Genomic DNA, 452,571 nt, shown 5'->3' on the forward strand with positions numbered 1-452,571 from the left:
TATTCTGTGATTCTGTGATATTTTTCTCAACTAATTCAGAAATTACTGGAGCTTGAAAGATGCAGCAGCTGACATGACTGACTAGGCACAAGTCACATCTCAGGTATAGCAGTGCTGTAACATACTGAGACCACAATTTGGCTTTTACACATTCAACAGCCCGTGTTCAATTCAACTCACCTTAGTCCAACTCACCTCTTCTTGCTATCTCTTATCACGTATTTATGCTCATTACTAATTAGTCACCCACAGACAGGAGATGTGAGCTCATGAACACCCTCCATTTCCTTTGCTTTTGAGTCAGCATGGTTATTGGGAGCTGGTGGATATATACAGTTGTTGAACCTGGTCGTCTTCTATTAAGCACTTACTGTGGACACAAATTAATGTGACTAATAACTGAGAGGATAGATTTTTACCACCCGCAGACCTCAAGGAATAGCATGGGAATAGGAGCCATGTGCGATTTCTAACCATGTTCAGTGTGAAACAATTATTCAAACTTCAGACTGAAAAAATCCCCGAGTACTCAATACACAGATTCTGTAGGACCATGGCAAAATTCGGCTGCCAAAGTAAGCAGAACATTCACAAAACATCTGCCCCCCCCCCCCCCCCCAAAAAAAAAAAAAAAAAAAATCTCAAAGCCACACTCCTCCTCAGACAGTGGAGATGTCTAGTAGTACAAATAACAACGTGCAGATCCTAGCAAAGCCATTCTTAAAGCACAAATACTTCCTGACAAGCCACGTCTCTTCCCTTGGGGTTTAGTCGCAACCCTCCACAATGGAAGTAAGTCTTCATGTTCTCTGCTCAGAACCAGCATGTCCCTGTAGGCATCCTGCTCAGTCTGCCTTAGCAGAGACACACCTTGATTTACAAAAAAAGTTCTATGCACTTAGGTGCAATGAAGATGAAGGAAGTAAACTAGCAAACAGAGCCATGGCCAACTGAGTCTAAATAAACATGTGACACCCGGTTGGAGTGCCAAGCTATACTGGCCCAGCTCTGGGAAACAAATTTCTATCCATGGAAAAAAAATGAGTGATGATATAGACGGAAGTTCTGAGAGGTTGGTAATAACTTACTTTAGGAAAGTGGTATTTTTTTTCTTCCCAGAGAAGGCTAAGGGATTTATAAAAAATACAACCAAAAAGCCACCAGCACCACCCTATCCCACAAATATAGGCCATTTACATTTTCAACCACAGCATTACACTGATATATATTTTCACTCCAAATTTCAGCATTTAATTTTTTTCATAAAAGTCCCTTGTGCTCTGGATAATCCTGTTGGAACAGGAAAGGACAGGAAGGCAGAGATCAACATTCTGTTCAGGTTACACACAACAGCTGATCAATCCTCCTGGATAGGACCTTCATGTAAATGAAGACAGAATTTAACCAGTAAGATTAGGTCTCTATACAAGCAGATAATTACAAGAAATGGATCCCTCACAGGGAATTATGAAACTTCAGGAATGCTTTCCAGATAGATAACATTCCCCACATGCATTTGTGCATAAATTTGTGCTGGCACATAAAGCCTTGGAGGCAATGAACCTATGTTTTTCTGGTTGGCCCCTTTCTACATTTATTATTAACAGTTGGAGTTTCACTGCCTCAACCTGTCTTGTTTACTTAGCTGTACTTGTTTTATACAGATTGCCTCTTGCTGTGTTCAGTGCGGAGCATGATCAAGTCTTGCATAGAACCTATAGAGAGTCCCGCCAAGTGCTTAGAGATACACCTTTATAATGGTATACCATTTAACATCCTAACTTTGAACATCTTTTGTGGTCTCCCTGTCCTCGAGAGAAAAAGCTCGTTGGCTTTCAATTCTGATTTTGTGAAACAATTATTTCAAATCCTTTGGCAAGTTTTTTATGGGTATGCCCCGCAGAACTCTATCAAAAAAGTGACATTTGTCCTAAATGACTTAGTTAATGGAAGAATCAAAAATTATTAGTCCTCTAGATGGTGCTACTATTTCAAAGCTAAATGCTTTAAGATTTGTTGAACTCTATTGCTTTAGTACCCTGTCAAAAAGCAGCACTGTCAGAAATCCTAACCCTAGTAAAAGAACCAACTCCAAACAACCCAGAATCCATGTAACAGTGTTAGCAGTGGAGGGCAATTCGCCCTCTTCTTTTTGTTTCTCTTGTAACTCTAAGGTGAGTTGAATTGCTTCTCTTACAGAGTAGTGAATGTTTCAGTATCTTAGTAAATGCAGAAAGAAAAAAATTATGATGTTTTGAAAATTATCTTTCAAAGGCTGACTCACTTTTCTACATCTTTGATTTCAAGTTTCCCAATGATTTGCTACTGACCCATCTACCATACCACTTTTCAACCACAGTGACTCATGAATGTTATCTGACCACAAAGTTTGGATGCGTCAGAGGACAAGCATGACAGGCTCTCCCTGACAAAAGGCTGTGTGCACTCTGGCCGAATTTCACAGAAGCGCTTTAGCACAACTGTACGTTGAAAGCAGCCAAAGAAACAGTGCACATGCTCAAACTGGAGCTCGTGCTTAAAAACCTTGTTGATTTAAGGATATTTGTACACGCACACTCTACTTGGACATTAAAAGCTGTTAGTTCTATGTGCTCTAGTGATACATAACAAGTAAAGAAGGTAAAACAAGTTACCTTTTCTTGCCCAACAGGATTGCATGGGTTCATCACTGGATTATTGGGCCAGTAGTCTAAGACAAATTTTCTTATCTTTACTTTCTGTCCAGTCACTTTTCACGAGGATGCCAAGTCTCTCCTATTCTTTCCTCACATTCCAGGTTTCTATCTGTAGTTTCAGAAAATTTGCCTATTTTGCCTCTCAGACATTTTTCCTGATTCTGTAAGTCCAGCCAGATGGATTTGCAGCATCACATTTCTTTCCTCCTGTTGTTGCTGTTAAAGTCAAGAACAAAAACTATGATTTCAAGATAATTATTGTTATACACTATTATACATCTGACCTTTGAAACATATATTCTCTATAACCACTATTTCTTACTTAATGAAAAGGTAATCCATTATCTAAATAAATGTCTATTTTGGGATCTTGTTAAGCCTTTGGCCTCGGTAACAGTAACTGTGAATTCTAGAGTTTACTCAGACACTGTAAGAGAAACACTTCATAGATTTTGACTATCCAGCCTTTAAAATTTCACAGCGTATATTTATTCTTGTGTTATGAGAAAAGAGTAACATCTTTAGAGCATTCATTTTCTATTCTTTCACTGTGTCCCCCCATTTATCTCCTTTACAAGGAACATTCTTCACAACAACATACCTCTGATCTCTTGGAATTTTTTATTGGTCTTTTATGAGTCCTTCTCCGGTTTTGTTATAGTATGGTTAGTTAGTTTTCAAGGCTGGGAAGTCACCAAATTGGGGCCTGTAGCTGCTCACAAAAACACTTTTTAAAAGAAAATCTAAAAGCAGACAAAAAGTATGAAATCCATTATGTCCAGAGAGTTGAGTGCTAACCATTTTTCTACAGGCCCTTTTGTTATTTTCGTATTATCAACAAAATATCCACCATTATTGGCCACTTGCACCAACCCACAAAACTTAGCAATACTCCTGTTAGCTAACAATGAATATGTCAGCTCAGATCTCAGAAACGCGGGAGAGCACTTTCAAAGAGCAAAAGAAATGGATGAAGACTGAGAAAAAACCTGCAGCAAAAAAGATCTCACTACTTTACAGACAGCTCTGAATTGTGGGAAATTCTCACTGCATTTAATTAAAACAAATAAACCAGTAAAAAAAAAATACAGGAATTGTTTCTAACACTTCATGAGACAGCCTAGATGCAAATATCTAGCCAAGTGAATACAACCCAGGTAGTAAATAGTCACTTTCTTGCAGATTCATATTAAAAATAACCATGAAGACATGAGCTTAAACAACAAGTAGTTTATTTAGCATACTTAATGAATCCTTGCACACAGTCATTTCCTTAGTCCTTTGATCTTTTTCAATAAATCTCTGTTCTTATGAAGGAAGTGCTCTAATTGCCCTGCTTTGTGAGGACCAGCACAGGCAACCAGAATTAACCTTCTGAAAAACAAAATAAAATTAGACTGACTTTGGAAGAGAATCCTTCAATGTCTCAGAATCCTCTGGCTCATAATAAGGTTCCAAAATGGGTTTTAACTTGATTTCTTCTGGTAGTTTTTGTGTCTCTTCTCTCCTGCTCCCATCTCTTAAAAGTGGAACCAGAGTTTTCCAGTTTTTTCCTGACACTAAAAAAGAAAGGAATGGTTATTTTTTCTCCTCCATAGTAACAAAAGAAATACATGCATGCAGTTTATATAGAAAACTGATGAAAGGAGGATGAGAGGGCCTTGTGTTGTGTTCCCCCACCCCCACTGCTCCAAGAGTTTTTCATATTTCAGCTGGAAGCACAGTCTTAGGGTTAAACACTCAGCTGCATTCCCCCAAGCTATAGGAAGCTTTCTTTGTGGCCTCCAAAGTAGCTTGTTGGATGTCTGTCTACCATCATGCACTGTCCCAAGTCCTCAGAATTTGCACATATTATCCGCCTTATAAAAATCTAAAATTAGAATGATGAATCCATGAGACTTTTATTCTACTATAAACCACTATGTGAATAATGAACCTATTTATTCTTTTACATTTTGTATTGACTGAAAAAAATATTACATTAACTTATCTACTATCCTTAAGCGTATAAATTAACTGCCCTCTAACAATCAACCTGTACTGTTTCTATCACTAGAATCTACATCCCTGTAACTCTCACCTCTGCCAGGCTTAATAGAGTAACTGGGATTTCTTTTGAGGTCCCCAGAGTATCCAGGATCTTCGTTGATTATGCCCAGATTAGTATTCCACGTGGACCAGTTCACTTCATCAACCCTGGGGAGAGAACAACAAAAACAATAACTATTCTAAGCATTAACAGACAACTCCAGGATTAGTTTGTATCACATATTGTGACGGTGCTAGTACACTGCTTGTCAGAGGAGTGCTCCAGAGGGAAAGTTCTGCTTCCCAGTACCCACTATCAGATACCTACATCTTGTTTGTCTATAAAAGATTGTTCATTTGACATACAAGCAGGTTACCTAAAGCACCATCTGTAATCATCTTGGCCATCAGGTGTGACCCCCACCAAGACTTGCTTTCCAGACCGGAACGAGCGCCTCACACAGTTCAAGTAGCTGTTTTCAATATCCAAGATTGTGATGGCTCTCTAACAGGTAAAAGAAAGCAGACCACTGAGAAGCTGCTGTTTCAGTCATGCAAATCCTGAATTCTGCCTTTATAAAAAAACAAAAAACAATCACTTATCATTTTCATCATCTTAAAAAAGGCATTGCACCCATCTCTGAAATATCATCTCTGTTAATATGGGATTTAAAGTGCTGAATTACTGCCCTGTGGTTGGAACTATGAAGTTCCCTTTCTTACCCCCAAACAAAAGCAGATATGCCTTTGTCTGAGATTCTGTAAAAAAATGGTTTATTGTCCCTTGCATAATCTCTGTCTTCATACACTGATCAGGATTTTCCATCATCAAAAGCCCAAATAATTCTGTCTAATTACAGAAGTACTTTTCTTAAATTCCGAACATGTGTGCAACACTGGGAACATCTGCTCAGAAAAAACATCAAATATACACGGAAAAGAAATCAAAATACTTTTTGAGGGGGGAACTGTTTGGGGGAATCAGAAAGAAGCAGTGGCCTATTATGTAGATTATGTACACGTCAACTTCTACTGATTCCCTCTGAATTTTCTTATGGTTCCCCACACCCTCCTTCTTGGATAACCTCATAGAACCAATATACCTGGAGTTTCCAGATGCTCTTGCTCTCCTGTGCAATTTTGCTCACAGTTTCTCCCATCAGTGCGATAAGCATGTTGAGCAGGAGGATATACGTAAGGATGACATAGAGAACCAAAAGGATGACAAACACAGACTTGAACCTGTAGTTCTCTGTAAACTCCAGGTCTCCCATCCCAATAGTGAACTTGAAAAGCTCCAAGCAGGTATAATACAGGCTATTGTAGGATGTGCGGCCTCGTTTCGTATGGCAACATCGGGTATATTCAGAGATATTTGCATCCTGCCCCTCATTGTCATCTTCAATTAAAGTCACCACAGCTGTTACAAAAGAGGAATACTATACAAGATGAAAATATAATTTGAAATCTTAATTCTCCTGCAAGCAATGAAAATGAGCACGAAGGTATCGGATATGACACAGTATCTTCATGGCACCTTGTCCCTAACGAAACCACTCTATAAAATATTCCCCATTACTGACACAATTTCAGATGCTTTGTCTCAGTTTTGTCTACATAGAACAGGCTTTTTCCATTCAGCTTTCCTAAGCAGTTGAGATCCAAGGGATAAAAAGCAGTACGAAGTTACTATACATAATTGTTATTCCGAAGATATTTTTGTAATAAGGTTGATTTTAATTTCTAATTGAAAATAAATATTCTAAGCCACTTGAAACATAATTTTCTGGGATTCAAGATAAAAAATAACCTCAAGTATGATATTACCTGTGGAAAATCCCAAGAGGAATACTAGATAGACAAACATGAAGCGACATAAATCTCTAAGGATCATCTGTAATGCAGAAATAGAACATTTATATATTGCAAAAACTCAAGTATAATCTGAAACAAAAATTGGTAGAAAATATTCCTTCAGCTCAAGAAGTTCACTTGCTGTGAACGGGCCGCTCATGCATTAAACGGTTATTTATCCCACTGAGATAATCAACGTTAATAAGAAAACATTTTTCTGTCATTCAAGCAACAGTTTACACACATATGCAAGACATATGCATGACAAATAGTTTCATCTTTGAGAGTACAGACCACATTAAAACAATTGCCTCTTTCTTCTCTTCTTGGGCTAGCTGGCTACGTCATATACAGAGGTTTATTAGCCAGCTACTGCCTCTTAGCTAATTGCTCTGTTGGGTAAGATTTAAACTATTCCTAAGGAAACTTCCAGCTGGTAGAAAGCTGTGCCACTTCATACCACATGAGTATGCACTATTCTCCGTCTACTTAAATCCACATCTATCCAACTGTTATTTTGAAGTATAATAATAAAAATAGAATGTATCAAGACTGCTATAAAACGCATGGATGAAGAGCGGGTGTTTTTTCTACATGACTTAAAATGTGCATCACTTCGCTCAGAAAATAAAGGCAGATTATAATAGACTGATATAGGCCTTTCCATGGAAGGCAAACATGGAAACATGATGACTTCTCTCCTGGAAATGGGGCTGTTGGCAGCAGTTTCTGATCCGACCTCTCTGCTGGCCTCACCACCCACTAACTGGACTGACCTTTGCAATCATGACAGAGTAAATGCCCATCTGCTGGAAGCCACGGGTGTAGTACAGCATGTTTGCCCAGCCCAGTGCCAAGGAGAAAACCATGGAAGCCACGTACAGTTCCTGGCCACAGAAGTACAGCACCACAGAGCTCAGGAGGAGCAAAGAGTGAACAAAGCTGAAAGACAAGCAAGGAATAGGAGAATATCTGCACATCCACTGCATACACTGTATTGCAAGTCCACCTTGGAGATCTATTCCTAACTCTTCTGCACGACACATTCACCACACTTCTAAACACTTCATTTGCTTTACCTCCAAAGGAAGTTGCTGATGCAGATACATTTGTTCAACTGCTATTTTGTAAGGACCTATGAAATTATAGCAAAGTATCTTTAAGGGTGTAGAGGGCAAAATATGAGGAGCAGCTGAAGTCACTTGGTTCATTCAGCCTTGAGAAGAAGGGAACTAGGGGAGACCTTGTGGTAGCCTACAGCTTCCTCACGAGTGAGAGTGCAGGGGAAGGCATTGATCTCTGCTCCCTGGTGACCAGCAGTAGGACCTAAGGGAATGGCATGAAAATGCAACAGGGGAGATTCAGGCTGGATATTGTAAAAAGGTTCTTCACTGAGAGGGTGTTTGGGCACTGGAACAAACAGGCTTTCCAGGGAAGTGGTCACAGCACTGAGTCTGTTGGAGTTCAAGAAGCACTTGGACAACGCTCTCAGACATATGGTCTGATTTTTGGGTGGTCCCATGTGGAGCTAGGAGCTGGAATCTGTGATCTTTTTCACTTTGGGATATTCTATAACTGTATACCTGTTAGGAGTGGTTTAAGCTAAACATGCAGATCTCACACACATGTGTTTCATGCTGGAATACAATCAGACACTGGCACTTACAAAAGAACCTCACTGTAGCTGTCAACTATCAGCGTCTTCAATGATGGGCGCCTCTGCACAAAGTACTGTATCTGGAAGGGAAAAAAAATGGCATAGTGAGCAGGGAGGGCAGATAAAGACCAGGTTTGCATCCAAAGAAGGGAGTAAATATCCCATGGGAATGCATCAACTAAGTGTTGGTATCTATACCAGGGAGCTGGTTCTCATTCAGCATCGCAAAAGAATAGCTCATACAACACTATTAAAAAATCCAGGGAGGACTCTCTTCGTAACACTACATTTCCTTTACATCTAGGGCGTCTTTTCATGACACCAACCTATTCAAGTCAGTGGTCTGAGGACCTGTGATTCACTGGATACTATCCATTGGCTGCCAAGGGAAAGAAGACTGCCTTTAAGCTAAAACAGAATCTTTAATGTAGGCTTAGCTACTTGCAAAACCCAGGCTTAAGCTTTGGCTAGGCTAATTACTCAGATGCTCATTGACTTCTTAGGACCTTCTTTTTTATACAATAGATAAAACCGTACCTTAGCCTGAGGGCTTGTTAGTAACCTAACCAGGCCAAGGAAAAAGCTTTGTAGCTCTCAGCTAAAATATGAATTATCTTGTCAACCTATTTTAATGAATGCAAAAGACAGGCTTGGTTTTCACCTACACTTAACCAAAGAGCAAAAAGAAAAAGTTTCAAATATCTTACCCCTCTGAAAAAAAAATAGAGTCCTCCCAGTACACTCAAGATCTCTCCAGTCACTCGAAAATATTCCCCAGTGCTATGACCAAATGTGAAGGGAGGCTGTGTAAGACAAAAGACAGAGATGTTCAGCAAAACTGGAAATAGGAAAGGCCTGTCCTTGCCAGCAGCTGAAAGCAACTTCATTTCTGAAGGAACAGGTTAAGCTTCTGAATGTGCTGCAGCAAGGGGCAAAGCTTGCCTGGAAAGCAAGCAGGGCCAAAATCTCCCTCCTAACTTCAGGAAAGGCAGAAAACTGACCTTATGACCTTAGGAGCACACATTGAAATGGGAGGCTGACCTGGAATAACATGCACTCTGTGGTTCCCCTGATGTGTGACAGGAGTAACATACCTTTTCTTTCTTATCCACAGGTCTGTAGTAGGCAGCTGCAGTGAGAATGTTGATATGCATGGTATAGACAAAGAAGTTGAAGTAAAATAAGTGTTTGACAAACCGGTCCCACTTGTCTTGCAGCAGCCTGTTGAGGGGTTCCACCAGCAGCATCTCATGACGATTCTGAATGAAAGGATGAAGAGAATCTTGACATGACCGGTATGCACCAGTATGCTTTGAAAACAGCAAATGACACTCAACTTCAGCAAACATTCCCTCTAATACTCTTAAACATAGGAAAGAAGATTGCTGTTTTACAGCAACGACACAAAGATACACTGTGTAGAACATGGAGCTCTTCCCCAACAGTCCCCAGACTGCAAATAAAATGCCAAGGAGGTGCATACTCACTGGCGTTTCACTGCTGTAGGCAATAATCTCAAGCACTGAATTCTTCTCACAGGTGTCTATACAGGACAGGTCATAAAGCGATGAGTGGACAGGCCCATAAGCCCATTCAGTGAACTTTCTAGACAAGTGCCTGCACTCAGGGTCTTTGATCTCTCGTCTGAGGATGTAAGCGAAAATCTAATTGCAAAAGAACAATACAAACAACATTTCAAACAACATTTCAGTGCTAATGGGCTTTTAGTTTCTCAGTATCTCTGTAAGAGTGGATTGCTTTAATTTATATTAACACAATTTAACTATGCTGAAGTCAATCTGCTGGAGCACTGCAGAGATCAAAGTCTGAAGTAAACAATATTAATTTACTCACTGTATGCTAGTGGATGAAAAATATAAATGTGGAAGGAAGCCCATTTCTTTGCTTTCTACCACTTATAACTTGCCATTATCTGTTTCAACACACAAGAAAAATACAGAGATGTACATTACACATCTCTGACCTTACAGTCACACTGAATGGGGACTTCCAGTCAGTCAAAAGTACAAGACCTCTAGTTCATGTAACAGCAGAAAGCCACTTTCTGTTTCCACCTGGGCTGTCTTGTATACTGCTAGCAAATATGTAATGCCAGTTGGGTAGGTGTGCATGTGCACACACACACCCCTCACAGCCTTTAAGTACTGTGCAGTTTTGCATGTTAAACTGCAGCATTAATTCCTCTTAACTGAAAGGCCCCAGCAACAAGCAATGATAAAATCTGTCCTGCATAAATGTTTTGCATGTACTCTGTATAACTTGATGCAGTGATGGGATAGCTGGACACGTTTGCTCACCTACCCCTATCTTCCCAGTTTTAGCTGCCAGAGTTAATGGAGTCAGCCCTTTCTTGTTGGTGAGTTCTTCTAGCTTCAGGATTGGATTAATTTTGGCACCGAGGATCAATATGTTATTATACATCTTGGTAACAAACTTGGTATTATCCTTAGTATTGTCTGCAATCTCCACCAGGGTATGCAGGACCATATTGCCCATGGAGTCCTCAGCGGCAATGTTGGCAGCCTGGTATGGGTTCTCAAGGAGGAATTTCACAATGCAGAGCTGGTTAGTACAGGCAGCCAGGGATAGAGGCAGCTCTCCTACAGATAAACAATGTGAATGAATGGTCAGAAACCCCACCACATGTGCAAGCCTTACTACACATCCAAAACCAAAAAGGAGACCATGTCGTTTTCAACTTTTGCTATGAAAAAAAGAGGTGAATTTCTTTATCTAAAACAGCATCAATTCTGATAGCTGTTTGAATCACATTTTCTTTGGTTTAACTGCACTACAGAAACATGGCTGCTTAGAAAAGCACCAAAACGAAGACCAGTGGAAGGTTACAACCTTTCAAAGAATATAGTGCCCACAAAACCAAGGGATGCAGACACCAAGCTGACACTGAAAACCATTAACTACCAACTGTGTTTCATTATAATCTAAGCCTTTGGAGTAAGTGTCTTGACTAAGTGGTGGATTAAACCACTTATGACTTCTGAGCCTCCAGTCTCACATGAACAGGATTATTTAACAGTTTGCACTTGGGATAATGCTAGGATAACTCAATCAATAAAGCCCATGCTATGCTTGCTCTTACCAAAATAAAAACCAGGTTTCCCTTTGATTTTCCTGAAGAACTCCCCACAGGCTCTTGCATGAACATCTGCTCCATTCTGGACCAAGAGCTTCACCAGGTACATGTTCCTTCGCTCAATGGCAATGTGGAGTGCAGTCTGGCCTACAGAGACACTCATCAGAGAGAAATCTTAAGCATTTAATACAGAGTGAGAGCTTTCAGGCACCACAATTAATTCAGCTCCATGTAAGATGGTAGAATCAAGAGCTTGTTGGAATAAAAAAAATTTAGAATTAAACAAAAAATGTGGCACAGACAGCAAATGCACGTCCCCTAATTTGCTGCTAAATCACCGTCAGAAAGAGTAGAATACTGCACCTGTCTAACAAAAGACCGCCCTAGCATGAATTCACTGATTGTTAATCTCACACTGGAACTTTTGATGCTGCATCCTCAAGCATAAGACCTCATGCAAAAGACTGTTTGAGAGCCTTGCGTTACCCTATCTTCAGTCTTATCAGCAAGAGTATTCACTGCTCTCTTACCCTTGTAGTAGTTGTCAGTATACTCTGCGTTAACAAACTCTTTCAGAGTTCCAGTTTTCTTTGCAATATCCAGCAGCAAGGGAATGGTATCATTTTTCCCATCATGTAGATTCAGCATGGCTTTCAGTAAGCAGGTTTTCCCAGTTTCTGGTTCTGTAACAAACAAAATCACAGCTACATAGAAGTGACTAGAAACCCACCATCTACTTCCAGACATACAGGAATTAATGAAATTGTTATGAAAACACAAGAAAACCAATTCAGAATTTTACAAACTTCAACTTTTCTGATTTCTCCTATAACTTTACAATCAGTGGGCTGCTCAATCAGTAGGGATGTACAGGCTATTAGAAGACCTCGTGAAGCTACTTCACACTTATCAGCAATGTTGTTTTGTGCATTTTTTTTTTTTTTTTTTTTTTTGTCCATCTACCCTGTTCCTCCTCTCCTGCTGCCCATCTCTGGAGTACTACTGGAAGAAGACAAGGGCAACTTAAGGTACGTGACACTAAGTGTTACCTTTGAATTCATCATCTGTGAGATGCTTCAAGGTCCTATTAAGATAGAGTAGCAGATCATCCAGGTCTCTTGTGTTGCCTTGGGCTACAGCATCAAAGATCCTTCTGCGGTCATAAAACTTGAAAGCTTTTTCAGAGCAGCCCGTGATGGAATCTGTAGATAGGAGCCTAACGAGGGTAAATTTCAGTTAAAGTCAGATATTTAGCAGACTTTTTATAAACTACCAGAAAACTATTTTCCTTTTGCTTGTATGAAATAGCAAGCACTTCTGATTAGTATAGATGGATCTGCAAAACGTACAAAATAATGTCTGCACGCAATTGTCCTGACAAAATTGCATGTTTGCTGCTGTAAAGCTGAAAACACAACTTAAAAGATGCACTGAAGTATGACAGTCTAACTGCAGGCCTGGTTGCCAGGCAATCCTATGTTATTCTGAGTGATGTCTATTTACTGAACACCTTTGAGCATATGGTCTAAAGCTTATCACTAACTTTGGGCAAGACATCCATGGACTAAATTTTCAGAGATGCCAAGAGACAACAGCTACATGTATTATCAGTTTCAAATAAAACACTCCTTCCTTCACTAAAAATAGTGAAACTGAGAAAACAGGCATGAAAACGCAGAGTGAAAACATACTGCTCTAAGAAGCACAGACTACAACTGTCATAATATGTCCAGTACTCACCACACCTTACAACACAAACTTACTTGTGAAGTTTCCCTCTCTCCAAATTTGCGTGAAATTTGATGACAGAAGGTGCCATCAGGTGATCCATCTGGTAGAAGGAATCCATGGGAGCCATGTCCTTGTCACTATCCCCCATCACAAACCGCCCACGTCTTGCAAAGATGTTGCTTTTAGGTGGCTGCACCTTGGTGCTGAGTGAACCCTGGAGGCTGTCAGGTGTTTCCAGTGCAGAGTCCTCCCCATCTGTATGTTCATCTGTCACTTCAGATTCCTCCAGGTCAGAACTGCCAAATTTCTTCATCTTCCCAAGAATGGAAGACATGATGAACAGGCAGTCTGTGAGGAACCACAAAAACACCTCAAGTAAGCAGTTTAGAGCACCATCTATTTTCTGGTTTGTGCCACCATATATTCTCAGGAAAAATAGCAAAATAGCATAGTATAGGTGAAATACTAAAGGCTGCAGTTCAACTTGCTGTGTCCTCTGTGCTCACCTTTCAAGTTTTTTGTGTACAATCACTCTGAAAAAATAACATAATACCTTATTTACTTAATCATTCTATAAAAAAGAAATAATCTGAAGAAAAATACTCTCATTTGGAATATGATACTAAAAGTATGGAAGAACAATTACTTTATGGAAAAAGTTATAAAAACAACTTTTATAAAGAAATGGAAAAAATACGCTGGGAATACAGCCGTGTTTGATTTTCATTTTTGGTCTCATTTAAATCAATGTAGATTGAGCCAAAACTGTCAGGGAGATGGGTATGCAGAATGGAATAATGTATTTTCTACAGAAAAAGTACAATATTAGAAGCAGCAGAATGGACTTAATCCTGTCTTCCTGACAACCTACTCAAACCTGTTTCAGTTACAATTATTATTATTCCATTTATTTCTAATGTCCATTGGTAGCATCTTTGATAATTAGAACAAAACTGCATTTCCTTGTAAGTACGAATTTGCACAAGAAATAATCATTAAATTCTATGAAAAGATTCTGAAAATAAATTAAAAAAACAGTAATAAAATTTAAGAAAATATTACCTATCCTGGAAAAACACATAAACCTACCTAACTCTTGGAATCTTATGTACATCAAAGCTTGATTCAATAAATGAGGAAATATTTTTTTAAGAATGTCTAACTGAATCACAACTTATAATAAATGCTTAAGAGTTTACGAGTAAATAGCAAGCATGCTATTCAAATATACGTAGAGAACTTACAAATATCGTAAAAAAAATCCTGTCTTCCACAAAATAGTCCAGTTTCAGTAAACAACCTCTGTTCTACAGGAATTTGGTGCCAGATTCTTCCTCCTAGGTGTCTGCGCTGCAAAGACCTCAGAGCTTTCTTCTCCACTTCATTTGTCTGGAAAATTGTTCTACGTGCTGCTGATTCTTTAGAATCAAGGGAAGTTCACTAGAAGAACAGAAAATAGAGTAATAAAATCATTAAGAACAATTCTGGAACGAGAAGCATCAGTAGCTTCTATTCCCAGGAGCTTAGCAAAGCTCTTTACAAGAATCACAGCAAGTTGTTGTTGTCCCTACCACCACCATCACACTAATTGCATTTAGTAATGGATCCTCCTCTACAGATTTCCTCTTTGTAAATACACTTAAGCTTAAAAAAAGAAAAAGAAAAAACAAAAACCAAAAAACAGCAATTGTTTCTGTGGGTCACAGTTTCATTTCACTTGACAAAACTTCGTAAAATATGCCACAGCCCTTCTCTGAGATCATTTATCTTTCTGGGCACTCTTGTGTGGCTGCTGTAAAGCCCCGTGAAGTATTTTAAAGACAAGCTGATTCTGAACGGAGTAGAAGAACTCAACGACAATAGTCTTAAGGCCATTTTATCATTCCACATTCCTACTATGCTTTATTTAAATAATATATATGTAACAGAAAGCTTTTAAATATTAATGTCATTAGAAAAAGAAGTTGTATCTAATCCAGACTTGATCTAACACCATTAAAATGAAGACCTGTGTTAAATGTATCATATATATACTATCTTTCTGCCAAAGACCAGGCTTGAGAGAGAGATTTCCACAAAGTTAAGCCAATAGGCTATAGCTGTTAGGCTAGAAGAAACCACCAGACCTCTAGCTCCTGTGGTCTGGAGTTAGATATGAAATTATTGAATGAAATTATCTGGTTTATGTTTTGCAAAAGGTAACTATAGGATCATAAGAGATCTTTCTAGTCTTGCCATTTATCTATATATATAAGAATAATATATTTGCCTATTTAATAGCAAACTAATTATACCACTTAAAACACCTCATGGCATTGTACTCAAAAGAAATAAAATGCCTGTTTATTAATGCATAAGTATGGATTACCAATAAGCCAGGTCCCTGGCTGGCCCTCCTGGAACTTTGCTGCGCAGAGAATCTGCTTCAACATTACGATTAACTCCTTCACCACTTCCAAGGAACAACTTTGTAAGAAAACCATAAAGCTCAGTGGAGGGTCTCCCGTACTCAGTTTCTAGCTTCTTCCTTGCTGTTTTTGCTGAATGCTCCTTCTTTCTCTTTTCCTGTTCCTGGCATCAGCTCCTCTCAGTCTTCCCATGCTCTCGAGTACACAGTTTGGGAGCTTTCTGTCATTTTCTGAGCTTTGATGTCTCTTTCATCAGCCTCCTTGATTTCTGTTTCTTGTGAAGGTGTTACTTCCTTCTTACCAGCAGCAATTCCATTACCTTTTGCCACAGTTCTTGGAGATATCATATTCTGCCTCAGCAGGGACCTCATTTATAAGTGTGAGCTCATAAGAATGTGTGAATGCTTATCAAAACACGCCAGTAGCAAACAAGAAGGAAATTTATTCCTTTTCATGGGCCAGCATCCCATAGCTTTCCATGGTAAACAGATTTCATGCAACTTCTGTGCTCAAGAGTGCTTAACAAATAAAAACCCTCTCCATTGCTGCAAACGGAAAAGCATCAGCATGGAAGCATGCTAGAGATCTTAAAGATGTCTCCAAGACTACTCTGCAGGTCAGATATATTCTTGCTTTTGCTAATAGAACCTAAAACCATGCCACAATTTTACCAGTTTCTGGTAAATACCCAGTGAATGTATTTTCCATAAGCCTTGCATTCCAGGTATCGCCAGTCATGGTACAGGCCTACCCATTCCTTTGACCTTAGCCTACTCCAACAGACCTGAGTAGTCACAGAAATAACATTCTATGGTTTATTTTAATTGTTTTGTCGACATGCAAGCCAAGGCTGTATTCCATCTTTTACAGAGACAACGTACAATGCATGAGAACTGGCATTCATTTTGTGAAGAGCCACCAAGAAACTCAAATAAAACTGGTATCTTGGTCTGTTGCCTGTATGTATGTATACAGTGAGAAACTCTAAGGACAAGAACTCTCTAATAAAAGCATCACACTAAGTTACAAAAGCTGCCCATTTCTCCTAGCCCTCCTAAACACACTTTCTACCTGGAAAATGAGCCTTACACGAAGTATCATTTTATGCAGAAGTTAATGGATTTTTCCTTGTCACTCAGTCAAATTTAATGTGATAATTATGTCTCATTTCACAAACGGGAATGACAGAGCAAGGAAATAAATGGAAGACCCTGTGCATGCCCAGGAGCAGAAACAGACATTAAATACAAGCTGTGTTTTCCATTGTAATGAGTAAGATGACACACTGAATACAACTCCAGAAAAAGTGAGGAAGTGAAAGGAAACACTGTACAGCCAAGGAGGAAAAAAAAAAAAAAAAAAAGGACGATGCATCTCAGGCCATTCTAAACAGTATCTTTATTTTCTGTGGAACATCACCATGGCAGCCCCCACAGCAGCATCAACATCCTTCCCATAAACCACAGGGAATGGAAAAATCCTTTCCACTTCCTGCCTCAACACCTCATTCCTGGCGAGGGCACTCCCACTCCCCAGAATTCTGCTCACTCCTGTCTCCATCAGGCGTTGCACCGGCAACATGGAACAGAGGTTTTCAACGATGCCACGGCACAGAGCTCTGGTTACGTGCCCCAAGGAGAGCTCAGAGACAGCAATACTGGTCACTGAAGCCAACTGCTCAGGAACGTGTCTCTCTCCAAATATGGTTGGGCGGATCAAGAGTTTGCTGTCATCTTGGGCCAAAGCTGCTTTGATTATCTTTGCGTAGATGGCAGAATCCTGAACCTGAAGCCCTGCAGATGGGAAATACCACATTACTCAGCTGAAGACATCTAATGTATCTTACACATGGAGCCTTAAAATGGGCACTGATCCACTTGTTCAGCAAAGTACTGTATACTTTTTTCCCTGTATCAAAGGTAATTGTTTTTCCAGGATTACAAGCCCCAGTTCTCTATCCAACTGTATCTAATATCTGTAACACTAGAAATCTTTTTCTGATCAGAAGCAATGCCTCTAAAGGCACTAATGGCAGACATCACATGCAATCCAGCTACCGAAGCTGAATGCAGAATTCACTTCAAGAACTCACAGAAAGAATGATTTCAGAACTTATTTCTGCACTGCAAAACCCAGGAGATTTTCTATATATATGTGTGTGTGTGTAAAACACTCAGATTTAATGTGATAATTACTTCTCATTTTACAAATGGGCATGACAGAGCACGGAAATGGAAGACCCTGTGTATACCCAGGAGCAGAAACAGATATTAAATACAAGCTGTTTTCTCCCTTGTAATGAGTAAGATGACATATCAAATACAACTCCAGAAAAAGTGAGGAAGTTATATAATAACAAAAACAAACAAACAAACCACCATGAGTGCAAAGTCCATGTTTAAAGCACTTAGAAGACACTATGTGAGTTTGAGCCTTAAAATCCATTAGACTGCTGGAAAATACGCAGTAGAAGGCAACTGATGCAATCAAGGGACTCTTTCTGAATGCAGTCATAGGAAATCAGTGGCTGTCCTCATATTTGCTGACTTTTCCTTTTAAAAACAACTTGCAAAAATATTCTCTTGTTCTTAAAACAAACGAAAATTCAAAACCTAGAAGCAAAGTGAATGTGGAGTCCAAGGATGACTGTCCCGGCATGTTGATTAGCTTCAGAAGGAAATTCTAGACGTCTGGGAAATATGACCCAGGAGTTACATCCTCATTCCTTCTATTGCATGAAGAAACAGCTCTATACTTGTTCCTTTGTCTGAGCTTCCCTTCACCTTATTGATCAACCTCAATTTTAAGCCGTAACAATCCTTAACGAGCTTACCCAGTTCTTCCATCCACTGTGACACCATGTCCACAAATGTTGCTAGCACATTGCCTCCATTAAGTGATGCTGCCACTGCCAAGTAGTCACCGTTGAAGTAGGGAAAGTAAGTAACAGCCGATGAAGGATCTGGTGTCTCTGGAGGCTGGAAACCAGGGGGCATTGAGATGGTCAGCTGAGCAGAGGTACTGATATTGAGAACTAGAAAAAAGAAGAAAAAAAAAAATCAGCGTTTTACTAGGCTACCCTGAAGGTAGACAATGAGAAAACAAAGTAAGATACCAAAATGATCATACCTGCATCAGTCCTTTCAGTCAGACAGGAATAAACAGAGCACTGGAAATCTCCCAGAGCAATTCCTACTTCTGTTCCTTTGGGTATTCCATGCCACGCACAGATTGTCCTCCCTGCAATACTGCCAGGGTCTCCCACCTCTGGAAGCAAGTGAAGAGGAAAGCCGGACTTTTTCAATCTACAATCAGAACAATATTGTTGCAGGAAAGCAGCAGGGGAACATGCAGCATGGCTACAAGGACCTCTCTGAAGTCGCAGACGAAGCTGGCCATACGTTTGCAGCTGCTGGATTTATGGATGCATTCACTTCTCTAGAAAGCTTTGTCTTGGGCAGCATTCCAGTTCAACAGGCTGGGTAAACTAGAATATGCTGGAAAAACAAACTGCTTTTCATGGTATGCAATCTGATTACCTGGGATTCTACAGGAGTACACATTCACCAAGCTTAACCTACTGATGTTGTATAGACAAGCAGTTCCAGGGTTAAGGGACAATCACAAAAATTCAACTTTTAAGTGTCAAAGAACTTACAACTGTCATGCAGTTAGTAGCTCAAAACCAAATCAGAGGTAAGTCCAACAAACTCCTTACACAAACCACAAGATACACTATGTTGCTACAGCAAAAATACCAGATTAGTGAAAATGCACGTTTCTGTCACTCTTAAAGCATTAGATAGTAAATTACCTTTATGAGCAGATCTTGGAATTCTGGCCTAACCTAAACTCTGAAATACATACAGCCTTAGGATTCTGCCCTGAAAGAGCAAATCATTAAAAATAAATAAACAAAAACAGTTTTCTGTAAGACTCCCTGTAGCCTACCAAATTTTAATAAATCACAAGTAAATCTTAGCAGTTACAAAGGAGCTCAGCCAAAAGAAGTAGTAGTAACTGTCTTTTGCCATTACAGCCATGGCTGCGGCATCCACTTCTCCATCTCATCCCACCATCACACCACAGAAAGGGAGAGGAAATGTTCAGTATACAAGACCGCATTGATGAGTCTCTCAGCTCTGCTGTCTTAGGTATTTCTAAAAACACAGTGCCAAATTGTACGTAACTTAAATATATTTACCTTACAAACCAGAGCAAATGCCCAAAAGTCCTTCAGTACAGACCACGGCACAATTGATTAGGAACAACTTTCAATCACTTCCTATCCGTAACACACTCATACTTAGGGTCCTAAGAGATGTTCAAGTTGCCTGACACAAGCAAAGCATAAAATCCATGGAATGACCTCAGCACTTACACATCAGTATTCCAACTTTTGGTTTTGGCATTGAAATATCCCCAGCTGGCGGCATTCTGGATGGACATGAGTGGCTTCTTCAGGTCACACAACATGGCAACCACATAGTCATGGATAGTGCCAGCTGCATCATAACACTTCAGAAAATCTGGACTTTTAAACAAAACATTTTAAAAACAAAAACAATGAGCAGTGCTTTAAGACAGTCAGAGCAAGTTTACGTCCAGCACTATAGGGAACTTTAGATGTGTGTGGCCTTATCTCCTAAAAAGAGAACTGCAAACTCAGTATCTCAGTGATCAACTTGGATTTTGTGGGTTATTACTTTTTTAATGGGATTTATTTTCCAAGCTCTTACCACAGTAGCAATTGTTATCTGCTTGTGGAAGACAGAGAGACAGTGGCTTTAAGGAATGAGTTATCTGGGTTTGAAATCATACCACCGCAAAACATGCCAGGAAAGTAGTAATTGTTTTACAAAAATGTCACTTTGTTGATTCCGGAGCATTTGACAAAAAAAATCAGTCAATTCCTGCAATCGTTTTAGGATTCACAGATTATATGAATGGAAATGTACCAAGTGGTGAAACAGAACAGAAACAAACCAAAACAGCTTGGACTCATGAGCTGTACAGCTCTAAAGCAAGATCACGTCACATTCTAGCTATCTGCTGAACATATGTTGAGGGAAAACCAAGATGTAATAAGTTTTTCCCTACTAATTTAACTTGAACTCACGGCTGAGGAAGATAATGTCTCTTTGAGAGACATAGCATGCTACAGATGAAACTGAAGACCAAATCATGCTGATGCCAAGTCATAAGTGAAAAATTACATCCTCTGCAAATACGCCACAACAAAGCAGAGCATCAGTAACACCTCATAAGAATCCCAGTGTCTAAAGAAGGAAGAAACTGAAATTAATTTAGGGATTGTTTCTTTCAGCATCTGGCAGCAACCAACCAAAGCAACTCTGTTACTGTTTTAGGCATGTTTGTACTTTCCACAATCTGCACAAGCCAAAATTATAGCATTCAAGCTACATTAGCAGACCTCCTCATTAGCAGTAGGCTGGACTAGAATTATTTTATGATACTTTAAGGCTTCTGCTTCTATATGGTCAAAAGATTTTATTCTTATTAAAAAGATCTGTAGTATTTTTATGAGGTCAGAGAGATTTGTGTGCTGTTACGTATCGCTTATATTGAATACTGCCATTATAAACATTCTTTAACTAATCAGTATTATGATTAGAGAGAAAATGCACACCCTGAGCTTGTAGTTGTTTTACCATGCCACAGGAATACTAACACAAATTCAGGAGGAGAAACCAACAGTGAAACAGCCTGATACAACTGCCCATTTGAGAAACAATGTACCTGTTCTTTAAATACCAGTAGACTGTGGCACACCCAAATCCTGTAGCCAGGCTGATGTGTGACTGGGGCGGAGGAAGAGAAGCGAGGAAGGCAGGACTGCAGCGGCCGTCTTGCCACGTAACCAGATGACTGACCTCCTCTGGCTCAAAGGTAGGGCTGGTACCACACTCTGTCCACCTGCAACCTGAAACACAAAAGCATCTGAGAAATCCCGTGATTTCCTGCTGTGCCTGTCATTTTTCCTTACTAGACACTCTGATAATTTGTCAAATGTATTGGGAAAAGAACAGAAACGGAGCCAGTGGCGGTTGTAATTAAATTAACTAGTCATAGTTTCAGTCCTAGATAACGTCATAATTCCAGTCATTCTGGAAAAAAGTTTGCAATTCTGCTACGAGAGGTAAGGAGCTGACATGACAAAACTTGAACAGCCACATCATGACCAAGAGCACACAGAATTAGTAACGAACTGCCTACGATGGATAGGGCACAGTTTCTTCCACCTTTTGAGTCAAAGCAACAGGAAACCTGGATCTGTACATATTAAGCAACAGACTGCAAACTAACCAACATCTCCCCCCTGTACCTTGCTTCACCAGAAGCAGAGAAGGATTTAATTCAGTGTTATCAGTCTAGCACATTTGTTTTGAACAGAGGATGCCACACCTTTGGTGAAGCCATCACATGCCTCTACGCCAAGGCCTCAGCTAAATGAGGGCAACTTCTTGGTGCTGCACGGAGCCTTCTCAGCAATGTCTGCTACTGCTCCAGCCCAGTGTGCTGCTCCCTGCCCTGACATGCTCCCGACAAGCAGTCATGCTAAGGCAGATTACAGACCTGCCAGAGCAGCAAACTAAGCAGATGCTGAGCTCAAGCACTGCTCTGTGATATTTGCTGGCACACTCCATGTCTCAGCGTCAGCCTCTGACAACTACTGTTCTCCCAGGTGATGCAGGGCCACAAGGTGGGGATAGGACAGGCCACACACTGTCTCCAGCTGGCTCTATTTCTTTTTTTAGTGAGGAGTGGCAGGAGAGTTTCAAGCTGTGCTGTGCCACTTACCCTACAGAGGTATGAACAGAGGTATGGCTGCTCAACTGACTAGCACAAATACGAATATAGGGATTTGAAGTCACACACACACAATAAAAAGCAGCCATGAAAGCAGGAAATACTATCTGAAACATGTAAAGCAAACATACCTTTTGTTGTTCTCTTAATTCCCTGTTCTATCAAGTCTGTTTGAAATGATTTTCAAATTGGCTTGTTTTTCTAGTTTCAAATGGTTTCAAAGAAATATTATTAACCATAAATCCAACCCTAAAGGATGCTATTAAAAATCTAATTTGTGTCCCAAAGCGCATGGATTCATTTAGTCTACTCAAAACAAATGAGAGCAAACACCCTCTTTCACTGGACAGAAATGAAACAAAAGTGGTGTGTGGCTTTGGGAAATAAAATATTAACCAATATCACGTAAGAATCTGTCTGTCATGAACCCATGAGGCTTTGTTATGCAGCCCTTGGGACAGCTGGAAAGCAAGCAACAGCTCCTTCCCATCAGCCTTCGGATTTCTTTCTTTGCAATCATTTTTGTATTTAAGGTAAAATTACAGCCGGTAATGAATAGCATTGTGTCTCTTTAAACAATTAAGACCCCAACAACTTTTGAAAGGCAGTGACCAGCACTTTTGGAAAATCTATTCTGCAGTTTACAATAAATCTTTGCTTAATCTGTAACTTTTATTATTATTTTCAGATCTGTATAATTGCTCAGATGTGCACACTGTAAGGTGAAGAGAAAAAAAACGTCGAACTACATTTTGAAACCTGAACCTTGGACTTTAGAAGGTTTATGAAGAGAATCCATACCTATCTCACAGAGCTAGAAATCCAAGGCTTGAATTTTTCAAACATCTTCACTGTCACAATCAAGCTCCATGTGACTACCTTACTGTGGCTGATTTTGTTTCTGAGGTCTTGGCCCTTCAGTCTACAAGCAGCTGCATATTCAGAATCAAGACCACAATCCTTTTCAGCTCCTAACAGAAGCACAAGCAGGCAAGATGAATGCAACATGCCAGTCTACAATTTACTAGAAAAAAAATGCTTTGAGATTTTTCATAAAAGACAACAACAAAAGACTGAAATAATATTTTACTGAATGTCATTTTTTCCTTTTACTGTACTTTCAAACTGTGTCAAATTAACATAGCAATGTTCATTACTGGATAGCTACTGCTGTACACATTTTAACATAAAGATCAAGTACAGCTTATTTTTCAAGGCAGACATAGAACTGCTAATACTACTGCTGCAGAATCACTGGAAGGTATTGAGATACTGGACACCAAGTAGTTAAGTGCTTTATGAGGTAAGTAGCGTTTAAGAAAAAAGGAATTCACATGGTCCGGAAGTTCTTTCAACTGGCAGCAGATAGCATATGATGGACAAACAATAGACAAGCCACAGATATGTAATTCCTCCTTCATACTATTAACTATGTTTACTCTGCAGGGATCTCATAAGACTAAATCCTTCAACTGATATGTGTAAACAATATGGTTAACTACAGTCAGTAGCTGAAATTCCAGTAATTAAAGCAAAATTGACATAGAAAATGATCTTGTTAATTCTGTTTTACAGAAGATCAAGGTGAACATGCAGCGATTTCCTACAGATCACTTCAGTGCTAAAGATTTATTTTACTCTAAACAAGAAAGCCAAAAATATAATATTACCTTGATCTCTTTTCCAAAATACAATCCCATGCATTTGCCCTGAAATGCCAATGTGACTGACTCTTTGAAGCTGCTGCTGAGGTAGAGCAGCAAGGCATTCGTTCAGTGCTGTTATTATTCTTTGGACATTCTGCTCCATTCCCTGTAATCAAGAAGCATAATACTAAGATGAAGCCATTAGGACTCACTGTATTTATTAAACAAGGCTACTCTAGTCAGAAGTAAAGAACAGAATTCATTTAGGTTAATAACATGCATTAAAGTAACATTCACTACTAAATTGAAAAAAAGTTTGAAAAAAGAAAAAAAAAACACAGAAAACACAACATACACAAAACCCCCAAAACAATACTAGCAAGTTGACAATAAATAACAGCATCTTACACTGAAGGCCGTATAATCCTTGACTTAATTTCCTAAAACACCATACTCAAACACATCTTTTAAGAAGTCCATTAACGCTCACCACATACTTACATTAATTCAACTTCTACATTGCTTTTTTTTTTTTTTTTTTTTTTTTTTTACACAAAGAGGATTATCCACATGTTCTCACTTGCATGCACATGCATGTCTCACACCCTCCTAAAACCTCTCTACACGCTGTTGACTTGGATGATGCCGATACTTCGTGTCTGGATACTCTATTCCCAGAACTGCCAAGCAAGCTGCAGAGATCTACTCAAAAAAGTGACCAAGCCCTGACACAAGGTAAGTTGCATTACAGCTTTCACACTTTCGAACATTCAGATTACTTTGACAGAGCCGAACAAAGATTATAAGCAAAAGTATTTTCATTTATCCCATATATAGATGCAAACTGTCGTGCATGTATCTACTTCTAGCTGCATAAACATGACTGAAGGGAGAAGAATTGGCCTGTTTGGTTGGTATCTTCACCCCAGAAACACTACAATACTAGGCCACAGGAATGTTGATACATATTGTTTATGATTTTGATCCATTCTTTATTTGATTGAATAACATAATGGACCTAAAGCCCTCTAACAGGAATATACATTCCTGGTTATTTCCACTGGGAATTTCCAGTTATGATTCCATCTCACACTAAAGTGCAACATACCCTTTAAGTTGGTGAGTGGTTGCTGTTTCCTGACTGACAGCATCGAACACAAAGGCATTGTTCATGGAAGAATAGTTTTAGATTGTTTTGTGACAACTCTGAGGCCACGGTGGAAGCAGAAGCAGGCTTTCTGCAGGTCTGTATGCTCTCAAAAGAGAAAAATCAAGCTTGGGCTGCCATCTCAGAAGTGTGGGAGGCTCCAGCAGTGGCAATTAGTTTGACTCTGTGGTACCACTTACGGAATGTTCCCAGCAGCTGCCTCCATTTGAAATGAGGTAAGAAAAGAGGGAACGAGTTCCTATTCATCTAGCAAACCCACTGACTCCAGTACTATCCTAATTGGACATGACCATTTGAGTACTTAACCAGCAGCTTTTCAAAAGCTATCTTTCTTAAACCAGTCAGCTTTACTTGGCTTTCTTGAACAGTAAACAGAGAGCATTTTAATTCCCATTTCAGACATCCAGACACACATAGCGAACATCTCTGTCACTCTACGCACACACACAAAACAAGCCCAAAAAAAAACCAACCAAACAAGAAATCCATCAAAGTCCACACAACACAGCAAGGCAGCCCAACTGCTACAAGGCAACGCCGCCATCCTGAAACCGCTGGCAGTGCTTTCTGCCACCCCTTACCTGTGGTCCAGCTTCCAGGCTGCTGGTGTGTGCCTGTGTCTCCCTGGAGCAGCTCGCTGCCACCACATGCCCTCGCCCTGTCCCTACCAGCAGGGCAGCCTTAACAGACGTCGTGCCCAGGTCTATGCCCAGCACGCAGGACGCCTCGCTGCCCGCCATGGCCCTGGCGATTTGCCTTCACCTCCCACAGCCCACACGAGTCTCTCTAGGCAGTACTCTGACCAACGTCCACTGTATTGAGCCCTTATGTTGTTCCTCGCTGCCTTTGAAGGAGCACCTGCCCCGAGAGGGCACAAACACAAGCTACTGCTCCAGCAGCGTGAGGGGACTAGGGTGAGTGGGCAAACTGGGCCGAGAGAGAGCCTGGACTCTGCCCTCTGACTGAAAACGTCTCCCTTCAGCACTTGAGCAACACCCCTCCATCTTGAGAGTGGCAAAACCACCCCTTCCCCAGCTCTCCCCAGCGAGCTTTGCCACTCGGAACGAAACTCCAGCGAGCAGCTGAAGCACCGAGTGCCTCCCCCAGCCCTCAGCGACCCCTCCTCACAGAGCCGCCAGCCCCAGCCCCAGCCCGGCGCCCGCCCCGCTCTGCCACACCCAAGATGGCGCCCGCGGGCGGCCGCAGCGGCGCAACGCGCGAAGGGGGCGTTAGGCGGGGAGGCGATAGGCGGCCGCCTCACGTGAGGAGCTGAAAAGGGAAGAGCTCGGGGTGCGTGGGACGGAGTCGCAGTGTTGGAAGGAGGTAGGCGGTTTTCCCTCTCCGTGCCGCTTCTTTGGTATTAGCGTGCCCTAAAGTGTGGGATGGCGTTTGCCTCATCGTACTTTCTGAGGGGAGAGCGCTGGGGACTACAAGTCCCAGCGTGCACCGCGCCCCGCTGCTCCGGGTGGGGAGGGTGGGGGGGCGCAGTGGCTGCTGAGATTTGTAGTCCTGTGAAGGGGGGGGGATACCTCAGGGGGCGGTAGCTGAGTGACAGGAGCAGGATAAGCTGTGAAGGGAGGAGATTTTGGCAGGGGAGCGTGGGCAGGCAGAGACTGAAAGCCCAGTGTACTGTGGGGAGTGCTGAGGGTCCTTCAGCCAGGCAGGGCCAGGGGCTGTGGTGCTGAGGAGGGAGCCATTTTGCAGTGGGGGACAGGCTGGTACCCCCTCAAAGTTTGTAGGGCCTGAGCAAAGTTTTCTCCTCGTTTTTTTTTCTGCAGCTCTGCCACCATGAGGATGAGATATGTGTTCCCTCCTCTACTGTACCTCATGCCTGTGCTGCTGGGGAGTGGTGGTGTTTGGTCATCCCTGCTTGGACCTGCAGGCCAGCTCCAGAGTGGTAAGAGATGGACAAGGGTAGCTCCTCAGTATCCCCAGTCATCCCCCTCTGGGTAAATCTGCGCCACGTTTCCCACAGCTCTTCTTTCACATGCTGCCTTTGACTTTGTGAGCTCACGCTGAGGCACTCTAGTGACAGATGGAGCACTAGGAAGGTGCAGACACTCCCCTCAGTTGAAGGAGGTTAAATACTGACTGTGGTGCAGTCAGGGAAGAGCTGGGGAGCTCTCCTCCATTTAAATAACTTCTTAAGAATGCTGTGTAATGTAAGGTAATGAGAAAGATGCTTGTCACTGCTGATAATTCCTATGTAGCTTCCTACAAGAAATAGCTTTCATATTTGATTTGTATCTATATTTTCCACTTATTTCCAAATATGCTTTCTCTCAGAACGCAGACACAGTACTCAAAACTGTTGTGAGGATCCTGACAATGTAGGGACTTTCAGTTATTCTTACCTCAGAGGCTAACTGCTGGTGTTTGCTACTTCACTGTATCCAGCCCGTGTATCTCCAGCTTGTTATTTCAGTTCTAGCTTTCTTGAACCCTGTAGTTCAGGAGACAAAATAGGGTGTCCATTACTAAACACAATAATAAAAATAATTAAATCATGGCAACCTCTTTATTTCTCTTTTTTTTCTGGTCTTAAATAGATTTGTTCTTGTCTGTCACTTTTGACCTTTAAATGTACATATAGTAAAAGACCTGGATTCCAAAATTGATGATGCATGACTGGTTTATGGTTTTGATGTCGATTGTATTGGCGTTGGAATGTGACCCCCCCCCCTCAAAACATGACACACTATACCATACCTGCACTGTTGCAAAGTGTACCCTATAACAGCAGTGTTTCTGACCACTATAGCGAGGCACTTGTGATTCTTGAAGTACTATAATTGTAAATATACATTATTTCAAACATCTGGGTACATGAAGATTTTGTCACTCAAGAAGTAACTTTAAACTAAATTTTGAGCATCGTGTCTTCCAAGTTACTAGGATCACATGAAGAAACAATTAGTGAGTTTTAAGTATCCTATAGCTTTGTCTCAGCATGAACTTCTGCTGCAAATCAAATATCTAAATTGCTTCCTTGTAACATGTTCAAGTGGCAGTTATTTAGTTCTCCTTTTAGGTTTAGTTCCCTTGAAATAAGCAGTACTCCCTTTGTTGTTAGTGACAGTATACTGGTGCTGTGTTGTTTTTTGTTTTTAATCTGACACTTCAGGTAGTAATGGACAATTTTTTGTTTATTTCTTCCCAGATGGAGTCATTGTATTGTCTGTCCCAGAAGTGGTTTTGTTAGAAAATGGAAGTTCAACAAATGTCACGATATCTCTGAGGTAAAATCATGGCTATAACTTTTTTTTCCCTATGAAATAGGGAAGAACAAGGGGATAAAACATAGCTATATACTCAAATTTCCCAGCAGACTTGGTTAACTGTTTATACAGAGGGACTTTCACCTGTATGTGACTTGCTGCTTCTAGACCAGTACATCACTTAGTGCCAGTTTGGACCAAAACAGTGCAGCAGTCTCTGAAATGGCCTTGTGTTGTTGGTCTCTGGTAATATCCCATGCCATTTGTATGGGAAGTCAAGCAGGAAAGGACGTTTTATACTGTCTACCTTGTACTAGCTTATTGAACTGTCTTCTATATGTGAAGAGCAGCTTTGCTATTTCTAAAAACTGATGCTTGAGAGGAACTTGCACTTCTTAAAAAGATCACAAAAAATTACCACGCAAACAGAACTTACCCTTTCTAGGGAAGAAAGGCAGCTACTCCAGCGTAGGAGCTGACACATCTCAGTTGTGTTGTTTAATACAACACACTACTTAGCTGTGTTTTTGTTGTCAGCTGCCTGCCAGGAAAGAAGCATTAAGTACTTGGACTTTGAGATCCCAAAGGTAGGGGTGTGTGTGAAGGGAATAGTCAGATGACAATGTAAGAATTGTGACAAAGGGGAAAATAGCAAGACAGAGCTACAACAGTCCAGAACTCTTATTTCTGCAAAGTAATATGTGATACTGTGATCTCCTTAATGGACAAGTACGGGCATTTGAATCTTATGATACCCTACATACTGCTGTGCAATTAAACCTCCTGGGCAAATGCTTAGTGGAGCTCTGGGGGAAAGCTTTGCAGGGCTATTTTACTTGAGTTTGTTTTTCCTCTTGCATCATGGCCATAATTTCTGCCTGTCGTCACCCCAGTACATGTCCATCATTTCTGCCCCTCTTAGTCCCCAGAATCCTACTGTTGTAGGATTTTGCTGGTCCTGCTGGTAATGCTCTTCTCTGCCATTTGTGTGGGGTAGAGGGAGGCAAAATGTGGCTCTGTAACTTTAATGCCAGCCAATTTTTCAGTTAAAAGAAATAGCATTGTGCTAACATAACCTGGTGTTAGTGTTCCCCCTGAGTACTAAGTAGGTACTGTACTGTTGTGTATGGTGGACTGCCCACTACACTTGCTGCAGCTGTGTGGAATTAGTAGATACTTTTCTACAGCCCTGAAGCAATCTTTGTGAACTCAGGCACCAGTCTAACTTGGCTCTTCTGTCTTTGCAGGGCTCCACTAAATGAGACACTGGTGATAACTCTTAATATTACCCACTCATCAAAACACAACACTATTGTTGAACTACCTGGTGAAGTAAGTGACAGAATAGACTTCTGACCTTATGCAAAAGCCTAGAGCTGGTATGGTGCAACTCTCCTTTCCTCCCTCCACTTTGCCTTGCAGGTACATTTGCCTGCAGGTCACATGGAGGCAGACTTCCAGGTGAAAGCAGATGACGTTGGACAAGTAACAGTTTATCTTTATACCAGTAATTCCAACTTAACTGGGTGAGAAACTGGTTTTTAATTCTACCTAGTATCCTACTGCTTCATAAACTCTGGTGTAATTATTTCCTCCCTATAAATAAGTAGTTGCTGGGACATGGAGAAGTATATAATTGAGAAGATGTAGTGACCCTCCAGTAATCCCTGAGGTATTTAGATAAATATAAAGTATGGAAGCAGAATGGTAATATTGATATTTTAAACTTATACCTAGATGACTGTGACCTCTTATGACTTCTTAGTCTGGTTTTAATAACCCTTCTCCAAAGTCTCAAAACTACGTGTCCTCATCCAGGAAGCATTTGGTTGTCAATGTCTACTTGGATGCTTTTCTTATATTATTACTGTGCAGAGCTTGTTCTGGAGTACTAATAGCCTTGTGCAGCTGAGTACCCACATTATTGTCAGGAGATGCAAGTGTTTTCCTCCCTAGTTAGGGGAGCCATCTATTCACCAATGCCAGTCCTCTCTAACAGGAAAACAGTCTAGCAAGATAGAGAAAACTAGATTGTATTTCCTAGTCCAGATGCTACTCACCAACAGGCTGCTCCTGCATTACTTCCTCATTTCACTTCTCTTTTTAAGACTCGCAGGAATTGCAGAGGTAACCAGATTTGTGAAGTGATCAACAGGACAGGCACGATCATGAGGCTTTGCTGGCAGAGCATGAAAAGTGAAACTGCTCTTGCATAACTGACCCCGTGCTATGACAGTGGAAGCCATAGGCACAAGAGGACCTTTTTGAATAATAATAGAGATGAAGAGTGGAAAGGGAAGGAAAGGCTAGGTTGAATAACAGAGATTTAAAACTTAACAGGGACACTAAAGAAAGGGGGAAAAACTCAAAAATGAAACCAATGCTGAATCTTTATCTTGTCTCAGTGCCTGGACTCTGTTTTTTCTCAAAGCAGAGCAAGGCAAATGGTCCTGAAAAGAGTGTGAGCAGAGAAATTAACTAACTCTGCATTAACCTTCAGACCTAGGATTCAATTTCAAGTGATTCATAGCATCATAGTGAAATACGCTGATGAAGTGATTGGCTGGATCTATTTCCTTGCGTGGTCTATCTCCTTCTATCCTCAACTGTTTGAGAACTGGCGGCGAAAAAGGTAAGGAGACTTAAGATGCGTTTGCAAGTTCCATTAAGCACATCTGAAAACAATGTTCCTGGTTTCTTTTTCATCCATCTTGGTTCTTGTGAATTATGTATGGAAAGACTGGGGCAGGAGGAGAAGCAGGGCAAAGATAAGGCCTGAATAAATGCAGTCCCAGTGCACTTTTGTGTGTGCAGGTCAGAGGAATTTACTTGCATTCTACAGACACCTAATTCTAAGGTTTGGCATCCAGTAATAACTGATAGAGGACGCTTTTTGTGTTCCCTTTGGTGTTATGTTGTATATCACCTGACCAAGCCAATTGTGCTGACACCTTCACAGTTGACTTACCTTGTGAGCTGCTTATCAGGCAGCTCCTTGTAGTGCTATCATTAGACTAGCTCCTGTTTTACTAAATGACTGCAAGTAGAAAGGTTATCATACATGAAAACTAAAGCATTCACTTTGGCAAAGATGCACTACTGCTATGGATTTAGGCTGGCATAGCTTTATCAGGCTGGCTGAGCTCATGGAAGGGTGAAGTTAAACAGCAGCAACAAACTTGGCAGTGAGAACCATTGTGAACGGCATATGAAGGATATTTCACCTTCCTTCCCAATAAACTCCACATCATGTTGTCAGAATGCGTACAGCTTTAGCTTGGATCAAAAATTGCCTATCAGTCAGCATGTTCCAGGGATAAGCCATCCCTGGAGCTGCCTACAATGCTCTCATTTCTCCAGCTTTTTTAAAAAATCTCTTTCCTTCTCTAGCGTTATTGGACTAAGCTTTGACTATATTGCATTAAACCTTACTGGCTTCATAGCATACAGTGTGTTTAATGTTGGACTCTTCTGGATTCCCTTAATTAAGGCAAGCACAACTTTAATATTTTTAGGGGGCATGGGTATCTACATAAGGGAGTTAAAACACTTACACTGTTTTGGTTTATCTTACACTTAGGAGGAGTTCTTACTCAGTTATCCTAGTGGAGTGAACCCTGTGGATATCAACGATGTTTTCTTCAGCCTCCATGCAGTAGCTCTGACACTCCTCATCATAATCCAGTGTTGCATCTATGAGGTATGTCTCAGTGCTGGCCTGACCTGGTAGCTCTGGCAGAGCTCCCTCTGCTGGACGCCTCACCCCTCACTGTACTCAGATCCACTCCTTTTGGGCTCTGAAGTCATCTTCACAGCCTGTTCCTTGGCTTTTCTAGAAGTCAGGCTTCACAGTCCAGCTGCTTTATCTTTCTTGAGCTAATAGCTGCTCCAGTAAGCTTTGATACTTCAGGCTCATGGATGTTCTGAGCTTATAAGTAGACTCCTTTGACTCAAAATAGCTAAGGTAAACAGCCAAGTTCATAAAGTTTTCAAACAGATTTCTAGCCAGCACATAGATTACAGCTCTACACAGTACAAATGCTCATACATGCTTTCTCTTTCCTCACCTTTTGAAGATGCCTTAGGCCAGGAGAGGTCTCTTAGCAACTCCTGAGTATTTGAGTTGTAAGCTTTTGGGTGCAGGTATATGTAATGGGTAACACTTTGTCTCCACCTCCCCACTTCTCTTTACCTGAAACAGCTGCAGAGGCCTATTTGTAATTCCCACTCCCTTCTCAGGTGAGACTGATTGTTGTCAGGTGCTCATTGTAAAACCTCTGATCTGAACAGATAGTTTGTTCTAGATAGTAATTATTTCTGGTTTAGGTTCCTTCCTCTGATAATGCTAAACTGAAAACTCTAAGAGCATATTTATCAACAATGAGTGCAATAGCCTTTTCTAGTAAAGAACTGGGAGATAACTATGACTTCTACCATAATGGCCTCAGCAGCCTTTTGCATTTATAGGAACTATTGATAACTTCAGACTAAACTCAGGAGATCATTACAGATGTGGCACTGAATCATAGGCATCATAAATAGTCAAAAAAATACTGCAGCAATATTTTTTCCACTTGCTTATGGGCAATAGTATTCTGAACAAATGCTTTTCAATATTGCACATAAGCTTTTGCAAATCTGCAGCTAATTGCTCAAACTTCCCTTGTGATATGTGCCTAACTGGTACAACAATGGGTGAGGACTGTAACCTTGCATAGTACTGAGCATATTCGATACCTTACTATGTTTCTGGGGATGTAGGACCTAGACTGGTCTAAGTATATCTGTATTTCTGTTTCAGAGAGCAGACCAGAAAGTATCCAAAGTTGTTGTTGGACTACTGGCACTTGCATGGATCTTCACATTTACAACACTGTTTCTTGCTGCAGCTGAGGAGATGACATGGCTACAGTTCTTATTTTGCTTCTCTTACATCAAGTTAGCAGTCACGTTGATAAAATATTTTCCACAGGTAAGCCTGAACTTTTCTAGTTTTATGCATGTTACTGTCACTCTTAAGTCTGAAGTGTATGTTCTTGAAGATCTGACCAGACCAGCAATGGTTATTTATTAGTTTTTCACAGACAAAACAGTATAAAGCTAACATATTGTTTAACACTGAAGTCTTCTGTATATCTCAATGCTTGCTTACTGGGATTGCTCAGGGTACTAAGAGGTAACCCAACTAAGGGAAAAAGCCCAAACTCAACTATGAGCTTTCTTGCGAAACAGGAGTATCTTTACCTCATTTGAAGACTGGAACAAAAGACTTCCACTGACTAACATGATCCCATAGTAGAAAGCAGAGTCCCATGTGGTCTTAGCCCTGGCTAGGTACTGAACCAACAGGTACACAACACATTAAACTTCTCATTATGCCCTCAGGCATACATGAATTTCCGTCGGAAGAGTACTGAGGGATGGAGCATTGGAAATGTATTATTAGACTTCACTGGGGGAACCTTCAGCCTACTGCAGATGTTTTTGCAGTCATACAACAATGGTAAGGCTGGAACTGAACTGGTGGGGGCTTAATGGGGGTGGGAGAATTTCATTACAAAGCAAAACCCTGTAGGATATCTTGGGAGGTTATTTATGCTAGTGTGGGTAGCTGTCCTTACACGAAGACTAAAGAAAGTCTATTTTGCTTAAGGATTGAAAAACACTTAGCTGTTCTGATGAAACCACAGAAACAGTTAGTAGCTTTGCACAAGCTGTACAGGTCAGTGTCAAGGAGTGTTTAAGTAGTCTGGGTAACAAACACAAACTCCTTTAATATGTCTATCATGATCTTGTGGTCTCAAGATAAGACTAACCTCTTACTCATAACACTCTAATCTTGTGTTTGACAGATGAGTGGAAATTAATCTTTGGAGATCCAACCAAGTTTGGCCTGGGTGTCTTCTCCATCATCTTTGATATTGTTTTTATGGTTCAGCACTACTGCCTTTATAGGAGATGGGGGTATGAACCTTGTGAATAACATCTCTGAAGACAAAAACTTTAAATTGAACTTGCCACTATCCTGGCCAAGGGATTTCAAGATGTCTACTAGCAGCTATCAGACATACTGACTCTGATCTCTGTTTATTCTTTGATCTACCCTGGTATGGAATACAAGCTGCCTTGCCAAATGCTGATTGCCAGGTGCCTTAAAGGACATCAAGCTACCTAGCCTCTACTTGCAGATGGAGGGTTTGTGCCTGTTGAAGGTGCAAAGCCAGCTTAGCTTGAGCTGTCCCAGCAGCACGTGGCTCTCTTTCTCTAGCAACAGGAAAGAGACCAGAATTGTCTCTTTGATTTTGCATCACTTCCAAAGAGCCTAAGTTCTGGCTTCCAAGAACCTGAGATCATGTCGATGCAACCACTTAATAACAAAAGGTCTGTGGACTTCAGTGCTGCTGGCTCCTTACAGACCAAACCATGCTATAACACCACTTACACTGGCTGGCAACAGCAGTACCTGAAGGAAAAATGAAGTTCCTAGCAAAAAAAAAAAAAAAAGACAAATACAAATGTTAACTCTAAGAGGGAAAATAAAAATACTGAGAATAACCTGGAACTGTATTCCTAGCTCACTTCAAGCTCTTTCAGAGGTGCTAAGACGAGTGCTCAGATAAATGTGCCTGAATACTTGTGGTGTACTGTCTTAACCTTTCTTGGTTCCACTGACACGCCTTGAACCCTAAACTGTGGATAGTAAAGATCAGATTGTCAAAGGGTTTGTTTCAAAGGGGATGATTTTCATTAACAGCCCATTAATTAAAGGTCTTAAGCACATATTTTTGTTCTTGTGCTACTTTGTAACTGCATGTGGTATGTTGCAGGTAGAGATCAAGGTAAGCATTAGAACCTTTTAAAGTCACTTGAGGGGAATCTAACAAATACTTGAATGCTTTGTATCAATGTAGGCCCACAATCCACTTTGAGCCAGAAAAGAAGTCTCAGGTGGAGGCATTCAAGTGATACGGCAGTTCTTCAATGTAAAGGGGAACAGCACAGGAAAGGGGAACAGCACAGGTAATCCAACGCTGGTTTATTGTGTGTAAAATCACGTGAAATAGCAGTACAAATAGGAGTGTATCTTTACAGTAACAAAAATAACTTCAACTTGAAAGCCTTAAAACTTACCGCTGAATTCTTAAGTTACAAAATTCAAAAGCAGTACTAAAGTAATTCAAATAGATATAAAAATGGTAAGTAGGCATCTGCTGGTGTGTACAGAAGTCTGAGACTGATACAATATATGTAAATAGCACAGCAGTAACGAACTGAATAAGTTAGACTGCCCCCTCCTCATGTTCTATTTACAAGCTTACCTGAAGACTGCTTAAGGAAAGTACAGATATGTATAAACTGAGGTGGATTAAAAATGCCAGGTTTTAGCTAGTTAAACCACTAGGAAGCCAGGTAATTAACTCAGTGGTGCAGTAAAAATCTTAAATCCTGTGGCATGTTGATTTAAACAACGCAGTAGCTTACGAGAAATTTAAATTTGGTCAAGAGGCACTTTGAGAAGTTACTGGCATATTCATCTTTTCAATCAATAAATCAGTGATTTGAACAGTCTTCTGGAAGAGAGACCAAAATCTACCCCCTGATAGTCTGATACAAATGGAATGAAGAACTGAAGACTCTGGATACAAGCAGCTCTCTTGGTACGTTCAGCAACAGCATTTTCTTTTCCACAGTGTTTTTTACGTAAACTTGATTTGATGTTACAAATTACTTGTGAACAAAGAGAATCAAGTTCTCTCTGACAGTGAAGCTGAACTGTAGTGTCTAGAACTCTTTAATACCTGTGAAATGCACTAAAACTAACTCAGGTATTAATAACTGTTACTTAGCTTTTTTGTCTGAAGAGGCTGCTCTGTACCAGAAGTCTTTACAGTAAGTCATAATGCCCCAAACCCTTCAGCAAGCTCTGTCTACCTAACACACAGTGTGACATTAGTACAGTGCTCTTCCCCACAGCAGTGTGCAACTCTTGATCCTGGCATTTTAACTTGATAGCATGGGAGGACACAGCAGCTCACTTCTAAAAGCATAAGCACAGCAAAAGCCTCTTATCTTCCTTGGCAGAAACCAAATTCCTGTTGGAACAGGAAACCTTTGTGCTCCAGAAAATTGAGGCTTCTCCAGTTTTTTCCTTAAATAATATGGTTTGCCCTGTCCTCCTGAAAGCCATGACTATTATAAAGCCTTCCCGTGTACCTGCAGGGAAGACTAGTCCCCTCAGAGTGCTTCTCTAAAGTTTAACTATTGTCAATTACACCAGAGAAAGTATGAGTAGTGTTTACCACAGTTAGGAACATATATTCCTTCCAGACAACCTGTTCAGCTCTAGCCTTTGCTCCCTTGCTTGATATCCAGTCTATGCATCTCCCTCCCCAACCCCTCCCCAACTTCATGATTGATTAGGACAGCATGGATTGCTGCACAGCCTTTTGCAGAGATTGCCTGGTCACCAGCAGCCGCACCACTTCTTCATTTCTTTTTGTCAGCCTCTTCCTAGCTTGGTCATGGGTCACCATTGTCATATCCCAGCCATTCACCTAGGAAAGCACATAAAAGGCTTCAGCAGGCAAAGAGCAAGTCTTAAAGTAAGCTAGGGCAAGACTATAGGGACTTACAGGTGTCTTGTAAGTATATCTGGTACAATCACTCTTATGTCACAACTCTGTTTATTTGTAAGCTGTACAAACTGCCCCAGAAAGTACCCCGAAGACAGAAGTTTTCCCAGCAGAAGCTTGCTGGAAGCGTGTACCTGGTACTGGATTGGTACTCATCTTAACTTGCTGTTTACCTGCATGATCTTATCGCCAATCTGAAGTCCTGCAACTTCTGCTGGGCCTCCTTCTGTCACCCTTGTTACATAAATGCCCTGGAAAAACAAGAATTGAGTGTTACTATGAATAGCCCTTATGGAAGGGCTGTTCCACTGGCAATGCAGAAATGCTTTGCAGCACATTGCAGGATTCTAGTTAAGATGACAGGATTCTAGCTAAGAACAGGTTTGTGCAGTGCTGGAGAGAATAGAAGGTGGAGAGCTGGGTAAGTTAAACACAAACTTAGCCTGCAAAGGATAACAACACTAACTTTAGTCAACTGCGTTAGAGGGCAGAATACAGATGCACTGCAGTAGTGCTTGCTCAGCCTAATTGCTATAAAAAACAATCAACCTCTGACCTTGTCAGTCTTATCTTCAGAGAAAGGATTTTGAGTAGGATCCTGATCAATGCCACCTCCAATGCTGAATCCCAGAATCAAGTTGTCACCTTGGCGAAGCTTATGTATTTCAATTCTTTGCTAAAAAGAGAAGATAAAATAGAGTACTGTGAGCACTGAGATGAATCACAAGAAATCTTAAGACCTAGTTACACTGAGCTATCAGAGATACCATAAGCCTCAAGTAGCTCTAGGAGAGAAGGCTGTATGACAGCCTTGTGAGAGTAATAGCTATCTGTCAAACCTGCACAGGGTAAGCAAACAGCTCTAAAACCTGCTGGCAGCACAGAACTATCACATAGCACTTGTCATCTGTCAGCAGCACACAGCCTTGCAGTGACAACAGTTGGCTCTGAGCTGTTTTCAGCCCTACCCTGAACAGCAGAACAGGAGGGGATCTGCAAGTACAAGGGCTGTTGTGCTATTGTACTTGTGTCACTGTGTTACCCCTGCCCTGAGGAACAAGGGGGAAAACATTAAAAAGGAAGCAGATCTCCTTAAACATGAGTCAGGTCTTGCTGACGAACAGTCACTTGTATCTAGACTCATCTTAGTTTTTATCAGAGTGCCTCCTGTTCCTGCCTCGCCCTATCGGTGAGAATAGCAGCCTGTTAGTGGGATGGATAAGTTATCAACGCTGCTGCAATCCAGAGGTCGGTTCCTTGCTGTCTGGTGACCGCAGGCATCTGACAGACTCTCCCCCTGCCTGTACAGCTGCCAGCTTCTGCAGTTCTTGAGCTGACACAAAAAGCCGCGGCCCCAACTCACGCAGCAACCACTCGGGGGCTCTCCCTGAGCACCTCCAGCAGGGCGCAGAGTGCGCCCCCCGGGCTGGGTGCGCGGTGGAGCCGCCCGGGGCAGCGCCACTCGGCTGCATCCGAACCGGGGGAAGAACCACCAAAAGGCCTCGCGCCGCTCCCATTACGGCAATTAGCGCGCTGTAAAAGACAATTAACGCGCCGCAGCCGCTCTCCACCACCACCCCCCTCAGCCACCAGCCCAGCACAAGGCTCCGGGCCCGAGGAGCTCCCGGCACGGCCCCGGCCCCACCCTGAGGGGCCGAGAAGCGATCGCGCCGCGCCCGGCCCTGCTCCGCTCGGTGCCTGCCCGGGACCGGCTCCCCTCAGGGTCCCCCCCTCCTCATCGCAGCCCCCGCCCCGCGCCTCACCACGACGGCAGTGACCGGCTGTCCCGGCACGTACGACATCGCCTCAGCCCCGACCCCGCTCCCGGCGCCGCCGCCCGAACAAAAGCCTCGCCCGGCCCCGCCCCGCCCCGCCCCGCCGCGGGGCCCGGCCCCGCTTCGCCCCGGCGGCCCCCGCGCTAAGATGGCCGCCGGCAGCTTCCGGCGGGGCGGGCGGGCGGCTCCGGGCCCCGCGGTGCCGGGCTCCGAGCGCTGACCCCCGGCAGGGAGGGAGCGGAGCCGCCAGGGGCACGGCCCGGCCCGGAGCGGAGCCGGGCGTGAGGTACGGGGCGGAGCGGGAGGGCGCCGGGGGACGGAGCCGGGCTCCTGAGGGCGGCTCCTGAGGGAGCGCGGCCTTGAGGCGCGCCCAGCCCCGCGGCCGTGTGCGTGTCCCCCCCGCAGCCTCGTCCCGGAGCCGGGCGCGGAGCCATGGCCGCTCCGGCGGCGGCCGCCAGGCGCGAGGGGCCGCAGTTCATCAGCGAGGCGGCCGTGAGGGGCAACGCGGCCGTGCTGGACTACTGCCGCACGTCGGTGTCGGCCCTGTCGGGCGCCACCGCCGGGATCCTGGGGCTGAGCGGGCTGCACGGCTTCGTCTTCTACTTCCTGGCCTCCGTCCTGCTCTCCGTGCTCCTGGTGCTCAAGGCCGGCCGCCGGTGGAACAAGTACTTCAAGTCGCGACGGCCGCTGTTCACCGGGGGGCTCATCGGGGGGCTCTTCACCTACGTCCTCTTCTGGACTTTCCTCTACGGCATGGTGCACGTCTACTGAGGCGGCCGGGAGCCGCGGGAGGCTGCAACGGAGCGGGAGGACGGTCGCCAAAAGTCACCCCCAGCGCCTCGGCCAGCTCACCTAAACCGTTGTTCATCGCTCGTGTCGTCAACACCGTCAGTAAATTATGTCCAAGTACGAATGAATCGGTTGTACTGTGCTAATTAAATGGGATGTGAGAGCGCTTGGCTGCCTCCCATGGACATTCGGTGGCTGAAGAACAATTTCTGTCCTTAATTGCAGTCACATCTGCAGATTCTGATTACTTTAGTTCCTTGTATCCTCAGCGTTTTGGATAAAAATACCAATTACCCCCCTTCTCTAGTTGCTGCCTGCCCAGCTATAACAGCACCCTAAAAATAATCCACTGACACAGGGAAATGTTTCACAGCAGCATGTAATTAACTGTATGTAAAGGTTTGATACAGAAATGTATTTGAGTTGCTAGTGCAAATGTTACCTTCCACAGTTGCTGTATTTACACCTTATAAATAAATGATATTGTCGTGGAGACTCTTCACTGGCATGGACAGAAGTCGTTAAGTGATGCTCTCACAAGCCCAACACTGCTGCAGTTAATGCCGTTGTGTCCAATGAAATACAGGCACCAAAATGCACACGGTGTCATTACCTGCTAGCTGAGGCTTGTTCAAGCATTAGGATTCCTGCAACTGAGCGGTGTGCTGTGGTGCCATGTCTGGTAGGGACAGAAAGGACAATTTGATCACCCACTACAGAGGTGCTGTGTCTTTGCTCTAGAGCTGCTTGTGCAAACAGTGCTTGGAGCCTCTTACCTACAGCCAGCAATCACACTTGCACAACCGTTGGGTTTTGTTGTGTATTTTCTTCCACAACCCCACACTGCTTCATCTAGTTAATTGAGGCCATCATTGCCTTACCAGACCATTATAAAAGATTAATGGTTTGTTACACAAAGGTTTTAAAACATTAGATTCTGTATTTAAAGATACTTTACAGAAGAGTCAAGTTCTGGTGAAATGCATAGTTATACAAAAAGGTGGATCTGAAACTATAAACACTGCTTAAGTTGGGTACCTTTTTTGGAGGAGGTCACATTTTCAATCCCCTCAGTTGTATGCTTTGGCAGATTCATACCATCAGAAAACAGCCACCACTTTTCATGCATTAATGAATATCTTTTAAACACCTGCACCATTGAAATACTTTCTAGACCCTTACTTGAATTGCTTAACATAAGTACGTATGACAAAGGGAAACAGGTATGTGCAACCTAGAGACCGTGTTTTACAGAGCATCTTAGAGAGCATTACCCTAAAGTAACACAGTTTATTGCTGTACATCAAATTAAAAAAGAAAAATCAAGCTCAAGAAACAAGCTCGTAAGGAGCAGTCTGGTTGTTTTATTAATCACAATTGTGCAAATTGAATTAAATGAACAGTATAAAGAAGGGAAAAACATTCTAGTGAATTTTGGGGTGCTAAAGCCCCGCAAAGACTTAAATTCAGGAAATAGCTTTGGTCTGTTTTGTCAAGTTGAAGCACTGACTTCAGTAGAACAGTCAGCTTTACTGTTAGGATGAGCTATTTGGTCTCAGTGATGCCTTGGCCTTCGCCATGTGTTTCACCATCTAGCAATTATTTAAACAGAATGAAGCCCTGACAGCCAAAATTCTGAGCTGTTTCACTAGTGTGGTAGTTTCAAAAGGCTGCCTAGGGCAGCCTGTCCGTTGTACACAGGGTGACTCACGTTTGCCTAGAGATATTTTGGCTGTAACTATAGCATCAGAGGTCCATAGCTCATCCTAAATTACTTTATCTCCAGTGTTTAACTCCATTTATAGCTATGTGTTAGACTAGTTAATATTTACTTAGCAGGAGCAGAGGGAGTGAATGAGACTGGGTGGGCTTTGCTACCAATGACTGAGTTCAGACTTTGCCACTGCTAACACAGGTGAGTTCTCATTTAGAGTCAGTCTCGGAGTAATCACTTCAGAGCAGTTAAAGCAGAGGTAGGTGGGGCTCGCTGTTTCCCTGTAACAGATCACAGCAGCCTTCTGTAATGCTGCTGTAATCCTCTCTACACCTGTCCTGACAATACAGAAGGGTGCTGCAGCAGGAGCCCTTTAAATCTTGATAGTCAAAGAGTGGATGGAAACAGTCTTATCAGAACAACTGGCTAATGGTGACCAGTGGCATTTACAGAACACTGATCAGTTCGTGCCAAGCCGTGGTGCAGAGGCTTGAAGTGAAAGGACCAATACGTCAAGGACAGGAACATTCACCTACCGTCTTCAGAAGCTGGTGAGTCAGTTCCTGCTAGCTCAAACAAACGCCAACTTTAAGTTGAAAATTAATAATAATAGCGTTGCTTTCTTTTAGAGTAGTTGCAGCCCCACTTGAGCATAAATTCACAAAATGGGCTGCAGTTACTTTATCTTGCGAAATAACAAACCACCAGTGGCTCTTGAAAGATACCAAAGTGTTGAAATAGTGGACATCTGTCTTCTATTTTTACTTCCTGTTGGTGTATTTGGAAGAAGCTGGCAAAGTCTGTTTTACCTGACAGCTCCCCTTTTCAGTCTCCACAGTACTGGCAGTACTTTCAGGGTACTACAAAACAAGGCAGAAGCATGAAGTGCCCCTTCCAGATCTCTCTCCACCATGAGCAATTAGTAAGCGATACAGAAAGCACAATCACTAGCAAATGAAACCAGGCACTAAGCAAAGAAGGGAGAACCATCTCCATGCACATATTCCCAGCACCATGTTTTTCAGTATGCTAAAACCCTTCCCACCAACCACAAGAACACGTGTCCCTGTCTTGCTTCAAAATACCCCTCTGCACGTGTTGCCTTCCTTGTGCTCTGAAATACTGGTTGGTTATCTGGTTAACTACAAACGGAGAATCTGGGTAGCAGATGAGGTAGCTGGGACCCAGCCATGGCTGAAATCGATTTCCCCACTCAGAGCTGTGGCAGGCTCAGTCTCCTGATGCTCCCAGAAGAGAGGAGCGGAGCACCTTGCGGCAGCTGTTGTAAAGGCTTTTCCTGGAGGAGCTCTGCTTCCAGCCCTAGTGGTTACAACACACAGCAGTGAAAGCACCTGCCCCTCGCTCCAAAACAGGCCCACTCGGCCTGGGTGGCGTAGGATACTAAACCACTTTCTTCTGGGCTCTGAGGGTTGCTGAAATGTTGCATTTCCTTGCACTTCCTGACATGAGCAGTCCTGCTGCTTTATATCTAATCTTGCAAATAATAAAAGCGGGAGTCGGAAGCTGTGGCTGCAAACCAGTGGAGCAGGAGACGGGTTGATTCTTGGCCTCAACCCTCCTCAAAATGTCACTGGTGTTTCACATCACCGCTCTTTAGCACTTAAAAGCAAAGCACAGCCACAGGATAATGCTGGCTGTTAACATAGGTACAGATATATCTATCAATAAATATAAAAACATTCATTTGGTGCCTTCTTTTTCCTCTTATAAAATAGTCTTATAAATCCATAGTGATGACACAGGTGTTGCAAGCTCAGGATACCAGAGAACGTCTCAGGGAAGGAAGGGTGTTCTGTAAAGGATTTTTTTTCCTCTGGGAATCCCAATAATAGATGGTAGATCTCATCTGGGTATCTCCACTTCCCAGTCCCAGTGTCATCTCACACCTGTGTGGTTTTCCTGGAACGTGATTCCAGCTGATGGCCCCATCACTGTGCCTAGAGCCCACCGAGTTGGTCAGGGCTCTGATTCCCATTCAGAGTAGGGCTAGATAATGATTTCCTGGAACTGGACCTGAGGAGACAAGCAAGGATGACAGAAAAGGCAAGCAGGCTATTTCTGTTTCAGGAGGCAACACAGAGAAGAGGTTCCCAGCCAGGCCTTACCACACCTTACCACAAAGGCTGTCACACCTAAAGCTCCAATTCTCAGTTTCACGAGGCTCTGGAGCCCTTGGAGCTGTCCCAATTCCATCTGCAGTCATTACGAACTGACAGTGCAAGGCCATTTATAGACCAACCATGATACAGCAGCTTCCCTCGTTTCCCAGCTAACTGCAGCAATGAATGAGGGAGGGAGAAACTTGGCTAAACTCATTTGGAGGAATATAATTTCCTGGAACTGGCTTTTGTTTGCCATTAAAGTTTACTGCGTTCCCGTATCTCCTCCTATTTCTATTAGTCATGACAATAAAGCCATTACATTTAAACAGAAAAGCCAAGCCTCCTTACTTTACTTCCTCATACTTCTTGCCTCGATAAAAGTTACTCTTTTTAATCAGATACAGCAGCACCAGGTCGCAAAAGAAAGCTCCCTGCAAAACAAACAAACAAACAAACAAAAAACAGAAAGAATTCATCATGGCCTGTAACAATGACATTTGTCATGGAGCAAACCCATCTCCCCACAGGGACACTGCTGTCCCCCACCCCAAACTCCCCCAGGCTGCATAACATGCAACGAGCTCTCCTCCTGGGTAATGTGCTGGGCCTGCAGTTACTCATCCTTGCGCCAAATTCCCTTTGATGCCTTTGTTTTGTCCCTAGGTGCCTAGATCTTTCAGAAAAGGCATCATGCAGACAGAGCTGACAGGTGAGCTACTAAACACTAGAATATCTCAGCTCAAGAGCTAATGCATAATTAGAATTGGAGGGCAGGCATGGAAAAAAACTCTGCCTGGGGTATTTTATGGCCAGCAGGGTGTAGTAATTGAGTACATCACAGTTGTCACAGTGTTTGCCCTTTCCATGGTAACAGAGCTGAAATCAGCCAGCACAGTTCAGGTTTTTTACTCTACCATGTTTTATCTCAAAGTAGAGAAGGATATGTTCAGATCTAAATTACAATGAACGTTAAAGAAGAATAATTTGTAGGAGACTACAAGATACAAATGCCTTTAGGACAGGACACAGACATACACCTGACTGAGCAGCCAAAGTAGCAAAGCCTCTGCTGGAGAAAACGCAAACAAATGGTCGCATTTTATCCCTCTAACAGCTAAATGACAGATCGGGGTCCCAATATGTTACTGTAACAAAATACACCAACTTACCGCCCCCATGAGAGCAAGCCCTGAACCGATATTGATAACGGTGGGAATGATGTTAAATTTCCCTGCCTAAAAGAAAAACGGGTCATGAAATATTCAGTGAAAGCACAATCCAAGAAACAAACTTAAGGGTGTGGTATTACACAGGGGAAGCTACTAGTGCCTGTGGGTGTGTTTTGTTAGCAAGCAGCGAGCACAACCACAGAAAAATTTGCAGTGAACAATTTTAGAGGCTAACAGTCTGTCTGTGTCTCAGCGCCAACTGCTCATGGCTGCATTTCTGTACTTGCGTCATCTCTGGATTAGGCGTCTCTTTCTCCAGCACATGCACGTGGAAATCAAGTCTCCGGGGAAAAATTGCATCTGCTGGACTTTACATGAGACTGTTTTTAGGTGTAAGAGATGCAGACGGCTGACCTTGACCTTGTCCGCACTCCAGGTCATCTCCTGTCTTATGCAGGGTTAGCTCCACATAGATAAATGGCAAGAGCTCTTTCCTACAACAAGCCAGAGAAGCTGTTCTCATCCCAAAGCTGCCCTTTCACTGAGAAGTGTCTCCCCCCTTCTCCCACTCCCACTCCAGGCTAAGAAATACTCTGGCCTGGAACCTCACCTTGCCATTCACCATCACATCAAAACGGATTCCATATGCTTTAAAGAGTGTCCGGTAGTCAACCCCGTTAGCATCCCGGTAATATTTGGCAAACCTGGAACGGAACAATGCCAATTTTAACTCCATCATCTGTCCCCACACACAAGAACCCATCCGAGTTCACCCATCTGTTCAAACGGATCTATTCCTCTATCAAAACCAGCTTTATCTTTCAAGCCTGGTTCCCACACCAAGTCTCCCAGTGCCAATCAAGTCAGGCACTTCTCAGCGTGTTTCTTAGCTGATGGTATCAGAAAGCCACTCAGACTGGGAAGCATCTACATGTGGTTATAGCAGAGGTGCAGCTTCTCTGGACGTTCCTTTCCCATTGCCATGTGGAATATGGAAAAGAAACATACTGCAACAGGGATATCATGGCCTGAACCTATGGGTCTTGCTGGCAGTTAATTGACTGGGAATCAGGCAGAGGAGCAGTGGGTAGTACTGGTTATGAAGGAACTGGCAGAGGTCATAAATGATCTTGGTTTTCAAGCTGGAAATTACAGCGCATGCATCAGGAATCTGGTGCAGGCAGCACACGGAGGATAATTGCTTGGGCAAGTGCCTGGAAAGTGAGGAGCTTGCCATGGGCATGACTCCCTCCCTCCTTCCTTCCCTCCCCTGAAGCAGCGTGCCTGGCTGGGGCAGTGCCTGGCACAGTCCAGTCTGGTACTACCTCGCTGCAAACCTCCAGCACCAGTGAGTCAGACCAGCTCAGCCCGACTGCAGGTACTGCATCACATTCTCCTCTTTACTCACCTGAAGTTGTACCCAGAAGAGATGGACTTTTCTGCAAACTTGTTATCCAGCCGGCTAAAAGAATAGTGAGGATTACATTCAGAAGGGGCTTTATCAAGATCACAGTTCCATTCAATCTGAATTCCTATCACACCACCCTTAACGAAAGAGAGAGACAGTGTGAGTTTTTTAAGCTTAGTTCAACCAGTCTGTCTTCAACTTTGTCAGACCCTAGGGCAAGTTTTCCCTGGGAACAAGAACAGATGCATTTCTGGACACACGACTGTGGACAGACTAAGCCTACGATAATAATCACATTACTCTTCACACAACCCTAGTTTTGCTTGTGCTGGGATCCCAGGAGGTGGCTTCCCATCCCGATTTCATTAAGTGCCTATAACATACTTCAGTGGAGAAGACGCTCTTTAATGCGGGGATAAAGGTCACAAGTGTGAAAGCCAGCACAAAGCCTGCACTCCTCACCCCATGCTCCCCAGGATGCCTCAGACTGACTCCATCTCCCTGCCCTGTGCTACAGCCAGGTTGCCGTCTGGTTGACGTTGCAGCTCCTGACATCCCTGCAGAAATGGGCCTGTGAACCTGGCTCTCCCCACAAAGGCAACCTTATGGGGTGTTTCCAGAGCAGGGGGAGCACCGCTGACATCCCAGGGTTCTGGGTCTAAGCCAGTGGTTTAGTAATCTTGAGCAGCGTTTTCTAAGCAGCCCTAAATAACAGAAACCTGACCCAAGCATCTCTTCCAGAGGACCTACACTGCCCTGCTTCCCATTCCCTGGGAACAGGATAAATGGGACCAGTGTGATTTTAAGAAACAGCATTATTTCTTGCAAGCCTGGTTGGGAGGCAGATCCCTGGGCCTCACAGCCACCCAGTGAGCAGTACAGCGAGCTGGAAAAACACACTCCTACCTCCAAAGCCATTTCATGGAAGTCGCTCCCGGCCCATCTGACGATGTTCCCCAGGAGGAAGATGGGGCAGTAGGGATGCTCCGTGCTGTAGCGGCAGCTTTTCAGGTAGGACTCGTTGTCGGTTACCAGCACGTTCATCCTGCATGTGGGAAGAGGGGAAGCCATCTTGTGTCCCTCTTTGCTTGCCTACACAGCCTACACCCCCAAGGCTGCAGAGACAAAAGGTTTCTTCAGCATCCCACAAGCAGAACAGAAATGGCACCTTGCCACCAGCTATTCTTTTTTTTTTTTTTGTCACCCTGTGAGCTTCTCTACTGCTGGCCTAGGGAAAGCAGTCGGCTCACACAAAAAGGCTAGCTGGGCACTGGGTCAGCTGAATCTGGGTTCAAAGAAGGCCTTGCGTGGAGCAGGCTGATAGAGGACTCCAGGACCATTTGCTCTTCTTAAGTTAACAAATAAGGGTACTAGAAATGTCTAGCTGAGCCCAGCAGAACAGCAAAACCACACTTCCTTCTACACCCTCTTTCCGTCTTATTGTAGCAAGAGTTGCAGCAGCAAACGCAAACAGATTCATTTTTATGGAAGAGGAGGAATATCTGGGAGCAGAAGCAGCTCAGAAACCTGACTATGCACTGTCTGAGGAACAGCTCCGTTGCCTTAGGAGCATTCCCCAGCTGCATCCCATGCTGTAGGAGCCACCACAGACCACGTTTGGTGATGGATAACCTTATCAACTTACTCTCACACAGTCTGTGCCTCAGAAGAGGAAACATTAACTTTCCCATCCTATCCCTCGTGCAGGAGAAGGACAATGGAGCAAATCAGGATTACTGGCTCTGTGATGGAGAGGATACGGGGACCTCCGAGCACCTGCACTTACTTGGAGAACTTGAACTTGGGGAACCGGATCGAGTTCTTGATATAAACAGTGAAGTTTTCTGCGCTGGCAAGAAGTGGTTTCCTGGAAGAGAAAGGTTTGTTCCACATTAAATTTTGTACTCTGTGCACATGTTTAACTGGAACTGCCATTTAAGAAACAGCTAGGTACCATCCTGTGGTGCTTCTGCAGGGTGCATCCTCTGCTCAGAGCTTAGAGCTTCAGCAGCCAGATTCTGCACTTCCACAGCCAGATCCCAGCTCTGCCCTTTCCCTGGCAGACAAGCCACTCACCCCACACTGCCAGCAAGCTGTTAGTGAGGAGCATGCAGGCTGAGAGGGAGCACTGAGAGCTGGACACAGCCCTGGGATAGCCAGTGAGCAAAGCAGGGGGAGCAGAGGACCAGTCCCGCTGAGGGCCGAGCAGAGCTCCCTCCTGCACTGGAATAGCTGACATTCAAGCAGACATCCAAGCAGAGAGAACCCAGACACTGCCCTGAATGACACACAAGCCAAGCAACTTGAGCTTGGAAACAGCATAGGACAGCCACATACTTGGGCTTGGATCTTTTCTCCACTGGGCACCAGGCCAATATCTCGCAAGTCCCTCTGATGCTGTCCCTTTCTTTCAAACAACGGCCAGTCTTAACTCCTGCAGCACAGACAGCACAGAAATGGTCACACAGAGCAGCCGCTGCCTCGCCTTGCCTACAGGGTAAATGAAAATCATGCTTTTCACCGCCACCCTAAGCCCTCCTCCCTGCTGTGAAAGGGCCCCTCGGCTGGAACAACCACTCTCTTGTTGCTTCTCTGAGCAGCCTGGGGTTCTTTTGGTCTAGCCATCACAGAGCTGTAAACAAGGCAAAAATCGTAATGAAAGATAGTGAAGAAAATAAAGTTATAGCTGCTCTCTGAAATCAGAGATCTGTGGGGTTGTAAACCAGGCCGATGTCTCTGAAGAAACCTGCCTCTACCAGAAACAGTTCAGAAGGAGGTCCCCCTTCCTTACCGTTGCCAGCCACCACTGCTTGCCCGGCCGGGCAGTCCCCATCCTTGTAACACAGGGCATCAGGAATGCTGGCACTCTGCAAAGTGGAAGAGGACAGAAGTGAGACCTGTGACAGGACACAAGGCAGCAGCAGAGCTGCGCACATTTCACTGCACAAACAAGCTGAGGAAGCACCTGGGCAGGCAGGAGAGGAGAGGGCAGGCAGCCACACCGAAGGGCTGCATCCGACCTCGCACTGCTCATGCATAACCTGGCTGGGAGCAGGTGCTTGGTCAGTGAGCAAAGCATGGGGATGTTCTGCCCAGCACTGAGGGCATAAATCTACAAACTCCACGAAATCCCAGTCTCACTCTCCAGGCTAATTCAGTCCAGTGATGCTCCTGAGACTGACTCAGAGGGGTAATTAAGTAACGCTGTTGTAGGGTGAATCATCTACAGGATGGTGAACAGCGAAAATGCGCAGCTGAAGCAGTAACTGCAGGCTGGGTGCAAATATCTTGGCAGTAGCACAGCGCCAGCAACACTACACTTTAGCTAAGACGTCCTGCTTTTGGCCTCTGCTCAATCTGGAGAGGAACAAGCTGTGGAAAAACCCAGGCATCACTTCCTACCAGTCACCAAAAATAAGCAGGAGACCGCAGTACTTCACCTTAGGAGGTGACGGTATCTTTGATTTAAGCAACAAGTTCTGGGCGCCCAAACTTGCCCTTCTCTTGGCTGCATGCTGGGTTAATGCAGCCACTAGAGGACAGCCGTGTCCTTACCAAACAAGCTGTGCTCTTGGGCCTGGGTTACCCCTGTGCTTGTGATAAGGAAAATTAATCATTGCTGCATGCCGACAACACTCCTTGTATGGCCAGCATCCTCGTCCCCTCAGGCTCCAGCCCATTCTGAACCATGTGTCCAAAGAGGTCATTTAAATATGTCAGGGTTTAAAACCTTGTGCTTTTGGCCCATAAGACACATTCTGGAAGGTGCTAAGCACCTTCACAGTGTCCTGAAAGCACTGAAAGCCTGAATGTTCAGCCCTTTGCAGGATGGGGCTCTTAGAAAGTCTCCTTACCAGTAAACAGACTGAGTCACCTCTAAGTTGTTTTCCCATGGCCTTTTCTGACCCTAAATAATCCCTATTCTGGTCTCATCTCCAGCTGGGCAGACATCCAACACCTTCAACTAAAGTCAAGCGAGACTCTACATGACCAGTGCCTCTGGAAATTAAGAGGATTGAGCCTCCCAGGTTTGCAGTAACCAGTCCAACTTTCCCAACTGAGATATAATAGTACAGAGAAACAGCGTTCGCCTTTTATCCTTCCCGTGTTCACTGCTCCCCGAGTGTCCTCTGTCAGTTCTTATCCCCAGTTTTGTAGGGGTCGGGGGGCCAGGGGGCTCAGTTCTTCCTACCTCAGGACACGTAGCTTGCTTCTGGTTTGGGGTCACAATCAGATTCGTCATGACAAAGAAGACGTTTTCACCCTAGAATAAACAAAGCAAGGCAAGAAGGTTCAGAAAACCTATTTTAGAGAACCTCTTACAAGAAAAATGCAATTCTCTGCAGAACAGTAACACTTCCCTCTCTCCTGGTGCTTTTCAAGCTGCGATGCAACAGAGCTCTGTCTGAGTAGTCTTTTGGATGAGTTTAGATATTGCCAGTCACTCACACAGCTGGGGAAGCTCTGGCACAGGGAGGTGCAGTGATCAGTCCGTTACAAAAAGCAGGTGAGGGCTGAAATCACAGCAAGCTGCAGCTGTCCCAGGTTACGGTGTGGCACTGGCACTCACAGCCCATGGAAGTTCCCGTGTTTCACTGGGAGCCCAGGGTCTACCATCGCCATGGTTGTGCTGGATTCCATATTGCAGCCTTATTGCCCAGCCACATTGGAGTTCCTGGTGCTGTAGCCCAGATATCCGCGTTATTTGGGCACAGCAGCCCAGAGGCAGAGCTGGCTGTAGTTATGCAGCGTGCCCCACTACAAGGACTCCCAGTAAAAAGACCAGTGCTTGTGCCACAGAAGAAACATCTGGCAAGTTAAAATACCAGTCAACGCCAGCATTTAATTTCTGGGTACGCACAACCAGCTACTTGCTAAGGGTCCCACGGCTCCCTACAGCTTGCACAAGAGGCAGTGCAAGCCTGCTGCCTGGCCTTCCAGCTGCACGGCACATGTTGGTTGGAGATCAACAGCTGGCAGGAAGGCTGCATGCTAGAACTGGTGGAGATGCAGAGCACAAATCTACAGATCTGAGCAAACAAGGGATGCAGCAGAAAGAAGGTGAAGCCTTGTTCTTACGTACAGACACGTAAATTGTTCAATTTACAGCTTTCTGCCCCGTCAGCACAGAATCACGATTTTCCCTCGTGCCCTTTCACGCACACGTGGCAGATGCTAGCAGGGGAAGCACACAAACAAGCAGCCCCTAGCAAGCACAGTTCAGCAGTTTCCAACATGATAGCAGGCCCCATCTGCTGGTCTCTTCTCCTTAAGCAGCAGCTATACAACTCACTGCCCAAGCCAATGAAGCGAGGCAGGTTTAGCCGGATGCACGTCAAGCATCACTCAATTTCCACCACATTTTTTTCCCCCCTATCTCCCACCTCTTCTGGGCTGCCCCGCACACATCTGCTCCAGCCCAAGAAAGGAGGTTCAGCTGAGCAGTCCCACTGAAATCCGTGGGACTTCTGCTGACGGGTTGTGTTTGCCAAGTATTGTCCTTTGCGAGATAGACAAGGTTGCTCTCATATTTGTAGGGAAGACCTAAGAGTAGGCACAGAAGTACTCTCTTCTGGCCAATCTCCTGCTTATTCACAGGAAAGACCTGGGCACATCATTTCAGCCTTTCCACCAGCACCCACACTGGAACATGCTTTTCTCCCTGATGGGTAGAAGCAGGGTGATGCCAACCTGTGGAGGGATAACATAGTCCGCAACATCCCACAGCCTCTCCCCCAGCTCCGAGGTGTTGGTGAAGGCCACCCCCTTCAGCTTGGTGATGACAGAGCTCTGGAGGGATGTGTCTGTGTCCTGATAGCCTTTCTTGACAACAAACACCCACCTGCAAAGAACACAGCAGGCAGCGGCATTAGTGAGTAACATCAGAAAACAGGTTAGCTCGAGGTTTACACTAAGGCCAAACACTGTTCAAGAGCAGATCAAAATATTTGAATAACACCAAACCCTCTGTAACTACTACTGTGGGTTCAGAATGAAGTGGTCACAAGCTGCTCTTATCTACTGTATGCCAAGGACCAAGACCACCTGCACAGTGAAAGGTGTAGAAACTGGTTAGTGGGTGTAAAACCAAGCCTCCCGCCTCCACATCCTGTGCTATACTCAGTGACCTTGGTGGAAAGAGGGGAGAGCAGGGCTCTGTGCTCAAGGTGAAAAATAACAAAAGCTTTTGCAAGTTGCAGTGAAAAATGTGGTTGGTTTCACAAGTGAATGATTCAACCCCATTTTAACACCTTGCTGTTATGCTATGAGTCCACCAACAGGTCACAACTGGGGAGATGCTTTGCAAGCAGGAGAGCTGAGTGTTGCTAACTGAGATCTGCAGGGAGTGTTCTCAGCTGGATCCGGGATCTGTTGTAAGCCAGTGCAATGGTAACAACGTGACTGCACCCAGGGTTGTGCTCTGGGCTTCTCAAAAGCACATCTGGAAGAGCTGCTTCCTCTCTGAACAGCCCGTGGAAGGGCTTCACTCCCTTCTTCCCACTGGAAGCAGCGAGAACTCCCTGTTACAGGGTGAACACCTCTCTGAGTTAAATGAAATGTCTCCTGCTTCTGCACAGTATTGTCAAAATCACCTACCAAGACAACGAATCACCAAGACCCTTGAAGAAGCTAACGGTGCTGGGGCAGGTTTTGAGGGAGGGACGCAGGCTGCAGCTGCTGGCACAGCTCCCCTTTGCAGTGCACAGCCCTGGGCTGCACCATCCCAGCAAGCACAAGCAGCCGTCTCCGGGGCTGAGCAGCACCAACACAGGCTGTGCCTGACAAGCCTGAGTAATAACATCCACCACCCTGTTTTTCCAACAACACTCTTCTTCTCTCCTAGGAAAGCTTAACGAGAGACTCTGGAGTGTCCCTCAGTGAGTCTGGGAGGGAACAGCAGCCACATGCAATCAGTCCAGAGGGGCTGGATGAGCACAGCTCCTGAGCCAGCCTCCGAACAGGTACAGGTACAGAGCCGAGCAGCCAGGCAGCAGGCTAACACAAACCACCTCTGGGACAAAGCTGCAAGCCCCAGCCCCAGAGGAGGCACCGCAGGCACCAGCGGTGACAGTGCCAAAGGTCTGCAGAAGGCAACGTGTGCCTGGGAAAGAAAACAGCCTGTATGGCCCAGGCAGTCTCTGAACATTCACAGTCTCTTCCTGCTCTGTCCCTCCTGAATGGAGGATGTGTGCTCAGCAACCTTATCTGCAGCACTCCTCCTTCAGCAGCTAATACATACCAGAGTGCTGAGGCTCCATCTCTGTCCTGCTAAGTAAAGCTCTGAAACTGTACACCTTTCTATAAATAAAGCCAGCATGCCAAAATGACCCTGCTATATTTAATCGATGAAAACATGAGGTGAAAGAAAGGTGAGGGGACCCAAAAGCACAGACAGTGAGGGTGAGGCTTATGAATCACATTCTGAAAAGCCTCAGAAATGCAAAAAGCAACATCAGAGGTTTCACGAAGGCTGGATAATCCCACATCACAGCCTGCAAGCTGCAAGGAGTACGGCTGTGTTTGTTACATGTCACTTCTCCGGCAGAACTGGGCCTTTTCTGAGTGATGGTGTAGCCATCTCCATGCCCAGCTCAGAAATAAATGCAAGGCAGCTGACATTCACACTGCCTCATCCTCCACAATCCTGGCTGCTGCAGCCCACTCCCACAAAGACATTTGCCACTTTGTGCTTGGTTCCCTCCCATTTAGACTTGAGCACGTCATGCAGCCGTGCAGACAAGCCAGGTTTGTCCCAAGACTCAGCAACCATGGCCCTGAATGCTATTGTCTCCAGTGAGTCAAGTATTAAGGTTTGGCAGCTTTCCTACCAAATACAGAAATAAAGGCTTAAATAATGCAGTACGGAGCCCCAGTGCCATTTGCTCTATTTTTAACACTGCACTAATCGGGAAGGTAGAGATGAATCTAGCAATCCCTAGCAGGTGAAAAATCAGGTATGAGTTCATTAGACATTGCAAAACAGCAGTGTTATAAATAAACCTAACTATCCGCACTGCCACAGCGAGCTGTCGCTGTATGCAGAGCGCCCTACATCAATCTTCCTCCAGCAAGCAAAGGCAACCACAGCAGCACATCACACACAGAGCAATCCTTACCCCACCAGGTAAGCCAGGATGGAGAGCTGCACCACTCGGTAGAGAATCCCCACCTTCTTGTTCTTTGCAATGACGTATTTCTCCGTTTTATAATCAAAAAGCGAGAGGAACAAACCCTTCCAAGCCACCTGCCCCATCCTCCCAGCTCGCTCCCCACCGGTGGCTGAGGCAGGGAGCAGCGTTTGCCGCTTGCGTTACCCACACGTGCTCTGCATGGCAACCTGACACACCAACCCCTCCGAGCGAGAGGCTGATCTCCTCCCTCCTGTCAGCTGCTCGCTGGCAGCAGCGCTCAGGTTCGAAACTGGCAGCTGCACTAACACGATATCTTCCCCTGGCTGCTTTCCAGATGAGTTACTCTCTGGGGAAGCCCCCACCTCGGTGTTGCTCCTGCGTTTCATTTCCCCCCCCCAGTCGGCAGGTGTTTATAATGACACGTTAATAGCATGAAGCCACGTTAAGGCATTCAAGGTGACAGAGCCACAGTGTCTCCCTGGTAAGAATTAAAGCCTGCCTTCAGCCTTCACATGGTGGCAAAACACCTGGTTAAGTTTTTAATTTCTTAAGCATTTGCATGAGCAATGAGAGCTTGGGTCCCTAACAGCCACCCAAAATACTTGCCTGGCTACTGCATCATCCCACAAAACAAACAAACAAACAAAACAATTTAAGAAACTAATAAATTCTGCATGTAATTAAGGGATCAATCACCATCGAGTCTCGTCCAAATGCACAGCGAGTGCTGAGCTAGGTGCATTTAGGTACAAAACATACCTTCTGATGCAATACCAAAGGGAGAGGAATGGATTTTGTCCTCACTGAGATGAGAGTTGTTTACTAGCCAGTAGTACAAGAGATGATTCCTAATCAAGGACATGAAATGACTATTATTTAACCAAGGAGGGAGGATACAGAATGAGCTTTGAGAAGGAAAATGAAGTTAGCCAGCATCTTCCAGCATCTGAGCTAAAGGAGCTGGCCTTCCCCACCAAGAGAAGCTCCAGCAGCAAGCTGGGACCTGAAATGGAGTGTGCCCACTCCATGGGGATCCCACACACGTGCACTGGTGGGAGATGTCTCCCAGGGGCTGCTCCAGGTCGGGACTGCCCAGAGGCTGCATCTATTACATGGTGTTTGTCAGAGAGATGAGGTGTGTATCAGGCGTAAGCTGCAGGGCTTACTGCGTTCATGCACAAGCACCTAATTAGCTCACACCTGAGCACTCAATTAGCTCAGGGGGCTCGGTCAGGACCAGAAAGGCTCTTGAGATTTCACAGCACGCACCTGTGATACACACCTGGACAGAGGTCAGGAGAGGGGGTCACAGCCACCCGCTGGATGTGCAGAACTGCCACGTTATCGAGGCTGCGGACAGTGCAGCGAGCTGAGCTGCTCCAGCACACACACGTCCTCCCTGAGCAACTCTTTTCCTAGGGAAAAGCATTTCTCAAGATCCCAGGTTTTATGGAATTGTAGAAATTTTCCCTTTCATTCTCCTTAAATTCTGTATCAAACTTAAACAGATGGATCAGACGTTTAGTGAATGTGTGCCAAGATTGCTCCAAATCACAAGAGAATCACGAACAGTTTAATAATGAATATCCTCAAAATACCTCGTTTTGTCCCTCATCCTACAGCCATCCCTAGAGTTTCCTACCACAAAGTGAAAGAAACCTTTCTCCAGCAACTGCAAAACTAGATCAGAAATCTGCCCGTGAGCTCTTTTTAACCCAGAGGCTGCTGCTCTCCTCTATTGCCAGCCCCATGGCACGAGATCATTTCAGCACCCGGCTCTTCCCCAAGGAGTCTCCTGGGCAACACACAAGCTGCTGAGGGACACCCACGGGCACCCTCTGAACTCTGCCTTCTGGCTCAGGGTTAGCCCAAACCCCCCTCCCAAACTTTGCAGCCACCCTTCAGCCTCAGCAGAGGCAAGAGGCTGCTCTTGCTCACCTCCTGCTCACCCGGACCCCTCCTTTCCCTATCTGCTCCCTCCACATGGGCAGTATCTTTCTGCCTCGCACCACCAATCTCACAAAACATGTTTTTTGCTTCCCAAGCTCCTCCTGGAGCCCTCTTTCTCACTCAAGAGTTCATGGGTTCCCACTTCCTCAAATGGTGGTTGATGACCGTATCTACTCCTCTTTACCTGCAGACCAGACTGTCACTACTGGCAGTTTCAGAGATCCTCTCTGTGAAAGCCTGAAGCACAAACAAAAACTCTTCCAACATCTAATAACCCAAGGAAATAAAAATCTCCAAGAACACGCACTTCTGCAGGGAGGAAGGAGGCCACAGCAGTCACTGGGGCCAGAAACAAGTATGGAAGAAATGCAGGCTGAAGGAGCTGACCTTCTGCTCACCTGCTCCTAAATCAGACAAGTCCACAAGCACAAGCCACCCAGCAGCACACCCCGTGTCTCAGGGCTATGTGCCTCATGGCTCATGACTGCTTCCAGCACTGCTCCTGTTGCACTAAGAGTATTCAAAGTCATGAACAAAGAAAGTATTGGATCAGTGAAGACACGTCAGCCCTTGGTGCTGTCCAGAGACCGCTCTCTCCATCCTCATCTTCCCTGGAGGCACATCCTTATCTGTCTGGGTGAGCTAGCCTAGCTGCACAGGCTACAGTCAGACCAGGAACCATGCTAAGAGTTAAATAGTGTGTTGCCTCCTGGCCTGGTTTAACTCAGTGGAACAGACATAGGTCTGCTATGAGTTTTTGCAATTACTTTCCAGGTTAATTAATCTGAGAATGGATTTACACAGGTTAGAAAAAATGCTGCTTAGAGAGAAAAGTGTTCCTGTTACAGGCGTAACCTGAAGATGTCAACCACACTTGATCACTAATGAAAAAGAGCATGAAAAAATGACTTTTTTTCTTTTTTTTTTTTTTTAGAGCCATCAAGTAGAAGCAGAGTTGCAACTGCTCTTTTTGAACAAGAAGTTTCAATTTTTATCAGATGCACCTGATAATATTCTGAACGTTACTTGACACAGGAAAAGACTTCTGCTGACAACAGTGCTGCTGGCATGCTCTTGCAGTTATTGATTTCATCACCTTGTAGTTCTCACGACCTTATTTTTTTGTTGCTTGGAAAGCAAGATGACTGGCGTGTTTCTCAAAGTATCCACGGGCTGTTCAAACAAGCAGCTTCATGAAGCAGGGAGTAAATAACTTAAAATCTAACCATCAGTTACAGACAAAGAAAAGCAGTTTCTCTGTGTCCTTCTCAAGGGACTCAGGCTGGATCTCTTCTGCAAGATATCTCCCTTCTTGAGTCCAACATCTTGGACTCTATTGGACTTCCATTTCCCATGGAAAAACAAACAATTCTGCTCCTTTCCCATGAGGGCTATTTACTCAGTCTGGAGATTCTCACCGGGAGGATTTATCCTCCACTGCTGAAACTCTCCCGTTCTCTCTCTTTTTATTCCTGACACACACCTGCACGTAACTCCTTGTACTGCTGTCACTAATTATTCTCATTATTCACATGTAGGTATAAGATACATCTCTTGTCTGCCCAGACTGCTACTCATCTACATTTCTCTCCATCTGCCGGTAGCTCTTTGGTGTTAATCCAACCCACAGCTGATTTCAGTCCAGTCATGAGCCCGTAAAGGCCATGTAAAGGGACTGTGGAAATTAAACTTTAGACCCCTGCCCTGACATAGTGACATTCAAAACGTACCAAGGTCACATCTGTCTCTATGGCATTGTAGGTTAGAAACATTTCACATTCCACCCAGTAACATGGTCTAGTGCTACCTTTAAGTGATGCCCAACAGGGACCACACATTTTCCAAGCAATAGCAGACAACCCTGACCAGTACAGACCTCAAGTGGCTGTTGGAGGTACCCATTTTAGGCACTTGTCTTGTTCTCTTTCAGTTCCAAGTGATCATTCTCTAGGCATTACTGCTCTCTGCGATCCCCAATCCACCCTTTACTGGGCTATCAAGTGCAACAGAAAGCATCAGCTCCCAACTGAATGACAGCTGAGTCACAAAACACTCAGACATTTCTGAAGCACTGAATATGCTCCTGCAGCAAATGCCTGAGCAATGCAGATGCATCATCCAGAGAGGCGCCAGAGCAGCTACTGAAATAGAAAGGAGGCAAGGAGCAGAGGACGTAAATAAGAGATAAACTATTTTGGCAAGGAAATGAACAGTGGAAAAGGGAGAAGTCAGCTCTCCATTAACATTTTGTTTTTCTTTCTCACAGTAATCATACCTTTAGGTCAACATCTAAGGAAAACAAGGGCAAGAGTTCAGCAGGTTGAAAGAGGAAACTGCTTCTAAACCACAGCACATGCACACTGAAGCACAGGAAATCAGTAACATCAGCCTGCATTCTGAAAATGAGTTTGAGAATAAAGAAGCGTGCAACCTGCAGTGAAAAATGTTCCATTCAACTTCCTTTTTAATACTTGCTGTGACTTTGCAGTGTAAATAAGAAAGAGATTACTACTTGCCAGTGAAAAATTGACAGAAATCAGCCTCAATATATGTCCTTGTAACTGGCACTTGTGCACACCCAAAATGAAATCTTTCAGGAGTTACTAGAAAAACATACAGATCTTTTTTTTTTTTTTTTTTTTTCCCCTCCCCTCACCTTAGGAAGAATATTATTTGCCAGAGGCTTGTAGAAAGGTAATGTGTGGAAGAATCTTTCTGTCATTATCCACAGAAGAATCCAAACCTGTCTGTAGAGCTGAAAAATGGAAGCCTGATGGAGTTCTAGAATATATTGTCTCTTTCATTCAGCTCATTGCTTCCAGAAGAAGAATTTTCCAGGTTGCTCTCCCAGCTCTTGAAAATCCTACATAGCGTACGGGAATTCTTGTTATCATCAGCTGTCATTTTCATTCACTCCTCTCTCCCAGCCCGAGAAGTGAAAGTGCTTGAGGAATAGGACCAAAGAGAGAAAGAAAAATACACCATATCTAATGAAAGTAACCCATCATGCCCTGTCCTGTGAGACAGCTAGCACTCTCAGATAACAGAAATTCAGTAAAAATGCACATAAACCATTGGTGGGACATTGAGCGCAATGACAGCTGGAATGGCAGTGTTACACAGTGCTATGCTGTAATTTTTAGCTTCTAAAGTCAGCCCATAAAAGCATCATTAGGGAGTAAGAGGAGAATGTTAAATCGAAGGCCTGAAAGACAAATGTTTTTAATGAAATGTGTACTCCTAAACATGCCTGACCGACCACCTTTTTGCTTCTTTGCCAAGGTGCATCATCCCTGGCCTGGCAGGGTAAGAACAGGTCCTGGCTGGAGAGCTGTTAGCAGAGGCTGCCTGCCTTGCAGCCAGTGCTGAGGAGAAACCTTCATCCCCTTTGGCCAGCGGAGAATTTCATCACGTAAACACCCAGAAAGCCAAGACTGAGGCCTCTGCCCTTCCCTCTCTGGAATTACCAACTGGCAATTCTTTCCAGCTGTAGGAAAACATTCGCGGTACTTAGACTTGACCCACATAGGAAAAGGTTCCAACAGCAACCCCCTCAGCCAACCAGCCCGGCACCTGAGCTTGCCTTAGCTCTGGAGGCTGATGGTGCTCTAAGCCCTTACCTGCACAGCTGATGTGTCCCACGCACACTCAAACAGAGCCACAGCACAGGGAGCAGCGGAGCACGGACGTACTGGAGCTGCTCTGGCCAAGCTGGCAGTGTCGAAGCAACCCGCTAGCAGCTGCACAGCTCCATTCCAGCTTATCCATCCTGTTATAATAAGAGACAGGAAATTTCTTTTTTGAGAGAGTGTAATCCAATTAACCTCCAAGTAAATCTGCCCCAACAGGCTCTCAGGCCTAACAAAGCACTTCATTGCTCCTATCTGATGCTCTTTTACGTCAGCACCCAGCGCTTAATGAAGAACTACTTATGCCCTTTTTCTGATAAGCTTTCCTGAACAGCAGACTTCCATTTTACTTACTCCTGTTAACCACCACGCTGTCTACACTCCCAGAGTCCAATACACGAACCTGCCAGCTTCTGACCACATGGAAGGAATTATAACCCAAGGTTTGTGAATCTTCCTGGCATATGAGAAAGACATAAGCAGCTGTTATCACTCCTGATTAAAATAGCATTACGAAATGTATCCATCCTCCCCTTCAAGATAAAAAATAAAAAGCTACCTCAGATGCAGCAATTCTTGTCAGCCAACACCCACTGTCACACCTCCTACTCTTTGGCTATATATCACAGCAAAAAATAGCCAAAATCTGTCAGGCTGAGCTGACCTACTAGACGATAATGTTCAAACCTGGAATGATTTAGAGCCAGGACCAAAGCTAAGACAGATGGTGTGATGGGGATGGGTGATCAGCACTCTTCCTGTACATGTGTGTGATGTACAAAGGTCAGTCATTAATGACCCTCACAGCTCAGAGGCCTCCCAGTTGTCTGCAGCAGCTTCTCCACCCATCACACCTGGACCCCAAACATTCTGCTAATGCGTGAGGCTGGCAATTAATGACTCCAAAAGTGTCACCTGCAAATCTTCTGTCATCCAGGGAGATGGCATAACTGTGCCACTGTCAGAGTGTACTAAAGTCAGGCCTATGCAGCAGGGCCACAATGTTGACAAGGCTTTTGCACAGGGGATTTTATTCAAAACGCAAATCACAAATAAATTTAGAAGCAGACACAGCAAGACTTCCATGGAAACAACACAAAAACCCAGCTGTGGCTTGGATGACTGAAAAATCTTGGCCGTCTTCACTAATCCCTTAAGTGCCATCCAATTACTGCAAATGTGTTTGGCATCTACTACAGCAATTGTGAAGAATTAAATGATCGAATGGCACTCATCGGAAATTACAAGTCACAGAACACTGTAATGCATTTACGAAAAAACATCTAAAAAGGAAAATAGCATAACCCACTGCAAGAACTGACCTCTTTGAGAGCCTTAAGGGACAACAAAAGGAATCTGAGTAATGAGGGATAGTTAATTCAGAGAAAAACCTAGAAGAAGAAGAAGAAAAAAAAAAAAACGAAGAAGAGAGAGTATAACAAGATTGGCTGAAGGAGCTGGGCTTGTTTAGCCTCAAGAAGAGAAAAGTCTTCTCGCAACTCCTTATTCTTAGCACAAACTTATACAATTAACAATCTTTCCTAAGGGAAAGTAATGAAAAAACTACCAACAGCTTTTTTTTTTTTTTCTGTGCAAAATCTTATGAAGTGTGATCTGACTGTAGAGATCTCTAGGTGCTTCAGAACAGATAGGACTTTGGTATGGAACGGTGAAGGTCTGGTAGGGAGGATGGGCTAGATGGCTCCTAGGGAGACTGGCAGCAAAAGCACAGCTGCTGGTATATCGCAGTCCTTTCACAACAGCACAGCTATCTGTCCCAAGTGTTGCTCGGTACAAGACCTGTCTAGAGCTGTGGAAAAAAACAGACAACAAATTTTCTTCTCCTAAGCAAAGCCAACATGGCCCACAACTTAAAAACAAATTAGTAAGTGAATAAATAAGGAAGCTATGAAAAAGTAGGTGGCTTCTTTATAATGCTGCCACCTCAGTCACTCAGCTGCTTGCTTGCCTGAAGCCCTTCAAAGGCATTCTCTCTCCAGTCAGCATATTCTGCTTTTCATGTACTTAATGCCTCATCAAAGTCCATTCACTCAGGAACATGCAAACTGTTCTACCAAAACATAGACTGAAAGATGGACAGTAGCTCCAGAGACCTGCAATGCTACCTTTGAAATGAAGTGTTATACACAGGCAGGGGTCTTTTGAAATAATTTATTTTAAAAAAATAAAAATATTAAATTAAAAAAAAAAAAAGAGGAGTAACAGTTAGGGGGGCAGTAAAGCCATTCGGACCAGACAAAGCACATTCTTTCCAAATGGTACAGAGCTGTTATCATAAAAAAACCTGCCATAAGTGGTTCTTTGATTCAGATGAGACTTTCTTTTCTGAACTCTCTCCTAGTTAGTCTCAATTCCTAACAGTTGTAAACAGATTTGGAGTGACTCACAGCTTGTATGCAGCTGCAAGGAACTCTACAATCAGCCAGAGAGAAAAAATCAGGAAAGAATGGCTGCTGCTGTTGACTGAGCTGGATGACAGCACAAATTCTCACCACCTCTCTCTCTCCTGCACAGCTGAAACTGACATGGGGGCCTTACACTCCTCAGCTAATACCTTGCTCTGGTTGTTTTCTCTTTTGCACTAAGCAAGCAGGCCAGTGCACTTAGCACCTTTAACTTCCACCTGTTTGGCAGCCAAATTTAGAGGTGGGACATATCCAGAGTTGTACAGCCTGCAGAATGCCTAACACATCATGAAGGTGATCTCTGTAATAGCTTTGAAGAGATATATTAATAGTACTATCCAAGTACTAAACACAAATTATACAAGGAAACTTAAAGGCAGACCACAGCTTGTTAACTTTAGCTTTCCATCAGGCAATACTGGTTAAGCCAAAAGAGATAGCAAACAGTTTGCCTTCTGAAGATCCGGACAAAAATCTGTGTTTATTCTACTGCTGTGTGTAAATACATATCAGATTTGTGAGGTTTTTGGTTAGCCAAACATGAGAGAAAAAGCCAAGAGGAGACCTTTCATACAGGAAGAGACTGTCTAAATTGGTAATAAGGCCCATAATGCAAATTTTTATTTGTGACCATATCAGGATCTGAAAGCAACTGAAAATGCAAAACCAGAAACAACCCTGTAAAGTACAAAATTCAAATCACGACATATACACTTCTCATTCCAAGAACCAGAGATATCAAGGAACATACTCTACTGTATTAAAATAGACAAATTTTTATATATATTCTCATATATAAGTATATACACTTATATGCAAAATGCTTGTCTCTGCATTTTCATTAGCAATAGCAGAATAGGAAGCTTCCACTAATCTATTTCTATTTTAATCTATTCAGAAGCTACTCAGTATTAAAATCATTTTAAGAACCACTCAGCATCACAATTAAGACTATAATCCAATATAACAGGCTCCAAGCTGATTTTTTCCTAGCATTTCTACATTAAAGCAAAATATGTCATGGGGAGTCTAGTTTATCAACGCCAGACAGCCCTTCTATGATGAGTGGTGAGCTCAAATTAAACAAGCACGCAACTAGATTGCCCAAAAGTGCAGGGCCCCTATGGTCAGAACAGGAACTTGGAGGAGTCCCAAAGTCTGGAGTCCTATAGATCTACCCCAGCTCAGGGAACAAGAATCATTTTGCATCTTAGCCAGACTTTGACTCTGGTATTTCCAAAAAGATGGTGACAGAATGCAGAGGGTTCTACTTTGGCCAGCTTAGTCTTGTGCAGGAAGCATCTTCTTGCTGCTATCTTCTTGCTCCATCATGATCTTGTATTTTCTTTTGAAAAAGCCAAACTGAGAGAAAAAACAAACAAACAAACAAACAAACAAACAAAAACCTTAAGTCTTTGTGAATGCATTATTTTTTCCCTTTTCTTAAAAATAAAAAGAAAATTCCAAGTTTTTCCCTGTCAGAGTCACAGTAAGTGAATGAATAAATGCAGGATGCAACCCAGGTATGACTTCTGACAGAGTTATAAGCCTAAAGGCTGACATTGTTCAAAACTCTTCAGAACATCTATAAACACCTCAAAACATCCAAGCATTCGGTAAAGTACTTCAAAACAGGTCTTTAGAGGCTACACTGCAATGCTCAAAATAGCTCAAAATGTAAGACTGAGGTCTTACAACAGTAAGTGGCAGAGGTCTTTCAATGAGCATTTGAAAAAAACTGTTTTCATACTTGGAGAAATCTTAAAAGCATGCATGCATCTTACAAAAAGATTTCTGTTTTGTTGTGTGTGCGTGAAGGATACCCACCTTCCAGAGAAGCAGAATAATGAACAACAGCACGAGAAGTCCACCAATAGAGCTTTGTATGACAATAGGTACAGGATCAAACACTTCCTCTTTCAGGAAGATAAGAGTTATCTGAAACAGAATCAAGGCCAAATTATCACATACTGAAGCCCGGTTATCTTTTTCTCATCAGCTTTTAACTGAGAAAGCTATTTAGTTTGAGCTAGCATTCAAACTTTAAACTCTATGCTAGATGCCCCATTAATCTACCTCTGCAGATACTTTGTAATGCAATATTAAAGTTTTTTTTGTTTTGTTTTGTTTTATGGTTTTTATTATTCCAAGACTAGTCAAGGGAATTAAATTTACTAAGTCTTCATTATGAGTTTACAGCGATTACAACAGTCACCAGTGACAATTTTCAGAATAAAAACCATGACTTTCCAAGGGAGAGAGGACGATTATTCATGTTGAAATCCTTGAGAAGACAAGAGGTCTCTGTATTAGCCAGACATGTTAGAGGATAAACAGAGTTCCACATAGAACTTCTCAGATTGTTGATCTGCACTAGCAAATATCCTCCCTTTGTTTTCATCCTATCATCAAAACCTGATTTTACTAAATTCAATAGCGGAAAAGCTATTTGCTTTAAAGGGCCCAGGATCTAATTCTGGAGACATCATTGGTTCTCTGGGTTCAGCAAAACCATCTGGATTTGTCACTTGTTACTGCCCCTAAAAAAGGAACAAGCTGCCTGCACAATGCTCAGATACCTCAGTATTATGTTCCTCTTCTCTCAGCCCCTGATATAGTTGCCTGTCGAAGGTGATTTTTGCAGGGATCAGGAGGTCAATTCTTCTTTTCAAGAACTATGGAGTAAGAAGTAGAAGGCACAAAACATGAGTTACTTTTCAGTCTTGTCTGGAGGGAAAAAAAAAGTGTCACATGTTGCAACAGCAAATCCTTCTTCAGACTGCAAGAACTACCCTGTGTAGTGCTGCCACCAAGCTGAATACTGCGTACATCTCCTTCCATGCGACTATCAGTAATGAGAAATTGTCTAGACCAAACCTTGTGGTATTGGAACAATCATTTCACGGGCAGCAATTTCTGAAGGAAGTAAGGAGAATGCAGCAGCTCTTCTAAGAGCCAAGTGCCCCCTGGGAGGCTCTGCCATGAATAAAACATCACTTTTGCTCCACAGGGTCAGAAAATAGCATCATACGCAGAAGAGCAAAATCTCTGCTGGGATGCAGAATAAATCCTTGCATGAAACCTCTGGCAGCTAGCAGATTTTAGCAAACAAACCCAGAGAAGTGTGGTCTTTCGCATATACCTGGTCTGCGTTAATTAAGGACAATTCAGCTGCCACGGTGATGTTTTCATTATCTGCTTGGATGGAACAATACACACACTGATACTTCACGTCCTGAGTGACCTGCAACGAGAGGGATGTCAACCACGGGTAAACTCCCTGGATGACACGGGTACCCACCCTGTCACCTTGTGGTAAACTGCTGCAACAGCAGCAAGGACCAACCTGGCTCACCTCTAGTTCTGTGCTGTTGGAATAGTCCCTTAGATGAAGCACCAGTTCATCGCTGATTCTGCACTCTGTTGTACCCTGAAATTGAACAGTTACAGCTCAGTGCCTTGACCACGATGCCAATGCATGTACAGAGCGGTGTGGTAGCGCTGCAAAGGCCGGGACAGCCCCAGCCCAGAGGAAAGCCCCAACCCAGAGGAATCATGGAATCATTAAGGTTGGAAAAGACCTTCAAGATCATCTGGTCCAACCATTCCCCTTATCACCAATACCACCCACTGAACCACGTCCCCAAGCACCACGTCCAACCTTTCCATATACACCCCCAGGGCTGGTGACCCAACACCTCCCTGGGCAACCTATTCCAATGCCTGACTGCTCTTTCTGAGAAGAAACGTCTCCTAATTTCCAACTTGAACCTCTCCTGATGCAACTTGAGGCCATTCCCTCTAGTCCTATCACTGATTATCTCAGCCCCGATGAGGCCACACGTGGAGTGCTGTGTCCAGTTGTGGGCTTCCCGGTACAAGAGGGCCATGGGACTACTGGAGTGAGCTCAGATGAGAGCTAAAATGATTAGATGACTGGAGCACCTGTTGTACAAGAACAGGCTGTTGTACCAGGCCTGTTTAGCCTGGGAAAGGGAAGACTGAGTGGAGACCACATTCATATACATAAAGATCTGAGGGGAGTGTGTTGAGAGGATGCATCCAGACTCCTTTCAGTCGTGCCCAGTGACAGGACGAGATGCAAGAGGCACAAACAGGAGGTTCTGGCTCAATATGAGGGAGTACTTCTTTGCTGTGAGGGGGACAGAGCGCTGGGACAGGCTGCCCACAGAGGCTGCGGATTCTCCTCTAGAGAAATACAAGCCCCGCTGGACACCGCCCTGCCCAAGGCGCTCGGGGCAACCCCTCTCACAACATGGGGATGGGACCACTTCCTCTCCCCGCCTCCCTTCCACCGTCGGCCATTTTGAGCCCGTGCCCGCCCCGCCCCGCTCCCGCCCGCCGCAGTCTCGCGAGGCCCCGTTTGAAACGGCGGCGGGCGGGCGGGCTCGGCGGCTCCCCTCAGGCAGGCCCGGCCCGGCCATGCCGCTGCAGCCGCGGCTCCTCCGCACGTACTCGCGGCGCGGCGGCCACCTCCGCCCGCTGCCTCAGCCCTCCCGCTGGATTTCGCCGCCTCAGGACCGCAGGCGGCTCTTCAGCTCCACCTCGGCCGGCTCCAGCTCCGCTTGCTCCAGCGCCCTCTCCGCCGCTTCGGACGACCCCGATTTCTCTCCGCCCGGCAAGCGCCGCCGGCAGCCGCTGGGTGAGCGCCCCGCCCGGGCTCGGTGTCTGCGGAGCCGGCGCGGCGCCGCCACTCAGGAGAAGGATGGGAAGGAGAACCGGCCGCCCGCCCTCAGCTCCCCGTCGCCTTCCCCGCTGCCTCCCCGCGCCGCCCGCCGCCGCCAGGGGCCGTCCCGCGGGGCTCGGCGCCCCCTGCTCTGCAGCACCCCGCAGTGGGCGCCCCGCCGGAGCCGCCGCACGCCGCCGGCCGAGCTGAGACTGGAGGGGGGCGGCTCGGGGCTGCAGGGCAGCCTGGAGCTCTTCTCGTCGCCCGGAGGGGGGCAGGACGCCTCGCTCGGCAGCGAGCCCGGCACGCCCGAGTCGTTGAGGGGAGAGGCGGAGGTGGAGGCGTCGCCACAAAGGGTCGGCAGGGTTCTGAGGGCGTCCGTGCGGGGAGCCCTGTTCCTGCAGCAAAGCACAAGTGTTCCTCCCGCTCGCGGTGAGCCCCTGCACTCCACCCCCTGTGGTGGTGGCAGGGCCGAAGAGCCAGGCGATGAGGTAAAGGGAGGTTCAGCAGAAGGAAGCCTGAGCGCTCAGGGAGGGAAAACCAAGCTCCAGTCAACGCCGGTGGTGGTCTTGAACCGTCAGGAAGTGCCGCTGTGGCTGACGAGCATGAAAGCTGACAAGAAGGCAGGTGCTCAGCCTTCCTGCCAGAAGCCAGCGTCACCTTTAGGCCCTCAAGGAACGGTGGAGTATAAAAACAAACGCACCAAGGTCGGTTCTGCAGAGGGAAGTGCCTGTAGAAGAGCTTGCATCAGTGGCTTCAGTGCCAAGCGGTGGGATAGACAACTGAGGCTCTGTCCCCAAAGACTCAAAAATAAGAGACAGCAGCAGGCTAATAACTCCTCTTTCAGACCCCAACTAAGACCAAAAGGAAGGAAGAAGGGTGGTCGGGAAATATCTGTAGATACAAGAGACAACGATTGTTCATTCCTCAATAACTCCTATGCCTGGGGTAGACTTCGAGCATCTTTGTACTTCCATAAGAAAAAGAAAGTTACTGCAGACGAGTGTTCCTACAATAGCATCCTTTGTACCCCTTCTGTGAATTCCGAGGTTACAGGGCACCAAGCAACCCCAAATTCTAGTATGGCTCAGTACTGTGCTTTATCTGCTTCCTCCATGATACTGCTGGTTCCCAGGAATGCCTGTTCAGGCCTGGAGGTAATGCTTACAGATGCAGAGAAGGTTTTGGGGGAATGCCAGCAGGAGAGACCTATCACTTTTGAGGAATGCATTCCTTTAGATAAGATGAAAGATTGCAAGAAAATTGGAGAAGGGGTGTTCGGAGAGGTTTTCCAGATTGACAGTAATAGAGGACCTGTGGCCTTAAAAATAATTCCCATTGAGGGGACTGAAAGAGTGAATGGTGAAGCTCAAAAAAGCTTTGGAGAGATTCTACCAGAGATAATAATTTCAAAGGAACTCAGTCTTCTGTCTGAAGAGTCTGTGAACAGGACTGTAGGGTTTGTTAGCTTGTACTCTGTGCACTGTGTTCAAGGGGCCTATCCTAAGTATCTCTTAGAAGCTTGGGACAAATATGATAAAGTAACAGGATCAGAAAATGATCGGCCAGACCTTTTTGGGAAAGAGCAACTCTTCATGGTTCTGGAGTTTGAATTTGGAGGCAGTGACTTGGAGAACATGAGAAAAAGATTGAATTCGGTGGCTTCAGCAAAAAGCATTTTGCACCAGGTGACTGCTTCCCTGGCTGTGGCAGAACAGGAACTGCACTTTGAGCACAGAGACTTACACTGGGGGAATGTGCTGGTAAAGAAAACAGATGTCAAAGAGCTTAATTATGTGTTAAATGGGACGACGTGCACAATCCCCACACGTGGGATCCATGTCAACATCATAGATTATACCTTGTCTCGTCTGGAGAAAGATGGGTTAACTGTATTTTGTGACCTTTCCACTGACGAAGAGCTGTTCCAAGGCACGGGAGACTACCAGTTTGATATCTACAGGCAAATGAAAGCAGAGAACTCCAACAGCTGGACTGACTATCATCCACACAGCAATGTCCTCTGGTTGCACTATTTGTCAGATAAACTTTTGAAAGATGTGGTTTACAAGAAAAAAGAATCAAATTCTGTCTTGAGAAAAATAAAGCAGCAGCTCATTAAGTTCCGTAAAGAAGTATTGACCTTTGGGTCTGCCAGTGAAGTTTTGCATAGCAGCAGCCTCTTCCAGTGAGTAAAGGGGCACAATGCTTCCAAGAACTAAGTCACTGATGCCCCTTTCTCCTTTGTCTTTTTTCTCTATGGTCTTTTTAAATGTTGACATGATGAAGAAATGTTACAATCAGTTACCAGTATGAAAAATGTGTAAAAATGCACAAAAAAAGCCACCTGCTTTAAGATGTTTCCATATGTACTTTTTTGAGGGGTGAGGGTGAAAGGGAACAGACTTGACATTGGAGGTGGGGGGAAGAGATCTCTTCAGGCTTATTAGTTCATGTCCTGAATTCCACTTAGATTATTAGAAGCTCTTCCCTTACTATATTTATTTCTTACAAATTCAAACAAACAAACAAAAAGATAGACAAAGGTAAATATTGTTAGCCCAGTTAGGGATAGAAAGGGAGAGAACACCTACCTTTTGACTTAGTTTTTAAAACGAACTTTTGCTCAGTTTGGCCCAACATGTACTTGGAATAATGCTATAAAATTTCCTGAAGTTTCTGTAGTGTAGTTTTTAAAAAAAAATCTTAATCTGCAATAATACAACCTTTTTTCCTCTGTAAGGGCCAGCGAAGAGGTATTGTGTTATGGGGAAAAAAACAAAAACAAAAAAACAAAACACAAACAGGAAGTACCTGTGTTCCTGATGCATTTTTCACAGTTGCTATGTTCTGACCTTGTACAATGACAGGAACCCAAATCTGTAACTTGATGGTAGCATTAAAGCGATTTTCTCCATTTATCTACGGAAGAAAATGCACAAGGTAAGTGTTCTTTAGTCCTGATTGCAGACAGATGAGATGAACTAAATTTGAAGCTATACTTACATTAAATTTAAATTCCTTGTTTTCAAGTAGTCCTTGGCGAACGTTCATGTACATTAAAGACACTGGCCTGCAGAGGAAGATAAATTAAAACTAAGTGAACATTGAATTTAATTATTATTGAACATCAGTACATCCAGTGATCCACATGCATTAAGTAATAAGGAGGTAGCATGATCAAATTTGTTAAAGAGGAATGTTAGTTACAGTCTGTATATGGGCATATATGCAGTCTATCAATTAGATGCATCCTTGAAGCAATCTTGAAGGTATTTTTAAATCAGTTAAATAGTTAAGGGTTTATATTTGACCCTAGTTATCTCCCTGCCTATGATGTTTTGTTGTTCCATCTTCCAGACTCTTTACTTTTGCTGTCTTATACCACAGAAAGCAACTTGACAACCTGCAATGCTTGAAACTATTAAGATGGAAATTGTGCTGGAATCCTACCAGGCATCCTCTCAACCCTTTTTTCCTCTAATTGACTAAAGTAATATAATGTAATTGAATATTCTTAAAACTTACTTGGTAAGAACTGCAGTGAACACATATCTGACATCAAGGACATGTTTTTCAGTCAGAATGGTGGTATTTTCATTTATGCTTTAAAAGAAAAAAAAAATAATTTGATGAAACAGCTTTATTATCTGCCTGCCTTGGTTTTCTATTTCTATGGTTGCCAGATTGTGGATATTTGCTATACAAGAGGGATGGAAACACGGAATGGCAGTAACTTATGAAAGAAGGGGTGCCATCCTGCTCTCCTGTGGGTTAACATACTGCAGTAATGTTGGAGTAGCCCTTCATTACTATGGATTTTGGAAGCTGCCATTGCCTTGGAATATTTCTCCACATATTCCCATTTGTGAATACGTAATAATGCCTTAATTAATCAAAATTTAAAAGCTTCTCACCCTTCAAAAAATCTGGACATTAAACTCATGTATAAACCTTTGCCTTAAAGTGTACTTGCAGTGAAGTTGCCAGAGATGAGTCCTCATTTCCTTTTTAAAAATGCTTTTTAATAAAGTGCTGTGTGCTAATCAGTCCCATTCAAGTTAATGAGAGGAATGTGACAAGAAAGGAATAGTAACTTCCCTGTATTAGAAAGCCCTGATCGAGAAAAATAACTTGAATACATCCTCATCCTGACTATTTGGAATAATAGTTCTACTTGGAACAGAGCTGGATTATGTTACTCATCTGTTTTCTCTGATAACGAAGGAGGATGTCAGAACCAAGTTTTCCAGTTTAGGAAACACAAGGTTTTAAATACATACTATACTTAAATTAGGAACTTAAGGGATATTCTATCTTTTACTGAAATAATGAAGTAAGAGCAAAGCTAAAATAATAAAGGAAAGATTTTTTATATGGGTCCAAATGCTTTAGGAGATTGAAAAGGACAAGTACAATTTTGTGAAACTAGTGACAGATAAATAGTATGGATACTGAATAGGAATTACAGAATTTCTTTTACAGTGTATTTTGTGTTGAAAATAGCAATACTCACTTGGTGATATTAACAGTGATTGCAGATTTATTTGGGAATACACTTTCATCTAATTGCCAAATCACGGAGAACGTTGCCTATTTTGAGGAAAGAGAAAGATATAACAAAATATTGATTACCTGTAAATACAGTCTTTAACTCACCAGGATACTGTTAAAACATGATAGCTAATGTATTTTCTGCTCAGCATTCCTTTCTGGAAGAGTTAAAGTGCAGGAATTTGGAAACTATCACTTGTCTTGAGAAAATGCATGTGGGTAATAAGCTGAATTTGAAAGAAGAGATGCTATGGCTTAACTGTAAAGGTGGGGGATGCCAGCACAGCTACTCAAAGTACCATTTAGAGGAAGGGAAAAATGAAAATTATCATCTCCACTTACTGTTGTCTTCTTGAATACTGGATGCCCAATTCTGCAGTTCAAGGATATCTCCACAGAAGTGAATTGTATTGGCAGGCCACAGTGAACAGCAGGAGAGGATGGCTGCCAACAGAACAAGGATGCTCTTCAATAGCAATAAAAATAAACTGGGAAATTCAATTCTGTCTGCTCCCATAAAATGAATTAGGTGCAAGTAGCCCAATAAAACCTTGGGAGTCTTAGATAAATCTAGTAATTCAGGCTGTATTTCTGACAACTAAAATACTGTCCCTCCCCCAACCTTTATTCAAGATTCACTTAGGTAGTAAATGAATGGGAGGCAGAGTTGTGTTTTCTTTCAGCACTGTTTTCTTTCTGCAACTAGCTGAACAGTTGTTTTGTGATCTTACCTCAGCTGTCACCTTCTTAAAATGGAGATTTTTAGGATAGTACAAGACCATAGTTGTCATGTATGAGTCATCTCCACTGTTATTTAGTAAAAAATTCATGGACACTTCTTTAGTGTAGCCCACCACTAATTCGTTTCTAGAAGCAGAGAGAAAAATATTAGGCTTCATGTAAAAGAAGTTACATGTAATTTCTTGAAGTTTGTTTTTAAATAAGAGACCTATTTTGGTTCTGGTAATAACTCCCTTGAAGTACTTTCACACACAGGATAATGCAACAGCTCAATTAATTATTCATTATTGTTCAGGGTGTGTAGGAAAATGCTTTCTTCTTAATATTGAAAGCAGTTATCTCCAAACTTTAGGTAACATTTTTTTTGTTTCTCTTTTACATCAACAGCTTTTAAACATTGTTCCAGCTGATTAATTTTCCAGTGAGTCTCCAGGGTGACTTTTTACAATGAAGTAAACAAAATGCCTTATGCACAAAGATGGCCTGTTATATGAATGCTAAATAAAAAAAAATCCAAGTAATACAACTACTTTGACTCACTGAATCTGACTTGTCAAAGTTAAATGAGCAGTACAGATGGTCTTGTTGCAGTCCTTCTTGTAAGGCAACTGAAAGCAAACACAGATCAAGTTAAAATTTAACAGTCCTGATTTTTCCAAGGTAGCAGGTTTAACATATCTTTACGTATACACATACATACAGGGGTCCTTCTCTGAAAATCAAAATTCCCTTGACCTCAGTTAAGGAGAAGTTGGACAAAAAGGACCCTCTAGTGATGCAGTAAGTAGTGCAGTTTGTAATTTAACTCCCAGGAAAAGTTCTGATTTCATTAGGACATAAAGTCTTCAGCGGCGGTAAGGTCTTGTTAAACAATTGCCAGTTGTTTATACCTAGATTGCCACAGGACAATAATGTTAATTTTCAGGGACAATGTGTTTTTCTTGAATAAACATTTTCATATGATATATGTATGCCATTTTATAGGCTCACTATTTTGTAGCGATGAGGTTACTTCCTTTAGCAATAGTTTTATTCAACAATAAAAATCTGTCTGTGGCTGATGTTTCTGCAGAAGTTCAGTGAAAATTAATAGTTAGCTTTGGGGTGCACAAGTAATAAGCAAAACTGACCAACAGTCAAGAATCTCATGAATTATTCTTAGGATATAAATGTATCATCATAATGTCTAAGACTATGGCAACTATGGTAATTAGTGTTCATTATCACTCAGTGCTAAGTGTGATACTAACTTTTCTGTCCTACGCTTTATTGACTGCTAATTAAATATTGAATTGTGGTTTAAGACACCTATTAAGCAGCCAAAGATGCCTCTGTAAAGAGCTTTGTGATTTGGATTTTAGAGTAACTGTGAAAAAGGGCCAGATTAACGTGTCCTGAACTGCAAGTGCGGAAACAGGATCTCAAACTTAGAGGTTCAGTTCATTGGGAGTTTGCAGCGTTACAACTATTGCTTTGAAACGAGTAAATCTAAACAAATTATATATGTATACCTAATTTTAATTATTTTTAAAATCCATTCACTCAAAAATTTTGTAGGTATTACTACTAAGTACACCGTTCAAATGATGAAAAGTACTTCACAAAACATAAAACCAATCTGCCTTCTTCACATGTAGCATCTAATCTCATCTTAAACAGAGACCCAGGAGGAATGTGGTCAAAAGTAAAAGGTTGGATCCTAGAGAGGAGATTCTCTTAATAGGGTAATAGTATCTGTTTGGGGGAAACCTGGGCCTAAAGTCTACCTGGAATACAATAATGATAACTAGAAAAGCTAGCAGAGGGGAGAAGGCAACATACAAAGGCTAAGAAAAACATGATTATTATTCTTTTTAATAGTAAAGGCTTTGCATTGTGGAAAGAGAAGAGCTCTTCAGTATTTTATTACCTGAAAATGCATTTCTGATGGCTGATATTTATCAAGCACAGGAACAGCAAACTCCGTCCTATCATTTTTCTCACAGAGCTCATATTTAACTCTCAGATAAACATTGGAAAAACAGTCGAAGTCACATGGCTACAAGAAAGGAAGAACATGAAACTGATAAAATATCTGGATATTAAAATGCAAAACAGTCTTCACACATTACATGTTACAGCTTCTGTCATGTGGCATATTTAGGGACCTTCTGACTTAGATGTTACCTTTAGGCCACTGATTTTAATAGCCATCAGTGGACCATAAATTTGCCAAATGTTTTTTGAGGGATTTTATACATTTGGCTCCCATGACATCCACTGGGTAATGCATTCACCAATTCAGTTATACATTGTAAAAAATGGTTTCCCTTATGTTTGTTTAAATCCTTTAGAGTTTCATGACTCTCTGACAACTCTTGCATTATAAATACTTCACACAAACCCAACAGGATGACAGTTTGATTTATAGGAATACAAATCAAGATGGTACACATTCCCCTCAGCTATAAAACATGCTTAGCAAGTCTAACACCCAGAAAAAACACCCAATTATAGTAATTTTGCATTTCAAGGGAGATTAATCATCATGCAGATTCCGTTAAAAATCCTCTCCTCTTAACCCTTCTTTCTGTAGTGAGTCTGACCAACATCACCTACCAGCGTGAAAAGCTGCAGCTCAGAGCATGTGTGCTCTCTGACTAAGAGCTTTCCACTTGTTGTGGTGTTCTGATCCTTAAACTGTAATCTCTTCTTTGCCTTTTTCACATCTAAGTCCACCGTGTAGAGAATATGTAACTGTGAAAACACTGGAAACACAGACAGGAATTTCTTGTGTGCTCAGAACAAAGCAATTGCAAAGCATCAGTGAATGAAGGGGAACAGAGTTCTGATCTGTAGCTCCAACATTCACAGAAGAGGAAAAAAACATGGTGATATATTTCCAACATCTTCCCATAAGCCAAGCAAAATGGAAAAGCTTTTCCAATGACCCCTACATTGCCTGCTCATGCACCCTACAAAGGATCTGAAAGTTTAGGCTGAGATACAATATGCAAGATTTTCAAAATTCTTTTCAGATGTACCAGAAATTGTCCACAATGCCAAGTTTCTAATATGGTGTAGGACCATAGATTTTAGTCTGATCACAATTCCCATTTATTACCTTGTTGAGACACTGGTAAAGCTGAGGTTATATTGAAACACAGTTTTGCTGTAACAATGCTGCTGCTGTTCTGGAAAATTACTATTCTCTCAGGGTTGAATCTCATGCTGGTGAGAAAGTGAACAACTGGTCTCGAGCTAGCCAGTGGAGAGCAAATAAGAAACAGAATTAAATTTTTGAAACATTCAGGAAAAAATATTTTAAGAAATCCTGGCAGCAAGCTTAACAAGTGCTCAGCTTTTCCATGATATTTCACCTGGACCAAGCTAGCCTATTTACAGAAGTTCCAGTTTCTGCTGGGAACACTGAGAATGTACAAAATCCCATGAGCCTGAAGGAACAGACAGCCAAAATATACCAATATAGCTAGAGTTTCAGAATTAAACTCACTGTTTATGTTTCCATTAGATGAACTCATTATCTAGTGGTAAAAATTCTCTATTTATCTACAATTTGTTTCCAAATACAAAATGCAAGAACAAAATCAAATCTGCTCATCATGTCTTAGCCCTTGTGAACTCCACAAGTCATTCAGCTACCAGACATCTGATTGGAAATAAGGCAAGGTTTGTCAAGAAGATTTTTTGTCTAAATGACTAAAACCATCAGTGCTGAATTATAGACGTTAACCAATTAACATACATCTTAATGTTCATTATCTCATACTTGCATTCAAAGGCAAAAGCCTTTGCAACTTGAGCTAATAGCTTTACATTTTATAGGATTTCTTCTAGCACTGGGAAAGATTTTTTTAATGTCTGTCCAATGCCAAATTAAAAATAGAATCATTACACAGTGCTTGGAACACAGATTCTAAATTTGTCTTTGAAACATTTCCCCAACACACTAAAATGTAGCACTCATTACCTACCGGAGCACAACCACATTCTCCAGTGATCCTACTGTAATATCATGGAGACCATCATTAGTGAAATCAAAACCACCATCAATGGATTGTCCAAAATACTGGAGTCCTGCTGATATTTCAGAGGCTTTTACTCTCTAATAGGAAAGACACAACAGCAAATATAAGTCAGGATCTCCCTCCTGTCCTTTGAAAAATACACTTCTTTTCATGAGGCTGTTGTGAGGTTGATTTTGTAACACTCCTGACACACAAAATATTGGCTATTAACTTATTATAGATGGTCAGGCTTACAAAATAATACATTTTTCTATAGGCAGCACATGAATCCAGCTCCCTTGCCTAAGCAGACAAGCGAATAACTGCAAGTAAGGAGCAGGTCTGCTGCAGAAGCCTGTGGACTCATATAAACCATCCAACACCTGCAAATTTCTCACTCATCAACAGAAATGTGATGTGAAAGTCCTTCCTCCCATCCTCTTGCTACAAAAACACAAGCTTTTCCCTCCCATAGTGGACTGGAGACAAGTCCCAACAAGACACGTACTTGAGAATAAGAGCTCCTGATCTTGTCCTTTTCACCATTGAAGATGTAAATGCTCCCAAAAGAGGAACTGTTTGAAAGATGACCTTCAAGGGGGGCTCCAACTGCAATATCCTCATATCCATCCCCGTTGATGTCTCCAATGCTGGCCATGGTAAACCCAAACCTTGCAAACTGAGTGGTCACCTGCACATTTAAATGTCCTTCCAAGGTGAATGAACCAGTCTGAAATACACCCGAGAAAGAAATCCCTTTAGACAACTGTAACTCTTACATAAGGGAAAAAAAAAAAAAAAAAAAAAAAAAAAGACCTCACTACACATTGGTAGTACTTAAAATGTGAACAATAAAGCCCTAAACCATAAGAGATTCAAGATAACAGCTAATTTTCAGACCAAAAGCTTGATCCAACTCCATGCAAATTCTCCCACAGAAGCAGTGTCCCTGGACAGCCCTATGCAAGCAGACACACTTACAGTACTATCAGTTTTTAAATCATGAGCAGATTGAGTTGATCCCCTGCTTGTTTCAAGCACTACGTTACAGAAATAAGCCACAAGAGGGTGCAAGTTGTTTGAATTCGAATGGATGCCCAGACCGTTTTCTGCTTCCAACAATTTGGTATGTGCCCTGAGCAAATTTTAGCAGTGCACCACTGAGAGCTTATCCTGGTTTGCATGTTCAGTTCTCACTCACAATGATGCAATTAACATATATCCTGGATATATGCATCTGGTATACTGGATCCAGTAGCTGGGCCCACAAAACGTTTTGTTTTCTTCAGTCCTGGGAAGTAAAGTTTTAGCAGCTACCAATGTATACATTTAGTGCAAACATTGAGAAAAAAAAAAAAAAAAACAAAAACATTGTTTGGCAGAGCAAACTATACACCAAAAAATGCCTAGGTACAGGCAAAAGACACAATTTTATCACACCGTGATATCTGTGTACCTTAGGTACAGAATGGTTTTATTTCTATTTTTTTTTCTCTTTCATATTCTAATGACTAAGACAGGACTGCTGGCTTCATCCTGCAGTCCTCTACCATACAGGGAGAGCACTCTCAGTGAGAGCACAAAGGAGGAATGTTTTATTTGTCACTACTTAGGCATGGTTGGAAAATCCCCAACATGGAGTGTTTACGCTACCAGTGTTTTTACCTCTGTCTCCAGGCGATAGACGTAAACCCTTCCTTCTTCCCCTTGGATGTGATAAAATGGAGCTCCAACAAGGAGAAGATCTGTCTCCCCATCACGGTTCACATCAAGCGGGCAGAGCTCAGAGCCAAAATAAGATCCGACCTGGGCTCCAGAAAAAGACAAGCAGCTCTTTCACTGGAATTCTCTATATATAGCTTTGTAGAATTAGCGTCCTTTGCAACAGTAAGGCAATTTTTAGAACAAAACATCACATATCTACTTATATGTGGATCACTTCACTATTATTTATTACATTACTGCCATCCTCGGGGACAGATCCTGTAACCAGCATAACAGTACCAAAATCATTATTCAACAATGTGACAGAATAAAAAGCAAAATAACACAGTTGATGACGTCTTTCCCCATGAGCCATGAGAACAGAACATAAATATAGTACACCCCACTTAGTTAAATGTCTTCCCACTCTTTTTCCAAATTTCATGATTTCTTCTGGTGTTCCCAAAGTATTATGGAGTGAACTAAGACTGTATAATCCACATCTAGCTAAATCAGATGCTCGGCAGTTCTCTGATTCCTACTTGTGAGACCTCTAACCAATGAAAATATGGTGAGGTAAGTGTGCCAGTACCCTCCAGCAGCCTGCTGCGAGCAGTTCAACTTTGATAATTTCCCCCAGCTGAGCAACTTGTCCCAGAAACTTAGACTTCAACAAATCTCATCTAAAAAAATGAGGCTGCATGACCATAGTGGGTTTAACAGTAATAATAAGGCTAATGGATTTATTCAAACATTTATAATGGCTTTACTCTTGCTTCAAAGGGTGTAAATTTGTCTGGAGAAAATGAGGCTGTTGCTTGAGCAATCTAGATGTATGCAGCACCCCTGACCCCTACTGACCTGCTTGCCCCTGCGTGAGTGAAGCACCGTACCTGTTCTCCTTGCAGGGTTTGTTTCAAGTGGCCATCCTGAAACACCAATACCTTCCCTGTCATGCTGTGCCGTGGAGCTCCAGCCACGTACAAGGGTCCATATCCTGTGCGCACCACTGCCACGCTGTATCCTGGTGCATTCACACAAGGAGCAAAAAGATCATACGTGTCAGTACCATACTCTAGGCCTGAAGGAAGAAGCCCACAGAGCTTGGACTGAGGTAATTGACTAAACTGCTGCTCTGAAAAACCTGCTTGAACTCTTGACGACTTTTCTTAGCATTTGTCACAGTTCCTGAATGCTTATCAAATATACAAACCTTTTTTTAAAAAAAAAAATTATTAAATTAATTATTAATTAATTATCTCTGCAAGCTAGCGGGCTTAGAATCCTTCATAGAAGTGAGGGAAACATTATATTCCATATAAAATGCAAAAATAGATATGTTATGGGGCTTTTGTAACAGGAAGGTAATGAGAGAAGGATTATCCTGACACAACCAGTCCACAGCACCTCATATGACCTGGAAGAACTGCAAGACCAAGGCTACAGTCAGAATACAGGGATCATAAGGGTACAAAGCACTGGGGTGAATAAGCAAGGCCTTATTTGTCACTACGCCAAGAACATTATTGATTCACAAACTGTTTCTTCTCCAGACACTCACAGCAAGTCAAACATTTATACTTATCAGCTCACAAAAATGCCCTTCACTGTGTTCTTATGCTGTGAAACCAAATGGATGCGTTAACAGAATAGCACCACAATACATCATAACTCGTAAGAGCAAATAGGCTGTACAAGGAGACAGTGTTTGCATTAGAATCTCTGTTCCTGTTATGGAAAATATTAAAAATTCAGCTAGAGCTGGAGATGGTCTCCACGTAAATGCTGTCAGTGCCAGCACACGCTGCACTACATATAAACAAACAGAACTGCAGTCAGGTTGTCACTGATCTCAAGAGAGGGGTAAGTTGCTTACCTAGGTAACTATACTTTGCTTTTTCGGCTTCTTCTTTTGATTCATTCAAGAAAACAGCTTTCTTGGCTGCCAGATCATACAGCAGAATTCCACCAGACCAGTCAAAGGCACCCACAGCACCAAACATTAAGACTCGCTGCAGAAATAACATAGTGCAAATTAAAATGGAGGAAGAGAGGGCAATTGCCAGTGCTAGTGACCTCTATCAGTCTGCAAAGCTCCTTAGTAGGTTGCAATGTTTTCCGGATTACAACTCTGCACTGTTTCCTGGACCATGTAGCATGGGCAGTTTTACTGGCTCTTAGTATTGAAGGTGCAAGGTGACTGCCCAACACCAGAGAAGCAGCTGCACATCTCCCAGTTATCTACACGTCATTGTTTGCAAAATCCAATCACTGTTATCCTTACAGCCAATGCTACTAAATGTTCATTAGCTTCCTCAGCTTCCACTGTCTTCCCCTCCTGACAAGGACAGAGATCATGCTTTTCTTGGATGGACCAGTGTTTTAAGCCAGAGGATTCTGAAAGAGCGGAATTATTTTATTTGCAACATGATGGAGTCCCTGGTCTTGTGCTCTGGAGACACAAATGCCAACTAAATCAAAGCTGTCAACTGAAGTTAGCTCTTTCGTGCATTGGAATAAAAAGGATCCAGTAGTTATAACAGGGGTCATGTGAGACAGATCCCATCCTAAAATAAAATTCACAACTGACATTTAAAAAGTGATATTTTTTCAAAGCAAGCAATGGCTTGCAAATGAGATTTGACTACATAGTTCTCAAACTTCTGTATCAGCATCATTTCTTGCATAAGACCTTCTGAATCCTTCCAAGTATTAAAACGGCAGCACAACATGCAACTATTTAGCAGGGTTAAATGCAGAATACTTGCCTTATCCAAAATCTGCACACTGAAACCAGATTGTGCAAGTTCATATTCCAGAGCATCACCCTGAGTACCTGACAATGCAAAAGAAACAGGGTGAGCCACTTTTTCCTTATACCTCAGAAGTTACCAATGAAATAGAAAAACTTCTGTTTACCTTCTATCCCAATAATACTCTGCTGCAGGGTCGAAAGCAGCCCATCTAATGCTGAATAATTGGTCACCTGAAATACATTAGTGTCATCTGGACCAGATGCAATCAGCCGCAACTCATTCAGGGCCTTTGGTTTTTTGAAGGCATCCCCTACCTGCAGAAGAGATGCAAATTAATCAGAAGAAGCAACCTTTAGAATCCTCTTATTCTCCCATGTACTTAAGGATGGAATCACTTGAGTTGGTGGTAAAAATTTCAGCTTCAACCACCCTACGTAAACCCAGAAATAGCAATTGATTTGGAAGCCAGTGAACTAGACAATTTGAATGTCTCCTGGAACCAGACCTTTACAAAACATTTACAGAACATCTTCATGTAACTGGCTGGTGCAGTATTTGGTGTATATAACTTTGTTGTACCCAACAACGAAGTTTGGAAATCAGTAAGTCACATGGAATCATAAAATCAAACATCTTCCTCTGTAAGAGAAAGGATGAGAAGAGATAGCTGAATGACATTACTAGAAGGCAAGGGTAATAGTGTGAGAAGAAACCTACCAGAGACTTGAACTGAGAAACCCTCACGCCTGACATAATTTTTGATCACATTTGTTTTTCTTTATCATTTATCAGTTCATATAATTTACTGGAGGCACACATGGTTCAGTTCTCCTTTTCTCCCCCTGCCTGGTGCCACCCAGAGATGGAAGGAAGATATGATCCAAGTAGGTTCCCAACTTACCCCAATAGCATAGCGCTCAATTCCTGCCATTTTGGGTGAACTTATCACTGTTGTCAAGTTCATTTCATCCAGAAGTATTTCCCCATCTGTAAGCACGATCATGATCTTGGCTGCATCCTTCTGGGATCCGTGACTTTCAATGAAGATAGAATCCCTGGTAAAACATAAAAATAAGTAAATAAATAAATAATATTTGCAGCTAACAGTCATAGCAAGGAGACAAGAAATTTTCTTTCACATTCATTTATCTTAAAATGGCCAAGAGCTGTCTCTTTCTATAACTTCCTGAGTCCCCTCATACCAGCAATTTCACACTGACAGATGACTTTTACAACCTTCTAAAACATGGCACAGAAACTGCTGCCTGCCATTCAGCCTCTTCCAAATAAACAGGACTGCTTTCAGGACCTGAATATTCATGGAAGTCCCTCTCCCTTACTCATGAAATGCCCCAGAAATCACCTTCATCATTTCTTGAGCTCCTTTTTTCTGTTACTTACAGGGCATGTTGCATGGCAGATGCTGTTTTTGTCACATTGCACACCTGCACAATATCAAGTACTTTCTGGAGGGTGGCATTTGGATTCCAGCTTTCTCGCAGGTCAAACTCAGTTTTGATTTCAAAGCCATACTGCACCACTGCAAAATCACACTGGAAGAAAGCAGCAAGTAAGCATCTGCTTGTGACAACTGTTGATTCAGAGAATGAGAGCTCTCTACAACAACTAGCCCAGAAATCCCGAAAGAAAATGTTATCCAGACTGTGTAGAAATAACATATTCTTAATGAGCAAGTGGCTCTTAAATATGTGTAATGCGGAAACAAGGATTGTTGTAAATATTTTATAGGTGAGGAAAATTAAAACACTGTCAGTACAGACAGAAAAAAATTGTTTTGGGAAACACAAATTTGTTTTTAAGTACTTGCATTTTCCTGTTATGTTTTTGGCACATGTGCAGGTTTCAGAGAGGATTATCTGTAATATTAGTGCATCGTTCCTTCATTTTCCAGGATGATCTGATTATCGTTGCTTTTGTGCTTGTGGGTATAGATGTTACGATATGGGAACAGAGACAGAAAACAAGGAAGTCACGACCGTCACCTTGTACGAAAGCAGAGATGGTGCTCACTGAGCTCCAAGCATAGCAGGGCTAGGGATTTCTATGCAAACAAACCACAGACTATTCTCTCTACAGTGTTGTTAGGATCAAGACTGAGGACCTACTGCTATGTAAGCAAAATGACATCAAGAACACATGCAAGCTACAGAAGTGCCTTCCCATCCTAATGGAAATAAACCTGCACAGTCCCAAATTCTGGCAAAGAGGCAGGTTAAACGAAGCACAGCACACTTTGTACTTTTAGCCTGCCGAAGAGAGTAGGGAGTACCTCAAAGCACTTCTCATACAGTGTTTTCATCATCTTGTGGATGAATGCTTTTGCTCTTTCAAAATCCTCTGGCTCAATGCTCCCTGATCCATCCAAAATAAAAGCAATCTCTGTCCCAGAGCCTGCCAGGATATGGAAAATAAAGGAGTAAGGAGAAGGCTCCCTGGAGCTCAGTAATGTTGGTCAGGACCAAGTTCTTTATCCAGTGTTATCAATCAACACACAAATAATCTCACTCCAACAGCAACTGAATGGCACCAAGACCGCCCACTGTCATTTTAGTGTGAGCCACAGCTCAGCTCTGGAAGCTTACAGCACAGCAACCCCCCCAGATTTCATCAGTTCATGACAGTCCACAGCATGATTCTGTTGAAAGATACTTCACCACGTACGCAAGCCATTTTCCTCCTCCTCCTCTTTGTCGCTCTCCATCCAGGAAGGAAGCGTGCTGCCACCATTGTCATTAATGTTTCTGCGTCCTGGTGTCTCAGTTGGCATACTTTCATCTGCAACAGAAAAAAAAAAATTGAATATAGGTGACAGGGAACAGGGAGAGAAAACAAAGAGTGAACTGAAACCTTGCATTATTGCCCATGCAGTGTTCCTGCACCTTGCTGCCTGGCAGCTGAACTCTTCCTCATCCCTGCAGTATATAGAGGATCATATTGCTTTCAGGTTCAAGAGTATGGGTGCTATGGAAAAAATTGTGAGTTTTGAAGGCTGTGGGGATCAGGTCTTCATCTTTAAAAAACAGCTACAGTTTAATAGAAATAAATTGCTCCCAGTACACCCAGAAGTGTAAGTATCATAATAGAAACAGTGAAAGGAAGATGAATGTGTACATTTTAAAGCACCTATTGCAATCCATCTGTCTTTCCATACTAATGTTTTGGCTGCAGGTCACAGATACAGAATGTGATCTCTTGTCCTCCTGGTTGGCTGGCTAAGGAGGACTGTTATGAACGTAACAGAAATAATTTTTATTTGTTTTACTGTTGCTGGGCAGGTGACTGCAAGAACAGGCTAAGACCTGGATGGATGTATTTATGTTCCCTAAGCAATGAAGCCACCCACCATCACAGATCTACTCTATAAGTTACAGCTAAGAGAGATGTGTGAGGAGTGGAATTTCTTCTACCTGACTCAATCAGAGCGTCTCTCTGCAACTCTGAAAGGAAACCATCAAAATCTTCATATGCAGACAACGTGAGCCAGTCACTTCTAGCCTTCTGCAGATCTTCTGGGACCCACTGGTTGCTAACAAACTCTCCAATCTAGGGAGAAAAGCCAACAGCCATGGAGACTGCATGTTTCATACACACACAGACAATTGCCTTAATTAAAAACTTGACAGCCTGAAAGGGAGGGAGTTTTCTGAAAGCTTGGTAAAGCAGCCCTGATCCTAGATTGCACAGAAAAACCTTATTTGCAAAGAAAAGGCTAAGAAAAGCTTTAGAGCCGTAAGAATTATACAAGTCAGACACTTCTATTTCTACAACTTATTCCTTGACACCCTCCAAAACAAGCTCTCTGGAATCAAGAAGACAGAGGCCTGGGAGAGTCAAGGGAGCCACAAGAGCATCTCATATTGCACATCCTGCATGTCTAATGCAACACTTTTTCTTCCATCCACTGCTAAAGCATAGAAGTAGACACATGGAGTGGATGGAAACATCTCTATCCAACACATGAGCTTACAAGCAAAAAAATGTGGCTTTGACGTTTCTTCCTACTCACCTTAGGAGCATAGAGTTTGACCTTAGCCATTTTGAGGGAGTTCATCACATTTCTCAGCTGATAGTCTTCTATAAACACTTGTCCAGATACCATGACAATGATTATCTTGTCAGTCTGTCTGGAGTCATGGCTTTCATTAAAGACTTCATCCCTGTAGAAAAACAAGCCTAGAGGTATTTTATGGGACAAGCTATGTCTTCAGAGCCAGGAATCTCAGTGCTGCTGGCAGGGTGCTGATGTTCACTGAACTCTCAGCACACAGAAGTCTGGACAGTACAGACATGCAAAGCACATGCGCACATGATGCTTCCAGGGATGCTGGCTATCCACAACTGATAGCTCTGCCTTCACAAGCAACACACGGGACATTTTTACAATGAAGTTCAGTGTTGTCAGAGTCATGCTATTGGGATGAAAATGAAGTCAAGGAGGAAAGCAAGACTCCCAGGGAGACCCAGCAGATGAGTGAAAAATATGGGAAAGGCCTCTGATCTACAAGCACATGCTGAAAGCAAGACACAGGTGACTGCATTTTCATGCTGACGCCCCTATGTCAGCCAGGAAGGACTTCACACTTTGCCTCTTGGCAATTTCTCCTTGTGAAAGCCAGAATTTGACCTGAGAGACCCCCAGACAGATAGATTCACAGGCCTCTGTTGGCAAAGTCTGTCACTAACAGAAGCATTGGAAAAGTGATAGCTGTGAGGGTGTGAGAACAAGAAGAATAGAGAGGAGGTGCAGGAGGCTGTATTGATGTACATGAAATGCAACAAATCACTTGAGTGTCCCAGGGGCTTCCCGAGACACGTGAACTTACAATACATGCTGCAGTGAGGCTGCAATGTCAGTCTGTGAACTCTGCTGCTTCATATTTCGGACCTTGAAGAGAGCAGTTAATCTGTTGCAGCTTTCTTGCAGGCTCAGTTCAGTTCGGGTCTGTGCTCCATACTGCACCACAGCAAACCTGACCTGGAGAAAGAAGATGGCAAAGCCATCTTGGTCAGACAAGGATCTCTAAGTCTCTCAGAGCGTCAAGTTCAGTCCCAAACTTTACTGCACAAACACGGAAGGCCTACATTGCAAATAGTAGGCAGATCAACTATCTTTATCTCTCTGTCACACATTTGTATTCTGGTGTTCCCTTTTGGATCAGCTCCAGGAACTGACTTAATTTTCTTTGGCTTAAAATGATTTTTCTGTCTGAACTTGCTGTATTTATTTTACCTGTCTGGCCAGATCTTTCGCGACCACATGGCTCAGCCTCACTTTGTCCCCAAATATCAGGCTTTATTTAAATCATTCAAAATAATGGTTTATAAGCCTCACTCATTTGTATGTCTACTGCTTCAAGGTGCCCTGAGAGATGTGCCTGGTAAAACATGCTACTGGCGTGAAAACTCACTCCTAGCTCTTCCACTCCCATCTTCAGCTACTCCTCATCCTTGGATCACTAACATTTAACTCTTGCATTACAATATGTAGATTTATTACCAGCATCACTACAAGTAGTTTAAACAGCAGTATGAGAACTGGGGGACTCTTTTTTCCATTCTTCATTAGAGCTCTGGTCATCCTGCCTACCAGAAAACAAGACTGAGCAGTTTCACACACCTTTGAGCATTTCTGCCACGTTGACTTCATCATATTGATGACTGAGTTCTTGGTGTTTTGAAAATCATCTGACTTGGCGTTCTCTGATCCACCCAGAATGACAGCAATCTCTGTTCCCAGTTCTGTCAATGCAGTTAAATATAAAAGAACATTTGAAAAGGCACCAAAACATCCTAACATTTAGCAAGAGTTCAAGAACATTGACATAAACAACAAACCAGAAACAAACAAACAAATATTTGACCACTTCCAGCCATTCTGAAAGCAGGTCTAGCTGATGATGTGATCTACATGGTAGTAACAAGTTTTATTTTTAAAAAATCTCAGTTAATGATGATGGTAATAGTGATTGAAGTTTACCATAACCTTCAAAACCTCAACCTTTTCCCTCCCCAGCTCTCTCCTGTCACACAAATACAAGCTGCTTTCAAGGAAGTAATGTTTGTTCATGTCCAGTACTTACCTTTGCACATGTGGTTGCTCCATGCACCGCCAAAGTGCTCACCACAAGTAATTCTGACATTGTTTGTGCTAACAGAGCTGCTGGTGGCAGTAAACTTGTCTTTGCTGTTTCTGCTTTGAATGCCGTTTAATTTGGTCTCAACTTAAAAATAAAGAAAGCAAGAATAAAAAAGACAGTCTACATTTAAAAAATACTCTTCTAATTAACATAACTTAAAATCAGCATCTGTTTCCTAGCGAAGATGAAACGAGACCTTATAGGTGTCTAATGTAATCTTCTCAGATTCTTTGCAATGACTGCAAGTAGCAGAGCAAGGCCATACAACCAGCGCTCTGCTCCCTTGATTAAATGCCACAATAGCTCAGGCAAGTTGGAAAGAACAACCTTGACTGATCAAGCATTTTTAAAAATCCCAGCGGATGTCTGTCATATCCATTTGCTAAGAATATAAATGCTTTTCTAAATCCAGGCTTAAGGGCTGGATCTTTTGTATGCACGGGAGACCACAACAGAAAATCCCTGGTGCTTTGTGCTGGTCTTCAGGGCTGAACCCTGTAACCCTGCTGAAGTCAGTATAATACATCATAAAATTCAACTCTTAAGTCTCTCCCAGCGGACCATAGACCTTCCTGCTTAGGAACTCAGAAGGGCCCCGCTGTTAGGTCACAGCCTCATGCTGCTATTTCTGGCCCTCTGCAAAGGCACGGTGCTGGCTCTGCTCCCATACCCATCCTGGTGAGGTTGAGGAAAGCTGTGCTGCGCAAGTCGGCGGTGAGCAGCGTACAGACTCCGTTCATGTCCTCTGTAGTGGTGAAGGCCCGGCGATGCTTCTTCTGCAGGCAAGCCTGTGGGGGTGGCAGGGAAGGCTAATGAATAACGAGCAGAGTCACAGAGGACGACTGAAGATGCCATCTGGTGAAGGTTCAGTATCCCCTGCACAGCACTAAAGGCACCCTAGCAAGTGTAAAAAAGCAAGTGGTGACTCCCTTCCCTGATATGACCCCTGCTGCATCAGCTTAGCCAGGACCTGAGCTCCCACAAAGTGTGAGGCTGGGGTACCCCCAGGCTGAAGGTGGCAGCCTCCAAGTCAGTGGCTCTCAAGCCTTCTCTGCCAGTCCTCCCTTTTCCTCTGAGTGGGGCTGGCTGCAGGAAGGTAAGAGGTCCACTGCGGTCCCCAGCTGATGAAAATGAAAAGGGCCCTTCTGAGTTTTCTCTCTTGGCTGGCAAGGCACCAGCTGGCTTTTCCAACCAATCAGTGTCCAGCCAAGAGCTTTCGGTCTTTGTCCTTCTGTTATGTCTGCTCATTTGTATTTCCCTGCAAACATACACAGTGTTTTGGAAAAATCCAGTCATTCCCAGCCATGGGTGTTTTCAGTCCCTTACCAGGATCCAGTCGGAATTCCTGTCAATAGCTATGCCACCATCCTGGACGTTTTTGGAGCCTTTAATTTTTCCTGAAATTGAATGAACGATTGAATGAACAAGAGAGGGAAGGAGGGGAGAACAGTGCGGGTGAAAAAATATTGAAATGGATATGGTACTTATCAGCCTTGGGCAGATAGAATAAGAATCAGTGTTATCAGCAGCTACAGCAATAATTAATATGTTGGAAACAAAAAACTTTGCCTCTACTTCAACAAAGATTAGGTGAAGACCTAGCTGTGGCAGAAGAGGTCTTGCAGCCTCCAAAGACATCACTCCCAACCTCTGGGACAATGGGTTTGCATTTCCCTCCATGAAGTGCTGAGTTAAGGGACCTAGCAATGTGCTCAGTACTCTCTGAAACACCTTCCTTCCTCACATCCTCATGCCCATGTCAAATCAAGTGTTGGGAAGTAGGACTGTACCTTGCAGAGGTATCTCCTGGCACTGGATCTTGTCCTGCAAAAGAGTGCACTTCCTCAGCCTGCCCAACCCCTTGTCTATTGAGGAAGTAACCAAAATCCTGTGGAACAAGAGAAAAAGCGGAAAAGAGGGAAGGTGGCACAATCAGGAAGAGTTGTTTGATACTGAAGAGTGCTAAAAAAAATCTGTGGGTTAGGATGCCACACCATATCCTGACAACATCTCTCAATTAATTGGACACCGGTGTGGTTTTGAGCTGAACAAGCTACTAAGAAAACATTTATTTTCTCCTACAAATCTTCAACCTTCACATTTGTTCCCCTAAAGCCTCTGAACTGGTAGTGCTCCAGGCTGGTTGCACACCCAGCCATCACTAGAAGACACCAGTAGCAAATTGCATCTTTGGAAATCGGAACATACAATATCCACACCACCGAGTTTGTTCAGTTTCTCTTTCAGATCCTTGAGGAAGGGAAGAATGAGGTTCTCCCTCACCACACTGCTGTCCCAAACGGGTTCTGTCTGGGCTGTTGGCAGGGAAAGTTTCCAGCACGCAGCCAGCAGCTCTTCTGCAGCAGTCTCTGGTCACAGCAGACAGGAGTTTTGCCACTGACTGAACTGGGTTAAAGAAGGGGATTTACTCTCATCCCCCACTTCTCTGTCACTGCAAGTAGGACTTGATCTGAACAACGAATTCAGGAAAGCTATCCCAGACCAAGGAAGAGGTCTGGAAGTGACTTGCCCATAAAATACTGGAGATAAAAGGAGGCTAGAATGCAGTAAGGAAGTCCAAACCCCATCCTAGGAAATGGCAGCACTGTCATATGAAATGGAGACTGCTCTGTGAGTCAGCCGCTTTGTGCTGACAGGATAGGAAAGGTTTCTTTACTCCAGAGCTATCTGCTGCACAGCCTTACTACTTTGCTAAGTGTAATATAGGTTATCTCTATAGCAACCACTTGTGGTTGGCTTCTATTCACCAGCCTAGCTATCCTTTTCTGTTCCCCTACAAACCCAACAGTCAAAATATAGCAGTTTCTAGCTCTTTATGGTCTTCAGACCAAGCTCACAACGTAACTTTTGGCAGCTGGTGGGTAGACACGACTGCTGCAGCCCTAAAAACCACATGATATACCAGGGAGCTCTGCAGAAAACCAGTTGCTTGCTTCTGCCATCTAGTTAAAAGAGCAGACAGCCTTTTTTGCACAGTGCTATGACTTAGCAGAGGGTGAGGGGAGAAGCATCATGAAGGCTAACAAGCTGACAATGGACACGTAATGATTAAACATTAATATCAGCCCCTAAGAACCAAAGAACAATTCTGGGTCCCAGGCAGAGGAACCTGTAATAACAGTTGTAGAAAATGAGAAGCTACATGAGCTCAGACCACGATCATTCACAAAGACCTGGGAAGCCTGGATATGTTTTTCTTTCTTCTGTTCCTTACATGGTTTTATTCCCATCTGAGTGCTGAAGAACCTTGGGCCACAACGGAGAGTCTGAGTGTGGTGTGATCCACTTCTTGCCAGTGTCAACATTAAAGCTCCTCAAGGACTTGATCACTGAAAACAAAAATAAATGAGCACAGAGGGTGACCTGCAGAGTCCTCATTACCAGGACAGGCTCTTGAGCCAGCCGTCCCTGAACCCTACCCACCATGATGGCACAGAGACAGCTGGTGGGAAGGAGAGTTACCAAGCTATGGAGATTTCATTCATTTAGATTAACAAATACTTTTCTTGCCCAACCTAACGGAAGATAAAGAAATGCAAGTCCTGTTTTGGCATCCACAGTCGAGCTTTATAACAGAACAAAACATTCCTGAAGAGAGGTGAACATAGATTTTGCAGGATGTTAAATAAAAGGAATAATAAAATAAAAAAAGCTCAAAACTTTGCAGCAAGAGAATAAATTCATGCCCCAAATGTTATGGATATTCTGCTGGGGGTGCAGCTCTGCTAAAAGTCCAATAACTTCTCAAAACTGGTACAAAATGGCCATCAAAAAAAAAAAAAAAAAAAAAAAAAAAAAAAAGAGAGAGAAACTTCTCATTCACAGAGTTGTAACTGACCTGGCACCCTAAAGGCTAAAGGTAATTTATTATTATTTTATTATTATTATTATTTTTATGAACTTACTTTCTTTGTGCAAGGCAACCCACAAAAACAGGGTTGATATTGGTGTTTTAACTGTCAGATTCTGTGGCAAGACAACCTTTGTTGCTGTTCACATCTCAGCTCTTGATTTCTTGCACAGGCTGGGAGCACGGTGCTATGACAAACGCTGTGAGTTCCAGCTCTGAGCTGTGCTGTATGACCAAATCCCTGTCAATGATGTGACAGCTTCAAAAACCTCATACTAACCTCAGATGACTGTGGCCACAAACTCCATGCCTGACTGAAACTAGTAAAGAACAAAATGTGAATTTTATCCATCTAGAATCTCTGCTGATTTTAACTTCACTCAGAGCTGAATATGAGGTGATTCAATTAATTCCATATCATTTCCCAGGCTGGCTACGAATGCACCGGTGGAAGAAGTAAAACACCACAGTCAGGGCAAAGACATGCAACGTGCCCTGACTGCGGTGAATTTTCAGTCTGCTTCTGCTTCCTGAAACATCCCATACTTAGGGACATGACATGCATCCCTTTCAGAGTGTAGGCACACCATCCTGAACTACCTCCTTATTTTGCTTATCTCCTTTCACCAACTAAAAGGCCTAAATTAACTCAGAGATGCTTCTAGGCATCTGTATATGCTTTCACTGTAGTAGTCTAAAAATTCCATACATTTACAAAGGCTTCCAGTAAAACTCCTTCAAAGCAAAACAGAAACAGAGCTCCAGATATGCTGGAATGAGTTCAGCTGTCTTTGAAGTAAGGGGCAACTCTCAAGCAGACAACATAAAAAAAAAAAATGCTTGCCACAGATGATCTCACTCGTGAATATTCCTGTGCTCACATGGTATTTGGCCTGGGAACAGGACTCTTCAAGTCTGCACCTAGTTGTGCTGCTGTCATGCTGCAAAGCCACATTATTTAAACTTTGTGCTCCTGACTCCCTGTTCACAGGGATTTCCAACACAAATGACTCAGCTTTTAGCCATTCAGGTATTCGAATTAAGTGAAGTGTACTGTACTTAACCTGAGGGGAAAAATTGCGTGTAATAAATTAACCAACTATACCAGCAAATTATTTGTAGTTTACATGCTTACACCCCCAGCACAGATCTTTTAGATAAGTTCCAGGAACCTAACCATGACCCACCAAGACAGACAACTGCACTTTGCTGCAGTGCCACTTTGAACAGCAAAACCCACAAATGCTAAAAAGCTTGCTAAAGGAGAGCGATAGAAAAGAACAACTGAAGCACACACAGAGAGAAGGCTCCACCAGTTACTCCCCCTTACTTTTGCATAACCCAAATCAAGACAGATCAAAATTTGAAAAAAAAATATTAATAAGTTCTCTGGGCACCTCTCTTAATAACTTACAAGTTTAACGAAGCTGGGAGCTACCTAAGCTCCTTACGATAAGCACAATAACAGAAGTATTAGCAGAAATAAAACATCATCATCTAACATGTAGAAGTCAAATGCAAATAAGGAAAATAGTAGAGCATCAACCCTGATATTAACTCTGTACTCACAGTAAAACAAGTTACAGAGAACTTTGACTGACATCTCATTAAACAAATAAAATTAATAGCATTTTTTTCCCAAACACATTGGAATTACAAAGCTTGCCAGAAAGTCTGTGATGCTGATCAGGGCATGAAATGAATACTTAAACAATATTCTTTCTGTACAGATGGAGTAGATCTATACAGTATTGGATCTTTTGCAAAAGAAACCAGACAAACAAGAATTGTGTCGTACAGAATCAATCTAGCATTTATTGGTGCTGTTGCTGGAAGCGAGGCCAGTAACATGCCAAGTGCAGTTGTCAATTGCTGGAGCTATCGGAGCAGCACCAGAAGGGTGTCACCCATCCTGGGACAAGCAGCTAGAGACGACTTCATGACAGAATTGTCCCCCCAGGGTTATAGGACAGAACACTGTGGATACTGACTCTGGCTCAGGAAATATTCCTAATTCATGCCTATACCTTACTTTATGCATTCTTATTCTCACAGAAAGGTTCTGAATTTTCTTGTAAAAAAAAATCCTATTCTAGAGCACTTATTAAGGAGATTGGTAAGCCAAAAACTCATAGGAAGTCTCTCTGATAGCACACACTGCTTAATCCACAGTGCACCAACCTACTTCATGATGAGCAAACAGCCAAAGAAATAAAAAAATTATAGAAGGCTAAAGATTGCTTCTTGTTTTGAATTTGAGTGGAATTTCACCCCGCAGCCACTTTTCTCCCACTAAGGATGAGCACTATAAAACTCTCTCCAACCAAACACATGGATTTATGCGAAAAAGTAGAAACCCACATTACAAACTAAGGACTTTTATTCCATACAAGTCCCAAACATCCTGAACTTCCTACGTAAGAATTGTTTTATTGGCTCACACAAAGGGAGTGATCCAAGTCTCCAGAAATTACTTTGTTTCCAGACTAATATTTTTCTTTTTCTAATAAAGACTTATTAAGACTTTTATTTTCTAATTAAGACTTTTTAAGACTTTTATTTTCTAATGCATGGAAAATAAATGCAGAGATAAGACTCACTCATTAGGAAGAGCAGGTACAAGAACAACCTCATCGTTCCCAGCTTTAAGATGAAGTGAGGAGGAGGAGTGGAGGTACCAGGCAAAAGCAGCTTTCTTCCTCTGATGATTCTCCAGGTCTACACGTCTCATTGTGCTCGCTGAGACAAAGTGACTCTACTGTAGATTGCCTAACCGAGGTTTCAAGGCGTACACTAGTGACATTTTAATAAAACTGCAGATGCAAAGAGCTACAGAAAGGCAAACTGCATGGTAATTTTTAGCATTATGTTACTGCATGGTAATTTTTAGCATTTCTATTTGTCTCTATCAGCACCCTTAGTATACCTAGCATGATAGGATACATCTGGAAAAGCCTCTAGGGCTTTTGTACTGTCCACCTTCTCCTTTGGTGCTTGCCACGTGGACATGCCACATCAAATAGAAATTTGCAGACAGATCCACTTGAGTGAGCTCACAGCAGCAATTTAAGAAAGATATCAGCTCTCAGATGCCCCTCATCATAGTAATTTTTTAATGCAGAGGTTGAGTTCCCCCCATCACACACACACACAGAGCACTGGTGTTCCCTTTTTATTTAATATATTATTATTAACAGAAATATTGACACCTTGTGGCAGGATGCCCAGGGTATGTTAAGGGATCCTGCACATTTCTACTCCCTGTACCAACAATTCTTTGGCTTCTATTAATCCCTCATCTCTCTGTATTGTTGCCCCTAGTTTGGAGCAGACTAGTCCAAAATTAATCCCAGATAGTTCAGGCTATCAGGGTACTGCACAGCAAGCAGTGTTTGTATGCAGGGGGTTGTTATTGCAAGTGCAATGATGAATGCTATTCACTGGTGAAGTAATAAATAGTAAATACACATTAGTGAAATGGAAATAGTAAAAGTTAAGCAATCAGAAGAGTTAACTGCAGAAAAAATCCTTTGCAAAGGTTGGACCAGGGAAGAGAAGAAAGCCATTCCAGAGACATGGTGCTCTTTGCTCAGAAAGTGTAAATTCTCCAAATATTCTTAGAAAATAGTGCAATATGTACTTTTTCTAGCTACCTCCAACTCCCTTCCTTTAAGGACTCACTGTGTTTAACACACATGCAACAACCACCAGAGCCTCGCAGTCCAGAAGGGCCATTAGTATTCCATATTTCACATACCTAAACTGAAAAAGATTACACCAAAACAAGCAAAGAAAACACTCCTTGCACTCCGATTTTAATAACAGTTAGGTGCCAGCCATGAGGCAGCCACAGCCACACCTTTCTGATGCTTTGCTGCAGAAGCAGCCAGGAGGTGGCAAAAGTGAACAGTTTTCTTTAAAATGTCTTTTTTTTTTTTTTTTTTTTTAATTTATTATTTATTTATTTTTTTAGTCCCAGAGCGACAAATGATATTTCTTTAAGTAGAGCAAAGAACAAAACTGATTACTAATAACAAGAACAGCCCAGCTGAGAAATCTGCCAGCCACCTTGCTTTGGAAATAGCTCTTTGTGGCTGATGTAGACAATATATAAAGCATCTGTTCTTTGTCTTAGCCCTTTTGCTTGTCACATTGTAAAGGCTCCTTTAGCCAGCTACAGAGGCAATGGAAAGTATGCTCAGTTGCACGTCAGGTCATGAAGAGATGAAGAGAGAAGGAATCAGCCAGACAGATACACACACCTCCTCGTACTGGCTGCAGCCTCAGAGCATGCTTTGAAAAAACAGGGAAAGGAACAGCGATAAAACATGCACAGCATTTGAGTGACAAGGAAAAACTGCTTGAAACCTTACCCCTGAGGAAAACAGCCTTATGGGGAGTTAGGAACCATACAAACTGGGCATGGAGCTTGTTTTAAGAAAATTACACAGATAAGCAGTGAGATGGATCACTGTGCAGTGGGAGATGTTTGAAGCTTGGTAGAGAGGCCACAGGAAGCAATGACCTGGCAAAGTGTGACTGAGAAGTAGTTTGGAAGCAATACAGTCTTGCATTCATCTCCCAACCGTACCAGGCAACTTAGACCAAATCACACGGGAGGATTTGAGCATCCATGACCCTGCAGGGAAGGTAATGAGAGCTGCTGGTGTCTTTTCTCCGTGGCATAGCTTGGTTTTCAGTGCCTTTATGGCTCATACATAGAGGAGAGAGGGGAGAAACTGCAGGTATTCATTCACATAGGTTTGATATTATATATATATATATATTATTTTTTTAATGAGAATGTTGCAAAGCCTCCCACTTAGCATAGGGATGGATTGAAGATAGGTTCCATGTAGGTGAGTAGGTAAATACCAGAAGCAGAAGGGAAAGGACGCTTCACCATTTGATAATTTCTTGTATAATGGACTGAAGAGTTTCTTGACAAAACATTATGATCTCTTAGGAGTGGATCCCAGAATCCTGTTGGGCCATCAAATCCACGAAGTTGCTTGTCATTCCTTCCTCTTCCAAGCAACAGCAGACGTCCCACAGAGTAAACCCCAGACAGCCTACCTGTTTGTTACGTGACCAAAATGGGAAGTGGCTTAGATGGTGAAGCCAAAGAGGAGCCTTGTGCATTGATTGAGGATACAAAAAACCTAGGAGGTTACTGATGTTGATCTCAGTAGTACTGACTCACCTCAGCTTTATAGGAGGACCCCACTGCAGAAAGGGAACTCCTCAAAAATCTTTTTTTCCATGAACACAAATAACTGTACAACAGTCTGGGCATTGCTAAACCTTCTGATCAATTTGATGTAGTTGTTTGTTGCATCTGCCTGTCCCTGTCTACTGTTCATCTTCCTTCACGTGTGAGCTTCAGAGGGCTGGGACTGGTGTTCTGTGCGTGACTGTGAAACACAAGGAATAGCAAGGGCCTGTTTCACAGTAAGCACCAAAATTATAGGATTTTTTTTTTTTGATGCAGATCAAAATATTAGCAAGCTTAAGAAAGTGATTTAAAAAGAAGCAGGTCTAAGGAAAAATTGAAGAAGCAGGTAATTTTGAAAGCAAGCTGTCACAGCCCACAGCTACCAAAGCCACTGCCGACAAGCCCAATTTCTCTTTTGTTGTATTAAGACTCCAAGCACAGATGTCATATCTGATTCTGCATTTCTTGAGAATCTCAAAGTGTCCCTACTACAGCAAAGCACCATGCACAGCAATAGATTACCATGTCAGATGATCCTTTTGTGCAATATGAGCACCTTGCCAAATCTTGGGAACACTTAGGACAAAGCCATAGATGGAAAAAGCAGCTGAAGGTTTTACAAAGCAAGAAGACAGCAGAGGCTGGAGTGAGAAATGTTCGTTACAATTCAGATACCCAACAGAGGGAAGCTGCAGAGGGAATTGCCCAGCACAGGGGAAGAATCTGTTTGAAGTGACAGGGAATAAATTGTAAAAGCAATGCTTTTGCTGCCAGTCATGTAGGTGTAAGTAAGCAACAGGATTAAAATGGTTGTCTCCAAGAGAGAAACCTCCCAGGTTCGCTTGCTCAGAGTAGAAATGATAGACAGGAGATCTTGACTTGCTTAGTTTATCTTACTGAAGGAAAGGCGCTGCCAGCATTTGTAGTCTGCAGCGTTTTCAGGTTTATCATTACCCATTCCTCTACAAAGCATGCATCCAATGCAACATAGTCTGTTACAGATGTGGCTGCATAAACTGGCATGAGGCATGGAAAACAAGAGTTAATTTGCATGGCAGCGAAGTCATCACAATACTGGGTGAAATGTAACAAGGAATTTGGTAACGCCTAACAGTCCACGCTGATCACATCTTCTATTTCTTTTTGGAAGAGGCTGAGGCTCTGAGAATACATTCAAGGATGAACACTTTCAATTAAGTAAACTTGTAATACTGATAGTTTACAGAAATACTACATTATTTTTAAATATAGGCTGGAAGTGAGACAGTTTCATTATTTTTACTCCTCTTCAGAGTTTAAGATGTTTCCCACCATGAAGTGGTGGGAAACAATTAAGTTCTGGTAGCCATTTACAGCAAGGTAAGAAACCCACTAAGACTGACAGGAAATGTTAACCACATGAAGCATTTTGGCCCCTCTCTCTCTCAGAAGTGATGTGCAGGATTCTACTGCTGTTTTCTACAGAGACAAAGCAATCTCTTAAGGGCACATGTTTCAGAAATTCACCTTATGAGGTTACAGTTCCAGAAGATTCACATCACTTCTGTGTTTTTAAGTGATGTGCACATCGTGCAAATGCTTTCATTACCGTAGCATAAAACAGGAAATCAGATGTGGTCTAAACACCCAGCTCTGCAGACACTAAGACAAAGACTTTTAGTAGGTATTAAGACAAAGATTTAGTATGGCTCTTGATGACTGAAGCTAGAGTATTTGTCCACTCACATCTCACACCAGTAGTGTTTTGCACAGAAACCAGCTACATCGTTGGTAACTCTTTATGCCTCTAAAATACTTTTTATTCCAAAGCACTTCAGTGCAGTCTCTTGTGACAAAAGAAAAAATCAACCTGTTCTTAGGCAGGTCAACTCCATCCTTCACTTGTTTATGGCAAACAGCATTATTTCTATGCAGCTGACAAAGCACTGCCCTCCCAAAGGCCACTCCCCACTGCCACTATGATCTTGCTCTTGCACCTTTAAACATAGTAATAAGAAAGTGTCAGGCAGAGAAGGTTGAGATAAAATGGCTTCTTCAGAGGAAATTCATAATTAAAGTGCTTGAAAACACTTAAAGCCACAGGCTGAACCACAGTCTTCGGTGAAATGCACTTTAATACTGGCAATGCCTTCAATTCTTCAAGCTGCTATAGGAAGACTACTCCTTTGAAGACGCTAAAGATTTCTGGTTTGTCCCTCTAGAGGCATCATCTCAGTTGCTGATAGCTGGGGCTGCAGTAGTGACTGCTCCTCTGAAACAGCTGATCTCAGTTGTTTCTGTGTCACCTGTTTCCTTGATCTTGTCTCTATATCAGGAGACATAAAAACAGCAGCCCTTTGTCAGCAGGAAGCTGGCAAAGGAATCCAGTTTTTAGAAGAGCGCAGGTTTAGGGAAAATCCAACATATACCAGATAAATTAAGTGCTGTAACCTCCCCATTCCTAGAATACCAGCATCAAGGAAGAACTTTTGCTGAAAGAGCAGAAGGCTGTGTTTAACTCCAGTAGAGATTCTGACCAAGTTCCACCACGGAGTAAAATATTTCTAGTGAAATTAACAACTGTCCACAGAGAGCTGCTTCCCAGGTATAAGGAGGGAAGCAAACACAATGATCTAAGGCAGAATTTGTGAAAGTTGCCAGTGTTAGTTCCCTGACTTATGTCGTAAAAGCTTTGATTTTTAACACTTGTGGTATGAGCGGACCTATATTTTACCTTTCATACAAAAAGCAACATTTTGGCTGCTGATCTGAGTCAAAGGGAAGAAAAGCTCTTGCTGGCCTGCCTAAAATTTATTACTGAAGACATAACATGTAAAGAATAGCCACTGAGCAAGAAGCCAAAAGGATACTGAAGAACTTTCTTAATGATTTGATTTACCTTCTGGATTTATTTCTGAATCACTGGTGTTTCCAGGGTCCTCCTTAAGAACTCCCACCTCCTTTGCCCAATTTGTCCATTTAATTTCCTCTACTCTGGAGAAACAAAATGCAACAGACACTGATGCATGAAACACAGCATTTCATCCTAGATCTCATTGTTCCGCAGCATCCCATCCCAATCCCAATCCCAGCTCCTTCCTGCCAACACAATCCTAGTGTAGCAATGGCACCCACGGAGCTTTTCCTTGAGTAAAGATCTTCTGTAGTCTAAGCTCTGGGAGGTCAGTATCTATCTCCCTGCACGTGGTATGCAGGTCTATGTAATTTGCTTGTTTTAAGGTATTCCAGTTCCTCCCAGGGAATATACTTAATACAAAGGAGCATCTTAAATTCCACTTTCTATACTCGTTTCACAGCACATAATGCCCTCAAGTTACAGAAGTGGTGCTAGCACTTGTTTTGCTGGGTGGAAAAAAAGTTCATCTGCACTTCCAGCCCCCGTGCGAGGGGAGGGGTGCTGCCCCCTCGTGTTGCTCTCGTGTTGCATACTCCTGAGCTAAGGGGCTACCAGCCTCCAGACTTCCCACCACAGCTTTACTGGCAGCAGAGAAGAAAGCTTCGTTGCAGACAGCCTGCCACCAGAACCACCTGCACAGATGCAGGTTCGGCAGCACACGTCTTGGTGACTTGCTTTTGAACTTCCAGCACTGCAGTCACCAGCCAATTTCCATGCACCCAGGAACATGTGATTGGGTCCCTCTGCCAAGTCAGCCCTGACATTCACTGGGGTGGTTCAGGGGAATCTGTTACTAGGCTGGAGTTCAAGGGGTACTGGTACATCTGGCTTACCTGAAGCACCACCTCTCATCTTTCTTATTGAGGCCCACTGACATAAAGCAGCCAGATCTCCTCTTCCCACCTTGGCGCCACAACCAGGCCTTCTCTATTTCCAGAATAGCAATAGCCCTCTGAAAGAAGAAACCCATGTCAGGGAGAAAACAGGGCATACAGACCCCAGAGCCTCATTTTGATTAAACCTTCCTGAATCAGCAAGTACTTTGACTTGGAAAATCACTTTGGAGCTCAATTCCAAGGTGTTCCTTAGCTTAACATTATCAGACCAAAAAAAAAAATACAATTCTCTCAAGTTAATTATGCATGTGGATCTGAACAGGCTAGTAGTCAAGCAAACAGCGTGAGCTTTAAATACACCTAAAAATGATGTTAGGGTTTATCCTCTGAGTGTAAATTTATATAAAAAAAGAGAATTTTACAACTGAGGTTCAGGACAAGGTGCTGTCATCTCTGATTTTATGAGACTCAAGTAGGAGTTGGGACCATGACATAACTGCTGAGCAGCACTGTCTCTCACCTGCAGCTTCCAGACACTTTTGCTATCACCAGAAATATCAGTGACAGTCTCACTCATGAGCGCAATCAGCATGTTGAGCAAAAGAACATAAGTGAGGATCACGAAAAGCAGCAGCAGAAGCATGACGAAGTATCTGAATCTGGCATGTTCCTGGAAATCCAGGTCACCCATCCCAATGGTGATCTTGAAGAGCTCCAGGGAGACGCTGAGCAGCCCCCCATACATAGCATGGCTTCCAGCATTCTCCATCTGAGCAACAGACTTGTTCTGAGACAGTGAAGGAGCATCCCCCATCAGGGTAACCAAAGCTATGAGAAAAATAGAAAAAAAAAAAAAGAATCCTCCTTAGAAAAACATTACTTCTTGCAGCCCAGCCTATAACATGATGTTGATTTAAATTGCTACCTGCAGCAAAGCCAAAGAGGAAGATCATATAAACCAAGAGGAAACGCAGCAGATCTCTCAGGATAGTCTGAAATAAATCAGAAGGAAACGCCATTCTTTATCTCACATGAAATCACCACGAGTATCTCCTGTTCTCACAAGTCATAAAACAAACCCCTGTAACAATGCCAACACAAAAAGCAAGCAGAAAATGCCTTTATCCAGTTTAAGAAACTACTAGTGCATGTTAAGGTACTTCCTCATGTAAGTTACAGTTTTGAGAATTTAACCTGAGAGCACTACAATAACATATTTGTTTCTATATTTGTATGAATAGGCTCTTTGAAACTAATAAATAATTCTGTCATTTCCCCAGTATGACTGTTTCCAAATCACTTCAACGCACATGGCTCTTTCTTTTCTATTTCCATTGGGTTTCACACAAGTGGTGATTAGAATCCTTCTCTGGCACCTCATTTCTACCTTGCCTTTCTAATCCCAGACTCCCATATGGATCTGAAAACACTTCTCAGCCCAAGCATAACAGTTCCAGGGAACTCATGCTGACTTTGACTGTTAGTTTTGAGTTGCTTTCTGACCAACAGGTGTCAGCTGCTCTAACTTGCTATAATTAAAGATAATCAAACTAATGGTTTGCCACCATTACGCTTCCTTGAAGAAATCAATCTAATCTCCTTCTGCAACTTCTTTATTTCCAGGCTCAATATATCAATTCTATGATGGTTTTCATGGTCCTAAGAGAATAAACATAATTGAAGGACTTCTATTAGTTCCCCACACCTAAAAGTTTTTCACACTAAGTTTCTTCCAAGTACTGACCTTCTGTATCATGACACTGTAAATCCCGGTGCGCTGAAAGCCCCGAGTGTAATACAGCATGTTCACCCATCCCAAAAGCAGGGAGAACACCATCACTGCCACGTAGTTTTCTGAGCTTGCACCGTACAGGACTGCTGACAACAGCAAGGAGAAAGCCTGGATGAAGCTGGAAAGAAATATGATGAGTGACGAACTGACTTACTTCAACAAAAAGGCCCACTTGCAGATCTGTTCTGTTATGCAAGGAAAAGCAAACACATTTTTCCAGGCTACGTGGAGCATATAAAGTCACAGCTAATCAGACTCATAGTTTATATAAGCAAATCCTGTTATAACCAAACCCATACGCTGTTGCAGTTTTGTTATGAACTGGTTAATCTCACTGTGTGGAAACTCTTAACTGTTTTCTATAACAAATGCAACTAATATGAAATGCAAAAGCATTTTCACGTATGAATACATGCACATATACATGCAAACACATGCATCTGAACATTTCTCTTCAGGAAAATGAGAAATTATCTCCTTTTGACAAAATCTGAGCCATAGAGGCTGTGTGATTAAAAACTTTGAGTTCTTTTTCAGCAAGTAACTTTTTTTAACTGTCAAATAATTGAAGACCTGGCCTTTACTATGTTCTGACCAAATCCAAAGACAAACCCTACCCAGCAAAGTCCATTACAACAAAGGGTTATGACAAGATGCAGCAGGTAGGAAAAACAAGCAGGGTAGGGATGGAAAGAGGAGACAGTGGCAGAGAATCAATCTTTCCTGCTCACCATCTCTCTAGTAATGTTAGGGCAACTTAGCTGCACACAGCAGAGAACCAATTTCACCCGTGCTTTCATTGCACTAAAAACCTCAAGAGACATACATCAAGATCTCAATACAGCTGTCAGAACACATAGTCTTCAGGGACTGGCGTCTCCTCCGCAGGTACAGACTCTAAGAGAGAAAAATCAATGGTAGCCATTCATTAGAACAACAGAGCACGTTCGAGGCTGATTGCTGCCTGGCATAGCCTATTGCACAGGAGAGAGGTTTGTTCCATAAGCTTCTCCTCCAGCTTTCATTTTCAAGATCCCAAATTTCAGCTAGTCACTCTTCCAAGATGAAAACAAGGCCATAATTTATAAAAGATCAAGAACAAACAAGGGCTAACAACTCAGCTCTATAGCTTTATCAAAAGCATTAATAGCACTAAACGCTAAGCATGCATTTTAGTATCATAAATCACAAAAACCCCTCCTAATGATTTACTGTTGTGAGCCTATTCTTCCTCTTGTGCAGGAACCTGGCTTATGCCACCCTGTCATTGCCAGATCACACTGATACTATGTCTCAGAGCAGGATTCTCTCCTGCCACCCACTCGCACATCCTAATGTCAGGAGAACCAAATCCGTTGCCTTTATGTCAGTAATGTTTTGTTTTGTGTTTTCTTTCATGCAGTGAAACTAGATGAGAGATGCCAATACCTGAGCAAAAATTAGATAAATGCCTCCTAGCAAGATAATGATCAGTCCAGAGACCCACAGGAAGCCTCCGGCTGTGAACTCCACTGGAAATGAAGGCTGCAAGAAAATAAAAGAAAAAAATAACATTGAAGACAGACAGCAGTAGTGGTGATAACCACCCCAAGCCTTTTAAAACACATCTCCATTCATTCAGGCCTTGCTAGATGAAAAAACACCAGGCTTACCTTTACCCGTAAGGGCTGATAGTAGGCAATGGCTGTAAATATGATCATGAATGACAAGTATGAGATAAAACTGAAGTAGAATCTCTTGGAAGCAAATGTTTCCCACTTTTGCTGGAGCAATTTGTTCAGTGGCTCCAAAACCACCATCTTGTACCGATTCTATGAGGAAAAAAAAAAAATCAAACCAGAAAAACACCACCAACAATAAATGTATCTATGTGTCAACAGGAATGCAAATTCACCAGAGGATTGTCTTTTTCAGAGTTAGAGTTCAGTGGCTGCAATTATGGAATCACTAAGAGTTTATTCAATCAGGCCTTGAAAAAAATTAACCATCCCATAGGAAATTAATTCTGCTTGGCTTCACCATGGTATTTGAACAAACCTCAGCTTAGGACAACCAAAGGATCAAAAACACCTCTCATTTTATAGATTATCCAAGGCATTCTAAGCAAATTACAAACAGTAATGTATGCAAATACTTCACCATGCATTTATTTTCCAGAGAAATGATCGTATAAAAGATCACATTAACTTGAAATTTGCATAATTAAATAACAACAATATAAACAGGCAGGAAAAAACATTGCTATCTTCAACTTTTAGTAAAAAGCACTCACTGGCGTGTCACTGCTGTATGCCAGAATCTCCAGCACAGAGTTTTCCTCAAAGCTGTCTAGAGAGGACAAGTCATAGAGGGAGACGTGGATGGGCCCATATGTCCATTCGGTGAACTTGCGTGACAGGTGCCTGTACACTGGGTCTTTGATCTCTCTTTGAATGATGTGTTTGAAGATCTGAAGAGAAACCAGACTCATACCAGAAAAAAGGTGTATTTGAGGAAGCTACAGACTGACCCAAGCATACACAAATCACCTTCAAACAATGTCTTGCTTTCTGCATTGTATACTTTGTTGTATCCATACACCAGACTGGCTAAAAGCAGACAACGTAACTACATGTTGTATCAGCTCTTCCAGGAGCAGAACCAATTTCAGACCAGACCAGCTACCTTGGCTGGGACACAGCAGCAGCAGCCAGCTGGGGCTCAGCAGGACACTGACTGGAGCAGCCAGGAGGAGGCCTCCTTTGTGTCTCCTGTGGCACTGCCACTATCAGCAGCTTTACTACAGGTTGGATACAAGACACTGCTCCATCACACCCCACTGCTAGGCAGAGGATGTATGCTGCAGTCACCCTTGTTTCTCAGCAACCCCAGGAATTCCCTTTACTCATCTTTACCTCCACTTTGCCTGTCTTGGCAGCAAGCTGTAGAGGATTTAATCCATCATAATTCACTATCTCTTCCAGTTTCCATGTTGGGTCAAGCTTCACACCTGCCTTCAAGATCTCAACGTATACTGTGCTCACAAACTTGGTGTTCTCCTCGGTGTCATCTGCAATCATCACCAGGGCATGCAGGACTGTATTGCCCAGTGTGTCTTGCTCCTGGAGCCTGGCTTTTTGGTGAGGGTTGTTTAGAAGATATTCCACCACATCAAGCTGGTTGGTACAAGCAGCCAAGGAGAGGGGAAGTTCACCTGAAGAGATTAGGACAGTAGTTAGAGGGGAAGCAGGAATGACAAAAAAAAAAAAAAAAAAAATTTAAGCAATAAAAAAAGCAATTCTGGGAAAATATAGCCTGCAGTTTTACCACTGGACCACAGAACAAATTATTTTCCAGTGTCTCTAGATTCAGTAAGGATTCTACAGTAAACAGTTACTCCTTATTTTTGGGATCATTTTTCTAGACACTTAATTTGACTGCACTAACCTTGCATTTGTCTCTGCGTGAAGCCCCCTGGATGGGGTTAAATACATAAAACCAAAAATGATGTCAAGTGCTCATTGGACACCTTGGTCTGTGAAGTCCAGCCATTCAAATAAGAGAAGAGCTCCTTGATTACAGGACAGTGAAGATGGTAATTCAAACCCAGCTAGAACTAGTGTCATTGAATAAGGCATTAAAAAAACAAAGGAATGTGTTCCACACTGACTCACCAAAATAAAAGCAAACTCCCTCTTTCTTCTTCCTGAAGAATTCGCCATGGGCTCTGGCATGGACATCAGCTCCATTCTCTACCAGAAGTTTCACTAAGTCCAGGCTCCTTTTCTCTATTGCAATATGGAGTGCTGTCTGGCCTACGGAAACAAGCAAAACCTGTAACTCATTGCCAATACCCGAGGGAACAGGCAAAGGACTCTTCAGTAAAACACTGTTTCCACAGCTGCTTTATGTTCTGCACAGCAATCCTACAGTATTAGTGCTGGGAAGGGGATGGGTGACAACTGATAACTTTCAACAACTTTATTGGAAAAGCACACTGTGAACAATGAGCTAGAAAACAAGCCCCAAGACTATCAGGAATTCAGTGCAAAACCAGACAATTCCCCCTGTCTGGTACTAAAATTCCAAAGAGCTATGAGAGGAGGATAAAGACAACCATACATGTACATGACTGTTGCATATCTGCTATTAAAAGGATAACCTAGCAAGCAGAACTCATTCTTTAACAGCTATACAGTATTCCTTTTTCACTTTTAGAAATGCATTCTAAACTTCCCTATTTCCTAAGCAAATTCTCTCATATTTGTGGGTTCATTAAACATGTATCATTTTTGTTTTATAGACTAAAAACAAACTTGTAGAAATGAAGTGTATAATTCAAGGCTGAAAAGGACAGTACCAGAACCACAAATCAGATCTAAAAAAGGGTGAGCAGGCTGTTACTGTAATTGCACCAGAACTCTGGAATGGCAGTGCACATAAACACCAGTTCCCTTTCCTTTTGTTGGACCTGCACACCTCACCTGCCTGATGGGGAGACTCATCTGACACGGCATCAGCAAAACCTTACCTCTGTAGTAGCAGTCAGAGCATGCCACATTGACGAGTGGCCTGGGATTCTGTGTCTTTTGGTCTATTTCCAGCAACAGTGGGATTGTGTCATTTTTTCCATTTTTTAAATTCAGCAGGGCTTTCATTAAGCAGGTCTTCCCCGTCTTTGCATCTAGCAGGAAAAAAAACCAAACAGTTTATGGACGTGCTTCACACACACCTATATTACCTGATTCAGTGTGCCCTGGACTTAACTGTCACGGTAGGAGCAAACACAATAGTTACTTTAAGGGCCTCAGTATTTTCAGTCTGCAGTACAGCTGTAGGAAATACTTAATTAATGGCATTCTCTGACCTCAGATGGACTTTAAGGGAATAAAAGAATAGACAGAAAACTGGAGAAAGTAAAAAGACAAGAGCAAATTGCCCTGCTTCCCACTCATACATAAATAAGTGCTACCTCTGCTCACCCAGTTTATGAAGTACTGAGTAGGAATCTACCTGTGTATTCAGAATTGGTGAGAAATTTTGAGGTCCTCCTCAAGTACTCAAGTAAGCCGTTCAGTGCCTCGGGGCTGCCCCTGGAGACTGCGCTGAACAGCCTGTCTCTGTCAAAGCGATTGGGGTCCTTCTGGCTGCAGGAGAAATGAAAAGTGTTAATAAATTCTGGAGAGCATAATACAAGCAACAAGTTTTAGAGGGCTGGTATAAGAAAGGATGGAGGCAAAAGGGTTTGACAGAAAAACAACTATTTTATTTTTGCGTTAAAGGAAAAATAGAGACAGTTATTTCCCACAATGCTTTTAAGTGACTGCTGTTTCCATCAGCTGGAGCTCGTCCCAGATCCAGTCTGATGTGCAACCCTGGAACATATCCAGAGCACAGAAAAAGAAGCTCAAGATAGCTACAGGATCAGAATCAGTCCCATCACAGGGTGTGAAGCTCTCTATAAGCTAGCTAGTTTACATCCCTCCTCGGCAAGAACAGTTCAGTTGCATAGGGCTCCATGCTAAGTTGCTCTTACACTCAACTTAGCTTACTTGGTGCTATTTGGTTCAGATAAACCCCAAATACACAACACACACCATACACTTACCTTCCAGGTGCAGAGGGAAAAGGCTAATATGTTCCCTTCTACCTTTTACTACCTCCCACAAGACGCCCATAATATTCCTGAATTGGCATTTTTACTTTCAACTTCGGTAAAGCTTATTGGCAAGGGACAGGATATCAGCACAGGTCAGTACAGATCAACAGGGATCCCACCCTTGTGAAATAACCAACAGTCACTCACTTGCTGACAAGTCCAGGCCGATAGTTCAGATTAATCATGACTTTAGGAGGGAAGTCACTGCTTTCCTTCTGATAAGGTGTCTCCAAGGGCTGTGGCTCTCCTTTCTTTCCATGTAGCCCTGATCTTTCATCCTTTTTACTCGATGTAGGTTTATCTTCAGGGATACTGTCATCTGTTTCTAGCAATCCCATCAGCCTGTTCCGCTGACCCGGGCCTGGCTGCCCATTTGTGAAGTTATCCATTTCTAGCAGAGATGGTCTTGCAGATCACCAGACGTTCCCCACAGGGAGACTAAACCTGTAAGGGAGTGGGAGAATTTACACAATTTGTTCACAAACCTAGAATGTGTACTGTGTGGCACAGAGATACAGAAAACCATGTTTCCACATCCAGTGTTCCTACAATTGACTATGTGTCTCTTGAGAGATATTCAGTAAAACTCTGCATGATTGGGAGTATTTGAGTAAAGGATCAAGATCTTAAACGAGGTACCCCTGAAGTAGCAGTCCAAAAGCAGTACACGAAATACAGGCTATTCATCTGCAGAACATCTGAACCCCCTTTGTGAGATTACCTCACCTGTTGGCAACAGCACAGGTTCCTTACATAAAAGGCAAGGAGAGTGGATCTTTAGGAGACCATGATCGTTGTTCTTGTCTCAGTGCAGCCAATGCAGGCCAGTCACCAAGTGGCTAAAAAGATAAGACTAACCATAGGCTTTCTTTGCAACAGAGTACTAAGTTTGTTCATGTTTTCTGCTGGTAATAAACTGCAGTATTTCGACAGGGGAAACATGCACAAATTATGTTCCTCTCATGCACACTGCAACCTGGAGTAAAATGTGAGAGATCTTCGTGGTGTTGGCTATCACAGTGAGTGTGGGTTTGAACTTTCAGCTCCACAGCACAGGAGTATACACACCACAGGTGCTGCATGGACATTTGGAGCCTTAACACAGCTCAGCACCCACAAGAGCAAAACTGGACCCAGATCTGCTGTACAGAGCACCCAGCCAGCCCACTTGTCTCATCTAATACGGCCTGAACTTCATTTTTACCCTTTTGAAACATCTCATATTTATCTGGATACATCTCAGATCCACACCCAACTCAAGCTATCTGCAGTCAGGATATGACAGAATGTTCACACAGTTTGTGAGGCAGCAAGGAAACATCCACAGTTACCAACCTGAACCAGAGCTTAATAACTCCGTCTTATTCGCATGTACTCCCTCCAAATGGTTAACAGATTTTCTCTGAAGAGAAATCTCCCTTGCTGGGACTACAGCCAGACTCCATAGCCTATACCAGCAAAGAGGTAAACGGACACAGCATAAGCATTCTGGCTTAGATTAGGATGCAGGGAAGCATAGTTAGCTTTAGGCAGAAAACAGCAACAAAACATCTTTATGCAGCTCACAGCAAGAAATCCAAGGGCTGATTCCATGACGAACCGTTATAAGTCAGCCATTCAGTTTAGTCTGAACTCTAATGACAAACATTCCTCTGTACACACAAGCATACACCCTACAATCCCGTTTCAGTCTTATTTTCTCCCCCAAAACACTTACTGGTACATTCGTCAATCCTTCAGAGGGTTATTTGTACTTCCATAATAGTTTGCTTGTGGTTTTCTGTCTTCCTTTCCCCCAAATCATTTCTCAGCTGCAGTTTCCATTTCTCCACAGCGCTCAAGAGAGTTATTTACTGTCAGTCTTTTACAGACAGAATGTCTGGTTTAAAAGCAAGAGCAAGATGGTTCTTGAAAAAAAAGACCCTGAAATATATACATCCACTTTGTGTTTTCCTAGGAAACAGACAGCTCACTCTGTCAGCTCAACTTTCACTTCTCTACTCAAGAGCTGAGTTGTTTCCTTCTGCGACTTTACCAAGCCATTTTGAGTAGTGCAGCACAAAAAAAGCCCTGCTGTCAAAAGCGGAAGAGCACAGCACTTACCCCAAGTTGCTGCAAGCTCCACCCAAGAACTGATCTGACGGGGGATCCCAACCGATCCTTCAGAGGTTAAATAATCTCTTCGTAGAAACCAAGTCAAGTAAGTGTTAATAAGCATGAAAGCAGACCCCAAATTATTTACATCCATGGGTGAGAGCCCTCTTCTTCTGCAGAGAAGACCACGCTCATATTAGCATTCTTCTGATGGTGCAGCATTGAACTTCTGGTTGGTGGTGGTCCATGAGAGAATCCAGGCTGCCTGTGAGAAGAGATAACTGCTGACTGTTATTATTTACTCAACTGTATAGCTTTTTGCAAAGTGAAGAAGGGCTTGCACAGGAAATGACTAGATAGATTTCTCAGTAAAAGAGAGAGCCAATGAGTGCGGTGCTCTTATATGGGAAAGCTGCCTGGCTATTGCAAATTCATAATGCTTAACCCCTGCCTGCACACACAGAGAGGCGACATCTTGTGGCTTTCAACAACAGCCCGCTTAGATCTCAAGGCAGGAGGCTGACTGGACCCTGACAGCTCCAGAGCCTGTGGTTTAGCTGTGAGGTTTGTCACAAGACCCTCAGCCCCAGGGCAAGAATGCAAAGAAACATGTGAAGTCAACTGTTTCTGTGGGAAGTCAGTTCTCACACAGCTTCACACACCACAGTTACGAGGCAAAGAAAAACCATGGCAGACAAACTAGCCAGGACGTTAGCCTAAGCATCAGCTGCTCATCACAAGGACAAGAGAATTCAAGAAGCAGCCCCACTTCCTAAACACTTCGGCTACTGGTTACTTAATTTGCCACTGGTGCCCACTTCTTAATGTGCTGGTTCTCCAAAGGAAGGGGAGTTTTGGAGAGGCTGCTTCTGGGAAAACGGATGTACAACTGGTCGTAGTTGAGACCACGCATGCACAACAGCACCCTTTCACTTATCACTCCCTATACAGGACCTCTGGGCACAGAAAACCTCAGACCACATGAAGTGTCTTGGCTCTTTTTGTCCTACTTTTAACAGAAGTAAGGCGAAAAAACAATATGATCATTATTTCCAGCAGCATCAGTGCAGGATGACATTCAGCACCTTCTGTGGCCTTCCCCAGAACGAAACGGCTGAGGAGTGATTCTCACCCATACTCTGTAGAGGACTGGTGGTTTACAAAGCCATGTATGTGATTTAGAGCTCATCTAGAAAATCTCATTAACTACCAGAATGGTACCGAGCTCTTTTAAGCGATAGCTTGATAGCAGGGGCACATCCCACAGGAAGTTTCAAAGCTTAGTCAACAATTGATCCAAAACCATTGAGAACGTATGTGCCACATCATGACATGCTGAACTCTGGCTATGGATCTCTCCTTCCAAAGCTGCCACAAGCCCAAACAGAACCCAAAGCAATTTTCTTTTGACAGGACTGCAGGAGGGTGTGGGGTCTCCTGGAATGTGGCCCTGTTGCACTTAATTTACTTAGGTACCAGACATAGAATCAGGCCTGGGAGTTTGGCTCAGACTTAATGGATTTCAATCCTCTTGGGCTTTTCCCCCAGCTTTCATGAGAGTCAGCCCACCATTCTAACTAAGGAACGAACTCAGCCCACAAAAGTGCATCATAACAGACTTCTTTCTGCGCATCTGGTTTTAATAGCTTACACAGAGGAAGGGGAATGTGCAGCTTGCTGGGAAAGGAGTCACTGCCAGCTGAGAGGTCAATGCAGCAAAACAGAAACATGGAGCTGCTGGGAGAACACAGAAACCTTGGTATGCTTGCACACATGCGCACACGCTTTCACAGGGAGGACACCATGGTAAACACTCCCATTTCCATTTCAGAGGAGGGAGAAGCGAGGCACAAAAACCGCAAGGTCTGCCCTGATGCATACTTGCCAGCAACTGAGCATTCTGAGGCCAGTAACGTGATTATGTCACTGCTGTGCACTAGCTAGGTGAGCTAGTGATAATGCTTCACAAGTACTTGCCAGCAGTATTTAAAGTCCTGATAGCTGTTAGGACTCAGGAGAAAGCTATCCAAAGCTACATATGAGGAGAAAAAAAAGAAGCAATTGATTTTCACCTATGTGCTAGCATGCGTTTTTAAAAGCAATACATGACCCTCTTGCCTTTTGAGGCTTTTATTTGGGGGAACAAGGAGGAATCTTGCAATTGATCTGTACTTATTCTACTGATGAAAACAATTCTGATGTCACATAAGTTTCTCCTGACAGGAGACACATTCTGTGGAAACCCTGAATCCAGGAAGAGAAAAGTCAAATTCTAAACTTCCGAACTTCTAAATTCTAAATTCTAAATTTAGAATTTCCAAATTCTAAACAAGTGAAATTTTAAGTCAAATCAAAGGAAGCATTTCATGATGATAATTACAGTAAAAGTACAGACAACATACGCTCTATGAAGAAGCACAGTAACCCATGGTAGGAAAAAACAATGACCAGAACCTGCTTAAAGAGAAAGCAACAGGGAGCATAAGGAAGACCGCTTTCTGCAAAGATGTGAACACGCACACCTCCTAAAATATGTATTCTCTGTTCACCTATGTGCCCACCAAATACTGACAAATGTCTCTTATGGCCAATACCACATTTTCTGTAGGCTGTAAATAGAAAATCAAAGACACTTACAGGTGTTTGCAGTTGATCTGCAGCCACTCTAAGAGGTAGCACCATCGTCTTCACAGGAGCAGGAAGCCTGTAATAGCAGCATGCAGACCATTAATGTTTTCTCCAGAACAGGTGGGCAAGCACTTCATTCAAAACTCACGCAGATCACAGGGCTAAAAGAGAAGACTGTTTCATTTAAAGCTGTACTTTCAGGCCTGGAGAAATATCAATTGTTTTTGCATTGCCAGACATTTTTTCATACAACTGTTATGGAAAACCCACACTGAATTGAATGAATTTTAGCACCTTGATTTATGATAGTTACACAGATGGAATCTTGTATCATCAGAGGGATCAGTCACTGCTCAATTTAAAATCTAAATATTCCTAAATATAATACCTTGTCAAAACTTGTCTGATGGCCTCAGTGACTCAATTTATTTACAAGACGGTATTTTGTCAACCACTAGTCTTATATCATTATATTTAAATGCTTCCATCTACATACTTCTCAAGCCTTTGAAGGAACTATCCACTTCTCATATTCTTTAAATTGCAGTGTCTTTGTACTCGATGTATCCGTTTCTCTAAACTTACAGCCTAAAGAAGTAACTATCAAAAAACAGCAAAACACGAAATGCAACGTTTCAAATGACTCTTCTGTGGAGCAATAGTGACATCCAGTGGCTACCACGTGAACCTCAATTCTTGATGCTTGATGCAGCCTCTACAAGACATGCTCGAAAAAAAAGCAGTAGTTGTAGGCATACATTTCTGAGAAATAGTCATTCACTTAGCCTTTGTATTAAAATAGTTATCAGCAATAGTTAGTATTTAGAAACTCAAATTCCAAATAAGGCTGGTTTTGATGATGCCTGAAGAATATTCCATAAATACAAAATTGTGCAGCCAAGAATCTTTGAATGCAGATACTACCCAGTGACTTTGGAACAGGAGACAATGCAAAAATACCGAGGTATTCCCAATGTTTCCTTGCCTTAACCCTCATTTTTCCTATAGGACTTCCCCTTTGGGGCAGTTGCTAGCACAGGACACCACTGAACATATCCAAACCCCAGTATAACAGCATTATCTCATTTGTCTTAAAAGACGTTGAAGGGTTTTTGTTTGTTGGTTGGTTGTTGTTTTTATTTTTTATTTTTTTAGGTACGAAGGACAAAAACCATGAAGTCCTGGAATTAGAGAGAGTGCAACACAGAACTAGAAATTAACTGAAGTGTAAGAAACAATGCAAAGGCCAGTCACAAAGCTCAAGTTACAGCAGGATAAAGGATGTTACTGGAATCTGTTATCTATATGGGGGCATTAGGATTATTCTATTTTAATGCCACTTACATTCTGACTAAAGCCTATTAAACTCTTAACTTTATATACATTTTCCTAATTCACTTTTGCACTGTTAGCTACCTGGGAGACCAGAAACCACTGCTCCTACAAGAGAAATGGGAACTCCAACACCAGCATCCCTGCGTCTCACAGTGAGCCCTTTCAGTCCAGCTCACACTGCCCCTCCCTCATCTAGGGTAGCACTGCAACGTGACGGCATCTCTGGATGTCACGAGTCATTTTACTGTTCTGGGCCATTTCTAGGAAGCCAAACGCAGAGCTGGATAACTTTCAGTATGTCCCTCACTTAAGCAATCTTCCTAGCAGGCTGGGGAAAACAGCCTATTGCCACATTTATTCTGCACACAACCAGTTCAGGCTGCCTGGAGCAGGCCCGTGCTGCTCCCCAGTCACAGCATCTCAACCTTCCTCCCTCAACCCATGGCCCAGTGCCTTGGGTGCAACAACAGCCTGAAGCAGGATCTGTACGTGTGGCTCTGCTGGTGAGCCATCCACTAACAGCAGTGGCAACGGCTCAGCAGAGGCTTGGTTTGGGCAGAGAAAAGGTGGAGTGAGCATACGCTGGGGAAGTTGGCGCAGACCTGCTCTGATGTCTATGCACCACATTCTCAGTCTCTGCTCTTGCAGAGGGTGTCTGCATTCTGCACTGCATTTGAACACTTCAGCAACAGTTCTCATTCAGTAAGCAACTCTGGGGGAAAAAAAAAAAAAAAAAAAAAAAAAAAAAGGAAAAAACCTGCCACTTACTGAATTCTGTAACCAGAACCCAAATACCCTTGAACCTGCAGCTTTCATTATCTGATTAGTTAGCAACTGCATCTGTAACCATGCAGCACAGTTTAATTATTAAAAGAATTGAGAAATGGCATCTATTAATTATGAGCCATGAAAGATAAAGCAGCTGGTTTTACCATAGAGCAAATCAGGAGCAGAAAGAGATAAGTAATGTAAATTTATTTAGGGCCATGTCCCCTCTGGACTGTAAATTGCTCATGGAATTTGTCCACTAAGGACAGCTGGGCTATTAAAGACACCTTGAAGTGTCTAAAGTATAAAAAGCACAAAATCAATAAAATATTAAAGAAAATGGTATTGCAGGAAATCAGGTAATTGAAGGAAAGCATCAGGATAGAAATAGCAATTGTTCTTTGAACTCAGGTTTCTGCTAGCACAGCTACATCTAGCAGTCAGGGAATGAAATGTTGCTAAAAAACTACCAGCCCTGTAACCAGCAATACTTCACTTGGTTACAATGGGCAGCTTAACTTTTTTTTTTGTCTTTACGATTGCATCCTTATTAAGAACACACTGCTAATATGGGCGCATTACTATACCAGGCATCTCCAACAGATGCTCAGTAACATTAAATTGAAATTCAAGTGGAACAAGCTAGGGCACTAAAGTGGACAAGAAAGTCTAGATGGTGTGTAACATGTGGTAGCAGTAAGGAACGAAGTGCACCAGCACAGTGCCACGTACACAGGTATCAAAACTCACTTTGAACAGCTAAGCAGCTTTCAAAATTCAGTAGATAAATACCTTGAAAGCCACAATCCTTACCTCAGAGAAGGGCACCTGAATGGCTACACTCCCTTTATAAGACCCACCATTATACATTGAACTAAACCAGTCTCAACATCACCTTAAATCTCCCCGCACCCATTTGGATGGAAGATCCTTTGACACACCCCCATTAAAAAGCCCTTCTGTGCTCTCCAGCTTTTAGCACTAAAAATGCTTCTGTAAAATGCTAGTACTCAACCCAAGGACACCCTTTTACCCAATGCTTCACCATTCAAGGCAGCCATTTCCAGAGCTAGCTAGCTATACAGGCCTCCAAACTGTCTGCAACACAGCAATAGCACTTGCTGCAGTTCATCCTTCCAGCTGTTCAGTAGTGAACACCCCACCTCCCTTTATACACTTCACTTTGGTCACTTCTGGAATAGTGAAACTGCAGTTTCTCTCTATTAAAAAATGCCTAACTAGCAAATTTACTTACATAGCTTGCACAACAGTTAAAGTGGGAATTCACCTCATGTCAGTGCCAGGCAATGTAATCATTTACTCACACTGCAGTTTATGAACTACAGTAAATCCACCCCACTGAATTGAGTCATATTAAAGAAAATGGTATTGCAGGAAATCAGGTAATTGAAGGAAAGCATCAGGATAGAAATAGCAATTGTTCTTCACTTGGTTTGGTATTGGATTTCTGGAGCCTTTAACAGAATGCACTATCCTTCCTGGAAATAAACTGTGTTAAATTCTAAGCAGAATTGATATAGTGTTACTGCTTAATTTAAGACTTTAATCCATGTATGTTTCATCCACTATGTCATTACCCATGAAAAGAGGCTTGGAAAAGAGCCAGTGTGAGCATGTCACTTAAATATACTCATTTTACTAGCTTGAACTGAGACACAACAACAAATTGTAATGTGCAACAGAAAACTTTATTAGCATTTCAACACACAGTTCAGCAGTAACTTAAGCTTGCATTAACCTTGCATTTAATTTAAGACATTAGAAGGACTACAGTGCAAACACAAGTGCTACCAGCGATCTCATCAAGCAAGATGCACAGTAACTAACGGCCACCCCTCAGGCGCAGCACAAGGTGGAGGGTGGATTCCTTCTGGATGTTGTAATCGGACAGGGTGCGTCCATCTTCCAGCTGCTTGCCTGCAAAGATCAGCCTCTGCTGGTCAGGGGGGATGCCTTCCTTGTCCTGGATCTTGGCCTTCACGTTCTCAATGGTATCGCTGGGCTCAACCTCGAGGGTGATGGTCTTGCCAGTCAGGGTCTTCACAAAGATCTGCATGCCACCTCTCAGGCGCAGCACAAGATGCAGGGTGGACTCTTTCTGGATGTTGTAATCAGACAGGGTGCGACCATCCTCCAGCTGCTTGCCAGCGAAGATCAACCTCTGCTGGTCAGGAGGAATGCCCTCTTTGTCCTGGATCTTGGCCTTCACATTCTCAATAGTGTCACTGGGCTCAACCTCAAGGGTGATGGTCTTGCCAGTCAAGGTCTTCACGAAAATCTGCATGCCACCCCTCAGGCGCAGCACCAGGTGGAGGGTGGATTCCTTCTGGATGTTGTAGTCAGACAGGGTGCGCCCATCTTCAAGCTGCTTGCCTGCAAAGATCAGCCTCTGCTGGTCAGGGGGAATGCCTTCCTTGTCCTGGATCTTGGCCTTCACATTCTCGATGGTGTCACTGGGCTCAACCTCAAGGGTGATGGTCTTGCCAGTCAGGGTCTTCACAAAGATCTGCATGCCACCTCTCAGGCGCAGCACAAGGTGAAGAGTAGACTCTTTCTGGATGTTGTAGTCAGACAGGGTGCGCCCATCTTCCAGCTGCTTGCCTGCAAAGATCAGCCTCTGCTGGTCAGGAGGAATGCCCTCTTTGTCCTGGATCTTGGCCTTCACGTTCTCAATGGTATCGCTGGGCTCAACCTCGAGGGTGATGGTCTTGCCAGTCAGGGTCTTCACGAAAATCTGCATGCCACCTCTCAGGCGCAGCACAAGATGCAGGGTGGACTCTTTCTGGATGTTGTAATCAGACAGGGTGCGACCATCCTCCAGCTGCTTGCCAGCGAAGATCAACCTCTGCTGGTCAGGAGGAATGCCCTCTTTGTCCTGGATCTTGGCCTTCACATTCTCAATGGTGTCACTGGGCTCAACCTCGAGAGTGATGGTCTTGCCAGTCAAGGTTTTCACAAAGATCTGCATGCCACCTCTCAGGCGCAGGACAAGGTGGAGGGTGGATTCCTTCTGGATGTTGTAGTCAGACAGGGTGCGCCCGTCTTCAAGCTGCTTGCCTGCAAAGATCAGCCTCTGCTGGTCGGGAGGAATGCCTTCCTTGTCCTGGATCTTGGCCTTCACGTTCTCAATGGTATCGCTGGGCTCAACCTCGAGAGTGATGGTCTTGCCAGTCAGGGTCTTCACAAAGATCTGCATGTTGAACTACAAAACATACAGAAATTTAAGCCTTAAGTAGGCAGTAAAATAGTCTCAAAACTCTGTGATTTTGAAATACAACTGCTTCTGCTATTTTGCATTACGTAAACAATATTTAGAGGGTTTTTTTGTTATTATTGACCAAGTGAGTTCTATAACCTTTCTCTAATCGTTGCTGTTAAAGGAACCATCTTTTCTAACCGCCCCTCTCGTCAGGAGAGACCCCTGACGTTATCTCTGGGCGGATGGCCCCAGCTGCCAGCCCCTTCCCTTTCCAGCCGCAGCAATGCGGCAGGGGCACCCAGCAGGGGCCGCAGCGCTTCAGGCGAACAACCCGCGACTGCAGCGCGGTGCCGGCGCCCGCCCCGGCCGTGACTCAGCGCCTGCTTCCGGCGCCAACGGCAGGCTCCGCCATTTCCCCTCAACCGCTCCCTCTTCTTCACCGGGCGGTTACGCGGCCACCCCCCCACCCCCGTCTGTAACACCGCTCAGGCATTTAGAGCCGCTCCGCACCTCACCGCCACCGACCAGGAATACAGAAACACCGCCCGACAAACCCCCGGCTGCACTTTCTACTTCCCTGCCCACAAACCTAAAGCTTTTCACCCCGATTTCCGCCCCCCCGCCCGACTCACGTCTTCGGCCCTGGACTCCGCTCCCTCCGCACTCTGTTCCTTTTTGTCTGCAGCTGTGTCTGCTCGGTGACGCAGCCCCGCCCGTATTTATGCAGTTCCTGTCAGGGAGGCCCCGCCCCCGAACGTTGACGTGTCCTTCCGCCTCTCAAAATAGTCCCAAGCCAAAGACCCCCGTTGAGCGAAGCACCCGCCTTTGTTCCTCGGCCGTCCCCCTTCCAGGAGCGAGGGGGGTCCCGGGTTCTTCGCGTCAGGCCCCAGCCCCTCAAAAACCCCCAAATTTTGGGGGGCGCGGATGGATCTGGAGGTGCGGTGAAACGAACCCTGCAACCGACTGCAAGCTCAGCACTGATTGGTGCAGCAGTAAGGAAGGCGGGTGCTGATTGGCTGACCGCGAGGAAAACTCTGGAAGATTCGAGCGCTGCCGAGCTCTGATTGGTGCGCGGTGAGGTCAGCCTTGTTGCTAGGGCGGCTCCTGTGGCGGGGGCAGATTTCGGTAGGGGCGGGGGGAGCGCGCATGCGCGTAGGGGCTGTGGGGCCGGGGTCCCTTTTGGGGCCGTGTTTGTGGGGTCGCCTCACGTCCCCCAGCGGTGCCTGGGACCTGGCGGGGAGAGGGGCACGGGCACCCCGGGAAGGGACCGGTTACCTCTGGCGTCAGCCTTCTGTTGGCCTCCAGAGGCCCTGCAGCACCTCGCTGGCCCTTTCCCTGAGGGACCTGAAGCGTTTCTGTCAGGGCCTGGCGCGGTCCCGTTGTGTGGGGCCGTGGGGGAGCGCCTAGGAGGGCAGAAATGTGTTAGAAAAGCTGGAAAACGCTGGCGCTTAGAAATTTGGCAAGTGTTCGTGCTTCCCGGTGCGTCATGCATTATGGGCTGAATGTGAGCCCTGTCACGAGGCCGTTCCCTGAGCTGCCCTTTGGGCCAGTTTGGGGCGGCTGACGGCTTTTTAGTGCGAGGCTGTGAAGCCCTCGTGAAACGCTGACGTTTCAAACTGAAGCAGCTGTTTACTTGCCTTCAGAACAGGAAGCCTTGAACAGGTTATGGAATAACTTCCTGCTGCAAGCTGATGTGGCGATGTGCTTCACCGTAATTAAAGCTCGTTATACCTTTCAGACTGGCTCATGACTCAATTTATATCATAACCGGAGTATGCAAGAACCAAAAAGGTTTTTGTGTTTCATTTTCTGCTAGCTCCCTCAGTGAACCCAGATGAACTTTCTGGTAAATCCTCTACTCGGGAAGCAAGAGCATGTATGTGAACAGGCAGGATTTAACACAGAGCTACGTGCTGTATTGCCATTAAAACAAAAAAAAAAACAAAAAAAAGAACCCTTTGGTTTCTTCTAGCAAGGCTTGTGTCTGCTAGCACTTCCTGTTTTACAGTAAAAAGAAAATAATCTTCCTAACAACAATTATTCACAATATAGAGACAGGAAGGGAGAAAAGCAGTAACTGGAAAATTCAGAGACTGTTCTGTGGCAATAACCAACCTCTGGAATATTATTCGGCTACATAAACTTAGAGCAAATGGCAGACTTGAGCAACACTACATTTGTTTTCGTTACGCTGCCAGTTTTGCTCAGTGTTTCCAAGAGCTTCTTTTTGTTTGTGTAGTGCCAAGGTGGAAGAGGTTTGATCCAAAGCAGCCAAACAATGCCTTGGAGCCTTGAGAGGAACTAAAAGTAATATTTATAAATGTGAAAGGCCACGTCTGCTAAACTGGAGATTAACCACAGGCTAATCTTAAAGCCTTGAGCTGTGTTTGTGCACATCAGGATTGCATTAACGATTTCACTGTGTATTTCCAGAAAATACTGGAGCCCTTCCCTCCTCTGTTTTATCTAAGTATGGCTCAAGCCTATGACTAAACTGCTTGTGAAAGCAGTTGTTTGTGTTCTGGCTAAATATTCAAATCAACAGATAAGAATAAAATCCCAGCAAGATGGCTCTACCACAGGCAGTTCTTTAAATACGTTGCTAGTAACGGCTCCTGAAAGTCATTCTTCAGGGAAATGACATTACCCAAGGCAAGCACAGGCAGCAAAATGCTGCCACTGAATGTAGGCTCTGTTTAGAAACAACAGTGGATTGGATTTGTCAGTTCCATGCAAAAAGCCTCGTTATTTTCCTCAGGTATCCCTCTGTCAGAAGAGATAAACAAAAGAGTTTGGCTTTGTCTGCACAATTCCACGGCCTAGCAGAATTAAACTAATCTCCATAGCCTGCTGGCAAGCTATTCTATGCAGGCCATCGTTAGCATTTTTCAGCCTCCACTGATTGGATTTGTTTAATTGTCCTAACTGTTAAGCTGGGATAGACATCTACATGCCTGTACAAACCCCACCTCCTTTGTTTCTGGGATCTTAAACATCTCTTTTCCTGTTCCTTGGCTTTTTCTCTGTGGTAAATCCGTGTACTCTGACTGTTACACAATTCCTATCTGCACAGATTCATTATTGTACTTTGATGATATTTTATCATCAGGCTGAAAGGTACAATTTTTTTTGAAGTCATAATGCAGTTTTTTATACACTGCATGCCAGATTCTGCCTCATTTTCACACATTATGTGTACAGAACAGTCTCCCAAGCTGATAGTAACACTCTCATGAATTAATTTTACTGAATTTCAGCATTACCTCGGAATTTCTTCAGAAAATATTTCACTACCCAAGCTTGATACAGAGGAGACATGTTTGTTCTTAAATGGTGTACTGTTACTGTTGTGGTTATTCAAAGCAAAAGTATTTAGCATATATCCTGCCCTTCCTTCAGTAGCTCTAGATGAGTAAGAATCAGCAAGCAGCTGACTGTGGACTGCATATAAATAAATGCAAACCTGAAAAAGCAGAAATCCATATCTTGTGACTGGCCTGACTGCACAGGTGGTTCCAGCCTCTGCCAGGGTATGGGGCCTGCCTTTGGGGACACATATTTCTTGCTGAGTGGTTTCAAAAGTAGGTCACTGGGCAGCAGTATAAAATAACCTGCTTTCAAAAGAGAAGAACCTGGGGTCAGAGAAATGTTTCCAACGAATTTGTACATTCTAGAACACCATGTCTGTTTTTTATGTACACTACTAGGTCTGTTTTTATGTACACTAATGCCCTAGCAACAGCACAGCATTTCGATGTGAGCAATGTCAAATGAAGCAATCTGTTTATCTTTAGCTCCAAGGGTTTAACTTGGGACAGCCAGCAAATCAGAGGATCTGAGTAGGAGTAGCAAGTTCAGTACTTTTCCTTTGTCCAAACAAAAATAGGGCTATTTGCCACCAGGAAAAACAATGTATTTTTCTACCTCATAATATTACTCATACCTACCTCAGGTCTCTTTCACTGCATATGACGTAGGATAATTATATTTACCTATTTATGCTTATGGAGATAAATATTTTCTCCCTAAACCTGTAACACTGCAATAAGGCCCAGTCTGCTGAAGTTCCAGCCTTAAGACAAATAGAGCCGTGGCATGTTACTGCTTGTCCTTGTACTGCCAAGCTCAAGGGTTACAAAAACAACGAGGCACAAATTCAAAATACTGTAAGATGGGCTGTAATATTGAGATTACCAAAAAAAGACAACTCACCGAGTTTTGTTTTTTTTTTAAGCCTTATGCTAAAAATACCTTAATAAACAAAGTCCTTCACAAGCTACCAACTTTAGGAGCTGAACACTTAAGAAAAACAAATAGCTACATTTGTAATAAAACAAAGGAAATGGGCAACACTCATTTGTTTCTTTGTTTAAAGTAGAGTTTGGTCGCAAGACACATGGATACAGCTTTGTTTTTGGGTCTGTGCTGCCACCATGAACATGTTTGGGCGCGTCCTTCTCTGTAGGTCTAAATAACCCATAGAAATATGTGTCAATTCGCATGCTTCTGATGTAAGGAGACTTCTGAAGGGCATTTTATAAAGACACCATCAGCCTAAAATCACAGGTTTGTGCCTGCACGTTATGCCAGTGAAAGCAACAATAACTAGGTCTATTCTAAAAATTACATGTCTGCGTCTTTGCAGTCTATCTCCTGCTTACGAGTCTCTTGGATCCGATCCAAACTGCACTGCAGCTGAAGGAGCTCTCTTTGTTCACGTTCTCTCTGCTGTGTCTGAGCTGATTGAGCATGTGGTTTCTGGGGTGAGGATTTTCAGCAGTATAGCAGAGAAGCATCTTGAAAAAATGGAAAGATAGAAAGAATAATTCTACAATGCTGTTAATAATTATTAATATGTTTCAATTCAGCCTCTCTAACAGTGAACAAAACCAAGTATTGTCAAGGCCATGCTGAACAGCCTTCCTCCATCAGCCCCTTTGTCTCCAGATCCAGCTTCGATCCCTCCATGGTAAGGAGAATGGCCAGAAAGCTTCCCCTTTATTAATATTGAGACTAAAATCCAAGCATTGTTATTTTTGTCCTCTGTACAAACTATGTGGTACTAACTACCTTAGTTCTTTTAAATGTAGTGTTAGCTATAAACTACTTCTAGTTCTGTGCTTGTTAGATGAAAAGCATCCACAGTTCTTAATTTTCTTAAACCCACAAATAGGTAGCTGCTTTTAGTGCTGCTTTTGTTGTGAAAATGCCCTTATAGACAGAATCTCAGTGCAGGCTGCAAGCCAGGTCTACATAGCTGAGTCATTGTTATACAAGCAGAGCTGGATGGGGCAGAAAAGCACCTTTGTACTTTAACACTGAAACAGGTCAGCTGTTGAACTTTGAATATCACAATACTCCTAAAGAGACAACTGATTCAACTGATTTACTGGACTTTTCTTCCTCTTGTCTTTCCCATCCTCCTTCTGAATAATTCTTTTTTTTTTTTTTTCCCCACTGTCTCAGAAGCTTACACGTAAGAACAAAACATCCTTCATCAAGCTACTTATTTCTACTAGAGTTTGGCATGCCTTGCATCAGGCTTGGAAGTAATCAATATCCTAGTGAAAGCTGTTAACTCTTTGAAAACTGAGCAATGCCCAACACCCATGTATACTGACAATACAACATGCAACAAGTACAATTTAGGACTTGCAATCAGAATACCAGTGAAATTTATCATCAGCCAGACACCTACTAAAAAGCTCTTGTATTGTTTATTTATGTGAGACCCAATTTTGAGCTTTAAGAGTCCTTTGTAATAAACATGAAACAAATGAAGAAGTAGAAAGAATATTTTGTCTATAACTTTCTGAAACAAGACTGCATTTTGCTCATCCAGTTTTGTCTTGTAGTTCTTTTTTTTTGAAACAGAATTTGGCTTCTCAAAATGCCTTCTACATTTAAAATGTGGCGAACTAATTGTGGAGGTGAGCTGAGAGTGACGTATTTGTATATATTACACAGACTCATTACACACTCACTCTGGTTTTCACACAGGAACTGCTTTTTCAGAGTGGACAAATTTTAGTATTTGCTCATCCCGCAGACAGAAGGCCATTTGATCAGCTCCTAAAATATACTCTGCCTTTCAGTTCAGCACAAGCCCTGTTTTCAGAGGACAAAGCACAGTTCACTGAAACCTGCAACTGCTGTGGGCCGTGCTCCGCACTGCAGGCAGATGAAGCCATGGTACAAACTACACAGAGTCAGTTTCAGCTCACAATCTCCAGTTTCACCTCAGTGACTTTTCCTCCCAAAATATAAGGTGACTAACATGAAATCTAGCGTGACTAAAGGAGGTCTGGGAGTGGCTCAGATCAGGAGCTACAGACGAACATGCTGGCATGGACCAGAGCTTGACACGTACAGTGTATTTAAAATGGTTCCATTAGGATGAATAATGAGTACAGAGGTTCACATGAGGAATAACAGGAAATTGTAACTCAGTACCCTTTCCTATCATCAGAGAAGGGACGTGCTGAGCCACAGGATTGTTATTTGAGTCCTGGTATGTGCCATCTAAGGAGGCAGCCTACACACTGTAGTCGCGTGTTTTTAAAGCTGTTTTCCAGATCAGAGAGTGCTGATGGTTGCTTCATCATCATCCAGTTGCTTTACTGTCTTCGTGGACAAGACAGGACCTTCTGCCCTGTACCAAACTGGCAGCTCTCTTGTTTACATCTTTCCCTGTTGCTCATCTTGAGAAGAGCAAGACATAAAGAACTGTTGAAAATACAAGTTATTGATTGTAACTCAGACAAAATAAACTTCCACTCCTGCAGCACTGGGCATTCAGCCTTAGAGTGATTTTATTTTTCCTACTAAATGCAAGTTGAATGCCTGCAAGTTTTATACTTCTCCCCTGAACTGAACAACTTTACTTGAGAAACAGCTTTATCTTACAGGTGTGCAATAATCTTTTCTAGGTTATTTATCACTAAAGAGGTGCTTTCAGAAGTGTTTTTAGTGGTGGTGTGTTTTTTTTTGGTTTTGTTTTTAAAGTCTGTACTATCTTGATCATTTTCCTTTTTAATTTAAAGACTCTGGCGACAGAATTTCTGAAAAGTTGTCTAGTGGGACTCAGGTTAAAATCTGTTTCTCTGCAAGGATGCTGTAGTGACTTCAAACCTCAGGGAAGGACAGGGAATCAATGTGCTTCCAAAGGTGCACACCGATACACTGGAGCGCTGTTAAATAGCAACCTTGTTTTTAAACGACGGTGGGCGCGTGGCAGAGATGTGAAGCCACATAGTTTTAATAGCACCTCGGATGTGCAAAACACCTGAATCCGTGAGGTGAGACACATTGTGTTTATAATTAAAGGCAAAACCTCACGCTATCGCTTGTGAACAGCTGGCATTCCTACCACTCTAGGCTATGTTACGAGCCAGCAGGCGCACCGAGCTCGCCTCCCTGATGCTCTGTGGATCTTCACCTCACGATATCCACCGGGGCGAGAGGGCGCACCCAGGGGCTCGGCCCCACGGCGCCGTGAGGGCTTTTTGGCCGCCCGCCGCCGCTGCCCCCCTCAGCTGGGCCTTTCCTCGGCTGCCCCCTGGCGGCCTCGCCTCAGCCGGGCCTCATGGGGCGAGCCGCGGCGAGCCGGGCGCGGCGGTCCCGGAGGGGCAGCGCCCCCACAGCTTCCCCCGTGGTCGGGAGCCGAGGGGGGCGAGGGAAGAAGGCGGGAGGCTCCCGGACGGAGCCCGGGGAGAAGGAGGCGGCCCCCGGGCCCGACGCCTTCGATCTAGGGGCGCAGAGCGGGCGCTGGGCCGCCTTCCGTGAGCGGCACCGGCTGAGCTGCGAGGAGGCGGCGCGGCTGCTGCTGGACGCCTTGTGAGTGAGTGAGTGGGGCACGGAGAGCTGCCGGGCGGGGGGAGCCCCCCCAAAGCAAAAAGCGGGTGTCCTGGGAAGCCTGCGGAGCCTCGGGGCCCTCCTTTCGCCAAACGCCCTTGGGGCTGAGCGAGGCTCACCTCCCACATCTCCACCCGTGCGCGGAGCACAGCGCATCAGCCCCAGGCTACCGGCGGCGGCCGGCTTTGAAAGGAAAATTTGAAAGGAAAAGGGTTTTTCCTCTGCGCTTGGCGTTTGACCTGGCACGTTCGTCCTGCCGAGTTGCTATGGAGGCGCCCTAGGGGAGAGGGAGAAGCGCAGGCTCGGAGATTCCTCGATTCCTTGAAGCTCCCCTGCAATCAAAATACAAAAGGGTGTTTGAAACGCCAGGGGAGCCGCCTCGTCCCTGCTGATCCCAGCTGTTAAATGGAGGAGTGTGAGCGGTACTGGGGCAGTTGTAGAAAAACTGGGGGAAAATTCCTTTCCCAACTCCAAGAGGGCTGTCTTGTGCTAATACCACTTATTTCCATGCATTGCTGATTGTGCTGCAGCTGAGGTCAGCCTCTTGACCTGGACTGTGGCAGGGGAGCACTCGTTCTGTACTGCAGGCAGAGCGTACTCTACTTGAACTGTAGCTCTTCTTTCCTTTTCTTTTTGCCATTTTAATTAAACCAGAAATGCAATTGCTGCAGAGGACAAAAGCCATCCTCTACGTCACTCTGGAGCTTTTTATTTAAATGCATTTGAGTGGATACATTTTCAGTTGTTCTGCAAGTGCTCAAAGCAGAACTGAATAATTTAGCAGGCCATCAAAAACTGCATGCTTACATAACCTCTCTGTTGCTTCTCTCTCCAGTGAATACAGAGGTTTGGTCAAACACACAGGAGGCTGTCACTGCGGAGCCATCCGCTTTGAAGTCTGGGCTTCAGCAGATCTGCATGTTTTTAACTGCAAGTGAGTTTTTTTGATTCCCTGTTCTCATAGATGAATATAAGCTCATGGTTTTCCAATCAATGCTTTTCAGCAAAAACAACATAAAACAACTGCACAATATCCTCTGATCTGTTTCCATAGAGTAGATGCCTAATTATGTCCTGATCCAATATGGGATCAGTGCTGGAGATTTCAGATGCTGCATCTGCGGGCTGGACTTCAGGTCTCACATCCATGCTCATGCAGAAAGTGTTGAAAGTGCAGAAAGATCTGATGACTACAGGTGCTCAGCCGTCTGCTTTATGTTTCCTCTAAGTACAGCGTACTCAAAGCACATCAATCCTTTTTTAACTTGGTCTTCTCAAGTGAACATTACATTTCTGACCACATGTGCTTCAAACCACAACAGTGTCTGATTTCAGCAGTGATTCCCCCCCTTGCCTGCAATTAGTTTGCATCCAGCTCATGAGTAGGCTCTGTATCTCGTTTCCATGTTTGCAAGGTAATTAACGTTGGCAAAATTGGCAAACTCTGGTATGAAAGATTAAATGGATTTCTCGGGGCTACAGTTTGTCCTTGTCTATTGAGAACTGCATATAAGAATAAAAATAGCATATAATGTTTGCTCTGAGCAAATACCCTCTTGGTGTACCTGCGCAGGGTTAGTCTGTTCCATGGGCATGCTTAGCCAAACACTGATACCATGAGTCCACTTTTGCCACTTACCTTTGATGCCAACAAGGAGCTGTTTTAGCTGTCAGTGGAATTTCAGTTGTCAAGAAGTCTGAGCTAGATCTGATTGCTGCACTACACCTTGTCTGCTGCTCCTAGAAAGGTCTTCTCTTTCTTTTACAGCTGCAGCATTTGCACAAAGAAACAGAACAGACACTTCATTGTCCCAGCTTCACGTTTCAAGCTGCTGAAGGTAGAGTAAGATTGCAGTAAGAACATGGCCATGAACACTAGCAGAAAGAAACTATCTAATCCATATAATCCAGTATTATCCTCAAAGATGCAAATGCCAGCCAGTTTTCTTGTCCTAAATTTGTCTGTGGCTGACTGGGGAAAAATATACGGATTTTATGCTGTTTGCCGTGAGTGTCAGTGCATCTTATTTACTGAGCTGACATTAAAGCTCTTGGAGTTCTGAGCCTTGACCAGGATGGCCATGTATATTCACAAAGCACAGGGGTTCAGGAATGGAGTATGAATGTAGAATTCCGTATCTCAAGTAAAGTCAAGAATGTGGTGGTATTTTTAGTTTTACATTTTTAGCTACAAACCCATAGAAAGTAATTAATAAATCTATGTGGAAAACCTATACTGCTTTTTGTTTCTGCTTAGGGTGCTGATAATTTGACAACATACACCTTCAACACACATCGTGCCCAGCACACGTTCTGCAAGACCTGTGGTGTACAGAGCTTTTATACTCCTCGCTCTAATCCCGATGGTTATGGTAGGTAGAAACAGTAAACCTGGCAAACTGCGGTAACCAAAGTTAACCACCAAGCAAAGCTTGGATGAAGACTCCATTGGCTGCTAACACTACTGCAGTGAGCAGGCATGGGCCTTCAGAGTTTTTTCCTCAAAAAACATGTAGACATGCAGGCATCTCCTGCTCTTTAGCTACAAAAAGCAGGTTTGCATGCACTCTCTTCCTTCAGGAATAGCTCCCCATTGTCTGGATGAAGGCACCGTGCACAGCATTGTTACAGAGGATATCAATGGCAAGGAATGGGAGAAGGCAATGAAGGAACATAAGACCATCAGAGACATGTCAAAGCCCTGATATACCCGTCCAGCGGCTGAACTTGGAGCACTGCCATGGAAATGTAGCTTGGGCTTTCCTGGGTGGTGACGTTACCTGTTTTTTGTTTCTTAAGTAAATCTTTCTGTTTCCTGTCCCATTCATTTGTGACTACCAGTTTTCAAACTACCTCTGTTCCATAAACTACCCCAGTGGTGGTATTTTGGTAGTTTGCCTTTAGCTATGGAAAAGTTTAAATCAAAATAAACAGAACAAAGGTTTTAAAAAAAAATCTAGTCTTGGTTTGTATGCATATTTCCTGTGTTTTAAGTCTGGCTTATAAAAATGTCCTACATAAGATAATCTCTTGTTTAGGATATACTACTACCTTACACCATTTTTTTTCTCCATTGACCTGAATGAATTTACAAAGATTTAGAGTTAAAGGGGATTTGAAAGTGTTTACTAGGCTCAAGTTCAGTAAAGCATTTATATAGGTGCTTAGCTGTGTGCCAGAGAGGGACCACTGAAGTTAGTCGTGTGGTTAAGTACTGTTTTGCTTAAGCCTGGACTCGCTCATGGTTTTAAGGCTGAGTAGGGATATGCTTGGGCACTGACTCAGGGCCAGGGCACATGATTCATCAATGTCCAACTCTTCTAACAATGGACACATGCTTTAGTACAACCAGGAGCTCATCTGTTGTCTTCAGGAGGAGGAGGAGGATGCGCTCACAGCAACAGATTAGGATCTGCAATCTGGGCTCTAATCTTGACCATGCAATGACTGGCAGAGTAGAGGCAGGGAAGATGCCTCCTGCAGATACAAGCCTACATTAATGAGTGCAAAGGCCTACAGAAATGTGAAGCATTGCTGACTTTGCTAAACACAGAATCCCAAACCACTAGTAAAATCTCTATAATCTAAGGAATTACATCATTGAAAACTGATTTCTCCTTCACTTACCTTTTAACATGAAGGGAGAGATCTTGCAGTTGTCTTTTAGGTAAGTGGAACTGCTTTCAAAACATCTCTCGCAATTTTTATATCTCCACATACACGCTACAAAAGGTCTCGTGCAACTCATTCTTACATTGTATTGAGTCTTTTCTGAGTTGATCTCAAGCCTCATGTTCTGAAGCAAGAAGAAATGCTCATGTTTCTTGGGGGACACTAGGAAGGGAGAGCCTGCAACACAATGTGTCTGAAAGAAGCAGTAGCAGCTTTATGAGTGCGATTAGAGAAAATTGTGTAATTTCTGATGCTTTATTCATAAGTCTTGGCCTTTTGAAGTTCTTACTGAATAAGACAGGTCTTGTGGTTCTGGTTTTATCTGTGGCGACAGCATGATAGAAAAGTCTCTTCTGATATTTGGATTTTACAAAAGCACCAAGTGGAAAAGTTCCCAGCCATCTTTGCAGCTGTATCTGCAGCTGGGAAAAACAGTGTGTGCTATATCTTCTCTAATGCAGAATACTCCTGCGTTTGAATCTTAACTAGGTTAATTCAAATTTCTTATCCTATTTAAGCTTCTGCAGTGAGAAAATAGAGCAGCTGTTAAACCCTCTTCATCTCAATGTATCAGGCGACAGGATATTCAGGAGAAAATTTATACAAACTGTTTTTTGTAGTCTGAAAGAACGCTACATAGAGAATATTGTCCTCCTGAGTAAACAGTTGAGTTTCCTCCAGTGATTGTCCTGGCACAGTCTTTTTTGGCTCATTCTTTCACTCTTGAAGTTGTGAGCGTCGTCTTTTACAGAAGATGGAGTGAATTGATCACCATATAACGTGAGAAAAGCATATAGAGATGGCGAAACCAGAGCAGCTGGCTGCGATGACACCGCATGGCTCTCTAGAAGGACAAATAGTAGAGAAACCATTACAAAAACATTCCTGACCTGACGTGAGGGCAGTTTTCAAAGCCTCCTGTGACATTCACTGCCAATTTACAGGACAGCCAATTTCAGTGAGCAGGGGAGAAGTTTTAAGAGGTAGAAGGCTGCCTGCTCTAGGGCCAAAGGGCAGGGAGAGGCCTGTCTGCCCTTGAATAGCTGGTGTGCTGCCTGGTGTCCAGAGAGGTCCTGCTAGGAAGGATGTTATCAGCTGCAGATCGGTGCTGTGACAGTTTTGTCACATAACTCTTCCTCCCTAGATGATATCTCATGCCTGGGTGTTCACATGCTGGGGAAGCAGAAACATGATAGGTGTGCATCTGAGAACACAGAGTGTGCTGCTTCCGATCATAAGCTGCCAGCTGAAACTTAATCTATTTATAGTGCGCCAGCTTAAAAAGTTCAGATTTCAGAAACAAAAACCACAAGGGAATAACGTCACCCTTATCAGAGCAATTTCCATACATAACACTGGCTTTCAGCAGCCTGAAAAAGCATGCAAGTTTCTCTACATCTTACATCCTAGACCCAGCATAAAACTCAGTGCACTGAAAATCTCAGAGCTATAAATCTGCTCGGCCCTGTCCTGAGAGCACTTGAAGCAACCCGCCTCATCTTTTCGTGTTTCACAAATCACTGGGGATTGTTCACTAGTGACATTTATAATCCATGTATGTCATTATTTGTGAAGTTCTCTGTGAGTACAACACTTCTGACTAAAGCCTTCACAATGACAATGAGCTATTCGAACAGGCTAAACAGGTATCAAGCAGCTCACCTTGGCTCGCTCAGTCTCCTCCTCCGTGAGTACGAAGAGTGCATCGCTGGGCAGGAGGCAGGACAGGAGGACATCCAGGACCGAGAGGTACTTCCGGAACAGATTTACTGACTCAAGTACAAGCACACGGCACCCTAGGGAGAGAAAGAGGAGAAAAATTTCAAAACAATAATATTGTCATACTCATCGTAAGGTGCTCATCTGTCCAGTTTCAGTGGGCCTTTGCAGGCTCCTCTGTGTTGCTGTTAATATGGATCCTTTCTGCATAAAAGGGGACCAAATGCTACTTGTGCTTCTGCCAGGGTTGTGCGGAGTGTGCATCTATGACCATATGGATTTGTGGTCTGTAAAAGGCTAAGCTAGCTCTGAAGAGCAGAGTGGTTTTTTGCTTATAATTTAAATTATTCCTACATATTTAGGCATCAACGAAGAAGCACAAGATGGCTTTCTGAATATTGGTACTGTTTCTTATAATGAAAATTTAAAATAACTCTCTGATTCATTCCCAAAAAGGGCATTTCCTCTTTCTACTCCAGTTCTTAGCTACAGAAAAAAAAAATATTTACAAGACTCAGGAATTACTGTATCAAATACAGTAACTCAGGCAGGCAGTTACAGTTTAACAGAATTCCAGGATACATTGTTCAGATGTTTGTGCTGAAGCAGATGAAGGAAATGTATATAAAAATTCTACTGACTTTTTTTTTCTTTTAAAGAGCCTCTTGAACTCAAAAATTAATTCCTTTTTTTTTTTGGATCCATGGCTAAATTGTCTTCACAGACAAGCTTAGAGCTACTGATGGTACCATTAGGAGCTCCACACTTCAGACATTAAAGACAGCCACAGTTTACACAGGTGGTCAGATACGCAATTAGATTTGCAATGAGATTTTTTTCAGCGTGCCCTTGAACCATGAAATTGTACAAAGGAGACAAAGAACAATGCTGAATTGCTACAAAGGCTGCCTAATGGGCCATTTCAGTGGGAGCCTATGCTCACATCCAATACGGCTTAAGCTGTTATGTCCCAAGCACAGCCAGCATGCATTGGTGGTGCCCGAATCCCTCTCAGCTCTAAAATGTAGGAACAACTTTTGTCAGCTTAAGGGAGAAGATTCTCCAGGACAGGGGAAGAAGCAAAAATCTAGAAGAATAATTATGCAAGGTGTTTTTTTTGAGAGAGGCGATGGTGTCTTTGCTAGGAAATGTGTATGCAGATCTGCTTCTGCTCAAGAATCTTATCCCAGGAGGGTCTGAACAGTCAGCATGCTGCTAACCCTCTACTTTGGATGTTTGGTAGATCCTGCAGTTTAGCCTTTACAAAGAATGAGATACGAAAACAAAACTTACTGCTCTTATGGGGAATGAATTTCCTGGAGACAAGGGAAGAAGCCTCCAAAGGTCTCTGTGGTAGAGCATGGTAGTCAAAGATACCCCACCACCACCTCTATCAGCCAGGGGCCTGTGACACACTGAACCCAGGAGCAGACAGTGTACACAGGACAATCCCCCACAAATCCCATCATGAGTGATTTGTGTCCCCTGCCTCTTCGCAGTGACACTAACTCACTTTGCTGCAGTGCCAAGCCTTGCTTTTATTCCAGTCAAAGCCTGCAATAGCAGGACAGGGCAGCCCTGATCGACTCCCTCCAGCACGTTTCCAAATCTTTCAATTCCTTTCTTTCTTCTCTCTCCTTCAAAAGAAAGATATACAAATTTGTCCTCACTTTCAAACAGCCTTTTCCACTTACAAAACTAAAACTGGTGACTTTTTTTTTTTCCCAGCACCATGGAGTGTTCCAGGACCATGCTCCCCTTCCAGTCCTCTTTTTGGACTGATCCTAGACCATGAGTCCCCAGCAAGCTGGATACAGCAGAGCAGGCACTCAAAGTAGAGTGCTTTTCTCCTGCTCTGGGCACTAAGGGGCAGGGTCTGAGGAGTCCCAGGACATCACTGGCACTTCCAACACGAGCCCGTGCCGTGCCAGGTACCAGAGGAAAACCCTCCTGCAGCCCCCAGCAGCTGCTGCAGCCCCGGGCTGCCGGGAGATGGCGGTGTGAGGCAGCTGCGAGCAGCCACCGGGCTGCCCCGCCTCGGCTCGCTTTTGGCACCCCTCTGCCCTCCTGCCTTATCTGTGTCAGCGCTGCTCCCTGCTGTGGCCTCAGCCGTCCGGCCCTTGCAAGGTCATCATCTCCGTCCCTGCAGAGCAGCAGCTGTGCGACGCCATCTGGAAGGGCCGGTGGCGGTGCCAAGCTCCCTGCAGCGAGTCCTGGGACGTGCAGGAGCGCAGGCAGCGTGTGACCTGCACAGCCTGGGCTGCTCCCTGACCTCCCTTCACGCTCCACCTCGACACGTGAGTTGCCACAAGGGTCCAGCTTGCTGCTGCAAAGGATGCTGTGCAGTCAGAAACGTGCTGCTGCTGCACACAGAAATGCCCTGACAGTTCTTATGTTCCAACTAAAGATATTTTTTGTTTCCAAGTAGCAAACTTGTCCTCTTTTCACCCTAACACGCCAACCCTCACACCCTCAAGGTTTGCAAGTTGTGTGCCTGCTGTACACAGACCTAGGAGAAACCAAACCTGGTGCTGTGCTGCCAGGAGGGCTGTGGCAAGGACTGCTCTCCCTTCGCTGCAGAGATCCTCTGGGCTATGGCTCAGCAGAGCAAAGGCACTGATGCTGATCCTCTTGCTCTCGTAGTTGCCATTCCTACCTGCTTGCATTTTACTCTTCAAGTGGGGGAAACAGAGACAGAGCAAACATGGTGCAATGGGTCTTGCCTTTCCTGGACCCTGGCAATGCCTTGTGAATTCCTGTTTGCAAGGCCTGGTGTAGGGTTATCCACCACCAATCTTTAAAGCCTGGGCTGCTCTGTTAAACAGAGCTCTGTGCTCTCTTTCCTCACCATTTTTCCCCATGAAATACTAATGCATGCAGCAACTGCCCCCTTCAGTTCCCCAAAGCTCAGCAGTAAGGGCCCAAAACAACTGGAAGTGAACTCAGAATTATCAGCCCGGTTTTCTGGGCCCCCATCAGCCAGCCAGGCAAAGCAACGGGCATTCGAGCTGCACAAAGTGACAGGCACCATGAGAGTCATCTGTGCTAGTGATATGACAAGGATATCCACATGCTGACAGCAAAGGCTGCTCTGCATGAGAACGTGAGATGAAATGAAGCAGGGAAGGAATGTACAGTCCAGTAAGAGATGGAAAAGGGTTCAGAGAAACAGGCTGCTCCCTGCCAACCAGGGTAAGAGAAGCGCTGCCATTGATGAGTCCACTCCTGTGACACCAGCAGGTGAAGCTTTTCAGAGCCTGTTGTGCCTGTGACCTGGGCAGGACGGGATTAACAGTGTAATACAACCTCTCTAGGTTGGCAGAAAGGGCAAAATCAATATAGCTGGTGGATTAGCCCTAGAATAGAAGTGCATGAAGCCTGAAGCCTATTTGGCTTGGCTTTCTACTTCCAAATCACTTATGCAGCAGGTATGCCTAGAATGAGAAGATTATTAACAGATCTGTGTGTGCTAAAGGCTTGTACTGCTCCTGACAGACATTAGCACACCAATTCTTTTGAAAGAGTGGTGGTTATAGCCGGACAGGGCCAGTAGCAGGGGTGGATGCATATCCAGCAGCTGTCTCGTCTTCTTGAAACAAGCCTACGTGCTTGCCCCTAGCCTGGAGAACTTGATTACAGATTATAAAAAGCCTGTTGTCTTTATGCTGGCTAAGGGTATTAGAAAGCAAAGCAGGATATTTAGGGTGCTCATTTGCATATCAGTGAGGCAATGCAAGGCTTAGCTGGCTTCTGCATTTGCAGAGATTTTCTCCGGATTCCCTGATCACATGGGCTTACACAGGTTCACCTGCAAATACTTCCCTCTTACCAACAAGAGAGCAGGACATTTCCATGGCCTGAACATGCCTTTCAGCTCTACCCAGACAGCCTCAATCCCAGCATCACTCTTGTTTCATTAAGCCCCTCTGATGCACAGCCCTGCACGCCTGCCAGATCAAATTATAAATACCAGGAATTTCAATGAGACTGGAACTATATTTGGAAAGGCTTAGCGTAAGCAGCAGCATGGGAGCTCCCCGTTCCTTTGGCGTTTGTAGGTCATGTCAGATGTGATGTAATCAGAGCAGCAAGGCTTTCATATAGCTTCAGGAGTTTCTTGATGCTGCTACAGAAATGGAAATGTTATCTGTATGTTTCTCTGTTTTAAACCTGAACCAATTTGATGCACAGCCCATCCAGCCTATTCCGGACCACAGTGCATCTATCAAACCAGCACGAACAGAGCATGAAGCTGGTTCAGTCTAGATAAGGCCTGACATCCAGCAATGACATCCACCACTGCAGTTCCTTGTTCCTTGTCCTTACTGCACACAGTACCTACACAGCTCTGCTGCATCCCAAAGCTGAACAAATTGAAGTTCCTGGGAAAGAAGTTGGCATTAATACCCATGTTTCGTAGACGGGGGAATTGAAGAGACCAGAGTGAGAATTCAGTCAGGGTATTGCACCATATTGGATCCAGCTCTCTCCACTAGATCTTGGTCTGCAACATGTTACTAGCAGGGACTTAAAACTGATTTTGGACTTATATTCAAGCAAGACACCAACAAGCATAGAGCAAACACTGGGTCACACCACTGACACAACCCCATAGGACAGGAAAGACACCAGCTCCTCAAACCAGACAGCAAAGTGACTGTGGAGGAGCCTGAGCTGGTGAAATGCTGCAGGGATATAAAAGAGCAAGGAAGAGTTCAGCTGTGGGTTTCATTTGCATTTCAAATAGAGCTGAGTTAGGCATAGGAAACCCTGGACAGAACATGCATGTAAAAAGTTGCTTAATGCCTGCAGGGTCGAGGATGTTTTGTGTGACATACCTTCAGGTAACTTCTGTTCTGAATGCAGGTACCTGCGAATGAAGAGAGAAATGTAGGTAAATAATCAATGAAGTTACTCAAATCCTGATTTTACTGCTACGAACTCTGTATGCTACATTAATCCATTTCTCTTAATACACACATTTACAATGGCTGATCAGGAGCAGACACCGGATGCATATGTCAGGTAGTGGTAAGCCTCATTCCCCACAATTCTGCCTTTACTTTTCTCATGCTGGCTGCTGGGACACAGCACAAATAACTTCCATATATCCAATTCACTCTCAAATACCTCACATTGTACTAAGGGAAGCTGTAGGAGGCTGCCAAAGGCTATTCACCTCTGAGAGCATTTGCTCTTTAAAGTCCTTGCCTGCTGCCCAGGGACATAGCTGGCAGTTCCTGCTTGGGGACCAGCTTCCTTTTGTCTAACCCATGCTGGCACTGGAACATCCAAGAAGCTCTGACTGGTTGCTCACTAAGACTTTGATCTTTTCATTACTTTTTCCTGGGAAGATTCTGTATAGAAATGTGTTCCATGGAAACACAATGAGGGGACAAGCACAGGAGACGTGAAAAGTGATGGTACTCCCATTAAGAAGTGTAAGCAAATGATCCTGATATGCTGAAAGTGTCTGAGGGTGTTAGCTTCAATTCTCTTTTAATTCTCATGATTTTCCTGTTCTAGCCTGTGGTTTGTGGCCTCAAAGCACTTATGCTTACATCACCACTTGCACTGCCTCCAGATTTGGCCCATCACAGAGATGGGAGGAAGCAGGCCTCCAGCAGATGGCACTCAGAGCTGTCCCACACCCAGGTTTGCTCTTCCATAAGAAAAATCCAAACAATGGAACATTTGCCAAAAAGAGAAAGGAAATAAAAAAAGGAAAATTATTTGACCCTGTGTAATATTTAAAAAGATTGTTATCATCTTATAGTGGTGTATTTAACGAAGGACAATGTGACAGTTCATGTGTAAATCAACCAGGATAAAACATACATTATATGCAAACTGTTATGTTTCTCTAGTCACTTTCAAACTAGGATTATCTCTGGCTATTGGTTAAGTTCAAGGAAAAGGATTAGCTACACAGGCGTAGACAAAATAGGAAGCACTGAGTAATGAATACCCAAAGCAATTCAAAGCAAAAGTCAAGCCAGAAATGCAGGTCATGACAGAACTCAAACAGCAATCAGAAGACATATGCCTTAAATAGATTCTCCTGATGATGCTCCCTCCTTCTCCAGAGCCAAAGATCTGCAAGCAATACCATTTCATACTAAACAATGGCCTTGTAACACTGACTTGGGCACCTTCTACCCCACTACCCAAACCCTACTGTTCAGACATTGCCAGCAATTTTTCAGGGAAACGTTTAAGTATCTCCATTAATGTCAGCTCTTCTCTTCTGCTCGAGGCTTCTTTCCCCCAGCGAGGCTGTGGCCACCCAAAGAGGTGATTCAGCACTTGGTAAAGCTAGCAGGGTGGGAACTTTTAGAACAACCTTGAAGAGAGAAAGCAGTGAGAGGTTGTGAAATTGGGCTAACTATCCCAAGTCCTAGTACCTGTTCTATAGAAGGACCTTGAAAGCACTGACGGACAACAAATGAAAGGCTGTGAAGAGCTGCTCGAAGAGTGAATTATTAATAACTATCCCTGGCCACTAGAAACAGAAACAAAGAGAGATCCAGTCTGTATGGAAAAGTTTCAGCAGGAGTAGAGGGTATCTTCAACAGAAGGAAAGTTTTTATCCAGCAGAAAATTAAGGAGCTTGTGTTCCTATAAAGATTCAGAGAGACACAACCTATTTGGTTACTGAAAGATCCGTAATGCTACAGCCAGGCAGACATGACGCTGATCTGGAAGAATAGGCACAGAGAAATTCTGATTCTCTCCTTATCCTTTTAGTCCTGAGCCAAATGCTTCAGTACTCAGCAAGGCTCCGTGCAGAGGTCTGGGAATGGGCTCCACCCAGATGCAGAGGAATTGTAGCCTTGCTCATCTGTATTTCTCAGGCTAGAGATGGCAACGAACTGTGGTTGCAGAGAGAGAGCGAGAGAGAGAGAGCACAACACAAAACTCTTCCTCCTGCACACATTCATAAAACTAGCCAATCCTCTCCCAAATCAATCTCTTGCTCCCATCTCCACCCTGCTGGAGCTGTCTCCATGGGACACTTCCAAGTAGGGGAGAGGTTGCAGCTGTCTGTTGTTGCCATTTTGGGAATGTTGTTTTATGGATTGGACTTGCTGTGGTTTGGGTGAAATGAAAGAGTTTGGCATAAAATCTCGACAAGTCAAACACAAACAGGCTCTTTTTTTGGAGCTTTTTCCTTTTTTTTTTTTTTTTTTTTTTTCCAGACAGACCTTTTCTAAATTGTTTTTCTTTTCAAATACACAGTGATCTAAGGTGGCTTGTTCCCACCCATCCACCAAGTGCTAGAGGCCAGCCAACTACAGGACGCCTCGCACTGCACCCCCTTTATTACACCTGTAAGAGGTTTCAGACCCATGTCTGAAGGGAACTGAGACCCTCTGCAATGAACTCTAAGAGGCAGTGAGAACTGTAATGGCACCCACCACCTCTGCATTGCAAGGACTCAGCCCCAGCTCCCTCCCCCAGGACCAGCAGCTATCTGAAAGCTATTGCTCTCCATAGCTATTACCTGCGTCTGCCCAGTAGAAAAACGGCAACGGTCCATCGACCCCCCTCCTGCAAACTGCAGAGCTGAGTCAGCTCCCACATTCCCTCTTTATTCAGTCAACCTCAAGGAAAGCTGTGAGCAAAGCGCGTGGCTAGCTCCCAAGTACAGACCACTGCTACCTCCCCATGATGGCAAGAAGGAACAAGTCAAGATGGAGCTGAGACCTCGGTGCTGGGGAATGCAGAACTCCTCTGGGGTAGGAGCAGGACTGACGCCCTGGTGGGTGGACTGCAGTTTTGGTGATGTTCTCTTCAGGGAGAAATTGTTCACTGAAATCAATGACTTCACTCTCCAATTAGTCTCCCGTGCCAAAGGCAAAAACCTTCACTGTGCTGTGCTGGATGCTGTACAGCAGTGGGGAAATGCAGTTTTCAAAAGCATGGCAAAAGAATGGACAATCTCAAAGATATCTTGGGGCTCAGTTTAGGATCCTAACCTCTAATCTGCCCAATCAATCTGATGGAACAGATGTGAAAGAGGAAGAACAGTCAGTCTCCTAGGAATCTCTGAGACATGAGAGGGATATACTTGCCAGATGTTGAGTGTTTACTATCTGGAACGCCTCCCCCCGCCCTAACCGGACTTTCTGGCTGCCTTTCCGTGCACCCTGAAATACACCAAGTAACAACATGCAGCTTTTTAAACACTGTTCAGGCACTCCGTACTCATGCGTGCTGCAGCGGCAAAAGATGGTTCTGCCAGTCAGAAAAAAAAAGGTGGCGATTCAGAGATTTTCCAGCTGACAGAGCTTCTCTTTGGCTCTGTGCTTTGGTCTCTGCACTGTCTGGGAGAAGAATGTGCAGTGTCACTGCTCCTGTCATGCTGCTAGCAGCCTAGTGATGCTGGGAAGGGCATTCCTTGAGGCTGTTTCTTTGGAAAAAAATACTTCTTGGGGGGGGAATCCCTGCTGACTACCAACAATAGGATGCCCTGCGCTCAACTTTATCCTAACGGCTCTCAACAAGATCACTGAAGGGCACTGGGGTGAATGAGCTTAGTCAAATTAAGGAAGGAGGGAGCAGGGACAAAGGAATGAGATAAAATCTAGGAGGAAATACCCAGCTAGATACCAACAGAATGTATGCCAGGCATGGGGCAGTCGCACAAAGGGAAAGGACAGAGAATCAGATGGTAAAAAGAGTAGGACATTTCTTGACCTCATGAGCACAGTGTGGGTGCAATCCCAGCCACCATTCATAAACTCCCCTATTACTTAAGACAATTAAGACCATTAAAACAAACACCAGGAGTGAGCTGGACTGTCAAAGGACAAACAGAAGCATATGATACTGGAAGCTGTTATTTCTTCAACACTGCTCTTTATTTTGCAGGGACCATAGAACTCTGTCAGGGCCTGAACAATCCCAAACACACACACCAGGAACATGGGAAATCCTTTTCCAAGGTGGAACAAATAATAGCCAGTTTGGAAAAAGGATTTGCTGGGAAAACACAAGGGAAATGCAAGACTGCAGCCTGCTTTGAAAACATAAATGAGATGTCACTGATTTGAAATGTGTGGGCTACAGATGCTTGAAAGGAGCGAGAGAGCAGAGTTCCATTCTAGCCCTGCACTGTAAGAAGCTAACCAATAAAAATGGTAGATGGTGTCCCATTCACTATCATCAAGCTAATCATTGAAGAAACAGCTTGCTTCTTGCTCAATGTGTCCTTAAAGACCTGACCTTGGAGACTCAATACGAGCAGAACTGTGCTTTGTAGGGATGTAATCCAGTTGCTGGCTTTTGAGAGCTGTACCCACTGAGTCTGTGGGATTTCTCTGGACACTGCACTGTTCATTTTGATGTACTTACACGTAACTGGCATTTAATCAATCCTCCTCTTTCAAGGAGCCCTGGTGCAACCCACCTGCACAACGCCATGTCCCGTGGCATTCATAAATGGGGCGTTCAAAAGTCAGGCTGTCACACCTAAGTGCAAAAAGGCATCAGTGGCACTCAAGCTGCATCATAATCAACTCCAGAGAGATAAAGTACTAAGCTCACAAATATCACCTCTGCACAGTCTCATTTACAACCTACCACTGAGCTGACGGATGGTAAGAAACATCCTGCAGGACTGAGAGGTGTTTTTCCAAATGGAGTTGACGAGAATAGGCTCAGCTAATGATTCTTTGATGTAGCTTTTTATACGGCATCGTTGATATAAGTTTTATGGATGCAGTTGCTATAACAACATAATGCACAGTGGTTAAATATAGCACCTCCTATTTTCCACTCAGTTTGCTCTGCCCTAAGCAGACAAGGACTATTCTTTACTGTTCTAGCTGGGATGAAATGGATTTGATTGCTTGCTGAAGAAAACAAGTGGTACAGTCCTGCCTCCCCCTCACAAAGACCATTCTCCACCTTAAGCAAGCCAACAACAAAATCAACAGCCCTCCTTTTGCTAGGCTACTGGACAAGAGGGCTTGTATAAAATCAAAACATGCAATGACGTGCAGAACTAAAACTTCTTGATATTCCATGTGATGTCAGTGCAAACGCTGTCATTTCAAATAGCAGGAAAGAGAGGTTGTCAAACATTCCTGTCACGTAGTATTTACCACACTTGTTATCGTAGTGCCTCACTACTGACCCAATGCTGAGAAAGGGAGCTAAGTGATGGTGATGTCACTCGAGACCTTCTCTTCCTTGTGGGTGTGTGTACAGGTTCCAGCCTCTCTTGGCCATAGGGAAGCTCCTATTGTGGGGATAAGGGAATGATGTTGCCAAGTCAAGGCCACAGGGAAAGAAACGGAGCTAGAGGCCTGTGTCCAATTCTCCCTTCTTTGCTGTAGTGTTTTGCTTTGTTTTGTTTTCCAGTCTGGGAGGCAGAACTGAAATACTCCCAGGGGAGAATTAAATCAAATAGAGATCTCTGTTCCTCAGCAATCCTCCTTTTTTTTTTTTTTTTTTTTTTTTTTCCCTTATTTTTCCCTTGCAAAGGAATAAATCCACCCTCGAACTCTGGCATGGCACAGATCTGAAGCCTAAGCACGTAACAGCAGTTGGGACTCCCCACAAGGTGTCAAGAGGATGTTTGGTGCAAGTGTAAGGCACACTGCTTCCAAGTAGTTCCTGCTCCTCTAAACGCAGCCTCTGTCCCAGACCCTAGGAAGGATATTTACACCCTTAGCGGATAATGCCAAGCCATCTGCTCAGTTATGACCATTTCCTGAACTGTTTTGTTCCTTGATGCTGTTCGATACTTTCTATCTCCTGAAGCAAGGACTTATAGGTTGGATATGTCCTGTTGTACCTCTGCTTCTGCAGCAAGAAACCTCTTAGTGGGCATAAGGCAGATCCTCCCTAGACTGGGAGCATCCCAAAGACCTGGGGATCGCGGCACCAGCCCTCTGCTTCACTCTTTCCACTTACAACCACAGTGGACTTACAACCACAGTGGAGGCAGAACCCTGCAGACCTTGTTTAAAGATGGTTAATAAATACATTGCACATGATACCGGGAGGGAAGAGTTCATTTGCCTTTTTCTTGCCATGTAGCACTGGGGCCCTGGGGGCAGCAAGCACTGTTTTGCAAAGCCCTGCTAGCAGGGAGGTATGTGAGAAGCCTCGGCATATGCTCCCAGTGCTGCCTGCACTAGCTGATACGCGAGAATTCATCAGGGTACTGAAAATCAGGAGCGATACAGTCACGCTCTACTTCCTCCATGACACAAACTGAAAAATAATGAGAGCAAGCAAGCCACTAAAAATAAACTTAACCTTTCAGTGGCCACAGCATCACCCCTGCCAAACACAAATGACTGGGCTGCCATGCTTATTTCTGCTGATTCAGGACCGGAAAAGAGACAAGACACAAACCAGTCCTTAATTACTGAGAGCTGCTTATACCCCAGTGGCCATTATCAGCAGACATCTCATCTGCCCAGGACAATATTCTGCTGTAGACTAAGGACTAATACAAAGATCTGAGCTCAAGGTGCTTGCAGATAATGAATACTTCCTAGTAACAAGAAAAAGGTTAATAGCCCCGGTGCTCGCTCAGGAAACCTAAAGTGCGAAGGTGGGAAAGTGATTTCTGCACAGCTACAAAGCAAGACAGCAGAAGAGCTGGAATCAAAATCGAGAGCTCTTCCTAAACACTGCCTACACAGTTCAGCTGCTAGCTTGTTTTCCCTGTATCTCTTCAGGATGTAGGGGAACACCTCACAGTCTTTCCTCTATTCCTGTTTGCTGGCCGTATGAAGACTGAAAAGCAAACACTGAGGTTCAGGCAGCTGGAAGCTCTGCCCTCCCTCTGTGCCAACAGCATGAGCACTGGCCATCAATCTTTGTCCTTCAGTTGCTCCTCAAACAACATTGTGCTGCAAAGCATCTCCCTGCTTAATGCAAACAAACACACCGTTTGCTTTAACTTCACCTCCTTTCTTTCTGTTAGGATATTTCAGGAGTTGCTGGAAAAGGACATGATCTCCTCTAACACTGAGTTCTAGGCATCGGATAGGATCAAAAACTCTCAGCATCTTCCCAGAGGAGCTCGGTGGGTCACATAAGGGTTATATGGCACTGCTGCTTTCGTCAGGCAAGTGACAAAGGCAAATGACTGTGATGTTGGAGAGCCAGAGTTATTTGAATTGCACAGATGATTCAGAAAACAAATGTGTGCTAAAAATACAAGATATACTTGCAAAGAGTTCCTCTCATACCTGGAAAAGGCAGGGGCAGCTCTGGGGGAGATCTCTCTAGGACACAATAAAGTCTGAATGAACAGACAGTTAAAATACAGTTGTCTTGTCAGGAAACATTTGGGTAATTTTAATACAGGAGATTTTAGTCTAGCATCCTTCCTACATCACAGCACAGAGACAGAGGCTCTCCGAATTTAAAGAATAAAGCGGTAAAACAATCAATTGACTTACAAGGAACAGTAAATAGGAACTGTTCTAGGGAAAGAGCAATGTCCTTGGCCCAAAGTGGTAAATGCAGATACCCAGATGGGATGGCAACATCCTCTGGAACAATGGTGCAGACCTCTTCAAAATCCACCAACGAGCCCCAGCTCTGGCATCAGCTATTCACACACTCTACTCAAACAAGAAATGAAAAGTTATCTGTTACATATTTTAGTGGAATTGCATCCACTACACAGTGCTAGGAATCAGGAGGTCCTGGTGGATCACTGGGATCAAGAAAAAGAAGAGCAGAAGAGGCCCCAAGGAAAGGAAGACTAGCAAAGCACCAGCAGGTGGATTAATAAAGGATGCTGTGGGTCATTTACAACACTGTGGGAATTCCTCCAAATAGTATCATGTCCCATGGCCTGGAACTCAGGTGTAACAACAAAGTTAAAACTTCTGTTGTCTCTAGCTAGTCATTATCTGCTGACACACAAACACCCCGTTCACTTGCTGTAACACTACAGCGAGGCCTCCAACAAAAACATGCAGAACACTGTACCTTAAAGCAGTGTAAAGAGAAATGTGGTTAGCATGACCACTCACTCCTCCTGCATCAAAGCTTACCACCTGCAAAACAAAACCACAGAAACAATAAACGTTTTGAAGAAAGAGACAGCACAGTAACCAACTTCAACATCTAAAGCAGCACTGCCCCAGCCCATTGTCTCCAGAGAGTTGTTTTTGTGTTGCACAACAAAGCCTTGTGTGTGAACTCATGCTATAGAAACACAACTAAACAAGTCAGTGAAGACACTTGGGAACCAATGACTACCTAGTCTAAGAGCTTAAACAACAGGAAAAGGAGAAGTATCATGTTCCCAGTGGCAGGATGCACTTGTTACCTATGGTCCAAAGGCTACTTTCAGCTACTTTCAGAGTCTTGACCCAAATGGTCCAGCTCCCATGAATCACTTTTGGATCTGAGAACGTACCAGAATGCCTGTGGATTGCAAGGTGAAGGCTATAGTTTGCTGTGTTGTGAGCCAGGACATATTGCTCTAACAACAACACCACAATTTTGTATTATTGTCCTGATTGTAACGAGGTTTCATCACAGGATAACATAGTGATAAAATAATCTGATATGAGAAGAAGCCTTTTTAAAGAATTGTCTGACTACACTTTTTGTACAGCCAAGTCAGGCTGTTAGCTGAATGAGGTCGTGTTGTTTTTTTTGCTTCTCTGCAGGGAGAAACGGGCACTTCATAACGCAGAAGTAATGTGTGAATGCAGCATTAACAAGTCACTGTCCAAAGCACAGAGCACCCTTGCCTCCCAGCCCTCAAACCTACCAGTAACGTATTAGGGGTGAAGCATCCACCATAAGGGCTCACTCTGCCCAGTACTGTGAAGAGAGTATTTAAAATAACCCAGAAGACAAACTGGCAGCACAGAGTGTAGAGCAGGCAGGGTATTTGTGGTGCTACTTGTATGCTTTCCAGATGGTGAACAGCCTAAAGTTAGGTTTTCACTGTGCAAGAGGCCAAGCAGCAGAGTTCTTCACAGCTCCCTTCCCTGTGACCAGGAAGAAATTACAGCCTCCCTACATTTCAATCAATATCTGCTTCCTTGCCAGCTTGTTCTCTCTTCAGGGAAGGAAATGCTATTGCCTTGCTTAGTCACCACAGCTCCCTTCTCAAAATCTATTCTTTAAGCAGGGCCTGAAGTACTGGGTTAAAGATCAAGGGAAGATCAAAAGCTACCCTGCCCGTCCTGCAACTTTCTACTCCACCCTCCAACAGGAGAGGCCCTCAAACACAGGAGATATTGTGTAAAGAGAGAGAGGAAACACAGAGACAGTGATAAGAAACACTTCAAAAAACAAAAACTCCAGACAAACCTGCTTATAAACCCACCCACCCAGTACAAGTCCGCAGTTAGACTTTCCACTTTGCTCAGTGGCTGTAGCAATGTTGCTACCCAGCAGCAGGGTTATTCATTACCAGCAGGAAGTCAGGGGACCCAAAGTGGTTTTGTTCAGGTTCTAAGAAGCATTTCCTGGTCATCCCCTTTATAAGAAAAATTATGTCTTCTGCTTTGGCTGCTTTTTTTGCACATTACCTGAGAGGCTCACTGCAGGGACTGCATGCTCTGGCATGGTACTCAGGCCTCCCTAGGATTATCAGCTTTCTGAGCAACTCATCTGGGAAAGATGTTATTAAATTCTGCACAGTTCAGGGAGCCAGCATAGCACCGTGTATTTTACAGATAAGAAAAGACATCCTTGAAATCACTTCTACCTAGAGTGGCACTCTCCTAAAATGGCAATGTATTCATCTCACCGCCGGCAGAATAAATTCCTGAGCAGGTGATTAACAGCGTGAGTCTGCTCGGGGTTGGGCTCGCACTAAACCTTTTAACTAAACAGGGACAAAGAGAGGTTTTGTCTCTTCTGCCTGACCATTTATGTCCATTTAACCTGTACAAATATAACATCTTTGAGATTACTACTCTGCTGTCAAACATGGTTGAAATTGGCTAATGGGCTCTAAAGTCTTTTGAAACATGCACATGCACACACACAAATACAATTGCAGTACTCTTGTTTCCTTGGGAAACCAAGCTAAAAACTCAAGGCAAGCCAAAGTACACATTTTCTCTTCTATGGGGAACATGAGAGAACAAAACAAAGACCAAGATAAGAGACTGCAGTGAGCAGATGAAATAAGCCGAACGCTGTTTTGACAAAACTGGCTCAGGCCAATTTTTGGGTTAGGAAACTTTGTGTTGGGAGCACGAAGCTGAGTTAGTAAATATTCTTGATGTGGAAATTATCTGTTCAGAAACACCTTTGGAGGTTTTCCTTCTCCACATCTGTTTTGAAATAGGAGCTGCTGTTCTTAGTGCTGCTGCAGTTATATAACAGCTGAACCAACTAAAGGGATCGCATGAAGTTAATTTTCAAATGATGTTGTCTAATTTACTGTTAGGACATTTGCAACTGAATAGCCTACCTCCTCTGTATACAAACCTGTGCGCACAATTACCTGCACACTGACCTGGCCACAGTGGCATTCACTTTACCTGCAGAGAGGTCATCTTTGAAACACTGGCCCTTGCCCTTAGATCCTTCAGGCTGACCCTGACCGAGTTGTCCCACCTATGTGGAGCTTCTAGGTCTGTGGTCTAAAGAGGGCATCGATTCCGCAGCATCACTGTGGTGCTCCTTAAAGCAGGCTCCTTAAGCAAGACTTAAAGCAGGCAGCAATCACATGGAAATATATTCCTCTGGCTTCAGGGATTAATTTCATTGATAACAAATCTGAATTTCTTTCTCACATGCTAAAGATATTTTCACATGGGAGCATTTGCTTCTTCCACGTGGTGCAGCTAGCTGGTGTGCTTGCTTTGAACACTTAACCTGAACCAGGCTGCTGAGGAAATCAAGCAAACAATCAGGGCAGGATGAAAAAACCTGAACATCTTGAAACTGTCTGGGTTAAAAACAGGCTTAGCAAGTTCTGGGAGCAAAAGGCTAGGATAGGAAATACACTTGATGTGGAAATTATTGCTCAATGAAATCTTCAGGGCAAGAGGGAGTTCCCTCCCCACACCTGTTCTGAAATGGGAGCTGCTGCCATTGGTGTTGCTGGGTTTTCTTCTGGGTGACCTTGGTATTCAGGAAATAGAGCTTTCACTAGTGGAAACTAGAGCAGCAGCCAAGACAAACAGGTCCACAAATCCCTTCCGGAGGGGGGAGAGCACAGAGGAAATTACTCAATTGCAAGCAGAAGAGAAAACTCCTGAGAGGTCTGTAGTCCATGCTCCCTCTACATACCATGTGTATTGGAGAAGAAAAGCACTCAAAGCTGTGGGTCTCCCTCACTCTTTCTGGCATCATCTAGTGCTTCAAACAGAGAACACATCTGCTCAAGTACACTGGTGGGGATAGTAATGTCTCTTTCTTTTTCAAAGAGGGCCATCTCATAAAATGCTACAGCAAGAAGCTCCGTTTCTAATGTCTTTCCTCTGAGCATCATGTCATAGTCCCAATTTACACTGCAGAAACCAGTGACATTCAAGCTCCCTTTGATCCTTGATTGTGAGGGTGTTTTTTTGGAGATGTTTCTTATTGCTAGAGAAGCTAAAGATTAAAAAGAATGGACAATTGGATGACAGAAAAAAAAATAATCAAACGCTATCAACAATCCAAGGTCTGTTGTATTTGAACAGCGAAAGTCTAATCCACATATCGATTCTTAGAACAAAAGGTTCGAGGGGTCTTCCACTCACAAATCCTAAAGCACACTTCAGGAGACTGCAGCATAGGTGAAGAAGGGAGGAAAAGGGATACCAAAGTCTGTCCCAGCTTTTCTGCCTTCACTCGGCAAACTCCACATGCTTCACTGCATATCCAGTGTTCTGTAAAAGCACTGAAAACTGTGTATAAACATCAAACATTCAATGCTCCTGAATTTTAGGGGAGTGTGGAGTTCAAGATCCAAACATCAAAGCTGAACTCACCCTCTCAGCTCCTACTTGGATGCCATTTGTAGAAAAGTCTGACTTTCTTGAATGATTTGGAGCTGACCAAAGACAATGGGACTCTTCCACAAGCAGCTGAATGGATGTTTCCATCAGTCTGTAGTGGTTGGCATCTTATAAGAATGCAGTATTGCTGAATGCTGGTCTTGGCACTGCATCTGCCCCAAACACAGTCTGTATGTTACCTCCTAACCTAAGCTCTGCTATCATCAAACCTGAGATCCTGAAGAGTAGAATTTCATAGACTAGAGGCTGCCTGGGGCCCGCACTGTACTATATAACTTGTTTTTTACACACCAAATACTTTCTAATACGGACTGAGACATCCTTGGCTGCCTCTCCTGGTACCACTGGCTTTTGCTTAGAAATACAGCAGGCAGGAAATCATTTCCAAGGTCTATAAATTAGTTTTGGCATTGAGTACACCAACCATTAGTTTCTGTGCCTGCACTATTTAATATACAGCTTGGATGAAATCTGTCCCTGTAGCTCTCAAAAAGATTGAGTTACTCTTGGACTTCCAGGGCAATTGAGGAAATGAGTAACTATGCAATGGAACAAAAATATGCATAGCATGGTGTAACTCCATGCCTTGCAATCTTTCCTTTCGGACACGTCGGAATTACAGCCTGCTTCTCCACTGCCAGATGACACACGTGTTTCTGTAAATAAAAGATATCATTGTCTACGATAAGACTATAGGGAGAGCTGGGGAAAGTTGTTCCATTGGGATAGCTAAGACAATGTATGTCTTCCAATCATGTGAACTCCACTGTTAGCTTGGTGGGTTTGAAGCTCTGTTAACTTACATTTTAACAAGGTTCTGTTAATGTTTTAAGTTAATTCTATCAATTTCAACATTACTGAAAAATAGACTCAGTTTACCCTTCAAGACAAGCCCATTGTTTCAGAACAGCAGAGATGCTCAAAGACTGGCAAACAACAAGTTCTGAAGTTTTAAAATGCTGAATGTTGGACACAGGCAATTAGGTGCTTGCTTTCCATTCTTGGCAAACTAGGTCTGTTCCTTCCTGAAAGGTATTACAGCAGACACCTGAGACCTGCGTGATTATTTGTGACAAAATAATGCAAGTTTACAGAGTGCTTCATTACCATCATTCCCATGAAGATGCTTCAGGGGCCACTGATGCTGCTGACATGTTCTGCTACAGCAATTTGTCCTCACTGCTGCTCAGGGAACTGCTGAGGGAATGCAATGGGCCTGCCACAGTGCTCCTCATTACTAAAGCTACACCCTCCACCAGCAGCACAGCAGGGTGAGCACTAGTGGTTGTGCATGTTTCTTACTTTGAAACCCCCACACTGGAGTTTACAGCTCATGCTATGTAAGTGCCAGACTCCTGCCTTCTCCAGCACAAACAGCTTGAGTTTAATTTCCTCTGAGGCAAAGATCTAACCCTCTCTAACCATCTAGAGAAAGTTTGAGTGTTTTCAGAGTTTCTGCTGGGATTCTGGTGCACTTGTCCTAGTGCCCTGGAGAGTCACAAACATGCAATACAAATCCTCTTGTGTTAGGAGCTTTCAGATCAGATTAAAACTTTTCTATTCATTGGATCAAAAGGCACAAAAGGACTCCAGGAAAACTGGATTTTTCTCTGTGCACAGCAATGTATTTCATGGAAAATTAAACATAGAATCAATACAGAATTGGACGCATGTTGCTGTTTTTCTTTCTTTTGGGGTTTTCATGCTACAGGAGATGTGGCTTCTTGTTTTGTAAATTGCTGCAAGGCTTTAAGGGTTTTGTGATTTTGCTGATCAGTGTGTGACAGCGACTTGCATCACAGCAAGGTTCAACAGAAAATAATGGAGCACAACTTTTTCCGTACCTTTTTCCTGTTCCGTGGAGAAAAAACTACTCCTAGGAACTGTGGTTCAACACCCTTCAATCCTGACCGGTATGCCTGCTAAACTAGCCTTCTAATAAATGGCTATCAATGCACTTCAAATCTAAGCCTAAACCTAAGCCTTATTCCCAGACAGACTTTCTTCATCATCAAAAGCTAGCAACAGTGGCAAAATACTGCTTTAAAATGTTGAAAACATTTGAGGAGTTACTAAAGCAAAGAAGCAAAACCTTAACTTTGAAGACTTCAAAGAAAGCTTTCAGAGTAAAGGGAAAGCCTAGAACACTAGCTCAAAAGTACTGTGGAAACTGCCCATGCAGAAGGAAATTTCACATTACCAGGTTGATGTTATTGTCTTCTATATGCTTCAGCACAAAGGCAGCAAGGAGCTGTGTGTCCCATTCAACAGAAGGATTATCTGGAAGATCCCTAAAAAATGAGAAGTGCAATTAGTCACTCAACTCCTGAGAACTTTACAAAGACTATGCCAGAAAAGAGAGATGCTCTTATCAGAGACTGAAATCAAGAAAAACTTATTTACCATATAAAACCACCAAACCTTACTTAAGAGTCTTACAAGCTTGTATACTGCTGGGGTTGGAAGTGAACCAACAGAGAACACCCTTCTCATAGAAGCTCTCTCGTACCATTATGGTAGACTTTCTAACTGCTTTACCCCAAGCAACACCTATTTTGTTCAATAATTCCTGTTCTCTGTTCATTGCTGTCAAATTTCTCTCTATATACACAAAGAAATAACTACTAGATCTTTATTTAAAAGACCTTTCAAAACTCATTTACCCCAGAGACTTTCCAATTGTAATCTACTGGTGAATTACATATGAAAAGTAACAATCAAAGTGCTACTCCTTTGTACAGGAATAATCCATTAACCTCAACCAAAGGACAACATAGCAGTAATTACATTGCATGGATTTGATAGTAGTTTTTCATCTTTTTTTTTTTTTTTTAATCTGTGCATACCAACTCATCTGTGACTGAAAACTCTGCCTGGGTATTTCAGATTGCAAGCTCCTAGGGGCAGGGACCATGAGCCAAATGCTCATGGTCCTACATGTGTTTCTACACTAATAACACCAGGAAGCCAACAGAATTATTCCGTATTTACACAACTGAGAGCTGAATTTGACCCCCCCAGTAATTATGTATGAATGATGCCAAGAAAACACTGCTTGCAAAGTTAGGTTATTAGTAACAGCAGCATAACGTGCAGCTGCTAAAGACCAATGATGACATGTTAAACTGGTCTTTTTCTCAGACCTTTTCCGTCCTCTGATAGTCTGATAATTGCTGTGAGGTGGTTTAGCAAAAATGACTACACAGCCTTCTCACACAGACACACCAGGTTGGACTCTGAACTGATCCAGCTGTTTGCTTCAGTGAGCAGCGGCGCCACTTCCCAACACTCTTAGTGCCTTGCTGACTCCCAAGACAGCAAGAACTCTAACATCTGCAACAGAACAACAGGAAAATGTCTCCTTGGCACATTCCAAAATAAAGCTCAGCCTGGGTTTTCGTGAGAGGCCTTCTGGCCACAGATTTTCCCCCTGTTAATAGTAGTTGTAGTAAAAGGAGGAGCCTGAAGTACAAACTGACCATTAGGTTGTTGAACACTGTATTACATACCCATGTTCAGCACGGGCCAAAATAACGTGCTGTTAAAAACCCCTGCAACAAGAGACAGTGTTTCTATAGTAATAACATTTTACCATTCTAGTTATGGTCTCGGTAGTGACATTACCAGCAACAGAAATTTTTTCTTTTTTGCCATTCCCTCTTGTGTAGACAGCATCCTCATCTGGTGTATACAAGGCGCTGAATTTCGTCACAGGAAAGGTTCTTTGGTACATCTAGTGGCTGTCTTATCAGGTTAACAAATCTGCATCTAATCTGCTCAAGACAAAAACTTTCACATCTCGTGTTTGAAGATGAAGTGGCCCTGAAGGTATTACAAGTCCCACCATGTCACAGCAAGCTTTAAACAGAGCGCATTTTAAAAACGTGCTTCAACTAAAATATCCCAAGTAACATGTACACTGAGCAGAGTCTAAGTGCAAGTCTACAAGTGCTCCAGTTACTTGAATGGTACCTTTGAGGTTGTGTGAAGGCTTAATCGGATAATATTGAAGTGGTAAATTTGTCTAAAAGGGATTCTCCACTGGCCACTTACAATGCAAATACCATCGCCCATTTTGGGCAGTGGATATATGGAGCTGTGGAAGAAGCGAAGAGTCTCATTAAAGCAGGAGTGGTGTTCCAACAGCGAGAGGTCAGAAAAAAAACAGGGCTTGGAATTTATGATGTCCAGGAGGCTCTTGGTGTCATAGCCACTGCACTCAGCTTTATTGGGCTGTCTCCAAAAAGGCTGTTGGGTAGTGGAGCAGGTTTTAACTAGTTTAGACAGATAAAGATCATCCTCCTTCAATGGAAATGAACAGCTGGAGGCAAGGGTTTAGAATCCCTGGAAACAAAACAATCTGAAGGCATGAGCAAATTAACTCTGTGAACACCAAACTGATTAAGCGGGAGTATTCTGCAAAGAAAAATCTACTTCTACATACTTACTGCTGCTCACTCACTCCCAGTAAGGAAAATATTTTTTTTCCTTGCATTGTACTATTTGTCAAGCACCAAAGACAGAGAAGCTGATCCTGCCAAACCAGACACACATGTACATAAGCATATTTATAACTCATTAATAGCTACGATGGCCCACTGATGTATTGTTAGCTCATTCTGCAAACAGGAAAAGTGGCATGCAGGTTAAATGACATGCCCAAACTCACCCAGAGAAGTCAGGAGTGGAGCAGCGAATACATTGATCTCACTCCTCCAGGATTTTTATTTTTATTTATTTTTCTTTTTTGTAAGAGTTTGCATAATACTCTGTAAAGTCAAAAATTTAGGAGTTACCATGATAGTAGGGACCCCACGGAAAGCATGAGACCAATGACTTTCTGCCTGTGCTCTGGAGATAAATAACTGAGTCCAGGTAAGGACAAAAAGATGATGAAGAAAAACAAGTTCACGTACACTGTATGGCAATGCACCCAGGAGATGTTCTTACAGGAGGTCTCTGCATGCCCTGGGAACTTCTTAGGTGCATACAAAGTTTGAAAACTGCTGTACTTCACAAAGTCACCTATTCAGTAGAAATATTTTTCCCTAATATTCTAAATCAGTACTTGTCAAACCGAAGAAGTCCACTGACTTCCTAAACTATTCAAGTAAGTTGCATCCGTAATGTTTATACTTTCAGGAATTAGTTCAGAAACAGTCAGCATTTCAGTGGTTAATTCCACAGTCTGCCTTTCTGGCTAAGGCAGATAATACCTCAGAGCTGAAGGTCGAAGGGCTGAGATAAAGGACTACAAAGGAGTGAAAACTAGCACATTCCCTGGAGCAGACTGGAGCTTGTCCCAGGAGACAGCATTCCCCACGCTCTCCCTCCCTGTGCTCTGCCCCAGAGAGCTCCTTGTTGCTGCTGTCAGTCACCAAGACAGACTGAGATATAAATCCTGCATGGGAAGGCCTCCCAGGTCATGCTGCTGGCTGTGCTGGTGGGAAGGGTACAGAGGTTCGGTCACTTGGCCTCATTTCCACCGAACGCTTACGGACTGGGAGCGATGTTTGTGGGATTCCACATGAGTGACAGTGAACACAGGTGGCTGCTTGGATCCAGCCTGTGGTGACCTGGGAAAAATAGGGAGATGCATAGGAGGCAAAAATATTTTTAATGAAATAAGGTTTCTCTCCAGAAATGCTGCATTTTTCCAGCTGTTTTCAGTGGAAGGCATGTTGTGCACAGCACAGGGAACTGACAGCTCTGCCAAGGGATCTATAGATTGCAAGGAGAGAAATGGCAAATTAGGAAGCCGCAGCTTCTGCAGCATGGCATAGTGTTTGTCTCTGCTCACTGCCTTCAACACACCCAGTCGCAGGAAACATTGTGCTTCTGAAAACAAGAATACTCCAGCTTTCCATTGATCCACCCTGGGCAATACCACCATCATTGGTGAGAACCCCATGGGACCTCCTGGTTTCCTCCCTCTCACCTCCTTTCCCTCCTCCTTGCCAAGCTCAGCAGGCAGAACAGATGCTGGTATCTGCAGTTCCCCTCCCCATGGTCTGCACAGGAAGAACACCACAGTGGGGAGCCACAGCAAATCCTATCAGCAAGTTAAACCAAAATTCAACCTTGTGCAGATCTTGCCCTGCAGTCTTAGAGCTGGCTGAATGAAAGAAACGTAAAAAATCATTGCTTGATGCCAGCTCCTCTCCAGGCCTCCTCCTCTTGCCTGCTGGGGAGCGTAGCTCATCTTCTGCCTCAGCCTTGGCCATTAAAACACTGTGCATGTTGCCAGTGATGCTGTCCCTGCCAGTAGCCCAGACGATTTGTCGGGTCGTCTTTCTAGGAATGTTTAGGCTGAAGACAGCTAGATTCCTGTCATTGGGAAGGTGTCTTTCGGCCAAGACAGAGATTTAAAAACCTTCACAGAGATATATTGCCAAGTGACAACTTTCTTACATGATATACTGCTCACTCCCTGTCCAATTTTCCACTGCTCATCTTCCACAGATCTTCTAGTAACAGCCAGCGCATTTATACAATCTTCTTTCAAAGCCTTCCACGGAATTTATTCTGCTCATGAACTAAGCTCTCATGACTACCCTAAAGGTTAAGTGAAATGAGCAGTCTACGTGATGCCCACATGCCTTCACAGGGAGCGAATGGGCTATCCTATACGGGACGCTTACAGTTAGAGATCTGTCCGTCCTGCAACTTGTTGAATTGGGCAATCTTCAGGTCCCTGGGTGCATTCAGAAGCTGTGCAGTTGATGTTTACCTTAGTGGGGACCGACAACACCATCTCTGCCTTGACATGAAATCTTTTTAGGTTCTAAGTCTATAAAGTTCCTTCTAGATGGCACCTAGTTCTGCATTACTACATTATGAAACACCACAGCAAATCTTGCAAGGTACTACCAAGATTTTCCATTCCACTATACACCGACAGGGTCAAGACGAAGGAGCTTTCCCATTTCTTATCGCCTTTTTATCCTGAAGCCCTGCAGCATGACCTTAATCAATCCAAGGCTGGGGACCAGGAAACGTTTTTGCATAATTTCTCCTCAGCCCTCGTCTCCCCTGTGAATGATTTTACATTAAACCAGCACAAAGGTCGGGAGATGGATGGTGGATTACATAGGAAACAGGTGAAGTGCTGTGCAATAGGTTCCCAGCTGAGAACAATGACCGCAATGTGTTTGCTGGAACAAAGGATGCCCTTTGTATAAAGTTAACTGTATAAAATGAACATCTGGGCAATTGAAACTGGATCAAAAAGCAAAAGATCCCACAGAACAAAATGACGTGAGTGCACAATTAGTGAAAAAGCCATGTGATGACTAGAGGCAATCAGTGACCTTTATATCACAGCATCAAAGTAATTGAAAAAAACGAGTAAACAGAAATTATTTCATGCTCCCTAAAGTAGAGCAGAGAACTTTTATTTTTGAGATTATACTATGATAAGTTAAGACACGCTAGCCCTAGATCTTGAAGTAGAACCTCTAAATCCCTCCTTCAATAACTATTTATAAATTTCTCTTCCTATAATGGACAATTACAAACAGGAGGGAGGCACTGCTGTTAGGCTGCATGTACATCTCGGATACAAACGAAAAGATCCCACTTAGAGAAACAAGCAGCATCTCACTCCATCATGCTAAACAGAGAAGAGATGTATGCCTGTTGGAATGTAACCATCTACAATTTAGGAGAGGGAATAAAGCGGGGTGCTAATTGTAAATTGATCAAATTAAAGCCGCCTAAAACAGAGAAGCCCACGGTGCAGTTTTTACACTGGCAGCTTCCTCCCTTTCCCCATAGTAAAGAAACCCAAATTATTCTGAGATTTGTCTTTTAAGAATGGAAATAAGAATCTTAAGTTTTTGTGTAGTTAGAGAATAAAATAAGTGGCAAAATGTCAACGACTACACTATTTAGAAATTCAATGCATTTCAAATATTTCACAAAAGAAAAAAAAAAAAAGAATGGACATAAATCTCTACTCCCATCCTTAACTTCTGTAATGTATAATTTGGGGCCTACTTTATTCGAATTTCAAAGGTAAGTTAAGTAAGTTTAGATGCCTACAAGACAAGTAAGTGCTGACCTCACTAATGTGGCCATAGCAGGCAAAAGTCATGCATAAAGGGAAAGCAGACAACGGCAGCACTTCATTCAGCTTCTTCAGGTGTGCAGGCAAGCTGTACGTGCTTCTCTGCTGAGCTATGTAAAAACACAGTGCAGCTCCATCAGACGGTGCTCCACGTCCCTCTGGGCCTCCCCAGAAGTAACAGGTAATTAGAGCTCTAGGGAACAAAGTTTCTGACATGGGCACAATCACGTGTTTGTCTGAGAAATAATCATAGAACCATAAATCACAGAAATCCCAAGTTGGAGGGGACCCCAAGGATCACAGAGTCCTGCCCCTGGCTCCGCACGGGACAACCCAAAAACCAGCCCCCATGTCTACTTCTTGAACTCCATCAGTGCCTGCCTCTCCGCTCCCCCTTGTGAGGAAAATAAGCATCCTTTGGGTTTAAATTCAAAGGAATTATTACAGAACACAGGCCCGCTTGTTTGCAAGACCCATCCAAATGTCCCTGTACTCATTTATTTTTGTAATGAATTATTGATGATTTCTCAGCAGAGTTTAATGTCTATTCACAGAGATGACACAATTGCTTATCATAATTTGAAATCTGGTATTCATTTGACGTCTGTGCCTCAGTGCCCTGTTGATAAATGACAGCACAAAGCTCTGTAGGAACAAGTTCATATTCAATGTCTTTAAACAAAAACAATTGATGGAACCTTTCAAGAACAGAAATGCATAGAAACTACAGTGGCTAAAGCTAGTTTAAAAAGTAACTTTTAAAACCTAGTTTACAGGTGGCATCAGGCCCAGCCATGTAAGGCAGGAAACAAAACTCAGCGCAACTAATCCTGAGCTGATCACTGATTTAGTCGCAGCTTTTCCTATCTTCTACTCATCACGACTGTGAAATAGAAATAATTGTATGTTCACACCTATGTAAAGCAGTTTGAGATCCTTCTAAGAAAAGTGCCGTGGCCCAAAACATATGAAAGTCTGCAAAAAGTTCCAAAACGTAGAGCACAGTGAACAGCTCTGCCCCTGTGGCGCAGTGGAACTCTGCAACGAGGGTAATGTCTTCTGGAGCAGTTAGCACTTCCTCAGGGGCTGGCGCCAAACAGAGAACAAACTCCCAAATCAGATGTCATCACAAATCACTTTGCTCTCAGCTGCAAATACCAGGAATACTCCCTGGAACATATCCTTTCTAGCAGAAACACAGCAATATTTAAAGTTTAAAATACCCCAGACACTCCAGTGTGAGTAATAAAGCTGAGACATCTGGGCCAAGCGTTATCCCAACAATGGAGACCCTGCTCGCCAAGGCACGTGGCGGGGATTTGGGTGTGTCACCTACAGGGCACCTTGCTCTGGTCATCTAGTAGCAAGGTGTCACCATGCAATGCTGCAGCTAAGGAACAGATTTCCAGCATACATCTCCAGCTCCTTGTTAGATCCTTGGTCTCATCCAGCAAATCTCATCGCTGGCCGATGAGCACTTCGAACAGAGTCAGCAATGCTGTGCTGCAAACGTGCAACAAGAGGAGAAACATCACTTGGGAGTCTCATGCAAGTGTCGCACTCGGGTGTGACATCCATGTTATAACTGTGCTGCTGGAATGTGCTCAGGGATTGTGTGGGCATCGCTGCTGATTGATCAACTGCCCATGCCAGTGAGCACCATGTATCTTGGTGTCATGCACAGCTTTGAATTCAGCTGCCAGTGAAAGGAGAGGCCTCTAGTTCAATTGCTTCAATCCACACTGAGAAGCCCCAGCTTCAATTTAAGCAGAAATCTGCAGTGGGTTATTTGCAAGAACCAGGCAGTGCCACGGCGTGTCAGGAACCCTGGTGAGACTGGTAGCAACAAAACAATCAAGTTCAAGTCCCTAAAGAAAACTCAGTTATGGAAAAATAGAGCAGGTCCTCTCCCATACCTTTCACCCTCAAGCTGGGTGCTGTGTTTTCAGCTACGTTGCCAACTTTCATTCATGTATGAGTTGCATTCATTTTGCACACCCTCGACATGCCATGCCAAGGCCATTTACAGCCCCTTTTCCCTGACAGCCATGATGTGACCAAATACGTTGTGTGCACCTGGACTGAGTGGGGCCCAGAGATGCCAAACCAGTGGCCTGTTTTCAGCCACTCCCCATTTAACCTGTTTCTGCAGCACCGCAGACTCGCCAGCAGTGACTCGCCAAGTGCTGGACAACAAACCTCCCTTTCATTTCATAGAAGCTGGATTTCTGCATGATTTCTGCAACTTTGTTGCGGGCCATTATAAAGTTCACTGAAAATATCTGCCAGAGGCCAGACTTAGTAGTCTCTGGAGGTTTGGTGCTGCCATGCTGAATTATGAGTCAGCACTTCTTCCTCTGGCCCACTGAAATGTGGTTTGGGCAGCGGACAATAGCACAGTGTGAAATCAAACCACCTCCTTTTACATCGCAGAGAGGTACAAAGGAAAGCAGATCACTGAAGTTCCTAGCTAGTTCAGAAAAACACGCCAGGAAAACAAGAAGTCTCCAGCATTCTTGTGTCTGTTGGTAAAGTGCATTTCTGGCATTTATCCCAAGTGACTGAGAAACAACATCTATCAGCATTATCTGGCAATCTCATCTGTAGCCTTCCAATAAAAGAAACATCTTCAGACACTCACCTGTCTGGCATGCCGGAGCACAACCGCTGGGCAAAGGCATACGCGAAACAGCACTTCAGCTCTACACCTTCCTATGGCCAACATAACGCGTGATGGAAACACTCAGTGGAAAGCCTGAGCAGCAAGCATGGACTACAGCACTTGGTAGCCTTTGGCAATTTTGTTCCACGTTCCCAGAACAATCTGCTCGTCTGTGTCAGCTCCCAGATGGGGGATAAACTGATCTGAAACCAAAAAATGATGGACTCGCCTCATCAACACCTAGCTCTTAGACCCAACTGTTGACTACTTCGGCATGTCTGTGCCCACTCTGGTACTTCTGACAGTAATGGGGAAGAACATAGACCGCATCTCTCCAAAATCACCAACTGTACTGTAAGAAATGAGCATCATAAGGCCTAGATGGAGTGATCAGGCAGCTCCCGGAATAGCTCACAGCAGCACTCACTTCCTCGTTATTAATACTGGCTTTGCCATAGTGCCTCAGAATTAATCTGGGGCCTGACAGTCTACGCTGTCCCAAGTGAGAACAAAAAGCCAGGCAACCCTACAATTAAAACTTATGTTTTAAATTTGAAATACAAATCACCAGCAAAATTAGGACTCTGAGGAGCAGACCACAGGACTTTACTCTTCCCTTATTCATTTCTTTTGTTTTGCAAAATGCTTTGAAAGAAGAACAGAGAAGCATGGCACAGCTTGGGACATAGCACACTAATCCATGCACAGAGAAGCTGTCTCCCACCACCAAGAACTGCATTCCCCAATCCTGGCACTGCTGGTTCAGGAAGGACAGATGCCCAGTTTCAGAAGGCAGGGCAGGTGGGCTCACCCTCCTGGCAGAGATGCAGGAAGCAGACAGGTGGAACAGGAAGGCAGCGTGTTCTCCCTAGCTAGGGTTTTACTACAGCGCTGGCACTTGAAGTTCCCAACACACATCGTAACGTGCCCAGTGGAAAGGATACAAACCCAAGGGCAAGGAACAGAAAGTCTCTCACAACAGCCAGCAAAATTCTTCAGAGGCAAATGACTGAAATACCATGACCCATACGTGCCACTTCGTGACATCAATAGCCAATACTGGGATAATAAACACACCATACTGTACAGGCAAGAACCATAGTTCTGATCCTGCCCCAGGTAAGTCACACAAAATGTTGCTGATGACTTCATGACATAAGCCAGACCCCCAAAGAGAAGAAAAGACAGAAGTGTAACTGCCTCTACCAAAGATATGGGTCTTGGTCAATTTCACGTAGCACGCAAATGCTGTCAGATGCTGTCAGAAACCTTCAGAGAAAGCCTGTAGCCAAATCAATCCCTCGGCCGTTTCAATTAATCATCTAGGAAAAAAAAGTGCAGAATAGTCACTTCGTGGACATTTATTTCTCATGCCAAAACTAACGTAAATGCAGATGCAACTTCAGCAGAGATCTCAACAGGATGATGGCCTAATTCCAAACGCAGCTTCCCATGTCACATTTCAGCTTCCCAGTACCAATTCCATCCAAAGAGAGGTTTCCCAAATCCTCAAACTCCCACAACAACCATCTCCTGCAATCCATTTGACCTACGTAATGAGAAAGGAGCATTATTTCTTGAAAGCACGGCATAGCCACCCTTTGTAACACTGAGGTACCAATGCCTTGAGCTCTCTAGCTAGGTGCCAACTTTGTTATAATCAGCAAATCACTTCCTTTTATAAGACAACTTGTATCTAGAAGTTAAACATCTCTCTTAACTGCGAGCTTGATCCCACAAACTTTACCGACATGCAAAGTTTCTACTCATGCAAACGATCCTCTGCAGGCACCGTCTTGCCAGCCCCATTCATGTGAATGCCCCAATTAAACGATTACATGAGCAAGCTCCAGGCCAGGTCCCGCTCATTCCCTGGAGCCGGTGAATAGCTGCGCTGCCTTCCACAGCAGCCCAGCCAGAAACTATGCTTGGAACTCAATTTGCAACAGCTAAGTGGGACTCGGCAACAATGCACAAAACGAGCACAACGCGACGACCTTTATCGGGTGGCCTTCCTCTCCTCCTCGCTCAGATTTAATGTGAGCGTTATGCAATGGCTTTGCTATAGCAACAGCTCCGGCGATCGGCAGTAACCCCGGCACTGCCCGGCGCTGCCGCAGGGCCGTGATGCAGCTGCTGAACTTTGGCCCACTAGCGAGCCTCCCACTCGCCTGGCACTGCGCTCCGGCCTGTTTACACTGCTCACATGATGGGAGGCTCCTGGCAGCCTTCTGCAGCCAGCAGGATTTCTAGGACCAGGCCAAGATTGCCAAAGGCTTGAAACGATTAACTCTTGCGAGCAGGGGCTGCACGCTCCAGCAGCTGCCTGTGAAGGGCCCGGGAGAAAGGAAGCTGCACAGCGGGAGGGGAGCTTCCCTCTGCCAACACCGCTGGATGCTGAGCACGATGAAGACACTCAGCGAGGGGAGGAGGGTGGTAAGGAAATCAATAAGCTTCAGAGAAAGAACAGGATCTTTTTTTTCTTAATGAGCAGCAGATGAGTGAGGATAATGAACTGGAGCTGGGAACTTAATACCCTCATGGAGCCAAGCACCGCATGCTGCGAATTGCACGTACCTGGGTCACACAGGGGGGCACAAAGCCACCGGTGCCCAACTGTGATCGTGCAGACTCTGAGCCCTGGCCTCTGCAGCACTGCACATACCAGGGGGAACAGGGAATACCTGGGAGGCAGGGAGGCTGTGCTCTACAAATGCCTTTAAAATGGTTGTTAGAGCACAATCCCATAGCAAAAGGCTGCAGATGACCAGCCTGCAGCCACGCCACCACTGCGTGAACTGGAGCACTGACACTTTACCACTTCAGCAGCGTTTCTTTCCGCACAGTAAGAACTCATTAACTAACCCCCCTAGAAGGCTGGCATGGGGAAGTAAGCACGTAATAACCTCAACATTTTATAATGAACGAATAAAGAGCTCAGGTAGCTCTCCCTTGAGAGCCTGAGGCAAGAGAGCAGAGCCTGGAATGGAGCATGTGAGTCCTGGAGCACATGGCTGCAGCACAGAACTGCAACACCCACACTCACTCCAGGAACACACTCACCTGCCTGGGGCAAATAACTCATTTTTCAACAGACTTCTCATAGGTGCTCTGCAGAACCTCAGGTATTTCTGGGCACTTGAGTTGCACAGAAAATTCCTCAATGGCCACACGTTGACAGCTGCAAATTAGCCACCAACATCACAGGAGCTGCTTAGAAGAACCCTTAAAAACCTGCCAGTGGTCAAAATGTCAACCTCTGTCTGCATCACCTAATTGTGCTCTGGACTGCATTGAGAACACAGCCCTGAATGACTGCTTCTGTCAATATTCTTGGCCACTTTTTCTTATGTACTTGTTAGTTAGTAGTATACATAACCTCATGTATGCAGTATTTTAGGGCAATTCTCCAGTAAAATCTTGTTCCCGGTAGAAGCTTGAGTGCATTTCTCTCCTTTGCTATGATGATAAGTTCATTATAGCAAGACTGGACTCTGCAGAAACAGCCCTGTAAAGAACTCCCTTTGACAGTTAGATGTTCATCCATGGTTATATCTACATCTAAATATAAATGGTTCATAAAAACTGAGGAAGGGAAATCTGTTAGGTCTGGCTAAAAATCAAAGCACTGCAAAACTTTGAATCTTATACTGAGAGTCGGTGACTCAGTCTCATCTTTGCAGCATGAGGATCGCTGCAACGAACTGTTCTCTGCTCCTTACTGGTATGGCTGGCTGAATTTGCTGCTTTTCATGGATAAGCTCTGCATGTAGCACTCCCATTCAACCCTCAATCTATTGGCACAAATTCTGCAAACCCTTCACCTCTCTTCCCCACAGATCAAACCTTTGCCTGCCAATGTTTTATCTTGCACTATTATACAATCTTTTCCAAGACAAATGATAAACCAGCCTTGGCAGCCCTTCATGTGGCTACTTACGAGAATAAGAGAAATGCTGAATCTTTGGCTTGTGAAACAGAAATACAGGAAGAAAATATTTATAACAATGCTACTGTTTAAATGAGAGACCGTAATTTATTACAGATGTGACCCTTCCTTCTAGTATGAAGGTCTAAACTTGCCGATGCCGTGTAATGACATGAACTAGAATGGTCTTAATGAAGAATACATCCAACTTCAACTGTGAATTGCCCCCTTCTATTTCCTGCCATTTGGTACTCCAAAACGAGCACACTTTGCTCCTTTTAAGTGTTATTTGCCAGACATTTCAGTGCTCAGCAGACCTAAGAACTGATTTACAGGAAAACATTCATCCTTCATCTGAAAACAGACTAAATACTTACACTTTTAGCAAAACTCAGTTAAATATTAACAATTCAAGAAAACAGCACATAACTCAGCCAAGATTTGTTAAGCTTACAGTCACAAAAAAATACAAGAAATGTGCATGGAGGGGAGGCTATGTAACCAGCTGAATGGTTGCAACACAAATATTAATTGCAGAGAACCTGACTGCAACACTGAAATGAAAGAGTATTGAAACTACTGCATAAGGAACACGCAGGCAGAATGAGATAGTTAATATGTGACTTGTTAGAAGGAGGGGCATGACTTGGCATGGAACTGTAATCAAACTGTTTTCATTTAATGGTTCAGCTGGTACAGAAGGATCAGATAACAAAATCTTCAACCCAAATCCAAACCCCAGTTCAGTTTTTAAAAATTTATTTCAGTTTCCTGCACTGCAGTCAAAAATATATTTTTCTTCCTTCAAATCAAATCTGATTAAAGAAGCTACAGCAGGAAGAATACTCGAAGATGTCCAGCAAACATTTCTCACGTTCCTGGTATATTGTGCAATAAAACTAAGCTCATGCATCTTAAAACAACATCACAAATTTGCAAAATTTCATATGCATTAAGTATGTGACAAACAAAAACATACACTTCCTATTTGCAACAAGTTCTGTTTTCTTCTTTTAAAAAAGCTGGTGTTGCATCAGCAAAACAGCTACATTTTTCTTACAGAACACATTGTGCAAATGCTCAAAATTGGCTTTAATATCTCCCCCAAGAACAACAGCAATACTCCATGAGCAAGCTGGTAAATCCCACCCTGCTCCTCTGACAGACTGAGCATCTTTTATACAGTTTTAATCATAATAATGAAAACCCATGACCTATATGTTTTCTAACAATTTATCAGCACTACTTACCTCCTAACAGACTATCTTGTTCTATTCATAGTTGTGTTATGTTGGGAATTCTGGATCGCTGGCACTCTTTGGTGGTGGGTTGGGTTCTTTTAAACAAAATTCCTATTTGGTGGTGGGGTTATGTTAAACATACTCCCAACCTAGCAACTGTCCCTTTAAGAAACTTATTTTTTTTTATTAGTCTGCTCTAATCTGAAGTACCGCACCCACCAATTTCTATTTCAAGCTTACACTGGAACAGAAAAACTTCTTAATTTCATGTATACTGATTGAACTAAGGCCAAAGGGAATAAAACCACTTAGCTTTTCACATGAACTCAAAAGAAGAAAGGCCTCCTTGGCAATATAATTACAGAGCACAAACCTTCTAAGAGGAAATGAACGACAGGGATTTATATGATTAGACTTTATTTTTCCCCTTTTTTATGAAGGCTAGGGCTCTCCTTCGCTCATCCCTTCTAGTCTAACAGCATACAATAAGGAAACTCTTACCAGGCAGGAACTGGGACTGTTACAGAGAGACGTTTCATTGGGTTGGAACACTTGGTTCCCTAGAGAAGGGTGAGCCCTTCTCACGTTGCCACACAAACGCTGGCAACACTCAGGCCTGTGGCTGGCAACGCTCAAGGGCGGTGACCAGTTTACTGAGCAGTCCTGGCAATGCTGTGCTTGACCTGGGTGAGACTAACCCCCATTGGGCTGACTACAGCATCGTAAGCAGAAGGAAACCATTGCAACAAATGGCAAAGCTAATTAAAGTAGGTTCCTCCACTAAAAGGCCCTTATCAAACTTCCCTGTCTCACGTTTACAACCTTGGGCCTACCTAAGCATTCAACCAAGTAACTTATCAACGTTTCCTGTGTACCATGTGCCATTGATCTGTACATCTTTATTACCTGCAGGCTGCCTGGGGCTTCCACAAAAAGCAGTCAGGTGATAAACACCTACTTTCACTGTGTCACAACCCCAGCATCTCCGCTGATGGCCTGTTAGTTACAAGGTACAATGTGAAGCGCACGTTTTACCTGTTAAGTTAAAGTGGGTTTAAACCTGCTAACTTTAAAAGGTTGTCCTCAAAAATATACAATAATGCAGCTGTGGAGATCATTGGAGACACTAAACATAACAGCTCCCTGAGGTGATCTGAAGGGAGCTGGATAAAGGGCTTTTTTGCAAGAACCTGGATAGCAGAACCTGCTTCTGTTTGGCTTTTAAGTCTGCCTTGTTCTCCTATGAGAATCAGCAGGACAGTGCTCTGCAATGGATTGGTATAGTACACCTGGCCATTGGTCCTGAACAATGCTGCTTGTCCTTGCAATGATTACACAGAATGCTCAATGGAGGTGTTTCATAAATTAAAATAAATAGTATCAAGGCTTGTGTTAGCTGCACTGTCACACAGCATGAATAAAACACTCCAATGGATACTCTTGGCAAGTATTCAACAGGGATTTGGTCAGTGCTATTGCTATGCAAGCTGCATTTTAAATGGCACACCAGCAGTTTAAAAACCTCATTTCTGTCTACTGTTACTACAAGTAACTCCTAAGACTCCTCAAATAGCAAGAGCTGCATTATGTATTTCTGTCACACAGCACAAAGGAAGAAAAAGTGACATTTCAGAAAATAGATACGTACTGCTGTAAAGCCATAACACTGGATAGGGCTCTAGGGGACAGGTGCTACATAAAAATTACTCAACACATTTTTTAAAGTTAACTTCAAATCATCTGAATTTTGTTTATGCAATTTCTAGCACCAGGCTATCCCTCATTTTGCATGCTGAATGATGAATTTTGATGCAGTAAATGCCTGGACCTTTATTTGGCTTTACGATTTATACATCCTTTAGAGGATTTCACAAAATTATGACAAAATTTCTAGGCATGGTCATTTCCCTTGTCATCCCAAACAGACAAAGGTTGTTTCAGTTCACTGCTAAGGCACTGAAGCATGTACAGATCTCAGCTGATTACAGAGAGCCTGTAACGCCCTGAGGCAGGAGAGACTGTCAACACAGCTGTCCTTGTGTACTAAGGCAAATGTCCTGCTGGGCAACCTCTGAATCAGAATGGAAAAGCACCTTCTGAAATGGATTACGGACAAGGGCAAAGACTGTAAATGGGCCATGCAGAAAAAAATAATAAAATAATATGGAGTTTCTGTGGAGTTGTTAGAAAGTACCTTGACCCCTGTTTTGCCAGTCTAAGTACTTTATTTTATTTCTCGTCACCTGTTGCTAGCAGAAGTGATCTAAATGAACATCCCCTGAGCCTGTCTTGCTTTAGACACACGAGACCATGAAGAATATATGAAAAGCTGGCAATGAAGAGAGATTCAGAGATCTGCACGCTAATGGCATCATTAGTTCTTGCAAGACAAGAAGTCTTGCTGCATCAGTGCAGAGCAGCTCACACGCCCATCTGCCCGGCTGAGAGGCAGGGCTAACTCACCCGCGCGGGGCTGTGCTCATGCAGCAGTACTGCTCAGGGACCCTCGTCACTTACCCCCACGTGGCAACACTCTAGGGCACACTCCCATGCACGTACCTGTCCTCATCTCGGGGAGGACAGTCCCTCTGTCCCTTCCCACCTGTTCTGCTAAGTAAGAGATGAACAGAGACCGTTCTAATGGAAATGTGCTGCTCTGCCAAACCTTCATTGAGAGATCTCCAAGTCTTAACAGCCACCTCCAAACCCTCCGTTTGAGGTATAGCAGAGATTATGCATGGCACTGTATGGCAATAACGTGACTTGGAGAGGACAGAAACCCTAGTACTGCTGCAGCCAATGGCAAAAATCCTGCTCCTTAGCAGGGCTTTGCTTAGGGACTTGTCTCACATGACACACTGGGCAGCAGAAGCAAACTGGAGTCATCCTGTCTCCCAGTCTTTGTCCGTAACCATCGAACACGACTATCTCCTAAATTTAAATCCTGAGGGTTAAACATCCTCAAGTACGTTACTGTTAATGAAGATCGTTTTAAGGCCAAAGTAATCTGGGCTACATGTTTAAACATTAAGTTCTGTAGGTTTACTTTCCTAATCTCTCTCTTTTTTCTTTTTAATTAGTTTTCTGGTCATCCGTGGCTTAGAAAATGATTGATTCAGTAGGTATCTACTCCCACATCTGGGCTTTCTTTAAACAAAGTCACAAAAATGATGAATCTTCCCCTCCACAATACTTTATTGCTTCCTATGTCCACGCTTTCGGTATTTAATCATAACTAGTGGATCACACACTCACATCTCAGCATGCACAGTTCACGGGATAAGCCAAAAAGCATTTTAAGTTGAAGGCTTGCCCAGACATCTCTTATCACAAAAATATGAAATTTTCTTTTGCTCCAAGTCACTGATAAAAAATTTACTGCATGGAACATTTGAAGAAGAAGGGGGGAGAAAGAAAAACAGCCACTGGAAACTAGAATCTCTAAAACCAGGCAAAAGACTGGCAGGGAGCATTTCATAGTCTTGTCTCTCTCAGTTAGGCTGCTCAGATGGCCAGCGACTGCCCTAACATTACTGAAGTGAGTGCCTTACAGGCAAACTCCAACAACATTGTGAGAAGTGCCCAACATGGCAACTCAAGCACCTTAAACATCCCATTATCAAGCCTGCTTTCCACATCTGTCATTGTTCTGGTGACTGTTTCCCAATTGTTTTTCAAATGTCAACATCCTTTTTTTTTTTTTTTTAATACAGACTTTAGACCAAGTTATAGAACCTGAACAAGAGACTCCGAAACAATATGTGAAGAGGCCCTAACATCTCCTGACTCCTGTTACTCCCTTGTTCACACAGTCCCATTCACATTCGTAGCTACAGATTTGCCCTGGGAGATGATGTTTAACTGCCTGCCGGCAGTTATTTCGTACTGTATGACTTCATACAGTCAGTGTGCCCAAGAGTTTCACATGGAGATACTTTTATGACTAACTTTTGACAAGTGAATGAATGACCCTATAATGACTGCCATGGTTATATATATTTGTCAATATAGCCACTTTCTCAGAATAGTTTTTGCTATTTGTAATTCACTAGTTTGCTGATAGGTTCCTGGGTTTTGGTTTTGTTTTTTCAAAAACTGAGAAACACATACGCACAGGTAAAGAGATTTTTTAAGTGACACCGCAAAGCATCCACTGAGCTAGGCTTGGCTTAAAATAAAGGAATCTTGGCTCTCATTTCTGTGTTCAGGTTACTGAACACACTGCCTCAAGCAAATGAGTGTGTAATAACTACTTCAACCCCTTCATCTGTTTATATAGTTGTGGGTACAAATGAAAACAGCTCAAAGATGCAGCATCAGCAGATAGGACAGGTACCTCCTGCAGCCATCAAGTTCATTTGCCTGGCGTGATAAAGAACTGATAGCCCTGCATCTGCCTGCAGGTTCTGCTGAGAGGGCAAAAAGAGCCACTGGCCATTACCTTTCCACTACTGAACCGGAGCACGTGAACTCACTCATATGGATTCAGTATTTGCCCTTGAACTGGCGTGGGTTGCATTTGGCACTCTGCTCTTAGATCAATATATAACCCAAGCGTAATCTTATCTGGCAGGAACGGGGATATTAGGGGGAGGAGCACAGGCTCTAGAGGTGAGGAGAGCAGCTCTTCTAAATGTTAATGGGTTAAGAATAGAAAGGTCAAATGCCTGCCTTATCAGAAGGCCCCATGTGCAAACAGGCACCGAGCTGCAGCAATCAAAGCACAAGCTGGGTATAAATGTCAGGAGTTAGTTACTGTAGTGGTAAACAGCAAAAGCAGAATGGTGGAACTGGGAAACCTCCGGAGACATTTGTAGCTAACTCAGGTCAGTGGGAAAGTCCAGCCGCCCAGACTGGCTGGAGATTGTAGCTGCTGCGGAGCCAGAGATCACTTGTGAGCTGGGTGAACGACCCAGCAAGGATACTTTGAAGGAAACAGTGAGTATCAACAGAATGAGCCACTGTAGAAGGGGGTACGAACACGGGTATCAGACATCCTGTGCTGGCAGAGCATGGCTCCAGATTGCTCTTGCAAGAGCATAGCCATCCTGGAATAAGGATACATGACAATGGAGACAAGAAGTCCTTCCCCACCTCCTTGTAGATACAGAGAGCACTAAACAGAGCAGAAGCTGTATGAGGATTCTGCACAGAGAGTCTGCAGAGCTTCAGCTCTGCTCTACAATACCACTTTGAGCATAATGCACAAAGGATTAGGGTGGAATAAGAGATGACACAGCGCAGGAAAGGATATATCTCCCTTAACTACAATACATTTTTAGCCCTGTTCTAACTAATCCTCTTACTGGCGTCCAAGGAAAGAGGCCGAAAGTTGTATCACATCAGACAGTAATCTCCCTGCAGATACAAGCAATCAATTTGAAGCAACAACAGAATATACCAACAAGCACCGCTGTGCAAGCACTACACCGCTGGGAGTAACGCTGCCTAGGACCTATGTCTACAGTTTACCAGTGCTTTCAGTCTGGCACCTTTGGCTTGCAATAGGTTTTCACTGAAAGCAATCAACCAGCCACCTCCCCTTCTCAGAAAAGATCAGCAGTGAGCAGCCATGTTTGAGAGTGCTGTTCCCTCTGTCCTGGCACAGTGATCGCCCCAGGAGATGGCTACCTGGGCTTGGGAAACAGATACAGGATAGCTACCTGGCATGGTTCCCTCCTTACTGCGGAACAAAGAGCACCATTCTTCTTCACCTGTTCCCAGCTGTAAACAACTATCAAAGGACAGGGTTAATTACTGGTTAAAACACTAAGAAGGAATAATAACTACAAATAATGCAAGGCTAAATATATTGTATCCCACAAAAGGGATAAACAAGGTCCGTCCTCATAGCTCAGAGATCGTATTCTAACCATTAAATAGTTAGTTTAATTAGTAAAGATAGTATTACATTGAAGAACAACAACAAAAAAGCACACATATGAAGCCACTGCTCACTAAAAGACAATTTTAGTTCAGTGCCCTCATGTTTGTTCCACAGAGCACCTACTCCGCAGTTAACTGGGCTAGCCTCTAACCCCAGCCATAGGAGAGAACGACATAACCTACTTAAATCTGCAGGCTGCATCCCTTCTGCAGCAGAGTTCCCAAATGGGCACAAACGGCTTATTTTGTACACCAGCATTACTCGGCATCTGTTTATCCTGCAGTCTTCTGCAAGCATCTGTTCATTGGCTGACATGATGCTCTGCTCTTCTGCATTACCAACCTCATTTTCTGTCTCGAAACTTCGCAGTTTATTAATTTGAAAGAGCACTTATATACAGCAGCAGACATTTTTCATACGCCTGGTATTACTGAGTGCTATTAGCAGCTGATGTTTCAACCCAGAAGCTATTGTATTTTCAGTGATAGCTCCAGTATGCTAATGATTTGTGATGTTTTCAGTGGGGGGAGAAAAAACCTTTGTAAATATGGAGGATTTTATGCTTGTTACTCACAGCAAGAATGACCGGCCGTCTTTATTATGAGTCACATCCCAAAAGCTTCATGTGAGTGATAGCCTTAAGAGATGTAACATACGTTCTGGAGAGTTTCTACAGAAGAAGCAGCTTCAGGAATAGTTCACAGGTGGGAAACGGAGTACATTTTGTTTCTCTGTGGAAGGCAACAAGAAGGGAAGGTGCCCAGATGCCAGGGATCTAGCCCTTGCAGAGAAGTCCCACTGGAATTGTTCTAATCAGATTGAGCCACTCCTGTGGCTCAGGAGCCTGATATTAACTTCAGTCCTCCCTCCTCTAAGATTTACAGCGACATAATGTGAGAAACTCCTATCAACAACCCATCGTCATGTGTAGGAAAAAAATAAATGTCGCAATCTGAAAATTGCCAGTGTTTTTCTTTGATGAGCTCCATGTTCCTGTTCTAGACTCAATATTTTCCTTTACTTCTGAGCCTGAAGGCTGTAGTTCTTTCCCATTTCCATAACCAATCATATCTGTGCAAACTGAGGCAAGAAAAAAAAACGTGCAAAACTCTTAATTCGCTGTGCAGAGGAAGATGTGCTGAAAAAGTTCACAGGTGCTGCACAGCCTATTGCTCTAACAGTCTGTTCTCAGCAGGATGAAGACCACTGACTGTGCAGGAGCGGATTCAAGTCAAACATTCCAGGAAGTCACTCCTAACTCTCATTTCTTGAGTTAGGGGTTCAATTCAACTTAGTTCAATTTAGCGAGTAAGAAATACAATACAAGCCTTCCAGCAACCTAGTGACATTTTTGGAGTCGCTACAAAGTTGTATGAAGGAACTCTTCATCCTTGGATGAAGCTATGGAGATTCTCCTACAGTTCTTTGTGTCTTCATTATGTAGAAGGCATTATTCAAAATGCTGTGTCAGCTCAGATCTTTATTGTGAGTACGTGTCTGCCTGCTACAAGTCCTCTCTATGCCTCTAAGTCTGACGTGCGCTGTCATTTTTTTGGCTCTCAGTCACAGATGCCAACAGTGTAAGAGCACAATGGTATTACAGAACTTTCTTCATCCCCATTCAACATTGCACATTTCAAAAGACGATTGTATGAGCGTATTTACTGCAGCCAGAAGTGTTTAAAGATTCAAAGGCATTGGACAACTAAAGCATCCAGCCTAGCACAACATTAAAAGCATGCTCAGGGGAGACAGTATGCAATTTTCTGACCTGTATTATTTCCATGCTGTCATTATTTTGAGGCATTGGATATTCTGCTCTTCGGTTTAAAGCCAGGAATGGCACTTGAAATTTTACCATCATAAACTTTCTCAACAGACTTTGCATTTTCATTATTCTGTCCATGTAAGCCACAAGGATATTTTTCTTCCCTAAATGCCCACTCTGCAGGGAATGGTTGTGAAACTCCATTATTTCCAGGAATTGCTGGCAATCTACTGCTGTCTGTTCTTCTCAGTATTGACTGTATTTTCCTTGTTCAGCTTTAAAAGCCAAACTTGGTTTGCAAAAATGTCTGGGCTTCTCAATGCCAGAAATGAATAAAGACTAGAACAGGACAGAATTAGATGTTTTTATTATGCTGAAAAGCCTTTCAATCACATTAAAGTCCCTTAAAAAAAAAACAAAAAAAAACATGAATATAAAACTGGAAATTGATGCTCAGCCTTAAATCCTATTATTCAGAAATTTTTGTAGACTTTACAAATAGCCTTTCTAAGCTCCATCTTACCTGAGCCCTATGACCAGAACGAAGTACAACTTTTGAATTTATAAGCACTTGGATTTTGATTATTCAGTAAAGTCAAATTCATTTGCAGAGACATGCATGATGTCTGCTACAATTTGGTCTTCAATAAGCAGAATTAAAGAACGTTCAAATCTATTCTCAGCTACCCAGGAAGAGAATACTCTCCAAGGTATATGGTAAAGAAAGCTGCGAGATCTGAAAAAGATTCTGGATGATTCAAATCTTTTATCAGTCATGATCCAAAAGTTATAATTGAAAATTCCCTATCCATTATCTGTCACACTGTGATCTCAGCCACACACTGCAGTAGCTTCAAAGAATACAAGGGCATTACTCCAAAATTACTTCAGCAGGACAAAAGATTGCAATCTGGCCCCGTCCAAACAAAAACCAGACAATGGTACACACTAGAAGAACAATTATCAGTGGATAGGGTCTAAAAACAATGAAGACCTCTGTGATTCTGAAGCGCTTCAGTAACTGAAAAGATTCCACCCCTATTGTTCTTTCTCTCCAAAATATGTTGGACTTCATTCTGTGCTCCTGTGGCACTCCTGACAGCTCTGAAAGTGAATCTAAGAAACTCACAATTGCTTGAGTTTCTATGGCTAAATATTCTCTTGATTTCAATTTGGGAAAGTTATAATGTATGGAGAGATGTCTGAGGCCTGCTTTCTGGGAAGAGGAAATCAACCATACACAATGTCAACTGAGTTCATTCCTAAATGCAAACCACATTGGGCTGTCGAGCACGATAATAAAAACCTGCTGACCTAGTTTCCTGCAGAACAAAATCCTCTGTCTCCCTCCTCCCATTCCAAACCTAAATCTGATCTCCTTCTTTGGCAAAATAAATTAACCCTTTGGCTAGAAAGGAAAACTCTAATAATGAGCTTTAACACACATACAGCATTTGACACTGTTAAAATAGTATATAAACAATAACTGGTCCACCCCCACATCTCTGTAAAAAGGTAGGGTTATTAGAGGGTGAAAGTGAGACACACAACTTAAAATTTCTCTTCCTTCAAAAGGATTTTGTAGTGTGAAATGCCATGCTCTAAGCACTGCTTGGTAACCCTTCTACATTCTCTCTATGCAAAGATAAAACCTTCATTCATGATGTGGCAAAACAATAACAGCACAGCTGAGCTTTTTCAAAAGCTGCTCCATCAAACCTCTCAAGAAAGGACTATTGTTCTTCCCAAATTTTGCACTGTCAACTTACAAGTCCATTCTGGTAGATGAGAGCTGACTGAATTTGCTCCAAGTGTTTGGCGAAAGCATTCACTTTTAATGGCTTCACTTCCTCAGTGATGCAATGCTTCATTTAAAGAGATGCCTGGGGGAACTTCAGAATGGACACAGAATGCAAAAATAACTGGGCATATCACAACAAACTTGGCCAAGAAAATACAGATGGGAATTCTCTGGTAGGATGCTTCAAAAGGCAGCTCTGGATCACGCTGCCACAAAGCAGCGGTCAGCCAGAAGTGTTTGGGGAGCCTCAGATTCTAGAGTGCTGTGAACACCTTTACTACTTCACACTGAAATGGTCAACTGGAGCTTTCAATCATCTGTCAAATTGGCTTTTATTAAAGAAAGAACAGAGATAAAAATGCTATGCTCAACTGCTAAATAGCTTTACAAGCAGTCTTACAACGAGGTGGCAAAGTGCAACCTGCAAGTGAAATTGCTAACAGAGCTCTCTCTGTACTGCAGCCAGAGCTTTCATCATCATTATGAGCAAGGAAACCCTGCAGTAAGTACAGTTTCATCACGCCTTGCTCCTTTACGACATGAGATAGCTTCGCCAACATCCAAACAGCACATGACACCCCAGGACCTGAAACCCCTCCATCACCACATGCTCCATTGGCATCTATTCCACAAAAGGCGCAGCAGCTGAGTTCCTGACAAGCTTCCAAACAGGACTCTCTGTAAGGCAAAGTCTGTGAGCCTCTGCTTTAGAAATCAAGAAAACAGCCTCATTTACTAGCATGCCGTTGAAGAAAAGACTGGAAAGTGGTAACTACCAGGCATGCTAGCAGTGCCTTTCCACCTGTGAAGTTGCTGTCTCTCTCACTTTGTCAGGCTGCAGGGAAGCTCTTATGAGAATGGCTTGCAGAGCACAGCCAGCGCTTCACATGGTGCACTGCGTAGTTTAAAAGTACAGAACAGAGAACCTGGATTAAACAGCTCTGCAAAGGTTGTTGCAATTATGTCTGTTCTCTGGCTGCTGCATTTTCACAAGTAAACACCATACAAGTTTCTGTTCCAACTTTTAAAATGAGGAAGGCAAAATTCCGAGTTCTCATTGAGTCATTATTAACATCGGTCAGGGTTAGGAATGTGGTGATGGAAAAAGAGCATCTTTATTCATCATATCTGGTCCCTGAGGGTTATGAGTTGTATATGCTTATTTTATTGACACAAACAAGTTTTAATTTCTATTGTCTTGCAAAGGAAGAGCAGGCTGAATTCAATTCTGGCTCACACATCATCTGCAATCCTAGCCAAATCCCAGACACACAACTTTTATTACTGGGAGGATGTCAGAGGCAAAAGACACAGCTGGATATTCAGATCCCAGACTGAGTTTTGCTGTGTTGGCAGTTAGACAAACCAGCTTTTGATTTGTATGTAAACAGAGCCAATCTGAACTGGAAGGTCATTAAGAGAAACCATATTTTACACAACATCCATTGTACAATTGCCTTTCCAACTTTCCCCATACTAACATTTTTTTAAAGACGTCTTTGTCTTCTTTTGTTGACTGTTTCAGTGCCAATTTCTGGTCCTACTGAAGTCAATGGCCAACTCCTACTGATTTTGATGGGACCAGAAGGTGGCTCTCAGGAAAGAAGGAAACCAGTTCAAGTTTCTACAGCTCCCTTTCTACTACCTATGCAGAAGAATTGAGTTGATGTAGACCCAAAACAAATGTTGCATAAAAAACAGAATTTTTTAAGTCTACACAAACAGAAGCATCCTCACAAAAATTCCACTGAGTCTTTACAGTGTCTGCTGTCTAAGCATTGCTCACTTTCATCTTGATTAAAGTCTTTTATTTTTCATAGGAATACCAATTTTGCTTTATTACCCAGAAGCAACATCCACAAATAAAATCTTTTTTTCTGTCCTGACTGTGTCTCTTTAAGTTAAAAACAAACAAACAAACAAACAAAAAAAAAAACAACAGAAAGGTCGCACTAAATGCCCTGAAATTTTTAAGTGGGGAAGGAGGGAGTAACTTCTCAGGAATTTCCTTTATGCCAAATCCTGTCCCTTAGGCCCCAGTATTGAGGATGCCCTTCTGCAGCACATCAACTCAACCCTTTGAGCCTGGCATAGGAGGGGATGCTTCCCACCCATCCCTCAGGCACTGTATGTACTACTTCCCAAGTTCTTTCACTAGCTGCCAGCGTAGGAGATGTCCTCTGACTTCAATGGGAATTTTGAAACTGAAGTGAAGAAACGAGGATTATATTGCTGGCATTCAGCAAGACAGCATATCGTGGCCTCTAAAGTGGCCCAACAGCCTTCGACACTATGCCTTGTAATTGGAAACATTCTGTGCTTAACCAGCCTAATAAAAGGCCTCACTCCCAAGGCCCAGATATTGATTATTCCATAATTTTTCTAGGGACTGTCTGAACTAGCAAAGTTAGATGAAGGGTATGGGAATAAACCAACTGTTTTTAATGTCATAAAGCCCTTGGACACGCTGAAGCTTCTTGTCTACCAGGAACCAAGGCAATTCCAGGAAAGTTACTGCAATTACCTCCAATTAAAGTGTGAACACAAACACACTAGCTGTAAGTGCTACTTAGTACACCCAGGGCACTGGCCTTTAGGAAAAACAGGAATTGAGGGAATTGCCCTTCACGAGACTGAATCCCAAAGGGAAGGTTTGACCAAGAGAGACTGAAAATCCCCTTCCTCTGTTTTCCTGCACAGTAACTACCTGTCAGGCAGAAAATGCACGTCCATTGCAAATGCAACTGAATATTTCCAAACTATGTCATAGCCTCAGATCTCACAGCCCTGTTTTAACTGAGGCACTCAGCATTTTTTACTTTAGCTACAATTAAATTAAGATTATAAGAACACAGAAAGAAACCACACAATTCTTGTGAACAAGGCGTTAACGCCCAGTCCATTATTGTAAGAAGGCTTTTAAGAGTGTTCCCAGTATAAATCGGAATACATTTTCCCTGAGTAAGCTGGGTGGAATGCAGAGATTCAAAAGCTTAAATTGAATCCGTGCTAGAATTTTTTGCTTGTTCCTCCCTTTGATTAACTTACTGTGACTACTTGGTGTAATTGCTACTCTTTAAGGAAAAAAGTTAACCATTTTATCTTCTCTGATAAAAGACTCCAGCTGCCTATAAATGCCAGCAAGGCATTTGCAGCTATAGGTTAAAATGAGCGACTAGTAGAGATGCTGCTGGGCATCGCAGTATGGATTATCAAAGCAGCGAACCTTCCAGGGGCAGGGAGGAAACGCCTGTCATTCTGCATTAGTCCCCCAGAGTGTCTGTTATCAAAACACGCTGCATTGTTCCACTGGCAAAATAATTAGGTTGTTATACTTTGTCATGCTTAAAAGGCAACACTTGGGCATAACTGTTAAAAAATAATAATCTTACGGCTGTATCATTCTAAATTGGTAGTTTACTAGCATCATGAAGAAATTCTACTCCAAATATTTTAATCTGAAAACCTTATAGCTTATACTGGAAACCAGAAAACTCAAAGACACTTCTTCCTGCATGGACACAAGTAGTCTAGTTATAAAACTGCTCCAGTCAGCACATCTGTGCTAGCCGGAGACATCAGCTCAGGATGTGAACCACCAGCAAATGCAGAATGGGTCACCAGCAAATGCAGAATGGGTCACTGACGTTATCTGTGCTCCAAAGAAGATGCCTGTCTTTAAAATCTGTGGAGCACTTCTAAAAGCCATGAATGAGAGAATAGTAAAAGGCATTTCTGAAAGTAGAAAATAGGTGAGAACAAAAAAATGATTTCTAGTGGATTGTCCCATCCTAGTGCATTTCCCTGTCTTCAGCCCTAGTCAGTTCTGCCGGGCTTCTGAAACACTGTCATTATACACAGCCTAATTTATTTTATTTTCTTACTATCAGTGTACCAGTTCTGATGGTTTTTGAGTTAAATCCAACTTGCATCAGCTTAGTGGGATGGCTGGGATCCCTATTCTCATATTTCATGTTTTGGGGTAAGTACTGAAGTTTTTATTCTGCTAAAATAATCTTCAGCATTAAAAGTATGAATCTCAATAGTTTTTGATCTCCATGTATTTTGATTAGATTTCTGTAGAGACACATTGTTCCTAATCAGTACTTCTTCACTTCCCCCAGCATTTATTCAGAGCCCTTGGAGAGGGACTACTCACTGCTCTACAGAGGTAATCTGGGGGACACGTCCCTTTAGCACTGAAAAGATCATTTCCCCTTTCACCACAAACCCTTCCCCCTTTATGTACAGCATGAAAGTTAGTTATGCTAGAACGCTGAGAAAGGACCTGATTCACAGAAGCCTCCGGGAAGCAAAAAGGGCAAATTTCCTTAGTGAGGAAAATGGCTTTCTTACATCAAAATAGCTAAACCTACTTACTGCAATACAAGCTTTTGTTTCAGAAAGCAGCTTTCCTAGAGGGCAGACAGAAGAATTTCCAGAATTCAATTCCAGAATTTCAATCCCCAGAAGAATTTCCTCTTAAATTATTGCATAGAGCAATGGTTATAATAGCAGAAGCCTGAAAGCAGATTTTGATATAAGCCTTTGCATAAAGTGCCATAAAGATGCATAAAGATGACCTAAAATATCAGTAAATAGCATTTGTGTTCAGGATGATTCTGGGTATGTTTGATTCAGAAAATACAGATTGATTTCACTGTAATACACACTGAACATGCAACCAGTTTTCATCTAAGATTTTCTGTTCCCCCTGACGTCATTCTTAATCAGAGAAAACTGCAAAAAAAATTAAGAACCTTACAGCGTGGCTGAGATAGATAAGACCAAGGGAATCCCGTCACTCACTAATGAAATATGCAGCTCTACTAGAAAAATTGCACTGTAGCAATTGTAATCAGCACATAACTCAGTGCTTTAGAATTAGCAATAAAATAAAATGTCAAAGTATAATACCAGGAGGAACATAGGAAGACAAAGTGCAACTAATTACCACAATTACTGTAGCAGAATAAAAGCTATTAAACACTAGTCCCAAAGCACAACATACAAGAACAGGGAAAGAAGAAACATCAGGGAATAATATAAACTTTCTGATTAGAAACACATAAGTAAAATAAATAAATTTAAAAGAAAAATCTCAGATACATTCAGCAAAATGACAGAGGTCTGCAAATGAGTGAGTCAGAAACTGGTATGAAATCACTGATGCTTTCCCCACCAGACTTAGAGGCCACGATTTTGTTGTTGAACTTCTCCTGGTGCCCTCAGTTTTCAGGCAAGCTTTCGTAATTGCAGTACGTACTCTCACTATACAGCTTACATATTCAGCTCTCATGCACTCAGCATGTTGCATTCAAATCCATAAAACCATGAAAGAACATCCTAAGTACAGCAAAACCAAACTGGATCGATTGGACATACTCCTTAACTGTCTATATTCATGTTTTTGAATTTTAATCCAAATTATATATTTCATTCTCCGAAGGGTCCAACTGTTTTTATATCTTTTTTATTGTCACAGGCAGATACATACATTATTTATTTAAGGATATATTTTTCCCATGACCTTACAGACACTTCTCTGACACGGGGAGCTTGGGGAAGGAAGTTTGTTGCAAGTTAAACATGAGGAAGTACAGTATAAGCCTGTTTACCTTGCATGGAAAAATAAAAAAAAAGACCACCAACAAAGAATAATTATATTAAAAAATAATAAAAAATAGTTTCTTTGCTGTCTCATAAAAACTTGCAGTCAGCCTGTGAATCTGCATGGGAAAATGTCCTCCCTCCAGAGCATTGTCTAACTAGAGCCCTTTTGGACTTAAGTGAAATAATAATAATAAAAAGTGTATGCAATGCAATTTCCATGGAAACTCAGAAATAGATCTAACATTACTTGCAGTAAGTCTTTGTGCCGTGAGTGGAAAATTTTCTAGTTTACACAAATCCCAGCTATTATTTTCTTTGCAACGCAAACACAGGCCAAATATTTTCTGTCATATTAAAGATACAAATGGTCAGTTTTACTTTCTGTCCGGTACAAACGTGCACAGAAGGTTCAGAAGCTGCAGCAAAATTTCTGATACTTATCTTTCCATTAACCCAAAACAGATATTAGAAAAAAAAAAAAAAAAAAAAGAATATTTTTGGCTTTCTTTTCACTTGTTCTTTTCAGAAAGTGAAAACAACTTATAAAACATCTCCTGTTTACATGTAACATTACAGACTGGAAGACAGCCAGAGCATTGGCAGATGTGCCTAGCATTAATGGGAGCTTAACTAACTCTTCATATTAGATCAATTAGATGCTAATGTTTTCCATATAGCAGGAGAGAGAGCTTGCTAGTGAAGGAGCATCTATTCAGATTAATTACCTACAGATATGTATCAAAATTGTTGTATTTCACGAACTTTAACAGCTCATGAAAAGCTAATGCTATAAAATTACTCCTGATAGGCCACCTTTCTACACTGCCAGCCCCAGTGCTGCCATCACTGAACTAATATCTATCATATAGATGATGTTTGTGCTCACAGTACTTTTGTTATCTTTGGAGAACCTACAGCTTTACCAAAATAACAGGTATTATACAAAAGTCCAGTAGTTGACATACACTTAGGGCTGTCAAATAACCAATTCTTCCTTTATGTTGTTATTGTACTAAGTACAGACACAGAATCAGTGACCGTGAATTTACTGGACTTTCAGAGGTACTTGGTAGTTTGTATGCACAGAAAACAAACGTACTAGGAGATTATAGCAAAGAGTGCATTAAAGGCAGGTTTGTTTCTGTTTTCAGAGTTGAAATTTTCATGGCAAGGCAAAAACTTTCTCAGTAGTATTTTGCAAAGGTCTTGGAAAACTCTAAGTACTACTGACTGGGCTAAATGATAATGGATTTCTGTGTTCTATTACTTCTCCTTACACTCTGTTATCTGTGAGCCTACCCTAGAAAAGAAATGAATTTAGAAAGGCAGTCTGACCTGTGAACCATGTAACTGATAACATTAAAATTTAGCAGTCAGTGGGTGTGGGCTACAAAAGAGATATGTCTGTGATTAGCAAGAGTTTGTTAGGATGAATCAAGATTTACTTGTGAACAAGAGCTTACAAAGAAATCCAGTTTCAAAATCCCATATTAGTATCCTTGTTAGGAAGGTAAAAGCAAGACACATACTGTCATACTGGATCTAGAAGGTCTAAATTGCATTTTGACTCACAGATCAAAACCCTTTGTAATAGACAACTGACTTGAGCAGGGGATTATGCACAACTGCTCTTTGTGACTGTTTAGGGAAAAAAAAAAAAAAAGCTTGCTTAGATTACAGTAATTCAAACTGTAGTTCTCAAAGTCCTTAAAATTCCATTTACCAAAGACAGCATTTTCAGGATGTGAGCAGAGGAAGCTGCCCATTGAGACATTAAAGGAAGGGCATGATATCTAAGGCACTGAACATCACCTGCAAAATGCTGAGTACTGGAAATCAACAAAGAGACCTCAGTCAAACTGGAAAATGTCCAGCCTCTCCTTGGGTTGGATTTTAACAAAATGTTCAAAGGAACTTTTTTGATGCAACCATATAATCTCAATTATAATTGTTCATGTAATTGTTCATCAAGTCGTGTGATTTTTTTTTTTCCTCCAATCTCATCTGCTCTGGCTTTCTCAACTAGAAGCAAACTCCCTACAAAACAGACTTTCAAGTCCAAAACCACTGCAATGACTTGTGACCTAATAACTGGGTTTGGAGACTACAGCATCTTCATTTCACTGTGTTCTCAAGATCAGGCAGAACAACAACCACGAAAGCATGCAGGAGTGCCACATCAAAGAACAGCACCCAAATCAGCCCTTATGTAAACATTTTTATCCTCACTTAGTTACTGAAGCATTCTTTCCTGCATATTCTAAAGTAAAAGAAAGGAAGACAAAGCATCTGTGTTTTAACATAACTGAGGACTTGCTTTTTACTTGTGGAAGCTCTCTTCTTGCTAAGTTGAACCTTGCCTTTGCCCCACATCTCACAGTAAGATCACTTACTCAGACTTGTTCTTCTAAAGATGGAAGGAGTTCTGCTCTGTTCAACAAATACTCATGTCCTTCACGCAGATCATTTGCTCCTGTATTACCAGAGCAATTTAAACTTTAAACCACAGCTGGCAGCAAAGTCTAAAACATGCCGAAAGAACAACAGAACGTTTGGCAAAACTTAGCTGTCCCTTTTTTGTTTGCGGTGCAGTCAAATGCTTTTTAAATTGGATCCTTCTGCAACCACAGAAATGTCCAGCACTGGAGCTGGCTACTATTTTAGACATACGGTATCATATTTGCCAGTTGATTTAGTCTTTGTGTTTGTAATAGAATTATCATTCTAATTAGAATAATTAGAATTATTTACTTCTCATATTTTAGCTATATTCACTTCACCTTCACTGGAGATCTGCAGAACTATAGCAGTTTCTGTGAAAAGCAAGTTAGTACCGTGCCACTATAAGATAAAGCCATCAATCTCTCATTTTTATAGCCACAAGAAGGTCTATTCTTGCAACACATAAAATGATCAAAATGTGCCAAAAGCACAGAGTTTACGCTGCCATTTCTATCATTAATAAAGTGACTTTTCTCTTACATGAGTTTCAAACCTCACTCCCTGCTACTCTTCCCTCATCCAGCAACAGAAATAATGGTGGCAGTCCAGAAATTAATTCTGTACATTCTAGATTAGTTAATTCTAGAGCATGTCCTAGTTCTGAGCTGGGTTGCTCCAACTATTAAGCCTACTGTGGGAATGGTAACTGAAAGTGGGCTGTAAAACTTTTCTCCTGCAAAATCAGCTCTTCATTTGGTGTAGTTTTGGAGCTATGGTAATTACATGCCAGCTCAGGAGACATCTCTGCAAGCGTGGTGTCTGAGCTGTACTATTCACAAGTAGGAAGAGCCCAGTGCTCTAAACTAAAATAGTCCAAAACAGGCTGTCTGCATGTCAATCTGCTCATCTGCAATAACTGCGTGCTACGTGGTCAAGTACATCCTTTTTACGTTCCTGGATATGCCCTCTACAACAAAAGGACTTTTCTACAGGAGATTCATGTGGGCCTCCATTATTTAGGGTTGAAATGTGGGTACAGTTTGCGATTATATTTGTGCAGATTTTACTTGTCTTTAAGTGAGGGAACAAATACAGTAACTACATCAAACACACACTGAAGAATCAGTGCAAAGTAGTTGTCTGATGGAGACTGAACTAGTCCTGACCTAGGAATCCCGGCTATACTTGAGAGAGTCATTGTTTAAGGCAAAGGACTGCTTAATAAGGCTTTGGTCTTTAACACAGGTTGCATCACAGATTGACTGACTGAAGCTTTCTCTTTACAAGTTCACACACAACTCAAAATGTCATGTTGATTTTATACCTGCCTGGCCAAGTGAGATTACAGAGCAAGTCAATCACCTTGCCTTTCAGACAGATTTCCCCTTTTACATCTTGAAAATTCTACTCACTCACTTGTAGATTATGCAAAGAAAGAGGAAGCAGCATGACTCAGCTCCACACTACAATGGCTGGAGCAGATCCAGACCTAGCAATCCTTTGGGCTTTCCTTACCAAAATACAAGTCTGCAGCTTGGATAATGTAAAGCATGCAGTGTTTGCATAAGAAATGTTAGATGGCAGCATGCCAGCTACAGTCCTTAAGCATTGTGCTAGTTCTTTTCATTTACAGAACATTATCTTCTGCAGAGTTAGGATGAGAACAAAATAAAAACACAAAGGGGTCTGATCTTAAAGAGTGCCTATGTAAGACAAAACGCTGAAGAGGAACAGCCTTCTGAACCATATTCCCTAGACATCAATTTCTGTGGAAATCTAGTGGTAGACAACATTAATTTAGCAAGTTTCACATCATGCCATACTGGTGAATATTTCTGTATATTGTGTAAATTAGAGAAGGGAAAGCAGAGGTATAGAAAGCTACAGACTTTAAGAAAACCAGGAGCTTTGAGTAAGTTTAAAGAACCTTGAGTCCCAGTGCTTTGTCTAAACCACTGGAAAATACAGCTACTTCAAAAACTCAGTGTTATCTCAAAATCATTCCTGATCTTCTACCATTTTGCTAACACCTGATCCACAGCTGTTTTTTCATTAAGCGTGTCCACAATATGAGCTATTGCAGAGCATATAACGCACTGTAAACACACTTAAGTGCTCCGTATAAACAAGCTCTGAGCAAAATTCAGCAAGAACTTCAGTTGACTCCGTGAATACACAACAAAGTTAGATGATTTGATGGTTATCTCACAGCAATCTAACATCTGAGATAAAGGCCTCAAACCTAAACTGCTTTTTCAAAACAGTATTTTACATCCTAGTCCCATGTCCAAAAGCTCTGGGAAATGGCATGCATCTGTCTTTTCAAGCACTGCATCCACTGGTAGAAATTACGTATCGGTCACTGCTTTCACAGATGTGCATCAAAGTAGCAACGAAAGTACTAAGGAGGCATGATCCAAGCTATTTCTCTGGTATTACTTGCAAAAAGCAGCCCAGTGGACTGCGTACGTTGGAGGGTGATTGAGCAGTATCGGGAAACTTGCATCACATACTAACCAACCTCATGTTGCATTAGAGGATGAAAGGCCAGTAGGCTGCTGGGCACTGTGGAAATTTCAAAAGATAGTTCATTTAGAAAACTTTATGCTTAGCTTCTCCTTATTCCCCCAGAAAAGTTCTGGGCATTGTCATATGATTGCACTACAAAACATGAAGTTATCCAAAGCCAGTTCATGAGAAGTGAGCGGAAACATCTCTTTTCATTCCAAAGGAAAAACAACTCCTATGCTGTTTTCCTAAGTGAGCTGAAAACTTGGAGAGAAACCTAAAGCTAAAAAAAGCAAAGAACTCAAGAGGATTTGTATTCTGGACTGTGGTTTCTGTTGCCTTAGCTCAAGGGAAAATATGTTCATGGGAAAAAGGCCTGCCAGGAGCCAGATTTTTTTCAACTCTGACTTTTCTAGTTGGCATGGCTTTAAATCAGTCTGTTTCTATTAAAGATACTTCTTCATAACCAAAAATGTTCTTTATGGATTTTATGATAGCTGTTTACAATTGAAAGAACGAGTTGTGTCTCCCCAAAACACACACACACGGAAGTTACTGCTGCCATAGTAACTTCTTTGACTGGACAGGAGTACTTCTGAAAAAGTGCTCTGTTAGAGTGGTGGCTATCAAAAATACACAGGGCACTGTATTGTTTTACAGTCAGCATGACAGCAGATCTGTTTATACTGTTATCTTATCATGGAACTCAGACTTAAGCATAAGCTATCTATAACTACATTATAATCACGTGAGAGGATAAGTGCAACCTAATGATAGTGCCAATCCTCTGAAGAGTTTTATTTTCAGCCACTGGCAATTCAGAGAAGACTTCTCTGTAAGCGTCTTTGATAACAATGTGAAAACTGTAACACAATGTGATCATGCTGCCCAAACAGACCTTGCCAGACCCCTACAATTACGGCTATCATTAATCAAAGTGCTGTATCAACACAGTTTACCTAAAGGACACCAATCCCCATTATACACTTGAATTGTCTTCTCTATTAATTAGATTTCCTGAAGTTAAGAGTTAACAAAAATTTATAATACGGTCTTTTTTTTTTTTTTTTTTTTTTTTTTGAGACTACTCAGAACTTTATAGAATGATACAGTAAGCTTTCATGGAACATTAAAGTGAACTTCACCCCTTATTTAAAAACTGCAGCTAATGCTATAAAATGAAAATTGCTTACCTGTGATCAACAACTGTTACATTGGAAGCAGGAATTCCCAGAAGAGAACAACTCTGTTCCAGTTCTTTCTTACGAATCTCTCCTTGATTGTAGTAGTTTCCTGAAAATAACAAACAGCAACATCGTCTAGTTTAGTTTAGGTCACCTCAAAGCAATAAGTATGAGCATAACATTAAATAAAAGGGCATCATTTCAGGAACGGCATCATTGTGGAGGAGAAACTCCATAAGTTTTCCTAAGTAAAACCCATCTCAATTCAGGCAAAAATGCTGAGGCAAACTTCTGCCAACCTTTACCACATGAGCTTGTTTGGCAAAGGCATCAGAAGCTGCCATGTTTAATCAGATCAGTTGTCCAAGGAGCCCAGTATCTTCCTTCTGGTAGTGGCCAAAGTCATGCTTCTGCTAAAGATATGGGAGATCTTCCAAAAAACTACTCTGGAATAATCTGCTTGGGCAACTGCTTCCAACCACCCGTTTGATTAGTAGTATTTTATTCCTTGAAACATCAAAATTTCTAGTTCTTCAATTTTATTTTAATTGGAGCTTTCTATTTTATTTTTGTACATGCCTAATCCTCTTCTAAGCATTGTTAATTTTTTAGCAATATTTAATAGCTCTTTTGATGAATTCCAAACACTAACTATACTTTGTGACAAAATAAGGAATCTTCTGACGGAGTATATATGGACTAACTGTTTACACATTATTTGAACTCAAGTCACCAGTATAGTACAAAAGAATTGAGCAAGATCTTTTCATAAACACGGGAGAAACGTCCTCTCTAGTGAGGTGACTGAAAGTTGTTATCACTGGCAAATTTCCAGGTTGTCTCTGTGAAAGGGGTTATTGGGCCTTAGTCCACTTTAAAGACATGTAAATTCACAAATCAGTAATAATTAACCTTCTCAGGAAGGGCCAAAGAGTCACTCCTCCTTCACCATTGGAAATGGTGCCATGAACTCCCTCCTGTACTCTTAACAGCACAGGCCTGTAGAGCCAAGTTGAACAGCAAGTCCAAAGTCCTTGAAAAAGAACTGTCCCAAGGTATGTTCTTTAAGTGACTAAAGTTTATAGTATATCCTGGACCACTTCTAATAAACGCATGTTGTCATGTAACACTAAGACACCACAACAGAAAATGGTGATGAAATTAAAAAGACTTTAGGAAAGGAATTCCATCATAAAATTCTGTTTTGAGACAAAGATTTTTCAGAAATCTGCATCATTCGCAGAGGAAATTCTGGCAGAAACTACAATCGCAAAGAACTTATAGAACCAAAAAAAAAAAAAGAAAAAAGACAGTAAACTTAATTGAGATAAAGCATTTTGGAAAAGTTACAACATAATAAATATCCTTGAACCAACAACTAGTAGGGAAACACTTAAAACACAACCTCCTTTTTCTTTGAATTCTCCTCATCCTGCCCTCACATTACCTTCCTTTTTCTTTGTAGCAGCCATGCAAAGTCCATGCCAGAGCTGCAATGGCCCCTTCCAGAATGTTACCCCGTGCAAACCAATACTTTAAACCAATTCTAACTTTGAAGTAAAAAAAAAAAAAAGGAAATATACAGCAGAGTATTAACGTATGATTCAAGTCTGTAGTCAGCTGTCTTGAATTACACTAGAACCTTTTTTTTTTATTGTTGTGGGCATGAGTCATCCAAATCTAGCATTTCTCTATAGCAGTGTTGCAGTCTGAGCACTCGCTAGCAAGCTTTGTATAATATGCAGAGGTGAAAACCAGAAAAACAAACAAACAAACAAAAACTCTTCTTGCAGACTGTGAGTGAATGATTTTAGGAAACTATTACAATGATTATCTGTGGGTTTGCTGTAGAACACATCAGCTTGGTCTGCAGCATGCGGCTTGGATCACAAATTCCAGCTGAGCAGAGTTAAATTAAGTGTGCACCTTCCCTGGATAAATTATGAGTACTGCAGGGCTTATTTTAGACTGATTTCTTTCATGGACTTTCACGATACTAGTGTTTTAAGATAACATATCTTATGCTGCAATGCAGCGTAGTAACAGACTGCACGGGATATTTTACCCAAATGGTACTACTGTTCTCAAAATACCTAACTTTTCCTGAACTCAAAGGTTCCATGTTGCTAACAAGAAAAAATGGGGAGCTGTTGAGAGCAAAAACAGCTGAATAGCTGATGCTGCTGGACCTCATCCATGGAGCACTCACAATAGAGAGTCAGCTACTACAGAGAGCAAAGCACATTTATACGGAGTTATTAGTTCAATCAAAGATTACTCAGTGTGGAGAAGACTGTTTTCTTTCACAGGGCTGTAACTCTGATTCATTTCTAAGGCATTTTGATTGATATCTGAGAACTACATTACAACGGACCCTAAGTAATGATTGTGTTTCAGTGTCACAATTTACGGAGTCTTTGATCAACTCACTTGTCATCATCAATCATACAAACAATGACAGGATGAACCATCTGAATCACCCCAAAGACTATTAAGAGGCACAAGAAAAGCTGTTAGCTCAGTGAATGCATTTTCCTATATGGGCTGCTAGTTCCATTACGAAGGCATGCAAGACATGCAATAGAAGACAGTGTCAAACATACTTAATGTTTCATGTCACTGAATCGGGAGTGCTGTAAAGAACAATAAAAAAGAGAATGTGAATAAAATAAGCAGAAGCACAATACTTCTTCGGAAAGTTTTCTAATTGCAGCAGCATTTTAGTCCTGAAAACTGCAATAGCAAGGTTGCACATCAATAATCTCTTCGTTGCTCTGAAAAAGTCAAACAGGATCCACGGAGTTTTGTACCTCAGCAAAGACAACTGAAAGTTTGCTCTGCTCTGCACTAAATCTTGAATAGGAGGGATACAGTAAAGTCACTACACCATCAGAGTTCATCAATAGCTTAATCTTGGTCTTCTCACCGCGATAGTCTGTTACGACAGAAAGGTATGAGAACAAAGAACAAAAGTTGGCAGTGAACAAACTGAAGCTTTCCAAACTACAGAGGTCCCTTTTCCCAAATATAAGTTGCTGTCACTGTGGGATGGAAATGTTTGTAGCCTAAGATACACAACAAACATAAAATATCTTTAGCTTTCACCACAGACTTATGAATTCTAGTATGGCAGTATGTGTCTGAAAGATCTTTTAAGATGAGGTTGCTTCCTATACCCAAAAAACTGAACAAGGTAATCATAATGAAATGCAGAACAGTAGCATTGCATCAGGCACAAAAGCACAACCTTGAATTCATCAGAAGAATAACTTAATAAGTATCAGTCGTGCATTAAAAAAAAAAAAATTAATCTTGGGTTTTAGTAGATTATGAGAACAAAAGACAACAGCGTCAAGCGCTGTGAAAGTCCCTTGTGATATTTGTCCTCTGAGAATCCTTCCATTCGATTCAGCCCCAGACAAGCCTCAGCGGGACCAACGATTCGACTCTTCAGTTACTGTGCTTCAAAAATAGACGTGAGATGACTAGAAGAGAGCCCAAAGGAAAGCAATGAGAATGACCAGAAGTTTAGAAAACACGATTTATGAGGAAGATTGAAAGGAATTGTTTTGTTTAGTCTAGAGAAGATAAGACAGGAGAGGCAGATAACAGCCTTAAAAAAAATGTCAGAAGCTGCTATGGAGGGATACTCTGATTTCCATCTTCACGGTAGATCAAACAAATAAGCAAGCTTAAATCATTCCAAAGATTCAGGAGAAAAGTGATTTGAAGAAAAGCTAATGTAGCACTGAAACAGACCACACGGGCTGAAAAACCTCCCTGGAGGTCCTGGAGAACATTCATCTCCAGGAAATGAGGACACCACTGAGGCTGCCTTTGAGCCAACGGATGGACAGCATGACCTCTTCGGGGCTGTTCTTCTATGATTAGACTGACACACAACTGGTATCTTTAGATGTGTTACTGGGACTGTATTGTTACGGTGCATTAAAACCAGATCATCTAAAGCAAGTCCTCTACAAGATGACAAAATCACAAGATGCAAATAGTAAAGCAATGCATTTCTAAAAACTAATGATATTTCCATGCAATTTGAAAGTGTGTCAGTGCTGCAGCATAAGATTTGATTGTGGAACCATAGTGGTTTGGATACGCAAGGGGATTTTAACACTTCTCAAGCTACTAAAATTCTGCAGGAAGCTGCATTTTGGCTGCAGCCACGTATGCATGGTCACACCATGGGGTGGCTGGATATGACAATGTGCCACAGCCCAGAACAGTGCCCAAACCCCGAGATGAGAGGCACGGCAGGGCCTTTGCTGCACAGTTCTTCCCCAGGGAGGCCGGGAGGGTCAGCACGGCAATGACATCACGCGGGGGCACCACGCTGACGTCACAGCCCTTACAGCCCCGCGCTGACGTCACGGCCGGGCCGACACCCAAAGAGGGAAGGTGGAGGGGGGGCAGCCGGCTGTCCCCGCCGCATCCCCCTGTCCCCTCACCTGCGGAGCAGCACAGCACCGCGGGGCGGCCGCCGGCCCTGCCCAAGGCGAGCAGCGTGGGGGCGAAGAACATGGCCTCGTCATCGGGGTGCGCCGTCAGCACCAAGGCGCGGGCAACAGCGGCTTCCCCCGCCGCGCTTCCCCTCGGGGCGGCCGCGAAACGGCGGCGCAGGCGACGCGTGACCCCGAGCAGCACCAGGACCGGCACCAGGACCAGCCCCAGCAGTACCAGAGGCAGTCCCGGCAGCCCCCAGCCCCACCGCCCCGCTGCCATAGAGACCGGCGCCTCACGCTGCTCCTCCGCCGGACCCGCGAGGGCCCGCACGAAGGTTCCGCGGCACCAGAGGTCCCCCCCGCCTCCTCCTCCCCGCCCATCTCTGTCCCGCCTCCGGGCGGGGCCGCGCACCGGCTGCTCAGTGCCAGGGCTGGCCAGGGGACGGGGAGCTCACGGGGCACCCTGCCTCGGTCCAGCTAGGGAGCGGGACTCCCCAGGAGGGGTTATAATTGGGGCCAAGCCCGTTAGTGCGGGAAGCCAGGGAGAATAGGGCCAGCCAGCCCTACACGCACCACCTGACCCTACTTAAACGTTAACGAGTAATTAGCAGCAGTGACAAACTCAGGCTGTGCGGAGTGTACCTTCTGTCCCTGTACTGTGTGGCTGCGGAAGACGCGCAAGCGAAAGCTCAGAAGCAGGGCATGAGGGCATGAGGAGCATGTCTTCAGAGGCACTTTCTGCTGTCTGCGAATCTGTCGGCTATCCCGAGCGCAGCTACGAGGGGAAAAAAAATGTTTGGATATGTCTCAGAAGTGAAGTCAACTGCTGAAGAAGGTTGCAGAGCAAAAGAAGGCAGGAAGTAGTAAAATAAATATGCAAAAGGCAGTCATATGCGGTGGCTTGGAAGCTTTGCTGTTGAAGACAAATAGGCAACATGGAAGACAAGCACATTACCTCAGCCAGAGTGTGCCGGCTGCGCAGGTTCAAAGAGTCAAATGGGGAAAGCAATTCAGCAGAAGTCAGCATCTGAAGAACGCCTAAGTCTCTCAAGACACTTGCCTGACTTGCCCTCACACTTTTATTTGGATATCTATATCCTTAAAAGTGAATTGAGGCAGTCATTGTGTGTGTTGGGATCAAAGACTGCAACCACTTCGCCTTGGGGACACCTCATGTCACACTAACATAGCACTTAGCAGAGTGGAACTCACTCAGTTCTGCTACTAACTACAGACTTCATAAAATGCATGTTTTATAAGTAAAAGTCACCTGTTTGCCACAGGGCGAGCCCCTGCTTTATTACTCTGAGCAAGTAACTGTGCAGACGCATATCCCGTGTGTAGGGTATGACTTCTGGTACTTAGTGGAAGCTGTAACAATACGAAAACATTTTCTCAATGGGATGATTTAATCTCATCTAATGGTATTTTTTCCCCATTGTAAACCTGATAAGAGAACCATTTGTGATCTCAACGCATCCAGAATTACACATTTGCAGCTAAAACATCGCAAAGATTTAAAAACCTTATTAAAAGAGCTACCTGTGCTACATTTTCCTCTCAGGGAAAGGGGAAAAAAAGCCCAAGACATTCTGGATTTTAAACCTCTCCCGTTTTTCCAAAGCCAGTCACCGCTCCGGGCCCTCAGGCCGGCTCCCTCAGCCCTGCTCCGAGGGGCCCAAAGCTCCGGAGCCCCTTTTCATCCCCTCATCCGCAGCCTGAGGGCTCGGCGGCCGCCTCCCGTTAATTGTGATTATTATTTTTATTCATGTCAATCGCTTCGCCTTTTCTTTTCGGCCCCGAGCCCCTCAGCAGAACCTCCGGCCCCTCTCTCCTCAGCGCCTCCCGCCTCATGGCGGCCGCCCCCCCCTCAGATCCCCTCAGCGCTGAGGGAGGGGAGGGGGGGGGGGGGGGAGAGAGCGGGAGCCTTTCCCCGCCGCCTCACCGGCCAGCGGGTCCTGGAAGGAGCATAACAACCCGCCCTCTCACCCCGGGGCCCGCCCCCCCTTCCTAGCGAGCTGCCTCCAGCCGAGCAACGCCACGCCGGCTGCGCGTCGGGAGGAAGGGGCGAGTCTCCCTCCGCCGGGAGAAAGAGCCGAGGAGCGGCTTTGCCGTTTTCTCCTTAGCTGCCAGGACCTAGCGGGCCGGGGCGGAGCGCGGCGAGCCGGGGGAGGGGAGGCAAGATGGCGGCGGCGGTGGCGCTGAGGTTGAGGTGAGAGGCTGCGAGCGCCCAGCCCCGCCGGAGCCCGCCGCCGGGCCGCCCCCGCGCCGCGCCGTCGGTAAGGGCAGGGGGCCTGGCGGGGCGGCGAGCGGGGCTGGCAGGGCCCGGGGGGGGCAGCGGGGCCTCTAGCGCCTCCGTCGTGAGGAGGAGGAGGAGGAGGAGGAGGGGGAAGAGGCGGGGGCCCCGGCCATCCCTTCCTCCTCCTCCTCCTCCTCCTCCTCCTCCTCCTCACCGGGGACGGGGCCCGGGGGGAGGGCGCTGGAGCCGGGGGGGTCCTGAGGGAGGAGGCGGGGGAGGTGGGCGGGTCAGGTGTGGCTTAGGGCGGGGGGTGCCCCCTGCCCCCGGTGCTTTTTTTTATTATTATTATTATTTTTTTATTTTTTTCCTCACTGTTTGTGCGCCCCGAGGTCCGGAGGGGCTGCGGGTGGACGTTGATGGTGCCCCCTGAGGGGAAGTTTGGGGAGAAAGTGCAGAGCATCGCCGTGTTGGGTGCCCATCCCTGTCCTGTGGGTAGGAGAAGTCCGATTTAAACCAATAAACCAGTCATAATTAAAATACATCCGAATCGGCCCTTGGAAGCTTGGGCAGGGGTGCATCAGGAGATGTCCTGCTGCTGGCCCCGCGCTGGGGCTGTCAGCAGGCACCGAGTTACCCATTTGGGACCTGTAAACATCCCCAGCTTCTGCCGGCCGGGCTGCTGCAGGGCACAGCGCGGGGGCTTTCCTGCAGTCACTCTGACTCCCTGGTAAAGAAGTTTGTGTTTCTGCACTTAAAAAGCTGTCAGTAGCAAGTCAGTTGCACTTGGACGAGGTTCCAGATGGACGCGTGTGCTCTTACTGTTGGGCTCCAGTACGTAAATAACCAACTTGGTGATCCGAGCAGTCTGCTGCTGTCCAAAATACGCCTCTTCATGTTGCACATAGGTGGTCTTCACCAATATTCTACCTGTTTGTGACTGTAAATATTGGTGCAACGTAATAATAATAAAAAGAATAACTTCTGCAGTGAGAGGGGTGTCTAGTTTTGAGTGCCTGCTTTTGTAGCGGTATTCTGCATTATTTTTAGGTATAATAATAGAGCTACAAGCTGCTAGAGCTGAGGCAAGGCTTGTTATTTCAGGCTTTAGGATGTGAGGGAGAAATGGTGCTATTAGAAAAGAAACATTATGGTACTATGATGACTGAGGGTACAGCCTAAGTAAGGACCGTGCAGATCTGTTGCAGTTCCGTGCTGGAGTTATACTCTGCTGAATGTTGTTATTCCTGATTAACTAAACAGCCTTGACATTTGGAAAGGAAGTATGTAATGCTTGATGGGGGTTTCTAGTTAGCTGAAATCTAGTGGATTGTGTTGGGGGATGAAAGACCTTCGTGCTCAAACGTTCAGGGGAAACGAGCCAACTGCAGTGACCCTTCTTGTGATAACACAGTTAATTTTTTTCTTGACATTACTCTTCTACATGATAGAATATAGGCTACCTAGGAAATAAAACGTTGTGCTTTATATGTAGTTTGATTTGTCTGCGGATAATATCCTGTTCAATATAGGTTGCTAAAATACTTAAACTTGTTGCTGAAGCAGGGGGACAGGTACCATTTTGGGGATCTTTTTTTCCAAGAGTTAAAATGCACATCTGTTAGTGTATGAAGAGGATATTCCAAATGTTTGCTTCCACAAGTGTTAGTTCTCTCTAGCTTTTTAGTAAGTGTACAAACCAATTAAAGGTAACTCTCCAAATTTAAATTAAATCTACAAAGTTGGGGTATATTCACTGTTCTACGTTATGCTGATGATGATTTATTCTGAATGCATGTTACATGTATAGCCACTTATTTTAGTTGCTCTTCCTGGGCACACGTGTTCTGCATCATGAAAGGTCTAGAAAGCTCTCAAAAACTGAGGTAAAAGTAGTGACAGACTTGAAAGCTTCTTTTTGATTTCGTCCTCTGGTCCCCTTCCCCAGTTCTTGTGGTTCTATTACTGCATCTTCTAAGTTGCCTCATTTCTGTTACAGCATGACTGAGTGATGCTTGCAGGGAGAGGAAGCTGATTGCTTCAACTACTGCTAATTCTTTTCCAGTTACCTTTCTGCATTTCTGTATCAGAACAAATATAATCTTTTTTTTTTTTTCCTCTATTATGATGTTCTTAATAGTGGCATTTATTTATTTTTTTTTCAAAGCTCTCAGTCAAAGTTTTGGTGAAATGCTTTTTTTCTTCTTCTGTGCTTATCTGCAAAATGGTTTCAGTGAAGGTTTTCCTGTATGATCAAAAATACTGTTCAGAGTTCTTGTGTGTGTAGCTACTTAAAGTTAAGATTTTAACAATTGTTTGAGTTGGAACAGATCTGTGCCTCATGCAGGTGCAGTACAACACAGCACAATCTTGAGAACAGACTACTAACCAGACAGTGGTTTCATAATGCAAACAAACGTTTCCTGGATGCAGTCTTGAACTCTTCAAGTCATTTGTGTTCTTCAGTCAAATGTGAATCGGTGCTTCAGATGACAAGCAATTAACTGAATGTGTTACCCGGTATCTGTACTGTAAATGTCCCAGGTAAAAATTCTGACCTGTGCAGACTGCTCTCTGTAAATATTTACTTTAGGCTATTTCTAAATTATGCAAATAGACGGGAACGTGCTGCATATGTCCTCAGCTTGAGTTTCTCTACCCTTCAGTGAGTCTCCATCTAGTAATGATGTTTTGTGATGTTCCCTTCCTCTTCTGTACCAGTTCAGCGTTTATCCACCACCTGTTAAATGCCTACCCCAGCCCGGGCCTACTGGGGCTTGAGTTTAGCGAGCTGGGGTGCATGCAGGAAGCTCAAACTTACCTTGCAGCTAAGTTTCCTCCCAATATCCTGAGAGAGATTTCTGTGTCCTTGAATAGCTTCACATCTAAACCACTCATGTAATGCTGCCACTCCCAGACTGATTTGATATGCAGTTTTCTCTTCAGGCTTAAGGAGGATGTTGGTCGATGTGGTTTTGAAGTCAGTGACATCACCTGCTCATGATTACAGAGGCTATTGCAAAATTAAGGTACTGTAGTGTATGAAGATGCGTCGCCCACCTTTGAAAAATCCTATTGTTCAAAACTCTCAGCAGTAAAAAAAAACAAAACAAAAAAACACTCAGGAATGAAATTTTTGTGCAGACATTGTCTGCACAAACTCTTGACCAGGACTTAAGAATTCTGTGCATGTGGACTGGTCTTGGGTAAAACCGAAATTACATTCATAAAGAGTGAGGGGAAGAAGGGCTATCAATGAAAAAGGACAAGATAAAGTACAAAATATGCTTAAGCTAATATAATGTCTCTTTGTCTGTCCTTCTTGTGCCATAAGTTTAGCTGTGGCTTACAGGGAAAGTACGTTTGGTCGATTCTGTTTGTAGCTGTCGTGGAGTCAGAGGCCCGCTGGTCCTGAGGAGAGCTGAAAACGGCCGCGGTGCAGCTCACGGAGTTCCTGCAGTGCAAACACCCACTGGGCTGTTCCTGGTGGGGAGATGTGGATGCTCTCCTAAAAGAATTAAAATACCGTCATGTTTCAAGGAAGGTGCCTAACAAATGGGAATATAAATCAACTCATGCAGGAAGTCTACTAGGAGACACACTTGCCTCTTTCTTCTAATGAACCTGTTGATTCCTCTCTGTTCATGCTAGAAAATTAAGCCCATGTAAGTTCAAGTGCTGTTTTCTGAACTTGATGTTATTACAGTTCATCTGTGGCTTTCACCTCACTACTGGTAGTTTGGGAAAAAAAAAAAGAGGAATTAGTTTAAGAATTGTATATACTTGGTTATTTACCGTAGAGTTTTGTCTCAGAGTCACATTTTTCACGTACGGTTTCTGCTCATTATGCTATTTTAAATGCTTTGCCGTCAGAGAAGGGCTGTGTGAAAGGTGTGAATTCTCCCACGTAGTAAGTGTAATTTAATGATTTACCTTTCTTGGAATGTTATTCCCAAAACTGTTTTTTGTAGAAGTGGTCACTTACCTATGCCATTACAGCTGTTATTTTGTAGGTGCTGTTTCTCTGTGGTTTCAAAGAGTAAGTCCGTGTGTGTCCAAAACCCTGATTTTTTTTTTTGTTTGTTTGTTTTTTACACCCCCCGTATGGCTATTGGGGTTTCCTTACACCGTTCATAGCTTGAGATCCTTTCCATTCTTCACCATTTTCTGTGACTGAGAGGCTGTTGTGTAAGCTTCTATGAGGAATTATATTTTTATATGTTGGTGCGTTCTCTGTGAAGTAGAACATCTCAAACTTAATCATAAATGTCAATAAATCACAGTTGCACATAAATCAGAATAAACTTTGTTTCTAGAAGGTGATACTGCACAGGATATGCACAATCTGAATAGGCCTGAACACTCTAGTACAGTAAAATAGAATTCTTATTTTAACCTTTTTGTCTTTTTAGCTGAAACTGAGAGTTATTTTTGTATGACCTCAGTTAACTGAGGAGAGTGGTGAGGCTGGTACTTTGTCCTGTACAAAGAAGCAAAAATTGCTGTCTTGAAATAATACTTCATAGCATATAATATATATGAAGTTTGAGATCATCAAAATTGTTTGTAATCATGGGTGAAACAGGAAGAATTAGGTGGATTCAAGTAAACCTCAGTGAGCTGTTAGCACTGACTGGTGAGTGAGAATGATTCGAGGAAGGTTGTCTAGTTCTTATCACTGCAGTTGCGTAGCATCTCTTGAGCCTCTTGCATGCTGTGAACTGATGAGTTGGAAGATACTTTGTGTGGTTTCTGTTTCACCTTACAGCTTCCCGGGTTAAGTTTGAATGCTTCAGTTGATGTTTCGTAGCCAGTTGAATTAGCCCATGGCAGGGCTTGGGCCCTTCAGAAGGGGTAAGGTGATTATCTAGGCTGTGGAAGCTGCTGCACTTGTCTTAAGAGGCGGGGGAAGTACTTTCAACATTCAGTTCTGTATACTTGGTTTCTGGTCTTTGGCTCATGAAAATTTTCTGTGGTGTACGCTAATTGTGTACTATTTGCTGTCTTGGGACAACCAGGAATGAAAATGTGGTGTTGCTGAGAAAAACAAGATGTTTTAAGTGTCTTTAGGAGGAAAGTAGATAGTTTGTATTATAAATACATATTTTTGAAAACAGAAAGCCTCCTAAGGTTTGTATCCTTCTTTGGTTTAAATCATTGGTCAGCAGTACTTTTAGCGAAAGAGGTGTTTCCATCCTTCATTTCCATTTTTTTTTTTTTTTTTTTGAATGGAGGATTTTCTCTTGCCTCTTTTGGATAGTTTTGGTGTTAGTGTGACCCTCCTTGGCTGAAGATAGCTGGGTAGGTTCCTGCAGGATCAGGAAGTGCTGCTCCTCGATAAAAGTCAGGAGTGAGAAGATTTAGTCTCCTGGGGACTCTGAATCCACTAAATGAGAAGTTAGAAGCTGACTCTTTCTCCTGCGCGTTAGATTTTTAACAACTGGTGAGCAGACTCTGAAAATATTTACTTTTCTTTGAAGTATATGTGCTCAGCACTTTTTTTTTTGGTGAGAAAAGTGGGTAGCTGATTAGAAACTTTGTAAGATGTTAATGCAGTCGTAGTTTGTCCTGTTCTGATCCCCCATATAATGGCAGCCTCGGCGTTGATAACACTTATTAGCAACTTTTCTTTAAGCTCATAAATTACAGAAGAGAGATTAAAATAGAATTTCCTGGAGAAGAGTGTCTTGTCAGCTGAATTTGATCAACCCTATTTGCTAGAGCACTAATTCTACAAATACAGTAGCCAGAAACAGGAGAAAGAGAAACTGTTATTTAAACATGAACTGTAAAAAGGTGATCTTGAGATTTGCTAGCCAGGTTTGGTTGCAGATTGCACATGCAATTAAGTAATATTTATCTTTTGGTATGGCAACAAAAATCCTTTGGAATTACTCTTTTCTAACTTAATATTTAATGTTCCAAAAGCTATTACCTAAGTACCTTGAGGAGTTGGAAGTCTCTTAATGGAAACCTCCTTCTATTAAAATGTGAAGTGTAAAATCCTATTTTCATTTTTGAGCTATCTTGATGCAGATGGAAAAGTCGTGCTAATAGAGAGTAAATGTGACATCTTGAATGGGCTGCTGTAATGCTCCTTGACTTCTGTCACTTCTGTAATTGGCTAAATTAAAGGATACCATGCTTCCATGTCATGTAGAGTATGAATCAGACGCTCTATAGCATAATTGTGAGTTTATGCTGTGGACATTCAGAAATAAAGCGTTGTATGCTAGTAGAAATTTCAAGGTATGAGAAGGAGTCAAGTTCAGATGCTTGTGCATTTCTTAACTTTTTTCTTTCTCCATCTTAACTTTTTTTTTTCTCCCAAAACCTTGCCACGTAAACCCACTACACTCCCCCATTTTTTTTTTACTGTATTTCTAGCAGGGTAGAAATAGCAATTTTCTACATCAATAGTTTTGTGAAAAGAGGGAGTGCACCTACACAAGATTAAAATTCTCGAGAATTTATGATACATTCTGAACACCTTTTGCAGAAGAAGAAAGGCCATTTGCACACGTGGAATTGCCATGAAAATTCAACAGGCTGTTTTCAACTTAAAGAAAACATGTTCAATGTTTTTATTCACTCATCCTAATAGCATGTGCCCCTATGCTTCGACTGCGAGCTTTGGAGTATTCTGCAGCTTAAAACCAAGTGGATGGAGATTTCAAAAAGGGTGGAAGGGGTTCTGAGCTTTGGCGATGGTGTCTCTGTTTCTTAAAAATAGGAGGCACTGTATTCTGCAGCTTGTTTAAAGAGCTGTTACTTAAATTGTCATTCATCTGGGAGTTGACTTGCTACTTTTTTGATTGTAGCATGTAAAGAATCCTTCATGTTGTCTGGGGTATCCCCAATGGGTTTTCCTACTTACCAGCTCGCCTGGTTGCTTGTGCACTGTAGATGAAATACAATTCCTTCAGTTCTTGTTGTGAAGCACAAATTTATTGTACATCTCCTCAACCACCGACCTTCTGGAAGGTTCTTGATTGAAAACCCGTTACGTTTGAGGGCTGTCCGGTCCGATCCTGTGGCTAATTTTGTCCCTTTGCGTTCCATCCCATTACTTTGCAGAACCTTGTTTAATTGGACCTGAAGGGTTAACACAGACCATGGCATCGGAAAGGTTGGAAAAGGCCTTTGAGTTCATTAAGTCTAACCCAAGCTTTTTTTCTTTGTCACTAACTCTTTTCACTGTTGTTTTTCTGAATAACTGTCATATGACTGTGCGATAGCTGGGCGCTAACGCCGTGACTGAAGGACTAATACCTGCTCTTGAAATGTCTGGTGCTTTTTTTAGTTAAGGACGAGGCTGCTAAGTCGGTCCTAGCTTCTGACTGTACTTTTAGTGTGCCGAGCAGTTAGGTTTTAGATGGTAAGTAAAATTTAACCTTTTACTGTAACTATTGGTTGATCAAATAGCTTTTTTATATGGAGGTTGGACATACTCCACAGTTTTTAGAAATCTGCTGAAAATGTACATTAGTTTTCTCTTGTATATCCCCAACATGCACATTTGATGTTTTTGGACGAGTGCTTGAACAGACTTAAGATTATCTGACAGAATAAAAATGCAGGGAAGGTTTGTTTTGCATATCCAGCAGGGTATTTATTTGAAGGGCTTACTTGTATGGCTCTCAACTTGTAATTTTGTGTTATTGTCTGTGAGTTGGAGCGTTCGCTGACTTGAAGGTACAAACGCAGGTCTGTTTAGTTCATGAAATCGGTTCTTGTTGTTTGCTTTAATGGGTTGGTTGTTCAGTACGGCCTGTTTTGGGGTTTTGTTTTCCCTCATAATACTCACTTTTTATGAAGGGAAATCACAGAACGGATTATTCATGGGTATTATTGTCATGCTTCAGATAAAACCTTTCTAACCACTGCTGAAACAGTCTCTTCACTGGAAGTTTCATTTTACGCTGGAGTGAAATTTTAATAAATATCCCCAATTTAACTTAGTGATGTGTTGTAGGCCACCCCCTGCCTAAGGCTGAGCCTTCCTTGTTTTGCTATAGGCTGGTTGCATCAGAGCTTGATTTATTGAGGCTGCTGATTTATTTATTTTTAGAAAACAACTTGATTTGAGCTTTCTTTAGCTGTAATCTAACTCTTTGCACTCTTTATATCAGACTTAGTATGCTCAAAAACAAGCTGAGGAAAATCCCCCCAAAGGATGAGAAATTTAATTAGCAAATATTGGTTAAAGACTTCAAGATGGCACAAAAACTCCCCTCAATGCAGAAGTGCTGATTTGTTCCATGCATGTAGAGAAAACCAGAACCCACCCCTGGGCCTGGTCTTTCCCCGCGACATTGAGCGTGCGAGTGGCAGACGGGGTAACCCTGCCTGGGGCCATCCTGCCCTCTGACCGCTTCCCTCTGCTGCTGCAAACACTTGGGTGGCCACGAGTTGAGTGTTTTGGGGACCTGGCCTGCTAAAAATAGTTCCTGCTTTTAACCTGCTGTGTTTCCCCAAGCGAAGAACTGCTTTTCTCTGTGGCAGCGCTGGCTTTTGCCTGCTTAAAATGCCATGGATCCGCAAGCTGAGGCTTGGGGACTTGAGTCTTAGTTCTGATTCAGTCACTGACTATTTCCTGGGTAGCCTTTGATAGATTTCTTAACCTTTCAGTGACTCATTTTCCCATGTGCACGCTGAGGATAGCGCTTACTTACGTGTCTTTCTGAAGCATTTTGAGACCTGCAGATCAGGAGATGCTGTTCAAATTAGTACTGCCTCTTGGAACCAGATCTGAAACGAAGCTATGACTGTTGTAATATCCGCTTCTAAATGATTTGTAACTTACTCAATATTCTCTGCATATGAAAATGTAAGTGTGAACAGTAGCTTTTAAGGGAAAGTTTGAATTGGGTCTCTTCAGTAGTTTGAGCTGGCCAAAGAGACAAACGCTGTCGTACTTTTAGAAATAAACAATGTTAAATCATTTCCTTATCTGAGGAGCTTGAATTATCGCAGGGCTAAGTGTGTCCTCCCAACTCCTGAAACTGTTCTCACTGCTTTTCTCAGCTAGGTATCTCCAGACCCAGCATTTTCTTTTTTTGGTTCTTAACTCCAACTTCCCCTGTATTTTATTTTATTTTATTTTTAATATTATCCGTTTAACACTACCGGGTTTCCCCATCCCTTGTATGTTTTACCACAGAGTCCAGGAATGTCAGTCATGACCTGGGACACTATAGGAGAAGAATGGATTGGGTTATGAAGCAGAGAATAAAGCATACTTATTTCTGACCCTTCTGATTGTCTGTATTCAGTGAGACAGACGATCGGCCAGCATGGTTGGCAGCTGTATGAAAGTATTCGTGACCTAACTTTATCTTTGTCAGACATTTAAGGCAGAATTCCAAAGTCTGTAACAGTTCTTATAAATGTTTATATGAGAACGCTCTGAAATCTGCAGAAGGACACGAGAAGATGGTATGAAAATACCGGTCTGAAAAAACAGAGTCTTGCCTTCATTGAGTGAGCAGAAATGGAAGCTGATTTCTTGTGTCGTAGTTTGCCAAGGATGCTAAAAATGAAAATGAGCAGCCTCTGGTCTGGCGTGGGAGCAGGAACTGGTGGAAAGATCGGAGAGGCAGCGAGAGCTGGTAGCAGTGAGCTGTACAGGGGGATCCGGGTTGTGTCTGAGTAGAGGAAGACAAGGTTTGTCATGACTAACGAAAAGATACAGCAGTGAGAAAAGCCTGGACAAGGTTGTTTACAGTCTCTATGCACAGTTATAATTTGATGCAAGAAGAGTGCCATATTTAAATGTAATCTCAATGTATGGAACCTCGAGAAGTGACAGTAGGGAGGTGGCATTACCCTCCCTGACCAAGAGATAGGTTTGTGAAGAAACTCTGTCTGCTGGATGCACGTAAGCAACTGCTGGAGGTAGAGGCAGATGCTGCTACGTGTGAGGTTGGAGGGTGCCTGCATCTACAGAGCTAAAGTCAAGTGCATGCATCCACAGCTGCAGAGTTGGGTAATAAAGCAGAGATCAGCAGAATGTTGGTGGTAATTCTACAGGCAAATGCCAGCACCGCCACCCCCCTGCATATGACAGAATGTAAATATGCTCATACCAAGAGATCAGCAGATAAGATGGGATCTGCAGGGCATATAAAGAGGTCAAATTAGGAGAGCGTGCAGGCACGTCTGAATGCCTGTGACAAGAATAGGAGCTTGAGAGGGGAGGGGAATGCTGCATTTCAGCGTCATTTTACATGCTCTTGTACCACAATGTCATTCTTGTCCTAAAAGGAGTGAGATCTCCTACAGGATCCCCATCCTTTAGCTCCTGCTGCACCTTTGCAGTGCCAGGGCATAGCCATGTGCCTCCTCTGCTGTTACGCCCTGCTTTCTTCCTCTCTTCCTCCTGCCTTATCGGTGCCTTCCCGTGTGGCTGAGGGTGGGGGATAAGGCAACCCCCACTTACAGCTTCATCTTTCCTTTTTTTTTTTCTCTTCACTTCCACCTCTCATTGACCACAATTATAGCCTCTAATTGTGTTTCTGTTGCCTTCTGCTGTTGGTAATTTTTTGTTTGTTTGTTTGAGGTTATGGTGCTACAAATGCGGTCATCCTGCCAGTTCTCAGAAGGCCATTAGACTAAATGTTTTCATGTGTATTGCATAGACTGCATAGACTATGGGATGTGGGCTTGCGTTAGTGTCGTTGGGTGCATGAAGGACATTTGTGCTGGTACGCTGTGTCCCCCTCCTGTCCCTCATCTTTCTGCTTTTTCCACTTCTAGTACAGAATCTGGAGAGACAGTTAGGACCTCTCTTTGCTGCTGGATGAGTGGTGATATTTAAAAATTGAAGAAATATGCAAGTGCACATATGTTATTTTTTATCATTTCCTTTTGTTTTTAACTGCCTTAAAAAAGGATCGTATTAATCTAAAATTATATTATTTCCAGTGAAGTTGGCTATTTTAGTATTTATTTCTGTTGTTACTATAGTTTGACTTAGTTATTCTCAAGCATAATCACAGGGAAGTAAGAATCTGTAGTTTGTGATCCATGCAGTTTGCAAATTCTGACATCTTTGTCTTGGTGATCCCCAGTGATCATTTTTGGGGTTGCCAGGGTCATGGAATATGGAAGATAAATGTTGGGGCACTCCTGGTTTAAAGATGTTTGCTAGTCAAGCTTTAAGGTTTTAAATTGTTTCTAAGAAATTCTGAGCTGTTAAAACTTATGGCAGGTGTACAAGTATAAATTTTGGCTAGGGCTGAATGCTGCATGAAGAATTTGGGTGATACTTGCAGTGACCCAGCTGAATCACTCTTTCCCTCCTCCTTCCCTGGGTAAAACTTATTCCCTAGATAAGCAGAGGGATTTCATGTGTCTGCATCACCAGTGTCTAGGATCTGTGATTTCCTAACCATAGGCAGGTGTGAAGATTTCAAGACTAACAATTGTAACACAGACGTAGCAACCTGCACACTGAAGCTGTTGTGAATGGAGAAAAAACCTTTGCAGCATCATACAAGTGAGCATGGACTGAACTTTCAGCACCTGGGTTAATGATCAACTTGCTGGTTTGACTGAACATAGAGAAAAGAAGATGCAACGTGACAGAGATGAACTAGAAAGGACCTTGAATCGTGTAGTAGTTGGCCTATATTTATATGTTATTTTCAAGTGGCTGTTCCTCTGATCCTCTGCGTCTCCGGATTCTTTAGATCTGCTTGACTTGCCAGCATGCCAGGGAAGAGGAGAGGAACAGGATGAGTATTTACTGGTGCTCTCCCAGAATGTTTCTGGCTCCCTTTGCCTCCGCGTGGGCGCCCCAGAAATAGAGAAGGTTTGGAAGTGGGTTGACAAGGAACAACTGAGCAGACTAGGGGATCAGTGTGGAAAAGATAGAACTAAAGGGATATGAAAGAAATCTATGGAATCACGTGTGCAGAGGGGAAAAAAAAAAAAAAGGAATGAGATGTTTGGTTGTTCCAGTGCCAAAACTGGAGATAGCAGATGAAGGTAGCAGGTCCAAAGCAAACAAAAGCTGGTGGTTTCTCATGTGAAATGTCACTGAGCTGTAGAAGTGCAAAGAGCAGTTGTGAATGCTGAGAACTTAGTCTGGTTCAGAAAACAGCTGGACAAACCAATGGAAGAGAAAGCAACTAAGAAATCTGAAACAGAAGGGCTCCAGCTCCAGAAGTCCCAGAGTCACAAGCTGCTAAAAGGCTGGAGAACTTGTTGGGAAAGTCCTGCTGTGTGCTTGCCTTTCCTCTTTTAGATTTTATGCTAATAGCATGCTACTGATCATTGTCAGCTACAGCTTATGGGGCTAAAGGAGCTTTGATCAAATTCAGTATTACTGTCTGTGTTCCTCACTGAAGTTTTTTTCAGTTTATCAAGCATAAATATGATGTTAAATTCAGTCAGACATCTTCCACGTATTTATGAAGACTGCATATGACAGTACAGGGCTGGTGAGACAGTACAAGTTAAGGCATCAACAGTTCATTAAACTAAGATTTGTACTTTTGTAAACTGAAATTGTTTGAGTATCCTTCTACCCTGGACCCAGTTATCCATTTAATAATAAAACATTCTCCAGCCTTTGATGGGAGTAGTTATCACATTAGCAAACATTTGATCAAGCTGACAGTTAGCTGTATGCCAAAATTTTATGCGGACTTGCATGGAAATTGAGAGAGTAAAATCAGACGTTTCCTTTTTGCTGTAGCTTGGACTCAGGAATACATGTGAGTGTTCAGGTAGCTTGCAGCTATGTAGCACGATGTATATTACCCAAAATTGCTTGCTTGCTGAGGTTGTTTCTTATTAAATGGAGTACATACAACTCAGATTTATTAGACCATCATATAGTTTGTAAAGATGTACTCTAATGAATGCAGTGAAGAATAGTAAATGTTAACGATGAATAATTCTTTATATTAGAACTTGCCACATGGACGTGAATTATAGATACAATATGAGATGTAGAGGTACTATATAGCACACAACTACTGATTTGTAGTATAGCTTTGAAATCAAAGCTGTAAGCTTTTCTTTAATTCTTCATACCTGAAAATCAGGCTAAAATTTATAATCTCTGAAACCTAATATCCGAAAAACAGGTAAATCTAAATTTCTCTCATTATTCTGATAATCCAATCTATAAAACTTTATTTCTTAGGTGGAAAAGAAACTAATCAGGACAGAGGTGACAAAACATGTTAGATAAACTTTAAGATTTATTTGTATAGTGTCTGATCCTTCCCTGAGCTGATTTTGTCTATTGACTTTTAATGGAAAATGCAGTTGAGAAGTGTAACTTTACATGTGGTGTTTGTGAAAGGTTGCAATCGAATACACTTCGAAATGAAGCCACCTAGGCAGGGGTCAGCAGGTACTTTATTTGAAGGCCTGGTGTGTCTGCCAGGCTCTGGACCAGAGGTGGAGAGCAGAGATGGACAAGAGGTATAGGTAACTTCTGGTCTTCATCAGATGATTTTGGCAGCTGAATCTATATATAGAGCTTCATAGATAGATGCTTGGACTTCGTTAGTGAGTGCTTTTTTCAGCGTTCAAATCTTCCTCGGATCAGTGTACATTTAAGTGTCCACTGTTAATCTGCAGCTGAGAATGCAATAGAGGCAAATCATTCATTGAACATCAACTGAGCAGGATTGTTCTAAGGTTTCATAGTATATTTAGTTGCTGGCATCCCGTATAGGAAGAACTGTGCTGTCAATTGAACTAGTGTTTTTTCCTCTTAGTTCCTTTTTTACTAAGAACTGTCTTTGTCAAGTTGCTGTTAGATGGTGGTAATGCTGTATGGCCTGACTAATGCATTGTGGTTTAATGAACTGTAGGCGGCATCGAGTCAAGCAACCCTAAGACTACCTGAAAGTAGGAAAGAGTTCATAGAGTCCAAAAACTGTAGAAGAAACGAAAGTGAACTTCATGTTGTGCTAAAGAAACTTACTGTAAATTGTGAGTCCATCTATAGACTATTATAACCTCTTTAACACCTATTTAAGTGACCTACTTTTCTTTTAAAATCCTATTAATTCAACTGGTAACTGGTAAAATGATGTTTTCTGACAATATAATACTCAAATCTTTGTGTGGACAATGCTGACATATCTGGTTTTGAGCCCATTTAAGACTTGTTAACATGTTTCAGACTAGAGTAACCTATTAAATAAATACATCAGGAAAAAGCTTTTACTGGTAATGGTTGTTTTGCTTAGGTGACTATGGCTGTAATGTATTGTGAGTACATCTGGTACTTCAGTGCTTATCAGTGATCTTTTTTCCTTTAGGCGGTTTCCTAGAAACATGATTGCTTGCTGGTCTTGATCTCACAGCTTTGTGAAGACTTCTTCTCTGATAATGTCAAGTTCAGGCTACCCTCCTAACCAAGGAGCATTCAGCACAGAACAGAGTCGTTATCCTACTCACTCTGTCCAGTACACCTTCCCTAGCACCCGACACCAGCAGGTAAGCAGTCATTAGGGTTACAGTTTTTATCAAGAGTGTAATTTAGATGTTTGCTGTGCCAAATGGGATTTTTTTTTTTTTTTAATCACTATAATACAAGTTGTTACACAGATCTCCCCAGTCAGTTTCACCTGGGCATACCGGTCTGCAGCTGCTCTGTTTTCACATGAACAATGTTGTTTGTACCCTTGAAGTTTGGCTCTTGCATCAAGGCTGATGGGTGCACTTATTCAAGTATATTCCTCTTTAAATGAGGGTCTGACTATGGTGTAACTTCTGGAAAGTATAATCGGTAGTAATGTACTTCTCCCTGGCTCCTTCCTAAGTATTAACTTGAAAGGATATAATTACCTGTTGAATTATGCCTTCCTGCAGTGCTCTAGCTGAAATTACTAAAATCCTTGACTGCAATTTTGGCTTTTTAAAGTTCAGTTTTTGCTTGTTCTTTTTTTCTTTCCCTCCCCTTATTTCTTTTTACATAGACTAGTATTAAAAATACTCTATAAAGTGGTGAAGGTAACCTAAATAAAACCCTAAAGCTTGTTGTCTTGACAGTATTTCCTATTACTTAATATTTGTGAATGTAGTAAAACTAGCAATACTTTTTAAAAAATTAGCCTGTCTTGAAGACTGTATGTTGATACTCTTGTCTTCTCAATATGTTGAATCTTTTTGATTTTCTTCCTCTTGGAGATGAAGTTGAAAAATGAAATGTAAAAACAAAAAACCGTATTGAAGTGGCAAAGGAAGTGTTTTGCCTGCTTAGGAGACCTGCTGCTAGTGTTGTTTAGATAAATAATTGTTTTCCCTGCCTCCACTCCATCTTTTTTTCTAAAAGCACTGGATTTTATTTTTTCAAGATTATATTAGTAACACCTCTTTGACTTTTTTGACAGAAAACTGAGTTTTGTAATTCTTTGTCTTTATCATGAAGAATTAATATAAATATCCTTTTTTAATCACTGGTTTCTCCTAGTTTGAATAAATTCATAGAAATTGTATTAGTAAACTTTTGTTTTAGCTTTGCTTTAATGTAATATGTTTAATCATTGTACTGAATGTGTCCAGTGTAAGTGTGACTGAGTGCATGTGCATTGATAGCAATAATTTTCCAAGAATATGCAAATAATCTGTCTACAGTCACTGTGCGTTTAATATGAATGCAGAATTCTGAGCCTCACAAATCCCTAGAGAGGGTGGGCTCTTAGAACATTTGTGGGCACTAAATTTGTATGTGGAATTGATTTCCTGTCAGGCCCAGGAGTGTTCCAAGAAGGTAAGAAGTAAACCCGTAGTTACCTTTCTGTCCTTTAAGGAGCATTGGGCTAGATTTTCTATAAGCTGATGCAGTACTTGACAAAATATGTGTGCAAGGCAGAGAATGTGAGTCTGAAATATACAGAACTGTACATCCCAAGATTTTTCTGAAGCAGCTGTTGTAGTCTTCCAAGCAGCTGTGTTCTGCTAGCCACAATTAGGGGAACAGAGTTTTAAGAATCTCCTATTTGGTATTTGGTCATTTTTACCAAGCATTTATTCACAGAATGTTTTGGGTTGGAAGGGACCTTCCAGTTATACTCAATCCCACAGTGAATGTCAATGACAAAGATGTTAAACAGCACCGAACCCAGTATCAGCCCCTGAGTATCGCCACTCATCACTGGTCTCCACTTGGACATTGAACTGTTGAGTGCGAGCATCCAGCCAATTCCTTATCCACTGAGTGGTCTGTCCATCAGATCCGTGCCACTCCAATTTGGAGACAGGGATGTCATGTGGGACAGAGCCAAATGCTTTGCACAAGTCTGGGTAGAGGAGGTCGGTTTTTCCTCCCCTATCTTGTTTAATTGTTGTACCTTCTGTACCTTTTGTTTTTGTTAACACCTGAACTGTGTTTCACTTAGGAATTTGCGGTTCCCGATTATCGTTCGTCTCACTTGGAAGTCAGTCAGGCAACCCAACTCTTGCAACAGCAGCAGCAACAGCAGCAGCAACTTCGGCGCCGGCCTTCTTTGCTTTCTGAATTTCACCCAGGCTCTGACAGGTTAGGATACTGTTGTTTGTTTGTTTGTTTGTTTTTAAATATGTGAAAGAGTCTTTTATGAGTCTGTGCTTTCTGTAAAGTCTAATTTTAACTTTTGAATAGAAAGGTTTTTGAGTTTCACTGTTTTTGCCTCTGTATTTGACTTGATTAATCAGTGCTCCATCGTTGAACACTGGAATTTGATTGTTGTAGGACTGCCTGGTATTAATCTGCTTTGTAATTCCTTAGTCCCTTTGCTTTAACTGCATGCTTGTTTCACAGAAAGGAAACGAGTCAACAAAGCACAGTTTGTTTCACTCTCCCCACAGAAAGCTTCTAGGACCCTATTACATACTGCAAGCTTCTTGATGTTTAGGCTAAAAGTGTGTAGAGTTTGTATCTTTGGATAACTTAATCTCAACAAAATAGAGGTAACAAATGCAAAAATCATTACAGTGTGAATATTGTCATATTTCCTAGATCACACTGGGAAAAAAATCTTAGGTTTGCATATTCAGCAGGTAGTATTTGTGTGTCTGGGTAAGAAAAAAAACAGTGGAGCTATTTGGGTATTTGAGTTGTGAGAATTGTAGAAGACAGAAATGTGACTTTTAAGCACAGATGACTACCCTACTTTAGCAAGAGATACTTTTTCTAAGCACCCTTTTAGTCTGGTGCATCATTCCTGTCTCTGTCTAAATAGATGCAACTGATCTGGGTCCAGTAGGTTAACTGAGAAGAAGTGTAGGGACAACTACAGAGAATTGCTGTCATTAGTCTCAGATTGGTAATACCTTCTCAGTAAAATAGGTTACTTTACAGTCAATATTCAAGAATGTTCAAATGTGCAGTAATATTACATTACATATCTGCTAGGAGTAAATTCATATGCTGCGTGAGTGCTGGCAGTTTATTTTGGCTATATCTGACGTTAACAGTTATATTTTTGAAGATCATACTTAAAAACATTTGTCTGCCTCACTGATTAGAAAGAGTTTTGCTAAATTGCATTTAATGTATGTCTGGAAATTGTTGATGAACAGAAAATGGTTTTCTTGTGTGGAAAGTGCATATTTTAATAGTTCATTTCTCTGTTTACTAGGCCTCAGGAAAGAAGAACTGGATATGAACAGCAGTTTCATCCAGGTCCATCTCAGACAGATCATGATTCACTGGAATCTAAGCGACCACGTCTTGAACAAGTTTCTGATTCCCATTTTCAGCGTGTCAGTGCAGCTACTGTCTTGCCTTTAGTACATCCTCTGCAGGAAGGGTTGAGATCTGCAGATATTAAGAAGGTGAAGGCATTTTCTGTTATAATACTTAAGGTGTAACTTTTTGTGTTGTGGTGAGCTAATCATTTTTTATTTTCCTTAGGTAAATCTTACATTTCCTTATGTTCAGTCTCATGAATTTTACACGTTACCACAAACTGTAATCATGATTTAGGGTGTTACTAATTCATAAAAAGAACAAGAAGATAAGTCTGTGTCAAACACAGTACAGAGGGTGGAGTTCTGAGTAACTACTACACTCTGAAGTTGTTTAAGCCTCAATTGCAAAGTTATGATAGCATAGTATATAATAGATAGCATATGAAATATTTCTACTTTTCAGTTAAAACTGCTGGCAAACGCATGCAAGTCCATTTTTTTCTCTAATGAATAATTTTGCTGGACAGTCAAAATGTATCCCTCCTGTCCCTTTTAAGCATCAGAACTGAATTTGCTAATTTACATAATGTTAATGATACCTGTCGCTGTCTCATTTTGGATAAATCTAGGGCAGTCTAGTTTGGTGTGGATATTTTCTATTGCAGATATTAATGTATCTTAAAACTAATATTGAATCTCTTCTCTTGTCCACTCACCTAAGCAGACAGGCCCACATGCCAAAAAGGTGGAGTGTAGGGGCCATGACATCTGATGTACTCATATCATTAAAGAAAAAATCTACCATATGGACTCAAAAGCTAATAGGCATCAAATTTTTAAAGTAGAATACTTATATTGCCTTGTCTTTACCATTCATTCTATTGTGTAAGTAAACCATATGTGAAATAAACCAAAATTATGATAGCATGTGATTCTTAGTAACTTGCTGTACTGTGTAACAAAGATAAGAGCAAAGGGGGGGGTTGGAGAAACCAAATTAAGGTATGCAATGTTAACATGCTTGCATGTAACTGAATTTTTATCCAGGCACTACATACAGAATTTTGCTGTCTCAATAGAAATACAGCCCAGTGCTCTCTTGAGGAGAAGTGGTATTGGGACACAATATTTTGGTCAAATTTGGCTTGATTGAGGGATGTGTTTACTGAGCTAGCATTTGCCAACTAGGTAGTTGTGGAGCATGATATTCTAAGTACATAAACAAAAACAAGGTACAACAGTGCTGACATATTTTGACATGTTCCATGTTCTAATGTTGTTTGGAAACAGACAAATAGAAACATGATGAAAAAGAAAAGTCTTTCAAGTCATCACTCTAAGAAAATGCAAATAACCCAGAATGTACTCTTGACAGGCTAGTCGCAGTTATGTTGAAGAATATCCTCATTAGTATGTGGGCAGAATATTGAGGATTAGCTCTCAACCCTATATTTAAAAATAAAAGTTACTATTTACATTTTTGAAGATACATTGTATATTAAAAGGGAGATGTTTTGATCTTCATGATAAATATTGAAATGTGCTGTTAATTATTTTTAAAGGTAGACTTTGAAATTGTAGTATCATAAATGAGATGTCAGTTAATTCTAAGATATTTAGAGCACTGATAAACTGAAGTCTTAAACTATCTCTCTGTTAAGGAGCTACCTAAGCTATAGATAACTGGAAATTCTTGTTTAATTTATGCATGCTAGTTTGTTTACTGAACACTCATTTGCACATTATTAATATGACTGATTTTGTTCAATTCTGCCCTGCCTCCTGTCTCCATGAAAGGACCCTGCTTTTGGAGGAAAGCATGAGGGACCATCATCTCCAATTTCTGGTCAGCCTTGTGGGGAGGACCAGAATGCTTCGCCTTCAAAGCTGTCGAAGGAAGAACTGATACAGAGCATGGACCGTGTAGATCGTGAAATTGCGAAAGTTGAACAGCAAATCCTTAAACTGAAGAAAAAGCAAGTAAGCATAGCAGACACTACTGTTGTTATCTGTTAGTGAAAAAGGTGTGGAAAAGCTTCTTGTGGTGGTGAATTTTTTGGTTACATGAACCAAATGAACCAGTTAAATAGGGAAGGTTGTGTATGTGATTTTGCTAGAACATTTAAATAGATTGGGTGTGATACAGTTTTGAACTTTTTTGAAAATGTGAGCCAAGTAGGAACACCAGAAGCAGATGGCTTTATATTTTAAACTCTTTCTTGTTAGATGACTAGGGAAACAAGGGTGCTGTGACTGTAATTTTGGCTTTAAAGATGACTACTGTTTAGGGGATAGCTGTTGTCTTCCTTCTTTCACACTCTGTGCAAGGGGATAATCTCTTGCATGCATCTCCAAAACCAGTGCTTGTGCAAAAGTCCCTTGATCATCTTTCACAAGGACAAGAAACCCTAACATCTGGAGCAAAGGTCACCTTCAGGGAAAGTGTAGTAGGTGGAGTATAAGTAAACAGAGCAGAGAACTAAAGGGAGAAATAACACTTTTTAGTATGGTCCTGGCTATGCCTCACGACACAAAACTGCACTTCAGTCAGGTGCAAAGGCAATGTTTGTTGACAGTATTTGTTGCCTTCCCTGTAGATGTGGCTAACTAAAATGAATCTGCAGTCTAGGCATCTGATACTCACTGACTAAAAGTCCTTGTCTGCTTTTTCTGACTTCCAAAGATCCAGATAGGAGTAGTGCCACCTTTAAGTCTCGTTAGTGGGAACTCTCTAGGAAATGACTGTTATGATATAAGACTTGTAATCTGTAGGTCCAGGGTAACAAATATGTGACTGTTTAGAGCCATATATTTTTATCGTCTGGAAGCATTTAATTACTTCTGAATTTTAATGACCTGTAAAATGACTTTCAGTAGAAAAACAAAAAAGGATTTCACTAACTACTTGACTCTGCGTTAAGGGTGCTGGATATTTTTGTTTGCTTGCTTGTTAAATTTTCCACAAAATCAGCACGTACTTTTGATTATGCATATCATCTGTGAAAGTACATTTGGGCATGTTTGTACTGCTGGACTTAAAGAATTACAAAGTTGCTGTTGTTTTCAATAACTAAGCCTGCTTATTATGGCATTCTGCAGAAAATATTAGCTTTTGAATTCTTACACAAGAGTATAGCACACCCTAGCCAGTACTGTAAGACTGGATGGTTCCCTTGCATCAAACATACTTTATTGTATGTTTGTGGTAGGCATGAATGAAGGATATTTGCAGTTTAAAAATGAAGAGTGAACTGTATTTATTTGAAGTGAAAGCAAAGCACGTTATTATAACAGTTAGGAAGATTATAATAAGGTATTTTGCTTGCTTGCTTGATATTTTAACGATCTGTGAACTTCAGTACACATGGAGTGGTTTGTGTTTACTGCAAAGTATTTTTCAGTGATGTTTTCTGTATTGCTAGAAGGATTTTTGTACCTTTTAAAAAATAAAACAGTGATAATAATGACCCTTAGGTATCTACATTGTAGACAAACATGTATGGGGCTAATTTCTTCTGTGGGAAGGCAGGCTTTCTCTGAAGTTCATGTTCTTGTTTAAAGTTACATAGTGATAACATACACTGCTACAGTGGCTTTAAGTGTCAAGCTGAAGCAAGTCTGACAATGCAAGTGAATCTAATAAACAGCTGGTTTGGTTTACCAGTAGCACAGAATGGTCATGTTACCATCCCCATGGGCATTAAAACCTTTCAATTCGTACCTTGTCGGTTAAAAAAAGAAATAACAGGCAGTGCAAGCCGTTGATCGGATGCATATTTTATCTGGTGACTAATTACTGGTAAGGGTAGCATGGTGCGGATGGCTGATTTTCTTTCTCTCGTTTCTTAGCAACAACTTGAAGAAGAAGCTGCTAAGCCTCCGGAGCCAGAGAGGCCTGTCTCCCCTCCTCCAGTGGAACAGAAGCACCGCAGTATTGTCCAAATTATTTATGATGAAAATCGGGTAAGCATGCTTTTCAATTGAATGAGTGTAGTAGCGAGTCTTACCAAATGCACTAAAATTCTTTAGTTCAATCCTGAGAGGCAATTTTTACTACTTGTGTTTTGTTCATTTTGGCCCCCGCCCTCCTTTCATTTAAAGAAGTACATTAATTTTGTAAATGGAAGATTTCTGCACAACATTTTTATTCTTGATCGCAGGATCTTCTATCTTACAAACATTCTAGGGAAATGCATCTATGATTCTCATCTCTAGACCTTTGTGTTGATGTATGCATGTACATAATATTTATATAAATGTGTACATGTGTGTATTAAGAATTCAAAACAACTTTCTGTTCTCCTCACATAAATACTAACAAATTTGGCTGAAGACCCATCATTTAAATTAGCCGAAGGAGAAAACCTGCCTTAAAATCATATAGTCACCTTAGAAGACTGACTTAAGCTGAGTTTCATGGTGGGTAGCAGGCAAAATTAGGCTGTATTTGAAAAAGTCTTAATGGGCTGCTGTGGAGCTCTTTCTCTGCTAACCTTGTTTGCAGGAGGCTTATACAAGAGAATTTTGAAGTTACTGTTGCATTTTCCACGTTATGTATGTGCCATTAGGTAGGGAAACCTGTTTCTGTATTAATCAAGATGGAGTAATGTGTCAGCGTGTACTCATCTATTAGCTGCTTCTGTGTGGCTCTTCATATATCAATCTATATAGCAAGGGAAGTACCAAGCCTGGTGCGTTTGTGAATCCACTTAGCAGTTGGTTTGAGCTCTCATTATCAGGAATTACATGTACTGTAAAATGGCAGCATCAACGGGGCTTAATACAGATATCATGCATCAGTATCTACTATCTTATTTTAAATGATTATTAAAGAAAGGCTAAGCCATTTGTGTAGACAGTACTGGTTTAGTATCTTTTCTTCTGCAGTTGTACAAGAGGACAGACCCCTTGGCAGCTTTCATCTTCAAACCATACAGTTTAGGATAATTACTTCTAATATTCAACTACAGTTGGCTAAAATTTGATTGAAGTAATAGGGCTGGAGTTCAGTTTTAAATGTTTTCAGACCAAACAAACCATTCTAGCAGGAGTATAGTATAATACTGCCTCGATATATAATTATTTTGTACAGCTGTGAGTTCCAAAGAGTATCTAAAGATTGAAATTACAAGTAAAGAAGTTAGAACTTAGCAGAATGCTTTCTAATCATAACTGCTTTATGGATTAGTTTCTCCTATGTTTTTCTCTGTAGGCATCTAGTTTTAGGGCTAGTGTGTACAGCTATTAGTGGGAAAGAAGCAAATTTGAGTTAGTATCCTGGATCCTTTCAGATAGCCTTGTCTGCTGACAAAGGGCTTTGGTGGAAGATCATACAGGCTTGAAATGAATTTGGGCAAGCCAACTGTCTTATCCAGTGCTGCCTCCTTGAAGTTTGGAATTATTTTGGAGTATTTACATAGTGTGAGTGAAAGAAGATCTTTGGCATAGTTCATAGTATGTGTATGTACATGTTGATTCACAATCCCAGACTTTGCAAATGGAGAATTTTAGTTCCATTTTTCAGTTATACTCTTTTTTTTTTTTTTTTTTTTTTTCTGAACAGCTTTCTTCTTCTTAGGAACTTTTGCTATATTATTTATTAACTACATGTACTTTTTGAATCACAGAGGAGGTCAGTGTCTGTTTTTCTCATCTCCATGTTTTTAAATTGAGAGAGCATAGTAGTAATTGTAGAATTCAGGTACAGGTTTCTTGATTTGCTGAGGCAGCATTGCAGAAGTAGGTTAAGAAGGATATAATACGTTCAGACAGGGCTTTAGCAGTTGAACTGAGTGAGAGTTCACTTGTACTTCTGACACCCTAACTACAGAGGATTTACTGACACTATATATATATAAAAAAAAATCTTTTCTTTTACAGAAAAAAACAGAAGAAGCTCACAAGATTTTTGAAGGTCTTGGTCCAAAAGTTGAACTGGTAAGTTGTCTTTTTTTATTCTGTGTTGCCAGTGTAGCTTTCATGTCTGTAATTCTGTTGTGGTAAACATGTAGTTCTGTGTTCGAGTATAAAAGAACATTATAGGGTGACTTAATCTTTTGGTTTGGGGAGGGAGGGGTTGAACTTCTTTTCCTTTTCACTTGGTGCCTGATATTTTATATTAGTTTTGAACTCCTGTCCATTTCTCAGATTAAAACTTGTTTGAATGTCTCCGGTATTAAATACTGGAATCGGGCAGTGTAGCTATATATGAGAAAATATAGATTAAATATACATGATGTTCTTTTTGTCTTCCTGTAATTGTAAACAATGCATTTTAAGAGCATATTTCAAGAAAAAGTTGCATTCATCCCTGCTTTCATCTTCAATACTGAAGAACACTGAAAGCAATTAAGCTTGTATCTTATTTTCACAAGTTTATATTGGTGTGTGTTTAAACACACTCATGAGTTGGGGCTTGAGTGAACTGGCTGTGTAAGTATAGCTTTTAAAAATAGATCTGAATCCGTTTGAGAGAACAGGGTTGAAATATGATAAAAAATTAAATACTGTTGTACAGTTACTACAATCTAATTTCAAATAATGAAATCTGTGTCCTAAGTATTGAGTATCATAAACTTATTGTCACTTCAGATTGCTGCATCTCAATTTAAGTACATTGTAGGCAGAATATTTTAATATTATTAAACGTAATACATATACTTTAGAATTAAAAAGTTGATAAGTACTAAATATATCTTTCTAATTCCAAATTGTAGCCACTTTACAACCAACCATCAGACACAAAGGTCTACCATGAAAACATCAAAACGTAAGTGCTTTAGTATCTTGTCCCTGTGCCTTTTAAGGAGTCTGGACTTAAAGTTTCACTCAGTTTTTCACTGGTGTGATTTCCAAATATGATGTGTGCACTTTAAGTATGTTAAAAACTATCCAGTTCATGTAAGCTTGAGAGTTCTGTGTTGTAGAATAGTGCTGCAAGGAATGTGATATAGGTACCGCAGACAATGGGACACAGTGACTTTCCATCATAAATTAAAGACAAAAATAATAAACTTTTTTTTTTTAATTGGTAATACTTGTATTTTTCAAAACCTGAAATACAGTGTTTGACCAAGATGTGCCTTATCAGCTTTTCAAACGTTATTGGTGTCAGTAAATGGTAGGAGGAGTTTATTTATTTATTGACTTTACCATGTACTCATTTTCTGTCATGGGCTGTGAGCAGAGTTACTGTATGCTAAGTTTACTTGTTATGTAGGGTAAACAATTTACTGATTTGAAGTAAACTAGTTGTCTTCTACTGTAAAAACTGTGATTTTCTAGGAAAATTAATCTTTCTTTTCTTTTAAATACAGAACTCTTCTCAAATTTGAATTAGTTCTTCTAAGTTCACTGAAGCAAGTATTGATTATTAACTAAAATAATTGTTAATAGATTAATTTTTAAATGTATTTAATTGAATTAATTTATGCCCAACTTTAAATATCCATAAGAGAGACTACCTGTATGGGAAAATCATTGATAACATGGAACAAAACTTAAATTTTTAAGTGGTTATGCCAAGCCAATATTGATTTGGCTCTGTAGCAATGTTATAGAATACTGAAATAACGATCAATATTGCGACAAAATTCAGCTTATTTTCAAAATACGTATTGCCTCTAGACTTTGATGAAAATAATTGCTGAGTTGTAATTACTGCAAAAGTACATTTTTCTTACAAATTATCTTTGAGGAGATCCCACTCTGTTCTGCGAGGAGGTCAGCTATGAAGACCGAAGCCTTTTCATGGCTTCTCTAGGATGATAACCGGGAATGTTTACTTTCATGTCTTGCTCTGCAACTCTGTTTCTGAGACAAACATGATATACTACTGCTATAGCACAATTAACAAATTTAAACCAGTATAAAGAACAACACTACCTTAATAAGACTCTTTTATTTAATCGATTTCTGCACCACCAAAAAAGAAATAAATTGTTAGTTTCAGATGTGAAGAAATGAATAGTGAGTTATGTGCGTATTACTGTCATAGCATTTAATTCTATTTTATATTTTTTTCATAAGTACAGAAAAAATACTACTTTAAAATGCTTTTAATCGGGGAAAAAAAAGTAATTCTTCTCCTTTAAATGTAGCTGTATTTCAGTTCCGCAGTACTAAGAGGGTTTTTTTAAGGCAGTACCAAATTTTGAGGATTTTAGGATTGAGTTGCAAAGACACTTCTTTTTCTTTTCCAAAGTATAAGAACGTTACCAAATTTAGTCATTTTAACATCTTTAGGAGATAACCTACCTTGAAATTGGAAGCTTTCATGTCTCTCTTGTTTATTTCAGTCATCTTTGAGAATATTTTCTCTTAGATAAAATACAGTATAAATTAAATGATTGTTATATTGGGATTTTTCCCTGTTTTTCTACATCCAGGAATAGTTTTCACAATAACAATCTGGCATCTGCAACCTACACGGGCTTTGTTGAGTAGATTTGAAGTTCCTGAATCTTCTGTGGTTCACTTTTTTTTTTCCAATTTTGTTTTCTAGAAACCAGGTGATGAGGAAAAAGTTAATACTATTTTTTAAAAGAAGAAATCATGCAAGAAAACAACGGGTAATACTACTATGTTTTTGTAAAAAGATCACTTTCTTTTCTTTTTGTCTGGATCCTTGACATACTTTCTCAAATGCGTCATGTAAATTCAACTGATTAGTTAAATAAGATCTTAAATTATGTAGAGTTGTTTGCAAATGAACTGCAGGCTTATAAACACAGTTTACTAGTTATCTAAAACAAGGAAAAAGGTTTATTTTTTTCCTTTCCTTCCTGTTCTTTTCTTAGAGTATGAAGAAAGAAGGTGAAAAATCCTTAACTGTCATGCCTGGCCTCTGTCTGAGCTTTTCTTGTATAGTAGCTATAGTATCTGAAAGAAAATGAGGCCGGTCTGATTCTGAAGACTGAAAGCATTTTTAATCAAATCTGTGCATGTTGGTTGTTAGTATTAACTAACTTAATGCTTTCTCTTGCATATCACTATATCAAGTAACATACATTTTTGTGGGGTGGTATCCAGAAGAATATTTCAATTATTAAGAATAGCTGAAGGTTAAACATCAAATTCTACCATGAAAATGTAATGAAGCATTTCTCTTCTTACAGTCCTGGTCTTTTTTATGTAGGAGCATAATCCTCAAAATCTATGTTCACTTTTCCCTCTGCTGAAAATTGGTTTTATGTTGTCTTCAAAATGTAAAGCCACTGCTGCAGAATATGAATCTGTCTATGAAATGTCTACAGGAGGTGTACTGATCACTTATTGTATTTGTGTTTAGTTAAAAGTTTACTTTTGGAATTTAACAGGAACAGAAAATCTGTCAACGTTACGATCAGCTGATGGAAGCATGGGAGAAAAAAGTTGACAGGATAGAAAATAATCCACGCAGAAAAGCTAAGGAGAGCAAAACAAGAGAGTACTATGAAAAACAATTTCCAGAAATCCGGAAGCAAAGAGAACAGCAAGAGCGATTTCAAAGGTATTCCCATGGATTTGAAACATATTTTCAAAGTATCTTAGTTTTTTGAAATTAAACTGAAGCATTTTTATAAATAATGGATAATATGTTTATTCATATTAAGTAATTAAGTGTATTGTTCACTACATTTCATGGTGTTGAGCACAATTTTCAGTTCACATCCTAAGGATGTTCATTAATGAATGAACGTTTCTCATACAAAGTGGAATCATGCTGGTCAACAGATTGCAGTGTAATCCTTTTTTGATGTTGACTCAAGCATGACATTTTGCAGAGCCTTGCAAATTCACCTGTAAAACTGGGCAGTTGTTGGAAATTGCAGTACATTGCAGAGTTTGTAGTCTTGAGACTACTTGAGAAAGAACTGTCCTAACTAACTAATTAGATTAGTTAGGTAACACCATTTTAAGAATTTTGGAGGCTGTCATTGTTATGCACGAATCTGAAATTATTGCTGTTTTCCACTTTATCCTTACTACTTCTATTTTCCCCTAACACTAGAGTTGGTCAAAGAGGGGCTGGACTTTCAGCAACTATCGCTAGAAGCGAACATGAGATTTCTGAAATCATTGATGGACTTTCTGAGCAGGAGGTGAGGCTATTGTCTATTCTTTGCTATAGAAGCATAACAAATGACTCAATATCCCTTTCCTGGCAATTAAAGGTCTCTTTCAAAAGGTTTGTTTTTTGATAGGAAGAGAAACTTTTTGGGCTGGTTTGAGAGAGTCTGTGTGAACTTTGACTTGAAGCAGGTCTTAGAAATACTTCTCATTTATGGGTCATGCTTCCTAATTGCATTTATCCTAGATTTTTCTTATGTGTCTGTTTCATTGCAGGTGTTGCAACCAGCTTTCTTTTTATATCTGTAAGAAATGTGTGCAAACTCTTCCTTTCTAAAGCCCTGCACCATTTTACTTTTTCATAATATGGCACTATCTCCTGTTCCCTTTAGCTTTGTTCATTGGGATAGTGACAGCTTCTAGAAGAGTTAAGAAGTAGACAGAAAAAATGTTTGAAGCTACCTGTGAATGTATACTGTGGTGGAGCTTTAAAACATTGTGTAATTCAACAAATGTAAACATTAGTAGCAACTTTTTGTATTCTTTACTTTTTGTTTTATTCTTTGCCTGTAGAATAATGAAAAACAAATGCGTCAGCTCTCAGTCATTCCTCCCATGATGTTTGATGCAGAACAAAGACGAGTGAAGTTTATTAATATGAATGGTCTGATGGAGGATCCCATGAAAGTTTATAAAGACAGACAATTCATGAATGTCTGGACCGACCATGAGAAAGAGATTTTTAAGGAAAAGTAATGGGCTTTCTTCTCTCTTATTTTTATTGCATTGCAGATAACAGTTAAACACCTAACCCCACAGTAAACATCAGTTAAATTAGAAATTCTAAAGGTTTTGTGCAGTGATATTTGATAACGTTCTTAGTTGGATGAATGAAATATTGCAAAAGTTTAGACTACTCCAAATGTTTTTGAACTACATAGATTTGCATCCACATAGTCTGTAGATAAAAAATTGTCTTTAAAATGGCTTAGTTTTCTGATAAGATTAAAATGTGAAGAGTAGGTATACAATCTCGTTATATTAGTTAATTGCTAATTTTAAGTGCTTAGTTCAAAATTTGTTCAATTTGAAAACTAGACTTTTTAGACTAATTTCAATCATTAAATCAAGGGAGTGCTGATGGTACAGATTGTTTAGAAGACTGCTTTGCTTATTTTGTCATGAATTATGTTGTTAAACTTAAATAATTTCTGATTTGTAAAAGGTTTGTCCAACATCCCAAGAACTTTGGTCTAATTGCTTCCTACCTGGAACGAAAGGTAAGACCTTTTTTAATATAAGTAGAGCCTAGGGTGGGATCCCTAACTTTCCAAATGTAAGTCATTTATTCCAGCATCATTTTACCTTCTTGGAAAAAATCTGTAATTCCATAAAAAATACTGCTTTGACAGAATTTCATAGTGCTTGATCAGTAACAACATCAGCACATGCAAACATATAACAAAAGTTAGTGGAATGACGCTACTGACAGCAGTAAAAGAAAATGACACTATTTAGTTTTGATCTTATTTTCTTTTTGAAGCAGGTAAACTGCTTAACTATCTTATTGTAGATAGATAAGGGCGTAATTGGCTCTGCTGAGCCACTGTTACCTCTAAGAAACTTTGCCTCCACCTTTTAAGTCAGTGGGATCCCACTGCTGGCTGAATTAGTCTTTAGATCTGATTTTTTTAGTCTTTAGAACTAACATTGCAGAGCTGATGTAAAATGTGGTGGAGAGTTGGGATTTTTTAAAACTTATAGCAGAATCTTGAATATGTAGGACTATTATGATAAATAGAAGCTTTTGCGTTTGCAAAATGTTTATTATATGTTAAATCACACAGATTGAGGTAGCTGAGAGATATTATTAATATAGGAGACCTGTGTTTAACACAGTCTAATTTTATACATGGTTGTGTTGCTACGTGTATGATTTTGCTTCCCTACTGATCAAACAAATAGTGAAGGACTAGGGATTGAATAGTTTTAAGCATTGAATTAAATTAAATAACAAAAATGTATTTATTTTGTAGGAGTAAAACTTTTTTTTTGCCTTTTCACTTTAGAATGTTCCCGACTGTGTATTATATTATTATTTGACTAAGAAAAATGAAAATTACAAAGCACTTGTGCGAAGGAATTACGGTAAACGCAGAGGAAGAAATCAGGTATCTAAAATGCATTTGTTACTTGAATATTATTGTTGTGTTGTTTCATATTTACAACTGTCTTGCAATCCTGTATAGAAAGCAGGTTATGGTATATGCATGAAGTGGAAAAAAGGAAAAAGTAATTTTTCCACTAGTACACTCTTATCCCCTTTAAATATAAGGAATCCTGACATCAAGGGTTTTTTTTGGTTAGCTAGTTTTTAATTCTGTGGAATATCTCCTTCCTTTGCACATTTGTGACTTTTTTAACATGACAGCTTATTTTATTTGAGGATCCTGCCATAGACATGGAGGTTGAATCCATCATTAAATCCCATGGTGGAGCCAACAGAAATAAGGTTATACATGTGACTTGCAGTGGAAAAAATATAATCACTTTATAATGCCAGTGTTTGTCAAAAAGCAGAAATTAATGGTAATCATTATATGGTGGTCAGGCTTGAAGTCAAACTGGAACTTAACAGCAAGAAAAAGGAGACCAATTTAATGCATGCAAATTAAAAATTCTGCTGATTCAGGAAGAACTCATTTGGAAGTCTTGGAAACCTTTGGAGGGGAAAAGAGCAGCATATTATGAGGAATATATACATTTGCTAGGCTACCAGGGTTAGTGTGGATATTAGAAAACAAAAATAATTTAAGAAACTCAGACTTTATCTTAATTAAGAAAACAGGAAGAATGCTGTATATTCGCTGAATGTGTCCCTACTCTTTCCATTTTGATTTCCTCTTGCATCTAACAGCATTCTGAAAACAAAATAAAAGATACATCAGTAATGAGGTTAGGAAAGAAGATCCTATATGTAATAAAATAAATGAACGAAGAAAAAGATGTAAAGATGAAGCCTGCAGATATTTTGAATTTGTATCATTAAAACGAATTTAACAGCTACAAATCAGTATAGATTTGCAGAAGAAATTTGCAGAAGAAAACACTGCAGAAGAAATGCAGTGTTTTGTTAGAACTGAAGCTTGATTGGGGGTGCATAGGAGAGAGGAAGGTCCTATAAAATTCAGGATTTTTGAAGTCCTTAAACTTTAAAATATGAAAAGTTGTGGTTTATTGGACTTAGTCATATCCCAGCAGCAATACTGAAGAGAAAATTGTTGAGACTTTGAGTTACTTTGGGTTATTGTGACTGCATAAATCCATATTGAAATGCAAAACAGCGAATTAAGTAAATAACGCATTTCAGGGTATGTGAATCCTTTCTTTCTAGTAATGTAAGTTTTGTGAGAATCCCAGTAAGTGTATTCGTTATATAGAGTAAAATTACTGCACATGACTTCAGCTGACAAGTTGATCCTACCGGCTAAAACTAGTCAGCACGTTATGCTTCTATGGTGGTGGTGTACTTGGGCCTTTTGAGTTGTGGCCTGGTATTCTAAAAGAAGAGATTTTGTTGATGAAGACGTACTTCTCTGTACCCCCACAAATTATGGACAGCTTGGGTGAAGGTAATTTTCATTATGCAACAGACTTTGCAGTTAGTGAAAGTAGAAGTTCTGACTCCAGTCAGAGATTCCAGGAGAGAATGCTTGTAATGTATCCTATATTTTGCCAGACTTTAAGTCTAATAATGCTTTCTTAATAGGAAAATGTATTGTTGTGTGTCTAGTAGTGGTAAAATAATAAACCAAGGATGCATGGCAAATACGAAGCAAATAAATAAATGAGACTTGTCCAAAAGAGACTTTTAGACAGTTGTTGTGAGAAGTAAGTGCAGAGAATGTTGCTGTTTTAAGTGGCTTAGTTTTTATAAAATGAGATTGGCATGATCATAGCAAGTATATACACGCTGAGCAATATCTTCACCATATGGTGTTCTGTTGCAGCTGTTCTAAGAGGTAAGGAGACATAACTGGTTCAAGCTGTAACATAACGTAACTTTGTTTTGATGCATTCAGAAGATCATAATTGTATATTTACACATCTTTCAGCTTTATTGCATTTCAGAATATCGAAACTGGTAGAAATCAAAATCTGGATGATTTCTCAACCCACAATTTGTTTGCTTTCCTTGAGCAATGCTTTTAAACAGGGAAGATTTTAATTAGTTTTGTGTAGAAGTGCATACGGACTTGTGAACTTAGCTAACGATAAATGAAACTAAAGGTGCTCTGCTTGGCTTTACAACTGCTCTTGTGAATACTTATTTCTACATAAATAACAGTAAGTATGTGAGTTGGAGCACTGAAGTTGCTGTGGTTGTTCACTGGACTTGGATCACTTGCTCTTTGAATTTTAAGAGTTGTAGGTCTTAGTTGCTTGTTGTTAATCCACAGTAAGTACGTTGCTAAACTGTTCAATGGGCAACTGCTAGACAGACTTAATGTGTGCTCTGTGGTGAGGATGCAGGCAAGTGTCAGGCTTCATAGATCTGAAGACTGTTAAAGAATACTTGCAAAGTCAAGGAGATTCTCTAAACAATCTAAATGGGGAAATCTTACCATTTCTGGAAGTTTATATTCAGGAGTATTATAATTAGTGTTTAGCGATGCTATAGAAAGGAATTAGATGGTACCAAAATACTTGTTTATATTTCTTAATTTTATTAATGATTAATTAGCAACACCTATGTAAGATAGTTGAAAAAAACACTTGAGAGTGTTGAACTCTCTTGCTTGCCAGAACTTTTATGTTAAGGTTGCAGAATGTAATTCATTCCCCGTGTCCCTCCCTCACCCCAGCTTTGTTTGAAGCTGATATTTTTTTGTTTCTCTGAGTAGCAATCTGAAACTTCCTTGCTGATTGGCAAACACAAGACATGTAAGATTTATGATGTGCTCCAAGATGTGCTTATGCCTGCCAATGACAGGTGCTTCAGCTTGAACTCGTAAGAGTTCATATATTTTTGTAAATTAGAAGGCAAGCAAGAAGAATGGTGCAGTGGAGAAGATATTAATCATGGTAATGATGTTGAAATGCTTAAGAGATTTTTTTTTAGTGTGTACAACTTGACTCAAATTTCAGCAGAGGCTTTTACTTTAAGGAAGCTGACTGCTAGATTAAGGCATGTAAAGTTAAGAGATGTAAGGCTTATTGAATTCTGGTATGCTTTTGTCCTTAAATAGGATTAGAAAGGACATCTTATTAAACACTGCCTAAACTGTTCCAGAATGCACACAGAGGCAACTAAACAGGTGTGTCTTACACCAAATGTGGCTTAAAATGAAGAGCAAATTTTTGACATAGTATTAAATGAAAGCATGGCTATATGAAAACACTGCCCACAGATAGTCTGTGGGGCTATCGCTTTGCAAGTTTGGTCAGTGAATGCTGGAGTTCATGCAGCAAAAAAGTCAGTGCTTTTGCACTGGTTTCATTACAGATAATGCCATAAATAATTAATTGAGAGGAGGCTCTTTCTGCGTGAAGTTTCTTGTTGCAACTTGGTGGCAAAGCAGTAGTGTGTGTGGGGGAGTGACTTTTGCAGTCTAGCTGCCTGGTCAGCATAAAGCAGTGTCCGTGGATCAACCCGCATGGCTCTGCAGCAGGTGGGACAGCCCAGTGATCCGACGAGACAGAAATTTGCTGTACTTGTGGGACGGCCAATCGTGCTGAGCTCCCCGGGGATTACCTCGGGTGACCCCAGGGAGATTAAAAGGTTGTATGTGAGACGGGCAACTCTTCTGTAGGCAGCTTAAGTGGCAGAATGACACAATTTCCTGGAATAAACATGTTGCTGGGTCAGGCAGCTGCTGCTAAAGAGCCGTGTGATGTTGGTGCTGTTGTGGGTTTTGTCCTTTTGAATCTTATCCTGAGCTAAAGCCCGTCCCCTTGCCTGGATAGTAAAAGTTTTAAGCAACAGATGAATGTGCAGGTACGTCGCTGACTGAGGCTTCAGCTGTTTTAAGGTTTGTGTTTAACCTGCCCTTGACCTATTGATTATGCATGTTCAATAAATTCTCTGTCAAACAGAGAATCCTGTTGTTTACAAAATGTAATGTTAAGGTAACCAGCAAAAACAACAGAAGATTTTCAGCATCTGTTTTGTAAATGTAAAATACAGAATTTTTTGTCTGAAAATGCATATTTTAACTCCTCGCTTTTTAGGCCAGTCTGTCTAGGACAGTGGAAATAATTTCCTTTAGCACGTGTCTCTGACGTCTTTATTGAAGGAATGTTTTGGATAACCAAGTAATGCCAATATCTTACGTGCTAATAGTTTGCAGGAAGATAATAGTGGTTAGCATTTGGAGTTTCTGCTCCAGTTCACATTATTAAAATGTCAAAAACAAGTCCTTTCTGTGACTATTTGCAGGCTCAGTTTTGCTAATGAAATGGTGACACCTGCTGCTACACTTACAAGAAGGTTCTTCTGTAAAAAGGGAAGCCTATTTTGAGGAATCTTTCAGTGAGCTATAAACCATCTAGCGAAGTCCTAAAACAGCAGTCTTCTGGATCTCTGTCCTTGTCTTTCTATGAACTCCAAGCGATAATTGGGCATTTGTTCGGAAGGTAGCCTTATAGAAATATTACGTGTATTTTGCCTTTCAAGGTTGATTTGCAGAGTCTTAAGACCCAGTAAGGAACAACTCAGTTCTGCACACATCAGATTTGAGTGGATAGCATCTAGATATGGCAGTTCTGCATCTGTGACTCCAGCTTGTTAATTTGTTTAACCCATTCATGCCCAAGCCCCTTCGGTGTAAATCCCTGTGAATGGTTCGCTCTGCGTGGTCATATCTGACTCCCCAACCTCTCTACGTACTGTAGTTTCTTTTGAAAGCATATTTAAGGCAGAACTTACGCTGCAGTCATTTATTTGAGTTCATCTTAGGTGTTTCAGAGAGGGGACAGAGAGCTCTCTCTTCCTCTTCCCTCTCCCCTTGCCTTTGAGTGGAGTTCTGCCCACCACAACTCGCGTGGCATCTCGCATTTTTGTTGAAGCGTGCCCAGTCCAACAGCCTTGGCTTTTTCTGCTGCACTTGGAAGATCACCTTGCTACAGATGCTTTTTCAGCATAAACGGACAAAATGGGTTAAGCTCTGTATGCTCATCATGGACTTGCTGGCTTTTGAGGCTCACCAGAATTCATTTGCTTCGTGTAAGGGTTCTGGGAACGTGGGGAGTGAGTTATGTGATTTACTTAGTGGCAGCCTTACTGCTTGGTGTTTTAATCTGGAAAGGGAGGAATTTGCAAGCACGCCACAGGCATAGAAATTCCGCAGTGTTGGGAAGTGTAAGATGTGTTTGTCGTGTACAGGTTGATTTTTATGGATAGTAAACAGCAATAGTTAGGCTCCTTTTTATGCTGAAAAAGGTGCGTGGCCTATGCTGCTGGACTGACCAGCTTTTTATCTGGTTAATAGTCAGTGACTTAAAAAGGATCCAAAGGGGAAGTATCTCACGCTAATGAATACTTGCTATGTAATCTGTATTTAGGAGAATTTCTATTCCACGTTATCTTTTCAGGCATACGACTTGATTGTTTGTGTAATTAGTGCTTCCATGCATACAAACACCCCAATTATGTTCGTAACACTATGAAGTGTAGTAGATTACAAAGCATCAGCTATGCTACCAGCTTTATTTTATTTTATTTTATTTTATTTTAACCTTAACCAGTCCAGTTCAGAAAAGCTGTTTTGAGAGCTGAAGTCTTCAAAGTACAGGGAAGCAACACAGTAGGGAGAAAAAATATGCTAAAACTTAAACAAATTTCTTCTGTTTCCATATTTGATGTGGTTTTCTCAATACATATTTTTTTCTGTGTGAATACATGTATTTTTTTAATGTTTAAAACTTCACAGGGTATTTAGCTTATCTTTTGCTAGGGTACTTCTAACAGCTAAGGCAGACAGGGAATGCCATGGGTAGTTTATTTTTTTTGTGTGATAAGGATTAAAAAAAACAATGCCACATTTTCTTCTTGCATTTTTGAGACTTTATTTCCCTTTTTAGCAGTTGTAAATGGTCATCCTGGTAATTGTTTGTGATTATATGAGGTAACAGAAATTCTTTGCATTAATTCCTCTTTGAAGTAGATCATGTCTTCTGGAGAGTTTAAATCAAATTTATCTGCTTTCTAAAATGAGGTATTTTTTCCATGTGGCAGTCATCTGGCTTCACTCTGAGAGATAAGGAGTGAGTGTCCTTTAACAGAAAATACGTAAATAGGATAATAACGGGTAACGGTAATTACTGTGTCTTTTGTTAGTACTTATATGCTTGCAAAACTATAATCTCAATACAGGCTACAGTGTATTAAAAAAATAAAAATCTAGGTTATAATTTTCCTTCTGCACAACATAAATTCACTAGAAATATAAATCTAAAATTCCTGACGTTGTTTTGAGCAATTGTATTTCTTAATTACTAACAACAGCCTTGAGAAAGGTGGCTTAGATTTGGTCTTATTGTTCATGGTACAGTATCTTCTGTTTTCAAGTTGGGAGCTGTTGTGTTTTGCTTTTTTCAAATGTACAACATTAAAAATGAAATTTGAGGGGAGCAACAACGTTACTACACAAGATGTTAGACCTTTCCCAGGCACTTCTAACAATGTGGCTGTTCATTTTTAGTACAACGTATGATAACACATTTATTTGTTAACACGTACAAGTGTATGTTATCATGTCTGTGCTCACTCTGCAAAAGAAACCTGTACCTCCATTGAATTTATAAGACAAAATACGATATCTGAATAGGACAGCTGAACAGAAGAAACTCGAGAAAATAAGCTGAGAGCTACTGAGGATCTACAGCTAATATGTAGAAACTGAATATTCTGTGGCAGAGGGGATTTTGAATTTTGGGAGATATGCTCAATTCATTATAGTTCCAGGGTGTAGACAGGTATTACAGTTTTCGGCAGAGGTGTTTTACTGTTTTAATGACAGATGTGCAGTAACTGTAACTTAAAATATTATTGGGTGACAGGTAAGGTAATATCAGTGTTTGTGTTGCTCTTGAGTATGAGTTGCTGTATCTTTCTACATACTGTAAAAACATGTAAATTCCATTTTATTTTAGCAACAAATTGCTCGTCCTTCTCAAGAAGAAAAGGTAGAAGAAAAGGTAGAAGAGGAAAAAGCAGAAAAAGCAGACAAAAAAGAGGAGGAAAAGAAAGATGAGGAGGAAAAGGATGAGAAGGATGAATCAAAGTAAGTATACATGGACTGAAAACACACTAATTCATTCCTGATTGCAGCAACTTTTTATTACAAAGAGCAAAACGTAGTTGCTATTAGTCTAGCAGTGAAATCTGGACTGAAAACTTTCTATTTAGGTTAATTCTTACGCATTAAGCTTTTTTTGATATATAAATTTTTGTCTTGCCAATATAATCAGACTGGTACAAAAAGCCAGAGTGATTTTTCTTTTTTGTTTGTTTGTTTGTTCGTTTTGTTTTTTCTCCACGGATAACACTTTACATCTCATTGGCTTTGGTTTTTTTTTTTTTTTTAATGTTCTGTTACAATGTCCCTATCTTCTTTGCAGTTGATAATTTCATGCATCTGTTACTCTCTAGCAATTCTAACTTTTTGGCAGTAAGTGAATTCTGTTTCACTGTTAAGGTGTCTTGGTTTTGTTTCCTTCCAAGTCAAAATGGGAAGTAAGATCTGATGTATGGTTTTAAAAACCATATTCAGGAATATCTGCCCATAAGGGCTACCTGAATGAGTCTGAATCAATATTGCTGCTAACAATAGTTAACCTTTGTTAACTATTTGCAGAGATAATACCAAAGAAAAGGACAAAACCGAAGTTGCACCAGAGGAAACAGAGGAAAGGGAACAGGCCACTCCTAGGGGCCGAAAAACTGCCAATAGTCAAGGTCGTCGTAAGGGCAGAATCACCAGATCAATGACAAATGAAGCTGCACAAGCAAATGCTGCTGCAGCTGCAGCCACTGAAGAACCACCACCGCCTCTTCCACCCCCACCAGAACCTTGTGAGTAGCATTTATAGGACACTTGGGGACCCATCTGGTAGTCATGCTCTTCACTGAAATAAAGTCGTGCTCTGTGCGTGGAGCACACTTTGGGGTTGTTTTTTTTTTGGTTTTGTTTAGTATTACGTCTTTATTCTTAGGCCTGCTCATAATTTTGTGACTGGTACTGCTAAACTTCATGAATGTAACTGATTAGTATGTGTGTAATCAGATGAGTCTGTTAAAATCACGTGTGGGGCAGGGGGAGCTACATAAGCTTTTCAGTGATAACTACTTTTTGTCTGTTTGCAGGGTTAATGCTGTGTATCCATACAGATCCAAATGCATTTGACAAAGATTGACTTACAGGCTGTAGCTCACAGAAGTTGTTGTTAAATAAGTAGACCTGATATTTGAGTACTTTGGGGAGTTTCATAATCTGAAATAGATCCTAGCAAGTAATTGTTGTTGTTTTTGCATTAGATGGCAAGAGAATTCTTTAAAATAGAAGTGTTACTCTGTTGACATGTATTGGTAGAAAAAACTACCTTATCTCTGGCTGCATGTCTAAAAAGGCTGATATAATCTGTGGTGGTGCAGAAACACTATCAAACAAAATACCTCATGGCTAAATAATTATTTAGGGTAGTGTGGCAATTTTTTTTCCTGCAGTGCTCTGCTGTAGCAAACTTTATTGCTCTTAGCTCTTCAACTACATAGTTAGAGGCAGCTAGATACTTTTATAGATGTTGTAACAACTTTCTATTGCTCAAATATTCTGTACTTCCTGAAGAACAGAGTAAGTGGGCATGCAAGTTCACTTGTAGCTTAAATTATCAGAAATGGACATTTTGCTCAGTTGATAAAGTTTTTTTTTGTCAGCTGCTGAACTAAGACAACAGGTTTTTTTCTTCATTTTGATGAGATTTTCTGGAAATCCAGAATAGCTTTTGAGTGCATCAGATATTTTATAGTGCCCTACTTGTATTGTTCGTTAATGGAAGCTGTTGAATACCCACTAATTGATAAATAACCATTTCAGTCCTTTCTGCAGCAGTCAGTGAAATAGGATGGAACTAGCTCACATCACATTGGATTGTGAGAAAAGTGCAGAACTTTTGGAGAAGCTGCTGTATTGTGCTTCCTTCCCCCCAGTTGTGAACAATATTAAAATCAGTGAAACACTGCTGTGTTTTGTATTTTACCCTGAGTTGATTACATACTTGCTATGTAAGGTCAGGGTTAAATTACAGTTGAGAATCAGTTTTATTTCTTCAGGCCCCATTGTAGTCAATGTACTGATTAAGACAATCATATGGGCAGTAAGAACACAGAAAGTTCTTTTATAATTTTTAGAAGAATATAGCATGTTTGAGTTACAGTAATATCTAAATTTAAGAAACGTTGCCAGATACATAGAAAAGAATGGATCACAAGGAAGGAAAAGGGCACTGCTAAGGATGTACATTTATATCTTGGTTTAAAGGAGGCTGACTATTTCCCACTGACAAGAGCAGTTTTTCTGAGTGACTTGAACAAGCCTTAATGTAAACAGGATAATAGATTATGGGATGGTCATAAAAGTGGCTCTTAGTCTTTTCTCTGATCAGTCATGGTTTTTCTTTCAGCTTCTGCAGAACCTGTGGAGACATCCCGCTGGACAGAAGAAGAAATGGAAGTTGCTAAAAAAGGTAAATATTGTAAAACTTCTGTTTTACTTCAGAATACTTGTACTTACTGAATTATTGAAAACATATTTACTTCAAATTCTGTAAGTTCAAATTCTTCGCAGCACTACACTGAATGAGTAACTTGAAATTTGCTGGTTTTGTTTAGTTCTTAACACAAGCATCTTTAACAGGCAAATGCATTTTTTGGGGGATGTGTTGACTTATTTCATATGGCCTTCTTAGAGCTGTTTGATGTTGTACTTGGTCCACAGAAGCCTGAGAAACAGATGTGAAGATATGTATGTTGTATGTAAACTTTCAAGTTTACAAAATGTCCTTTTGTATAAGGCATTCTTCAAGCAGAAAAGTTAGTGTATTGTATAACTTGTTACTTGGTAGATACTGTCATCTGTAAATATTATGCATAAAATAAACATTTTAGCAAAGGCATTTTGTATTAGCGACAGCTAATACATAGTATCTTCCCTTCCCACTAGTTCCATTTATTAGGGTTTGGATAGCTGAATTATTTATCATAGTAAATATCTGTTCCTATATGTTTGAACAGGCCTAGTAGAACATGGACGCAACTGGGCAGCGATTGCCAAAATGGTTGGGACGAAAAGTGAAGCTCAGTGTAAGAACTTCTACTTCAACTATAAAAGGAGACACAATTTGGACAGTCTCCTTCAACAGCACAAACAGAAGGTAAGCGCAGTGGGCATTGACTATTTTACAGGGAAAAACTTGGCGTCTCTCTGAAGTCCTTCATCGTGCTTCACTAAGACGGTGTTGCAGTAACCACTTCTTTCCTTTTCCACTTGTTTTTCTTTTGCAACATGTATCTCCTAGAAAAGGCAGCTGAGTCTCAGTGACCTGTGATACTAATCACTTCATACTTCAAAATGCAATAGAAAATTTTCTATCAGATAGCACACTCAAGCCTGAAGAGTTCCTTAGCTCTTTGAAAATGACATTCCTTATCAGTACACCAACAAGTATAGAAGTTCAGGTTATCACTGTAGAACATTTACCTTGAAACATGTTGTGTCATGCAGTAACCTTACAAACCAGAGCAAAAGAATTAAGAAAACAACCAGGAACTGAAAGTTCTGGGGCATCTAAAATAGAATACTGAGAGCTGGAATCCTCTAAGCTGTGGTGTCCTAGTCTTCTCTCCACTGAAATGAAGAGCTTCAGCGTCTGTGTTTGCTGCAGTAGTTCCGTTTCTCCCCCAAATATGTAAGGAGTCAGTGCTTTGTTCCCAAACATGCTTTTGGTGATAAAAAGCAAAAGCTGGACAAAAGTTGAAAGAATATGCCCTTGTGAATGAATATGTGCTAAACAGAGATTCAGTGCTGTTTATTTTAATCTGAGATTAAGAAATGGGAATGCATGTTAAAAACAAAACAAAAACTTGTAAATGTTCAGTATGATATAAATATCATATATTTACCAGTCTTCACGAAGGCCCCGTGAGGAGCGAGATGTATCACAGTGTGAGAGCGTAGCTTCGACTGTGTCAGCTCAGGAGGATGAAGATATTGAAGCATCTAATGAAGAAGAGAATCCAGAAGACAGTGAAGGTAACTTCCAGGGAATGGAACTCCTGTATGCACTGAAAGAGAGGGACAGACATATGTTTAGTTTGTGTCAGTGGTGATCAGAAAGTTGTGTGCCAATTCATAATGCGGTGCTTGATACTGTGTTTCGGTTGGATTTTAATTGTTTGAACGCACTTCACTAGTTGTATCTGGAGGGAGAAAAAGCATTTTCAGTATTGAGCGGCCTGAAAATACTAATCCTTAGTATTTTGAGGTATTTTGACTATTCTGTTTTCTAAAAGATAAATTAATAGCATCTGGCTGAAAAATTGTGCATGCTGAAGTAAGTTGAATCAAAGATTTGTGACCTTTGTTAGTTAATGCTCTCAGTAAAACAGCTGGGCAATTGTCTTGTATTTTGAGACAGCAGACATGCATCTCATTATTTTTAAAAAGATAAAAAGCAGCAGTTGACTGAAACTTAATTGGATCTCATTAAGTTGAACCTTTATTCTAAAACTTTTTTTCAGGTGCTGAAAATAGTTCCGATACAGAAAGTGCTCCATCTCCAACTCCAGCAGAACCTGCTAAACCAAGTGAAGAAACTCCACCTGATAATGCTGCCTCGAAAATAACCACTGAGGCAGCGGCAGAACAGGAATCTACTGTTAAACCTGCAGCCAGCACATCTCCCTCCTTGACAGCCCAAAGTGTATCAACAGCTGAAAGTCAGACCTCTGAGCCACAGGTTAAGGAAGAAATAAATAATGAGGCAGAAGAACCTATGGATGTTGACAGTAGAAGCCATGCAGTTGAAGCTAAGCCTGTGCTCAATCTTCCAGTACATACCAAAGTAGAACCTGTAGAGACGGAAATGAGGTTACCAGAGAATATTCAAGTGAAAATAGAGAGTGATACCAAAGAGAGGGAGATGGAGAAACCCAAGGAAAAGTCAGAACCTGAGGAAATGGACTATAGTCTATCACAACAGGTTAATTCAGCAAGACAAGAACCCCATTCAGATAATGATTCGAGTGCTACCTGTAGTGCTGATGAGGAAGTTGATGGAGAGCCTGACAGACAAGGGTGAGTTTAATTGTTTAGCATTCATAAATTGCCATCTTTAAAAAGTGGTTTTACTTAACAGTGGTCAAAACCTGTCATCAGTAGCAACATTTTTGTTAAGAGTTCTTACTGTGGAAAGAATTTCTAAAGAGACTTTGCTGTAAGTACAATAGGGGTAAGCGTTGATTAAAAAATCTGATGAAGCTCAAAGAAAGTTATTGTAACACAGAGCAAGGCAAAATTCCATAATTGACTGGGTAGTTAGCAAACTAGCACAACTACCTGGAAAGCTAGAGAATAAGGGAAATTGAGCCATGTGGGATCTGTTCAGAGAATGGGAATCACGTTAAACAATCATCTGGAAAGGACAGCAGCTTACCAAAACACTGAAAATTTGCCAAAGCATGAAAAAAGATTCAAGATGCTCCTGGCATGAGTTTCCAAGATGAGTAACTGTGGTATTTTCTGGTGAGAAGGGGAAGCTTTTGTTGCTGCATGATTGTCTGATACACAGACACTTAAAAACCAATTACCAACTCAAAAAAAAAAAAAAAAAAAAAAGTGGGGGATTTTGTAAATCCCCCCATCTATCCACTAAGAAAATCGTCAATGATTGTGTAATTGGATCTGTACTCAAGTTCTTTGTTGTTTTTTTTTTTTTTTCTGCTTTTGCACAGTACTTCTGTACAAATCTACACATTCAGAAGTACACATTTCTTTATAGGGTGATTCACTCACTTGGGAAATCTTGTGGGCTCTCCATTTCCTTTAGAGAAAAACTGTTTGAATGCAGAGCCAAAAATTCAGCATGTTTTAATTGATTCTTATTCTCACACGTTCAGTTTAGTAGAATGTATCCAAACCTTGAATTTGATAGGAAAAACAGCCTGAGTATGTTTTATTAGGAGATGACAATAGCTTAAAAATAAAATAATAAAAAATCTAAGGGCATAAAATACTCTTTTTTTTTTTTTTTTTTTTTACATTTCTAGAGGGTATACAAGCAAATAAATGTGAGTCCTGTACCTAATTACTGCCATTGAACCATATTATATCAGCTGATAGAACAATCTCTTGAAGGCTATTATTAATAGAGTTGTGGAAGGTATTTCTCACCCCCTACCAGCCTGTGTCTGTAAACTAACAGACAGATGTCCTGAGAAGTAGATGACCTCTTTCTTCAAAGTGTATAAGTAGTGTCTGCATGCATCTAGTTGTTCCTGGGAACTTGGCCCTAAACAGTGTGGATAACCCACATGAGTAGATAGGGCTTTAAATGGACAATGCTGCTTATCTTTGAAACCTTTGTATCTTTGAGGGTAGATGGTTCATACCACTGATGATAAATGAAATCTTTTACTGTTCTGTTGGTACAATTCCTATGTAACCATAGCGTAGCTTCAGAGCCAATGCCCCCTCCTTCCCAGTGGTCTTAATATACACACAGTACTGAGGATAGATGTTAAATGTCAAAAGTATCCAGTATCATTGTTCCGCATATGCTCTTTTGAAGAGGGCAGTCGGTGGTGTTTCTGCAACCTCTGTCTTCAGACATCATCTTTCCACTTCAAAAATGCATTAGCCCTCCACGTGAAAATAGTCTGTGGTACACTACACTACTGTTTATGTATTTCCTATGGACTAAATATATCTAGTGCTTGCCATCTATTTTTTTCCAAGGCATTCTTTATAAAGAAGGTTCCGTTCTGGTAGGACTGCATATATAGAAACTGCATACATGAATTTCTGGTTTTCAAGATTCTGAACAATTCTTCTGGTATTTCTTTGTATTTTACAATATAGCAGTATCTGTCGCTTGTTCTACCAGATGTGCTTTGGGACAAACAAAACATGATTTTTTTTTTTTTTTTTTTTTTACTTTGTCCGGTGTGTTAAACGTGTTGTTTTTTTCTTTTTTGAAGTTGAGAGGCTTACTTTTGCCTGTAATTTTTAAAGTTGTTTAATCTTGTTCTTTTTGGTTATATTTATCCCTTCCTTCTTTCTCTTATTCCAGTATCTTCAGGGAGTCAAAGCCCTCACTGTTAAACCCCACTGGGTCAATACTGGTGTCACCTACAATAAAGCAAGGGCAGATGGACCTACAACAACTTCACCACCGAGCTGCTGTCATACCACCAATGGTATGGGGTCTTTCAAGTGATGTTTGAAGGAACATGTTGTCCTGAGAACTAGCTCTAGTATTAAAGCAGGAAAAAAAAAAAGGAACAAGGAAATGTATTGTTTGTTTTGTTATTGTAATACTTTTAAGTGGTAAATTAAATACAAACAAATATACAAATGTCAGCCTAAAAACAGGCACAGACCATTTGAAATGCTCATATGTGCACTATACACCTGCTCAAGTGGAGCCGTTGAACAAGACAGTTACTTTAGTAAATACCTGCATTAATGTACCCAATGTTAACATCTTCCCCTCTTTGTAGGTTTCTTGCAGTCCCTGTACTGTTCCTGTTGGAACACCAGTGAGTGGTTATGCACTCTATCAACGGCACATTAAAGCGATGCATGAGTCAGCACTGCTGGAAGAACAACGCCAGAGGCAAGAGCAGCTGGATATGGAGTATCGAAGTTCCGTAAGCCCATGCGGCACTTCCAAGAGCCCTAACGTCGAGTGGGAAGGTAGGTAGTTTTACATCTGTCATGTCATGGAGGTAACCCTGCATTTTATGTCCGCACATTCCACTGTCTGCCACATTTAGGAAGGAAAATTTAGCGTACTGTTGATTGTTACCTTCTGATAGGACTTGATTGAAGGAACCTCTTTATTATAACAGGTGCTGCTGCAGTTACAGTGTTGGGGAACCACCTTATTTCCTTAGATAAAGCAGAACTGGCTCCATTGGGGTGAGATCAGAATTCAGTTTTCGGAAACTAAAGGTGAAGTTGCAAGAGAATTGCTAATAGACAATGAGCACAATTAAGAGGAATATTTTACTGCACCAGAGTACATGGACATTGAGCCCTGGAATACTGCACAAAAAAATGGTAGAACTGTCATGTTGTAGCCCGTCAGACCATGGAAGGGCTGTGAGAAAGGTTTTTCTTCTTGCAAATATGGAGGTTGGTTGCTTTTGCCTAAATAGATGCTGCTTGGAGGCATGATTTGAACTGAGATCTCAGATCTGGATCTTCATTTCCAGAATGTGGCTCTTGTATTCTATGGTACAGAACAAATCCAGAGCTGTTCACAGAACCTGTCAGGGTTCCTGAACAAGGATGTTTCTATTACCATTGTTGGTTACAGAAATGTGATTCAGATGGGCAATTTACATTTCTATTTAAGATCCAGCAGATGCATTTAGTAGCTTTCATAGACACTTGCATTATGTTTTCTCTCGGTGTAAATTGGCTGTTCTTTCTGTCTTTGAACTGAAATTATTCTAATTCTCTTAACAACGTGGAAATTGCAAACAACTTAGTAGATGATTGTCTTTATTTATGCAAGAAAAGCATATTCTATGGGAGGTCCAGCTCTTTGCTGTAACCGTTACCTCTAGATACCCAACTTTCTTTCCTGGGAAATGAATAGGTCCAGAAACAACACTGTAACTGGGAAATAAAACCAGTGTGGCTAATGTGTTGAATATTAGTGTTAGAGATATCATCATAGATGCATAATTCTGCATTCTTTGATTTAATGTCCTTGTGCATTGTGTCTGTTGGCTCCACGATGTTAGCAGTGTAAACTATCATGGTCTTTGAAACTTGAGTGCTTTGCACTTAACATGCCCAACAATTTTAAAATTATGCTGTGAAAACACTTCATCTTAATTACTTTTGTTGAAGTGAAATGAAGGAAACATACCTTTTTTTTTTTTTCCTGTTAAAATAGCGAGAAGGGAACTTGTGGATTGAGGGGGGAGGGTATAGGGTTGCTGGTTTTGGAAGTTGCTTCTTTAGGTAGAAAGTCTGGGGATGCTTAAAAGTACCATTTAACTAAAATACTATCTGAATAACTCTTGGCATTGGCAGTACTGTATTATGAACTGTGGGAAAGTTCTAGCATCAAGTCTCTGCCAGCAAAAATCAAGGGTGTTACTGAAGCAGTGAGGGGGGGATAATGTGGTTAATGTAAATGGGTTCTACAAGTCTGGACATCTTCATCTGCAGACTAAAGAGGCTGACATGCCATCAGATCATTGCAGTAGCTACTTCCTAACATACGTTGTGCATGCCAGCTTGTCCATCCACTCGTGTATGTAGGAGAGAACCCACAGACTGCTTAAAAATCTGGTATTGCATACATTGGAATATACACATCCAGTGACTGTACTGCAGGGCATCTAGTCAAACTGAAGGGCATATTGTTGATTGGCTTATGACAAGCTACAAAATACTTCACCATTAAATATAATAGTAAAAAGCTCCTTTAAGGAGCTATTATGGGATGACTAGTGTCATCTTTCTTTAACGGTGGAGATAAAAGATGTAGTTTCCCAGCTGCAGTAGACTTGTTCTGGCTTGTAATTTTTAATACTTAAATTGTCTGTTGCCAAACGGAAGGAATTTGAAGTTGTGGTACTGGATTTTTAGTTTTCTAAAATCAATATAAATACATTTTCCCTTTAAACACAATTGACAGGCAATACTGGTATTTGAACTTTGATTTGTTGCTTCTGTGGGCAAACAAACAAGAAAAGACGGCTTTTTGTCTGGTGGAATTGGCTTGTAAGTCTGGCTGAACTTGCGTGTAATCCTGGCCAATGCACAGTATTTAGAAAGAAATCTTTAATTTAAATCTTTCTGTAGTAGAGCTTTCACTTAAAGGAACCAGCTACTGGTTTTCACCAGCAAAGCATGAGAGAGTTTATACAAATAAGTTCATACAAGTGTGTAACATAATTTTAAAAACTGCAGTCTTTGCCAGGGAGTGTATTCCAAGATGATTATATATGTGTGTGTGCGTGTCACAGTCACTCACTGATTTCGAAATAAATGCATGAATCTGGATTACTCAAAAGAGTAGGAGGACTAAATACACTTACTTTCCTCTCGTAGCACTGCATGCTATTGTAAGAGAGGAAAGTGGTACAAAAATTGCTATCCTTATGCCTTAGCACACAGAACCATTTATTCCTTTTATTCAGAGAGAGGCTACATGCCTGACCTTGGCATTTTTCAGTTACTTCAGTGCCAAGTGATATTTTGAATTTAATTCTTTCCTTTCTGGTCTAAACGTGTCCTTGTAATTAAACTTGTGTACCTGTTGAGTGCAATCTGATAAAGTAATAAGCCCTTTGTTAAAATTCTGTGGTAAACTGGACCTTTTGACTCTACTTTCTAATCTTAGGGTTCTTCTTTCTTTAACTGTCATAGGAAAACCGGTAGCCTATATGCCTTATGCTGAGGTCAAACGAGCAATAGAACAGGAAGCACAAGTGCAAAATACGGCAACGAGGTCAGCATCACCATACAGGCTGTCTCCAAGAGAAGTCAATAAAGCCTCTCCCCAGCCTGATATGAATGCAGCTCGCTACAGTGTCCCACCAGGTAAATACTTGCCTTGGTATCGTAGCAATATACGGTCTTTGGAAGCTATTACTTTATGTAGTATCAAATTATTTTCTTAAACATTTTTGTGAACAAACGAGAGTAGTATGTTTTTTGTGGGGGTATGTAGATGGATGTTCTGTATTCTTGTTTGGTTTTGTTTGCTTTGTCAACTACCTAATGTGCATTTTATTAAGCAAATAGGATTATCTGAAAATAGTTAGAACAGCATAGGAACAAAGTCATCCAGAATTTTTTTTTCAGCTCAGTAAAAATACTGTCACCTTATGAAGGAAGAATTGAGGAAAAAAAGAGCTGCTACTAGGCTTGACATAAGTTTCTGAATAATTGCTTAATACTATGTATTGAATGATTTATAAAATAGTGAAATAACTGGCAAATCTTAGTTCTGAAACTTGGATTATTGCTTCTGCCTTCAGAGTATAATGCCATTCTGAGAAAAGACAGAACCAGTGAAACTTAGATTATACTTGCCTCAGTTGTTCTTATTCTTTAAGTAGACTACTTTATTTAAAAACAGAAAAGCAACAACAAAAATATGCACCCTGTATTGTTAGCTTTAAAAGTTTAGTTTTCTGAGTTTGCAATTTTGCAGTGCAGCTTTTACCATTTTTGAACTTCAGCGCAATGTTAGGTATTACCTAATCAATGTCTAAGCACAATATATACATGGACGTAATGAGCTTCAGAGTTGAAAATACAGCTAGATAGCTTTTGGGTATTGTGAGGTTATTTCTGTTGGAAATTGTCAGGTGAACTGTGTTATTTTGGTTCTTCTTGTCTCTCTAATGACTAATAGAGCTGAAACAGACTTTAACGCACATTTTTCCCTAAGTTCTCCAGCCAGCTCCTCACCAAGTAATAACCAATATACCTGAAGGAGTCCGCCTTCCAACAACCAGACCTACCAGACCACCACCACCACTCATTCCATCCTCCAAAACAAGTGTGCCATCAGAAAAACCGTCGTTTATCATGGGAGGCTCGATCTCACAAGTAAGAGAACTACTTGTTGAAAATCTCTTCTTATAACATTTTTTTCTGCCGTTCCACCGACCATCAATATCTTTTACTCAGTTATCTGTTCACAGCATTAACAGTTAAGACGTGTACATGTCACCACTAAAAGTCCAGGAGTTACAGGTGCTTTGTAAAATAGAACATGCTGCAGTTGTTTACATTTAATAGCACAGGTGAGGATGTCCAGTTTAGGTGAACTGCATCCCCGAACTAACTGTGACAATAGAGTCATGTTGTTTTGCACATTGATATTTTGCAATGGTGTTCTGTAGCATTTTAGGATCATAGTAGTATTAGCAGTCTCCTTTAAACATAGAAGTGAATTTGCATTCCAGAAACAAGAATTAACGTAATATGTTGTTTCAGGGAACACCTGGCACTTACTTAACATCTCATAGTCAAGCTTCCTATACCCAAGAAACAGCAAAGCCATCAGTGGGCTCTATATCTCTTGGGCTGCCAAGGCAGCAGGAGTCAGTCAAAGCTGGTAAGAAAAGAAAAGCTGACGTGCATTTTTTTTTTATAGACTATTTAATAACTCATAATTAAGGAAGGATTATTATTATTTTATTTTTTTTTTCTGAATAGCTTCCCTGCCCTATATCAAACAAGAAGAATTCTCTCCCAGAAGTCAGAATTCCCAGCCTGAGGGACTCCTGGTCAGGGCACAACATGAAGGTGTGGTTCGAGGTAAAGTCAGTCATACAGCTTAAGAAAGAAACTTTGTCAGAGCCTGATGAAACTGAGAGAACTGGAGCCCAAACTACTGAAGTGTTGTTATTAAGTATTAAAGGATTAATCTGCTCCCTCTTTTCCAAGGCATGTGTACATCTGTTTTTGTAACAGCTCCTCCTGTCTGCATGTCTCATTTAAAAGCATTTGTTTCAAGACATGCCAGTTTCAAAACTAAATTGTTGGGCATACACATAGCAATACTTGTGAAAGATATAAATACATCAAATGAAAGGAAACTAAATACCATGGATTAATGGCTTCGTGTGATGTAAAAGGCTAAGTCAAAAGGGGAAATAATTTAGCTGTTTCAAATGCACACTATTAACAAGCTGAAAGTTTCCCTGTATTTGAGTATAAACTAACAGTTCCCATTAAAAAAGTTTGTATGTCAAGTAAAACAGCTGTGGTTTTTTTTTGATTCCCTTATTTATCTGGATGTCTTTTTTTTCAAATCAGGTACCGCAATACAGGAGGGAAGTATAACACGAGGAACTCCAACCAATAAAGTTTCTGTTGAGACCATTCCTTCTTTGAGAGGCTCTATAACTCAGGTATTTGTCATCTTACTGAGAAGGCTGTAGCAAAATAATGTATTTACACTATCACCGTGAACATATTTGCATGTCTAAAAACAGTAAATTAAGTCACAGAATAGGAACTGCCCTAAAGAAGCTGAAATACAATCAGATGGTTAAATATGATAATCACTGAAGTCAGTGTTGTCAGGATTTCATCTTCGTGTATTTGAATATTTTTATATTTCTAAAATAAAACCACCAGAGCTTTTAGTTATAGCTAACTGAAGGCTTATTAGCGATTTCCATGAAAAATAGCATCACACCTGAGTTCAAATGTTACAATCAGTCATAGCCAGTCTTGCACCGATGCTGTTTAAAGCTGTTTCATCTCATCATATTTTAAATACTAGTGTTTTATTTATTTATTTCCAAAGTGTCAAACTGCTTGCAAATAATTGTTCTGAATTATATTTGATTTAAATGCAGGGTACACCAGCACTGTCCCAGTCTGGCATAGCAGCTGATGCATTATTGAAGGGAACTATTACCCGGCTAGCTACAGAAGACAGCAGCCCAGAAAAGTGCCGGGAGGAAGCTACAGCCAAAGGCCATGTTATTTATGAAGGCAAAAGTGGGCATATTTTATCTTATGATAGTGAGTATTTATATATTCTACTTGATTCAAGTCAAGACTGCAGCAGGTTCTGTTTTTATAATCCATAGCTGAAGTATATCTGCTTCCGAATGTATAAACATCAGGCCCTGGGGTGCCATCCTGAAGAAGTACTGACCTACATGTATTTTTGTGGGTATAAGAGTTAAAACAATCCAGAAATTGTCTGTGTTCTAATGAGTATCCTGTACTACGTAGTTAAAATACAGTTCAACTATTGAATTTCTGTGCCATTTATTTCCAATTTTTCCAGGAAAATTTTTATTTTGAAAGGTTAAGCAACCAATTTTATAATGTTCTGTATTAAACTCAAAAGAAATACTTCCATTAACTTTGAACTGCAGTTGAAATACCAATACATGAGTAACTTAACAAATCTTTTATTTAAAAAAACATAAAAGATCTTTTTAAGGTTGAAATTTAATGTTTCAGTACTACATTGAAGTTACCATTAAAGCATTTGTGTTTTGTGGTCTCATTAAATGCCATGCTCATAACTTTTTTTATTGTCCACGTTTTCTAACCATACTCCTGTAAATTTTACCAGCTATTAAAAACGTTCGTGAAGGAACAAGGAGTCCAAGAACTGCTCATGAAATTAGTTTAAAAAGAAGTTACGATACAATGGAAGGAAATATAAAGCAAGGAATGTCAATGCGGGAGTCTCCAGTGTCTGCACCACTGGAAGGTAAAAACAGCTGCTCCTAAATTGTTTTGCATTTTATTCAAGTCTTCTGCATTACTTTAAGATAATCTACAATTGTTTATGGGGAAAACAAAAAGAAGAATTAGATTTATGTCTTACCCCGTTAACCAAATCTATATAACAACCACTACAATAAAAGCATGCTGGGGTTATTACTGGAGTAGACACTAGTTTTCCTGTTTCTTTTGTTGGTGGATGTTCCAATAACTGCAGGTGATTCAGCTGGCACTTACATGTGTCAGATCCTCAAAGAGGAGTAACTGACTCTTCACAATCCCAATGGATTGGTGCAGAGCTCAAACAGCTCTCGGTTGTACTAGCATGGACTCCATGGACACAGCCATTGAGTTAAATATTGCTTCTTAGCCATGGCACAGTGATGTACATATGTTGGTATGACCTTTTACATTCCTGCAATAAACCTCCTAGATAATGCCAAGCAGAAGACTTGTACAGCTGCTGTATTCTGCTTCAGGGCTTCCCTAGTATTATTTTGATTTAGTAAATTGTAATCAAATTCAGACTGTAAAGGTCAAGTAGGGCCATTATACAACTTTTTGTGATTATCTTAAAAATAAAAATAAAAAACAAAACAACAATAACAACAACAACAAAACATATCAAGATGATGTTTCTTGCCTAAACTCTGGAGTCTTATTCCTGAAGTGCATTCTATCCCACCTTTGGATAGCCCTTAAAGGATATTTTCTGTAAAATTTCATTACATGTAACAATACAGTTTAGAAACCTCTTACTCATATATAGAAATTCAGTGCTGCTTTGAAGTTGCTCATGCATTTGGCTTGTCTTCCATCTTTTGTGGGCTTATGAGGCAAGGCTCTCTGGGCACTACGGAGAGTATCTGTAATGTATGTAAGAAGAAGAGTGGGTTTTGTTTTGTTTTGGTTGGGGTGGGGGGTTGAACATGTTGTTCTAGGTCTTTAAATTATTTTCTCTTTTTAAATTTAGGTTTAATCTGCCGTGCACTGCCTAGGGGTAGCCCACATGCTGAACTTAAAGAGAGAACAGTGTTGTCTGGTTCTATAATGCAAGGTAAACTTTTGCTAGTTTAGAAGGCAAGCATTAACTACGTTCCCAAAAATCTGGATTTCTGAACATCAAAACTGTTATTTATTAAGAATGGTGGTTGTGTTAAGGGCAGAGCATATTTTATTAAACTGTTTTCAGAGCATAAATTATCTATAAGCAGCTTTTGGATATACTGTATATAAAGCTAAATGTTTAAACATAGCTTTTTTATTTTTTGGAAAATAGACACTTTTTAATACAAATGCTTGGTAATTAGCAACATTTTTACTTTTTGTTTTTAAATGAATATTAATACCTCCCCAGACCTCTGAAGATGTATGCTATTGCCTTTATTTCGGCATCTGAAATAACCTGGGACTCTTTCAGTAACTTGAATATTTCTTTACTACTATTATAGTTACACTATAGACTACTGCAAGTCAAAATTCTAGTAGTTACTCTGTTTATTTAAAAAAAAAAAAGACTTAGTGATTATTAATACACCTGATGTGACTCTTTCTTTCTATAAAAGGCACACCAAGAGCAACATCTGAAAGTTTTGAAGAAGGCTTGAAATACCCTAAACAGATTAAAAGAGAGTCACCTCCTATAAGGACATTTGAAGGAGCCATTACTAAAGGGAAACCATATGATGGAGTCACTACTATAAAAGAAATGGGCCGTTCCATCCATGAAATCCCAAGACAGGACCTGTTAAGCCAGGAGAGTCGCAAGACTCCTGAAATAGTGCAGACAGCCAGGCCAATCATAGAAGGCTCCATATCTCAGGTAAACATAAAAAGCACGGCTAGACTCATACAGTTACTTACATATTCAGTAGTGAATCAATTCCAGATATTTGAGTAGCATTAAATGTGTGGGTGTTTTGTCTGTTTTTTTCTTAAGAAATATACCAGTGCATGACATGTAAATATCTTGTGTATTAGAAAAATCCTGACACTTCACCTGTAAGGAACATATTTGCAAATCTGTGTGAGAGAACTGACAAGTAATAGTGGCTAAGATCTAGTTGTATTCTGTGCTGATGAGCTACACTATCAGTCAAGAACATGATTTTTTTTTTAATTTTATTACTATTAATTTTTAAGCAGTAGTGAAACATTGACATCTTACCTGATCTTTCTTTTCTCTTTTTTTTTCAGGGTACACCCATAAAATATGAAAGTAATTCTGGCCAGTCTGCCATCAAACACAATGTAAAATCATTAATCACTGGACCAAGTAAACTACCCCGTGGAATGCCTCAGCTGGAAATGGTGCCAGAAAACGTGAAGGTGGTGGAGCGAGGAAAATATGAAGATGTGAAGACCGGGGATGCAGTACGTTCCCGTCACACGTCAGTAGTCAGCTCTGGTCCCTCTGTTCTCAGGTCAACTCTTCATGAAACTCCTAAATCACAGCTGAGCCCTGGGATTTATGATGATACCAATGCACGGAGAACACCTGTGAACTATCAGAGTCCAATGTCCAGGAGTTCACCTATGATGAATAGAGTTAGTGAGGGTATGTTATTTTGATCCAAAGTAATACAAGAACTTTGAATACTTTCATTTTAAACTTACTATTTTAACCATTTTCTGTAATCTCTTCTACTTCTGTTTTACTCTAATGGTTCCTCTTGATTTGGAGGATGGTTAGAAGAATTTAAGAAGGCCTTAGCTGTTAGTTCAAATAAGAAAATAAAAATCTACCGTATGATAACAGGGAGGTAGGAAAGTAGTTCAGTCTCCATTTGCATTTGATTATGGATCACACTGAAAGAGTTATCTAAGATCATAATGTTTTGAGGGCAGAAGCTATTCCTTTGTTATATAAGCCTCTAGAAGAGAAAAATAATGTGCTAACAATTGTAATTTTAGGATTTATGTTTTTAACCAGAGTTTTTGATATAAAATGCTTTCTGTGATTTATTGTAGCAAATTGCAGGGTCCTCTAGAACTTGCCTTGTGAGCCAGTGTGTATTTACCATTTAATCTTCTATTGAAAATAGGTATTTTCAGATTTTTTTTTCCTTGTTTTTGTTAGCTGGAATATCTTCTGGGAAGCCAGCAAATCATGAAAGGAAAAACACACTTACTCCAACACAGAGAGAGAGCGTGCCAGCAAAATCTCCAGTCCCAGGGGTCGATCCTGTAGTGGCTCACAGTCCTTTTGACCCTCATCATAGAGGAGCTACTCCTGAAGTCTATAGGACTCACCTCCCTCCTCACTTAGATCCTGCTATACCATTTCACAGAGCTCTGGATCCTGGTAAATGTGTTTGTCTTGTTTTTGATTTGTTTGTTTTTAGAAATATTGTATCCTTTGCACAGAAAATATGCCTTTAAAAAATAATTATTGATACGCATATATAAGGGCTTATACACACTGTTGTGGTTTGATATTGAACCGAACCAAGATAAGAAACCTAACTTATTAAAATGTTCTTGTATAGTACTTCATAATTATATTCAATTCTCTTTTCTTGGAGAATAGATTGTTTAGATTTTTCTGCCCATGTACAGTGCATAAATTCAGTAAAACATTAGTATTAAAATGCTATTTTGATCCATTTGGTTCTGGCTAGAGAGAATTGATAGCACTTTCCATTGAAACTTCAGTTCTGTATCTTGAATACTAAATCTTTTTCCTCCTTCATCCTCAGCTGCTGCTGCTTACCTGTTCCAAAGGCAGCTCTCACCTACCCCAGGCTACCCAAGTCAGTATCAGCTTTATGCAATGGAGAACACACGACAGACAATCCTAAATGACTACATTACCTCACAGCAGATGCAAGTCAATTTACGTCCTGATGTAACCAGAGGATTATCTCCTAGAGAGCAAACTTTAGCTCTCCCATACGCGGGAGCAAGAGGTATACCTGTGTTTTTCTGATAGTCTTTAAAGCGTATTATAGATAATGTGGTATGGCTTAGCAGAGAGTCTTAAGGAGCTGTTAAGTGATCAAAACTCCAAAGTAATGCTTTAGAAGATAGGAATATCACCAGAAAAAAAAATCCAAACAACAACAAAATGCGTAAAGCAACTGTCTTACAACTCCGTTCACTATGGAGAGATTTAGACTTCTGTGCAGGGGTTTTCTAACGGGACATAATTTTGAAGAGTTTCATATTGAAATGTCCAGTGCAATATTGGAACAAAATAATAAGCTATGAATCCCTGGGGTTATATGGCATTCTCCCAGGAATAACAAGCTTAACAGGAAGTAGCTGAGCTACCATTTTAGTTACTGGATGTGATAATCTCTCTATCATTTAAATCAGTTTTGATAGTTATTGGAAGAAAGGAAGGTAACAAAAGTAAAGGAATTAGTCCAGTAGGACTAATTATCTTCAGGATAAGATATTAGTTGTTTAATTGGTTGGAAAAGAAGAGATAAGTGTGTGTTTTTCATAGTAGGGGAAGTTATATTGGAGTACTGGTGGGTACCTGTGAATTTCAGTGTTACATTTTATTTTATAAATATAAGAGATCTGGAAAAGGGAGTGAATGATTACATGTAATACTATTTTGCTAATAGATGGGATTATTCAGAAGAGGTTAAGTGTATCTTTTTATAAAGGACAATTAAAGGGATTGCTACAAATGCAAATTCTGATTTAGTGTGTTCCTAAATTGCTGACTGCCAGATATATTTTCCACTAAGCATTTATTAATGAACAGAATATATGTGTGGACCTTCTTGTGTGTCATCTCCTAACAGGAATTATTGACCTGAACAATATGGCTCCCACTATATTAGTGCCTCATCCTGGAGGAACAAGCACACCACCCATGGAGAGAATTACTTACATCCCTGGTACTCAGCTTACGTTCCCTCCCAGGCCTTACAATCCTGCTTCTCTGTCACCAGGTACAAGCTGTTACAATTTGATTTTGTCTAATCATCTGACATACTGAGATAGTTGACCAATTTATTCTTTATTAAGCTGTCATTAATATTATGGCTTGTTTTGTCAGGAAGTGCTATTTCTTTGCACTTCTCACTTGGATAACAGTGTTTTATTTTTTTGTTGTTTTTTCAAATTATAATCTGTATTGTTGCAGTAGCAGATGAAGGAGCACTGACAAATTCAGAATTTGCCTTGTTCTGTCAGGTTTTCATTAATTTTCATTAGTAGTCAGTTATCAGTTCATTAACCTCATATTGTGTGTTAAAGACTGGAATTTGGCTCTATAAACTGTCTAGTTTCTACCTGTATAGAAAACACTAGAGTAAAAAGCTGTTAATTGAACCTTCCCCTGACACTGTGTTAAGCTTTTGCCTTAAATAAGTGGATAGACTTGACTGGAATGAAAACAGATTTGGGAAATTCGTTGTAAGTGGATGGCAGAATGTATTGGAGAGTGTTTGCATCAAATTATGCTTTAACTTTAGCATCTGTTTTTGCTATTTCAAATGTTTTGTCCTGTGGATGTTCCAGGACACCCTACACACTTGGCAGCTTCTGCAGCTGCAAATGCTGAAAGGGAACGGGAAAGAGAGAGGGAGAAGGAACGGGAGAGGGAGAGGGAACGAGAACGAGAGCGGGAAAGAGAACGTGAACGAGAGAGGGAGAGAATAACTTCAGTCCCTGCTGAACTTTATCTTCGACCAGGTGAGTGTGCATTGTTACGTTTGGAACAGTGTCGTTGTAGACTAACTATTTTCTATATCCACCATAAGCAACATGCAGCTTATTAACAAATTACAGAGTATTGTTTGATTTAGCCTTCACTTAGGGAAGGTTTCTAGCACCTGGCAGTTCTGTTCATAATTGAGACTTCAAGTTTTAGGCTTCTTCATCATTCTGTCATAGTGATGTAGTACCTAGGGAATGGCATGAATCCCAGTCATGCCTATCACTAATTGCATCTCATTTAAAGCATTATAAACAGAATGGTCCCATTTAAATCCTTAATATATACAATTGCATCCAGAGTGTTGGAGACAATTGGGAAAGAATGTGGAGGAGAAAGCATTGATACATTGTTATACGTATCCTACGTTGTTATAAGAGTAATTTATATGTATATTTGGTTTTTTCCTCCTCTGCTTTATTTTCTGCAGGTACAGAGCAGCCTGGCAGACCTGGTAGTCATGGATATGTTCGGTCCCCATCCCCTTCAGTTAGAAGCCAGGAAAACATACTGCAGCAAAGGCCTAGTATTTTTCAAGGAACCAACGGGACAAGTGTAATCACACCTTTGGATCCTGCTGCTCAGCTCCGTATCATGTATGTTTCTTGTCACTGTCCCAGAGATATCTGTTCTAATACTTGAGCTTATTGAAAGGTGTGTTTAGTCTGAGGAAGATCCTAAGATACAAGGATATACCACAGTTGTCTGGCTCTTTAATTTATTGAAAATGATCCTGTCCATTTGTACCAAGTCCAATTTGGATAGAAATTAGTTTCACAAAAGCTTTGCTTTGTTTTACTCAAGAAATGGCTCTGGTCCTTTTTCATGTGATATAATTCGGAATATTCAATGTTTGCCAACAGGCAGCTCACCCCTGGAGCTCCCTCCATAACTCAAGGGTTGCCTGCTTCGCGCTACAATACTGCTGCTGATGCCCTTGCGGCGCTAGTAGATGCTGCAGCCTCTGCTCCTCAGATGGAAGTTGCCAAAGCAAAAGAGAACAAGCATGAAGGAAGCAGGATAGAAGAGAATATGGGACGCAGGTCAGCTGTGGTTACTGAGCAGCCGCAGATGGAACAGAAAACACTGGAGGTAGAAAAGAGGCCTGTCCAGTGCCCCTATACATCTGCAAATTTTTCTGGTGGCAAGTCCCAAGGACAGTCTTCATCAGTAGTCTATTCAGAGGCTGGTAAAGAAAAAGGACCTCCTCCTAAATCCAGGTACGAGGAAGAGCTGAGAACTCGAGGAAAGACCACAATTACTGCTGCTAACTTCATAGATGTGATCATCACTCGACAGATTGCTTCAGACAAGGATGCACGAGATAGGGGCTCTCAAAGTTCAGATTCTTCCAGTAGTTGTACGTATCTTAGTAACTACTTACTTCTTTGCTGTCTTAGCCTTTTAGGGAGATGATAAAATGTGAAATGATTCTGATATTTAATGATAAAATATTCAGCCCTGCACAGATCAGATGCTTGATAGGCAAATACAGTTTTTGAATATAGTGCAGTGGCTAAAGATTCTTGTAAAATTTAGTTGATCACTTTATTTAGGTTCCATGCTGCATTGTGAAATGCAGGATAATAAAACTGACCATATCATAAGTCAGGAGATGTAAAATTACTGAATTTACATTGGAACACTGTTTTGTGGAAATATGTTTCACTGTGATTCTCATGAGAAAGACAGACAGTTTTGACTTCCATTTCACTGATGTCATTTTAATGGAAAGACAGCATTGCTACGTATAGGCAACCAAAATCTTGAGTGATATTCAAACCTTATTCTGCAACTTTTGCTCGATATACAGTATCTTCCCACCGGTATGAAGCTCCTGGAGATGCTATTGAGGTGATTAGCCCTGCAAATTCACCTGTACCTACTCAAGAAAAGTTACAGTCCTATCAACAAGAAACACCTAAACCAAGCCAGGCAGAGAGTAAGTTGGTCTACTTATGCAAGTGTGCTGACAATTATTTTGCTTATATTTACCATGAACTCAAAATATAGTTAAAATATATCAGGAGTCTTTAGGTCACCGTTTACCACATTTTTAACTTTTAGAAACTTTTGCTGGAGTTATGTTGTTGCAGGATCTGTGGAAAAACTTGAGCAAATGTATTGGAACTGTCACTTGGCATTGAACAGCTCCTTTACATTACAGCCTAGTTGATTCAATAGGAAATTTATTTTGAATGTATTATTTAAAATTACCGCATGTTGGTGTTGCATGAGAAATGAGCTGGAATTCACCAGCGTTGCGGAATTAAGTTCTAGCCTTCAAAAGTCCAGGGCCTATAAGTGGAGGGGAAAAAGTGTTTATTAGACATGATGCCTAAAGTCTATTATAAAAAATCTATTATAGAAACGCCTATTGTTTTATATTTGTAAGCAGAGAACTTTAAAATCTTGAAGCTTCAGTAATACCTTCATAACAAACTGTCCTTTTGTTCTTCAACTAGGTGACCCAAACAGGCAATATGAGGGGCCGATTCACCGTTACAGGACACAACAGGAACCTCCTTCACCCCAGCAACCTCCACCTCCTTCCTCCCAAGCAGAAGGGATGGCACATGTGCCCAGAACCCATCGACTTATCACCCTTGCTGATCACATCTGTGTAGGTTTATTTGTGCACATCTTTTCAGATGTGAAAAGTTATGCTTTGATTATGAAAACAAGGTTTGGAACATTAATAAAACTAATAATTACAGAGTTGGTATTGGGGATATTATACAATAATGTCTGAACTTATTTTCTCATTTGTTGCAATTAGTCTCATATTCATCTAGTTCACAAATGCTGAACACTACACTGTAGCCAATGTCTGACCAAAGTTTCCTTTCTCTTTTTTTGACCACAATCAGCAAATTATTACACAAGACTTCGCTCGAAACCAAGCAGCTTCTCAGGCCCCTTTGCAGCCTCCCACCACTACATTCCAGAACTCCACCCCTGCTCCAGCGCCTGTTTCTACCCGAGCAAAGACATCAAATCGCTACAGCCCTGAGTCACAGTCACAGCCTGTCCACCATCAGCGGCCAGGTGCTAGAGTGTCACCTGAAAATCTGTCTGACAAGTCCCGGGGAAGGTAATGCATGTATTTTGTTTAACTGTAAATTTAATTAATTCCCAAGTACAATATTTACAAAAGCTAGTGCAGTAATCTTTATGTAGATCAGAAATAGCAGTATCCTTTGGTCTTTTTTTAGGCAATGACTTGCACTGTTTTTGACAATTGCTTGGCTCCATAATATAAAAATTTTCCCTTCACTACTAATGCATAATTTCCAATCCTTAGAGGAGTGAAAAATTCTAATCGATTAGAACTTTGTGGAAGAAATCCACAGAATCATTGTGGACAAATCAGTGCTATCTTCTAAGATCATCAAACATACTAAAACATGAAACACACATAACTAGAAATATAGTTTTATAACTACTGGAATGCAATTATGTGTGTTAACTACTCTGTTACATGCATTAAGAGGACTTACCTGTCTCTGAATTCCAAATGCAGACCTGGAAAATCTCCAGAGAGGAGTCATGTTTCTTCAGAGCCCTATGAGCCAATCTCGCCACCTCAGGTCCCAGTTGTACATGAGAAACAGGAAAACGTTCTATTGCTTTCCCAAAGAGCTGAGCCTACTGAACAGAGGTACGTGTAAAACTGCAGTTTAAAAGCATTATTCTGGATCACTTGGCTTCGAACAGTATCTTTATTAAAAAATCATTTAAGCAATCTTCCTCTGTTATCAGAGGCAAGTTTTTAATTGCTGTTCTTAATAAGGAGGATGAAATTGGAGGAACAGCTGGGATGACTATTTGGGCTTCTAGCTTAAAAATGCAGCCACCCACCAATATATAGCTAAAACTTTAGCAAGCATGCACGTTGCAAGGCAGAAATAGACACCCCTGAAATGTTTGAGTGCATTATCTCTACCGCTCTTCTAGCACAGGCAATTACCATGTTGCTTTTTCTGTGAGCTTTAGAATCTTGAAAAAGCAGGTGTTTCTGGACAATCATTAAATTGGTCTAGTCCCTAAAAAAAAAAAAAACAGGTTGAGGAAAGATGATCTTAAAGCATATTAATGTTGGCAGTATCTGCCACTGATTGTTTTTTGAAAGATTTAAATGTACAGTGTGAAAAACATTCTCTTACTTTTGACACATTGGTCTTGGCAGGACTGACTCTCGCTCTCCAGGTAGCATAAGTTACCTGCCTTCGTTTTTCACCAAACTTGAGAATACGTCACCAATGGTAAAGTCCAAGAAACAGGAGATATTTCGAAAGCTGAACTCATCTGGTGGAGGTGACTCAGACATGGGTATGTAGGACTTTTCTATGAATTTTTGCAACTTAAGCTCTATGTGACTGCTGTCCACAGATGATCTAACCTAAATGTTTCAATTAGTGTGAGTGAATATTAATCTATTAATTTAAAACATATTGTATATGACTGAATATCTGTAAGATTTATTTTTTATGCTGATGTATGTAAACCGTTGCATTTAAGCATTTTAATATTTAATTTGAGAGGTGTAAATGTTTAGAAGAAGCATAATTTTTGAGATAGTTTGCTTCATATCAACATTGACTACAGACACAGAGTTAACTAGAATAGTGTCAGGTTTTAACAACTATTATGCCTTTTTCATTTTGAAAAAGACATCTTCTAAGCTGGATTTTTTTTTTCTTGGACCATAATGATTATGACTATCAAAATGACACATTCTGGATATTTTAATGCAGTCTCAGTAATGGATACTGTCCCAGTGGAATATGACACTATAACTGTATTTTTTTCTCTTAGAAATCTTACTATAAATTTGTATCAAAATTATCAGTAGTAAGAGTTTGAGCTGTTTGTGAATTCAGTACCTAGTAGAAAGTATTTATTTGAAAGCAAATGCTTTTGCAGATTTCATTCTGAGAAACAAGGCTGCGTTAATAAGGGTTGCAGTATTCTCTTTATTGGATCTCCATTGTGTGCACAATACATCTTGCTATGTTGAAAAAAGTACAGGAAATAGTTGAGAGTAATTCTATCATATGTATTAAGACTAATAGGGTTCACTTATAATGATCATCGGTACCATGGAAAACTCACTTAAATGTTATGTTTTAATTGCAGCAACTGCTCAGCCAGGGACTGAAATATTCAATCTGCCAGCAGTTACTACATCAGGTAAGTTTTTCAGTAAAAGGAACTGTGCATGTTTCAGAAAAGGTAAACTAATGCAATATATTTAATGTATGTGCTTTGAGCAGTGCCGTAAATGAGGAAGATGATGTAAAATTTGAAAAGTAACACCCCACAAAAAAGGTTTTTTCCTTTGTCCTAAGGAAATTTCACATAATATTTAAATGGGAACTGAAGCAAGAATTGTTTTATTTCTCTGGTGTCTGCAAATCTTAGACGTAGAAGTCATGAAATTGGTTAGCATCTCACTTACATAGAATTTAAATATAGTGTAGTTCAACAAAACTAGATCTCAGTTCAGCAAATGCAATTTACTTTATAAACTGGGGTATTTAAAATACTTGCTGTTTTTTTCTGTGATAAATAACATTTAAAAAAAAAAATTCCTGTCAGATGAGGAAATTAAACAAAACCTATATGTTCTAACGATAAAGGTGAATGAGGCAGAGAAATTAAGTGAAATATGGGCAGTAACTTCTAAATCTGAATCTGAGTTGTACTGTAGATTGCCTTTACATGGTTGTAGCCAGTTGCCTCCCCTTCTGATACAATTATTCTATCTTTAATTGGAGAAAGTAGTGATCTCCATCAGATGAGATGGAAGGGTAGGCTTTCTGAATTAAGTATTTGCCACAAATCATACTTTGTAAGATGAATTAGTGTGGATCATTAATATGAGAAATATTCTTCTGGTCTGTTCTCTTACAACTGATTAGTAGCTACAGATCTTACTTAATATGCTATCACAATCAGCATGTTTAGCTTCCATTGCTTTTTTTTTTTTTTTTTTGGCTTAATGTAAAATTTACTCTATTGCAGAGTCTGGCATTTAGTGTTTGCTGACACACATAACTTACAGCTATTGTGAGCTGCTTTTGAGCATGTAGCTTTGCATTTAAAAATACATTTTTTCCCCATCTTTCTGCCTCTCTCTAAAATCTTTGTCCACATAATTTCTCTGAGATATGTTTTTTGCCTCCCCTCCCACCTTTCCATGTATGTTTTCTTTTATCTCCCAGGTGCAGTCAGTTCTAGGGGTCATTCCTTTGCAGATCCTGCCAGTAATCTTGGTCTAGAAGACATTATTAGAAAAGCATTGATGGGAAACTTTGATGACAAGAGCGAGGATCATGGAGTTGTAATATCACAGTCCATTGCAGTAGCATCTGGCAGTTCCAACGCTGCAGTACCTGCAAGTAGTGAGACGCGTAGGGAAGAAGCTAATCCATCGCCTAATTCAGGTGAGGTATTTCAGCTCCCAAATATTTCATGGTTTAAATAAAATAAATAAACGAAGGGCTTGAATAAATTCAGTGTCACTGAAAGTCATTCCCTTTCCTCTGGAAGTGACAGAGAGACGGTGTTTCTATTCCCAGTAGTGGTCCTGGCTTTCAAAACGGTATTGGTGATTTCAGGTGCACTAGCCAATATCTCTTGGAGAATGACAACACTGATGAAACAGGGAAGAAATAATGGGTTGGCTTGATGAAAAATACACATGTAGTACATTACCTATAGGGAACATGCAGTGATGGGAACTAGCTTGAACTGAAAACAGCTCCCTTCCTAAGGCTGGAAACATAACTCTCATGGTAAGAATAGGGATTTTCTAGCAATAGTGTCATTAGTGACTGTATAGGCTAGTCTTCTAACTAGTAAATCAGCATTGCAGAAGAAAGCATCAAGTCAAATCCTTGTTTGGTGCTAAGCGATAATCAATAGAAACAAACCTAGAGGCTAAAGTGTAGTGTAATATTTTTGGAAAACCTGTCCCTTCTATTTCCAGGAGGGGGAGTCAGCAAGCAGAAGTTAATTGGCAAATCAAATAGTAGGAAGTCTAAGTCTCCAATTCCAGGACAGGGATATTTAGGAACTGAAAGACCTTCTTCTGTCTCATCTGTACATTCAGAAGGGGACTACCACAGACAGACTCCAGTGTGGGCCTGGGAAGATAGGCCTTCATCAACAGGTGAGAAATGGGGGTTCTCTTTCCAACTTAATAAAGTAGATGTGTTATTTGCGGAAAGGTCAGATGCAGACATATAACACTGGCAATTATCAAAAGATTACATCATCTAGATCTGTGGTGCAAGGATTTCCTGAAACAGATTTTCTGCTAGTTGTCACAACCAAAGCCATACTATCTTTGCTATAGATCTCTTATAACCTCTTAGAACGGCACATTTTTGACTTCAAGAAACTCTTTCATTCAGGTTCAACACAGTTTCCTTATAACCCCTTGACAATGAGGATGCTCAGCAGTACACCGCCAACATCAATCGCGTGTGCCCCACCGTCCATGAGCCAAGCAACCACTCACCAACAGAACAGGATATGGGAGCGAGAGCCTGCACCACTGCTTTCAGCACAATATGAGACTCTGTCTGACAGTGATGACTGAACTATGCAGATTCTTTTTTTTTTTTTAATTTGCGGGTCAAAATAAAAAAGTTATTTTTGACTTGTGCCCAGAGAGACTTTCCAAGAGAGCAAGGGCCACACAATGAAGAATTAATGGAGAGTCCGTTAAATGCCTTCTGCACAGGCCGTGTGTTGGAGGATTGTGATCAAGAAGGTTGACTTACTAAAGATAAATATGTAAAGAGTTTTTAAAAATGTGGACTATTCCTGTTCTACATCTATTTGTAAAGAAAACCATAATGTCTTTAAATCATTCTTCTGTAAATAGAGAGTACTTTTTGCAGTGTTTTTTCCCTTGCTATAGTATCTGGTGTACTTATGTTCAAATCATTGCCTAAACTTTGGGGGTCATTTTGTAATTTTTTTAAGCATTTTCTCCAGTGTAGAGTACTCTTCATAACCCTAGCCTCCCTACCAGCCTAGCCTAACCATACCCCTAGCCTCCCAATCAGCCTAGCATCATTGCCTGTTTAATGCCATGCCACTTCTTGCAGGCATTGTGCTTTTATATATATTTTTTTCCTCTAGACACTTCTCAGTGGTGTTCAACTCTTGTGAAAATGTTGATTTTTTTTTTGACTGACCCCTTACTGAATTGTGTACATTAACATAGCCAGTTCGCTGGAATAAGATGATATATTTCTTTGAATTTTGAATTCTGCCACATTGTAAATTTTTGGTGCAGTTGATTTTATTTAGTAACACTGCAGAAATATTATTGCATGGGTATGTTATGGTTCATTTTAAAAAGGATAAAAAAAAAATCAAAGCAAAACAGAAAGAACAGCTTCTGGAGGCATACCTCACTGTTACGCACACTGGGAATTTCAACTGTGCCCCAAACGCCTATGTTAGTGTTTTCTGTTTCTGCATTGTATGCAGTTGAAATAGGCTACTAAATTTTATTGTCATGGTTAACCACAGCAAATGGCTTATCTGAACAGAGGCTCTGGGTGGGTTGATAAGTCCTTTAAGAAGAAAACCTCTACATCCTGAGTTTAAATAAAAACAAAACGCTTTTATAGAATAATTGACCAACACGAGTCAGCTATTTGGCTTCTGTTATAACCAGTTTGAAATAGGTACTGCAGTTTTTACTTTCCTTAGTCTGATTTTAAAATCTTTATGTAATAATTATTTTAAAACCTGTGTCCACATCCCCATCCCTAATCTTATCAGAAAACTTTTCGTAGAAGTCCCGAAAAATGCTTGGCTTAACTCCTAAAGTGTGCAATACATATTAGGGTAAAATTTTCTTTTAATTGTATATGGTACTAGAGAGTCATCTTAATCATTCATCTATCAATGCCTGCTATTATATGCTTGTAGCTCATGTATATGTGCATCTGGTTAGCAGTATCACAGGGTCTTCTGCCATCCATCTTCAGGAGCATCTTATTGTTTGCTGCACTAACCTCAGGAAAGTGAATCTAAATCTCTGGGGTAGAAGGACCGATTTACAGATAGCACTAAGCTGGGGGGTAGGATGGTCTGTCAGATTCCATACTGCTTTTGCATCTCATTGAACAATCCTTGCCTAGAGGTTACTTTCCAGTCAGTCTTTTACATTTAACTGTGTTTGCAATACATTGTATGAAGGTATAATGTAGCTATGTAACCTTGAGTCCATGTAAGCTCAACATTTTACAAAAGAACTGTGATGGTCCAGTAGTACAGAATTATATATCAATAACAAACATATAGAGAAAAGCCTTTTTACCCTTAGTGTAGGAAAGAGAAATGACAAGGGAACTCATTTGGAAATTTGACAGTGTGTTGTAAATACAGAATTATTTGCTACCTTTTTTCTAAAAAAAAAAACAAAAAAACACGCATCAGCATAGAGCACTTGGCAGTCTTAAAGCTGCCTGCGGTCTTTCTTAGAGGAAGACTTTCTCACCTTCCTGTCCTTTAACCTTCTGGCTTAAAGTAGTGTTTGTTTTTTTCATTGTATTTTTAGGCCTGTGCTCTTATCTGTAACTTTTTTTTGTTCCTGTGCAACACATACTGGAAAACAAGTTCATCTGCCCTTTTTGTAGCTTTTAATTTGCAGTGGACAGTTAAGTTTCTTTCTAAAACTCAATTATTAATTGAACAAAAGAGGCATGTACAGACAAAAGTCTTTGCTAACTGTACTGTAAGTATAGCATGTTCATTGCAAAGCTTCATGTTACTGCTGTTGCAGCAGCAAGATATCCAAAGTAGGATAGTTACTTTCTCCTAAGATGCAGCGTGAGTGGCATTTGCATGTAAAATGTTGCTGCTGCTTTTGTTTGTTTTTTAAGTTCTAACTTCTCCAGTGTAAAATCCTCTCCAGAGCCTAAGTTAGGGTTTACCACAATTCCAGTACTCTTCAAGTATGGAGCTACATCTGGCCTGTTTCAAACAGGAAGGTGTTTATAAATCACATTTACGTAGTTTACTACAGATTTTTAATGATTTCTGATCAGCACTTTCACAACGCTGTCATCTTTGTTTTATGATTCTGATATGAAATCATTTAAGACTTGAAAAACCCATGCATCGTAACTCTTTTTTTTCCACACAATGTCTTCAGTGTAGATAGTGACTTCTGGATTCAGACCAATCAATAAAGGGGATCAGTTCTCCATTTGCTTTTCCTGTGTCTCCCTCTTGTTTTGCAGCATCAAGCTCTGTTCATGAGAACAAGCAAAACACTTCCCTTAGGGGGTGCTGCAGGGTTCCTAACTGACACTTCTAGTGTCTACAGATGAAAAAAAAAAAACAAACACCAAAACTCAAAGATTGGTTCTAAGGTTAGAGCCTTCTTGTTGGTACAAGTGTGCCTGGATCAGCCCTATCTTTAATTCAAAGCTTTGTTCTCAGCAAGCTAGATGCGTGACAGTTTTAAGCTTTATGTATGATAGTTTCTAGCTTCAATGAACATCTAACTCTAGGAAATCTGCATGTGCCTCTTCTTAGCTCAAAGTAACAAAGAGCTTAAGCCACTATTAATGCTACTACTGTAAGTAAACTAATAATGCAATTAACATTGAGAGTTGTACTAAACACCTGAAGTTCTTACAAATGAGCAGTTAAAATAATGCTTGATTAGTGACAGTTACAGTTAGTTCTACTCTCATGGAAAAACATGGATTTCATAACTTCTGGTTTAAAATCTTTATCTTCACTGTTAGGCTTCCTTGCAGGGAAAAACTGAAATTTTTGTTGTGCAGGCAGACTGTTTGTACATGCCTTTAAGTGAATTTAATAACTTACAAGCCTGATAGTTTGTCACATACTATCTTTTTCCAACAGGAAGCCTCAGCATTGTAGCACTGACAGCTCATGACCTGTCTAAGAAAGGAAGACAGCTGTGGCATTTAGTGTGCTCTTACTGGGGTAAGGTAGCAGAGGGTTTTAGTTCTGACAGCAGCTCTGTTTAGTAACATAGTCTTACCCCTCCTTTGAGAAGAGGTGTTCTATCTTTGGATAGACATTTTGAAGCCACACCTGATCTTTTGCAACCTGTTTGAAAATGACACAGGGCTGCAGCCCTGTCACAGTACATTCTCTGAGGTGTTCTACTGAAGCTAATGCATATTGAACTGCATCTGACAAGTACACCCTGTTGTGCTGGCCAGCATGTAAAGAGCAAAAACAATTCCTGCCTTACTTTGGATCCTCCTTCCTTAATCTGACATTTAGGCAGTGCTACCTAATGGCAGACTGTTTTCGTGACCTAGCTTTAGGATAGCTGTGTTTTGAAACCAAATACTCTGAAGTCAGAAATAACAAGTGACTACAGGTATTAGTAACAGGCTAGGCTTGCATTTTGCTGGCAGTCAAGACTAAGTTCACTCATTAGCACAGTAGATCACTATAACTATAGACTACACCACAAACTGAAATACAGTTACGACTTCACAACTTTATTTTGGACTAAATAGGCAATAGCAACCCTTCTTGATAAGAGGTCCTTAAGTTCCTGATTGCTCTTCCTCTGGAGAATTGCACCAGTCCCAGCCTGTTTGTATTGACCCACCCTTGCTGCTGTCAGACACCTGCAGTTTGGACTCTGGCCAACTCAGGCGGAGCCCTTTCTCCTCTTGGCCAGTTCAGCTAGTTCTTCCTGGATGTGCCGGACAGAAGCAACATCTCCCTTCTGTTCTGCCTGCTTCAGAGCTTCTTTATATACTTGTCTTGCTTGCAGAAAGTCTTCTGTAGCAAGAGGAAAAAGGGGCATGGCTAGCTAATTATACCACCCATTTTCAGAATCCCCTCCTGAAGGTGACCACAGGCAGAGGACAAGCAAAAGACTACTTGGAACATGTTAAGAACTAGGGAGGTTCAGAAAACATTCAGCATAAAGTGCCGGCTGTGAGAGCTACACAGCAACTATGATGATGTGACAAGATGCTGCTTCAGCATCACAATCTCCTTGAAACAAGTCACAAGCCATATCTTCTGTCCTTTTGGAAGGGATACTTAGTGAACAGGACAAGGGAAACAAGATCCCCCTGGCTGACATTCAGATGCACCAGTACTGCATTCATCTTGAAGAAGATCCTTCAGCAGCTGAATTCAGTTTGAACACAATGCAAGTTGCCTACACCAAGTCAGCAGACCCTGTAATTAAACTAAAAACTGTAATGCACAGACAGTGACATAGACAGCACATTTACTTACTTTTGTGCATCAGAATTGCTGCCAGGTTGTTCAGCACCATGTGCTCCTCAGGGTGTTGAGTCTCCTTTGCCAGTTCAGCTGCCTTTTTCACATAGGAGTATGCTTCATCATAGTGCCCCTGAGCATCCAACACAGTTGCCAAGTCATTCATGAGGACCACAGTCTGCACAAGGACAGAAAAGAAATCCTCAGAGCGAGACTCATGCCGAACTTCAGGCCAACTGGAGCCCCACATTCGTAGCCCTGTCACACTAGTAAAAATATTTCCCACAGAATGATTTTAGTAAGAAAGTGCCTTATTTATCTATCGGCATGCTACATGCTCAGTTCTTCCTGGCAGGAAAACAGAACCCAAATCAGTGCTGTGTATGTTCAAAGCCAGCAAAGCTGCTTTTATGGCTGTCTCCTTCCCTGTGAGAACAGTTAGCCTTTCTTTCCCCAGTAGTCCAACTACCATTGTACACATCACCTGTGGATGAGTTTCTCCCTGAACTTCCTTTGAGATCTGCAGAGCCTTCTCGTACATCTTTTGGGCCATGGGGAGCTGGTTAATGTTTAGGAGATAACGAGCATAGGAGTCTAGGCTCATCCCCAGCAAGAGACGGGTGTTGGCTTTTTCTTCAGCTGCAAATAGAGAACAGTGGAAGTGATCACTTCATAAGATCAAGCATGAGTTCACATCCTACAAGAGCAGGAAACCCATGTGCTGTGAAGACAATGGATTGATATGAAGATGGTGCTTGGGCAACATGGAAGGTAACAGCAAGGACAGAGAAACAAAGATAACGAGAGAAACCTTTGGCAGTTAAGGCACTCCCACCTGACAAAACATCTTCAGGCAAATCCTTTTGCTTGGCAATCTTCTCCTCTAAGGTCAGGATGCAGAACTCATAGCCAGCCAGGGCTAACTTGTGCCTGCAAAGTGCAAAAACTCATCAACGTGAGGCTTCTTCCATCCCCAAAGGGATGGATGTGAATGCCTTCATTTCCTTACTCTAGGTGGCCTGTGAGAAAACACTTCCTCCACCAGACCATTCTTGCCTTCAGTGCTCTATCCTTGATCATGTTCTAGACCCTTTTCTTGACCCATGCACAAAAGGATCCAAGAAATGGAGAGGGCCCCCTCCCCCAGACAAGGCCAGGTATGGCCACCCACGCCAATGCTCCATCTCTTAAGAAAAATAAAGCTACAAGTTACCAACCACTGTATCAAAAGCCTTCACTCCTGAATGCAGGTCTTGTGAGGTGTGGATTTAAGGCTAGAGAGCTATGTCCTCCATAGCTGCTTCTACCCTAAGCCAGACAGATCATAACAGCAATCACTGCGCTGCATGACAGTGAGCAGACAAACAGCACACCTGTGGGCGCTTTTATGTTGGTAGTGTCTTGTCACAAAGCTTCCCCAGGCACTCTCTTCTCAGAGAGAAGAGCTCCTGCTTGGCTACCACTGCCACTGTGAAGTTGAGATTAAAGCAAAAGATGCCGTTAGCAGAAAACTCACTGTTTCTGAGCAGCATAGATACTGGCCAACTTGAGGGACATCTCAAGGACTGCATTGTCATCCTGCCAGGAGGACACAATGCAACTGTTACTGTTTTAACATCTTCCCAGTAGAACCATTACTTTGCCACAGAACAAGTTTACACCTTGAAATTGCCCATCCTGTTGTCACCAGCACTGCCATCCATTAAAGCAAGTTCCTAAGAAGCCCACCAGCTCATAGCTGGTATTGCCAGTTCCAGGAGGAGGTGTTACAGCACAAGAAATAGACCAAAGAACCATGCACAACGCTTAATATTTCCACTGGAAAGCCTTTATCAAAAGAACCTACCTCCTTTGTGTCTCCTGCTAGCAAAAAGCTCATAGCTGCTTTGTAGAGCTTTTCTGCCTGAAATGAGAATTTTGAATAGAACACTGAGCAATGCTGACACTTCAAACATCTCTACTCTTTACAGAAGGAGACTGCTGGGAGAAAACTGTCTCAAACTTTGCAATACAATTGCTATCAAGACCAGTGGAAAGTGAAAGGCCAACCAGAGCCTGATGCTAGTGTTAATTCAGGACTCCTACGCCAACCACGAGTTTATCACATCTGTGTCTCTTCACTGCTTTCCTGGGTTCTCCTTGTGACAGTCCTCTAGATGTTCGACCATGGCTTTTCATAATAAGAAATATACCTTCCCTTGCTCACCACATTGGAGCTTGCAATCCAGCTGGGAAAATACTACTCTAAGCAGCACAGGATCGCAGCCCCAAGGCAGGTTATTTTGCTGTAGAACACAAGATTCCTGCCTCACAACTCTCAGGATACAGCAAGTCACACCGCACCTCCAAGATCTTTGACAACACCTCATGCTGGGTTATCAGACTCTTACAAGGAAATAAAAACAAAACACCGGAGCTACTCACATTGTCCAGCTGCCCCTGCATGAAGGCCACGTTTGCCATCTGGAAGAGACAGACGTTGCGCTGAAAGCTCCACCGCCGGGCCCAGCCTCACCACCACCTCTCGTCCTTCCACACACGGCTTCCCAGCACCACGCCGTGCCCGTGCCCTGCGACACGGCCCTGCCCCGAGCAGGACAGCACCGAGCAGCAGTTACCATGCTGTAGGTGTAGACGATGGCCCTCTTGTCGTCCGCCTGGTGCGCCAGGTGCAGGGCTTGGTGCAGAAACCTCTCGGCCTCCCCCAGCTCGCCCTTCATCGCGCTGAGCTGCGGTGGGACACAAAAAGAGAGATTTGGGGGGAAAACGAGAGAAATGGGGGTAATTTGTAGTGGGGGGGAACACCTCATGCCACCCTGTCCCCCCTCACCTTGGCTCTCTTCAGCAGCAGCACGATGGCGGCCTCGCCGTCCTCCTCGGCGTCCCTGGGGAAGAGCGAGAGGGCTGCGGGGCGAGGCTCAGCCCTCCCCCACCCCCCGCCGCCCCCTTCCCCTCCCCTCACCTCCAAGGAAGCCCAGAGCCGGGCCCGGCCGGGCCCACCCCAACCGCCACCGGGCGGCTCCCGGCCCCGTTCCCTGTCCCGTGCCTCCACCCCGCTCCTGCCGGGCCCCCGAGGGCCGGGCCCGTGCCCGGGGGAGCCCCGCGGGGCAGCGCCGCACGCCCAGGGCCCGCCGCAGCCCCGCCGCCAGCATCGCCCTCACCCCCCCCACAGCCACACGCTGGCCCTTTAAGAGCTCGCCCTCGCCACGTGACGCGGGGGGGGCCGCGTCACCTGTTGCCATGGCGACGAGGCAGATTCTAGGCCTAGAGAGGCTCGAGTAGGCCCCGCTAGGCCGCGAGGTCGCCGCCGCCTCAGCCCCAAACGGCCCCGAAGCGGCTCCCCCTGCCGGGACCGATCCCGGCTCTGCCGCCCCGCTGAACGGGCCCGGTCTGCGATGTCCGCCGTGACCTGAAGGGCTTCCCGCTGCCTCCCGCTCCCTGCAGGCCTGAGGCGGGTGCCCCGGGGATGGGCAGCACCCTGCCGGCTGTGGCGGAGGAGCTGCTGAAGGAGCTCAGGAGGGTGTTTCAGGAGACGGCGCACGGTACGTGACGGGGGCGGCTCCGTCCCTGAGGGCGGTGGTGTCAAAACCTCCAGGGAGCAGCAGGTGGGGGCTTCGCTGTCGTGAGGGGCAAGCTGGGGGGTCGCTTCCAGCTCCTCCGTTTCACAAATGGCATTAAATTACGGATAACAAGGAGCAGCCCCCTTCTCAAAGCCAGGCCCCTTCAAAACTGAGGCCAAGTTGGGCACTTTTGGGACTAGAGGCATTCTGCCTGCCTGTAGTGCAAGTGGCTGCATGTGAGGGGTGAGCATTTCCACACTTTTCTGTAGTTGTTTTGTTGTGCTGCTCCTTTTATAGAGCATTTTATGTTTTTAACCAGAGTTAAAAGGGAATTCTTTGTAAAAATGAACGTGTTTCATCACTGACCAGCAGAGGGTGTTGCGTTAGCCAGCCCGTGGCAGGGAGCTGCTTGCCCATTGCTGAGGTGGAGGCAGAAGCTAACAGTTAAACCCTGGCCAGTTCTAGCTGCTAGTTAAGAACGATGCCACTCATTGCCCTCTGGATTACTAACAGAGTTCTGTAATCTGTGCAACAATCTGTGTAAAAGAATATCGCTGTTTGTGCTTACTGGGTAAGAAGTGGAGAATGGTTTTTGCAGAGGAATTTGTGTAAGGAATATTTCTACCTGCAGTAAAACCAACCCAATAAACATCCAGAGGAGTCTGTTTGACTGCTGAATTTGAGTGGGACATGGACAAAGACTTAATATCTAAACTGGGTAACCACCTGGATAGCTTTTTGGCGTACTTGCAGTATGGCTCCTGTCAGGTTAGAGAAGATCCAAAATGTACATGTGACTTTTTAAAGAGCTTTATAAAGCTTATATACGCTTTATATAAAATTTATCCCTAAAGCACCAAAACAGTATGCTGGGACATAACTGAAAAGAAACTGATCAATCACTTCAGAGACCTAAATTAGAGGAAAGTTGGAAAAGTCAGACCAACGGTATAACAGTCATAGGGAATATTTTGAGTTTCTGGAACAAAGGCTTTTAAAGTCAGAAGACCTAATTTTCCAGTGGAATAACAAGGCACAGTACACTGTGTCCCATTAGTGATAACAGAAAGATCAGATTGGGTGATCAGAGCCTCAGCTGTCAGCTAAAACAAACAGACTACTTTTCCGAAGTGCAATTTTCCGTCTTAACAAGAAGTTCTAATAAATGAAGATTTTTTTTTTGCGTGCGTACTGTTTTAAAAGCCATAAACTAGTGGTGCCCTGAAAGACTGTGCTGGGAAAAGAACAACATTGTCGAAGTTTTGATGCCACAAAGTTCTCTACTCACGCCAAGAGAGTTTCAGGGAAACCAATATATGTATTTTTAACCAGCTTCTTAAAGAGGCAGAGCAAGATGTTGAAGCTGTGCGCTTGTAAAAGTAGGATATTGTAAAAGTTCGGGTATTTGGACTTCCATGTTTCTTTTTAAAATTAATCCCCGTGGTCTGAATGTATGTGTAATGTGTATTTAATTGCTGTACTTGATAAATGCATAAAGAACAAGGAGTCACACTGAAAGTGCAAGGGTTGTGGCCCTTGGAACAAGGGGGATTGATGATTTTCTTGAACAAGACTGAGGAAACTTTTGCTCCTGCATTAACTAGGAAGAACCCAGCTTTGGGCTGGGATCGGGTGCATGTTGGAGTGGAGATGGTGGAAAGGAGGGGGCTGGAGCCTGGTGGGGTGCATCAGGCCCGGTGAGGGGAGCGGCAGCGCTGCTGTGAAGAGGGCCCAGGCCCAGAACGGGACGTGGGAGGCTCAGGACTGGAACAGAGGGGCGGGCAGGATGGTGGGAACAGCAGGGCACTTGATTGTTTTCAATTCAATGTGGTTGACGCAGCAAGGAGCTAAGACTGACAATGACAGCGTTGCCTGACTCGATTCTGCGTGCCGTTGGGTTTTGTGGAACTTGAGCTGTTTGGCCTGGTGTGCTCAGCCAGAGCTCCAGACACAAGAGGTGGGGATGGCAAACTCCCAGCCACGGTCACATCTCCTGTCCCCTCACACTGTCCTAACTAAAATTTTCTACCATGGCAGATCATTTTGCTGCTCCTTGTTTCTTTTTGGTGACCAGAAGGGATGGGTAGAGTTTTGTTTGGCCTCTGGGGGTAGATTAGAATGATCCTACCCTCCCGAGGCTAGCCTGTGATGTTATTTTGTGCAGTGGGGGAGTTCAGCAAAATCACCCTTCATTTTCTTTTTGTTGCAGTCCCTGATGACCTGCTGCTGGGGTAAGTATCTTTTCCTTTGCTTCCTGTCCCAGTGTCCTGTTAAAGGGCAGTTGATAACTTGCTGTCATCGTAGTGCAGCTGGTTTTCTTCTGCCTTTGACCAGTGCATATTTCTCAGGCACAGTTTCTAACTAAGTGCGTGTGCTGGTAGTGGGAACGAAGGTTCTTGTCTGAAGGGTTTTTCCAAATTCATGAAATTATCTCTGTATCGCTGAATCTCCTGTGATGACTTGCACTAATTTGGGTGGATAAAACATGCAGAAACCCAGAATGTTTAACCTGAGCTCTGAGTCCGCCCTCTGATCCAGAATGAGTTTTCTGTGAGAGTGGACTGTGTTTCAGTGATTCATGGCACTGGAACGCTGCGCTCCGCTGCGTTTCTATCAGTGTGAGCACAACGGCATCCTGAGAGCCCTTCTTCTGCTTGAGTCATGCGTGTGTGCTAGAGAGGGAGAGCTGAATGTGTCTCTGTGCACCAACCAGGTAACGATTCCCTTGAATATTATCCTGAGTTTTCTTCCATTTAGTGTAATTGTCAGGTCAGCTTTATAACCTTTGCATTGACTGACACTCATGAATATGTCAGCAAAACACAAGAAGCTTCCTAAGAGATCCAAGTTCTGCAGTCCTCACAGAGTGGTGATGAAGGTAGAGAAAAGGCACCATTGCAGTGAGAAAGACTTTTTTTTCGGATTCATATTTAGCTTTGTGTCCTTGCCTGCCTGTAAATTAGCCAGGAGAGGAGATTACCAGGAACCCTTCAGGCCTTGATGGCTTTGGGTCTAAAGTAACCTAATACAACACTTGTGAAAGGTATGCTTGCTGACTCCTTCTTCTGGACCACAGTGGCCTTTCAAGGGTAGGATTATATTTGACAAGTCTCTTTTTTGCTCCCTTCTCCTGAAAAAAGAAAAAAGGAGAGAAAGTGCTTTGTTAAGTTTAGTAACACTTGGGTGGTAACTCTTGGCAGTTGGATTTCCACCAGTTCCCTGTGACCAAGGGCTCTGAAGTATTCTGATTTAATTTCTGAATCTCTTCCAAATATCTGAAGAACTTCAATTTCCTTTGGGCATTCCCCTTACTTATTTCCTGTTAGACTGATCAAATTATGTACATGAAAAAAGAATTCCCCAAATTTGAAAGAGTTACTGAAACTCATTAAACTCAGGCCTATTATAGTTCCAAATCTAATCATTAAGGAATGCCTTACGTTGAGTGTTCCCCCACCCACCTCCTTTCAGTCTGTCAGATGAAACCTATCCTTACTGCCTTGAGTTTGTGCAACTGAAGTTTTGGTCTTCCTGGAATAAATCTGTCTTCTTGGCTTGTTATCAATGAGATTGACTCAGCCGTGTAGGTCAGCCGTGCTGTTGAGACGCCAGGGCTCTGCCTTGGCTCTTTGTGTCTTCACTGGAGTTGGAAACTTTCCTCTGCTTTCTCCTGTTCTCCTGCTCATGTTTCGTGCTATCTTTTCATCACTGCTGATTTTCTTCTTGTTTACCCTTGCAACTAATCTAGACTACGCAGATTTTTCTCAGTGGATAAAAGGTCTGTAAAGATTAGCTCAGTTGCCTCTGAGCTCTTTGGAACTCATTCAGAGTGGCCGGATGTACAGGTCTAGAATAACTTTTAAGCTTATGAGCTGTCTGGACAATAGACTAAAGGTACAGCTCTCCAGGTCTGACGTATGGCTTATCATAAACCCTTACACGGCATCAGCAGGAGAGAAAATCCTCCTTGAATAGCACTAACTCTGCAGACAGGGAGTGTGTTGATGGAACCTGCTGTGCCCTCAGCAGTCGCAGCTCTTTACTTTTCCACTTGCTGGTGTAGAATTTTACAGCACCAAGCGCAGCAGCGGCCGGACCCCAACATGTGCCTCTGTGGTGCTGCCTTGCAGCACTGAGACGGAGGAGAGAGTTGTGCAGAGGCACGGTTGTTCTGGAAGCAAATGTGAACCTGAGAAATCTGGCTCACCTAGTCTCTTCCCCATCCCAGCAAGCTGCCGTCTGTAAGTGCCGTGCAGTGGTGTGTCCCGGCATGGTGATGTGTCCTGCTTGGAAGGGAAGGAAAGGGAAATTTTTTTAGGGAGCATGGAATGATGTAAGGCGTGTGCTGTTCCTGGGTGTGTATCAGGAATGAAGTCGTCCCTGGGCCTTGCTGGTAGATGAATTATAGACATGAAACTACTGCTATTGAGTGGCTCCACTTGCAGTGTAATGCCTTAAATATTTTCCAGACAGTCCTTAGCTTCCTATTGCTGCAATTTTGGGTAGAAAAAGAATAATTTGTAACTCAGTTGTGACTGTGATCAATGAGACATAATCACTTTAGAATGGCTCATTTGTTCTTCTGGGTGTAAACCAGTTTTCCAGGGATCGGGAGGGAGTCCTGTTGCTCAAGGAGTTATGTATCATCGGTGCTCTTTGCTCTGAGGCGTGATGTGTGGCTGTGACTGAAGGTGGGATTCAACTGATCAGTAGGTCCAGGGGAACTCAAACAGGACTGCCACGCCAGATATGCTGCCCCAGAATAACTCCTCACCTACATAGCTAACGCTGCCTCACAGCCACAGAGACTGACTGTAAAAATCTCACTTCTGTGTGTCTGATGCACTTTGTCTCATTTTCGTTCAGGACAGGAACCACTTCATGTCCTGTTTGTGCAGCAGGCAGCCAGAAATGTGTTTGAGTGCTGCAGAAGAATCACATAAGGTCCCATGTAAAAAAATAAAAATCCTTAAAATGCCTTGTAAATAAATCTGAGGTGGGTATTGCAAAGAGATGTGGGACTGCTTGGGAGCAGTTTGGGATTTTGGAAGTTCTCAGGAACACCCCAAACCACGTAGGTGCTCAGAATAGCCGTCAGAGGGAGGCTGTCCTTGAGGACAGAGTCCCTGAGAGAGGTTGTCATCTGGGGTTGTCTCAGAGAGCTGGGCAGGGACTGGCACTCACTCAGTGAAAGAAAAAGCTGAGAAAGCCAGGTGGACACATCGCTTGTTAGCATAGTGAATGGAGCAGTAACTGGTGGGATTTTGAGGTGCAAAGGGAATTTTTGGCTACAGGCCTCCTGTGGATTAAAGCTAAGCCAGGTGGTCTCCTTTTGTGACATGACCGAACTGGAGACACTTTCTCTTTCAGGCTGAAGTTCATATTTGGCCCAGCTGCTGTCCCAGCCTTGGATTTGGTGGATCACCGTTCTGTCACGCGAGTCGTGTCCCCCAGCGGAAGGACAGCATACCAGGTGTGGGCGTTGTTTGTCTCCTGTTTCACTATCTGATGGTTTCCAGTTGACAACTGACCCAATATCTTCCTAACTTGCAGAGCATGGAAGTGCACTTGGATAAACACAGAGGCAATATCAGTGTCTTACAAACCCGCTCTTGCAGCAGCCAAGAGGAACATTTCTAAATACTGTCCCTGCAAGGGGCCTTCCCTCCTTTTCTGGAGGTGCTGAGATGCTTTGGGGTCATCTAGGGTAAGAGAATTGCTGGGAAACCAGGCCTGGGTAGCGACACAAACATTTTTCACGTGTTCAGGGTTTGCATTGCTTGGTTTGCACGTGGAATCTTCATCGCTTCTGGGGCCTTGGAGAGGAATTCTGCCCCTCCAAAGCAGCATGATTCATAAACATAAAGGGCTCAAGAACACAGGCTCCAATTTGAGGTGAGGGCTGGCCGGTGGGTATTTGGTGCAGCATAAGAAGCACTGCTTCCAGGACCTTTAGACAGCAGCTGCCTCACTAATTGAATGCTTAAAGGCTTTTCCTTTTTTACTGTTGCTCATCTGAATATGTCACTGGGCAGAGAGTGGTCACATTGTCCTTGCAGAGCTTTGTCAGGCCTCGTGGGCTAAGGCAGAGCATTGCAGGCCGGGATGCACTTCTCTTGCCCCCCTTTGTGTGAAGGATGAAGGGGACAGTCAGGGCCTCTGGGCAGCCCAGGGAGCCGGGATGTGTGCTCACCCACTGTCAGTTTATCTGCGGTGTGGCAGAGCTATCTGCATCTCCAGAGGCTTGATATTCATCTCTTAGACCGAGGAAGCCTAATGAGATGGAGAGGAAATCAGAAGCATGACAAGAGGGTTTGGATGCTGCAGGGAAGGAACCCCTGGACAGGGCGGTCAGGGCTGGCCATCAGGAGGTGATTTGGGACAGGCCCAGCCCTCGGCCAGGTGCCGTGCAGCTGATGGCAGCTGATGGGGCGATGTTTGCTGCTCCAGCAGCTTGTGCCGGTGCCCTCCCACTGACAGGCAGCCTGCAGGAAGCAGTCCCTGCCCGCAGCCTGCAGCCCCACGTGTCCTTCTGAGCAGCATTCCTTGTAGTGCAGCTCTCTTGCTCATTAAGGCCATGCTGATGAGTTCATTTACAGAGGAATCTGAAGAGCTGTTTTCTCTGGGGGCGTGAGGCCGGTCCCATTGCGAAATTCTTCCTCAGCACAGCTGTCTGAGAGGCAGAAACAGAGCAGAGCCTCTCTCGAGGCCGTCGGCTGGAGCCTTGACGGGAACACAAGCTGGGGCTGCAGAAACCAAAGCGCTGAGCGGGACGCTGCACTCAGGGTGGCTGAGTAGTGTCACTGGCTCTTGAGTCACGCTTCTGTGTGGTGCAGGCGCTGGTCCCAGCTGTGTGCACTTCTGCAGCAGAGAAGCACGCCCAGTGCAGTGGGGTCAGGGATCATCTGTGAGTGTTTGGACGCAGGCTCAGTCATCCCTCAGTCCCCAGAAGGTCAGCTCTGCCCTGCCGTTTGCACCCAGATGTGGGTGAGCTGGAATGTGAAGTGGTGCTTTCACCCACAGCTGGGTCTGGAGAGCTCTTGTTGGTGAGGCCACGAGGTTGGTCCTGTTATGAAACTCCTCTGGGTCCTCGTAGCCAAATCTGAGCTGTTGATACTTCCCAGGCTGTTTGTTCCGTATCACTCAGCGCATGTTGGGCACTGCTTTGGGGGAAATGGCTCTGCTCAAGCAGGCCTTAGGACTGCAGCCTGTCGTGTAGACAGCTTTTGCCCTCAGGAACCGAGATGCAAGAAGGAGCCCTCAGTCAAGTGAAAACCATGAGTTATCTTTTAATGCCCAGGCATTAATGCCTTTGCTACTTAGTACGGGGGTGGCACTGACAGGGTGTTCAAGGCCAATGTTACCTTAGGGTTGTAAATCATCCCAAAAGAGCTTGTGTAATATCTGCCTACACTGCAGGCTATTGCCAGCCCCGGTAATTCCAGGTCAGGGATAAGTCCTACCTGCTGCAGAGGTGGCAGATGTTCACTGGCGGTGGAGCTTGCTGGATGGTAAGTGGTGAGCAGGAGCGGCTGGGGCACCTCCTTTAGCTGTGCCTGAGTTGCAGAAAGGCTGTGAGCTGCAGGAGTGAAGGCAGCTAGCAGGGGGAAGGGTCAGTGCTCTAGTCTTGCCACCAGCCATCACTTCCATTGCTCATGTCCTGCATTTTTATTGTTTTCTTCTTTTATGAGTCTTTTTAAATTAATTTCTTAGAACTCTGGCAGCCTGTCCCACCTTGAGGATGAGAGCACCAGGCCCTGGCACAGAGTGGTGCTGCCTGGCAGTACGCTGGTGCCAGAGCTGGCTCTTCTGTGTCCCTGCATGCTGGCAGGGACACCACCACCAAGGTTATTTTTCCTCTCGGTGCTGCCAACAAGCGCCTGGCAACAAGGGCAGCGGAAGGAAATCTCCGAGCATCTCAGGGCCAAGAAAGCACCCCAGCGCCTGGGTTGGCTGCAGCTGCCCAGAAATGGAGGCACCTTTTTCTCTTGGTCTTTGGAGTTTAGATCCTGCCTTATTAGGCAGAAGCTGCATTCTTGCCGTCTAGGTCAGGCTGGGGGATCTCTAAGCTCAGCCCAAATCTGGCCGTCTGTGACTTCCCCCCCTCCTCAAAGGAAAACACTTCTGAAAGAAAGGCACCATCAGAATACTTCATCTTGGAAAAAAACAATCAAAGGGGCTAGAGAAAAACAAACTTATCACAAGTGAAACAAACAGCCTGGAGTATAAGAGGGGCCAGGGTAAAGGCCAGACTCTGAAGAAAGTCTGATTTCCCCTGAAATAAGAATGTGGATCTTGTGTCCTGAATCTGCTGGGAGAGATGGGGGATAAGAGGTGTAGCACGGCGGGGGGAGAGCTCAGACCTGCAGGCCTCACCCACCAGGCAGGGGCTGCAGAGAGAGCTGCAGGGGACAGGGAAGGGACCTTTAGCAAGTACAGTTCTGGACCCTGAGGGATGATGTTCTTCTGGAGGGACTTCACAGTGCTGGGGACCTCCTGGGGGAGCAACACTCTGCAGAACCTCCACTGCCTTTTTCCTTTTTTGAGGAATTTTTACGTTGAAGTGCACATGCCATGAATCCAACCAGAATCTAAAGCCTGGTGTGAGAGGAGCGTGGTGTGCCGTCAGAACCCAGAGCTCGTGCACAGAAGAAAGCTCTGCTGTGATGGCACCTGTGTAACGCCCCACTGCTCTCTGAAATACCCCCTAAAACTTAGTGCCAGCCACTTGCTCTCGCTATGGCAAATACAACACACATCATGGCACACGGTCTGCTGGAACTGCATTTTGGGGTGACTGGGTTCAGTTTAAGCCTCAGAGCATCAGGGAAGTCCACACTGTTCAGAGCAGGTTTCTGCTCCTAGTCTGTGAGTGTGTTCTTGAAAGAGGAGGAGGGCAGAGCAGATTGCTCTTAAAATATCTTTCTGAAAGCTACTTTCCAGTCTTGAAGAAGGCAGAAGAGAAATAATCCCTAGGTTGGCTTTTCTGTATCAGGCAACCAGCTCCAGCAGTGCAGTTTGCCTGTCAGCTTCATGCTGGAATGAGCGCTTCCCTCACCTGGCTGCCCGCGTCCTGTGCCCGGGGAGGAATATGAGTCAGTGCCCGCCTTGCAGAGGAGCAGCACGTGGGAAAAGGAGGCAGTGCTGTTCCCAAACCAGAGGTGAAGTAGGGAGGCTTCTTCTCTGGAGACTTGAACTTTGTTTATTCAGGCAAAACTGGATTCCAATGGCTGCAGCTGTTTTCGGGAGCAGAACAGCGAGAGCCTTTGCAGCCTCCAGCGCTTGGTGCTGGATAGAAAAGGGCTCACTGCAAGTGCTTACTGCTGCTCTCCTTCCATCCGCAGGTCATTGGAGGCCCTGGATTCATCAGTGTGCTTTCTGTGACAAGACTTTGGGTTATCTTCAACCACCCAGGGTCTGACAGTACTGGGTTGGGGCCTGGCTGTAGGGAATTTGGGAGACTGCGGTGGGGCTCTGTGCTCAATGCCTCAGCCCTTTTCCTGATCTCTCAGCAGCAAAGTCACTGGAGCCAATGTCTGCTACAAACACAGGTGTACGTACAGGAGCTTTCTTCTCCTGTAGGGAGAGAAGTATGTAGAGATGCAGAAAGCTGAGGAGTTTCAAGCTTAATGTGTGTCACTGCAGAATTTGGGGCCCCTTTTGTATTTTTGTATTGCAGCATCTGCTCGCCTGCTGCATGCTGTGAGTCACTGTGGAAAGGATGTCAGACCAAATACAGGCCAGGAGTTAAAGAAATTGAAAGTGAATGTTCGCTCTGACTCCCACGCCCTCTGAATAACTTTCTTTCAGGTCCTTGGGACCTCGGGTAAACTCTACACCTGCTACAGCTCCTGCCACTTCTGTACCTGTCCTGCTTTTGGTTTTACTGTACTGCAGAAGAGCGAGAGCCTGCTGGTAAGTTGTCTGCCCTAACTTGGGGTCAGGGCAGGGTGTGGGGCAGAAGGCTGGGCTGATTTCTCCTCCCCGAACCACAGCAGCCTGAAGTTTCCAAGGGAGCAGATACGTGAGTGTGGACTTGGCCGTGCGGGCTGCGCCTGACCCAGTGCACAACCTGGCCTCCAGGAGTCACAACATTTAGATGGAGCTAGGCCTGCAAGGGCTGGGAAGGGCTTTTGCTCTTAATTATGTGTTACTTTTCAAGAGATGAACAGTTCCTGGTTTCTTGGAACAGGGGCCACTGCTGCAAATACAACTGCCACATAGAGGCTGGCTGATGCGGTGGGGCTCACCTGGTGCCCGTGAGGAAGGGCTCAGGGTCACTAACGGGTCTGTCTTTGTGCCCCCGTGCCAACCATCCCTCCCGCATGAGAAGCCCGCCCATTCCAGGAGCTCTGTGAGCTGGGCCTGATGCTCTCACTTCCTAGAGCGGTGCGGGGTGCGTGAGGGCTGCCAGACGATGCAAAGCCAACTCTTGCTCTTTGTGGCCTGGACCTACCTGCTTCTGCACCTGGCGTGCTCGTGGGGAGGGCAGCAGGGTCTGGTAACACTTTGCCATGTGTCAGACCCCTGTATGTGTCCTGACTGCAGAGACCTGGGGCAGCTCGAGCTCCAGGCTTGTTTCTTGGTGTGACAAGAGGGAAACGTGTACCTGGGGAGGTGAGAACTTCCCTAGACACATTCTGGCCTGGATGCTTTTTTGTGGCTGTCAGATGGAGCGTGGCATTCCTGCACTGCTCCTGCTGTTAACTTTTCCATGCTGTTATTTGCAGTGCAAACATATCCTTGCTGTCTACCTCAGCCAGGCCCTGGGAGCCTGTCAGGAGCTAACGGTCTCTGAGGAGCAGCTCACAAACATCTTACTGGCTGAGGAAGAGGACGAAGGATGAAGGACTTGGATCACATGCAGATGTACTTGCTGTGTACCCTCCTGGCTGCACAGCCAGCACATCTAAGAGGCTGCCATTGCAGCTGCTAGGTTTCTTCCTGTGCTGTAGCCAAATGTGGCATTAATTAGCAGCTTTGCACTGATTAATTAATTAATAAATGTTAAGAAGCCTGTGCTGACTTCGGTTTCATTTGTTTAAGCTGTTCTTGGGATTTCTGAAGATGTTTGAACTGATCTGTGGCAATGTGGAGACACAAACAGTCCGGCAGGTCTCTGGGTGACCACGGAGCCTCATTAACCGCGCCCACTGTGGCTGCCCCCAACCCTGCCCAGGACCCACCAGGTTTTGGGGACTCGGCCTTGCAACGAGTGAGCCCGCAGTGGCTCTTGGCAGCAGGCTGCTCAGGGCAATTTCCAATCCATTGATGGCAAACCCGTACAGGGGACTGGGGAGGGGATTCCCTCAGCACCTCCAGCCTGGTGACAGCTGTGTGGGCCTCGCTTCAGTGCTTAGTGTAACACGGGGTCTTTGGAGGAGTCACTGGTGGCTCTGCCTTTAGATTGACCCAGTTCAGACAAGCCAACCACCTCCTGCTGGCAGGCAGGGCAGGGCTGGGCCCACCAGATACAGGCAAAAGAGGCGACTGCTGCTCCCCTGCTCCACACAGCAAGTGAGCCAGGAGCTGGCTCCTTCCAGCTCCGTGACTTCCATGCTCTGAGACTGGTCTCCTCCCCAGGCCCAGTATTTGTGTGATACACCGTGTGAACACAACACCGCACAAAATGATGGGGCACAGGCTGAGCCAGGTTGTGTAGGTGGTAAATTAAGCATTTTGTATGTAAATAACAAAGTCACTGCAAATACAAAATCTGAGCAACATGAGGAAAACACATCCATCCTATGTACATCAGAGCAGTAACGAGTGACAGCTGCACATCCCCAGCTGCACTCTACAGAAAGTTCCTCTGCCATTTTCACATTTTTATAGAAACTTTCAGAGCTTTTTTTGAGGAGGGGTGGGAGGGTGTCCTATTTTTATTTTGCCTTGAAATGACTTTGGCTCAGATCCATGAAGGCACTTAAAGTGCCTAAATGCCACGGTGACCCAGGCCATAGTTACCGGCACATGCACACAAGGAAATGCCTCATCTGTGTAGAGGGATTCTGGCTCATGAGAGGCATATGGAAGGTAGCAGTCGTGCATGCTGCTCTGCAGTGCTGTCACCCACAGTTCTGGGACATCTCCTTGTGTGGTGGTGCTGTGCACTTCAGTCTGATCTGTGCTGTCCAGAGCTCGGTTCATTTTCGGCGAGCAGGAGGGGAGGGATTGCGTTCTTTGTTGGAAGGATAAATGTGGCTTGCAACCACTTTGCAACACTGCCAGACCTGCAGGTGAAACCCTGCTTGTTTCCAGCCATGATTAACAGAAGGAACATGGCCAAAGATAATACAGAAGGGAAGGAATGAAAGGAGAGCCAAACCCTGCCTAAATGGTGGGAGGCGGCTACATGTGTTAGCTGGACCACGACCAAAGCAGATGCAGCAAAGCTGAGTGGGGAGGTTAAAGGAGAAACCCTCTGGACAGTAACTTTGTTCAGATTCATCTTGGGAATGCCAGGATCTGAGATACCGAGCTGTGGCTGAACTTGGGCATTGCCTAAGCATGTGCTAACCCCACTGGTGCTTCACCAAGGCCTGGGTCTAGCTCTAACGGCTCAGCTGCTGCACATGGTAGTGAAACCCACCACTTCCAGCAACCTGTGGGCGTGGTGGGCCCTCGGGCATACCCTGCAGCCTGCAGGTCACACAGCTGCCACTGCAGATGCTGCAGGAGCGGGATTTCTTCAGATTTTCAGGAGCTGGATCTGTTTAAATTTCCTTCCCTGCCACCTGGCTCTGAAAGGGCTGCTCCCCACCTCTGGCTCCCTGCATGGCTGAGGAGGGCTGGTATTCTGGGTTACCACTGAAAACTCCAGCTTCTGTTTGGTGATGTCTGACTCCTTTCCTCACCCCGTTCCTCTGCTGTGGAATGGAAATGGCCCGCTAAACAAAAGGCCTCCCAGAAACACCGGGTTGCTGGCAGCAGTCTGGAGACGTGGCGCTGGTACTTTGGAAAATACGGCGCTCCTCTTCCCACCTTTGTGTAGCTTTGTGTACCACGGTTACATATTAAATCAGCTGCAGTAATTACCGAGCTGTGGCTGCAGAGTTATTAACTCCCAGCCCAGACTAACACCGCTCTGCTGCTGAGGGCCTTGCGCTCCGGCAGGCCGGGGCTCTGTGGCTGTGGCGTCAGGGCCCTGCAGTGCCAGGCCAGCTCCGTCCCCACAGCGCCTGGCCAACAGCAGGCTGTGAGTCAAAGCGTTCTCTCAAGCAAGTTCGTTCCCTTCTTGTCTCTTCTGCTACTGATGCAGGTCAGGATTAAAAAATGAAAAATGACGATTAGAGCACTCACAGCTTCTGGGGTTTGTAGGAATGAGGTGAGCGGCAGCACCCAGCTATCACAGCTAAAACCTGCGCTTCTGAAACACTGCAAGTCTGTCAAGTTTTGATGTGGAAGCAAAAAAAAATAAAAATTGGGGGGTGGGGGGGGAAGTGTTGCCAGAGCTCTTGGAGAGTTTGGACCATGACAGCCAGAGCACATCTGCCTTCTGCATTTTGATAGCAGGAAACAGATATGAAATAAAACCTGAAGCATTGGGCTGCACAAGTTAGTATATCCTGTAGAACAAAGTTATTTAAAGGCAATAAAAGTGCTGTTCTACAGCTTCAGTCAACCCTTTTCTAAAGTTTTCTCTTTTAGTAAGTACGGCTTCGATAATGGGGCTGGAATACATGGCCAGGTCTGATCTTGTTTCCCCATCAGCATGGCCGCGTCTCTCAGAGCCTGGGACACGGATTCAGTTTCACACCAGCAACTGGGCTAAGACTTTTTCCCATTGGAGAATACTAACTGCATCAAACAATTGATGGAATAATTAGGGTATTACCAAAGTGCTGTCAAGTATGAACAACCCCAAAACACACAACATTATTACTCCTATATCAATAAAGAGATTAAAAATAATAAAAATAATTAAAATAAAAATCCAAGGACTTGACATGAGCAGCACGATCGGGGAAACACCCCCAGCAGGTGGGTCCTCCACAGTCAGCATCTGACCTGGAAAGGAAGCACAACGTGACCAGCAGCGCTCACGCAACCTGGCTTTACAGTAGAGGGTGAACTGCACTCAGTCTCCCCAGTCAGGTTATCCCTCTAGGAGGCACTATGTTAATTACAAAAATAAAAAAAATACAGCTGCATAACTGCATAGTGGTCATTTGTGAGCACTCCCGGAGGAGCTGGCTGTAACTGTCACGTAGGCACAGGGAGGAGTAGTGTCAGGGTCAGGCTGCAGCGCCCCGGGAGCAGGCTGTGCAGGGTCAGAGGGTCCCAGGGGCCGCTGGAGCGTTAGCGTTGGTGACAGTCAGGTGCTGCTTGTTGTCAGTGGTGCACTTGGGGAAGTCGTCCGTCTTACAGAGGATCTTGGAAATGATTTTGCGGAAGGTGTAGCGGAAGTCCCTGATCCTGTAGGCATAGATGATGGGGTTGATGACAGAGTTGGCGTGCGAGAGGATGATGGCCATGTACATCACCCACTCGGGCTTGGATTTGGAGAACTCCTCATGGAAGTGAGTGATGCAGTTCAAGATGTGCAGGGGCAGCCAACAGAAGGCAAAAAGTCCCACGATGATGGCCAGAGACTTGGCTGCGTGGACCTCCTTCTGCAGTGTGGTCCGGGAGTTGCCCATCAGCTCGATCTGATGCAGCTGTTTGCAGGCAACAATAAATATCTTAATGTAGATTCCCAGCATGATGACGAGCGGAAGCAGCACGCAGCCAAAGAAGTTGAAGTACACCATGTAGCTCATAGTCACCACGTTCTCAAAGAGGCAGGAGATGAAGCAGCCGTGGTGTTTTTCCCCGGTGCCAGACCCCGTCTCGTTGGTGGAGTTGGGACAACCGCTCATGGCTTTATTCCAGCCCATAAGCGGCGTCAGCCCGATTGCGAAGGACAGGAGCCACAGCACAGCGATGAGGCCTCTCGCCCTCTTCCCCGTCACCAGACTGTTATACCTGCAGCATCGAGACGAGAGCCGAGATAGGGGCATTAATTACCTGAGCGCTCATGACTTCCCTGCAGTTAAAGTCATCGGTGTTTTGACCAACGCCACAAAATCCCCACCCACACCCCCATGGGAACCTCACCTCTGTGATCCTCGAGGGGTAAAAAATCTCACCTCTGCTCCACGCCTACGCGAGGTGATTTGGGGAGCTGAGTCACGTACTATTCCCGTGGGCTCCCAAGCACTGCCCTGGCCCGCGAGCATCAGCCCGGTGAGACTTCAGTAGGAGGTAAGGGCACGGAGTCTTAAAAAAGGCTTTATCATTGCATGAGCCTAAACCACTGACTACACGGATGGCCAGCACACGGCGGTGGAAGGCTCACTCCGCAACCAGCACCTGGCTCTCCTGGCTCAGCACCCACTGCTGGGCACGCCACGGCGCGCTGCTGGGCTTCGTGAACTTCTGGGCTGACCGATTCCGGCCGAGCCAGTGCTGGCTCCCACTTGTACGCTGTGATGGGCAGCCAAAGGCTTAACCAGCATCGCCCCACACTCCTACAGCCCCTACACCACAGGCTGCTTGCTTCAACTTGGGCTGCTCTTACGCCTGCAGCAACGCTGGCTTTTACTGCAGATTGCAGCGGTCCAGTAATGTGCTGGCCATCCCTGTGCTACCTCGTACACCGACGTGGGAAGTACACATGTGTGTGGAAACCATGGATCCTACCAGTTTCCCAAACAGTGCAATTGCTGGCTCACACATGCCAGACTGCAGCCCACGCGAGCTTGTTGTGGCTGGATAACAAACACCCTGGCAGAACTCTGAGCCAGCATCTGCTAATGATGGATTGCTCAGGAGATTTACAAGCGAGGGTTTGTGTCTCCATTCCGAGTGGAATGCCAGAACCTCCGGGCTGTTCTCCCTCCTTTCACCTTCCCTGCTCTGTGCCCCCTCTGACAGTGCTGATGGGGGCAGCTTCCCTTAGCTCGCAGGGCTGGCATCAGCCTCTGCTGCTTGAGTACGTGACACTGCAGCTGGATGTAAAGACCCAGATCTTAAAGCAAACGCTTTCCTTGGGCTGCTTGCACAAGTTATGAAGAATTTCAGCAAGGGCCAAGTTGATGCAGTACAGGGGGATGCAGAGCCCCCCACCTCTCCGAAACAGGTGATGCAGGCACCTGAGAGGGCAAGGACAAGCTGGTGTGGGTGCGATGAGAACAGATGCCAGCATCAAAACATCACTTGGCTCTCATTTTGGAGGTATGAAGAACCCAGCGACTGCCAGAAAGACAACGCGAGAAACCCATTCCCGTCCTGCCCGCAGCCAGTTCGCATCCACTGGCCCACGGACGTGTCCCCCCTTCCCACACCCTCCTTTCACTGCTTGTTTACTCTGGCTTCGCTACCCTGCTCCTCCTTTCCTAAGAACGTTTGTTCTGATTTTCTTCCGGCCCGTGAGGCAGGGGAGGGTTTTTATTCCCACAGAGCCGCAGCTGTGCATCTGAATCACGCTGGCGTCGCCTCCGTGCGCGCGCGGCCGTCTCCTCCTGCAAGCTGCAGAGGCGGCGGAGCCAGGCCAGGAGGAGCAGCCGGGGGGCTCGGGCTGGCTCCAAGCACCCGGAGGAGGCAGCAGCCCAAGGCACAGGTTTGCTCCTGCATTTCTCTCTCGTTATTACTGAGCCTCGCTGCCTCGGATGAGCAATTATCGGTCGGGGCATCAGCGAGGCCAAGCCCTTTGCTTTCCGAACGCTGTGCCTGCTGTCAGGAGCCCAACCTGCTCTGGGGCTGTGGAGCCTGGAAACTTTAAGATGGGATTTGGAGCAGGAGCCCAGCAATCTTGGCAAAGTCGGAGCCTCGAGCTACTGCTGGCCTTGGCCGGGCTGAGTCAGTGCTGCAGGGAGGACCAGGGGCCACTCCTGACCTTTACGGCTCTACACGTGGGAAGAAAAGAAATGCAGCCATGGGAGCCCACAGGCTGTCTCGGGCTCCCCAGCTTGTGCTATTCACTCAGCTGACCGCTTTTGTTGCTGCTCCGCAGCCTCGGTGCCATCACATCACATGAACCATTGCAGCAGCCATGGAAAATGCAAAAGCCCAGCTCAGAAAGTGAAGGAGCCGAGGCTCTGTCTCGCTGGAGGCTCTGTGAACCGAGTGGCTCAGCCACGTCCTGCACCGATGCTGCCTCTTGCTGAAAACACATGGCCCCAGTGAGTTTTTTTCATTGTCACTGCTCGCTCTTCCCTCATGCTCACGAGAGGAGGGAGCTGGGATCAAGCTGAAGCAGGAGCCCCATCGGTGCGAAGGAAGAGATGGAAAAATGTGCTGCTGGCGGTGGCAAAGGCCCTGCAAAAGCTGCTCGCTGAGAGGAGGCCCACGTGAAGTTGGGGATGGTTTGGCGCTCTAAAAGTGTTGCATAATTACCCTCTTGTTACAGCTACGTGGTAAGAAACCGCCCGCACTGAGTTAGCAGAAGCCAAGCACACGCTTACAGGCGTACAAAGCCACCACGCGGAGCCGCTGCCACAAAGCAGCATCAAAAAAAAACCCTTCTCCCTGAGCACGCGGAGATGAACACAGTGTCACAGCTCTGAGTGCGCCAGGAAACCACTCCTTCACTCTTTCAGGCTTAATATTATCAGGCAAGAAACTGTTAAAGTAAATTTACTCACCTAAGTCCGCTCAATTAATGCACAACAAATATTGAATCTCCTCCATGGTTCTGCTTAGGGGCTTCAAACGCTGCTTTAGTGTAAATGACAGCTGAATGCTTAAAAATGATTTATGGGGATTAAATAACCTGGCGGTGCATTAGTTCCTTTTACACAGCCTGGCAAGGTCTCTTTGCTGGCATAATCATCACCAAACAGCTAATTAGCTCAGCTCCCACCAGCGGAGAGGCTGCAGAAGCACCGATGCCATCCCCAGCCACCGGCGCTGTGCTGCGATCACAAAGAGAGTCAGGTTTCTGTTTTTCCGACAAAAATAGCGATGCACTGGCTGTCAGTTAATAGCCACGCAGCCCACGCTGTGCTGGGCCAAATATTTCCCACGGCGTCTGGCGGAGAGGCCCCCTGAGCTGGCCGTGGGCTGGAGGTGGCAGCCTTCCCCCGGCACCGCCTCTCCTTGGTAGGATGCTCGGGGTTTTGCGGGGTTTTTCCCCCCCAGCAGCTCTCACTGCACTCCCACTGCTGTTTGCTAGAGCTGGCCAAGCACCGAGTCCTGTGCTGCACGTCCCTGGCATCTCCCCGTGAGCTCCTGCAGTGTCCCCACTCCGAGATCACCAAGCAGAGCTGCTGCTGTCCAACGAGGAGCAGCCAGGGCATAATTCAGCATTTAGGGGCATGAGGTTGGGGCCATAAGCCAGCAACGGCCTGGGGGAACAGTCCCGAAGGAGCCATACCCAGCCCAGGAGGAGGAGGTCAGGAAGCCGTGGTGCCACAGCCTTTTCCCACCCTCTGCAACTGGAGACACAAAAATGAGCTCCAGAACCTGCTGGAGCTCACCTGGGGGAGCCAGCAGCGTCCCAGCTGTGTCCTGGCACCTTCAGAGCCTCCGGGGTTGTGTTTTGGGGCAGGCAGGCCCTGGCTCCCTCCCCATTTCACCCCATGCCCAGCGTGCCGGATGCAGGGAGCCGAGCAGACGGAGAGCTCGCAGCACTCACCCTCCACAGGTGCTCTGCTACAAACAAGCAGCGATAATTTATAGGTTTCTATTTTAAGGGTGAAGAAAAAAAAAAACACAGACACCTCCATTCACAGGGGGAGAGAGCGGTTCGGCTGCCAAGCATTGTATCCTTGTCATCTCCTCGCAGCTGTACTTTTCATCATGCTCCTTTTTTTTTTTTTCTTCCCTTTTATTTCTTTTCAATGTAAGAACACGAACTGCGCACCCGTGCTGCCGCTCCGTTTGCTCCATGCACAGCCACAGAGCAGACATCGCCTATTAGACGGAATATCCTGGCAGGGCATTAGAAATGAATCACAAATTGCACCTTAGAGAGAGAGAGAGAGAAAGAAGGAAAGGAAGGAAAGGAAGGAAAAGGAAGGAAGGAAGGAAAGAGAAAGAGAGAGAAAGAGAGAGAGAGAGGAAAGAAAGAAAGAAAGAAAGAAAGAAAGAAAGAAAGAAAGAAAGAAAGAAAGAAAGAAAGAAAGAAAGAAAGAAAGAAAGAAAGAAAGAAAGAAAAAGAAAGAAAGAAAGAAAGGCAAAAACAAGAGCTGCGCTGTCTCCCCAGGAAGGAGTTGGCGGCGAGTGAGAAATCTGATTAGTGGCTGCAGCGCGGGCCGAGGAAGCCGGACATCTGCGTGCAGCCACGGCCAGTCGCAGACAAATCGCTTCCTCCCCGCATCTGCCCCCGATGTGCGCATGGGAAGGCAGCAGCAGCCCCCGTGTGCTCCCGGCCTCCTGCCCTTCCTGCCGGGGGCATGGAGCTGGGGGGGGGCGCAGCGAAGGTGAGCTTGGTGGTGCCCACCGGGTGCCCACCGTGCTCCTCCCCCAGCAGGGCACCCCCCTGCGGAGCCCCTGCAGCCCTGGCAGGTCCGCACGAGGTGTAAATGTGATGGGAGAGAGGAAGGTTGCGGCCATCGCCCGGTCCTACATGGCACCTTGTCCCTCCCAGAGCCCGAGCCACGCGGGGCCAGCAGCTCCCGCTGGTCCTGGCTGTGGTGCTCAGCGCCCGGGCGCTTTCCCAGCACCAAACCTCTGCTCACAGAGCACCAAAGGGCACGGGCAGCAGCACAGGCACAGCCCAGGGATGTACTCACGGGTTATATCTGGCTCATGCCAGGCCTGATGTCCTCAGGAGGCTTAGGGGGATAATCCCCTCTCCGGCGGGTGCGAATTCCCTGCATCAAGCCGTGAGAGCAGCTGGGGAAGGGGCAGCTCTGCACAGCTGCGGGCACAGCTGGTGGCACCGACCCTGGCAGCCTGCTGAAGCTGTGCCAAAGCACGGCAGCAGCCTCAGCACCCTCCGAGGGCCAGGGCAGGATGGTCCTAAAAGGCTCAGTTCCGCAGTCTGTGCTCACTGCCACGACAAACTGCAAGCTCATACCAAAAGAGGTCTTAGCTCCACAGCAAAATTCTGCCAGATTTCAAAACCCTCTTTTTTTTCCATTTAAAAATTAACATACTTTTTTTTTTTCTCCTTTTTTACAGGTTGACCTGACCGAACCTAAAAAAAGCCCCGAACCCCAAAGCTCTGAGTTCTGGTTCAGCCCAAGGTCCGTGCCCCGAGCTGACCCCTGGAAGCAGCTGCGTGCTCCTCTCCCCGACATCCCTGCTGCCCCTGCAGAGCTCCCGGGGACAATTAACATCCTGCCGGGATTTTTGCTCCTTGCCAGGGAGGGAAGTGGCCCCTGAGATATGGGAAAAATATAAAAATTTGGGACATACACATTTAGGAAATCGGACTGCTGACACCTAAAAATAACTGCTGCTTCCCGCTTCCAGTTTACGACCCTAAGAGCGATCGGCACCGATGTTTTTGTACGCAGAGAGGCTGCATCCGGAGGCAGCTGCGATGCCCAGCATTAGCCGCTGCCTGCCCCAGCCCCAAACCCCAACGCCTCAAGCACCAAAAACTCCTGAAAGTCGTGGCAGCCTCAGTGCTTAGGCAGACACCAGCCCTGCCCATGGTGCTGGGCACATTTGCTGTGCACTGAGTTTATAAATCGGTGCTAACCTCATGCCGACGGCACTGCTCGGAGCCTCGGGGTCGGGAACCATGTGCGTGAGCCACTCGCAAACATCGGGACACGCGTGTGGGTCCAGACAAAGGGTAGTGCAAGGATTTCCCCTCCAGAAAGGAAACAAAGCGAGGGCAGAAGGCAGAGCGGCTGCAATTCTCTTGCTGAGGCCCAGCTGGCACACAGAAAACGGCAGAGGAAGGCCGAGGCTCTGCAGAGGATTTTCCCTCCTCCCCAGGGCTCCAGCCCTAGTGCCCATGACCGCTCGCCGGTTTGCTTTCTGGGGAACAAGCTGAAGGGAACTGGGGAACAATTCCTGCAGGGCTGCAGCCTTCCCGAGGGGAGCAGCTCGGGGGGAGCTGGGCTGCTGCAGCGGCAGACACAGGGCGCCCACGATCAAGGCGAGGATGCCCCAGCAGCAGGAGGCGAGGTGAGGGCAGAGGGCACCCAGCACGATGTTGGGCAGGGGTTTTTGCTCTGCTTTGGCACTCCAAGTACAGATACTGCCCCGTCTCGCCCCAATTCCTTACCCATTTGTTCCAGGCTCCTACCCCTACCTCCAACAATGAGCCATGCCAAAGGATTTTGGTCGATGTGAATAGAAGGGAACGGTTTTATTCCACCTACAAATCTTCTTTGGCTCACAGTGGCGGGGCTGTGGGGTGAAATCCAGCCCTGGAGAACGCTGCAGAGCAAAATCTTAGCCCCGCTCCCGTGCCAGATGCTCTGCAGGGTGGATTTGCTGCTGCTGAGACTCCGCTGCCTGGCCCCGATACTCTGCTCGCAGCAAGCGCGGCGGGGAAGGGAGCATTTGCTAGGGGGCTGAGGTGGGAGCAGAGAGCTATTTATATTTATATTTATATTTATATTTATATTTATATTTATATTTATATTTATATTTATATTTATATTTATATTTATATTTATATTTATATTTATTTCTAAAGTGCCTATCACCATACTGATAAACACTCTCTGGAACCACTCTGATGGCAGGGGTAAGAACGGGAGATGGCCTGTTGGTACCTCGGCACTTCTGTTTCCAACCAAATAAAAATAAAAAACAAGCAAGACTTTTGCCCCAGGACGGGTGCTGTGTGCCCACTGCGGCACTGACGGGTGCAGGGCAGCAAGGTGTGGGCAGGATGAGGCCAGGAGCTTTTGTCCTGGAGCCAGGAAGGGGCCGGGAGCCGCAGGCACGGGCTGGACCTGGGCAGGAGGTTTTGCCCCAGCAAATAGTAAATTTGTCAAACCCAAACCCAAACAAACAAGCGAGTTTCAAGGGACAGAAAGAATTCACAACTTCGTGGCCAAATTCAGCAAATATTTTTAGCCAGGCAAGGGAGGGTTCCAAAACACCACTTGGAGATTTTGTTCAATTTTTGTTGTGCTCTTCTCTAGCCGGGGACTCGCCAGCTCCTTCCCAGCCAGGATGCCTCCGTTTCGAAAAGCAGCAGCTGCAGGAAGGGTTAAGCAGCTCAGCAGCAACCTGCCAGGCTGCTCAGGATCGCTGAAGCCTCCAAACCTCGCTGCTTCGATTTGACTGAAACAATTTGCCTCTTCCCCCGTGGGATTTTTGGGTTCAGCCACAGAACTGAAAAATCCATTATTAGCCTGGCTGCAGTGCAAACTGCTGCACAGCCTGCGGGCCTGCCCTGCCCGTGTGCTTAAATAGCCCTTAAATAACGCCAAATAATATGGCAGGCTCCATCCTCAGTGTCCCCACACGGATTTCCAGCAGGAGCCATGGTGCATGGGACTCAGGCTGCAGGCTGGGCACAAATCATTAAATGCTTGGTGCCGTGCGGCCCGTTACTGGTCTCTGCACTGGTCTCCAGGAGGAATTTTTTAGTGCGAAAGAAACTTTTCCTACGGCCATCACTCCCACAGCCCAAGTCTCCCTCTGAGGGCAGCAGTGGGGCCGGATCCTGCCCACAGCACAGGCAGTGCTGGGACAGGCCGGGCACGGGGCTGCTGCTGAGACTGCCCCAAAAACCCCAGGCTGGAAAACCCGAGCGTGGCAGAGAAGTGTTTCGCCAGCAGAGTTTTATAACATCCTCCCCCCAGCCTTCTCTGTCCTCTTTTGATGCTGGCTGTACAAACGAGAAGCCTTTCGGTGCCAGTCCCTAAACCTCCTGCTGCTGAAGCAATGCCCTGTCCCGGCCTTTCCAAGAGGTTTTCCTTGCTGGTCACCCCAGGAGCAACGAAACGCGCCTCGGTGCCAAGGTGAAGCTTAATCCAAACCTCACACCTCGGAGCAGGCTTGGATGGGAGTCCTGGATGGCGATTTACAGCCGAAGAGCTGGATGTGTCTGGCTAGGAGGCAGTCACAGGAATATATATAGATGCACAGAGCAGATGTCCGTGCCAAGGGAATACAGGATTTAGCCAAAGATGGGGCGAAAAAACAGCGCTGGGAAAGTATCTGAGCAAGGAAAACCCCCTGGGGCTTCATCCCACGCAGGTGCACGGATTGACCTAGCAGAAAGTCCAGCAAACCTGCTCGAAAGCCGTGTTAAAAGAGTGGAGGAAACACTTGCTGCTTTGTCGGTTGTCAAACTACTTCCCCTCTGTGTACCTTCGAGCGATCCCTCAAGGCGCCCTGACCTGCCGCTCTCATACCGATTCCAGGGGAGCACAAACCCCGCTCGCAGGGCTCCGCTGCCTCAGCCGAGCCCTGCAAAAAGCGTTTGTGGTACAAAGGGGGAGAGTCACAGCTAAAAGCCCGAGCCCAACACCGTGCCGGCGATGGGTGGTGGGATTAAACTGAGAATTAAAAAATCCAAACTGCTCTGGAGCTGCTGCTGAGCCGCTGGACCCCATCCCGAGAAAGCCCCAGAGCACACAAATGGAGCAGGCAGCGGGGAATTATCCGAGCTGTTGCCGGTGGCTGGGAAGGGTTTATAGGACAGCAGCCACTTGGATATTGCCTGCCACAGGGCTCAGCCCCGCTCCCCATCCTGAGGAATTCCCAGGTCCCACGACGCTCGCCCCGCTCAGCACCGCGCGTTTCCATTCCCTGGCTATCGCCTGCCCGGTGCCTGAGCAACATCTGCCCAATGCATGGGACTTACACCGTGCCGGAATAGGGTGAGCGGGTGGGGTTTTTAAGTCGTTTTAGGAAGAATTTATTGCTTATGCAAGGAGACGCCACGGCCAAGCAGAACCTGGTGAAGCTGCAGCCGCCGTGGTTCAGCTGGGGTCCCTGCCCTGTGCCCCCCCAGACCCCGCTTGTGGCCGCTCCCCGCAGCACCGTGAGTCCCCCCAGGGGCTCCATCGATGCCCAGTTCCCGGGGAGGGACATCAGAGGCAGGAGGAGAGCAGATTAACAGATTCAGGTCATTTGTAATGCAAAACCTGGGGGTTTGCTGCACTTAGGGAAGCTGCTGCACCTACTCGCTGTTAAAGTGCCTGTAAAATAAATTTAACGCATTCATCCCAGCGTCCCGTGAATTAGAAGAAAGGCAGCGAAATTTTTGGATGAAAAGTTGAACTGTGAACTTGTGCAAACCGAGGTGTGAATCCTTTCTCCTTCCCTCTCCTCCGGTCACTGTGTATGCACAGAGCTGACACCTGACATTTACCTAGGTACGCACCCGCTCGTGGCACGCACTCAGAAGGAAAAGGTGTGCACACAAATACAGCACTTGTAAATGCAAAAAAACGCGTTTTCAGTCCATTGATTAAATCTATAAACTAGAGGACAGCCTAGTCAGGCTCTTCTCTGAGTCAAAAACCTGAGTTATGCCCGATGTCACATTAAAGCCCCTTTAAGATGACTTTCAGCCTCCCTGAAAGTATCACAGCCTGAGCTCGGCGGGACAAGGGCTCTCACAGAACAGCCTGCACAACCCTTTCTCTCGTGGGCTGGGAAGTAGAAGGAGTGGTTGCTCTTGTATTCAATTACCCGGGAGATGCCCTGAGCCCCAGTAATGGGGCTGTATAAATACCTACATAGATTAGCTCGACCTGTCCCAGGCTCACTCCTGCATCCCCGCATAGCCTCCGCAGGAAGCCACTGACCCTCCCAAGACAAATAGCCTCAAGACACTGAGCTCCCAAGTAGGTCTTTAAGCAAGAGGCAGGACGCTGGGAACCTGATCCCAGTCGTGCAGTGAGTACAAAATTGCTGATATTTTCACCATCACCACCTTCAAACATCACAGCACTGCTAGAGACGGGATGTTACAGGGAAAGGCATGGCCCCGGCGGACAGGGGACGGGGCTGCGTCGTATCTCTTACCTCAGAGGGATCTTGATGGCCAGGTACCTGTCGATGGCCACCGCCAGCAAGCTGAAGATGGAGCTTTGGGTCAGCACCAGCACAAAGCAGGCGAAGAAGAGGCAGCTGTGAAAATCCACCTGGAAGCCGATGCTGATGGTGATGGCGAAGGGGATGGCCAGCAAGCCCACGGCGATATCGGCCACGGCCAACGACACCAGGAAATAGTTGGTGGCGTTCTTCAACGTGCTGTTGATGGCCACGGCCCAGCACACGAGCACGTTGCCGGCGATGGACAGCACGGCGATGATGAGCTCCAGCACGATGTAGGTGGTTTGCAGAGTGTCCATGGCGAGGAGCCGCGACCCTTCACCGCCACGAGCTGCTCGCCCCGGGGCTCGCGGCTACCAAGAGGCCACGGGGCAGCGCTTCCCGCAGAGAACCACCCATCGGGGGCCTCCCCGCAGCCTCCCCCTGGGTCCCGGGGGGCCGGAGGGGCGCGGCGAGCCCCGGTCCGCAGCCCCCCGCCGCCGCCCGCAGCGCCCGACCCCGGGGGCGCATCCGCGGGCTCCGGGAGCTCCTCGGGGACGCGCTCAGCGCCCGACCGCCCCCGAAGCCGCCCCCATCGGCGGGGACGGGGCTTGGACGGCACCGAGCGGACGGGAGCGGCCCCCGCTGCCCGCCGGGGGATGCTCCGCAGCCCGGCCGCTCCGCGCGGCGAGCGCCGGCTTTTTGTGCCCATGGGGAGAGCGGGGCGGGGAGTGCGCGGAGCGGCCGCGATTGGACGGGGAGGGCCGGTCCCGGTGCCCGCAACCCCCCCCGCAAACCTTCCCCGGTCCCCCGACCCCTCCCCGAGATCCCCGTCCCGCTTTTGGGGTTCAGAGAGCGGCGAACGCGGAGCCGGCCCCGGCCCCCGGCGAGGGTTGGGGATTGCCACAGAGAGTTGGGACACCGCCGGGAGGGGGGTGGGGGATTGCCACACCGAGAAAAGTCCCCCCCCGTACCGGCCCACGAAAGCAAAGCGGCTGTTTCATAAAATCCTGACGGCCGCCCGTGGCCCCACGTAACGTTTCCTGGCGTAACGAGATGGCAAAACGCCGTGGGTCAGCACGAGCTGGCTGCTAGCCACGGGGCTAGCGTGGTCAGGGTTAGCTCCACGGGGTCTGGGAAGAATTAAAAACCTGCTGCAGGCACTAAAAAAGGAGGTTCTGCAGCAGGCGATCTTCAAACCAGCAGTGAATGTGGAAATAAATTATAATTCAATAGCTACTTACCTTTTGGTCACACCTTCCGTGCGTTATATTGTGTTCACCATCCAAAGCCGAGCAGATCAGAGGCTGAGCATCACAGAGGTTTTTGTGGCATCCAGCAGTGCTAAATAATCCAGGACAGAAACTGGAAAATATCCCAGACAGGCATGCTAACAATCCCCCCTTCCTGTAGCAAACAGAACGTAAAAGAAACTGCTGTTGCTTTTCAGAACAAACTTTGAATTAAAAACCCGTGCAAGGGAAAGCTTTCTGGGGATCCAAACCTAAACAGAGCAAAAACACGTGGGAAAAAAATGATTTATAAATGCTTTTTGTGGACCTGGAGTAAACAGAAACACTCCCAAGGATTAGAAATGCTTTGGATCAGGCTGATTTGAGGGCAGGCTGCTGGTGTGTACTGAGTGAAGCCATTTTCTCCAGGGTGGGCAGCTCAGCAGCAGAATGCTTCAGGACGGCTGGGATGTTCAAGGAAAGCCACGTCGGTGGCACGTTTGATTTGATAGAAACATACAGCAAGGTTCCCTTCGCTCCCCTTTGGTAAAAGGATCTGCCTTTGGGGGTGTTGCTGCCCCTTGCCCCCCCACCTGAACACTTCACACCCTGCAAGCTGCCCGCAGGGCAGGGACCACCTCGCACCGCAGCACCCAGGGCAGCACACGCTGCGCTGCCTCCAGCCCCGGTGCCTGCCCGGTGCCGCACGGGGAGGCAGCGGCGGAGCCCCGGGGCTGCTGCTCCTGCCTTCTCAGCCCTGCCTGGATCCTCGACTTGCCTGCACTGGTTTGGTTTATTTATTATTTTGGGATGAGCGGAGCTCCCCTCGCGCAGAGCCTGTTAGGATTGTGCAAGTGAAGGTAAACAATGATGGAAAGGCACTTTTTACCCCAAAGCAACAGATTTAAATCAGGGTTTTTACACATTGTTTTCCTAGGTCTATAACATGTGCCAACAGAAGCCTTTTGCTGCTTTATGGCACTTCGGTGAGAAGTGAATGAACTTTGCAGAGGATACGTTTCATTAGGGAAGAATCTGCTGTTGTGATCATGGAAATAGTTTTTACAGGCTGAGCCCGTGGAAATTTTGGTTTATCAAGTCAGACACGAGCAGAGAAACAATCTGTTTCAGCTTTTGATGAATAGCTCATTCTGGACAAGGTCTGTCTCTGAGACAGGCAGTAAGGCACAGCGAACTCTATGGATTTTGCATTATGCTGAGATTCATGGCTCTGCAAAGCACAGGCACCTCTGCCAAGGTCCGGTGGTTTATTTTGGCATTAACTGAAGCAGCTGAACTCATTCCGAATCCAATTTAGCTGCCAGTGTAGGCAAGGAGCAGTGTGCTCGCTCTGCTCTACCATGCGTGGTTAAAACCTGCCGGCAGTTAGAGCAGGACGAGCCCGGTCCCAGGTCCCAGCAAGAGATATGGAGCCTCCGGACCCTGCCCTCTGGCTGTGTTCTTTGAGCCCTGCTTTAATTTGTGTGCCATTAAACATCACCTGGATGTGCCGGCCTTGTAAAGCAATCATCGGGGCAGGCATTGTGAAACTCTGCAGTCCCCGTGGCTCTGTGGATGCTGAGTCCCGAGGTGACAACGTGCATGGCTGTATTCTGCCGGCTGTAAACCAGCAAGGACGTCACGCGCTCAGCAAGGTAAATATAGCCCAAAGCAGCTCATGGAATCCATTCAAGAAGTGGAGCACAATAATAACACGGCAACAGGTCACCGGCGCACTGTTTGGTGCGAAGATGTCACATACGGTGACAAATGAGTCATCATTACTATTCTTTTCCGGGTTTTTATGTTACGCTAGGGATTTGCCGCTCAGCACTCTTGGAGGAAACAACACCAGCCCCGACCAGCTTCTTTCAAGTGTAAGGACTCATCTGGCTCCTTTGTTCGGAGGGAAACAGATTTAAACAGCTCCCACGTGGTGGACAGCGATACGGTGGGGGGCAGGATCGGCACCCTGGCGCGGCCGTAGCCCGCAGCTCTGCTTTGGCAGAAGCCCTCCAACCTCGTACGTGCTGTTCCTCTGTCGCTGCAGTCCCTGGGGGAACAGAGCTGCCGCTTTGGAGGCAGTGCGCTTCCTGCAGCCCTCTGTGATCTTTTGTGTGAGGCCTCTCTGCCTCTGCGCAGGCTCAGGCTTCTCTGGGACTTCCCCGGCCAGCTCTGCCTTGACACCTTTGGTTGTCAGCCACAAAGAAGCAGTGAGAGGCACCTCCTACCCCCGGCACACACCAAGCCAGGCCCAGCCAGCTCTCGGGGCCAGGCTGCAGCTGCCACGAGATGCTCCTGAGCCACTAAGGGCCGAGATGCTCTCACTGGTCCTGCAGCCAGTTCTCTATTCCTGCAGACCTTGGCACCTTCAGCACAATCCTCCCAGCATGTCTCTCCCCAGCAGGCCCTTCCCTTTCTAACCTCTTCTCACTGCTCGTCTCCTCGGTGAGGGCTGTCGGCTGCAGGAAGGACGAGCGATGGCAGGGCTTTGCAGGGCAGGTGTGAGGAGCTGGCCCAAGAACCCGCTCCTGTGCGTCTGTGGCTGCCTCTGCTAGGGCACCAGACCTCAGCCCCAACGCGCTAAATAGGAGCCACTGGCCTGGCAGAACTAGCACAGCCTGGGGAACTGAATCCCCATTACTGCTCAAGTCCTCACTAGCACATCTGAGCTGTTTTGCAGGACAAGACAGAGCTTGTCCTGAACCTGACTCCACGAAAGGGTTCCCAAGACACAACACAACCTGCAAACCATGCAGCAGGTACAAAAGCCCTCTTCAAAGTGGTGCTTGCGATGATGGTCGAAGGGAGCACGATTTTTGAGGCCAATTTGGTATGCAGGCAGGTGAAAGAAGTACCCAGTGCTGCTGGAATATTCATGGTCTGCATCCCATGCTGAGCATTAGCATGTCAAAGATTGCAGGCAGCTCTGCAGTAAACATCTGTGCAGGTGAGTGGTGCAAGGCAGGGTTTGTGGCTGCATTGCTGGAGGCATTTTTCTGGAAGAGCCGGGGAAAGGAAAGCAGAGAGTGAAATTCCAGAGAAAACTGCTTCCGTACTGAAGACTTCACCAAATCCAAAAAATGCCTGGAAAACAAAACAGAAAAATTATGGTAAGGTCATAAACTGCAGATCAACAAACTTGGATTTTCCTAGTCCTGGGGTCACTGCCAGACAAGAAATGTTTAGCATGGTGCCTAAACCAGCTGCAAGAACTCATCTTGTAACAATGCAGGTGTGTGAATTCTTTATGCGTTGTGGGTTCTATCTTACACCTTTCATTAGAAAATAAAAAACCACCGCAGGACTGAAAAAAAAACAAAAACTATAAACAGCAGTGAAATTAAAAAAGATTTTGGCTGAATGGAGGGCAAGGCAACGATGATAGCAGTTTAAAGAAATTTTTCATGCATCTCTGATTTTACTTACTAACCACCCTCTATGATGAAAAGCCAAGTACCTCTTCCAGCAGGATCTTTACAGGAAAGCTGCAGCCAGACTGCACGAAGCCACGTGGGGCTCAGCCCTGTCCGGGTCTGGTGAGCGCAGGGGCTGGCTGGTGGAGCAGGTAGAGCTGATTTCCCCAGAGAAATCAATAGGAAGTGGCGGTGTGTTTCCAGGCCAACACCAGGAGTGGAAAGCCCGAGGTGAAGCCAGACAGGGCAGCGACACCGCTTGCAAGCCAAACACCCTGCGATTGCTTCATTCACAGCTAGAGCGGCTTCCTGGGCAGAACCTTCACAACTTCATGCCCCTAAGAAAACAGGCTTGCTAAACGTCTGTTCCACAAGTGTGACTCAGAAGTTCACTCCCCATCAACGCTTCTCAGCAGCAATAAGGAGAAGTGATTCTGTGCCCTGCCAGATCCTGACAGGGCAGAGAAACGCGCTGTTACGCAAAAATGGGATGCTTTGAGTTCCAAATCATAGTACCGTTAAGAGCAAGGAGACTTGAACTGGTTGCAATGCAACTGTTCTGAATGCAGACATTTCTCTGTGCAAGATGGAGCCAAGAAATGTAAATATCCGTTATTACTGCTATTACGATTATCTCCAGCTTTCAGAGGACAGCTACAGCACACTGAGAAGGCCATGGTATCCCAGGTCCCAGCTGGAGCTTGGGGCATCTTTGCCCCCTAATTCCTAGCCTCATTTTGTAGGCAGACCCATGCAGGCCACTAAGGGGTTAAAGGGCAGCTGAGCTCCTACAAAAGCTGCAGAATACACCCAAAAAAAAACAGGTCAGGCGCTGCAGAGGAAGGTGTCAGCCTTCCTGCCCCACTGTCTCCACACTCAGCTTCCGCCAAGCACTGCATTTGCACTCCAAGGCTGTTTGAACCCAAGTGTCATTATTCCAGCCCCCGTTGAACTTCTCCATCACAAAGAAAAGCGAATGTTCCGGAACCTGCCTGCTGCCCAGCCCAGGAAGGTGACACATGGAACACCAGCTTCTTTCAGAGACCAGCACCCAGAAACCTCACTGCCTATCGGCTCCATCCAGTTTTGTCCATTCTCTGTAAGTAGTGGCAGCAGTGCTGTGTAAACCTGCTGCTGGCCACCTTTAAAACCCGAGGACTTACTGGGTGGGGTTTCCATCCTTGCCACTTTTTCAGACCCTCCCTGGTTTAGCTGCCAGGAGCCTTAATCCCGGATGAAGGGAAGAACCTGGACCACACTGACTGGTGGCGTGTAATTTATGACTGATGTTATGAGTCCCTTTGCAAGCTTCAGGCTGAACTCTTCCTGCCCAGAATGGCTCTCCAGGGCCTTGGCAGCACAACTGCTCTCAAGGGCCGAGCTCTGCTATGATAGCGCTCTGCTATTCAGGCACGTCGGGTTGTGTGAGCCAAATCCCAGTAGCTGCCTTACAAATAAGCAACAGATTATGCTCATGGCTTTCACTTTTTTCCGGGGCAGGAGGGCATATGCTGAAGCCCGGATTTCTGTGGGTTCCTGCAAAAAGCAGCACTGGGCAGCAGTGTCCCTACAGAGCCTCCTCCCTGGGGGATGATTTCTGCCGGGTCCTGCTACCTGCAGGTCATGCTAGCAATTGTCACATTGCAATTGTGGTGGAATTACCGTAGGTTCCTCTGTGCTGGGCTGTTTGCTGTGGTTTCCATTTTGGTAAGGAAAACAACAGGCATTTTATGTACAACTGAAACACCAATTTGCTTGAAATAGACTGAAATACACATACCTGAGAAGGCCAAGCAGAGCGATGTGTGCTGCTGGTCCTCTGGCTCCCCAGGAGGCTGACCCCGCCGGGAGCATGGTCGATGTGTCCCGCAGGACCACCAACCCCAGCAGTTGTTGCCTTCTGTGATTAGAGTGCAGGAGCAGCTTACACTCAGAGAGAAAGGATGAGCTGTCTGAGAAGATAAAAACTACAGCACACCAAGGTGGAGCAAGGGTAGTGGCAAAACGGAGCTTTGCACTGAAGGCATACAGCTGTCTGTGCAGAGCAGGGTAGGAAAGGCACTTGCTCCCATTTTAATTCTCTAATCTTGTTACTTTCTCTTTAACCTGCTTAAACTCGCGATGTGTGGGTAAGGATGAAACCTCGGTCATTGCTATGTACTTAAGAAGGGACGGAAGTTCATATTCTAGAAATGTGAATAATGTTTACCCACACTGGCATTTTACAGCTTTCGTTTCCCTCCTGCTGTGCTCAATAAAAGACGCTGCTTGTCCCTCCCGTCTGACTGCCAGCATTTCTGGGTGACATTTACTTCAGGGTCCTGCCACCCACACTTTGTGCCGGTCGTTTTTCAGCACCAAATAATGCAAAGCTGTACCTATGAGACTGGAGCCACCTGGTTCCAACCCTTGAAGCCCACCAACACCCCTCATGGAAGACTTCTCATGCTATTTGCATTGCTTATGTTTCTCTCACCTATTTATGGCTCGGATCTCTCAAGGACATGGATAACCAGGACAACTTCTCAGCTAGTGCTCACCTGCTCTGCCTTCCTGCTCAAGCATCTCTACTTCTATTGCAGCCTAAAAAGAGGGCAGATACAGAGTAATTATTCTATATCCACACCAAGAAGATGCAGTGGGACACTTAACCTGACTCTAGGAGCTGGTCACTATAGGGGCCAGGAAGGAACTGCTTCCTGTGTACTGCAGCTCACTTCTCATTTCCTTTCTCCCCAGCTACACGCTCCTTACAAAGCCAAAGAGAGAGCATGGCTGTTCTGAACTGTAGCACTGCTGAAACTCCTGCTTTTCCAGAAACGTTTCTGGTGACGGGCTCTGGACAGCAAGGTGTCTCTGAAGATTTTGAGGCCCATCGTCTCAGGGAAACAGAATGGCTACTCCAAGAAAACAGGCAGGATGGTTCAGGGGCTGTACCAGAACCACGGGCTGAGGTCCTGTCCATTTAGCCAGCAGGAGCCTGGGAATCTTGGGTAAAATTCACATTATTAATGTCTAAGAGAGACATGAAAGGATTGGCTCGGAGGCAAGGGAGACTGAAAAATATGCCAATAAGCTTTTTCTAAAACCAAGAGTTTCCTTTTCATCACATTTCACGGCACCACAAATGGGTTCACAAAGGTTCAGACCCTGTTTGTGAGTAGCACACCTGCCTCAGTTCCCATGGGAGGTCTCTGAGCAGTTGGGAAATGCAAACCAAGGCTCCCAGTGCCCATGACAGGCTTTAGACTTTAAACTGAGTGCGCTATCTTCAGCTTCAGATATAGATCAGATCATAGCATTTCGCTTTCATCTGCCTCTGCCAGGGGCTGCAGCTGGATACAAACCTCAGTCTGCTGGAAGCCAGGCTTGGAGCAGGTCTGTGTGTTTGCAGCGAGGTGCAGGTGCACGGCACCGTGGTGACACAAACAAACCCAGACTGCTCCATCTCACAGATGAACACACACCAGTCAGGAAGGGAATTTTTCCTTCCACCCCAGTCACAGCTCTCTAAGCTCTAGGAGACACTTGGCAGCGAAACCAAACTTAGCAGCAGAGCAGTCCTAAATCTTGTCAGCTCACCCCATCTACAACCAGCCACAAACAATCCTGGGAAAACATTGGCCTGAACTCTCGTTTTCAGTCTCTTGCTGAACCACTTGCAAACATAGCAGCATGGATTACTCACTGACATTCTCCACAGAGAATCCGGCTTTTTCCAACAAATAAATCAAAGCAACTGGAGAACGTTGTGAAAGGAGCTGAGGCAGCAGAGCATCTAACAGCTTACTTCAGTGACAGAAGCACCAAGTCTGGCAGTAAAGACAGCAGGGCTTCAGCATCAATTGCTCCTACACAGGATCTATTTGCTGCAAGATAACAAGGGATTTGCAGACATTAATGCCTGCCATTTAATACGTAGCTGAATATAGTAAATTCTGACAAAAATAAGAACTGTCTTACATCCTCATCTTACGCCCTCTCCAGCTGAAGATCCTGGACTGTTGATTTTTGCTGGATTCCCAGCCTATGCTTACCTGGCAAAGGCACTGGCACCAGTTTAGTTGACCTGTTGAAGTCAAGTGACAGGGTGTTGTCTCCATTTTAACATAAATATTATTTGTGTGTGTTTTTTTGTTTTAAGCTTTGAGACACAATCTGTAATTGCACGATTTTGTGTTCTGTAGCATTTCCAGTTCAAGTATGTAATATGGCAACGGATTTTTAAAAAGCCAAAAAATAGAGGTAGCTTGCTTGATCCCTTGCTTAAAAACAAAGCAAACATGAGCTAAAGTGGCCGCAGTAATATATACTTGCTACCCATTGGTATCTCCAAACTGTACAAAGAATGGATTAACTGACAAGAAGTTATCAGGTTTGTATCTCTTTATAGACAGAGAATTGAACTGAGGCTCATTACGTGGTTGCATTTTTTGCTCACTGGTGTGTAATGCAGGATTTCTGCCTTTCCACATCCCAGGACTTAAATCCATGCCCATCAAAAAATTATTGGCTAATAGACACGAAGGATAATATCCCACCAGCACATTTAACAGTTTGACTTACAAAACAAGCAAGCAAACAAAAAATTGACCCTAAACCCCTCGCTTATTGCAGTTACTGTAACATGCAGACAGAAATTGCTAACTTTACATAAAATGGAAAGGGGGAAGTCAGCCATACACAGCTTTGAATCACTGGTCACCCAGCCCATGAATGCAAATGTTCAGAGTCCTGCTCTTTACACATTAAGCACAATACGAGTCTGCATTCCTGGTGATGTGGAGATTTCCAGAGAGCAAGACGGGGCTGGTTCTGAGAACTCCTTTGCAAAAGATGACTGAGGTGTGAAGACTGGGTCTGGTGCTTTCTAAGTGAGCTACGGCAAGTCTTCAAAATCAAGCGTAGTGGCAGCTTGAAAAAAACTAGGAACGCTAGCTTGCCATTTCATGTGATCATACTGCGTCCTGGAGGTAAAGCTGTCCAAAGTAAAACAAATCAGAACAATATTGCTTTCCCTGTGACATTGCCACAAGGATGGACCAGGCCAGCATTAAAAATTCAGGGCTGAAACATGATATTTAGGTGGGGAAAGGCAAAGTAGTTTGGATTATGTAAATGGGAACTTCCCACAAGGTTTCATCTACACAGCTGGGCACAAATGTACCTGAGAGGCTGGAAGAGATTTAAATGCCCAACCGTATCTTTTATTTTCTCATTTTCTTTGCTAATTCAACAATTTCCTTTTTCTAATATTGTCACCACCATCATGAGATAAAAAGCAGCTTCTGTGAGAAGTATGCTGGAATTGGAATGTACTGGACATAGCTTTATCTGTTTCCCAAGTGAATTACATACATTCTGAGGCACTTCAGACATGTTTGTAACAAACCAGATCCCAGCATCTCTGAAGGCTCATAGATTGGATATGGGCTGCAACACAGCATCCATGGTGCTGAACTCCTCAGCAGTAAGGCAGACCTCCACAGCCCTCTTTGTTTGTGCAGGCTGGAAAAAGGAATTTTATCCAGGGAGACAGTCTAGAATTCAGGAAGCCCTCCTTTACTTCGTGGTGAATGTTTACAATAAATGTCATCATGAGCATCGTTGCTTGGCATTCCAGTTCTGACAGAAAGTCATTATTTTTGCCCTTTTTCCCCATAACTCAGCCCTACCTGAAGTTCCAAAACAAGCTTCCTTTTCCCTCCCTGTGTCACTAGCCAGATGGTGATGTTTGATCTGCAAGACGCGGCTTCCTTTCAAAAGATCAGCAACTGCTAAGTCCTCTCTGTTGTGGAAAAAGAATAGCGACAGGTCTGGTCACTGGCATGCCAGTAGGATTTGTCTCACGTTTGTATCATTTGTTTCACAGATGAGCAGAGGAATGCATCTTTCCAGCACTATGCACAAACTTAGCATCACCTCTAACATCCTGTCACTACCTACCAGGTGGAGGGTACTTTGCAAGCTGTAACTCATTTTGCCTCCTAACTTACTGGTGATGTACATTTATACTTATTCCAGTCACGAGGCCTTGTTTCCACTCTTTGACTACTTCTTTCTTAATCCTCTAGTCATTTAAGAGCTCCTACTGCAGAAACATGCTGGCGTCTCCTGTATCCTTCCTTGCCTTTGCAGTAGGATGGTTTCCTACTGTGTCGTCAATATGGTTTGTTTCAGAAACTGACACTCCTTTATCCCCAAGACAATCTTCTGAAAGGCATCCAAATGCATCTGTTACTGAAAAAAAAATGGAAATTGATGTATTTATGAAAAGAAGATTCTGACAAAATTTTCTCTGCTACCAGTGTAGGAGAAACAATGAACCACGAGGACCTTTTAAAACCTCTCCTGGGAGTCCTGCTTCCCAGCAGTCTGCGGAAGAATCGGCTTTGCATGTAGACATTTGAACCATTACGGCAAACATCAGAAACAGAAAAAGATTTATTAGAAATATTACACAGATTTTTGCATCATACATTTTAATAATGTTAATCTTTAAATATTAGCATGTCCAAATTTGGCAATGCCTAGTATATACATTCTAATGTGCTCTTTGTATAAATTAGATTACGATGTAACATCTGTATCCAATAGAGAAAGCTAAAAGAACTTGACAGTTTAGAGATGGTTATCCTATATGACAAACTCGAGCCTGGACCAATAATCAATAAAAACATTGTGTCCAGCCCTGCCCCACGGATCTTGGCACACGTGCAAGTTAAAAATGTAGAGACCGTCAGTTGTGAAAAATGTTAACTGTGGTTAAGTTATAAGCTTGATTCTACACCACATTGGTGGGTGAGTCTAAATGGCACTGGAGTTGATAAAAAAACATCTAGTCTAGCAGAAGTTATTGCTGGGTTTAAAAATATGTCTTAATGCTCAGTGCCCTGAGTCTTTTTAGGCAAAAGCCCTCTTCTGATAGGAAAATGCATAACCTCATCCCATACAGACTCTGCATCTGATCAGATACCCAAGGCACAGCTTTGCAAGCAGCTGGCCCTGTCAGATACTTCCTGCTGGAAGACCTGGTACCCTAAGCAGAGGAAGATGAGGGAGGTACAAACAACCTACAACCGGATGAGCCAACGCTCTCGTTTTCATTGCCAAGGAAGTGAGACAGAAAAGTCAGCGAAGCCAAAAGTGAGATTTTGAAGAGCTGCAGGTCAGGAATCACACGGGGCAGATGCAATCACTCTGCCAGCGTGCACCTATTTGGTTTGGACAGAAAACTTGCACGTACTGTTTGCACATATAAAACAAGAACAATCACACAGAAAACCTGAAAAAAAAAATTAATTATGAAAACCTGCCAAAACTCAAGGAAGAGAATGTGCTTCACAGAGAAGAAACTGGAGAATCTGCATAAGTCAGAAATCAGTCTGCTTCGTACGGCAGCACAGGAGAAACAGGGAAGTCTTTGGTTCCTGTGCATTTTCTTGAATATCACAGGCACAGGAGGGCAAACCTGGTAAAGGCAGCAAGCTGTGTGCTCTCTTCCCTCCTCATCTTCCACGCTCCATCCCAGGCTGCCCTCTTAGGAGAAACGCCACTTGAGATGACAATCGGCAAGGACTCTCAAGCTGAAACCCTACAGACATCCGCATCTGTTGCTGTCCACAAAGGCACAGGCATATATTTCCCATATGTGCCCCCTCTCCTCACACACTGGACTTTCACTCCATTCAGTTTCACTGCATACTTTCAGGAACAGCTCATCAGCCTTTCTAGAAAACCTTCTCAGAGAGCTGACTCTGGGCTCGCTTCTCAACTCCCCTGTACCTTCCCAAGCCACGAAATACTTCACACCTTCCATGAACCACCAGAAATCCTGGGAGTCAGATCATCCTCTTTTCATACTTCTAATTTTCTTCCCTCTCTAGCAGCTCTAGTACAGCAGCTACACGATGCAATACCCCTCCTTGGAACTTCACTGAAATCCTCATCTTAAACATTCTTCTCACGTGCTCAACCCAAACCAGCTTCATGGTTTCTTGCAGTCTGATGGACTACCCAAGCACATACACACAGGGGTGTGCAGGTATGTTTTCGAGTCAGGGTGTATTTAGGGAGCACATGGTGAAGAGATTTAATCTGCCTGCATCAAGGAAAGATCCATTACTCCTACAAGGCAAGCTGTCAGTAACGCTACACATCATACTATCCACATATCATCACATATTCCAATCTAGCACATTTTCAGAGGATTCTTAAAACTTCTATGAAGATCATTCCTATACACTGTAGCTTATCTTAATTAACAAGCTGTTTAATATCAAAGTCAGCTAGAACTTCCAGTTTGCAGTTCCAGTTGGAGATGTCTAACAAGGGCCTGCAGACACTCGATATTTTCTGAAAACCAGGCTGGTGTGCAGCATCTTGCACGGGACAAATTCTTATTCAAATTTTTAGGCAGCATCAAAAACCAACACTTATTTCTGAAAATCTGGGTCTAGAAATGTAACTGTGCGAGATTCAAAGGGAAGTAGAAATATGCAATATAGCAACAGCGAAATGAACAAATAAACACAGTCCTTCATCTCAAAAAATAACCTGGAAGAGCATCTCAACCTCAAATCATCAGCATTTCAAAGTGAGATGCTTTCAGTTTTGAACACTGGAAAGTAACACTGAGCAACTGGTGAAACAGAGTAGCTTTGTTCCTACTGACAGAGAACAACTTGTTCTAACTCCCAGGTAAGTAAGATTATTTTAAAGAATATACCATTAGAATTGGGTAGAATTAATGTTTGGACTATGCTATTGGGGGTATGAGAAAAGCTGCAAGGAGACGACAGGAACAGTGCTTTGCAAAATTGATTTAAAAATCAAAAGCTGCTAGATCGAGTGGTGGAATGGTTTGCAAAGCTAAAATAAGTCTTGGAGAAACAGATGAGAATAGATGCCAGAGCAGTGCTTGAAGCAAACGCAACTGACATATTAGATAAGGTATGTACACAGTGTACATCTGGACAGGCATCGGGAACACAGGCATTTCCAGCAACAAAGGGTTAAGGTTATATTTCTTTTTTAGATCATGTGGAGCCCTCTGACTTTGAAATGTTTTCCAGGCTCTGGGAATGAAAACAGTTTTTCTCATCTCTCCAAGTGTCCAATCCAAAGCCCACTGAGGAATATGGAATTTTGTGTTGACTTCACCACGCTTTGAACTAGAGCCCGTTGGAGAATTAGGATCTCTGCCAACGGATACCTCAAGGGAAAAGAGCCTGCTGCATCCACAAGGCAAAGGAGCTGTGCAGTGTGGCTCCCTTCCTAAATGAACTCTGCTTAGCAACTATTTTTCTGTTCCCTCTTATCACATAATGGGAAACTTGTATTTGAGAACACTTAGAGCAACGCATCCTATGTTCTCTAGGGATGCCAGAGTGTACACCAAAAATTACTGGGGCCTTAATTTAATCTAGGAAGCATTCTCTTGCAACAAAATAAATCTGGCCAGCATTTACAACTGCTTTCTCAAAGTATAGGATGACACCAAAGAGCGCAAGAGCACTGTAAGTGCATGCCATTTTTTATCACATGGACTCTCAAAAGATTGGAATCAGACCTTCCTGGCGTGGTGGGTTAGAATAAATGTCAGACTCAGGAGCAAGGGATGCTGTTCTCCTTCTGTGAAACAGGCATACGTTGTATTCCTCCAGCTTCCTTCCTGTTCAAGGCACTCACTGACCTTGGCTGCTGTCATCTATCCCCTAGTTCTCTGTTTTGCTGTGAGAAAACCAAAGTTTGAAATAGGTCGTTTACTAATTAAATGGTATAGAACAAAAAAAAACAAATAATACCCCCCCACCAAAGTACTATGGGAAAGCCAGAGGCTGAGATCAGCCATCTGCAAAGCCCCAGAAAACCTGAAACAAATTTCCTCTGCGAAATCACCTGTTTCTATTTCATTAGCTTTTCTGTTTCTGTGTCTAAGAGCAGTAAGCACATGCTATTATTTTCTTCTTCAAGATCCCTAGCTGCCTATGATTAACTTCCACAATGCATTCAGTCAGGGTCCCAGGGCTAAACATGCTAACTAAACTCCTTTCTTCTGCGAACATAATCTAAAGCTGCTAGGCAGCCTTCTACAAGATCCTGTACAGCATCCTCTCTAAGACCTGCTCCTAGAACAAATTAAGCAGTCTGCTCGATCTTGCTCCCACTGGAGACACAGAAAATTTAACTTCATGGGGTGAAATAAGAGAAATGTTCTAATGTAAATTTAACAGTATCTTTCAGACATTTAACTAACAGTATTATTGAGCTGAAAACCTCTTCTCTGGCGCCTTGGAGATTTCCATGATGCAGCGAGAGGAACACAGTACTACATGGCAGCTTGCGGAGTGAAGTTTCAGCTGTCATTGTTCCCAATACAGCACTGTGTTCCTTTACAGGGTAACACCACTTCTAAAAGTTTAACACAGGAGAGAAGTTACTCCACAAAATATGAACTGAGATGTCACTGTATTGCTCAGAGAGGCACCACCTGATTACTGGCACCTTGTAGAACTAAAGCTAGTCACTTACGTTTGCAATATTCCTATGGTAAGTGTCTGTATGGCCAGCTGGGTAATAAGGCTCTGGCTTCCTTTACCAGTGGAGCTATAGTAATGAAACTGCAGTAATAATGCTATTTTTCTCTGAGATTACTTCGGTTTGATCTGAAATGGAGTCCCAGCACCTAACTTGTTCTTCTAGAGTTCTCTCACTAACTGGTGGTTGAACACAGCGTGGTTTCCAAGTTACAAATGACTGTGGTATTATCCTGCTGGATACGCTACGGCAAGCAACCTAGCAGACTCACTCGGACAGATGTGTGAGAAGAACTCAGGTTAAGGTTTTACACACACACACGCTTGTCATGATGTCTTATAAAATATACGGAGGAAAAAAACACCACATATTTGGGATGAGTTAAACATATTTTGGCAAGAAGAGCAGTTTTGTGAGCTTTTGTATTAACTTCCCAGCTTTTCTTGAGTGCCAGCATAGTCCACATTGACTTAAAACCATTTTGTGGCAGGTCTCCTGTTGGTAGAGCCTGGTTTGAGGCAAACATTGTTTAGCACATGGAATCCTCTTCAGAAATAACTCAGGCCTCTTTGAAAACATCTTGCAATTTTCATGTGGGAATAAAATCGCAGATGAATTTGGTTTGTATAGATGGACAATGGTTATTTATTTGGTTGTAGTCCCAGATGTAATCAAAATTATGGAAAAGCTTTCTTTCAAACTAAGAGCTTAGGTTGGTTGTGGAAGAGGAGCAAGGGGATTTTTAAAGTGATCGAGTGCATCTGTGGCATTCTTTGTTCTCTTCCCCACTTCTGTCCACCTCTTGCTGTGTGTCTCAGGTCTCAAAGTACTTGTAAATCTGGGCGACGTACTGCATCACGCTCTGCCAGTCTGGCCGGTCTGTGTACATCATCTCACTGAGCTCCTGCATAGGACAAATTGTCGAGATTTAGTCAGGCACCACGACTGCATCACTTGGTCTTCTGAGCAGCTGTGGTTATTGAACACTGCTACTTCCACACCAGAGCATCTTAAAACCACATACAATACAGAGGCCCACAGGAGCAATCTACTGGCCTACTGCAATTGTAAAACTCATGCCAAAGAACAAACATGAGTTAAACGACCATATGTAGTGTACATCCTGAAAAGACCTCTTCCATCTGTAATCAAAGATTAATTTTCTATGTAATTTCATTTTATTTAAATTACTGCTTCTTTGCATGTCTTTGGTTCTGTAATTTAGCTCATGAACCCTGTAATATTTCCTCCTTCATATTAATCTTATATTTCTTGCCATACTGTCGATTTCAGCAAATGTTTTTTAAACAGCTTAACAAGAAAATTATCCTTCTGTTTCTTAAAACACTAAAACAAAAGGAAAAAAAAAAAGATCTAACAGGCAGATATAGGGCTCTGCCCATGAAAACAGGAGTCATCTTCTAGAATAAGCTTCCGAGGGGAAGACATAATCGATACTGTCATTTCAATACCAGATGATCTCCAGAGGTTACTTCAAATTATATCAATTTTATGATTCTACAAATTTAATCTGCTGGAAATTCTCAGAACAGTGCGAAGTTTCAGAGATGATGGTGCAGCCTTCCCTAGGACCACATGAACATTTCAAGGCAATTTGACTGACTGGACACGTGACAACAAAGGTTTTGGAATGGTGCAGGCAGCAATTCCTCCCTTGTTTATCATATGTTACTCACCAGGCTGGGTTTGATGCCTACACTTTCAGCAGCTTGAAATGCTAACAGCAGATTCCTCTTCTGTAAAAATAAAACAAAATTTCAAAAAGGTTATCAAATTTTGATTCCTGAATCCTATCTTGCATCTGGCTAATCAAGGAGTTTAAATAAGCAGGTGTATTTCAAAACTGAAGAACACTAGATTCTGTATTTTCACATAGACAAACAGCTAGATCTAGGTCCCAGGTTAAGAAAAGCTAGGAACATGAGGTGCAATAAATCTTCTGCCCAACTAAAGCTCAGGGTTCTAAGCGTGTTTTGTCAAAGTTCACAAACTCTTTTCAGAATTATTTCCTTAAGAAGCTGCCAAACTCTAAATATTTTTTTTTTTCTGTGACTATGGCATTCCCCCATTTTTTTCTTTTTTTTTTCTATGTATTAGTGAGGTATACTTACAAAGAACCTCTTTGTCCTTGAACAGCTCATCCACTTTTCCCAAGCTACAGTCCTGCTTTTCACAAATAGGTTCTTGTGAAATGAACTAAATGGGGCAAAAACCCACAACCACTCTGAGCTTGTCTTTATCACGAGTGAGAGGTGCTAACTAATATATGAGGCATTCCTATACATAGCATAACACAGCATTCCCATACACGGCATAATTAATATTGTAATAGACACTAGCTGTCTGAAGTAAAACCAGTAAATAGTTTTCACCTGTTTGTGAGGTTCTTAGTAACCTACCTGAATGTACTGACATGGTTTGACTTTTCTGTCCAAGTAGTTCAATAAATGACCTGTCTACCAAGTGAACCAGCACTTGAATTTGTGCTGCCTACCTCAAAAAGAAATGCAAGGCAGATCTAAAATCATCACAAAATTAAACTGATTAAGTTTGATTGGTAAGCCATTGGTTGTCATACATTGAAACTGAAACCTGACTGAAGAACCTGTAGCATCAATATAGACAGTGAGTCAAGTCTTTCACTACTCCTCTGCCTGGTTTCCTTCCCTTTTAATCCAGTCTGCTTGCTGAGTTCTTAAAAGGCACTCGCCTCCTCCTGTTATTTCCACCTTTTTATTCTGAATGAATCAATACCAAGATCTTGCAGCACTGCATCTGTACCACATGCTCATCAAAATGGATAATGTTCACTGTGAATTCCACAGGTTGTTCAGGAAAAGGTATACTGAAACTTACTTTATCCTGGCTGTTGAGCTCCTGGTAAGGAATATGTGCAGGCAAATACGTGTGCAGCAGAGCACAGAAGGCGAGCCCATCACTCCAGCTGCTGCTGAAGTTGGTAATATCAATATTCTGAAAGAGGAAAACACAAACCACAGTCCTGAATAGTGATACACGACAAAAAAAACAAAACAAAAACAAAAAGCACAAACCTGCAAACACCAGTTTTTATGCAATCATGGAATGAAAACTCAGGAGTATTAAAGGAACATAGGTTTATATTTTCCATTCTCCCCTTCTTTTCATGGCAAGTAAAAAGACACCAAGTAGTATGGAAAGTTTCAAAATCCTGGACAAGGGATTATTAAGAAGTCAAATGTTTTTCACACTAGGCCCCAAACGGGGAGATGCTCTCCAATGCCTTCTAGATGGTGAGAAACACATGTGCAACACATGCTGCACCTGCAGTTTTCCTTTGCTGGCAAGAGAAAGGATTTTATCTGCTCCCTTTCAATCACAGCACAGCAGAAATACAATTCTTCCAGCACTTAGAACAAAGCAATTGATACTTAAAAATGGTATTTTCTAATCATTTCCATGCTGCCTTGTCTTAGCACGTCTGAGGGATGGACTTGCAGAACAATGTAGTAGTGTAATCTGCTTCAAGTGCCATCCAGACGTGGGCCTGGGCAACCTGCTCTAGGTATCCCTGCTCGAGCACATGGGTAGGACCAGATGACCTCCAGAGGTCCTTTCGGATGGCTCCAGGACACGACCGCACCGTCCCTCGTGCTGTGGCAGGGATGGAGCTGCCATCACACCCCTTGTTAGCTGTACCTTCAGGGTGCTGCATTTCAGCTCTCCCTCTGCCACTTAACCTCCTTTATTTAGCTATTTTCCAGTTTCTTTCAAGATTCCCCAAAAGCTTTTGCTGCATCTGGTACCAAATCTCATGCAGGCGCACTAAAAGCCAGTCAGGAAGTGTTTCAGCACATGCTCTTCACTCATGCCTCATTGACTGGTTGTCCAATGTGGACTTTGTCCAGCCAGCCAGGATCTCAGATTAGTAATAAATGTCTACAATAAAATAGGACTCAAACTGAAAGAGTACAGAATATTTCAGGGTAAAATATTCTGGCTGTAATAAACTGACAAATGTAATGAGGTTAGAAATCAGGCCACGAGCAGGGGTCATTGGTGCACTGTGCTAGCACCACCCTGTATTTTAGGCTCTAAAAATCCGTCAGTGGAGATAAAAGTACTTGAATACCAGCACAAGAAAAAAATATTTTACTCTGAATACCATCTTGGCCTGAGCCATAAATTTGCACAAGGAAGTCACGTTTCAGATTAAAAAAGTGACTTACTGTTTATCAATATCCAGCTAGTGAGAAAGAATTGACAGCCACATCACCGAAGTGTTGAATTTACTGAGGGCAATAAATTTTAACAGCAAATCGCCTATCAGCAAATGCCAATATTCTGATTTTATACCGTATAATAAAAATGAAAATGGAGGAGTTTTAACTCGCTCTGCCAAAGGCCATAGAGGCAGGAACAAATAAATAAAAAGATATCAGGTTTGTGTGGGAACGTTACATCCCATCCTCATTTTCGTGATGCTATGATGAGACATGGCATACAAAACTGCTCCACCCTACAGTACTTCACCAGCCCACCATCAGCTTGATAATTTTACACATCCTTGTGGTCTTAACTATACCTAAAACCTCTCTCCTCTTCCCATGTAACAATACCTAGAGAAGTGCTAAAATCAGCAGTAAAATGAGAACGAGGTCCAAAAATCCTCATGTCTCCAACAGCATTGTCCAGCCAGTTATCTTCAGTAATTCTTGGATCTGTGTCTTACAAACAAGCAAGAGAACAAAGATCGGGTTCTGCTGACAACATTTAAACCACGGATGAAATCTACAGCAAAGCGGTATGGGAAAATGAACACAAATCTGAATTTTTGTCCTAAATGAAAAGCCAAAATAAATGTAAATGCAGAGTCAAAATGAGTATCTGAAGGCTCAGCTCAGCTGTTCAGTTAATACACACTTAGGCATAACCAAAAGTACCTAGTTGCCGTTCTCACATCCAAAAAGCATCAGTGAGTTGTGTTTTTTCCCCTATACAAACATATTTCCATTTCATACATGCCCCTCTGCCATTCCACCTTCGATTCTGTGTTAACTACTTTTCATTTTGGGATATAAGGATATGGCAAATGAAAAGTGATCTTTGGTGTTTGGCTACACTGAAGCTTTATTTGCAATACCCCCCCACTACACCACACTGAGAGGCATTAACTCAAACGATTTCTCAGATCATCACTGGCTCCACTGAAGCTATTAAAAAAAGGAAAACAATTTAGGGAACAAACACCTTGGAAACTATTCACTACTCCTGATTATTTTGGCAGCGGAACCCATCCCAGTGTCTGCCACACCTCTCTACTCCTCAGCACACAACCCATGGATATGCTAGAGCTATTTGTGTACATGGCGGTTGTTAATGTACACTTCCAAACTGCAGGATGGAGAGCCTGGTGATTTCTTTCTCACTCCGTGTGAAATCCTACAGCAGAAATCCTACTCCAAGCTCTGAAAAAACGCACGTGGCTTCTCATGATAGACCTAAAAGTTAAACCTTGTAGGACAGCACATGTTAGGAAGAAGATGCAACATCACAGCGTGTACAGAATGAATGGAGGAAGAAACAGGAAAACGGAACGGGTGCTACAGATTGAGTTATAGTGCTCAGAAGTCAGGATGAAAAATTTGCCACCTTATGGCCATAGAATATCTGGTGTCACCAGCGTCCCAGTCCTTAGCATGCCATCAGTGGCTTCACACTGCTAAAGGCGTTTACACCAGAGATCAACTCCTGACCCATGGGCTAAGGGTGCTGAGCAGCTCAGGTCTGCACCACTCAGGGTTACCAGCACCTTTTGGAGCAGACACACCATACCCGTGTTACGCAGCACCGGACCTGGGTCTTCTGCGGTGCTCCTATGAAAGTCGTATTTTGGGTGTTGAAAACCTGGGAAGAATGTGAAAGTCTCACTGCAGTCCACAAGAGGTGTGGTTTTCATAGAAAGATGACATAAGAATCTTTGCGTGCCCTGTGGAGTAGCAAAAAGGAGTGTGGAAAGATTTGAGAGTACAACGTTTCAGCTGTCTGAAAGTACCGGAGCACTTGTATGGTTCCTTTCTATGCATAGTAAAGTATCTGACATTAAGCAAAGTTAAAAATAATAATAATCCATGTTATTTAGAGAGCAAATACATTATCTATAACATTAGCGACAGGCCAAGTCTAAAAAGACACTGAACACCTGCAAGTCATTAACCTCAGCCTCCTCCCCAGGAGCAGGACCTTTGCTTGCAGATAACAGCGCTGAGAGCACCGCGGTGAAGGCCCACAGGGAAATCCGTGTGATCTGTTCTCACTCAAAACAACTTCTTGTTTACCCGAGGAAAAAACAACCACCCCGTTAGATTTCGCTACATCTTTGACTCCGAGCCTTCAGCACAAAGCAACAACATTGTTAAAACACCGACCCCAGATCTTCCTGCTCGGCAGACGTTCCTGTGCCTGCAGCAGCGGCTCTCTGAATCGTAATTTTCTCTTGTAAGACCCAGAATTATAAATTACAGACATGAGTCAGCTTGAAGCCAGGCTGGAAGGAGCTCTGTGGAAGAAAGCCTGCAGTAACTGCACCCTTAGCATCATTCTCCCCCTCCCTCCCCAGCACACAGCGCGCCTCTCGGAGTCCCTGCTACAGGGCAGCACGCTGGGAACACGCTGGAGTGGCTCATCGTTGGGTTTCAGGCCACAGAGAATAGCAACTTTAACAGTGAAGAGAGAACTAGTTAAAATACATATAGAGAATAATAGAATAAGCAGAATATACAGAGTAAAGAGAACCAAAGGGAATTGCCTTGTTTTTAAGAGCAGCTCCCCGAAACCAGCTCAGCTTCAAGTTTTTAAGCTTTAAGCCCCACATGTTCCGCACAGAGCAGAAGCCTTACACTTCAGTGGTTTTTAGTGGTTATATTTAGACACAGGTGTCTGGACAGGAACCTCTTTCACGAGCTACATCTCTGCAAAGCTGAACGCTGACCTTTCTAGCGTAAAATCTGATCGAGGTACCTTGAAAGGCAACTCCCCAGGAGCACCTCCACCCATCCATCTTCAACAATAGCTGCGTGAAACTGCTAATCTCATTTGGGTTCATCACACCCTAATTAGTGGGGGACGTGTTGGTGGGCTACAGCCAGAGAGGTTCTAGCAGAGGAAGCATGTAAACTGCAAGTTCTGGCTGGGCAAGTGGTAAATCCTTCCTAGGTTTAACACAAGAGAAGAAGGGGTCCCGTTAGCACGACCTAACCTGAGCAAACAAAACACTCCAGTTCATCTGAAATGCTCCGCCAAAGATATGAAACATTTGGGCAATCTACTGGAAATGTGGGTGAATTAGAAGTGTGGTCGGGTCCAGTTAAGATGGATGAAAGGCATGAATGCCTGAAATTAAAGACTGCCTGGATTCTTGCGTAATTACAGGGTGCACCCAGATGACTTGGACAATTGCACTCAGCTATTTTCAATGGGTAGCGGCAAGTCTAAAGCGATTTGCATATCACATTTAGTCAATCTATTACCAGGAAACTTTCCGAATTCGCTTACAAACCTTTTTCTCTGAAATGGCAGACAAAATAAACTAATGTCTCTTGATTTAAAAAAAAAATAAATCCAGAATAATTTGTGGAACAGCAATACTGTTTATTGTATAGAGATTAAGTGGCTAGCCAAGATTGGGAAGGAAGCCAAATGACCTTCTATCCTCCAGGCTATATTAATATCCCCAGTTCAAATGGTTTGGGCAGCTGCAGTCTCCATAACGATTATTTTTAACCTCTCTTCGAAACTTTGTGCTTCTATCCCCACCATCCGTATTTTTAACACTTCTGCCAGACAGCGTCATGCATCTTATTGATTAGACATGGATGAAACAACGTAGCTCCAGATAACAGAAAATGCCACGTGAAAATGCTGTTAAATTGCATAATCACAGCACAATGAAATAAGGAAGTGGTGTCAGCTCTTTAAAGGTTATCCCATCTAGTACCTTCCTTTTTATAAGAAACCCCATTTCCTGCCACATTCCTAGGTTCTCTTCACTCCTTTCTTCACTGCTGGTTGTTGCTGCGTGTTGCTTCAGCTTTACTGCTTATCATTTCCTTTACCAAGTGTGAATTAATGAGCCTTTTTAGCATAGCCAAGGCTAAGTTGAAACTGAGGTCGTAACATTTCTTTTTTTTTGGCAGAAGCATCACTTGACCTGAACAGTCACAGGGAGCAGGGACATTTAAAGAGGACATTTAACAAGCTTATTGTCATGCACTCCACACTGATTTTTCTGCTCCCAACTATTTCAGTCTCTCAAAAGACAGAGTTCTGAGAAGATACCTGAAAGTCAGGCATGTCCCATGTTCTTCCTTACCTTTCCTAGTTGGGGCAGACTGGCAAGAACAGGTAACATGATGCTCTCTAAACCTCTGCACTCAAAACAACCTAATCTGACATGAGTTGTTTTAGAAACATCATTTAGCGTAAACTGTAAAGCTTATTATAAAATAATCCGCGTGCTCTTCAAGCTCAGCGTTTCCTTCCTGAGGTACTGAAGAGGTCCATGACCTCTACAAGGCACCTTGGTTCCGTCATTTTGATTGCAAGAGATGTGGTGCTGCTATAACTAAAATTGTCGTAAGAATAAAAAAAGGAAGTGGTACCAAACGGGAGATATTTATGGTAATACGTGATAATGTAATTATGTGACCTCCCATTTCCTTTGCTTGCAAGGCAAAATACAGTTGCTACTGACATGGAAATCATCACTGTAACTATACATACAAGTAACTGCCTTAATAAGCCAAGCAGCATCTGTTCATGGCCAGCAGGTCTGTTGCTCCCAGCACTGTGTGGATGGGTAAATATTTCACCATACTTTGTCCACATTTTTTTTTTTTTTTTTTGTATTGGAATATATATATAAAGACCAACTTTTAAAAATGAGAACAGATTCCGATAAATCAGGGAAAAGCTTGAGAGACAGTGCTGGCACTGTGCTCGTAACACACACAATGCATGTGAACTTTTCCTAGCAAACAGCACAAGCTCTTTTGAATACTAATTACCCTATGAAAACATTCTCATTACTAAAAGTCACCTACTTCAAAGATCTCTCTAGTAGCTAATAAAGTAGGGTTTTGTACATATTTCTCATTTGGGGCCTTTATTATCACTTTGCACCCCAGCTTCTAAGGAGGGGGGGCAGAGAGAGGCTAATGCTGAGCTCACAGTGAGCAAGCTTTTTAATACATAAATATACAGGACCAAATGAGAGCTAGCATAAGCAAAACCAACTTTATAAACATCTCTGGGCCATTTCAGGGGTGAATCAACGGTTCCAAGAGATATCTATCAAGTGTGGGTGGTACTTTTGTAACTGACACTGCTGTCCCATTCAGCGAGCTGGACAAAACATGTTCGTTATGTCTGGAGAGGCAGAGGTGGGTGCCACAGCGAGGCCAAGAACTACCTGGTTCTCCTCATGTCACAATCCCTTCAAATCATTGATGACTTCTTATTTTTGCATGAGGCAAGATGCAGCAGCACAGCTCCGAGGACCACACAAATATTCTGGGGAAGGAGGGAGGGAGCAGAGGGAGGTACTGAGCTACTTCCTGCCTGGAGCCCTGGCACGGAATCGCTAATGACCACAGCGACAGCTCCCACAGTTATTTCTAATTATCTGTGGGGATAGCTCAGAGCTTAAACACGTCCTGGAATTCCTGGGAAGAGGGGTAAGCTGCAGAGGAAGGCAGGCTCACGGCAAAGGATGGGGACAACTTAGGGAGAGGTCTCAACAGCAAAGAATACTCACGGAAGAGGCAGCAGGGCTCAGCGCTCTCCCAGTTAAATTCATAGTTTGGAGCTGTTCCAGCTGGTGACCAATCAATTCAGTGTTTTCCCTGATTGTCACTGCATCCAGGCAACACGAGGGAAGCGTCTTGGACTTTGGGATGGATAGAATGTAAATGCTATTTTTAAAATTACCCAGCAGGATAGAGAGTTACGCATGAGAGAGCTGCATGGGCATTTAATTTATCCCTCCAATCAAAAGACTTGTATTCATTTACAGGATAAAGCCCCTTGCGTGAAAAAGGTAGAATTTGCCTCAAGTTAGCTGGCTACGCTGAAGAAGCACGTTTATGAATTGGCATCTCTGTGAAGGAGACTTGCACATTAGAAATTAAACTGATTACTCCCAACATGCCATGATTTAGCTGCTACATTTATTTTCCAGACCCAACCCTGGCTTCAGCTGGGACATAGAGAAACTGCGTGTGCCCACTGGACTGTAGGTGTTTTTATTTAGAAGAAGAAAAAAAAATGATGCTGGAAAAGAATTGGGAATGTCTTGAAATTTCAAACTTGTATTTTCAGTAATTAAAATTCTCAGTATTCCCCTTTTATCAGGGTATCTTTCCAAATCTTACTGAAACTCATCATCAGCCACTGAGGTAAGATGATCTATATTTTAACAGCCAAGGAAATCAATGTAATGGCATTACGCAAAACAGCCAGGATCACAGAGGTGGACCAAACAGCCTTGAGAGCAAAATTCCTAATCACCTTCTTGCCAATTTTTATTTGAAGACAGGGCAGCCCCTCCTATCTCAGTGGCTTTTACCAAGACTCCCTCTGATCACTGCATAGATAGGAAAAGTCTCTTTGAAGTGAACTAAAAAGTTTTCTGCAAAAATCAGAGAAACTCAAAGAGACAGGAATTTTACCCAGTTCTCAGAAATACACAGAATACAAAAATAACTTCCTGGTAAAACCCCATTGCACATACGTTCCACTTCTAAATGTCAAAATGTTTTAAGCAATGTGGGTGCAATGCTATTTACAAGCGTACGCAGGCTCTCCTACCAGAGCAGATACGCTGGTGTATGGTACTTTAGAAAATGTCACCGTCCACCAGAGAAGAATTTTGCAGCGTTAATGGCATTTGTAAATATTAAGACGGCCAGATTTTTTCTGTTTACTCAGCAGGCCCTGGCCATTAGCTTCTAATCGCCAGCACACAGGTTGATGTGGCAGAATGGAAATCTTCCCACTCTTCCCCAGAAGAGGACGACTCCTCCATGAATGCTGTTCAGAATGCGTAGATGGCTGCCGTTTACATCTGGAGGGGTTTTGTTCAGTGTCTTTCCTCAGCCATATCACACAAATTGGGAGTTATTTGTTTTACTGCTGATCGTTAGTAGAGAAGATGAGAGCACTCTGGGAACCCAGCCTTTCCAGAGCACACAAACAGTGTGTAACAGCAGACGGATTTACCTCCTGTCCCCATTGCTGGAAAGACCTGGCTTGGAGAGGTGGCCAGATAACTTCCACGTCCACTCCTCTGTGTTACTGCTGAATTATGGAATGCCACAGCTTATCGAGTTCTCATGACTAGTCAAATACTTGGATAGAAAGGTGGTAATGCTGCTATGAGAGAGAGAAGCTGATACAATTTGGGAACACACTGAAGCAGTTCTATGCTACTTGTTGACACAAACACAGAAAGTGAGGTAGAAAAGGGTAAGAGAATCACTACCACATCCACAGGCACATCTTCTGATTAAACAACTGGGTTCTTTCTGATCGCATTTTGGACAGTGCACAGCTGTCCAGGATTCTCAAGGCTGTAAAACTAAGCTCCATTCATTATGTTAGCGTCAATGGATACATCTGATTTGATTGTTTCGTGAGGCAAGTCCCAGGAATTACATTCTGCCCAGGTGCAGAGGTTGAGAGGATTGGTTCTGGTTTTTGTTCCATTCGGTTCTTTGATTCTTTACTAGCACTGCCAGCCTGAGCACCAAACCTGAGGACAGCAGTAGCATTTGCAATAGTGTCTGTTCCCTTTCTATGGTCCAAGACAATGCAAAGCTGAAGTGAGGCAAAGTGCTCAGTCTAGACTTAAAAAAATGATTGAGACAGCAGTTGCTTAAGAAGACAGTCATCTACTCACCCTAATGACGTACAAAGAAATGATGGGCTTCTTGCTTCCAAATATAACCCTTGGTTTCCAGAATAAGGAAGAAACTGTCAAACATAGACATGTTAATGGCCATGACAGAGCTTGTGGAGCTGTTATACAGCATGACTCCACAACACGCAGCCCCTGAACCCGCCTGCTTGCTGCATCAGCAGCCAAGGAACCGGCACCCTGGCTGGTGGGCCAAGCAGCAGCATCCTCCCTGATGTGGGAGCGTTGGCCCTATGTCCATGAGACCAAAGGGAACACGTTAGAACCTCATCAGCCTATCTGCTTTTGCACATCTTCGGGTGATACTTAATGTGTGCTGGATGTCATCCAGCCACCAAATGAATCAAAAAAACATGGGAAGAAGCAGGGGATAATACCATGGAGTAGGGCTCAAGAACAAAGACGATATGGTGGAAATACTATCCAGCGCACAACTGAAAAGGAATGTGAATTCCTGTGAGAAAAAGAAAGCCACAAATTCATAAACATAAAGCTAGTATTATTCCGAGTTTAAATTGAATAAAAAAGGGTAAAAAGCTTTATATTATATCTTCTGCCAAGCCACTAGATTACTTGACAAACAACAAATACTGACACAGCCTTTATTTTTCTCCCTAAGCTTTTGCATCCTTGCTACAAGAAGAATATAGTATCGTGCAGACGCTGCCATTTCTACAAGGTCTGATATACCAGTTTTATGCTTCTAGTAGCAAGAGCACTCAGAATTACATTTCATGACTTTCAGGTTAAGTTTGGAAGTAATTTGTTTCCAATTGCTGTCTCTCAGGGCTGGAATAGCCATAATAACTGGAACACTTCAGGGCAGATATTTTTCTTCTTTTTGAATAGTTTACTGAGGCACTACATAGGAAAGGCACTTTTATTAATAATATTCAGCAAAGACTAAGGCTCAAGTATTGCCGACAGCATCAGGAGATTTCATCAGAGCCCTAACACTAACAGTGTCTTAAGAAAAGGAAGCATGAAAAAACAATTCATAACTTTCCAGACAAATATTCAGAATGACTGAGGGTACAGATTTCAGTACTTTACTAATTCAGACTAAACAATATATGTTGGAGATTATTGCCCTAAAAATAGTTCCAATGCACTCCTAAGAATACTTCCTAATACTGCACAGTGTTCCTGGGACCTGCTACAGAGGTAAGTGACACCAAATACAACAGGGAAACAAAAGTCTCTTCTAGCTTTGCTCGTAGTTGCTAGAATATTTTAATGCAGAATAATGAAAAGGAATTATTGTCTCCAGGAGCTGCTTGTACATGTATGATGTGAGAGCTAGGTAGAGATCATGCTACCTAGTACTTACTGTGTGCTGTTGGGATTCCTCCAGATGGTGTCAAATCTCATCTGAGGCTGTGGAAACCAAGTTTCCTGTGGAAACCAAGACCACTGATACCAATTTGTCAGCCTTCTGCTGTCGGTGTCAGTGATAACGGGAAGCACTGCCTCCATCCATGAGAAGATGGACTCAGACTGTCATAGTCATAAAGCAATGGCTCGTCTGCACGGGTAGGGAATATATGATACAAAAATCTTTGGAGGTATAGCTACTATTTCCCCCTTGTCAGTTCTACAGCATTTCTCATCTCCTACTTCGCATTTCTTCCTCAAACAACCACACAGCCAGATTCAGTCTAAAAGATGGTGGTTCTTCAAGAAGTGGATCCCAAATGGGTCCTGTTAAACCAAGTGTAACTTGATAAAAGGAACAAACATGATGGTACGTTGGAAAAAAGACTCAGTCTCAAATTCTCTTTTCCTCTGTGCCATAGGATAGATGTGTAGTAGTTGGAAAAAAATGCAAAAACAGTTCTTTTAAGCAAGCCATCTTCATTAACATGGTAGCAATTCCATCTCATCTCTGAAGAGGGTATGCGGCAGAAATAATAATCCTAATTTTTAACGATCACGGGTTAAGTGCCTCTTGATGTTCCCTGTTTTCACAATACTTCTGTGGATAGCAATAGACTTAATCTAGAGAGGTTTGGCCCCTTGACAAATGGTCTCCACAGAGAGCAAAAAGAACCAGAGCACTTAAATGACACTACAGTCACTAATGATATGATTATGGAAGGTGATAATGCAACAAGAATGACTCTCAGCAGCTTCCAGGAGTTATGACTCATGGGAACAGAGCCTATTAGAAAAGAGGCACCAAATTTCTACTTCACACTGTTGCTATGATGTATAATCTTTTTAAATAGATGAGGAAAAAAAAACAAAAGACAACAGAGAAAAAGCTATTTTAACATAAATAACTTACTCTCAGCAGGCTTTGTGGTTTAAAGGACTTGTGGTAATTGAGCTGCAGAGCCACAAAAGCAGTTCTCAAGTCTGGTCACCTCACCACCCTACATTACATACCATGATGTCAACAAATTCAGAGAGGCAGGACGAACAGTCTATGCATGCTTAGCAAAAGAGATGTGGCAGTGTACATTTCTTATAGGCAACCACACTTCAGATTGAGTTGGGTTTATTTTGTTTGCTTGTTTGTTTTTCAAGCTGGAGATTTTCCTCAAGGAAGTATTGCAAAAAGCCACTAAGCCCAAAGCCTTATTTCACGGCAATTCTTTTTGATGCTGTGATTTTTTTGCACTTCCCCTGAACAGTTATTCAAAATTGATGCCCAAAATGCCAGAAAACATCGATCTAGGCATTGAAACCTGACAACTGAAATCATATGCTAGAACATACCATAGTTTGAGATCTCACTTCCATATTTTTCTTCCTCTAAGTCATTAAACTGAACTTCAGTTTATCAGTAACAGCTTTACCTCAATTCTCATACTTCCTTCTCCATTTTCTAAAATATTACTTTCTCCTTAGTGTTCATAACCTTTTGATATCAAGTCACTGTTTAAATAGGGATCTTAGAAATGACATAGCAGATTAGAGACACGTAGACGCTTTCATGTTTCCCCTCAGTTACTGTAAACTCATGCAATTTCTTTATTTAAAAAAACAAATCAAACCCTCCAGGCCAACATTCATTTCTGTTGCACTTCTCTCAACTCCCTCCAGTGTCCCTCTCTTGTTTTATGAGATTGCCTCCCAGGGAACACCACACTGAAGTAAAAAGCCAGGGAATGTTCCCCTGTAGTCAGTGTAAGGATATATGCCAGGAGCAGTAAATGTAAATTTCTATCTATAGCATAAGCCTTGCATGGATTAAAGCATTTGAAAAGTGTAGCCTTGTGCATTGGTCCCTAGGTCTTATCCCCAGATACTCTCCCAGGTCACTAATCCAGCTTTCCTCAGGGGATGTGGGACACAGGCAGTAGCTGCTACCGAGAGAATCAGTTATTCTAATCCGTTTTGTTCATATTGTTTAATGAAATCAGGTTTCTGCCTAATTTAAACAGAAAGGAATCCCCCTCCTCCTCTTCAGCTCACAGACAGACTTATATTAAACCTCCGAGGCAGCACACTGCGATACCGAAAATAAGAAGCTAGGCAGCCAAGCATCAAGTCTTATTTTCTCTCACTCCACTGCGTCACTGAGCTGAAAATAGTTTGCTTCCCAAACTACTTGTGGTTCTGAGCTTCATGTCAGAAGGAACATAGCAGTATGCTGGGATCTGCACAGATGATGCCTCACAGACGGGGTCTTATGTATGAAAAATAAGTGATGCGCGTCATCGGGGTTCTGCTTCCTGGAGCTCATTACTTCATTCCCACCAGTGCAGTGGCTAAGGCAGGAAGGAGGATGATGCTCTTTCCTCCATTCCAGCCCTCTGTACTCCAGAACGATAAAAATTCCCTGTGGAGCTCAATATCAGCCTTATCGTAAGGGTGCAAGGGTCAGGGGAAAGCTAGTTCACGAGGAATCCGTGAATGCACCACAGCGAGCACGATGGGAACAAGAATCTGGGGAAGACTGTCCAAGAGATAGTGCCTCTAAACAAAGCAATGAGGATAGAGAGGCGAGACTCTCACCATAAATCAAGACATTGTTTGTCCTTTGATACATCTGATTTTAATTTCTGCTCTGAGATCTTAACATTCTAGGCAATAACCCCCCCCACTCACACACACACCCCACAGGCTGAACTCCTCAGCTTCTCCTGGCCTACACAGTGTTTGTCAGTGCCAGGGCTGTACCTGCTCTTTTTGAAAACTGCTGAATGTTCATTCTGCTGCTTTAGACTAACGACAGAGGATGGCCTTCAACCGAACAAGAGCCTCAGCAGAGCAGGAACCAAAATGACAAAGTTTTTTTCTGAAATATCAGCTGGACAGTCATGTCAGTAGTAACAGCATTCCAGCAGCCATATATAAAGCAAAGATTTCTATTGTCCTCTGAGCCAGGGACATGCTTTCCTCCAGAGACTAATACTAAAAGGAAAAACAAATAGACCCGGGCTGCTTGCATACCTCCTGGGTGGCCTGCTATCCGATACACTGTTAGCTGCACTACTTGGGTTCAGGATAGAAAAACAAAACTCCTTCTCTTTTCTATCACAGAGGGAATACTTGTCACCAGTCTGGTACCTCCCGCATTAGGCAGGCCTTTATGTCTGCAAGCGGCACAGTAATTTCTAAAAGCAGTACCTTCAGTCCTACCTGGGTGTAATCAGACAAAGGTAACTACTACAGGCTGCCTCCCAGAGAACGCTTCCAACAGTGAACCCAGATGAGTCAGGCTATTTTAAAAGAAGTGGAGGAAGTTCCTACGTATGACATTTAAAACAAAAAAGGGCAGGAGAAAGTCTTACTCAGGGGTTGGGCTTTCTGGCCTAACAAAAATTAGACTTGGAAAAGTTGTATTTTGCCAATCATTTTCTGAGGACTGGATGGAAATGTGTCATGTGTCCCCACCCCTTCCCCTCTCCCCAAATAACTTCTAATCCAAAACCAGGAGAATTTTAGAAGATGAGATACAAGTAAATATAAATTCAACAGAGTTGAAGATGCAACTTCACAGGACAGCACTAGAGCCTTCTATGCAGTATCGCACAATTGGAGGCTAAAATCTAACCCTGGCTTTATTGCTTCTAAGGTGTGTCTAAAGGCAAGAGCTTTCTCTGGTACTTGTCCTTCTGTAAAGTTTGTGCAAGTCATTCATGTGCACATGAATGTGTGCTATGTGCTAAGAAACAACTCACACTTTCAGAGATGAGCTTATTTAAAGAGAAAGCTACTGTCTTTTCTTCCAAACTCCTGTGCCCTGCAGCTAATGCTTCATAAAGAGCTAGTTGTGAAGAAAAAAATATGTTATTATTTACTTTAAAAGATGGGCTCTGCTTTTATTAAAGACTTGCTCCAGGGTGCATATCATGTGGTGATAACTGCTTTTGTCTTCTGCTCTAAGTAACAAACAATATTATTCTTAAGAAAAAAAAAAATCTCAACATTATATCAAACTAAGACTATCCTGCACACCCAGCATATATCACAGGACGGACTGTTGCCTGTAACTGCCTTCTACAGCTCAGTTACAAGCAGAGTCCAAGGTCTAACGCAACTGTATACAAACACCAGCAAGAGCTTTATGAGCACAGCAATGGCCGTACAATAACTGGAGAAATTATTATGCCTGTTCAGCAGTGGAAAATCACTACATAAAGAAATCACAAGTTCTCAAGCAGTCAAAACTTGTTTTGTAAAATTCAGTGAAACTTCTGTAGATTAGAAAGAGCAGGGCCCTAAGTTGCAGTTTGGGCAAGGCCACACATAGAAATATTTATTTAGTTTTACAGAAATTACCAAAAAGAAAACACTCATAATAACACACAACCTATACAAAAATGTGAGTGTCATTTCAAAAATTGATACCAAATTGAAGCCACCGTTCATATACACTGTTTCTCACCATCAGTGACCTTTGATGCTGCAAATACTTCAGCTTTTGCATGTGAATTACTTATGACAATGTAATATTGGGGTCCACAGTGTTAAAGAAATCTGAAGGAAGAGCATAGAAAACACCCAACAGAAGTAAACATGTAAAAAGCAGCAGACTGAATACATTTCTCTGAAGTGACATTGCTTACTGAACGTGTGTAAGAAAATGATGGAACTGTTCTCTAGAGGGAAGTAAAAATGTACCTGGTAGCCCTCTGTCTTCTTCTGGCACCATTTCAACAGAGCGTTCCTCTTTGAACCACCATACTCCCGGGCAAGGGCTGCCAATGGGTCCTTTCTCTCCACACTAAGCCAGGGGGCGTAAGGGAGAAGAAGACAAATTTGTTTGAAATATCTTTTTTTTTTTTTTTTCCAGTGTATAAATAATATCCATATGACAAACCAAGATGGCATACAGAACCTAAATGGAAACCAAACTGTAATAGCTTTCAGAGCACAACCTCTATCTAAAGAATCTGTAACAATAAATTCACATCCAATTGAGCTGCTGCAAAATGAGTTCTTGAATTAACTGAAATATCTGGAATCTGTATTACAATTAAGGCCTAGAGTACAGTTAAAGGCCATCTGTCAAAACACCCACACTGCCTTCACCCTACAACGTTTACTTCTGTGAATAATGGTGGAGACCAGAGGAAAATGATGTGTCTGGCTTTCTCCTAGACCTCAAAGCTTTTAGTTTTTTAACTCACCATAACGTGCAAAGCTACAGCAAGATACTGATGGGATTTTGACATACAACTGAGTGACTCTTGAAAGCTTGCTATCCTCATTTTGTCACAATTGCTCATCTTACAGATAATTGTGGTTATAATAGCCTGAATTTTGATATTTGGCTCTGGTATAGTTTACACAGCCTGGTAATTCAGAATCAGATAGAGTAGCCAGCAGACTTTCTACTGGAGACAAGAATCCACTGGATTGAAACGTTCATCTTGGTGCCAGGTAATGCTGTCAATCTTTCTCCAATGCGCTGTTTTTCCCAGGAAACTTAGCTTGTACCTGAGTTTGCTTTGGGGTTTCAAGCTGCTGGAGTTTGAGGTAAGCATTCTGCTGCTGAAGGCCATAGGGGGTTTGCTCAGGGATTCCAGGGAGGGGCTTTTACGGAGGTAATGGTCTGGTTTCAGCTCGTCATTTCTCCCCTTCAGAAGGTCTGTGGGAATTAAAAAGGAAAAAAAAAAAAAGCTGTCAGTTTGCAGTCTGAGGAATTCGATTAATCACTGTCCTGCCACCCAGCACACAATATGTAGTCTGTTGTTTTGATTCTAAACAAATGTACTCATTTGTTCATTAAACACACATGGGGCTAGGAAACCTTGAGCAGATTAGAGGTGATCATAACAAGGAATGGCTTTGATGATTTCAACAATACAGACTGCCTGGTTTCCTGTGATTGATACTCCTGCTGGGGGGTAGGGGCCTCAGGTGAATGAGGGGAAATACCAAAATCCACAGACTTAAAGGTTCAAAAGCTGATCACCAGATATCTTCACCAGATGACTGACCAGCCCTAGTATAATAATTTCTTTTCCTGCCACTAATATTCATGTAACAAGATGACCTCTTGTCTTCTTAATACAACCCAGCAGTAAAAGGCATTTATTATCACATGATGCTTGGTATCCTATCTAACATGACTTTGGGAAGTCCCAATATATTCACAGCAGATGCATCTGTATTATTATGACATATATTAAGTATTTTTAAATATTACATATTGGTTTTACAGTATATATATTTATGTGTGTGTATATTTTAAAAAATCAACAAAATTAGTAGCCGCGGAACCCAATGTTGATACGTTTTTGAACAGAAGCCAGAGATCGTAGAAATCAAATTATTTCCCCATGCACATCAATTACAACCGAGTGATGAATAACAGAGTTGTCCATTTTTTCTCTGTAGACAGACTGTCAACAAGCCAGGATCTATGAGCAGCACATTATGAGGTATCAGAAATTAATTGAATGCAGAACATTTAACTTTGTCTTTCTTTTCAGCTACTTCCCTATGTTAATAATTAAATAATGTCACATCTCCTAAACGTATGAATTCCTTCTTAGCTTCAGCAAAGGATAGTATCAGTGAATCAATCCTAAATTTCTTTTCAGCTGGGGTGTATCAGCAGTTGCCAGACAAGCACATCCTTCCAAATGGAGCGTGGTAACCATAGGTGTGCAGCTGCCCTTCCTTTGGCTCCTGCAAGTCATTAGACTAACAGCATTTATAGCTGCTGAGAGCTATAGGCATTACTGCACCTTCTTTCCACAGCAGAGAAGACCGCTAAATTCCTATCTATTAAGTCATATTGATGGAAAAGGACAGAATCAAGTCCTGGGAATGTTTTATTCCACGAAACCTGGCTGTTGGCAGAGCTTTGTTGTGTTTGCATACACCTTGTTCAGTCAGGATCATCCTTCCCTCCACTCCCCTGCCCCTTCTTCATGTACATCATAAATTTGTAACAAGAAATAGCACCAGGATAATGCTTTAAAATACTGCACACTACAAAATGCAGAACAGAAACCCTAAATCTCATTTACCTCCCTGAACAGGGAGGCCCTCTCCTCCCAACCAGCCAGCTGAGCTTATTTAGAAGAAGTAACTCCACATGTCTGTGTGTATGAGTATTTGGATATATTATCCCTTTGCCATTTGAAGGCAATACAGAAAATCTGATTTTATGCCTTTCGGTGGTTTTCCACTGTACGGTCCACATGCATATGTCTCTTCTAGCTCCTCTTTAGGTTGAGTTGATGGAGAACTGCCAACTGCTTCTCCCAGTTATCTCAAATGTTAATAGCCACGCCAGTCAGACAGGCATTCAATGAATTATTCTTGTTTTTTTTAAATTTAAAAATATTTTGTTTAGAGAAACAGATGTACAACAAAGGGCATATCAATAGGTAAAATCTGAACATTATGAAGAGGAATGTAGGTTTCTCACTAGCCTGTAAGGGTGGCAAAAAAAGCGCACTGTTAAATTGTCATTAACATAATTGGACTTGGTTAATGGCATGGTGCAATTAAGAAGTGCTGTGCCAATCATTCAGAACGCATTCATGTGTGGTACAAGAAAGAGAAGGATAAGGAAGGCTCCCAGACAGGAATAAAAGCTATTGGAAGTACTGTGCTGTGTAACTGCAAAGAAAGGAGGGTGCAGACGAGGGTATATTAGGAGCCATTTGGAAAAAGAAATGAGATAATGATTAAGGAACATCATATCCTGTTAGCACAATCTGTTTGCACTATTTAAAGAAACTTTTTGGCTACTGGCGTGACTTATACAGTAGTGCCAAAGTGGTGCAAGTAACCGTATCCAGCCTTGTACCTTGAGTCTTTCTTGCATGAGTAATGTACTTCCTCTGACTTATTTCTGGCTCCCAGACACTCCAGGACAAAACCAGTAAACCTATGATTCTAACTGAAAAGATCATGGTCAAAAACCTGTTCCCTCTGTGAAGTAATCCGCTCCCCTCTGCAGTAATATAGCATTTGGGTCAGATTAAGGACATCACAGAACCCTGCTATGATACTAGTCAGATGGAATCAGCCAGAAGATTATTATTATGGAGACTACTTCACTCTGAATTTCCTTGGGGATATTTTTTTAATTCAGTCGTGTTTGCATAGGACTTGGATCAACTGCCTTCTAGGATTATTTAGATTGGAACCAGAGCTATTACAATTTTATAGTGAGTAAGCATTTGCTATGGATTACTGGAACTAAATCAGACCCAGGTACAGAGTGAAGTGGTAGATGCAGGAACTTGTTAGATAAGTGACCATAAATTTTTAGCATACAATGGCTAATAAAATATCTGTTGATTTAAACAGATTTTCATGGAACAATTGTCTATGGGTAATAACAGCAATTATCCACAGCCTGAACTGGGATACTTATTATTAGGGAACAGCATTATATTACAGCTGACAGATTACTTCACCGTACAGTAAATTAGTAGAGACTAAAATGGTTTTATGTTCTGTTTAGGATCAGAATACACTCTCCTGCAAGACATTTTCTGGAAATCAGTTGACACGTATAAGGAACCTGTCTGTTCCACTAATAACTTCTGTTTTCTTATCATTTACTCTTGCAGTAGAAACTGGTAGCACAGACAAGATTAATGGTTATTTATGTTGCCATCCACCTTATAAACTGTTTTACTGTTCAGATCCAGTATCTCTTCACTTCTGAATTCTGGAAGGGGCATCTTAGCAGATTGTTTGAAGAGTTTAAAAGGTGGGCAGGTTCTAATTTCTCTCCTGTGCTAACAAACTATTGCAGAAACTGCCTCCAGTTTCATTGAGGCCTGACTACATGAATATAATACTTTATCTGTCCTTAAAAATTAAATAATCTATTGGTACTAGCTTTGATTCCAATGCAATAACTACATTCAGGACTAGATAAGCAAAATAAAGGGCCCTGGAGAAAAGGGAAACAAACACTGGTAGAAAAGAATATTAAATGACAAGAGAACAAAAGCAAAGTGTGAAAGAAAAACAAATGCCTCTCCTGAGAACTTACAAAACAAACTGCTTCAAGCCCAAATAAGACTGCTCCTAAAACAGTTGCATCTGTATCTGAAATGTTTCATGTATTTCAAATGAAGCCCAATTTAAAAACAAACAGGCCCCCAGAAGACAGTGCCTTGGGTTTATTCCAGATACATATATGTTGAAAAAAAAATCAGTCCATTTCAGCTCCACGGCATGGATTAAAGAGGTGCCATGGATACTTTGAAATAAAGACGGCAAGTTTGTGTTGGCAAACCATATTGTATCACCTTTTTTTTTTTTTTTTTTTTTAATTTTCTAAGGCTACGCTCAAGATGGAAACACGTCAAAATTAAAAAGCTCTCTAAAATAGAGATACAAAAGACTTCTTCACATTTCCTTTGACCGTAGGCAAAGAGGAAAAATGGCCCAGAGAGACCAACATTTAATGATAAGATTTTGCTGGCAAAAAGAGGCAGCATTTGTACATTTACTGCAATTTACCTGAAAGAGGAAGGTCTGAAAGTTCTGCGTGCTTGGCAACTCCTTTGCTGGCTGGCTTTGTGTTGTTATAAACAGAATGTCTCTGTGAAACAAATGTACAAAAGGATTAAAAAATACAAGACAACACACTTAAACAGGCAAGCAAAAAGAAGAGATGCTTCTGCTTTGCACCTAGAGCTGGATAAAGGGTGGTGAAAAACAAAAGGACAAAGAGCCAATATTTTTAGGTGGCAAGAGATCAGTTCGTGAATTATTTCACATTCTTATTTGCATGTTTTTCTCTTGCCAAACATAATCTAGTACGAGTGTCTCCAACCCAAAGTAAGAATGTCTGTTCCTAACTGTGTCTTCTGTCCACAGCACCCTGGATCATATGCCAGGATTCTCAGCCCCAGTTTTCAGCATTAATACCCACCCATGCATTCATAGAAAGTTCTCAGACCTCAGTTTAACTCCCTTCTTTAATCCTTTGCTGATTCTTTGAATGAAATGTGCTAACACACAGCATTTCCAACAACACTATACCAAAGATTGAAAATTGCTTACAGAAAGTTAATTGATTCAGTGAATCATAGAAGTACTATATTCCACAACAGTTATGCTCCATGAAGGGAAAAAAATCAAACCATAAGAGCTCTTCAGTCAGCACTGGATGAACTCACTGGATAACATACATCTTTGAAACTTATTACCCCTTGTCAATTCACATGCCTGGCTTAGGCTGATGTTTCTCATAACTCACTACCAATAATTGAAACCTATTTTCTGGTTAACAGTGATTAAAGTTCAGAACTGTATTCCAAAGAGTTCATATCCGTCCCCTGAAAACTCTAAACTGAGGTCAAATGCAAACTCACTTTGATCCTTTTTGTTAGTACTATAGCATTTGATGTCTCACAGCAAATAAACAGATGAGTTTCCTTTTCCCCTTGTCAACATATGTATGTTGGCATGCTGAAGCAGTGTCGTGCAAACACTGCATCTACCCATTTTAAAACTGTGATGATGGAAAGAGTTCCTTTCACCTGCATGGGGGAAACAGCAGCTGCGGGGGCTGTCCTCACTGGAATTCCACTTAGAGGGCTCCTAGGGACCTTGTGAACTGAGATATTTTGTCCAGTGCTACCTGTAAGAGAAAAACGTGGAAACAATTGTATTTCAAAACCAACCATCTTCCTCTCATTAAAACTGAACCAACGATGTAGTGACATTCCATGGACGGTCCTGAACCAAGCACTGACAGAGAATTTGCACTAAGCGATTGCATCACAAGACGACAGAAATTACCTATTCACTCCCCCCAAAAAAGGTTTACTACAAAATACACTGTACCTGAACATCCTAAGTCAAATGATTTTATTAGTGACTTCACAGTGGCTGCAGATTCTGACGGTGTGGGAGATGCTCTGTTAATGCAGACTCCTTGCCAGCGGTTGCTTGTATCTGCCTCTATAGATTCTACCTCTTCGGCTGTCAGCCTGCAAAGCAGAAAGCAGATCAAAGTCAGTGGCAACAGGAAGTGCAAGCAGAGATTAAAGGTCTTTATATGTAGTAAGGCAAATCCAACGATGCACATAGTTAATTGTAATGCCCAGAACGTGTACCCACTATTACCATGTTCGTGCTCCCGTTTCGGAGTGCCTAGCAGATGTTAAAATCATTGAGTCTTAAATTTCTTGTGTTATTAACCATATCATCTCCATTCCCCATCATGTCACAGGATGGAAGATTATCATGGAATAAAAGGAGTTTCATGAGACTTGGGAGTAATCACTAATAATTGCCTAAGATGGGCCTTCAATACAGCACAAGGGCCAAGGGCCTAATGTGGTCCTCAGTTGACTAACAAGGAAAATAACCAAACAGAAAAATGTTATTTTACACTCGGTGTTTTTAATTGGTGTGACCACTGCTGGCGTAATTGTTAGCAGTTAAAGTACCATAATTGAAAGTAAAATAATTAGCTGGACAGGGTTCAGCTAAGAGCCATGAAAATTAAACTAGAAAACTTGCTTCATAAGGAAAAATACTGAAATTCAACTCTTACAGCTTATCAACAAGGATGTCTGTTGAACAAGTAAACCCTCAATCACAATCCATAAACAGTTACATAGGGAATAAAACTTAAAAGTGCTTCATCCTAAGAGAAAAAGGAACACCAAAATTCAATGGCTGGAATGAAGATAGACAAACTCAAAATAGAAATAAGGCCCGTATTTTGTTGTGGATCATTAAGTTGCTCCATCGACAGGAAATTTTAAAGTCAAGATTAGGTGCTGGACTTGCAAGGAATTAGTACAGGAAAGTCCACATTTGTGTTAAATAGCAAATGTAATCATGTAGTGTAACCATCGCTTCTAGTCATGCATTTTATGGATCTGGCTGAAATTGCACTGACACTGTACTTACCCAGAAGGTCTCAGGTGGACTTCGAGTCAATTACCTAGCTTTACTTTAGGAAAGCTGCAATTAGATAAAGCCTAGTGGTGTAAAAAGAGAGTCTTTATCACATTGTTCTCCCAATCTCCTAGCTGCTTAATAAACACACGCTGATTTACAGGATTTGAGGCTTCACCACCTTCCTCTGCTCTGAAGTAGGGTAGGGGCCAAGAGATTCGTGTCAAAAAAAAAAAAAAGAAAATATTTCATAAGACATCTGTAAGATTCTATGGGGAAAGTGCCCATGAGGTGGAAAAACTTCTGTTCAGCTAAAAATGTAAGTTGAGCCCTTTTTCTTCCCTTTTTGGCATCACAGTGTACAAAATGCAAGGGGCTAAAGGGTGTCAATGAATACGAGAATAAGAGTGACTCACGCTTCTATTTCTGGCAGAGCTTAAGGAGGTGCTGTCTTTAAGCAGACATTTCTTTGCTAATTCATTCAAGCTACTTGTGTGCCAGGGGGGCCTGCAGAGGCAGATGGCTATAGAAAAAGCCATTTCAGTTCCATTCTCCATTTAATCCAATAAGGAGGAAAGGCAGACTGGATAAGATCCACCGAGCTCTGAGGGAGCCAGTGTTTTGCTGGCTAATTTTAAGCTCGGCCCTTCATTTTTTCTTTCATGGCTTCGTAAGACATTAGCAACAAATCAACAGGTGATAGTGTCTGCACTCCATTTGTAAGACAACACATAAGCTGAAGGAGCCTAATAAAGTACAGAGAAAGGACAGATTTCGGCCTCAGGACACCAAGCCACCCAACGCAATACATTGCATTTTCAAGAATTACAGAGATCTGCCTGTTTAACCAGGCAAAGAGCAAAAAGCACGAGGTTTGTGGGACATTATCCTAGTAGGAAAGGAACGGTCAACGCCTGTAGGCCAACTGGTCAATCTTGAGAATAAAATAAGCCAAAGGTATGTTCCAGGCTGCCATCACTTCAGCAGGAAAAGGGTCTGGCTCCAGATTTCATTTATTCCGAGAGGAACTATACTAAATGGCACCACAAGACACCGCAAAAGACTGATGGCTGCCAATACAACCACCTGGCTCAGTGAGGCTACAGATCATGGGTCAGGATTTAACTCTGAGAAAAGCTCACACCTCACAGACTAGTCTAGCCTCACGTTGCAAAAGGATGCAAACTGGTTAAAATTAAGTCAGCATACCTAGACCAGCCTGTGTGCCATGGCACAGACAAGTCCACTGAGAAATCACGCACCACTATTCTGTCATTGTACAGATTAATTATGAATATTCACGCACTGGAGCTGCTACTGGGTCCGATTTTGTTAGAATGCTTCCTGTAACCTTAAGTCTGTATATTTGTAACACTCCTAATGCACCCTGAAACAACCTCCTAGATGAAACACCATCACAGCAGAAAACAAGAGGCCTCTCACATTGTAAATGCTGGCATGAAAGCAGGTAGAATGCTGCCGAGACCTACTCGCTTCATCCCGTGCCAAAGAGAACAGCCAACAAACAATGAAGAATTGTGAAACCTGGTGAGTACCTTCCATTTTTGAAGAGAAAAATCTGTAAAAAGGGGATGCACCTTTGTGTGCATACATGGGTTTCTTGACAGAAAAGCAGAACTGAACTTGCAGTAACAAGCTGTGGAGGACAGTGTAGGAGAACAAGTTACGAAGATTAATGTTGAGCCCCACCTTCAAACCAAAAATGGCTCCTTGTGCACACACTTCATTTAGCTTAGCATAGTTTAGGCCAGCCGAGAAGACTGACTAAACCCTGCTACAAAGAGGATGGAGTTAAGAAATGTCATCTACTGCTGGATGCTTTCCTTGAAACAAGGATGAATGGTTTACATAGTAAAAAGCTGCAAGTGCAGCTGGCTCCAGTGGAGCAGCTCCAGGAGGAAGCAGAGCACTTCAGCCACAAAGGAATTCTGATGTGCAGAGCCCTTTTCACAAAACCACTGCTTAGCTTCGTTCACTGGTGAGAGAAGTAGATGCAGTGAGCTCTTCTCTAAAGAGAAGAGTTAGTCTGTTTTTTTAGGTTTAGAATACGTGGACAATAACACGGTACAAGTCTTTCTGTGCTTAACATACAGATTTTGGCAACAGCAGCCTTCATGGGTTTGAAAGTTTAACTGCTCTGATCTCTCCATTACAAGTGGCTTAGGACAACAGAACCACATTTCAGAAATAATTGCTCTGCAATCTAGTCTTTGACACAGTTCCTGTCGGTGTGAATCCTCCTGAACTCCAAGAGACACAGAGACACACAGCTGCTGATACACAGAACAGAAAAGATGCCAAGAGTAGGCAGCAGACAATTCCGGACACAAACATTTATTTGGCACTTCAATATATATATTTCTTAAACATAAAAACCGACATTCAACAGCTGCCAGCACAGTAAGGAAAGGCAACACAAGTGTGCATATATGCATACACTCCAGTAGCATGGCACATAGGTGAAGGCCGTGCCAGAGCCAGGACATGCTGCAGAATTCTTTAGCTCAGCCTGCTCTGAGATCAGGCCCCTGCTAGGTCTTCGCATCCAGGAGAAAAGGACAGGAATCCCACATCCAAAATATGAAATTCCAGTCCTGGAACGAACTGACGATCTTCTGGCACAAATGGTAACTTCTCAGTTTCTTGTTGGTATCCAATGAAAGCTTTCTCCAGGTGTCTCCAGTAGCAAAACTGAATTGAAGCAAGTTCTCCCTGATCATATACTTCACCTGAGTTGGTTCACTGACAATAAGGGCATGAGAAAGACACCTTCTGAGAGGATATTGATTAGGAGCTTAATATATTCATTGCTTTTTCTTCTGGATCTATCCATCTGCAATTCTCAGCCAGGAGAAACCTCATACAGGACACATGCTGTGAAAGTCAGAGCAGAATATGCTCCTCGAGCATCACACTGCTTCCTAACACACACTGAGTGAGACATGCCACCAAGTGGTGAGTGCATTGTCAATGCAATATTAAAAGCCCCAAACAAACAAAACAGCTGATACCAATTCAGTAACTTAATGTTTCTATTCAATTTTCCTGCTGGATTTCAGTAACCTAATTTCCATGAGCAACTCACCCAGCTGCAAAGGTGGGAATCACTTGAATTTGTGTGTATGTATACGTACAGATCTGTATGCATGTGTATTTAGACACACAGATCTATGGATATAATATTATATGGAGAACACAAGGTGTATTTTTACAAATTAGACATACACACTCAGTTTTATTTTTAAGCGTAAAATGGCACATTTGAACTTCTGTTCCAGGAAAAATACCCCCATCCCTCCAAAAGGACTGTAAATTATTTCACTGCCCCAAATCTCTGTTGTTACGAATAGTTGGCTTTAGGCTAATTCAGAACGTTCTCAGCCTCATGGAGTCTTCTGAAGATAGAAGCCTTCTGAAACAAAGAAGCAGGCTCTTGCCCATGGAGGGAAGCTGGACCAGAGCAGCATTCACACTTTGCGATACATTCGACTTTTGCAGGGCAATAAAAAACTGGAGTTGCTTTTCTCCAATTGAAACTTCCCTTTTTCAGCTGCAAGTTGAAGGCATGTCCTGAAGTGTCTCACAGGCCTGGCTATGCATCCATCCAGGGCTGTGTTAGCTGGTAGAGTTCAGGCACCTACAGAAATACAGACAACGATGGGTGACGTTATAAGAAGCAATACAAAGCCCATTCTAGTTAATCATCCATCCCACCCTCACTAAATAAAGGGGAAAGGGGGAAATGCTGGTGGTGGCGCAAAGCCCATCTCTTAAAGGAGTGCCTTAACACTCCACCACACCAGCTTAGATTTATTTTTACTGCTGGTTGCTCAGATAGGAAGAGATTAAGTTCTCAGAGCCAAGGACCCAATTTCAAAGGACAGAGATGGTGGCATTCCTGGCTTTCCTTGCCTATAATCATTTAGGACTATTCAGTCAAAATGGGCACATGAACCTACTCAGTAATTAGAAATGTGCTACCTCAGAGTTCGTTTCAGGGTCCTTGCACCAAAGGGGCTGGAACAATCTCCACTTGGTACCAAAAATTCTGAGGAGCGCCTAACCAGAGCAAACAAACAATACTTCAAGGGCCCTGCTGCGACATTCTACTTTGCTTACTTCAAGTGAGAGCAGAATGAACTATCAAACCTCCGTAAGACAGAACAGCTGCAAAACACAGGCACAAATGAGCAGCACATCAGCACATACAGACTGACAGCAGGTTTTAATACACATAGAGTACAAGCTTATTTCCAGGAGAAAAAGCATGTAACACTGCCATGCTGCGGCATTTGAGACTTTAGGAGGAAGAACAGAAGCAAATTAGTGGGGTACATCACAATTGTCACTTGACACTTTTTTTTTTTTGAGGACTTGGTTATGTTTTTCTTTATTCTAGGAGTGGCTCATTTAATTACAGATATAATTCCTTTGTCTTCTGAATGCTGCTCCCAGCCCAGCTATCTTCCCTCCATGTTCTTGGTTCAATGCATATAATATTATAATGCCAAAATAATTTTGAGAACTTGGGAGGGAAAGAATCAAAGGAAGACCTTGAAACTTTCACTGCTGCTAAACATTGTATTGCTAGAAAGGCTTGGAAACATGTGTACGAAGCCAAAAAGGGCTGTGTGAAATTTGGGTGCATTCAGCAATAACTTTGTGTTACAAACCCAATGTTTTTGCCAACAGTGGAATATCTGATCCTAGAACAGCTGCAAAAAGTGAGTTTATTTCTAAGGCAAGTTTTTCTGAAAAGATGAGATTTGCTACAGGATCAATAATAGGGTAATTCAGGTTGGAAGGGACCTCAGGAGATCACCTAGTCCAACTGCCTGCTCAAAGCAGGGTAACCTATAAGACCAGACCAAGTTACGCAGGGTCTTACCCAGTCCGGTCCTGAAAATCTCCAAAGATGGAGACTACATTATCTCTACTTCCACCATGCCTGAGAAAACAGTTATGCAACAGTGGATTGTAAGCTTTTACATTTTACTGAATAGAAATAGCACTAATTAGAATGTAAAGTATCATAGAAGACTGAAACATGGGTTAATTAATTTGTAGGTTTTGATCAGTACTAACTTGGGACAAGTGAACTCTTTTCCTTATTCCACTTGTTTGATGTCCAACCTCCCCCCAACATTCTTAGTCATAGAATTAGACATTTAATCTGTGTTAAAGATGCCTTTGGGAGGCTCTTACCTTCATTCAGATGAACTCTGATGACCTCATCAGGATTTTTTCTGCAAGTTCTTTGGCTCTTCCTGAACCAAAAATGACTTTTTGTCTGATTAGAAGAATGTAATGGTGAAATCAAACTTGGAGGCAGGAATTCAGGCAGCTACAGGCAAACATTAAAATGGCAGGATGTCGTAGGAGATAAATTGGCTTCAAGATCAATTTGAGGTGGAGTCTACTGACCCTCAAGAGATAGATGAGGTTTTGCCAAAAAAAAAAACTGAGTAGCAAACTATTTGGAAGGTACATTTTCCAATCAGAACTTAAAAATAAGACAGGAAACACTCACTAGGGACTCTCAGACATTCAGCTGAATGCACAGCTGCTCAACATTAACAAATATGAGGGATACTTTACAGACTGTGTTAAGGTATCACGCTACAAACCGTTTCCACCAGTGCTGAGCATGCACTTAAAGTCACCACAGGCACCAGAATCTACTGCTGATTTTGAGCAGTAGCATTTGTGAACACTGACTTAAAGCAATGATGAGAATGTCCCCAGAACTTTCTGGGTAGAAGAAGTTGAGGTGCTGGGAAGACAGCAACCTCAGGAATGCAAAAGTAATAGTGTAGTAATTATAGAACTGGCTTTCAGCAGTAGCTTTGGCAACTTCAAGATTTTGTTTTATAGGTCGGTACAGCTATAAAATTTCACTGCTTTGCTGTCGATCAGTGAGTTTTTTGGGCAATGACTTCCATAGACTTCATTATTTTCTCCACACCACTCAGTACTGAAACTTCATTTGTCTTAGTACTCTCTGCACGTACACTGTGATTGATACTCAGTCATATTTGTTATACCCAAACTGACAGATACAAAATTTGGTCTCATTACCTGCCTTTGAAAGAGAACACATATTGTCCACTGCAGACAGTACAACTGGCTCCACGACCAACATAAGACTCAAAGAAAGCTACACAAACTGTCAACGTGACGCAAAAGACACACATATATCTCTGTATGTATGCGAAAGAGTGAGACACAAATGTTAAAAGCGACTTAAATACATTTCTGAATGCCTCCTTCTGAAGCTATGTATGTGTGAATTCCCGTGGTCTAACTTCAAAAGTGACATGTTCAGCTCAGGCTTCTTATGCCAAAGGACTGACAACGCAGGCACGTTCCTTAAGCACGTACAATAAATATCCCGATTGACCAATTAGTGGGTCATCTTCCAGTTTAAATATTATTAAATACATCTTCAGATTAAAAAATGAAAGAATAAAGAGGGAAATTATAAGTAAATGATTCCTGTCCTTATATATATATACAGACTAACATATAAACTGGGAAAAGTGGTTATGTACCTTACCCCCTGCTCTAAATAAGAGAATTTTCATTAAGAACAAATTAAGAATTAAAAAAGAGCCTAGAATTTAAGCACTGGCTCCTAATCATTTTGCCTTAATACATAATGCATAATGCATAACAGCATTTCTTTGCATCCACTGGGGACTCTGATAATGAACCTGGAACTTAAACGCATTCTTTTCTTTTTCTGGAAAAAAGAAAAAACAAATTTGTTCTTTCTATCCATCAGTTCTGAATTACATGCCTCTACATAAAAGCCATACTGTCTTTGTACTTCCATCTACTGTCCAGCTGCCGTGGAAACTTCTGAATGGAAAACAGTGAGAAAATACAAGCAACATTAAGCTGGACACTTACTCCACCTGAAATAAATGAGTGTTTGCTGTTTTCCCATGGCTATTCTAACAGAAGCCATGGGCCTTCTCTGAGAGACATTAACTGGATAAATCCAGAGAAGCAAAGCTAATTTCACATGTTTTTGGTAAATGGTCTTACTGTTTATGTTATTTTTTCTTTCTCTATTCCCCCGTACAAATTTTTGTCCCTGAAGCTCTGGTTCTGCTTGTGCAAATGCAATAATAGAGTAGAGCATTGCCTCCTTTATAAATTTTAGTTCCTCCTTCCAATACATCTTTTGTTTTCCATCTTTTATTATTTAGTGCTTCAGTTGTAGTATGACTTTTGGAATAAAAGGTCACACATAAAACATCCTGCACTGAATAAAAGCCACATTGTAAGGCAGCTGTACTGATTCCAAATTCAATTGTGTAAGTCACTTGTTCTTACCATGCTCCCCCAGAGGCTCACCATGACAGGGTATATCTTTAAACCGTTCGCATTTACTGCTCCCACCCCAACCACAGACTACAGCCACTGAATTTCAAGTGGGTCCACTGCATGACAAATCATTTCTGGGATAAATGTTAACCCAGGCCACAAGCCAGAGCATTTAATCACGCAACAGGTTTTGACTTAAGGACAGGAGATGTGAGGAATCCTAGTGCTTGCATTGATCACTAAATCAGCATATATCGTATTTGCAGACCTGCAGAACAGAAGTCCAGCTAGTCCTCATTTTAGTTTGAAAGAAATTCTCTTCTGGATGTCCCATATGTAGCCAAAGAAGCTTTTTACAGATGGTTTAATACAGCTGTGCAGAGTTATGAAAGCAATAAAACACAGTGGAATACAGTAGTGAGAACAAAGCTATGAAAGGATATTAGCAATTGCTATTACTTAATATTTGCTTATTAAAACCTTCATGGCCTAGGCGACAGAACTGGATCATCAAAAAGAAAAAAGAACAGAAACATCTTTGAATAGAAGACAACAAAATCCATCAGAGGAGTTAAAAACAGACAACATGCACATCCAAGCCAATGAATAGTTATTGACAAAGCACTGTTTGCATGCACGTTAGCAGTCACAGAGATCAAATCTTGGCTTTTGTAAGTAACCAACCTGTTGTTGCCCTTCACTTCATCGAGCTCCTTTTGCAGTCTAGCACTCTTCTCCTCTTCCTCCTGAAGCTTCCTCTTCACCACACGGAGCTCCTGCTGGGCTTCACACTTGATATCATTGGCTACAACCACTGCAGTCTGCAGATCAGCTTGAAAACGCCTCCATTCTTCTGTATCTTCCTAGGAAAAACAATTACAACCCCAAACTGTTTGCTGTAAAAATACACTTACTTGAGCACTTTGTTATCAGTCTCTCAGTGATCATAAGAGACCAGGATTTCACCACAATTTCAAGATGCTGAGGTCAAAGTAAACACTTGCCTGTTTACAGTTTTGACTAGACTGCCAAAGAAAAAACTGATGCTTAGCTCTCCATTCCAATACAAGTGTAGTCAAGGTTCTTCCTATAGCTATTGATCATTCAGACTTGTGATACTACCACAAGTACTGTTGCTGAAAAGAACTCACTGTTACTGATTATTTATGAAGCAGGAACAGATGCTCAGAAGTAGCAGAAGTTCATAGGTACAAAAAACAAAAGTAATTTGCAAAGGATATATTACAGTTTCCATCACAGGCAAAAAATCAGCTATAAACAAAGGGGACAGAGAATGAAAAGATGTAGAAGCTTCTACAATTGTTCTAGAAAAAAATACAATGCCTAACTGAAATCCAGTATTACAATAAAAGCTCAGCCTAGCTTTGTCATGGTGTCTGAGCCTTACCTTCATTTGCTTAGTCAGAGCCTTCAGCTGCCTCTCTATATCTTGTTTTTGTTCCTCCAGCTTCATTGTTTTACCTAAACACATTAAAAAAAAAAAAGAGCAAAATATTATTGAACACGAGGGCAATCTGAAAAGTGAAAATGGGAAAACAAAGCAGCCCATTTGGTTTTGCTTCTAGCAATGCTAGTAACAGATGTAATGGAAATTAAGATACTCTGTCAGTGGATCAGGAATGGAATCAGCAACAGCTTTATTACTGAAATACCTCTAATGGTTTGTTATTTTGAGGCATTTAACCACTTTTATATTTACAGAACTGCATGTGCAGGATCACTTGGTCTGCACACCCGCCCACGAAGCACTCAGTAGAACACTGGTACGAGAAATGAGCGGCTCAGTCCACCAGGTGGCAGCTCCCCTTCCACACTGCTGCGGCAAACTCGACTTCCCAGCTGTTACTAGCAATTCTACCTAAAAGCTCTTTAAAAGGCCAGTAATTCTAGTTCTCGAATAGCCAGTACATCACTCGCTGAAGAATGAGTTTTGGAGACTGGTTGTAATTTTCTTTCTGTAGCACTAACTGCTAAAATTGTGACTTGTGTGTATGAACAGGAAGGACTGATCAAAACAAATTTTTTTAAAGTGAGGCTCTTGTCACACACCTCAACACACGCCTTCTCCTCCCAGTTCTGGCCACAACTAAGCCTCCAGAATAAGTTCACTTCAAACATTTTTTTCAGCTCCACCTACTTTCTAGGTCACTGATGAGCTGGTTGTTGTGAAGTTTGATAGCACGATGTTGTTCCACCTGGTCCTCCAACTCGAAAATGGTCTCCTTCAGGTTTTTGATATCTGCTTCGTTCTCTGATGTTTTTTCTTGTAACTTCTGGCTGGTTCTGCTCAGCTGCTCAGCCTGCCGGTCACAAACCTCCTTCAGCTGACCACACTCATTCTCAGCCTGGAAATGAGGGAAGAAAGCTGCAAGGCTGCCTTTTATTTTTTAACATATACCACTCCGATTTTACTGATTACTAACAGAATCGAACATCTGTTCTGTGTGTTATAGAAACTGAGTTTCAATGCTAACAAGACAGTTTCAGGAAACATACATGAGTTCTGAATGGCAGTGTTCTTTCCTGGCCATAGGTAACAAAAGAAGATGCTAGGAAGGGAATTAAGTTTTCTATACCATTACCATAATTCCAAACCAGTCTGTGCAGGTAATGAACAGAGGAACAATGTTCCTGGAAAGCTCCAGATCTCTTCCTGTTTCGCATTATGAGAATAAAATAGCTGCCTTAGGGCCAAGATGCTAATCAGTTTGGCCATATTAACAACTTTGCTGCTTTTACCACGCGCATTTCTGATGGATTGTGAAAACATATGCAGGAGAAGTAGCTACTGCAGATAAGTATAACTTTCTGGATAGAGGACATCTGGAATTACTGAAGGGGGAACTGCTGCACTTCAGTTTGTTGGCTCAGGCCTACCTACAGATCAATGCTTTTAGGGTGGGGGAGATCCCTGAGTATGACCAAGCTACGGAAAAGCAAGGTGTAGGCTGCCAATTCAGTGAGTAGCACTGGCACAGGCTGACTTGAGGGCAGCCTTACAGAAGCCTGTGGTCTTGTTTGGGTGTCATAAACAGCCAATGATTCAAAACAGCTTAATTCAAGGGAAAAGAAGAGTAAAAAGGAGGAAATCTGTGGTTTCAAAACCAAGCAATAAAAGTTTGGTGCAGAGTCTGAGCACTCAGCAGTTTTTCATTTATTCTTCATACACTGCAGCTCCAGCAACCACTTCAAAACATTCGGGAACTTCCTCTATGAACTCTGTTTGCTGTGGTCACCTATTTAAACTGAAAAGACACCTGGATTTTCTAAATCGCTCAAATCACAGAGGTGAGTTTTGGCAATGCTCTCTTCCTCTGCAGCTAGCCAATTCTCCAGCTCTTCCCATGATCCCTTCCCAGACAGGAAGGGCTGCACATACTGCTTATCACTCCTCCTGCAGCGATGGGGCATTAATCACTGCCTGGCACTGTATTAATGACGGTCCTATAACACCCTGCATTGTGGCTCTCTTCTGAGCACCCAAGATCAAACAGCAAACTGAACACATAATTGACTTAAGCTTGTTTGGAGCAAAGCTACTTACTACCAAATGAGGGAGAGAAAAAAATTGTTCTACACATATATAATTTTTGGCCATTTTACCTATGCCAAAAGAGTACTTTTTAGTTTTGTAAAAATACTTTAATTTCACCAAAATTATCTCATCTGCAGCTTGACTGTACATCATAAGTCAAGTCACTGTAAATATCAACTTCTCTGAGCACGTTTGCATGTTCTTGTACCCAGTGACTTCTATAGTTCACTACTAACTAATCTGTCCTGCATGATTTATCAAGGATTTATTATTTGCTGATAAATACTTATGTCCTTCTCTTTACCTGGATTATGAAGTGATTTTCACTAATCTTGGTTCGCATAATATCAAAGTAAGGTTTTATTGACCTCTTCTCTTGCTCCAGTTTTGATAAATACCTTTCTGTTTGCCAAAATGGTAAATTCTGCAGAAAATACTACGGAAAATAAATTTTGAACTTACAAGCTATGATACCAGTTATTCCTCGAAAAACACACACGTATAGCAGAAGAAATCAAAAAATATCATATGGCCCCAGCTTCCACTCAAAATTAATGAATGCAATTGAAATCATGGACATTTATAATCAATTGCTGAATAGCAATCCATAGACCATTTGTGGGAAGACAGAGAAATTATATTTTACAACTGTTACTGCTTTACCTTAGATAGCAGCCCCTGAACATGCTTCAGTTCACTGTTAGCCTTCAGCAGCTCTTGCTTAAGCTCAGTACAAGATGCTTCTAACTGATCCTTTTCTGCATGGGCTACCTTCAGCATCTCTTGCACCTCCGAGGTGTCAGTAGTACATCCCATCGCGTTGATTTCAGCAGCCTTTTGTTTCTCACTCTCTAACTGGGTTTTTAGAGACCCGTTCTCAATTTTTAGACCTTCCAACGCAATTTTACAGTCCTCCAGAGTTTTTGTAACTGTGCTGTTGTTCTGCTGTTCCACTTCTAGTAGTTTAAGCAGCTTCTCATTTTCAGCTCTCAGGCCTTTAATCACTTGCTGGGCATCTTGATGCTCCCTTTCTAAGCTTCTTAGGCTGCTGGTTAACTGTTGCTGAATGTTAAGCAATTTCTCTCTTTCAAACTGTGCTTTTTCAAGAACTTCTGCACACTTCTGTTCCAGTTCAAGGACCTTCCCCTCCTGAGCTCTACTTTCTTCATTCTTGGATCGCTCTTGGAGGAGAGTCACTAGCTTTTCGTTTTCTTGACTCAGCTGTTCTGCTCTGTCTCTATGTTGACGAAAGGAAGTCTCCAAGAGAGCTTTCTCTTCCACTAGCTTCTCATTTTCTGCTGTCAGCTCCTGCACCATTTGTTGTTGATCTGACAGCTCCTGCAAAGTGGCTTGTAGTTCTTCTGCTGTGCTATGGTGATTCTCTTCCATTTTCTGTATTCTCTCTGTAAGAGATGCAACAGAAAGGTCGCTAATATTGTTTGGAGAACTTCCTGTAGTGGAGCATTTGGAACCTTTGATGTGGTTGCTGTTGGAGGATGTTGGCCTGGAAGGTATATCTGCTATATGTTCAAAATCCGATGCATCAGGTGACAAGGAAGCTTTAGTGACATCGCTGCTGGAAGAGCCTGAATTGCGCAGCACGCCCCCATTCACTCGCTGCCTGTGCTCATCTGTTTCATTTCTCAGTGCATTTTTTGATGGGCTTCCAAAACTGGACTCTTGGGTAGTTGGGGTTGGGAGGCTGCTGTCACCTCCACTGCTTGTTGTTGTGTCTGAGAGAGGCGAGTTCTCCAGATAAAGCAATTTCTCTTTCAAAACACGATTTTCTTCTCCCAGGCTAGCAAGCTCTTTTTGAAAAGTCCTGTTTTTTTCCTGAAGGGTCCTTATTAGTGGGTCTATGTCAACAGGTGACGATGGTTCTAAATTTTGGTCTGAAGGTTCAGGGTTAAGTGACCCTTTCTCTTTGCATTTCTTCAGTTCGCAACGGAGCCTGGTAATTTCAGAATCTTTTGTCTTTGCTTCTGCCAGGAGTTCTTTAACCTGAGATTCCAAAACAGCCTTGTCACCAGTTTCGCTCTCCTGCTTGGACTTGCTAGTGGGACGCACATGTTTGGTAGGAGTCGGTGTACCAGAAGAAGTGGGGCTGGGCTGAGTTTTCCTAGTGTTGGCTTGACCACGCAATACAGCTCTCTCTCTCGATACAGATGACGATATTTCCCGGGGTGCCGGAATCCCTGTGCGCTTTGCAGCTGAGACCGCTCCTTGAAGAGAAAAGAGATGAGGCAAACTGAGTGAGTTCATAAAAGAAAACACGTCACAGGACAACAACACTAGAGCCCAGAGCATGCTTGGAAAAAAACACCTGAATGTTTGAATAGGTTTAGTCATGACTGAGTGCGTGGATTCATGTTTCACAAAGGCTCGTATTATTTTGCATTTCCTCCTCTCCCACCCCCTGCAAAGGGACACAGGCTGCTGAACTACTTCCCAGTGTTATATTATTAACATGCAGATGCTGCAATACACAGACTGCAACCTCCCATATTGGGATATTAATTACCTGAAAATAGGAAAATTCTTTATGCTACCTTGCGAAACGCTGAATTTACACCTATTAATTTCTGGGGGAAGATTCAATAACTTGAGAAAAGATACAGTCTTTGATTGTAAAATATATATATTTTTTTAAACCACACGAGTATTTTAACTCGCAGGAAACCAGTATTTGCATTACTCTCAATTGATGCAGAATAGAATCATAAAAAAGGTTTGAAGTACTTATTCTGTCTGCAGATTCAATGAAATGGAGCCTCAAATACAAAACTGTCTCCCCTGGCACTTTGAACACTAAGACAATTGTATTGCTGCAGCTCTCACAGAGATGGACAAAAGATTTTTCATGTTATAAATTCCATCCTCCATTATGGAGGAAGAACAATAGGGGGTTAGAAAATTGATGCTCTTCCTTTTTCATTTTATTTATTGTTATTTTTTAAACCTCATGACCAAGCATTATGTGATTACAAGGGAAAATTTCTGAGTAGCTGATCTTCATTTTTCAAGTCTTTTGGAAGATGAAACCATGGGTACGGAAGAAACAGTAACAACCATCCTGACCATGAAAGTATTAACAAACCGGTTAAAGAACTGCTTTCGGAAATTTACTCAAAAGGGAAAGCCCTAAAGTACAGAATAAAGTTATGGAATATGGTACAAAGAAGAGATTTTGTCTGATGGAGCCACACAAACAGGATGCACGAGTCAATTAAGCAAACAAAGCGCTACTGATCCAGTGTTTGGAGTAAAAACAAGTTCCAGAAGCACTCTGGGGGTAAATCCTAGAGTCAGCCACCTCTCTGCAAGTTTGGAAGGCTCTCTTTGCTGATATACACAGGAAAAAAATCACAGAAAGTCAAATGTCTGCTAAGACCAAAGGGGGAGCAGACTCCCTGCTGCCCAACTGCGTGCCTACGGCCTTACACAGCCAGGCGACTTCATAAGCATCCCAAAACGTTTTTTGCACAGCGAGGGAATCTTGGTCCAGTTCTGCGACCCTCAGTAACGCAGGGTACTGACGGGTTAATGTTAACAACACCCCCTTTGCTCAGCATCTCTTTTGAAGACTGCACGAGGTTTATAAAACCCACACAAACAGGAGCCCCTCCTCCTCTCCCCCAAACAAACACACTCCGCAGCAGGCACAATAAACACCCAGGGACAAAGAGCAGCTGAAGAAAAGCCCCCTGAACACAGAGGCGCTGTGCTGGGAGGAGAGCACAGAAAGGGCTCTGTGATGGCAGGGGCACGATAAGGCCAGAGACAAAGGGTCCAGTGTTTATGGGAAGAGATAGCAGGGACAGGCTGGCCGGAGAGCCAGCAGCCCACACAGTTTCACGTTGTCATCTACATCTGGAGGCGCCGCTGTAGCAAGGCAGCACCGGGCTCCCCAGTGAAAAGTGCAAGGCAAGCAGGGACGGGAGCGTTCCCACTGCAACTCAGATGGTTGCCGGTGCAGCTCCAGACCTGGGAACTCATTTTTCTTGACTCATCCGCAGGCTCTGGGCTTGCTGCACGTCCCGTTTCTTAACCTGGCACCCGTAAGCTGTACTCACTGAGCTCAGCAGACAATCAAAGCTCTTGGTGTTGATGCAGCTAACACCACAAGATGATGGGCAGGAGGGAAATGGCACGGATTGATGCGACGTGTCGTTCCAGCAGTACAGCTCAGCACAGCTCCTTCCTGCTCAGAGGGAAAAGGTTCACGTGGGGATTCCCAGGGGTGCAAGACAGAGGCAAGGGCATGTGTCCACTGAAAATGCAGCAATTTGAGAGTCCTGACAAGAGGAGCAGTACCCACACAAGCTATAACCATACTACAGGCTTAAGATGTAAGCTATGCATTACACATGGCCATAGATGTTCTCCAATGGAGCCCAAGGTGTGCTTTTAAAGCCTTCTGCTATGCCCTGGACTTTTATTCAATCTGAAAGGTTTTTCTACTGTCATAACGAAATCCCATGACAAAGCAAGTGCCCCAAATAACTCATCTGGTTTTTTGCACTGCTGAAACTAACGCAAGGCCATGACTGTCATCTGGTCAGCACATGACAGGGCAGTGTTGGGTAAGCAGTGGGTAGTGTTGACTGGGCAGTATCACACACATTGCAACAAAGAACGATGCTGCTACACGCTGGCATGAACTGCACAGCACTAAGAAAAAACACTATTTTGAGAGAAACGTAGCGGTTCTGGTAGCAATGCCAGTGTGCCTTTAATTGCCACCAGCTCATAATCACAACGCGATCCAGAGCCAAGGAAGATGTATACATAAGGACAGCCATCAAGCACATTTAACTGGGATTATCTGTACTTCGCTGAGCTTACTCATCCTGCCCCGTGTTTTGTGCCTCTATACTCTGCTGAGTTGTTCTGTCATAAACCACAATGCATTTGCCATCTACCAGGAACCATTAACCAACCTGTGTGGTTTTTCACGATGTAGAAGCGTGTACGTATCTTCCATCTTCCTCTCTCCACCCTACACAGTGCTGCGGAGTACTGAAATGCCAAAGAGAACCCAGGAAAGCAATAGCTCTCAGCACATGTTGATGAGAAAGCACCAAACCAAACATAGGCACTAATATAAAGTCTATTTTATGGATGGCTCCTGCTTGGAATGACCTTGAAATTGAGCAGCGTAGCGGTTATAAATGGAACCGGCAGCCCCACAGCCCCAGGCACCCGCTCTGCGGGAGCTGAATTTCGGGCTGCACAGTCTCCCGGGTGACCTGATTAGCTCTGCACCCCGCAATGGTTAAGGTCCGAGGGAGGCTCCAGACAGATGCACATCTGCCAAGCTGCAGAACCCAATTTCGGGTTGATTTATGCTGTTTTTTCAAGTGGCTGGAATCACATGGAAATATGCTGTTGAGAAGGTGCTTGCTGTTTTGAGCTGGGAAGAGAAAAAATAGCCTGCCCTGCATCTCAAGGGCAACATTTGGGAAAAATACCCAACCCCTTAAATATCTTCCCATTTGGTCAAAATGGTGCTATGGCTCCTCGTTCCTATTTTCACCATTCATCCTCCCTACCCAGACTGCCAGCTTAACTATGCCCTTGATAAATTTGAGTCCAGCCTCCTCCTCACTGCCCTGTGCTTTCAAGCTCAGGCTGCCTCTTTCGCCTCTGCCAACAATATATTTCCAATCCCCTTGGCACCATATTTAAATTCCCATTCCCCCAGTGCTGCACCCAGCTTGCCAATGGGCTCAGCTTGTGTTCCTCCACTTCAGGAGAATGGGCAAGCATTCCTGAATAATCCACTGGGAGTTATTTCCTGAAAACTTGTTTTGCCCAATCTGAGGTCACCTTACCATCACGTTCCCAGGTGTCCTCCTTCATTTTCAGCGCCTGCCACGCTATTCAGGTGTAAGGGATTAAACCTCAACATTCACGTAATACTTCTAACTTTCACAGTGCTTTAAAATCAACAACTATTTAATACTCAAAGCCATGGATACGGGCAATTGTTAACTCCTGGTTACAGAACGGAGACCCACAGAGAAATGCCTTACCCAAGGTCACACAGCAAGGCAGTAAGGATTTGGACCCTGGAGCTCCTGGCTCACAGCCTGCTGTGCAGCTTCATTGTTTGCGCTGCTTTCTGCCAGGGGATACTTGCTGCCTTTCAGCTGGTGTCAGAAACAAAGTGGGACTTTAATGAGATAAAAAGTGACACCTCATGATGCTCTTCGGCCATTTTTAATCCCATTTGCAGCACAACTACATTGTATTCCGCAAAAGGATGGATCAGGACTGCTCTGTAGTTTTTCCACATAATGCCTCTGATCTATATTTGATCTAAGCTCTCAACACCTGTTCCATCAGCTCCCAGAGGGGCATCCACGAGCAGAAGAGAACGGACGATGGAATGGAAAAAAAAACACGTCCTAGCCCCCAAGGTGGAACAGGTGGGACTGCTGTTCAGAAGTCAAGCCGTGGAGGTTGGCCCACGTAGTTACAGTCCTGGCAGAACAGGGCGGAGGAGGTGGCAAACACTTTGCCATAGTCACAGGGGGGTCAGAGATGACATTTCAGAATGAAGATTCAGACACACGTCTCTCTGCCTTTTCGCACAACTCTCTGCCTTCACACTTTGCGTGCTCCGAGATAACACATTAGCACTGCCTCTTCAGTAAAGCGCTAGCCTTGAAGTTAAATTTATTTTACTTGACTCTTAAGTAGAATTAACAGTTCAAATACTTGCTTCTCCACTCCCAGAGCAGAGGAAGAATCTCAGTAGGGAAGTGATTTCACCTGACCACAGAACCACCTTTCAGACTGTTCTGCATCCAATCTGGTTTTTAGACCTGGAGTCACTCCACAACTATTTGCCTCTGGTCCGTGTGTCATTTGTGTCCCACAACCTGCCCTTTTCTTAATCCTTCTCTCCATCAACATATTAATAACCCAAAGGTTAATACCATGGGCTTCAGCTCTTCCAAACTAATATGGAATGTTCCATTTTATACTTTCTTCCTACATTTTAATTCTGGCAACTCTAAGAACAACAAAAGCATACTTTCTTCTTTAGCATGCTTAAAAAAACGTGTTAATAAATCATTCTTTCAAAGTTTGAGTAGGTAGTGATTCTCCTGCACTTACAGTTCATCTGTGTAATTCAAGCATGCTGATCGCTGATTCATTTCAGAAAGCATTTCAGTCATGTAAGATTAAACCATGAAGACAGACGCATCTTGGGTATGATTTCTTAAAACAATGGGTACCTTATTTGAATTGCAAGGGCAGCATAACATGAAATAAAAGAAAACTATTCACAGCACTCTGCAATGTTAATGTCATATGTTTCAAAACAGGCGAGTTTGCCTGCAGACAAGTTTGCACTCTCATGATCACCTGCTGCACTAGGACAGGCGCATCTCTTTCATTCTAGCTCCCACATTTGCAACAAACAAATTATTGTGCTGTTTTGTGTTTCCTTGCCATCCCTCCCACCTCAAAGTGGTTCTAAAGAGATAAAGACACAAAAGACGTCACAACAAGAAATTACAGGCTAATTCATAGCCTCTCTGTCAACAAAGACGACCGTGCTTCTTCTGTTGTTCTGGAATTCGGCTCCCATGAGCCAAGATTTTTTTTTAGTACAGTTTCCTACCCAAATGTAACTCCCAGGTCTCAGATAGAAAGGTGATTACTGTGAAACCTTGAGGGAAGGTGTTGTTATACAGGCTGCAAGCATTTAGAACAGCTAAATCAAGACAACACTATTACCAGCCCATGTCTGTACAGCAAGTAAGTTAAAGCTCCCCAAACAATTTGACTGCTCTATCACACATGGTTCAGCTGAAATAGGTCCTGCTCATCAGTTTGGTTTTTCATCTTATCCTCTGGCTGTGACTTCGGTAGATTCTGGACTTTGCATCAACTGCTCCTCCCCAGGCTTTGCCAAGCTCGTGCTGAGAGTCCACTGCAGACTGGTACCATACAGCAATGGGCAGGTAACACAGCCAGGTACTCATGACTCATCTCTGTTCTTGCTTGTAGAAGGTCCTATTACTATTTTAGCCTAATTGGAGTTTCTTATTTGCAAAACAAACCTGGGGCACAGATGTACCTTAATCCCACTGAGCTAATGACACCTTGTGAAGGAAGTCAAAATACAGATGTCTGTCACTTCAGCCACTCTGTAGGTACGTTTAAAACACCTTCCCCGACCTGAAAAATTTGACAGTACCTGTGGGAGACCTGTCCTCTGCTGGAGAGGTAGGAAGAGTGCAACAGATGGCTGAAGACCTCTGAAATGGCACCGAACATTGAATTGAACTGTCAGACTTTCACAACAGATCTACCAGCTGGTGTTACATGACAGGTAATAGCAGCTTTTAGGTGCTGTTTACAAAATTACTCTACTACCACTTAGGTGACTTCCAACCACACAATGAACTATGACTTCACACAAGGCATTAACGTGGGACTTCATGACACCATCAATATGAAATTAGTGGCTGTCGAACCACGAAAAGACAGCGTTGGCCTGAAGCCACCACACTCTGTTGACTCCCTGCTGTAAAGTAACACACATTGCAAGGAGCTGAGCCACATTTTCTGCGGCCTCGTGAAAATTTTACTCTGAGTTGACAAGAACCTGATTAACCCAGGTGCTTAAAATCACTTTTCCAAAAGTGGCTAAGCCAACAACAGCTCCAACTTCAACCGAAAGCCCAGGTGAATTTGCAAATTACTTTCACCTTTCTTGCTCCAGAATTGCTCCTGTCTGTGACTGACACTGAGATTGATTAAGAGTGAACTAGGTATGTCTTTGGGGAAATGATGACTACACAGCACAAAAAGAAGGACTGGTGTACATTTGACTCTGAAGTACTTTTCTCATTAGAAGGTTTCAGAGTTTTGCACAGGAATCTTGTGCAAAATGCCTTATTTTCCCCTGCCTTTACATTGCTTTGCTTGAAAAAAGTTAACCAACTTTCCTGCTAACCAGGTATCTTCCCATATCCTAACTAACAAGAAACACAGTTTCAACATGAGAGAAACATTAACACATCTCATGGTAGCATGAGAAAAAGCATGCATAACTGCTATAAAGGAGGGCAAATATAACAGCAATCCTCTACTGCTCTGGAGTGCTCATTTTACAGAAATCCCCACTGAGACAAAATCCCTATATGCGTTCTGCCACGTTATTTAATGTTCCTATCCTTAAACCTCTGGGCATGCTAACAGCAAGACAGCTTGATAATGAATACTGAATGAACACATGTGACTCGATCAATTTAGAAGGAAGATCTGAATCAGTTTTAAGTGCTTCTTGGGGCTTAGAACGAGAGCAGGACTGGATGCATAAGGCCAGACTTTCAGAGAGCAAAACGTCTAAAACTTCTGGTCTGCCACCAGCCTAGGTAAAAGTCAGGATAAAGAAGAATGCAATTGTATGGCAACAAACAATTACAGCTTGATCTGCTTGATCAAGGGAATTAGCTGAGCGGGTTACCTTGTCAGCATTTTCCAGTGACAACATTGCTAGACGCTCCTTTGGGTATTCCTCAGTAACGCAGAAGAACATTGCATTTTCCAGCCCTGTCAGGGTTTCCCTGCAGAAAGACAATGCTCTCTGCTACCTTTTATGCAACAGCGAACAAAGCAAACCTAGGCTTGGCCACTCAAGGTTCTCCTGAATGAGTGTGTTTGCAGAATATTAGTCACAGAGCCAACACCTTTGCAGGTCAGCAAATCTTTGGGAAGGCTCACTTGGACTCCACCTCACTTTGAAAGAGGCATGAAAATGGCTGCAAAATAACAAAGGTGGTTTTGATAATCTAACGCTAATTATACAGGAGCATCTGCTCAAATAATGCCTTCCACTCGCTTAGTAAACAGAGACTAAAGAGTAATTATAACGTGCACTTGCTTTTCTCTTTATGGGCCTGATCACATAGAGCTCCTCTCTGAGCAATTGTAGTAGGAAAAATCTCCTTACCCTGACAGACATGCCAGCATCTAGACAAAGGGAAATTCCTCTGAACATTTCTCACATTAGCTGCTTAGGTTTTCTGAAAGTTTGTTAAGTCTCAAATGTGAACTCAAGCTTGGATATGTTTTTTTTTTTTTTTTTTTTTTTTTAAATGTAGCACAGTTATTTTTTGTACTATAAAGTACTGCAGGTTTTACTGTAAGAATGAACATTTTTGCTCAGGAGAAGCGTAGGGACCAAAAATACATTTGTGAAGTACACTGGCAAAACAGACAAGATGCAAGAACTGTACTATCCACATCTATCCTTAGCCAGTATTTCCCATCTTTTGCTGTCACAAATAAAAATTTCACTTCCAAATCTGCTCATGAAGCATCCAAGGGGCTTCACCGTGCCCCAAACCTCCTGCATAAAGAGAACCATGAGGGTACCAGTGCATTTACCTCTTACACGAAATACACAAACTCCCCCTGAAATCACCACGTTTATCATTTCTGATAGTTTGGGTGCAGATTACAAGAGCATAATTGCAATCCACCACTGCACTGCTTTGGATTTTTAGAGTACCCAGCAACCTGGCATAACAAACAGAGACATTCAAAGCAAGTGATCTAGCAAATGCTGAGAGAAACCCTATATCGTATGCTTACTGCGATGTCCTCCTGTAAACTCAAGCCTACTTTTTTGGGAACTGCTAATACCAGCAGGTCTGCCAAAAGCTTAGTCACCTGCTGACTGTACCCCTTGCCTCCCCCCCAAAAGGATGATTAAAACATTCTGTATGCAACATTATCCCAACATTAATCTGGTAGAATTTACAGAAATCCAGCTAATTTCTCAGCTGAGATGGCTGCAATGTAGTTTTCCCTAGGATAAATGACTGTCAGTTGGATTAAGAATTCCAGGATTTTCCTCGGTTCTAGCCTGCAGACAAGTAGATAATTCTCTTCAGCTCCGAAAATTACCTCCCTGCTCTTTTAGCCCAGAAATCTATTAGCCAGGCATCGCTGGGTTAACAGTAGGGACAAGACAGCTCTACTCCCATTTCTGGGAAACACCATTAAATCAGACAGAATAGCAGCTTTGAGTGTTTCAAGAAGTACAGGAAATTTAAAAAACCAAACAAGTGCTTAATGCAAGAGGGTAAATTCAGTTAACTATGGCCATCACAGAGTAGCAAGTAGATACATTCCTCTGTGCCCAGTGCATATATGATGGCTGCCACAACTGAACATTACAGTCTGGTCTGTGTCTGGGGGGTAATGAGGAACAGTTACCCAACACCTCCTGGTCCAAGGATCCAACAGGAAAAGTAAAAAGAACCCTGCTGCCTCCAGATACGTCGGGTGCTGTGCATCACGAAGCTACAAGATCTACCTGATGGATCTACAAGCACAAAGGGTAAGCAAAAAGCAACCCTAAGTAGGAAGACGTCTGATATCGACATTTGCACAATTAGAAGGGTAACTTTGTCAACCTGTTAATTTAACCGTTCATGAGGCCACGCTGTGAATTGAATCAGGGAACTGATTTGGCTATAAGAATTATCTACGTGCTTTTTTCTCCTTCTCCTTTCTTTGTTAAAAACAGAACCTGATCTAATTCGCGTCCTTCCCACAAACACTTGAGCTTGTACCAGTAAGGGAGCAGCAAGCCACTACAGGAGGAATGGAGCAGCTGAAAATGCCTTTAGACAGCAGTGCTGTAGAGTGCTTTGTATTAGGAAACCATGACCTGAACCCTCCCGTTCAGGAATGCTGCCCCACGCTTGGCCAAAAGGCCATGGCTGACTGAGCCAAAATAATTTCTTTCCTCGTGAGTTCTCAAACCCTGCTAAACCCAGATAGGAGGAGGAAAAAGTGGATCAAAAATGAGAACATGAAAGAAGGTTCCTTCTCCTCCTGTAAATCAGAGGGCAGGACTTAAAAGCTGAAGGCCACTGTTTTGTTTGCTTAATATTTAATACCAGTAGACATTGCATTGGTATTGCAACTGACTTTTGTTTACTAAAATGTGACGACCACATAATAAACCCAGTTTTATTGCAGTTTCCAGCCTGCCTCAGTGAGGGGGTGGGGACAGAAATGTGATTTAGTTTCCGCAGCTCATCCACAGCTCAGCTCTGTCTGCCGAGTAGAGCAAGAAGGGAGCCAAGCAGCACTGTCCTGAATAGCTGACACTGGGAACTGGGCTGAAATCATTAAAACTCTATCAACACAGGATGAAACACATCAAGAAATGAGACAGAAGGAGAGAGAGGAAGAAATCTCTAACATAATGAGATGTTTATCTATAAAAAGTTGCCCACTTCAAAGCAGGAAGAGCTTCGACTCCTCGGTTAAAAAAAAAAAAAAGCAGCTTTTAATTAAAAGATCAGTCAAAGATTTTCCACAGTCAAGCAGCCTCAAAGAAACTGTGCGTGGAGGAGGCAGGGAGTAATTTCTAAGTTGATTAGTCCATTCTTCAAACTCAACAAGGTTTTATGAAAGCAAAATTTCTCAAAAATAGATAAGGATTGTGGAAATACCTTCAGCTCCTTAAAGAGCATTGTCTCTTCCCTTCTGACACCTCATCAGCACCAGCTTTTGCTCAGGAGAACAAGGAAAAATGTTATCAGAGCTGTGTGAACCTTTGAATGAAATAGACAGAAAGCCCAGAACTGATGGACTGTGAGATGGATGCTCAGCTTCGGGTCAAACAAAGCCACTGCCATGTACTTAAAGAGGCCTGCAAACATAAAACGAAGTCTGTCTGTACATATGTCTGCACACTGCTTTAGCCAGATAAAACACGCTGTCTTCTGCACACAACCTTCCATTGTATGAGGGTTTAAACACCTTTAGAGATTTACATCTTCTGCACCAATTTTCTGGAGCACTCTTTCCGTCCAAGAAATCGTATTTGCAGATAGAAATGAGTATGACACAGCTCTCTTATCCCAGCACCAGAATAGCAGCATTACTGCTGACATTACATGGGAACAAGGCAGACACATTTCTGTCTGGTCATATTATGTTTTTTTTTTGTTGTTTGTTTTCTGAGAAAACAAGATTTTGACAATTCTGCCTAGAATAAAGAAAACTTGACTTCTGTTCCACAGGCTGCAGTTAGGAATAGTAATAACCAACCATTTTATAATGGCACCGACAGGACCACAGCAGATCCATCACAGTCACTCAGCTGGTGCTGTGAGTTCTTTCCCCAGCTGGGGAATACCAAGCCCTGCAACGGCTGGTGTTCATGACAGCTCAGTCTCATCCCCATTTAGCAGCTACTAATTGTGACTAATGGAACTATCCTTGAGCTGGTTCTTTTCTGCACAAGCATGGAGAATTACCTTCACTTTATTTTAGATGTATGTAGTTTTTTTTTTTTTCCTATAAGAATAAATATTCAGATATGCTTTGGAAGGTCTTTCCCTTCCCTGTCTTGCAGAGAACTAGGTTCCTGCCAACAAATTCATCATTATCCACACCCTTGTAAAACATCCTCTACAAAAGCGATTACATGAAGAATAATTATATGGTATTAGAAGAATTTCTACATCTTTATTATAAATGCTGCAATGTGAAAATGGCAAAAGACTTTTAGGATGTTAAAAACAGGGAAGAAGACCCCTCTAGATATAGAGAAGTCACCTTCACAGTTTAGTTCATGTTAATTTGTACAAGTTTACTTTGTACATATTAATTAAAACAGCTTTCTATCCTTAGCGTGTTAGGGGTCTTCTCCAGCCAGCTGGACACGAGACAGTTCAAACTGTAAGGGGCAGGATGAAAATATGCTCAGTCTCTTCCTCCTCTATGGCATTTCAAAAGCATCGCCTTGGTGCCTTCACATTTCCTTTACACACCCCTATCAGAACAGCCATAGGTCAGGATGGTTTGCACAGACCTATCTAAAGGTAAAAGGTGAGATGACCTTTTACCTATAAAGGGTAAATAAATCAAAACTAAAAGGCTGTCAGGAGATCACAGCGTCTTACAGGCTCTTCTACTGAATTCAGGATGCCCACTGCATCCTGAGGCAGAAGCTGTGTGGGAGGGCTGTGCCCTCGAAGATTAAGTTTGCTCAATAACCATTTTAAATAGCCTTCACGTTTATTTCCAGATATCATCTTGATTTAGAAGAGGATCAGACCATGGAAAGCAACCAAATTCTTAAATTATAACCAATTACCATTCATCAAATTATGCGTGCAACTACTAGCTCACTGCAAGTCAAAAAGTAAAGCAAATTATTCTGAATATTCTTCACAGATCATGGCAAAGAAACGTGAAAGTAGGGTTAAGGATAAACTACAGTTCAGCAGGAGAAGAAAGAGGAGTCAGCCAACGTAAGTACAATATATATCAAACTACTAACTGAACCTTGTCCCTACAGCCCCTTTCCATAATTCAATAAATATGACTTCAGCCAAGTAACTGGTCAAATTCTTACTTGGTTCACTGGTGCCCTACTTCCACTGATCACCTTTAACAGCACCATAGTGTCCAGAGGGACAAGAATGAGGGGGAAATAACTCTTCCCACAAGATACTGACATGTTTACTTAGCCTCTAATACTTTTCCTAAGCAATTGAACAAATTCAGCTTCAAACAAAAACTAGGCAGTTCTCACAGCTTAGTAAAAAACAGAACATGTGTCCTTGGTTCAACACATCCCAACGCGTACTCAGAACCGAACCCTGCAAACTCATGGTAGCCTTATTTTTTCCCCACGGAGATATTTTTCCATTCAAAAGCAAATTTGCCTCAAACAGCCTTGTATTTAAAATTTTGCTATTAATACATATATACAGCTTGGTAGTTGTGATTCAAAGGATGGAAAACTGCAGTTCTGCCGTCATTCTGTAGCCTGCAAGAATTGACTGCTGAGCGCAGATCATACAAGGACAGAGCGCTCTGAGAACACGCGATCCATAATTATCGATGCTTATGGAAAAACATTACTGCTCCATGAAAAACAATAGATAGAACATTACAAGAGGTATTTGTGAACACAAGTTTACTTTAGATTATGGGAGAAAATAAGGTGATGCATGGAAAATCTCAGAGCGTCTGTCATCAGAGAACTTCAACTTCATATAACCTTTAATTGTCACACTCAAATTCGCTTGGATACACAGTATGGAAAAGTATGAAAAAATAAAGGAAGTACCAAAGATTTGTCAGCCTGAAAGTGGCAGTCTGTTCACACACAAATTAAGTCTTCTTCAGCAAATACTGTGCCAATGACATCAGACGGGTATTTGCTTCGGTGTGGCAATTTTGTGTTGTTCTGAAAGCTACATTCCCTGGGGGAAATCAGGAGATTTTATGAAAAATAAATTAGCAAACTAGGGGAGGAATTGAAAAAGAAAAAAATGCTTTGTTTTGCTGAATTAATAGTAGAAGCTCCAAAACGCAGGCCTGCTTTGCCACGACCTCATGAATACCTGCAGGGCTCTGCAAGCTCTCAGTAGGAAGACCAAGATGCAATCCTTGCTCAGATTTCTTTGGCTAGCTTTGTGATTTTAAGATCTCGAGGAGCCAAATATAACCTAAACAAAAAGGAAACTTAGCTTTTTCTCCAAGGCCAACATACTCCCTGCTCCCCTCGCCCTTTCCCCCACCGGAGCCCTGAAGCATTGTGTCCGAAGCACCGCACCACCACGGCCATCCGCTGCCTGTCTCTGAGGAGACAATTACAGCACATTAACTAAACCAATAAAACGGTGACCAAGAAAATGAGCTTTTACCTTTACTATTACCCTAGATCTACTATTCACAGATTCTAGACCACCACCAGCACAGGGGCAGAAGCACAGACTGCAAAGCTCTGGCCATAGAGGCAAGCCGTCATTGACCAGCTCATCCAGAAAGGCTTCCCAACTGCAGCAGCAGCTCTCTGCTTCCCTCCAAGAATGGTTTTAATTTCCAACAGCACAAAAATCTAACACAGACCGAAATACATAAACCACATCCTGCTGCCTGCCATGCCCTAGAAGTGCTTTTTGTAAGAGCTTTGGTCCTGCCCCCAGAGCAAGCGCTCCCACTCAGCTCATCCTCCCAGCCACACCGACTGTCAGAGCGGCCCTTGCCTTAAGAAGGAGAACTTAATGAGTCTTCCACTAATTTAGCATTCATTGGCCTCTCATCTTGGGATCAGGGGATCTAGGAATGATGCCTTCCACTAATTTAGCATTCATTGGCCTCTCATCTTGGGATCAGGGGACCTCTGATTATCACTTAACTCTGCCTCAAACAGAATTTCAGAGGCAGCTAGTTAGTCATAGTCATGACTAAATTCCTCTAAGAGGTCCATCCAACTTGTGACATAGTCTCTTGGCTGTACTCGTTTCACTGGCCTACAGAGCAGAAAACACTACTGCTATTTGACATCTGTTTGTCAGTATTTCTGAAATGATTTAATAATGTCACCCCAGTCAAGTCACATCACAAGACTAATCAACAGAGCTGGCCCTAACTGGCCTTGGAAGAGAGACTTAAGTCAAGTAGAAATTACCCTCTGGGGGAAAATAAACTTCTTCAATGCCGGTTTAATCAGCAGTGTGTTACTGCTCCGAAGAATGAAAGCATTTGTAAAACTCTCGTGCAAGGATGACTTGTGGGAGGAAGAGGTGACTAACGAATTAAACTATCTGCTGGAGAGCAAACTGTGGTTTGCTGGCTCCGCTGGGAACAAAAGGTCTACGGCTCGCTGCCTGAGCTCGAGGAGGACATGACTTGCTGTCGGTATTTCCATGAAAGCTGTTGTGTGATTCATTAGCTTTGCTGGCTCCACTCTCCTCCCTCCCTTCCCCCCACGGCATCATTAAACTCATCTGTTCTCTGGAGCTCTCGCTTGGCAGAAATGGTGTGCTGACATATAACAGAGTTAAAAAGAGTGGTTCCCATGTTTAAAAGGAGAAAGGAAGAGAAGTGGATGATGGAGACTAAAGGCAGCACCCAGAAAAGACAGGAATGCACTCCCCAAAAAAAGAAAATCAGAAATCATTAGAAATTATTTTTCTACAATACCCTCTATCTTGACAGAGTCTGTATGTTTTAGAGACTATGTACCCTACACTGAAGAATACCTTCCTCAAATGTGAAATGCAGCCACCCCTGAGCTAGGAGAAAACAGACATAAGAAAACAGATCAACACTGGCTTCGTGTATACACTGACATTTGATATCCTCATCCAAGCCATGTAAGCATGTTTTACAAATAAGCACAGATCCAAAAAAAAAGTCTAACCCTTGGATAACCCCACCCGTTACCTTGTTCCAACTAGAGAAGTTAACATTTCCCATTTGATTGCTCCTTTCAAAGTTTTTGTATGTATTGAGTCACTTTTTCCACCTCTTCCTGAAGATATTATTAATCGCCACATCACCTGCAGATGTTTAGAGGATAAACAAAGCCCCACCACCACGGAGTCAACCCCTGTCAAAGAATCTTAGCACTCCTGTTCAGAAGGACAGGCTGCCTCACCGCTTCCAGGCAAAGTAATGTTTGAAAGCAATGTTTGAAAGCCTTCTCTCAGTAAATACTCACACACTGGATAATGTGTACTGCTTCATACAACTCCCATGAAATGTTCCAACAACTTCACAGGTGCTCTGGCCTGTGTTTGTATATATTAATGGTTCCTTCAGCTCGGGGCAGCCAGTCTCAGAAGCAGAAAGCTATTTCTTCCAATGAAGTGCAGCAAGTAATTCACTATTGGTTTACATCTTTTTCTGTACGATTTTATAGGTGTTTTCATCTAAGTACTCAACATGCTTAATGAATTCGAATATTCAGAACGCTGAGCTATAGCAGGAAGAGTCACCACTTCCCCACTGTGCAAGTAGGAGAGTTTGGCAAACATGATGCAAGCTTGGGTCACACAAACCAAACAACATTCTTACAAATGATTCTAAAAATGGCTTAAACACATTTTAAATTACAAGTCAGGAAAAGCCTGTAGGATATAACAATCACAAGTAATCTCCTTGACACCTTTTCAGACACTCTTAGCGACAAGTAATGCAATGTAACAAGAGATACTTGGCTGTTAGAGAATCTCATAAACCTACTCAACCCAGAACCATTAGACACAAGTAGCGGATTACTTTGCAAGAAACACGTAATGTATGTAACATTCATTTTCTGTCTTCACCCCTCCGCAATCCCTTCCTCATCTAACTTTTCCTTCAGATTCCCCTGTACAGACACGTCAGCTTCAAACAGCTCAGTTTGGGACCAGTGGTTTCTTTCCTGTTCCTTGGCAGCACTGACCAGCCCACCCAGAACTCGGGGTTATCACAGCTGTATCTGTTCTCCCTGACTCTTGGCTCTTAGCTGGACAGTCAGGATCACCCACATGGGCACTGTCAGGCTCTGAACCTGTTGCTTCTGGACCCACCTTCTTTTATGCACAGTTTTTAAACTAAAATAAATCTTTGTTGTACAACTGCAGCCACGTTAGCCAAAAGCTTTGTGCGCCCACATCCTACTATTTGTATGTACACTCAACAGGAAAAGCTGCCAAAATGCATCATGCTCCCATAAGTATATGGAAATAAGTATTTTATTCGAGGTTACACGGATGCATTCAGGGTCAAACTTTTAAAGACTTCCGTGTCCAGCGATACCAAGAGAAGGAACAAATGTTTTAAAATCTGTCTCTGGTAACCCAAGATGATAAGTTTTGGGGTGGAAGAAATACAGATGAACCATGCAGTGTCTGTAAGATTTCCTGAAAAGAAACAAACGAGATGACTCTGAATATCATAAGGGGAAACCCAAGTCAAGACTTGACTGTAGTTAAAAATGAAGCACAAGTAAATACATCAATAAAGAGGCCCACTTCTGGGTCTTATTTTAGTTATTCTAAACGGACCAAATTTAGAATAACCACAATTATTCAAGAGTTACATATTTCTGACTAAGAGCTGAACTAAGCTCATCCAAGCAGAAACAAAGCCAAACACATACACTGTCCATCTACCACACTCAAACGATGCAAAAACTTGCTTTTCACTTACTTGTCAAAAATGAACACAAATACTACTTCAGATGTCACCACATTACCCTGACTTCCAATTCCTGAGCTCTCACACACAACAAAGAGTCAGCAGTGATGATCCTGAAACTTTTTTCATAATTTAACCGAGTTTTGGGCATGTAGTTCAATACAAAATTCTCTCTCAGTATTCGTACCTCATGAACTGTGAGCACATATTAAAACAAGACTTGGTATAGCCTACACTTAAAACCTGAGAAGAGTTCTAAAAGTGTTTAATGCAGCAGAAATATAACCCTTTCCCCCTTCAAGGAATCACAGAACAAGATAAAACAAAGAATGAAAGATTTTCAAAATGCACAGGGGGTCTGTACACTCATTTATCATCTACGTTAATAACAATAAGCTGTTCAAATTCCTTCACTGGCCCTGAAAAATCACGGCCAGTTTTCCTAAATTCTGACTAGAAGTTAGCAGTGTATTCCCATTCATCTCCCCCTTAGTTTTAATCAGTATTATCCCTCCTCAAATGAAAGTAATGTGTTTAGTTTCAGCTGGACTTCTCTAGCTTGCAGTGGGATGACTGCAGATCCTGGGTTTGTACCAGCCATACTTCCTAGCCTGAACTTTAGGTTTCCCTTAGGGCAGCATTTCTACTGGTGACTGGATACTGGCAGCTTTTGTGCTCTTCGTTAGCCTGCTGATTAACATACTGCTAGAGAGTTCTCCACTACACCTAACTGCTGTTCCAGCACTCACAGGCAGATCTGTTACGAGAGATCCCAGAGCAGCAATGCAGTGGTGTCTGCCCCTTGCTTTTCCTCACAATAGTAGAGATCAGGTACATATATTTGCTTTTAAAACAACAGCTATATATCTAAAAGTGATGAAGAATCCCCGATCAAGCTGTAACAACTTCAACAAAATTTTGTGAATGGAATTCCCATGGAAACACTAAGGTGCAAAGTGCCAGGAAACCCAAGCGATGCCAGCTTTCTGTACGTTAGAGCATTCTAAGCTCGAACAGAAACTAACCGCAGAGATCCGTGGGCCTACTGCTTTTCCTCACTCAGTATTAGAGGAGCAAGCAAATTAAACCAAAGGGCAGCCAAAACAGTACTTCAGCATAGGGAACGAATTACTGTCTTTTCCTAGCGAATCTTATAGACATCTGGCACAAAGGGAAGCAGATATACCTGACACTAGCTCTTGGCTTGCTGTACAATCTGCTACTGTTTAACATGCAAAGCACTACACTTCTGAAAAGACAATGGTGGGAAGACTTCCACAAAGGCATCATTTTAAATTCTACCGCCTGGAAAATTTCAGGGCGCAGGCCACAAGCAATTGTAAAGGCTAACACGCCGAGCTGCAGATCCTAGCAAGTTGCATGTACGTTACAAAATACGCTTTGGAACTTTTTAGCTGCATCATGCAGACTACGTGAAATAATATCTGTCAGGCATCGAGGTCCCTCCCTTGTAGGCATTCCGTTCTGACCAGCAAAGGATTTCTTTCAGAAATTCCCTAAGGACGATGCTGTGAGCTCAGGTATGGAGCAGCAATGAATGCCATTCGCAAGGTAAACGGTTGTAATTTTACTAGCAGGCTTGAAGCCCTCTGCATTATCTCTGCCAACAGCCTCTTTTTCCGCTCGGTAGGACGCTGCAGTTAAGCCCCCCGAGAACAAAACCCCGAGCCCTGCGGTTACAGCCCCGAAAGCTGCAGGCAGCAGCCCCGGCATTTCGCAGGGGCTGGCCATGGCCAGGCAGCAGCCCGGCCCATACAGACCTTGGTCGTGCTCCTCGGCTCGCCCAGGCTGGTTGCCCATCTTCGGTCCCTGGCCAGCTCTTCCCCAGGCTCCTCTAGGATCCCAGCACCCGGCTCATGCTCTCGGAGGCAGACCTGCCTTTATCTGCTCGGAAGGTCTACGCTTCAGTCAACTTACAAAGGAAAAAAAAAAAAAAAAAAAAAAAAAAACAACAAACCTCAGCTCCTTCCTAGTTCCTGGCACCAGGAACAGAGCCTGCTGCTCATGCTGGAGCAGCTGTGGCTCTCCCTCCTACCTCATTACAATATTATGCACTGAAGGCCGGCCTGTGCAGTTAATTAGCTGCCTGACTGCTGGAATAAAAGGAGGGGAGAAAGAGAGGCAGAGAAAAAGGGAGCTTGCTCGCAGAGAAAGAAAGAGCGACTCACCGAGCAGTGTAGGCCACTTAGAGGCAGCAGGAGCAAACTGCAGGCGGCTCAGGGAGGCACTGACTTCACCCAGCCCCTCTCCGGCCAAAAACCAAGCTCCACCACAGACCTGAACTTGCCTTGGAAACTTAACAGGACTTCTGTGCCCCAGCACAGCCATATGAAGAGGACCCATGGCTGCAGAGGGGTCACTGGCTAGAGTGTTTTTTGAGGCATACACTGGTGAATTTCATCACAAATACAAACTATGTAGCATATCTCTATCATCAGTATCTTTTGATCACGCCTTGTAGTGCAAGGAGACGTGCATGAGGCTGCTCAATCCCCAGGGACGGGCCAATTGCCCATCTTTCAAAGGAAGAACTCAAGATGCTCCTCACTGCCGGGGGAGCCATGACGTACATGGGAAGCAAGAACACAATGACTCCAGCAGTTTCCATTGCGTAGATAATTAACACAGTCATCTTCTTCAAGTCTTGGTTTCAACAAGAGGGTTAAAAGCAAATTAAAATAGCTCACTAATGTGTCTTAGGCTCAAACCAGACTGAAAATAAAGCATACAGAAATTAAGACAGCCTGTTGTGAATCCACAGTTTCAAACAAGAAAGGAGATTGTTCAGTAAGATAAAACCAGAATTTTTCTACTATTTTAGTGTAACAGGGCGAATTAGTTGTCAATTGTATTTTTTCATCATTCTTGCTCTGACACTTCATGGTTGAAGCTAAAAGCTTTCATACATTTGTCTATATTTGGATGACATTAAAGAAAACTCCTGTCTACTATATTTTATGACTTGTCAAGTACAAAATGCTTTGTTTAATGAATAAGTCATGTAAGTTCTGTAAAAAAGGATGACTGATGATGCATTATTTTTCTAAAAGTCATCTCACAGTCCCTTAAGCTTTGCATCCTATTAGGAGGTATTAAACACGCCACCAGTTTTCTCAAGGGTGCAGATCTAAACGTCCTCCAACCACTCTTGATATCTATCTCCAAGGCAAAGATTTTCTTCTATTACAGATTAAAGAGTAACTTCTGCTTTTCTTCAACAGGATTCTCCAGAAGAGTTGCATTAGTCAGTGTAACCTTGGGCTGATATATCCTGCCACTGACCATTTATTATTTTATCAGCAGCTTTCCACTTCTGTAACACAGAGGGAATAGGGTATCAGGCTCCCAGTATAGTGTGGGATACAGCGTGCAGCAATTATAAAACGTAATCATCAAGTCAGAGCAAACACACTTGAAATCTGAACAGAAGTGTCCCGACTGGAAGAACCAATCTGCTATCTTTGACAACAGCATGAAACATGAGTCAGAAAATTCTGACACCATGATAGGAAGAATTACGTCAGGCAAAAGACTGCAAGGCTAAGCCCATAGTGAAAGGTAGAGTGTGAGCTTTAAAATAAAGCTAGCCTGAGCAGAAACCACAGATGCCAAGATCACCATTTATGAAGCCTGAAACTGAGGGTAAAGAAAAAGGAATATTGCATACAACTTCCAGCATGGTTCATAGGTAATGAACTATGACAGACACATGGCTAAATCTTTAAGCAACCATTTATTATCTGAACATTTTCACCTTTCTCCTCAGTAATAAAGGAATACAAAGAAGTGAATGAACAAACAATTTCATCACTATAATGTAGATGAGCTGGTTTCTTCCTAGGCACAAAGACTGACTCATCTTTTGCACCATCCACTTGTGGGACTGCCAAGCAAAATACACACAAACACGCCTTTTCTATACAGCAAGAATAGGAATGAATTACTCAAGGTGTGAAATACTCAGCTTTTTCAAATGACTCGTCAAATGACAGGACTTACTTGGCAGACATAACTCTCCTTGCATCCTGCTTGCACAGCAAGCAAGCATAACTGCTGAAAGTTCAAACCATAATCCATTGTCAAAAGAAGTGTGAAAGAGCTGCAGAATATTCCCAAATTTCCAGCATCCAAGGAACTGACAGCCTGTTCACATGGCTAAGACCTAAAGAAGTTACAGATGCTGAGCAGGACCTCCAGAGGTTGGACCTTCTGGTCAAGACTGAACTAAACTGAACGGGCCTTAAGTATGTACAATGCTCATCAATGCCAGTGTTCACACCACCATGCTCTACTTCATTAACGCTGGAGACTTTACGAGCACTAATATTACTTATGAATCCATCTGAGATGTAGCTGTCAAACCTTCCCTTTTACTTGATAATATTAAAATCTAGTGTAAGCCACAAGCTGCTAAAAAAAACAGTGAAAAAATAATAGAAGGAATGCCAAGCCCTCTCCCGATATGCATACTTGTTAGACCAGGCCAGCTTTGCATTCCTTTCCTTCCCTCCCTCCCATTCTCAAAGTGCAAACAGAATGGCACTCCGCCAAGGCAGTTTGGCTGTGATACGTTTAGGCCTAGAGACTGTGTGCTAGGGATCGTTTCTCTTCAAACCAGCTGAAGGAAAAGCTGATTATTAACCTAAGGCAGGTAGTCAACACCAGGTTGTGTTGACTTTGCTGAACAACTTCAGCAGAGAAGCCTGAAAATGAACACAAACCAAGAGATCCTTGATGCGTACTGTTCTAGGACTATCCAAGCATGATCTCTTTTCTGTTATCTCTAGCAAGGATCTTGTGATCTTCACAGTTTGCTTAGAGCTGTAATGGATCTTCCCTGTATGCATTGGCTTGAGCCAATTAACTGTTAACAATTTAATGAGTCAAGTCATTACAGTCTAAGATTTTGCATTTCAGTATCCCTAGCACACACTGAATCCTCTTAACTGGCTCAGGTCCTGGGGTTGTAAACATGTGCCAATGGAGTCATTCTCAGGGAATATACAAAAGAGAGAAAAGCCTGTGTATTTCACAGCCTGCTGTAACAGAAAGTTGCCTGCAAAACATTAGGATGTTTTAATAAGGATTCAGTGCAGTAAATGTAAATTGTGCAGTACATTAGCAGAGCAGCAAAAACGACAATGGAACATACTGCAGACTGCGCTGTCAGCACAAGTTAATTCTCACCTGTTTAATAATGCAGGATGACTGCAGACAGTCTGTGAATGTCTCTCAAAGAAGTTGTTATCCTTAACGGACTCAGGTATCAGAAATCCCAAGTCACGGTAATGAATTGCGCTCTCTCCATTCCTGGTTATAGAAGGCGGCTCATAACACACCCAGTGACAGAACAAAAGAATAATTATGCTAGTCAAGCCTCACATGCCACCTTTAGAACAGGAAGAGCATCAATCAGTAGATCTCCATAATTCAAGGAATCATGAGTCTGAGATCTTGAGCCAATAGTTATCAGAGTTTAATAACAAGACTCTGATTTTTTATTAAAGAACTAGTGAGCTCCTTCTGCCCTACTGGAATAAGTGCCTGTTCTCATTAAGATATCCTACCACAGTATTTATCAAAACAGAAAAAGAATCCTGAAGAACAGCCACATGAAGCAGTACCCATTCCAAGCAATGCCAAGATGTAGAATTGTCCATGGGCTACAGAAAAAAAAAAAGAACAGAGATCAAAGAAACAGGGAAATTTAACATGGCAACAAATGTTGTACAGAAACTTTTTCCAGCAAATTATTTAGAGGTGAACAGATGCACTTGAGCGTGCAGGATATCATGAGGGAAAATTCATTGCAAGAAGAAATAAGAGCAATTTGACAAATAGGAGACATCTAAGAAAACTGGAGATTTCAGCCCTTCTCTACACAGTGCACATATTGTAACATATCCTAGGTATAGTTTCTGTACTTGTAAATGTGAGGAGCTAGCTCCTTGGCCAGCATCATCTTTTAAACCTTCATTGTAGGAAGTATGAAACAGTGATACTCTGAATTTTTCAAACTACTTACACAGTAGAGGCATGCAGAGTGAACAAAAAAAAACACCTCAAAAGACTGTAAAATACAAATCAATCAGATGCCATAAATTGAATGTGGAATGCCAAATTTGATCTACCTCAATTCTGGCCCTTTACATTTACAGGTTAGTGGGTAAAATCTCCTAAAATGGTGCTGAAACTTTGCCTGATTACTTCCTACCTAGGGAAATCACAGATAATGTTTTGTAACATGAGAGGTTAAGACTCAGATTCACAGTTGCACCAACACCTTACAACCAACCATGCAGATGTGGATGTCAGTATGTGTATGCAGCTGCATGTGGAGCTATGGATGCAAATGCAGACATATTTTTACATTGCATGCTAAATTCCTGCAGTACTTCTTGCCTATTTGAATGACATCTTGGCTAAGCATCCCTCCCCTTCCCCCCTCACGTCCTCCTTTCCTTTTTATATCACTTCTTCATTTCTGGAGCTAAAAATCTCTTTCTCTTGATATAAAAGAGGAATTATGCAAAAGCTGTCTCTTGTACATGGAAAGGGTAGCAAAATGCAACCAGCTTTCCAGAAGAAGCTTCAAAGCATATTTACTGTTCCTGGGAAAGCCCAGATGAGATCAGTCATTTGGTTTCTGGTGAAGCCTCATGGAACAGAATGCACCAGTCTCATTAACGTCTCTCACACTTGTCTGTATCTTTCACAGAAATGAGACAGTAACGAGGCTGAATGCAACGCCCAGCAATCCTCTACAAACCTACAGTAGTCCTTTGATCTGTCACAGATCACAAAAAGCAGACCCTGTCAAAAACTGATGTATGGGGGAGTAGAAAGGTCCCAAGGTCAACAGAGGGCTGTCCTTCAAAAGAAATCACTTTCCTTTTTCCCCCATTTTAATTGGGGTCTGTTAGCATTTTATGAAGAATTAAAACTGTCAATTAGATTTTGCATTGATTTTTTTAAAAAAGCATTTATTAAGATAAATACTTTTGCTTGATTTTTTTTGACCACATAGAAAAGGCTTTAGTCTGGATTAGCTTCAACCAAATCTAAAGAGTTACCCCACAATGGAAAAATGACAAACACTGGCCAAGGAGACAAGTAGCAGAAAGAAAGGCAGTAATATTGATGGATTCCATGTATTATTCTCACGTGGGAACCTTGAAATGACAACTCTATAAATGCGCAGAAAGCTCTGAAATGTCTAGGCTGCAACATTTTCAATTTTGATGGGAAAGAAACATACCTAATGTGCAATACCATACACCATCGTCCCTTCTAAAATCAACCATGATTGACTTTTTCTTGTCCAAGTTTCCCAAGTGACTGAACTTTCCCAGCACAAATGCCAAACCCGGTAGCAGCCAGTTATCCTCGCTTAGTTAAAGGCTCTCTTTTCTGAATACCATCACTACCACCACAGTAAAGCTACAAGCAACTATGTTCTACAGGGAAACCAAGACTTTTCTTTTTACATAAACTGCAGGACAAACAACGAGTGACAGACAGACAGACTAATGGTAAGTGTTCTCCTAGACCCAGGAAGGAATTGAAGACACAGTGACCATATTTAGCCACTGGCACATCAACTCTGACAGCTCAACAGCAATATGAATGACAATTTACAGAAAAAAAAAAAAATTAAGAGTTGAGGCTTTCCTTATTTGAAGTGAACACTCACTAAACCAACCAACCAGTCCTCTGACAGAATATGTTCCCTGGCTCATTCTGGAGCCTTCACCGATTAGACCAAATTTCTTAGTATTTTCCTTCTACTGCTCAGTTTCCTGGCATTATCAGCATGCTTTGTACAGCTTCATTTCTTATGCTGGCAATGTTCATTTCTAGGATTAGTGGGTTTTGTCCAGGTAACCTGCAGTTCAGATTCTCAACACAAGATGATTAGGAGATAATTGAAACTCTTCATATCTTTAGAGTTTGCCTTCCCTCTATTTCCCTATTGACACCGTCTCCAGCCATTAATATTAATCACCCCGCAGGCCTGCACAGAAAGCAACACACTTTTCTTGTTGCTTTGGCTGTCAAAGTATGCCAAATATTGATTTTCCCATTTAAGGCATAAATATAAATAGCCATTTCTGATGGGGTACGGGATGCCACAGAAGGCCAGCTCTAACATTGCCGGCTGGCATCTTGGCTTCTCCTGGCCTCCACCCCACTCTCACTGCAAGATGATGAAGTGGATGTCTGCTAACACAGACTGAGCTTTAGAGAGATCCTGAGCTTTTCCATAAAACGCTAAGGATCTCTAGAAATAGTAAGTTAGATGATTATAACATCATCATTGATGATTTCCTACTGTTTCTAAGGCAAATTAAGTAGTTCTATATCGATTTAGGCTTTACATAGGATTAAAGAAATAGGCTGATGAAGCAGCCTGGGAAAACAAGCACAGCTATCTGCTATTTACATTTCAAGGATAGGTAATACTTCGTGTTGCAGCTGATATAAAAATCAATGCAGTTCTGTGAAATGGGGATGCTTTCATACTACCCATTCACAGCACCGCCCAGTCACAATTCCTGGTTCTTGCTCTTTTCTAATGTCCAGAATACACAAGCACAAGACTTTTTCCCCAGTTGTTGAACCTGACAGATAATAGCTGCTGGCACTGAAATAACAGCAAGGAAGCATATGAACATGATTAAACTAGACAGCCTTAAGGGAAATTTTCAGAAAGTGCTTGAATCGGGAATTTGTAAGGAGTGAAAGAGAACTGACGGACAGGATTTGGAATGACTTCTAGGATCTATTGAGCCAGTGATTTCACCTTTCTGAATGTCAAATTCTCTATTTGCATGCCAGTACTACCATGCAACACTCTTCACAAAAAGTAAATGACCATATAAGAAGCTTTGAAATTCTCTGGGAAATAGCAGAATTTACAGTTATTTGGCTTACAAACCTTGAAGGTTCAGAACCTGAAAAATCACCGATTGCCTGTAGTCCTAAAACTAAAGGAGAAGAAAGTCCTAGTTACTTATGGAGATACAGATTTCTATATTTAAACATTTTAAAACAATTTATAGCTTCATAGATTGGATGGCTTTACAAGTACATGCATTAAAATAAACGTTTTCCAAGATTAGCAATCTCTTCCTTTTCTTCCTCCTGTTCTGCAATTTTTCCAGCTCTTTCCTCTCCTGACACGTTAAAAGCAATGCAAGAGCCCTGTAAGTGTGCTTTTTAACATAAAAACAAATTGATATCTCAGGTTATTGTATTGCCAGATATAACACTGTGGATAAGGAAGCTAAATCCAAGACATTTCTCCCTGCCTGTCATTTCCCATTACTTGGGGGTTTCAAAACTGCCAAGCAGTGACAAAGCCAAACATCACAGCAGAGAACCCACAGCCAGAGTCCTTCTCCAGTTCTTTTTACTCAACTCCACTTGCCAAGAACGGAGACATGAGAGTGGCCTCATCTTCCTTTAAGTTGCTTATGATTTACTGTGTTAGCTTCCAACGAGGCAGACAAGTGTAGCACATGTCAGCAAAAGGCAAGAATGAATAAGTTAAACTGCAGCAAGGGCAGCATACAAACAACCCTATTTAAACAAGCAATCTTGGTGTCAATTATTTATTATCTGCAGCATTTGGAACGCGTGCTATTGCTCAAGGTCACACAAATATCAGACAGTCACACCCAAAGAAGAAAGAAACCTAAGCAATTCTTTTTTAATTTTAGTTGCCATACCTGATTTTTTTTTCTTTTTCTCTTACACAATACTGAAATACCAATTGAGTACCACCAGAACATACCTGGAACTCGTATAATATCCTTTCAGTAAACTAACCAAATCATTCACTTGAATAACAAAGAAAGCCCAACCTAAAAAAGACCACGTCTGCATTTTAAGACATTAAAGGAAAATGCAGAACTGATGAAGGCAGTCAGAGAAGCCAAAGAAAGTGGTTTCAGAACAAAATTAAGATTTACTCAGTTGGCTGTGTACACAAACATCTGCATTTCCCAACTACAGGAACATTCCTACTTGGGTCAGTTCCACAGTCAGTTAGCATTGCAGTGCAGTCTTGATCACAATCAGATTATTTGGGATTCTGTTTCAGTGAAGAATAGCAGCTGAAACTCTCTCTTTCTACTTATGTTTCCAGGAACATGTTCTGTCCTCTGTCATATTTGATTTTCAAGTTTTCTCTAAGCAATAATATATTGTATGGAAAAAATACCAATATGCATTTTGTAACAGTGAGACCATCTAGAATTAGCACTCAGCCTTGTAACCTTGCTCATTGTATCTAGCACCTTTTACTGACCACGATAGTGACAAATATCCTCAGAGTCTGCCTACATTTCCAAGCACCCTTTTGGACTTTGGAACCACTATGAAAATTAAGATATGCAAGATAAAGCTCTTTTTGTACATACCCGTGTGGATAGCCCCTATAAGATCTGGCCCAGTTCCCTCTAGGCTAAACAAAAATTTAGAGAGAGGTAGCACATATATTCTTCGTGTTTATCTGTGCAATATACATAGCTCCATACTCAGACTCTTTTTGCTCAGGACTAATATTCTCATTCATATTTCTACAAATGTTGCTGCAGAGCAACGTATGAGGTCAGTTCTAACGATACAATTTAAACTGAGAAAACAATACCCTAGTGTAACTTGACCTCCATAAACCATTTTACCATTTGTGTTTACAGCGGTCATCATCATAAATCTTATCCCTCCCCCACCCCGTTATTATCCACACATGCAGAAGGGGGCTCTCTATTCCAGTGCTGGTATTTGTGTATCTGACATATGTCTTCTATTCCGTACTCCCTGCAGTGCTGTCTCCTTGGCTGTATTCCCGGGATCCTATGCTGCATCATCTGTGCAGGTTTTCTTCTCCCCTTGTTACTCCTCCCATGCCTCTTTAGCTAGCATCTTGTCTCTTTATTGGCTGGCAAATCTCATACATCTTTGGATGTGAGTAGTCACTATTAAATTTGAGGATTTACACGCCGATTAACTGCAGAGCAGGATCTGTCTTTGGGTTCCTATAAAATGCTCTTTAGGGGGTAGAGGGAAGTATATAAATATTCCCCCTCCCCCCAAGAAATCCCTTTCTGTTTAGTTTCATTGTTCTGTTACACAGCCAAACCCTGCAGAGGCTGTGACAAATAGGGAGGTCACGATCAAATTTAATAACATCTCACATTCCCCTGGAAATGCCACCAGGGAGCAGACAAAGGCAAGCATTTGCTGAGCTCCTGGGGGAGAGAAGAGTATTTGCACTGAAGTCCTTGGTATGCAGATGGTGTCGCTGCCTCTAGAAACAGGCTTAGATTTGAAACCAATAGGCACAAGCTGATAGGAATAACACTGAGGGAGAGAGCGTGCCACGACACAGCTCAGGAGGACAAGCTATACATCAAGCGCTGTTTTTTTTTAGTTTTGCATCTCTGCTGTGAAGATTGCTAACTTCTCTGCTCAATCAGTAGAGGGAGAGCAGAGAATTCTACAGATGTGGCTGGAAATAATAATAATAATTTTAAAAAATCGCTGAATAAAAAAAAAAAAAAACAAAAAAAAAAACCTTTAACTGGCCGCGTTGCTTTGCAAGCAGGGAGCTGCGCCCCCGGTGGGAGCACACGGGACGAGGGCACCCCCGTGTGGCTGCTCGGGGCTTGGCCTCCCCCTGCTTCTCACCGAGCTGGAGCTGGAGGATGCTCGGAAAGGCGAGGCTGCAAGGCTCAGCAGGTCCCATCGGCACGCTGAGTATTGCAGGGGGATGGTAGAGCTGTCACCACCTTGTAGCACAAGGGAAGCTCACCAGGTTCTTGGCAGTTTCACATAGAGCAGCCACTGGTCCAGGATCTTTGTACCTACCTGTGCTGGGCTTCAGCCGGCTCTCAGCAAGCTCAGAAATGGCTCCGGTTGTAATGGTCTTCTTCAGTCTAGAGACTCCAGAAGCTGCTGTCACTCCTGGTTTTGTAAGCATATCATCGCTGCTCGCCCTCTTCAGCTGCAGGAAAGAGATGTTATAAGCAACCAGAAGATTAAAATGTTGGCTGTTCAAGAGGCCAGGTTCCTGGGAGAATAGGACTGTTTCTGTAAAGTAACCCAATGGAAATATTGCTTTGATAACACTACTAAATAATTTAATTAATTTTGTATTATTTGTATTGCTTTCCAGATTTTTGTGAATTGGTTTATGATACTACTGTTCCAATAACAAAGAAGAAAACCAGGAAAGACTGTTTAAATTAGCAAGTAACTGAGCTGGTGGGAGAAAATAGCTTACAGTAGCAGACTACTGGGTACCTCCAGCTTCTCAGACACTGCCCCAAATAGCAGTCATCATATTTCCTCACTGGTTTACATTTACTGAAGTAATTAGGCTTCTGCATCTAAGTGCCAGCTGCAGAGCCTGACACACAGAACAGGTCAAAGCTGCAAATAACTGGCCCCACACTTAATCTGTCTGCCAAAAAAAAAAGGATCCTAACAGGATCCTCCTGGCTTTTGTCTCGCCATTCAGGATCATTCACTTTTGCTCCAGTGGTGACCTCAGACTCTTAAGAGAGGCATCTGAGCTATTCCAATAACTGCCATTTTCTTCCTGTGTTTCTCCCAAACAGGAGTCACCAAACTTTCTGGCAACATAAACAGGATTTTTATTATTTTTTTTTTTTAACATGAACAAAGAACATGCTAGAAACTGAGCCAAAACCCCAAAATAACTTAGCTGAGAAGCTCAGGCTGCCACAGTAATATGAAGCAGCCACTATAAGATCTAGCACCATTACAAATTGGAAATCCTTTATCTTAAACATGACATAATTTCAGCTACTTGAGCTCCTTGTTTATGGAAAAGCAGTGAGCAAAGCTGGCCAACAATAGCGTGATGGGGTCTAATGCTATTGGTATTGCGAGGGACTGTAGGACTCAGTACAAGAGAAACCAGAAATCTGTTCACAAGAAAGCATTCTGTTATGTGGCCACCAAGGAAATCATTCACAGCAGAGAAAAGCATTGTTCTTCGGGACAGATGAAATGTAGAGTTCTGAAGACTAATACTAATACATTTCATAAGCTTGGAAGAAGGGGAACTATTTGCTTTACTTGTTGTTTAATAGTACGTGTCATAAAAAAATATTAGATATCACTAATTTACTGGTAAGCCTTATTGTACATGAGAAAACAATGGGCCATTGTTGCTGTGCTGTTGTTTTGGGGAGGGGGATTTGCTTTTAAAGCAAGTTTACTCTAAATGCATACTGAAAACCACGTAAGTCAAGCACGATGAACTTAAGATCCAAGGAGAAACACTTAAATGATGTTGCTTCAACAAGCAGAAGTAGCATTTTATCTCAGAACTTTTGGTCAGCTGCTTCCCCATTTGTGGGAATCTCCGTAACGGCCTGTGTACCTCTAATAACAACTTCTAAATAATTTCAAGAGAAATATTTTAAGCATTTTAAAAGACCAAAGCTCTAGATCCTCCTTGGAACAGTATTTTTCTACCTTTTTTTCATTTTTTTTTTCACCTAAACTATTTTCACAAATCAAACGCCTTCCTTAGAAGACGTCCAGGGACACCAAGGGAGCCCATGAACCACAGGCTGAAACCACTCCTTAGGTTAAATGAAAATGAATGCAAAGTGGAGCTCTCTCTGTTTAGAAGTTCCTAAATATAAAATCTTTAAGCAAAATGAAATCTCTCTCAACTCCAATTCCTTCTCCCTTTCATCTCTTCCTCTTACTCAGAGTCTGTGGTTTCCTGGACCCCGTGAGCATGCAAGTTTCAAAAGCTGGTGTTGATCTACTCCAGGAAACCAAACATCTAACGTTTTGCTTTCTGGCACAGGTTTTGTCAGCTCCCTCCTACTAGCAGAAAGAAACAGTCTAAACTTTCTGACATGTAGAAACCCCTGCAAACTATCTGAAGTAACTTACTCAATGCACCCTCTTTTAACAGCAGCAACTGTACTGCCTTTTTCTGTTTCTTTGGGGAAACTACATTGATCATCTTGCATTTGCAAATGTTCAGCAATTTGAAAAACATTATCTGTAATTTGGAAGAAAATCCTCGACATTTAACACCAGACACAAATCAACCACATCAGATTTCCTGCTTAGTCTCTTCAGTAGCATTCCTTCAGAGATGCTTGCCTCAGCTATTACACAAATACTCCAATGACACAACTTGCCTGGAGACTAAAACACCCTATTGATAAGATGCTTGGGGCATCTAGGAGTCTACGAAGCAAGATAAGGAAATTAATCCTTCACATGAGTGGCTGTGAAGATCAGTGATGCTTAGATCTCCCGTTGATTGAGGTGCAGTACCATGTTATATATAGTTTGCTAAACTTGACTATCGGAAACAGTTATAACCAGGAAGCCCTGGGCTCTTTTCATCACTGTCATCTTGCTCTGTATTTGGGCCACAAGGTTATTTTTGTTTGCTAATTATGAAAGTACAAATGCAGCGGCATTTCAGGTGCATTATTGTTTTCTTATATAGCAACAAACTTCTGGCAAAGTAGGGTTATTCTGAAAAATACCTACGAGGAACGATAGATATCAAAAAATGCTTGTGTGCCATTGTGACCAACACATTTTGTTAATATATTTTGCCTTGAAGAAAGTGGTTAGTACCTTGCTGAGCCGAGATTCAAAGGCCAGTGAAGTCGAGGACTTGGATGTCTTCATTCCTGCTGAGGTGGTGGTGGAAAGCGACTTTCCTCTGTCAACCCCATGACTTGGTTGCCTTGCCACTGCATTCCAAGGCCTGGCAGTACTCTTCATTTTTTTTTCCCCCCCAAATAACTCAGTTTACAGCCCCTAAAAAAAAAAAAGAATGGAAAAAAGAAGGTTTTATATAAACTGAAAGATAAAAAGAGAAGCAGAGATATTTAACACATTTAAAGGGCTGAAGAGGACAGGTCAAGCTTTATTCCTTCTCCTATAAAAATAAAAACTCCACTTACTCAGCCCAGAGAATCCTTCAGAGCAGGCTGCAGCCACTCAGATTTTTAATGCTGGCTGGTAATGAAACAACACAGAAGGAACAGTGACTTTTGTTTGCACTGTACAAGCCAGAAACCTCTGTCAGCCACAGAACACCTACAAATGCTGAAGCACAACAAAAGAAAAACTGAGGACACTGACATGCAGAAATCCATAGCAACTGACGACAACTGTGGCATAAAAAGAAAACTATTTCTCTTACTATTAGATTTAGCATCTAATAATCACTTTATGAAAGTCACAAGAAACAAGTTTCCTCGGTTGTGCAAAGAATATCTTTAACTTGGAGTCATCCAGAGAAGCAGTTGATGTTGCCACAATGATTAAAAAGATGTTTCATAATACCAAGATTTACAAAATGTGGTAAAAATACCAACTTCCTTGCAAACAGAAAAAAAAAAATAAATAAAATCAATGCACACAACCAAAACCAGATCCACTATTCCTTAGAGATAAGCTTCTGCAAGAGAGAAATCCTGCCAGGAATCAGCAAATAGAAGTCAATTTCTTTTTTTGGATATAGATGAATAAATTTAATCTGCCAGCAAGAACAACGAGCGTTTCTCTCAGTAAGCAGACCGCTGCCAATTAAATAGCTAACTCAACTCTCGTAGATCTAAATATGTGCACTTTCAGCCAGCCATCGCCCAATCCAAACCAGAAGCAGAATAAAATAATTATATTTAAAATCCCACAAGCCTGCTGGGCTGCAAGTTGGAGGGAGGGGAGATTGCCTGGTATCTCGTCGCTTCCCCCCCTCTTCGGCATGAGCAACATTAGTCTTCTGCAGCTTCAATTTCTAAAATAGACACAGGATGTATTTGCACACCAGTTTTGCGTAGGCAGAAGCTAGCTTGCATCTTTCTGAGCTGAACAGGTACCCAAGATCTACAGAGAGATCAATATCTAGAGTCTCAGCGAGGGGAAAGCACCCAGTAAGCAGTACGCTGGTTATCATGTAGGAGTCCAGCTGGGCTGGTGTGAGCTCAGACAGCAACCCTCCGGGAGAGATACCAAAATATTTTTCCCTTGCTGAGACAGTAGAAGGGGTTAGATCACGTCCCGTATCACACGATTTGCTCTGTGCGTTATTTCACGTTCACAAACAGGAACGCTCACTGGGCACAGGGAAGAGAAACCACTTTGGGGCCAAGTCAGTGCCCATGCTGGGCACTGACAGCACCGTCCTGGTGCCACGACGGGCTGCTTCAGGAGCGTTTTGCAGCACAGAGGCAGCAGGACATGCCAAGTGCTCTGCCACTGTCCACAGAGAACAAAGCTAGCGACTGGCGGGTCCTGCTGATCCTCGCTGCCTCTTGCAGGGAAGGCTGCCTACTTTCTACACAGCTCTAACCTGCCAGCTCCTACATACAGAAATAAAAAAGTTAGTAGCGCTAACTAGTCACTCCTGCATTACAATTCTTAACGCAGGCAGCACAAAGCCATCATCGATCCCATCAGAGGTGAGAGCAGCACTGCCTTTGTCGATGGTGATTCTGATGGCTTGGCTCCTTTTATTTTTGTAAAGCCTGGACAGATCTGTAAGCTGTACTACAGCAGAAAATGTTTAGCATTCTCGGAGTTCACGATCTACCTTAACAAGCTTTGGTGCTTTGCACATATTTAATAAGCCATTTTATAATGAGCACGCCATTCACTGTATTTATATGGGTGAACAAGCAATTACACATGCAAACTATCTTCCTGATTAATCTCCAAATTATGCAGATTTGGGGTTTTGTAGAGTCAGTGGTTGCACATACCCTCTGGATTTCTTCATAACTATCTCATACTTTCCTGCCTTAAGCTGCACAGATGCTTTCTTGATATCCAAACGAATTTAATTTTGAGTCACTCGTGGCATTTCAAGCTGCAGTGGAGTGATATGCTCATTAGGCCACGAAGCTGGAAGTGAAAGGAGGAGGTACTAAAAAAAAAAAAAAAGCAACAAAAACCACACACAAGAAACCCAGCCAGTAGCCTGAAGCAAACCAGCTTTTTCATGTAATGATAGCTGAATTGTGCCATGTGGATTTAATAGTATCGCACCACATCAAGCAGATAAAACTAAAACTGAGAAGAGGACATTTGGATTTGGTTTTCCACATATTTATACGGGACTCATCATCTATAAAATATGGAGGCAATGCTTCTGATGTCATTGACTAACCTGAACCTGTGCTGCAGATAAAAGGTTTCAGTCTCTGAAGTAGAATCCCAACACTTTCCACAAGCCTTACTTCAAAGAATAAAGCCGAGTTTCACACATATTAAGCTGCTCTCATTCCTAGACAGGTGACACACATTTATTAGAGGTACTGCTTTGGGAGTAGTACAAAATAAACTACTTTCCAAAAAAGAAAAAAAATCATCCTACTGTGCTTTGATGCGAGCAGGAAATATATTCTAAGAGTCAACCTCTGCTTTTTCTACCCTCAAAATTCAATTTATTGCACTACAAAAAAAAAAAAATCAAAAAGGTTTTGTGGATGTTACAAGCAGTTAGAGCAATGGGAAACCCCAGAAGGTCAGTATCATGCAATGGCTCAGTAGGAAGGATAAATGTGCTGAAAAAAATGTGTAAGGACGGAGTGCTACTAGTACAAACTATTAATATATCCTAGTACCTAACAAAGGCAGCCACTGAAGGACACCTGAATGCACCCTTCCGTCCCAAATCTTAAACTGGGCAGTCTTTGCATTGCTCAGTGGCAGCCTCTGCTTCCTGATGTGGTTTTCAGGGTGAGGTTGGTAGCAGCAGCTTGTGCAGGCCGTTCCTTCTGAGCTGCAGAAATGACTTTGAAAGCAGCTGATCATCGTCAACTGTATCATCATAAACTAGCCCTGAGTGAGAGCTTGGGAAGGGGATCACCACTGACTTCCCATCACAGCTGAATGAATCCTGAACAATTGTCCCTTCCACAAGTCAGGGCAAACGCAGCGCTTGTGCATGTATTCGTATTGGAACCACTGCAATAAAGGCGATTTTCGACACCCTTTATGACCCCACCTTCCAAGCTGTGTGCATCTGCAGAACTGCGCGCAGGTAACAGCTCCCAGTTAGCTTAGAATGTATGGATAGAGGCAAGGCTGCTGTGTTTTAAATAAATGACAGCATTCCCCATTCAGAAGAACCCCAGAGAGATTATGACATGATCTCTAGGCTACCCACAAAGAAACCTGAAAAAGAGAACAGCAGCAAAAAAAAAGCAGCTTTACACAAGGGATGCAGCCAAGTTACTTCTGCAAATACAAAGCCAAAATCACTACTTTTACACCAACTACGTCTCAGTACGTTTCAGATGAGACATGTTTCTGTTCACTTTCCTGGAAGATGACTCTCCAAGCAAACTCTGGAGCTCTGCAATTTCAATTCTCATTTCTTTCTTAGCGTTTTACAGGGACTAGTGGCCACAATCAAACCCGTGTCATACACTCTGCTTAAAGACGAGCTCAGGTGGAAGCTGGAGACAAGCAGCAGTGCCACGTCGAAGTAAGTGGGGGTTCGTGCCAGGGCCATGTTGCTTCAGAGCAGCAAAGTCAGTTCCATCACCAGTAATTTTCAGAATAAGAGTGCAGGTGTTGTGTTTGAAATAAATCTTTTGTATTCAAAACTGCTGGTGTCTGAGTGCCCCTCTCCTCCGAAACAGGTGCTGCAAATGAAATAATTGAAGGGTTCATAAAAATGGAAAGCTGGTCCTGACAGAGCCTTTGCTCTCGGTAATCCTCAGAATTCCCTGCAGGCATCAGGCTTTGAAAATTCAGGCCATAATATATAGCTCGTCCTTTCTCACTTGTATTTTTAAAAGGTCTTTGGCAATTTTTGATGTGGACTGTTTTGGCAGTTGTCAGAAGTCTTGCAGTGGAAAGACGGTCCATTTTACTTCAAATTTTATTGTTTTATTAAAGATGGAAAACCTAGACATCTGTTATTAGTCAGTCCACATGAATATATTAATAAAGGCCCGAGAACCAGCCTGGAATATTTCCCATTTTACGGCTAGAAAAACTGGATTAAGAATTTATCCTGACTCTCGCAGGCAGGCAGCATCAGCAGAAACAACCTAGGTCTCTTGGATCTCAAGGCTTGGCTATCCATCAAAGGAGTAACTCACCAGCCTCGTAGAACAAACTAGGGAACACTCTGCTGGCCGCCAAATGCTGCTTTACTCCCAATAACTAGAAAAAGAATGGATAGGTTGAACTGAGTGATGACAAGCAGTATTATTTTACGGCCAAGAAAGCTAGCAGTTACACTAGTAAGTAAACGAAATTCATTAACATCTGCAGAAATTAATTTACACAGAAAAATCCCTTAGAGGGACGGGAATAGGCAGGGTTTGTCTGTACCCCACGTATTTAAAGAATTTGGGTTTTGGTGATCGTGTTTGTGTGTGATGCTACCCAACAGGACAGTCAAATTAGAGCAGAGCCATTGGCATGCTGTGGCAAAGCCAATGAAAAAAAGATTTATGAGCATCCCTTACTAGATCTGGAAAGTAACATACAGGTGGCAGGTTCACTGAGACCTGTGAATGCCCAGCGCTTCTGACAAAGGAGGTCGGAGGCACCAACTCTGCAGGCCGGGCTCTCCAAGGACAGACATCCGTGACTTCACTGGGTTAAAAACCCCAATCCCCAGTGCCATTTCCCTCTAATTCTGCTACTTTTATTACATCAAAAAGTCAGACTAGTCCAGGACCTTTCTTACAAATTCTCATGAAATCAAAACAAAATTCTCTTCCTTCCTTTCTCTCTTTTTTTTTTTCTTTGCCATGTGAGACTTGCATCATGCTTCCACTGTCTTCCTCCTGACCTGATCAAGCTCTTTTCAGACAAACTGCCGACCAGAACAGGAACACCCAGCAGGTTCAGGAAGCTGTACAGCCTTTCCTAGCAGCCAGCTGGAAGCTCTGTGGCAGGACAGCCACTGATGCTAAGACAGGATGCCTTTCTGCCTTTCACTTCAATCCATTTTTAACAACGTTCAGGCTCGACAGATGCTCCCGTGTGACTCATCGGGATTTCGTAGCTGATGCCAGGGTCGCAAACCAGGGAAGCTGACAGTCCCATACAGTAACTGCCCACGTGGAGGTAGCACACAAAACCCATCTGGAAATAAGACTGGGCTAGCAATTAAAAACAACCCACTTACTCCCTTGTGGTCATCATTAGCAACTTTGCCAAGCCATCATTCATTTCAGCTCCACGTCTGTATTTCTGTATCTAACACGTCCCCTTTTTCCTCTAGCTGCTGTTAGCCTGGACGACACCGAAAACAAGGCATCTCCGTGCAACCCTCCTCCATTGCTCTTCCAAGCAGAGACACTTGCAGGATTTTTTCCTGGTACAAAGTTTAGCTTTCATTAGAATTGGATTTAGAAGCCCACAAAAATCACAAGCCAGACCACCCTCTTCCACCCAAAAGCAAACCAGAGGAACAGACAAGACGTGTCCATTTCCCAGCACCTCACCCCTAATGCTTTCACCGGCCACAGAAACAGAAAATCAATTTCAAACCTGACCCTGATCACCTGGACAGCTGCTTCCTCTGGTCTACCTCAGCAGACTTGCTTTCCAATCTCATTTGCACCTGAGTTTTCATGTTTTGCTGGTAAAGTATAAGAAGACAAGACAACACTTGGAAATTTTCATGTCCAGACTGCATGTTACAGCAGGGAAAACTCGGTTGGTTTTATGCATGCCTCAAGCGAAGGTGTTTTCATGGTTATTATTTTTAACTTTCAAGAGCGGAGAAAAATGTAGAGTAATAATTCAGCCAGACAGTTAAAGCATCCAAGTGTTTTTGCAAGAAGTTAAAAATGTAGGTGAATTTTAGATAGAAAACAACTACACAGAAATGAAGAAACAAGCCCAAGGTCACCCAGCTAATCACTGGGAGAATACAAAACAAGAAACCAGCCCAAGGAGTTAACCAGCAGTAGTTGTGATATGGCTTCAGGAGCACATCTTCAGCATCTTCTTTTAAGGTTGTCTGAAGATTGTACCCTCATATGCAGAATGCCTTAAATGAAAACAAAACACACAGTCCTGCAGGACTCCTAAAAAACTTCGAAGAGAGCTTTTAACATGGCATCAGATGGGAATTTCAGAGCACAGGGCTCCCCTTCCTCTCTACATTACAAACAACTGCTGCAGAGCCAGTCCCTGTCTCCAAAGGCACTTTCTTTACCTGTGGTTACAGTGGTAAGAAAATCTCTCATTTCTGTGTTGTTTAAAGTGTTTCTTGCTTATTTCCTTACCATTCATGATTTTCTAAATGGAAATTTATTAACCAGTATATAAATATACCAAATGGTTATGAGCACTTGTAAATAGCAGCAGAAATGGTCTAGGCAAAGACAGCTCCAGGTAGCCACAAATGACAGCTTTCTGGCCATCAACTTCCCAAACCATCCCAACCAGACTGCCAGGCTCCAGGTCAGCCACTGCAGGCCTCCAGTTCTCAACATGGCTGAAAATAAAATCCTCTCTTCCCACAGCAGCCGTTAGGGTCACTGATGATTTTTCCAGGCACGGACGGATGAGAGCAGCACAAAACCTCCCGTCCATCCTCCCACACAGAAGCTCTCCCTGGAGGTTTAATTTGCGATTTTTTTATGCTTAGTTAGATCTCAAAGAATGCAGAAATCACAACAAAACCCTCATGGGTGCATATGGACAAAGGATACACTTAGCTGTATTTCCCTTGTCCTCATCCTACATTACTGGCCGTTTAGAAGACAGGAAAAAATCAGGCAGCTTTGCTACTTCTCTAGCTAAAATACCCAGAAATGTCATCCAGCAGTGACTGATGCTTAAAAAAAAATAAATAAATTCAAGCCAAAGCTGTACTCTGAAATGGCTGGGAACCATCTCCCCCAGTAATCTAAATGCTGGTTGTACATGGATATTCGATTTTCTCCTCCACCCTCGCACTGATTATCTAACCAGTCACCACCACGCATCTCAGAAGAGAAGCTATGCTTCCTCCCTGCGACCCCTGATCTTACAAACACGGGGATAAGGAAACAAAAATAGCAACTGATCTGTAATTTTTTGTGCTTGTGAAGCCTTCCAGAAGACAGCAGCAGCAGCTACCGGCTGGATGGGACAAAACCTGAAGAGGTTGTGAAGCACAGCAGGGTGCTGGCCATCAGCAAACCCCCACCGCGCTTCTCTGGTGCACGTGGATGTTGTCTCAGTGAGGCTGAAATGACAGAGGACTGACAAGATCTTTCACTAACTTCAGGGCAGAGACGTGGACTTGAACGTGGCAATTCTGAATCATGCACACCACGTTACCAATGGCTGTGTGCAAGGGAAGAAACTCAACCAGAAGGGAAAGGACGGGAGCACGCGTTCGTGGGCGGCATGTTCTCAGGCTGGAGCAGTAAAGGAAAGCATGGAGCAGTGCAATGCTGCACAGAGGTTTTATGTTTGGTATATTGCAGATGGGAACAAGATGGTTTAGAACCATTCCAAGGTCACTGCTGCCCAGTAACCCAGGTTGTCTAACTGCTGTCCCGGGGAACACAGCACAAACTGGCTAACACATCTCCTTTGGCCAACAAGGAGGAGGAAAAGGTTTCATTTCAGATCGAGCAAGAGCTGTGTAATTGCTGAAGAAATGAAGAATAATTACAAGTGGTTTGCCGGGTAATTACCTGCCATTACATTTTCCTGTAGCACAGGGGGGTAGCTACATGTACAAGAAAGGGAAGGCAGGATGCTGTGTTAGCATGGCAGACATGCCCAGCGTGCCGCTACGTAGTTATCCGGCCCGGTGCGTGCACACACACTCGCAGGTCCCACCTGCTCGAAGCATCCATGGATGACACCGCCGTCAGTACACCGGCTTGGGATTCCACCCAATTCTATCCTCAGCTCCATCACAGTTTTCCTGTACTACCTCAGCCATTTCCCATTTATAGGAACAGGCTCAGTCCCTACACAGCAGGTTTACGAAGACAAACACATGAATGAGCAGCATTCACGTGCCTTGCAAAGAAACCCCACTGAAAAGCAAAGTAAAAATGAGAGATCAACATCTGTCCCAGAGCGCACGACAACCCCACAGACCGCCGCATGCTGGGATGTTTCCCTGGCTCCTCTTTTCCATTCATCACGATGCAGAGAAATAATAGAGACCTGGGAGCTATCCCTAAAGGAAATGTTTGTCCTCCAGTAAGTGCAGAGCTGGTCACATATTAGCTGCAATAAATGGGCAGCTTCTGAACTTCTATGAGTGGTGATGTGAACTAACTGAAAGGTTTCTTTGGGAAGATGACAGCAGCAGCAAATTCCAAAACTGCAGGAGAAAATAGAGGACTTTTGCATTTTTGAAATATACTGAAGAGAAACAGAACAGATTTAAACAATGCTATCAGGGGATTATGAGTACGATTTGAGGCCACTAAGGGAGCGGAAGGCCCACCTTGGTACACTGCATAATGAAAGGAAATTTTAGAACTGAGCCAAGAGAGGAGGTTGCACATGTGAGCATATTAGGTTGAGGCATTCCTGTGTTAGTTACCTGTCACGTTCTGCCAGTAAAACCCAGTGTATTTCAGCAAATCAGCCATCCTCTCTCCTGCTGAGCTTACAGGGACAGAAAGTACCTTATAATTTAGAGAGGGTGGAAGAGCAACATATGAAACAGTATTTGGGAGGGGAGACAAAGCATTAGGAGGGGACATCCAAAAGAACTTAAGACAGTACAAAAGACAGAGGTAGAGAATCCCTGCTTTCAAACCAGTTCCACCAGTAATCCCTCACTGCTCCGTACCCAGGGCTTAATTACCATCTCTATAACTGCAGAGCTATGTTACCTGCTATACAAACGCTGTTATTATTACTACTGCTATTACGATCGAGCTTCAGCCCAGAGACCAATTTTAAGGCCAACTGTTCGGCTGCTCCATGTAAAGGTCCTGCTGCGAATCCCAGCAGCTCTTTGCTCTGCTCTCACAAGGGGGGAGCCGCCTGGCACACTCTCCAGGGCTTTCGCTGCTCCCCCGCAGAGCAGCGAGCTGCCAAAGCTATTTGCTCAGCAGCTTGTTCCCTTCTGCCCTTTCCCGACTGGACTACGGGAGCATGCAGTAGCAGAGGCAAGCGGGCTTGTGCTCCTGCTTGGTGCAACTGTTGGAGCACAGAGCTAAATTCCCGAAGAAAGGAGATACAGGCACAGAAATCACTTCATCCCCTCTATCTCTAGACTCCACATAGCCGAGCAGAAGCAAACACAGCAGGCAGCTCTCCAGACTCACTTTTATGTTGTTGCAATGGCTTTTACATCACCCCCCCCAGCCCATTTTCTGCTAACACAGAATTGTTTGCACCGTACATTTCTTGTTTCCAGCAATTTAGTTATAATTAGGGAGATATTACGAAAAAGCATCGCTGAGCAAAACAGGTACATTCACTCCAGAATTACATTGCTGCTCCAACAACCCCACTAGAGATGATAACTCCCACCTTAAAAAATAAAATACTTACAGTAAAAGCTTGTCCTCTTTCCTGCATTAAGAAGAAAACTGTCTCCCACTAGCTTCTGACAGCATGTGCAAGCCAGACTGAAAATTCAGGGCTTGAGTTCTTCCCTGAGAGGAAAACCACATTGCAGCGAGACACAGAGAGCTGCTTGAGAAATGATTCACATACGGAAGCAAGCTGGCTTCACCAGCGCTTTGGCATTCAGCACACACGCGCACACACATATGCACACTTGCTTACTCAGGGGAAAGAGAAATATTATATTTTCATCAAAGCAAGGAAGATTTATGCAAGAAAGACGTTTATATCCCACTCCAAAACCCGAAGGTGCTTCATTCCACAAAGCAGGCAGTTGCTTTCAGGAGCTCCTCATCCCAGCAGCAGAGCTGGGCACTGGGCAGAGGGCACGAGCCCCAGCCTGGTCTGCGTGATCCAGTCAGGTGGGAACATGCGGTACCTACAGCGTAGGAAGGGCAAGGAGGGGACAATAGCAAGAAGGCATTTTGCAGAGGAAATCACAGGGACAGCTTCCAGAAACTTTTATATTCCACACTAAATCTCTCCCACAGAATGCCAGCAGTCACAGCCAAAGCAGCTCACGACATTTTCCGTGCCATTGTTACAAAAAAATGAAAAGGTGTGTGTGTGTGTGTGGAGGGAAGATGCATTATGACAAAGACTTCTGCAAGAAGAAGTGGGTAGAATCAGTCCTGCGCAACTTCTCGTGAGCTGACCAAAAAGCATCAGTCTGTTCTTCATTTAGAAGAGAGTGAATAAGGGTCAAGGGGAGCAATGCTCAAGAATATCCCACTTGCTTGCCCTGAGGAGCAATTCATCTCCGAAAATGGGCAGGGCCAGAGGTTCTACTGGGGTTAGATCAGGCAAAGACAGCATCAAGCTAGAGGAAGCAGAGAGGATGCAAGGAGAAATCAAACCCAGATGTACGTTTCAACCTATAAACTTGAGGTATTTAGAACAGGGATTTTTGTTTGAGGCTGTGCAGAGGGAGATGTTTGCTCCCCAGAGGATGTCTGTCACCTAAGACTGAAACTAGAGATCAGGAACCTCCTCCTGGGCTGCAGCAGGGGCTCTGTGAACCACCAGTGAGAATCTAACATACAAGCAATCTCGTAATAACAGAGGCAAGATTTACAGTATGATCCTGGAACAGTTGTTGCAGCTGAACAGTTCAACCTTACCGCACCTCTTGGAACTCTGTATTCTGGGTGCCAAGGGGACTGAAAGGAAGCTAACGCTATGCCACGGGTTAATTTACTTTTCAATTCAATGTTGGCATCATTATTGTTATTGCAGAGCAACCAGACCTTAAAACACAGAGTGAGTCCAAGCTGAGTCCCTTCTAAACATCATGGATTTTGGGTCCAACTCTGAGATATCCCTGAGAGTGGGAACTCTTACCTTCAGACCTTAAAACACAAGAACAAGACCACACCATGACTTACCTCACAAATGATAATGGTCTATGTTCAGTAGGTGCCAAGCTTACCTTATTAGCTCCAAATCCCTGAACATTCACCCCATCATACCAGCTGCCACTGGAAGTTCCCACCTACCTGCAGCACCAACCCTTCTATCCAGCCTGCCTCACCGTTCCGTAATTTTAGACATCTGAAATTCGGCAATTATTCACAGCTCAGATAAGACAGCAGTACTTTCTATCATTCCTATTAACCAAATTCTGGTAGATAGTCATCTACGTGAACTGTTTCTCCTCTCCAGGGAAGCAACGTTCAGCGCTGCACGCACAGACACTGAGGTCGCCCAGGTACACAGCTCAGCACCCTCTGCCGTGATGACCAACCACCTTCAAACATGGAATATACAGCCAAAATCTACTGACAGAAGATTGCAGCCCCCTGGAGCTGAGCACATAAAGGAGAGGGCCATCAGCTGCATACACCCTGCTGCAAAGCCTCCTTGTCTGGAGAAAACAAGCACTGGTGGGACCGCAGCACGTTGTCTCTCTGCCACTGCTGGTGAGTTCTTGTGGGCTGGGGGGCAGAGCAGCCGTGTCAGCTCGGTAGGTTTTCCTATCCTCAGGCCAAGAGAAACAAACAACTGAGATGAGGGGTGTGGGGAGGAGAGATGAGCTACTATATTTTGTTCTCAAAGACTTTTTTTTTTTTTTAGCTTTGATAAACACAACTTGACCAAAACCTAAACATGAAAATGTTTGGGTGTGAGGGATAGTCCCAGCATTTACATGCTGCAGCTTTAGCAGACGGGCTAGAGTAGGGCCACACAACTTCCCAGACCCAACAAGACCAGACAGTGCTTGTTTATTTAGTTTTTTTTTGGTAGCGCTTATTGCTATAATTATCTGATGTCTTTACTTAGACCAAAGAATTATTCAACACAAAACCTTCTGAATTGAAAAATTGCCTTTTTGTATAATGAACAAAGAGCCCAGAAACAGACAGCTCAAATGAGTTGGCTAAGGTCATAAAGAAAGTCTGTGGCCTGTCCAGGGCATTAACTGTAATTACGTTCACACAGCTGGGATGAGAAAACAATTTCAAGCAGCAATATCTATATTTATATATATATAAATTTGCCAAGGTCTCACCCAACTTGTACGCCTGGTTGATAGCCAAACGGACGGTTAGGATATTGCTTGCGTGGTCAACTTGCTAGCCCCCATGACTCTGCAACAAGGGACAGGAGTTATACTCTGCCCCGCTCATCGACGCACCTTCAAAATTCTGCATTTGAGGAATTTAAATGCTTTGTGTCGCAACCTGCATCGTCTGGGCAGTTTGACAGGAACGAACACGGATGACACACAACTTAAAGGAATGGGCAACGGGCAGAATTTCTGGTGGCACAGCTCATTTGAGATTCAAATGCACAAAGAGCGTGGAAAAAAAGGGCTCATACACGGAACAAGATTAAAAATATCTTTGCATTTACAGATATTTATGCTATGTTTAACTGCTTTTGTGCATGCAACAGCCTTAATTACAAAGAGAGAGATTCCATAAGCAAGGCTATTATGTCAATAACAATGTCTTCTTAAAGCAAGTCTCTAATTCAGTCAGAAGACTTGGAACAGCACTGTCTGGAGTTATAAAACCAAAAGTAATTACAAAGGAAAGGCTGCACCAGACAGTGGGTATTAGTGGAGCCAGGCCATGGCTTTACTCCCTCTTTCCTCCTTTTTGTACATAACTGATACAAACTTCTTTATTTTCTCAGTCCCACTACAGATGTCAGGAAGTTCAAGCAGCCAGTCGACATTTGCAGAATGAATCATGGGGCACCGCTTTCCACTCTGACAAAAACAACTGCTGTTCAGTCAGCGAGGCGATGCTGATCAAATGGGTGGATAGAAAAAGTGAACTCCCGGAACTGCTGCCAAAAAGGCTCCACCAGCACAAGGAAGCTGCACGCACTCCCCTGCAGAACTCCCATTTCTCCCTGTCCTTATTCTGCAGTTCCATTTTCCCGTTTATTTACCTGCAGAGCGCAGCCTGTGGCACAGCTACCAGCTCTGTCCCATAACTAGAGAAAACACTTTTGCTGGGAGAAGCTAGAATCGTTAAAGCTGGAGGAAAGCAGATATGATTTATGGAACGCGGAGTGCTACAGGAGACAGAAAAAGCAGCTTCCTTTGTTGCCTGTTGCCAAAATTTCAGAAGACCAGACAACAACTTTCAAATTTCCAAGGGAACAGCCACTAAGTACGTCAAAAATAGAGTTAGGAAACTGCCTGTTTCAGAAGTCTGAGTCTGTAAGGGGAGCCAGCATTTTTCAGCATTTCTGTCATTTCCGACCAGATCACTGAAGAGTTAAGAGACATCTATCTACCAACAAAACCCAGCCCCCAGAACATGACAAAATGAGGAAGGGAACCTACGTGGCAAAGAAATATTCACGTATTCACAGTCATTCAATTATTTAAAATAAGTCTAATTATTTTTGCACAATTTTATCCGGAGAAGTTATTTTTCCTCTACAATTTTCAAACATCTCTGCACTTTCTTAGGCATAAGAGGCACAGCAGCAGACCAGGGATCGCTTCACTACAGTCCCCCTTCTGTTCAAAAGCAGATAAATCTGAAAGCGTGAAAAATGCAACCCTCAATGCTCTTCTCTGAAAGGGGGAGATAAGACTTTCCGGGTTCTTTCCGACTTAACTGAAAATTTTGATTTCAATGTTGAAATTAAAGACTTAGAAGAAGGGGAACGTCTCCATTCTTCATTATTCTTCAGTGCTCATTTTCTGGTGCATAGGCGGTAATACAGCACTCATTAACACCAAGAATTACCATATTCAAGTTGCACAGCAAGTTCCTACTACCTACACGAGAAAAATACTGCACAACCCTATTTGCTCCCTTTGCTTATTGTCCGAGACGGATCACATGCTGCAAAAGCTAGCATTTGATCACCTAACAGCAGAGAAATTGGAACAGGTATCCATTAGAAACGCTAACGAGCCTCCAACAGAAAATCATTTCATTAAGTTTTTGCTGATCACTAACAATAGAGAGCTGTGCAGGAAAATTAAGGACTGGAGAAGACGTGTGCTGGAGGCTGCCTGAGAATTAAATCCCCGATGGGACGGGGTAGGAATGCCCCACTGCTTTGAACTTTTTGGCGCATTTCAGGGAGATGCAAATAAAAGACCTGAGTTGCCAGCTTCGTTTCAGAGGGACTTGCACTAGAACTGCTGACAGCCCTGAATGGAGACAGAACCGCGGGGTGCGCCTGGGTACATGGAGAGCATCACAGGGAGCCCAGCAGCAACAGAAAGTAGGACAAATTAATACAAAAAGGATGAAGCACAAGGAGTTCAAATCCCAGGGGACAAACAAGCCCTCTAATGTAGATCAGGATTCCAGAAAAAGGGTATCTGTAAGGTTTGATACCTTATATAGTAATATCCTAGAGTTTCCATTTGTTCTTACCCTCTGCTTTTTATTTCTAATAGATTAATTAAATGGAATCAGCTAATCACTGCAGCAGCTTCATAACTCTTACTTGTTTTACAGGTAGGGAAACAAAGGCACCTAAATTATTGAAAAAATATCAAGATCTAGTAAGGACCTATGGTACCCATTGATTTTAGTTCCTACGTAATAAGAAGTCAGCAGTTTTGCAAAACACAGGCATATTGGTATAGATTAGGCACCCAGAAATGGAGCAGAAAAGTTTGGCATTGGTGGCCTAATCAAAGCCAGGAAAAGGGAGAATCTAAACTACAGCAATTCATCGCTTCCAGACAGCTTGTATGAATGAACATTTGCTGCTGCTTCAGCTTTTAAGTCAGCTTAGCACACTGCAGAACTATGCAGCTGAAATGTGAAGTACTCAAACACTGAGATCCCTCCAATGTTAGTTGTCATGTTACAGAATAAGTATTAAGAAACGTGCAATGATATAACGCAAGCAAATTCCAATCTGAGATCCTGGCTCTGCTTTCAAGATTCCTTATGAACATTATTTCCTTGGATTTCTCAGTTACCAGTCATAATTACTTCAGATTTGAAACTCAGTCCAAATTTGGCACACTATAAACATCTTATTACAACTGAAATCAATTCTGAGCATTTTTAAACTCAGCAAAGGGATCTTCATGTTGCCTAAGAGGCAGGTAAGGACAAATATTCGTGCTTTGTCAGCACAAACTCCTCTCCTGCAGAACAGGTGGCATTCTTTCAGCCACAGAGGTAGGCAGCAACGCTTGCTCTGGCTCTGGCATGTCAGTTGTCCCCACGCACTGCAAAGTGAATGCAAATTGCTCTTCTCCTCAAGGTCTCCTTCCACGTTCTTGTCTGGCGCAGCCAGACTGAAGAGCCTGTTACATGAACGAACCTCACTCTCTGAAAGGTGAAAGACAGAAGGCCAGAAGCAGCAGGTACAGCCACAGCTAGCGAAATAGGAGAGCAGCAGAAAGAGGTGCTCAGCTTTCCAAGTCGCTATAAAAGCAAATGATAATTTAAAATCTCCAGCAGATAGCGAGATAGAAGGGTAATGAACCAAGATATCAGTGCATGAAAAGGAAGTATCCTATGGAGCCTGTGACCAGTCACCATAACCAGTTTCATAAATAAATGAAAGCAGAACAATCCCTGAGGTCACAGAGTTAGCGTGAGGGACATGAGTGACCTGCCACTTGGAGACACCTACAGAAACAACTGGCGTTAAGAGCAAAAGGACTGACTGGCCAAGCACACAGGAGCTTGGGAAAGAAAGTTGATAGGAGGGAAGGAGGGGAAGAGTCGGGTATTAAACACAGCAGGCAAGTCACTTTAAATAGTAGATAACTAGCACTGCTAGCCTGGTACACAAGAGCTGAAGGCCTAGGGCAAAAAGCAGCAGCTTGGGAATACAAAGAAAGAGGAGAGAACATAAAAGCCAGCTCATTTTTCTCTACTCCAGGCTGAATCAGCCCGAGCACCTCTGCCTGTTTCTATGGCAGAGTACCACGGTTTTGCACCCTTTCTGAGGATTAATTAGTTCACTTGTTGGCAGCATCAATAGAAAGGCCAAGTGTTGGACTGACCAAGGAAAGCACCATTCTCCTGTTCCTGCAGGAGCTTGCTGGTAAAGGTGTGCTTCTTAAGGGAGGTCTGGTCCCTCATTGCATATTTAATTGTACTTTTTCTCCAACTTGAGCACATCAGATTCCAGAATCGTCAGTCAAAAGACCTTCCAGTACCATTAATATCCACTGCTATTACAAATAAGAAATACATTATATTTTCTCTTTGATATTGTGGGTGATCTCATTGAAACCATGAAAACAGAAGCCTAAATGCTCTGCCCTGTGGTATCTCAAGGAGCTGGAAGCCTTGTACCAGCGAGAAACTCTTGCAGCAGTTGCCATGGTGACACCCGTAAGAGATATTTAAAGGCAGCTCACCCGTAATCACATCTATTAGGTACCAAGCAGCTTTGGTAAGAAAGACATAAAAAGCTTGAAAACCAGGGGATGGTTTCAAGGCCACCAGGCCTAGGGATGGTGTAAGAGGATGGGAAATTCATGGAGAGGGACCCGCTTATACCTCCATTCGGCTGGGCACCAAGGGCTCCTTCTGTTCAAATCTGAAACAGCGATGAAGTTTGCAGAGTGAACTATTTTTAGCAAGTCATTTAAAATGGGATTCTTAAGGCCATGTTTCAATAGCAGGAGTTCTATAAATCCTTACAGGGTTGTCCTGGCCAGGATAGGAAGTTGTGCTATGACTCAGACCACAGTATGGCTGCTAGAGACCACCATGCCCACCAGAGCTTCCTTCCAGGAGGGGACCACCACTGCGGGCACTGCTGCTCCCTGCGCCCACCTAGGGACCGACACCTCCAAATCTGCCCGGCTCTGGCCATGTGGGCAAAGGAACGGGGCCAGGCTGCTTTTTGAACACTACAGTGCACTTGGAAACACGGATCCAGATAAATAAGCAGCATCCTTGATGAACTAGAAATATAGATGTCAAATAATTTCTTGAGGATTGAACATAACAAAGAAAGTCCACAGGATCAGCTCTCCAGCTATGGAACCACTTCATCACCAAGCGTGCTATGTCTATGCAGCGTTTATCAAATTGAGATTTCCTTTCTCTTTTTCCTGCATATTTCCATGACAACTTCCTCCCCCCCCCCCCCCAGTACCAACTTATTTCTATTGGAAAGGTCTCTCAAACGAGAATTTAGGCTTCTATAGCAACAGCTAAAATCCCTGGGAGATGATGATGTCTGAAGCCTCATGCAGATCTTTTTTTAGACTGTGAGTTACAAGGCAAGTGCATTTTGAATTTCATGGAGGAAAACAAAAGTATGCTTAGTATCAGGGAGATGGAAAGAAGGGAACAAGAAGCTCGATGAAGGGGGACAAACAGCAAGGAAGCACGTTACTTTCAAAAAGGATGTGAGCTTTGAGATCTAAAACGTCAAAGAGAGAAGAAAGACGGGATCAAACAGCTTGAAAACCCACATCCTGCTCCTTCTCGCCGAGTTACAAAGCAGAGTCACAAGGAACAGTCTACTGATTCTAAAAGGAGACCTTATTTAAACACACATATCTGTATCTCTGCAGCCTCGTATATTGACCTGGAGAAAAAAAAAAAATCAGGCTGTCCTTTCAGTTTTAACTCCCATATAGCTGCCATCTAGCTACAGTACGATCTTTTATTAGTACTTTAGTTTTGGCCATCACACTGACAGTATTCACCAGCATGGAAAGGCTTTGCACCTCAAAAACAAAACAAAACAAAACGAAAAGCACTCTCAAAACATAAAATTGGTGAAACTCATAGAAGCCAAGGGAAGTACAGACATTAAAGCAACTTCCAGTCACTGCTTTGTGAAATATCCCTAAATTCAATTTACTTCTCTAATGCCCTTTTAAACCTAAGACGTTAAAATCTTATACAAAATCATTACATTCACAAGCTGGATGGGAAGTAAGTAAACACCAGCCTAAATTTATAGCTGAGGGTACTAGAGTGGAAATGTGAAGTGGTACCTGAAGAACCATGCTCAGAGCCCAGCAGGCTCCCACACAGCCCCTTGATAGCCACTGGAAACCTCTTTGCTACATGAGACGCAAGGTCTGCAGCGTGACCGACTAACACGATTGCAAAACAGCCGTACTTTCTTCTGCTTGTGGTGAGACTGAAAGCTTCTCCTTTTTTCCCCCCCATGAAAGCTTCAGTTAATCTGTCCTCTTCTCCTCCCATTTGCCTAGGTCATTGTAGTTCTGGGAGAGAAAAAGGTGACAGATAAGTAGGTATAAGAGTGAAAAAGAATGGATTAATCAAATTATATTTAACTTCCATCTTCAGCCACCTCCTGCCCAGTTAATTTCTGAAAAGAGTCTGGGAACTGTCCATGTTTTACAAAAAGTTGAGAGAGATGAATTTTTTGTTTGTTTGTTTTTAAATAGTGACGCTAAAAATGACAAAGCTTATTAGAAATGATGGAGCTCTACAAGTAAGAGCCATGTGCAACAGTGATTTCAGCCAAAAATATTCTTTCCAAGGTTTAAACTCTCTGCCCTTTGGGATCCTGTTTGGAGAAGTGTTGGATGAAGGCTGAATCCCTGTACAGGTCAAGTGAAATAGAATTATTTCATATCCCTACGTGCTGCCCTCTGCTGAAATACTGAGCACCTTCGTGCATTGGGTCCATCACAGGCCAGTGAAAAACTGATGATCAGCTGCACCTAATGCTGTCATCACCCAGGGAAAAGCTGCTCGCACAAAATGGAGATGTTTCAGCTGGTACTAGGCAAGGATAAAAATAACCTAAGCTCGCCTGTAATAACCTGTCCTGGCCTTAACAGTTCCAAGATGAAAGCGTGACTTCAGGCACATTGTTCAGATGGTAAAAGCCTGGTGAAGGACGAGGATCAATGCCCTGGCTGCACATGTCTGTAGTGATGAAGGTTCACAAGTTTATGGAAGGTTCATTCAAAAAGAAGAAACAGCTTAAAATTTCAAATGAGTAACTTTTCAAAGATAACTCAAACTTACAAATTCTCTCTCAAAAGTTTAATGTTCCATCTGATTTCACTCACAGAAGTCCTTTCAGGCTGCTGAGGTTATATAAACAGCCAAGGCCATGTGTTTGTTCAGACATGGAACAGAAAAGAACATGTATGGGAAAAGGAGGAAACCATTTCAATACCTGAGGGGAGAAATTATATATATTTAAGTCTATACATGTATGTATAAATAAATATAACTATTATAAACAAATATTTTGTAAATATATTTATAGGGGAAAAAATAGTATTTCCAAGCAACTCTAAACACAGGATTTTGTCCAAAACCCAGGAACAGTTAAAAGAAAGCAGAAATAATATTCCAGCTATACATGGAAACTCTCAGAGCTCAAATTCCAGATCCAGCACATCCTTCTTCCCTTTACACCTCTGGAAAATAGGCTTTGCAGTGTGACTTCAAGATCAGCCCAACTAGGTTAGTTTAGATCAAGAAGATTGAAATCTACAGTTAAGGGCCCCTTAGGGAGATCATCCTGCCAGCAACCTTCTCTTTTATGTCAAGATAACGTTTTAGTAGACTGTAACAGCATGCTTTTCAACAGCTTCTGACCTTAAAAAGAAGAAAGGCACCAAGATAGTGTAAAAGGAAAAGGACAGAGATAGAGAGAAGGAAGAGCACCGGGCAGGTCTGATGGTCCAGCCAGTAGAGGGCACTGGAATTTAAGAGGAAAAGAGGAAAGTTGTTGCAAATGAACTTCATCGCTTCACTTGAAGTGGTAAAACCATCAGAATCAATGGTTATTTAATCCTACATGTCCAGCCCTAAACTGAGACATAAACAAGATACAGTGAAAAGCAGTAAATAAATAAATAAATAAATAAATAAATAAAAAGAATAGATTACTTCAGGATCTCTAACGAGTCACCTTTCAGGGTGAGTTTGCTGTCAGGAAGATTTCATACTTCAATAATTCCTCTCAAACAACGAATTAACCTTTTACATCGTTTTCAATTAGCGAGGTGGAGTAATTTGAAGCATCCTAATGAAACGATCACAGCATCACAGCTGTTCCTCGAGAGTTAAAAACTTGCAGACAACTTTTACACTTAACACAAAAAAAAAAAAAAATGCCAGAAAGAAGACAAAAACGCTTTTTTTTTGAAGCATACCTTCAAAACAGCGTGCTCGGCTGTGCAGAACGCTGGCTCTAGCCCACAAGACGGTAACACTGGCTAAACAAAATGAAACACGAGCAAGGCGGGTAGGAGAATTTCAATCCTGGCAGCCCCTTGTTCGCCAAGGGTAAAGGCACGGCGGCATTTCTCACCCCGCTACCGCGCAGAGCGAGCAGAGCTGAGCTTTCTGCGTGACCTGCCGTGAGCTCAGCGCGCGTTTTGGGGCAGAAAAGCCCGATTCCGTACCTTTTCCAAGCACTCCTGGCAAACGGGTCCCGAAGCCGAGCCGCCTCCGAACACCTGAGGAAGCAAAAGGCGCAGCTGACAGGCGATGCCCGCACCCCTCAGCTCCCACCTGCGCACCACAGACGCCGGCAGCGCTGCGGGCCCCCCCCCCCCAGGCCTCCCCTCAGACCTCCCCCCGCCTCCCGGGCCCCTCCGGGCCCCTCAGCCCCCGGGGGGGGCCGGGCCCTGCGGCCCCCACACGGCGCCGCGGGGGCTCCCCGAGCACCTCAGAGCCTCCCCCCGGGACTCCTCGCCCCTCATGCGAGGCGGAGAGCCCCGGCCCGGCCCCTCACAGCCCCCCCGGTCCCCTCAGAGCCCCCCCCGGCTCCCACCTGCCGCCGGCCCCGCTCCGCTGCCGAGGATGCTCCGGAGCCCTCCCCTCAGCTGCACCGGCCGCAACCGTCGCTAGGGGGCGGCCGCGAGGCACGCTGGGAAACGTAGTCCTCCCCCCGCCCCTCCCGCTGTCCTTCAGGGAGCCTCGCGGAGCACGACGGGAAGTGTAGTTCGCTGCGCCCTCACGGGGCATCGCTGGGACGCGCGGGCGCCGCGCCGCGGAACTACAACTCCCATCGGCCCCTCCGCGGCGGACTCCTGAGGGGAGGGGGTTTCGCGGTGATGGCGGCGGCTCCGTCCCCGTCCTCACCGGGCGGCCCGGAGCCGGAGCCGCCGGCGGTGCGGTACAGCGAGCTGCTGCAGCACCTGGTGGGCGAGCGGCGGCGACCCCGAAACTGGGACCCCACCGCCCTGGGAGGCATCCCCAGCCCGGCCAAGAGCGAGGAGCAGAAGATGGTGGAGCGGGCCATGGAGAGCTGCGCCTTCAAGGCGGCGCTGGCCTGCGTGGGGGGTGCGCGGGGGGCTGTGAGGGGCGTGGGGGGGCTGTGAGGGAGGGTTTGGGGACGGGCTGGCAGCGGGGGTGCTGGGGGAGCCGCCGGGGGACGAGACCCAGGGCGCTGGGAGGGTGGGGGGGAGGTCGCAGAGCTGCGCCCCCCTGGGTTTTCCTCAGCCCTCAGAGCACCCCCGGGCTGTCACAGGGAGGGATCTCCGTCTGCTTTTCTTTCTGTACAAGAAAGAGGTGATCGTGGTGTTTCTCCACACAACACAAGCCCTCAGCGGGGAAGGTGTCAGCATCAGCATCCACAGCATCACCGTACAGCCCCTCGTATCACCCTGACCCAGCAGAGGCTCATTTTATCCCTTTTCTCTTTCGCAGGATTTGTTCTTGGAGGAGCGTTTGGTGTCTTCACAGCTGGCATCGACACCAACGTTGGGTTTGATCCCAAGGATCCCTATCGCACGCCAACCGCGAAGGAGGTGCTGAAGGACATGGGGCAGAGAGGCATATCCTATGCAAAGAACTTTGCCATCGTAGGTGCTATGTTCTCCTGCACCGAGTGTGTGGTAGAATCGGTGAGTAAGGAGTCCTTAAGCATTATGAAATATTTTTATTATATACTGAGTAATCTCCTTTAGTGAACTCAGATAAGTAGGCATATCCCCCTTGTAATGGGGTGAGGGACAAGGCTACTTTATTTTTGCTTCTCAATCATGGAAGCTTTTCAGCTTTGAGACCTCCCTTCAGAACCGCAGTTTTCTGATAGAATGAACAGAACTGCACACAACCGTGAAGTCCTTTCCCAATTTTGGCAAGTATGGGCATTGCTTTTTGAAACCCTAGCTACAAGTAATCTGTTATTACTTTAAAACATCAAACTGAAAGTTGCAAACTTGCAACGTGGTCATTTGAGCCTGTAAAAATTGCATATGCAGACAGGGAGCCTTTGATCAAAGTTCTTAAGTAACAGGCCTATTTTCATCTTGCGCCTACAGCAAGAACTGGCCTCGTGCAGCTCAGTGGTAAATCTCCCATCCATTTTCTTAAATAGGAAAATTAGCTTGTTATGAATTTCAGTACTGTCTTTTAATTGAAAGACAATTATTTCTTAACTCACGAAGAAGAAAAATGTACCTGCTTGCACAACAAAGCAGAACAAACATATCTCCGCACTGGTGAAAAACTGGCATGCTTTGGCTATGGAAATTGTATATCATTGCCAGCAGGGTGCTGTGGCTCTCCCCTGTGCTGAGAACCAGGTTGCATGGCCAGGCTCAGTGCTGCACTCGGGTGACTGTAGCACCTTTAAAATCTCTGAGCTGGTGCCAGTGCACAGCGCTGCCGTCTGGGGGCTGTGTTGGCTCACCTGAGAGTCTGTGTTGTAGTTCTGCATTGCACCACATGGATTTGTCTTACCTCTCCTGGTGACCTGCTCCTTCCCCTCCTCCTGGCCCTGCAAGGCTTATGTTTTAAAGTGCAGGGGGCCATCTGCTGAGAACAGAGGGAAAAACATCCTCATCTGAGACAGGGCTGGAAGGTCATTCAATCTCTTCTGCTATCAGTACAGAGTATTGAGATTTTATTCCATATTTATTTGATGACTCTGCTTTTTAATTTCTCAGTATCGTGGAAAGTCAGACTGGAAGAACAGCGTTATTAGTGGCTGCATCACAGGAGGAGCGATCGGCTTCAGAGGTTGGTGGTGCCTGCTACGAGCTATTTCTGTGATGAAGCTGTAATTCGGTTAGGTAGCAAGCAGTATTTTTAAGGCAACATGCACAACAGATCTCCTTGCACGGGGTTATGGTTATGTCAGCATGAGAGTGTACTCCAAACTGACAGAACTGCCATCTCTCTCGCTTTCCTGTCAGCTTGAAAGATATGTGTGGGTAGGGAAGGCTGTTGTACAGGACAGCAAGATTGGAGAAAAATGAACAGAAGTGACTTGAAAGAGAATCAGGAAACAGTGTTTGCTATCCACATGCGTCTGTGGTGTCATCGAGAGGGATCCAAAAATACGTGCAGAACAACTTAGTGAAGTTACAGCTCTTGTGGTAACAGAGCTGTACTTAGATATACTGTTTCACTGGCAGGAACTCTGTTAACTTGCACAGCATGTACAATGCTTCCCTCCTTTCTCCTGTATCAAGTCAAACAGACAATTCTATTTATTACTCCTGTACAAGAGCAGGAGCACAGGGATTTTAGTCCAGCAGGCACGCATGGGGACTTTTTGGGGGAAGCCATGAATGCAAAGAACACCCAAGTAGGAAGAGCTGCGCTGCTTGTCAAAAATACTAAACTTCTCTCACCTATCCTTAAGAAAGCAAAAGCAAAACAACAACAGCAAGAAGAAAGTTAACATAAAAGAAACAAAAAGTGTTCTCAAAAGAGCTTCTAATTGAGCCCGTTAAGTTGTGTCTGTCCTGGGCCTAATACTCTTAGAGCTTTCCAAGTAGCAGCTGCTTTTCCTATCCATCTCTTGTCCAACAGCAAAGCCACTCACAGTGCTCAGATCAGAGCACACTGAAATCATTAGTGGCCACTGGTGCTTTCTCTCCTAACCCTTGTAGGGAAAGTTAGGACCACAGCACCCAGTCACCGTGTCTTGTGAGTCCAGATGGGGGATTTTAAGTCCAGTGTGTGCCAAGTTCCCCCCTTCCTTTAGCTCAAGCAGTGTTCCCTGGTAGAGGACCACCAGGTTCCTGCAGGTGTAAGCTTTACAAGCCCATACAGCGTAGGCTAGTTACTGGGAGGAACAATTTCTTTCCTATTTTCTCATTCTTTCCCATCCTTTTACGTTGCAGCTGGTTTGAAGGCAGGCGTTATCGGCTGTGGAGGATTTGCTGCTTTCTCTGCAGCAATTGATTACTATCTCCGGTAACAGCGGGATCCCCTGGGAGCAAGTTTTCCTTGTGTTCCAGTGCTGCTGCGAAGAGCCTGCATCACAGCAGAGGAACCGTCGAGCTTACCTTTCCACTGCTTTGGAGTCCTGATCAGTGCAAGCTGGATGGTGCTGGCTGCTTCTCCTGAGTGACTAACAATAATCTGGCTCTGAGCCTTGGCATGCTGCTTCAGGCAGACTTGCAGGAATATGCAAGGATGGAGCCAGGCGCAGTGAGCAGTATCACCAGGACGGATCAGCTGACTGTCAGTTTCCAGGAAACAAGCCTGGACTCTGAGCTTTCTGGATCCTTTGGGTCTGATTTTGATTAAGTCTGTTGCTAGCATCAAAAGAGGCAGGAAGACAGTTTCATAAAGAAATGCAGTGGTTTAGATGACCGTGTATTTGAACGTGCTGCAAATGTTTAGCAGTTACCAGTTTGCAGCTTGCTGTTCTGTTGGGGAGAGGTAAGATCCTGTGGAGAAATAGTTTGTTCCAGGCTTTTCTTAAAATACCAACTGAAGACAAACCACCATCTGTACAACTTGTCTTATTTCAAGCACAGAATGAGAGCCAGATTTCTTTACCGTTTCTTAAAGGGAAAAGCAAAAAGGAATCCTTAGCCTTAGAACTGTGTGGTTACTGGCAGACGAACAAAACAGTTTAAGGGTAAAAAAGAGGTTGTTGCAGATGTATAATTCTCTGTAGCCACTTGGCTAGCCTGGTTTAACCTCACCATGGGAGTACAAATAGTCTTGCTACTGCTTTAACTGCCACAGGCTCACACCGTTGGTTCCAGCAGTTTGATGGCTGGACTTTAAAGCAGAGTTGTGAGACTAAACCACTGTCAGACAGCTGACCAGACATTCACTTAGCACACTGCTTCCCGTCATGTTCCTGCACCACCTCTGAGCACCCCATTGTTAAACTGGGGGAAAGTGAAACATCCCCTTCTGCAGAGCGTTGGTACTGAAGTCAGAACACCTGCTCACGAGCCTGGGGAGCTGCTCCCTTTTGGATTTGCTTTCTTACTGGCTGCCTTGCTCTCCTAACCACAGGCTGTTCTTGGACCATAGAGGATATCTTTTAAACTCAAAATAGTTTAGACTGGGTTTTAACTGTCCTTGAGCCACTGTACAAGGGGGAACACCCACCCTTATAGAGTCTTAGAATGGTTTGGGTTAGAAGGGACCTTAATGATTATAAAATTCCAACCCCTCCGCCATAGGCAGGGATACCTTCCACGAGACCTGATTGCTCAAAGCCCCATTCAGCCTGTCCTTAAACACTTTCCAGGAATGGGGCATCCAGAGCTTCACTGGGCATCCTGTTCCAGTGCCTCACTGCCCTCATTGTCAAACCGAGACAGCAAAATCTCAAATTCAGCTCAAACATCTTCTGGGGGTTCTCTCACCCACTTCCCCTCCTTTGCATTCATGGTTTGAGATCCCAGAACACTGACAGCACTTGCTTACCTGGGAGAGCAACACCAGCAGGGCAGTTTAGCCGATAAGGTGGTCAGTTTGGAGGTGTGTTGTCTCCCATGACCACAAGGAAAGAAGTGGGGCGAGAGCTCCATGTGATCCATCAGATGAGGTTTCTGGATCGCCTGATCACCCTCACTGTGCCTGTTCAGTATCCTCGGGCCAGAAGCTGTGCAAGTCAGCTGAATTTGAAGCTTGAGTAATTCCAGGCTGATTAAACAAGCTGGCTCCAGACAGTCCAGGTTTTTTTCCTCCAGAACGTACTGAAATGCAAGGATGTAGCCCAAACCATGGGATGTCTCTTAAAAGATTGCCTGGCACAATGCCCGTGCTTATACCACTGGCTCGAAACACAACTAGCAAGATTTCCACGGCTGAAAGAGAAGAAATTGCGAAGCCAAGGTGATCAGTTAGTGCAAACAGCAACACCACAGGGCTCCTTTTGTGCAAATGTTGGGGCTTTGCATTTTTATTAACATTTTTTTTTTCTTCACATGGTTTACAGCCATTTAAAGTTTATAATCTACAGAAATTGAAACAGAACACAAACAAAAATATATCCTTAACAACTTCTGAAAGTCAAATATTAATTAACAGTTCTATTCTACCTGTAGCTGCAGAAGTCCACCCCCCCTGCCTTTCCTTCCTGCAGGAACAAACAAAAGCCCGTCACAGGGATTTGGCCGCAGCCTGTTGTGCTGGGGCTGTGCGGCGCGGGCCTGCAGCCACCGTCACGCGGGGGGGATTTTGGCTGTACAGAGTCTCCATCTGGAATGACACTACGGTGGACAGAGACTTGGACACACGTAACAACTCGGACACACACAGGGATCCGCTGTGCAGTCAGATCTTAACGCTCGGCCTCCTTACTGGGTCCAGGGCCAAGACAGACGCCTGGTTCTTTTCTGCGCTGCTGTTTCCCTTCTGGTTAGCTGGTAGTCGAGAGGAGCAGGGTCTGGAGTGTGAGCCCTTTAGAGGGGGACTGAAAGGCTTCCCCTCGGGTAGTTGCTTTGCTGGTGGGGGGCTGGCAGCTGCTGCCTTCCCCGGGGAGGTGGGCTTAGGACATACCTGGAGCATCGGCCGGGCTTTACCTGGACCAGTCTGCTGGTCGGGGGGGGAAAGGCAACGCTGCCGGCAGCAGGGACACGCTTGGTCACTTCTCATCATCTCCCTTTGGCACAGGAGCGCACCGGGCCAACGCAATCGAGGAGGGGGCTTTTCCCCCACGAGAACACAGACTCGGCTCACAGAGCCAAAGGTTTTGTGTCCCAGCAGGTACCGGCAGCTCCCCGGCAGCGTGGGAGGGCAGGGGACGGAGCCAGGCGCTGGGGGGCAGCCGGGGCACAGCCTCGAGCACCCTGCCACGAGACACAGCACGGCCACTCCGGCTGTCAGCCTGGGGTCAAGAGCTGGAGCCATCCAACAACTTAGCGAGAGCACTTCTGCCTCCGGTAGCAAGGGCCAGGCCAAACAGAGCCCACCGGGGCTTTCCTCCCCCATCCCTGAGCCAAGGAGGGAAACAAAACCTCCCCGTTCTCGTTCTCGTGGCTGCAGCAGGAGTGCTGCTGCCCCGGGGTGCCGCACGTGGCATGCCCAGGAGGCAGCAGCCAGGTGGCAGTGCTTGGCTGGAAGGGGCACGCAGGGAGATAAGGCAGGGACACAGATGTACAGACACAGCAGGGCAACGCTCCGGTCTCTTGCTTGGCAAGAACAAGGCCGAGAGCCTGGTGAGGAAACGGGAGCTGACCCCATAGCCCACGGCTCTGCAGTCGGCCTGCCACGCTTCCAGACAGGCACAGTGCCTCATCCCAGCAGGTTACACCCCAAAACACTGCGTGGCAATGCCAAGCAGCGAGGGGAGCGACCCCCCTGCTGCACCCACACAGGCAAAGCGCGGGGTAAGAGCGCCCGAAGGAGGGGACTGGCCTGAAAGCGCCCGGCAGCAACATGGCGAGGAGGCAGGGGCACCCTGCTCCCGGGTGGATCCAGGCAGCGAGGCAAAGCGGGGCAGGTCGTGGCTGTCAGGGAGAAATCCGCGAGCTCCCAGCCTCCCAGCGAGGAGCGTGCAAGCAGGGACAGCATCCGGGCAGCCAGGGGATGCTGCAGGCTTCGAGCGGGGCAAGGCGAGGGGCGCCGGGCGGGAAGGAGTCCAGGAGAAAACGAGCCAAAAGGGGGAAGCCTGTGTCCACAGCCCTTGTCAGTCACTACCTCTTCCGTTGAACAAATATACAGAAAACAATTCTTGAACACGAGAAGGGACATAAGACACGACTACTTTACAGAGCGGCACGGCGCCTGGGGCGGGACCGGGCCGTCGGTACGGGATTGTACAGGAGCTGCAGGCGGCACCGTCCTGGGGCCAGGCCGATCTCCCCGGGGGCCGCGATCCGGTCCATGGCCCCCAGCGGGGAGCTGGGAGTGTTTGGAGCTGGTGCCTCCTCCCTGCAGGCTACACGTCCGTGGAGAAGTAAAGTGTGTTGCGCTTCAGCTCAGTGAAGGAGATGGGAGGATGCTGCAGGTAGTAGAGGAGGACCTGGACCTGCGGCAGGCAAATTGGGGGAGGGTTAGGGCCGGACAGGGGGGAGCTGCCAGGTGCCAGCTTGCCCCGTGCAGCCACCTCCAGCAAGCAGGGACGAGTCCACCCGCACAGGTTGGTGAAACCCTCTGGGTGCTGGCATGGGCTGGGTCCAGGCCCCACCAGCTCGGCTCTCACCTGGGCCATCACGTCGTGGGACCAGATGTCGGAGGCCAGGGTGAGGTGTCCTTTGCTCTCCCCCTCCGAGGGTCTCAGCAGTGTCGGCCCAAAAACCGTGGCCAGGTTGTGGAGGGACATTTTGTTGATGGGTTCCTTTTCCGCTACCCTGGGGGATAAGAGGAAAGCCACAAACGTGAGCTCCCAACACCTCCACCCGGAGCAGCGCAGCCGCTGGGTGCCACGGGAGGGACAAACGCTGACCTCCCCCTGCCACCCCCCAGCCCCACCAGGACGGCTCTGGCTGCAGCAGCCCCCTGTGGCCCCCACAGACCCAGGGGCAGGGCAGGGAGCTCTGCCCCCTTCACGGCCTCCGCAGGAGCTGCTGGGCCTGGCTGGGAGCCCTGGGTGTGATGTGGCAGCGACCGAGCCCTGGCTTGCTTGAGAGCTGCAGAGCCTCCGCCCTGCCCCAGCCCCTGCAGGGTATGGGGGGCTCTGCACCGGCTCCCTGACCCCGTGGGACCCCAAAGAGCCCCCAACAAGGGAGCAGAGCCATGACAACACCGTGTTTGCAGGCGACCGCGCTCCCCGGCTGAGCCCCGGCCAGGGGAGCAGATGTGGGAACTGGCTGTGCCCAGTTCTCAGGGTGGAAATGGATTTTCCTTCCCCAGTCCCAGCAGCAATCACTTTTTCTGTTTGCTTTTAGCCAAAGCAGAGAGAAACACGTCACGATGCGAGTAACACGAGCCGCCAGCCCCGCTCCCAACCTCATGGCACGCTCTGGCAGGGCCCTGAGTGCCACACTGCGGTCCTGCCACCAGCCCTGTGCCCACTGCAGGTTTTGGGGGCCCCTGCGCTGCCCTTCCCCAGCTTCGTGGCTCTCCCAGCTGCAAAAGGAGCCAGGAGCAGCTGAAATGGAGCGGGCACAGGAGCTACAGCTGCTGCCATGATGGGGAGCTGCACGGTGCTGCTCTCACCATGGGACGAATGGCACGAGGTGCTGAGCACAACTTTGGGACATTTCTGCAGAGCTGAACACCCCCAGGGCTCGGCTGCCAGCTGCAGAAAAGTTGCAGGGATCAGAGCAATGTGCCGGGCAGGGGCTGCTCCTGCACTGGTCGGGGGGCACAGCGCTCAGTTTTCCTGCTAAGAGGGCACCGCACGGTCCCAAATTGATTCCCCGCCCCGTGCTGAGGCCAGCTGGTCCCCACGGGGAGCTCATCCAAGCAGCTGCACGCAGGCAAAGGCAGCCAAGAGCTGCCTCGTGCCAAAGGATGCGTGCTCCCTGCAGAGCGGAGCTGTGCAAAGGGCTCTGTGCTCTGCAGGGTCCCCGCTGCCACCACCACCACTGACCCCAGGCCTCCGGGGGCTGCTCTGTGTCACAGAACAGCTCCAGGATCCCACAGATCCCCCGGTGAACGCACCAGAGCCCAGGGAGGCAGAGTTGGGCTCAGCCCTGAGGCTGCACCCTCTGGAGGAGCCGGGAGAAGGGAAAGACCACTGCAAGCTGCCCAAATCCCAAATCCCAAATCCCACCCTGCTCTGCACCAGCACCTGGTGAGGGACCAGCCACGGCCACGGGGTGTCGAGGGCACCCTGGGAGGCAGGCAGCAGCTCCCCCCATGCTCGTGGCCCACCCCCAGGCAAAGCAGTGAGATGGATGCAGTCCCCCTCGCCCTGCCCTGCCCACCCGTTACCTTTTCAAGTGCTCCAGCAGGAAGAGGAAGGTGATGAGGTTGGGGTCAGGCAGCGAGCGGAGAAGGTGCATCATGCAGTTCTCCTTGGCAGCAGGATCCGAGAGGGCTGGAGGCGAGGAGAGAGAGGGCTCAGGGCAGGGACCAAGCCCTACATGAGTGGGACAGCAGGGAGGAAGGTGCTGGCAGCGTGGCCAGACCCCTTCCTGGTCCCCAGGCCCTTACCGATGCCCTCCATGAAGGCGGGGTACAGTCTGTCAGTGAGGAGGGGCTCGGGCAGCTCCCGGAAATACAGCTTGAGCGTGCCGGCGATGGCATTGATGTCCATGTCACTCAGCATCACCAGGATGTCCTTGTTATCTGTCCAGAGAGCAGCCCCGTGTGACACCTCCTGTTTACCAACACCCCAAGCAGCACAGTCCCCAGCCCCGGCGCACCACCGAGGGCCCCTCTGGATGTGGTAGCCCCAGGAAGGGGATCTGGGGACCCCCGTGAGCATTCATCCAGCTCCTGACCCTCCCGATGGCAGCGGGAGCGGGCAGTTTGGCCACGGCAGGGCTGGGCAGCGGGCCGCGGAACAATTTGCAAATCCATCTGCAACCTTGCCCTGACTCAGTGTCTCCCTGGGAGCCGGCCAGGCGCGGAGGCAGATCCGAGCCATCGGCACACAAACACCACCGAAAATAGGTCAGGGCAAAGCGGGGCTGTGGGGCTCCCTTGCGGGGGCTCAGGGCCAGGGCTGCCTGTGCCCCACACAGGACTGGGCAGCAATCCCTGTGGCACCAGCTCTGAGCTTTTACCTCCTCCTCCCCAGCCCCTCCAGCACCCACCCGTGCACCTCGCACGCGGCGCAGTGCCACGGGCACCCCCCGGGCTTGCAGCACCAGGGGGGTGCTCAGTGCCCGCGGAGGGGACAAGCGGCCGTCACTCACTCGCATCGAAGACAGCCTTCAAGGCCTGGATGTCCGTGGCGACGCCAGAGATCCTGTAGATGCCGACCTCCTCGATGCCCCTCTTCTCCACCTCCTCGATGCACTGGCGCACGATGTAAGGCACCTTGGAGCGCTCACGCCTGGCTCGGAAAGCAGAGGTGTCAGCGGTGATTTTTGGGGTCCCACCAGCCCTGAGACGGGGCAGGATCCACGTGCAGGGCGGAAGGAATGGGGGAGGTCCCCCGCGTCCCCAAACCCCACAGCCCGCAGGGACAGGGAGGGAGCAGCCACCCCCAGCCCCGCACGCACTTGGTGACGACGCTGATTTTGACTCCGAAGACGCCAGTCTGCTTTTTGGACGGCGTCCTCTTCAGGCTCATGTCTCTGCTCGTGAACTTCATGGAGAACTCCACCTTGATCTGTGGGGACATCCTGGCTGTCACCTCAGCGTCACACGGGGGTACGGCCCCACAGTGAACCCAAAGCTCAGCTGGAGGAACCAGCAAGCCCACCCCGCCGCCCCCCAGGGAAGGGGTTTTGTGCCCTGCTTACCCCGTTCATCTCAATCACGTCCATGTGCCAGTTCTTGGTCTGCACGGCCTGCGGGTCCAGCTGCGGGGAGAGACAACACATTGGGGTTGGACACCAGCGGGGACAGTCTGGGGTCCCTTGGGTTGGGCGCTGGACCCGGTGGGATCAGTCCCCCCGAGCCCCCAGCTGAACACACACCCCAGCAGAAAGAAATTTCCAAGAATCGGGACTATTTCTGGAGGCAGATTGATGGAACAGAACTAGGGCAGTGTTTTCCATGCAGAAAAAAACAACATCTCCCAATAGCCAAGGCTATTTATAACCCCTGGGAATGACGGGCTCTGCTATTTCTGGCTTTCGGGCTAGCAGGGGACTCGGTGACGCTTCCCCAGGGCCACAGCGAGGTTCTGGCGTTCCCAAGGCCCCACCACTCATGGCAGCGAGGTGGCACAGAGCTGTCCCCAATCCTTGGAGACACAGGACCGGGGCAGAGAGGACAGCAGCGACCCCAGTCCCAAGAGGGGACGGAGATCGGGGACCTCAGCCCCAGGGATAGGATGATGAGGATGCAGCACTGGGACGCGGAAGGCTGGCACCAGCTCACCCTACTGCGGGGCTGTTGGGGTCCGCTCCCACCCGAGGGCACGGGGGCTCTGCCACAGCATCCAGCCCTCGCTCCAGCTGCTTTCTGGGGCTTTTTGGTCCCCAGCTGGTGCCATCGATCCGGCCCCATCGATCCTCGTAATGCACGGGGCAGCGCCTGGCACTAATGTCCCCTCGGGGAAGGGGATGGGACGTGGAGCTGGCGGGGGTCCCGGGGCTGCGAGCGCGCAGCTGCCAGGCGAGGCTCGTGCCACGTGCACGGGGTCACTGCTCAAGGACATGGGAGTTTCCTTTAGCAGCTGCTGGCTTGGGAGATGCTTGGGGTGAGCACAAAGATCTCTCGTGTCCCCTCCTGCACACCAACACCCAAATTGCCCTGGCTCCAGGCACAGCCCCAGCACCACGGCATGGCCTGAGCTGAGCCTCGGGCAGCAGGAAGAGGGGATGTGGAGCTCAGCCAGGGGACATCAGGCTGAGGACAAACAGGTCCCACAGTTGTCACAAACACTACCTGGGCTGGTCCATCCGAGATGGCCAGACCCTGCCCAGCACCCGGCTGCTGACCCCAGCACCATTCCCACGAGGCCGGGCAGCTCCTCCACCCCCCACTGCCACGTGAGGTGCTGTGGTTTCCAGCAATGTCTCCAGACGCCGATCCCCTCCCCGGCGCCCCAGCACGGGGGAGCCCTGGGGACCACCGTGACGCCTTCACCCCGCCAGCCCCACGGCTGCTGGGGACAGAGCGGGGAGAAGGAGGAGGAGGAAGAGGAGGAGGAAGGCTGCAGCTGCCCCAGGCTCTCAAGGGGCCCCACAGCAGGTTTGGATGCAAGGATCACGAGGCTGCAGCTGGACCCTGGCCAACCCCAGCCCTGCCACCGAAGCCCCTCGTGTCCCCCCCACCAGTGCCAGTCCCCTCCTGCAGCGCCCGATGATGCCACCACAGCCACTGCCATGCCCTGTGCAGCAGCAGTGGGGCTCTGGCCGGGTCCCCAAGGGCTTTCACCCCTTTTCCACACACAGCCACGTCCCCCTCGTGGCACCGAAGCAGAAGCTGCCTTGTCACCACAGCCCCAGCAGCGAGGAGCAAAGCGCCCAGCCCCAGGCACGGCAGCGAAGCCGTTCGTTCCCCAGCCAGGTTGGGAGCCGTGGGCCTCCCCCTCCACGGCACGAGTTTAATTGGAAACACCACACATCTTCCCCAGCCCCGTCCCGCGGGTCCCCCGTCTCCGATGGCCCTGGCAGCGCACATCTGGAAGGGCTTTAGCAGGCTCCGAACAAAGCCCTAATAAAAGCCAGGTTGGCTGCCACGAGCACAGCGCGTTCCCCCAGCCGCACCGCGCCCCCCCCCCCCAAACTTTTGTCACTGCCCCAAATTTGAGCTGGCTCAGCTGGCGTCACCCAGCTCCCCTGCAGCTGGGGACGGTCCCCACGGAGCAGTGGGCTCTGAGCTGGCCCTGGTGCTCTCCAAACCCTGCCCGCAGCCACTGCCACGTCCCCACGGGACACAGCTCCGTGTGGGAGGACGGATGGGAGCATCTGCCCACGGCGCCAGAGGCACCTCCTGCCCACATGGCGCTGGCAAACACCCAGGCTCAGCTACTGCCACTGTCACCATCTCCTCCCCCTGCACCACGGGGAGCTGCCACGCTCCAGCACGGCCCAGGGACGGCCCCTAGCTGGTGGGGAGGACGGCACCCCCAGCTCTGGGACGCAGACGCTCACCTTCAACCTCTTCTCCCACGTTACCTGAAGGTGTTTGCTTGCACGAGGCCCCTTGTCACAGAGAGAGAGGTGGCAGCAGGGCAGGCAACGAGCAGTCCCACAGGGCTGCGTGTGTCCTGGGGGCTCTGGTGGCAGAGGAGCCCTCGCAGTGTGGCCCTAGGGGCCCCGAATGCCGGGATGCTGCTGGGCACATCCCTGCCTCGCACCTCTCACCCATGAGGTCACCCGATGCATCAGCCCGGGGTGAAGCCATCCTGAGCAAAGCGGTGACTCAGCCGGCGTGGCTCTCCCCCTGTGTCACCCTGGGAGTGGGATCCCATGGGATCTGCTACAGACGGGGTCGCTTCCCCCCAGCACGACCCCCGTGGGCACCCAGCCCGGCCCCAGCAGGCAGGGGATGCTCTGGGCACCCCCTGCCCAGGTGGCACATGGTGACAGAGCTACACTACAGGGACAGAGCAGCCCCAGAGCAAAGCAGAGCCCGAAAAAGCAGCGATTCAGAGCCCCATCTGACAGCGACCCTAAAAGCAGGACGTGCCTGCTGCACACAGGGAGCTGGGCACGGACTTGCTGCAGCTGAGCTCCCGTGCAGGACGGCTCACGGTGACACAGCCCCTGCTTGCCCGTCTGCCCCACGTCTGTCCTGGGAAGCAAAAACCTCCTCAGGTTTTGCCCCAGCAACAGCCGCCGGGCAGCTCCCACCGCAGCCCTGGCGGCCCCTAATCCCCTCTGCGGGAGCTGCACGGAATCGAGGTTAATGCCGCTGCGTCACAGCCAGCCCTGCTGCCACCGAGCCCCCCTCGCTGTTGACAAACCAAACCTGCACGTGCCGGGGCAGCTCCTGCCTTTCATCGCACGGGAGGGAAGCCCCCGGTGCCCCCGAGTCCCCCAGGACTGCCTGCGATGGTGCCGTGTCCTCCCGTCACCCCTTCGAGCACCCCTGCCCCCCCAAAAAAAACAGGCAGCACCTCCTGCTTGGGGCAGGAGGCAGCACCCAAGGGTGCCCCAACACCCCGGCTGCACCCCGCGCAACACAAGCAGCCTGGCAAAAATCAGCTCTGCAGCCCCCAGGGAAGAAGGGGAAGAGGAAAACAAGTGCTGAGCAGGCTGCTAAGTAGCCAAAAAGCTCCCGAAGCAACCCAACAGAGCCCCCCAGCCCCCTCCCCAAAGCAAGGGGGTACCGAGGCGCACCCATACCCGAGCCTCCCCTCCTGACCAAAGCCACCGGGTACGGGGAAGCCAACTGGATGCACCCCACCACCTCCACGTCCCCCCGAGCCCCCCAGGCACCTTCTGCCTCAGCAGCTTGCTGCGCACCCGGCCCCAGAGGCGGGCGCCCGTGGTGGAGGGCCGCTTGCCCTCGGGTTCCTCCGGGCCAGGCTCCAGGCGCTCGCCCCCAGGAGCGGGGCTGCCGTCGGGTTGCACCAACACATCCGTCATCATCGCCACCGCTTCGGCTCCCGGGATGCCAAAAGAGAGGCTGGGGGGCCCCAGGGTGGCCACGGGGGGGCTGGTTAGCAGAGCACCGGCATCCCCACTGATGTTTGGGCACGGAGGTCAGCGGTGGCCGGGGGCAGCCCGGCTCGGGCGGCGGGCAGGCGAGCAGGCTGGGTTCATCTTCCACCAGGGTGTGTGAGCCAGGCTGGCGAGAGGCAGCTCGGCTCGGCAGCCCCAAAGCCTCCCTCCCACTGCGAGGAAGTGACTCAAAGCAGCCCCCCCGGCGTCCCCCACGCGTTAACTCCCGCCCTGCCGCCCGCTGAGCCGCTCAGGAGGGCTGCGCAACCCCACAGATGAGGCCAGGGAAGCACCGCCGGAGCATCCCCGTGCCACCCCGCAGCAGCCAGGCTGGGCACAGCAAGGGGGTGGCGCTTTTGGGGTGTCCCGATGAGGTCTGGGGAGCAGGAACCCCCCTACACCTCACCAGCTTGCTCGGATCCTCATCGCCTCCGCTGCTGGTGGGGTGAGGTGGGGACAGCGTGGGGCAGAGGGAGGTGGGGGTGCCCTGGGGCATCACCACGGCTCCTCCTGACACACACGGACAGGGCAAGGAGCCAAAAATCGGAATTACACAGCACCCTGCCTCCATGGGGCTCAGCACCAGGCAGGATCCAACACCCAGGGCTGCATGGGGGCACCCTGGGGGTCCCTGCAGGTCCAGAACAGCCCCGACACCACAAATCTCCCCCTTTTTTTTGGAGCTTTTGCCAATCCTGCGCAAAGGGGGACTGGCCAGGGAGCAATTCCCTGCAGGGATGGCAGGCACCGTGCCCATGACAACACAGCCTCCGCTTCCACAGCCGCATCTCCTCCCTCCTGCACCAAAACGGGGGCTGCACGGCCAGGGGGGGCTGCTCTGCCCTGCCCCATCACCCCCTGGCTCCGAGACCCCCTCCCCATACACCCGCTGCCAGTCCCCCTGCCCAGCCCAGGGCACCAGCCTTGGGGCCAGCCCTGCCCCAAGCAACGGGGCCAGGTGACAGCAGGACAGCCCCACAGCCCCGCTCCTAACGTCAGGAACACCACCCCGTCCTCGGGGTGAGCAGCCCCGGCGGCCTCCTCTCTCTCCTCTCCCTTTCTCCTTCCCAGACTTTCGCACGGCAGAGCCAAGCTGTGCTGTCCCTGCCCCGACCCCCGGTCTCCCAGCGTGACTCATGTTTGTTGACACGGGTTATTTCCAAGCACACAGCTGGGCTGAGCCCCACGGGGTGCTGAGCCCCTTCCCCAGCCCCCTGCTTACTGCGTGGCCTCGTGCCACCCCTGCCCCACGCCGGGGAGGGCAGCAGATGGGCAATTTCGGGTACAACCAAGCCCAGCTGAGCCCCAGCCCCCATCCTGCACCCAACGTGCTGCCACCCCACATCGGCACCTCCTTCCCAGCAGCGTTTCCGTGCTCCTTCCTCCTCCCCAGGGACCTGCCCTCAGCTACTTTCCCATGGAGCAGGCAGCCGGGTGCTTTGAAGTGTCCTCAGGCAGGGGGGGGACATGTCCCAGGCATCCCATCACGGGGGGGGGAAGCAGCCAGAGCAGGGGTCCCGCCAGGAAAGCGGGTGGGCATCGCTCTCCTGAAGCATCCCCGCTGCCCCCTGGCCAAGGGGGGTGCCGTGGGGCACAGGGTCTGGGGGCTGCCGTCCCCCTCCTACCAACCCTGCTCACCTGGAGCATCTCGGGGCAGCCCCAGCCTCCATCCCCCTGCCTGGCAACGGCCAATCAGAGGTGGCCGGGCCGTTGCCCTGGCAACCCCCCGTTGCCATAGCAGCAGCGGATGGAGGCGCCGGGGATGGGGATGGTGGCAGAGGGGACAGTGGCAGCCGGTGGGGAGATGTGGGGCTGGATGCTCAGAGCCCTCGGCAGGTGGACACCAGGCTCGTGGACCCCCCACCCCCCTCGGCCACAGCAACCCCTCCCCGCAGCCCATGGGGTGAGCTGATCCCAAGGAATGGGGCTGGGTGCATGCCTGGGGGGTGGCTGTCACCTTTGCCACCTCCCCAGGATCCCCTCTCATTTTGTCCCACCTCTGCTGAGGCCATCACACCCCAGGATCATCGTTCGTATCTGATGCTCATCCTCCTCGCTGCCTTCAGCCCCGAGCCCAGACCCCTGTGCTCAGCTCCTGGTGTCTCCCGGCCCCGCATCCCGGCAGGCTGGCCCCAAGAGGTCCTGGGTTAGGTGAGAAGGTGCCCCAAAGCCCCAGCACGTACCTGGATCTGCCCCTTGCCCATGATCTTGTCCACGATTTCATTGTTGTCCTTGTTGAGCTTGGTCTTGTCGTAGCATTTCTCATAGCAGAGGATGCGCAGGGACTGGGAGCCTTCCAGCTCGATCTCGAACTCCTGGGAGCAGACGGAGGGTGGCTCAGCCCCAGAACCCAAAACATCTCCAAAATCAGGGCTGGAAGGTGGGCACGATCCCTTCCTTCCCCGCATCCTCCAGCCTCCTCTCACCTCGTTCCACTGCGGCTCCGTTGTGTCCCGGAAAACCCTGGTCTTGGCTTTGCTGACGAAGTAGCCGAAGGAGTCCACCTCCAGCGTGCAGTAGAGGTCTGGGGGAGGAGACACCTCTGAGCACCCCCGTAACACGTCCCCATCGAGCTCCCGGGACCCCTGGGGGCTCACGGGGCCCTGTGCTGGGCCCAGCTCTCGCCCCAGCCTCTCCGAGCAAGGGCGGGCGCTGCACTTACTGGCCGACTGCTTGAAGCCCTTGGCGGAGTGGACGATGACGTGCAGGAACCCGTAGAGCCCGGGGGACTCATCATCTGCGAGGCAAGGAGCAGAGGGGTCATTAAGGCTCTGGTTTTGACCCCCAACAGCCCCCGGAGGTAGGATCTACCATAACGAGCCCCAGCACGGCCCCCGGGTGCCTGCAGTGACACCCCCTTGTCCCCAACCCCTTGGAGGGCTCCTCCTGAAGGTCTGCAGAAGGACAAGCATCGCCTGCTGCCCATCAGTCCTGCCAGACATCCCGAGCTCCCTGATGCTTGGGGTTGCTGGTTGTAATGGGGTCACCCTGCTCCTGCCCAGCCTGCAGGGACGTCGCCGGGACCCCAAAACCAGCCCCGTGTCACGGCTGGGAGCGTGAGCATGGGAACCCAGCTCTGCTCCGGCAGTGCCACCTGCTGGGGACACATCCCCCTGCACAGCCAGGGACCCCACTCAAGGCGAGGAACCCCGCACACCCTTCCCCACGTCACCCCCATACCAATTGGGGCCAGCAGCCCGGCAGACACTCACCGTCCTTATTGCTGGTGACTGGGATGTTGTGGACGGTGCGGAGCTTGAAGCAGGATCCCGTCAGCACCTGCAGCTCCACCGAGCTCAGCACGAAGGCCTGGAGGTCTGGGGCAGGAGAGGGGCTTCAGAGGGACGCAGCCAGCACCAGCCCAGGGGAGCAGATGGGCTGCAATCCCACGGGGCTGATCCATGGCAGCACCTTAGGGAAAAGGAGCCCCGATGGGGCCTCGGCAGCCTGAGAATTACCTTTCTTCTGCAGCTTCTGAATGGCCTCCCTCCACTCGGACCTCTCGTAGTCGGAGGACAGCAAGAATAGGTAGCTCTGGAAAAAAAGAGGTGGATGCTGCAGGGCTGAGACTCATCCCTCCCCGGCCAGCACAGCTCCAGCCCCCTTTATCCTCCAGCCCCCCTCACCTTCCCGTTGCGGTTGTGGATGCGGAAGGGAATGGCAGGCGAGTTGAGGAGCAGCCAGAACTCGTTCTCAAACATCTTCTTCTTGAGGCGCTCGATGGCACGGCTCTGCCCCTTGTTGGCTTTCTGCAGGCAGGGAGAGGACACGGGGACTGGGTCAAGCAGGCGAGATCTTCTCTCCGGCACCCCCAGCACCCCTGGGTGCTATCCACCCATCCGTGGGCACCCCGCACCCTTCCCAACCCTTCTCACCTCCTTCTGCACCTCGCTCTTGATGGCCGAGATCTTCATCTTCATGTCCTCCAGCTCGTGGTCGGGGATGACGTGCACCTGCGGGCAGTGCTCCGACTCCTCCGGCGAGGGGAACACCAGGTCGGCCAGGGGCACGTACCACTTGCAGTCGTACTGCTGGTGCTTCCTGCGGCCGAGGCGCGGGTGCTGAGCATCCTCAGCATCCTCCCAGCCCTCCCAGTCCCCCATCCCCACCCCGTGCCCCTTCCCGCTGGAGGACGGGGCCCCCAGCGCCCTCCTTACCCCACCGCCGTCTTCTTCAGTTTGGCACAGAGCAGCACGTCGGTGAAGAGGAAGACGTGCCGCAGCTTCCGTGAGCCCTCCGACAGCTCCACCAAGAAGCCGTCCTTGATGAGCTGCCGGGTCTGGGGAGAGCAGGGATGGCGTGAGAACGGGCAGAGAGCGAGGGTCAGCACCCCACGGGGCCCGGATGCCCCTGTCCCCCTCCGTGGCTCAGCCAACACAAGCACGGGAAGGTCCGCGTCCTCTGGGGACCATTTTGGGTCCCTAGGGTGCCATGAGCAGCGAGGACCAGAGCACAACCCACACACCCAGAGCTGTGTTGAGGACACCCCCTCCACCTCCCGGCCGAGCACCGTGGGGCTCCTCAACGTGGAGGCACCACCAGGGGCTGGCAGAGGGCTCAGCCACCACCCCGTGCCACCCTGCCCGCCTCACCTCCCCCTTGGGGGTGGTGACCGCCGTCCTCCGGGGGTCGATGTCCTCATTGATGCTGGAGAGGAAGTTCTGCGAGATGCGGAGGGCATCCTGCAGCAGCGGGTAGTCGGGGTGGTCGGCTGGGGTGTGCTTGAGGAGGTCCTGGATGGGGGTGGGCACAGGTGAGCGACCCGAGGGTGCCACCCACCCCGCAGCACCCACATTGGGGTGCCCCCCACGGCGCTCCCCGGGCTGTGGGTGCCCAGCAGCAGCAGGGCACGGCTGGTCTGGCACGAGGGAAGGTCTCCCTGGGGACGCAGCCATCACCAGCCACCTGTCCCTACAACCCCTTGGTGTCCCCATCCCATCCCGGGACCGGCGCCACACTCACGTGCAGGACCAGGGTGCTCCGGGTGACGCGGTCAATGGGTTTGTACAGCAGCGCTGCGGGAGACACGAGGGGTCAGCCAGCACAACCCATGGGGTCTCAGCCCCCCACAGAACCCCCAGTTCCTGCTGGGTCCCGGTGAGAGACCCCCCATGGCCCCGCACCCCGCTGTGACGTGGCAGCGGGGCGGAAGAGCCACTTGGCACCACCAGCGGCCCGGAGCTTTTTCAGTTTCCCTTTTTGCTCCACACTGGGTCCCGTGCAGCTCCCACCCCAAGCCCTGCTCCCACTGACCCCGAGAGATGCTCTGGGGCTCTTCTCACCCCCAGAAGCCAGACTTTCCTCCTCCTCCTCCTCCCAATCCCCTCGCAAGGGGCGTGCATGCGGTGCCCAGCGCCCCTCGCATGTCTTTCTGGGCTATTTATACCCAGACTGAGGCATCTGGATTTTCCCGACAATTCGGACCACTTCCCCAAACTGCAGGGCCCCGGCGGGGACGGGCTGCAGGCGGGAGGGGAAGAGGGAAACACGCCGACCCCAAGCCATGGTATGAGTCATGGAGGGGGTCCGGTCCCGTTCCCAAGGAGCTCGAGGGAGGGTGCTGTGGCAAGCTGGGGGTCTGGACATGGGGCTGGTCCCCATGCCTCGGTGGCAGCACAGAAAGCCAGAGCCCCTGCGGCACCCAGCGAGAGCTCCAGGAGGGAGGGGACGCTCAGGGCATCCTCCCACCCCGCACACAGGGAGGATGAAGCCTCCCGCTGCCATCGCTACAGGTAGATGCAAAGCACTTGGGAGCCCGCTGCGTCCCCAGGAGGGGCTGATCCGGCACGGATCTGGGCCCCCCTCCATCCCCATCCCCATCAGCGTGATCCTGGGGGCAGCAGCGCAGGATGGCAGCGGGCAGGGAAGCAGGAGCCGCTCCAGCCCCGCGGAGATGGGCGTTGCAGCCCCCAGCTGCTCGCAGCCTGCGGCGAGCAAACGGGGACCCCTCCCCATCGCCACCCCGGCGCAGAGCCCCCCCGAGCAGGGCTCCCCTTCACCACCACCAGCACGAGCCCCAACCCCACGGGCCCGGCGAGCGCGTGGCCACGCGTGCCCGAGCCAAGGCGGCTCGATGGAGCCAGGAACAAAGACGCGCCCAACTTCAGGCTGCCGAGCACGATGCCGCCTCCAGCCAGCAAGGACAGCGGCCGGCACCCCCACGGCAGGTGAAACACCCCCAGCACGGCAGGTGAAACACCCCCAGCCACCTCCCCACCGCCCCCAGCCCCTCACCGTAGGTGCAGTTACAGCACAGGCGGACGATAACGAGGATTTCCATGGCAGCCCCGTCTCCGCGCAGCCATCCCTGCCTCCCCTCGGCAGCTCAGCCTGGCTGCGCCGCGGCATCGGCCCTCAGCACGGCTCCCAGCGAGGGAGGAGGGGGTGGGCAGGGGGTGGGGGGCTGCTGCACGCCCCCAGCATCCTCACGAGGGGCGTCCCACCCCCCCACCAACACCAGCACCAGCACCAGCGCCGCGCATGGGAACACAGAAGGGCTCCGCTGCCGGGAGCCGCTCGGTAATGCACCCGCAGACAAAAGGCTGCAGCCCCCTCCCCACGCCCGCCCCGCGCATGCCGTACCCTCCATGGTGACGGACGTGTGGCTCTCCTTCGAGTCCTTGGGGCCCTTCACCTTCAGCTCCTAGGGAGGAAAATGCCCGTCAGGGGTGGGGGCGAGGGGGCTGAAGGCTGGGGCAGGTCGTTGCTCAGGGTTTGGGGGCTCCGAACACGCCACGCACCCAGGTATCCCCCCCCTGTGGATGTGCCCTACAGATCAGCCCCCATGGGACACTCAGGGCTCCCCCGGAGCAGCACTGGTCCTGCTGAGGGACCCCAAGCAAGGGCCAAATCCTGAAGGATTCAGCACAGCACCGAGGCCATGACCATCCCGGTACAGCTGCAGATGGCTCAGCCCCACAGGTGGTCCCCAAAAGTCCCTCGGGGCAGGGGCAGCCCCTCTGTGGGGTGCACGTGGTTGACCAGGCCACAGGGACGATGTCCCCTGCCCCACTCCATGGCACATGCTCTGACCCCACGGCGCAGACCCGGCCCCGCTCACCTCCGAGATCTTCTGGAACTGGTAATTGCTCTGGCTGCACTTCTCGGCCGTCTCCAGCGCGATTTTGTAGTTATCCACAAAGGCCTTGTACACCCCAAGCTGGCTGGCCTGCAGGCATGGGTGGGGGGTCAGCCAGGCACCCCTGGGGCCCCCTGCACCCCCAGAGGCCAGGCAGGAGCCACGGGGACCAAAACTCGTCACGGGCTGCCCCTCGAGCAGGTAGGGAGCAGAGCAGAGCCCCAGGGAAGGCGCGTACCAGCTTCTGGAAGAGGTGGCCCATGGTGATGTTGCTGTCCCACTGCTGCACCTTGGGGCACAGGCTGTCGTAGAACTCCTTGTGGATCTCGTAGATATCCTGGATCTTGTAGAAAATGGTCTCAATCTGCTGGAGGGTGAGGACGGGCTGCGACGTGGTGGCCGTGGCCTTCAGCGGCTTCATGGGCTGCCGGGCGAGGAGAAGGGAGAGCGCCTGAGACCGGGGCATGGAGAGGAAACAGCCCCCAGGGGCTCCTGCAGCCCACCGAGAGGACAGCTCTGGGACAACCCCGGACCCCCCTGCACGAGGGGCTGTCGCTGCGTGCCGATGCTCCTGCACCCCCCGGGACTTCCCCGTCTACATCAGCAGTGACCCTCTCGCGTTGTGCAACGACGTCCTGACCACGAGGGCCGGCGTGTCCGCGGGAGGAAGCGGGGCTGGAAACACTTCTGTGCCACGCAGGCTGGCTGGGGAGGGGCTGCCCTAGCAGAAGGGACCCCATCCACCCGTCCTGGGGACCCCTCCCCGATCTGTGCTCACCAAGAGGAGTGCCTCCAACTGGTTGATGTAGATCTCCTCGCTGGCCAGGAAGCCGGAGAGCACCAGCTTCCGCATCTCCAGCCCTTTGCCAGCATCTCGCTCGCCCTGTGAGACACAGCAAGGAGCCCGGCTCAGTCCCACCGGTGCAGGACGGAGCCCCCTGATCCCACCAGCCCCAGTGTCCCCATGGGGACACACAGCCCTGCCACACCATGGGGACACCACGGCGAGGGCCGAGCACGTGCCAAGGTGTGGCACGGCCAGGCTGGAGCCAGCTGGGGAGCCGGGGAGGCACCGGCGGCACTGCTCTCCCTGCTCCTTGCTGGCTCGGAGCCCGGCGCCGTGGGCAGCGCTCCAGGGCGCCATGGCACGGCACGGCACAGCTCTCCCCGGGCAGAGTCCAGAGGCACCCCTTGGAATTGCGCCCGGCGGCACCATGCGAGCCGGCACCACCCTTTTCTCCACCCGGGGCTTCCTCCGGGAAAGTGCCACCCCACGCGGTCACCGCCGGCCTCTGCGCGGTGCCATCGGGGCAGGGCTGGTGCTGGGAGGGTGAGGAGGGGGTTTGGGAGCTGCACCCACCCAGAAATTGCTCCTTGGCGTGCCAGCAGCCTCTGCTCTGCTCGGTGGGGCACACGTCCCATCCCCGACACTGGCACGGCCCTGAACACTGCTCATGGACTACCTCAAACACCCGCTGTGCTCTGAGTCCCAGCCCAGCACTAAAAAACCACACTCAGGAGCTGGGCTTTGCCACCGAGAGCAGCACCAGGCAGAGCCACAGCCCTGCAGCACCCAGATCCTCATCTCCTGCCTCAACCCAGCTGGTACAGCCCCGTTTGGAGCGGATCACAACTCCCACCTCGTTGCTCCAGACAATTTGGGACAGTTCAGAGACCACCATGTCCCGTCTGCCCCCATCCCGCACTGCCTGCAGGGATCCCTGTGCCAGCACCTGGCTCTGCTGGCCCCAAATATCGTGCTGGGGGTCCGGCAGCAGCACCCACACATGGGTGCAGCGCAAGCACCCCCCCGGACGGGAGTGCAGCCAGGAAGTGCACGCTGCCTCCGGGACCAGAATCGCCCATCCTGCCCCTCTCAGTCCCGATCCTCAGCTGCCAGGAGCCCGGTGCCCCCCCAAAAAGCTGCACCTTTAAGGCCAGGCTGCTGTGAGCAGCAGGGGGGGTACCCAGAGAGCCCGCTTGACGTTGGCGGGCTCGCTGCCACCGATTAGTCACGGGCTCTTCCTGCTTCCCCAGAGGCTCGGCCCTGCGTGAGAGCTGGGGAGATAAGGGGCCTGTCTGTGCCGGGGACCCGCAACAACCCCAGGGACGGTGCCAGTCTGACCCCATGGCCCCATGGAAGGGCACGGAGCCCACCCTCCAGCAGGGTGCAGCCACCCTGTGGCAGAGCCTCCGAGGAGAGGAGGGATGGAGGCCTCCCCCCGCCCCATGGCAGCCCCCACAGGGCACCCAAGCCAGGTGGGCGAGGGAAGGCGCAGGGCTGTGGCCGGCCGGGGGCTCAGCACCGGGGTCCAGCGGGGTTGGGGGCATTTTAAGGGGGTCTGCATGGGGCTGCGTGGGGAGTCAGTGGCACGGAGCGGTCCAGCTTCTTCCCGAGCATCCCAGCTCTGCCAACACAGCATCCCACCCCAGCAGGCACACGCAAGCACCAGCTGAGCCCTTGGCACCCTCTCCCCTCCCCACTGCTGCCCCGGAAAACCTCACACCCAAACCCCAAGACCTGAGCCGGCAGCTGCAAGGTGCCCGTCTCCGTCCCCACCCTGTCCAGCGCCAGAACGGGGTGTCCCACGGGTGCCCACCTTCTCGCTGGCCGAGAACGGAGACCCGGGGCTGGTGGGGGTTCCCGGCTCAGAGTCATCTTCATCCTCCAGGACTTTATCCAGGTACCCTATGGCCTCCTCTTCCTCCTCCATGGCCTGCCGGGCACCGTTGGGGTCGCACGGGGGGACCCCACAAGGCTATGGCTGGGAAAGCTTACGCGGCTGAGCCAGCCCGGCCTGACTCAGCCCTGGACGCCGGCCACAGCTTCGGGATGAAAGGAGCCATTATGGGATCCCCGGTGCTCCCTCCTGCCCCGTCGGCCCCTTTGCGAGGCGCTCCTTGGGCAGCGGCACGGCCGCCCGAGCACGACGACGAGGACGGTGGGACCACCAGAGCTGGGGGCTGAGGGGGTGCCGAGCTCTGCCCACCAGGCCAACGCTTGTTTTTTTTTTTGGGGTGGGGGGGCTGCCGGCGGTGTAGGGCCGCTGCCCGCCGTGCCGCGCTGCTCGCAGCCAGCCCCGCCGCTCCGCCCTGCGCTCTCGCTACAGGAAATGCACGTCGCGGCGCTGGAGGTGGGGCTGCTCCGCGCTCTGGTCAAGGCTGGGGCGCAGCAGCCCTCCGCCCGCTTGTTTTTTGTTTTTTGGTGGTTTTTTTTGGAGTTATGTAGTGCTGGGCAGCGGGGGAAGGCATTGAGTTGGGGGCACCCCCATAGAGAGGGGGTCTCCCCACCGTGCTGCTGCCTCCATCCGGACCCCCCCGTGGCCTCCCCACGTTTGCCAGGCGGCGTCATGAGTGATGGGAGAGATCCCATCCCATCTGGGGTCCCCATGGTCCCCCCCAAGCAAGGAAAGAGCCGGACCATGGGGTCTTCCATCACCCCTAAGGGCAGCAGCAGGGATCGGGTCCCATAAGGGCACCTGGACCCCCAACCTCAGCCCCTCCTCCCCCCAGAAAAAGGGTCCTCAACCCCTCCCTGCTCAGCAGGGAAATGCTGCTGCTGCATGGCGCTTCCCAGAGCGCCCACGTTGCGCCCAGTGGGGACCAGCACCCGGCTGCTGCCCCGGCCCCAACGGCTCTGCGGGGCCTCATGGGTGCTGCCAGATGGGGCAAGGAGATGTGGACATCTGCACGAGCTAACGCAAGAGCCGTTTCAGCTGTTTTCCCCCTCTCCTCAGCAGCAAAAGGGGAACCAGCAGCTGCTCAGTCCCTACAAGCCGCTCACCTCCCCGCTCTTCTCAAAACCTGTAACAAACCCCACGGTGCAGCTCAGAATTTGCACGTTTTTAGTAGGACACGGACACCGGATGACCAGAGCAGCCACCCTCAGCACCAAACCCAGCAACACCCAAGCCAAGGCTGGGCCGCCACCCTGCGCTGTGACCACAGCCCCTGCCAGGATGCTCAGGGCTGTGGGTGGGACGGGCTGGTCCCCACGCAGGGCTGGGGGGCTCCAGGTTCAGCCTCAGAAGCACCTGAGAGGAGACACCCTGCCCCAATCCTGCCAGCAAAATTTCAGGTGCCAGCACCCAAAGGGCACTCCCCTGAGCCCTAACCCAAGCAGCTGCAGATAAAGAGATCAGAGGCAGAGCCGGCGCTGAGCTCTAAAGCTCCCAATCCTGTTAGCGCTGGGCCAGTGCTGAGCCGAGACGGCCACTTGAGACCGCCTGCATCCCCCAGGGCCACCCACCACCCCGCTGCCCCCCCCAGGACCATCCTGCCAGGGTCAAGACCCCCTTGTGAGCAGGGTGCCGGGGCGGTGGGTTGCCTCAATTCCCTGCTGCGGGACCAGGGGACCGTGCCCGGGGTCACGGCAGCTTGGAGTGGGGTGGTGGGACCCCCAGGAGAGCCCCGCGGGACCCCCATAGGGCTGGGCGCCGAGGATGCTGCGCAGCACCCTTGGGGGAGGAAGCCACACCTCTGCGCTCCTCCGCCTCAACATCCGGGTTAAGGCCTTAACTCCTTCCACGGCAAAAACCTCCACATTTTCCACACTGCCTCCTCCCGTGCCCCTGCCGTGCCACAGACCCCCCCTGACAGCCTGGGTGCTCCCCCCGAGCAGCCCCTGTGCCGGGGAGCAGAAGCACCCAGTGACAGCAGCCCCCGTGTCTCCGGGACAGCACGGCACCCCCTGGGCTTTAGGGAAAATTTGATTCTGGAAAAAAATAAAATAAAAATAATAATAATAAAAAAAAATCTCATTTTCCGCTTTTAATTTCCCACTCCGAAGCTCTCCAAGCTCCCCTCCTTGGGAAGAGGATGGATAAAACCCCGGTGGCTCGGCGAGGATGCTGGGGTAAGAGCCCAAGGAGTTAAATCTAAGTTTCCCTGCAAAGAGGAGGGGACGGACACGGTGTCCCTCTGCAGCTGGCAGGGTGTCCCCAAGTGCCGCTAGATGGAGCCGGCAGCGTGGCTGTGCCTTGTCCCAAGCCTCCCAAAAAAAGAGGGGCAGGGGACAGGGGGGTCCCAGCACCCTCAGGCTGGGCTCCAGCACCCAGAGCCACCGACACGTCCCATGGATGGACGCAGCCCCATCCCAAACAGCATCCAGACAAGGAACCGGCTTTGGGAAGCAGAGGGGACATCCACCGAGGTCACAGCACCACCAGACTGTCACCAACACCGCAAATCCCTCCAGCCGGGCACCCCCAGCCCCGAATTTCGCAGCCCCCAGCCCACCTACCCCGGTGCCGAGGCCGTCGGTGGGTGTGGGTGAGACGCCGTCGCCGCTGTCCTGGCCCCGGGCGCTGAGCTGGGGGGACATGGTGGGCGACTCGTCGATGTAGGGCATGGTTTCCGAGCCCTCCGGCAGTGCCTTGGGCTCCTCGTTGCCCTCGGCATCGTAGTCATCTGCACCATAGTTGAAATCTGCCAGAGGAAGAGAAGATGGGGGGTGAGCATCCCGGAGATGCCGCCTACCAGCAGGCTCAAGGCCGGTGCCAGGGGGGGGACAAGGACACCAGGGGAAGCCTCTCACCATGCTGATAGTGGCCGTGCACCGAGCTGTAATTACCCAGGGACTAACGAGCCCGTTTCCAACACGTGGGGCCGTGCGGGGACACGCACACCCCCGCAGGGCAGGCAGGGCATGTTGCGGGCACCCTCCCCTGCCTCTGCATAATTCATGGTGCCGGGAAGCCGCAGGCCTCGTCTGTGTGGGGGCAGCTGCTCCTGCAGACACCCCTCATCAGCAGCAAAATGCCCTCCTCACCGGCCCTGGGGGGGGGGGGTGATGGAGCCGGGCTGGCAGCCGCCATCCTCCCCATCCCCTGCCCAGAGCAGTGCCAGGCCCATAGGGGCTGCAGGGGGGACATCACACCAGGCCCAGGGGGGGCAGTGAGGGCATGTGGCCACCCCACCAGGAAAAAGGGGATGGCGGCAGGTGTGGCAGCGATGCCGACGTGCCACAAACCCCGCTGAGGTGACGCAGGGGGGCTGCTGCAGGCCAAGGAGGCCTCGCGCTGCCCCACGGCCCTGGGTGCAGCCACATTGGGGGCCCGGAGCCCTCGGCAGGGTGTGGGGAAGGAAATGGGGAGCCGGGAGCAGCCGAGGGGGAGTTAGGGGGGTGCAGGGCCTGCGGCGGGGCCGGGGGCGCAGCGGGGGCCGGGGGGGCCTCCTAACCCGTTCCCATGGAAACGGCGGCGGCGAGAGGCGGCTGCAGCAGCCCCGAGATGCTGACAAAGGCGAGGGGGAAGGGAGCCCGGCTGCGGCACAGGCGGCCATGGGGTGCAGCTGGCACCCCACACACAGCCCCACAGCCCCCAGCCCGGCCCCAAGATGTCCCCTCGCACCCTGCCCGGGTGTCCCCTCAGCCCAGACCCCCACACGTATGGGGCGTGTGGCCTGCACCCAGCCCCGAGCAAACCCTGTGCTGCCGCCGCTTCACCCCGCCGAGGAGTCCCCAGCTCCCAGCGGTGTTGCTCATCGCATTAATATTGCACTCAGCTTAATGTTTAAAGTGGATAAATCTGTAAATCAAGGAGTGCTGTGAAGCTGGCAGCCCTACAGGTGCTGGCAGGATGATGGGAACCTCTCCTGCACCTCAGGGCAGGATGGAGGAGAGCCCCAACACCGCCCAGGTGTGTCCCCTCTCTGCCAGGACAGCCCAACTGCTCTCAGGCCTCTCCTCGTTAGCAATTAGCACCTAATGAGCATCCCCCTGAGGCCTATCACCATCACCCTGCGGGGGCAGGTGGCCTTGCCATGGTGGGCAAAGCTGAAGGTTACCCCCCCCAAAAAAAAAAAATCAGAGCATGGATGGGGGAACCCCAAGCTCCTGTTGACCAGGGCCAAGCTCCTCATCTCCAGGCTGATGCGCAGCCCGGCACCCGAGCCTGTGCCATCCACCCCAGCATCCATCGACAGCGATGTGGGGACAACCGAGGCCACGCCGGCCCTGCCAAAGCCACCACCTCCACTCAGCCCCCATGCCAGGAAGGGGGCAGGCAGCCAGCAGCGGCCAGAGAAGCCCATGCTGAGCCCAGCACCAGCACCGGAGGGGACCTGGCCACCTCCCCGCCCCACTGCCAGGCTTGGGAGCAGCTCGGGTAACGAGGAACGGTTTTAATGAGGCGGCTGGGGACCTTGCCACCTGCCAGAGGTGACACTGGCAACGGTGCAAGGGGAGGAGGTGGTGGCGATGGCATGGAGGCACAGAAGGGGAAGGGCCCAGCAGGAACAACCCCAGCTCTCAAGCCCCCAGCCTGACCAGGTTCATACTGTGCAGCCCCGTGCCCACCCAGGGGCACACGTCCCCATGGCTGTGGTCCCAGGTGTGCCCCAAAATGTGCCACCTCCTGGCACAACCCCACTGGCTGAGCCATGGCCACATGTCATTGACCGGGCTCTCCCACAGGGAGGACAGGCAGAGGTCTCTCACCTTGTCCTGCAAGCAGGGAACACCCTGACCTCCTCAAAGCCTCTGGAGAAAAGCCCCCGGTGCCCACGGAGCAGGAGTGGCTCCATCACTGCAATCCCTCCCAGGGCAGGCAGATGCAAGCCAGGATGTGCTGCAGGCAGAGACCTGCAGGGAAGTGCCATCGCTTGGCACACACACCTGTGCCCGATGCCACCAAGGGAGGGGGACCCTGCTCATGCCCAGGGGACACAGGGAGTCCATCCCCTGCACCTCCCTGCCTGCAGGGCTCAGCAAACCCAAATCTCGCTGCCTCTCTCCTCCCCCCGCAGCTGCATTGCCCCTGCAGCCTGTTCTTGTGCCCATGCCAAACCCAGAGCTATTTTTGCGCCAGGCACCCTGGTTTTCGCAGCAGTGGCAACCCTCCCGCTCCACCCAAGGCATGGGGACAGAGGAGCAGAGGGAGCCTGGCCCAGGGGAGCCACCTCGGAGCCCTGCACCCAAAGCAGCCCCTGGCCCAGGCTCCCCCCGCAGCGCTGCAGACCCCAGCCCCAAATACACCGAGGGACGGCGGCACTAACGGGGGTCCCCCAGGCTGGCACACGGCCCCGGAGCGCAGCAGGACCAGGAACACCTCCCCAAAAAGAAAAATCACATTTCAGCTCTGCCACCCAAGCCAATGCCAGCGAGATGATGCTCGAGAGGGAGCGCAGCCAAGGGCGGCCACCAGCTCCTCCCCAGCGCAGGCAGGTGACAGCTCTGTCACAGCGGCACAGGGTGGCATTTTCTTCGCTTTCCCAGCTGGGCACAAGCTGCTTCCAGGGCTCTGCACACCTCAACGCTCGCCCGCCTCATTTCCACAGGAGAAGTTCAGCATCCACACGGGGAGTGTGGGGGGGGGGGGAGCGGATTTTGCTATTCCCAGCCTGCAAGCTTTGGGAAAACGCCACATTTTTACCGGGGCTGGGTGAAAATTCACCATGACAACAGGGATGCGTGAGCTGGCCTCAGACCTGCCTCCACGGGCCTCGACACAAACAGCATCTCCTCCGCACCCTGCGCTGCCTCCTCCCCACCGCCGCAGCATCTCGGGGGGCTCAGGAGCCCGGCACGGCACGGGCACCGCTCCCAAGTGCCCCCATCCCCTGGGCACAAAGGTCTCCGGAGCTGGGTGCCCAGGAGGATGGCACGGCTGGGCACCATGGGCTCTGCAGGGAGGCTGCTGCTGGGAGAAAGGAGCGTGCGGAGGCTGGGTCTGGATGCAGCCTCCAGGCTCCAGCCTGGCTGTCCCCACAAGCTGGCAGGAGTGTCTGCTTTAGGGGCTTGAGGATGGAAAACTCTGAGGGGGGGCTCAGCCCCATGCATCACACACAACCCCCCCACCTCCCCGACCAACCCCAGCTCCAGGTTTGTGGGCACAGCAGATTCCTAATTCTGGGTGCCGTGCCCTCTTCCTGCACATCCCCATCACCCCCGTTCCCCATGAAAACCTGCCCCACAAGCACCGGGCTCCAAGCCCAGCCACTTCCCAGCAAACACCCTAATGGGAATTCACACCCTGCAATCCACCCACGGGTGCACCCAGGCAGTTCAGTGCACCCCAAACAAGCAGCAAGGACCCTGTAATGAGCCCCCCCACCTCCTAGCCGTGTCCCAGGCTCCCTCGGATGCTGCCGAGCCAGCCAGCCTGCGCCAGGTGCCCCGGGACCAGCACCGTGGGGGGCTCGTTCCCCCTGCACCACGTCCCAGCTGCCCATCCAGGGGACCAGGAGGGATTTCCACCCCCGGTGCTGCTGCATCCCCCCCAGCTGCCAGCCCTCGGGTCCCAGCACCATGGGACCGCTTTTCTGCAGCACCCTCAGCGCCGTGCCTGCTAAAAATCACTGCTGGGGGAGAGGAGACGTCCCGAAGCCACAGAGGGAGGGAGACAGAACCAGCACCCCCCATCCCCAACCCCTCCGTGGGGTCCCCAAGCACCTCATGGGCAGAACGAGCTGTCACTCCGCTCCGGCACCCGTGCACCCCACCACACCAGTGCCACCGCCACCCAGCCCACCCGTGCAGCCCCTCGCAGCAGGCACAGGGTCCCCCGCACCCACCCCGGAGAGCACTGCCATGGCGTGCGGGATGCTCGGGGAGGGGGCAGCGCGGCCCCCGCCAGCATCACCTGCCCCCTGCCCGCCTTGGGCTCCGCATCGCCGGCGCAGCACTCGTCCCCAGCGCCACGCAGCGTCACCCAACAGGTAAAGGGGAGGGGGACCCGCCGCCCCGAGCCCTCCCGGCCCCCCTCCCGGGGCACGTACTGCTGTAGAGGGTGTCGATCCAGGAGAGCCGCGGCAGGCCGCGGTGGCTCAGTGGCTCCATGCTCGGCGCTCAGCTCCGCCAGCAGCCGGCTCGCATCGCACAACAAAGGCGGCGAGGGCGGGAGGCGGGGGGCCGCGGGCCCAGGCGGGGGGCTGGCTGGGAGAAGGGGGCACACGGCCGCCTGCCCGGCAGCACCCTGCCTCTTCTGCCAGGGGCACCCAAGGAAGGAGGTGCTGGCTGGCAATGGCAGCGCGTCCCGCCTCCCGCCTCTGCCTCGGTTGGGGGGGAGCAGAGCCCAGCGTCCCCCGCACCACGCAGCCACGCCAGCCCCCCGCGGTGCCTGGGGACGGGGAGGTGGGGACGGTGGCAGCGTGGGCATTGGGGTGTGGGGGTCCCCAGACTGCCCCGGTAGCACTGGGGGGTAAAGGGGCTCCCGGTTGTGCCACTGCCACTGCTACCGCCCCCTCCCTGACCTCATTCTCATCCCTTTCCTATGCCCTAGGGATGCCCAGGCAGTGCCCCTACCCAGAGAAACCTCACCAGGTGCTGGCGGTGGATGCAAAGCACGCAGACCCCTCCCGGTGCCACTCCCCAGGAGGAGCCAGCACCCGGGGAGCCCCCTGTGCCCCCACAAAGGGCTCAGCTCTGGGGCAGGCAGGGGTTAAATTGCCCTCCCCATCTGCTTGTAGCCAAAGGAAATAATATAAAGTGCCAGAGTCATCAACGCTGATGTATCAGGAGCCAGCCAAGCATTCTGGCTGCCCCCCACCCCGAGCAGGGGGTGCGAGCAGCATCCTGAGCCACTGCCCTCGGCCACATCCTGCCCTGCTCAGGGATGGGCTTGGACCCGGTGCCAGGGCCAGATGGGAGCCGTGCGGGAGGGCTGATGTGCAGGAGGGACGATGCTCCACCGGCACGCGGGGAAGGCAGAGCACCAGGGCGTGAAGTGCCAGGACATGGGGGGTGGGGGCACCGGCAGCTGCCATGCCTGGAAAACCCAGGAGGGGTTGGGGGGGACACTGCCCCCAGGGATGCTGCAGCCCTTGGAGGTGGTTGATGCATTTTGGGGGAGCGCAGCTTGGTGCTGCCACCAGCACCCGGTGCTGCTTGGGTGCACCCCTGCTCCCTCAGAGGGACACATCCAGCCTGAGGGCCCTATCCAGCCCTGGCAGGACCCCCCCCTCCACCTAAACCCCAGCCCCCAGCCGTGAGTCAGCGCACGCTGAGTCAGGGCAGGAGGTGCTGCCACCCCCCACCCCTCACACCCCACTCCTGGGCACCTTGGGGAGCCCCAGCGCAGGATGCCACCGGGCTCTGGTGCTCCCTTTGTCCCCACGGTGCCAAGGGGTGGCCATGGGGTGACAGTCCCCAGGCAGCACGCCCCATGCAGGGCACAGCGGGTGCGTTTGCCACTCTGTCTCTGCCAGCCCCCATTTGCACCAGCCCAGGCTCTGGCTTGCCCCCAGCCCCCCAGCCCTGGCGGCACCCTCAGAGCCCACGCAGCAAGAGCCAGCACCGAGGCTGGGGATGAAGGAAGGAGGAGGAGGAGGAGGAAGAGGAGAAGAAGGAGGCGGCAGCAGCTGCTGGGGCTGCAGCAGGGAGCACGCGTGCAGCCAAACCAGGGCCCGGCTGCACGGAGCGGCCAGGAAGGCGCCGGTGGTGGGGCTGAGTGCAGGCATCCCCTGCTCGTGGCAGGAAATCGAGCACAGGAGCAGCAGCGCCGGCCCGGGGCCCTCTGCAGCAGCTGCAGCACCAGCACAGCCCCTGCAGCTGCAGAGCAGAGAGGGGGCAGGCAGCTCCCAGCCCCCCCTGGCACAGCGGGGTGGCCGTGCTTGGTGAATCACCCCATCAGCAGGAGGGTGAGGGAAGCCCCTGCCTCCCCGAGCAGCTCTGGGAGGGCCAAGAGAATCTCCCCTGAAGTGGGAGCACCCCGGTGTCCCCTGCGATGAGCCAGCGGTGTCAGCAGCAAGCCCAGAGATGCTCAGGGAGGGAGGTGAGGGCACGGCACAGGTCTGCTGGCAGGGCAGGAGCTGTTTGGAGGCCACATGCAATCATCCCATGGACTTGGGGTGAAGGGAACCCCCTGCGTGCACCACGCACCCATCCCACAGCTGTCCCCATGCCAGCACCGACGGCTGCGCACAGCAAACCCAGGTCCTTTGCACGGCCTGGAGCAAAGAGCGGCACCAAAGCCCTCTGTTCGATTACTTTCTTTTCATCCTCTTTTCACCTCTTCAAGCAAGCAAACAACAACACAACCCTGATCGGCAGCTCCAGCCCACAGGGCACCAGCACCTGGACACCCAGCACCCAGGGCAGGCGGTGGCACAGCCACTCCAGCACCCTGAGCGCCCCTGCCCATGGCTCCAACCACAACGCATCCCTCAGAACCGGGAGCATCCTCACAGCGAGAGCCAAGGCGAGGGGGTGGCTGGATCCCCACCACCACCACCACCACCCTCCGACCTCGTGCAGCCTGCCGGGTGGCTTGCTGCTCGCCTGGCATCTGCTGCGCCACGGCCGGGCAGCCCACGCGCTGCTATTTCTGGGCTCTTGTGCAAGAGGCTCCTCCGGCTGCAGCTGCACAGCCCCGGGATGCTGGCTGGGAGACGGGCACCCCGGGCAGCATCGCACCCTGCTCCAGGTGGGAATCAACGGGGATGACCCCCAGCCCCTAACCGAGGAGCACGGTGCCAAGGGGAGCGCAGGGCAGCTGCCTGCGGCATCCGGGAGCCCGTGAGGTGCTCGCCCAGCCCATGCTGGAACAAGGTTTCCGCAGGGACAGCAGCACAGCACCAAGCCCCATAGGGAGCAGCGGCTGGGAGGCAGCAAAACAACACCAGTGAGTCCATGGGGACAGTTCTGGGAAGCCACTGACAGTAGAGGATGGCGCCTCCTGAGCAAATGACACTCCCAGGGCTCCTGCAGAGCCTGTTCCCTCAGCCCGACATGGGATTTTTTCCTGCTCCAGGCAGGCAGGAACAGGCAAACCCGAGGAGTGTCACCGCGGCGGTGCAGAGACCTGCTGGCACCACGCTCCCACAGCCACGTGTCCTCACGCCACCAGCTCATGCCCTCCTCTGACACAATTTCCTGGCTGGGAGAGGGAAAACAGCACCGGGCACGGGGAACACCCAGCCAAAACCAGGGCAAGCGGGGCTGGAGGAGCCCCAGCACCATCCCTGGGGGGGGCTGCAAAGGAGAAGGAAGAGGAGGCGGTTAGCAGGATCCAGATTAAAACCGCCCAGGAAGAAAGCACCCATCCTGAGCACAAAGGTCTCCCCGTGTGCCAGACCTCGCCGCGATCCCTGAACTTTGCAGCTGCGCCTTATCGCCAGGCAGATCTGCAGGCACCCTCCTTCTCCGCTCAGCCCCGGGCCAAGCTCGGCTCCTGAACCAAATCCAAGGGAGCCGTCCCTGCTGCTCATCTGCATATGCAAATCCCCCTGCTTAGCAAACACTGATAAAGAGAGGAGGGGTGGAAGAGCCAAGTCTATTTTGAGATGCCTCTTGGAGGGGAGGCAGGGAAGCGTGTGCGCTCCCTGACGGCAGCGCCTCGTGCCGCGGCTCCTGGGGATGCTCTCAGCAACCTCTGCGGGAGGAACCCGGTGGTGCTGTGAACCGGGTGGGAAAATGCTCCCTTGTGCCTGGATGGATGCACATTTTAGCCCTTTGCTATCCCAGGCTCCCTTTTCCAGCCCGAGGGAATATATCCCTGCCACCAGGGGAAGGGGGGTTCCTCCATTCCCTTCTCCGGCTGGGCAGGACGGAGGGGGAAGCTCACCAACAAAGAGCCCGCCGCACAGAAGTCTTTCCAGCCAAAAAAAAAAAAAGAAGAAAAATAACAAAACAAATTTCACGGCTGCGGGAGGACTTACAATGCAAATGTATTCAGGCCCCGCAGGGCACTTCTGGCTGCAGCCAGCACCTAACGAGGGTTTCATGGGGCAGGGGGACCTGGGGCTGATGGAGCCTGGCACGGGTCGAGCCCTGCAGCGGGCACCCGGGATGCTCGGGGCTGCAGGAGGGCACCTCCTGGAAAGCCCCCTGGGACCCCCAGCTCCAGGGCCATGCCCATCCTGCAGGGCCCTTTTAGGTCCTGTACAAGCCCTCTGCTACGTGGCTGGCACGGGGAAGTCGCTCCCAAAACCAGCGCTCACCACCTGGTTTTTGAACAGGAACAGTTGTGCCCCAAGGCTTTTGGGGCACCGTGTTCACCACGTGAACTCGTGCGTTTATTTATGCTTTTCGGGGAGTGTGGCTCAGCTTCTTGGAGAAACACCACGTCCTGCACCTCCTGGAGCATCACAGGGCCCCAGAGCAGATGGGGACAGTTCAAAGGTCCCAGCCAGGGCTCGCACACACGCACACACACGGGTGTTTTGTTCCCTCCTAAGCAGTTAAAATTAAACACTGCAGCTCTGCATGTCCTTCCTGCACCAGAAGAGGAACTTGCAGTATGCTCAGAGCCAAACAAGTGCTTTTCCAGCAGTGGGAAAACACTATAAAGTTATTAAAAAAATAAATAATTAAAAAGCTAAGGACACGGATGTTGCAGCCGGGCTCTTGGGGACAGCAGCTGCCACCCACGCACCTTCGGCTTCAGCACTGGCCTCGAGGTCCCCTCCTTGCTCCAAGGGAGAGGAAACGGGTGCACGGAGAAGGCAGCGGTGTGACGACGAAACATTTCACTTTCCTTCACCTGTTGCACGCCACCGGCTGCCCCAGCCAGAAAGAGACGCGCCGAGACAAACCTTGGACTTGGCTCACTATTTCCCGTTCCCCTTCTCATTGAGGCTTTTGGGGTTTTTAAATGAAAGAGCAGCCCGAGCGTGATCAGGACAGAACCTAGCCTACCCCTCAGCACCTCGGTGTCGCGCTTAGTGCTGTGGGCACCCCGCAGCTGTCCCCGCTTCACATCCCCAAGGCACCAGCAGACACCACCAGCATTTCGGCCCAGACCTGCACCTCCACAGGCAGTGCCCAAAACCAGAAGCTCCCCCACCTTGGCAGCCTCCCCATGCCCCCAACACATCCTTGGCTGTGAGGTCAGCTGCGTGCCCAGCCACAGGGACAGGTGACGGCAGAGACGAAGGGAAGTTCAGCCCTCTCTGTGCTCTGTGCTGGCCATCTGCTCACTGACACTCAGATTTTGTTGGTCCTGAGAGAGCTGGAGAGGCGTTATCTCAGACGCCAGGATCACGTATCTTGCTGTCACAGGCACTCCTCTCACGCAATAGCTGCAAACAGAGGCATCTCGCTGATATCCTCCCCTTAAATCAGATTAATCACAAGCTACTTAAAGGAAAACACTGTGTTTCCCTGGTAATTCCCATAAAGACAATACCCAGCGCTCCTACCCCTGCTGTCGGGGTAGCGCCGCGTTGTTACGGGGAGCCCAGCTGGCAGGATGCCCACCGACCGACCACATGGAGCTACAGCACCGAAGGAGAGCACCGAGGAGCCCAAAACTTCATGAAAACATTGAGGGAAGGCCCCCCAGGCAGCCCAGCGCTCGCTGAGTTACAAACCACAATCAGGAATTTGTAACGATAGCTGAAAAATACAGAGAAGTGAGAAAAAAACAGGAGCACTAAATGAGCCACACGTAACCAGAAAGGGGGATGCAGTCAACGACCACATGCATTTTATTGCATGCTCAAATTCTGCTTTTAAATGTCAGCGCCAGCAGGACACGCTGGATGTGCCAATGCCAAGGAAACGCTCAGGACAAGCCCAGGAAGAGCCCGTGCCCATCCCTGCCACCGTCATCTGGTGGCCACGCAGCCCCCGGCTCGGGCAGCCCGCTGGTCCTGTGCGCTCAGCAGAGCCTCCCCTGGGGATGGTGGCAGTCAGACAAGTGCACACGGTGGGACCACGGCTGGGGTCCCCTTTTGGGGGATGAGGAGGAGAGGAAGCCAAACTTAACCACAGCCGACGCAGCCTTGGTTTTCAAGGTGCTGCCACAAAGCCCCCCTGCTGGCAGCGAAGGTTTTAACCCGGCGCCCTGGGGGCTGGAAGACCCCTCCGGGTCACGGTGCCCTGGAGAGCGGTTTCTTACCCCATGCTCCAGGGAGGCCCCTTTACCAACACATCTTCCAGTGGCCCAAGAGCAGCATTGCACAATCCTCAGCGTGGGGAACTGTTCAGGAGCACGCCCGAGACACAAACACAGCACAGGACGTGAGCATGAACCCAAAGGCACCGCCACACGGGGACTTGGCCACTCCGACTGCTCTTAACCCCTCAGCCACCACCAAGCAGCACTCCGAAAATGACAGAGCATCACTGCTGCTGGGGCTGGCTGGGAGCTGTGTGGGGTTGGGACCCGGCTCCCACCCCAGATGTCCCCACACGTCGGTGACCAGAGCCGGGTAGAGGCAGAAACGCAGGCGGGAGCGAGCCCAGGGCGGCACGAAGACACGACGCCATCCTTTGGATGTGTCACCTACAGACAGCTGGGGAAGGCGAAACAGGAGCTGAGCTGCTCTCCAGCCCTGTAGACTAACGCGATAAATATAAATTAAACTAAACACTAAGCACAGTTTGACGCTGGAGTGTTTGTTTGCGCTTAAACCACCGCTATGCAGCTTTCCTGCAAACCGACCCTGAACAATTGAGCAAGAACCAAACTAATTCAAGGCAGCTGCAGAATTAGCTCTGCGAGAAGTGCCATCCCCTAGCTGTCAGGACGGTGTTTGAGCCGGGATTAAAGCACACGGGATGATGCAACAACAACTTCCAGGCCGCTGGAAGTAGGACAGCGTGACAGGCAACAGCACTGGCTGTGCCGGCAGTGCCACGAAGCAGCCAGCAGCTCGCCAAAGGACATTGTCCTCAGCGTGCCCGGCCACCTCGGTGCCCCGGCGTGCTCCTGTTTTAGCAGCTCCAGGGCTTCCCCAGGGTGATTGCACGGTGTCACCCAGCAGAGGCGTCCCTGTGAACCAGGTCACACCTGGAGGAAGTGACTTTTGTGCGGTGTCCCAGCCCCAGAGGCAGCTCCCGAGCCGGTGGCACGTCCCCAAAGGCCGGCTGCACCCTCCCTCCTCACGTGCCCAAGGACGGAATCTTGGCACGGGGCACACCTGGAAGTGGGACAGGGACAGCACGGGGGCTTGGGGTGACATTAACTGATGGCACGATGGGGTGTGTGACAGCGTGGGGTGCCCTTGGGCTGTGTGATGGGGCTGTCGTGGGGAGACCACCGGACCTTTGGCCGTGCCACCACACGGAGCGTGCCAGCCACACGCAGGGGGCTCGGGACGGGGTCTGGGGGCGCGCTCCATCACAGCGCCCCTCGCACATGTCCCCGGAGGGCCGAGGACACCCCGTTTGGCGTGGCCGCTCCTACACCACGGGGCACCCCGACGGCACACCGGGGCCTCTCCACCCCAATTCCTCGGCTCGCCCCCAGCCCCCCGGGGCGCTGCCGGTGCCGGTACCCGCAGCCGTGCCACGGCACCCACCTGCCGAGGACGCGTCCTCCGCCCCGGAGCTGCCGTCGCTGCCTCCCTCCGGGGAGCTGCCGCGGGGGGCGGCGGCCGGGGGGCGGCGGCGCGGGGCGGGGGCGGCGGCGGCGGAGCCGGGGGGTCGCGGGGGGGCTCGGGCGAGCGCCGCCTCCAGGTACAGCACCTTGAAGCGCTCCTCGGCCAGCGCCCGCTGCAGGCGGCGCAGGTGCCGGCGGCACCGCTCCAGCTCCCGCTCCATCGCCCGCACCGAGCCCAGCTCCATGCGCGGCGCCGGTTCCCCCGGGAACTCCTCCTGCCAGTGCCGGGCGAAGTCTGCCCGAGCAGCAGCCGCCGCCTCCTCGTTGCCCACCGCCATCCCCGGCCGGCCCCGGGTTTCCCGGCTCCGCCGCCGTCAGCCTTCTTCACCTCCTCCTCCTCCTCCTCCGCCTTCCGCCCCCCGCCGCCGCCGCGGGGCCTGACGTCGGCTCCCGGCCGGCCCCTCCGGACCGCCCCCGGCCTCAGCACGGCCCCGACGGGGCGGGGAGCAGCTCTGCCACCGCCCCCGGCACGGCCCGGCACGGCCCGGTGCGGCTACCGGCAGCCGGAGAGCCGGGACCGCTCCCGGTGCCTCCCCGGTGCCCCCCGGAGGAAGCCGCTTCCAGGCTGCGGGGCTGCGGCGGGGGCTCCCCCGGGGCTCCCCGGAGTGCAGGGAGGATGCTGAGGAGGGCAAGAAGTGCCCGGTGCTGGCAGCGACCCCAGGTGCTGCAGAAGGCTGGTACCGAGCCTGCAAGAAACGAGCCTGGAGGATGGGGAACACCGGTGGCACGGGGCTGTCCTGCCCCAGGCAGCGTGTGCCCATCTCCTGGTCCTCATCGCCATCCGGACGGTGATGACCGGACAGTGGCACGTGGCCTGGTGATGCTTTGATGGTGACACTTGTCCTGAAGATGCTCTGAAGGTGACACCCGGCAAGAAAGGCTCTGTGCCACGCTGCACATTCCCACTGCATACAACCCACTGTGCCCCCACGGGACAGGTTTTGTTCCCCACGCCCCGGGCTGGGTTGGCATTTCCCCCGTGCCACGTGAGGGACACGGAGAGGGTGACTCACAGGTGGGTGACTCACGAGCCCGCGTCCCTTGTGGCCACCTGGCCATGGCACAGCAGGAACAAAGCACCCTCTATTTACGCACGGGCCCCAACCGTGTTGCAACAGCCACCACCTCCATCCCTGCTGTGCCACCCAACCGGCCTCTATGGGCTCCCTCCAGCACTGTTTCTCTTGGAACCCCCCCCAAATCACACCTCTGGGCTGTGGGACCAGCCAGAGAGGTGATGCTGGTGCCCAGGTGAGGATGGGAAGGTGCCCGGTGCCAGCAGTGCCCTGTCCCGTGTGTCCCATCCTGGGGAGGTGGCGTGTCCCCGGGGGCTGAGCCCCTTGGTGGAAGCTGGCAGGAGGGGGGCATGCCATGAGCGGCCTGATTTATGTGTGGCCATGGATAATTACAGCCCTCTCATCAGCTGTCAGGCAGACGGGCCCAGCAGAGCCTTACAACGGATTGCAGGCTGCCTGTCTCAGCCCATAAATCTCCCCAGAGCAGGGTGATAAATCAGGGGGGGGGCGGCTGAGGGAGCAGCCCCGGGCGGGGGTCCCTCCCCGCCTGCCCACCCGGTAATGGGCACGTAGGTAGGAAACGGCCAGGACAAGGTGGGGACGGCCCGGCGGGATGCACTAATTACAGGCAGCAGGTGGCATCCAAAGAGCCGTGATTTATGGGGTGGCCTTGCCTTCTTCCGAGGGTTGGGGCTGGGTTCCCACAGGGCCGGGGCCAGTGGAGGTCCCCAGAGGCTCCCAGGGCTGGGGGCACTGCGGGGGCTGCAGGTGGGCACGGCCCCGTGTCTGCTCCATGCTGCATGGGTCAGCATCCAGCACCAGCAAAATATCCCCATGGCAGGGAGCCGACCTGCTCAGCTGCACCTCCCTTTGGCATTTCTCTAAGCATCCAGCATTAAACCACCCCAAAAAGCCTCTCGCTCCTGAGCTGGGCTCGCTGCTGAGCCAGGGGCTGGGGGAGCACACGCACCAGCACAGAGCACCCCTGGGCTGCCAGAGGGCCAGTGGGAAAAAGAAAAAAAAAGAGGGCCAGGGTGAGCACAGGTGGGTGTTCGGAAATATTTGCAAGCTTCACCTCCCTTTGAAGTCCCGCTGCGTTGTCCTCCCCGCTCCCCCAGGCCCCGGCTCCTGATTTATGGGGTTCATGGAGCAGAGGCACCTAAATCAGCTCCCACTTCAAAGGGCCAAGAGAGGAGAAGGGCAATAGACAAATAGCCCCCGCTAATTGTGGCTATTGATCAAACCCGGTCCGGGAGGATCAGATAGGAGGGGGTGGGTAAGGGGGGGGGGGAGTTCTCCCACTTTTGCACCAGTAACCCCAGCAATTTGTCACGATTCCAGAGCCATTTTTCAAACTGGTGTTACCCCGTGCTCAGGGGGGCGTTTAGCAGCTGCTCTCTAATGAAACCGTGGGCGAGGGGCAGGGGGATGCGAAACTGCCTGGAAGGCTCTGGGGATGGGGGGGATAAACCCAAAGGGGGGGGGGCAGGCAGGCAGCGTGCCCACCCCAGGGCCAAAGGTGCCCCGTGTCCCCACCATGCACGCTCTGAGGATGGGACCCTGGCCCTCCTGACAGCCAGACTGGGACACACTGGGAGCAAGAAGATGCTTTCAGCCCCAGTAAACACCGGGCAGACCCAGCAGCACCTTCTCTGCCCCCAGGCCCCCGCTGGGGGGACAGGAAGGCAGGAGGCAGGTAGCATTTTAGCTCTTTTATCACCTGCCCGGTCCCCCCACGACATTCCTGCTTCCTGCTCCGCGGGGCAGAGGCGTGCCAAGGCCCTGCATTCCTTCACTCCCCAGCTGGGCCCCCACTGATGGGTTTTGGGGGGGGGGGAGCTGATGCTGCCCCCGGTCTGCTCAGTCTGCTTGTGCCCCCAGCTCACCAGGACACCGCGGTGTGAGCGGCTCCGACGTGCTGGCTCCAAGCTCCTTCCATGCTCCGGTCCCGTCCTGGAGCTGAGGGGTTCAGCTCCTCCGGGGAGGAGGTTTTTTGGGATGGGGAGAGGGTGGGAGGTGAGGCAGGGAGCTCCCCGGGTACTGCCAGCGCCGTCCTGCGCAGGAGACATTTGCCTGCTCCTGGCACAAGCCTGGCTGCCGTCCTCAGCAGCCTCCTTACTCCGTGCCTCAGTTTCCCTCCCTGGGACACAGAGGCCAGCGGAGAAGCCCCAGCAGCAGTGAACGTGGCTGAGCAGTGCCTGAGCCCCGTGCCAGGGCAGTGATACCCACGGGCTCTGCTCCAAGGCACTGAGTGAGTTTAGGATTGATCCAGCCCAGGCTGAGCTGCCCTGCAGAGAGAGAGCAGAGCAATGGGGGGAGCTCCTGCAGAGCCCAAACCCTCCGCAGCAACCAAAGCAATCCCTGCTAGGTGTGCTTGAGAGCCTGGCTTTCCCTCTAGAGCCTGGGAGTAGCAAAATGCAGCCTTTAGCTGGTTGTCCCCCACTCCCACTGCAAACCCTGGTACCGGTACTGGTGTCCCCACTCCATCCTGGCTCCGCCGTGTCCCCGTGGGGCCCGCCGGTGTCCCCAGGGCAGCACACCTGGGGGCAGGTGCAGAGGGGCTGGGACGGAGCCACGTGATGTTTTAAAAACGCTGGGGTTTTTAGGGGAGGCTGTGTGACCCTGGAGGAGTGTCTGCCAGCCTGACGGGAGGCAGGACCGCAGCAGCACCTCGCCCCGGCCCCACAAGCCACAGCCATGTCCCAAGCAGCCGTGGGGAGCAGTGCGGCACGGCAGGGACCCCCCGATGGCTTGGAAGGGGAGCTGGAAAGGGGGGCTGCACCCCAGCTGTGCCACGGGCAGGACCTGTGGGACCCCAAGGGGAGGGAAGCAGCCACCCACCTGGGGGAGGCTGAAGAGATGAAGGTGAGGAAGAGGAGCAGGCCAGTGCGCTCCAAGGCCAGGAGGATGGCTGCCAACGTCCGAGAGCGCAAGAGGATCCTGGACTACAACCAAGCCTTCAACGCCCTGCGGCTGGCCCTCAAGCACGACCTGAGCGGCAAGAGGCTCTCCAAAATCGCCACCCTCCGGCGAGCCATCAGCCGGATCACGGCTCTGTCCCTGTCCCTGCACGGTGCCGCGCGCTGCTGGCCCTGCGCCCACTCCGAGTGCCGCGGGCAGGGCGCGAGGGACGGCCGCCCCCGGCTCCTCGGTGCTGCAGGCTATGGGGGATATTCCCCCGAGAACCAGCTCCAGCACCACGAGAGCCCGAAGGAAGATCGCCTGGCAGCCAGCCCTGCGTTTTATCCCATCGGGAGCCACCAGCTTGGGCTCCGCAGCAGCTGCCAGCAGAAACACGCGGGCAGCCAGCGAGCCCCCCCGGTGGCACCGCTCTCCTGGCAGCTGGGAGGGCTCCAGAGCTCAGGCTACCAGCGCCTCCCCATCCACTGACCCACCGGGCTGGGAAGGCGAGACGGTGCCGGGAAGGTAACGCAGCCAAGTGACAAACGGGGCAGTGGGAAGGGACCTGGACAGGAGAGAGAGAGGTGGGACACGGGGCTCGGCACGGTGCCCGGCTGCGCTCGCTGCTCTGCAGGAGAGCTCGGAGCTGGGGGACGTGGAAAACTGTTTTCTGCTCGAGTAAGCTCTGTGTTTCTTTGTTGTGAGGTTTCCCTGCTGCAAGTTGTCACGGTTATTTATTCTCTCTTGCTTGCTTTGTGAGAAAACACGAGTTAAAAGCCCAGCATCGGGGCGCTGCCTGTTAATGCGCGAGGTGGACAGATGGGCCGTGCGGGGCGCGCTGAGGCTGCTGGCTGGATGTCAGCTCTGACTGCAGCTGATGGATGGGGGGAGCAGGAGCTGGGAGAGGTTTATTTGGTTGTACTTTTAATGCTAAGCCCATCAGGGCACATATTGGTGCCCGGGCAGATCTGCGGGAGCGGCCGAGGAGCTCATAAACCCCCCGGTGCCTCCTGAGAACTGCAAAGCAGCTCCCCAGGGATGGTCTGGGACTGCGCTCCTGATCTGCCCAGCCAGGAGGACGGGGGGCTCAGCCCTGTGCTCCCCGAGTGCCTGGCTTCCTCCTCCTCCTCCTCCTCCTCCCTCAGTCCCAGCGCGGGGTGGGGGAGCTGGGAAATGAGCCCAGCAGAGGAAGGCTCCCAGCAGCCAGGAGAGAGAGCTCTCCGCTCAGCAAAGGAGCCTCTCGAAGTGCTGACGGTGTGAGACATCTTGGCTTTCATCTCCAGGAGGTTCCCCTTCCCAGGAGGGGCCTGCTGTCAGAATCCTGCTTCCCCCACCAGCTCCCTGCTGCTGGGCGGCTCCGCTATGGGGTGAGGTTCCCCCATGGGGTGAGGCTCCCCCTGCACCAGCTCCCCCTGCTCTGCCCGTGTCAGCATTCGTCACGCTGGATGCATGAGCCCAGGAACACCTAGGGGCAAGGAAGCAAAACCCAGGCATAACCCTACACGAACCCCTCTCCACCCAAATCTGTTTCCAGTTTCCCTCCCTCACTTCGATATTAAAGCAGCCCAGGTGGAAATAGATGCCCAGAGAGGCAGGAGCAGGGGAAAAAAGGCCTCGAGAGCCCCGAGGCAGCATCCCTGCATTGCTCTTGGGTTCTCGCTTAGGGCAGGCCCCTCTGCAGGCTGTGGGGTGGGAGAGGCGCTGGGGTCCCCCTCCTGCCCGGCAGGAGCAGGCAGAGGGCGCTGGGTGCGCCCGCAGATGGCACTCACCGCCTGGGAAACGAATCCCTGGCGAGCCGGAGAGGAAAAATTCAGAACCGAAGAGAGCCGCTGGAGCCCAGCCGGGTGCTTGCAGTCCTCCTCCCGGCCCCCCCCGCAGCACACTCCGGACCCCCGGGTGCTGCGCTCCGCTTTCCAGGACTCCCCCCCCTGCGCTGCGGGTCCCGGCTCCTGCCTTTGTCTCTGTGCCGGGAGCGCTGGGGCTGCAGGGGGGGCACCGCCGGGCACCCCCTCTGCCCGTCCCCAGCTCCACGTCCCGAAACCCCGGGGCGAGGCTGAGCGGGCTGGAATCACGGCAGAGGGGAGGGAGGACACGGGGGATTCCCCCCTAAATCCCCCCAGTCCCGCCCCATCCCAGCATCCCAGCATCATCATCTAGGTTGGAAGAGACCTCCAGGATCACCCAGTCCAACCTCTAACCCCATCACATCCCATCTCTCCCCATATCCCATCCCATCCCATCCCATCCCATCCCATCCCATCCCATTCATCCTATCGCTCCCGATTCCCCCCCATCCCTCCCCCTCATCCCATCCCATCCCATCCCATCCCATCCCATCCCATCCCATCCCACCCTCCCCTCCCCAAATCCCCCCAAACCCCCCCACCCCTCCCCAACCCCCCACCCCTCCCCACCCCCCCACCCCTCCCACCCCCCCTAACCCCTCCCCACCCCCCCCAACCCCCTCCGCCCCCCCCATCACCCCCCTCCCCCCTATCCGACGAGCCTCCCCTCCCTCCTCCCCGGTGCTTTCGGGGGGCGTTGCGCATCCCCCGCTCCTGCCCCGGGGGCCGAGCCGTGCTGGCCCCACCCCCGGCACGGCCTCCCCGGGGGGGCGGCGAGCCCCGAGCGCAGAGCGGCGGCTGCGGGGAGCGCTCGGAGCCCGCTCCGTCGGGGCCGGGCCATGGCGAGCGGCACCGCCGCGCCCCCGGGCACGGGCTCGGGGTCGGGCTCGGGGTCGGCGTCGGGTTCGGGCTCGGGCACGGCTCTGCCCTCCCGGCTCCAGGAGACCGAGAAGCTGCTGGCTGCCACCGAAGGGTTGCGAGGCTCCAAATCCTTCACGGCGGCTCTGGCCGGCGAGGCGGAGCGCAACGGGCACGGGCTGGGCTACAAATCGGTGTCCGTCGGGCACCTGGACGCGGCCCCGTTGTCGCCGTCGCGGCTCAGCCTGGGCAGAGCCTCCTCCACCGGCACCAGCACGGCACCGCCCGAGCAGGGCCGCCCCCGGGACTACCTGGTGCTCGCCATCTTCTCCTGCTTCTGCCCCGTTTGGCCCATCAACGTGGTGGCCCTCGTCTTCTCCATCATGGTGAGCCCCCCCCCGTGGGGGCGTGGGGATGGGGAGGGATGGGGGTGCTGGGGGGGGTGCTGGGCAGGGAGGAGGTTGGGGTTGGGGGGTGCTCTGCACAGTGTTTGGGGCTCTCCGGGATAGCGAGAGGTGGGATGGGGTGGGGGCAGCCCGGGTTGAGGGTGGGATGCAGGGTACGGGGTGAGGTGGGGTGTAGGATGAGGTGGGATGGAGGATATGGGGTGAGGTGGGATGCGGAGTGAGGCGGGATGGAGGATAGGGGATGAGGCGGGAGGTGGGATGAGGTGGGATGAGGTGGGATGATGTGGGATGATGTGGGATGCAGGATACGGGATGCTGTGGGACACGGGGTGCTGTGGGACGCAGGATAATGTGAGATGAGGTAGGATGTAGGATAAGGGATGCTGTGGGATGCAGGATGATGTGGGATGCAGGAAATAGGATGCTGTGGGATGCGGGATGAGGTCACAAGCAGAGCGGGGCACACCAAGCCCCTGTGGCCCCGTGCTCCTCTCCCAGTGGCACTGGGCAGCCCACAGCCCGGTTCCCAGCCGGGACAGAGCTGCTCTGCCCCTGCACCTCGCAGCCCAGCCCTGCAGCACTGGGGAGACCCGGGCTGGGGGCTCGCCGCTGCTCCCAGCCCCTCCAAAGGGCCGGGCTGTGCCTGCAGCTCCCGCGCTTGTTCTGAAGAAAAAAAATATCCCCATTAAATATCCCCCACAGCTCAGCTCGCACACTGACATCGCAGCTGGGGAGAATGAAAGCAGGCAGCCTCCCACCCATCCCAGCAGAGCCTCGCAGGCACGGCCACCCCCTTACCCACTGCTTTACACCCCCCTGGCACCTTTTACACCCTTCACTTGCCACCGAGGCAAAGCTTCCCTTAGAAAATCAGCCCAGGGCGAGCGCTCGCCTGCTCACCACACCAAAACACACGGTGAGGGGACACACAGCGCTTCCCAAAAACCAGCAACAACTCGAGGAGTTGGTGGCAGGTGCTGCAGAAAGCCCTCTGGAGAGACCAGTTTCCATTTTGAGGCAGAATCACCGTTTTTACCAGCTGCCATCTGCACGGTGCAGCTGTGCGGTGGCGGCCGCCCAGGCGGCGCGCGGGGAAGCCGGGTGGCCTCGTCCGGCTGGGCGAGAGGGAGAACAACGGGCCAGCGGGAGCTCTCACGGGGATTTTCCAGCCCCGTTAGCCTTCAGGCAAAAGAAATCCTCCTCCACTCGAGGCTGGAGCCCGCAGCGGGGCAGGGCTGTGCCTCGTGGGCCGCATGAGCCCCTGGAGGGGACGAGCAAACAGAGAGATGAGAGCCCCACAGCCCGGTGCTGGTGCAGGGCTGGGGGAGGATCGGCTGCTTCCAGCCCCCTGGGACCCTCCACAGCTCATGGCCCCCCCCGTATCCAGCAGCCGGGGACCCCCATGGGTTCCCCATCTCCCTGCTGGAAACATCTCCCCGGTGCTCCCGCAGCCTTTGCACACAAAAGCTTTTCTGGGCACTAAGCAGCAACCGGAGAGGGAAGCAACTGAGTGCTGTCGGATTTGGTGTCTCATAAATCATTTTTCAGGCCCTGCTCTTGGATACGATGGCCGGGGGTAGGAAAAAAAAATCTGCTCCTGCCCCCAGCCTCTGCCTGCTTACACTGGTCTCATGGAAAAGAGCAACCTGGAGGCTCCTCCACCTCCCCTTTGGGTGTGTTTTATTGACAAGGCGAGGGCCTGGAAGCTCCCGGGGGTATAAATGTGGTGGGTACGGAGCGAGGTGGGAGAAGCCAAGGCCCAGGTTACTCCTTCAGATGGTGCCCCCGTCCCCCTGCGTCCGATGGTGGCTGGGACCTCGCCACCATGGGTTTCAACACAATGTAGGTGATGAGGATTAATGATTTATTCTGAGTAACTGGTGATAAATCTGAACGATTTATTCTGGATACCGGGATAGCTATCCGGAATAGGTCAGCGGAACGCATCCCAAGCCAGTTCCTAAATTGTGAAGGGCTGAAGGAAGAAGCTGTGACGGGTCGGTTGCCTTTGTCACGGGACTAGAAAAAGTCCCAGAATTTACAGAAAAGTAACTGCCTTCATCTGCAATGAGCCCACTGAGGCTACCTATCAGGAGAACACCCTCTGAGCAGTAACGTGAGCAGGGGACGAGATGAAAGCAGGGACTTACACTCACGCCTACACTCACGACTCCATGCCCAAAAAAAACAGCTTGGCACACCCGTGGCACGCTGCCCCAGCCCCCAGGCCTTTCAGAGCTCTTCTGCCTCTTCCAGTCTTGATTAATAAAGAAAATGTTCGTGTTTTCACGTAGAAAGAAAATGTTAGCATCACCGATCCCAGGCAGCTATAATCAAACTGTTCCACGCCGATGAATAATATATGGACAGTAACAACTGCTGGCTAAACGCACCGTGCCAGTGCTGATGTATTTTTCGTAATTGTTCGGGATAAATGATCAGCAAACACTTCCAGAAGCTACGGTGATAAATATGTTGAATTCGTTAGCCCATATATTTTGCTTGGAAGACAGCTAAAATTGCAAATGTGTTCCACCGTGATCTAACCCACACCTTGCAAAAATATTATACTCGGTTGCAAATATCTGAGCCTATAAAAATCCCAAATGCGAGGAGCTGTCAGGGAGCAGTGCAGGGACCCTGTCAATCCCCGTGCTTCCCTACTCACCCCCTTCTCTCCACCAAACCTTGAAGCTTCATTTTGGCACCTCCTGTTCTCTAACACAAGGCCCTTGGCTGCCTACCACTGGTTTTTGACATTGCCAAAGGTGCTGTAGAGACCGAAAGAAATGAGGTCTAGAGCGAACCCAACGTCAGTGCTGGGGAAATTGCTCTGCCTGGGATGTGTTAGCACAACCAGACACCCGCGGGGCTGCAGCCACCTGAGTTAACCCCAACCCCAACCCTAACCCCAACCCCTAGAGATGCATTTTGAGAAAGGAGAGGGGGATCGTTTAATACCCCTCCATCTTTACCTCGAGCTAACATTATTTTCCACCTTGAGCTCCCCCAGTTTTAGCAGCCACATCCCAGAGCCAGGACTCCATTGTCGCTGGGGGGCTCCAGCCTTGCCCCCACACCGACAGCTTGTTCCCAAAGCACTTTGTCCCTTGGGGACCTCCCGTTATGATGCCGGTGCCTCCTGCACACGAGCTGCAGCAATGCAGCAGCACCCCAGCAGCATCCCCTATAAGTGAATTCCTTTTGGGGGTTACAGAATTTTATTTTTTTTCCCCATTGATGAGCCAGAGAGGGCTGGGGCTGGGCAGTGCCTCCTGTCCCACCCTGGGGACACCTCTTAGTCCCTCTGACACCAGGCAGACCCCATCCCATGCAGCTCCTGCCCACAGAAGCATCCCCGTGGGGCCGCCCCAGGGCACCAAACTGTAGGATACAGGAGCCCAGACCCCTGCGGACGCAGCCGCTCTCATTTTGGGGTCTGCAGCCAGAGCATGGCCCCGGATCCCTTCTCAGCAGCCTCTCTCTGTGCTTCCCCCCAGTCGAGGAACAGCGGGCAGCAGGGGGACATGGACGGAGCGCGGCGCCTCGGCCGCATGGCCCGCCTGCTCAGCATCGTCTCCATCGTCCTGGGGACCATCATCATCGTGCTCTACGTTTCACTCAGCGTCAGAGGTAACATCTCCTTCCCTTTTCCCCTGCCCAGCTCAAGCAGGAACCCCACACGGTGCCCCGGGTGCTGTCCCGGGAGTTTATAGGGCAGCCCTGCCTGTAGGATGCCCCCGTTCCCACCCCAACCGCAGCGTAAGGGCACCGAGGTCCCCCGTGGGCCCACCCCCAACAGCACCTGTGTGTGCAAAATACCTTGGGGAAGGGGTTGTGGGAGATCTCCCAGACAAGGGGCGTTTAGGCTAAAACCCAAAGCCTTGGCAAGGCTGTGCTGGGTTTGGAAATGTGTAGCGGGGTGAAAGCAAAGGGATCCAGCCTGCCCAGGGGTGCAGTCCCGCAGTGTTTGGGGACCTTCCCTGACCCAAAGCCACCTGCCAGGAGCAGCGGGGCCGCTGGCAGCGCTGCTCGGGCTAACGGGAACCTCGGCTCTCGGCCGCTCGAACCCAAAGCCCGAGCCAAGAGCATCGGGGACATCTCTGTGACTGCTGGAAGCTGCCCTAAGCCTCTCTTTATTTTACAGTTTCCTAGAAGACATTTTAGCATGCAAATACCTCGAAGAGGAGGAAGACAACTCTCCTTTTGGGGTTTTTACTTTCAGCCTCGCAACAAAAACTTGTCACAGCGTAGGGGGGCCGCCCCGGAGGAACGCGCGCTTCTGCTCCGCCGCCCCCTGGGAACGAGCCCGGACGAGGGCTGGGACGAAAACATCGTGAGAAGGGATGGGGAAGAGCTTCGGGTGCCGAGTGGAGAGGAGAAGGGGGAAGCCCACTACCTCATTCCCCTCCAGCAAAACTGACGGAGCGGGGAGACAACTCCTGGCGAAGGGCAAGGAGGGAGTTTCGGGAACGGAGCTTGTCTTAAAGAAAACCTAAGGACGGGCCAGGACACTTTGAGGAATCCCCTCTAAGGATTTTGGCACAAGCGACTGTGTTGTTGGGGGGTTGTTGGTTTTTAAATCATTACATTCTCTGTCTCGACGACAAAAAAAAAAAAAAAAAAAAAAAAAAGCTCAAACTGCCATCGGGAGCGGAGAGCTGCTGGGGGCAGGAGGAGAGCCGAGCTGCAGGAGGAGCCCGGCTTGGGGCCACAGGAGCTGGAGGGTGTGGGGGTTGCTTTTGTATTTTTGATGAAAAAACAAAACAAACAATAACAAAAAGAGACGATGACCATTTGCATGCCTTTGGGAATGCTCTCCACGTCTGTTCCTACAAGCTCTTTTGTCACTCGCAGCAGATGTCGGGGCCGGCGGAGCAGGATGCTGCCGCAGCAGAACGCCAGGCTCCTCCTCAGCCGGCCCCACGGTGGGGATTTTAATGGAAGGAAACAACGCTTTCTCCGTGCAACCACACATTTCTCTCCCTGGGCACCCGAAGCGAGGTTAATGCTCGTGGCGCGGAGGAAAGAGCCTGGTTAATCTGCAGCAGCGGCACCGAGGCACGGAGAGCCCATGCTACCCGCTCGAGCGTTTTTTGTCCTGTCCTGTCCATCAGCCAAAAGCTGCAGCGTGACCCAGACCCCATCGCCGCCCATACTCATCTCCCCTCACCCCGCTGGGCTTCAGCTGAGGACCTCCCAGGAGATTTTCAGAGGTGCAGAGGGGTTTAGGATGCCTGCTCCTCTCCTTACCCCTCACACGCCCTTCTGCGTCTCTGAACATCTCCAGCACCCCTGGAGCTGGCTGGGGCCGGCTCCACAGACAGTATTATTTTTTAACATTTTGTATTTAACGACATGTAAAGAACACTGACTTTTTTTTTTTTTGCTCCTCCTGATCTGCCTGGGCCCCCCCCATGCCCTGCCAAGTCTTCCACGATGCGCGGCCCCCCTCTGCCGTCCCCACCTCCCACCCGTCCCTGCCACGGGCTGGCACAGGCTCTGGTACTGTATTTGCCACCCAGACTATGCAAGGTGTCACCGCCTGTCGTTGTACCCAGGCTCTGTAGATGGCTCCTGGCCATATCCACTGGCTCCGTGTTAGCCGAACCTCCTTTAGCAAATCTTTGCTGGCACAAGTACACGACCGGGAGCTGCACCCCCCGCCTGTCCTGGGGCACGAAATGTGTTCCCCTGCTCCCTGAGTTAATCTGGAAAAACCTCAGAGCAAACCCAACACGGCCAAGGGCTTTGTCTACGTGGGGAATTGCTGCCCAGCACAGCAAGGTGTGCCGGGAGAAACCTCCCAGCAACCTGGCACCCGCGTCCCTTCCAAGCTGGTGAGCACAAGGGGCACGCAGGGAGGCAGCACAGAGAGCTGCCGGCTGTAAATCCTCATTCTGCAGTGCCCCAGGGGCATAGCTGGGAACATTCTCCTCTTTGACTGCTCCTCCTTACTGAGTTTCCTCTGGCTGGATGTTATTTGGACCTAGGGGAGAGGGGAGCCACATCCCCAGGACACGCTGCTGATGTTTTCCTCTAAGTTCAAAGTGGTTCCAGGGGCTCAGAGCAATAGCATGTTACTACAGCACTTTCTTGGGCTGCCTCCCCATCTGCCCCTTTGCCTGTGCTTTCTTATAAACTACAAGCTTCTAAAAATGGACCAAATTCACTACCTTCCCTTTAGCAATTCTGTTTTCTGCCCTTGGTGCTAGGGGAAGCTTTGTGCTCAGCCTGGTGCCGCGTCCATCAGGGTGTTCCGCGGTTTCTGCTCTTGTCCCCACTCTCACCAGAAGCCTTCCCTTTGAGACTAAACCCCCTCATCTTATGGGTGGGCTGCTCTGTTCCATCAAATCCCCAAAAAGTTTCCTTTTTAAGCCCTGAACCCGAATGCTGCTGGCTGGCCAAGGGGCGGCTTTGTCCTGAGCCACTGACAGCCAGCGAAAAACTTGAAAGCCAGGAAAGATCCTCCGAGGACAGGACACGCCAGCATCCAGGGAAAACCACAGCACCTGAGAGCACCAAATGAAGGATTTAAATGCCATTTTTATCATTACATGAAGCCTTTCCTCTAAAGAGCCCAAACTTCTTCACTATGGCTAGCGACGAGGCCCTGCAGCCCCGCACGCGGCGGCTCGGCGTTGTGCTCTGCTAAAGGCACAGATGGCAAAGTTGTTCTGAGTCACGTGCACGAGCAGCTCAGAAAAGACATTTTTTCTTTCTCCTCCTCAATATAAATAGGAGTGAATGCATAATTCCTTTGAATCTGATGTTTCCAAAGGGATCTGTGCAAACACACACCTGCACGCTGCATTTCAGACCGGGCTGGGAGCCCTGCTGCAGGCACGGGATGGTGAGGGGCCGCATGGAGCTGGGCAGGAGAAGTCTCTGGATGAAGAAGGAGCAGCAGAGGCACTAAAATTCACTAAAAATCAACGCCCACGGTGAGGATTTATTGCACGCACCCACATGGGGTTAGTGTCTTCTGCCCAGCCCGGAGCACTGGGCTGCCGAGGCGACCGCTTCACAGCCCAGTGTTACAGATAACAAAACTGAAGACGCTCCAACTCCTTTCCTTTTTTAATCTTCTTTCTGGTTAGAGCCAATTGCACTGCTTTGCGCTCTTGAATACACCTTTCTGGGCCTTGTCCTGCACTGAGATCCAGCTGAAAGCTCTCCGGGCACTCCTGACATCAAATATTTCCTTTCCTTGCAATGCTGCCCTCGAGTTGCACCAGAGAAAAACTCCTCAGGAGTTTCCCTGTGGCATGCATGGTCTCACCCCGCCGTGCCAAGGAAGAGGCCGATGAGCCCCAGCCCTTGGCACCTCACACAGGATTGTGTTACGAGGAGCAAAGCCCTGGCAGAACCCACCCTGAGACCACCGGGACCCAACTGTCCTCCTTTGGGCTTTGAACAAGGAAACAAAAACACCCCTTGTGATTTTTTGCCAATTCAGTGCAAGCACCTTGCTGGGCACATCCAGGCACCACTGCTGCTCTCCTGAAGTTTGTTTTTAGGGCATGGATGGGCGATCATGAGCAGTATGTCACGGAAAGGCTTCTCCTCCCCGTCTCCAGCTCGTTGCCAGCTGCTGCAGCCTCCCCTAGGCTCCCACCTCAGCATCAGGCTTTCTGCTTCCAACTAAAACACGAAATCCTCAGGATTTGGCCAGCTTCACCCCCCAGCAAAGCAGGGAAGGAAGAGGCAAGCTGCACGCGGCGCGGTGGCCACCCAGCCTTACCTGGCAGCGCAGTGCGGCTGGTAGGAGGACAGCACGCTGAGGAGATGGAGAAGGTGGGAAACGCAGCTATAAGCGAGTCCGAGTAGGAGTTGGGATCGACAAGTGTGAGATCCTGGTGGGACAGAACCATGCGGATCGGGAAGGAGCCAGCGCACGGAGCCGTGAGACCACACCAGCACCCAGCCTCCAGGGCTCATCACCCTGGGGAGGTTCAGCAGGGCCCAAATGGGTGAGGGGATGCTGGAAGGACGCACTGGGAGTGATTCAGGAGTGATTTGCAGACGGGCTTATCGTCCTACCAGCAGCTGGGAGGATGTGGGGAGCAGCACGGTTCAGCCGGCTTCTGGCAACGCAGCGTCTGGCTGGGGAACGCCCGCAGAGGAGACCAGAGGGATTTTAGCACAAAGGGAGGAAAACGGCAAAAAATCTGCTCTCAGTTTGCTGCACCGGCCATGCCCTAGGGGCTGGTCCCACGGCTTTCTCTTTGAATCCCCCAGCCTTACACCTTGTTACTGAGCACAGCCCAGAGCCGCAGAGCAGGACCCACCTCGAGTAACTGCAGATTTAAAGTTCATTTTCTTCCCGCGTACATCCTTTAGTTTTGGTGAAAATTTGGACTGAAAATCCCCCTGCTTGGGCACAAGCCAAAGGGTGCGGTTCGCATTTGCAAACGCCAGTAGGTAGCAAAACTCCAACCCAGAAATACCCACGTGGGATACGGAGCACCGGGAAGGGAAGGTGTGCGGTACCCCAGGGCAGCCCCTCACCACTCCTGAGCAGGGCCACACGCTCCCAGACCCTGCACAATGGTGCCAGGGCAGGATCCGTGCGTGGCAGCACCTGGGGCATTCCCCCTGTTGCTGTAACCACGGACGTGCACAGCCTCAGCCCCTCGGAAGTCCGGCTGGAAGAGTTGGATCCACAAAGAGCACGAACACAGCAGGAATTTCGGCCGGGCACTTGGGTTTGCTGATAGGTGTTTCTTTCCCTGCAGGACGATGTGGTATACCTGACATACTTCCTTTGTATTTCTTGGCATGAGAAAAAAAAAATTAAAATGTAACATGCATGGTCACAGCTGAACTTATTTCTTCTGTCTATATAAGAAAAAAAAAATAATTAAATTTGAACTAGCCATTGAATCATCGCTTCTCACTCCAAGAGCGAGCAGCTCAGCGGGTATTTGGGTGCAGTGGGTTGCAGATACACACACAAGCAACTGGCAGCAGGCAGCAGCACGTCAGAGAGCAGAAGGGACAGAGCCCAGCCCGGTGCTGCAGAGAGGAGCGGTGCTGAGCTTCTTGGTGAGCACGGCCACCGTGGAGGTGTCTCAGTTCTTCCCCTCCCACAGCCAGGGTTAGGGAATCATCGTGCCCATGCTGCAGCATGGTGAACAGACTGATGGGCTGTACCCAAACCTCTCAGCCTCTGGTGGGGTCCAGGAAAGCTTTGGGCTGCCTGCCATTTTCGTAGGCAGCATTATGATAAATACCTTTTCCTTCCCTATCAAGCTGTAGTGTTGGCTGGGGAGGAGGAACACCCCCCCTGCTGGTACTCAAAGCAAGAGAAAGGTGCAAACACAACATCTGTAAACTGCTGGGCACACAGCTCCGTTACCCTCACGTGCATCTCAGGAAGCAAAGGAACCATAATCAGCCCTGGATCCACCACAGCCCAGGGCTCTGAGCCCATGCTCAGCTCGGGGTGCCCAGTAAGAGGCCGCTCAGCCCCGCACCCAGGCTCAGCCCCTGCTTTGTGTCCCATCCCTTCTTCCACAGCACGCTCTCTACCTCCTACTGGGCCCTGTAGCTTGCTCGCCCAGAAGCTCTGCAAGCTTGAGCCTGGTGTCAGGGAGGTCCAAAGAGCCACTTTCGTCTGCCTTGATCGAGAAGCAACTCAGACAGTTATAAAATTCCGTGTCATTCACTTATTCTTCACCAAAACCAAGGGCCCCATGCACAAGACTGGACAGTGTCCCCAGTGGGGAGAGCTCTCGAGGAACAGAACCAGTTGGCATCTCAGCACACCGATGTCTGAGGCTGCTTTAACCCCATCTTTGGCCTTGTCACTTACTGCTTAAGAATTCCAGCATGCAAGAAGGCTGAGCAGGAAAGGAGGATATTTTTGTCCTGGAGGAGGAGAATCTTGCTAGCATAAAAAAAAAAAACAACACGCAGAGAGTGGAGAGATCTCCCTTCAATGGGAGCATCCCCCGAGCATCCTGACCGTGTCACTGAAGCAGCTGGGCAGATGCAAGCTGCAGGCTTCAAAGACCGAGGCTGACAGCCTCTGCTCTGATGTTTCACTAAAGAGCTGGGAGTGCCAAGTGCTTTAGCCTCCTGTTTTATTAATACGCTGCTCTGATGGCTCATGTATAATAGATACACCAAGGAACATCAAGAGGTTTACATCCCATTTCCATGTTGCATATGGTTTCTACTAAACACTATAGGCTCTCCATTCACCTCTTTAAGTTTGTCTTGGCTAATGAAATTGCATGAGTTTTGGGGGACAAAAAAGGGACAAAAAGTTGGTCACCAATTCTTCATCTGGTTTCCATGACTTTGCTGCACATGGGAGCTACAAATTAAGTACAGGGAAAATGAATTTGCTCTCTCATAACACTGGATGCTGTTGTAGAAAGTGCAGTGAAGGGCTTGGCACATTGCTTGTGGGGTGACCGAGCCAGAGCTCAGGGTGCTGCAGCCACCCCAAAACCAGGCAGGAGCAGTGTGCAACCATGCTGGGTGTCTGAGCAGCGCACAAACACGTCTGGCTCTGTTAAATCACTCTCATCTGCACAGACACGAGGGGCTTGGAGCTCAAATATGGCCAAAACAGACAGATTGTACCCCAATCTCCTCCCTTACAGAAAGGTAATTAGCTGGAGATGTTAAGACCGAATTAAGATTGCCACCGAGGCAGGCAGAGCCGCACAGCAACGGCTCGCTCATCTGCACAAGGCTCTCCACCAGGAGCCTAGCTGACCCCACAGGCACAAGGCAGACATTTCCATCACGTCCCAAGCTCATATTTTTTTAAAATCTGACATGACATATTCTACAAACTTGGTAGAAAGAGCGGTGGTTAGAACGCATATGACTGAGAACAGAAAAAGGCAGCTTGCGCAGCTAAGTACGAACTGCCTCAGCAGATCAGGGCACTGCTCTAAATCGGGACCTTCCCCTTCTGGTGGTTACTGCTGGATGCCTCAGAAGATGAAATCTCCCACCCTGCAGGCTCTAGATTACCTAAAATAGAGTCATGGGGATTTCTCCGTGAGCCAAGCCACCTAGTTTATGTGCTAAAATGTGAAGACTGATGGTCCTCATTGTTTCCAGCTTAGCTGTAAGGTTAGATGCTATTCTTGGTCAAGAGCTGCCAAACGTTGCTGAAGCTTGTTAGGTTGTTTGCTTTAATAGCACACAGCGTGAAACAAAGACGGGAAGTCTTCACAGCAAAATGCCTCCTTCTGCTGAGCTCGCTGCATCTCGCTGCGCCTTGGAGAGGTTTAATTATAGGCTGCTGGTTCTAAAGCATTTTCTTCCAATTGTTTGGTCTCAGGTCCAATCCCCTAAAACCCGTATGTTACACTCCTTCCCAGCGAGGATCGATGCAAACCGATCACGTCATCAATTTCATCTGGGCAGCAGAAGGAAAGAGGGCAACTCAGCCCCTGCACCCTGACAGGTTCAAAGCAGCTGGGCTAGGGCAGCAGCAAACCATTAAGAGGATGTTGGGAAGACATTTAATCTTTAAAGGATGCTCTATTTAGACCTCGATTTTGTTTTCCACATTGCAACATGTACAGAGGGTATAAGTTGGAGCTCTAGGAGCTGAACCAGCAGCAGGGGGACACACAGGCTCCCCCCTTCCACTCCCAGCACTGCCATCAGCACTGTGCCTGCAGAGGGGCCAGGGCTCAGCCCCCGAGCCCAGGAGCATCCTCACCTCGGGCAGGGTGAGGAGCTCACCCCTGGGTGCAGCTGAGCCGTGGTGGGAGCTGCACAGCAGCCCAGTGCTCGGGGATGTTCAGCTAGCAAACACACAGCTGCCACAGGAGGTGGGGATTTTCACAGGCCAAATACATGGACCTGAGTGAAAGGAAAAGACCAAAAACCAGAATCCCCATGGCAGCACCTTTCACATTGTTCCTTTCCTCTCTCACA

At 45.3% G+C, this 452,571-nt stretch overlaps 21 protein-coding genes and 1 long non-coding RNA gene across 66 annotated transcripts; 10 read left to right on the forward strand and 12 right to left on the reverse strand.

Annotated features, from left to right (window-relative positions):
- Nucleotides 1-3,911: 3,911 nt before the first annotated feature.
- TRPV1 (transient receptor potential cation channel subfamily V member 1) lies at nt 3,912-21,387 on the reverse strand. Of its 2 annotated transcripts, none has more exons than XM_072026196.1 (17): nt 21,250-21,387; nt 14,326-14,521; nt 13,114-13,429; nt 12,400-12,566; nt 11,881-12,033; nt 11,357-11,497; nt 10,558-10,856; nt 9,723-9,899; nt 9,330-9,494; nt 8,943-9,038; nt 8,245-8,315; nt 7,355-7,520; nt 6,552-6,618; nt 5,828-6,144; nt 5,102-5,229; nt 4,777-4,892; nt 3,912-4,255 (listed from the first exon to the last, which is right to left on the reverse strand). In XM_072026196.1, exons 3-17 carry the CDS (start codon nt 13,413-13,415, stop codon nt 4,089-4,091), a joined length of 2,532 nt encoding a protein of 843 aa, XP_071882297.1. In that variant the 5' UTR covers nt 13,416-13,429; nt 14,326-14,521; nt 21,250-21,387; the 3' UTR covers nt 3,912-4,088. The 2 variants fall into 2 exon arrangements, with proteins under 2 accessions (XP_071882297.1, XP_021130549.2); XM_021274874.4 differs by lacking the exon at nt 21,250-21,387 and adding an exon at nt 15,450-16,850.
- SHPK (sedoheptulokinase) lies at nt 16,865-26,298 on the reverse strand. The gene is made up of 7 exons (XM_005023109.6): nt 25,716-26,298; nt 23,991-24,132; nt 21,250-21,433; nt 19,871-20,023; nt 18,619-18,794; nt 18,323-18,523; nt 16,865-17,282 (listed from the first exon to the last, which is right to left on the reverse strand). The coding sequence occupies exons 1-7, from the start codon at nt 25,872-25,874 to the stop codon at nt 16,888-16,890; spliced, it is 1,410 nt and encodes a 469-aa protein (XP_005023166.3). The 5' UTR covers nt 25,875-26,298; the 3' UTR covers nt 16,865-16,887.
- An 8-nt stretch (nt 26,299-26,306) lies between these two features.
- CTNS (cystinosin, lysosomal cystine transporter) lies at nt 26,307-35,132 on the forward strand. Of its 3 annotated transcripts, none has more exons than XM_013102990.4 (11): nt 26,307-26,457; nt 26,913-27,031; nt 28,295-28,373; nt 29,600-29,684; nt 29,775-29,878; nt 30,853-30,984; nt 31,743-31,842; nt 31,933-32,052; nt 33,154-33,324; nt 33,738-33,855; nt 34,205-35,132. In XM_013102990.4, the coding sequence occupies exons 2-11, from the start codon at nt 26,923-26,925 to the stop codon at nt 34,333-34,335; spliced, it is 1,149 nt and encodes a 382-aa protein (XP_012958444.4). In that variant the 5' UTR covers nt 26,307-26,457; nt 26,913-26,922; the 3' UTR covers nt 34,336-35,132. The 3 variants fall into 3 exon arrangements, with proteins under 3 accessions (XP_012958444.4, XP_071882302.1, XP_038021792.2); XM_072026201.1 differs by lacking the exon at nt 26,307-26,457 and adding an exon at nt 26,502-26,599; XM_038165864.2 differs by lacking the exon at nt 26,307-26,457 and adding an exon at nt 26,668-26,794.
- Nucleotides 35,133-35,373: 241 nt separating this feature from the next.
- TAX1BP3 (Tax1 binding protein 3) lies at nt 35,374-38,908 on the reverse strand. Of its 2 annotated transcripts, XM_027472453.3 has the most exons (4): nt 38,749-38,908; nt 37,542-37,661; nt 37,159-37,236; nt 35,374-36,907 (listed from the first exon to the last, which is right to left on the reverse strand). In XM_027472453.3, exons 1-4 carry the CDS (start codon nt 38,785-38,787, stop codon nt 36,770-36,772), a joined length of 375 nt encoding a protein of 124 aa, XP_027328254.2. In that variant the 5' UTR covers nt 38,788-38,908; the 3' UTR covers nt 35,374-36,769. The 2 variants fall into 2 exon arrangements, with proteins under 2 accessions (XP_027328254.2, XP_038021793.1); XM_038165865.2 differs by lacking the exon at nt 37,159-37,236.
- Nucleotides 38,905-40,051, forward strand: EMC6 (ER membrane protein complex subunit 6). Its single transcript, XM_072026208.1, has 2 exons — nt 38,905-39,046; nt 39,166-40,051. Exon 2 carries the CDS (start codon nt 39,193-39,195, stop codon nt 39,529-39,531), a length of 339 nt encoding a protein of 112 aa, XP_071882309.1. The 5' UTR covers nt 38,905-39,046; nt 39,166-39,192; the 3' UTR covers nt 39,532-40,051.
- Nucleotides 40,052-40,890: 839 nt separating this feature from the next.
- P2RX5 (purinergic receptor P2X 5) lies at nt 40,891-60,441 on the reverse strand. 4 transcript variants are annotated; one of them, XM_072026202.1, is made up of 14 exons: nt 60,234-60,441; nt 60,029-60,131; nt 59,666-59,814; nt 51,655-51,805; nt 50,156-50,227; nt 48,755-48,830; nt 48,301-48,397; nt 47,750-47,830; nt 46,870-47,008; nt 45,964-46,100; nt 45,166-45,259; nt 44,556-44,621; nt 43,735-43,817; nt 40,891-43,297 (listed from the first exon to the last, which is right to left on the reverse strand). In XM_072026202.1, exons 5-14 carry the CDS (start codon nt 50,204-50,206, stop codon nt 43,222-43,224), a joined length of 900 nt encoding a protein of 299 aa, XP_071882303.1. In that variant the 5' UTR covers nt 50,207-50,227; nt 51,655-51,805; nt 59,666-59,814; nt 60,029-60,131; nt 60,234-60,441; the 3' UTR covers nt 40,891-43,221. The 4 variants fall into 4 exon arrangements, with proteins under 4 accessions (XP_071882303.1, XP_005023164.1, XP_071882304.1 ...); XM_005023107.6 differs by lacking the exons at nt 59,666-59,814; nt 60,029-60,131; nt 60,234-60,441 and adding an exon at nt 54,081-54,453; XM_072026203.1 differs by lacking the exons at nt 51,655-51,805; nt 59,666-59,814; nt 60,029-60,131; nt 60,234-60,441 and adding an exon at nt 54,081-54,219.
- A 2,255-nt stretch (nt 60,442-62,696) lies between these two features.
- ITGAE (integrin subunit alpha E) lies at nt 62,697-97,416 on the reverse strand. 3 transcript variants are annotated; one of them, XM_005023105.5, is made up of 36 exons: nt 93,179-97,416; nt 89,943-90,057; nt 88,498-88,595; nt 88,034-88,104; nt 87,378-87,495; nt 86,651-86,791; nt 86,188-86,309; nt 85,394-85,545; nt 84,577-84,727; nt 83,978-84,113; nt 83,232-83,345; nt 82,840-82,961; nt 81,951-82,102; nt 81,451-81,604; nt 80,713-80,863; nt 80,562-80,629; nt 79,670-79,805; nt 78,687-78,817; nt 77,755-77,895; nt 76,598-76,819; nt 76,057-76,187; nt 75,186-75,322; nt 74,681-74,829; nt 73,992-74,120; nt 72,623-72,690; nt 72,073-72,208; nt 71,684-71,785; nt 71,304-71,380; nt 70,316-70,393; nt 69,794-69,860; nt 69,602-69,709; nt 65,456-65,530; nt 65,243-65,344; nt 64,680-64,775; nt 63,928-64,038; nt 62,697-63,462 (listed from the first exon to the last, which is right to left on the reverse strand). In XM_005023105.5, exons 1-36 carry the CDS (start codon nt 93,210-93,212, stop codon nt 63,382-63,384), a joined length of 4,176 nt encoding a protein of 1,391 aa, XP_005023162.4. In that variant the 5' UTR covers nt 93,213-97,416; the 3' UTR covers nt 62,697-63,381. The 3 variants fall into 3 exon arrangements, with proteins under 3 accessions (XP_005023162.4, XP_012958436.4, XP_071882294.1); XM_013102982.4 differs by having other exon boundaries at nt 65,447-65,530; XM_072026193.1 differs by lacking the exons at nt 88,034-88,104; nt 88,498-88,595; nt 89,943-90,057; nt 93,179-97,416 and adding an exon at nt 87,678-87,828 and having other exon boundaries at nt 65,447-65,530.
- HASPIN (histone H3 associated protein kinase) lies at nt 66,480-70,745 on the forward strand. The gene has a single exon (XM_021274875.4). It carries the CDS (start codon nt 66,544-66,546, stop codon nt 68,977-68,979), a length of 2,436 nt encoding a protein of 811 aa, XP_021130550.4. The 5' UTR covers nt 66,480-66,543; the 3' UTR covers nt 68,980-70,745.
- Nucleotides 97,417-97,564: 148 nt separating the features above from the next.
- LOC101798148 (transient receptor potential cation channel subfamily V member 2) lies at nt 97,565-111,729 on the reverse strand. Of its 8 annotated transcripts, XM_013102997.5 has the most exons (19): nt 111,687-111,705; nt 109,059-109,314; nt 108,673-108,834; nt 108,291-108,403; nt 107,103-107,399; nt 106,310-106,443; nt 105,828-105,980; nt 104,971-105,111; nt 104,212-104,510; nt 103,590-103,766; nt 102,970-103,128; nt 102,746-102,841; nt 102,144-102,214; nt 101,270-101,435; nt 100,451-100,517; nt 100,046-100,353; nt 99,523-99,641; nt 98,672-98,766; nt 97,565-98,098 (listed from the first exon to the last, which is right to left on the reverse strand). In XM_013102997.5, exons 5-19 carry the CDS (start codon nt 107,342-107,344, stop codon nt 97,968-97,970), a joined length of 2,358 nt encoding a protein of 785 aa, XP_012958451.1. In that variant the 5' UTR covers nt 107,345-107,399; nt 108,291-108,403; nt 108,673-108,834; nt 109,059-109,314; nt 111,687-111,705; the 3' UTR covers nt 97,565-97,967. The 8 variants fall into 8 exon arrangements, with proteins under 8 accessions (XP_012958451.1, XP_071882301.1, XP_071882299.1 ...); XM_072026200.1 differs by lacking the exon at nt 108,673-108,834 and having other exon boundaries at nt 97,565-98,143; nt 111,687-111,729; XM_072026198.1 differs by lacking the exon at nt 108,291-108,403 and having other exon boundaries at nt 111,687-111,706.
- A 3,738-nt stretch (nt 111,730-115,467) lies between these two features.
- On the reverse strand, nt 115,468-117,792 carry UBC (ubiquitin C). Its single transcript, XM_005023118.5, has 2 exons — nt 117,633-117,792; nt 115,468-117,003 (listed from the first exon to the last, which is right to left on the reverse strand). Exon 2 carries the CDS (start codon nt 116,995-116,997, stop codon nt 115,624-115,626), a length of 1,374 nt encoding a protein of 457 aa, XP_005023175.3. The 5' UTR covers nt 116,998-117,003; nt 117,633-117,792; the 3' UTR covers nt 115,468-115,623.
- Nucleotides 117,793-124,340: 6,548 nt separating this feature from the next.
- CENPV (centromere protein V) lies at nt 124,341-127,809 on the forward strand. The gene is made up of 5 exons (XM_027472631.3): nt 124,341-124,836; nt 125,690-125,788; nt 126,623-126,692; nt 127,112-127,226; nt 127,435-127,809. Exons 1-5 carry the CDS (start codon nt 124,586-124,588, stop codon nt 127,557-127,559), a joined length of 660 nt encoding a protein of 219 aa, XP_027328432.1. The 5' UTR covers nt 124,341-124,585; the 3' UTR covers nt 127,560-127,809.
- Nucleotides 127,810-128,756: 947 nt separating this feature from the next.
- Nucleotides 128,757-189,193, reverse strand: PIGL (phosphatidylinositol glycan anchor biosynthesis class L). The gene is made up of 7 exons (XM_038166009.2): nt 188,769-189,193; nt 184,315-184,414; nt 149,404-149,494; nt 143,212-143,279; nt 135,084-135,115; nt 130,189-130,322; nt 128,757-129,370 (listed from the first exon to the last, which is right to left on the reverse strand). Exons 1-7 carry the CDS (start codon nt 189,040-189,042, stop codon nt 129,272-129,274), a joined length of 798 nt encoding a protein of 265 aa, XP_038021937.2. The 5' UTR covers nt 189,043-189,193; the 3' UTR covers nt 128,757-129,271.
- A 1,609-nt stretch (nt 189,194-190,802) lies between these two features.
- NCOR1 (nuclear receptor corepressor 1) lies at nt 190,803-256,541 on the forward strand. 6 transcript variants are annotated; one of them, XM_038165994.2, is made up of 48 exons: nt 190,827-191,041; nt 204,834-204,954; nt 205,287-205,464; nt 207,369-207,508; nt 208,590-208,785; nt 210,439-210,621; nt 212,491-212,604; nt 214,522-214,578; nt 215,358-215,410; nt 217,145-217,211; nt 217,959-218,131; nt 218,633-218,723; nt 219,265-219,443; nt 219,917-219,971; nt 220,761-220,862; nt 227,845-227,975; nt 228,549-228,766; nt 230,374-230,436; nt 230,984-231,123; nt 231,875-232,001; nt 232,490-233,045; nt 235,039-235,165; nt 235,469-235,664; nt 238,362-238,535; nt 239,392-239,552; nt 239,943-240,063; nt 240,165-240,266; nt 240,768-240,862; nt 241,316-241,484; nt 242,050-242,190; nt 243,178-243,261; nt 243,770-244,026; nt 244,401-244,761; nt 245,284-245,508; nt 245,903-246,112; nt 246,962-247,111; nt 247,683-247,856; nt 248,309-248,474; nt 248,742-249,238; nt 249,692-249,820; nt 250,344-250,501; nt 250,749-250,972; nt 251,402-251,539; nt 252,068-252,210; nt 253,018-253,071; nt 254,106-254,327; nt 254,873-255,055; nt 255,300-256,541. In XM_038165994.2, the coding sequence occupies exons 3-48, from the start codon at nt 205,357-205,359 to the stop codon at nt 255,485-255,487; spliced, it is 7,602 nt and encodes a 2,533-aa protein (XP_038021922.2). In that variant the 5' UTR covers nt 190,827-191,041; nt 204,834-204,954; nt 205,287-205,356; the 3' UTR covers nt 255,488-256,541. The 6 variants fall into 6 exon arrangements, with proteins under 6 accessions (XP_038021924.2, XP_038021925.2, XP_038021926.2 ...); XM_038165995.2 differs by having other exon boundaries at nt 190,827-190,974; XM_038165996.2 differs by lacking the exon at nt 204,834-204,954 and having other exon boundaries at nt 190,803-190,974.
- Nucleotides 252,835-263,515, reverse strand: TTC19 (tetratricopeptide repeat domain 19). Of its 5 annotated transcripts, none has more exons than XM_038166004.2 (10): nt 263,105-263,297; nt 262,973-263,046; nt 262,761-262,871; nt 262,567-262,605; nt 261,989-262,045; nt 261,659-261,720; nt 260,978-261,072; nt 260,627-260,781; nt 260,158-260,320; nt 252,835-254,536 (listed from the first exon to the last, which is right to left on the reverse strand). In XM_038166004.2, exons 1-10 carry the CDS (start codon nt 263,292-263,294, stop codon nt 254,478-254,480), a joined length of 1,005 nt encoding a protein of 334 aa, XP_038021932.2. In that variant the 5' UTR covers nt 263,295-263,297; the 3' UTR covers nt 252,835-254,477. The 5 variants fall into 5 exon arrangements, with proteins under 5 accessions (XP_038021932.2, XP_027328427.3, XP_071882305.1 ...); XM_027472626.3 differs by lacking the exons at nt 252,835-254,536; nt 263,105-263,297 and adding exons at nt 259,380-259,689; nt 263,375-263,515 and having other exon boundaries at nt 262,973-263,027; XM_072026204.1 differs by lacking the exon at nt 252,835-254,536 and adding an exon at nt 259,380-259,686.
- Nucleotides 263,516-263,562: 47 nt separating this feature from the next.
- Nucleotides 263,563-288,591, forward strand: ZSWIM7 (zinc finger SWIM-type containing 7). Of its 5 annotated transcripts, none has more exons than XM_005023129.6 (5): nt 263,563-263,684; nt 265,912-265,933; nt 269,073-269,175; nt 273,513-273,617; nt 283,812-284,283. In XM_005023129.6, exons 1-5 carry the CDS (start codon nt 263,609-263,611, stop codon nt 284,013-284,015), a joined length of 510 nt encoding a protein of 169 aa, XP_005023186.1. In that variant the 5' UTR covers nt 263,563-263,608; the 3' UTR covers nt 284,016-284,283. The 5 variants fall into 5 exon arrangements, with proteins under 5 accessions (XP_005023186.1, XP_005023187.1, XP_005023188.2 ...); XM_005023130.6 differs by lacking the exon at nt 283,812-284,283 and adding an exon at nt 274,433-274,727; XM_005023131.6 differs by lacking the exon at nt 283,812-284,283 and adding an exon at nt 274,462-274,727.
- ADORA2B (adenosine A2b receptor) lies at nt 275,353-293,511 on the reverse strand. 3 transcript variants are annotated; one of them, XM_072026205.1, is made up of 4 exons: nt 293,286-293,511; nt 291,327-292,912; nt 288,585-289,958; nt 275,353-278,669 (listed from the first exon to the last, which is right to left on the reverse strand). In XM_072026205.1, the coding sequence occupies exons 3-4, from the start codon at nt 288,911-288,913 to the stop codon at nt 277,976-277,978; spliced, it is 1,023 nt and encodes a 340-aa protein (XP_071882306.1). In that variant the 5' UTR covers nt 288,914-289,958; nt 291,327-292,912; nt 293,286-293,511; the 3' UTR covers nt 275,353-277,975. The 3 variants fall into 3 exon arrangements, with proteins under 3 accessions (XP_071882306.1, XP_038021934.1, XP_038021935.1); XM_038166006.2 differs by having other exon boundaries at nt 288,585-290,000; XM_038166007.2 differs by having other exon boundaries at nt 288,585-292,912.
- A 6,156-nt stretch (nt 293,512-299,667) lies between these two features.
- Nucleotides 299,668-394,832, reverse strand: SPECC1 (sperm antigen with calponin homology and coiled-coil domains 1). Of its 10 annotated transcripts, XM_027472614.3 has the most exons (16): nt 394,734-394,832; nt 394,363-394,416; nt 373,605-373,790; nt 370,830-370,965; nt 340,623-342,181; nt 338,562-338,769; nt 337,812-337,885; nt 337,088-337,266; nt 327,986-328,131; nt 327,679-327,779; nt 326,654-326,735; nt 322,649-322,799; nt 321,830-321,932; nt 306,658-306,774; nt 305,478-305,537; nt 299,668-304,684 (listed from the first exon to the last, which is right to left on the reverse strand). In XM_027472614.3, the coding sequence occupies exons 3-16, from the start codon at nt 373,752-373,754 to the stop codon at nt 304,595-304,597; spliced, it is 3,156 nt and encodes a 1,051-aa protein (XP_027328415.2). In that variant the 5' UTR covers nt 373,755-373,790; nt 394,363-394,416; nt 394,734-394,832; the 3' UTR covers nt 299,668-304,594. The 10 variants fall into 10 exon arrangements, 9 of the variants coding, with proteins under 9 accessions (XP_027328415.2, XP_005023190.3, XP_012958469.3 ...); XM_005023133.6 differs by lacking the exons at nt 394,363-394,416; nt 394,734-394,832 and adding an exon at nt 383,475-383,634; XM_013103015.5 differs by lacking the exons at nt 394,363-394,416; nt 394,734-394,832 and adding an exon at nt 373,937-374,081.
- Nucleotides 385,045-387,674, forward strand: LOC119713309 (uncharacterized). Its single transcript, XR_005260427.2, has 2 exons — nt 385,045-385,468; nt 386,688-387,674. It is a non-coding gene; the product is annotated as an uncharacterized lncRNA (long non-coding RNA).
- A 124-nt stretch (nt 394,833-394,956) lies between the features above and the next one.
- Nucleotides 394,957-398,650, forward strand: TIMM22 (translocase of inner mitochondrial membrane 22). The gene is made up of 4 exons (XM_027472632.3): nt 394,957-395,245; nt 395,612-395,808; nt 396,856-396,928; nt 398,041-398,650. The coding sequence occupies exons 1-4, from the start codon at nt 395,017-395,019 to the stop codon at nt 398,115-398,117; spliced, it is 576 nt and encodes a 191-aa protein (XP_027328433.1). The 5' UTR covers nt 394,957-395,016; the 3' UTR covers nt 398,118-398,650.
- A 1,388-nt stretch (nt 398,651-400,038) lies between these two features.
- Nucleotides 400,039-433,989, reverse strand: ABR (ABR activator of RhoGEF and GTPase). Of its 4 annotated transcripts, none has more exons than XM_027472618.3 (23): nt 433,553-433,989; nt 421,611-421,795; nt 417,147-417,251; nt 416,607-416,792; nt 416,351-416,458; nt 415,873-415,933; nt 414,253-414,305; nt 413,883-414,023; nt 413,448-413,569; nt 413,166-413,331; nt 412,917-413,039; nt 412,749-412,824; nt 412,503-412,607; nt 411,953-412,027; nt 411,717-411,814; nt 411,474-411,605; nt 405,472-405,531; nt 405,229-405,338; nt 404,920-405,059; nt 404,213-404,347; nt 403,991-404,096; nt 402,315-402,462; nt 400,039-402,140 (listed from the first exon to the last, which is right to left on the reverse strand). In XM_027472618.3, exons 1-23 carry the CDS (start codon nt 433,908-433,910, stop codon nt 402,051-402,053), a joined length of 2,883 nt encoding a protein of 960 aa, XP_027328419.2. In that variant the 5' UTR covers nt 433,911-433,989; the 3' UTR covers nt 400,039-402,050. The 4 variants fall into 4 exon arrangements, with proteins under 4 accessions (XP_027328419.2, XP_071882025.1, XP_071882026.1 ...); XM_072025924.1 differs by lacking the exon at nt 433,553-433,989 and adding an exon at nt 426,086-426,271; XM_072025925.1 differs by lacking the exons at nt 421,611-421,795; nt 433,553-433,989 and adding an exon at nt 418,969-419,471.
- A 1,966-nt stretch (nt 433,990-435,955) lies between these two features.
- Nucleotides 435,956-439,107, forward strand: BHLHA9 (basic helix-loop-helix family member a9). Its single transcript, XM_005023157.6, has one exon. The coding sequence runs from the start codon at nt 437,346-437,348 to the stop codon at nt 438,036-438,038; it is 693 nt and encodes a 230-aa protein (XP_005023214.4). The 5' UTR covers nt 435,956-437,345; the 3' UTR covers nt 438,039-439,107.
- A 1,031-nt stretch (nt 439,108-440,138) lies between these two features.
- On the forward strand, nt 440,139-449,544 carry LOC106018216 (trafficking regulator of GLUT4 1). Of its 2 annotated transcripts, none has more exons than XM_027472179.3 (3): nt 440,139-440,637; nt 444,159-444,291; nt 444,806-449,544. In XM_027472179.3, the coding sequence occupies exons 1-3, from the start codon at nt 440,233-440,235 to the stop codon at nt 444,811-444,813; spliced, it is 546 nt and encodes a 181-aa protein (XP_027327980.1). In that variant the 5' UTR covers nt 440,139-440,232; the 3' UTR covers nt 444,814-449,544. The 2 variants fall into 2 exon arrangements, with proteins under 2 accessions (XP_027327980.1, XP_027327979.1); XM_027472178.3 differs by having other exon boundaries at nt 444,884-449,544.
- The last annotated feature ends 3,027 nt before the right edge of the window (nt 449,545-452,571 follow it).

The sequence above is a fragment of the Anas platyrhynchos genome, chromosome 20 (genome assembly GCF_047663525.1).
Source record: "Anas platyrhynchos isolate ZD024472 breed Pekin duck chromosome 20, IASCAAS_PekinDuck_T2T, whole genome shotgun sequence".
Lineage (NCBI taxonomy): Eukaryota > Metazoa > Chordata > Aves > Anseriformes > Anatidae > Anas > Anas platyrhynchos.

Bases quoted from the DNA above. Each gene is read 5' to 3' on its own strand.
- TRPV1 (XM_072026196.1), bottom strand. From the start codon at position 13,415: ATGTCTTCCATTCTTGGGAAGATGAAGAAATTTGGCAGTTCTGACCTG. The intron at 12,567-13,113 runs GTAAGTTTGTGT...TACCCTCGTTAG, and splicing joins GAGAGAGGGAAACTTCACAA to GCTCCTATCTACAGATTCCA. The intron at 9,495-9,722 runs GTGAGTATGCAC...CCTTTCATTCAG, and splicing joins CCTACAGCAGTGAAACGCCA to AATCGTCATGAGATGCTGCT.
- SHPK (XM_005023109.6), bottom strand. From the start codon at position 25,874: ATGGCGGGCAGCGAGGCGTCCTGCGTGCTGGGCATAGACCTGGGCACG. The intron at 21,434-23,990 runs GTAATATTATAT...TTTGTGTTTCAG, and splicing joins ATTTTGGAAAAGAGATCAAG to GTTGCAGGTGGACAGAGTGT. The intron at 18,795-19,870 runs GTAAGTGCTGAG...TTCTGATTGTAG, and splicing joins AAAAGTTGGAATACTGATGT to ATTGAAAAAGTCCGGCTTTC.
- CTNS (XM_072026201.1), top strand. From the start codon at position 26,517: ATGGCGTTTGCCTCATCGTACTTTCTGAGGGGAGAGCGCTGGGGACTA. The intron at 29,685-29,774 runs GTAAGTGACAGA...TTTGCCTTGCAG, and splicing joins TTGTTGAACTACCTGGTGAA to GTACATTTGCCTGCAGGTCA. The intron at 30,985-31,742 runs GTAAGGAGACTT...TTCCTTCTCTAG, and splicing joins GAGAACTGGCGGCGAAAAAG to CGTTATTGGACTAAGCTTTG.
- TAX1BP3 (XM_027472453.3), bottom strand. From the start codon at position 38,787: ATGTCGTACGTGCCGGGACAGCCGGTCACTGCCGTCGTG. The intron at 37,662-38,748 runs GTGAGGCGCGGG...TTCTCTTTTTAG, and splicing joins AGCCGGTCACTGCCGTCGTG to CAAAGAATTGAAATACATAA. The intron at 37,237-37,541 runs GTCAGAGGTTGA...TTGTTTTTCCAG, and splicing joins CTGAAGATAAGACTGACAAG to GGCATTTATGTAACAAGGGT.
- EMC6 (XM_072026208.1), top strand. From the start codon at position 39,193: ATGGCCGCTCCGGCGGCGGCCGCCAGGCGCGAGGGGCCGCAGTTCATC.
- P2RX5 (XM_005023107.6), bottom strand. From the start codon at position 54,217: ATGGGGCAGGTGGCTTGGAAGGGTTTGTTCCTCTCGCTTTTTGATTAT. The intron at 47,009-47,749 runs GTAAGTGCAGGT...TCCCACATGCAG, and splicing joins CCCAAGTTCAAGTTCTCCAA to GATGAACGTGCTGGTAACCG. The intron at 45,260-45,963 runs GTGAGTAAAGAG...GTTCCGTTCCAG, and splicing joins TCTTCTGGGTACAACTTCAG to GTTTGCCAAATATTACCGGG.
- HASPIN (XM_021274875.4), top strand. From the start codon at position 66,544: ATGCCGCTGCAGCCGCGGCTCCTCCGCACGTACTCGCGGCGCGGCGGC.
- ITGAE (XM_013102982.4), bottom strand. From the start codon at position 93,212: ATGAGGTTGTTCTTGTACCTGCTCTTCCTAATGA. The intron at 84,114-84,576 runs GTGAGTAGGAAG...TTTTCTCCCTAG, and splicing joins TCAAACTCTATGCTCCTAAG to ATTGGAGAGTTTGTTAGCAA. The intron at 82,962-83,231 runs GTACGTGGTGAA...ATATCCTGGCAG, and splicing joins GGAGGAGGAAAATGGCTTGC to GCTCTGGGACAGAGATTGCT.
- LOC101798148 (XM_072026199.1), bottom strand. From the start codon at position 107,344: ATGGATAACTTCACAAATGGGCAGCCAGGCCCGGGTCAGCGGAACAGG. The intron at 106,444-107,102 runs GTGAGTGACTGT...TTTCTCCTGCAG, and splicing joins CGGCCTGGACTTGTCAGCAA to CCAGAAGGACCCCAATCGCT. The intron at 105,981-106,309 runs GTAGATTCCTAC...TTTTCCTGCTAG, and splicing joins CACCAATTCTGAATACACAG to ATGCAAAGACGGGGAAGACC.
- UBC (XM_005023118.5), bottom strand. From the start codon at position 116,997: ATGCAGATCTTTGTGAAGACCCTGACTGGCAAGACCATCACTCTCGAG.
- CENPV (XM_027472631.3), top strand. From the start codon at position 124,586: ATGGGGCGAGCCGCGGCGAGCCGGGCGCGGCGGTCCCGGAGGGGCAGC. The intron at 124,837-125,689 runs GTGAGTGAGTGA...TTCTCTCTCCAG, and splicing joins CGGCTGCTGCTGGACGCCTT to TGAATACAGAGGTTTGGTCA. The intron at 125,789-126,622 runs GTGAGTTTTTTT...TTTCTTTTACAG, and splicing joins CTGCATGTTTTTAACTGCAA to CTGCAGCATTTGCACAAAGA.
- PIGL (XM_038166009.2), bottom strand. From the start codon at position 189,042: ATGGCAGCGGGGCGGTGGGGCTGGGGGCTGCCGGGACTGCCTCTGGTA. The intron at 143,280-149,403 runs GTAATGTGAAAT...TTTGTTTTGCAG, and splicing joins AAGACAATAACATCAACCTG to GTGGTAAGCTTTGATGCAGG. The intron at 135,116-143,211 runs GTACAGTGTTCT...CTTCATTCGCAG, and splicing joins TCTCTTTACACTGCTTTAAG to GTACCTGCATTCAGAACAGA.
- NCOR1 (XM_038165996.2), top strand. From the start codon at position 205,357: ATGTCAAGTTCAGGCTACCCTCCTAACCAAGGAGCATTCAGCACAGAA. The intron at 232,002-232,489 runs GTAACTTCCAGG...ACTTTTTTTCAG, and splicing joins GAATCCAGAAGACAGTGAAG to GTGCTGAAAATAGTTCCGAT. The intron at 240,863-241,315 runs GTATTTGTCATC...ATTTAAATGCAG, and splicing joins TGAGAGGCTCTATAACTCAG to GGTACACCAGCACTGTCCCA.
- TTC19 (XM_038166003.2), bottom strand. From the start codon at position 263,294: ATGCTGGCGGCGGGGCTGCGGCGGGCCCTGGGCGTGCGGCGCTGCCCC. The intron at 262,872-262,972 runs GTGAGGGGGGAC...GTCCCACCGCAG, and splicing joins TGCTGCTGAAGAGAGCCAAG to CTCAGCGCGATGAAGGGCGA. The intron at 262,606-262,760 runs GTAACTGCTGCT...TGTCTCTTCCAG, and splicing joins TCGTCTACACCTACAGCATG to ATGGCAAACGTGGCCTTCAT.
- ZSWIM7 (XM_005023129.6), top strand. From the start codon at position 263,609: ATGGGCAGCACCCTGCCGGCTGTGGCGGAGGAGCTGCTGAAGGAGCTC. The intron at 265,934-269,072 runs GTAAGTATCTTT...TTTCTCTTTCAG, and splicing joins CCTGATGACCTGCTGCTGGG to GCTGAAGTTCATATTTGGCC. The intron at 269,176-273,512 runs GTGTGGGCGTTG...ACTTTCTTTCAG, and splicing joins GCGGAAGGACAGCATACCAG to GTCCTTGGGACCTCGGGTAA.
- ADORA2B (XM_072026205.1), bottom strand. From the start codon at position 288,913: ATGGACACTCTGCAAACCACCTACATCGTGCTGGAGCTCATCATCGCC. The intron at 278,670-288,584 runs GTAAGAGATACG...TCGATGCTGCAG, and splicing joins GCCATCAAGATCCCTCTGAG to GTATAACAGTCTGGTGACGG.
- SPECC1 (XM_027472614.3), bottom strand. From the start codon at position 373,754: ATGAAGAGTACTGCCAGGCCTTGGAATGCAGTGGCAAGGCAACCAAGT. The intron at 338,770-340,622 runs GTAAAGCAGTAA...CCTCATTTCCAG, and splicing joins TTCAGGGGCTGCTATCTAAG to GCTGAGAATGAGTGTGGTCA. The intron at 326,736-327,678 runs GTGAAAGGAACT...TTTGTTTCACAG, and splicing joins CTGCTGTTTCCCCCATGCAG to AGACATTCTGTTTATAACAA.
- TIMM22 (XM_027472632.3), top strand. From the start codon at position 395,017: ATGGCGGCGGCTCCGTCCCCGTCCTCACCGGGCGGCCCGGAGCCGGAG. The intron at 395,246-395,611 runs GTGCGCGGGGGG...TCTCTTTCGCAG, and splicing joins GGCGCTGGCCTGCGTGGGGG to GATTTGTTCTTGGAGGAGCG. The intron at 395,809-396,855 runs GTGAGTAAGGAG...TTAATTTCTCAG, and splicing joins CCGAGTGTGTGGTAGAATCG to TATCGTGGAAAGTCAGACTG.
- ABR (XM_027472618.3), bottom strand. From the start codon at position 433,910: ATGGCGGTGGGCAACGAGGAGGCGGCGGCTGCTGCTCGGGCAGACTTC. The intron at 415,934-416,350 runs GTGAGCGGGGCC...TTTCCTCCCTAG, and splicing joins AGTTCCAGAAGATCTCGGAG to GAGCTGAAGGTGAAGGGCCC. The intron at 404,348-404,919 runs GTGAGTGACGGC...CTCTCTGGACAG, and splicing joins GAAGGCTGTCTTCGATGCGA to ATAACAAGGACATCCTGGTG.
- BHLHA9 (XM_005023157.6), top strand. From the start codon at position 437,346: ATGTCCCAAGCAGCCGTGGGGAGCAGTGCGGCACGGCAGGGACCCCCC.
- LOC106018216 (XM_027472178.3), top strand. From the start codon at position 440,233: ATGGCGAGCGGCACCGCCGCGCCCCCGGGCACGGGCTCGGGGTCGGGC. The intron at 440,638-444,158 runs GTGAGCCCCCCC...GCTTCCCCCCAG, and splicing joins CCCTCGTCTTCTCCATCATG to TCGAGGAACAGCGGGCAGCA. The intron at 444,292-444,883 runs GTAACATCTCCT...TTTTACTTTCAG, and splicing joins CGTTTCACTCAGCGTCAGAG to CCTCGCAACAAAAACTTGTC.